The sequence below is a fragment of the Camelus bactrianus genome, chromosome 1 (assembly GCF_048773025.1).
Source record: "Camelus bactrianus isolate YW-2024 breed Bactrian camel chromosome 1, ASM4877302v1, whole genome shotgun sequence".
NCBI classification, from domain to species: domain Eukaryota; kingdom Metazoa; phylum Chordata; class Mammalia; order Artiodactyla; family Camelidae; genus Camelus; species Camelus bactrianus.
This window is the reverse complement of record NC_133539.1, coordinates 39463845-40040560: the sequence shown is the minus strand read 5'-3', so window position 1 is coordinate 40040560 and position 576716 is coordinate 39463845. Positions and strand designations below refer to the sequence as shown.

The 576716-nt window shown below is 37.7% G+C and overlaps 6 protein-coding genes, 1 long non-coding RNA gene, 2 other non-coding genes and 1 pseudogene across 33 annotated transcripts; 5 read left to right on the top strand and 5 right to left on the bottom strand.

Moving 5' to 3' along the window:
- Nucleotides 1–35220: 35220 nt before the first annotated feature.
- TRNAT-AGU (transfer RNA threonine (anticodon AGU)) lies at nucleotides 35221–35293 on the top strand. Its single transcript has one exon. It is a non-coding gene; the product is annotated as a tRNA-Thr (tRNA).
- Nucleotides 35294–50125: 14832 nt separating this feature from the next.
- LOC123611718 (small nucleolar RNA SNORD36) lies at nucleotides 50126–50200 on the bottom strand. Its single transcript, XR_006718806.1, has one exon. It is a non-coding gene; the product is annotated as a small nucleolar RNA SNORD36 (small nucleolar RNA).
- A 170218-nt stretch (nucleotides 50201–220418) lies between these two features.
- Nucleotides 220419–300933, top strand: DCBLD2 (discoidin, CUB and LCCL domain containing 2). Of its 2 annotated transcripts, none has more exons than XM_074361728.1 (16): nucleotides 220419–221028; nucleotides 238676–238903; nucleotides 264316–264453; nucleotides 276312–276363; nucleotides 278592–278664; nucleotides 278979–279112; nucleotides 280827–280867; nucleotides 281727–281942; nucleotides 282701–282825; nucleotides 287287–287437; nucleotides 288225–288311; nucleotides 288461–288586; nucleotides 290778–290871; nucleotides 294562–294611; nucleotides 296275–296439; nucleotides 297145–300933. In XM_074361728.1, the coding sequence occupies exons 1-16, from the start codon at nucleotides 220812–220814 to the stop codon at nucleotides 297612–297614; spliced, it is 2367 nt and encodes a 788-aa protein (XP_074217829.1). In that variant the 5' UTR covers nucleotides 220419–220811; the 3' UTR covers nucleotides 297615–300933. The 2 variants fall into 2 exon arrangements, with proteins under 2 accessions (XP_074217829.1, XP_010964712.2); XM_010966410.3 differs by having other exon boundaries at nucleotides 220420–221028; nucleotides 296302–296439.
- Nucleotides 300934–301797: 864 nt separating this feature from the next.
- On the bottom strand, nucleotides 301798–366766 carry ST3GAL6 (ST3 beta-galactoside alpha-2,3-sialyltransferase 6). Of its 17 annotated transcripts, none has more exons than XM_074361763.1 (13): nucleotides 366343–366762; nucleotides 363994–364083; nucleotides 346816–346979; nucleotides 336695–336871; nucleotides 330654–330753; nucleotides 328040–328117; nucleotides 323830–323933; nucleotides 322779–322842; nucleotides 310217–310312; nucleotides 307120–307306; nucleotides 306879–307016; nucleotides 303612–303764; nucleotides 301798–302648 (listed from the first exon to the last, which is right to left on the bottom strand). In XM_074361763.1, the coding sequence occupies exons 4-13, from the start codon at nucleotides 336798–336800 to the stop codon at nucleotides 302562–302564; spliced, it is 1113 nt and encodes a 370-aa protein (XP_074217864.1). In that variant the 5' UTR covers nucleotides 336801–336871; nucleotides 346816–346979; nucleotides 363994–364083; nucleotides 366343–366762; the 3' UTR covers nucleotides 301798–302561. The 17 variants fall into 17 exon arrangements, with proteins under 17 accessions (XP_074217864.1, XP_074217863.1, XP_074217856.1 ...); XM_074361762.1 differs by lacking the exon at nucleotides 366343–366762 and adding an exon at nucleotides 365905–366333; XM_074361755.1 differs by lacking the exon at nucleotides 363994–364083.
- A 1151-nt stretch (nucleotides 366767–367917) lies between these two features.
- On the bottom strand, nucleotides 367918–455680 carry LOC105077926 (uncharacterized). Of its 5 annotated transcripts, none has more exons than XR_012506438.1 (12): nucleotides 440776–452479; nucleotides 436597–436740; nucleotides 435497–435622; nucleotides 434432–434579; nucleotides 425095–425200; nucleotides 407960–408081; nucleotides 400168–400337; nucleotides 392149–392272; nucleotides 391911–392047; nucleotides 386391–389628; nucleotides 372068–372165; nucleotides 367939–369330 (listed from the first exon to the last, which is right to left on the bottom strand). It is a non-coding gene; the product is annotated as an uncharacterized LOC105077926 (long non-coding RNA). The 5 variants fall into 5 exon arrangements; XR_012506437.1 differs by lacking the exon at nucleotides 367939–369330 and adding an exon at nucleotides 369516–371188; XR_012506436.1 differs by having other exon boundaries at nucleotides 367918–369330; nucleotides 372068–389628; nucleotides 440776–455680.
- Nucleotides 425779–430198, top strand: LOC141575658 (large ribosomal subunit protein uL11-like; annotated as a pseudogene).
- Nucleotides 455681–461967: 6287 nt separating the features above from the next.
- CPOX (coproporphyrinogen oxidase) lies at nucleotides 461968–475233 on the top strand. 2 transcript variants are annotated; one of them, XM_010966418.3, is made up of 8 exons: nucleotides 461968–462073; nucleotides 462309–463042; nucleotides 464830–464973; nucleotides 465228–465338; nucleotides 465968–466109; nucleotides 467990–468208; nucleotides 471692–471796; nucleotides 473897–475233. In XM_010966418.3, exons 2-8 carry the CDS (start codon nucleotides 462520–462522, stop codon nucleotides 473982–473984), a joined length of 1332 nt encoding a protein of 443 aa, XP_010964720.2. In that variant the 5' UTR covers nucleotides 461968–462073; nucleotides 462309–462519; the 3' UTR covers nucleotides 473985–475233. The 2 variants fall into 2 exon arrangements, with proteins under 2 accessions (XP_010964720.2, XP_074217839.1); XM_074361738.1 differs by lacking the exon at nucleotides 464830–464973.
- A 36941-nt stretch (nucleotides 475234–512174) lies between these two features.
- On the bottom strand, nucleotides 512175–516409 carry GPR15 (G protein-coupled receptor 15). 2 transcript variants are annotated; one of them, XM_074361844.1, is made up of 2 exons: nucleotides 516249–516408; nucleotides 512175–516083 (listed from the first exon to the last, which is right to left on the bottom strand). In XM_074361844.1, exon 2 carries the CDS (start codon nucleotides 516043–516045, stop codon nucleotides 515131–515133), a length of 915 nt encoding a protein of 304 aa, XP_074217945.1. In that variant the 5' UTR covers nucleotides 516046–516083; nucleotides 516249–516408; the 3' UTR covers nucleotides 512175–515130. The 2 variants fall into 2 exon arrangements, with proteins under 2 accessions (XP_074217945.1, XP_010964719.2); XM_010966417.3 differs by having other exon boundaries at nucleotides 512175–516409.
- A 6948-nt stretch (nucleotides 516410–523357) lies between these two features.
- On the top strand, nucleotides 523358–530447 carry CLDND1 (claudin domain containing 1). 2 transcript variants are annotated; one of them, XM_074361853.1, is made up of 6 exons: nucleotides 523428–523500; nucleotides 524613–524678; nucleotides 524903–525212; nucleotides 527338–527448; nucleotides 528775–528912; nucleotides 529047–530447. In XM_074361853.1, exons 3-6 carry the CDS (start codon nucleotides 524921–524923, stop codon nucleotides 529265–529267), a joined length of 762 nt encoding a protein of 253 aa, XP_074217954.1. In that variant the 5' UTR covers nucleotides 523428–523500; nucleotides 524613–524678; nucleotides 524903–524920; the 3' UTR covers nucleotides 529268–530447. The 2 variants fall into 2 exon arrangements, with proteins under 2 accessions (XP_010964723.1, XP_074217954.1); XM_010966421.3 differs by lacking the exon at nucleotides 524613–524678 and having other exon boundaries at nucleotides 523358–523500.
- Nucleotides 530448–548945: 18498 nt separating this feature from the next.
- LOC105077931 (olfactory receptor 5K1) lies at nucleotides 548946–551545 on the bottom strand. Its single transcript, XM_010966423.3, has one exon. The coding sequence runs from the start codon at nucleotides 550290–550292 to the stop codon at nucleotides 549324–549326; it is 969 nt and encodes a 322-aa protein (XP_010964725.1). The 5' UTR covers nucleotides 550293–551545; the 3' UTR covers nucleotides 548946–549323.
- Between the last annotated feature and the right edge of the window lie 25171 nt (nucleotides 551546–576716).

Genomic DNA, 576716 nt, shown 5'->3' with positions numbered 1-576716 from the left:
CATAGTCATAACCTATTTAGGCTTCAGTCTCCTCATTTGTGCAGCAAAGAGGTTGGCAGAGATTTCAAAGGACCCTTTCAAACTTCAAATTTTTGATACTACATAGAATACTAATCTAGAATAGGGCTTCTCAAACTATTTCATTAAATTTCAGAATCCCAGGGAGCTGACTTTTAGACTTTTAGTTGCTGTCAGTGTTCCCAGGACCTGTAATAGATGCATAGATTTTCTCCTGGTCGTTTGAAAAGACATGCCAAAGCGAGACTCCACCACTGTTGTCGGGGCTAGGAGAGGAACTTGTAAGGCTGATCTCTGAGTCTTGAGAAATTGTTTCACAGCCCTAGGATGCCATTTGGGGTGGGCAGCATGTAGACCTATCCTGTGCATTGTAGTCTCTGCTCACTTCCTTCTGTTTCATCTGCACATCATTTTGTCATCTTGTCTCTTCCCTCTACCATCCTCAGATTGTCTTCTGTTTTAAGGCTTGTACACCGGAAGGGTATAGATCTAGTCTTCCTTCCTGTCTTTCTCCTCAGACTCAAAATACCTCTAAGGGTTCTTTGAAAGAAAAATAACATGACCGTTTAGGATGTGTTTGTTTTGTGTCTGCTCCACCAGCAGCCGGCACTGGCCCAATCCTGCAATGAGTCTTTGGAGTCTAAAGCATGAAAAACAGCCCATAAGAATTTCAGAGACTCATAAAGTTTGTAAACTAATGATCTAGGCCTTTCATTTTCTTTGGAAAGGTGGCAACCCAAAGTTGCATGGAGCCAAAAGGAATTTTTAAGACACACACAAAAAAATGCCTTTATTCAGGCTTCATTCCTTGAAATGTTAGACAACTTGTCACTCTCCAGTAAAAAAAAAAAAAAAAAAAAAAATCAAAAAGACCTCTGTGTATGGGATGAAATGGCCTTCACAGAGCAAAAATAAGACAATCTAATCCATCACGGGATAGAATGACACCTAGGAGGCAATGGAGGAAGACATCTGCTGTGAGGGGAGACTGCATTGAATGGGGACAGGGCCAGAAAGACAAAGGAGAAACGACTCACTGGGGAGTGGTTAGAAGTCCTTTCCTCTCCTGTGTGATACAGTGGAAAAACCCAGAAGCACCAAGAGCTCAGGAGACAGATTTAGACTGTCTATAAAAGAAATAAAGAAGGAGCATCAAGCTAGAACCAGCTCTGGGACAGCCTAGGCAATCAACCATGGTCTGCTCCCAAATATCTCACCCCATTGTCTTGGTACTTGAAATGTCTGCTATCTATTAGTCACTCTTTTGGGTGGTGATGTTATCTGTAGTTTGCAAATGTTAGAAATTACATTAATTAAAAGGGGAGAAAGAAAGGAAGTTTTAAACAGAAAAGCCTACATTAATTTTTCAAGTTATTTGCCACTTTGGAGATCTAAGAGTGAAGTCCTAGGAGAATCTAGTACAGGAAGGTGTATTTCAATGGAGCCACTCTGTCACCTATTAAAATATAATCTAAATTCTCATATCGCTTATCACTCTCTGGCAGTTTTCCTTTTTCCCCTTTTTATTCTTGTCCTTTATTCTTGCCTCCTTCTGTGAGTATCCACAAACACAGAAGCATGTCTTGTTTCCCACTTCATACCCAGCACCTGGCACACTGCTGAGAGCATGATAAGCCCCAAAGAAATATTTGTTAAATAACTGATGGGCGAATAAACGAATGAATGACGCAAGGAAAGAATAATGTGGGAAAGATCTAGAGATGTGTGTTTGTGAATGTTTGAAAAAGATAAGCTGAAGTAAGGTGTTGGGAACATGGGAAAGAAGAGAAAAGTGAGGAATCTGAATGAATGGGTACCTTAAGTCAGAAGAGAAAGAGGGTTAGCAAAAATAAATTCCCTATTTTCCCCAGTAGCAGCCCTGGAAATAAATATACTGACTATGCCCTCATCTAGAGGTGGGAGAAGGGACTATTACTATATTTCAAAACTATTGAAAAACCCTTGGAATGAGGCATGAGCAGGGCCACTTCTGTATTTGGCCTGGGCCTCTACCAAAAATATCCCAGTTGCTTTGTAAGAAATGTTATAGAACTGGGTGCACTGAAATGCCTGTTTTTAATTTACAGAAATAACAACCATTTTACCTAACTCCATGGTGGTCCTTATTAAGCAAGTGCAAGCATTGAACGCTAGTGAAGCCCTGTCTACGAGCCTTGGTGGGGCTATTCATGACTGATTCCAGAGTTCCTATGATAAATCTGATATTACCCAAAAACAAGATGAAGACCCAACACTTATCCTGCATTTTTTTAAGGGAAATTCTGTGTTTCTATCCATACTTTTTCCTCTTCAGAATTTAACCTTTGCTAGTTCTGTGTTTCTAGGCTGATTGGTCTCAACCTAAGTTTAAGTGCTTTGGTCATCCAGGAATATTACCTAATATTTTGTGGAGAAAATTTTTAAGAAAGGAGAAACTATTATTCATAGGGTTGGGACCTACTTAAGGGCCAAACTCCTTTTTTGTGTGTATTGTCATCACATTTTTCAAGATTATTAGTTGGGTATTGTGATTACTACAGTTTGGAAAAGTCAAGTTCTCTAACTATGTTTATTATACAGTATGTAAGATAGATGTTCATTCTTAGGAGACTGAACTTTTTCTCCTTTGAAGGCTCATGACTGGTTTCAGTATTTCAAAAGGCACTTCACTAGCAAGTCTTCCCTTTTGCTCATACTTCAGATTATATATTTCAATATTAACTAGAAGAAATATAAGTTTTAGGGTATAACTGTCAAGTGAGTAATTTTCTGGAATAGATTAAATTCTACTCAAAATGTTTTGTTCATTCCATGGCAGTGCCACAGATACTGTATCAAGTAGTTGATTGCTCAATCTAATGGAACTATGCTCAGTCCCTATCATACTTGACCTGATTAATAGGTCCCTGTTGCTCAGTTTAATGGAACTATGTCATCCCTACCATATTTGACCTATTTAATAACCTCTGTCAACACAGTTGTTTATTACCTAAGTCCTGATACACTCCCTTTCCTGAGCTTCAGAACCACCATTTTTATTCTTCCTCTTTTTCCTTTACTGGCTGCTCCTTTGCTAGATCTTCCCCTTCTTACTAGCCACAAGGACTTGAATGCCTCAGGGCTCAGTTTTCCTCTCTTTCTTTATTACATTCACTGTATTTTCACCCAAATGTTATCCTTCAGTTTCATGGTATTGAATACATCAATGTCGCCTAAATTTGTATTTACCTTCCTGATCTCTTCCCTGAACTCCAGACTCTTAATATCCAGCTGACTCTTTGAAAGATCCCTTTAAATGGCTAATATACATCTCAAACTTATCATCTCTAAATTGGAACTTGTGATCTTCCCTAATACCCTTCCCCAAATCTGTCCCTTTCCACATCTTCCTTACCTCAATAAACACCACTTTATCCTTCTACTTAGGAAAGGCAAAAATCTTAGTGTCGTCCTTGACTCTCTTCTCTCTCCTGTGCCTCACATTCAGTCTATCAGCAAATTCTGCCAGTGCTTCCCTTTGATTCCTCCCACCCTGGTTTAATCCTTCAGTGCTACTCACTTGTATTCATATGGGTTCACTTATCCCCATACTTGCTTCATTACTGGTTTGACCCAGAGTGTATTAGTGATACTTTTTAACAGCTAAGTCAGATCATGTTTTCCTCTGTTCAGACCTTACTGATGGCTTCTCCGCATGAAATCCAAACCCCTCATCATTACCATTACCATCCAAGCCCAACACAATCTGGCTCTCTACTGTCTCTCAGCCCATCTCCAATTACATCTTCCTCTCATCTCTCCTCTCCCTCCCAGCTGCTGAGCTTCATCCTTCTGCTCCAGGTGGACTTGCCTTCTTGCAATTTTTGCAAGATCAAAGATGATTCACAGAAGAAAATGGTTCCATCAAGATGGTTCCACATTAAGACCTTTGCACTTGGGGCTCCCTGCACTGGAATGTTCCGCTACCAGATAGCCACACGGCTCACATTCTCATTTCCTTCAGGTCTCTTTTCAAATGTTACCTTATCATAAAGGCAACCTTTTCTACCCTATTTGAAAGTAACACAAACCCCTGCTATCCCTTTCATTATTTCCCCCTTACTTTGCTTCATTTTTTTTCATTGAAATTATCATCACATGGGCACTGATTTTTTTTTTCAATTTGTTTCCTGTCTCCCCTCACTGGGAAACAAAAATAAACAATATGACACTATGAGATCAGAAGCCGGATTTGTTTGGCATTGCTCTAACCCCAGTGTTAAAACAACCTGGCACATCCCTGATTCTCAAAAAAATATTTGATGTGTTGAATTGTAATGGACCACATATAAAATGTATGTTTATTTAAGAAGTTTCAAATTATAAAAAACATGAAATCTTAAATTCTAAGTGAGTTATTAATTAAGCAAACTGTAAAGGTTAATAATTCATATATTGAATAATTTATAACTTTAGAGTAAAAAAAATACTGATATCAGTTTCCCTCATGGAAAGATGAGGGTTCAAATTTTGATTCTACCACTTAACAGCTAATTAACACCTTTGGAAAGTTACTTATTTTCTTAGAGCCTCAATTTTCTAATGCATTAAAACAGATGAGAACATTGATCTTGGTTGTGAAGATTATTCATATGTATTAAAAAATGGCATGGAACAGATGTTATTAACAAGCAGTGGTAGTAGTGATAGTTATAGTTTCTGCCTAAGTCACAGAGTAAGCAAGTGCTTCTTCTCTAGAAATTAAGCATTTCAAGAGTTTCATCAAGACATTTAAATGGGCTTCCCCAGAATCCCTGCCTGGACTGAGACCTAAAACAAAGAAAGATGGTGAGGGATGCAGCATGTCTCTGAGACCACTGAGGCCTCCACAATCCCGGAACTCTTTGTAGACATGGACTTTATTCCAGGGAAGCCTAGGAGTCCCACTCTGAACCACTCCTGTGAAGAGAAGACCCAAGAGACCAGCTCACTCCCGCAGTAATGCGAGTTCGCTGAGATGGACTTGGAAATCTACCACACAGAGGACCTAAATCTGGTCCTGGGGGAAAACAAGGACCCAGTCCTCCAGTGCCTCTCTGGAGTGTACTCAGTGGACATTAACTGACTGATCGAGTAAATGAAATATAGCATCTGTATGAAATATGAAATAGTATCTCTGCCACACGTGCCCAGAGTAGTCAGGAAATATTCCCTTCCAATAAATGTACAAAAGCCAGAGATGCACACTTCTTAAAGTTGTGCTTAAAGTTAGTTATTCCTTTATTTCATTTATCATCATTGCTTCCCATCTCAGTCCCTCTTTCTCCTTTAAATTCCCACTCCACCAATAAAAAGCAGAAAGCCACAGCCCAGTGCATCACCAATGTACACCTTTCAGAATGTGTGTTTTTCCCTTGTTAGATAGGTAGGTAATATATTAAGTGAAGTAAAATGGAGATCCTTAGCTGATAGTCAAAAAGAAAATGTTCCTCACTTCTCTTGACCTTTTCTTTTCCCTAGAACAAAGTACCAGCCTTAGTCAATAAGTGTTGATCTGTTCTAAGGGGAAGGCCAGAGAAGTTCCAAGGTAACCATATAAAACTAAAGCTGTTCAGGGAAAGAGGGTAGAGACATAGGTGTTGTGGTTTGATTCGATTTTAGATGGGGCTTGGGTGTATTGATGGGAGACCATTCAGTGAGCCGAGCTCAAGGAACCATTTCATCGAGTATAAATAACCCTGGCAAGGGTCATAAAAACTCCCTGGAAGGGCTTACCACTGCTGCCTGCCACCCCAAAGCCAAATTCTTTAAACACACACACACACACACGCGCACACACACACACACACACACAACTATGATTATAGAGTTATGACTTACACAGCAATGCTTCAGCCAGTCCTTTTACCTCCCTGAGCCAGTCACTGGAGGGCCAAAAATGTTCCGACTGCAAGGCGATGTGTAATACTGCTTTAGGCTTCACAGGACTGCCCAGGATCACCCTTGTCCAGGAGCCAGACCAAACTTCACCTGGCCAGCATCTCACAAGAATTAATGGTTTTTAAGAGAAGGTCACTGGCAGGCCCTTAGGAAATGAGATCCCAAGACCTGGAACTAATTGTCCAACAGAAGAGATTTCACATAGGGAACGAGGTACTTCCTTGTCTGGCTAGTAGAGCATGTGGAGGGAACAGAGCCCAGGAATGCTCAAATGTTTTTGAAAGTCCTTTATGTGGTTTGAGTTAGGTGAAAGGGTTTTTTGTCTCTGATCACTTAGGATTAAGTAAATTTCTACATAAATTTCGTTACCTTTTTTTTCTTCAAAGAGGTTTTGTATGTTTACTGGAACTCTGTACCAAGAGAAAAATAAAAGAAGTGCATATGGAAAATTCACTGCAAGTTTTTGGTTAAAAAGGGTAGAAGGGGCCTCTTTCACTAGTGGATACGATAAGTATTTGTTCTCTTGGTCATACTGGTGCCTATTAGGTACCTAAGTGACAAATAGAAACTTGTTTTTTCAATTCGGATATCAGAGTTACTAATTGGAATGCAAGCTCCTTGGAAACAGGACATTCATCTTCTGGCTTTCTGTAACTCATACATTGCTTGTCACAGTGCATGGATGTCCTAGACACCCAGCATATCTGCCATGAAATAGATTGTTTGGTAGATGCATTGTACAAATCAACAAACACAGAATGTTAAGTTCTCTTGACATGCCAGTACACAAAAAGAAGGAACAGTCCTCTTCGTTCATATTTTTCCCTTCAACACCGGTGTCTAGAGTGCCTTCTTCATGCCAGGCATTGTGGTTGGGGTAGGGGCTCGGATATAAGCAAGGATGACACATATTTTTGCCTTGAAGAGTACAGAGTCTGACATGGGAAGGGGGACAGTGAAGTGGATCAGTAATTTCACCTAAAATTATAATTCAGTATAAGAAGGACTAGCTGAGAGATACCAAGAAAATGCTGAGGACTTCATAAAGCTTTTTCTTGAAAAAAACCAGAAAATCTTCATAAACAGGTTACCTTAGCTCTTAAGAGTATTGAAAGTGGATGCATACTTTTTACTTGGCAAGCACCCTTTTAGCTACTGTTTCTTTTCCCCCCAATTTTATCCCCTATTTTCTTTTTGAAAGTGGCAAAAGAGAACAAGGAAAGGCCACATGCTGCATCACACTTAAGAATTTGTCATGATCTGTCTGCAGACTACCAAATATCAAATAGCCCAGGATACTCCCATTTTCTGAGACTTCCAATATATTTAAAAAATGAAAATACTGAAACATTGTTCTCAAAATTATAGAATATTTAAAAATATTTAATCTTTTAATGCAAAAGTGCTATGTAGTGTAATTGCAATACTCATACGAAAATTATGTTATGGTAAATATTTATCCATAGTATGCTCCAGGAAATAAGTCTCAGTAATGAGCACAAGTCCCACGTTGAACGATGAGTGTATTTATAAGTTCATTTGAAGATTACCTAAAAGTTTAAATCTCAAATACCTTTATGAATCTGAGGCCTGGGTCCCATCCCTTGGTCCATTATTATGATAATTCCAAGATTTACAGAGGAGACCTAGTGAGCAGTCTGAAGAAAATTACCTTAAGGCAAGGATTCAAGTATAATAAATATGATGCAAAAAAATCAATATAAAACTGAAACTGAAATTTACAAAGCCTTGGGTATTCAGTGTTACCAGTTGGTGACTTATATCAAGAATGTGGTATCAAAGTAGAGGAGGCATGCTGAGGAGAACATACTGGATTAGTATATAGTATAATAGATTGATAGTATATCAGCTCCTTAACACTAGCAAAGAGAATTCAGGTGCACATAAATAATACACACAGTATCAGCAATTTGTATACAGTGTCATATTTATATACTCAGATTGTTTAAACAATAGGGAAAGGATGGAGAATAAATGGCATGGTATGTACTATTCCTGGTGATCCTACAAGGCTCCTAATGATCTTTCTCCAGGAGCTAGAACAGACATCAAATCTGACTGCCACAAGGCGTAACGTTGACTCTAAAGGAAAAGATCTGTATCACTAAACTTGTTTTTCACTTAAGATAGAGTCTTTACAAATCCTTGCTGTTCTTGGGATAAACCATATGGTCTTTCAGAAGCATATTTGACTTTAAAAAAAAATCACTCTCTTACTTTTTCTTGGTCAATTCACCAGTCTTTCGTAACAAGAACACGTATTGGGTTTTATTTCTGTGTAAAAAATTACCCCAAAACTTAGTGGTTTAAAATAATGCATATTTACCATGTCAGTTTCTGGAGACCAGGACTCCAGGCATGGTTGAACTGGGTGCCTCTGGCCCAGGGCTTTTCACGAGGCTGCAACCAAGGTGTTAGCAGCAGCTGCCATCATTTTGGGGCTCCACTGGGGGAGGATCCATTTCCAGTCTCACTCACATAGCTGTGTTGGCAGGCGTCAGGTGCTCACTAACTGTTGGCTACAGATATTGCCACACAGACTCCTCCTTTGGACACCTCACAATATGACAGTTGGCATCTTTGAGAGAGAGTTGGAGGGGGTGAGTGTGTGCCCAAGAATGAAGTCACAGTCTTTCACTGTCACCTAATCATTCATCACTATTGCAATATTCTATTTGTTAGACATGGTAGCCAGCCTGCCCTCAAGGAGAGGGGATTATACAAGGTCATGAATACCAGTAGGTGAGGATCTTTGGGGACCTTCTTAAAGGCTGCCCAGCTATTAAAAAGAGGTAGAAGTAAAATATAAATGATATTCTAACTCATTAGATGAACACACAAACAGACTTTGTGAATCTCTACGTAACTCTCCATCTGGATGGACTGTTCCCCACTCCCTCCAAGTGATGTGAACTGTTGACATACATGGTAGTTTGAAGAGGAAGCTGGTTTCTCCATCATGACATCTGCAAAAGTTGGGACCTTTCAAGTCAAATCCATGTACTAACACACTGACCTAAGGACGCTTGTGTACAAACAAATTATACTTCTAAATGCAATTACAGTAAAGTAAAAAAGTGCTAGATCTGTGCTTCTGATGTTTACACTATTCTCTAAAGACTATTAAATGAACTGCTGAGGAATGTGCACCATGGTGAAAAGAAAACTTGATTTTTTGCAGTTCTTGGCCTCCCTGTATTTATGTCTGGAACCTAAACACCGAGTAATTTTAACTTATTGCTCTTTATTTCCTCTTTAATAAACACAGAGGGACGTAAAAAGGAAGAATGTATTTTCTCAGTTCCATCATGTTTCCCTATTCATGCCCCCTCTATTTCTCCTCCCTGTCTGCTGATCCATTCACCTCAGTGAAGTTCAAAGAAATTGAGGTTCTATTGTTCCATTTGAGTCAGTTTTACAAAAATGACCTTGCTTTCTGTGCAAGATTGTTTTCAATGGTAACAATGATTTTATTAATAAGTAATAAATTCCTTAGTGATAACTTGACACCTGTGAAGTTTTGACTTTTAAACTCTCCCTCTAAGCAATGCACCAAAAGGAATTTCAGATCCTTTAACAATAGTAAAAAATACTTTTTCACCTGTTTCTAACTCAAACATGGTTTAACACATTTGCATCATTTTTTTCCAAAAGAAATACACTTTTGGATACAACTCAAAAGTACAGTTTCTGCCAAAAGGATAGTTTTCCACAGTATTTTGCACAAATTAAAATAGGATCTGAATGGTCTTGAGTGCATCTTAAGTAGTCTACACTTCTATATTTTCTAATTCCAAATTTTAAGTTTTATTTGGATCCTAGACACATCTGATGGATACTCCACAAGTATCTCAAAACCAAGATACTTCAAAATGAACTCATCCTTTTTCCTCAAAATATCAACTCATAGAGCTGTATGGATTATTAGCAGTTACTTCATAATCTCAACTGTCTTAATTTAGAGAAGTTCAAGAAGACGCAGAGAATTTCAATGACTTGCTCAGTATATCTGGGATTAAAGACCAGCTAGGGTCTCCTGCTTCCTGCTCCTTTATTCTTTTAATTCTTCTGTTTTTACTAGTAGCGCTATTGAAAGCTCCTACTTGCCTCAATCCATCAAAGTAAAATTTAGTTCCGCCTCTTTACATATGAACTCACTTGCCAAGTCTTGCTACTCACATCTGGGTGTTGCTTTTATTCCTCTGTCACCATATTACTCGAGACTTTATATCTTACCTGGCACTACTGAAACAGTCTCCTAATTAGTTACCTTGATTTCGATTCTTTACCCACCTGAATGACAATTAGAGTGATGTCTTCCCCACAGTTTTGATCATGGCATGGAAGATTTCTAAAACCTTGAGTGTCTTCCCATTGTCAACTCAGGATAACACATTCTCTACCTCCTAGCATTCTGGACTCTTCATAGTCTAGCTCCTCAGAACATTCTCAGCCCTATCCCCTGTAGTTCAGTAGCACACGCTTCTCTGGCCAAACTGGTACATTCTGTTTACAGAAATTACTTCATACTCCTTCATCTGTGTTCAAACCATTTCTTTTGCCTTAAATAACACCTCTTTTTAATGTGGTGAAATCCTGCCCATCAACCCAACTAATGTGAGAATTGCTTTATCTGAAACTCATGGCACTGTTTCTCCCTTACTTGTTGCTCTTGGTATGTTCTTTCTAGCTTTAGAGTTCTATAACTGTACATTTATTTATTTATTTATTCATTTATTTATTTATCCATTGAAGTATATTTGATTTACAATATTATATTAGTTTCAGGTGTACAGCATAGTGATTCAATATTTTTATATGTTATACTCCATTTAAAGTTATTAAAAAATAATGGCTAGGTTTCCCTATGCTGTATATTGGATATATATGCCAATATATCCTTGTTACTTATTTATTTGATATATAGTAGTTTGTATCTCTTAGTCCCCTACCCTTATCTTGCCCCTCTCAACTTCCATTTCCTCACTGGTAACCATTAGTTTGTTCTCTATATCTGTCTGTTTCTATTTTGTTATATTCATGCGTTTGTTTTGTTTTTTTAGATTCCACATATAAGTGATAACATAGAGTATTTGTCTTTCTTTGACTTATTTCAATAAACATAATACCCTTTACGTCCATCCATGTTGCAAATTGCAGAATTTGTTCTTTTTTATAGCTGAGTAATATTCCATTGTGTATTTGTGCATGTGTGTGTGTATACATCTTCTTTATGTATATAACATCTTCTTTACCTGTTCATCTGTTGATAGACACTTAGGTTGCTTCCAAAACTTGGCAATTGTAAATAATGCTGCTATGAACATTGAGGTGCTTGTATCTTTTTGAATTCATATTTTCATTTTTTTCCAAATATATTCCCAGGAGTGGAATTGCTGAATCATATGGTAGTTCTATTTTTAACTTTTTGAGAGCCCTCCATACTGTTTTGCCTAGTGAATACATCAATTTACCTTCCCAATAACAGTGTGTAAGAATCTGCTTTTCTCCACATCCTTGCCAACATTTGCTATTTGTAGACTTTTTGATGATAGCCATTTTTGCAGGTGTGAGATATCTCATGGTGGTTTTGATTTACATTTTTCTGATGATTTGCAACGTTGAGCTTCTTTTCATGTGCCTGTTGGCCATCTGTATACCTTCTTTGGAAAAATGTCTATTCAGGTCTACTGCCCATTGTTTAATCAGGTTGCTCATTTTTTTTTTTTTTATCTTGACTAGTATGAGATATGTATATATTTTGGATATTAACCCCTTATCAGTCATATCATTTGCATATATTTTCCCCCATTCAGTAGGTTGTCTTTACATTTTGTCATTGGTTTCCTTTTCTGTGTAAGTGCTTAAGTTTAATTAGGTCCCTTTTGTTTATTTTTGCTTTTGTTTCTTTTGCATTAGAAGACAGCTTCAAAAAATATTGCTGTAATTTATGTCAAAGAGTGTACTGCCCATATTCTCTTACAGGTGTTTTATGGCTGCAGGTCTAATCCATTTTGAGTTTACTTTGGTATATGGCATGAAATTAGAGAAAATATTCTAATTTCTTTTTTTTTTTTTTTACGTGTAGCTGTCAGGTTTTCCCAGCACCACTTAATGAAGAGACTGTCTTTTCTCCGTTATCTCTTCTTGCCTTCTTTGTCATAGACTAATCGACTATAGGTGCATGGGTTTATTTCTAGGCTCACTTTTCTGTTCTTTTGATCTATGTGTCTGGTTTTGTACCAGTACCATGCTGGTTTTTATTTTTTCGGGGGGTTCTTTTTTCTTTCTTTTTTTAAACTGAAGTATAGTTAGTTTACAGTGCATCAATTTCTGATGTACAGCATAATGTTTCGGTCATACATATACATATGTATTTTCATATTCTTTTTCATTATAGATTACGATAAGATATTGAATATAGTTCCCTGGGCTATACAGCAGAACTTTGTTGTTTATCTATTTTATATATATTAGTTAATATTTTCACAATCTTGAACTCTCAATTTATCCCTTCCCACCCACTTCCCCCCAGTAACCATAAGTTTGTTTCCTATGTCTGTGAGTCTGTTTCTGTTTTGTAAATAAGTTTATTTGTGTCTTCTTCTTTTTTTTTTTTAAGATTCCACATAAGAGTGATATCATATGGTATTTTTCTTTCTCTTTCTGGCTTACGTCACTTAGAATGGCAATATCCAGATCCATCCATGTTGCTGCAAATGGCATTATTTTATTATTTTTTATAGCTGAGTAGTATTCCATTGTATAAATATGCCATAACTTCTTTATCCAGTCATCTGTCAATGGGCATTTAGGTTGTTCCCATGTCTTGGGTATTGGATATAGTACTGCTATGAACAATGAGGTGCATGTATCTTTTCAAATTAGAGTTCCCTCCAGATATATGCCCAGGAGTGGGATTGCTGGATCATATGGTAAGTCTATTTTTACTTTTTGAGGAATCTCTATGCTGTTTTCCATAGTGGCTGCAAGAAATTACATTCCCACCAACAGTGTAGAAGGGTTCCCTTTTCTCCACACCCTCTCCAGCATTTATTGTTTGTGAACTTTTTAATGATGGCCATTCTGACGAATGTGAGGTGATACCTCATTGTAGTTTTGATTTGCATTTCTCTGACAATTAGCAATATTGAGCATTTCTTTATGTGCCTATTGGCCATTTGTATGTCTTCATTGGAGAATTGCTTGTTTAGATCTTCTGCCCATTTTTGTATTGGGTTGTTTGTTTTCTTGTTAAGTTGTATGAGCTGTTTATATATTCTGGAATTTAAACCTTTGTCAGTCACATCATATGCAAATATTTTTCCCATTCTTTAGATTGTTATTTTGTTTTACTTATGATTTCCTTTGTTGTGCAAAAGCTTCTAAGTTTAATTAGGTCTCATTTGTTAATTTTTGCTTTTATTTCTATGGCCAGGTTAGAATGCCCTAGGAGAACATTGCTAAGATTTATGTCAGAGAATGTTTTGCCTGTGATTTCTTCTAGGAGGTTTATCATGTCATGTCTTATATTTAAGTCTTTAAGCCATTTTGAGTTTATTTTTGTGTAAGGTGTGAGGGAATGTTCTAACTTCATTGATTTACATGCGGTTATCCAGTTTTCCCAGCACCACTTGCTGAAGAGATTGTTTTTCTCCATTGTTTTGTTTTTGTTTTTTCAAACACCTTTATAGTGGTATGATTCCTGTACGCATATTTCAGATGCACAATTTGATGAATTTTATTAAATGTATACACCAGTGAAACCACCACCACAATCAAGACAGCTAATATTTCCATTATTCCCCAAGAGGTGCAAATTTCTAATTCCCAGTTTATCCCTTACTACCCACTTTACCCCCTGGTAACCATTAGTTTATTCTCTATGTCTGTGAGTCTGTTTCTGTTTTGTAGATAAGTTCATTTGTGTCCTCTTTCAGATTCCACATATAAGTGATATCATATGATATTTTTCTTTCTCTTTCTGCATTACTTCATTTAGAATGGGAATCTCCAGGTCCATCCATGTTGCTTTCTCTGTTTTGTTTTGATTACTGTAGCTTTGTAGTATAATCTGAAGTCAGATAGCATGATACCTCTAACTTTAGTTTTGTTTTGGTTTTTTTCCCCTCAAGATTGCTTTAGCAATTCAGAGTCTTTTGTGGTTACATATAAATATTAGGATTACTTGTTCTAATTCTGTAAAAAAAAATGTCATGGGTATTTTGATAGAGATTGCATTAAATCTGTAGATTGCCTTGGATACTATGGGCATTTTAACAATATTTCTTCCAGTCAATTAACATGGCATATCTTTTCATTTCTTTGTGTTATCTTCACCTTGCTTCCTCAGTGTTATAGTCTTCTGCTTTTGTTATAGCCTTTGTTTTAAAGTCTATTTTGTCTGATATGAGTATTGCTACCCCTGCTTTCTTGTCCTTACTATTTGTGTAAAATATATTTTTCCACCTTCTCACTTTCAGTCTGTGCGTATCTTTAGCTCTGAAGTGAGTCTCTTATAAGCACCATATAAATGGGTTTTGTTTCTTTATCCAATAAGCTACCCGATGTCTTTTCATTGAAATATTTATTCCGTTGACATTTAAAGAGATTATTGATAGATATGTACTTACTATCATTTTGTTACTTGTTTTCTGGTTGTTTTTGTAGCTCTTCTCTGTTCTTTTCCTCCTGTAGTTCGATGATTTTCTTTAGTGGTATGCTTATGTTCCTTTCTCTCTAGTTTTAGTGAATCTGTTTTTTGTTTTTGATTTGTGGTTACCATGGGGTTCCTATATGTTGACCTATAAGAATATCTATTATTTTAAACTGGAAGTCACTTAAGTTCAAAGACATTCTTTTAAAAATCTACCTTTTAACTCTGTCCCCCACATTTTGAGTTTTTGATGTCATATTTTTCATATTCATGTTGTTTATCCCTTCACTGTTTATTGCAGTTATAGTTGATTTTATACTTTTTTGTCTTTTCATCTTTATACTTGCTTATTTATGTGGTTGATCTTCAGCCTTTACTATAGATCTGCCTTTACTATTGGGATTTTTCTAAATACTTATCTCTTATTGTAATCTTTTCCAAGACCCTTTAACATTTTTTAGGGTCAATTTAGTATTGATGAACTCTTAATTTTTGCTTGTCTGATAAGTTCTTTATCTGTCCTTCAGTTCTAAATGATAATCTTGCTGGATAGAGTAGCCTAAGTTGCTGGTGTTTCCTTTTTAGCACTTCAAATATGTCATGCTACTCCCTCTGGCCTGCAAGTTTCTGCAGAAGAATCAGCAGATAGCCTTATGGGGGTTCCCTTGTGTATTACAACTCTTTGTTTTTCTTTCGCTGTCTTTAGAATTCTCTCTGTATCTTTAATTTTTGCCATTTCAGTTATGATAAAGTCTTTGTGTGATTCTGTTTGTATTCATTTTTTGGGACTCTGTGTTTCCTATACCTGGACATCTTTTTCCTTCTTCAGGTTCAGGAATTCTTCCACCAAAATTTCTTCAAATGCATTTTTGACCCTTTTCTCTCTCTCTCTTCTCCTTCTGGGACACCTATCATATGGATGTTGGTATACTTAATGTTGTCCCGCAGGTCCCTTAAACTGTTCTCATTTTTAATTTTTTTCTTTTTACTGTTCTGATTGGATGATTTCCATTATTCTGTCCTCCAGATTACTTATGCATTCCTCTGTATCACCTAGTCTGCTGTTAATTCCTTATAGTGTGCTCTTCATTTCAATTTTTGAATTTTTCAGTTCTGACTGGTTCTTTTTTATATGTTCTAGATCCTAGTTAAAATTCTCACTGTGCTCATCTATTCTTTTCCCTCATTCACTTGGAATTTTTATTGCTAATGCTTTGAACTCTATCTGGTAAAGTGTTTATTTCTGTTTTATTAGTTGTTTTTTCAAGAAGTTTCTCTTGTTCTTTTAATTGAAACAAATTCTTCTGTCTTCTCATTTTGCTTAACTTTCTCTGTCTCTATGAAATTAGGTGATACAGTTACCTATTCTGGTGTAGAAGGCATGTTTTTGTGTGGGAGCATCCCTATACTGTCTGCATATGCACCGTGGCTTTGGTGGGAGTGCAGGATGTGATGTGAGCTCAAGTCACATCTTCCCCCAGAATGTGCTGTCAGCTATCATCTTGGTAGGAGGTGGGACTGGAGATGGAGGAGCTAGACTGGACTAGGTATGAACTGAGGCTTATACTCAGTGGCCAACACTACTCAGTGGCAACAGTGCCACCCAGGGGTAGGGGCAGGTCCCATGTTGCTAGAACAGAAGCCTTGAAGGTTGTGTCTGAGGTGGTTCAGTTCTAAGTGTGTCCTCTCCCAACACCAGCTCCCTAACCCCAGAGTGGAGTAGTGCCACAGCAAGAGGAACTGTAGCAGGTGCTTGGTGTAGATCTGGGCATGAGCTGTGGTAACCCAGGATTCAGTCAGAGACATGAACTGCTTCTGATGTACCACCTCCATAAGCACCAGTAATGACTGCCCCTGCCACATTAAGATGCTGTTCCTACAATTGCTTCTAACATTTGCTATGTTATAAGGTTTGTAAGGACAGCAACTACTTGTTATTTGGCTTTGTGCATCCTGTGTGTGACTAATCTTGTTCTTAGCCCTGACAGGACTCAGCAAAAGTTTACTGGATTTATAAACTCTGCCTATCTATGAAATGAAATCTAAAGCTTTCAGTAAAGATGGCTGTCAACTGCTTTTACAGGTTCCTCCAGTAGAAGTGCTATAAGCTCCCTGTACAGCCCTCTTAAAAGCTTTTTATGAAGGCAGTTACTCTTTCAGTTGCCTCTACCTTACTTGTGGTTTTACTGAGGAGAAGGTAATAAGGCTGAGGTTTGCAGATGGGTGGACAAGGCTGGTGGTGTTACAGGACTAGGACCCTTAAGTACTCTCCCCCACTTAATATAGTCATGTGGGTCACATCAAAGGTACCACTGAAGGGGAAGTGCTAAGCAGCTGTCTGTTAACATTTTTTAGGTTTGGGGTTTAGTTTTATCATCAACTGGCCAGTATACTATTCCTACATTTACCAGTCAACCTCTCAGAATTCTACCAAAGCTTTCTATCACTAGGGCAGCCCTTCTTGAGTCCGGAATTGACCTTGACCCTGTCCCTGATCCACTGTTTCAAAGGAGTAGGTAGTTTTATTCCACAAAATCTAATTGTCTCTTGTCACCTTTGGTGCAAGTAATTACCAATTTTTAAATCTTTTATATTTTGCTCTTCAATCTGCAAATAATCATTTCTTTTATCATTACTTATTTCCCAAACCATTCATAAACTTTGAGGTGAAACAATATAAACTGTCACATATGCATTTTAAGATAAAAAATATTTTAAATATTCTTGTTGGAGGCCAAGAATTATATCTTTGTCAGTAGCATTTCATGGACAGGTCATCTAGCCAAGCCACAAGCAAGTCTTTTCTTCATAGGTTTCAGCCCATTACATTTGGATTTATTCAAAGTAGCATAAATGATGTTGAACTGTCCAAAACATTGTATGAGCCAGTGTGAATAAAATAAAATGCATCTCAAATTAGAACAATAATCCAAATTCAGGCATGGTCTTTACTTCTAGTTTAGTGGTAGGTTTTATTATTGGTCACCCTATAAAGCTAAATATATTTTGTTTGTCTGGAGATTTGAAGCATTACTAGAGACTATCCCACAATGATTAGATGTATTATGAATATATAGCTAACTTCACCTGGGCTTCAATACTGCTCAAAATCCCTTTCTCTCTTAAATTACCACTGTATTGAATTACCTATATATGACAACCTGTTCCAAATGTTTTGAATACTCTCAGGGGCCCCATGTTGTCTTCACCTCCTATACTCACAGCAAATTACCTTACTATTTACTTAACTGTCAGGCTGAAAACTATTAATATAAATACTCTTAAGTATAACTTTAATAGGGATAGGAATCTCAAATTTTCTTTGCCCGGTTAATGCTGTCCACAAATATTCAGTTCCCTCTCCCTCTAGTTACTTTGTAGGAGTGTACTTTCCTGCCCTCTTTGAAGTTAGGCACGGACCTGTGAATTGCTTTGGTCAGTGAAACGTTAATGGGTCTCTTCCACATGGAAGCTTTAAGAGTGAGTGGATGATCTGACACATTCCCTTTTCCTCAGCCATAGCTCTTGGCACAGCCTCACATTCTGGTGGTTCTGTCATGCTGAGTCTTCAGGTAGAGGTGAACAGGGACCGGAGACACAGCCTGTGCACCTAGACATGAATCATGAGCAAGAAATAAGCCTTTGTGGTGTTGATCTATTGAAACTTGGGGGATGTTTGTTACCTTAACAAAAACCTAGTCTCACAGTGATACCAGGGATAATGGTGGAGTAGGAAACTCCAAAATCTTGTCCCTCCTCAAAAGCAGTAAATAACCTGGCAAGGACTGTCTGAATCAACTTTATCAGAACTTGGAAACTAATCAAGGGTTTATAGCAACCAGGTGAATGCTTATTCAAGAGAAAATTGTCTGAGTGTAAGTAAGAGAGCTTTGTGGCATTTTAACTTACCCTGTCCCCATGCCGCACTCCTCAGGTCAGAAGCAGCCTTACAGACAACAATCTGCATTCCTCATACAGGCTCCTGGTACCAGGAAGAGCAGAACAGAACTTATTCTTAAACAATTTTGGCTGTTTCTTTTGACCTATCTGTTGGTCTCTGAAGGGCCAGCTCAAAGGGCTTCCCTTTATTTTGCCTAACTCAGAAAAATCCACAAGCTGAGGTGGCTGCTCAGGGGGCATTTGTTAAAACCTTTCAGAGGCAAATGAATTAGCAGCTGCCACCCAGAGCAAGAAATAACAGGGCAAATGTGGACAAACTGCAAAGCTTGGCAGAAAAGGATGGGTAATGAGACAACTGGCAGAAGAAATAAATTTTTAAAATTTGAAATAAATGAAATGTTACCCTGTGTTTATGGAGTAGAAGACTTTAATGTTGTTAAGGTGGCAATGCTCCCAAATTTGATCTACAGATTCTATACCATGCCTATTAAAATTCAAATTCCTTTTTTATTTTTATTTTTAATTTTTGCTGAAATGGATAAGCTGATTCTAAAATTCGTATTGAATTACAAGGGACCCCAAATAGCCAAAACCATCTTTAAAAAGAAGAGCAAACTTGGAAAACTCACACAGCTTGATTTCAAAACTTGCTACAGAGCTACAGTAATCAAAATAGTGTGGTATTGGCAAGGATAGATATACAGGTCAGTGGAACAGAATGGAGAGTCCAGAAATAAACTCACATATCTATGGTCAGTTAACTTTCAGCAAGGGTGCCAAGACCATTCAATGGGAAAAGAGTAGTCTTTTCAACATATGGTGCTGAAACAACTGAATAACCACATGCAAAAAATGATATTGGACCCTTACCTCATACCATATGTAAAATTTAACTGAAAGTGGAATGATTTAAATGTAGGGGCTAAAACCATAAAACTCTTAGAAAAAAACGTTGGGGCAAATCTCAGTGACCTTGGATTTGGCAATGGATTCTTAGATATGACACCAAAAGCACCAAATGGCTAGAGAAAAAATAAATTGGACTGTATCAAAATTAAAAGCATGTGTATCAACGGACACACAATAAAGTGAAAAAAAAAAAAACCCCACTGAATGAGAGAAAATATTTGTAAATCATGTATCTAATAAGCATCTAGTATCCATAATATATAAAGAATTCTTACTACTCAACAACAAAAAGGGAAACAATACAATTAAAAATGGGCAAAGGGACTTGAAAATAGACATTTTTCTGAAGAAAATATATCAATCAGAACGTAGGAAAAAGCCAAAACCATCCCTCTACTTTATTCTTCTCTAAAGTTATTTTTCCATTGCTTTCCTTCCCTGCACTACCAAAATTTTAAAGGCCAAGTCTATATTCTCTCTTATTTCATTGCCTTTTCATTAGTCCTCTACCGTTACCTGGGCTCTGACCCTTTCACTAATCGAGTGAAGCATTTCTCATATATTGGCAAAAATGTTCTTACTTTTCATTCATTATTGATATAACTGCAGTGTTTGAACCTATGTCCCCCTTCTATTTTTTGGCCCTTGTGACACTATGCTCATCTGTTTTTCTTATCTCTCTAAAATATATATCTGACTTCGAGTCAGTGAACCATATTAGATATGTGTAAAGGTAAATTTAAGTGATTTCAAGTTACTCATCCACAAATGGCCCCTATGAATTCCTTGAAAGTGTAATCCATGCAGATATATGCAATTTAGTATCTTATTGATCAACTATGGATTCTGTTCTAACGCTGCTCTTTGAAGATAGGATTATAGGCATAATCAAGGCAGAAGGTATTCACATCTTACAAATGTAAATACTTTAAAACCACTAGTACAGAAGACAAGGAAATATTGCTCTGCAAAATCTCAGTCAGAGATCTAAACTTGAACACTGTGCTAGCCTGGTGGTCTTCAGAAGTATTCACATTCCATGCCTTCAGGCAGTATCATTGAGTACCTGCTGAGCGGGGTGGGGAAAATAAATACATGAACAAGGTAATTTTGGAAAGTGATTATTGCTAGGAAGATTGCAAAGTTAGGTAGAGGAATAGAGAGGGATGGAACAGAAGATGCATTATCTTATGTGATCAGGGAAGTTCTGTGGATGTGACATTTAAACTGAGATCTGAAAGCCTCGAAGAAGCTACCTATGCACAGATCTAGCAAGAGAATTGTCTTAGCAGAGGGAACAACAGCTGGAAAGCCTTAAGGCAAAAAATCTTGCCTAGTCCTGGTCCAGACCAGGAGCTTTTATAGCTGAAGCATGGTGGGGCTGTGGCACTCAGTGAGGTAGAACAGCTGGGCAGGGACAGGACTGAATCAGGTTTGAGGGCACAATGTGGTATTTGTTGGTTTTTATTGTCTGAAAAAGAGGAAGCTGCTGGATGGGTTTAAATGGGTGGGAAATATGATCTGATTCATCTTTTTAAAATACCATGTTGGCTACTATGTAAAGGTGGAATGAATAGATGTGGGGAAGCAGTTAGAAGATGTGGCAGACTGGAAAAAAGATGCTGGTGCCTTTGATAGTCATCACTGTAAATGTGAGGATTCGGTTATAAAAATCTGAGCATATTTTCTGATTTCCTTTTTACCCACTTCCCCTTTCACTTCTTTTTTGTGCTTTTCTTTCACTAGACTAAAAAAATACAAGTTTTGCCCTTAACAAATGCACTGGGACTACTCTTTTAAATACAAATACCTAAGGAATTTAAACAAAAAGAAAGGGAAAAACATGGGGACGTGCATGTATTAAATTTCTTTGAGATCTTGTGATCTGATTTCTTTAGGCACTGGCCACATGAACCAGAGATTATTTTCATGACTGGATGACAGCCTTATAAAATAAAGGCACACCTATGTATACAATCACTTTTTCTGTGGTTATATCTTGGTTATAGCTTACAGTTAAAGGCTATTCTTTAATTGTGTTGACTGTGGATATTTGTCCTTTACAGCAGAAAAAGAAATAAAACAACAAAAAAAGTCCAATTTGTTTCAACACCTCTGCTATTTGGCACATTTCTGAAATCCACATATGCTAATGTTTGTGTTAATTCCTTAATACTAGGATACTTGTCAGAACCAAATACTTTTGTAATTAGTTATTTAAAACCCTTCAAGCACTAAAGCCTAAGTGGAACCATGAGTGGTTTGAAAATTTTCCTGTGATATTATTTTCATAATTTTTACTCAATACATTTTAATAATAATTAATTTGGAAAGACACTGTTTAGTAACACATTCAAATAGCCTGCCAATGTGTAAAGGGATTATTCACTATGATGAAAATAATTTACCAGTAAATTAAACACATTTTAAGCATTGGCTGTGTGTCTAAGACATGATAATATAACTAGGGGAAGACACAACAATACATATAAGCTTGTTAGCTCTAAAGTATATGACCCGTTATTTCCAGCAACTATATTTTTTCAGTGCAACAATCCAGTGTTTCTTGAAATAAATCAGAATTACAATGGGTGAAATGAAATCTCAGATTCTCGTGCTCTCATGTGCTCTCTGCCCACATTCCCCCCAGCCAATGCCGAAACCAACTACTCAGATTAGAAGAGAGAAAGAAATCTCTGCACTCAGCAACAACAATGGCTCTGACACTTGCAGACATGATTTTCCTGGATACGACCCCAGCCTCCCGCCATTGCGCCCCATGTTTTAGCTTCCTCATGAAGTCGCACACAAAATCCCTCACAGCTGTGGGAATGAAGCTGAATAAATCCTGCTGTGAGGATCTTCACGAAGAAGTCTGTAAGCCTTCAAAATGAACAGTTGATCACCATAGGTGATGGAAAGTCGGGGTTTCTAAAGACTTTCTTCTGATCATCCTTTCTAGGGATGGAATCCTGTGGCATTCATGAAGCCACTGTAAACTTGGTCATTAAGTATGATGTTGGTGAAGGGCCCCTATGTCAGAACAGTGCTGTCTTGTCACATGACTGTGTGAGTTGGCATTGCTGACTGAGTACAGAAAGAAATCGCAGCCCTGGCATCCACACAAAGAAAATGAAAATAATTGTGCCATCTTCCAGCAAATGTAGATCAGTAAGCATGATTCTGAATGAGTCTGGCCCAGCCATTTGCTAGCACAGATGAATCTAATTTAACTGCTAGCAGATGTGTAGCATTTATTTCATGAGTTAATTCACATATATTTACCCTAGGAAATGTATCTATGCCATAACCATATGATATTTCTGATGAACTGGCTGCCTTTTACCTTCAGGTCTGTATGTCTGATAATAGTATAGCTACCCTAGCTTTCCTATAAGTAGTGTTTGCCCGATACATCTTTTTTAACATCTTTACTTTTGGTCTTCTTATGTCCTTGTGTTTATGTAAATACCATATAGATAATTGTTTCTTTATCCAATCTGATTATCTCTTTTAAGTGGTGAGATTGGTTCATTTAAATTTGTTGTGTTTGCTGGTATTTTTAGACTTTAATCTCTTCCTCTTTTATTTACATTTTCTTTGCTTTTTCGATATTTCTTGTTTTCATAGCCTCTTTTCTTGCTTTTTTAACTGTGACTCAAACCAGCATGCATCATTCCCCCTAAAAGGAACTTTCTTACGATCTTTTCCATCTATCCATTATTTTGTTGGTATTACTAGACTATTAATTTCATGATATAGAAGTACTTCTTCAATTTCTTTTTTTTGCCTTAAACATTTAAAATATAATTATAAAGACTCTTCTACGACTTGTGACTGCCTTATATCACATCTCCTCATATTTACGGCTCTTCCTGTATGAGAACTTCTTGCCAAAAGAGTTTTCAGCGTGAGTCATTCGATAGCAAATTTTTTAGGCATTATATGCTAAAATGTTTATTTTAGACATTTACATTTGAATAACAATTTTTATAAATACTTAAACATTGCTCTGTTGTCTTACTGCATTCAGTGTTGTACAGAAGTCTGTCATCAGTCTGATTCTTATGTTTTTTGTAGGTTATTGACTCTTGCTCTTGAAAGGCTTTCAGGATATTTTCCTTTTTTTTTTTTCCCCTTCTCTTTCTCCCTCTCCTCTTCCTTTAAATCCTCCTCCTTTTCTTCTTCTTCTTCACATAGTGAGATTTCACTAATATCTGCCTAAGTGTGTTAGTTTTTCCTTCTCTCTCCTCTTTGGCACCTATGAAATTTTTTTATCTGTGTGTTCACTTTTTCTTATCTTAGAAAATATTTGTACTGCTCCATTTTTATTTCTCTCCTTCTGATCTCCTATTATCTGAAAGTTGGTACTTTTTATGCCCACCACAACTTTTAACTTACCTTTTAAATTTACAGTTTTTCACTGTTCCCTGCTTTAACCTCAGAGAGTTCCTGAAACTGATCTTTTAACTCACTAGCATATTTTTAGTTGTGTATTATTCCATTATTTATCTCAATTATTGTATTCTTTTTAGCAATTAGATTATTCATACCTGGTATTCTCCTTTGGTTCTTTTTTATGATTTGTTTGGTTCTTACTTCGTGTTTTTAGCATTTCCTCTTGCCTCTTTTAGTATAGTTAGTATTCTTATCCTGAATTTGAGGTACGTTTGTTCTTATACCCTTGCTTTTTTTGGTTAATGTGCTTGAGTTTGGAGTTTTCCTTTGAGGTGATTGTCCTCTTCATATGTCCTATTATTTTTATCTATGAGCTCCTATTCCTCTGAGGCTATCTGCTCCTCAGTCTGTTGATGTGTTTGGGGAAGAGCAGAAAGTCATACCGCACAGTATGTTGGCTCTGTACATCCGAGAAGAGAGTAGCCTTAAGGCTCTTCTTAAGTTGGAGCATCCCACAACTTAATTAGTTACATTTGTTATCATCTCATCAAGCAATTCTTTAGATCGGCGCTTCTGTTTTAAACCAGGAGGAGAAATATTATGGGGAGGAGGAAGTGTCAGGTGAAAATTTATCTGCCCTGTGGATTTAAAAGGGGGACATGGAGGAGTCCATGCTAAGCATTTACTGATGCTGACCAGTTTATTCAACCATTCACCTCATCAAGGCTTATGAGATGCTCTTTAGATACTGCACTCATCTCTACCATTGCTTTGGATTTCTGCAGAAAGAGGCAGATGATGACTGTCCCAAGACAACAGCAAGGAAAAGCCAAGAGAAGACTGTAAACCACTTCTCAGGAATACAGACACACTTTCTCTCTCTCTCTTACACACACACACACACACACACACACACACACACACAAAGTTGCCTTTTACCACACACTACAGCAGTCTCCACCTCCCATCATTTAAAGTAGCCTTCATCTCTCCAGATTGTCTTACCTTTTCAAACAAAGTCCACGTTTCCGTCTATAGATTCTTCAATGTTAATTTGGAAGGATTTACAAGCCCATGATGATTCTGTTGAAAAAACAGAAGGTTTTCAAAATACAGGGGAAAATGAAAATACTACAGCTGTCCATGAATAGGGCAATGGTTAAATTAGCTGTAATATAGTTACATTATGGAATATTCTGCATCTAAAAAAAAAAACAAGTAGCTTGAAATGCATTAATAGAGGAAGAGGGCCATAGTATTATAAAAGATGAAACAGAAAAAATATATATGTGTGTATATATATATATTTGATGTCTTTTTTAATATCTTTATGAATATGTGTTTGTTTATAAGCGTAGGAAAAGTCTGAATTGGTATATACTTAGTGAAAATGTGAGAGTGGGGTTAAAAATGAGAAGACGTTCACTTTTCACTTTACATATATTTAAATTGTTTGGTTGTTTTCTTAGTATTCATTTTGTAGCAATTGATGAATCCACCCGAAAATGGAGAGAGTAGATTCCTATAACCAGACTGAACAGAAGACTTAGACGGTCCCCTTATTGGCTGCTCCTTTATTCTTCCTTCTGCATGTTGTACATGTCTCTTTCCTCTCCCTTTTCCACAAAAGAAAAAAACCAAAACTCCCCTGTACTCTGTCCTAGCAAATTGTCAGTTGTTGATAATTTCTATTGGATATATAACATGTCAATAAATAATACACCAATAAATGAATGAATTCATGAAATAAAAGTAGAGAAGCTGTATTCAATAAAATCATATTTTCTTCTTTGGTTACTTATATAGTTATTCCCAGTTGAAGGTCAGTCTGACTCACAATTTTACCACCCAAATAACGTAAAAACACCATGCTTATCTTTATTTATGCACTTACATGGAGAAATCCCTCTAGATACCACCAGTTTCTCCTCCTTTCTCATAACTTCCTCAGAGCAAAGTTGGAAATCCATAAAATTAGGCTGTTGTATTTCATCTAGGTATCTCACTTTTGTAAAAGTGTAGTTCTCTGAATTCCAGAAAGCCTGTAGTCACATCTATTCATAGAAAATGAATTGCTTGCAGAAATAACAGCACAATGCTTTTTTTCAAAAACATAAATTTGGAAATATAACAACCAGTTAGTTGTCCAAGTATCTATTGAAAGGCCGTCTGTTATTTCTCCAGCAGTTTTAATGCATGTGGTATCATTTGAAGTTAATAAAATTGTTGGAACTGGTACACTTATTATTAGTTGGTAATTTGTTCATGATTATAAACCAGTGACAACCAATCAAACTTATGAGATCTGAAAGCTCTTTTACACCAGAATCTTGTTTTTAATGATCCATTGCAAAATGTTGCATTGCTTATTTGCCTGAAGGGAATGTTTATTAAAATCCACAACCTATTGAATTCGGGGTTTTTTTGTGTATATATATTTTTTTATTGAAGTATAGTCAGTTTACAATGTTGTGTCAATTTCTGGTGTACAACCTATTGAATTTGGAAGACTTGGGAGGACACTGTCTTACCATAACCCCCCAAATAAGGGGGCATCTTGTCAACATAGTCTTGAAAGTGTTATTCAGAGCACAAATAACTGATTAGTCTAGTTCATTTACCATTATATTTGACTGTTAAAACTTGTTTGTACTTTTAAATATGTACCGTTGGCAATATATTCAAGCAAAAGGAAGTACAGATGAAAGTGTACTGTTTGGAATACTCAGGATGCAGCAGTGTGGAGTTCAGACTCGGATAGGACTGGGTTCACATCCTAGTTCAACCACTACCTGAAGTGAAATTTACTTAACTTCTCTGAGCATCAGCTTCTCGTATGTAAACTGGAGATAACAGTGTTTGCTCCTTAGAGTAGTAGAAGAATAAATGATATTACGTTTATAAATGCTTGGCATATACTAGGCACTCCAAGCATGGTAGTAATTATTATTCTGTCTCTCGCCAACCTTGCCTTCCTTTATGCCTTGCCAACACATACGAAGACTTTGCCAGCTTTTCCCATACACCCTCTTCTTTAAACCAACCTTCACTCTCCTAAGGGAGACACAGGATGCAAAGTGAGTGAAATCAACAACGTGTTTGACATTTATTGAGATTTGACACCTGCGACTGTATGTGACAGCAGTCCTCATGTTCAGAGAATGCTGCCTTCTGGACTGAAAACGAGCCACTTCCAGCATGGTAAAAAGAGAAGGAAAGTGAGTTTCAAGGGAGGCTGTCCTACTTTTCCAGCTGGCTAGTCACCAGCAATTCTTACCTGCTGGAGTGTTAAATAGGGGTAAAGGTAAAATCTTTAAGGTCAACAGGGCTCAACTCCAAGGGAAAACAGAAAGGCTAGTTTCTTTTAAAAAATTTATTTATTCTAGAAGGAAACATAAAATAAGGCTTTGTTTCTGCTTTGCTGAATGCAGGCTAATGTACTGCCTGGCTCTGGCTCTGTGACATTATGTTTTGTTCTCAGGAGCCCTGAGGGAAAGCAGAACTCATAACCTCTCCATGGGTACACCTTTCTACTTAGGGCAAAAGCTACTAATAATTGTGAACTACATCAACTGTAAGATTAATTTAGGAAGCCATACGGTTTCTATATTTAAGTTCAATCACTGCTTGTTTGAATGTGTGTGTGTGTTTGTCTGCATTGTTTCAAATAAGTTAAAAAAGAAAATGTAATTTTTCCGTATTCTTTTTTGGTGTTTTCTACAGAAAGACTCATACTATACATAGTTTTTAAATATGTGTAAATTCATTGACATGCTTCCTTTCCCTCAAATGCAGGCTGGATGGAATGATTCATTCTACTGAGTAGAATGGGGCAGAAGTGATGCTATGTGGTTCTGAGACTAAGTAATGAAAAGGATAGCTTCTGCCAAGCTCTTCCTTTCTATCATTTTCTCTGGGGGAAGCCAGCCACTGTTATCATAAGGACACTTCAGCATCTCTGGGAGAGGCCAGAGGAAGAGGAACGAAGGTCCCTATCAACAGCCAGCACCAACTTGCCAGCCAATGAGTAACCTCACCATCCTGATTGCCACATTATCAAAGACCTTGAGTCAGGTCTCCCAGCCAAGCCTCACTCGCAGCAACTATGAGAGATAATAAATGATTATCATTGTTTTAAGCCCCCAAATTTTGCAATAATTTGTAACAAAGCAATAGATAACAGTACACGTTGTGTGATCCTCACAACATTTCTGTAAGATAGATACTATTACTGTGGTCAATTTACAGATGAAGCAAGAGAGGCAGAGAAAGTTTAAGTGGCACGCTCAAGGTTACACAGTGGAGATGTGTAACAAGTAGAGGTGAGACTCAAGCATGGCCAGTCAGCTCCCAAGTGTGTGCTTGTAACTATGATGCTGTACTACACCACATGTCCTCCAAACTCTCCAGCATTCTTCATATTTTATTCAGTCCTCTTTGGCACTAAATGGCTGTTTCCTGAAGACTTCTAACTTTCTGATCCAAAGCAACTAAGTAGTTCTTTAGATCTACTGAGCCACTGCCAGCTGGAACTTCTCTTTTCTCTTGTTTGGATCTGCCTTTCCTGGGCCCCATACCATCCTCTTGGTTTTGAGAATAAAATTTCCTCTTCTCCAAGATCAAGAAAAGACAATACTGATTATTATTTAGCCCAAGTCATAAACAGGATCCCTCAGAACAGATTTTAAACCTAACCCAATCAATCAGTGGCAGCTTCATTTAAGTACTAGGCCTCTCATGGTTAGCTAATCAATGGGGCACTTCACTTCAGAATGCTTCTGAAAGTCAGCAGGTCCTTAAGCTCTACCTTCCTCAGGGTCTAGATAAAATCAGCATATATATATATATATGTATACACACACATACACACATGCATACATACATATATATATGTGTATACACACACACACACACACACGTACTACAACTTCTTTATCCAGTCATCCATCAATGGACATTTAGGTTGCTATAATGGAATACTACTCAGCCATAAAAAATAATAAAATAATATCACTTGCAGCAGCATGGATGGACCTGGAGATTGTCATACCAAGTGAAGTAAGCCAGAAAGAGAAAGACAAATACCATATAATATCACTTATATGTGTTATATGTGGAATATTAAAAAAAAAAAACACCACAAATGAACTTATTTACAAAAGACACTCACAGACATAGAAAACAAACTTATGGTTACCAGGAGGAAAAGTGAGTGATAAGGAATAAATTGGAAGTTCAAGATTTATAGATACTAACTACTATATATAAAATAAACAGCAAGGTCCTACTGTATAGCAAAGGGGCTATATTCAATACCTTGGAATGGTCTATAATGAAAAGGAATATGTATACGTGTATAACTAAAGCCCTATGATGAACACCAGAAATTAACACAGCATTGTAAATTTACTATACTTCAATAAAAATTAAAAGAAAGTAAAGTCCACTCTTTGCTGTGTTGACAGACTACATTCCACATCTACAATTCAGCTTCTTTACTTCGTGTATATATATAAAGAGTGGTTTTTTTCCCTTTGATACTTTTTCACCCTCTTGAATTGCCAGAGTAAATCTTGGAATAACTCTCTTAGCAAGAGTATGTGGAGAAAAACTTTTGGAGTCCTCATATGTCTGAATATCCCTTTTTCCTGATTTCTTATTTGACTGATAGTTTGCCTGGGAATAGAATTTGAAGTCAAGTATATCATTTTTCCTCAAAATTTGAAGAGATTACATCACTTTCTTCCAACATCCAGTGGTTGCTGGTGACAACTCTAATTTATATTCCTTTGGAAGTGATTTTTTTCCTCTCTGAAAATGTTTAGAATCTTCTCTCAATTTTGATGTTCTGAAATTTCAGGAGACTTTCTTAGACACCAGACTTCTTTCATTTTTTATTAACTTCTGGTAGCTATTTTGTGATCCCTTGCAATCTGATGACTTACATCCTTTCGTCTTCATATATCTCATCTTTTTTTCTCTTCTGTTTACATTCTAGAAAGTTTCCTAAACTTCATTCAGCAGTCTTTCTGCTGAAAGTTTTAACGTTTAAAATGATTAATTGTATGTATCAACTTGGCTAGGCCCCAGTACCCAGATATTTGGTCAAACATTAGTCTAGGTGTTGCTGTGAAGGTATTGCTTTTAGATGAGATAAACATTTAAATCAGTAGACTTGAGTAAACCAGATTGCCCTCCCTACTGTCAGTGGGCCTCATTCAATCAGTTGAAAGCCTTAAGAAAAAAAGACTGAGTTTCCCCCAAAGAAGAGGGAATTTTGTCTCCAGACTGTCTTTGAACTCAAGATGCAACATCAGCTCTTCCCTGGGTCTTCAGCCTGCTGTCTTAGGCTAAAGATCTTGGATTATCCAGACTCCATAATTGTGTGAGTCAATTCCTTAAAATAAATCTCCCTCTCTCTCACTGCTCCATCCCTCCCCAGCCCTTTTTGTTGTTTTTGCTATTTTTCTCTCTTTTATGCTGCATTTTTCTAATATAACTCTGGTTCTTAGTTGTCCATTTGTATTTTTGAAGGAAAAATGACAAACTGGTGAGTTTCTAATATATATAATTTTTTTTTACTCCCCAAGGGGGCTTAGCTGGAGGGTGTGGGCAGTGGATCCTTCTCAGAGGCGCATACAGGTATTTAATGCTGTTTCCCCTCCATCTCTCCCTCTTCTCCCATTAGGTAACCCAGTATAGTTTCCTAGCAGAAGGAGGAAAAGGGGTCCTCTGACTGACCATGATTATATATCCTCAAAGTCTTTTTACCCCCTTTCTTAATGGACACTGACTTTTATGATTAAAAAGCTGAGAGTATGAATTTTTAATTGAAGTATAGTTATTAACAATGTGTTAGTTTGTGGTGTACAGCATAGTGATTCAATTATACATATATATGATATATGTGTTCTTTTTCATTATAGGTGATTATAAGATATTGAATATAGTTCTGTATGCTACATAGTAGGACCTTGTTGTTTATTTTCTACATAGTAGTATATATATATTATCTGCAAATCCCAAACCTCTAATTTATGAATATGAATTTTAAATTATCTAATTGTGCTATAACAACATTTCTTTGAGGCAGTGGATATCTCGTGCCTATTTCGTATGTCAAGAGCCACAGGGCCGTAAATAAAAGCATTATTGGGAGCAGTGGCAAAAAAAACCCCACATGGTTATTAGATCAAAATATCACCCCAACCACAGCATTTGCAGACACAGAATAAAATAGAGATAGTACAGTCTTCTCCACTTCACCTTTCTGGCATCTAGTTCTTTCAATGCTGCTGCTTACAAGATGCCAGTTTGCAAAATTTTCCATTGTAATGCTATTGTTGGTTACTTTCTGGCCAGACTTATAGTGACAGTAGAATATAATTCAAGCTTGATTTTCCCTTACTGAAAATACAAGAGCATCATCCAGTGGCAAAACTGTAACTGCAAAATTTTCAGTTTACATAGACATGGAGGAAAATGTATATTTTCCTAGTGAAATATTCAGAAAAAACTGTAGGGTTCAGACCCAGTGCTTCCAAAGTATCCTAGATCTGTCTCCTGAAAACTTACTCATGCCTTCAAGACTTAAAAGGATGAGAATGAGTTGGTATTTCTTAATTATGTCAGTCAGAGCTAAATTCTGAGAGCCAGGGCTGTAAGAGAACCAGGCCATGAAGACACTGACTCCTCTAAAGAATTGTTATTGTTTCACCTAGAAACAACTTCTTAGCATGTTCCTCAGGATTCTCAAAGTCAAGCACAAAGCCATTTTTAAGCAATGTGATTAGTTTTAAACAAAGTTAATAGTCCCCAGCCCCTAGAGTGGTTATGTCTGTAAGTCTCATATTAAAGAGTTAAGTTTTGAAGGTGCACATGCCTGGGGACATATGCACACTTTTTAATTCTCTAATGTTATTATTGGGATAATTATCAGTATTTTAAAGTTTAGCTTGATATGGTTAATGTAATTATATGCAATAGTATTTTATAAAATAATAATAATAATATGAAATAATATTTTATAAAATATTATACAGTGGATTCTGCTGGAAAGCACCGTTGAGCTCAAAAAACACCAGGCCTCAAAAAGATATGTAGTTCCTCGGAAAATTTTCACTAACCTCACTGTAATATAACAGTAGTTTCACCTAACATAAAAAGAAAAAAAAAACATACCCCAAACCATTTAAAACTCACACAATTTTCTAAGCATAACCATCAGATTCCAATGTGCTGGGAATGTTTACAGTCACTGTGTACTGGGTCACTACTTTGGTAGAACTTTAAGGACTGGGGGCAAAATATTTTTGGAAAGACAGTCTGTTTCTCTGAGACTTGTCCTCTGGTTTTCCTTGGTAACTTGGGTGCAGCATGAAAGAGCTCTTACAACTTCTGAGGTTGCAGAGTAGGGATGGAAGTGTGGGAAATAGTCCAAATGTCTCTTCTAGCCAGTTAATCATCATAAATATTTTTAAAAACAAAAGTGGTCTACTGTTTGTAATTTCACATTGTAAAACTTAATGTAATTAGCTAGAAGATTCTGGAACAATCATTCTTGAGATGATTCAGTACAGGTTTGACCCCTAACCTTCTTCAGTTACCCTGCTGCTTATGTCTTGAACTATCCTCTGATATCTAGGCCAAGAATTAATAATGCCCATGTTTCAGTGAAAGCTTGTTTAAAAACAGGTCTGTGAACTTTGCACTCTGCCATTTACAGGCTTGTGATTTGGGGAAAATCCTGGGTAAATGAATTCACAAGTGACATAGACATCCCATCACCTTCACCTGGATCTTATGTAATTCTGATCTTTACTTGCATTTTCATTTTCCTTCTTTTGGAAAATATTTGAGACATTTATTTGCACCCCTAAAAATGATACCTCTGCTATGAAGTTGGTGTTCACATTTGTGATAGCCAATCTTCCATACGATTCCTATTACTACTGAAACCCTCGTATCTCCTGAAGTTACAGGCATGTCATTTCTTTCTATCGGGATGAGGAAGTAGGGGTTCGTGGAATTTCACATGACTCAGCTCCACAACACCATCTCCAGCCTTCTTTCCCCTTCTCCTAGTGATATTACTTTTGTAGTTAGCCTGACATTTTCCCATTTTCACAGAGAATCTCCTGACTCAATCCTTTTGTTGCTTCCTCCTTTGTAAATCCTTCTGAAAGTTTATATATTCAGTTACCATGCTGTGAACCTTTCATTGTGCTCTTTTCTAGAAAATTTCATTCCTCACTTCACCACCAGAAATGATGGGAAATAGGGAACAGTTTGGGTGCAATAAAGAGCAGCTAGCATATTACTAAGTCTGTTATAATCCCATTATAAAGATTCATGGGTAATTTCTTTCATAAGAACAATCGCAAAACATAGAATTTAATACTGTGACTCATTAGTTTACATAATAGTAAATTATTTTATTAGCATTTATTTACTTAAAGTCAGGAACCTGTAGAGATTAATTTAGGGAATGACTCTCTTTGGAAGAAAATAATAAAACATTCATTAAGATGGCAGTATTTTATATCCTTATATCTTTTCCTCAAGTATTTGAAGAATTACCCCTATTAGTCATTTCATTGGTGTCCATAGACTTCTTAGCTCTCAGTTATTTACTAAGTAGCTAATATATGATATGTATTGTCTTAAGTACTATATAAAATGTAAAGCAAGTATTTTTCCTCTAAATCATGGAATAGTTGAGAAATTGAAAACTGTAGCGTCAACTCTATACAAAATAAAAGAAATGCACAGAATCAGTCCCATACAAGACAAAAAAGATAAATAAAGAAGTTCTGGATAAAAAGCTGTATGGTGAAATCCAAAACAGTTGATGGATGGAGCTTATTGGGATGAATTTTTATACTGAAAGCATTTTAATAAGGATGGTCTAAAAGAAAAAGAAATTCTTCCAAGCCTGAAATTACTGGAGCCACCTTAGAAAAATCGTAATTCTCCCCCATCATCTTGGAGATCTGATGAAGTGCAGACTTTGATGAAATATCTTTGGCAATGTCAGTGACATAGGCAATTTTTCAAATTAAACTGGAGATGAGTCAGATTAAAAATAAATACAGCATGTGTGCCAAGATACCCAGGCCAAACTACCCATTTTCATGTGTAAACAATAGGATAGGCACAGTAGATTTCAATTTTTAAGTTGTTAATTGAACTGACATTGTAGAAGAACTCACTAGCTATGTTCTATTATAAAGAATATATTTGAGTGCACAAAAAATATGGCAGTTGAGCAGAGGGAAAATGCCTAAATAAATGCCCAGATGCTGCTTCTGCATTACCACATTCAGATTCAGGGATGTAAATATACATGTTCATAACTGGATGATACCTAATTTTAGTGAATCTAGTTAAGGTTTCACAGTTTTCAGTTAAATGTGCCTGCCATCTTCAACAGAACTTGTACTTAAAATTATAGCCAGTGAGTGTATACACAGTAGGTTGCTAAGTCAGTAGTTTTATTAATACTTCTCATTATATTTTCTACATTCTTTTTCAATTATTTCTCCAATTATCTACATTAGAATCACTTACAAATTCACTGGAGGAAGTAAAATTTAAGCTGAAACCTGATGAATGAGTGAAAGATGGAAAACAACAAGCAAAAGAGAAAGAGATATCTAGACAAAGGCAATGACAGATATGAAAAAAAACCAGATGAGATAGAACATATAACATTAAGAGACTGAGATTATTTGAATACTGCTGGACTACAGAGTTTAAAAAGATGAAAGAATGATCCTCAATATAGCTGAGCATACAGAGCTAGAATGTAGTAAGATTTATAAAACAAGTTGAGGGGTTAGGACTTTATCTTTTTAACCATTGCTTTTAAGTGACATGAGCAGGTTTGTACTTTTAAAAGATCATCCTGGATGATGTGTAGAAAATGGACCAAAGTTGAAAATAGCAGATGTATGAATGCTAATTAAGAGAATGATGATGGTAATTCCCTGAACAGGGGTAAAGGCAGCTGGAATGTTTTCTCTATACTTTTTGCTTCTTTCCAATGGATGAACAATGGACCCTGAAACAACCGAGCATTGACCATGGAGACCACAGCAATGCCTTATAGCATGGTGAAGCAGTGACTGAGAAGAAACCTACATCCTTGGAGCAAAGTTTCCCACTACCCTAAAGTATCTACCTTGGACTGTTAGGTGACATTGAAAAAATTTCTTTGTTCTTTAAGTGATTGGACTTTATAGGGTCTCCGTGTTACATTAGCTTAATTTTCACCCTACAAACTCTAGAGTGGAAGTAATTGCTCAAGGAGAGTGTATGGAAAGAAATGAGAGAACCTAAAAACATCAACATTCAAGGAATGTGCAGAGGAAAAAGAACATCAAAGGACACTGAATTGGGGAGGGTATAGCTCAGTGGTAGAGTGCATGCTTAGTATGCACGAGGTTCTGGGTTCAATCCCCAGTACCTCCACTAAAACAACAAATAAATAAATAAACCTAACTACCTCACCCCAAAAAACAAAAAAAATTAAAAATAAAAATAAAAGCTTTTTTAAAATGCAAAAAAAGTTTTTAAAAAGACACTAAACTGTTAGGGAAGAAGGAAAATTAGAAGCTAAAGGAAGAATATGTTTCAAAAATGGTGTCAAAAAGTAAATGATAAGGCAAAATAGGAACTGAAAAATGTCCATTGGATTTGGAAATTGAAAAGGTAATTGATGACTCTATTGATGGGATAGAAGAGATGTGACAGGGGAGTTCAGTATATTATCAAAAGAGGGCTAGAGAGACACCACAGAAACTAAGCAGAATGAAAAGGACATATAACACAGAAGTGGCTTATGGACACAGAAAAGAATCCAGTGTCAAATGGCACACAGAAGCTCTGAGAGTAATTAATTGATTTAACCAAAAGAAAGGAAACTTGAGGTGAGAGTGTGGTATGTATGAATTTTACTTTCAACAGTTATGTTTTGTATTAAGAGAAGTTCTAAGAATACGTATTATTATGTAATGCATTTCAGTTATGTCACTTTTTAAGGCTATGTGGAAACTTCTGCTCCTAGCCATGATTTGGTTTCAGAGTTAGTCTCCTATTACAAGCAACTATAAAACTGGATGAAGCTACATTTCAGTTGTTTGTGGTATGGGCAGCAAGCAGTGTATTCTGTGATCCTTGAGAAAAAGAGAGTATGAGATTTGAGCTTTACATCTGCCCTTTCTTCCTAGGGCCACTTTCATGACTGCAGTAGTTGGTAATGCCCAAGTCGGAGACAGCACTCAGTGAGCAGAGGAGGAAGACGTAAGAGTTTGGCTCTGCTAATGTGGCAGAAATGTGTGGAGTTAAGGTGCCAATGAGGTAAAGACTCCACAGGGAAGAAGCAGTGTTCTACATGAGTGTTACCCTCAGGTCTAAAGGATGGGCTCTGCATGGGCAGAAAAAGTCTTAGATGTTAGTAGAGAGAACCTGCTACTGAGATGAAATATGAAGAAAACCATGTTACATAGTGTTTATGGGCAAATAGATTTGTAATGAAAGTATTAAAATATGTTTAAGAAACATACACACTGTTTCCCTCTAATATAGAAGAGAAAAAAATAGACTTGAGGTAAATAAAGCTTTAACTACATCCATAACATTTTTTCTTTCCTATTAAATGCTCTGAGCCGTAAGAGTAAAATAGTTTTTAATCTGGTTAAAGTGGGTGTATCTTCGTATAATTTTTTGTGGACTTGAAATAGACCCTAATTTAAAAATGTAAAAATCAGTTATGGATTTCTTCTGTGGGTCATAACAAAGTGACAAATATTGGACCTAACATGCTGTAAACAATTAGGAACTGACAAAATATATGAAGCAACTGTTTTCAAACTTCGGGCAGTGGGCAGCACAGAATGTGATGATTGAGAGAAGGAAAACAAAGTATGCCCTACAATTGCTCCAATTTTCTACCTAAAGGCAGTTTCCAAACCACAGATATGAGGGCAGGGGTGGGAGCACAAGAAGAACACAGTGGCCTCACGGAACTGAGGAGATGAAAATCACTGTTCAGGAAGACTGAGATGGTTGGAAATTGTAGCACAGAGTTTCACGAAGGAGAGACATATTCACAAAAAGCTCCAAAAATGTGCATAGCAGCTCCCTTGAGTCTTTCTTGAGTATTAAAGCTGGATGTGATTATAGTGAAACTTCACAAAGCCAGGCAAAGAACAATTGGGAAGTATAAGCTAAACAATTCCTAGTGTTTATACAAGAAGAAATTGAGCTCTGACATCAAAATGGAGAGCCCTTAGAGATAAACCAGGTGTTCAGTGAAGACCCCAGAAGTATGATACCTTGAAATTAGAGTTGAACTACCCGTGGAGACTGGAGTACAACTCTAGACCTGCCCTAAAAATCTTAAAAATAGACCTAAAAATGGTCCAACTTATCAACAGGTAATTTAACTGCCTGTCAGAACAAAGTGAAACACTCTTCAAGGAAGACATTGAAATCTACGTACTTGGATGCATAATATTCGTGCAGTCCAACATCCAGCAAAAAATTAGTAGACATGCCAAGAACCAGGTAATTGTGACCCATAGCCAGGGAGAGAAATCAGAAAAAAAAAAAAGTGTCAGGACTAAGAGAACTAAAAGAAGAGGTTAAGAAAAACTACTATAGGATGTTCAAGTGTTTAAAAGATAACATGAACATAACGAGGAGAAAAATATACTTTAGAAAAAAGAACCATGGAACATCTAGAGATGAAAAATACATGAAAAAATAAAATGTTAGAAATGAAATTTTCTGGTATCTGACTGGTATCAGAAGTTTCAACACTAAAGAAGAAATGATCAATAAACTTAAAGTCAATAAAATATAATCTCTCCAAAATTGAAGCAAGAAAAGAAATGTGGCTGGGAAAAAAAGGAACAGAGCACCAGTTACACATGGGACAATATCAAGCAGTGTTAAACACACACACACTACAAACACACACACATATACAATCACACAAAGGCGAATCATAATCAAATTGCTGAAAACCTGTGAGAAGGCAGACTTGAGTAGATATTTCTTCAAGGAAAATGTACAAATGGCTAATACTATGAAGCTACGATGCTCAAGACAATGTGGCACTGGTATAAAATTAGACATATAAATCAATGGAATAGAATAGAAAGTTCAAAACCAGATCCATACATATTTGATCAGTTATTTTCAGCAAAGTTGCTAAAGTAATTCATGGGGAGAGTTTTTCAACAAATTCTGTTGAAACAATAGGATACCAAGATGGAAAACAATGAAGTTTAATCTTCATCTCACACTATCTGCAAAAATTAAATTGAAATATAGATACAATTGTAGAAGCTAAATCTATAAAACTTCTAAAAGAAACTGGAAGAAATCTTCATGATGTTGAGAAAGACAAAGATTTCAGTTAGTGGCGGAGATACTCTGTCCTTACGCCTGTGTGTGTTGAATTTTAGAAACTTGACACAACTGATTTGTTTAATCAACTTTATTTCTGTCCTTACGCTAGAACGTTTATGTACTTACTAGCAGCACCATCTTCTGTCTATGACTTAATTAGCCTAGTCTCTTTCTGCTTATGGAGCAAAGCACGATCTCACCCACACGGGCTTCATTAACTCATAGCTATTTCAGCTTGTAACCGTCACTAGGAAAATTTTAAACTGTGGAAACTTCAGAAGATACAGTTTTCCTTCACTCTGTTCAATGCCTTTCTGTTATGACCATGGGATCAAAGAATTGCAGCGTGTGTGGCAAAGATTCGACATTTAGCTTAATTTGAGGAAGACATCAATGACTTAAAAGAAAAATAAGTATCCTAACAACCATTTTTTTTGCTTTACAGTGGTATATAAAATCATCACCTTATAATTTATGTAATCATGTCAATAGTTACTTTTCTTTTATCCAAATGAATGCCATTAATATGTTACCAAGAATGTCTGTGCAGCCCATATACTGTGGGATTCAAATGGCTGGACATGAGCTCCCTCAAGTATTAAATATTTATAATAGCCACTTATGCAGTCCCTTCTAGCCCTTAATAGCTTCATACTAGAGTGTGTGAGTTCTTCATTTGATCTAGCCTGTATTTCTTGTGTCGCTGTTTTAAATAATTTTCTTACATTCAGGACATACTGGAGCTGGAAACAGCTGGTCAATGTCTTCTAAATAATAACATCATGTTTAAAGATTCATGGTCCGGCACTTCCTAATTGTGCTTTCTCCAAACCAAATAATACTAATTCCTTTAATCTTTAATCATGCATCCAGTTGCCTAGGCCTTTTCTTAAGCCCCAACACTAGATATGAAGTAGTTCCAACCATGTGTTTAGATCAGGGATTTCAGTTCCCATTTAACTTTGATTAGAAACAGTTTCTCTAGGGCATACAAATATACTTCTCAGGCCTAACAATATAAGATAAATGCTTCTGAAGTGTACAGAGGGATGCTCTGTCACTCACTCAGCTGTTCCTCTTTTTATTACCTAGAGGCTAGCCAGTGGATGAATCAAACGGACACTGCCTGTTATGTGTTGTCTATAGGAACATTCTTGATGGATTAACCAACTCCAATTCAAGCTTTTCCCTGGTTAGCATTCCTTGTACTAAAATGACCAGGTGGAAGAATGATCTTTAAAATATATTAGGGAATATAATTTTACTTTAGGAATATAGTTTTCTTCCTGATGAAATTCATTCATGTCCTTAACAGAGGTGAGCATCTTTCAAAATATACAAGGACAAATCAGTCTTATTAACTCTTAACGTAAATAAGTCACTGTGCTACTAAAATGGTAGGTTAAGGACCAATTTGCAAAGATGATACATGTTGTATGTAATCTGTGTTCTTCAAGAACATTTTCCAAGTACTTTTGAATCAAACAGAGATCATACTAAGCAGAAAATCAAGAGCCTGAGAACAAGTCTTGCTCTCTCAAGCCTGGATAAACTCTACCTCAGTCTTGGATAGTGGGTTCTTCAGAAATCTTCCTGTCTCCATCGAAATTCTCCTTTAAGAAACTTCGGATTTTTTTTTTTTTTTTACATTCTCAGTGCTATATACGTGAACATTAACTTTGTTGCCTGCATGAAATTCACTCACTTATAGATAACTCTGGTCTTAATAACAATAAGAGCTGGTATTTTGATAACAATTGGAACAAAATGATTCTTAGTAAAAGAAATACAAAGTTTTGGAATGTCGTTAGAACCAGTAACCATACAAGTCAATCTAGACAATGTGATATTGAACAAGCACAAACAAGTAGTTACTGAAACAGCTGTACACCTAGAAAACAATATTCAAAAAAATTACAGCTGAAATGATTGCTTAGGATACTAATTTAGTGACTGACACAGACCAAGAATTTGTGTAGGATTTTAGACATCATTGGCATTGTGGAGGCAAATTATATAACTGAGTAAACGAAGCCTTTTTCCTGTTTTTCAGTAGAAGTCAGGGATGACAGTCTTTATAGTAAAAATTCTTGTTGATAATCACCTGCACAAACCTTGCTTTTTTAGAGGATAATATTTTCCTCTTATTTTTATAACAGAGTAGAATTTCACCTGATTGTAACTTAGCTATGTGGAAACCTTAAGAATTTTAGTTGAAATGAGTGAAAGTGAAAAATCATGTTACTCTTACTTTCTACCCACCTTCAGAGGAGACCCCGTCAAACAAAAGCCAGCATTATTTGAATGTGAAAAGTTTAAACAATGGAGAAAAGTAAAGATATCACTAAAATCTATACTTGTGAGTTCTCAAGACAGATTGTCACAGTGTTCACACTTTGTCCCTCATACATTGTTATAAAAAATGAAACTTGGCTGCTGAGATTTAATTTCCTCTATTCCCTTTGCCAGCCCCCTTCCGTTTCTCTCTGCTCAGAAGCAACCATTGTCATTACTTTGGTGACTCTTCTCCCAGCTTTTATATTTTTGCTACTTTTCATTCATAGGAATATTTTTAAAATTTTATTATAAATTCATTAATTGTTGGAATAGTGTTGAAACTATTATAATTTATATATTTGTCAGGATAAAATGACATCTTTATTATATTGAATTTTCCAATTCGTAAGTAGTAGTTTCTCCTCTATTTATTCAGGTTTCCTTTTATGTTCTTTAAGAAATAATTTTCTCCATGTTTTGTAGTCTTTCATTTGATTTATTCATAGTAGCAATAGATTTTATTGCTATTAAATATAGGGTTATTGCTACATTTTCTAGATATTTTAAGACTAATATATATGACCAATAGTGTTTTTTACATGTTGATCTTGTTTCAGTAGTCCTGCAGAAGTCTTTTCCAAATTTTTTGATTCTCTGAAATTATCTGAAAATAATGACAATTTTGCTTTATTCTTTGCAGTTCTTAAAACTCTTACGTTCTCTTTTTTGTCTTGTTTATTAGCTGTGATATCAATATTGTGTTGAATAGTAATGAGTTTAGTAGAGTTTTTGGCTGATTTGAAAGTATTAACTGATAAAGATTATTATTAACTGTGATGTTTGATATAGGTTTTTGGTAGATGTACTTTACAAATTTAAGGAAATTCCCTTTAGTTCCTAGTTTGCTAAAATATTTTTTAAAGTATGAATTATTAAATTTTCCTAATTTTACTGCATTTGTTGAAAAGATCATATGACTTTTCTTCAATCTGTTATATAATGAATCATAAAGATAATTTTGATGTTCTGTTTCTGAATTCCTGGCATAAGCACAGATTAGTCAAGATGTATGGTGTTTAACCATAAAATGTTTTTTTTTTTAACGTGGAATCATCTTTGACATCAGCTGTTCTTTAATGTTTTCCTAATTTATCATTTTAAATTCCCTACTATTTTATTTGATAATTTTTCTTCCAATTAATGATACATAACCAACAAACAGTATTGTATAAGTTAAAGGTATACAGCATAATGATTTGACTTACATAAATTATGAAATGATTATCACAGTAAATTTAGTGAACATCCATCATCTCATACAGATACCAAATTAAAGACATTTTTTTAATTGTGTATGCATGATGAGAACTCTTAGCATGTACTCTCTTAAGAACTTTTGTATATAGTATACAGCAGTGTTAATTATGTTTATCATGTTGTATGTTACATCACTAGTACTTATTTATTTTATAACTAGAAGTTTATCATACCTTTTGACTGACTTCATCCAATTCCCTCTGTCCCCAGTCCCCACCTCTGGTAACCACAAATCTCATTACTTTAACTAAAAGTTTGTTGGAATGTTTTTGTTTTTGAAGTTTAATTGACCTACAACCCTGTGTTAGTTCATGTTACACAAAAGAGTGGTTTTTTTCTTACATTTCAAAATGATCACCACAATGTGTCTAGTTATGATATATCATGATACAAAGATATTACTTATTATTGACTATATTCCCCACATTGTGTTTTATACCCATGACTCATTTATTCTGATTTTTGGATTGAATGTTCTATGAAATCTACTATGATCATCTGATCTAATGTGTCATTTAAGTCCAGTGTTTCCCTATGGATTTTCTGTCTAGATAATCTGTCCATTGATATAAATGGGATATTAAAGTGCCCTACTATTATTATGTTTAACTGTCAGTTTCTCCCTTTATGTTTGTTAATATTTGCTTTATGAATTTAGGTGCTTGTGTGTTGGATGCATATATATTTATAATTATTATATCTTTTCCTTGACCTGATTATGTAATTTATCATTATGTAATATCCTTCTTTGCCTCTTGTTGCAGTCTTTGTTTTAAAGTCTATTTTGTCAGTATAAATATTGCTATGCTGGCTTTCTTTTCTTTCCATTTATATGGAATATAAATATTGTGTGTCATTAGATCTGAAGTCTTTTGTAGGCAGTGTATATATGGGTCTTGTGTTTGTATCCATTCAGCCACTCTGTCTTTTGATTGAAGCATTTAGTCCATTTACATCTAAAGTAATTATTGATAGGTGTGTATTTATTTCCATTTTGTTAATTGTTTAGAGGTTGTCTTTGTAGTTCTTTTTTGTTCCTTTCTTTTTTTTCTCTTCTCTTAAGATTTTATGACTATGTTTAGTGTTATGTTTGGATTCCTTTGTCTTTTTTTTTCTTTTCCTCTCTCTCTTTTTTTTTTTTTTTTAACTTTTTGGAGCTTTTTTTCAGGGAGAGGAGATAATTGGTTTTATTTATTTATTTATTTTTTAAATGGAGGTACTGGGGATTGAACCCAGGACCTCCTGCATGTTAAGCATACACTCTACCACTGAGTGATACCCTCCCCTCTCCTTTGTCAATTGTGTAGGTGTACCTATTACAGATTTTTGGTTTGTCACTACCAATCTATATGTCTATACCTATTTCTATATATCTAGATATACAGATATAGATATATATGATTATTTTAAGCTGCTGATCTCTTAAGTTCAAATATTTTTAACATGAATTTTTACTCACCCAACCACATTTACTGTTTGACATTATATTTTACATCATTTTGTTTTGTGTATTCCTTAATAATTTATTACAGATATAGATGATTTTAGTACTTCTGTCTTTTAACCTTTCTACTAGTTTTATGCATAACTGATTTGCTACCTTTACTGTGTATTTGCCTTTACTAGTGACCTTTTTCCTATTGTAATTTTCATGTTTCTAGTTATGGCCTTTTATGTTTTACTTAGAGAAGTCCTTTTAACATTTACCGTTAAGCTGGTTTGGTGGTCCTGAACTCTTTTGGCTTTTGCTTGTCTGTAAAACTTTTGATCTCTCCAGCAAATATGAATGAAAGCCTTGCTGAGTAGAGTATTCTTGGTTGTAGATTTTCCCTTGCATACTTTAAATATATCATACCACCCACTTTTGGCCTGCAGAGATTCTGCCGAAAAGTCAGCTGATAACCTTATGGGAGGCCCTTTGTATGTAACTTGTTGCTTTTCCCTTTCTGCCTTTAATATTCTCTCTTTGTCTTTAATTTTTACCCTTTTAATTATAATGTGTCTTGTTGTGGTCCACTTTGCATTAATCTTATTTGGAACTATCTGTGCTTCCTGGACTTGGATGTCTATTTCCTTTTCCAGGTTAGGGGCATTTTTAACTATTATGTCTTCAAATGTGTGCTCTATCCCTTTCTCTCTTTTCCTTCTAGGACTCCAATATTGCAAATGTTAGTATGCTTGACATTGTCACACAGGTCTCTTAAACTGTCCTCATTTCTTTTTATTCTTTTTTCTGTTCAGCTTCAGTGACTTCCACTACTCTGTCTTTCAGTACATTGATCATTCCTCTTTATCATTTAATCTACTCTATATTCCTTCTAGTGTATTTTTCATTTCAGTCATTGTATTCTTTATCTCTGTTTGGCTATTCTTTATATTTTTTAACTCTTTATTACATTTCTCACTCTGTTTATGCCTTCTTCTCCTGAGTTATTTGAGCATCTTTACAGTCATTACCTTGAAGTCTTTATTAGGTAGGTTGCCTGTCTCTACTTCACTGATTTCTTCATTTGGGATATATTCCTCTGTCACCTCATTTTGCCTAATTTTCTATTTTTATTTCTATTTATTTTGTAGATTGATTATGTTCCCCAACCTTGGAGAAATAGCCTTTTATAGGAGATGTCCTATGTGCCCTGGAAGCTCATTCCCTTCTGATAACAGAACTATATGCCCTAGGGGTGTGTCCTGTTTGAGCTGTTTGGGTCCTTCTGTTGTGGCAGGCTGTCTACTGTGGCAGTCTAGAAGGTGTAGCTGGCCCCTAGTCTGGTTGGTTGCTGGGATATTTCTTGCATGGAGGCTTCTCACCACTGGTTGGTAGGGTTTGATCGTGAGGCTGCTGATGATGGGATCCTGGGAAGTCCAAAGGCTAATGCTGGCCCTCTGGTGGGTGAAGCCAGGTTCTAGAAATGATTGTCCAAGATCTAGTGTTGGAGGGCAGGGCTAATTCCTGTCACAGCTGGCTGTGGGGTCCAGTATGTCCCAAAGCTGGTATTGGTCCACTAGTGAGTGGGGCTAGATCCTGGGTTGGCAGATTGAGAGGTCCAAGGTAACTCAAAGGTGTCTACCTGCTGGTGGGTGGGGCCAGGGCCCAGAGTATCCCAAGGCTAGTGCCAGCTCACTGGAGGTTGGAGCCACATTCATGGGTCTCTGGCTGCAGGGCCCTGTGGGTCCCAGAACTAGTGTCTGCCTACTGGTGTGTGAGGCTGGATCCTGGGCTACCTCGCTGGGGGGCTGTAGTGGTCCTGGAGCTACTATCCACCCACTGATGGGTGATTCTGAGTCCTGGGACTAGTGCTTACCCACTGGTGGGCAGAGCTAGGTCCTGGAGTCTCTGGTGTTTCTTCCTGCTTATTGGACCAAGAGGTGTCCTGGAGCTGGTGCATACCCACTGGTGGATGAGGCTTGTCCTGGGGCTGGTGCTTGCCCACTGATGGGCAGAGCTAAGTCCCAAGGTCTCTAGCTACAGAGCCCTATAGGTCCCAGGACTAGTGCCAGCACACTGGTGTGTCAAGTGTCTGTTCCTGGGCCCTCTTTTGGACAAAGCCAGATCCTGGGGCAGTTATAAGTTCAGGGGGAAAGCAGAGCAGCTGATAGATGGGATGGAGCTGTGACCCTGCCCAGCTAGTTGCTTGGCCTGAGGTGTCCCAGGACTGGTGCTGATACACTGCTGGGCCAGGCCAGGTCCCAGCACTAATAAGATAGAGGAGGCTTCCAGAAGTGTCCACATGGTAGAATGAGCTCCTCAAAATGGCTCCTGCCAGTGTCTGTGTCCCCAAGCTCAGCCCTAGCTGCCTTCTGTGTCTGTGGGGGACTCTCCAAAATCAGGAGGTCAATCTGACCCAGGCTCTTATCAAATTACTGCTTCGGCCCTGGGTCCTGTGGTGTGTTAGATTTTATGTGTGCCCTTCATGAGTTGAGTCTCTATTTCCTACAGGCCTCTGGCTCTCCTAAAAGCAAGCACCCGCTGTCCTTCAAAGCCAAATGTTCTGGGGACCTTCTCAGTGTAGCACCCCACACTGGGGAGACTGATGTGGGACTTGGAGCCTTTGGGAGAACCTCTGCAACTGTAATTATCTTTCTGTTTGTGGGTCACCCAGCTGGGTGTATGGGTTTTACTCTACTGCATTATTTCTCTCTCATACTAGATTGTAAGCTCATAATAAGATCTTAACTGAAGACCTGAATTTCACTGAATCTTTGTTTCCATCAAATATCCTAACAATGCTGCTTGTTTTTGTAAGTGCTTAATTGTATTATGTTATCAAACAAAAATGCCAAAATATATTCAGGATAGAATATGTAAAAAGAAGGAAATGATACATTTTTAAAGTGTTTCATCCAGATGGTAATTAATAAAGTTAAGCTTCTTGAAGGAGGAAACTCTCAGCTAAGTGAAAAATCTGGCTATTTAGAATCTCTTGAATTCAATATAACTAAGATTTTATCCCTGTTTCTAGTTAGATTATGCCCTTAGATAAAGAATCTCTGGCTCACTGGCAAAGCTGTCATTAATTTTATAATACCAAAAAATAGAAAATGGGGGGAAAAAAGGAAAGTTACACCTTTTAAAGCCCAATCTTTGCCTCGTACCTGGAATTTTCAAAGAAATACAGATCAAGAGACATAAAATGCTATGAAGACTAAACTCAGATCTTAACATGTTTCTTAGCAGTTAGAGGGCTTATTGAAGTAAAACTGACTCATTAAAGACCACTGAACAGCTTTATAGATGATCCAGAAGATGATTAAAGGACTGGAAACAAAGACTGACACTGAGAGGTTAATAAAGCTGAAACTATATAACTTGATAAAGAAAAGAAAGACCCAACAGTCATTTAATGCCAGTCTTTTTTTAATTTTAATTTTTTTATTGAAGTATAGTTGATGTACAATATTATATTAGTTTCAGGTGTACAGCATCATGATTCAATGTTTTTATAGATTATACTTAATTTAAAATTATTACAAAATAATGGCTGTATTTCCCTGTGCAGTACAATATATCCTTGATGCTTATTTGTTTGATACATAGTCATTTATATCTCTTAATCCCCTATCACCATCTTGCTGCTCTTCCCTTTCCCTCTCCCCAGTGATATCCACTAGTTTGTTCTCTGTACTTGTGAGTTTGTTTCTGTTTTGTTGTATTCATTCATTTGTTTCATTTTTTGGACTCTACATATAAGTGATAATACAGCGTACTTATCCTTCTCTGTCTAACTTATGTCCCTAAGCATAATACCCTCTATGTCCATTCACATTGTTGCAAATGGAAGAATTTCATTCCTTTTATAGATTAGTAATATTCCATGGTATATATACCACATCTTCTTTACTCATTTATCTGTCGATAGGCACTTGGGTTGCTCTCATAGCTTGGCTTCTGTAAATAATGCTGCTGTGAATATTGGAGTGCATGTATCTTTTCAAATTAGTATTTTTGTTTTCTTCAGATACATACCCAGGAGAGGAATTGCTGGATAATGTGATGGTTCTATTCTTAGTGTTTTGAGGAAAGTCCATACAGTTTTCGATAGTGGCTACACCAGTTTACATTCCCACCAGCAATGTACTAGGATTGCCTTTTCTCTACATCCTCATCAATATTTGTTATTGTGGTCTCTGATAATAGCCATTCTGACAGGTATGAGGTGATACTCATTGTGGTATTGATTTGCATTTCTCTAATGACTAGTGAGCATCCTTTGATGTGCCTCTTGGCCATCTGGATATCTTCTTTGGAAAAAAAAATCTATTCAGGTCTTCTTTGCATTTTTTAATTGGGTTGTTTGCTTTTTTGATATTAAGTTGTATAAGCTACTTATATATTTTGAATGTTAACCTCTTATCAGTCATATCGTTTGCAAATATTTTCTCACATTCAGTAGGTTGTCTTTCCATTTTGTCAGTGATTTCCTTTGCTGTGCCAAAGTTTTAAGTTTAATTAGGTCCCATGTGTTTATTTTTGTTTTTGTTTTTTTTTTGCTTTAGGAATTAGATCCAAAAAATACTGCTATGATTTACGTCAAAGAGTTTTCTGCCTGTGTTCTTGTCTAGGAGTTTTATGGTTTCTGATCTTATATTTAGGTCTTTAATCCATTTTAAGCTTATTTTTGCATATGGTGTGAGAAAATTTTCTAATTATTTTTACATGTAGCTGTCTGTGTGCCAGTCTTTAAACATACAAAGGGATTTTATTCAGTGAGTGGTGGCCAGCTGTTTTCAAACTTGAATGTGCATAGTACATTATAAAATTGGTTTAAACTAAATTAAGAGGGATGTAGTTTTGTTTGGAATAATTTCCTATAAGCAATGAAGTTAAGTTATTGAATAAATCTTCTCTGAAAGAGATGAGAGTTTCCCTCCATATTTGGGGGGCTCTATATGCTGCTGTTGGAAATGCACTGATTGTGTTTCTTGAGCGTTCTTCTCACAATTTTATATTGTCATAACTTCAGTAGATGGAACTATCCCAAAACAAACTCTTCCTCCATTGGTTACTTCTCATTTACCCCACCTAACAAAGCCATATGTAAGTTTTACATCTTTGAGAAATTTTTAATAAAGCAATGAAACCTTCTGTGAACTAGATTTGTCATTGAGATAGATGAGATTCTAGTTTCTGAACAGCCGAAGGAAAATGATTAGCTGCATGTAAAGAAATAGGTATAAACTATCATTGCTGATATTTTTACTATAGAATTTTTCCGTAAAATAATTTATCTTCAATTACTTTTTTCCTAAGAGTTACATTTTAGACTTTGGCATTTGGTCCAATTCTGTATAATTTTGAATTACAGAAAAAAATAGATATATTAAGTGACTGGTATGTTATGAACATCTTTTTCTAAGATTCAAGGAACAGATTGTTTGAATAGATTTTTTTTAAATTGAAGTATAGTCAGTTGCAATGTGTCATTTTCTGGTGTACAGCATAATGTCCCAGTCATGTATATACATACATATAGTTGTTTTCATATTCTTTTCCATTAAAGGTTATTATAAGATATTGAATATAGTTCCTGTGCTATACAGAAGAGATTTGGGGTTTTTATTTGTTTTTATATATAGTGGTTAACCTTTGCAAATACAAAACTCCCAAATTTATCCCTTCCCACCCCCTTTTCCCTGATAACCATAAAATTATTTACTGTGTCCACAGGTCTGTTTCTCTTTTGTAGTGAGTTCATTAGTGTCCTCTTTTTTCTTTTTTTGATTCCACGTATGAGTGATATCATATGGCATTTTTCTTTCTCTTTCTGGCTTACTTCAGTTAGAATGACATTCTCCAGAGACATCCATGTTGCTGTAAATGGCATTATTTTATTCTTTTTTATGGCTAAGTAGTACTCCATTATATAAATATACCACAACTCCTTTATGCAGTCATCTGTTGATGGACATTTAGGTTGCTTCCATGTCTTGGCTATTGCATATAGGGCTGCTATGAATAGCTTTTTAAGTGAGGTATAAAATCCTTAAATCCCTATTCTGTCACAGCTTTCCTCACAAAAATGACAATAATCTGACTGGATTTCTTAACTAAGTTATGCAGAATCATCCACATCAAACACTTACTTCATTCGTGATTTGGAGAAGCACAGTCTGGCAGAGTTAGGCTCACAGTATAAACAAAGACATCTAGGTAAATTCCTTTGCCTAGTGTTACTCACTGGGTCTGTGTGGCAGAGCCCTGATTAGAACCCAGACTGTGGATTTCCAGGTTAATACAATTTCTAGCAAATCAAGCTACTTTTTTTTTTTTTTTTTTTTTTTGGCTGAAGAATTTTTATTACTTTTATGTACAGAAAATTTGGTAGGGTACACTTAGCCCAGTTTGGTGGCCAGTTCTTTGGCCTTTGCCTTTTCCAGCTTGACAGTGCGAACCACTGATTTTGGAACCAGGATACTGCCTCCCCAGTGACAGTGGATCTCGTCATATCTGTCTTTGTAATTGGTCCTGATGGCTTCCACCAGCTTGGCCAGGGCTCCTTTGTCTTCCAAGTTCACCTGCGTGAAGGCAACAGTGGTGCAGGTCTTTCTGTGGACCAGGCGCCCCAGCCTGGCCTTCCCCTTGGTGATGCAGTAGGGAACCCCCATCTTCTGACACAGGGCAGGCAGGAAGACAACGAGCTCAATGGGGTCCACATCATGTGCAGTCACCACCAGCTGAGCCTTCTTGTTCTCCACCAAGGTGGTGACAGTATTAACCCCTAGAACACACAACCCATTTGCACCAGAGGGGTGGGAGCTGCTGTCCACAAAAGCAGTTCTACTGTGGGCCCAGCTATGGACTCAGGGTTAAAAAGCTCGATTTCATGCTTCACAGCGATTCCAGGTGAAGAAATTCATGCATCACTGCCAAATCAAGCTACTTTTAACCTGTGGAGTTATATGTCTCCTACAACTAACTCATTAACATTGGGTGAAGTCACTTAAATGATTATGTAACCAAAATACTCTGAAGGAAACTTCCCTAGAAAGGTTTCAGTAGTTGCCTTGTAATATTCATCATTCATTCTGAATCCAAATGGCTTGCTCTGAAAGTATTCTTCTCATAATCATGTCTTCAAAGCATGCTTATTTTGAAATCAACACTTGTTTAGTAGCATGAAAAAAAGTTCGTAATAGTTTTGTGAGAAAAAACATTACACAACAAAATGTAAACACACACACACCACTTCTCTGAAAAGAGGAAGCAAACAGAAATACTAACCACGCTTATCTTTGAGTGATCACATTTTGAGTTTTTTTTTCCCATTTCCTTGCTTATCTATAACTTTTAAAATCCAACAATAAACATGTATTGCTGTTGCAAGTCCAAAAGAAAATCAAAAGGCTCTCATGTCAATTTTCTTCTGATTTTGATTGGGGACATAATTTAAAGTGAGAGTACTTGAGAAACTACTTTGCATTTTGTAGGTCACATCTCCAGCAGCAATGCATAACTAGCATTTGAGGCTACCAGAGAGCCTGCCTAATTGTGATCATTGTCCTAAATAGATATTTACAATGAAATGATTTGGACTTTAATACTGCTCAAAAATGCCCTCAGATATTAACATCTTAGTGGCTAAAAAGCTACCAAATTTGACATTCAATATATTAGGTAATCTGAATAAAAAGCACTACAGTCTGAAAGAAGGTTTAATTTTTATTAGGGCAAAAGCAGTCTACTAAAAATTATGCATTTTTAGTTTTCAGTGCATAACTCCTATTGTATAAATGTTATTGATTTGCCTAGAAGGTTGTAATTACTCACTATTTCATGATCTATTCAAATGGTTCAATCAACACTCTTTCACTAAGAAGTTAAAATCATGGAAATAAATCAAAAGTATTAAAGAACATAAAACATTATTTTTACATTATGGTGCTGGTTGAACATATTTTAGGAATATGTGTCCTTTTAAACTCTCTTGGTCTCTCAGTGTATAATCGATCTCCCTTAAGATCTAGGACATCTTAACTTAGAATCACTAGCTTAACTTTTAATCACTGAAATAAGTCCATTTACTGGCATCTGGTTTTCAGTATAAGACAATGCACCAAAATCTTGTTTAAAGTAGATTTTTATATTCTTGAAGCAGAGCTTAGGTATAGCTCTATTTGAATGACCCTTGCTTTGCCTAAAATCATTGAGGCTGGAAAAATTCTTTGTAACAATTTATTTAAGAACTCCAAATCAAACTCTGCCAATTATTAATAATCAACTAGCAAATCAGCCCTGGGATTTTGTTTTTCTGGAGCCAAAAAACTTTAACTCCATAACCCTTTTTATCTGATTTAATCTTCATCCCATTAATCATTCTTATTGTTATTTCTTGGATTATTCTCTGTATCTTTTCCAATTAAGTTCTTCTGAAGTTATTTGTCTGTCATTACCACCATAGTTCAGCTGTGGAGAGGGCTTCATATGACTGGAATTCTTGTACCTTTTGAGTCTTGCTAAGGAAGGCCTAAAATCCCACTGCTCCAAATACGTTTTCATTCTGTTTGTTTTTAAACTGTTCACTTTGTAATCTGTAGCATTTGAGGTAGGAGAGAAGGGAGATGGACATTTTCCCAACGGAGTAGAAATAGTTAAGGGCTGACTTTGAGACATTCAGTCTCCCAGAATAATGATTTGGGCTCTGGTGTCAAAATTGTATCTGGGAATATGAACATCTGGGCCTAATGAGATATCAGCATGCATTTAAATCATGAATAGACAGTGTTTCTCCAACCTGGTCGCTGCTGGCTACATCAATAAAAGAATTGTCAATGATTAGAAAAGTCATTCTCTGACATCTGTTGGCCAGCTATCTTCCCCAGATATGGCAGATTTAATCACTTTGGAAAGCAATTCCATTCATGGGCTATAGTAAAAATGAGATAGAAGGCAAACTTCCAGCTGTTTTTCCTCCAAGACGCGCGCACACACACACACACACACACACACACACACACACACACAGCCCCTCTTGTGTAGAGAGCTAGCCTGCTTCTTGGCCTACCTGTGAGACTCACCAGAGGGGTCCTGAGAAAGGATTTCACACACAGCTGACTGGACTTATTAATGTTAGTAACTGCTATTCAGACAGCTTTTCAAATGCAAATATTATTCAAGGTGAGAAATATATTCCTAACAGACCTTTTCTTCATTAACTCTTGTTATTTTTGGCAGAGCCCAGAGGACACACACATTTTAAAGACAAGAAGAGGGAAGGAGAGGTCAGACTTAACAGGTGTTTGCTGCCCCAGAGCATAGATGAGAGGCAGCCCTGGAGCTGAGGGAGAGGGGCAGGAGGGAGAGGGCGATGCTGGTGGGACTCCACTACCTTAGGTTTCTGCCCAGCCCACGCCCTGTCTGATATAAACATGTCTACTCGCACACTCAGATGCCTTCTGTGCTGTCAATAACTTCATGTTCATGGAGTAGGAGAGTGAATCCTTCTCTTCTTCCCTCTGCATTTAGTCGTCGACTTGAGAGAAAAATAAACCTAGTCCTTTTTTCAAATGTTCTCTCAGGAATATCAGGAAATTCATTTGAACAAAGTATGATCAAATATTATCCATATTTAAATGAAACAAGTATGGAAGTCAGACGGGATAAGGACAAGTTGTAAAGGATTAAAAGCATTAAAAATTACTCTGAATCAGGTAAAGTCTGGTTCTGAGCTGCTGCAAAGTCCCCTCCAACTCTGAGATTACAAAGTTTTATCACCTGTATTTGTATGACATATCAAATTTATAAAATACCTTCACATATATTATCTAATTTGATTTTTACAGCAGCTTTAAGTCAAAACACATGAGCCTACAGATAAACTGAGGCTGAGAGATTTTGGATGATTTTTCCAAAGTCATCAACTCCTTGTCATGGTTGAATTCTGATTACGACTCCCTGTCCAATGTTTTACAGCCTTTAATTCACATGATACACATGCAAAGATGTGAGATAAGTTATATCAACATATTGGTAAGCCTCTTGGCTAAGATAGGGTTCTAAATGAGATAAACTCACTAAAGCTGTTTTCATTCTGCTGCCTTATTAGCATGCCCAAATGTGGTAGACATATGGTCCCTTCCTTCAAGAATGTTAGCTGTTAAAGATAGCAGAATTGTAAATTAGTCCCCTTTCCACTTGTGTTAGGCTCTTTCAACATGCAAGGAGCACATATACTCAGGTTCCAGGTGGAGTTTATAGTTGGGATACAAGAAGAAGGAAGGACAGAACCTGGTCACCTAAGGCCTTAAGGAAAACTAGGACATCATTCCAATGATTACAACTGCATCTTTACAGTTCGAGATCCACAAAAGCTGGAGAAGTCAGAGGGCATCTCTGGAAAGCCAGTGAGAATATACAACTCCTGTGCCTAGGATTCTACCATCACCACCCTCCTTATTTCTCTGGTTGTTTGTTTTTATTCCATATAAATTAACCTGCCTCTACACCTCCTTTTCTCTGTCTCACATCTTTTATTAATTAGAGCTGATTATCATTACCTTCTTGGGTTATATTACCTTTTATTTTTCTGAGCTATTCTCCTTTGGTCTTATTCTTTTCTTAGAGGATCGGTTTGAGTGTGCCAGACACCAGGACAGATTTGCTGGGGCTCTAATCACCTTTATAGGTCTATTGCCTATGTCTCTGAGTCATGTTCCCCACCCTCAGCCCCGATCCAGTCAGCTTTCCCAAGGATTGTGTAGTCATGTCGCACAAACCATAGTGACCATAGGCAAGGATTCTATCCCAAGGTTTGGGGCATGCTAATAGTCAGAGACCTCTCATGGCAACCTGAATGCACTACACTAACTGACATTCCTTGGTTTTTTAATCTTAATTTGCTAAATGTTTTTAAATACTTTATTTTATTTTATTTTATTTTAAGAAGTCTGATTTATTGATTCCTGTCTATTCACTTGGACCAACTTGGACCAGTTTTCAACTCAACATAAATATATACAAATAAATGAATATAAACATTTCAGTAGCACTTGAGACAGTGAGAAATTTGGGTAGCAATAATAACAAAATCAAGAAGTAGAAATCCTCTTATCCTATGCAGTCAGGACCAGTAATTAGTCAAAAATTTAATGTGAGGAATTTTTTAAAATGATACATTGTTTGAAGATAATATTTTAGCTTATTATGTGTAAATATTTTTTATTGGAGTGTTCCATGGTAGTCCATGTTGCATGAAGACCATCATCCCTAATATGACAATCTGTAATTTCCAATTTTGGCTTCTTTAGAGTAAAGTAAAAATGTAAACACATTTGCAAATTAATATTGGTGCATAAGTGTTAAGATTTTGAGAATATTTTCCCAATCATTTATAAATTTCTTATCTACACCTAATTTAAAAAGAAAATTTTATTTAGAAACACAAGATTATCATGCCTCAATTAGAGAAATGAACTTAGTTTTGATAGAAATAACTATTTTCCACTCATATTTCTTTCAGTTAAATATCTGAATGAATTTTTAAATTTTAAATAAAATAATTTAAAATGACATTAAAATATGAAGTAACATAAGGCAACAACAAAACTGACTTTTGCTAAGTCTATAACACAACTGATGGGAACAGAAGTACCAATATGGCTTGGAGAATAAAATAGTCTTTGGTTGTGAGTGTTTGCTGTGCCATGAGCATCAGTCATTGTGATTTACAGAGGGAAAACAGACATTCCATTTATCTAGCAAGTAAGCTAAGGGATTTTCCTATACATATACTCCACCTGGCTCATAATTTCTCTTCGGTTATAATAACATGTAAGCTTTAGAAAGATATAAAGTGGAGATAAAATTCCACTGGTGAATTTTAAATAAAGATAATTTTACAATAAATGGACAGAAGATCTAAATAGACATTTCTCCAAAGAAGGCATACAGATGACTAACAGGCACATGAAAAGATGCTCAACATTGCTAATTATCAGGGAAATGCAAATCAAAACTACAATGAGGTATCACTTCACACTGATCAGAATGGCCATCATTCAAAAGTCTACAAACAATAAATTTTGGAGAGGGTGTGGAGAAAAGGGAACCCTCCTACACTGTTAGTGGGAATGTAATTTGGTGCAGCCACTATGGAAAACAGTATGGAGGTTCCTTAAAAAACTGAAAATAGAGCTACCATATGATCCAGCAATCCTACTCCTGGGCATATATCCAGAAAAGATGAAAACATCAATTTGAAAAGATACATGCACCCCAGTGTTCATAGCAGCACTGTTTACAGTATCCAAGACATAGAAGCAAGCTGTGTTCATCAACAGATGAATGGAATATTATTCAGCTATAAAAAAAAGGACGAAATATTGCTATTTGCAGCAACATGGATGGACCTAGAGAATATCACACTAAGTGAAGTAAGTCAGAAAGAGAAAGACAACTATTATGATATCATCTATATGTGGAATCTAAAAAATAATACTAATGAATTTATTTACAGACAGAAACAGACTAATAAATAGAAAACAAACTTAGTTACCAAAGGGAAAAGTAGGGGAGGGATAAATTAGGAGTATGGGATTAACAGATACACATTAATCTATATAAAAATTATAAACAACAAGGATTTACTGTATAGTACAGGGAGCTATGTTCAATATCTTATAATAATCTATAATAGAAAAGAATCTGAAAAAATATATAACTGAATCACTTTGCTATATACCTGAAACTAACACAATATTGTAAATCAACTATACTTTGATTTTAAAAAAGTTGATGAAGGCTAACTTCTTTTTTATGAGTGCTACTTCATAGGTATGATCAGTTTGTGAAAGTTCATAAGCTGTACCCTGGTGATGTGTACACTTTTATGTGTCTATGTTTGACTTCAATAAGGTTTTTTTTTAAATAAGTTATAGATAAAATAAAAAATAAAGATGATATCAGATAGAAAACTACAAAAGAACATGAGACTGATCAGTATAGGTAAACAAATGAGAAACAGAAATAGGCACCTCCTCAGAATATACAGAGAAATAAAATTGTAGTGAATAAAATAGACGTAGATTTCTGTTTGCCAAAAATACAGGAAGTAGAGAACATGAAAGAGAATAACAGACATTCTTTAAATGCATTGAGAAATCAGAAGTGACAGGGAGCAAAAAAAGAAATAAGTAGCAAGTCCATGAGCTGAGGCATATCTGCTCTTAGGGGTGTGCTAACCTTGGGTTTTAGCACAGATTGAAACAGTAGCAGAGACACTGGGACTCAGAAAAGCAAGGAATTGGAACTAAGACTCCCAACATAAAGTTGGAACCTGAAGGGCCTGTACTCAATTAAAAGGTTAAAAAGAAAAGTCTACTGACACAGGGAGACTATAGGAAAGTTTTCTTTAGTCTGGGTTTTAAGTGGCTAAAAAAAATTGTTCTGTATTAGGCCTGTATCAAACATTGTCTGGTTTGGAAAATAAATTACCATAAAAATTGCTCTTATAACAGCAATACTTCTAAGAGTCATGGAATTAAAAAAAACACAAGAATTCTCTGATAGGACGTGCTTTCAACCTGCGCTGCACAGGATTCCCAAGAGAAGGAAAATGAATTTACAGTGCAGTTATAAGAGGAAACAATCCACCATAAATGAGACAGCACATACAACAGGAGATGTTGAATCCCATTAATGGCAGAAAATAGAACAATCTGACAGAGATTCTGAAATAAATGATTAAGATGATTAAATAAAGAGAGGAAAAAGTAAGACTCAAAGCTGTAGGGGAAAAGGACATAAAAGCATAAAAATAAGGTGCGGTGATAAATGGATAGAGAGATGGCTAGGTAGACAAATGTGTATACATCAAGTATAGTAAAATGTTATAGTAGAATATAGGTGATGGGTATACAGGTGTTCAGTGTAAAATGATTTCAATTCTTGTATGTTTGAAATTTTTATAGTAAAGTATTGGGAGAAATATACAATGAACAAAGAGTAGTGAGAGACAAAAAGAATCAACAAAACAACTATAAAAGGTGGGCAAATATTTATAAAACTGTTGCAGTCATTAGTCATCAATAAAGGACCACATGAAAATGCAGGGGACCATAATAAAACTGAAATAGGCATGTTTGGGAACACGTAAAAACCATTTCACTGTAAGTATACAACTTGTACATATATAAGGTTTTATATATCCTTATATACAATGATAGGGACCAATGTTTAACATGGAGCAGTGGCAGTGATACTCAGTGTGGCCTCCTGATAAACAGCGTCAGCGTCGTCTATAAACTTGTTATAAAAGCAAGTCTTCAGGCTCCTCCACAGACCTACTAAATCAGAAACTCCAGGGTTAGGGCCCAGCTCTCTGGTTTAATAAGGTCTCCAGGTGATTCTTATTCCCTCTTAGTTAGCAGAGTGTCGCTGGCTATAGGGAAATAGAATTTCTGATAGAAGGTAACTAATAAAAAATTAACTAGTGGTAAAAACTAATGATAATACCTAATCTTAAGAAACTTTCCTTTGGAGTCCAAAATGAATAGTTTTATTATTCTTTCAATGGAGTACTTGCAAACAGTTCTACTTTCTACATTAAAAATGTTGGTGAATTTTACCATCAGACTTTTAAAACTGATAAGAAAGTTAGCAAAGTCATGCCAAATATAGGATTAATATACAAAGTTCTGTAAAATTTAAATGTGTTTCTATAAGGCAGAACCATTTAGAAAATGTGATTTTAAAAGATATATTTACAATAAACATAAGGCACCTGTAAATAAAGATAATACAATGTGGGCAAAAAATTTATGAAGAAATTATATAAAATCTTACTGTGAATCATGGAGATATCTATAAGAGATAGCTTACTGAATGAGAAGAGTCAATATCATGAGAATGAAGTGCTCCTAGAATGTGTATGTGTACATATGTGTACATACATGTTTTATTTATATATATACAGACACATATATTGCATATATACATATGAATATGTCTTTAAAATTTCAAATAATTCCATTCCAATTCTCAAATAGAGTTTTAATGTGAGAAGCTGATCACAAACTATATATGAAACAAGAATCAAGAACAACAAAGAAAATCTTAAAACATAAGAGCTGATTTACCATCAAGACTTGCCATAATTAAAACAATGTGGTATTGATGTAAGAAGTGACCAAAAGAACAGTGAGGATAATATAGCATAGAATCTTACTTTTGTATACACAGGCTGGGAAAATATTAGGGGTATTATTAGTTGTTGGGGGAAAAATGGGGTATCCAATAAAAGGTGTGAGATGATTGGATGCCCATATGGTAAAAAGATAATATTACACACATATGGTAAAAAGATAAGATTCACCTCACATCATACCATCTATAAAAAATAGATGATAGATTATTTAAAGGGTAAATGTGAAAAGCCAAATTTTAAATTTTTGAAGAGATATCAAAGGATATCTTCATGGCATGCACTAGTGAAGGATTATTTAATCGACACAGAGAGTCAAACAGAATACAGTGCCAGGAAATAAACCCAATCACTTGCAGTCAGTTAAACTATGACAAAGGAGGCATGAATATACAGTGGAGAAAAGACAGTCCTCTTCAGTAAGTGGTGCTAGAAAAACTGGACAGCTACCTGTAAAAGAATGAAATTGGAATATTTTCTAATGCCATATACAAAAATAAACTCAAAAAAAAAAAAAAAAAAAAAACCTCAAAATGGACTAAAGACCGCAAACCATAAAACTCCTAGAAGAGAACATAGGCAGAATACTCTTTGACATAAATCATAGCAATATTTTTTGGATTTTTCTCTTAAGGCAAAGGAAACAAAAGCAAAAATAAACAAGTGCCACCTAACTAAATTTAAAAGCTTTTACACGGCAAAGGAAACAATCAACAAGACAAAAAGACAACCAAATAAATGGGAGAAAATATTTGCAAATGAGATGAACAATAGGGGGTTAATATCCAAAATACATAAAAAGTTCTTACAACTCAATAGTCAGAAAAAAAGACCTCAATTAAAAAATGGGCAGAAGACTTGAATAGGCATTTTTTTTTTCAAAGAAGACATACCGGTGGCCAAGAGGCACGTTGAAAGATATCAACATTGTTAATCATCAGAGAAATGCAAATCAAAACCACAATGAGATATCACCTTATACCTGTCAGAATGGCTATCCTCAAAAAGATAACAAATAATAAATGTTGGTGATGATGTGTAGATATGGGAAGCCTTGTACACTTTTGGTGAGAATATAAACTGGTGCAGCCACTGTGGAAAACAGTATGGAGTCTCCTCAAAAAACTAAAAGTAGAACTACCACTTGATCCAGCAATTCCACTCCTGGGTATATATCCAAAGAAATAGCCAATATTTTATATTTTATATTATATTTTATATTACAAAATATATATACAATATTTTATATTACAAATGGAGAATAACCTTTAAAAATTGTGAATTACTATGCTGTACACTTAAAACATATAACATTATAAATCAACTATACCTCAATTAAAATAAAAAAGACACATAGAGCCAAAACATGAAGGAAATGATGGATATATTTAACTACTAAGTTTAATTCTTTTCTCTGGCAGAAGACACCATAAATAAATTGAAGTGCCGAAACATGGATTGGGGTAAAATATTTATAGTGCTTAGAATCAACAAATAATTAGTATCTAAAATACATAAAGAACTCAAATCAATAAAAAGAAAAACTCATTAGAAGAATGCATGAAGACTAGGAACAGTCAATTTAACAGAAGAATAAACCTGAATGAGCCAAAATACATGAAATTGAGACATGATTTTTTTTTTTATTGGTTTTCTGTCCTTGCAGTTGAGTATGTGTAATGTACTGGAGGGCAATGAATGAATATTGTCAGTCTTTCATTTTAAACTTTAAATCTATTTTTTGCATCAATAATTTGAATATTTCTGCAAAAGATAAGTCCAAGTTACTGCCTGCTCATTCAGTTTTGATTTGAAGACCTACTTGGGATGAAATATATACTCAAGATGCTTTGACTTTCCAGCTAGACCAAAGAAAATTCATTTATTTATTGATATAGCAACTTAATTTCTATAGAACTCATTGAAATGAGAGTGTTTCTCTTCACCCCACATTAGCTGCAGATAAGAGCAGGGAAAATTCAGGAAGGCCTTTTTTTTGATTCCTTAGGTGTCTCACAATTAAGATTCATTCCCTGGGGATATTAAAAACTTTGGGTGCAGAAAAATTGTATAAAAATTTATACTTGGAGAATCTGTGGAAACATTGAAGCTGGGAGCATTCTAAACTAGGAAATTAGATTATATTCAAAGAAAGTAATCCATGGAGGCCAAGATCAAATCTGAAAATTAAGTGGCAGTTGAGAAGAGCTAAGGATTAGGAGGATAACCCACTGCAACTTTGTTGTTACAAACTGGTGTTTTAAGATTTATTCATCTTTTATTGTTTAATCATGGCAATTTAAATAGAGAATTTTTTGTATTTAAAAAATCACTGGTTGGGATGTTGTTCACATTTCTATTTTAAGGAATGGTTAGTGGGTTGGGTTTGGAATGAGACTACATGGATTTAAATGCTGGGTTTGCTGTGTGCCTTTGAGCAGGATATATGGCCTCTCTGTCTCAGTTCCCTTTATGCAAGAGGGAGTGGTTAATAGCACCTACCACATAAGGTTATTATAAGGATTAAAGGAGCTAATACAGGTAAATATTACAACGTGTCTGAAAAAATACTAAACACTGGATAAAATTGGGTTAGCTATATTTTACCACATCTACAGGAAGCCTGCCTGTTTGTATGTCCAGTATCGAACTATGGTTCACTGGCTGCCAGTTTTCATGCCTAAAAACTACTAGCTGGTCTCTTTTTAAGGGTTGGAATTAAAAATTAAACGTTAAGAGAAAGATAGGACACTTCAACAAAGATACACATATGTATTTCTGATGGAATATACACAGATTAGATTACATCTGACCACTGATACTAAACACACAAACACATACACCACAAAGATGTGGGTCAGCCAAAACCTGGGTACACATAATTTGCATTCCTAAAAACCATGGTAACAAACCACTATGTTGAAATTGACATTCCATATAGTCTTTGCTATTAACCAGAAGTGCAGATATTTTCCAACATAATTAAAACATGATTGGAACTACAAAATGGGGCATGGGAGGTGGGTAGCTATGCATTTAAAAACCATTTTGAACTCAGACCGTTAAAACCAAGCTTTTTAATTTACGGATGAGGGAACTTAGTATCACAGGTGTTACACAGGGCTAGAACATAGATCTGTTAATAATCTGTTCAATGTTCTTCCCTGCCCCGAGTTCAATAATGACTTTTCCAGTTGTATTTATTATAAACTTAAGGGATACATTCATATGGCTGCTTAAAAGTATGTCTTCAGCGAAAGCTTTGGGCCCAGTACTCAGCTAGACACCCAGGGGAGATGTGCAGCATTTATATGTGGCAATTTTAATAAGGAGAGCTGAGGACTTTTTGCAAAAGATGACTGAGTAAAAAGTAATGTGTGATATTTTCACTTTCAAATAAAGTGCTGTGGTTAAAACTGGAGGGACTTAATTCAAGCTGGCAGGGTTCCAGGATAGGTTTTACTAACTCCTAGCCATGAAACTTTGGTCAAGTTATTTAACCTTTCCTCAGCCTCAGTTTTCTCATCTTGTAAAACAAAGTTTGTGGACCTTGAGGGCATTATGCTAAGTGAAATAAGTCAGAGAGAAAGACAAATACCATATGATCTCACTTGTATGTGAAAAAAACCAAAAAATAGAAAAACAGTCCCATAAATACAGGGAACAGACTGGTAGTTGCCAGAAGTAGGGGGTAAGGGGTGGTCAGAATGGTTGAAGGTGGTCACAAAGTACAAACTTACAGTAATTAAATAAGTCTAGAGACGTAAAGCATAGCATGAGGAATATGGTTAACGATACTGTACTGTGTATTTGGAAGTTTCTAAGAGAATAGATCTGAAAAGTTCTTATCACAAGAAAAAAAATGTAACTCTATATGGTGATGGATGCTGACTAGACCTGTGGTGGTGATCATTTTGCAGTATATACAAGTATCAAATTATTATGTTGAATACCTGAAACTAATATGATATTGTATCAGTTATATCACAAGTTAGAAAAAAAACAGGGTTTGCGTCTTTCTCAAAGAGTTGTTGTGACGATAAAACGCGTAAAATAAGCAAAGCACTTGTGGGCTAGTACCTAGTACAGAGTCAGTGATCAATAAATATGAGACCAGCCATCATTATCGTTACCATTCAAGATGTTATTAAAGATTCAGCATTCCTTCTTGAAATGGAAAGAACTCCAGAGGTCCTTCCTTCTTGGCTATTAGTTAATGATCACAAACAAATACTTTAGCTAGTTTCTATTTTGTTCATAAATTTAAGCAAGAATACCTCATGGGGTTATTGTAAGATTTAAATAAACAATCTACATAGAATATCTAGGGAAGTGTCCAGATTTGATCAAACTTAGGTCCCATCCCCTCCTTACTCCATCACAAAAAAAATAGGTTATAGATATTTCTGTAAATATGCAAATTTAGGAATATTTTCCCCAAGTAAAGTGCTTAAAATAAATGCCTGAAACTTCTAGATGTAGTGGAAATGAGAGATAAGTCAAAGGAACAAATTATAGTGACTGCTGACAAGTTGGGTATTGGTGATGAAGAGAGACAAGACTTAAAGACAAGACTTCCTCAAACAAGAAAAAAAAAAAAAGAACTGGTCACAGAAATAGGAGCTTGTTAAAATGTGGTTACTTTGTTGATGAAGAAGGTGAAGAATTTGGTATAGATAAGGAGTGTAAAGTGAAAAATTGATGATTTTAAAATCTAATATCTTATTATTCTGTAAGCACGTTTGATAAAGCTGCCAGCCAATAAGGTAACCAGACTCTAAAATTCTGTAATAATTAACAAGGAGAGTTCAGAAATGTTCCCCAAAGCAACAAAGGCTGGGGCATAAATTTAATATTGTGAATTATATATCCATTCTGAAAGAGAAGTACGCGAAAGGACTAAGAGTGGAGGGCCCACCAGAGACAAAAGGACCTAGAAGGAGGCAGCAGAAAAACAGAAAGCAAACTCCTTCATAATTTAGCCAACAGCCTTCCATGGGTGTTCATTATTGATGCAACTGAGCCCTGGTACTAAGTGCAAATCCAGTACCATTAGCAGAATTCTCCCCACACTGAGAATATTGGAAGCTGTATATTATGGGGTAAATTGTGTCTGCCCCAAATTCGTATATTGAAGTCTTAACCCCCAGTACCACAGAATGTGACCTTATTTGGAAATAGGATTATTGCAGATGTAATTAGTTAAAATTAGGTCATACTGGAGTATGGTGGCCCCTAATCCAGTATGACTGATGTCCTTATAAAAGGGACATATTTGGACATAGACACACACACACACACACACACACACACACACACACACACACACACACACACATACATAGAGAACACCATGCAAAGATGAAGGTAGAGATCGAGTAGAGATTCTACAAACCAAGAAATGTCAGATTTCCACCAAACCACCAGAAGCTAGTTAGGAAGCATGGAATAGATTCTCCCTCACAGCCCTCAAAAGGAACCAGTCCTGTTGACACCTTGGTCTTGGCCTTCTGGCCTCCAGGGTTGTGAGACAATAAATTTTTATTGTTTATGCCACCCAGTTTGTGGTATTTTGTCATGGCAGCCCTAGCAAACTAATACAGGGTTAGCTTTTCTGGCAATTTCCCAGTGCTGACTAGCATTGCTGCTTGCTATAGAAAACTTTGCATCTTAAAAAGAAGACTTCTTTAATGTAACTAGAGGAATTCAGAGAGTGTTTAAGAACAGATACTTTTCTGGGTTTTTAAGGAGGCCTAATAAAACTGGGAAGCAAGTGATACACAAAGGAATGCCTGCATCCGGTTGCAGGCTTAAAAGAGCAAGAAGGATCCGAAGATGTTAGGTCGATTAATTTCATACAGGTAAAAAATGTCAGCTTGTCTATTGTAATAAAAATTAAAACATACAATTAATTCTGCAAAAACATTTAGGAAGGAGTTAACTATTTTGTTCTCTCTTAGGGCCAAAATATTCTGTAACTGATAAAATATCAGAACAGTAAATGTCTTTAGACAGAACCTCATCTTATAAATGAGGAAGTAAGAGCAAGAAAGATTAAAAGTGGCCTGTGCAGTCATGATGTTGGACCAGGCCAGAGGCCTTTTGTCAGAGAGACCGAAAAGAAATTGAAATCCTTGAATTGAATCATAATCTCTGTCCCTAGACCTTGCTTGGTGTCAAAAACATGCTTATTCAAAGAATGGTCCCTAAAGTTAACCATGCCAGAATGCTAATGAAACTATTTCCACAGCAACTTTGATCTGACTTCACAAGCCACTGAATCATCATGGCACTATAATCCAGCTAGTTTGTGCCATTCTTTCTGGTTCCTGACTTGATTATGGGAATGCTGAACTTAAGCAAAGAGAGATTCTAGAGCTGATGAAAAAGCTTCACAGACATGGCCTTTGGGAAGGAACAAAATCTGTGAAGTTGTCTCATTATTAATTGTGTTTCCACACTTTGTTTTCTTCTCATTGTCTCTTGAAGATTAAGAACTAGGGAGTAAAATATATCTTACGGTCAAACCCCCTCAATTTGTAAGTGAGGAGGAGACTAGGAGTGATTGTGCCTTGCCCATTGGTATGCAATGAGTTTTAGACTCATTAGTTTATATAGTTCAATGTGAAGCAAAGCAAGCATCCCTGCCTTGCTACTACTCAGTTTAGAAATGGGTAACTGTTACATATGAAGTATAGATGATAAATAATGCACAGTCATTCTACAAGCTTGGCCAACTCTTGAACCTTTATGCATTTCTTTATCATAGTCCCAGCTTACAGAGGAAATTGATTATCCTCCAATTACTTCCATTCAAGGATATTACGTTTCTATTTAAAAGCTTAGGTGTACTGATAGGTCATACAGATATATGAAAATATACACATAAATATAGTAAAATAAACCTGTGCCAAACATACACTTGGCCTTGCTCTGACTCAATGTGTTTTCAAATTACTCTAAAAGCAAAGTAGTTCTTTGGGGACTAGCCAGAGCATATTTTTAAACCCCCTGTGCCAAGATCTCTGCAATTCAGCTACTAACTGACAATGGTTGGCAGTCCTGAATTCATTCAGTCCAAGTGTACGGAGGCCCCACTTTCAATATAATGGCTGGCTCAATCCTATGGTGCAGAGTGAGCAAGAATTCCACTGAACTTAATAGGTCAGACTCCTGTCAGTGTGGAGGGGGAGCAAGCAGAACCAACAGCCAGAGTCTACTGAACTCTTAAACTGCTCCTAATTAATTTTTCTAGTGACTTTAGTCTCAATTACTCAATGTGTAGACCATAATCTTTGAGTCAGAAGGAGCACTCCTAGAGTTTTATTAACCATTTTTTTATTCTAATTGCTCTCTTGCCACAAGTCTGCTTCTTAATTAGATCGAAAGAGACTAATTGATAGCCTCACAGAGTGCAGACACCACAAGGAGAAAGGGAAACTGATTCCTGTGTGGCTGTTTAGGCGAGAACATAATCAAGTTCTACCATTGGTAAAATCTAGTCCTAGTTTAGATGAAACAGGTAACTTTTCAGTAACAATAAACTTCTTTCTTAGCATCTTCTTTTATCCTCAAACTTCCTAAGAAGTTACTGGTTATTGATTTGGGTTAGGACATTGGATTTGCTGCTCTTCAAAACGAGGCCTGTTTCTGCTTCAGTTTCACATGCCTGAAAGTAATTAGCAAAAGAAAGCTTTTCACTCCATAAGTAGAGGTTAAAGACTTAAAATACATATGAACATACTAGGTGACTCAATAAACATTAAAGAAATGAATGAGGCCACTAAGGGAAATACATTCCACATAAATGTTTTACAACTTAACTCATTTGCTAAAATTATTTTATTTTACTGAAGTTGGATTCAAAGGTAAGCATTTCAGTATTTCTTGCTAAAAATCTGAAAATGTACACTGTTGCAATTTTGTTATGGATGGTGGGTGGACCCTTATACACCTTGGAACAAAAAACCAACAGTGTGGAGTCCTCCCTTCGTACAGGACAGCATCCAGCTATCGTGAAAGGCAGCCTGTGGAAACACAGTTCTGAAATCCACCTGCCAACCAGTGGAAGAGTGGTAGAGCCACAGCTTCCAGGAAGAATTTCCATTTCCAGTATTGACCTTTTCGAGCTGAATTCCCCACTACCACACTTAAGTAAGATAGTTCATCATTTAATAAATTTGAATAGAGGAGCAATAGTAAACCTAGAAGAAAAAATATATTCAAAAAATACTCTGGCCTCTAAGTATTTCCTGTAAAAATATAATCCCTTCCCTTTAAAACACCTTGTATAACAACACTCAAAAATGTTTATGGCATTTCTTTAGGTGTTTGACTTTACTGCACACAATTCTTTTCTTTATTCTTATTTTTCATTGAAGTGTAGCCGATTTACAATGTTAGTTTCAGGTGTACCACAAAGTGATTCAGTTATACATATACATACACACATATATATTTTTTCAGTTTCTTTTCCATTATTGCTCATTGCAGGAAATTGAATATAGTTCCCTATGCTATACAGTAGGTCCTTGTTATCTATTTTATATCTGGTAATCTTTATATAGAATTTATATAGAAACGTAATATCTAGTAATGTGTATCTGTAAAACAATTCTTTTTAACTGACTTAGTCTTACCTAAAATCCTAGAGGCTAGAGCCTGTCTAGAACAGAGTTTAAAATCTCAGCAGGATTCTCTTCTCCAAGGAAAAATGTTTCTTGTCATTCTTGTTTCAGTTTGGGAGAAAGTGGCCAGAAATGTTCATAGGTAGACTCCTTTGGTCAGCTTGCTTAATTTCTGGAATCAAAATGTGCCTTCACTGGACTGGGTTATGAAAGTGATATTTGCTCAGTTCTCACACTTAGGGGTAAGTAGATGCCCCCAAGTAGGAAATGTGGACTGTGGATGTCTGTCCAAGAGGTGTGGGAGCGTCTGCCACAGTTTCCTTTCCAGAGTTTTTCTCTCACTGGGTTGGTGCATCTGGAATTCCTCGGCTTCCTTATGAAAATGTTGATGTTTATTCAGACTTTCTGAATCTTCACAACGATGGTCAGATGCCTTTGGCCACCTACGTCCCTGGATAAGAGGCTGGCAGCCCTCAGGACCACTTATTCTGCTGTCTGTGACACATTACCAGAGATTTAAAAACAGATTTGTCAAAGTCAAGTCCAGATAGATGATGTGTAAATGTTTAGTCTGAGATATTTTTTCATCTGTCTTTCTTTTGACAACTTAAACTCACTCTCCTAGGTTTGTTGATCCAACTTGGTCCTGACAAAATGAAATAATAGATTATTTTTCTATCTTGGCCTTACGAAAATAAGACTCTTTCCTGATATGAATAAGAGGGCAAGTTGGGAGAAACCTAGGACTACTGAAATTGGTAGAATGAATGTACCTTTTAGAAAGATAAGCAATTCATTCAAAATACACTGAATAAGACGTGACTATGATTAAATATGCATCACATTTACACATTTAATTCTAATATCCCAGTGCACTCAAATCCCAGATTTCTCACCATGATCCCTGAACACCAGGGACATCTATGTGATTAAAAGGTAAATGGAGAAATACCTGCAATTGGTCTGAGAATTTCCACGGCTAATCCCACTGCACCTGAATGAGTTTCTCCTTAAGCTGTATTTTATTTATTCCATAATTAGACAAGGTTAATATCTAAAATCAACCAGTTTTTTTCTAGCTGTGCTTCCACAATTACAACAGAATTGGAAAATAGATAGTTGTAGGCATTTCAGTAGTGGTTCAATATGACCCTCTGTGAGCATCAGGCCAGCCAGACTGACTAGTTAGCTTTTCAAGGCAAGAATAAAAAACAGTCCCCAAAAGGGAAACTATCATGCAGATGATTTTGTAATTCAGGGACTATCTGGGGAACCAAAGATTTAAGTGAAGCACTCGAACTTACCCAAACTTTTGGTATTCCATAACTCTGTTCTAACTGTACAGATGTCTTAGAGTTAAAAGGTGAGGCATAAAATCTGTTTGCTGAAAGACAGACATTTCTAACTTACTAAATATCAGCACATCAAGGAAGAAATTACTGGAATCTCTTACAGTTGCTTACACTGGGTAGCAGCCAAAACAAAACATTCGTTATTACTGGGTAAACCTTTGTGTATCTAAGCACACTGATTTTCAGATAGAATGCATGTATGGACTCAGCATCTGGAAAACTTTGAATAACCTTCAAAATCTTGATTCAGTTGTTAATGGTGCACTAACCACAGCTATTGAAATGCTTGGACTGCACTTCCACAAAGGATATTCTGGGTGAAGTAAGGCTAGCGTCGTCAGGACTTCACTTCAGACTTGACAGTGCTTCTCCCGACGAGCAGGTGTGGAAACTAACAGAATCAAGGGGGTACTCTCAACAGGACATTTAAAAATGAAGTCAGCTAGCTCCACTACCCTCCCTGGTATGCTTGGTGAGATGCGCATTCCCTGGGCACACATGTCTCTCCCCGTGTTTCATTTCCCATTATTTACTTGGTTAAAAAATTTTTTTGATATGTGATTACATATGTTTACATGGCTTTATTCATTCTCAAAAGAATGTCATAATTTCTTCAATTGCTTTGAGAAGGAAAAAATTTACACAGAAAGTTGGAATTTTTTTCTATTTATATTCATATATAAATATGAATGAGAGAGAGAAATTTTAAGGAACTGGCTCACACCATTGTGGACACTGGCAGATCTAAAATCTGCAGAGCAGGCTGGCAGCTTGGAAATTCCAGCAGAAGTTGATGTTGCAGTCTTGATTCCAAAGGCAGTCTGAAAGCAGATATCCTTCCCCTTCCAAGGACCTCAGTCTTTTCTCTAAAGCTGTCAACTGATTGGATGAGGCCCACTCACATTATAGAGGGTAATCTACTTTACTCAAAGTCTACTTACTAATTTAGTTAACCACATCTAAAATTTACCTTTGCAGCAACATGTAAACTAGTGTTTGACCAAACAACTGGGCCCCATAGCCTAGCCAAGGTGACATAAAATTAACTATCACACTATCTTATGCATAATTCAAAATTTTATCACTTAAATATGCTCAGAGGAGTGTGTAGCAAACTATAAACTTATAAATATATAAAATATGAACTGTGGGCTTATAAATTATTTCAATCTCAAAATTCTGGTTGTCATTTGGCCCCTTACTAGACTTTGCCTTGAAAAGATAGTATTTGGAAATTATCATACTTAGGCCTATATATATGCCAAAATAGGGCAAAGCTAACTGAAACCTAAATTAATACCAGAAATAAATTTTGCAAAATATAGTAAAGAAATAAGAATTAATATTTCTACTAAAACTAAGCTCAGTGGGGAAATAATACTGATACTTGGTACAAACTCGGTTATAGGTTTAGGACTTAGAGTTGATTACCTCTCTCTCTGGAAAAGTCAGACGCTAAATTGTGGAAAGTTTCCGAAATAACAACAGTTTCTGCAGTAAAGGGTGATGTTCTCTGGTGGGGAGAATCTGCTGGGTTACTTCTGAAAATTAATGATGGGTAGATACTGCAACCAGATAGCAGTCCGGCAGCCCAATTATTCAGAATCTCATAGGTGTGATATAGCCTCTAGGAGGTTTATGGCCAGAAAAAAGTTCATGTTATGGGTTGTTCACACACATAGATTCTAATAGATGATAAAAATACAAAACTTTTTTTAACCTTTCTGAATGACTCGCCTTTAATTCATATAGAATCTGCTTCAGATGACCATCCAGTAGTTTGCCTCAGCCCTCTAGTTTTCCTTTGTGATTTCCACTTACTCTTCACTTTCAGCCCAATTCTCTTGATCATTTATTTCTTGTTATCCCACCTCCTCCCAGGATCCTGGCTGTACCTTCATTGAGCAGAATTTATAAGATGAGCCTTTCCTTGCTAAGTTACAATTCTCCTACACACCATTATGCCAAAAACATGTGTCCTTACTTTTTTATTAAATACTCCCACTCTCACCCAATTGGAGAGAAAAAGAAAACTCTGCCTTTTCACATGAGCTTAACTTTTTTTTAGTTGAAGTATAGTCAGTTGCAGTGTGTCAGTTTCTGGTGTATAGCATAATGTCCCAGTCGTGCATATACATACATATATTTGTCTTTGTATTCTTTTTCATTAAAGGTTATTATAAGATATTGAATAGAATTCCCTGTGCTATACAGAAGAAATTTGTGGGGTTTTTAAAATTTTTTATACAGTGACTAACATTTGCAAGTCTCAAATTCCCAAATGTATCCCTTCCCACTCCCTTTTCCTGGTAACCGTAAGATTGTTTACTATGTCTATGAGTCTGTTTCTGTTTTATAGATGAGTTCATTAGTGTCCTCTTTTTCTCTTTTTTTTTAGATTCCACATATGAGTAATATCATGTGGTAGTTTTCTTTCTCTTTCTGGCTTATGTCACTTAAAATGACAATCTCTAGGTCCATCCATGTTGCTGCAAATGGCATTATTTTACTCTTTTTTATGGCTGAGTAGTAGTCCGTTGTATAAATATACCACAACTTCTTTATGCAGTCATCTGTTGATGGACATTTAGGTTGCTTCCATGTCTTGGCTATTGTAAATAGTGCTGCTATGAACATTGGGGTGCAAGTATCTTCGCATTAGAGTTCCCTCCGGATATATATCCAGAAGTGGGATTGCTGGATTATATGTTAAATCTGTTTTTAGTCTTTTGAGGAATCTCCATACTGTATCAAAGTGGTACACCAAACTATATTTCCACCAACAGTGTAGGTGAGTTTCCTTTTCTCCACAGCCTCTCTATCATTTATCATTCATGAACTTTTAAATGATGGTCATTCTAACTGGTGTGAGGTGATACGTCATTGTAGTTTTGATTTGCATTTCTCTGATAATTAGTGATATTGAGCACTTTTTCATGTGTCTGTTGGCCATTTGTATGTCTTCACTGGAGAATTGCTTGTTTAGGTCTTCTACCCATTTTTTGGATTGGATTGTTTGTTTTTTTTGTTATTAAGCTATATGAGCTGTTTATATATTCTGGAAATTAAGTCTTTGTCAGTCACATCATTTGCAAATATTTTCTCCCATTCCATAGGTTGTTTTATTTTGCTTGTGGTTTCCTTTGCTGTGCAAAAGCTTGTAGGATTAACTAGGTCCCACTTTTTAATTTTTGCTCTTATTTCCATTGCCTGAGTAGACTGCCCTACAAGAACATTGCTAGTATTTATCACATGAGCTTTAAATTCTGTGTTCTAGTGGCCTAAAGATGTACAACACATGAAAATGAACCTGTTGCCATTGAATTGATTGAACTTTTATTATAATTATTATAAAGCTGTAGGAAGACTGAGTTTCTCAATGTTTGGAACAAGATTTTTTTCTGCTTTCTGTGTTCTTTTTCTATCTCAAATGTAAAACAAAACAAAACAAAAGAAAAAAAAAAAGCCTTAGCTTTAGAAATCAGAAAACTTTTTTTCCTTTTTTTCCATGACTGGTTAGAAATGAGCCTTCAGAGGACATCTGAAGACCACTGAGTTAAGGAAAAAAGGAAAACAGACTCTACTGGCACTTGTTTTATGGAAATGTTTTATTTCATACCTGATTTTTTTTTGGTATGCTATGATCGGTCATTGATGACCAAGAGTCTTTGGTCTGGAAAAGTAATGAAGTAAAAAATACTTGAGTTCCACTCTGTTTCCAGCATCATAAAGCTCACCTCATTAAGAAAGAAGTAAAGGCTTCAAGGAAGCACAAAGCAAATGGGATAAAAAATGCAAAACTTCTTTAGATTGAGGATATACCTTTTCTCACTGTTTTAGTTTTTTGCCAAAACATTGGCCTTCATGTAGACACTTCTGTGATATACAGTACCCTATTGGCTTTTAGGAGAGTGAACATCCTGCTTCTTTGACACTTTAGTGCTGTAGCCTCAGACTTTCTTGATTATGCACGTCTATCAATAGAATTATTGACCACACACCCACAATATATGTATACGTATTTATAAATTATACAACTGTACCATTTTATAATACATACATTAGAAAACTACATATAAATAATTCAAAATGAGAAAAAATATTTAAAAGTTCTCATTTTTTTCCTGCACCCTCATGAATCACTTTGTACCTCATAGGGCACACAGCATCCCACACTCTCTGCTTTGCAGACCATTGTGTCAGCAAAGATGCTCCTTCTATGGGCTCTTTGCTCCCAGCAAATTGCCCTTAATTTTAATTTTAAAAAATCTACACCTTCTTACTCCTCACTCTTCTCCTGTGAAGAGCCAGATTGCATCCATTTCATTCTCCAAACTGCCACATAAGTCTTGTCACTGTCAGTACTCGGGGTATACCCTTTGCAAGGCCAATCCTTATTTCCTCACCAAATAGATGGATATGTTTCAGACTGTATCCTTAATTTTGTTGCAGCACTAAATACTATTAACCACAACCTCCTTAAAATGCTTTCTTCCCCTGATTTCTGCCTTGATCTGGGGCTGCTGGGAACACAAACTGCTCAAGGCAGCCTAAGTAACAAAACCCACAGGTGGATAACCCTCTGGACCTCTGAGCAACTGGAACCAGAAAGTTGCAACCTAAGTTTCTTTCTCAAGCACCCTATGCCCACTGACTCTCTCATTACTTCTCAGATCTGTTTTCTCTGCTTTAGTCTTGAATGGCTGACCTGACTCTGGATTCCATGGCCTCTAGTGCAAAAGCCCAGTAAAATGGCTAGAGTCTTTCATTACAGTTACACCCATCAAGAAGAAGGAATCAACTTGTCCCAGCTTGAGTCTTATGTCAAGTCATGGTCTCTGTGTCAGTTTTGGTCAGTAGTTTGAGGTCTAATTTCAGGGGTGCTCAGATTGTGCTGGTGAGTGGGCATGCCCCCCAACATGGTGGCAGGGAGGATATGGTTTGCATCTCTAGAACAGCTTCTGTGGCTCTCCTCTCCATTATTGTCCTCCCTCTCATGCCCTTCCTTCTTGGATTCTTCCACGCATTCCTTTTCATCCACCCAGTGTTTAAGGTATTTTTTTCTCCTATCTGTGGTTCTGTCTCCATTTTGCATACTAATTCCATTCACCTGGCCTTTGCAAACACCCAGTGTTGACTGATTTATACCTCACAAGGCACACAGCACCCCATCCCTCCATACCTGTGTCTCCAGTTCAAAATCCATCCTGAGCTTGAGACCTCTCTGCATCTACCTGCTATCCCTCTGTCTCATGTCCCACAGTCACCACAAGCCCAGGCTGAGCTCCCCATTTTGAACCCCACCACTAATTTCCAAATATCCCATCCGTAGGATCACCATGCCTAACCAGCTACCAAAACCTGAGAGGAATTTTAGTGAGACTCCTGCTCTTGTCTGGACTATATAGTTTGGTTATCGCTTGAGATTTCTTTTGAAGTGTAAATTTCTGTTGCTTTAAAATATATGCCACCACAGTGTTCAGAATTCTTCTGCTTAAATAGCAGAGTGAACTAATACTGATTAACTTATCATAAATGAATTTAGCATGTTATTTTCCCAAATAACAAATAGCTGGGTGTAGGGCCCCAGGTCATTGTGGAAAGCAATGCTGGAGAATGCTTTGGACAGCCATAGGATAGTATCTCTCATTTATTATTCATCCCAACCATAGAATGTAAGTATTTTTAGTATTCCCATTTCACAAGTAAAGAAAGATACCACTCTATAGAGAGTTTGAATAAATTGTGCAATACTACAGAGCTAGTAAGAGGCTGAGGCAGGATTTTAATCCATATTCCAGAGCCCAAGCAGTGAGTTATGACAACATGCTTCCTCCTTCTATGTTATGGAATCTGGCATATGGTTAAGAATACAGGCTTGGAAGAGATATCAAATTGGTCTTAGTTATTGCTCATCTTCTTGGGCCAGTTTTAAGCCCTCTCTGTGTTTCCTCATCTGTAAAATGGTAATAATCCAGAGCTCAGGGGATGATTATAGAGTAAATAGGAATGATAGATGTGGAATGGTGAGCAAAGAACCTGGCATATAATGATTGTTCAATAAATGGTACCTGTGACCCTAAATGAAACTTTGTGGTTGAGGTATGCACAGTATTACTTACAACTCTGCTCAGCCACTAGTGCTTTGTGTACCATGGGCAAAATTCCTTAACTCCCAGGTAGTTACATTCTAAAGATGCTTATTAAATAAAATAAAAGTTTTCAGTGGTGAAATGCCATTAGATATTCTGGACAGAAGGGCCTTAGATCCTGTGATATATAGCAGTTGGATATTATTTCCTTTCCCCTTTCAGATGGTGTCAGATGGTGATGTAAAAACAGTAGAAATGGTCATAGTGTCATAATGGGACCGAACAATGCAACTGGGTAAAATGTAGAATTGCATTTATTGCATAACTGCAGGATTGCCACAGAGTTAATAAAATGACAGTGAGTCAACTAGGGATATCAGGGAACAGGCTCCCCAGTCCAAACCTGTTTGGGTCTGACTAAGAAGTGGTGGTTATCCATTTCAGTTTAAACATGGAAAGCACTCTGGCTCTTTGTGGTTAAATAGGAATTCCAGGATGGTGACAGCATTTCAAAAATCTCCCAATTATTGGTACTAGTTTTGTGGACTCAAACCTTAAAAACTACCATAGGATGATATTGAATTGTAGAGTTCCACCCTCTACCTCAACAGTTCTGGAGATTGGTTTCCCTGGTATTGCACACCTAGCGTGGCTCTCTCCTATTACCTGCTCCTGCTTCTCCCCTCAGAAGACGAGAACTTTTAGTTCACCCTCACTTTGAAATCAAAATGCTATAGCTCAATTTGAATTACCTAAATGAATCCTTTTTTTCTTAGAAAGTTTGATATTTATAATACAGTGTTGTTGTCTATAATGACTATACTGTGCATTGTCTATCTACCAGTTATGTTTGTACTCTTAAACAGCATCTCTCCTATTCTCCCAGCACCCAAACTTTGTTAACCATCATTCAACTCTGTTTTACAAGTTTGATTTTTTCAGATTCCACGTATAAATAATATTAAACAGTATTCATCTCATTCTGTCTGACTTAATCTCAAATGTCCTCACAGTCCATCCATGTTGTCACAAATGGCAGGATTCCCATCTTTCTTATGGCTGAAAAATATTTATGTGTGTGTGTGTGTATCACTAATTCTTTATCCATTCATCTATTGATGGACATTTAGGTTCTTTCCTTATCTTGGCTATTGTGAATCATGCATATGTCTCTTCAGTATCCTGTATTCATTTCCTTTGGATGTATACCCAGAAGTGGGATTGCTGGTTCATACGATAGTTCTCTTTTTGAAGAACTTCCATATTGTTTTCCATAGTGGCTGCACCAACTTATATTCTCACCACCAGTGCACAAGGGTTGCCTTTTCTCCACATTCTCACCAGCATTTGCTAACTCTTGTCTCCTTGATTTTAGCCATTCTAACAGGAATGAAGTGATAGATATCTCACTATGGTTTTGATTTGCATTTACTTAATGATTAGTGACATTGAACATCTTTTTATATACCTGTTGGCCATTTATATGTCTACTTTGGGAAAATGTCTATTTAGTTCCTCTGCCCATTTTAAAAATCAGATTGTTTTTTCTTGTTATTATTAAGTTGTATGAGTTTTTATGTATTTTGGATATTACCTGCTTATCTGATATATGGTTTGCAAATATTTTCTCCCATTCTGTAGGTTGTCTTTTTATTTTGTTGGTCATTTATTTTGCTATGCACAAGCATTTAAGTTTGATGGAATTCTGCTTACTGATTTTTGCTTTTGTTGTTTGTGCTTTTGGTGTCATATCCAAAAAAGTCAATATTGAGGACCTTCTTCCCTATATTTTCTCCTAAGAGTATTATGATTTCAGGTCTTATGTTTAAGTCTTTGATCCTTTTAGAGTTAATTCTTGTGAGTAGTATAGGATAGGGGTCTAATTTTAAGTTTCTGCATGTGGTTATTCACTGTTCCCATCACCATTTGTTGAAGAGACTATGCTTTCCCCATTGGGTGTTCTAGGCTCACTTGTCAAATATTAGCTGACCATATATATGGGGGTTTAATTCTGGACTTTCTGTTCTATTCCATTGGTCTACACATCTATTTTTATGTCAGTACCATACTATTTTTACTATATAGCTTTGTAGTATAGCTTGAAATTAGGAAATGATGCCTCCAGCTTTGTTTGTCTTTCTCAGGGTTGTTTTGACTGTTTAGGATCTTCTGTGGTTTCTTATAAACTTTAGGATTTTTTTCTATTTATGTAAAAATCACCATGGAAATTTTAATAGGGATTGTATTGAATCTACAGATGGCTTTGTGTAATATTGACATTTTAACAATATTAATCTTCTGATCAGTTAACATGAGTTGTATTTCCATTTGTCTGTGTCTCCTTCAGTTTCTTTCAGTACAGTCTTGTAGTTTTCAGTGTAGAGATCTTTCACTTCATTTGTTAAATTTATTCCTTGGTATTTTATTGTTTTTGATGTTGTTCGGAATGGGATAGTTTTCTTTCTTTTTTGGAGGTTTCATTGTTAGTTTATAGAAATTCAGCTAATTTCTGTACATTGATTTTATATCCTGCAACTTTACTGAATTCATTGATTAGTTCTAGCAGTTTTTTGGGGTTTTATTTTTTGGTTAAGTCTTTAGCATTTTTTGTAGGTATAAAATCATAGCATTTTCAGATGACAACAGTTTTAGCTCTTCATTTCCAATTTGGATGCTTTTCATTTCTTTGTCTTGCATTATTGTCTAGCTAGGACCTCCAATACTATATTGAATAAGAGTGGTGAGAGTGGGCACCATTTGTCTTGTACCTAATCTTAGAGAAAAAGTCTGAATTTTTCTTGATTGAGTATAATGTTAGCTGTGAGTCTGTCATACATGGCCTTTATTATGTTGAGATATGTTCCTTCTATACCCAGTCTTTTGAGGGTTTTTATAATGAAAGGATTTTGTATTTTGTCAAATGCTTTTTCTGCATCTATTGAGATTATTGTATGATTTTTTTTCTCTCATTCTATTAATGTGGTGTATCACATTTATTGATTTACATGCATTGAACTATTCTTGCATCTGGGGATAAATCCCACTTGGTCATGGTTTATAATGCTTTTAATGTGTTCTTGAATTTGGTTTGCTAGTATTTTGTTGAAAATTTCTATATCTATCTTCATCAGGGTTATTGATCTATAAATTCTCTTGTAGTATTCTTTTCTGGTTTGGGTATGAGGTGATACTGGCCTCGTATATTAAGTTTGGAAGTGTTCCTTCCTCTTCAATTCTTTGGAAGAGTTTGAAAAGAATTGTCATTAATTCTGCTTTAAACATTTGATAGAATTCATTGTGAAGTTGTTTGGTCCTGTGTTTTTCTGTGTTAGGAGGTTTTTGATTACTGATTCAATTTCTTTACTTGTTATTGGTCTGTTCATATTTTTTATTTTTTGATTCAGTTTTGGAAGGTTGCTTGTTTCTAGGAATTTATCCACTTATTCTAGATTATCTAATTGTTCAGAATAGTCTTTTATGATCCTATATGTTTATCTAGTATTAGTAATGTCTCCTCTTTCATTTCTGATTTAATTTATTTGAGTCTTCTCTCTTTTTTTCATTGTTAGTCTAGCTAAAGTTCCTTCAGTTTTGTTTATCTTTCTAAAACTCATAATTTCATTGATCTTTCCCATTATTTTTCTGGTCTATATTTCACATATTTCTGCTCTGATCTTTATTATTTCTTTTCTTGCACTAACTTTGGTGAATGGATTCTGATGAGTATAACATTATCAACCTTTCCAAAGTGATAGGTCCAGGATGGATTTTCATTTTTATAGGAATATCTGATTGAGACTCTCCTGGCTCAGAGAGAAAGAGAATAACCTTGTAAAACTCTTCCCAGGGATGAAGTAAAATATTGTGCCACCCAACACTTTAATCAAATGATAGTAGCTGTCTATGGCAGCTAAATGACAATTCATTTTACAAATTCAGTGCAGCATAGGTGCCCACCCCATTCAGCCAGTACACAGAATTTCTATCCAAAAGCCAAAATTGCCGTGAAGACATTTGTGGCAGAAACTGCTAAGTACCAACCTAGTATACATTTCCCCCATCTTGCTTACAAACAAAGCCCTGATTTTATTCTAGGTGGCAATGTGCCTAGCTTAAAAATTACATTTCCCAGCCTCGCTTGAAGACATGGGTGTCTGGGAAATCTTCTTAAAGGGGCACTTATTCATCTGGGTAAGAGAGGAATTCTTTCCCTTTTTTCTTTTCCCCCTTCTTCCTTCATATTACCTGGAACTCAGATGTAATCACTGGTGCTCCAGCAGCCATCTTACATCAGAAAGAGATCCTGAAGCTGAGGTTGGTGTCTTAGTTAACTCAGGATACCATAACAAAACAGCACAAAGTGGGTGGCTTAAACAATAGGTATTTATTTTCTCACAGTTCTGGAAGCTGGAATTCCAAGATCAGGGTGCCAGCATGGTTAGTTTCTAGTGAGACCTCTCTTTTCAGGCTTGTAGGCATCTGCTATATTTCTGTGTTCTCACATGACCTCTTCTTTGTGTGCTTAGGGCTCTGGGGGTGGAGGAACATTCAGGTATCTCTTCTTTTAAAGACATTAATCCTATCATACGGTAGCCCTACTCTTATAACCTCAGTTAACCTAATTCCCTCCTTACAGGCCTTGTCTCTAAATACAGACACATTGGAGATTAGGGCTTCAATGCATTAATTTGGCGGGGGGGGGGGGACACAGTTCAGCCCATAGCAGATTGGTACCAGAATTTTAGTAGATTCTTATGACACTGGTGCTATCATGAAGCCACCAGATAGCCCTTGACAGCCTATCTCTGAATTTCCTTTACATGAGGCAAAAAAAAATCTGCTATCTTGTTTGAGTCATGTATTTTGGATTCCTATTATATTAAATCAAACCTAATTGCAAATCATATATATTCATCTATTCACTTAACCAAAAAACATTTGAACATGTATTGTCTACTGGGCACTATGCTGAGTGTTAAGAACTAGAGATAATACAAATCAGATAGATTCCCTGCCTCTGATGTGCTCACAGATTTATGGAGGAGACAAACATAAATATACATCTTAAATTTTTAGTCTTATAGAATAGTCAAAAACAGAAGGTGAACAAAGTAGTCAAAGAAATCTTGGCTTGGAAGTTTGGGCAAAACTACCCAGAGCTAAGATTTGAAACTGCCCTTGAAGGACATGTGGAATTTCAGAAGTTTAGAGGTTGGAGTATTCCATACATAGGAAGCAGTAAGAGCCAAGGAATGGGGGGAACGACCATTGGACAGTGGAAAGTTAGATTTTAGGGATTAACCTCATAGCAATGTGACACACTGAAGATTCCATTAAAAGTGATAAAGGTGATGTTAAAGGGTAATGCTATTAGATTCACATTTTTGGAAGATTATTGTGGAGGTGGACTGGAAGCAGGTGGACTAGGTGGAGGACCACTATAATAATACTAACAAAAGATGATGAAGATATGAGCAAAGCCAAGGGACAACATATTGACTCCATCCATTTTAGTTTCAATCCAACTTTTCAAATGAGCCAATAACCACCTGCAGATTAGCTTGCACGAACCACCAGGCTCTAACCCAGTACTATAGGAAAATGTTTTACCCCATTAAATAGCATTTCTGGAAAAATGTTTTTAACTTCTGTCATTAGGCATATGTAGAAGAATTTTGATGAAGTTATCAAGAGGCAAGTCTTCTGAACATTCCTGTGGCAAGTGCAGGCCTTCTACTTGCTGCCTACTCTCCTTGAGTTCTTGGGCTTTTTCCATATTAACATCTCCCTACCTAGACCAGTGGCCCCCAAGAAGGTTGCTCTGGACTCTGGCCTGTTAACTTGGGTCTACTCTCTTACCTTCTGTCTTCCTATCACACTCCCTCAAATGGATCTCCTTGGATATGATACCATGTCTCCTTGGATATGAAATAATGTAACTGCCATCTCGGTATCAAACTTCTGAAATTATAGATAAATTATCCTATGTTCCTAGTATAGAGTCTAATTAGATATTGATACCTGTTTGATTCTGAACTGTGAGAAACATGTTGTTATGGTTGGCACCTCTCTGGGAGTGCTATTTCTACTCCTATTTTTCCCCTCAACATAATCTTGCCCTGTTTTCTTGCCCACTTGCATTCCTCTAGCATTGGATGGCAGCCTACATTAATCTCTTTCTGGGAAATGAAGCTGATAAATAGGAATATATCATAATGGCAGAATGAAGACAAGTTAGTGGCCAATCAGAATGTCAAATTGGAAGAAAAGCACAAAAAGGTCAGGTTTTCTTTGACACCAACAATGAGGGCATATTTTATGATATTTCTTTGAAAATCACAAAGAGCAGAGTGCAAATACAATGCACTTACAGTTTATAGTTCTGTGCCTTACCTCATTCATTGATGAAGCATGCAATATTTTTTTCTTAAATTTCAAACTTGTTGATCACTTTTGGATTGCAGATTTATTTTATCTAAGCATATCCTTAATGTCTAAATCCACACATCAGTTACACACAGACACATTCCACATATGATTTTATTTGAAGGCAAACCATGTGAAGGATAAAAGTGGGAGACTCCAAAGAAAATGTGACTTCTTTCCAAGAAGTCCACTGTGCTCTGACTTCAAATATTGACTTTTTTTCTGGAAATTTCCTGTTGTTCAAATTGTCTACATACCAAGCTAGGTTCTCAGCTGGAACACCCAAAATCAGGGACATGCTTCTATACATGTTTTTAAGGTTCATTCACATTTTGTTTGAAAGGTGCAATAAATCAACCTAATTTAAATCACTCCATAAACTCAAATGCCTGTATAAACTTTCCCTTTGAATATAAGCCATAAGGATATACTTTAACGTTATTCACTTTTTCTATTTCAGTATTGTTTCAAGAGTTCAATGTGTGTTTATTTACATTGTTGATTTATTTATTCATTCACCCATTCAACAAGCATATATTGGACATCTACTGTGTGGCAGATCTTATATTGGGAAGTGTGGAGATAATCAAGATTAATAAGATTAATCTTAAAGAGATTAATATCAATAGAAATTAATAATTCTCTATGTTTAAAGGGCTCTCAGTTTGGCAGGAGAGCTAATATCATCATTCATTCTTGTAGGGCTTTGTAGTTTACAAAGCATTTTCAAAGCATTCTTACATTCAAAATATATTGTAACAACCAGATGAATTAGGCAAGGTAGGCGTTATTAACCCTGTTTTATAGATGGGACAACTGCATCATCTCTCATGAAGACCTACTTTACGCTTAATGACCATGACAGTAGATTTCAACCCAAATACAATGAGAATCATCTGGGAGGTTTAAAAAGCTGACCAGTGCCTGGGCCCCACCTCCAGAGATTCAGATTTTATTGATCTAGGGTGAGACCTTGGCATGGGCAATTTTTTAAAGTTCATAAGTTGATTCCACTATGCAGCCATGGTTGGAAATGCTGCTTTCGTTTTACCAAACTGCTTGTGGTTCTCCTTGTCTCCCAACTCTGTCTTTGGTCCTTTATCCCTGTACTTATTGCTTGATACCGGAATACATACACACACACACACACACACACACACACACACACACACACACACACACAGCCTTGAACTGTGTCATATTCATCTTTTAAGCCCAGTTCCTAGTGCATTACCTTATGCACAAAAGAAGCTAAATAAGAGTTCTTGAACTAATGTCAACTTGATCACAAAACATGCTAATTTGTGTTATCTCATCATGGTCTCCCTCATCAAGAGATAAAATCTTTTATCTGATCAGGTCAGCTAGTTCAGTTTTGTCCCTTACTCGCTAAGGACCTGCATTGTTTCCTGGGTCAAGGCAAAAGGACAAGTTAAGTGGTGCTATGATGTGCTAAAGTCAAAATCACTCCTCCCCACTAATTCCCATCCTTTCATACCCCAACTCTCTCTCCCCTTGCTACACTTCACAGAAGAGAAAGGGATGTGGCCCTTGACCTCCAGCTTCCCACCTCATCCAGCCAAGGTTGCTGTCAGACACCTCACCAGATCTTCATTAAAACACTATTTGTCCCACAAGCCCTTACAGATACACCTAGCTGGGTCAAAATTCAAAATGCATACCTTGTTTAGGCCTTAACTCTGGAATCTATAACATCTACCCAATACTCAGGAAATTTATGTCTAAATAATACAAAATCAAGTACTTTTATCCTGCAAACTATCAGTATCTCTGAAATAATTTCTAAAAATTAATCCCGTAATAGAAATACTAGAAATACTTTATCCTAGTTTCTGGGCTTAAAACTGACTGCTTATTTGATTACAAATAGTAATTTTTATAAATATCTGTAGACTAAAGTTGTTAAACATGCTGCTGATTTTGCAAAATTGACATATACTACAGATGTGTGTGGTATGTCTCAATATGTCTGTGTCTGTGTGTAGTGTATGTCATATACACTGACAGAAAACATGGTATCTCTGGATTAGAAAACAGACAGATTATTCTCACAGAGCATCTTAGCTCCATTTCCCCTGAGGACACCAGGACGAGGATCAGTTGTTTACCTAAGCATCCATGAGATTGGCATCAGAGGAGAGAAACCCTGAAATTATGACTCAAAGCTTATATAGAGCAGCTGGCATACCTGCCCCTCCCTCTTCCTCTCCAGAGAGAGAGCACTTCACTCTGAAATGTAACCACATTTTCTCTGGGGAATGGAAGAGAAGGGCTGTACCCTAGAATGTAAACAGTTGGCTCTGGGGAGATAAATCTTTAAATATCTCTGGAGCAATGCACAATGTCTATCTTCTAGCATTTAGGATTCAGTCATAAAACTTAATCTATGCAAAAATATGAAAATATCCATGGAGAATTATCTACCAAGAAAAATGTACACAGATATTTTCTGTAGATATTTTGGAACAATAGACCAGCATCCTTACTTCTTTGAAGTTGATATTTCATGAATTTCCACAAATTCTAGAAGCTAAGCTAAAAGTAGCCACATATCGACAGGTACAGCACATCTGTAACAAGGCCAGTTTCCCCACACCTGAGATCCTGGACCAAGGCATGAGAATAACCTGCTGTTTTTCTGCCAGGTTGTTGAACATTCTGGATATAGTGGGATGTCAAAGTGAAATGGGTTTCTAGTTTGCTAACGCGTCTTTTACTGTGAAGGGAGGAATTTCCATTTCCTATCTCCTCATGAAATCTGTCAGTTTCCATACTCACTCTCAGTTTTCCAGTCACTTTCAGTTGCCAAGAAGTCCAGTCCAATTTAATCATTTCAAACTTTTAACCTCATAGCCTCCCTTCCCCCAGCTCATCTTTAGCTGTGGCCTGAAGAATACAGAATGAATAAGGAACATCGGGTGTTCCTAGAACAACCCCCAGCCCTTCTGTGTGTCCCTTTCACTTTTGGCATATTGGGAGGAGAAATGGAAGGTCATAAGCAAATGTTCCTTACCTATCTCTTGCTACAGTAGTAGTCTCCTCTGTGAGATGATCTTGATTGGGTGGTTCTCTAATGGGCACATAAGTGGGTTCTTTAGAGGACCCTTGAGGGGACTTCTAGATGCACAGTTTCTGCATGAAAGATTTGTTCCAGCTTGACACTTTCAGGCTCTATCAGCTCCTTCTTATAGTGATCTTGCTTCTGGGTTGCCTTTGCCTGGAAGACCTTAGATACACGAGCACTGCATCCATCTTGTCATGACAAATAGTGGAAGTGAGGTGAACTCTTGCTCCACTCCTGTCCCCTTCCTCAGTCCTTTCCCCATCTCTCTGGTCCATATCTCTCCAGTTCCCTTTCTTTTGCTCAGTTCGACACAGGGGTGTTTAGTCAGTCCACTGTCTGGACATATGTCCCTCCAGACTCTGAGATGCCAGGCTCCCATTATGGCTGACTCCTCCAGACTCTAGAAGTGATTCTCTTGGGTCTCTTGATCTGGGGACCACAAGGAAGCTCTATTCTACCTCCTCCATCGGGGGAAAAGGAGAAGTTCCAGCTCTTTCATCTTAGATGCAGACATTCTCAAAGTTCTCTGGTCTGCTCATATAGACTAGTGGGCAGGGGACATTGATGTTTGAAGTAAAAGAGCCAGGTTGGTCACCTTTTAATAAGACCTGAAGAAGTCTGGCCCCAATAGAACTTACTAATTAAGCTTGTTAGAACATTAGGCAGGCTAACCTGTTGTTTTCTTCTTGTTCACATAGTTATTCTATATATTGTAGTTTCTGGTCTTATACTTTGCTTCTGATTCATATAAGTGCTTTCTTTTCACTTAGCTCACCTAGTATTCTGCCTTCTGTCATTCAAAACTTTCTCAAAAACTATTACTCTTCCTAGGCTAAGTAATAAATTAACTTTACACTACCTAATGCTAAAAGTGATTAGCACTAAAGAATGTTCCAGCCAGAAAGGATTGTCATGAACTCAGTCCACATCTCTCCATGAACTGGTAACAACAGTGGACTTCAAAAGGTGAAATTGTTTATCCAAGCTCACTGAGTCAGTTAGTGGCAAAGATGCAACCAGAATCTTAGCCTCCTGACTTCTGAAAGGAGAAATTCCCCAATACTTTATGATGTTTTCTCGTGCCCAAGTCAACATGTCCCAAAACAAAATTCACATGGACCAAAAACATCCAACTAATTACACTTATTTGATGACATACCCACTGAATACCATGACCTTAAAGGGGCATGAAAAAGATTACATACCATTAATGATCAAAGAGTCACTTTCTATGTTTTATAATGTCATAAGCCATGTGTTCTGTGAAGTCAGGCAAGTTAAATACTCACGCTGAGTCATACTTAAAAATTGGCAGAATGTGTTTGGGATGCACTTGGGAAAAACATCGCTACACAAAAGTGTGTATTCAGAAGAGACAGCAAGTTTGGCGTAAGACCATAGAAATCGAGTTTCCGGGCAAAGTGTGTCATTTTGCAGCTGTTTCCTGCATCTGCAACAACCTCTCTATAGCTGACCAGTTTTAGCTGTAGGTGTCAGGATGTAACCTGAGTTTTTGTCTAGTGATGACTCCTCTGGGGTACTAGGGAATTTTAGTTCAAGCAATCACTAAAATATCTGTATTAAGCTATTTTAAGAGGTACCAAGATCAGTGTATAAAAGCTATACCCCAAAAGCATTTTTCTACAAGTTTCAAGAGGTTAGACTAACTTTGCCAAAACATTCATGGGAAATATACTTTTCCTAGGAAAACTGAGGTGTGCCTATCTTTCAGGAATGTCTTTGGAAATATTTATGGGAGAGTAATCCTGACACAGGGGATAAGGAGTACAGCCCAAGAAAACAAATTTAATTCTATAAAATGGACATTCCCAAGTTCGAAGGCAAAGAGGCACAGGGCATAGCAAGAAAACTGCATGTATGGACTAGGAGACTTATAGAGTGTTTGTATTTGTAGTGATATGGTTCCTCAGCCCAGCTTCCCTATTTGGTCTCATTCGTTTAACTATTTTGAACTCCTAACTTCTGCTAGTAGTGGGAATATAAGAATATTATATAAGACATGGCCTCTACCATGTAGGAATTCATTGCCTCTTTGGGAGATGAATTTGTACACCAGTCACTACAATGCAGACATTAATAGCAATGCCTCCTGCATCTTGCTGTGTGTCTCTCTTGTTCCTTGGCTATGCTCCTGTCTTTCCTGCTACAGGTTAAGCTCTTAGGGAACCGTGATTGTGTTTTATTGATCTTTGAGGCCCTTGTAGTGCCTGGAAAAAGGCAAATATATCATAAATAATAGGGATTACTTCGTCTGTGAATGAAGTTTTGTAGTCTGTCAAAAGCTTTTAAGTGCAAGAGACCTCTTGGCTAAGAGCCACTGTAACCCTATGGGATGGGCAGAGCCTAAATTCCCATTTCATAGTCAATGAAAATCAGGTTCAGAGAGCTCAAATTGGCTTCCAAGATAATAAGTGGCAGAAGTGGGATTATAGCCTGTCTTCCCATCCCTCATATCCCTGTGCCGTCTCCTTAGTTTGTTATATGTGATCTGTGTGATGGATGTTTGGAAAAGAGAGAGACCATGTGAGTGCTCAGAAAGACTTCGTGAAAAAGATGGCATTGAGCTTTAAGCTTCACTTCAGAACTTCCGCATTATTAGCTATATTTCAGCTAACATTTTTGGCCATTTTATTATTTTTTTCTGCATCATATTGAAGATGTTATTTTAATTTGAAAGCTTTTAATGAAGATGATAATTTTTGTATATGGAGAATATTATTCTGAATATTGGTTGGTAGTATTTGATTTTCAACTCCTGAGTAATTGTTCGTCTGAAAATTTTAAGACTTAGATGCATATAATTTTATAGAGCTAGAAGTGACAATAGAAATAACAGTAATGTGGGCCTAACATTTTGGCCACCCAGTGGCCTTTTTATGAGCCACTCACTGCCCACTTCCAACCATCCTCTCTGTTTTTGAATATTTTGCCTATTTGGTCCAAAGCCAAAGAAAATATAGTACCAGTCTTCAAGGAACTCAAAAACTAATGAGAGATGTGAATCTGTAAATAATTAAGTGTTCAGTGATTATATCCTCTGCCTATCTTATGCTCTTTTAATCACCTTCATCCTGGTAAATTGGGTCACCGGTTCATCCAAATGCCCTTGTCTCAAGCCTAGACTTTATTCTTGCTTCCTCTTTCTCTCATACCCCCACACCCCACCCATTAGAATTTCACCAGCATGTCTCCTATACTTAATTAAAATAGCAATTATCACGCCCTCAGAAAGATATTCCCTGATCTCTTAATTTAATGTAGCCACCCTTCCCAGCTTCTGATACCTTCTAGCCTCTTAAACTGCTTGATTTTATTCCTGGCACTATCATTATCTGAATCACATTATTTCAACCTTTATTTATTTATTTATTATTTTATACTAGAATGTATAAAAAAGTCCATGAGGGTAAGGACTTTGTATTATTCTCTGCTGTATCTCAGCTACTAGAATACATAAAAGACTCTCAATAAATATTTGAATAGATGGATGAATGTGTGAACAAATAAATGACTAAATGGGTGATTACATGAAGAAAATGATACAGTGGGGGTACAATGAAAAGGAATAACTCATTGTCTTTATGACTAATTTTATTTGTAATGTTTAAAAAAAAAGAAAAAAGAAAAGACAAGGAATGACTAATTGTACCTGAAATAAAAGCTAAAGATAAGTGACAATGAGCCAGATTTTAAAACAGTGAGTAGAGGTTAACAGGACAGATTAGGTTGGGAGGAGCAGTGCTGGCTACGGAAACAAAGTAAGAGTGTATGTGGATGTTTCAGTGAGTGGTTAGAATACAGTGTGGATCAGAAATACCCAGAAATGAGGGCGTTTGTTAGACTCAGGCCATGTTTAAAAGGCCTTGTATGCTTGCTAGGGATTTGGACTTGCTCTCTGGATGATATGGAGCAGATTTTAAAAACAGAAATACTGTGATCAGATCTGTGGTGGCCATGGATTGAATGCACTTTACAGAGAAGAGGAAAGAATCAAGGAGACAAATAAGGACATTTTTCCAATACTACCAACTGTGAGTTGAGTGATATTTCTGAAATCAAATGAAATGACAGAATTAAATGGCTGCATTTGAAGAAAGAGAGATGAAGAAAGTAAGAGTGAATTCCTAACATCTTTCTTGGGAATTGTGAAGAGGGTGATGGGTTAGTGAAAACAGGGAAGTCAGAAAATGAGGCAGAGAGACTGAAGAGAGATATGAGTTCAGTTTGAAGCAGCAGTACAACATCTGGCAGGTGAGATTGGTCAGATAGTTGGATATTTGATTTTGAAGCTGAGAGAGAGAGAGAGACTAAACTTAAAAATAAGGGTTTATAGTCATTAGAGTATAGGTGGTAGTCAAATCTTTACAAAAAAACAAACTTTACGAATTAATTAGTTTTACACCTTTAACATATAAAACAAAATTTCTAGTCATTGCTAGTATTAGGAACCAGTGCTAACACAATTATTGATAACAAAAAATAGAGAAACTTGAATTTTTAGTTAACCTTTGGTGACTATATTATTTCTGAATTTAAAAAACCCCACACACTGTCAGTAACATACACTCCTTATTCTTCGTGAGTATCTGGGAGGGAGGGAGGGAGCCAAGGAGCTTTGAGTTAGGAGCCAATGGCCTAGTCCAGTTCTTTAGGGAAAAAAAATACATTAAATCCTTGAGCAATATATCGGTTTAACATGAATTCTTATTTTGAAATTGGACATGCAGGCTCCATAGCCATGGAAACTCCTTGGACCCTTTTAGGATTTCCCTTTAGCTCATGTGTTACAGCAGGGAAAGAATATGGGCTGAGTAATGTGCTGACCTCAGAACCACTAAAGTCTGGCGCAGCTGCCATCCTATCTTTACCCAAGTCCCTTGTTCAGAGGAGGGAAGAGATGTGCAAAGGGAAAGGAGAAAGACCTTGGGAGAAAGGCTCAAGAGGGAAACAAACAAATTTTGCAAGCTCTCGTCCATAAGAAGGAGACAAAAGCAATATTAGGAACTAGTGTCCCCAGTTTCTAGACACTATACCAAGTTGTCAGTTTCTCGGAGGTAAGATAAAAGAATCCCAGATCAAGTGTTTGAAAATGGGACCTCTTAAAATTAGGAACTGTTCAGTGTAACTGAGGAGGCAATGCTAGTCTTTCTTAAAGGTTAAAACCTTACTTGAGGATTATTAGGAAAATTATACTTTTGTATAATGCGTATGTCTACAACTTTTTTAAAACTTCAGGTTAACTTATTATTCCCTGTCATTTCATGTTGTCTGTCCTTTGAAACTGCCTGGCCACATTAAACATGTTCCCCACACCAGCACTCTATGGTGACTCATTGTGGGAAAGATGACTTACTTTGGTCCCACACAGCATGTAGTTCACGAGTTACCAAGTCACAACTGCAACATGGCATTTTGTTCTTGACATTTTAAGCACATTTCTCTCAACTGTTAGAAATCCAAGATACTCAGAATTTCATTTTCTAAGACTTCTGACTTTTAACTCTAAATTACCTTTCCTCTGATATAATTGCTATAGGCTAGTTGTTGGGAAGAGATATAGCCCAGACTGGTTAGAGATCCCAATCTGGCACTCCCTACATATGTCAATGACTGTGCACAAGGTGTGTAAGCTCTCTTAGATTATTGTCCTCATCCACATGCTAAAGATATTAGGCCAGTCTTACAGGAAAGGAAACTGAGGCACACATAGGTCAAGTAACTTGCCCAGGGTTATACATGTGACAGATACTAGAGCTTATATTCAAAGGCAAGCCATCTGACTCCAATTTAAGTAGAGAATTTTTGCTTGTTTTCGTATCTTTTTTCTCTATGACCCAAAAATCAGGGAGAAAAAAAAAGTGGAGCACCACTTTTCCACTCCATAATCAATTGGTTATGTCAAAAGAACGCTTCAGAGAGGAGGAACAATGTGAAATCAAGGAAGTGCTGACATTAAAAGAAGCAAAAAAGGAAGAAGCAATAGAGAAGGTAAGCGTTCCCCAGTTTAGTCAAAATTCTTAATTTGGACACTTCGTACTGTAATCAGGAAGATAATGAAAGCTAAAGGCAGAAGACCATCAGTCACTTTAAAATTGAAAACAAACAACAACAAAAATCTGATTTAAACTTTCAGAAATGGGTTTTGTCAACTAGATAAATCACCAGAACAATATTCTCAGTATGCCCATAAAGTTTCATTGTTGAATTAGGGCTAAGGACACCAGGTTTTATTTCCTGCTCTGTGGCTCAGTAACTTATCACACAGGAGGTGGGGTGGTGGAAAGTATCTGAGGGAGGAGCATGCCCAATGGGAAAGAAACTATAGTGTAAGAAATTGTATTAGGAATCTCAAAGCCAAACTGGCTCAGAACAGTGACTATTGGATACATTAGCAGTTTCCTGGGTGGTTTTCATCACGGAAAGGATAGCCAAAGACAGTCACTTGAGAGTTGTCCCTTATGACTGCAGGGAATATTGAACTTTCCACCCCTGCTTCCTTTAGAGCACAGATACAATCATCTTAAAGAGAAATTAAACAGGAAAAGGAAGAAAAAAGCCACCATTCACGTATTTCATTTATAAAGTGAGCAGGCTAATTGAGATAATTTCTGAGGTTCTTTATAGTTCCATTGTTCAACAGTAACTTGAAGAATGAGTGATATTCTGGGTATCTCTCATAAGGGAAAAAATGAGAAATCTCTAGAAAATTTATTTATACTACAAAGATGTTTTTGTAACTTGTAACAGTGAGAATTTGAAAACAACTAAAATATCAGTCAATAAATTGTTGAATAATCTACCGTATATTCACATTACACACTGTTATGTAGCCATTATTTAAAATTCAGTTGTGGTTATGAAGAGGTTATATATAACATGGACAAATGCCTGAATAAAAATAAATGACACACTACACATATATACCAAAACATCACACTGTACACTGTAAATGTACATAATGTTTTATGTCAATTATCCCTCAGTAAAGCTTGGGAAAAAATAAAATGTTATATATGAAAAGGCACATACAAAATTTTATATGTAATATCATTATAATCATGATTGAAAATGCTTAGGAAAAAAGGTTGGCTAGAAATAGACTGTTACTACTGTTGGTTGTCAGTGAGTGGTAGGAATAGGCATTAGTTTTTTTCTGTTCTTCTAATTTCTGATTTTCTATGGGTTATTTTTTATAAAAGTTAAAGATAAAATAATTTTCAATCACCTCTATATATTTGAGGAGTTTTTCTTCCAAATGTGTAAAGTACTTTATATTGCAGCCAATACCAGGTAAGAGAAGCCGGCTTTAGCCCTGGTGACCATGAGCTGCATATACTAAAAGCCTCGCCTAGTAAACTGATCATGTGGACAGTCAGGTCACTTGGTTGGAGGCAGACTAACTTAACTGGGATAGAGAACACAGAGATCAACTCCAATCCTCTTCTCCCCTATGACATTTTACTATTTGCTAGTGATAAGGATCCTACGGATGGAATCTAAAATCATTTCACCAGGCATCACACATCCTTTGCAGCAAAGTGCTGGGGTCGTTCTTTCCTTCACTGTATTATGGGCTATGTCCCCATTTTTAGCCAATAACGCAATCCAAATTCATTAGTACCACACCTTGCCTTTTTGTAAGCAGATATCCAAAACAACACTTTTCCTTCTTCCTATGAACTTGTTTTCACTTTTAAGAAGCCACTTCTGCTATTCAACATAGTCCTGGAAGTCCTAGCCACAGCAATCAGGCAAGAAAAAGAAATAAAAGGGATCCAAATTGGAAGAGAAGGGGTAAAATTATGTCACTGTATGTGGATGACATTATACTATATATAGAAAATCCTAAAAGCTCCACACAGAAACTACTAGAGCTAATAAAAGAATTCAGCAAGGTAGCAGGGTACAAGATTAACATACAGAAATCAGCTGCATTTCTTTACATTAAAAATGAATTAGCAGGGACAGAAGTAAAGAAACAATTCCTTTAAAATTGCATCCAAAACAATAAAATACTTAGGAATAAATCTGACCAAGGAGGTGAAAGACTTATAAATGGAAAACTACAAAACATTGATTTAGGAAATTAAAGATGACTTTAAAAAATGGAAAGCTATCCCATGCTCTTGAATTGGAAGAATCAATATTGTTAAAATGGCCATACTGCCCAAGGCAATCTACAGATTTAAGGCGATCCATATCAAATTACCCAGGACAGTTTTCACAGGAATAGAACAAGCAATCCTAAAATTTATATGGAATCACAAAAGACCTACAATTGCCGAAGCAGTATTGAAGAAAAAGAACGAAGCTGGAGGAATAACCTTCCCAGACTTCAGACAATACTACAGAGCTACAGTAATCGAAAGAGTGTAGTATTGGAATAAAAACAGACATATGGATCAATGAAACAGACTAGAGAGCCCAGAAATAAACCCACACACCTAAGGTCAATTAATCTTTGACAAAGGAGGCAAGAATATACAGTGGAGAAAAGACAGTCTCTTCAGCAAGTGGTATTGGAAAAACTGGACAGTAACATGTAAATCAATGAAGTTAGAACACTCCTTCACACCATATACAAAAATAAACTCAAAGTGGCTTAAAGACATGATAAACCTCCTAGAAGAAAACATAGGCAAAACATTCTCTGACATAAATCTTAGCAATGTTCTCCTAGGGCAGTCTACCCAGGCAGTAGAAATAAAAGCAAAAATTAACAGATAGGACCTAATTAAACTTACAAGCTTTTGCACAGCAAAGGAAACCATAAACAAAACAAAACAACAACGTACAGAATGGGAGAAAATATTTGCAAATGATGCAACTGGCAGAGGTTTAATCTCCAGAATACACAATGAGCCCATAACAACTAAATAACAAAAAAAATAAACAACCCAATCCAAAAATGCGCAGAAGACCTAAACAAGCAATTCTCCAATGAGGACATACAAATGACCAATAGGCACATGAAAAAGTGCTCAATATCACTAATTATCAGAGAAATGCAAATCAAAACTACAATGAGGTATCACCTCACACCAGTCAGAATGGCCATCATTCAGAAGTCCATGAATGATAAATGCTGGAGAGGGTGTGGAGAAAAGGGAACCCCCTTGCACTGCTGATGGGAATGTAGTTTGGTGTAGCCATTATGGACAATAGTATGGAGATTCCTCAAAAGACTGAAAACAGACTTACTATATGATCCAGCAATCCTAATTCTGGGCATATATCCAGAGGGAACTCTAATTCAAAAAGATACATGCACCCCAATGTTCATACCAGCACTATATACAATAGCCAAGACATGGAAGCAACCTAAATGTTCATCGACAGATGACTGGATAAAGAAGATGTGGTATATTTACTCAATGGAATATTACTCAGCCATAAAAAAGAATAAAATAATGCCATTTGCAACAACATGGATGGACCTAGAGATCATCATTCTAAATGAAGCAAGCCAGAAAGAGAAAGAAAAATACCATATGATATCACTCATATGTGGAATCTAGAAAAAAAAGTAAAAAGAGGACAGTAATGAACTCATCTATAAAACAGAAACAGACTCACAGACATAGTGAACAGTCTTACGGTTACCAGGGGAAGGGAGTGGGAAGGGATAAATTTGGGAGTTTGAGATTTACAGATGTTAGCCACTGTATATAAATATGTATTTAAAAAACAAATTTCTTCTGTATAGCACAGGGAACTATATTCAATATCTTGTAATAACCTTTAATGAAAAAAATATACAAACAAATATATGTATGTATATGTATAACTGGGACATTGTGCTGTACACCAGAAACTGACACATTGTAACTGACTAAACTTCAATTTAAAGAAAAAGAAAATAATAAAAAGAAAAAAAAAAAAAGAAGCCACTTCTGGCCTCATGAGAGAAAAGCACAAAGACAGCAGAAGCTAAACTTTGTCACCAGTCAGACCTCTGAAGAGTTTTCAGATTATCAATTTGCATATCTTAAAAAATATTAATGAATTTCAGTAGAGGTAAAATACCATCATTCACTAATTTGCTCGATTTTGCTAGCCAACTCCTTTTACCTTCTAGAGAACAGAAGTGACCCTAAGAGGACTACGGAGATGGGAATATATAACCTCCGTCTCAAAACCACATTCCCTGGCAGCCACTGGGGGTTTGTTTAAACCCTATGCACCAACAACCTCCATCTTGGAAAATTCTGCCTGGGCATCAATCAAGCAGCAGGAGATGGTCTCTGCTTGCCTAAGCAGAGCCTTGAGAGAGAAATCAAGGGTTCTAATAGCACACTGCTTCTACCCACACGGAGGGGCCTTCTTAGACATAGTGAAGCCTGAAATCAATTGCCAAGAAAAGCCTTCAGGGTTCAATTAAGAGCAATGAGATGTTGGAAAATACTTAACAAAAACCAATCTCCCAAACCAGCATAAAATGTGAAAGTTCTGGACACTGTGGGCATTATGTTCTGCCAGATCCTTCTGATTATGTTTGGTGTATAATTGGAACTTCTTAATTAGAAAACTTTGGCTTTACTTTGAGGTAGGAGGGTGTACAAGATTCCAAAGGTGTACCCTAAATAACCCAGGTGGTAAGAGAACAAGAATTATTTTTAAAAAGAAAGAAATATCCACTGAACAAATATTTTCAAACCCATGGCTTTAAGACCCAGTTTCAGGGCTATCTACCTTCGGGATGATCATCTTTTTTTTTTTTTTTTTTTCCCTTTTCTTTTTTTTTTTTAACAGATTTGACTTAATTGAAAAGCAAACACCTTGAAATCATAGAATGTTCGAACCAGAAGCGATCTTACATATCATTTAATCCAACCTCCTCATTTTCTCATGAAGCCACAGTGACCTAGTGAGGTTTAATGACTGGTCTAACATAATATAGTACATCAGGGTCAGAGCCACTGAAATAATCTCTCACATCTTGAATGTAGCTTTGAGATTCTCAAACACTTTTCCATCTATTGGGTCATTTGATCCTCAACTATCTCAGAGGCATGGTGGCAGAGATTAATCAATGCATTGGTTCTTATATTTCTGACACCCTTTCAAGCAAAATAGTGCATCACTTGGGAGGGAGAAAGAGTTCCAAAACTGAAAAATGTTCCACTCAATTCAATTTTGTTGGTACATTTATAATAATGTCAGGTGATTCTGTGTTCTTATCTGTGTGCTGTCTCAGAATCATACCAGGATGGATGACTACCTAACCGTGAACTGTGCTTAAAGTAGGAAGGATTCAAGTTTTAAAAAAGAAAAACCCTTATAATTTTTATTCAGTAAAGAACAAAATAGAATTCTTTCCCAAATATAATCACATTCTCCAGTGCCTGGTTAAGCTTTTAGAGTTGGGTAGACACCTAGCTGTGAGTAAGAGCTCGGCATAGTCTTTTCTGGAATTGGGGGTGAGGCCTGTCTTGTGCTTGAAGGTCACTTCAATTCCTGGAACTTACGATTCTTTGGCTTTATTTTCTTCAGTTCAATAGGACAATTTTCATTTTCAGCCTTAATACTTCTCAGAAATCTTCTGATTTTGAAATTCATTAAAGTCTGAACTCACCTAAAGGTTGAGTAGTTTAACTATGGTATTATCTCTCAAGGGCAGAAATTAAATTGGGCCTAGCCTGAGACTCACTCTAAGCATGATTAATGTGACTTTCACTCCTTTCCCATTTCCTCTCTGTGGACTGATGTGGAAAGCAAGACTACATTAATGCCTAAATAAACAGAAACTCTCTTCCTTCACTCTACTTTTAAACATCATAGTTTTTATAATGTATTGATTAAAAACATATTTTAATCATATTTAATGTCTTTAACTTTTTCCCAAATATGATCACATTCTCCAGTGCCTGGTTAAGCTGTTTTCCTCCAAAAGCTATTAACTAAACATCCAGACTAGAATAAACCAACAACTCTGTGCTTTGCATGGAGGTCGAACTAGAATGTACACTGCATAAGACTTGTATAACCAGGGAAGTTTACTAAAATTAAGTACAGATGTGGAATTACAAACATTCCTATTTCTCAAATCTGGCACACTATGGTATATGTCTTTCAGCTTCCTTGATATGAAAGGTTTGCTAGTGCCACTCCTTGTTAAATCATGTGAGGTATAATTGGTCCAAGGCTCACACTCCTATCAGTTGTCTGTTTTGTCCTATGTATCTTCAAATATACCTCATAAGAAATAATGATAAAGGGTATACAGGCTGAAGGGCACTAAACAGAAGCTGCACATTTTCACACCAAGACCTCCATTCATAAAAGGCTTTTTAATCCAATTTTATTGTCTAGTAGATAAACTGAAAAGTTTTTATTTGTTTGGGGAGGGGTTGGGTTTTTTTAAGGAAAAAATGAGCTTTTATCACATTTCTAAAATATAACATTTGTGCTTCTGTGTATGTTAGCTAAGTCTTTTCAGGGCCAAAAACAAACAAAAATTATTCCATAAAAAATACAAAAAATCCATTTTCCTTCTCTCAAATTCCTACCTGAGCCAAACTGGAAGTGTTGATCCCAGAGACCATTCATCTGGAAAGGAATCTTTTTTTTGGATTTTTTTTTTTTTCCTTAAGACTTCACAAGCTGTTCATAGTTCTCAGATCCTCTCTAAGCCTTTTCTAATTTTTTTTTTTTTTTTTTTTTTAGTTTTTGGGGGGGACGAGAGGGTAATTAGGTTTATTTATTTATTTATTTAATGGAGGTACTGGGGCTGGAACCCCGGACCTCATGCACACTAACCATATACTCTACCACTGAGCTATACCCTCCCTACTCTGGAAGGGAGTCTTTAAAAGCACATTGACTGTACTCCCATTTCATTCTTCCAGTTAAACTTGATTCAAAGCATTTTGAAAAATCTAGTTGATTATCATTTCCATGTGATAGATGCAGACGCGGTCTCCTCTCTGTATGTCTCCCTTCTACATTCCATAGTCTGTGAAATATTAGAAGTATTTTAAAGATGCTTCTAATACATAGTATTGCTGAGGGGAAAAAAAAGAAAAGAAAAGATGCCTACAAGGAACCTCACAGTTGCAAGTGTCTTTACATTGTCTCTTACCTGATCTTCACTTTTGTATATAAATAGTCCACTGGACTGCAATGACAATGAGCCTAACAAGTTCTGACCCCTCTATTAATCAATAACACATTATACTGCCTGAATTTGGAAATAGTTCCAATTGCAAAATCTAATATTGAATAAAAAATGTTGAAGAGAAATAATTAAATCTCCTGTTACATTGATTTGGATTGGAGATATTTCCAAATTCAAAATCTAATATTGAACAGAAATTAATGAAAAGAGAGTTTCAAAACTCTTCCTGAAGATAAAGCTAGGATATTAGGTGAACTGTGCAACTTACTAAGAGAACAAGCCCAAACTGATGTCACAAGTGCTTAAGCACGCCATTTTAAAGGAGTCTAACCTTTTTTTAAAAAATGGTGGAGGAGGCAGTTAAAAGCAATTTAAATCTTTGGTTAAATTTCTCAAAGTGTTTCCAAAGAAAATTCCATTCATAGAGGATAGCAAAAATGTCTCTAAAATCCTCTCTATCCATTTTTCTCACAATGTCCCACATTGAACAAATTCAGCTGCCCAAATTTCCTCTGTTCCTTTTACAAAATCCCTGAAAATTCTCCTTCAAAACAGCAACTCTCACTTTCTCCTTTTGGCCTTTACACATCTATTCATTCCTCCCATAAGCAGGATACTCTCTCTCTACACACAGCAGAGGAAGGACTGGTACAAGTTTAACTTTTAAACATTTTGTAAGACAGTGTCTGTATCCTTTACCAACCTTCCCGAAGAAGATACTCTACTGGCTGCTGAGACAAACTCCATTCAGCCTTTCTGTTTGGGTCCCCACAATCATATGGAAATTCAAACCAAGCAATTTCAACTCGCACTACTGGCACTGACTGTCTAAGGCTTGTATTTCAGGGTTTCAAAACAAGGCTTTGGTGCCAGCTTGTCCCATGGCGGGAAGAAAAGCAAATGAAGCCACAGAGACGTGCCAGTTTTAATTCGATTTCCGGCTCTACAACCCAACCCTGGTATGAAAATAAAACTTAAAACCTAAATCTCTCATGTAGTAATCAACAAAAAATGCCCTCTCTCACTACCCACCCCCCTAAAAAGAAGCCTTCAGAATTCTTCCAAACCCAACTGGTGAATGTAATCAACTTCTCAGAAGGAGGGCTGTGAATTACTGTGTCTTTCCAGGGCTAGACAGCATGGCGGGGAAACAGGGCCTCAGTAGCAAAATGCATGTGTGGGTATAGGGACGAACAAAGGGAAGTGAGCTCTGGCTTGGAATATAAAACTCTGATCCTGAAGACAGAATTTGTACCTAATTGAATCTAACAGTTTTAGCAGGGCCTTTTGGGTAGAAATGTTTTCACGTCTACCCTGTGCCTCCATAATTGATTTAACATGCGTTGGGATGGGCGCTAAAAGTCCTGAATCCTGAACCTAGTCTGGTTAACCAAAACAGAAACACCAACACAGGATACAACGCATTGCTGTCAAGTCCAAAATATACAGGACATAGGAAAAATTAAGGAAACACAATAAAGGATTTATCCTGCCTTTTGGGCAGGATAAAAGATGTGTGCTAATTTCCAAATAATGAGGTCTTTTCATTTTATGTGAAAATATTTTCTTAACAAAAATTCCAAGAACTAAACTAACTTCACATTACTTTGACTACTTATGTGAAGTGTGTTTACAGGAGGAAATAAGGAAATAGCACATAAATGAAAAAGAATGGTTATTTAGATGAGCTTTGATAAGTAAATTTCAACTACTTATTAGTCATAGATGTTGATGTGGCAAATGTTTGCTCACCAGCTCCAGGACTGTATTCTGCTGAGAGTGTCCTCACATCCTTTCAATTTCAAATGAACTTTTCAGAGTGTTCCTCACTTAACTTTCATTAACTCCTTCTCTTATTCATTTTTCCCCTAGAATTTAGCTTAGGGTGACTCTCAGGGTCAGTCTTCATTTACAGGGAGCAGGTGGGTGAAAGAGAGTTTGGGAATGACTTAAACAATGATTAGGAACAGTAGAGCAAACCAGTAGGGATTACACAAGCAGAGAGCTGGGATTTCCCAGGAATCTAACTTGTTAGTAGTCTTACTCTCTGCTCATCAATAATGAACCAGCCCAACATTTTGGACATTTGATATAAATTAAAACTTTTAGAAACACAGAATTGGTATAAAAGAATGTACATTAATTAATCTTCTTAATTCATCTATTATTAATTCCTTTTTGAGTTCCTCTAAGCATCCTTATCGAAACAGCTTTAAGATAATGTATTATTTCTCATTTTAAAATATTGATGTGTGTGTAAACTTATCATCTGGAATCAACTTTCAACATTAAAAATAAAATGGCCAGTTATTTTACCTGCAAAAAAAAAAAAAAAAGTTTATTTGGGAGTGACAGAGGAATTGCAATTCAGGACATGCAAACTATAGCAAGGCATAGGCAAGTCCAGAGAACACAGGAGAGGAAGGGTTACTTTACAGAGAAAAGAAGAAAGTTGGGAAGGGCTGCTTTGAACATAAGTCCATTGTAGGAAAGCAGAAGTTCAGGGTGGTCATGGCTGAGTTGCTGCAGTTTCTTATTGGCTGGGCCTTTACTGGGCTAGGAGAAAATCTTCCTTCCTCCTGCTGAGGTAGTAAAGTAAGTTTCATCCTGCCCAGGAGTGTCAGATAAGCTGCTGCAGAAGGTACATGCGTGAGAGCTCCCCATTCAGGGCTTCCAGACTACATTTAAAATGAGGTACTTCTTTACTTTCACACAATGCTATATCAAGATTGTGCCACACTTGTTCTATTTATCTTTTTTAACTCTTAATGTTAAAGTATTTCAAAGAATCCCAAATATGTCCTTTCATCCCAATATATTTCAGTGTGTGTCTCTAAAAGTTAAAAAAAAAAAAAAAAGGTAGTGACAGCAATCCCACCCTTAAAAATTTTAATGATAAAGTATTTTAAACAAATAGAAAAAAATATAACAGACACCTATATAGCCACCAGCAAGATAAAATAGATGTCAACATTTAGCCTTACTTGCTTCTGTTAGGGTTTCTTCTTTTTTCCAAAGAAGTAAATCACTGCAAATATTGTCAAGTGCCTCCTTTTTTCACTAGTTTTTCAAGTGTATACTGCCTCTTAGCCAAAATGTTAAAACGCTTTATAAACCAATCCATACCAAATTTTCACATAATTCCTACAGCTGTTTTATTTTAATTAGCTCTTCAAAAGTCTCTACTAGTTATAATCTTCATCACTGGGTCACTTATAGAAATATTTTCTAGAAGAACTAGACTGTTCCATCAGGCTTAGTTTTAAATTATCACACACTTCCTGAATGTTTTAGATTAAGCATTGTGTTTTACCTCATGTTTGAACACCGTAACCTTTCTTGTAGATATAAAAATAGAAATGAAATTAATTTATAATACCATTAATCTACAGAGACTACCATGTCTTTTTTCACTAAAATTTAGATAAATTTAATTGATCTTGCCTGGAACTTAATGTAAACTGAAACAAACTAAATGCATCCAATTTACTTAATGAGGAGATATATACCAAACCTGCAAGACTTACGTGGGACATGGTGATGGATTTATATAAACCTACTTGAAGCTAATAAATGAAATAGGATTATTTTCTCATCTATATTTCTTTCCACGTAGTGTTGCTGAAAGCTCCACCCCTGTCCCTGATGAGCTGAGTAACTCAGAGACAAGGTCTTAGAGCTTAGAAGAAAAGAGGCAGCTTCATTGCATTGCTGGGCAAAGGAGCCTCAGAGTAGGCTAGTGCCTTCAAAACTGTGAGCCCATCTTGGGGCTGGGGCTTAGTGATTATATAGATGAACAGGTTGGAGCATGAAAGGTGATAACAACAGGTGGGAGCCTAAAAGGTGGTCATGATCAACAAGGGTCTCTGCTGAAACTTCCACCTAAATCTTGATGAGTCTGGTGTCATGGGACCTCCTGGTGGTCCGGAAGGTCATCATCCCGTGACCTTCTTTATCTGGTCAGACTCCTCTGGCGCTATGGAGGAACTCAGTGGCAGGGGTAGGGGGTCTGGTCATTTTCCTAAGGTTATCGTCCCATGACTCCCTTCCTGGGGAATGACTCCGATGCCAAACATGATTGTAAATTTTAATTATCAGAGTAGGGTAAAATTGAACAGTAGCATCAATAATTTTAGTTTTAACTGTGGCCCTGGGGCTAGAAGCAGTATCCGGTCAGTCAGGTTTGCTGATCGTTCTAAAAGCAAGCAGTAAGCAGAAAGCCAAGAATTTGTTAGCCTAAGTGCAGCCATTTTATTATTTCTCCTTCACTAGTGCACCTTCTCATATATCTTTTATCTGTCTGACTTTATTTATTGCATAAGAAATAATGTGGGGGATGCAACAAGAAAAGAGGGAAATGGGAATATATCTTAAGGTGCAAGTTACCTAGGAATTTGAGATTTTTTCAATTTCAGTATCAACTTTCCTCTGTGATTGTGGCAGGATATTTTGATTTAATTTTCTCAAAGTTGAGTTGAAAGCAGGTAAGTATGAATCTATGATCTCTGAAAATAATGAGCAGGTGATTGACCAAAAAATTCTTTTGATAACAAAGATCACAGCAAATCATAAAATCATAAATGATTCAGGATTTTGTTTTTTGTTTTTCTTTTCCTTTTCACTTTACCAGGTTGCCATTTGTCTAATTCATTTTTTTTTTTTTAATGACAAGGGCAAACTGTACCGAGTCTACTTAAATCTTAAGTTAAAGGAAGAGATTTGTTCAATTGAATCAGGCACTTACAAAAAAGCAGAGTACTAGGGTGCGGCAGGCAGACATGAACAGATTAAGAAAAGAACATAACCACTAATATGAAAAGTTTGTGCTCTGAAAATTTCAGACAAAGTGCCTGGTCAGTGGAGGGGAGAGGGTTGTAGTTAGTGAGGAAAATCTACAAACTCAGCATTCATTTAGCTCATTAGCCCAGGAAGATGCTAGCCTCACCTCTGAGATTCCATCAAGCACTCACTGTATCTACCCTTGCCACTTCGGCTATTTCTCCAGCTTAACTACCAGGAGTAGGGAGAAGCCAAAGACACGTGGAGTCCCAAAAAGGGAGGCAGTTCTGTCTAATTGTCTAAACTTTCTCTCAACCTATTCATATATTCTGCTAATTTAGATACTACATTGCAAAAAAGCCTAAAAATATGCATGTATAGTCCACTAAATATTCTTTTCTTGGTACTCAGAAGTTAAGCTTAGTGTATACTGTGCTGTTCTAAACCACCTAAATACTTCTAAGGCTGGTCCTCCATCCCCTGCACCCCCCAAAATTGTTTTTATCCTCAACCAGTCATCTTTATGAATACAGTATTCAAGACAAATAGATCTCATCAGTTTTACCCAATGCTACAGCCATCTATATTTTAAAATATATACAACTAAAAATAGATGAATATACCATAATTATATTCTTATAATTCACAATATTCTATAAAGGAAAAAGTACTGAAGAGGAAATCAGAAGAGGTGCATTGATAGTGAGTCTCCCACTAACTAATCTTTTCCTCTATGGGTTTCAGACTTATCTGTAAAATGGAAGTATTGCCATATGATCTATAAGTTACTTTTATTATTGTTTGATATGCAAGAATTAGATTTATGCATCATGATGTAATCTTCATGTCTGTTTTCATATGTAAAATATAGTCTTTTTTCCTGACCGATATCTATTCACTTCTGTTCACTTCCTCCTCGTTACTCCAGGCCAACATCATCTCTTACTTGGATGACACAACAGCTTTCTAACAGTTCCACATCCTTCCATTCTTGTCTCCTTCCAAACTTCTGCCTACACAGAAGCAAGTGATCTTAAGCAGAAGCTGCATGATGTTAAGTTCCAGCTTAAAAGGCCTCAATGGCTTCCTATTGCATTTAAAATAAAATTGCCCTACAAGATAACCTGATAGGTCCTACATGACAACCCCAGCCCACTTGTCCAGTCTCACCTTTCCCTGACTTTCTCTCCCCTTACAGTGCTTCAGCTACATTGCCTTCTTTTCACTTTCAAGAACTTACTAAGCTGTTTTCTATTTCTGGACTTTTGCATATGTCCTTCCCTCTATCTGACTCACTCCTCAGTCTTCATGTAGTCATCTCCTTCTCATCCCTGGAGTTTTAACTAAATAAAACATTATCTCAAATGCCACCTCCATAGATAAGCCTCCCCTGATGTTTCTACCAAAATTATTGCTCCTCTCTCCTATTGTTTTCTTTCTCAGTATCTTGTTTATTTTATTCATCAATCTTATAAAAAATTTGTTGTTATTTAATTTATCTATGTATTGGGTTTTGGTTTGGCCTCCATCACTAGATTGTCTTTCTGTATGTGTTTGTCCTGTTCAGCACAGCATCCGTGCCTAGCATGGTATCTAGTACATAGTAGACATTCAATAAATATTTGCTGAATGAACTAGTGAATCCAGAACGACTGAGGCTACTGGGGGCTACTTCTTTCTTTGCTGCTATGTGTCATCTGTGTGGTATGTATATCATGTGCACAGAATCCTTAATACACAGAGAGAGGACAGTGACCTAAGCTGAGTGGAAGAAGTAATTGAAGGTTGATCCAAAGTGGCTAAGAAGCATTGCTCTCCCTTCTCAGATGTGGGATTACCCTGTTCCATGTGTGGGAGCCAGGTGCCCCCCTGAGCCCTTTTCTGGATCTACCACCATGTGCCCTGATTTTAAGCAGTTGGAAGTGTCTCACTCTTGAGCTGAAAAGCATGAAAGAAGCAATCATTTCCAGGCTTTCTCTACAGTCTGCCTTTATTTTCTCCAAGAGGGCAGAAATGTCAGGGATGGATAGGGGGGTTTCCCCTTTTAATCAGTGCTTTGCAAATGCCTATTACCTAGCAAAGAAAGTTGAAAGAAGCATATTTGTTATGAAACAACAATGATGTGAATCCCACCCTCTGCACCCTATGAAAGTTCCTTAGAAACTAGAATATAGCAGCTCCTTCCATATTCCTTCATAAAAACAAATCTCAAGCATTTGGCAGTTACTTCTCTGGGAAAATGCTCTGCCTCCAACTCCCAGACCTAACACTTCAGTTCTGTCACGTCAGGGAATAGTTTTTCTTTTCATCATCACAATCATTTCCTTTTCATCATGAGTCGGTTATATAATTAAAGTGATTAACTGCTTTAAAATTGAAATGTGAATCTTTTCTTTTATTAGCAATTATTGACAGGCAACAGCCATCTCATTGCCATGATAAATTTCTCAGTTCTATGTCCCTGGGAACACTTCTAAAAGTGTTTAACTATAAATTCTGTCAAACTTTGTTTAATTATTTGAAATGGATTCATTATCTCTTGTGGAAACTTCCTATCAGTTAAACACTCACAATTCCATTTCACTTGGTTCAGATGTGATATCAACAGCAAAATTTCATTCAACTCATTGAAAGCAAAAGCTTCCAATCATCCCAGATAGAATAGATCATCCTAGACAGAATCTTCCTACTCACCTGAGTAACCAGTGATTTTCCTGATAGAGTAAAAGATAAAGAGTTCAAAATAATGGCCATAAGGGTTCACTGAGGTCAGGAGACCATGCATGAACAAAATGAGAGTTTTAGCAAAAAGAAAGAAAATGTTTAAAAACACTAAATAGAAATCACAGAAATGAAGAATAGAACAACTTAATTGAAAAATTCAGTAGAGGGATTCAACAGCAGACTAGATCCAAAGAAGAAAGGATCAGTGAACTGGAATACAGGGCAGTGGAGCTCATGCAATCAAAGGAGCAAAAAGAAAACAAAAGAATGAAAAAGAGTGAAGGTAGCTTAGGGGACTTATGGCACAGCATCAAGAAAATTGACATTTGCATTACAGAAATCCCAGAAAGAAAAGAAAGACAGAAAGGGGCAGAATGCTTCTGTAAAAAATATAATGACTAAAAATATCCCTACCCTGGTACAACAAACAGATACCTAGAAATAGGAAACACAGAGAATTTGAAATAACATAAATCACAAAAGACCCACAATAAGAGACACATTATAATTAAATTGTCAAAATTAAACACAAGGAGAAAATCTAAAAACAGCAAGAAGAACTCGTTACACACAAGAGAATCCCCCACAAGAAGATAAGCAGATTTTCAACAGAATCTTTACAGGCCAGGAGTGGTATGATACATTCAGGTGCTTAAAAAAAACAAAAAACAAAAAAAACTCCCAACCAAGAATACTCTATCTGGCAAAGTTATGCTTCAGAGTTGAGGGAGAGATAGAAATTTATGAACAAGGAAAAGCTGAAAGAGTTCATCATCACTAATTCAGCCTTAGAAAAAATGTTAAAGGGACTTCAAGCTGGAACTAAAAGATGCTAATTAGTAATAGAAAAACATAGTATAAATCTCACTGGTAGAGGTAAATACACAGTTAAATTCAGAATACTCTAATATTGTAATGGTGGTGGGAAAATCACTTATAACTCCAGTATAATGATTAAAAGACGGAAGTATCAAAAATATTCATAACAAACAATAATTTATTTATGGATACACAATGCAAAAGATAAACTGTGACATCAAAAACATAAAATGTTGGGAGGTATAGAAATGTACTACTTTTCTATATGTTCTGAGTTAAATTGTTATTAGTTTAAAGTAAACTGTTATAAATTTAAGGTGTTTTTGTAAGCCTCATGGTAACCAAAACAAAATTTATACATAAAAGAGTAAGAGAAAGGAATCAAAACACACCACTAGAGAAAGTAATCAAACCACAAAGGAAGAGGACAAGAAAGAAACAAGGAAATTAAAAACAACCAGAAACCAATTAACAAAACAGCAATAGTAAGTTCATAACTATCAATAATTACTTTAAATGAAAGTAGACTAAATTCTCCAATTAAAAGATGTAGAGTGGCTGAGTGGATAAAATAAGATACAGTTATGTGCTGCCTACAAGAAACTCACCTAAGTTTTAAGGAATTACACAGACTGAAAATGAAGGATTGGAAAAAGATATTACATGCAAATGAAAACTGAAAGAAAGCAGGGATTACTATATGTCTATCAATCAAAATAGACTTTAACCCAAATGTTGTAATAAGAGCTAAAGAGAGTTATATAATGATAAAGGAGTCAATTTGTCAAGAGGCTGTAACGTTTAAAAATATTTATGCACTCAACATGAGCACCTAAAAATATAAGACAAATATTAGCATATCTGAAGGGAGAAACAGACAGCAATATAACAATGTAGAAGACTTCAACACCCTTTCAACAATGGATAGATCATCCAGGCAGAAAATCAATAAGGAAACATTGGATTTAAACTACACATTAAAAAAAAAAAACTTAGTGAATATACACTTAAGATTTGTGTATTTCATCATATGTAAACATTATCTGACAAGAAATGAGACAAAACAAATATTGAACTCTAGTTAATTATATACATGCTGAAGTATTTAGGGGAAAGAGTACTGATGTCATTTACCTTGAAATACTTTTAAAAATAAGGCTGATTGATGGCTGGCTGGAAGAATAGGCAGTTGGATAGGTATGTGATAAAGGAAGGAGAATAAAATGTTAACAGCAGAAGCTTGGTGGTGGTGAGAATCATGTTCACTATAAAATTCTTTCAACTTTGTTGTATATTTGAAATTTGTAATAATAAAATGATGAATTCCACTTCTAGGTATATGCCAAAAGAAGTGAAAACATACATCCACAGAAAAACTTGTACATGAATGTTCATATAAACATTAGTCATGACAGCCAAGAAGTGGAAACAACCCAAATGTGCATCAGATGATGAATGGATAAACAAAATGTGGTATAGCTGCACAATATTATTTGACAATAAAAAATGATATACCAATACATGCTACAACATGGATGGTCCATCAGAACATGATGCTAAGTGAAAGAAGCCACTCACAAAAGACTAAATATTATATGACTCCATTTGTATGAAATGTCCACAGTAAACAATTACGTAGAGACAGGAATTATATTAGAGTTTGCATTGGGAGTTAGAGGGAAACAGGGACTGACTTTTAAGGGATGTGGGGTTTCTTTTGAGGGTGATAAACATGTTCTAAAATTGTGGAGATGATTGCGAAACTGAATATATTAAAAGCCACTGAACTGTACAGTTTAAATGGGTGAATTTTATGATATGTGAATTGTAGTTCAATAAAACTGATATAAAAATATTTTAAAAAATAAACTACACATTAGACCAGATAGACTTAATAGACATTAACAGAATATTTTTTTCAGCAACAGGATGCACATTCCTCTTAAGTGCACATGCAGCATTCTTCAGGAAAGATCATACATTAGGCCACAAAAAAAGTCTTAATAAATTTTAAAAGATTGAAATCATATCAGGCATCTTTTCCAAACACAGTGGTATGAAACTAGAAATCAATTACATGAAGAAGACTGGAAAATTAAAAGATATGTGGAGGTTAAACAGCATGCTGCTGAACAACCAACAGGTCAAAGCAGAAATCAAAAGAGAAATCGAGAAGTATCTTAAGACAAATGAAAATGGAAACACAACGTAAACTTACAGGGTGCAGCCAAAGCTGTTCAAAGAGGGAAGTTTATAGCAATAAATTCCTACATCAAGAAGAAAGAAAGAACTTACAACTTAACTTTATACCTCATGGAACTAGAAAACAGAAAAACAAAGCCCAAAGTTAGTAGCAAAGAAATAACAAAGATAAGAATAGAAATAAAAAAACAAAAAGAAAATAGAAAATCTCAATAAAACTGAGCTGGTTTTTTTGAAAGATAATTAAATTAAAATTTTAGCTATGTTTTAGAGTTCCATTTTCTCCACATTCTTGCCAACACTTGTTATTTCTTGTCTTTTTGATAATAGCCATTATAACAGATGTGAGGTGAAAAAATAAAAAACAAAATAAAAAAAACAGGTGTGAGGTGATAATTGTATTTTGGTTTTGGTTTGCATTTCCCTGATGATTAGTGCTGTTGAGTACCTTTTCATGTGTCTGTTGACCATTTGTATGTCTATTGGAAAAATGTCTATGTAGGTCCTCTGCCCATTTTTGAATCTATATTTTTTTCTGATGTTGAGTTCTGTGTGATTTTTATATATTTTGGATGTTAACTACTTATTGGATATATTATTTGCAAATACTTTCTCTCATTCAGTAGATTGCCTTTTATTTTGTGGATGATTTTTTTTTGCTATGCAGAAGCTTTTTAGTTTGATGTAGTCCCACTTGTTAAGTTTTTATTAATTGCCTTGCTTTTGGAGTCAGGTCAAAAAACTCAGCACCAAGACTGATGTCAAGGAGCTTACTGCCTATGTTTTCTTCAAGGAGTATTATTGTTTCAGGTCTTAGATACAAATCTTTAATCCATTTTGAGTTAATGTTTATGTACAGTGTAAGACAGCAGTCTAATTTCATTCTTTTTCATGTGGCTTTCCAGTTTTTCCAACACCCATTTATTGAAAGGGCTGTCTTTTTCCCACTGTGTATTCTTGGCTCCTTTGTCATAAATTAATTGATGATATATGAGAGGGTTTATTTCTGAGCTCTCCTTTCTGTTCCATTGGTCTATGTGTCTGTTTTTAACGTTAATACCATACTGTTTTGATTACTATAGCCTTGTAATATAGGTGGGGATGTAAATTGGTGCACCTACTATGGAAAACAGTATGGATGTTCCTCAAAATATTAAAACTGTAATTACCATATAATCTAGCAATTCTCTGGGTATTTATCTGAAGAAATTAGTAAATTAGTTCAGAAAGATATATGAACTCTCATGTTCCTTTCAACATTATTTACAATACCCAAGATATGGAAACAACCTAAGTGTCCATCTTGTGGTGTGTGTATGTATGTAGGTGTGCGTGTACATACAATGAAATACTACTCAGCCACAAACAAAAAATGGAATCTTGCTGTTTTCCACAACAGGGATTGATCTTGATGGCATTATACTAAGTAGAATAAGTCAGACAGAGAAAGTCAAACACCATATGATATCACTTATATGTGGAATCTAAACAAACAAATATAAACAAAACCAAAAATACCAAGCTCATATATACAAGGAACAGACTGATGTTTGACAGAGTGAGGGATGCAATTTGGGTGAAGGGGTTAAAATGTAAAAAAAATCCAGTTATATAATAAATAAATCATGAGGATGTAATATACAGCATGGTGGCTATAGTTAATAATACTATATTGTATATTTGAAAGTTACTGAGAGAGTAAATCTTAAAAGTTCTCATCACATGGTAATGGAAGGTAGTTAGACTTATGTTGGTGATCATTTGAAAGTGTATACAAATATTGAATCATTATGTCATATACATGAAATTAATGTTATATGACAGTTATAACTTAATTTTTAAATTGTGAAAATAAAACATTCAGAAAATTAAAAGGACACTTTAGCTAAATCCTCCAAGAAGAAAGAAGATTCAAATAAAATCAGAGATGAAAGAGGAGACAGTACAACTGATACCACACAAATGCAAAGAATCTTAAGACACTACTGTGAAAAAGTATACACCAACAAATTAGACATACTAGACGAAATTTTCAAAAGTGATAGAAACATACAACCTGTCAAAACTGAATCATAAAGAAATAGAAATCCAAACAGGCCATTTATTAGTAAAGGGATTAAATAATAATCAAAAACCTCTCAAACAAAGAAAAGTTCAGGACCAGATGGCTTCACTGTGAATTCCACCAAACATTTAATGAAGAATTAATAGCAATCTTTCTCAAACTTTTCCAAAAAAATAGAATAGAAAGGAACATTTCCAAATTCATTTTATGAGGCCAGCATTACACTGATACCAAAAACAGACAAGGATGCCACAAGAAGAGAAGTTATAAGCAATACACTTGATAAACATAGATTCAACAATTCTTACTAAAATATTAGTAAACTGAATTCAACAGTCCATTAAGAAAATTGTATGCCATGATCAAGTGGGGTTTAGTCCAGGGATACAAGGATGATCCAACATCTGCAAATCAGTGTGATACACAACATTAACAAAATGAAAGATAAAAATCATATAATCTTCTCAATCTATGCAGGAGATGCATTTGATAAAATTGAATATCCTTTCATGATAACTCAACAAATTGGGGATTGAGGGAAAATATCTCGATTTAATACAGGCCATATATGACAAGCCCAGAGCTAACATCATACTCAAAGGTAAAAAGCTGAAATCTCTTCCTCTAAGATCAGGAACAAGACAAGGATGACCCCTCTCACCTTTTTTATTCAACATAGCACTGATAGTCTTAGCCACAGTGATTAGGTAAGAAAAAGAAGGAAAAGACATCCAAATTGGAATAAAGAAGTGAAATTGTCTCTATTTGGAGATGTAATAATAGTATATATAGAAAACTATGAACTCCACCAGAAAACTGTTAGAACTAATATACATATTCAGTAACTCTGCAGGATGCAAAATCAATATACAAAAATGAGTTGCATTTCTATACACTAACAATGAAGTATGTGAAAGAGAAATTAAGAAAATAATCCCATTTAAAAGTACATCAAAAGTAATAAAATACTAAGGAATGGATTTAACCAAGGAGGTAAAAATATCTATAAACTGAGAAGTATAACATTGAAAAAAGAAGCTGAAGAAGACACAAATAAATGGCAAGATATGCAAGATATTTTGTGCTCATGGATTGGGAGAATTAATAATGTTAAAGTGTCCATACTACCCAAAGCCATCTATAGATTAAGTGTAATCGTTATGAATCCTCCAGTGGAATTCTTCACAGAAATAGAAAAAAGAATCCTAAAATTTGCGTGGAATCACAAAAGACCCCAAATAGCCAAAGCAATCTTGAGTAAAAAGTCAAACCTGGAGCATCCAATTTCCCTATGGCAAACTATGTGACAAAGCTAGAGTAATAAAAAAAATATGGTACTGGCATAAAAGTAGACACATAGACCAATAGAACAGAATGGAGCGAAATAAACCCCTACATAATACAGTCGACTAATATTTGAAAAGGGAGTCAGGAATACTGAATGGAGAAAGGACAATCTCTTCAATAAATGGTGCTGGAAAAATTGGATAATACATGCAAAAGAATTAAACTGGACCCTTAACTAATACCATACACAAAAATCAACTCAAAATAGATTAAAAACTTGAAGATAAACAAAAACCATAAAAATCTTAGAAAGCACAGGGATACGCTCCTTGAAATTGGTCTTGGCGATAATTTTTTTGATCTAACACCAAAAGCAAAGGCAACAAAAACAAATAAACAAGTAGGACTACATCAAACTAAAAAGCTTCTGTACAGCAGTAGAAACTTTGAGTTATAAGATGAATAATTTCTAGGGGTCTAATGTACAGGTTGGTGATTATAGTTAATAATACTGTATTATATACTTAAAAGTGGCTAAGAGAGTAAATCTAAATGTCACCATAAAAAATGATATTTATGTGACATGAGAGCAGTGTTAGCTAATGTTATGGTGGCATCATTTGCAATGTATAACTGTATCAATTTAACACCTTGTAACTTACAGAAGGTTATATGTCTGTCTATATCTCAATAAGACTGGGGAAACAATAGTTTAACCTGAGAACTACAAGAGCCTTCCACGTACATGTACTTATAAAAAATTTTGAGGGGAGATGGATCACAGCTTCTATTATATTCTCAAAGAAATTTATAGCCCCATAAAGATTAAGAACAACTGCCCTGGAATTTGGGGCAAATACCTAGATAAATAAAAGTAAAAATAAAAACATTTTTCTATATCACTCAAGACTCTATAAAGCAGGCCCATGAAAATAATCCTTAACTAAATTTTAAAAATAAATGTTTCCAAGGAAAGGTTAGAGAAAACATAGATGTCTCAAGCAAAATTTAGAAGGATTAAAATGAAAGAAGTGCAGATCCTGCAGACAAAACATTCAGGCTGAGTGCCCTCCCCCCAACTCTAGACTTCCAGTTGTTTTTGGATACCTGTCCCAAGCCTTCACATAAGTTTTTCCAATGGAATAATTCCACAAGGATAAAATTAGAAATGTATTTATTATTTTCCTTGGAAGATTATTTTTTACGTACAATTAAACTGAGCCACTTTTAAGAGCGGCATGTACTACAAGCAAAAAGCTCAGACTGCAAGACTGTTTAGAAACAGCCCCCCTTTCTTAATGAAATTTAAATTCCTCTCAAATGAGACTACCTTTCTTTCATGTGACAGGCTGTTACTCAGCCAACCTCTGGAAAGGTTTGGAAAGTTCAGAAGATCATTTCTACCCTGAAGCTGAATGTATGTGGTGTATTAAAAACCAAGGCATCTTAGAAAAGGAAAGACAATGAGTTATTTGTACTTTGGAGAGCTAGCTTACATGAGATTCCACCAGAGAATTTTAGGAAAGGATCCACATCCATGCTTAAGAGAAAAGTATATAAATTATATCTTTCACTTTCAAATAAAATTTAGAGACATTTTTGGAGTTAGTTATTTGTTAGACCCATATATTTACTCAACTGATTTTTTATATTGTTCTGTAAAATAGGGCACTCTTATTCAGTTGTGTGGAACTTGGGATTTTATTAAAATTTTTCTTTTATAAGAAACCTCCATCTACTTTCCTATATAACACATTCCTGAAAAATGTTGAAAGTTAAACATCTGAAATTTGATCAATAGACATATACAGTATAATTCTGGCTCTAATTCATCTACAGTCTTACCAACCCTTAGTATTGTCTGTTAGCTTAAATTTGCCAATAGCACTATAAATTAATATCTCTTTATGACCTTAAATTACATTTTCCTAATTATTATGAAGCATCTTGTTACAATGTGTATAGCCATTTTTCTTTGCTCTTTTGTGAAATGTCTGTTCAAGTCTTTCATTCTATTTTGTTTTATTACTATTTTATTTATGAGTTATTTATGCATTTTACATAATGTCACCATGTGACACAATTCCAAGAAACACATTCTCAAATCCAGAGGCTGCCATTTACTTAGAAAAGAATGTGATTGTCCACCTTGAAGTTGTGCAATGCTAATACCTTGATTCTGGATGCTAGTTATTTCATCCACTTAAAATGTAAACATATTCTCCAAGTTTGTGGCCCATATTTTTGCTGTATTTATGGTGCCTTCTGATGCACAGAAGTTCTTAATTTTAATGTTTCCTGCTTTCCTTTTTTTTTAATGGTTAGTGGTTTTGAGTCACATTTGAGAAATCCTTCCCTAGACCAATGTAAAGATATTCTCTTACACTTCCTCTAAACAGCTTGAAGTTTTACATTTCACATTCAATTCTTCTAATCCCTCTCAAACTGAGTTTTGTGCTTTGTCTGAGGTAAGATCCAGTTTCATTTTTTCCATGTGTAATAATTGATCATTTTTCCAATGATGTACCATGTCACCTAGGTCCTATAACAATTTTTCATATATGCCAGATCTGCTTCTGGGTTCTCCAGTCTGTTCAGGTCAGTATGTTCATCTGTGCCCAATAAAACACTATCTTAATTCAAATAGCTACATAATAAATATTAATATCTAGTAGCATAAATCTCCTTATGCTACCTTATCCTGATCCTGCTTCTAGAATGGCTTGGCTCTCTTGGGCATCCATTCTTCCATATATATTTTAAAATGAGCGAATACTGTTCCTCAAAGAAAACCAGTTGAGTTTTTGAATAGAACTGTGTGGGATCTATAGATTAATTCAGTGAGAATTGGTATCTTTATTTTGAAGTTTTTGAAGTATTTCCTAAAAGTTCCTGCAACTCTTTTGTTAGATTTATTACTAAATATCTTTTCTGTTGTCTCTATTGTAAGTATTTTCCTTTTTAAAAAATATTTTTTTGGCTTGTGCTGCAGCATAGAAGGGCACTTCATTTTGTGTATTTCTCTATGTTTCATATTTCTCTACTCTGTTAAGCTCTACTGTTGATTATAACAGTCTGTTGATTTTGTGGTGTATTCTATTTAGCCAGTAACATCATTTGCAAATAGTAATAGTTTTGTTTTCTCTTTTCCAATTCTTGTGCTTTTTTTTTTTTTACCCATTTCCTCTATTTGTTTTCTTGTCTTATTACACTAGGATCAACTGTACAATGTTAAACAGAAGTGGTGAGAGTGAGCATTTTTGCCTAATTGAGCCTTTTTACTCCATTCAACAAGAAATTAATCTTTTGATACATAATAGACGCAGCAAATTAAAATTCACATCTTGGATGAGCAATAGTAGTCAGAAAAAGTACAGTTGGCAAAGATGAAGGTACCTTTTTATACTATAAATAGCTTTGAGAACATTGCAGCTCTGAAAGGGAAGAAAAATTTTTTGTATTACAATAGCTTATAAGAATGTTGAAATATTGCAGTCCAATATAATAATTGATGATTAGGGCAATGTCTTTTCTTCTCTTTACTCTTTGCTGGTTTCTCCTTCTCTGATATCTGTCAGACTCTTTACAGATATACGTGTGCACCATTCCATATCCACACATTCTTCCTAAGTGGCCTTTTTCAGTGGTGTGGCTTTAATCCCACTTGTATGCCTAAAGATCCTAAATCTGTATGTCCAACTCTAATCTCTCAAGAATTATGACTTGTGTATCTAATTACTTAATTGACCTCTCTTTTTAATGGCAAGTAGGAATCTCATTTAATCCCTCCCACCTCTTCATGATCTTAGAAAATGGATCCTCAGCCACCCCACCCAATTTTCAACTTAAAAAACATAATTTTTCTTAATTCTTGTTATTTTCTTGCCACCCTTGGCTATTTCAACAAGTCATATTGACTCTATCTACAAAACCAGTAATGGGCCTGTCACCTTGCTCCATCTCAGCAATCATCACCCTAGGCCAAGTCACCATCAACATTGACTGTTTCAAGAACTTCCACATTGGATTTCTGGCTTTGACTCCTGGTCCTCTGTGATCTATTCTCCTCCCAGGAACCACAGTGCTTTCTTAGAATACATATCATGTAAATCCTTACTTAAATCTCTCCAAAAGCTTCTTATTGTAATTAAAATAAAATTTAAAACCCTTATATAGTTTACATCTTCTTTATCCCTTTATATGTCGATGGACACTTAAGTTGTTTATATATCTTTGCTATTGTATATAATGCTGCTGTAAACATTGGTGTGTATGTATGTATTCAAATTAATATTTTTGCTTTCTTCAGATTTTCATGGGTGGAATTGCTGAATCATATGGTAGTTATATTTTTAGTTTTTTGAGGAACCTACATACTGCCTTCCACCGTGGCTTCACCAATTTACATTCCCACCAACTGTATACAAGGATTCCACTTTCTCCACATCTTCAACAAAGTTTGTTATTTGTAGTCTTTTTGATGATAGCCATTCTGACAGGTGTGAGGTGATATCTCATTGTGGTTTTGATTTACAGTTCTCTGATAGTTAGCAACGTTGAGCATCTTTTCATGTGCCGGTTGGCTATGTGTATGTCTTCTTTGGAAAAATGTCTGTTTAGATTGTCTGCCCATTTTTTAATTGCATTGTTTGTTTTTTGATGTTGAGTTGTGTGAGATGTTTATGTTTGGATATTAACCCCTTACCGGTCATATCATTTGCAAATATTTTCTCCCATTCAGTAGGCTTTTTGTTTTTGTCCATGATTTCCTTTGCTGTGCAAAAGCTTTTAAGTTTAATTAGGTCCCATGTGTTTATTTTTGCTTTTGTTTCCTTTGCCTTAAGAGACATATTTTAAAAAATATGGTACCTCCAGCTTTGTTCTTATTTCTCAAGATTGTTTTCGGTCTTTTGTGTTTCCATACAAATTTTTTAATTATTTATTCCGGTTCTGTGAAAAATGCTGTAAGTATTTTGGTAGGAATTGCATTGAGTCTATAGAATGCCTTGAGGAGTATGGTCATTTTAACAATATTAATTCTTCTAATCTATGAACACAGTATATATCTCCATCTGTTTGTATCATCTTCAAATTCTTTTGTCGGTGTCTTTTGGTGTTACCAGTACCAGTCTTTTATCTCCTTAAGTAGGTTTATTCCTAGGTATTTTCTTTGTTTTGGTAGGATTGTAAATGGAACTGGTTCCTTAATTTCTCTTTCTGATGTTTTGTTGGTAGCACATAGAAATGCCACAGATTTCTGTGTATTAATTTTGTATTCTGAAACTTCACTGAATTCATTGATGAGCTTTAGTAGTTTGTTGGTGGCATCTTTATAATATTTTATGTGTAGGATCATGTGATCTGCAAACAGTAACAGTTTTACTTGTTCCTTTCCAATTTGGAATCCTTTTATTTCTTTTTCTTATCTGATTGATGTGGCTGGGACTTCCAATACTATGTTGAATAAAAGTGTCCAGTGTGGGCATCCTTGTCTTACTTCTTATGTTAGAGGAAATGCTTTCAGCTTTCTACTGTTGAATGTAGTATTAGCTGTAGGCTTGTCATATATAGTCTTCATTATGTTGAGATATATTCCCTGTGTATGCACTTTGTTGAGAGTTTGTATCATAAATGAATGTTGAAATTTGTCAGCTTTTTCTGTATCTATTGAGATTATCATATGATTTTTATTCTTCAATTTGTTAATGTGGTGTATCACATTCATTGATTTGTGGATATTAAGCCATCATAGCATCCCTGGGGTAAATTCCACTTGATTATGGTGCATGACCTTTTTAATGTATTATAGAATTTGGTATGCTAATGTTTTGTTGAGGAGTTTTGCATGTATGTTCATCAGTAATATTGGCCTGTAATTTTATTTTTTGTGATGTTTTGGTATAAGGGTACTGTTGGCCTCATAGAATGATCTCAGAAGCATTTCTTCCTCTGCAATTTTTGGAATAGTTTGAGAAGGATAGGTTTTAACTCTTTTTTTAAATGTTTGGTAGCAGTCATCTGTGAAGCTTTCTGGTCTTGGACTTTTGTTTTTTGGGAGGCTTTTGACTACTAATTCAGTTTTATTACTGGTATTTGGTCTGTTCATGTTTTCTTTTTCCTCCTAATTCAGTCTAGGGAGTTTGTACATATATAGAGATTTATCTGTTTCTTCTAGATCATCCATTGTATTGGCATACAATTGTTCATAGTAATCTCTTATGATCTTCTGTGGTGTTAGTTAGAGCTTCTCCTTTTTTGTTTCTGATTTTTATTTATTTAGGACCTCTTTTTCCTTGATTATTCTGGCTAAAGGCTTATCAATCTTGTTTATGTTTTGAAAGAACTAGCTCTTAGCTTTTATTGATTTTTTTCTTTTTTCTTTTTTAGTTTCAATTTCTTTTATTTTTCCTCTGATCTTTATTATTTCTTTCCCTCTACTTATTTTGGATTTTGTTTGTTCTTCTTTTTCTAGTTCCTTTAGATATAAGGTTAGACTGATACTTATCTTGCTCCCTGAGGTAGGCTTGTATCACTATAAACTTCCTTCTTTGAACTGCTTTTACTGCATCCCATATATTTTGAATTGTTGTGTTCCACTTTCATTTGTCTCCAGGTATTTTCTGATTTCCTCTTTAATTTCTTCAGTGACCCATTGGATGTTTAGTAGCATATTTTTTAGCCTCCACGTATTTGTGTTTTTTCAGGGTTTGTTTTTTGTATTTGATCTCTAATCTCATTAACATTGTAGTTGGAAAAAATGTTTGATACAATTTAAGTCTTTAATTTATTGAGATTTGCTTTGTAGCCTAGCATGTAATCCATCCTGGAGAGTGTTCCATGTGCACTTGTGAAGAGTATATATTCTGCTACTTTTGGATGGAATAGTCTACATGTATTTTTTAAATCCATTAAGTCTAATGTGTTTTTTAAGACCAGTGTTTCGTTATTGCTTTTCTGTCTGGATAATCTGCCCATTGGAGTAAGCAGGGGTACTAAAATCCCTGAAAATTATTGTGTCACTGTCAATTTCTCCCTTTATGTTTGTTAATATTTGCTATATATATTTAGGTGCTCATACGTTGGATGCATATATATTTACAATTGTTATGATTGTTATATCTTCTTGTTGAATTAATCCCTTTTTCATTATATAATGTCCTTTTCTGTTTCTCATTACAGTCTTTGTTTCAGTCTATTTTATCTGATACAAGTACTGTCTTCCTACTTTCTTTTTGTTTCCGTTTGCATGGAGTACCTTTTTCCATTCCTTCACTTTCAGTCTGTCTGTGTCTTTAGCTCTGTAGTGAGTCTCTTGTGGCAGCATATATATAGATCTTGCTTTTTAATCCATTCAGCCACTCTACATCTTGATTGGAGTATTTAGTCCATTTACATTTAAAGTAATTATTAATATTATTAATTATTGCCATTTTGTTGATTGTTTTCAGTTTGTTTTGTGGTTCTTTTTTGTTCCTATCTTCTTCTTTTGCTCTGTTGCCTTATGATTTGATGACTACAGTTATGTTTGGATTTCTTTCTCTTTTTTGTGCATATCTATTAAAGATTTTTAGTTATTGGTTGCCATGAGGTTAATGTATAACAACCTGTATATAACATGTTTAATTTATGTTGGTTTTCTCTTTTTTAGTTTGAACGTATTTTAACAACCCTACATTTTTACTGCTACCCCACAATAATGCTTTTGACATTACTGTTTATATATTTTTGTTTTGTGTATCCCTTAACTATATATTGTGTATGCAGATTATTTTGTTTTTTAAGCTTCCTATTAGCTTTGTAAATGGTTGAAACACAAATCTTATTGTATATTTGCCTTTACCAATGAGACTCTTCTTTTTGTAATTTTCATAGTTCTGAGTGGGTGGGTGTGGGTGTGTGTGTGTGTCTGTGTGTTTGACTTAGAGAAGTCCCTTTAACATTTCTTATAAAGCTGGATTAGTGGTATTAAACTATTTTAGCTTTGCATGTCTGTAAAACTCTATCTCTCCATTGTATCAAAATGATAGACTTTCTGGTTAGATTATTCTTGGGTGTAGCTTTTTACTTTTCATCACTTTAAATATATTATGCCACTCCCTTCTGGCCTGCAAAGTTTCTACTGAAAAGTCAGCTGACAATCTTATGGGAGTTCCCTTGTATGTAACTAGTTGCTTTTCCTTTGTTGCTTTAAAATTCTCTACCTTTAATTTTTGCTATTTTAATTACAGTGTGTCTTTGTGTGGATCTCTTTGTGTTCATCTTGTTTGGGACTCTCAGTGCTTCCTGGACCTGGATGTCTGTTTCCTTTCTTAGATTAGGGAAGTTTTCAGCTATTGTCTCTTCAAATAAGTTCTCTGCCCCTTTTTTATTCTTCTAGGACCCCTAAAATGTGAATGTTGACATGCTTGATGTTGTTTCAGAGGTCTCAAACTGTCCTCATTTTCTTAAGTTCTTCTTTCTTTTTTCTGTTTATCTTGGGTAATTTCCAGTACTTTGTCTTCCATTTTACTGACCTGTTTCTTTGTATCATTTAATCTACTGTTGATTACTTCTAGTATATTTTTTGTCTCAGTTCTTATACCCTTCAGCTCTGTTTTGTTCTTATTTATATTTTCTAACTCTTTGTTAAATTTGTCATTATGTTTATCCATTCTTCTTCCAAGTTTGTTGAGCATCTTTATGATCATTACCTTGAACTCTTTATTAGGTTGCTTATTTCCACTTCATTTAGTTCTTCTGTGGTTTTATCTTGTTTCTTCATTTGGAGCATACTCCTCTGTTGCCACATGTTGCCTAAATCTCTGTTTTTATTTCTATGTATTAGGTAGGTCAGTTACATGTCCTGATCTTGGAGAAGTTACCTTATGTTGGGGACATCCTATAGGGTCCAGCAACACATTCCCCTATGGTCACCAGAGCTGTATGCTCTAGGAGAGCCCCCTCTGTGGGCCAAATGTAGTATGCCCTCAGAAACAATTCTTAGAAGTATTTGTAGATATTTGACTAAAAAAATATGAAGGGCAAAGAGATACGGTTGTATAGATGATTGGTAGGGACTTGGTAGAAATATAAGTTTTCCCTTTCTTTGTACAAGTTTGAGGCAAGTTACACACTGAAGTTGTTAGAAAGCATAAATTCTTATGACAATTCACTCACTTAGGATAATATTCAGAACAATTGTTTAACTTCAATGATTTTGACTGTGTGATGCATTTGATCTTTTTTATGGAGATCAGTAGCTGAGACAAGTGAATAGAAAAGATGTAAGCAAAAATGAGTGTGATGTATCCAAAGAATTTAATGCTCTTTTAATATACTATACTTTGCTTCTGTAATTTTGCTCATAGGAAAGTATCTTAAATAATGATCATAAATAAAGTACTATGTACAAAGATATTCCTTTTTTAATAAAAGACTCAAATTTTTAATTTTATGAGATTGGCAAGGATATAGGGAATGTATTCACCTCATATTAATATAATTGTATGTTAATGGACAGTTTTTCTGGAGATAAATTAGGACCAAAATATATGAAGGTCTTTAATGTTGTACAAACTCTGTGACTGAGCGATTCCACTTCTAGGAATTTACTCTGAAGGTATAATTGCAAAAAATTCTTCAAAATAAGTTTGAGTCACGGTTCCAAAGTTCACTTTATATAGGAAAAGTATGCAAATAAATGGCCATGGCTGTGTTCCAATAAAACTTTATTTTTAAGAAAAGTGATATGTACACTGTGTAGTCAGTCACAGTCTGTTTCATTTCTACCTTTTAAATACAGAAATAATCATCCTATTCTAATGAGTAAAGATATGAATCCACAAGATAAAACCTAACATCCTTCTGTTCATTATGTGAAAGACCCTATCCAAATCCTATGTGGAAAAATTCAAAAGATAATGGGTAACATTATTCCTTGTTTCATTTATCTTAATTGCATGTGCAATTTTAGTGGTGACTTTTTATACTTTCTTGAAAGATATACTTTTCTTCTGCAGGTACTCAATACTGAACAATATTCCATTACCAATATAAACATTTACCAACCCTTAATGACACAATAACATGGAAAATTCTTGACATGTTCTTTGTCAATTAAATTAGCTTCTATAAACATCTAATTAATTTCTAGATCATATCAATGAAAGCATTATATTTCAAGTAAGTTCCAAAGAATGGAAAAAAGAAATCTTGGTACTCTTGGAAAATATTTTTTATATATAAGAATGTTAAAAAACTTCCATTATGCTTTCAGTATGCTTTTAAAAATAAGTGTTTTATTTCTGTTGGGCCATGGAGAAACCACATTGTTGTTTAAATATAGTCTTAAATACTTAGAACACAGGTTTAGTTTAATTATCTTATCCTGGTAAACTGAGACTTCTTTAATTAAACCTTTAAGCAAGAAACAGTGTCCATCTGTGCCTCTAGATTTGATCTGATTGATGAGTGCCAAGGCATAAATTTGATTGATAAGATCAGTGTATTACAAAATGGGCCCTATGGAGATGTAGAGATAAAGCAGGATAGAGTTGACTCTTCCTGCCTCTCAGTGGAACCAAGCTTGGCACTGCAGGGCCAACAGCCATGGGGCTATCTCATAGCTGGGAAGAGCACCATTGGCATTCCGATAGGGGTGCTGATCATGGGCAGTGTCAGCTGAGCCAGCCATGAGGCTTCTCTAAGGGTGTTTGAAGATAGCAGACATGGCCCAACAAGAGACAAAAGGAAAAACAACAATATGTCAATGTTAACTGTAGCTGACGTACTGTTTGGGAGAGAGAGAATTTTTGAGGACACTCAGAAATAATTAGGGTATACGTGAGGTGGTTATGAGATCCTATTACAGGAGCAGGGGTTAAAATTAAATGTGACCTCCATTTTAGACTGACAAGAAAGACCAGAACATACAGGCTCTACATAGAAAACACAAAGGAAGACATTCAACAAGAAGCTTATCTCAGTGACTTATAAGGATCCTACAACTATGACTAACATAATAAAGGCCAATGTATTGCATTAAAGGTGATCTAAGTGACCATAGGACTAAACTGATGTCTCTCTTTGACTAAAAAAGTATGACTATCCTCTCTTATCATTTACTTGTATCCCTCTCAAAACTGCCCACTCAAATGAAAAGAAATTTTTCAGGTGGAGGATGAATACTATCTGGCCAAACGTATGTTTCACTTCACTGCCGTGATAGAAATGCCAAAGAGGTTATCATGCTTCTTTGGTACCAAAAAAAAAAGAGTACAGCCACTTCCCCCTCCCTCAAAGACTTCATAGTCTTGACATAGAGAATACAATGTTAAAGTGACCTATATAATGAGATGAGCTTGTGAATTATAATAAAATAAATTATAATAAAATATTCATCCAGGTTATCTGAGACTGACTTGTACAGTATAAGTTTGGGGATATTAATATTTGTGGCTCAGAAAAGATTAATACAGTACACAAAAATGGGGTCAGCTGATATTGACAGCCATGTTGTTTATAAGATTATGAAAAAAGTAGGTTCAGTATATGACTGCATGTTTTTAAACATAGATTTCATTATTATCCAGGTATGATGGGGCCAAAAGATCAGGAGATGACTGGCATTGAAAAGACAGTTGTTATTCATGGATCTCAATAGAAGGAGGCACACAACACCATAAGGGACCATATAGGGAAGCACCGAGGTCAGTCAGGGGGCAGTGTGAGGGGAAAACATGGACAAGAGCTTTTCTTTCTTTTTTTTAATTGGAATACAATTGATTTACAGTGTTGTGTTAGTTTCTGGTATACAGCATAGTGATTCAGTTGTACATATATAGACATTCTTTTTCATATTCTTTTCCATTGTAAGTTATTATAAGGTATTGCATATAGTTCCCTATGCTATACAGTAGGACCTTGTTGTTTATCTATTTTACTTATAGTAGTTTGTATCTGCTAATCTTGAGCTCTTAATTAACCCCTCCCCATCCCCTTTCCTTTTTGGTAACTAAGTTTATTTTCTGTGAGTCTGTTTCTGTTTTATAAATAGGGTCATTTGTATCTTTTTTTTTTTTTTAGGTTCCACGTATAGATGATATCAGGTGATATTTGCCTTTAGACAAGAGTCTTTCTTGTGGTTTCTGGAGGAAGACAAGGTAAGCAGGCTTAGAACTGGCTAGTCTAAAAATTTCAGCAGGCTCTGGAGCATAGGAGCTATCCCTACTTGTCTGGTACCTAGTCTTGAGGTGACTAGGGCGGACGGAGAGGCCCAGGAGTGTGAGAGCACTGTAAACAAGGTGGTTGAGGTCTGAGCTCTGGATTGGTTGGTTTGCATATAACAGGTATGCTGGAAGACTTGCTATCTCTAGGAATTAGCTAACCTTGGGAAGCAATCCTATCAGGATCAGGATCAAAGTGTTAGTCTCTAAAAATAAGAGAAATGGTTAATACACTGTGTTAGCCTATTCCAAATGGGTAGAAATTTCTGGACTGGTCAGAGAGTTGGATTTGGATGTAAACTTACACAAGTGGGGCAGTGAGACCTGGAAAACTCACTCCGAGGCTAAAAAAAAGCAAGTTCTCAGTTTGAAGCTTGCTGAAGGACTCACTGCACATCAATGTTATTTTTAAAGGTAAAAATGAACATGAGCTGGAATAATAGAAAAGTAGTACGGAAAGACATTGCAGCAACCCTCTCCTCCAGACTTGGCATTAGTCAGACCTTTGTTAGAGTGTAGCTTGTGCCTGGTTAGATCTCTGCTGCCCCCACCCCAACCCAGAGGGAGATGGAAAATCAGTTGCCAAGGAGCAACCAAAGATAGGGTGGGAAATAGGCCTGCCATCGTCTGGACTAATGGGGAGGAGAGTGGGCAAAGGTATTGTCACTTTACAAAACAGAATTAAAGTCACATTTGTTTTTCGAGAATGTTCAAAGTCAGACAGACATGCACACACCACCACTCTTCTTTGCTAAGACCAAATGCTCTTTTGCTCACACCTATTGCTTTCAGCTAAAGGTCTGAAAATGTAAATTTGGAAAGATGTATTTCCAATTGTGACCATAGAAGTAAAAGTCTGTTTGTTGATAACTGAAAGTTTGCTCACTCTCTCTGAAGTGTTCACAATTTAAACTTTAGAACACAAACCTGAGACAGATTGCTGAATAAATCACCTTCTTTTGGCATCCCTCACCGTCTTGTTCTTCTGCCCGGCCCCAGTGTCCTTGTAATGCCCCTTGCGTGGTCTGGCTGGGTCTGGTCCTTCCTTGCATTCCTGACCGCTCCATCTGTGCCGAGAGTTACTCTCACTTCCTTGTTTTGGAAATTGTGTCTACCCTAGAGTCATCTGAAAAGGACGGTGGGTTCCCCATAAGATGAGCAAAATAGTGAGTCAGATCCTTCCCAGAAGTTCTTTGCAGAGGAGAAAAGAAATGAATGCCACAGGCAGATTCATACCTTGGGTCTGCATGCCACATAACACTGTCCTCTTCTGCATCTCTCCCAGAAAAGTGATACATATCTTAACCAGAGCATTAATTAAACAAGTCGTTGAGTAACTTTGGGGTGTCAAGTCCTATATTAGGCCTCTTGGAGTATATTAAAAGACACAGAACCTAATTCTGACTTTCAGGAAATTCGCAATTTAATTTTAGAAACAACAAAGTCATACCCACGAAAAGTTAGCAATATGTGATGCCAGTACAAAAGAAGCCCCAAGGCAGGTTTTAATTAAGTGCCAATTAAAAAGAGACAACGTCTGTGGACACAGAGGTCTGGGAAGTGCCATGGGGGAGGCAGGATATGAGTGAGGCCTTTAAAAATGGGTAGGATTTGAAGAGGCAAAAACCAGACTTGTGGCACAGGGCGGGGAGGAGGACAAGGTGTACTACGAGAACGGGAAGACCAGGACAGGCAGAGCGCAGCTCATGTGGAGCAGAAGTGTCACCCGAAATTTGATAACTAGGTTGTAAGAGGTCCTACTTGTTTGTCAGGTTTCTGGAAGGGTCTGGGAGGAAAGGGTTAGAGCAAATATTATAAAAGTGAGCTTTTGGAAAGATTTATTTTATGATGCCAAAATCTCCAGGTCTCCCTAGTAGATCCAAGTGCCTACTCTGCCCCTCGAGATACTCAGAAATAATCTATCATATGCAATGTTCCTAGCCTTCCTGGTTCACGTCCAAAGGGACAGAATCCGCAGACATCCAAAGTGGTCCAGGCTGTCACCCCTGGAAAAATCTGTACCTCTTTCCCCTCTAACCCCAGACCACTCCCCTCCCTTTTTCCTGCCTTCAGCAGTATCCTAGGGAGTTTTATGAGGGAAAATCTGCCTTGAAATCCTCAACTGCTTCATTAACGTTCCCTCTTCTTTCCTTGTCTCCTGTAAGATCACTTCCTCTGTGCCCCTTCCCAATGGAAGCTGCACCTTCTACACTACTCCCACCTCCCCTGTCCAAGGGTTACAGGGTTGCAAAGGCTAGCTGGTATCATCCTACAAAGGCTTTCCAAGACTCCTTCAGAAGTGACCCTTTTGTTAAAATAGGTAGAAAGATCATGCACACAGACGTGCATACAAACATGCATACATACATACCTTGCTCCAGAGCCTAATGCCATTACCAGTTAGCCACACCCCTGCTATACTCCTCCTTGCGGTCATCCACACACCCGCCCAGCCCAGCCTGTCACTGGAGGTGCTGGTGTAGGCTTAAGCTTTCCCTTCATCCTGACTTCTACCATTATCCTGATTGACTTCAACATCTTGTGAAAAATTCTTGTGAAAAATCATTCAGTGTTTCTCACTGCTCATAGTTCTAAGCATGGTCTACACAGACTGGCCAGATGAGTGCATCTCTCAACCTCGGAAATTCCCACTCTTTAAACACACTCTGTGCTAGTCCATACTGGCCTTCTTTCAGTCCTTGGAATATTCTAGGTTCATTCCCATTTCAAGGTCTTTGCATAGACTGGGCTTCCTTGTTAGAACAGTGAGACTCTCCCATCTCCCAAAGCGTCCTAGTTTCTTCCTTCCACAACCCTAATTCCTACTAGTCTCTACTCATCCTTCAGCTCTCAGTCCAAATGGCCTAGCCACAGGTAAACGTTTCCACACTAAACTCATCTCGAACCCACACAGAGTACAGTTGAGAAGTGATTCTCAACAAGGGGAACATTTCTCCCCCAGAGAACATTTGGCAGTGTTTGGAGATCATTTTGTTTCTCACCACTGGGGAGGTGCTACTGGCATGTAGCAGGCAGAGGCCAGGGGTGCTGCTAAACGTCCTACAATGCACGCAGTACAGCCCCCCACAACAAGGAGCTGTCCTGTACAAAATGTCAATAGTGTCAAGTTTGAGAAACCCTGCATTGGATCAGGGTAGCCTGTGGACGCTTCTGTAGCAGTATTCATTACATTTATAGTATTAGTCATTTAATGTCTGTCTTTGGTATCTATCTTATCATTAAATTACAAGCACACAGCAACTGGAACAGTGTTGCTCAGTGCCCACTGTGGACAGAACACGGAGAAGAACTGGCAAGAAGAGAGACTGGGGAGAGGAAGATCAGTTGGGGAACATTCAGTAATTCAGTAATGGCAAAAGTTCAGATTTGAATGCTCCAGGTGGAAATGGTGAGGTTAAGAGGAAGGAAAGAAAGAATCTTTCTTTTAAGAAAGAATTGGAAGAATAGATGAATGATTAGGCGTGAGTGATAATTGAAAGCAAAATATCAGGAAAAACTTAGAGACTTGGGCAATCTGAAATGGAACAAACAGATGCTTTTCTTTTTAATTGTATTATTTACAGTCCATTTATGCACAAATTTATTTGAGATAATTTAAAATCAAAGACATTTAAAATAGAACTTTAAATTACAAAGGATTAAGTATCAAATAATGTGAACAGTCAAAAATAGATCATGTTTGCCAGCATGCAAAGATAAAGATAAGTGCTGTAATTTAATATAAAATATAAATCTGGGTTTTCCTAGAGCCAGGGCACAAAGTAAAACATAAACATGATTGGTCTCCATTTTTGATGAGCTCTTCATGCTATTTTCTTCAGAGTTACTTTGTTATTAATATTTTTAATTTTTGTTATTTCTTTCATCAGGAAAGACAGATTTTCCTGGAACTGAACTCTAATAAGATTGCATCCAAATGATTCTTAAAAAACATCAAATTACAGTGCACCAGGTTTTCAGTAGTTACTTTATGAAGGTGCTGTCTTTCAGATGACCCTTTTTATGTAAGTCTGATTAATTAGAGAATCACAGGGCTGTGAAGCTATCTAGATAGCAGTGATTCTCAGCTGTGTGAGGGGCTGCTGATGTGTGTCGGACGTTTTGATCTATGTACACACCCTCTTGCTCACGAGGCCAGTGAAACAGTAGTGTTCCAGTGGATAAATGCGTTATCACTAGATATCTGTGGAAGTGTGTAGTGGTGATACAGAGAATCCTCTTTCCATCAGTTTGTACAATTCTAAACAGAAATTTTCCTATTAAACTCAGATGCTATTTTCCTAATTTGCTTCTGGGTCTTAAATGACATTTACTGTAGTCAATTACATTTAATGTAGTTTAATGGGAAATGTTACCGATGGAAGAGTGTTACATGTGTAAACAGAAAACCATCCAAGTGGTGTCATCCTTTCTTGCATAGGAGATACCATTTTGATCTAGTTAAAACCTAGGCCTTGGATTCACTAGCTCTGAACCCAAATTCTGTCTCTGCTATTTTCCGCTATTTCACCTCTGAAAGGGAATTAATGAGACCTAGCACACAAGGCTATTGAGAAGTTTAGAGACAATATATAGCCTATTCTCAGCAAAAGATCTGTCACGTAATTGGTGCACAATAACTTATTATCAAAAAGGATGAAGTGATTATATTGATATGTTATTCTTTAAGTCTTTGGAAAGACAAAAGTATTGAAAGAATATTTGTCCCTTTTTCCCACTACTCCAAAAGTTTGTGATACTCCTTGATCTGAAAAAAGAATTAAAATAATTTAGTAGAATTATTATTAAAATGGATTTGTAGATCAAGCTATGATCCACAGAAACCAAGCATCTTAGATATTTCTCAACCCATGACACTGTGCAGCACAATCAGATCGGTATTTCCAAAGGGCCATCAATAATGTGGTGATCTGATTTTTATCATTAAGCAGGACATCTGAACATTGCAATAATCTCTCGATAATTTCTCGCTGTAGCTTAATGTGGGTTTGGAACAAAAATTTTCCCCTCAAAGAGTCTCTAAAATTAGAGCTCCCCAGTTCTATAATCTGAGTATTGGCTGGTACATTGCTGACATTTAGAAAGAATGCAACTGCTGAATATCATGTGCAGTTTCTCAGATCACCAGTTTGGGGGATGGTTTGCATCATGTCCTAAGGAGAACATTTTTGGAAAAATGAAATGTTCTTTCTTCACAACTAGAGCCACCTAGTAAAATTCTAAGCCAGTGAGACTGTTATCTTTCATTGATTAAGTGCACTGTCACTAGATGTCCTTTTGGAGAGGAAGGGGTGGGAGTGGGGGGTGAGTTGGGAGCACGTGGAGCAGGGGAGGCACAGAGAATCCTCTTTCCACCAGCTTCTATAGTTCTAAGGAGATATTTTCTTATTAAACTCAGATGTTATTTTTCTAATTTGCCTCTGGATTTTTAATGACATTTACTTCAACATGACATTTAATAGCTCTGTGAAAATAATAATAAAATTGAGCAGAAGGGAAGTATTTAGTAAGAAAAACTTGGACTTAAATTCATTTTCCCAGTCCCCTTCTTCTCTTTTGCCTTTTGTGTTTTGCCATGGACAATAATCCCAGTGTCCTAACAGTAAGAGCCATGGGAATAAGTCAAAATATAAATGATCTATATTTATTTGGGTAACGGCTGGAAGAAAGACAACATCCCATTTGAAGTTCATTATTAATTGAGATTAGATCTAAACCTTCCCAGTTAAAACTGATTTATGTGAGCTATTCTGCCTTCCAAAATCAGCTCGGCAAATTTATGATACTATTGTTTGAGAATAGAGACATAATTTATTGAGACATTTCATTCTAACCCTGGGTTGGATCCACATACTTTTGTGTGCTAATTGCTCATTGGTAGGCAACAGAAACATTGAAGCTCAAGAATTAGGCATTGTACTTTATGGCCTACCTACCCATTCCTATCTTCAGGGCAGACCCAGGGGTGTATTGTGGCTACAGGATTCTCCTACCTCATGACAGCTATCGTCTGACTGCTGAGGTTACTAGCTAGGGTCGTCTTCTCCAGCCACACTTCTTTGAGTAGTGTCGCATACTCCAGATGACATCACTGTTCCTTCTTACCCTCTAGTCATCTTCTTGAGCTTGAGTGCATAGATCCCAGCATACCTCCATGGTACCAGTTACTTCACTATGCTGTCATTGGATTGACATCCATGTGCCTCTTTCAAATATGAGGTGTTTGAGGGTTCATATTCATTCTAGGATTCCCCAGCCTCACATAGTGCTTGGACATCCAGAAGGGTTCATTATGTGTGGAAGGAAGGAAGATGGGAAGGAAGAAAAGTAGGAAGAAAGGAAGGGAGCATGGAAGAAAAGGAGCTAAGGGAGGGAGAAACAAAGGAAGAAAGGATTCTAAGAGAAATACATCCTAAATAAATATTTATTAAGATAAAAACAGCTGTGGCCAACCTTCAAAGGTCAAAACCCCAAGGGATTTTTGAGTTTCTATATTTTTAAAAGACACATGGTAAAACAAAAGTTAAACTCTCAAAGATGAAATTTCAGGTTCTCTACTTAACTAGTGGAAAAATCATTCAGGGTGAGGAAGCCCTTTGAATGTCCCTTAAAATCACCCCATATTTAGGACCCTAAAGTAAATGAGTCCGAGTAGATGGGACCCTGCCTGTGTTCCCCATTCATATCTTTCTGTAGTGGAGTTTTCAGAAAGCTTGGAGAAGGGAACTATAAGGGTATTGATCATTACACAGAAGATGAACTAGCAAAGTCCTAAATGAACATAACAGAGCGATGAATGAGTGAATATTGGAAAGTCGAACTTCACATCAATGGAATTATTCTTGAGAAGTTCTGAAAAGTGGGGACTCTGAGTTCTCTGGCATTGTCTGGCTCAGCTGCCCTTTTCGTATTTATCCTTCTCATGCAGTCTCAGAAAAAGAGGTCTCTCTCTGTCCTGAAGATAAGCTTTCCTCTTGTCCCTTCAATTCCAACTCTTCTCATCTCTACAAATGCCTCTTTCCAGGAGTTAACACTTTGGGAAAGCTTTTTAGCACTTCCAGCTTCCCTCTCTAAACCAGCCTCTCTCCTCCCACTTTCACTCTCCAATCTCTTCCATCCAGAAACGTAAGCACTTTAGTGTAGCTGTTCCTTCTGTCAACCCACCCATCTCCCTCATCCACTTCTATTTTTTAACCAACCATTCCTTGTAGTGTGTTATTAAGCCCTCAAATCTACTGTAATGGATCTATAAAGCCAGCAATAATATCACTCTAAGCAAATCCAAATAGCTCATTTCAGTAACGTTTTACATATTTGACCATTCTTTTCTACCAGAGGCCATTGTCTTGGCTTTCCTTCCCATTTTGTTTCTTCTACCTTGCTAACCAATTCATCTTTGTTTCAGTCCTCTTTCTCTATTTCCTTCACTGAAAGGATGATCTTCAGGCCTCTGTTTCTCTTCGTGTGTAATTTCCAGCATTCTCTGTATATCTAATCTCTGCCTCTTGCCCAACCTTACTACACATTTGAGTTGTAGACTGACTTGTTTTAGACATCTGAAGAGCTACGGTGAGGGGAGTGGGGAGACACTAAGAGGAGTGGTGTGAACTGATGTGTCAGGAATGAAAGAGTGGTCCATGTCTTTATACTTGTTACTTCAAATGGAGTTGACTGATAATTAATGTCTCCCATTCTATGCCAAATGCTACATAAAATATAATGTTACAAAAGATAAAATGAAGACTACTCAGATATTTCTTTACACAACCTGTGCATATTAGCATAGTACATCCCCTCCGAAGTTCCTCATTTTGGGGGCTTAGAGTCATCACCTTCAAATCACCTTCAAAGTTAAGATACTGTTTCTTCCAGCACCACTTTCTCCCACCTTTTCCACGTTTACTCTTCACACCGTAGTCGGGCTTTCATTGCCTGTTGCTTTGATTGTGTCAGTGGCTTCCTCTCTTGTGTTCCTTTTCTTGTCTTTCCATTTCCAATCCAGCCTCCGATGTACTGACTGATTTATCATTTTTAGAGAGATGCTTTCCACATTTTGTTCCATCTTAAGAACTGGAAATGGCCTTTTCTCAGGTCTAAGCTGAAGATATTTTTAAGTAATTTCTTTTACAATTTGGAGAAACAACATTTGTAGATAAGAGAGAATGTCTTAAAACATTTCACAAACCCTTTCAAAATAAGTTTATAGATAAGGTGAAGAAATGTAAGCTAGATTTTGGCAGAGTAAGAGGGATTTGTACCTGACCAAAGAGAACCTGTGTTTCAGGGCTCATGTTTGGCCTTGTGCATGTGTTTATCAGTGACTCATATGAAGGCAAAAGCATGCTTATATAATCTTTAGAAAACCAATATTTTGGAGAACTACATCAACAGAATAGGAGTTCAAAACATTCTCTCTGAGCTTGAAAATATTGACTAATATTGACCTGAATTTTATGAAAAGGAAATAAACTGAACTTAGAATAAGAAGAAAATCAGTTGTACAAGTTCAGGAAAGAAGGAATGTGGTTTAACAGCAGCACTTGTGAGAATATAAAAGATTTTAATTGGCAATGAGCTTAATACTAGTATAGGCCAATAACGTGACCTAGAAAATGGAATCTAAAGCTACCCTAATAGAATATTGATTTTTTTTTTCTGTATAGAAGACACAAAACTAATTTAGTGGTCCCTAAGTTAAGAGATGAAGGTTGGTCTGTTTTTCTTCTAATGAAAGAATACTGATGTGGGTCCTGCATCTACCAGCAAAGAAAAGTGCCACAGTCTCCCTGTATCATCTTTCCTCTTGTTCCTATTACACTTCCTGGCTCCCAGTATATGTTCAGTACTTGTCACTTGAATAAACAAGTAACGGACAGGTGGTAATATAGCAGCAGACCTAAACCTACTGAGAACACAGTTGACAATCTCACGAAAGCTGTAAATATTTAAATATTTCATATATATGTGTATGTAATGAGTGTGTGCACAAAATGAAGAAGGTCATGACCTGCTTTCAAAAAGATTACAAAAAGTAGGCGAGTATAGTTGACATGTTTAAGGAAAAATTTCTGACAGTTGAGGAAGCATAGAATATAAGAATGAGCAAGGCATGAGTGTTATCTATTTTGGCCACAGTTATAAATTTTATTCTGAAAGAGAGATTTCAATGTAATTGAGGCTGGTAAACAAAGGCTATTTTTCCCAGTTCCTGAAAACCTGACTTCTGTAAAGCCAAACTTAATGAAGCAGTGTAGTAAGGTAGAGCAACTCCAAAGCTGCATAGGAACAACCATCTTCCCACTGAAGGTGAGCTTCCTGACCTTCCTCTAAGGAAAAAAACAGTAGAATCCCTCATTAAAATAAGGATTTAGTTGTATGGACCTATACTTTCTGAATATTGTTTATCAGTGGTGATGATGTGAGAATTTGGAGCAAGTCAAATGAACAAGTGTTTATTGAGTGCTTAAAGTTCCCTGCCTTCAAATAAAAGACTTGATATTTTCAAAGTTTTTGTGAAATAATGAGACAATGTGCTATATCAGGGGGAACTTCCAAGCTATTTACTTTCCAGCCAAGTGTATTCCAAAGTATATGCCAAATTATGGCACTTACAAAGGCAAAGATCTGAGGTTGACAAAAATTTTATGAGTACTGTAAAATAGAGATTTCTTAGAGGATAACTTAGTAATCCTAGTATAGTAATAATAGGTATACCTCTTGACCCCAAGCATCAGAGATGATGTGTGAGCTTTAAACTCATGTGCCAACTCTGATTATTTGGTAGTAGCTGCTAAAAGTACTACAAAGAGATTCTGAAGCTGACTTTAAACAAACCAGGAGAAAATATCATATCAGTCATATCTGATATGAATGGAAAATCAACAGGATATTTCCTGTGGCGGTTCTAAACATGTGAGTAATGAAACCAACAAACATTCAAACATCCAAAAGCATCTTCTCATTTGCCAACCAGGCAAACCCTAGTTTAAAAAAAAGAGTAAATATGAAGAAGGATTTGACCTGGACCTATTTATAATACTTTCTCTTGAAACATTCTCTCCCCTCCCACCTCCACCACTCATGCCTACTGGCTGACATCTCTAACTTCCAGTAACCCAACCAGAGAGTTTTGGGACTGGGGATTATGCTTCCAGGGTTTCCAATTAGTCTTCATTCAAGTGGGTATACTTGTACCTCTGCCACCTCTCTGAAGGTGTTCTCTAAGATGATAGTTAGGTAAACTGATCTCCTTAAGACATTCTTGAATTTAAAGACTACTTAAATCTTAATGCCATCCCCAGAACTCTTCCCCCTTTAAATAATGTCTGCTTTTTGAGAGGCATTGCTTTCCCCTATCTGCTCCTCCTAATCTCACTACTTAACCCAGAGAAGTTAATCTAATAATAGAGCTTTATGGGTATTTCAAGGCAAGAAATGTCAGAATTTTTTCTTTTCCTCACCTTCATCTTTTCAACTGTACTTCTCCTGCGCCCATCATGTTCCCAAATAAAATCTCCATACAGTAGCCAGAATGTAACAGGAGTACCATAACATTGCTTCCTCTGCCCAGTTCTAAACTTATGCTGCTCCTATGATAAATATGGGCAAATAATAAAGATAATGTCAAGTAAAGAGGCCAAGCAAGGAGAGTTCCATCTGGTAGGTTCTATCTGTTACCTTAGTTTAAAAGCTAAGTTACTATTTAAATGTAGGCATGGGAACATGATATTAACTCAAAATGCCTCTGAAGGAATATTTAGATCAAATGATTTGATCTTATTCTCTTAAATGATAAGAGAGTCTTATGAGAATAATTTATTTAATTATTATTAAGAGGAAATTGCTTGCTTGAGTATCATTTATCTCTCTTCTTTTTTGTTCTGTGTCTTTTCCCTCACTGTCTTGTATACGTGCATACTCTTTATGAAAGAATTTTCACATTCTAAAAAAAAGGCTCTGATACATATGCTTACTTTGTGAACCCATGTATAAAACATGAACCCAAGATAAGATACTTTTGGTTTTCTTTGCCACAAACAGAAATGACACTTACATATCTGTTTTATCCTTCTCAAGAAACACATCTTCATAACATGTCTACTGAGTTACTGTCACAGCCACTAGGGTCCCTTCTAAGGACAGGTACCACTCTGGCTGCCATGAAAATAGATATGGTAAGACCCTAGGTTAATTCCCTGACATCACTTCTCTGAAAACCAGTTCACTGAAAAAATATTTGTTATGTTTTTCAGCTTTGTTTATTTGCCAAAAACATGTTTAAAGATACTATTTTGAAAATATAGTCAAAGAATTTGAATATATATTTCTTAGGACTATATATATTCTTGAAAATTCACATAATATGTTCAGGAAGAGTATTTCTTAAAGAACTTCTTATGAATTGAATAAAAATAGCAAATGTGGTGAATTACTCATTTGGCATTTGATCCTTTGGCAAATGGGGATTTGGTGAATTGACTTTTGTCAAATCGATTTTGGGTGGATCAACTTGCTTCCATATAGCAGAGACCATTCTGTCAAACGTGATAGAACAGTGTCAAACCAAGATTTATTTAAGAAAGGGCAGTGGTCTCAACCAAGGAAGATGATGCTCCCTAGCAGACGTTTGGCAACATCTGGAGACAATTCTGGTTGTCCCAACTTTTAAGGCTGTGACGGAAGGGCTACTGGCATCCAGCAGGTAAAAGCCAAGGACACTGCTAAATATCCTACAATGCACAGGACACTCCCATCATCCCCTGCCCACCATCAAAGAAGAATCTACCACAAGATGTCAATAATGCCAAGGTTGAGAAACCCTGAGACATGAAAGACATCTCCCTCTAAATCTCTCCTTCATCTCTACAGCACCTTAGGTTCGGTGTCCCCATCACACAACCTTGAAACAGAATGATTTTATTTCAGTTGACTGGTCTTTGAGACTGGTAAGGACTTGGACTGTGGCAATGGGCAGGAAATAGATCGTGAGCAACTGTCTTTGGCTCTTGGGATTGACAGTCTTATACAACTTTTGTACACCTATCCCCAAGGGAAGCATGCCTAGAAACATGGCTGTAAAATCTAGAATTCTCTTAGTCTCCCTGACCGTATATGGCTCTTTGAACAAAAATATGTGGTTTTTATAGGGTTTAAGAGGGAAATAGGTGTCTCTTTCCATGTCTTCCCCTCCATGTCATTCATAATACAAGTGTCCAAAACAGAAAGAATACTTGGGAAGGAACTAGAAGTGATTCATTTTCTCTCCTCTTCTCTTTTCTCCCTTCTCATTCCTTCCTCTACTAACCACACAATTCCTTTCATAAAAAGGAATATCAGGCTCAAAAAGAGCTTACAGATTGTTCTAGCAAAAACACAGAACCAAAGAAATAAGGGGAAAAACAAATAGAACGTGTAATTACTGTGAACATATTTTGGAACAGTTTTCAACAGTTCTGCAGTCCAGAAACAAACAGAACATGTAATTACTATGAACACTGCTTGGAACTGTTTAAAACAGTTCTGCTCACTCAGAATAAAAGAATGTCCCTGTTTCCAAAGGCAAGAGTGTATCCTAATCCCTGATCCCAGTGGAGAGCCTTCACCAGGGTCTGTCCAGCAGGTTCTGGATGCTGCAGGTAGAAGCAACCATACAGCCCATTTCCTCCAGAGACCAGCTTTCCAGTTCTTTCCTGTTGCCTCCCAGGACCACCAGTCAAACATGGCCAGAGAAAAGAAACTTTTCTAGTATCTTGGGAGCAATTTTCTTCACTGCCCAGGAGTCAAAGCAAGAAAAACAGAAACAGAAAGCTGACTTTCATGGTGTTAGTGGAGGGAATAAATAGCTCGACTGAGTAGGAGAAAGTCCAGAGCCTCCCTTTACAGGGTTCAGAAACCCCAGGATGCCAGGTAGGATTTCCTAAGCTTAGAGTTCAGGATTAGAAGGAAATGGTCAGAAAACTGTAGGATAAATCAGTGGAGCAAGTGAGAAGACAGTGATGTCATCCTGACTTGTCTCTGGACTGTCTGAATGGAAGAACAAAGGATGAGGCAGAATGTCAGAGTTGGAAAAGTCTTCAAAAATTGTCTAAATCTAAACTCCTCATTTTGAAGATGAGGAAATAGGTATCCTGAGGCTAAGACACTCATGTGTTTTCACCGCTAGTAAAAATCAAAAGCTAGCGTCTCCGCTTCCAAACTGGTATCCTTTTGACTCCATCACTATCTGTGAACATAGAGCTACACCCCACATGCACTTGACTCAGTTATCGCCCATATCTTCACCATGGTTGTTTTGTAGGTTTGACAGTGTTTGGGATCTAACACATGACAGTGTAAAGATAAAATATAAGGTAAAAGATATTAGCAAATTATATATGCAATTTACTCAACAACATTCTGTAAAAACAAATCCAAGTTACTGACCTCATAGAAAATATCTAGGAATTTAGCATACAAATATTTTGACTCTTTTTTTTATGAGTTGGTCTTCACATTAGTACACTAGTAGCCTTCAGTACATGGTGTTAGTGCCTTAAACCAATTAAAAGATACATTTTTAAATGAAAAATTGTGATGTGAATTCCACAAGACTAATGAGTCCATATGGAATGTATTGTTTAGTTGGGCAACTGATAGTGGTTGCAACACCTAGAATATTGTAAAAATATAATTATGACTGGGTTAAGTGTAGACAATCAGAATTGTGCCAGAACTGTCAACAGACAGTCATATGATCTTTCTTTAACAAGACTCATGAGATTATCCCCAGACTAACACCATATGTTCTCTTAGGCATGATAAAGAGTCTCTTTTTCCAATTTCATTCAGTTCTCTAAACAATAAAATTTAAATATTGGCTTCCCCAATTTTTAGCTGCCTTATTATTACTTTCCAATGCCATTTCCGTCCCCTTCAAGGCATCCAAAAATGAATAGATTAACTTAGAACTAAATGTGTTCACCAAATTTGTTCATTGTCAGAATTCCTACAAAAATCTTACAGAAAGGAGTGACAGTCACAAATATTCTTTTATTTTTTAAAAAAATCTATCAACCAACTTATTTTCTTTGAGTTCTGAAAAAAATGGCCAATTTACCTGGATGTCTTAATTAACCTATGGCAATGTTTTTTATGCACCTGGGTTCTTCTATTGCTCTGGAAGATACATAAGCAAAAACTAGCATCTTTGTTGTGACCCTCAGAAGACATAGAAAACCTATCATTTCAAAAGAAAGATTACTTCATGAAACTGTAGCAAAGGTGCTGATAGCACCCTTTTCAGTAGCAAAATCAAGTGTTAGCTATAGTCTCAGGCAATGAACGGTGGTTTCCAAGAAAAAAAATCAAAGAGATTGAAACATTATTCTTCTCGCCAACACTGGCCCCACGGCACTCCTCATGCCCTCTCTACAAAAATGTGTGAGCTCAAGTGGGTAAACTATAAAGCCTTTTACTGACCTAAAAGACACTATTACAATCTCCCATCCACACTTACCTAGATTTAGAAGGGCGTATGGAATTAGGATTGTCAGCAAGCCTCACAGGTGCCTTTAATAATTGTTGATACTCTGATGTCTCTGGAGCATACAAAGATCAGGCCAAATAAGACTATAACATGGGCACTGTTATTTGTGCTGTTACTTGTGATCAAGTAATATCAGGTAGTTTGCATGCCCCACAGGTGTCTCTTAATCAGTGGCTGAGCAGTGCATAATTATGAAAGCCCCAGCTCCCTTGTTCCACACGGGGGTAACTATGAGATATGACTTATGCTCCAGAGTTCCTCTGTGCACTCCAGCTATAAGACTTTGCTGGGTTTCTTCCCATTCCTGATCCTGCCTCTCCTGCTTCCTTCTCAATTTCCCTGGAAGACTGACTTCCTAAATAAATTACTTACATACTGATGTTTAACTCAGGGTTTGCTTCTGGGAAACCAATCTAAGGCATTTGCTCGCAGTTTTTAAATTGGTAGGTTTCACGTAATCTAGTTCTAGCTTTTCTTAAAATATGGAAAGTTCTGGCAAATGGAGCTAGAATCTTCATGTGCTAATAGTCAGTGTGATTTCTCTAGTTCTCCACTGCCTTCCCCTGCCGATCTCACTCATTCTGTCACTTGCCTGCTCTATTGGCATTTGGGTTTGCTGCTCATTTACTGGACCATAAGCCCCATGTAATAGGCAGGATAATGGCCCCGAAGATACCCATGCCTAACCCCCAGGACCTGGGAGTATATTACTTTACAAGGCAAAAGGGACTTTGCAGATGTGATTAAGGGCACAGACCTTGAGATGGGGAGAGTGACTTGAATATTCCAGGTGGCCCTAGTCTAAAAGCATGAGTTCTTAGAAGTGAAGAACCTTTCCCGAGCTGTAATCACTAGAAAAAGGTGACGAAGGACAAAGAGCGAGATATCACATTGTTGACGGAAGGTAGAGGAAGGGGGCCATGAGCCCAGCCTTTCGACCCTGGAAAAGGCAGGAAAAGGAATCGCCCTCGGGATTCTAGAAAGGAATACAGCCTTTCCAATAGCTCTGACTTTAGCCCAGTGAGACCCATGTTGGACTTCTGACCTCCAGAACTGTGAGATACTATATTTGTGTTGTTTTAAGCCACAAAGTTTATGGTAATTTGTTAAAGGCTATAGAAAACTGATACACTCCATGAGGACAGAGATGATGTCTGTCTTGGTTATCACTATATCCCTATCATCCACCACGTGCCTGACAGATGAAAAGTGTTAAGTGAATGTCAAATTAATACATGATTATAACTCTTCTAAGTTTTAATGAGTAAACCCTTAGTGAATAACTGAAGTCCCATTTGTTCTTAGCATTTGCAATAAATTTAGAAATTTATATCCCAACTCAATATCTTTTAACACTGAGAAGAAACTGTACTCATTTCCATTGACCTTTTCTAATCAATACAAGCACTTGATTGTTTTACTCTGTATTTTTTCAAATTCTGTGTTAGGTAAAGTGGTCAGAATAAGCTACAGTATTCCAAAGACTGAAAAATGTAGAAATCTCTTCCACATAGGATGAATAATAGAATTCTATTTTAGAATGAATCCTTGGGGTATGGGGTTATTAAGGAGCGGTGAAGGCTGTATGGTGACTTGACTTGACATGGCTAATCTGGCAGTATAGGCTTGTATCTGAGATAGATAGAAAGCCTGCCAACATTTTTTATGTCCACCAACTGGTCTTTAATTTTTCTGTAGAGAGAGAATGATGTAAGAAGTAATGAAATGAGTAGGGAAAAAAAAAGATTACTCTGACTCTCTGACTAGTACCATAGAGAATTGTCTCCTCTTACGATATTTCACAATTGGTTGTAACCTTCCTAGGGGTAGACTTTTATAAACTAAAACCTTTAGCACAGTGTCTTGTCCATAGTTTATAAATTACTGAGTTTCATTTTTTGCACATTGACTTATCAGAATAATGGCCCGGGGACAGCATTATTTTACAAGGATTGGAAAGACCATGTCTGACAAAAATCATACTAACATGTACAAAAAGATGTTAAAATAGTACTTTGAAGTAAAACCAGATTCCATTTTGGACAATGGCATTGTAGGAGACAAACACAAATACTGGAATATTCAGAAGAAAATACCTGGGGAAGATACAAACTGCTACATAGAAAATAAATAAAACAACAAGGTCCTAGTATATAGCACAGGGGACTATATTCAATATCTTGTAATAACCTATAATGAAAAAGTATATATATATATACTGTGCTGTATACCAGAAACTAACACAACATTATAAATCAACTATACTTCAATTAAAATAAAGAAAAGAACACCTGAGGGAAAAACTTTGGAATGACAAGGTTTCAGATGTCCAGATGCCAGTGCCCAGAGAATGAAGATGAACTCAAAATCTTTTAAACAACGAGATCAATGTGATCGTGTAGAGATCATTCAAAGTTGGCAAGGTGAGGTCTCTACGTAGACACTTCTGATAGAATAAAATAGAATGTGAATAAACATTTGAGACGAGGGAAAAAAGAGGGAATAGTAATAATAACATTTAGTATAAAACCTCCTGACCAAAATTCATACATAATTGATAAATATTATATATCTCTTCTATAACCTCCTAAAATACTATGAAGTAGAAATTATTATTAATTACTTTTACTGATTAAATTATTCCAAGGGACCAAATAACTTCCAAATTCACTCAGCTGCTACATGATGCATTCAAGATGCCACTCAATGTCTCTGACTGCAGATTTTTGACTCTTCTATATATTTTCCATGTGATTTGAGATGGTACCACAGAGTCCCTAACCAGACCGAGGATATGGACAAAAATTGGTTATGAATCTGTTGAATGAGCAATAAAAGCACTGATTGAGATAAGGTCAATGAAATAATCTCTGGTTATGTGACGACCTCTCTTTTCTTTCCCTACTGCTTAGCCCTTTGTCATAAAATCAGTGATCCTGGAATCACAGAATTAGTGTAAGTGCAAACTGAGATGTGAATGTGCATGCAATACACAATGAGGCTGGTTTTGAAACTTTGAGAAATACAGCCACCTGTTGGACTCAGTCTGGTATCACACTTCTGTTCACCATTTGTTTTCAAATATTCTTTCTGAAAAGGCTGGGTATTTTTCTTTCATGGGCAAAATTTAAAGAATAAATAAAAGCATGATTGCCACAGTTAGAGGAAATAAACATGATAAAAGGCAGCAAAGTCCCTTATAGTCTGTTGAAAAAATTGATGAGTATTAATAATGTGCTTTCTCTAGACATAGTCTAAGGAAGCTAAAAAGGAGTATCCGTAAAGAAAAATGGTGAATAGATTAACTTTTTAATCCCTTCCCCCACAAAAAAGAAAAAGTAAGAGTTTGGTATTTGTTCATTCCACTCCAGCACTGACCTCTAGAGCAGGGGCTGGGGAGATTTTGTTTTGTAATGGGTTTCAAATAGTAAATAGTTAAGGTTTTGAAGGCCATAAGTTTTCTATTGCAACTACTCAGCTCTATTGCTTAGCACAAATGAAACCATGCATAACATGTAAACAGTGAGCATGGCTGTGTGCCAATAATTCTATTGACAAAAACAGCTGGTGGGCCAGATTTGGCCCACAGGCTCAGTTTTCCAACTCCCACCCTAGAGCACGTTGGGGAAGCCCCCACTTTGACGTCTTTGCACAGGCTGTTCCCTCTGCCAGGAGCACACTTCCTCCAAATACCCATGTAACTTACTCACCCACTTCCACGAGTACTTGTTCAAATATCGTATTTTCAGTGAAGCCTACCCTAATTACGCCGTTTAAAATTTCAACTCTCTTTCTCCTGCTTTATTTTTTCCATAGCGCTTAAAACAGTCTAATATATGGGTTGTGTTCATTGTTTATCTTCTGTCTCCTCCCACTAGAATGTTAGCCCTGTTAACAAGAGTTTTTTGTTTTATTTGCTTATGAAGTATCCCAAGCACTTAGAACAGTGCCTCACATACAGTAGATGCTCAGTAAATATTTGTTAAATGAAAGGATGACTTGTTAGTATTTGCTCAAAAAAAAAAAAGCCTAGTTTTGTTTAAGAAAGTGACTCCCAAAAGGAATAAACTGAACCAAAAAACAAACCAGCCTTGCCCACAGTTTTAAAAATTTTTCTAAACCTCTGGTTTTCTCACATAGGAAGTGGTAGTAACACTATTTTTAAAATCAGTGACAACATCAATGAATATATAGCCCCGTATAGTTCCCAAAACTATATATCATTTTACTTAAGCCTTAAAGTAACCTTATTACATGGACAACATCATCCCTACTTTATAGATGAGGAAACTGATTCCCAGAAAGTCAGTAAATTGCTCACCGCCACAAGGTAGTATGAGACTGGGCTAAAACACGCACATCTTGATTTCAAAGCCAATTTTCTTTTGCTTACAATGCAGCTATCAGCCAACCTTGCCTCATTCTCAGCCTCCAGAGAACTCCTTTTTCCATAGCTGAATCAGCCTCAGCAATGTCTCAATCCCCAGGACAAACCTGACTTTAGGTGGAAAAGATTTAATGAGCTTTGACTCAAACTTGTAGAACTCAGCACCATTTACTTGAATTAAAGAAGGTGCTCATTCTCCTCCCCCATTCTGATAACCTGGCTTTGTTTTAATTCAACAGACTGATCCCCACTCTAATCTAGTTTGTTCTTAAAACCAAATATACTCTGCACACTCAGCTCCTCATCCTTGGCTAGAGACATGACCAGCTCTTAACCAAAGGTCTAGCTTTCTGCTCACTGCCTGAGCCTCTGCTCCCTGTTAACAGATTTCCTGGATGCTGACTATTTCCCTCTCTGGATTTTCAAATGTCACCCACTTCTCTAACCTTGTGCTCTGTTCATGCATGGGACAATCTCAAGTGTTTGGAGAACCTCTCCCCCAACCATTATTATCAACTCTTTCTCTGAATCTCTTCTAGATCAGTCTATAGCCATAATATCCGGCTATCATGTTCTTTTATGCAAGTTCAGGTGTCCCCAGTATGCCTGCTCCAAAACAGGATTCAGTGTATATGGCATAAAACCTTACTGTGCCTTCTGTTGGGGAGTTTTAGCTAAAATGTCACTAGCTAGAAGCACTCTTATGAGGTAAGACTCCCAAGCAGGGATAAAACTGAACATAGTTTTTGATACACTATCTCCCAACTTATTACTAAAGAGGAGAAGGTTGAACGTAGATTGATAGCACTGATAATACAGCAAATGAGTAAAACTGAGCTATAACACGGAGGAAGAAATAACGAAGCTTGATGAAAAATTGAAGACAGCAGTAAAAGTTCACAGAAAAATACAGAATGAGTCTACAGAACCTCCAGCCTGTGTGATCAGAGGAATCGGGATGCCACTGCTGTCAGAAAAGGAAAGGTTGGAAAGTCGAATAAATGTGGAAACGATAGATTCACTTGACAAATGTAGATCACCATAGAGGCGATGAAATATAAATTAGTGTCTTCTATAGTACAGCATTATAGAATTTTAAAAATTGCTTCCACACTTATTTAGAGTCACACAAAGCCACCTGAGGTGATTAGATGCAATACATTCATCCCCTACTTGACAAATGAAACTGAGGCCCAAAGAGAAAAATAACTTAGCTTCCACAGACCTGAAGCATGAACTCAATTCTTAGGATTCTTGACCGGGATATTTTCCACTCCATCATTGGCCTTCCGGGCCAACTATAACAACTGATAACTTTATCTGAACGTAATTCAGCTAAAGTCATTCAAGTCAATAAAATACAGAGAGAACTTGGCAAAGTGACTTCTTAGGAGCAGAACTAGTTTATAATATAAGCTACAGGTCATAAACTTAAAGTTGAAACACTTTGATATTTTGTTTGATGAAAGAGAGAATAAAATAGACATGAAAAAAATATCAAATGTCAGTATTCCAGGGTAATTTGGTCAATCCTTCTTTCTCCAAGCATCCACAAATTTCCATTAACTTCATTCAACTCCATGACCAAGAGGCCAACCTCTGTACTTTCCCATCACAAATAACCAAAACATTCATTTTTTACATGATTATTTTATTTCAAATGTCAGTGATATGAATGATTATCTTTAAAATGGCCCAGCTCGGTATATCTTTAGGCCAATATTTGCTGATACTTTTATTTAATTTCCAAAGCAATGAAAATATTTTGTCCTCTGGAGTGTTTCTAATAAAGATAATGATATTTTAGAAATAAATCAATACTCTGTGCTTACATAAGTATTCACCTGAGAAGTGCAGCATGTCATGGTTTTAAGTTTTTTATTGCACCGACCTCTGCTTATTTTGGCCAATGGGAAATGCTGTTCTCACTTTACCCAAAGAGAAACCAAAGTCCAGGACTTGTCTAATGAAACAATGAATTAATGACAGTTCTTGGAAGAGGAATCAGTACATTTGATTTTCAAGGTTTAAACAGATTTTTGATGCCAGGGTATAATCCCTGTCCAACATGGAAGGTAGTCTTCCCACCCCAGGGCCAAAGACCCTGGAGAAGTTGGCATTCTTATGACATTTTAGTAGAAAGTCTTTCTTTTTCATAATATGATCCTAAACCTTTACAGCTGTTTAAAAAAAAAAAAAAAAGATTTCAATGAAGAAAGCCCCATGACTTGGGGAAAAAAATCAAAAAATTATTTTCTAACCAGTATTTAGCAAATGTTCACTGACTGTAATTTTCTGTTCTTGCCAGAGAGCTTACTGCTGATTAGGAGAATGTCACCACCAGTAGAAACAGGAGGAAGAGCTAGCCTGGGTTGAAAGATGATGAATCCTGATTTGAGCAAGGTCTCTACTGAGCAACTCCTTTCTACTTGGCTTCTTTAAAAGTTTTTTTATGTCTCGTCCTGTCCTTTCCTTTCCTTTCCTTTCCTTTCCTTTCCGTTCCTTTCCTTTCCAGAAAAAAAAAAAAAAAAATCAGTCCAAAGCCATTAGGGAGCGCTGAGCAAAGTAGATATCCATGCAAGAAGGTAGGGAGCAGAGTGGCCCAGTCTTTGAGGGCAAAACGGTCATTCACACATGGTAACAGGCCAGCAGGAACGATCAGAGCCCAAGTAGGGTGAGGCTGATGTAGGAGATCAGATCCCACGTGGCAGTTAAGAAGCCTGCTTAATGCAGATTGTCATAGTTTGGGAGAAGTAAAGAGAGTATTCATGCAAGGGTGGCCCAGCATGAGGTATCAGAACCCAAGCAGGAAGAGGAAGTCACCCAGCTGAGGGGGCAGCTCAGCTCAGGTTATCACCAAGCAGAGTGAGGAGGACATACATGTAGAGGTACCTTAACTCAGGGCGTACAATGTGAGCAGTGTCTGAAGGGTATCTATGCAGGAGAGCAGCCCAGAGGTACTCGAGCCCAGCAGAGCAAAGAGGATATGCACATCAGGAATGGGACCTCAGTGGTGACAGTGTCAATGAGAGATTGGATACATCTAGGGGAGCTGAGATAGATAGATAGATAGATAGATAGATAGATAGATAGATAGATAGATAGATAATAGATAGATAGATAGATAGATAGATAGATAGATAGATAGATAGATAGGCAGATGACTCCACATTTATAAAGGGAGGTTTCTCACTGTCAAAAAAAGAGCAGTACAAATACGGAAAGAGAGAAAACTAGAATAAAATCCTGTGTGGTTGGATTATAATTGAAAACCATGATGGATAGTGGATGAATGGATTGGTGGAAAACTAGAGAGATAACATATGGTATCTAATAAGTACACAGTAATTTATGTTCCCAAATTCACTTAAACTTTTTAAATGTTTAGGTTGTGAGGGGGTGGTTTTTCGATGCAAGTTCAAGTAATATCTGGGTTCAAAATTATCTCAACTACTGAGTGATTTTATTTAATAGTGGTAAATCCTGTGGGGCAGAAAGGAAACAAAATGCAAAATATCTTTAAGTTCCTTTAAATTACTAGCGCTCAACCAAGAGCGATTTTGTCCCTCAGGGGACATTGGGCAATGTCTGGAGACATTTCTGGTTGTCACAGCTGGAGAGATGCTACTGGCATCTAATGAGTAAAGGTCTGGGATGCTGCTAAATGTCCTACAAAGCACAACACAGCTCTCACAACGAAGAATTATTGGTGTGGGCTGAATCATGTACCCTAAGATTGATAGGCTGAAGCCCAAACCCCCATCACCTCAAAATGTGACTGTATTTGGAGACAGGGCCTTTAGAGGCATGATTAAGTTAAAAAAAGGTCACGAGCATGGGCCCTATTCTGACTGGCATGCTTATAAAAAGAGGAAACCTGGACATACAGAGAGACCCCAGGGATGTGCTCACACTGAGGAAAGACCCTGCGAGGACCCAGCATGACTGCAACCATATGCAAGACAAGGAGGGTGGCCTCAGAAGAAACCAAACCTGCCAATACCTCGATCTTGGACTTCCAGCCTCCAGAACTATGAAGAAATACATTCCTGTTGTTTAAGACCACAGTGTGTGGTGTTTTTTATGACAGCCCTAATTAATTAATACAATTATCCAGCCCCAAATGCCAGTAGTGGCAAGGTTGAGAAACTCTGGTTCATGATATATAGAAACAGTCCTGAGAAGAGCTTTTGTGGGTATGAAAGACAACCTGGCTAATATCCAGCATTAAAATGTCAAACTGAAGGAGAGAGGGAAAACAAGTTTGCCTCCCCATAAAAATTAGAAAAAGTTATTCAGTGGAGAAAATTATTCCCTTGACTTTAGATGCTGATGGGCCAGTGCGGTTAATATTCTCTTCTGGGCTATAAAGTCTCTGAAAAGGCAATTTAAAAAATAAAATCAATCTGGTTTGGCACTAAGTATGTTTTTACTTATTTGGTTTTTTGCACTAAAATCAAAATTTGGAACACCCAAAGATTTGATTTCTATGTACATTTGCCCAAAACATTTTTACTGGAAGACTAAGGAAGCCCAACCATCACCTAATTCCAAAGTTACTTTCTCCTGGTTTACAAAGGAGGAAGGAATCTTCCTTAATCCAATATATTTATTAGCACTTTTCTGGAAGTTTAAATGTGTGATACAATTTAATTGTCCTCTTTGTTGGCACACAAATAAACTCAAAATGGATCATAAAAATATACCTAAAAGCTAAAACTATAAAACACCTAGAGAAATACATAGAAGTAAAATTTTTGTGACCTTCAGTTGAGCAAAGATTTCTTTTTCAAGACACAAAAATCACCAACCATATAAGAAAAAAAAAGTGACTGCAAAGGAGCACAGGGGAGCTTTCTGGGGTGATGGACATATACCGTATCTTGACTGGGGACATAGTTACAAGGTTTTGTACACTTGTCAAAACTCTTTTAACTATATACTTGACATGTGGGTATTTTATTGTATGTACATTAAACTTAAAAGAAGTTGATTTTTGTGAGGGAGGGGATAGCTCAGTGTTAGAGCACATGCTTAGCATGCATGAGGTCCTGGGTTCAATCCCTGATACCTTCATCAAAATAAATAAATAAATAAATAAGCCTAATTACTTCCCCCCAAAACAAAAACAAATAAGTAAAAACAAAAATAAAGTTGATTTTTAGAATATAGAGAAGTAAATGTGTAAAGGTATATATGTTTGTGTGTGACCACTGAAAGGAACTGTGAACAGCAACATCCCAAATCAGTGAGCACACCTAGTACTAAGATCAAGGTATTTAAGCATAATTTTTCATTGGCAAAATGGCACTTTGACAAAATGACTGACATCAGGTTGGAGAAGGAAGAGAAAATACAAAATGAACTTAGAACATCTTGTGATAGAAACTCAAGAAGTACTCAAAGAGTAATGGGTCTTGTCAAAGGGATGAAGGAGCTAGCTTGAAGGGATGCCCACTGGCTAACTCTAGGAGAATTTGAGTTATCAAAATCCATGATGATAACAACAGGTTATTACCATTAAACTAAATAAGAAAACTAAATTGGATACAAATAAATAAATGAGGACATTGAAAGTGATGAGGAAAGAGATATTTATATATATTTAAAGTACCTTCCCACAAAATATTTTTAATTCCAAGGGGGAAGAGTGTAATATTACAGTGGAGAAGCATGGCAGATACGACTTTGGGCAAGTGATCCAAGTAAACATCATTTAATGCAGTAAGTTGAAGATGTGTGCCACCTAATAGGGTTTATGAGAAAACTGCATCACTTCTGCAGCATTCCTGCTACCGATGCATAACTTGAATCCATCCCTAGAGGTACAACCATATGCACCATGTCAACTTGAATTTTTGCTGATACAGAAATGCAGCAAAAATCTCAGGTGTCTCCTCCTAGGTCAGCAGATACCCTACACTGAGTACATAGCACTGGGTAAGACTTCCCGTATCACCCACCCCTTCCTGTCTTAAGGACCTCTCTGCTCCATCATCTCATACAATCTATTTGCTGATCATTCCTATATTTTTAGATAGGCTGCACAATTTTTAATTAGAGCACTTCCCACTTATTCAATATCCAGATAAAAACAGATAGCAACATGAGTATCAGTGGTAGATTTTATGTGGAAACTGACCTCATATCTTTGAAAATACGAGGCCTCTATTAAGAACAAAACCTCCATCGGATAGTGGATTATAAGTGTCTGGCAGCCAGTGGCCTGTGACTCAGTTACTGGCTGACATTTCAGTCTCTGAACTCATCTAGCAAGTGGCCTATAAATTATAATTTCTTCTAAGCCTCTGAAGTAAGGCGATAGAAGATAGCATTTGGAGACTGAGAGCATAACTTGCATCTCTGGTCATGCTTGGTCCTGCACCATGGCTTTGCGGGAAACTCAGCTACCTGAGGTCGGGGCGGAATGACAGTAGCAGCTGCAGTCACAGAGAAAAGAAGTGTATCTTCTGTTGCTGGACTGCAGGGCCTGGCCACTTGTGACGAGGGGAGAATGCAGTTCATAACCTCACTGTGTTCCTTGGGCGACACATGCATACTTGCTGACTTCTGTAAGGGTTATTAGTAGCTCAGCTTCTCAGCCCTTTGTCTTTATTTGAGCAAAAGCCACCAAGTCCTGCCTTTGACGCCCTAGTAAGAGAAAAATCAAATCTTTGGTCTCTGGGGTTCTCTGCAGATCTAGGAACGATGATCCCAACCTGGGAAAATAGTTCTCCCTGGTGGAGCATGTCTGTAACAGAAGTAAATATACTGTTTGATTTTAAGCTCCAAAATGTACCTGAATGTTTAAACACTCCATCTCTGCTGATCTGTTCTAGAAATGGAGTGAAAGAAGCAAATCCCTGAGGCTAAGACAAGTCCTAAGGCACAGACCAACTAACTCACGACTTTAGGAGCCAGAGCCAGTGTTTTACTGTAAATCCAGGAATGCTCTGTGTCATTGTTCCACTGTCCTTTAAATAAAATATACACCACTTAATTATTACTCCTGAGCAGGTTATGTTTTTCATAATTATTTACCAATAGAGGCTCATTTCAGAATGAGAAAGCCTATTTCCTGATCCCTTTAGAATCACTGGGACAAGACCTCTGACTTTATGGTCACTCTCTTCATTCTCTTGTCCCCATGTGCAGAGATGACAAAATTTTGCCTTCCAGAGGCCCACACTCCTCTCCTGGCCAGGCTACTGATTTGCAACTGAATGCCTCATACTTAGTAGTCCCTAATGGGCAAAGAGCCATGAAAATCTACTAAAAACAAGGAAATTGGTAAGTTCAGGGAAAGGGAAATATAACTGGCCAAAAATATATTAAAAGCACTAAAGCGAATAATTAAGAAAATGCAAATTAAAGCAACGATACAATATGTCACCAATGAGAGTGGTAGAAAAAAAATTCGATAACAACTATTGGTAAAGACATGAGAAAATAGGCAATGGGAGTGAAGCGGATAAATCTCCCTGGGGGCAATTTGCTATTATCTTTTAAAATACAAAATTCGTATACTCTTTGACCTAGCCCTTCCATTTTCAGAAGTTTATGCTACAGATAAACTCTCATATACATACACTGACATAAATACTTTTATGTATGTATGAAATATGTATATGCACACACATGCTAATTGCAGTTGTAATTTTTTAAAAATTTGAAAATAAGCTAAATGTTCATTAATAAAAACATGTTAAATATATACTCATATATAGAATAATATACATACAGGATATAGTATAACATATTGGCACAGTCATATGCTAGAAAGCTATGCCACCGTGAAAAGACCAGAGTAGGTCTAAAAGGATCAGTCTCTCTCAGGTACATCTCGGTAAAAAATTGAACATGTACATGTCTGTACATACACCTACATGTGCTTGCATTAGCACAGAGTATTTATGGAAAAAGCCACGAGAAACTTGACAGTGGATGCCTACGGAAAGGGAGAAAAAGGGTCTGAAATGGGAGGACAACTTACTTTTGTCCTAAAATACTCTTTTGAAGTATTTGAATTTTTTGTCATTATGTGTAGTACTTCTTTAAAGTGTAGCACTTTAAAAAATGTCTTAGTTGTTGAAATTTTTAAACGAAATTGTGAGAAATGTAGCGATTCTGTCCGTGTGGTTAGAGTATCCATGTTACAAATAAAACAACAGGTCAGAATGTACATTTAAATAATCAAAAGTCTTTAAATAAAACCTGGTCCACTGGGTGCCAATCAATAACCTACTCGTTTAAGTGAAAGATCGTCTCTTAAGAGTCACTTTCTCACCTCCCAAGCTCTGTGTTCCTCAGGAACAATCTCTTCTTTTTGAAAAGGAGTGCAATACAAATACGTTGTAAGTGGCTTTTAATTTTTTTAAAAGTCTGTTGATTCCCAAATGTTCCATTTTTCATTCATGTATTTTTTCTAAAAAAAATAAATAAAATTAATATTAAACAAAGAAAGGATATTACATGAACACTGTTTATTTTATTATTAAAGAAAACTATTTCTTTAATAATATGGATATTCAGACATGTTCCTATTGGTAGGCATTTGGGTCGTGTCTAGTTTGGGAATAACCTGGTAAAGGTACTATAAATATTCTTGCACCCATCCTTTTGTGAATGTATTCACTATTTTCAACACATCCTGTTATGAACTGAATGTTTCTGTCTCCCTACAATCCGCATGTTAAAGTTTAACCCCCAAGTGATGGTATCAGGAAGTGGAGGCCTTGGGGAGCTGAATGGGTCATAAGGGGAAATCACATGATTGGCTTTCCTGGGAACCAGTCCCCAAACTTAGGGGCTTTCCAAAAACCACCTCTTTAACAAAATTCAGGTGTGGTTGGAAGGGGCTTGTTTTGAATAACAAAAGACACCTTCATTGCTCTATCACTAAGGAAATTACTGGGGCTGTGGGAGCTCTTCTCTAGGAACAGGGAAGAAGACCAAATGCATCTTACTAGAACTCACAGCTTCACAGTGCTCTGATCAGAAGAGACACAGGAGCTTGCCCTCTGGCCCTCTGCTCTCTGACATATGAAGATGGAGAAGATGGCCAACTGCAAACAGGAAGGATACAGACACTGGAACTGCCAGAACCTTGATCTTAAATTTCCCACCTCTAGAACTAATGAGAAATACATTTCTGTTGTTTGAGCCACTCACTCTGTGGTATTCTGTTATAGAAGCCTGAACTAAGACACATTCCAAATGTAATGCACTCAAGATCATCTGCTTCATATTCTCACCTACATTTTAATTCTTCAATTCGCTTTCCTGTTCACCAAGATGATGAAACTATTTCCACAAAACTCAGTGTGTAGAATCTTATTTGACTCTCTCCTTCACTCTCTGTGTACAGCAACTCTTCAGACACTCTTGTTTTCTTCCTAACACAGTTCCTATTGCTGTATAACAAACTAACCTAAAAACTGGTGGTATAAATAGGATCAGAAGAAGGTTAGATGCAGCATCAAATCCTTATTAAAAACAAAAATAAACTTAAGAGGCCACACATTGTCACATCAACTGGGACTAGGTATAATACTAATTTCTTTACAAAATTGGGTAAATATTTGACTTCCAAGGTCATTATGGTTAATGTATATTCTAGACCTCAGAGGGCACTGAGATGGAAGCTTTGCTTGGGTAAGACTGATGGTATACTGCATCCTTAACTTGGTGCAGTCCAACTCTTAGCTGTTCAGTAGATAAAAACAATATTGATCTCATCCTTTGGTGATTTATATTCATGTGCATAATAATAACCTCTGGATTAACCATTACCTCTAAGAAAACATTCAGGGCTAACACCATTCCCTTATTTAATTCTGAAAAAATTGAGATGTAGTTGGCACACATACGTGAGTGTCCCATGAAATAAAAGTTAATGACAATTACACACACCAAAAAAATTTGGTGGTATAAAACAACAAAACAACAGCATGAGGTGTGAGGAGGGCCGTGTCCCAGGCTTTGGTTGAGCCCCTGGGACATGCCCCACCAAGTGTGGGTTCTTGGCTTTGTGCAGGAAAGAATTCAAGAGCTAGCCACAGTTGAGTAAAGGTAGGTTTATTTAGAGAGATACATGCTGCATAGAGCATACGCTGTTTCAAAAGATAAGAAGAAAGGCCACGAGGTGTGGGGGTTGGGTCCTCAGATTAGAGTAAAAGTAGGTACACACTCCATAGACAGAGTATATGCCGTCTCCGAAGAGGGAGAGAGAGGGGGCGGTGGCCACGAGGTGCCTGCCATGTTGCAAGTTTTTATGGCCTCAGTGGCTTTATATGTTAATAAGTGGAAGGACCAGTCTAAGTAGCCTGGGGAAGGGGCTGGGATTCCCAGGAAGTCGGCCATTTCCCACTCTTTGACCTTTTGTGGCTAGCCTTGGGACTGTCATGGCACCTGTAGGCTTGTTATTCATCATGCTAACATAGTACAATAAGCATATAATGAAGCTTAAGATCTACTAGAAGTTAAACCTCCCATCATCTTGAGCCTCAAGGCCTACTGGGCTTGAATCTTTTGTCATTCTGGTGTTAATTGCTGTGTTATTCCTTGAATGACTGTTCCCTGCCCCCTTCCTGTCTCAAGGGTAGCCAGATTTCCTGTAGAATAGCTGGTTTCTTTCTGAGCAAGCATCCCAGAAGCAGTAGGCTGAAGCCATATGGCTTTTTCTGACCTAGCTAAAGTCTTTTGCTGGTCGATAAACACTGACTAGGACACCACTGACTTGTCTCTTCCTGTTTGCTTTCTGTATCTGTGTACGTGTGAAAAGTGCTTTGAAAACCATACAGTGTTTCACAAGAACAAGAAAATTTTTAAAGTAATAATTATAGAAAAATGCAGGTCTTATCTCGGTGACAGGATAGCTTACTGAGATCTCAATCTGTGTTTTGATCTTGTATTTTTCTTCTTTTTTTTTCTATCAAGGTAGCCAGTCTTCTGGTACTTTGATTCAAGGACATTATGGGACCAAAGTGAAATTTCCTGATAATTTGCCTCCTGTCTTTCATTTTCAAAAGACTAGCCTTTTCGAGAAAATTATTCTGGAGGATTATGAGAGAAAAAAACCAAGCGCCTTTTGAGGAGTGAGTAGGAGAACAGGGGAAAGAAAGGTACACGATGAGGCCCTACTTCTCCTCCTCTTAGAGCTTTCCAAGGGGGCTGCCGACATGCTAACATGGCATCTGTCAGGAGTTGGCAAACTGCAGCCCGTGGGCCAAGGCCTGTTTTTATAAATAAAATTTGTGAGGGGAATGCCTCCAGCTGCAGTTACAACTGTAGTGTTGAGTAGTTAATGACAGAGACCTGTGGCCTATGAAAATTTTACTCCTGGTTGGTCTGTGTGAATGGCACCTCCTAGAGTTGAGTAGTGCAAAACCTGCACAACAGCACAGCAGCCCTAAAACTGCAGGTCCCTGGCAAGGATATCATCCTTACTGAAGCTGGAAACCACTTCAGATGACATGTGTGCTTCAGTAGAATCATATTCATGAGACTTGTGAAAGGAAAATCAAAATGGTGTCGGTGTTGCTAAAAGAACTCTCTAAAATGGAGCCAGGAGGCCGTTAAGGAGGTGTGACCTAGCATGTCTTGGCCTGGATGGAATCTGACCTTCTTATTGATGAAGTTATCCAGAACACCTGCCAGAAACTCAAGATACTTACCAGAACCTTACTCTAAAATAATTCATCACACTGTACATATCAGAACCCTACACTAAAACAACCTGTGATTCCTTAAGGACAAATATTTTCTGAGTCATGCCAGAACGAATCACAGTCCTCACCAGGCAACTTCTAACAAAGAACCTCATGGCTTTTTGTCTTTATAAGCCTCCGACTCTTTCTCTTCCTAAGAGCACACTTTGGAGTTTACCTGAATCTGTGTCTCTAGAATTGCAATTCTTTTTTTTTTATTTTGTACAATTTTTAAAGGTTACTTTCTGTTTCTGAATTGCAATTCTTAGAACTCTAAATAAACTCTTTTCTTATTTGCAGCCTCCATCATTATTTTTTTGGTTGACAGACTGGCGCCGATAGGTGCAACTGGTGTTCCAGGTTCTTGTCCCGTCCCAGAAAGAATTCAGAGACAAGACTTAGAGGTTAAAAAGGTAAAGTGAGGATTACATTAAAGGATGGACAGTACACTCTCAGGGGAGAGCGGGCAGGCTCAGGTGAGCAGCTGCCCTGAGTTTCTTTGGCAAGTTAGTTACATAGGGTGTAAAAATGAATGGGCGGAATATTCACTGGGGAGGGAAGGGTTTGGGGTCGTATTCCCTGATTATCATCCCAACTCCACCTTCCCAAAGGGAGGAGGGATTTTTGTCCTTATTTAGTCTGGATCGGAAGTGTCATGGCGTCGGTGCATGATGGGTACTTCTGATCTGCAAGGCTAATTTTATTGAAATGAGGGCATAATGAGTAAAAGGTTACATTCGGACACTGGAAATTCCTGCCTTTTCTGACCTTTCTTTGTTGGTCTCCAAGTCAAAAGGTGTGGCCCCTTATCAGCCCAAAGATTCCAGCTTTTCTTTCTCTGCCCAAGGATCCCTGCTGCTCACATGATGTGTGGTTTCCTGCATTTGGCCTGTGCCCCTCCTTTCTGCCTAATTCCTGCCATTTGGTCTGTGTCCCCCTTTCTCTGCTCATATCTAGCTATCTGCCTGCTCTAACAAGACTATACATTTTAAAAGAGGATAAAATCATGACTCTCACACAAATCCAAAATGAATACATTAAGGATTTTATTTAACTCAATAATTAATGAGGGAATCAGTAAGATATATAAAAACCAGTTCAAATGGAAATTGGACTTTCAGAGATTTATATTCTCTATCTGACAAGATTCACTTGCATTGCTCTGAACCAGAATCATTTGCTTGGCTGCACACAGGAAACATTTGCAATATTACTAGTGCTCTACAAGTTAACGTCTGTCTCTATGGAGATGTAAGATAACCCAGTCAAAGACAACCAAAAGCAGGAACAGCCTGCATGGATGAGGTAGCCAGAATGCCTACTAAATTACAAGTGGGCAGAATTTCCCCCTATGGGACCAAAGACCACAGAAAACCCCCACAAATATGTTGCTTTTTTATAACTGCTGGGACCTTCACATGACCCCATGGAAGCTGGATAATGATTGAGATGAAATGATTTGCCAAGCAGGCGTCTGGGTCTCAGATTCAGAATACCTTTGATTTAAAGAAAATAAAATGTGTTGATATTTGTTGACTGAAATAACTGCACAACCTAAAAGTTGAGAGTTGTTTTATTCGGTGGACAATTCTGAGGACTCAGCCCAAGATGACAGCCTCAGATGGCTCTGAGGGACTGCTCCGAAAGTAGGAGAGGAGCTAGGATATATAGGAGCTTTACAACAAAGACTAGGTAGTTGGAACATTAATAGATTACTTGTTAACTTAAAGAAAACCAGGCATCTTAAGTTAAAGAATTTAGCACTTTTCTATGTATGGGAGGAAGCAAACATTTGGGCTCATTGAATTCATTCCTTTGACAAGCACCTAGCTATCTAGGGCCAGTATCCTGTCCTTTCTTATTCTGAGTCCCCTCAGGGTGCACCATTGTGAGTGGCTGCAGAGGCTGGGCTGCAGGCTTGTCTTCACTGGGGGGTGGCGGCAGCCGCTGATGACTTGATGGTTCCAGCATTCTTGGTTTACTGGTATGGTTTGCAGTAATTTTCGTTCACATATTTATCGTGCCTCTGAGTTTCTGAAATCAAATTCATATCTGTTGTATTCCAGTTCCTTGAGAACAGAGACCTTGTCTGATCTAGATCTGTTTTCTTAGAGCTGACACCAGGTAAATGGGTGATTGGTAAATATTTGCTAACTGAATAGAATGAATGCTAAGGAACTAGAAAAAATTAGATATTTCACATGGTTAAATACAACTTCATTGGGGGGAAAAAAAACCTCTAACTATGGACTATCTCCCATGTGTACTATGCAAATTCATACCCAGGTTCACCATATCCTGTGTGAGAGAAGTAACAAGAAGAATCTGGCATGGACACCTATGGGTTGCAGAGTGAGCCTGGAAATTTGCCTGTTTTCTAAGAAAACTGATAAAGGGAAGAGCTTCAAGCAGAAAATTATTTTCTCTTGTAGGAAAAATTTTTTGCTTCCCTGGAAAACTGCATTGTCTGGGCTCTAGAGAACGCTCTCAGAATTATCTGATTCTAGTCTTTTATTGTCCTTGAGCCCTTTTGCAACTTTCTAAATTGAAGATAAGTAGTTGTTACGGAAACGACAGACCAGTCAAGAAACAAGCACCACTCGGAGGGTTGGAGTACTCAGATGTATTACGCCGGCGGGCTCAGAGGGGCTTCTGCTCCAAAGCTCTGAGCACCTTCAAGATGTGCACATGAGGTTTTATAGGGTAAAGTACAAGCTTGGGGTATTTGGCCAATAGGCATGGAACAGCTTTAGCAGCATTATCATCACAAAAGTGGAGGCGGGGAGGCAGCAAACCAACATTCCAAAGCCAGATATGTATCTTTGAAAATCCAGCTGGCTAGCAAAAAACATAAACAGCAAACCAACACTAATTAACTTAGATTTACAAGTTAGTCCAGCAGAACTCAGATCAGTATTCCAATACTTAGACTTTTTAACCCCTTCCCAGCCTCTCCTTCACATTCCTAGACCTGTGAGTTATCTTGTTAGACCAGCCCAGCTTTTCCTTCACATAGTCACAATGTAAAATAAGTCTTGTCTATTGACATACAAATTGTGCCCTGTCCTGTAGAGGTTCAGTTGATTTCTCTTCCCCTACTGTGGGAAAACTGATTTTGCCTCCATCTGCACCTTCATTTCCATATTCCTGTTTGAGAAATGTGTTTCTTCAGATTCTCTTGAACTAGTTATAACACCTGCCTGGTACCCTCACTGGTTAATGAGTAGAATAAAATCTGTAACACCTATTCAGTTTTATCTCTATATGAGAGTCACCCTTCTAACATTTTTTTAAAAATCATCTTTTAATACTCTCCACAACAGTATTAGTTTTAGGAGAAAGTGTACATGCAATTCGAAACATGAAAGGAAGGAAAAACAGTGGAAAGGGGACACCAAGCTTTCCAAATTAATTGGGAGTTGAGTTGGGAATAATTATTAGTGTACTATAAGGATGCATTTAAACATTTATGTACATAAAACATGATGCAAGTCCACTAGGTCAGCAACAGTCTTCAAGTAATACTCCGAAAACTGCCTGTAAATACATTGTTTTAATTATTTACCTCACTGCCTTGATCAAAATGTCCAGATGAATTGAATCCAAATGTCAGTTTCCTTTTTCTCCCTCTATTTACATGGATTTCTTACTTCCTGCTCATATTAATGCAAAGATCACACCAGTGTTAAACTATGTAGATATTATAGGGCTCAGAAATCCTCTTTGAGTCTAATAAGGCAACGCCTCTGGGGTTTCTCAGGTAAATCATTAGAACAGCCCATTTCCTCTGACTTACTCAGAAGACAGAAATAAATAGGATAGCCTCAAGTTTAGGTCACAAGGATCTTACCAGGTCAGCTGAATTTGATACAAGATACCTCTTAACTCTGGAATACATCTGCACTGTTCATTCTCTGGGGAGACTAAAAAGAGAGTCTCCTAGGGTAAACATTGAAAGAGCTTCCTTCTAAAGTATAATTAGTTGGAAAATAAAATACACTGGGAGAGAGATGCTCATTTGGTAAATAAATGCAGACTCTCCCCAGACACTACGGCATTGTTTGGACAAGAATATTTCAGAATTGAATCTGTGAGAAAGTAAAAGATGATTTCCTTGGAGATTTTGTCAGGCTCCAAAAACAATGCCTTATGTGCAAGAAAACACCAAATGTTTCCCTGGAGTTCAGAAACAACAAACCTAGTCGATTACTTCTTTTTAAAGCTGCATCGGTGGGAGAAAAAAAAGTTACAGGCTTTCACCAGTAGGGGGGAGTACAGTTCTAGGAAAAAGCACGGAATCTCTTCATGCTCTTTTTTTCCCCCACCATTTAATTCTTACATGGTGGAAGCATGAGGCGAATGTTTCCACCTTGTCTTTCTCATGTACAGACTGTTGAACAGCAGGGACCTTGCTGTCCTGTGCCTAGAGCACAGCTGCTCCCGGGAGCAGGAAAGAGAAGGCCGGGGCGGGGGTTGGGGGGAGGTCGTGGCGAGAAGGCTCATCTGGGAGCCGCTTGAGGCAGTGTGAAAGAACACCTCACGTGCAAAGAGCTTTCCTTCCATATTCACAGCGCACTCCGTCCTCAATGCCCCAATCCAGCGCTTATTCTGGAATCTTCACATTTCCTCCTTAACTCTTCCATATGAGAGACAACCAGCTACTGTCAATCAACAGAAACCTCTAAGAAATAGGCATTCATAATGTGTCCTTTGGGAGCTATGGGTTTTTTTTATTGTCTTGCTGTTTTCCCACTTTATATCACCATGCCTTATGGCTTTATTTTCCAGCATTTTTTTTAATACATTCTACTTTTTTTTTTAATTTATTTATTTTTAAGTGAAGTATAGTCAGCTTACAGTGTAAGGTGTACGCCAGCATTTCTAACACTGCAAAACATTAGGAGACTGATTTCTGCAGGAGCTGTATCCTGCATTGGAATGACACGGTAAGTGTCACGGTGCTGCATGAACAGGAGGGTCCTTTTTCTTGTGAGACACTAGGACTGGAAAAGCTCCCTGCCAAACAAGCTTTAAAGCTACTTCCTCAGTCACAGCAACCAGAGGTCGTGTTAGTCTGGGGAAAAGAAAGTGGAGTCTTTTGAGCAGAACACCAGGCTAGCACTCTCAGGTTAGAGAGAGATGGTGCAGTCCCACATTATCCAGCCATCTTCAGAACTGAAAGAGGGGGAGAGAAAAAGAGGGAGGGAAGAAGGAAGGGAGAAAGAAAAAAAAATGGATAAAGAAAAAAAAAAACCTGTTAGGTCGTAAGCTCTTAGAGGGGAGGAAGTGTTCGGACTCCAGAACCCATCGTATATTCTTCATGTTTTGTTGCACATAAATATCATGTAGCAGTTCAGGTCCAATTAAGAGACGTAAACCACACAGTGATTTAAATAGGAAAGTTTAACATTAAAGGATTATGAAGCGATGACCAAAGAGTAGCTGCAAGGTATTTTCAAAACTGTAGATGGTACCCTAGGGCTGAGAGAGCTAGTATCTGAGGAAGGTCAGATTTGGAAAGAGGCCCTTCCCCCAGGGCTGAGTGAGCTCAAACCCCCCTGGAGAAGGTGAGGTTGTAGCCCATAGCATGGCAGGGAAGGTGGCTGGTTTGCCTGGACCAAAATCTGGTCTATTGTCGCTGGGCGAGTAGGAAGCAATCTGGGAAGCAGGCTTGCCCCAGGCGGCACACTGACAGGCAGGGACAGCCCTCCAGGCCCAAGCAGGGTACAGGTGAACATCAGCTAGTGTCCAGGGACATGAGTGTGCTGAGGGAGCAGAGGTCATGGGACCAGGAATCCCAGAGTGCAGAGTTGTCTATGTTGAGAAGGATGCAGGAAAGTGACCACCACCTGGGCTGGAGCTGTGAGGGTGACGAGGGGTCACACATTCCAGGTTCCTGGCTGGGGCAGAGCACGACTCTGTTTTCACACACTCACACACGCCCTGACTTTGCAGTCTCTGCAAGCAGAAGATTGCCTTCCTCCTGCTCTGTCCTTGTAGCGCCCTCTACTGAGAGAGCTGAACAGCTTCCTCACTGTAAAGGAGACATGGTCACAGGAATTCCATCCTTTCTCACAGAGTAGATACTGGAGAGTAAATTTGGAGCTGACAGACAGTAAATTGATATGTGGTACATATGATAAGAAGCTGTATGTAATTAAATACCAAAAATGAGTAGAATGATTTGAAAAAAAAATGTTTTGTGTTTCAAAAGTTCTAAAATCAAGAGTCCTTCCAGGTATTGGTTAAATAGATTCTTGGACTGGGTAGACGCTAACTGACCACTGAAATCAAGATTCTGGAGTCTAGGGTGCCAAGTAAGAAGTCGCATCACGGCAGTCTAGAGGGGTGAGCTCAGTCCTGCTTTAACAATATCACATGTCACAAGAACCCTGTGATGCAGTTATTAAAATCCCCATATTGCACACAAGAGAGGCTGGGTTGTTGAGGGAAAACTATGTCCATGGTGATAGAGATAGAAACTATCTGATTTAGAAAAAGTTAAAAGGACCTCAAAATACATTTAGCCTTTATTTCTGCTTGTTATAAAAATTGAAGACTTTCTACACATGAGGGGATAAAATGACCCAGGGCTAAAGGCACAGAGGAAAATAATAGTAGAAGGAAGGAAAGTCTGGTAAGGTGAGAGCACGTGGCAGTGGACTGCGGGGTTGAAACGGGGGTTCTGCCACTTGGTAGTGGTGCCACGTTGAGTGATGAGTTACATCTCTCTCTCAGACTCAGTGTCCTCACTTTTAAGATGGAGGATGAGTGAGGCTAAATGAGTAAAGGAATGTGACTCAGAACAGTGCCTGGCACAGAGTTTGTGCTATGCAAGTGTGGCTGTTCTTCTTTTGTTTGTTTGTTTTGTTTGGGGGGGGGTGTAATTCGGCATTTATTTATTTATAGGTACTGGGGATTGAATCCAGGACCTCATACACGGTAAGCGTGCGCTCTACCACTGAGCTATAGCCTCTCTTGCCACCCTGTGGCTATTCTTAAGATGAAGAACTTTGTATTGCAGACATAGCAGCAAAAAGGAGAGAAGGAGTGAAACCCAAACAATCTTAAATTGGAAAGAGGAAGACCGTCACGACAGTGAAAACGTAGAGATTCCACATCTCAAGATGTCGGGAAGCATGAGGCTTCTCCCATTAAAGGTTAGTAACAGAATTATCCCGCACGTCCCACAAAATAAGAAAGCACTTCAGCAGATATGGGGAGTCTGTTAGTCTCTCAGGAAGGTAAAGGCACAGATGGGTGCCTCTTGGGACACAGCCATGTGGAATGGGATGCAGTCAAGTTTGGGTAAGAAGCTTTACAATGCAGATTCTTTACATTTGGGGACGTTGGCTGGTTGGTTGAAACTTTCTTGACTCCTAGTGACTTTTGAAAACCTCTAACCTTATTAAAGATAAAAGAAAGAAAACTGTCAGAATAGGTGACCATGTGCAGCCTGAGGCCAGGAGGGGACAGTCATGGGAAATGGCCGACCCAAGCCTCTCTAGCCTGAGGACTAAAGGGTGACATTTAATGAGCATCTGGTAGAGGCAGTCTCCCAGATTGTGGGTATTTGGTGAAAAAATGTTATTATTTTATCAGGCCAATTAGGTATTTTTTAAAGCCTATCTTGTATTGTTGATACTATTTACAAATCTTCTTACTTGGGTCTTTCTTATATTGTTGGTTTAGAATTTGTGATTCATCCAAACTTCACTCACCCAAGGAAAGTAGCCACCTGCAGTTCTTATCAAATAAATCCACCCCTTTCTTGATCCCAGTGACCAGATTTTTTGTGTTCATTTCTGCTTCTTAATTGAGGGACTTAACGTCCAAACATTTTGCATCTAGCATTTAGCTATCTTAATGCACACATACTTATTTCTGAATATTTCTGTTCACTCTGAAGATCCATTTGTTTCAATGGGAAAGTTCTTGGTGTGTCCCCAACTCTAATAAGATACTTTCCCACTTTGAACTTCTATTGAATGATAACACAATTGCACATGCTGCTTGTGAAAGATAATTGGAGTTGGTCATGCTTTCTTTCTCAGGCAGCCTCATTTTCTAGGAAGCAAATGAGTGGGATACAGGTCCTGCCCTTAATTTTCTCAATCCAACATGCTTGAAATGATTACATAGTCCTGTGTTCTACTAGGATGATTTCATCAGCTGCCTTATTCCTTATTCTGTAAGAATATTAAAAACCAGTATTTTTTCCTGGTGCATGTCTGTGCAACTACTTTTTTGTTCATTTCTGTTTTTCAATTTTCCACTAAAATTCCATTCTCTTAAACTTAAAAAATTCATCCCATTTATTTCATGTTCTAATAAGATGATATATTAATAACTTAGTGTATATGATACATACCAAAATAATCTGCTTTCCGCATTGTGAGTAAGATATAAACATATACTTACATTTGGTTTCATTTCATTAAAACTTCTTATCTCAGGGATCATTCTGTTGGGTAATTAGTTGGATATTACATGTATATAGCCCCTGATAAATAAGTCACATATATGAATAGGAGCCCAGAGTCCAAGCCCCTATTACCCATGGATTCAACTGCTTTTTTTTTTTTTTCAAAAATGGTAAATTTCAATAAAGACTCAAACTCTAGGGTGGGTGCTCAGACAGGAGGCCCAGTTAGTCCATCTGAGCGCATCCTGTATTTTGAGCACATTTGTAAAGAAAATATGTTAGCATGACAATTTTAACAACATCATGAAAAGGCATTAGAGGAAAATGCGTGAAAGCAGGATTCCAGCTAAATAGAAGAGGAAGTCAAAAATTGTAGGGTTTTTATTTTGTTTTGTTTTTTAAGTTCTCTTGTTGATTTTAGGAGCTTGCTGCCCTTCCAACCACCACTAAAGGCTTTAATTTCCCTCTCAACCCTCCTCTCCCCTCCTCCTAGGTTCCTTCCCCTGAAGTGAGAGCCACCTTTACCTCTGCCTCCAGTTTGTCTTGCCTGAAGTCCCACAGCTAATATATGTCAGAACAGGATCCAAACTCAGTTTCCCTTGGCTTCAGTGTTCTCTGACTAATCTTTAGGTCTATCACATAAATGCCCAGTGTGTGGCTGGCCTGGAAAGTACAATGCAAGTACCACCTTAATCCCTTATCTGAATTTCCAAAATCCAAAAACTCTGAAAACCATTAAGGTTTTCATTAGTTTATAGTAAACTCATTTGGTGGTAAACCTGACCTAAACTGACACGAGGTATCTATCTTTATCTTCACACTTGGTGTGACTATTCACACATTTCACTAGAAAAATGTGAATGTGTTTCATTCCTGCTCTCAGCCCCTTGCTGTGGGTGTGTATATCTCAATACTGTGTAAGCAGGGCGGTCACACAGGGCCCCACACTTAGAAAGGTCCTGCACTTGGCTTAAAGCTCTGCTGTCGCTATCTTGAAATCCTTAATAACTTTTGAACAAAACATTTTGCATTTTGCATTTTGCACAGGGCCCTGCAAACTGTATAGCTGGTCCTGAGTATAAGCACCAAAGCATCTTTCTAAAATCTGAAAAGTGATAAATTATAAAACACATCTGACCCTGAGGACTTTGGTTAAGGGACCTACACTGCTACACCACCAGTACTACTGCTGTTGTTACTAACAACGTGGATTGAATACTTCTAAGCACTTTAAACATGTTAAATACAACCTGGTGAGGTACACATTATTTTCTGCACTTTAACCAGTTGAATAAAGTAAGGCTTAGAAATTAACCCTGAAGGTTTTAAGGTCACCCAGATAGTAAATGGCAGAGGTAGAATTCAAACTAAGTTCTGCCTGCGTCTGGAACCCGGGAAAGAACATGTGCTGTTCTTGGAGGTAGGTGATTTGGACGTACAAGGATGAGCCACGGGAGACTGCCAATATTCCTTCATTTCGACATAGAAAAATGGCATTTTTATCTGGCTTTCCCTAAATATGAAGGATGACTTGTAAAATAGAAGCTTCCTTTATTTCATATGTCTGTTTTTTTTTTTAATTTGAAATGATAACCAAACCAGTCCTCCTACTAAATAAATAAAAGGATGCAGTGTAGTCACAAGAAAAATTTATGTAGTTCAATTTAAACGAAGTTGCATGTCTCATCCTGTCTCACCAGGGATGACATCACTGCTCCTAAATGGGGAGGACTGCTCACAGGGGAGACCCTGTTTTTATTGTGATCAGCTGCAGACCATCAGCAAGGATGACCTCATCTGCAGCTGAGGAGGTTTGACCTTTGCCCCTTCAGGCATGTGAAGCAGAAAAAAATGCTTCACAGGCTGAGGAATGTAAAACAGACAAGCATCCTTTGACCTGGCAGAGTTTATCAAGCATGTGTCAAGTGCAAACACTCAGACTTGGACCTGATGTAAAAGCAATTAAGAGGAAAAACAGTGAGTAGCCTGGGAGTTGGGTGGGTCCTTTAGTATTTCTTAGAAATATTAGAAAAATGTATTTTTCATTTTCCAATAGTAAAAGATAAGAAGTGAGCCTTTTATTTAAAAAAAATGATGCTTGTATGAATTTTCCATAAAGAGTTGGTAGAATTTAAATTTTTGTTATAATCAGTTTCTGTGAGAATATCTTAGACCTAATCCAATCTATTAGGTCTACCAATGGATGGTTAATTGAATAGTGTTTTAAAAATTGTAAGACATGCTAAATTTTTTAACTGTTGCAGTGATAGGAAAGATTCCATAATGAGGCCCCAGGGTTCGATACTCACACATGGCCAGGAACGTGTGGGAGTTCAGTGGGGACGCTGTCTGTGGAGGAGTCTTTCCCTGCCCTGCCTGCTTCCACTGAACCACTCACAGACAGAAGAGCTTCCAGTGTGACAGATTTCTTTCTGTTCAAAAACTCCTTACCAGCCAGAAATTGTTTACTGTTTTAGGATCTTTGACATGCATCCTTCAGTGTAGAACTCATGGGCACCATGACTGAAAGCTCTTAAAGCCAGTTGAAAGGAAGGGTGAACTTGTAAGATCAAAAAAGATTGCTCCCATCTCCTGGCCGATGGTTAGTCAACACCTGCTAAATCACCCAGCCTGTGGGAAGCAGATTTTCTCGTGTTTCACTTGCAACTGTTTGGAGAGATGGAAGCCATCCAAAAGAGTCCTGAAATCTGAAGCATGAGAAATACTTCATCCAGGTAGAGAAGGCAGTTCATTATCCCAATTTTAAGCTGGGCAGTTACTCAACTTAACAGGCCAAGTCCTTTATGTTTCCTGAGTGATTTTTATCTTCCTCCTGCTTCCCACTCTCCAAGTAAAATGAATCTTGTTCCCTCAAGCTGAGAATCTAAGACCAATTGCTTTAAAATATGTGAGGAAAAAATAGCTGATGATTTAGGTGAAAATTCTGAGGAAATCTTCACATTTCTCTTTTAAAAATAGGGTAGCTACTGGAAAAAATAATATATGAGGATGATTGTTTAGACCAGGATTTCTCAAATCAAAAACAGCTGATTGTTCAGGTGGTGAATGTTGTCATTCTTCCCTTCATTTTTATTGTTTCTATGGTGCTAGTGGTGGTTGTTCTGATTTTCATCCCAAATATTAGTTTTGATAAAATACTGTTGAAAGTGAGATATCAAAGTTCAAAACGTACTTATAATCCAGCAATATTTTTGGTTAAGTAGAGATTAGAATTTCAGGGAGTTTTCCTTGGTTATCCCTCAGTATACCAGAAAAAAACAATCACTACAATTTACCATCTGGATCCAATAAACCCTTTTAATTTACATGATATAAATTTATTTTCAAATACTTACAGAAATAAGCATAAAGAGATAGCGTAAAGCTGTATTACAGAAAGAGAAATTCCAAAAGGTATTGTACTTTAATATCTCTTTTTTACCCACTCTGTAGAGTTTATTGGATTTATAACTGGATGAAATGAATGGATAAATAAATTGTGGTTTATCCATATGATCGAATACTACTCAGAATAAAAGGGACTAAACTATTGATACTCTTAACAGCATGAATATATCTCAAGATAATTATGCTGAGTAAAAGAAATCAGACCAAAAAAAAAAAAATTCTATGTGTCTCTTCCAGTTGTGTAAAATTCTTAGAAAATGCAAACTAATCTGTACTGACACAAAGCAGATCAGAGGTTGCCCAAGGATGACAGGAGGAAGCAGTGAAAGAGGAGAGGGAGGAATTACAAAATGGCAAAAGAAACTCTTGAGGGTGAAGAATACGTTTATGATCTTGATTGTGGTGAAGGCTTCATAAGTATATACACATGTCAACATTTACCAAGTTGTAACAAACTACGTAGGTGAAATTTATTTTATGTCAATTATATCTCAATAAATTTGCTAATTTTTTTTTTTTTTTAATGGAATTCAGCATGGAAAAGATAAGGACCAGGTCATGGAGAAACAAGGACTTGCGATCAGGTCTCTGACACTGAAAACAGCAAAGAGCAAACAGCGTAACTCTGCCAATGATAGGCTTGCTAGTAAGAGTAGACAAGTTGTCTGGGGAAGGTTGCCTGTGGACTAGGAAGGCAGTCATGTGCAGGTCAAGGATTTTCAATAGAGAAGTCTTCTAGGGAAGGATTGCCAGCTTAGGGAGTTTAATGTGAGGGCCTGCCTTACGTTTTGACCAGTTTTCTCTGCAAGGCTTGTAAAATCACAACACTGACTTTAATTCATCACAGAAAAATCATATGGTTGATTTCATCTGGCTTTTCTCAGCCAGTTTATGGCTGTTTAGCAAGTAAGTTTTAAAGGATCAGGAAATAAAGAGATAACCTACTCTTGGAAAATTCTGGGGAAATCTTCCCATTCTCTTTTAATAATAGGAAACTACTGGAAAAAATAATATACCAGGATAATTGTTTAAATCAGAGTTTCTCAACTTGAGCATTACTGAACTTTGGGGTTGGATAATTCTTTGTTGTGAGAGTACCTTGTGCATTATAAGATGTCTAGCAGCATTCCTGTCCTCTAATCACCCTTCCTCCAGTTGTGACAACCAAAAATGTCTCCAGAGATTGCCAAATGTCCTTTGGGGTACAAAATAACCCCTGATTGAGAACTCCTACATCAGATTCGCTGTCATGTTTGATACAAATTCAGAAATTATTAATAAGCAAACAATGAATTTAGAAAAATTATTTGCTTAATATCAGAGAAGATTGACATCCTGAATATGTAAAGAGCATTTTGCAAATCAGTAAAAATGTACAGCTAGAGAGAGAAACATAAACCCAATAATAATTTTAAGAATTCCAACTCAGCTTACCACTGGTAAAGAGTTTTGAAATTTAGAATCAGTCGTCCTCTTCACTGCTTAGTGTGTTAGCAAACATTCTCAAATCTTATTGCCTGCAGTATACAGCATAGCAGCCAATGGTATCAGCTGATAATTTCTCAGCCAACAAACATCTGATACCATTGAATATTCCCCTAGACTTCAAACAACAGTAGCCACAGTCTGTAGACAATGCCCCTTATGTATGATCGCTTGGAATAACTTTCCTTTAAATGTTAATACAGAAAAACTTATCACACTGGAAATGATCTTATGTTTCTGTTAATCAAATGAGATTGAAGTGGTTCGTCCTGATTTAGCCTGGACTGCCAAAACAACAAAAAAACAAAAAACAAAAACCCCAGACTAAAAGATCAGTCATGTATCCATGTGAATTCAATGTGTGAGTTATATTATCTTTGCAGTTTGTTTACTTGTTTGTTTCTTAAACCCAAATTTGGGGCTCTTCTTTGGAGTAAAACAGGCTCATCGCTGTTTATAAGTTCAATTCTGACTTGCAAAAACTCCCATGTTTTTCCCTATATTACCATGTTTTTTCCCTTATAATCCCCCATTTAATCTTGGCTGCCAAATCAGACAGACGGAAAGTGCCAGAACACTTTTTTCTTGCATCTGTAGAAGAAACTTTAGCAGCAAACAGTAACTGCTCCAGGCCTGACAAATAGATGCAGATATTCTCTTTTGGTAGTTTCAATTTTCTGTTTAAATCTGAAGCTTTATTGTATACATATATATCAGTGCAGGCCATGTTAAAACATTTGGGAGAGACTGGAGGGTTGTAAGTAATGAATAAATTACCTAATTCATAATTCTCCTTTTGTTAAAAATGACAGTAGATAGAAGTACTAATCCTAAGAAAAAGAAGCACTGTAAATGTTTAGAGAAGGCCTCTAAATGTGGATTCTTCAAAGCAACTTTTGTTTTCAGAGCCACTGATAAAAGATACATTGTAAATGCAGTCATTTCAGACCCTTCCACTGTGCAGAGAAAGGATTTATTTGCATGCTAATGTATGCAAAAGGATAAGTAATTCCTCCTCTTCTCCTACTAAATACTGATCACAAAGCTTAGATTCAATGTCAAATAAATCTCTGGAAGCTGGTACTCAAAATCACTGCTGGGGAAGAGAAAAGCTTTATGTGTCTATCTGGGCCCATGGACAAAACCAAGGTTTCAGTCAAGTACAAGGCTTACATTCCAGCTGTGCAACCATCTCCCTCTGTGACCTCAGACAAATGATTATACTCCCACATTCCTATTTCTTCATCTATAAAAAATGTCAAGGAAAGTTTGGTAGGGAGGGGAGGAATCTCAGTGTTCAAACTCAAACTATAGATCAAATTGTTATAATTAAACCCACAACATAACCCACTCCCACCAACCTATAGTAGATGCCACAATATTATATCATTTGTCACTAAAAATCTGCTTATGTTCCATCTGGTACAGACACTAACGTGATGTATTCTTTAATCGGCAAAATAAATCCCATTAGAGTGCACTACTGGCATTGTTCTTTCCCTGCATTCTTTGAACTCCTTCAAAACTAAATAATCTTCTGGGAAGCATAAAAAAAAAAAAAAAAAAGACTAAATATGCAAGATATGAAACTCTTTTAAGAGGAAGAAGTTTAGTTTTAATGAAAATCCCAATTCTACTTTTAATATTAGCCTTTATCTGAAAATGTGGAAGGGAAAAAACTTACTTAGATTATACTCTTAAATGAATCAGAGAAAATTGTTTCTAGTCCTAGTTCTGTGACTAACCAGATATGCGACCTCAGACAATTATGGCTGATTTATAGGGAAAAAATTACATAATTATGTATATATGTTATGTATATATGTATTTGGAGGCTTTAAGATAACATTGAAAATAATTAAAATATTAAGTTAAGAATCTTTTAGAAGGATTTTACATTTTTAATAACTTGGGGAAGTGTTCAAATAACATTAAGTGAAGAGGCAAGAAAAGGGGTACAAATTATATGTTTAGTATGATCTCAGCTGCCAAGATTAAAATGCTAAGGCTAGAAAGAAATTCAATAAAATGTTAGCAATAGTTGTCTTATTTATTGTGGGGGAATTGTACATGATTTTTTTTCTTCTTTCAACTTTTCTTTAAAATACAGTATTTGCTAATACCCCCATGTTATCTTATAATTAGAAAATAACAAATTATTTATAAAAGAAAAAAGAAAATATATGACTCCCATGCAACGAGAAGACTTTAGCTTTCATGCATCTGTTAATTCTGCCGAGTAGTGACAGTTATTCCTGAGAATGCTCAGATAATCTTACACACCCCAACATTTCAGCACCAAAAGATTAGTGATATCCCACGCCTTGCAAAAATGGATTTCCAGGTAGTTCAAATTTCCTCTGCCTATTACTGGAATCAAGTGATGCGGAATCGGGGTTGGCAGTGAGGACATAATTGCCCCCGCTGCAGACCAGGAAGCCATCAACTCCACTGGAAGTGATGACGGTGGGCAGCAATGACGCACTGGGAAACCTTATTAGCAGAGCCACAAAATAACTTCCTAAATGACCCATAAGTCATGCCTAGCAAATGTATCATCAAACCTCTGTGGCTTTATTACCCGACCCTCTTCCTGGAGGAAACCACCTCCCTCTCTCTCCCACAGAGGAGTCATGAGCTGTCAGCTCTGGAGCCCTGCACACACTCAAAAGAGCCCTCCATGGTCTTTCTGTTCATACACACAGAGCTCGTTCCTAGTGCAGCTATGACCCGTTTCTTCACTCATTCTGTATTTATCAAGCACTAAGTATGTGCTAAACCCAGGAGACAAAAGTATCTTCTCATTTAAAACAGGAGAGTTTAAAACTAGCAAAATTTGACTCATTCTGGCAAGTAGTACCTCCAAGTTTTAACTTGAAGTTTGCCTCTAGGAATTGTAGAAAGAGATTGCATTTTACCTTATTTATTTATTTATTTATTTAGGTTCTTTTCAATGTTTATTCTTCTCATTAGGGGTTGCATTTTAGAGTCACGAAGATCTGGGCTTGAATCCCAATAGGAAAAAATATTAATGGTTTGACCTGGTTTGTTTACATAACCTTTCTGAGCCGAGAGAGTTACTTGATCTCCACCTGAAGACTGCATCCCTTACCCTAATCTAAGAGATCGGTCTGATATTTGGCAGAAAATACATAAAAATGCCAGTTCTCTATTTTAGCATTCATCGTCCTGTGATACTTGCTCCTAGTTAGGTCATAAACTTGCATTCCAGTCTCTAATTGTGAGGAGTTAGAGGACAGCAACTGTGTCTTCTTTTCCTTTGAACCCTCAGAACCTACTATACTGATGGCACACGGTAGTCATTCAATAACTGTTTGCTTACTGACTGACTAATTGGACTGAGCCTCTGCCTTGTTGGGGAAACCCAGTCACCACCAGTTCGGTGACTCAGTCCCTGTTCTGATCCCTGTTGGTTACCTTTCTAGTACTGTAGCTCTTCTAGGACGCAGGGCAGGGCCTTCCCTTTCTTCCTCCTGGAAATTCACTCAGAGACCTTAATTTCTGCCCTAAAGCATCCTACTGCAAATTTTTGACAATGTTAGTTTGCTTAGCTTTTTGCATCTCTAAATGTCATATCTCCCTGGCTTCAGCGTCACTCTGACATTGTGACTTGCGAGAACACCACATCAGTCTGGGTAGAATCTCCTGAGGGCTGTTTTTGCCTAGACTGTCCCCTTGGGGAGTGTAATGGGTACTGCCAGATGTCTTTTGCTTATCAATTATACACTATATGGATAAGAAAATCACTTGTTCTTATAAAAACAAAAAGATTTACATCTTATCACACTCACTCCATTTACCTATAAAACATGACTATCCAAATTATGTGAGTTCCGTGAAATAATCTGTCAAATGCAAAAAAAGAGATAGAGAAAAGTAAATTTTGTTTACCCAAACAGAACAATGAAGTCACCTCAAAACTTTTCATTTTCCTTTATAGAGTTGTTGTGTGCATGTGTGTATGTGTACATGCGTGTGTGATTTCTGTTTGAATGAGTTGAACTGTCTCTACCCTTTACATTTCTTTCCAGCTTAAATAACAGATCAGTCAACACAGTTCCTCATATTGAAGGTTTTAATCTTAAACTCTTGCTTCATCTTATTTCCAGTAGAGTCAAACAATCTAATGGGCTAAAGCAACTCAGAATGTGGGTAGTCCCCCTTTTCTAACTCACCAATGGCTCAATTCATCAAGGAAACTGTAGACCCAATTGTCTTAGTCTTGATCACTAGAAACTCACCCCTAAGACAGCATCCCAATGAACAAAACAACCTCTGCCAGCTCATTGCCTACAAATAATAACTAGAAAAGTCCCCTAGAACTTGGGGAAAATAAATTGTTACCTTCACAAAATAATGGACAGCATTTTCATCAGTTGTTCAAAATTCTTTCTGAGTCATTGAGTAATGAGTTGTTTTAAGAGCATTTTCACTTGCTGAGAGGAAGATGACTCAAGGTTTCAAAGACAAGTTGGTGCCAAAGTTGAGGCAGAACAGTGTCTCCATTTTATCTACCTCAGTGCTCTTAAACCAGTTGTTTGGAAAATCTGCTTCATCCTTCCCAAAGGTCCACGTTAGCAGAAGGGTCACAGGGTCATGTTTGTCCATCTAACGCCACATCCTGCTGCCAGCGATGACCTAGGAGAGAGTCCCTCAGAGGAAAGGATGATGTTCATGTCATAACATTTCTTGTTAACAGTGAGACGAAACACTCAAGAGAAAATATTTTCTTCTAACATTTCTTCACCACATGAGAAAATAGGGGACTAAGTTTAACATTTGAGCATAGAAGGATGTTGGAGCAATTTTCTTCTTACCTTCAGCTTCAAAATCTAACTGGATCACAAAATATTACAACTGGATAATTTTAGTCAGGTCAGCCTTTCCCATTACCATGATGGGAAGTCCAGAGGAAGAAAGCTATGTATTGTGTTCCTAGGCAATTATGGTAGAATATGATAACTAGATTTAAATTTCTCTCCATGGCTGATTAGTATAGAAAGTCATGAGGAGAAAGACAGAGGTAGTGCCATAAGCATTTGATTGCTCTTAATTGCCATAACGCTTCCTTCTGTAGGAGAGCATAGCTTTTTCTCACATGTAGAGGAAGAAAAAGCTGCTTTTGCCCTTTTTCTGTGAGTGTGAAATGTCTGTCACTGGACTGGGTTGAGGGAACGTTCTGAAGCACTTAATTGTGGCTGCCCATGACACACAAAGCTCTGCAACTAAACGACCACAATCGATGATGCTCTTACAGGTTTTCCAATAGTACTATACCACATATTCTTAAATACTTTCACACTGTTGTTCAGACACAGTAGCAAAATTTTAAAATTCACCTACTGATTGATCTTTTGTCTTCACCCTTGAAAACTAAGCTAACATGCACACTGGCTTCCTGCGTGGAATCATCGGGGTCAGAGGCAACTCCCTAATAAATAGTTGATAGTCCCTCTCCAAAGAAAATGATTTGAAGGGCTGAACAAACACATAACACCAATATCTCTGAACTTATACAGGAACAGGAAATGACTGAGTACCTTGTTGATTCTCTAAAAACAGAGGCCAAAAGGTGGGGTCGGGGACTTGACTTTTTCTGTATCCCACCCTTTCTCTCATCGTTCCAAAAGAAAAGCCCATTAGAACTGGAAGAAATAGGACAAGATCAGAGATGATTAAAAACCTAGACTTAAAAGAATGAACTTACGAGAAAAATCATAAAAGCACTGGCTCAATGAGAGCAGAATAGCTATATGTACTGAAGAATATAAATGAAAGAGAAAAAAATTGTTATGTGTTAGAATGGTCTAACAAAAAAGATGAGATTTATTAATAACAATAGTTAAATTAGTGTATGCCACTAAATGCTATACAGACACTGTCACTCTTAACCCTTACAACAGCCTGGAGAGGTAGATACTGGCTCCATTTTATAAATGAGGAAATAAAGACATGCAGAGGTGTTACACCCACACAGCTGGTAATTAGTATAGCTGGAATTCAAACCCAGGCTGTTTGAATGCAAAGCCTACACTTTTAATCACAATACCATATTGCCTTTCAGTCTCACTTTTGTTACTAACAAGCTGTACGACAATATCCATCTGCCTCAATTGTTTTCATAAAATGTAAAATAATACATTCTTTCTGTTTGTTTATGAGCTTGGATAAGGTGGAGCTCTGTTCTGCAAAGGTGGTGTTACATAATGGTTAGTGTTGATCCGAAGTCAGGCTAAAGGTGTCCAGTTCCCAGGTCTGGTCTGCTCCTTGCTATCTGTGTGAGTTTAGGCAAGTTACATCACCTCTCTGTGCCTTTTCTTCACTGATGGTAAAATGAGGATGTCCCTAATTCCTGCACCATGGATTTATTAGGAGAATTAAGTGAGTTCTTATTGGTAAACTGGTTAAGACATGGGCTGGCACATAATAAGCAGGAAAATGTTTTGGTGAAATAAATTTTTAAAAGCCTGAATAGGTTAAGGCAAAAAAATATTTGAACTTCAGTATGAATTGGCTACTTACTGCTTAACAATCAATACTGACTTTCTATATATCCCATATTTGCCCTCTGCTAATTTTTTAACCAGAAATTTGATCTAAGAGGCCAGCTTCATTTTTTAAAAACACATCTGTAAGGGAACTCAAATCTGGTCATCAGCACTTGGTCCTTGTCCTTGTCTTAGCAGCACGTTCTTCTCTGTTATTTCTGCTCTCAAGTTGGTTCTGTCTGTGTAGTTGTTCCCAGTACCCACCAGTCCCCCTCATCATCCTAAAGCTAAAAATCCCAGTGGAAAAGGATTCTTATTCCTAATATGTTTAACCAAGTCCAGAACTGACTCTTGTTGGCCTGAATTGGGTCACATGATGATCCTGGAACCAATCACTGTGCACTGTGGCCAAGGGCTAGAATGTGCTGATTGGCTCACCAGTATGAATGGAGAGTGGGAGAAGGCTTACGTCTTAAGGAAAATGAAGGTGCTGTTTGGGGAGAAGGGGTAACCAGTGCTAGAGAGACAAGACAATAAATCTCCACCATAATGACCAGTAATATTTTTGTGCCACAAAAGCTGCACTGGGAAATAAAAAATTTGTTTACATATTTTGAGAAATAATGACCAACTCTTAATGCCAACTCTGCTGATTTTGTTCCTCTGGAGTTCTCCCCCTGCTGAGAAGAAAGGTGACTTTCATAAACAGGAAGTCTTTAAAATTTGTTTTCACTTTTTAGTTTTGTTAACCATTTGCAAATCTTCTTTGGAAACTCCAGTGACTTTGTTCCTTTTAGTTCTCTTATAAAGACAAATGAAAGATAAACTCAAGGGAAGTATGAAATGTCCAGCTGACCTGCTGAAAGTACAGTAAGTTTTTTATTTTCTCCATGATGACTCCTAGAAAAGAATCACTGAGATTTATATTCCTCTCCAACCTTCCCACCCCAGAGTGAGATCATAGTTCATTCCTCACACATTTCCTTTACTTTAATGCTCTCTTTCTACTCAAATGAACACATTAAATACATCCAGAAAAAAACGGAGTTAGAATGAATAGGCAAAGAGACTTTAATGTCAAAATTTATATAAGAGAAATGGTGCTGTTTTGTTATCATTTTAAAATCAAAAGGAATAGTGATCAAAAGCCAGTTTTGGTTTCATTTTGTGAGCTCTTAGTATAAACAGAAGCACGAGATAAAAGTAGTATTTGGAAACTCCCCGTATCCTATAATGTGGTTAATGTTGTCATACTGTCTTATCTAGGAATTTTTCTGTGCTCCTTTGAAGTGTCAATCGTCACATTTTACAATGTTTATCTTCTACAGTTGTTTACTTCATCCTTTTCCTAAGTCACTGGAATGATATTTCTAAAGAGTTACTTTAGATAAAATTTGGCACTGACCTTATTTCAAAACTTGTAGGCCATCTTACAGGCATGGTGAATTCTTCACAGCACGAAACCGATATGACCTGTTAGCTTTGTGCAATGATAACCTCGGAGCCCATGAAATGTACTAAATATTAATCTGCTCACGTGTCCCCAGCCCCTTACTGAGCCTCCCTCATGAGCCTGCATTCACGCGTGCACACTTCTTAGGTCCTTCCTTTGACCTCCTCCACATCTTATTCTCAAGTGAGGTGAAAGAATTTGTCAGGCTTAGAGGTGTCAGTCCCCTGGCCCTGACGTGTGTGTTATCTCCCCTACCAGGCATCTTCCCACAGGCAGGGCATAACAAGTGTGTTGATAGGTTTCTATGAATAGAGAAAAAAAAACTCATATCCAAATTCCCCAAACCTCATGCAATTCTGTGGGTGATTTAGCCAAGCCTAACTTCCAATTCCAGAACTTGAGGGGAAAAAGGGTCCACTAGCCCTCTTTTTGTTAAAGAGCATAATAGCTTAACACCTTGCTTGGCCTCAATTTTATCCCTTCCATGAGTTGGAACCTCTGCTTCATAGCCCTCAGGAAACGTCTCATCTAGGAAATCACTCTAACTTTCTGGGGAAATGAAAAGACCAGAGTAGGAATGATGTTTTATGTGATTCTTCAGCATAGAATTTAGAGGAGGCAGATTTTTGGAAGAACCATTCATTGTGTGCTGGAAATCCTGCCTGGCTGCTTCGTATTTCTTACTCAGAAGCTGAAGTCCTCAGGTCACTAGGAAGCTCTTCAGCAGAAGCATGGGAATAATGGTGACTTTGCAAATTCTGTTGCCATGTTCTCAAAGTAAGCTTTCTTACACGAAGCAAAGGGCTAAAACGTGAAAAGTCATTCTAATATTCATTTTTTAAAAAGAAGTATCAGTGGAGGTTTGCTTTTTTGCATCAACACAATTAATACCCTTAGGGCTGCTATGGGAAAAACACTGTGCTTGGGTGTGCCAGTGAGATGTCAGTGACAAACTCAAAGCAAAGGTAGTTTAGAGGGGGAAATAATGGGCAAAGATGGAGGCTGTGGGAAGTGCAGAAAGAAGAGAAGTGCAGGAAAAGGAAGAGAAGAGAAGAAAAGGAAGGAAAGGGAAAGGAGGGAAAAGGACAAGATAAAAGACTATAAATGTGGCCCACATAAAGGTGTCCTTGACAGATTAAACAAGCAACTGTTCACAGAGGGATGGAGAGCCTGACCCACATACACAGGAAATGTGACATAGTTCTTGGACCTCTCCACAGATGTGGGAGCCTTTCTTAGGTTAGACTAAGTCCAGAGATTTATTTCTTTAGTCCAAATCTAAATATTATCAATTCTTTCCATTGTCACATTACAATTCACAATGAAAAATAGAGTCACACTTATTGTCCTTCCTGAATAGGAAGGAATGACTTTCTGAATATCTCAGTTCAAAAACCATTAGGTGGGGTCTTATCAGTCAGTAGTTCGTGTGGGGAGGAGGGGCAGGAGTGGCCTGGCAAAAAGTAAGAGACTAAAGGCTCAGTAAGGACATCTATATGTAGTGTCCTAGCTGTAGGCCCAGGGCCAGGAGGTTGATTTCATATACAGGGGTTGATCAAATAAATAAATATATTGAAACTCTATGGGAACAATGGGGGTCAGCATTCTCACTATCATGGAAAGGACAAGCTAGGATGGATCTTGTGGTGTTGGATTGAACTTGGAGGTGTTGGTATAAACACATAGTTTCCAATAGATACATACATACATACATTTGTTGTGGTTGCCAGCCTCTAACCTCCAATTTTCTTGAATCCAGGTATTCATACCTTTATGAAGTCCCTTTCTATACTGATGATCGTTGACCAGTGTAAACAATAGAATGTTCTAGAAATGAAAGAGTGAGACTTTTGAGGCTAGATCATGAAAGCTATTCTGGCTTTCTGACTCTGGGGGAAGCCAGCCACCATGTTGTGATGGCCTCAGGCAGCCCTGTGGAAAAATCAGCAACATAAGGAAATGAGACTTCTTGCCAGCAACTAGTCCCTCTTGCCAGACATGTGAGTAAGCCACCTTGAAGGTGTAGTCTCCAGCCCCTGTCAGGCCTTAAGAAGACTGCAGTCTTGACTGCAACATCCTGAGGGGCTCTGAGCCAAAGTCACCCAGCTAAACCAGCTCTGAATTCGGGACTAAACTGTGAAGTAATAAGCGTCTGCTGTTTTAGGAAACTAAGTTTGTTATGTTGCAGTAGCTAACGGGTACCCTTGTTATATATGTATAGAGAGCTCATGTTTACGTGGACAAGGTCTGGGTTCAGTGACTCTCGAAACCAGTGAGCATACCAAATGCCCAGATCTCAATTTTTAAATACAGTTCTCCACTATAAGAAACCAGGGCTCCACGGAGAAATGGCTGACTTCAGGGCTAAAGCAAGGAAAAATTAAAGATGACTTTGGATATATTATTAGTAAGGAAATGGTCAAATAATTATAGAAGCCATCTTGGAAGGGCTCCAACTAGCGTCTCTAAGGAATTCATAAGTTCATGCTGATAAAAGTAAATAAGTAAAAAGTTACAAGGATAAATTCTTTACAGTTGAGTGCCAGCCACTAAATGCAGGAGAAATGGTCTAAATAGAAAATAACCATTTGGCAACCATCATAGTAATAATTAATTCATCCAAAAGATACTGATAGATGCTAAAATTAGTGAGTGCAGGTTTGATGACAAATGAAATGTTTCCATAGTTTCAGCTATCCACAAAATGCTTATTAATTGCAGTGAAGAAAAGAATGACTCTTAAGCAGAGAAATTTGGCAGACACAACCCAAATAAATTATTAAAATTAACATCACCAGTAAGAGGATAAATTGAAAACATGTAGCATATAGTTGGATGCAATAAAAAGAACACAAAATCTTTACTGTGGATTCCAGCCCTAGAAGAAGCACAACTTGAATCTAATCCTAAGGAAACATTAGATAAACTTAAACTTACAGATATTTTACAAGTTAACTTGAAAAATTGTCAAAGTCATGAAAGTGAATTTAAAAAAAAAAGACTGAGAAACTGTTCCCTGTCAAAAGGGGACTACAGAGATAAAATAGCTAAGTACAACATGAGTCTGGATTAAATTCTTTACATTTTGGGGGCAAGTAGCAAAATTTCAATGATACCTGTGATTTAGGTGGTAGCAACGTATCAATGTTAATTTCCTGACTCTGATGGCGCTACTGTAGTTATGCAGAAGATTGTGCTTATTTGTAGAAAATACACACTGAAGTATTTGGAGACTATAAGGCATCTTATCAACCAGTTGCTCAAATGCTTCAGAATGAAAAAGCTCTTCAAACTATTCCTGCTACTTTAGGGTAGGTTTTTAATTGTTTCAAAAGAAAAGAAAAGAAAAGAAAATATACAAGAGCTCTGAAAACTACAGCCCTCATTTGGCAGAGAATATAAAGACAGTTCAGAGACGCACAGTACTAACAGAAATACACAGAAAGGTCACACACAGCAGACATCAGACACAGGTAAAGTGCCAACACCACCAACATAAAAAGAGAAAGCAGGAATATAGGGAGTCGATTCAAATAGAGACACCCACTGAATTACTTGGTGTCCCAAGAGGAAACAGATGGTATGTCAAAATAGGTAACTTAATGAAGGTTTATTTACAAAGAGACGTTTGCAATGATGTGGATTAGGGTAACCATACATCCAAGACATAGTATTAGCCTAATACCTAAGCTATTGAGAGGGGAGGGAGTAGTACAGGAACCCAGAGGAAGAGTCTGCCTGCTGCCTTGAGGGAATCAGTGACTGCTGGAGAGACGCAGCTTCCTGGAGGAGACCTTGCAGGGATGATGCCAGAGCCTCACCTCCCTGTGTCTCCCTCCAGTCTACAGCCAGGGCTTTCCATTGGCAAAACTCAACCAGAAATCAGCGAGCATGGGAACCCACTGATGTGGTCCATATGAGTCGCCCTGCCTGGGCAGAAAACAAGGTACCGGAAGTTTAGGGTCTGTCTGATGGGGGTCAATGGAAGAGATCTGTCCTGCCTACGTTAAATATAGGAAATTAAGACCAGCAATATTTAGCTCTGTAGAAATAACTATCAATAAAAACTCTGTTTAAAATCTTTAATAAAAATTTCAAAAAGAGAGACTGAAAATTCTTTGAAATTGCAAGTAGAACAACTATTCCAGTATAGTTAGGTGGGACACCAACAGCAAGGGACACAAAAATCATTAGATGACTCAACACTACAAAGAACAGCTGAAAGAGGAGAGAATCTAGAAAGCAACAGAAAGAAACTATTAGCCACGTTTCCTTTAAACACAACTGCCTGCAAATTTTACCAGTTCCCTAGTGAGAAGAATTGTAAGTAACTATCCAAATTGTTTGGAGACACAATTTTGCTTCAGTTACCTGTTTGGTAAACTGCCTTGAGTTCTCATAACTGTGTAGATTCAATTATTTCCATCTAATTTCCATTTTTTTATTGCTATGTAAATTTCGAAAGCCAAAACCTCTCCAGGTATAACAATCTGAATTAAGTAAATCCTATATTTAAATTGCAACCAATAGTTTTTTTTAAACTAAATTGGCAGATAAAGGGCTGTTCTCAGACATGAAGCCTTACCAGGGTCTCCTGGCTGATTGTGCCAAACATTCTTTGTAGCACAGACAGGTGTAGAGAACCAGAACAGTTTGCAATCAAGTAAGTCTCTCTCTCAGGTTTCCTCAAATTTAAAAGCATTTAATGCAAATAAGTAAAAGAGGGGAAAAAGTGTTTATGATAATAGTACCTTTGGCCTTTATTGTGATCATAAAAGAGCCTTGACCACCATTATATATCTTTATTATAATATTTTTATTTTCATGTCAACCCTGTGAAACACCCAGCACACATTTGCCCCATTTAACAGGTGAAGAAACTAAAATCTCCACAGCTAGTAAGTAGCAGAGACAGGATTCAAATCCAAATTTTCTGAATCCAATTCTAGTAACTTTTCCATTATCTAAGTCTACTTATAATTAAACCCAGAAGTACAATCAAGCCATTTCACTTATTTTCTAAGATTACTTTAAGAATCATTTTACTGTTATCATAACAAGGAAAGAGTCTTCTTCCAACAAAATTGAGGCAAGGAGGGAGGGAGAGAGAATGAGAAAGAAAGGGAAGGAGTGTATAAGTTTGTATTTGAAGGACATTCTACTAAAATTTACCTACAAAAAAGTTTTGCTTTGAAAGCAAGGCTAGGAGCCACTAGTGATCTCTCTTCATATTCTTTTCCATAGCTCCAGCCCATTAATGGCTGCTGGCTTGAATACTATTCAGGTAACTATTAGAAAAGTTAGTTCTACTGCTTGGGGATATCATTGCAAATAAGAGATAGAGAAGTACCAGGAGGAACAGCAGTAACACAAGCGGAAGTCACTTAAAAATTCCTTCAACAGGCATTTGTTGAATCCCTAGCATTAAAGAAATGAAGATGAGACAGCGTGATATCAGTCAAAATGGAATGAAATGTATTTCAGCGGTAAACAAACACCCACTTCCCACTCAAAACTTGGATTTATTCTGCGCTCTCACTCCATGTCTGTTGTGCTTTGGCTGGGTCTCTCTTCCAGTCATCCTCACTCTGGGACCCAGGCTGGTGAAGCAGCCTCTGTCTGGAACACTGCTGGTCATCCCGGCAGATGAGAAGAAAGGACACAACATATTACACAGTACTCTTAAAAAGTCCACCTGGAAGAAACACAGATCCTTCTCTTCACATTTCATTGCCCAGAGCAACAAATGACCAAAGCATATGACTACTCTAACTCCAGGGAAATAGGGAAGTACTAATGTGCTGGGAAGAGGAACTGGAGATATTTGTTGAACAGAATTAGTGATTACCAGATACCTTCCTGCCAGGACCTTATTGTCCAATGCCTCGTAGTCTTCTCACATGTGCAGACTCCTACAGTAGCTTCTGGGGAAAGAGGCAGTTAGGGCTTGCCATCTATGCACTCGCATCCTTCCATTTCTCAGTCTCTCTTCAGTTAGTCCGGAGTTCAGTGATGAGTCGAGGCAATGGGCCACTGAGTAGAAGTGATATTTATAACTTCTGGGCCTGAGGAGTTAAGAAGTGGTGTGCCACTCCGTCTTTCTTTTCCTGTGCCAGCTAAACCTTGAAAGCCAAGTATTCCTGGTGGTGTAGCTACAAGACAATGGAGCCTCCATTAGCCTAGTTTCCCAAGTGACTGTGTAGAGGAAAACTCCCTCCTCCCCATCTACCAGCTCTTTCTGGACGTGTAATGCAAGTACGATGAACCCTTGGTTGTAAGCACTGAGATTTCAGCGTATTTATTGTGGCAGCTAGCATTATTTATCCCCGTAAGGAAACTAATCCCTGAATGTGGGGTGTTGGGATAACAAAACCTAAAATATGTGAATTTCCTTAGTGGGTAATGAGCAGCAAGGAAACTAATATCAGAGGCTGAAAGATAATGATATGGGTTTTGCAGTGATAAAGTATTTGGTGTAACTATCGCATGTAGTGACTTGAAAGTTGGCTCACATGGTATTCAGTAGATTAAAATGATGGAAAATAGAGCTTTAGTACTATGTATTGGTGGCTTTTTGCTACATTTAGCAAGACATCACCAAAAAGAAATGAACTCAGGAAGAACTGGCTATTTGAAAGTAGGCTGCAATGGAATTGTAGGGAAAGACCAGAAATTCAGGTCATTCCAGATTGGAAAGCCAACTGCTTCTGTACTTCAAAAATAGGACTAAAAAAACAGTGAGTGAAAATGCCCAATAAAAACTCCTCGTTGATCAAAGTGCTTCTAGGTTAAAAAGTACTTCTAAATTAAAGGGGCAACCTTCCCATTTAAACTCAATAGCCCTCAGTTAGTCTGGATAAAGTAAGGCTTGGGGAAATGAGGAAGCACAGAAAGAAACCAGACTGAGAACTAGGTTCTCAGTGAGGTTACTGGTACATGAACTAGATCAGAAGCCTACTCTTAACGGAATAAATTGCCAAAGAATCAGGAACTCTGACCAAAAGAGTATTTGACTGAAAACCTCCAAGCTTCCTTGATGAGAATATACTGAGAGAGCTATTCAGCCTCCAAGGAGGGAATATGTTCCCAGTGCCCATTTCAGATCCACCTAAGGATAAAGAGGAAAGGACACATCCTGCAACGACCTCTAGACAAAGAGATTCCTCTGGAGAACAGGACCACAGCCCAGTGAATTCAGGATGCTGTTTCACCCCAGGTACTCACAGTGTCCACTCAGTGGGATTTCAGAACTTCCACTGCCCAGTGACTGCTGGCTGTCTCCATTCTTCCCTCCCCAAATCAGTGTGTCCTTCTTTTCCATTGTTATCTATTAGAGAGTAGGGAGAGAGGGCGAAAACCTGTCTTGATGGTTCTTAAGTGCCCAAACAAGAGGAGCCACACCTGGACTTGATGGTCAGACTTCTCTATGATGTCATTCACTCATCACTGCTTCAGTGATGCAGAGAAAGAGCTAAGTTCTTCATATCTTAAATGGTTTGAGCTTTTTCACTACACAACTGAATTGCATTTTGTAAACTCGGGGTTTTCAAGCTCGCACTATTGACATTTTGGGCCAGATAATTCTCTGTTGTGGGAGACTGTCCTGTGCTTTGTAGGATGTTTAGCGTTATCCCTGCCCTCTCCCAGCAGATGCTAGAAGCACCCTCCCTTGAATTGCAATAACCAGAAATGTCTTCATACATTGTTAAATGTTCCGTGGAGGACATGAGTGGTAGAATTGGGCCAGATTATAAAGGGCCTTGTATATGGACTTTATTTTTTAAGTATGTAATGAGAAACACAATGTTTTTTAGTAGTCAAGTAACATATGAGACAATGAATTTTGGAGGATAAATTAGAAGGGGCACGACTGGAGACAGGAAGACCTATCAAGGTCTTTTGCCATAGAGCAAGCCAGACATAACAAGAGTACTGATGAATTCAATTGCAGTGATGTTTAGAAACAAACTGAAGAGAGAATTTTGGAGGTAAGCAGATGTCATTCACTCCACCTGGGATCCCCCTCCACTTTCTCTTCCTCGCTGTGCCCACCTGTTAAATCCAACCCAACTTCAAGGTTCAGCTCAAAATTCATGTCCCCAAATCAAACCAAAAAAAAAAAAAAAATGATATGTGCTCCTTTGAACCCTGTTAACTCATTATTTCACCTTCTCTTAGGGCTCTTTGTGATAATGTTAATTCAACGCCTAGATTATAAATGAGATTTTAATTTTAGATTATAAAACCCTTAAATATAGGATTATATTTTCTTCATATGTGCTTTCTACTCAGTGCCCAGTACCAGGCTTCCCATGTAGCAGATGATGAATATTATTTATTGAATGAATTATAGAGCTCTAGCCTAAATTGCTCCAATAGATTTATGTGTCCCTTGAATTCTCGCTGTAAGCACTGGGAGAGTCTGGGCTTAAATGAACCAGTACTGCATTCTTTATAGGTCTGTTCACATAGTTCCTATCTATTCACATCACTGGAAGAAGTTCATATTCATTAGTCTTACAGCTTTTCTTATAAACTGCTCCTTGGAGACACTCAGCAAAACAACTCCCACATGATCCCTTCAAAAAAAAAGTAACTACAGGCTAAATGGTATCAAACTAGTGAAAAATGATACTGAACTATGTTGAACAAGACATGAATGAGTGTTAAGTAAAATTACCCATCTGGGTTTTTCTCAAGGTAAATGTTTTTTCCTGCCCATGTAAGTCACCAAGATCATTACTTACTCTATTCTCTCAACTATATTCTTTTTCAATTACTTATAGCTATCCTATTAGTTTCCATGAAGTGACAGGAAATAATCATCCTGAACAAAGATTTAAATACATATTGGAAAATCAGGTACCTGAGAGATGTCTCTAGTGATAGAGTTCAGGACAGATACGTAAACTCACACTGAACCTTCAGATGCTCTGTGTATTGGAATTGTCTTTCTGCATCAATGAAAATGGTCAAATTGTCCAAATCAATGGTTTTGTTTTGTTTTTTTTTTTTGAATATATATTATGAGTTTCATACTGTATTGGCAAAACAGGAGGTACAAAATGAAGAAAGTCAAGGTGTCTGCTAATAAGGATCTTACAGGAGCAGAAAGGAGACAGATGTAACTCATCTCCATGGCAGCATGGTGAGTGCAGGCGGAATGGCTTTCCTGCTTACATTTGCTTCAGGCTCCTTTTCCTACTATTTCAATTTATGGACCCTCTTGCGGGTTTACATATGTTGTCTCTATTCCACCCAGATAACCCAGACGTTGCGTCTATGTGATTTTTGCAAAATTAACTCCCCCACACACAATGTCTTTGTGCATGTTGCAGAATATACTAATGGGTTAAGGTGACAGCAATGCTAAAAGAAAATAACAGAATATTATATATATTTACTAATATTTTCAAAGTCCCTTGGCTGTTTCCATCAACTTTGCTTCAATCTACAATCTCTTGCCTTCCCTTCAGCTTCTTGCTTACTTGCCCTACCTTTCTCTACTTTTACTCCTTCTTTCCCAAAGCCAACAAAAAAAAGTTAAGTTCATACTGTTTCTGTTTTCTTATGCAGGGCATTTCCGTCTTCTTTTTATTTTGCCTTTTCTTCTAAACTCTTCACAGGAGCCCCTCTTTTCACATTCATGAGGACATTTTCTTGAACACATACAGTTCCCTACCTTCAGTAAGTGAAGTTGTGGCGCCAGCCGTTAGGATAATTGTTTTTTTATCTGTTTTAAAAGTTAAATTTTATCTGTTTAATAACTGTACCAAATGCCAAACTACTGATAATCAAATGTAAGATTTCAGAACTGAGAGGACAGAAAGATAGGTGTGACATTACTCCAGTTTGGAAAGCAGAGATCACCTAAAAGAAGAGGGGGAAAAAAAAAAAAAAGGTTTGGAGGAAGGAATTTGCATGATCAGGAAAGTAAAGAAACTAGAGACACTGAAGAGCAAATAGGTTTAAAGATGGGGCAGAATAAAGCTGAGAACCAAAGACTTCCCATATCAGTTTGAAATGATAATGTTTTATTTTTCATCAATTAATGTTTACTTAGTAGTATTAATAGTAGTAACAATCAAAAAGAAATAATCAAACAAATAGTAATACTTACTATATAATAGGTACTGGGCTAGTTTCTAGAGTTACAGAGGTGAAGGGAGTGCCATATGTCCTTGGCTCTTAGATGCATGTTTTCTCCCAATTTTTAATATTTCTGAAATTAGAATTTATCTTAACTTTTCAGCTGTGTGTTTTTTTCCTGAAGAAATGTTACTAAATAATGAGCCCTTAGACTCATGGAAATACAATAATTCCTCGGTTTAAGGGCTTGCTTGCAGTCTAAAGAATGCATCACTGAAGACAATTGAGGAAAAAAATTATATAATAGTGAGTTAAGGGAAATGCATCTGAAAATGCATCTGAAAATATTCAGGGTTGTGATAAAGCAAAGGAAAGGAAGGAATGAGCATAATGAATAGATATGTTATTTCAAAGAATGAATGTCAATATCACTGATTTTTTTGGATGATTTGAACAAAAATTGGGAAGTTGGTCAAAGATATTGCTAAGTCCTCAAATGTGGCTGCCCAGGAGGATGACAGTTCATTGAAAACTGCAGAGAATTCAAATTCAGCATGTGGGCCATTGAGTTTTGCTCAGACATATTGAATAACCAAACAGAACAGCACAGTAAATGGTTGAAAATATATTAGGGAGCAAAGACTAAGAAATAAAAAATGTAAAGGTTATGGCTATTTGTCAAAGTTCCTTTTCACTTTACATTATTCTAGTATGTAAATGAATCTCTGGAAAATCGTTCACTTTATTTCCTAATATTCAAAATGATAGTGTTTCTGATATACTGCCCAACTGGAGAAAATGTCTTTTCCCCAAGTAAAGAAAAAAAAATAACATTTTCCCACAGGAAGACTGCATTATAAATGACCTTTAAATTATTTAAAGTAAAACTATTATTTATTTTATTAGTAATATTTTATATATAAATTAAAACTTATTTAAATGTTATTTATTTGTTTAAATAATTACTTAAAATAAAATTCTTCTCCTTCTTCTTCTTCTCCTTCTCCTCCTCCTCCTTCACTGGATACATCTAAATGCCAGGCACAAGATAGATGTTTTAGGATAGAATCATGAACCAGGTCTTTGCCAAACCCAGTAATTGAGACTTAGAAAAAGTAGGAGGGTTTTTTATGCCAAAACCAACCAAGTTAATCCTGGGTCATTTTTAACCATAAACTCAGGCAGTTTCACTAGCCTGGCAATGGGAAGCTGTCAGAGAGGGGTTTCTTTATAAGATTGTTAGGATGGGATAAAAGCCGTCTTCATTCTATAATGATCAACATGAACTATTTCACTAGGAAATTCATCTCGAAGGAGAATACAGTTTAGCTGATGAGACCAAACTAACCAAGCTTAATGACTCTAGTGCTAACATGACAAGTTTTCTGAATAAGAAGCAAAACTTTCTCCATCATTTGGTCCTGCTTTCTAATCTTATTATAATACTTGGGCTTTGAATTTTTCTGGAAGCCTACACTGTACATATTGGTGTACAAATTCCACTACTGCCCAGTACATACACTCATTAGATTAATCTTTTCAGGAATTATGGCACCAAGGATTCTCGTGAGACTGAGTTGAATGAGTCCCAAAGGAAAGGTATGAATCACCCCTTTGCTACAGGATTCACGTCTCCTGTAAGTCCACCCCAGTTTTGGGATGTCAGAGAATGTCCTTTTCCCTGCTACTGATTTACCCAAATCACTCTTTGGCTAGGCCACAAGGTTTTATGACACTGAGACAAAAAGAATTGTAAAATCAGAGATAGGACACAGGTTTTATGTCACTAAGAAGACATAAGGAATTGCAATATTGGGAATAAGGCATCCCCTAGAAGGTAAATAATAAGACTTGATGTTAATTTACAAGGAATGTAAAAACCATTACACCCCTCTTCGCTGGAGTTCTTTTGCTGGCTGTTTAGGGAGCAAATCTGCTGATTCATATCCTTATGTAAAGGACAGTGGGTTTATATATCTTTTAATTGTTTTAATTTGAACACAAAAGTGAAAAGTGTCTTTATGGTATATAAAAACCTAGTTGTAGGATTTCCAGTTTATTACATGAAAGTGAGAATTATGTGATTGAGGGGCTAAGTGCCTTCTAGGGTAGTTAGTAGTTACGACTCTTATGGTCAGTCTCTGAGAGAGGAGAGAAGAATACTTTGCTCTGAAAAGTGCATCCATTATAATATTTTTATTCTTATTAATAACAATGCTGATAATACTCAGGCATTAATGTAATCACTTTACATGTGGTCAAACAGTTGATCCTTGCAATAAACCTTCATAGTAGGTATATTATAATTATCCCATCTTATAGATGAAGAAAAAAATTCCTTCAAGTAACTTGCGTAAGGTCATACAACTAACAAGTGCCAGAGGCAGGCTTTGAGTCCAGACCATCTGGCATCAGCCACCACACACCCGCACTGTTGGGCAGCCTCTCTACTCTAGTGATAATTTTGCTGCTGCTGTTACTGCCTCCATAATTCACTGTATCCATGAATTACAGTGCTCTGCTTCTTCCAGTCAATCCATCACTCTGGTGATACTTCATCAAGGACTGTCAGGTGTGCTACTTTTCCTTTGGCCGTGATTATCATCAATTGGTCTTGGTGCCATCCAAAGGAAGGTCTCTGTTTTGGTCTGTTTGGGCTGCCATCATAAAATACCACAGACTGAGTGGCTTAAAGAACAGAAATTTGTTTTCTCACAGTTTTGAAAGCTAGAAGTCTAAGATCAAGGTACCATTAGGGTTGGTTTCTGGTGAGGGCTCTCTTCCTGGCTTGTAGATGGCTGCCTTCTTGCTGTGTCTTCACATGGCCTTTCTTTTGTGATGGCACAGAGAGAAAGACAGCTCTGTTGTCTCTTCCTTTTATAGGATTGGGGCCCACTCATGATCTCATTTGTCATTAATTCCCTTCTTAAAGTCCTTACTTCCAAATATGGTCACATCAGGTGTTAAGGCTTCAACATATGAATTTGGAGAGGGGAAGAACACAATTCAGTTCATAATAGCTTCCTTCTCTCAAATACCCTTTCTTGAAATAAATGAAATCCCTCTATTTCAGGGGCTTCTTCTAGTCTGCACTTCACTACTGTTTTCATCATCTGTATCCTCCATATGTTACTCCCAACTTCCAAGTTTTTCACTTCTTGGGATAATATAGTCAAAAAACTATGTAAAGAGTTGTTATATGTTTTAGAGTTTCCAAAGCACAACACATTTGTGCACACACATATATATTTATAACTTCAAAATGGGGGCCACTCACTTTAATATTCTAATGAAATGATTGTGAGCCCCCCTCCCACTTCTTGCAAGAATGTCCCTTTTCTCTTCTCAGGGTCTCCCTTCCTGTGATAACTCCAAGAGATGGATTCTTTTGCAATTTAAGAAGTCAAGCAACTTGGTTACTATCATCTAATGGAGAGAAATCAGGAAATACTATCAGATAACTGAGGAGTTTCACTGGTTTCTACTCTTGCTGTTGGAACACAGGGGATTTAGAAGTGGATTCTCCAGGCTTGGAGTGAAAAAAGAAGTCTCTCCTGAGTAATATGACCAAGCTGATGCTACTATAGGTTGGAACTCTCAATGTTTCAACAATTTAGTTCCCAAAGCTCTTTTAACTAACACTCACAGATCTTCCTTACTGCTAATCTCTAGGGCCAGGGTGTCTAGCTCCAAAGAGGTCTCCACTGCATGGGCCCTCTCTCCCTGTCTGCTCTCTCTCCACCTGCGTTACCTAACTCTGAATGCGGAGAAATTTCCCCTTCTGTGTTCCAATTCGTGTCTCAGGATGAGTGGCATTTACATCCTGAGAGAACCCTGTTTTACCAGATTCACTCCTACCATCAGTAGGGGAAACAGCTGTTATTATTAATCATATTTAAGAAATAAGAAAACCTGGGACCAATGAAGTTAAATGACTCATCTGACATCACAACTCAAGTAAGGGGCAGCCTAGCCTCTGTCTCTGGATTCCTGACACCCTACTGCCCTCCAACTTCCTGTTTCTCTCTACTTTCATTGTGGGGTCCTGATGTCAGTTGATCCTTCTGACAAATTCTGCATTTTCTCAACAAAATCTCCTTTTTCCCTTGATATTATCTGACCATCTCTAGTAATACCTACTAGTTGATCAAATGCCTCTTTGTTACATCTATTGCATTAATAAACCACCCCTCTGCAGGCAGTCACTGTTCATCTTGTTAACATAAATGATCAAATTGGAATTTTCAAATAAAAATAAATTTCTAATAAGGTAAATTTAACCAGCAAGCTAATATGACTGTTTGTAAAACACCCCACGTTTGATGTCATTGGTATGTGAGGTCCTCTGCTGAAAGAGCCCTCAGGCCAAAGGTTCCCAGAGTACCAGGTCTGTACAGCTCCACACAGTAGCATCTACCCAAGCATCGATCTTTTTACTGGTGGAGGGACGATCCCGCATGCCACCACTTTTACCAGGGAAAGAGACTTCCCAGCATTTCCTGAGGGCAGTGTTAAATGCTTCTGCATATTTCTGCATTCTGCTGCCTCTGACTCAAAGTTCTGTTATCAGCCCTAAGGATACTCTTGACATTCCCTGTAATTGGAAAGACCATCTTTTCCAGAGTCTAACCAAGAGCTTTTATGACTTCTAAACAACTAGATCAAAAAGTTTCACAAAGTTATAAACACTAGACAGTTTTGACAAAAATCTTAGATAATTTGGCTAGAAATCATTTTTTCCCCCAAACATTTTAAGTACAAGCAAGATGGCCAACATTATAATTTAATTTTAGTAATGACTTCTAAGAAATAAATGGAGACCTTCAGTGTTTGGCATCCTGTTCATTGTAAACTTTGGTGAATTTGCCTTCCTTTGCTCCTTTTCATCTGCTTTTCAGAATCTGGCTGGAGTGGGAACTAGCGAGGTTCACACTTTTTTGTTTTTAATTTCCAGTTGACTTTCAGACAATTATTCCTGCTTTAAACTGTTTTTAGTAGTGGAAAGTTGGAACATTAGTATCCAAAAAGCCACATTTTATAAATGCAATAAATATTTGTTTAATGTCATGTTAATCTAAGCGGACGCCTGAACAAGGGCATCCACTGTCCCCCTCTCTGGTGTACTCTGGGTCCTTCCAGAACTGTTTCCATGCACTTATTTAATCCCACAAAATAAAATGATGGTACACGTACTGCTTAGTAATTTTTCGTAATTAATTTAAGGAGCCCACTAGTCACTGGATTAAAATATTTTTGTCATAATTTTATAGATTAAAAAAATGGAGGCTCAAAGAAGTTAAGTTACTCACTACCTATTTGACTTTTAGCAGCTTAACTCCTGTCAGGTTTCAAAAGTTAATGCTATTTCCGTATCACCTTTTCACATGACTTGTTTCTTGTTGAAGCAGTGGCCTTCACTGAACTGTTCCAATCTTCTGTGTTGCTTTTAGGTCCTTGTGCAATGTCTAGCTAAAATTAAAACATAATTCAGACTTTGAAACATTTTTCTTCAATCCTATAAGGTCAACTAATCCAGTCAAAAATTGACTGATTACTTGATTTAATTCAACTTCATTGTGTTCAACAAGTATTAATGAATATTTACTATGCACTTAACTCTGTGTTAGGTACTATTACTACAGTGTGAGCATCATAAGTACCAAGCTTCAAAAACTGAGACAGTATAAGTGAAGCCAGATTGTGTAGACAATTAATATACCCCAGAAAGAATAATAACAGCATGAGAATATTTTCTAACTTTTCGGTGAAATATCAGATCCCATTAACTCAGAATTTGGAAATAATCAGTCCTAAAAGTGACCAATGTTCTATGTGTAGCATCTATGAAAAAAAGTTTGCCAAAAAATTAATGTTAACAATAATCCAACAAGAAAAGGAGCAGCCTCTTGAGAAAGCTGTCTTTAAGCAAGCACATGGTAGCATCATTTGCAAAAAATTACTAGTTGAAAATTTTAGACCTATTGATGTATCTGAGGAACCTGGTGGGCTTCTGTTGTCAGCCACTTGTAGGCTGAATCTTCATGAAAGAATAGCATTGTGTTCATTTCAAAACTGTCTATCAAAACCTCGTCAACTCTTTCTCCTTTGCTCCCCTCTCCTCGCCTCCCCCTCCGATCTTCTTCCCACTTACCAGTAGTATAAAATCATGAGATTTTACCATATTTATTTAACAAGCACCTTACTCTATATGGATTATACCTAGCCTACCTAGCAAATGCATTCTGAGAATGAGAATGACTCTCTCTGTGAAATCATGGGGTTATACTAGGAATAGTGGGTGAAACTCACAGAAAAGTAATTTTAACTTTAATATGAGAAACTTTCTGTTTGTCAGAGCAGTCCAAAAGTAGAATCGACAGCACCAGTACAGAAAAGATTTTCCTTATGGTGGGATTTCAAGCACTAGGTGGGGACGTTAAAAAGAGAATTAAAACTTCAGGAAAGTTGAACTACATGATTTCTAAAGCCAAGAATGTATAATGTTGATGAGGGTGATGATATAAGTGTAAGGAGGAGAAATTGGAGTGGAGAAGTTATGAAATAACTTTATAAGTCTTATTAATAAGTAACTATACTCTGTGTTGAATGTCATTTCCAAGAATAGTGATGTTGTGCAGTGAATGAGCAGCACTGCTCTAGAATCATACTTTGCTACCTTTAAATAATTCTACTGAAGAGATTTGTTTGCTTTTAATAAATAAGGAGTTTTATTGCTCTAATTTCTATAATGTTGAGGTATGCATACGCTTCAGAGCTAAGCAAATGTAGATAAAAATCATTGCTGTGTGACTGTAAGCAAGTTAACTTAAACATGTATAGCCTCAGTTTCTTCAGCTACAAAATGACATAGTCATAACCATATGGGCCTCATAGTGTTGCTATGATCATTAAATGAGAAGTATTTAGCACAGAGCCTGGTACACAGCCTGCTAAACACTTAGCAGTGCCTGGCACACAGAAAATGCTCCATAAATAATGTCCATTATTAAAATAACTGGAGAATAAATTTTCTGCTCACAAAATATCTGTACATCGCATCTTGTTCGTATTATAGTTTGTCATATGAACTGTGAAAAGAATGTTACAAGCCAGTGTACACTGTCCTCATACTGAACAGCTCTGGAGCACACTGCAACAAAGGTGAGTTTATCATTCCTTGCTTAAATTATTTCCATGATGCTGTATAGATCTACCAAAGGATGGCTTACCCTTCCAGATTTAGCTGCTGGTCCCTGATTGGTTTTCCAAGGATTTATTAACTATTTTATTTTTAAAAAATATTAAATCATATTTTCCTGTGAGCAATCTCCATATGGTGTTAAATCAAAAACAGAATATTCATAAACTCCAAACTTTTGCATTCCTAGACAGTTAGTAAAGAAAGATGGCCAATGCAGTTTGGAATTTCCAGAACATTCACATCCATAATCAAAAAGATTTTAGAAAAAAAATCATCATTGGATCATATGTCACTCATTCTGACTGTACAGAAGTGTTTCAAATTCCCCTTTCCTCTTTTTCTATGCATTTAAATTGCTGGTGTTTGTGTTTCAAACACCAGTTTTTCTTATCTCAGTTATTATAATAAGATGAATACACACAAGTTCAAGGATTCACAATGGACAAATGTGAGCACCATTGACGTCAGTTAATTCATTCCACCTTTTTGGAGATGAGACTAACTTATTTTCAGGCTTAATGTATTTTCTTTATAGAGGTTTGCCTTATAATGGTGATATAGCCAATTTTAATGAAGTGCAAAGGCAGGAGGACTAAATATCCCCAGTATGCCTCTCGTTCACCAGAAGATACCCTCCTTTGCATATTCCTTATTCACCACTAATTTTAACATGGGTCATTTTTTCTCATCTCTGCAAATCCAAGTGGTCTATAGACATTTCCTATGAGAGTTCATCCTGACTAATTATTGCATGTGATTCACCCCCTAGGAGTCTAACTCAAGCCTGCGTGTGTAGCTAAATTGTTCAGTAAGTGAGAATTTCTAATGAGGAAACCTTGTAGTGGCAAGCCCTCCACTGCAATCTGCACCTCTTACCTCCAAACAGCGAAGCACAAATGTTTTCATTCATCCCATGTAAAATCAGCCGTGAATGTTTGCAAGACTAGAGGGACAGGCTCCACTGTTATAGAATGATTCACATATTTCTGTCATCGTGGGCATGCATGTTACTCATATGACTTTCTTGGAGCCATTTCCCCAAATTAGCTAATTCATCAACACAGACACATCAAGATCAGGAATTTTTTTTTTTAAGAATATTTCTTACATCAGCTTTGCACCATCCTAACAAGTTAGTCACTGATGTCAGCACAGTTGAAATGTGTCATGCTGCTTTGTACAGTGAATTGATGATTTATAAGTTTACTCCCATATTTTTAGTATAAAAAAATCAAAGAATGATACTATAGATGTACAACATACGAGGCCTTATTGAAAAGTGGTACACGTTTGAAGTCACCCAACAGTAGCTCAACGAGGAAGCAAAGAGTGACTTAATAGCATTGAAGCTGTAGCTGGCTACCTCCAAAGGAAGGATAGGCATCATGTTTTAAGCAAGGAATGATAAACTCACCTTTGCTGCAGTGTGCTCCAGAGCTGTTCAGTATGAGGACAGGGTACACTGGCATGTAACATTCTTTTCACAGTTCATCATATGACTTGAACGATAATACGAACAAGATGGGATGTACAGATATTTTGTGAGCAGAAAATTTATTCTCCAGAGAAAGTAGATTGTTTAGGATGTGTTGATACTGCTTTGGTATTTTTTGTGTAGAGAAAAATATGATTTTATTTCAGATTATATCTCTCTGATTCCTTCTGTATTATGGTTTTAAGAATAGTTCTTATGCCCAAACTAGTAGGAAAAAACAGTGAGGCAAATGAGCCAGGAGGTACTCAACTTGGCAAAGAAAAACCTGTTACAAAGACAAATTGAATGTCTTCAGCTTGAAGTAAAACATTTCTTTTCAGTGCCTCCTGAAAATGTCTGCAGTGGGGGCAGACATCACTGATTCTGTGTGACTTCCTGTAGCCCTGTCAGCTATTCTCTCTGGTGGCAACAGGTGAGATTTTACACTTTAAATATTTCATACCGACTTATATGTAGGATACAACTAGATGGTATTATTAACAAGGCTAGACATTTCTCCTTGGAATTCTTCAAGACATCATTTAAAATGACTTTTTGTATTTTTACAATAGATCTAGATTTTTAAAAAAATCATCATCTACATCTAAGTGTCCCAGTTTATTTTATTTCTTAATGAATGTGATCACAGCAGTAGGATTTATAATAAAATACACGGTAGCTTATTCTTGCAAAGGTTAACATTTGTCTGTGAGTCTAATCAATTGTTATAAAAAGGGGAAATTTAAGTACTATAAAGTATGTAGAAATATTCTCGATGATATACAAACACTTTTAAGATAATAGTGAATGTTATTTTTGAGAATCCAGCTTAGACTGTAGGTGGGGAACTATAAAAAATTTCCAAGGTCCCTTTCTGCTCTTAAATTATATGATTTCAGTTTTAGGTTTTCTCCATCTTTAAAATTTTTGATTCAGCTTGGCAAGTTTCTTGAATTCATTTCCATCTTGCAATCTTCTCCAAGATTCAGAACTTGGATCATGCAAAATTTGGGGTCATCCAAAATACTCTGTCATTTCAGAGAAAAATAAATTTTTGAGAAAGCCCTAGAGCCAATCTGGTTTCCCAGTTCCTCAAAACTGCACTAGTCGATGCCCAACACGACTTTTGTCAACTGTAATAAACTTTCTAATGTTTCAAAACCCAGAGTGATGATTGTCCATTCTCTGCTTAGAATGACTAACTGTTAGGCCATAGGACTGGCACCCCCTGCAAAGAGCTTTAGACAACTTTTTACAGGAAAACTCTAGCCTTCTTACAACCTCCTCACTTTGCCCCATACTATCTCCTCACCTCCTGGTCAGATTCTGCCTTTATCTTTTTATCCCCTTTTATCTTCATCTCTAGTTCTCGGCCCCATGCTTGCCCCTATACCCTGAGAATAGATTTGCCTTTTTGAACTTTGAGCTCTGGAACTCTCATCTCTTCTGGCACAGTTTGTTTGGATGCCACCTTATCTCATCACCCCGGGAAATAGCCCTGACACCCGTTAGCTTGGCTGACATAACTTGAGGAGGCAGAAACAGTCCCTCCTATTTCACAGCTCCTGCATCATACTAGGATTTGTGCTCCAGTCTCTTAACCATTTTCCCTAACTTCAGGTTATTCCTTTCCAATCTTTTCTCCATATCATCCTAAAACACTTGAACATCTCCTTAAAGTCTCACATAATTCCATGCTGCTTTAATATCTAGTCCAAACTCCTAAGCCAAAGGGTACCTTATCTTACCCATTGAACGGCTCTCTGCATGCCTTCCTTCCAGTCACAGCTGTCTCCTCACTGCCCCCAGAACGTACTGATCCTACCTTCCACTTAGTATGCACACTTGATCACTCTCTTAATCTCACCTAGCATTCAGGTCCTAGCTCAAACTCACTTCCTACATGAAACTTCTCCTAACAGGTCCACATTGTTGTACCCTGACTGAATACATCTAGCAAAGGGATTGCAAAGGTATGTTGTCTGTAGTATTCATCGTGACACTTAACTAAATAGAATTACCCTATGTTGTTACATACCTAATGTGAAATGTGAATGACCAGTTTTTCCTAACAGTAGGTTCCAAGAAGACAAGAACCATATCTTAAAATGCTTTAAACTGTTCATAATACTAACAAGTAAATACTTGTTGAAAAAAGAACCTAGAAATTCCAGTGATTTTCAAGATTGTTGTTCTAGCCAGTCTTGCATTAAGATAAAGAATGGGCTAGATTACCTCATAAAATGTTTTCTGTCTCTGTATTTCTCAGATACTAGACTCTCAGGCTTTTGTTTATGGAAGCTATAATTACAATTCTTGTTTCCAAACAACCAGATGGACTAATATCTCAGTGCATCTGCTATATTCCTCATTTTGCATGGGTTTTGAATTTCCATGAGTAATTTGTCTTGATTCACACAAATTGTCTTCTTTCCAAATATGTCTAACCTGAGCTCTGATCAAGAAGAGTGGAATGATTAGGATTTGGGTTTAAATTACAACTCTACCAATTATGAGCTGCCCATCTTAAGCAAGTAGCTTAAGCTTGTTCTGCCTTTATTTCTTCATCTGTAAAATGGAAATATTAATAATTGGGTCTACCTTATTGGGTTGTGTTAAGGGTTAAGTAACATACATTAAGCAGTAATTACATGTAATAAACACAAAATACATGTTAGAACTTAATTGTTATCAATCATTTCTCAGTAGGCTAAGAATCAAACATGGAGGCAACATACAGTCTTTGATGTAATTCTTTTTCTAGAACAGACAGCTGCTACCAATATTTTCCATAGTCTAATTCACAATTTTGAAGTTGACTAACAGTGTGAGCCTGAGCCTGACTCTTCCCTCAGTCACAGAAAGGGAAGGGAGTGAATTGCTCTCATCCCAATGGTTCCAAAGTGCAGAGACATGGGGGCAAAGCCAAAAGACAAGGTGAGAACAAAGAAGATGGTTTCTAGACATTCTTTTGGAGGTTCTCCTTTCAGTGATGTGTTCACACCTACACATAAAGCACTGAGTAACTAAAACATCAGTATTTCTCATTCCAGTCATCTGACTTGGTTGTGTTTTATCTAACTAAACTTGCATGTGGGTTAGCTGAATTTAATAAATTTGGCACAATTGATTGATTGTTCTTGTCCTGAATTCATTCAGCCATATATTTGTATGGCCACAGAACTTGTCAAGATGAAAACTGGTCATTTAAAGCCAAATTTTATTCAAAATTTCCCTTGTTTGAGCACCCCAATTATTCTTCCTAATTCTTCAAAGAATAAGAAGTTAATATTTTACGTGTTTTTGAAATCACAACCATTTTCATTAACTATATTCAATTAAAAGAATACTATTTTGCCATGAAAATTTATTATTGCCATTAGTGCTAGCGTTTATTCATGAGTCTTAAGCAACTGTGGAAACAATATAGACTGAAGAAAAATATAAGCCTAAACAATAAGTGTAGATGTTGTGATGTTGAGATACTGAGGATGTTGAATGTTGAGGAAGTTATTAAGGGAAAGATTTATTCCAAACGCATCCCAACTGGGCTGTTGTCCCCCCATGGCTTCTCTTTAGCATCTTCATCCCTTCTCCAAGATTCTCCCTGTATCACTCACTTACAGTTCCTCATAAGTCAGCAGGAATACATCATTAATGATAGGTTTTACTTGGTTTAAATCAATCATTTTAATGAACTGTTTGGAGGGACATCAGTATATAAATCCTTGAGACTTTTTTTTTTTAAATGTTTCTGAATTATCAATTTCATTTTTCTAAAAGCCTCATCAGATAGACCAAAGAGAATTATAATAATTTATTCACCCTTTGAAATGCTAGAATTCAGTTCATTTTATTTAATATTGACTTTACAAAGCACTAGGTGTCCCATTTCTAAAACTGACTTAGTCACTAGTTTTGTCATGTGATCTTGTGTAAATTACCTAAAGTCTTTGAATCTCAGATTTTTTTTGAATCTGTAAAACAAAAGTGCTAAATTGAACAATTTTTAAGCTGCCTTCTAAATTTATTTCCCTATCTTTTTCGTAGGATAAGATCTCCAACTCATATAATAAAATACATTACATCTGTAAATTGCAGTGTCTCATCTAATCTTTTCTATTTCCCTGACTGCATTTGAGATAAGAGAATGAAAGTTTTCCACTCAGATGTGTTTTATTTGATAAAAACTTACTTAATAGAAATGAAAACCAGTATAATAACTTGGTAATTGTGAATAAAATACTCAGAATGGATAAGCACCAATTAAATATTAATAATGTGACATGCCCTCTTTAAGGGAAACAGCTATTATGAAACCTCATCATTAAATTTGTCCTGGGGCTGAAAATTTATTTTCAACCACAGATACCCTGATTCAGAGTTAATGGTAAATACAGTAAAGTGGAAGAGATCGGTGAAGTCAGGAATCGTAGTTAAAGCGATTCTCATGTTGCTGAAATGTAGCCAAGACTATCTACGACAGGGGTTGAGTGTTCTCCAGGAACACTGTGACGTAAATTCAGTTGCATCATTTCATCTGTAAGGAGGTTAGATGAGGGCCTGTGGCTCTGCTCCCTAATGCCAAAAGGAGAAAATTCTCTGGATGCACTGAAGTAGAGATTGGGTCTTATGTGATGCTTCTACTATGGGAATAAGCAAAAGTTTAAATTTGACAGAAGTCAGTCTGTTTGATGAAAATCAGTCCAACGTCCTAAAGAAAACTAAGCAATGACCTTGAATAAGTACATTACACCCTGCCTCTTGCCATTCCTGTTTCCTTCTAAATGTTTTGCCTGGTCCCTTGAGTTGGCAGAGTTACCCCAAAATGGTGGCAAAATGCCTGGAATGAGGCAGTTGTACACCAGAATTGTTCATCCTGCTGTTCTGCCTGTCCAAAAAGAATGTGGCCAGCCAATTCTGCAGGCATGGGGCCTAGCAATCTGTGTTTTTAAAAAGCTCTCCGTGTGATTGTAATACACGCTCAAGTTTGAAAACATCAAGACAGATTTCATAGTTTCACTATGCTTCTTCCCCACACCCACCCAACGAGAGTAGCAAGGCCTAAATTGACTAGAGATGGTAGATCCAGTTTCTAATTTCAGTCTGATTTTATTAAAAGAATCAGAAAGATCTGACACCTTGGCTTCTTATCATTATTAAAATCCTCTAAAGCATCACTATTAAAATCTAAGCATTCTTTCCAAGTATCAGTTGAATAGAATATTGCAATAAATATCTGGTGATCTTAGCAACCTTATCTTCCAGACAATCTCTGAATTAAAGAGAAAGGGGATGATAATAGATTTACTCTTTCATATTGGGAAGGACCCTAGCAATATGCCATCCCAGATATGAAAGGAAGAAAAAAATATGTCCCTGTACTCTTTCCTTTGCTTAGCTAAAGGTAGCAATAACTCCAGAAATTTTAACTCTCAGTGGAAAAGAGCTATGTGTAACAAAACTAAGATATCATTTTTCACCTATATGATAAAGACTAAAAAGAATGAAGACTAAAAGACTGAAGGATAAATTTGGCTGCAAATAGATTAAACCAGTTAGAAATGTATTTGTCTCCCATATGTTATTACTATATATAAAATAGATAAACCTCAAGGACCTATTGTGTAGCCCAGCGAAATATATTCAATTTCTTTTAATAACATAATGGAAAAGAATCTGAAAAGAAAATATACATGTATGTATATGTGTAACTGAATCACTTTGCTATACACTTGAAACTAACATTGTAAATCAACTACAGTTCAATAAAATTTTTTTAAAAAAGAAAGAAATGTATTTGTCTTCAACGTAACAGTCTGGAGGCAGGCAGTCCAGAGCTCATGGTGCAGATCCAGGTGTCAGGGACTCTGAACCTTTCTGTCTGTTGCTGTGCTGTGTGTGGCTTTCAAACTGTGGGAGTCATGGTCAAAAATGGTGGCCTACCCATAGCCACATCTACAGTCTGAGCAGCAGGTACAAAGGGGAAAAAAGACATGCCCTCTGCTTAACAAAAATATTCCAGAAACTGCACATACCATCACTTTTAGGTCCCATTATTTTTATTTATACATAGCATTATTTTTAAATCCCATTACTAGACTGTGGTTATATCACCACACCTAGCTGCAAGAGATGCTGGAGGAAGGAGAAATCTTTATTTTAAGCAGCCTTGTGTTCAGCTAAAGGGAAAAAAGACTTAGGGTAATGGCTATTGAAACTCTGCCACAAATGATAATATCCAGTACTTGCAAAACTGTGGGGAAATAGGCTTTTTAAAAAATATTGCTAGTAGAAGTATAAATTGGTGCCATGTTTCTATGAACAATTTGGAAATATGCATCAAACACCTTAAAACATGATCCCAACACTTTAAGGAAGTTATCCTAAAAATTTTTTATACAATATGTATTACTGTAATATTTACTAGAGTGATTTTTCTTGTTGTGGTGAAATAGACATAAAAGTTGTTATCTTAACCATTTTAAAGTGTAGAGTTCAGTAGTGTTAGATAATTTCACATTGCTGTGCAACCAGTCTCCAGGATGCTTTTCATTCTGCAAAAGTTAAACTAAATACCTGTTAAACAACAACACTCATTCCCTCCTTCCTCTTTCCCCCTATTCTGCCTCCAGTCCCTGGCAGCCACCACTCTACTTTCTGTCTCTGTGAATGACTATTCTCAGTACCTCATATAAGTGGAATAACATAATATTTGTGCTTTCATGTCTGGTTTATTTCACTTAGCATAATGTCCTTACCGTTCATCCGTGATGTCACAGGATTTCCTTACTTTTTAAGACTGTATAATACTCCAGTGTGTATATATACCACATTTTGTTTATTCTTTTATCCGTCAGTGGGCACTTGGGTTGTATCCACATTTTGGCTGTTGTGAATAATGTTGCTCTGAACATGGACATATACCATAGTGATTTTTTTTTTACTACAGTGATTTTTAAGAGCACAGTTTTGCTCTTACTACAATAGATGGGAGTATACATTGCTCTAACAATAACTAAAGTTAAATATTATTTTCAATATTTGTATTAAATTAAATAAATTAAATATATTCATTCTCTCTAATGATCAGCCAAATACTAGCTGTTTTGTTTAGGTCTGACCTTGCTAGCTGAGACATATCTGGTAAATCATATCTGGACTGCACCTTATCAGGAATGTGTAGAAGAATTTATGTGTCTTGTAAAGAATTGGATAAAATAAACCTCTCCTTATAAGCTCTACTTATGAAAAGTGGTTCTCATAGAAAGCTGAAGCTGATCTGAGCATAGAAGTCATATAGTACTAGAGCTGATAGTGATTTTAAAAAGAAACCAGGACTTTTTACTCAAACATAAATATACTAATTTGAAGATATGAAATGAATTTAATATCTAGGTGATTTCTAATTTGGTGCTATTATGAATAAAACTGCTATATGTACATTGATGTACAGGCTTTCAGTGTGAATGTAAGTTTTTATTTTGCAGTGTTTCTGTGTGAACATTAAGTTCTCATTTCTCAAATTCCTAGGAGTGAGATTCCTAAATCATATGGGAAGCACATAGTTAACTTGATAAGAAATTGCAAAGCTGTCTTCCATACTGGCTATACATTTTGCATTCCCACCAACATGCATGAAAATTCTAGGTGTTCTGCAGCTTTGCCAGTGCTTGAGATTGTCAGTTGTTTGGGGGTTTTATTTTTTTAATTTTAGTCTCTTTAATAAGTTCTCTTTAATGCCTCATTGTGGATTTAATTTGGATTACCCTCATGGCTAATAAAGTTGAGCATTTTTAACGTGCTTAGTTGCCATCTACATGTCTTCTTTGTTAAAACGTCTTTTTGAAATCTTTGGCTCTTTTATTAGTTGGGTTGTTAGTTTTCTGATTGTCAAGTTTTGAGAGTTCTTCTCACAAATCAAAGTGTTTAATTTTGTGAGCTCGATTTATTAATATTTTTCTTTTAGGGATCATGCTTTTGGTGTTATATCTAAGAATTCTTGGCCTAACCTAGGGTCATGGAGATTTTCTCTTATGTGGTCTTCTGAAAGTTTTACAGTTTTGTTTTTTTTTTTATTTAGATATATGATCCTTTTTGAGGTAATTTTTATATAAGGTATGAGATTTAAGCCAAAGTTCACTTCTTTGCCTAAGACTACCCAATTGTTCCAAACAACTGTTGAAAGATTATGCTCACTCCATGTCATTGTGGAGCTGGCTGGCACTCTCTAGAGTCATAAAACCCCCGCCCCTGGGCTCTGTGTGTGCCTGGAGCCATTGACACCTTAACCCCCACTCCTCAACGCAAGACCCTTCGCATACCTGCATTTCTGCAAGATGTAAAACATCTTCTCTTGATGTGTGTTTAGCCTAACAAAAACTCACCGCCCCAGGAGATGGCCCATCTCACAGTACCCTGGGCGGACACATCCTGCCCTTGTCAAAGTTGTAAAACCTATGGTTGAGAGAAGTCCCTGACAGATCTTACAACCAGACAGGTACCTCTGCACAAATTGATCAAGCAGCCCCAACTCCTTGTGTGCACAGCCCCCTCCCCCCCAATAAAAAGACCCTACATGACCACCCCTGGCGCTCACACTCACACAGGCACCTCTTGCCTGTGTGGCCCGCTGTTGTCTGTAGCAGCATACCTATTAAACTTTCCTAAGTTCTTCTCAGTCTCCAGTAATTCTTATACGAGCCCGTGTTACCGGCCCACTGCGTTGTGCTCACAACGGTAGTTTGCATCTTTATTAAGGTCAATCAGTCATATTTGTGTGGGTCATTTCCTGGGCTCTTTGTTCCATCCCATTGATCTGTGTGTCTCTTTGTTGATACCATACTATGTTAGTTTCTTTAACTTTACAGTAAGTCCTAAAATGAGATAGTGTGACTCTTCCAGTTTATTCTTCTTTTTGAAGTTGTTTGGGATTTTCTAGTTCCCTTGCCTTGCCATATAAATGTTAAAGTCAGCTTTTCAAGATCTACAAAAAACTGACTAAAATTTTTATTGGAATTGTGCTAAATCTATAGGTCAATTTAAGGGGAACAAACATCTTAAACATACTGAGCCTTCCAATCTACACACACAGTATGTCTCTTCATTTGTTTAGATATTGAAAATTTTTTATCGTAATTTTGTAGTTTTCAGTATGTAGTTCCTGTACAATTTGTTACATTTGTGCCTAACTAGTTCTTTTTTAATAGACCTGTTCTATATGGTATTGTTTTCCAATTGTTCATTACTGGTATATAGAAATACAATTAATATTTATATGTTGTCTTTGTAACCTGTTACCTTGACAAATTCTCTTATTTATCCTAGGAGCTTTTTTGTACTTTCTTTGAGATTTTCTACGTTGATAATCATGTCATCTACAAATAAGGTGATTTTTATTTCATTTCCAATCTATGTGCTTTTTATTTCTTTTACTTATGACTGGAACTTTTAGTACAATGTTGAATAGAAGAGCTGAAAGTAAATTTTCTTACCTTGTTTTTGAAAGCATTCAGTCTTTTGCCATTAAGTATTAAGTCAGCTGTGGCATTTTCACAGATGCCTTTTATCAGTTTATAGAAGTTTTCTTCTATTCTGAGTTTGCTGAGTTTTTATAATAAATGAATATTGAATTTATCAAATGCTTTTTCTGCAGCAACTGATAGAATCATGTAATTTTTCTTCTTTAGTCTGTTAATGTAATAGATTTACATTAATTTTCAAAAATCGAGCTAAAATTGCATTCTTATAATTAATCCCACTTGGTGGTTGTGTATTACTCTCTTTTGCACATTACTGGATTCAATTTCCTAATATTTTATTGAGTATTTTTGTGTATATGTTCATGAGTGATATTATAAGTAGTTTATTTGTTTGTTTTTGTTTTGTCGTTGTTGTTATTGTTAATCTTGTCATGTCTCTGCCAGGTTTTACTATCAAGTTAGTGCTGACTCCATAAAATGAACTGGAAAATGTTTCCTCTTTATTTTCTGAAAAAGATTGTGTAGAACGGACAATTGTTCTTCTTTAAATGTTTGGAAGAATTCATCAATGAAACCGTCTGGGCCTGGGGATGGAGGAGGGTAGTCTAAATTATGAATTCAATACCTTTAATGGTTATAAGACTATTCAAATGATCTATTTCATATTGCATGAGTTGTGGTAGTTTGTGGTTTTTGACAAATTGGTCCATTTCAATTGAGTCGTCAAATTTATGTGTGTGGAATTGTTTGCAGTATTTCCTTGTTATCCTCTTGATGTCTGCAGGATCTATAGTGATATTTCCTGAGTCATTCCTGATATAGGTAACTTGTGTCTTTTTTCTTTATGTTGTTAATATTATTAGAGGTTTATTATTAATCTTTTCAAAGTACCAGTGCTTGGTTTCATTGATTTTCTCTATTTTTTTTTTTTCTGTGTTCAAGTTCATTGATTTATGTCGTTATCATTATAATTTCCTTCCTGTGCTTGCTTTGGGGTTATCTTATATTTCTTTATCTAGTTTCTTAAGATCATTGATATGAGACTTTTCTTCTTTTCTAAAGTATCTGTGCTACAGATTTCCTTTCAGCACTGGTTTAACTGGGTTCCACAAATTTACATATGCTATATTCTAATTTTCATGGAGCTCAATGTATTTTTTAAATTTCTTTTGAGATTTCACAGCATGCCAAATGCTAGGTTGCCAGGGCTGCTTGGTAGCACACTTACAATGATTTAGACAAGAAATAAAACTATGTAAAACATACTGGCAATTATTTTTTCATACTAGTTTTCCTTAAAACTTGTCTATTTTCTCTAATTATTTGATACAAATTATCAAAATTAAAATGGGCATTATAGAACTCATAAGATGTTGACCCTATTAAATTTCACTGTTTGACCTTAGTCAACCTACAAAAACATTAATTTAATAGGGTTCAACCTAATAATTCTTATAATGTGATATATATAGTTCTCCTTTAGTCACTGCCTTTCAATATTCCATTTTAGGACTTAGGATAACAAAGAAAGAAAAAAAATGTGTGATGCAGATCAGAGTCAGCAATATGACTCAGAACCAGATGAGGTTGTAGGTCCCCTAAGTCTCCCAGATAAGAGAGTAAATTCTTGAGAGCTGATTAAAGAGAAAGATAAAGCCTTGACTGGCTAACTCGAGTTTTCTAGAGTGTCCAGGAGGTCAGGATAGCAGAAAGAGAAGACAGTGCCAAAGATGAGGTCTCAGGTAGAGGCTACTTGCTTCATTTTCAGTTACAGGTAATGAAATCTAGAGTATTTTTGTTTGTTTTTTGAAGAAAAAAAGCAGATAATGAGGAAAGTCCAGAAAAAAAGGCTTTCACAGTCAGTGAGTGAGAATGTAGGTAAAATAGAGAGCAAAAGAGAGGGGACACTGCTCTGCGGCTGTGCCACAGCCATTGTGGATTCCATTTCAGAGAAGAGAAATCGTGAGTGACAGATAATCACTTCATTTACTTCTTAGGTCTCTGTAGATAGTTCTTGATGTAAGAGTATCTTGAAGGAGCTCCTTAGCGATTTTTCCCCTTAATGGATTGACATCTTCATAGGACGCATTGTGAAAATTGGTTTTGCTTTGTCTCCTAAATGCATAACCTTTTGGTTTGCTTTTTAATAATTGTTGGCAGTAGCTTGCGTGACAGCACTGAACACAAATACCACTGATGATGATGAATGGATGGAGGAATGTGGGCTGCATTGTACTGAAAGGTTAACACATCATGTCTGTGTAATGGCTTCATCTCCCTTAGGACAGACAAAGTTCAAAGAAATGTGAACATAGATGCCTCACCAGACATGTTCTTTGGGGTTACCCAGAATTCATTCCTCTAATTACATTGACCTTTTCTCCCTTCCTCACTCGTCATATGTGCACTCGCTGTACAGGGCATCTTGACAGGGTGTTCAGCCACTTAACTATCACACTTTCATTTACTGAAGCATTTTCCCGAAGACAAAGCACTTAAAAACACTGAAGTGGCAGGAAAACATCCATTTGAAATTGGGCTCTCAACATTTTTGCAAAATACATGATAAAGAGTTTCAGAGTTTCCTTATTCAGAATTCAGTATTATTCTTTCAAATTTAATGGTAATATTGCTCATCATTATATGCTAATATGAGTTTTGAAAAGCTAATCTAATTTGATGTTTTCCAGTTAACAATTGGGTGGGAAACTGTTTTTTGGCTAAAAACTACCTTTGAAGAGCCAGATTCCTAAAACAGCTTTGTTGGAACGGTATTCCAATTAATATTATTTTCCAATAATGAGATGTTCAACAAATGGTCATCCAGACACATTTTGAAACTTCTGTTGCCTGGGAGGTCACTGCTTAATGAGGCAGCTCTGACTCTTGTGGAAGAATTTGAGCACTTAGATGAGTCCTTTTGATCTTGAGCTATTAACCATACCACAAACCATACCTCTTCCTTGTGAATATTCTTGGAATATCTGAAAACTGCTACTATATGCCCTCTTTGACAAGCTTCTGTCTCATTTCATATGGAGTGGTCACTGGACTGAACATCATTTGGGCTAACGTCCTAGACATCTTGAGTCTGATAGTGTTGTTCGTGAACTCTGACACGAGATAGATGAAATATCAGCATAATCTATAGGCCAGGGTAGTTTGTATACAGTGTGGAACATTTACCTCCTCTTTACTGGATTATATTTTTCCTTGCCACAAGTCTGTGGTTGTGTTACCTTTTTTAGAAGCAGCTTATTTCCATTCAAATCCAGATTATGACCAACTAAAAACTCTTGTTCCTTTTTACATAAACTCATAAAATCAGCCGTTTCCCTACCTATTGTATTCTTCCCTTTGTTTTAGCATATCTAAAAAATCCATTCTACTGGCTGAACTATTACACCATGCTGAGGGCATTGAAATAGAATGGTTAAGAGCTTGTACTTTAGAGCCAGTCTACTTGGATTCATACCTTAACTCTATCCTTTCCTTCTGAGTGGCCTTGGACAAGTGACTTGAAGATTCCCATCTATGAAATAAGAATTAAATGAGCTAATATATATGTGAAGCACATAGAAGAATGGATATAGTAAGCACTAGACATGGGTTTGCAGCTACTATTTTATGCTCAGCTGTTTCTCTTAGCATCGTGTCATTTATTGACTAGAACACCATGATTTCTATTCATTGATCCAAGTCATTGATAAATATGCAAAAAGGAAAGCAGCAAGGACAGACCCAGAGAATTCCCCTCAGAGTTCTCTTTACGCTTGAGTTCTGAGAGTAGAGTAGCCATTTGCCTAGCTTTCTGTCTGAGATGTTAGAAGAAGCAGCTTCACAAAGTCATGAAGAAGACTAGAGAGACAGCAGCACAGCAGACCTAGCCATGAGGGAGCCATAAATCACCTTTCTCATCTTCCCAAGTCTTCTGTGACCTAAAGTGATAGAGTAGTTGAAAGTTTCCATTAGGTTTGAGTGCAGTGTGGGGTTTAGCTGAGAGTGCCCCAAAGAGAGAGCAAGATGATGCACCTACTCAGGGTTCTGCAGTGTGGACAAGGGGTGTGTATCAAAATAGCCCACCACTCAAGCTAGGGTTTAGCTATGTCTTTGTAGACTGCAAAGGCAGGGGCAGAGCACAAGCTGGGCTGGTGCCTACAGACCATCCAATTGCCAATGCAGTGGCAGCACCAAATCAGAAGAGTCATCTCTGGAACAAAAGGCTAGTAAAGGGGACAGTAGTTAATAACTGATGCTCTCAGAAAACCCACCAATCTCAAATTTCCAATTGTTTCATTTTCTTTGCATCTCAAAAGGTCTTAATTTGATCTAGTAATCTGAAATATTTGGCGTGTGATTTTTAACCAGAAAACACAGTGGTTTTCTGATCTCTTTTTAGCCCTTACACTCTGAAACTCTCCTTTAGTTTCCCTAGTCTTGCTCATGGAGACCAGTCTTCTCCACATTCCAGGCAGGGGAGTGGATTCACAGAAACAAGCTTTCAACAATGCTGTGATTATGAAGAGAGACAGAGCTCTCCTTTCAAAGCCACTTGCTTAAAGTAGCCCGTATCACATGGCAGTTCTGTGATGCTGATAACAAAATCAAATACCTTCCTCTCCTTGAGTCAGAAAAATTATCTTGCTATCTATCATGTGTATAAATAGCAGCTACAGAACTGAATGTGACACACACTTATGCAGGGATGAAACAACACTGAAGCTGGGGTTTCTCCATAGTCCTGAGACTAGATTGACAGAAGGACAAAGTAAGAGAAAAGGAGACTTTGTAGGTAGACAGGGGAAGGACTGGGGTAATATCAAAAGTCTTCAACACTTGGTATGGCACGGGCCCCTTTCAGAGCAGATGCAAACCTTGGGTCTGGTGCAGGGCTCTAGAGACCTCCAGCTGTGCCAAGGCCATCCTGTTTAGATGCTGGAGAGTAGGGAGGTCTGGGGAGTCCTGGGGGAAGTGTCATGGTGGTGAGGGGCACTGGCTACTTATTTACTGAATAGAAATATTCCAGACTTAGCTTCTACCCTTACAGGTATGAACCTGCTGCATATCACCTTGGAGAGAGAGAAGGCAGGTGATCAGACACCCCAGGGTGTCCGGGACAGTCCAGTTTATACTCTTATTCCAGTCTCATTATCAACAGCTCCTTCTTAGAGAATCATGTTTGGTCTTTGTGTCTTTGTATTAGGATGACCATATGATATATTTCAAAGTGTCCCTGATTCAATAGTATATGATATAGTCCCCTAATAAAAGAACACAGAGTCAAAATATGGTTCTCTTTGAAGCAAAAAGTCTCAGGCAGGGGAAGACCTTGGCATCCAGAAGGAGAAAAAAAATGGTAACACAAAGAAAATATCTCCACTAATTGCCCAACAAAGACAGTGGGTATATAAATGCCAGTTTGCAGGGTAATCTAGGGACTCAAGGACACAGCCAAATACAGTACAGGATAACAGAGCTGCCAACAGATCCCACTGCCAAGGTTCCAGGAAAAGTAAGAGCTGGAGGAAAGGCAAAATACGTAGGGAAACTTGGCAAGGAGACACCTTCAGCTACAATAAGCAGAACAAAAGACAGCTCAAAGAATGGCCGGGGCTGCTCTGCATGGCCTCGGAGGTTGTACACCACCCAGCATCAAGGCTGCCATTCCACAGACGAGGATGTGAATGCCACTCTCTAGAGATGAACAGTGCTTGGTCTATCTGTGGCAGCCTCAAAGAGTAGCATTATTCCAGCTTCTCTGTGCCCGTAGAGAATATAAGTTTTGATATACATACTTTTAATTAATTACATTTCTTTCTGAAACCCACACAGTCTGTTCAGCTATTTCAATGGTTTTGTTCAGGTCATGGTATTAATTACTTGGCTAACTTGAAGAAAGGAAATCTCTCCACCCCACCCTCAAGGAACAAAATGTACCATAGACTTCATTTAAAAGACAAGAGGAATAAAGTGGTGAACAAAGATTCATTAGGGATTCGCACACACTGTGGAACACTTCATAAAATGCACACTTATTGGTTCAAAGGCCCTATCACTTCCTTTGTATAATATCTTCTGCTGAGAATGAGTGCAGTTAAAGACCATTACACATTATATAGCAGGCAAGGATAGCCAAGGAGATTGCATTTATTATAATCCTGCTGTCATTAAAACAGTCATATTTCATAGCATCATGGAAAATAAATATCATACTAGTATATTCCAGGCTCTCTCAAAGACAGTGAGTACAAATGAGGAATGCATTTACATTAATACCCTCAAATTACAACGTCTTCAAGTCCCTACTTTCCTTGCTAGAACTAAATGGAAAAATAAAATTTTTCCCTGACGAAAGGATCAGGGGTGGCTGAAGTTAAAATGTAAATAAGGGATCTCAGTGATCTAAAATGACATGTTGACAGTTGTCAGGAGCTGGAAAGAAACAGGATAGTCTATATGGTAGCTAGTAACTCATAAGATTGTACCTGGCATATTCCCACTGTCATACCACTCTCCTCTCCATGGTGTCCTGACCTTTCAACTACTGAAGTCCTATCCGTCTTCAAAGCCTCCTCTGTGAAGCTTTCCAGATTCTTCCAACAAAATTCATTGTCTCCATCCATTACCTTTATATCTATTTCATTGTGTACACTGAACTCCGCTTTGTATCAAGGATATTTGAGTGCTTGCTTGATTGATTGATTCATTCATCTCTTGAGCTTAGTAGAGAACCATTCTTTATTCATACTTATATCTTACTATAGTATTGAGGAGATGAGGTTAAACATATTAGAAATTACTTAATATTTATTGAGTCAGATTAGTAAATAGGGAATAGCAGCCTCACTGTAATTCTATACTCATCATCCATGAAAGGGACTGTTAGCCAATTTATAACAAAGTCTTTTCAGTACAAAGTCCTCTTAGAATATGTTCACTGTGGACCTGCTTTATGTTCTGTTTCAGCAGGATTGAGGTGCTTCTCCCTTTCCCCCCATACATACACATCAGTTAGGATTGCATTTGGCTGCAAATAACAGAAACTTGAATATGTAGACTTTACTAAATAGGAGATTAATTTTTATTTTTATCCTCTAACATGGGCTTTAGGACAGAAGCAAGTGGCAAAACCTGGCAATAAAGGGTGATACCTAGATAGAATCTAAAGAAGAAAATTTTTCTGAGTTGAAAGAGTCACAGTTCTTTCATTGATACGTTATTAATTCATCGAACTTTTACTAAACACCTACAATGGTGCTGTCTACTGGCAAGAGACACTAAAATTAATGTAAAATAGTCCATGATCTTGAGCAGCAAGTAATTCAGTAGCTTAGAATGTAAGCATGTAGGTAGGATGACATTCACAGTTAAGAAAAGCCTGGATCTTAAGATTCCCCGGGATCTTAAAGGAGTGATCTGTGGATCACTTCATAGTAAGATTTAAGGAAAAAAAAAAAAAAAAAGATCCCAGAAGGGATTCTCTAAAGCCTTAAATCTATGCTGAGAGAATCCAACAGTGTGAAGTAGTATTTGTCATTTTCAGTAACGCTTCATAGCTTGTACCACGCCATTCATCCACACTGTGGAGAAGTTGAGTGGACTTCAGGCAGTTGGATGTAGCAAACCAGCTGAAAGGAAGCACGGAGGAGGGAGGCAGGGAGGTGGGGAAAGAGGAGACATAAGCATGACTTTTGACAGAGAAATTCCCTTTTAGTGTTACGGTATGAGGGGTTATTCTAAGATCTACCAGTGGTTGGAAAGAAATGCCATCAGGACCATTTATTTTGTCACAAAATTCTCATATGTCTCATTAGAAAATTTCACAGTTTTATGTTGTCAGACTGGCTCAGTGGAAAATAGCCTGCCACTTAGCCTGGCACCAAGTCAGTACACGCTTTCGCCCACCTAGTAAGTAGTTGTTAAAATGCAAACAGGGCATTGGGACTCCAGGGATATGGGATGAAAGTATCCACTGACCAAGCCTGGCTCACTGAGACCCAGAGCAGGCCCAAGACAAAATTTAAGCAGCATAGTACTGGCATGGGAGAATGTTCCAGAATCTCAGTAGGTTTCAGAACATTCATTTTTTTAGATACGTATGGTGGCTTGGTCTTTGGAATTGTGAAAGCAGGATGCTGAAAAGGCACTAGAGTCTTGTAGTTCATTTATTCGCTCCTCATCCCCCATTTTCAGCTTTAATTCTTAAATTTCAGCCCTTCTGCCTCATAGTCCTTCAATTTACAAAACTCTAGCCCTTGTCCTTCTTTGTATGTACTTTCCAAATTCTTCTAATGTCATTTTAATATCATTTTGGGGAGGGAATAAATGTGTATGCTCAATCCATCATTTTTAACTGGAAATTAATCTCTCAGATTCTTCATTCCTTTGTGGGACTCCTTTCGGCAAAGATGAGGAATGCCAGTATTCCCAGAACACTAAATTCAACCCTATACAACTTCAAGACCTGTGCTTGTACACCTTTCAAAATATGCAAGATGAATTTGTTTTTTGAACTTTTAGAAAATGCAAGAGATAAAAATGGACCTTTACTAGCACAGTTTTCAAAAAAGCCATTTGTATCAAATGACGATTTTGTAACAAAAAAAAATTAAAATTCACTTTTGTTAGGTACTTGTTGCCAGTTGTTGGTAGCAGGCTTTGGGGAAAATCTAGGTCACTGAGTGATATAAGCAAAATTCCAAGGATAATATGGAGGCAGGGTGGTCAAGTGGAAAAAACATAATCGCTCACATTAGACAGGCCTGGAGTCTCAACCCAGCTGAGTCCTAGCCTAATCACTGAACCAGCGTGTCTGTGTATGAGTAATTATACTTCGCTGAGATGCCACAAGACAGCAGTGATATCACATGTGTAAAATGCCTAGCGGAGGTAGATGCTCACTAAACGTGAATCCCTTTCTCTTCCTCTTCTGCCTGGGGTCCCTGGGCACGGGAAGTGGCCCAGTATTAGAGCACATGATTCTCAACTTGCTGTAGGAGAGTACCGCATCCTGGTCACAAACAGCCTTCTGAGGAATCCTGGTGACAGGAAATTGTATGCAACTAATTCCTACCATGAGAAAGTTGTACCCACTGTGACAGGCGAGCTGCTTGCTCAAGACAGAGGGGCCCATGAAGTGAGCACCACATCTGACCTGTTGCCCAGATTTAGATACTGTCTGCAGCCTGGCTTGCTGCCCATTGCTCCTGGCAGCTGTGAATCAACATTGTGACAGAGAGGGCACTGGGTCACCTACGTTCCCTTAACAGATCAAAGTGTTTCTTTTAGACTCTTAGAGCAAAGGACAAGAATATGGAAGATATATGGCTTAGAATGGACACAAGCTTGGCAGAAACAGACATATAAGGATTTTTAAATGTAAATCTGAAAAAGCCAAAGACCCTAATGAACTCAACACAGCCTCACTGTCAGAATTAAATCTTCTAACCCAATGGTTCTCAAGATTTTTCCCACCATTACTCAAAGGAGGCCACAGAATTCCATAAGGGAGCTCTCAGAATTTGTGAAGCCCCATCAGGTGATTCTCTAGGTACTTTCCAGCTCAGTAGGGAAGCACATGTATTCCGCAGTCCAGATAATTATATCATAATTTTTATGCAGCTTTTTAAAAAAAATTTTTAAGTGGTATTCATTTTATTTATTTTTTGTTGTTGTTTGAGGTGGGGGAGATAATTAGATTTGTTTGTTTGTTTGTTTATTTATTTTTAATAGAGGTCCTGGGGACTGAACCCAGGACCTCATGCATGCTAAGCATGCACTCTACCACTGAGCTATACCCTCCCCGTATGCAGCTTGTTTTTAAATCAGTTTGGAAACAGTGTGGAGAAAAACGTAACATTCACTGTTTAAGGTGTAGAATTATGAACTTCTTTGCATTTTTTTCAAGGATCTTTTACATTCTGTAGGTATCATCAGTGACAATTCATATTGTCTTCTAAATACAGTTTTCTTATCATTTATTAGCTACATCAAGTCCATGAAGACAGTTTTTTTAAAAAGATATTTAGAGGCTATTCACTCTACCTTTCATGAACATTAGCCACCTCTTGTATTCACTTGGTTTGGGAAAATAAAGGTGGGGTGGGTGTATTTCATATGATAGAATGGAATGAGATCCACAACTATGAAAATGATTCCAGGAACAGGAGAAAATCTTGATAGGTAAAGAACAGCTTAAATTCTCTACACACAGACTATGTTCATGTAGATATGAATGTTGGCAAGTAACTTTCAGAAGAGAATATGTGATTACAGTTGGGATTTGAGTGTAGTATTTTAACATATCTTTAAACATGGCTCATTTGTTTCCTTTGTTTTCCATTAGGACACAGATGGTGGTAAAATTTTCATTCTGGGCCATGTAAAACTATAATTTCTCTAAATGGACAGCTGCCATAAGCTTGCATGAATGGCTAAGAGTTTGTTCACTTGGAGAGAATTTCAGTTTAATTATATACACTGTTGCAGTTACTATTAAAATCTGGGGGCTGAACAGCATGGCTCTCTGTTGTGGATAGTATTTTGTAGATTATTTAACTAATTCCATGCATATGTGACTACCTAACAGTATCTAGAGTGAGTGGATATATTTATATTGTGATAGGAAGCGTTTTGTTAATGTTATTTATATATGTGTGAATAATAGCAAATGACAAAAAGACCAAATTAAATCCTGAATTACCTTATGTCTGGTAATTGATTTGGGGGAAATAAAACCACTTTCACTGTTTCAAATTAAACAGTAAAACAAATAGTTAAATTTTGTCATTAGATCAGGTTGTTTGTATCTGAGCATCTTCCATATGAGTCCTAGATAAAAAGGAAATCCATGATTTTGTGTTACTACATGACTTTTTGTGACTTAATAATTTATATCTTTTACCAAGACCTGCCCTGACCCTCCATTTTAGACAAATCAGTAGTGTCCAATATACTGATTATACTTATCAAAAGTGAACTCGCATATTCTCAGATCTACAAATGGGAACTCAGCTTTGATTTAAAGGGATTGCTAGTAAATGCCAGAAATATGGTGAAAAAGATGTCCTATTCAAAAATTCTATGAGCACTAGGCATGTACCGTCCTTCAAGATTGAAAGAAAAAGTACTTAGCTAGGTCAGCGAAATTATATTCTCCTTTGTTTCTCTCCTAGGAGTTATCTTGGTCTGCCATCAATCCTTCAGAAAATTCTCTAACATGTTCACTTTTGTGCAGTATGTTAACCAGGAGCAAAATGATAGTGTATGTCAGTCAAATATAAAGCATTACTTCTCTTGGTTTTAAAATCTGATGATTGATGCAGAAGCTCATGGCAAGTCAGGTTAATCTGAACAATATATTATTTCCTTTTAGTCCACAATCTGTCATTTCACAAACCATGGTGAATAGAATGCCCCAAATAAAAAGATCTGCTTAAATGAAAACGTGTAATATACTCTCATTTATATCTCATGGTGTTGAAAGGCAGGTTAACATTAGCTAGTCTGTGAATGTGATATGAAGGGGATGATATACTTCTTCATTTTAAAAACCTTAGGTATTTCTTTTCAACATTGAATTTCCAAAGCTTTACAATTATTTAAAAAAAATTAGTTCCTATTTTACTGACTTACTAAGTTTAAACAGTCTAAATTAAAATTTAATTAAAGGATCCAAAAGGAATCATTGAAAGAAGTAACCTGCACTTTAAAAAAGAATCCCTATTTCTAGTCTCTTGGTTCTTAGAAAATAAAAAGTAGAATTATTTTATTATTATTCTCTTGTCTGAGATGTCAGCTGCCTGGATGATTCCAAATTTTCTAGCTTGCTACAATCACCTTTTCCTTTAATACTTAAATAAAATTGTTAAAATATCTTGACTTACCTAGGGATGGAAACCTAGTTTCTTGCTAAGAAGTCGGGGGGTGGGGGGGGTCATGGAGGTTTAATTTTCTCCAAACCTCTGGTTCCAGGAGTCTCCTGCTTTCTCTGAATTTTTTAATCTCTGCTGTCATTTCACCTCCTGAGGAGGTGGTCCTTTTCTTATTGAGTCAATAAGCTGTATACAAACCTGATTGTCCCCCACCTAACTTGTGTGGGCCCCTCCTTTCCCCAAAGTTTCACCCAATCTACTGACTACAGTAAACTTAGTGGAGAATTTGGAAGGAAGTCAGGGTAGAGGTGGCATATGCTGCTAACCACTAGACTTATTTATTAGACTGTCACTATCTTTCAAAGCATCTTTGCATTCCAACCACTGGGGAATTTTCACTACTTGCCCCTCCTCAGCTCCAGCTTCTGTTCACATCGCTGGCCAGCTTTATCTCGTCTGACCTCCCCTAGCTCCTTCCTGATAAAGTCACCCTCCCCCTCCAATCCCGTTTGCTTCTTCACAGAACCTCTTCATCCAGCCCCAGTTCCTAAAGGCATTGCTGGGTTGGGTTAGGGGGTCTGAAGCACACCCTTTAAAGCATGCTTTTGCTCAGCACAGACACTGCTCTCCAGAGAGGAGTTCTGTAAACATCAGTTTTTGTTTCCTCTCCCCGCTACACTAGGAAGTGATTTAGGAATTAAGGACTTAGAATTAGGCTGTGAGATGAAAGGGAGCCACAGACAATGAGAATTTGGAAGAGCTGTCAGTTTTGAAGCATATAGTGAGCTTTAACCATCTTCTGTTACAGATAAAGAAACTGAGGCCTAAAGAGGTTAGAGGTCATACAGCACTTTCAAGTGCAAGTTGGATATAACTGTCTGGTCCAGAGCTGTTTCCACGAATTCATGAAACCACTCAGTTTCTCAGAAGCCAAACAGCATTTCATCTCTGTATGTCTCATTCTGGACTGTGTTGCCAGCAGGGGTCCCAGAGGAAAAGAGAGCAGGAGAGGCACGCAGCGACTGCACACCGAAATCATAGTATTGCAAATACTCTGGCATGTTCACCCTTCAGTTTTTCGTTCTCTGCTAACCTTTCATGTATAATTAATTCTCTCATTTCTAGACACTAATGTTGGTTATGGAGGGCAGTTTTCATGTTTTTACTCAAATCCTGGGCAGCTTTCATCAGAGATAACATCCCAAGCTGAAGCCTTCTTGTTCTGACCCACAAGAAAGTGAATTGGTTAAATTTCATATGCTCCTAGGAAAACCAAGGGGAAGGGGTCGGGGAGAAGAGGGAGAAAGAGAGAGAGAGAGATGGTTTGTAATCGAGGAAGGGGCAAATGGAAAATAATCACAGTCAGCCATGTTGCTGAAATATGCCAAGAAAAAATATTTAACATTATTATCCACTAGTAAAAGTCAATGTCTTCTATAATAAATTAGGTCCCTAACACTTCTGTCTTAAATTTGCTATAACAGATACCTAAAGAAATAATTTATAAATACTGAGAATATATGAGTAATAAACCTGAGAGCTGGATTTGACTGACACGACTAAATGAAAGAAGCTTACAAGATAAAAAGAAAAATGTATTTGAACCACTTCTGTTCATGGAAATGAAGAGAGTCTCCTCAGCAGAATTCAGACATTTAGCCACAATTTTGATTGTAAACATTTGTCCAAACAGTCAACAGGACAAAGAAAGGCTCCTGTGAGAACAGTAACCAGATCTTAGGGCTCTGGTCTTTGAAGTTTGAAATATTTCCCTAGAACTGCCACATTCTTCTTTCTCCTATTCCACTGGAAGATCACAAAAGTAAATTCTCATTTGTTCCCTCTTTCTGCTATCCTGCCAAAAATACAGTCACTGATAAAGCCCACCAGTGATTCATAACATACCATCATCCCAAGGTTCCCAGTATAAATGCCATATTAAAGGAGCCTCTTCTGTTTTATTAATGCTTAACAGACATTTAATAGCAATGATGGTGCCAATGATTCTTATTGTATCATACCATCAAATCCCAGATGTTTCTGTACAGACAGAAGCAAAGACACCAGCCTCCAGGTTCTTTTCCTCCATCTTATTTCCTTAGCAGTGGCTGAGCTGGGGTTCATTTGAAAGCAGACATAATGGGATGGAACCATTCATTTCACATTTCTCCTTTTCTCTAGAGATCAACTCCATTTTTTTCTATTCCTCCACTCATTATCAATTAAGAGAAGAAAGAAACAATGAGAAAAAGAGGAAGAGAGAGAGGACAAAAAGGGGATGAAAGTCTGGGAATTAAAATTTAAGTTGAGAATCTATATGTTTACGTTGCTTAGCATGGAATAAAACATAAATACGTGAAAATAATACATATTTTAATTTTCTGGTATATATATATAACTACCCCAGGTATTCCCTTCCTAAAGCCCTAGTCTTCCCCAGAGCCTTCATCCAAAGCACTAATTCATTTACCAGTCAATGAATAGAGTCCATCGTGACTGCTTCAAGTTCTAGTGCGTGTCAATGAACTCCTGTGCAGTGAAGACACTGCTCCGTTTGTGTTTTCTTTGTTGGTCTTGTCCTCAAGGAAAACTCCAAAGAACGCATCTTTTTGAGACTGTAGGAAGGAGCTGGGACCTGGGCTTCCATTGTGGAAGCACTTTAGCTTCTGGGGGGTCTCTGGCTGCTATGAGGATGGCCTCCTTCAGACCTCCCCACTTTGGGTCTTGATTAGAATCCTCAGTTCTGACCCAGCCCAGTCATCTGGGTCCTGTGGGTTAATGGTTCTGGACAAATACTGCTCCCACTGCCTTAGCAGCTGTCAACCCCCAAGCACACCAAGTCCCAGAGGCAAGGAAGGTGACAAGAGTTGGCCAGAGCAGCATGCAGGCAGTGAGAAAGATAAGATAAACAAGAATTCCACTTTTCCCAGGCTCTGTCCTAGAAATGAGTGCCTGTTGTATCCACTGGTGTGAGGTCTTAAAAGATTTTGGTCATCTCAGAGCAGTCTTCTGTCACTGTATTTGCAACTCAGTAGAGTAATAATGATCAGAAGTGGGGAGAAACAGAATGAACCCTCTCCCACATCTGTGCTATAACTATAATTACCTTGTTCGGACAGCAGTCGTGTCCAAGATGTTCTCTAGCCAGAGTTCCATACTCTGTATTTCCAAAGCAAAACCCAGGAAGCTGAAGCATAAGAATACATATAGAAATTGTCAAATGGTATTAGCCACCAAGAACTGGCTCTTCCTGGCTCCAGTGTTGCTCTTACTCCAATCCATCCCTCACACACGTACCTGTTTGGTTGAGCTTTCTAAAATCAAAATTTGATACTATCACTCTTTCTTAGAAACTTTTAGTTTATTCTCAGCGTTACAGAATAAACTTCTGACCTCTTTGCCTGCCTTAGATCCTGTCCCTACCCACTTTTTCACACTAGTCTCCAGCTACTCCCACTAAGTCAGCAATAGGTAACCCCGTTCAGCTCCATCAACACCATTCACCATGGTGCCTGGGAGCCAGCCTACTTTGTCTCTGGCCTGAGATCACCTTCCTCACTTCGTCCCCTCATTCAAGACCCAGCTGGAGTTTCATACTTCCCCTGATGGGTTCCTTGAACTCCTTCCGCTGTGGTATTGTGATGCCTGTTCATGCCTCCAACGTGGCTCCATAGCAATGGATTTGTTTACTTGTTCACCTCCCCCACAGAACGTAGGCTCCTCTGGTTGCATTTTGTATGCTCACTTTCTACATTAGGCCTAAAGCATAGTAGGGTTTAATAGGCATCCAATAGATGCTTATTAAGGTAGATGGGTTTAATGTATGAGGGGCCGGCAGGGGAGATGAAAAGGTGACCTCCAAAGTCCTTTCGAACTCTTGAATTTTCATTTGAGGATATCAGTCCCTTCCATAGTTTTGAAATCACATCTACTTATGACCCTCACCCATAACTTCAAGAGACTCCTCAACCTGAGCTTTAGACTAAAATGGGCACCTGTCTGTTTTATAACTTCACATACTAACTGACATCCCAAATTCAGTTATATCCAAAATTTACTCACTTGCTCACACAACCTGATCCACCTTTCCAGGTTCCTGTGTTGATTAATAATACCGTTGTCTTCTTAGGGGCCCATGTTAAGAACATCCAGGATGGCACCTTTCTCCTAAAACCAACCACTGCCTAGTTCTGTGGATTCCCCTTTCCCGAGACCAGTTCTTTCTGTCATTCCATCCCCTTACAGTCTCCATCTAATTACTTGTTACTCTGATTATCATTTATTTTATTTCCGACTTGCATGATGTATTTCCATCTCTGCCCCAATACAAGATCCTGAGAGAATTTTGTGTTATGGCTGCAAATCCTACAACTTTTAACAGGTAGAGAGCAGGTGTTCAAGTCTTGGTAGAACGGCTGAATGAATGTCAGGATGTTATGTTTAACTGCTTTAGGGGCATGGATCTTGTTATATACTTTACTATATGGTGGGGAGGGGCTGTTGCTCCCCATATAGTAAATATAATAAAAGGCACAGGAAACAGGAAATATGTATATTTTTAAAACTGAACACTGTATCTGTTATTGTAACTCAGAGTTGCTGCAACAACTGGCTGTAGTTTTAATAAAAAACACGTTCTGCTATTAAAAAAAAAAAAAAGTCTCTTTGACTGAGCTCCCAGCTAAAACTAGCCAGGATCCAGGTTTCCCACCCCTTCCAGTGGCCTGATGTGCGGCGGGGGAGGAGCAATGAGCCAGCTGGTCCTGAGGAGCAGGGAGAGCGGGATGGGGGAAGTCCCGGAAGTCACTGACCAGAGCAAGCGGCCGCCTCAGCGGGATCTGCTCGGGCTGCGGTCCCAACAATAACAGGCGCGCGGGCCGGGCGGGGCATGCCGGGGGCCCGAGCTTGGGGGCGGAACCCGGATTGGGGGAGGCGGGTGGGACGCTTCTCAAGGCCGTAGGGGATTGGAAGAGAGAGATGAGGGGCGGTGGCGCTCGAGGAGTGGGCCGGGGAGCTAACGGGTCGACCGCGGAGAGGACGTGTTGATTGGGTGGCTCAGAGGGAGACGGACCAGAGCCGACCGCGGATTGGCCGTGACGAGCCGTGAAGGCGTGGCCAGCGCGCGCGAGAGGGAGCGCGAGAGAGCGGGTGGCCGGCCTGCCTGCCAACTGGCCGGAGCCCCGGGCGAGCGCGGCGGGCAGGGGTCGGGTTGAGGAACGCGGCGTGGGAGGCGCGTCCCCTAGCTCCGCCGCAGCCTCCCTCCGCGGCTTGAGCACCGCGCTTCCTTCCCTCCCCTCCCCTGCGCTCCGGCCTGGGGTCTCGGGGCGGGGAGCGGAGGGAAGGGACGAAGGAGGAGGAGGCGAAAGCGGAGTGAGGGGCGGAGGGGGTCCCGGCGCGGGGCGAAGCGCGCGCTGCCTCTCGCTCTCCCGCCTTAGCCGCCGCCTTCTCGCCCGGTGCCGCGGCCCCGGGGCGTCCGCACTATGCAGGCGGACTGCCGGCCGCCGCTATGGCGAGCCGGGCGGTGGTGAAAGCGGGGCACAGCCCTCATCGTTCCCTAGTCCGGGCCGTGGCCGCCGCCCCCGCCCCCGCCCGGGCCGCACTCCCCCTCTCCCGTTCCTACCCCTTCCCTCCCCGCTCCAACTCCTCCTCCTTCCCCATGCCTCTGTGCCTCCTCCTCTTACTTATCCTGCTCCTGCTGCTGGAGGACGCCAGAGCCCAGCAAGGTGAGTGGTTCCGGAGGAGTGCGCGGCGCGCGGAACCCCAGGAGCGGGGGAATCCTTCGGGGCGCCGAGGCGGGGGGCCTTTAGCTGAATCTGCATACGCGCAGCGGAGGTGCGGTGCGCTTCGGTGCGTGGCCGGACCTGGCCCCGCTCTCCCTGGGTTGAGTTGCAAAAGTGGGCTCTGCCTGTTATCCCCCAAGTTAACGCGACTTGACTTTTTGGAAAGTCCATTCATTTTTCTGAAGAGGAAAGTGAGACCCTGCTGTGGAGGCCTCCTTTTGGGTATTGGATTCTGCTTCTGGGAAAAGTCTTTGAGAGTCAAAAGCGAAGTCTTGGATATGTGATCTCTAAAGTTAAGCTGATTCGTTGTAAGGACAGAGTAGGAAGGCAAGGTAATTAAATAACACGTTAAACCTGTTAAAGGCAAGTGGCGGTCATTACCATCTTTAAAGTGCTCAGGTTCAAAACCGAATGAAATTGATTATCTTTTGAGTCTTGGATTTAGATCATGCCCTTTGCAGTTTCTGCCTATTCAGGATGGTGATATAGATTGCCTGGGTCAGACACTGGGTCTGGGACCCAAGGCAGCGTGCTGTGTTAAAACTGGAGCGTTCTGTGTTAAAAGGAAAGTGACAAAACTTTTCTACCTACAGTTCTTGAAAACCCTATTCCAGAAGCGAGCAAAACAGTTTAGTGAATAATCATCATAATGTAAAGAGAATGTAGCGCTGATCCCCCCCCACCCCTTTAGTACTATTTTCAGACAGCGAACAGCAGTTTTTGAAACAGTTTGGAATCGGTTATTGAACACATTTTTCCATTGTATTTCCCACTTTATTGCAGCGAGAAGGATAAGGATTGGATTGTTACTTATTGCTGGGAAGGTTTTTTTTTCCCTTTCTGTTGATCACGTTTAAGTTTAATGTTGCATTTATAATGGTTTTCAGTAAAGTATGGAATCATGGCTATAAGCCTGTCATTATGAAGATGCTGAAACTTTTGATAGGCATGTGGAAATATAATCTAACTATGAGGAAAGAATGTATTTGGTAAACTGACCTCTTTCAGATCTAGGCGCCCATTTCTACAATGTAACTTACAAATTAGATGCTTTATTAGCATTCAGGTTTTCATTAGGTCATCTACTTAAACGGATTCTTGAACATCAGCATTTAATAAATTAGAGTGTGAAATCCTTTCCTCCATTGAAGTTTTAGAGCCTATGCTTGTGTTCTCCTCTTGGTAGAAAGAAAAAATAAAATGGGCTTATTTACGGCTAACGCTGATTGATTGGGTCTGTCTTTGTGGTCGGCACAGCCCTAAGTGATTTATGTCTATTAACTCACTTAATCCTCACCACAGCCATCTGAGATAAGTATTGTTATCCCATTTCAAGCATAAGGAAACTGAGACATGCAAAAAATAAGATACCTTGATAAAGAAGGAAATGTAACTGCATTAGCAGAGTACTGTTTTGCTTATTTCTAAATCTGAAAGAGTTTATATCATGTTTAAAGAAATCTTTGAACAGTATAGAACCAGTTATAGGCCCTCCCCCATTCCAAATGTGACAATTGCTTTGTTTTTAGAATTTCTAAAGCCTGGTCTAATTAAACACACATTACCCATTTTTTTAAAGTTTAATTTCAGTTTTTACGGAAGCATTTTAACAAGTAGCATATATGGTTCTCTTTCACAATGTTATGTTTTATAAACATCAGTGTGGATTAACAAAAATAGAAGTGATGCTGGTAATTTAAAAGACCTGATTTCTAGTTCTCCTAAGTTGGGTAAATTTTGCTAGGTCATTTAATTTATTTGTACCTCAGTTTTCTGCATCAGTGACATGAGAATACATACCTATTTCCTGTTTACTGAAAATGAAATGACAGTACACAGGAGTTCTGCGATGGGAAATAAAAGCATAATATAGCTATAACTGATAATCATTGTTAATCTTCAGCTTTTGAAATTGATAAAGTAAGGGCCTGTTAGGTCCCATATAATTCCTGAGTTATCATGTGTCACCTGAAAACTCAGGAATTAGATGGGATTTGAATTCTCTAATTTTTAAAAATTCTGTTTCTTACCCGAAGGGCCCTGATATTCAGCCTGTGGTTGAATTACTCTTAGTATTACTAGTTTAGCAGATGTGCTTTAGGGTCTGCTGGGATTCCTCACATAACCTAAAAAGAAATCTGTTTTCAGAATGAGAAGCAGTGCTTTAAAACACCTATAGAATTTTCAATAATGGGAATGTCTACAATACTGTAATGTTAAGTTACGAGCTGGAGTTTTTATACTCTAAGAAGTCTTAGAAGACTGGAAGGAAATTATAATAAAGCAATAATGGTTGTGTTTTTTTTGATGATAGAGTTGTAGTTAATTTCTTTATGCTTTTCCAGGTGTTCTGCAGTTTACAAATAGGCAGAATAAAAAGTAAGCTGTGAAAAAATGTTTTGTGATACACAGATTTTTTTTTTCCTTAGCCAGCCTAGGTTGAAATGCATTTAATGTGTATGTTGAGGTAGAACTGTGCTTTAGAATTTTTTTTAATCTTTGAAACATCATTTTGAAGAAGCAGAAGATACTAGGCTCATTCCAGTTAATGCCATACATAGCTATTCCTCAGATTTTTCTGCTAAGTGATTTTTCTTTTTATTTGGCTCAAAATAAAATTTATCATTGGTCTGAAAAATTGTCAGCTTTTCACAGCAGAGATGTATTTTGACCAGTCTCATTTCATTAATATACGTATAAATTCTATTTATTCACATCCATTTAACTATGATGTTTTAGATAATGGCTTATATCTGTGTATTTTTGAGTTCTAAGTTTGATATTAAGTTCATCTTCGAAGTCTTTTTTATTGAAAGCATTTTTTTCCTGTAAAATGTATGTCTTTCTAAAAAAAACTTAAATTGGTGGAACTTATTATGCTGATTGCACATTGTTAATGTAATAAATTTACTTAATAGGAAGTTGAGGGTCTACTGTGAATGAATTTATGTCTCTGCTTTGCATTATGAGGTAGGAATTTGTGACACCTCATCGCAGGAGCTCAGCTTCTTAATTTGTGTCATGGAGGGTTTGCCTACCTTCTGACTTAGAATAACATTTAAATGTGGTAAAATATCAGAATTAATTTAAAAAATCCATTGAGACTGACTTGTTTATGCCTATAAATATGAAATGTTTGTGAAGGTAGTGCTTTTTGTTGGCTAATAAATCTATGAAACAAATCGTGTTCTTTCTTAAAAAGAATCATTCTGTTTCACAATGATATCTGAACTAACAGTGTGAAAAAAAATTTACGTTCTGTCAAGTAATGCCTTTATTTAGCTTGTGATGCAGGGAAATAGTTTTTGAACAGTATTTGTAAATTGTCAGAGATGAAGAACATATCTCCCTCTGCAAAGAACATTTGAAATTATTACTAATATTGACATTAGGTTAATTTAGGATTTTCCATTATCTTTTTTTGGACTGATAAAACATTAGGGCTTTTAAATATAGTTCTTGTTCAGAGACAAAAGTCAGAGAGCGTCCTTTTTTTGCTCTCTCTGATTAATTTTGCATGATGGAGGTTAGAAATAGAGCGCACATTCTGTATGTGTTAATGATCAGATTTAAAATCCACATTTCAAAAACTTGTAAATGAAAAATTAATAGTAAATTACAGGTTAATGATGTTTAGATAGATTTCCCAGTATTATAAGAAAAGAGGAAATATTATTTCCCTCTGGACATAGTTAATAGTTTGAACGTATGAACTTCATTCTAGAAAAACCAAAACAAAAAACAAAAAACAAAACTTAAAATAGTGAAATTGGTACAAGTGAAAGTACAAGTACTAGAATTAAAAAACAAGAGTTAATTAATTTCCAAAAAGAATCAGATTACAGTATGGTGAGGGAAGGCTAGATTTACATAGAGTTAGATTTTTTAATTTGGGACTATACAAAATAAAGTAAACCGGTATATGAAAGTTCAGATGGTAATACTCGGTATTAATTGGATGCATGCAAATAGATCATTTCTACTTCTTGATTAGTTGGAAGTATGTGGAATGATGACATAAAATTATAAGGATTAGGAAAAGCTTTATAAAGATAGTGATACTTGCGAAATGTGGTTGTTGAAATATGAAGTGACACAACTTGGCAGTTTTTCTTGTGTGGCTCAGGGATTCAGTTTACCTTATAACAACCTTATGGTCTTAGCACTTTATTTTAAACATATCTTACAGATAACAATTACATAACAGTTACTCAAAACCAAAAACTTAACTGTTATCCACAATCGTCCCCCCTAATCTGTAAATTTATAATTTTTGTCTTCCTTTTTATTCCATATTCACATACCTAGATAACCTTACATGGTTGTAATTTTGATAGGGTGATGTTATATTCTATAGACATATCATCTTAAAATTAATTTGCAGGCTGATTTAGCACACATAAGCATACTTATAAAATACAGCAAGACAAACATTCCAAAATGTAAAAGTTTATCACAAGGCATTCATTATTTATGAAGTAATTACTCTTTTGTTCAGAGGTATTACATATTTTCTTTATTCCATTTGATTAAATTCTTCATTCAGAATAGGATCTTTGAGAAAGTATGTCAGTTCGACATATTAGCTTACAAACATACATACTGCTAATTTTCCAAATCATTATGTGGATTAAGTCAATACACTCCATGAGGACAAAAAGTACAGAAATCAAATAAACTTATATTTAATGAATGCCAGTGTCCAGTGAAGCAGATGGAATATTGAAGTGTTCTTAAAAGGCTGCTCAAGCATCACCTGCTAGATCAGCCTGCACTCTGAAGGATACATAGTTGGAAGGAAAACTTCAGTTAGCCACTTGAATTATAGGGGGAGACTCCCAGGTGCAAGCTCCCTCAACTGCTTTCTAAGGAGAGTAGGCCCAGAGTTCCTTGCGAGGCTTTTGTGGAGTAGAGTGCATGCAAGTTTGCAGTCAGAACTGAGTTGTTTGGTCATTAATATTCATTGAACCCTAACTACAAGCCAGACATTCTGCTAAATGCTTTACATGGACTGTATGATTTAGTCATCACACAATTCCATGAAGAGAGGGTGCACAAAATTATCTTTATTGCTCAGATGAGGAAACCAAAATGAAAGCTAAAGTTCTGTTTGATGATTCCACTGTGGGTGAGCAGGTACCCAGGTATGTGATCCAGAATGATCGAGATGAGATCGAGATGAAGAGAAGGATTGGAGGGACCCTGTATACTCTTTACCCACTCGCAAAGTCATATTCAGGTTATAAGCAGTCCCCATGTCCACACTTCCTACACTTTTCTCTGTTCTCCAACTGGTGCTTTTAATGAAGGAAAAAAAGGAATAAAAATAATTTTACTATAAAAAGAAAAAAACTGAATTGTTTGGGATCAAAGGGAAGATGCTGGTACTCTATCATTTTCTCATTTAAAAACTGTCAGCATGAAAGGTTACCAGCTATGAGCTCCCAGCCTATACGCGTGCTTATATGTCAGTACAGTCCAGAGACATTCACAGAAGAGCAGAACATTGTCGTTGTCAGAGAACCTACAGTTGGGGAAGTAATGATCCAAGTTGAAATACACGTAAGAATAACCACAGAAGGCCGCACAGTGCTGTGAGTTTGTAAGGGAGGGAGCTCACAATGCCTGGGGAAGTGGCAGAAGCCTTCCTGATAAAGTGGTTTTAACCAGGCGAACTTTTAGGATTGGTTGGTTTCTGGTCAACAGAGATGGCAGACATTTAAGGGGTAAAGATCACAGCATCAGAACACCAAGGGTTCAGGAAAGCTTGTGGGTGTAAACGCCAGTCCTGCTGCAATGAGTAGCAAGCCTCAGGCTCCGGTCCTGGCCCACTGCTTCCTCCTTGAGCCAGGTACCCTGCACCCCTGCCCAATAATTGGGCCAGTACTTACTGGTTGGTTACTGAGGGCCATGGTTCTGTGAACTGGGGTACTGCCCTCTTGGAGCTGTGTTAGTATCTCCATTGTGTGGGCAGCAGCCCCGTTATCACCTGTGAGATACAATCCAAACTCCTTTGCATTTTATATCTGTAATTTTTTCAGAGTCTGGCCCCTCCCTTCCTCTTTGACTTAATCTCACACCAGCATCCTCACCCTTTGTATATGGTTGAAGTTAAGATTGAGCTTTTTATTCTTCTAACATAATTTCATGCTGTTTTGCCTTGTCCCCTGTACTGATCTCTTTACATATGCCATTTTCTCTACTTGAATAGAAAGAGCCCTTTCCTTGTGTGCTTGGAAAACTCCTTATCATCCTTCAAAATCTTTCTTGGGTATCATTCCTTCTGTCACCACACACATACTCATTTCCAGATAGTAATTTCTAGTTTTTTCTGCTTAGTCATTAATCACAATATATATTAAATATTTGTTTCTGGCAAAGAGTTTTAATCATTTTCTTATTTCTAATACTTAGTGATGTCCATCATTCAAAAAATAGGAATTGACTCATTTCTGGAGCAAGTCTGTTGCCTCAGGCACATCATTTGATGTTAGTCTCTGGGCACCTGTATGCCCTTCACACTGTTGTCCTTCGCCTGATTCCCACAGTCAGAGCCTGGGCTTCCCGGTTCCGTGAAAATCAAGCCCTTTCTTGAGCCTTAACCTACTTGCACAGGGCCTAACATGCTGCCAGTGTTCCCCAGCCACTGTCTTCCTAGGAGCTAGACCCCTTTGCTCTCATAATAAGAGGAGCCCTCCTTCACCTGGAATTCTGTGAACTGCTTCTGTGCTTCTCTGTTAGCTAAATCACTGTCAGTAAGTTGGGTGCACTCCTTTGCCCTTTTTCAAATTCTAATTTGAACTGCCACCTCCAGCATTATGAAAGTCCACCTAGTCTTGGTTCCAGTAGTTCCCTTCTTTTAATTTGCAGTTGAAAGTCCTGGAGAACATTCAGGTAGCTTCAGTAATCTGGTATCATAAGAGAGTAATGAGAAACAGAAGCTGGAAAGGTCAGTGGGGACAAGGTGGTGGAGGACTTCCCATTGACAGGCCTACTGAAGAGTTTGTACCTGAGATAATACCAGTGGCATCATCCTCAGGCACCTCAGCTTGTACCACTTCCACTTGTCCATCTCTAGGTTCACTTGTCTCAGCCCAGGTCCATCATCTCACTGATGCTTTTCCCCTTGTCCTTGAGACATCCCAAACCTAGCCCACGTGCCATTCCCCATTGTCTGCTTGCTCTGGTTCTGGATAGCTCAAGGTTACTGGAGAAAGTCATGCGGCCATCTGACTAGATCCACCTCAAATGAGGACGACTAATCAAGCCTCAGAAGGGGATTTCTGCCCAGCAGTGGCATCGTGGCTGTCCTGCTGTGTGGAGCTGAACCCCTGCCCTCCTCATCTCTGCACAGTAAGACTCTGCCTCCTGCCTCACCATCCCTTCTTCCTGAAATCATCTCTTCCACCTTGTCCAGAATGCTGCTTCATCGAGTGTAAGTTGTGTTTTAGTATAATTTAAACTTCTAGGGAGCTTCTTACTCTGTACCTGAATCATTCTTACAACGCTGCTGGCATATGTACATCTGTCTTTTCAACTGGTTGCTTTCCGGGTACCTTATATATCTGCTTTTTTTCAGTGACCAGCTTTCTCACTAGTAGACTACATCTATGCTGTACATTTTCTTAGTGCCTAGCACACAAAAGATTTTTGTTAAATGATTTCCTTGCAGTCTAGCTTCTGCTCTACTGAAACTGTCATATAAACTGTGAGATGTTTTTCTTTCCGATTTTGGTTTTTGTTTACTCTGAGAAACCTGAGAGCTTTCTTCATCTTCACTATTTTTTACTTTGGTGGACTTTGAAAGTAGGGAGAAATCGAAGTCTGACATCCTTGGATTTAAATACTAAGCATGTCACTTTCAGTGCTTTTAAATAGCCCAGCTCTCTAGAATGTATGAGGTCTGGATGGAAACTGTTTGGGTAGTTGATAAACTTTGGTTCCATGAGTGAAACAACACGTGAATGGAAAATTTTGTTTCTCTTTTCCCTGCTCTACAGTTAAAATCTCCAGTTTCAAATGTTGGCTTTCTACTGAGACCCCAGCACTTCTCCATCCTTCTGCCCCGTATCCTCACCCCAGTTGTTGTGTAGGAAAGGTGCACCCCTAGCTTAGTGAGGGGGGTCAGACCATGCAGTAGAGGTATGTGACAGCAAGATTGTTCGTATGATATGTCCTTACCTGGCCTCCAGCCCTCCGAGAGCTTAATACTGGTTTTGTCCCTCCCTTTGGACCTCCACTTTCTCTTTCCAACTTCCACCTGTTGATACATTCAGCTTTCTTTGCTCTCCACTCTCAGGTGATTTTCAGGTTCGAGGGTTACCTTGTTGCTCCTGGCATGCCCCGGTTTCTGGTTACTCTTTATATCCTAGATGCTAACTGTCGATCTGAATGTGAGGCAGAAGTTCAGTTGCATGGGCGGGGGAAGAGTGTTTTGGTCAGGACTCTTGCTGTTATAGGGGACAGAAATTGAAGTCTACTTAGAGTAGAAGGGAAGAGTATTAGGAGCATTCTGAGGTGATTTGTGTGGAACCTTCATGAGAACTGAACCAGCTTGAGCCCCAGGAGGAGCAAGGATGTAGCTGGACTTCAGGCACCAAGAACTCAGCTTCATTCCCTGGCTTCTGTCTGGCTTTCTCTGCTTGGAAGAAATCGTGGCTGCTGGCAATCCTCAAGGCTTTTTGCTTCAGCACGGGAGAGATTCCAGGATTTTCCTAATGTACAAGGTCCAGAAATTGCAGGGAAGGGTAGATTGGCTTCACATTGGCCCAGTGTGAGTCAGTTCCCCCCCTTGGACCAGTCAGCTAACCAGGGGGGATGAGGTCATATAAAACTTTTGGAAATATACAGCAGTTCCCAGGAGAAAAGGGGGTACCAGATGCATAGAGACATCATCTTCAGAAAGAAAGAGTATTCACGTTGATAGAGTTCACTACATTTTATGTAAGTTCTTAGCAAACCCTCACAATGGCCTTGTGAGACGGGAGGTATTATTCCCATGTACAGTTGAGGATATAGAGGTTAAGTGCCAGGATCATCTCAAAGGTTGGCATAGCTAGAATTTAAATCCAAAGCTCTGTCTGATTTCCAAGCCTTGTACTTTCTATTCTTATCATTTGCCTCCCAAGTGCCTACCACTGGCTCATTTGAGTTTATTATTTTCTAAATTCGGCAGCATGTGTTAAAAGAGCCTGCTATGCCCAATTTCTGCGTCTGTGGCTACAGAGGCGAATAGAATGCATTGCCTGCCTAACAGTTTTACAGCTTGGTATAATAAACTGACATAAAGATGTATAATTACTCATATTAAGTTCAGGAAAGAGATTTTGATAGTGGAAATGGAGAGAATAGGGCTCTTCAGGAAGGTTTCACAAGGGTGGTCACATTGAGCAGGTATTTATTTGCCAGGCGGATTTGAGGAGAAAGGACATTGCTCTTGGCAAAGCAGAGTAGATGGTGCAGTGGGAGAGGAGGGAGCATGGGGAGCGTGTGGGGAGCCACCCACGGTTCCACAGCTGGAGCAAAGAGCTTGTGGGAAAAGTCCAGAGATGAGATGAGAGAAGGAATCAGAGGACCGACTATGATGGACTTTGCTTGCCGAAGAGTTTGAGCTTTATTGTATCATCGGTGGAGAACAGCTGAAGGATTTTTAAATATGGGGTCTGCATGACCCAGGTGGTGCCTAAGAAACCGTGACAGGAATGTGGTCAGTGGATAAGAGGAAGGAAAGCTAGGAAATGGGGAAGCCTGATAAACAACGATGGCAGGGACTGCAGAAGGACTTAATTTAGAGATATTAAGAAAATAAAGTATAAAGCTTAATGACCAGTCAAATGTGAGAGAGCAAAGGTCAGTTAAATGCTGGATTTTTTTCTTTCTAGAATCGTCTTCTCCCTGCTCTCTACCTTCTTTACCCACCAGTATTTCTGCCTAGTTAATTGCTATTTATCCTACACACACACACACACCCATGTAAGACATCCATCATTTCCCTGCAGTTCTCATCATCCCTGAGATTATTTACCGTGTCTTTCTTACCATATTGTAATCTCTGTAAGGACAGGGGCCTTGTCTGTCATTTGTTGTTGTTCTTAGCACCTGGTAAGATGGAAGATGTTCACTGAATGCTTGGGACACTTTGAGTTTGAAATGCTGTGGAGTTTCTGGGTGGAGGTGCTTAATGCAGAAGTAGATGACGGGTTTGAGGATGAGGAGAAAGGTTGGAGACTTCAGCGCTTTCTCTGCTTCAGTTGGTAACTGGAGTCGTGGGAGTAGGGAGATGGCCCAGGCAGTGTCCAGAGAGCGGGGAAGGAGCTCTGAAGAACAGCAGCGTCAGCAGTCAGGTAAGTCAGCTAAGATGCGGGAGGCATGGCAACTAGAGAGTTAAAAGAAGAACTAAGACGGGGAAGGAGAGTTTTAACAAGGAGGGAGGGAAGATATGAGGGGAGGAAGGGCCAGCAGTGCCAGATGCTGTAGAAAGGTCACCAACGATAAGGAAGGAAAAGTATCTGTAGACTTCTGGCAGCTCAGAAACTGCTTCAGTGAGTAGTTCTGCTGGAGAGGCAGGTCCGCATTTCCTAGGGCTGCTGTAACAGTTTACCACAAACGTGGATGGCTTAAAACAACAAATTTATTGTCTGATGGTTCTGCAGGCAAAAATTCTGAAATTAGCGTATTGGTAGGGCTATGCTCTCTCTCTGTAGGTTCTAGGCAAGGATCCTTCCTTGCCTTTTCCTAGCTTCTGGCAGTGACAATCTTTGCAATTCCGTCGCATCATTCCAATTTCTGCCTCTGTAGTTACATGATGTTCTCCCTACGTCTGAATCTCTGTCCACATTTTCCTCTTTTTATACCAGTCATTGGATTAGGGTCTACCCTAGTCCGATATAACCTTATTTTAACTTGATTACACCTGCTAAGACCCTGTTTCCAAATAAGGTTACATTCATAGGTACCAGAAATTAGGAACGTGTACTTTGGCTGCGGTAGGGGCACAATCCGACCCACAACCGTCTGGAAGCTGAATTGCAGTATTTTGAACCTAGAACAGGAGGCGAATAAGAAAGACATCAACATAGAGAACTGAAAAAAATCTCTCTGTAAAAGAAAGGAACAGTGGAACGAAGATGGTAGATAGATGTTGGGGGCCACTGGGTGCAGAAAGAATTTTTTTGTGTTTTCCTTTGTTGTTGTTTCTCTTAGTATTTTAAAATTTGTGCAGATCCTTTCCCGACTCCACTAAAGAGCCGCCTTATAGGATATAATGTTCAAAAAAGGGAAAATCATACCTGTCATGCAAGTATAAAATGAACACATGTCAAAGATTTTGTTCAACTCATTCATTAATGAACCAGTAAGATCTTAAAACCTTTTTGAAGAGTATTTGAGAAGCTAGGTGTTTATAGGCAGTCTTAGGCTATGATTGCTCAATTAGATGGCTAAAACTGGTTAAGGGCCATAAACCGTAACCTTTGGGATTATTGTCTCACCTCCACAGAAATAAATACGCATCTCTACAAAACAACAATCTACAAGTTAACGTGTAGCTATAGTGGGACTTTTAATTGATGATAAATAGCAAGTCCAGTCCTATAATCCTTCGGCAGCTTTTGACCTCTGACACTTAAGGGATGTGCTGCTTTTTTAAAAAATTTAAACCTATTTCCAAGTTTCAGATAATTTTTCTAACATTTATTAGAGTCTGTGGAGGTAGAGAATTGGACCTGAGAACGTTTAAGTTAATTAGCACTTAGGTGATTCTGATGTTGACTAAATTTTGAGAAGCACTGAATGAGAGAATACTGAGTGGCTTTGAGAGCCCATATGAGATTGGAGCCCATTATGATAATGACAGCTCTCCCCTGGATTTTGTGATTTTTTAAATTTCCAGTAGTGCTCAGCTCTTGGGAGAATAAAGATCATTTGATCTGGGATGGAGGGCTTGCCAGACAGATCCTCAAGAAGGACATAGTGGCCAGGAGGTAAAGGTACCAGGAAGAGCCCTGGACATGAGGCCCAGGTTGGGTAAGGAAAGAAATGAGGCTAGGGCAGGCAGGATAATACATGGGGAGAGAAGAGGTTCACAGAAAGTTATGCCATGGGTGTGAGAGGGCTAAAGGGTCCAGAGACCAGAATAGTGAGACAGTAAAGTTGGAGATTTCACAGGTGGGTGTAATATCCTCTAATGGCAAAAACAAAGTCCAGGTTGTGGTTTCTTGAGTTACTGAAGTGAAGTAGAGGTCATCGGGGAGAACAAGAGTGAGAATTACTTTCTTATGGATTTGTACTTTTCACAAGGCACTAGAAGCCTTAAAGCTGCTGTGAATCCGTGTAGATGAGCCGTTGTTCCGATGCTTTAGCTGGGTTGTGGCCAAATACACTCGATATACATGTGATGAGCAAAAGCCTTTCTGGTTTTTTATGACCATAGTAATACCCTCAGACATTTATTAAGCACACTGTTATGGTTTAGGCCCTCAATAGTAGATGTTTTTATACAATATCGCATTTAATTCTCACCCTACATGGTTTGAGTTTTTAGTATCCCCATTTTACAAAACTGAGCTTTAGCAGCAATAAACAACCTTTCCAAGGTCACAGTGAGTGGTAGATAGGGCATTTCTATGATGCCAGAGCCCATTTGCTTACCCATTATTTTCTAAGTGGAGTGTGTGCTTGGTGGGGGTTGGAGGATTTGTACATCTCATATTCCTTCATGTAACTCAATTTTGTAAATTATTACACATGCAGAGATGAGTTTGGGCTTAAAAAAGATTGAGCTGGGAGCTATTTCTTTTCCTTAAAATTGCTACTGTGACCCTCTTTGGGCTCTCACTGCATATCCATCTTATGCAGCATTTAAAAAAATGAGTAACTTAAAGTTGGACCTTGAATTAATTATCTTTTTGAGATTTGTAGTGATGACTGTAATAGGACTAGTACTTGTAGTTAAAAAATTTACAGTGCTAAATAATACATTAAAAATCTTCATTTTAGTCAAATGAAATAGGTTAACACTTGCAAGTTATTCTTTCAAACACTTTTCTACTCTCTAAATGCCTTTTTTTCAGTTTATTATAAGATCTCACAGATGTATTACAAGATGTGACAGAAATGACACTTCAGATGAAGTATAGACTCATCTGTTCACAGTGACAAAAAAAATCACTGTGATTGAAAGCTCACTGAAAAGCATAAACCTTTCCTAGTGTATAATGATTGTAATGAAAGTTATACTGCTCTACACTTTGGGGCATATTTGTGCAAGCTTCCTGTATTTTTATTTGTTCTTGTTAAAGAAGGTATTTTTAGGAGTAATACAGTGTTCATCTTAATTAAATTCAATAATTAAGGTAATTTATATTATTTATTAGTAGCAATGTGACTAAAATATGGGGTTAGCTGGAGGGTCACATAAAATCAGCATCATGGGCACATATTTATCCAAAAAACCACACTTGATTTGAAGTTTAGTAAGCAGCCTAAAATAAGCATGTGTCCTTTGTTACATTAATTCATTGTTAAATATGTTTCATGTTCTTTCTGTTTTCTCTAGGGATAAATAGTAAAAATTATTCAGCTATTTTCTTGGAACAGTATCAAAATGTGTATCTGGCTTAACACATCTGACCTGACGCTCTTCAGAGGAAGTGAACACATGTTCTATGAGTAATCCCCTAGATAAATCTATAGCCAAACAAAGGAGCTATGAGATCAAATTCCAGTGTTTTTTCCTCCACTGAAGTAAAATTAAAATTCAAAAATTACATAAACAGGTTTCTACCCTTTATGGTCAGTTAGAGTCTGGTGGAGACTATCTAGGGAAGGAGGAGAAGGCGAAGCTGACAGTGATGGTGGTGATGATGGAACTGGAGGAGAAAAAGTTGGTGATGTGGAGTTGTTGGTGAGAGTGGATGGATTGGTCCAATGATTCCCATTTTGGAAATTATTTTTCCAGTAGTGGTTAATGTCAATTCTGCCTTGCAAAAAAGAGTAATAGTAGGTGGTGTAACTTGGTCAGATTACTGTTCTTTCCAGTTACAAAGCTAAGCAGAAAATCTGGAGACTCTTCCTCCACCCTAATTTATTAAGTAAGGGCTCCTGACCCAGGAAAAGATTCAAGGGTTGTAGACCGAAGAGAAGGACTCTTTTTATTCCCCCTTTAACTTAAAGAAAAATAAAGCATCCATTTACTTGTTTTAAAAACCAAGAAGTGGAAACATAAAACTCCAGTATAACTGCTGACCTTGGGGGGAAGACAGTTCCCTAGGTTGGACCCTTAGTGAATAGAGTAGCATTACCCTTTGGGCCGAAGGAAACCCAAGCAAGAACTAACCCAGATCTTCTATTGGAGATGTCCTAGCCTTTGCTTTAAGTGAACCCATCTCAACCTTGACACTATTTGACATTTAGGACCCATTGTTCTTTATTCTGAGGAGCTGCCCTGTGAATTGTAAGGTATTTTAGCAGCATTCCTGGCCTCTTCCCACTGGATGCCAGTAGCACCTCACCCCTCCAGTGGTGACATGTCTCTTGGCATTCCAAATGGGAGGTAGAATTGCTCCAGTGTCCCCCACCCCCATTTGGAAACTTCCGCTCTCAGTGTATTAGGTGATTTGTTGATAATGTTTTCCAGGTTTCAGTGTTACTTTTAAATATTTTGTTTTATTTTAAGTATTTTGGTGTAGAATAGACTTCACTTTTAAGAACTGTAAAAATAAGCTGGAAGCACATTTTCTAATTTGGGGGTAAAAGTGCGGACGAAGTCTTAGATTTGAGAATTCAACATTATATAACCTTTGGATGCTTAGTACCATGTTTTGCATTGTGCAGGTGGCACCACTTACTGGGTCAGGAGTACATATTTAAGAGTATGTAGAATCACAATGTAAAATAGATTTCTTACTTTGGAATCACAGAGAAAAACATTTGAAGCCTGCCGGCCTACTGAATATGTATAAGCCCTGCTTTCCTTTTCCAACTGGGATATTCGAAACATATACTTCGTAGCAGTAGGTATTTGGCCAAGCCAGCTAAGCAACCAATCTAGTCAGGTTAAACTTGTCAGATAGTCTTGAAAATAGGAAACATTCAAACTGGTGCATTGCAGTAGATTTGAGAGTTTCTTTAAACTTTAGTTTCTGGTGCGTATCATCTTGCTTGCAAGAGGAGGAAGCTCTGAACTCCATCACATATTTTAGAACATTCTTGGCACGTTACTTGTGGACTGTTGATGCCCTCCCCCTACAAAGATACTGAAAAAAGACAGCTCCATTTTAATTGTTTTCTTCGTCAGCGTGCATGCAAAAGTCCTGTTTTTCGTCAGTTAGTATTTATTTTGTTAACTTTTGTAGAAATTATGCTTTATGAAGGAAAGGGCAAGAAACAATTTTTGTATGTTTTACTGAGAATCAAACATAAATAGAAGCATAAAAATACCTAAAAATTACTCCAAACACTCTGCTTGTAGTCTTTTTGTAAAATCCATTTTAACCTTAAGTTAAATAATAGCAAATGGGGCATACATCAGACACAACAATCTGCCTTTAATCAGCTGTTAGTAGGAAATTCGTGGCATTCTGAAATGCAGCAGTACTTCTCATCACTTAAAAGCAGCTTCATTTCTATTCACTAAAGCAAATACATTTATATTTTGAGTTATTTAATTTATTCAGTGGCTACTTTTTAAAGATTGAAATACTTCCAGGAAGCTCTTTTTCATCTTTTCAGTAGTAAGAGAACACTTCTAATTAATTTCATAATGTTAAAAACTCTGCCTTAGGATAGTGGGTTTTTTTTTTCTCTAAGGGAAATGTTAATGATTGTTCAAAAGTTATTTATATTACAATTCATTTATTTTCATATCTCTGTTTTTAAACTTAGATAATACCCAGTGGAGATATTGAAAGTATTTTCTTGGTAGTTTCGGGGGAAATTTGGAGTTATTTTTTTCTCTTGAGTTGTATAACATTTTAAGTTTTATATTTGCAGAAGGTCAGTGATGTATCATACAAAAATGCACCGGTTTATTTATTGGTGCCTTTATATGTTATGATATTATTGAACCGCTCACTATGCTTAGTTCTTGTGTGTGGAATGAAAGCAGGTGTAGAAAATAGCCAAAGTTGAATGCTGATTAAAAGCTAAGCTGTATATGAGAGATCTTTGTTTAAGAAGCCAGATTGCTAGCATCGACCTTTAAAAGTAGACCAAGTAACAATACTAGTATGGATTTGAGAATAAAATTTCTTTATCAGCAAAAAATATGAAGTATTGTTACCAGAATCTAGGTACAGAGTTGTTCCTTCATCAGAGTTTTGAGTCTGGTTTGAGATTACTTTTTCATAGGTTAATCTACAGTTTCTTTATTCATTCAATTAATAAACCTTTATTTTGCAACTGCTGCTTGATAGATACTATGTTCTTACTCATAGGCTTTTAAAGCTTTCGTCTGTTCTAGTCCATGGTATCACCACTACATTGTGCTTAAAAATAATAAATCAAGATAATAGAAAATTCTGTTATAGCCATCTGTATCCATACTGAGGTTAAAACTCAGCAGTGTCACTTTTCATGCAGTTTTTTTGGTTGTTTTAAGTACTGAACTGTTCCGAAAGATGATTATAAGTAGCTCTTTTCAGGGAGAAAATACTATCATTGTGAAAGGATGTATTCATCTGAATCCCATCAGTAAGGAATGCTAAATGGTACAATTGGAGCAGCAGCTGAAACTTCTTATCAATATTACATGCCTCCTCCTAGGTGCTCAGCAGAATCAGATTTTATGATAAAGGGAAGAATGCAGATCTCTGATTTTTACAAATAGTATGTTAAGTTACCTGAATTTCCATATTCAGTTGATGAAGAAATGTCTGTAGCAAATAATGCTAATACCAAGATAGGAAGGTCATTTTATTATTAATCTTTAATAAGCCATTAAACTGTTATTTTTTCCTCATCGTTCTAGAGGGAGAAATGAGGCTTTTGGAGAGTGATTACTAAAAAGTTAAATTTCAGTAGAATGTAAAATTAAACTTTATTAAATATTGCTTTAATTTCTTCAAGAAGGAATACCTTAGTGTGTAATGTGGTCAGTAATCTGCATAATCTTTATGTTAAGGGTTTTTAGAAGTCATTCAACATCTTACAGATTTTGGAAGGAGTTTATGATACTTGTGAATAAACAGATGAAGCTGACGTATACATTTATTTTTAGGGTTTACATTTATTATGAACAATTAACTATCAATTGATACTCTTTTAAAGGTTAGATTTATTATGACATATATGTATATTTATTGCTAAGTTATGTTGACTTCTGTTTATTCAGATTGGAAAGTTCTTTGAACTCGTAAATTATTAAGGCAATTATTATTTTGACCTAACCTTGCTTCCTGGTTCCTGTGAGTAGATAGATATACTAAGAACTATGTCATCTATTTTATCTTGTGTGAGGAAGGAATTGGTAGTACAAAATATCTGACGTCTTACATATTTTTTAATCTTTACAAAAAATCCTGCTTATTTATAATTTAAGTTAAAGATTTAAAGAATAATTGCTCATTCTTTCAATCTTTTTTTTTTTTTAAAGGTGATGGATGTGGACATACTGTACTAGGCCCTGAGAGTGGAACCCTTACGTCCATAAACTACCCACAGACCTATCCTAACAGCACCGTTTGCGAATGGGAGATCCGCGTGAAGATGGGAGAGAGAGTGCGCATCAAATTTGGTGACTTCGACATTGAAGATTCAGATTCTTGTCACTTTAATTACTTGAGAATTTATAACGGAATTGGAGTTAGCAGAACCGAAATAGGTAGGAGATTTTCTTGAATATATACTCGTAATACATCATTGCCCCAAGCTTTAAAACTGAAGCAGTGTTTGATACTTAACATTGAATAACTATGCTGTAGAGGGTATGTGGGAAATTATTGAAAAGGTGTGGAAATCTCAAATTTGAATCTTCTTTTGGGAAGAGAAGATTCTTGTCTGTTTATTTACTTTTTAGTAAGCCTGTGTTGATACCTTTGCAACAATATGCCAGTACTTTTTCTAAGCAGAAGGAAGTTAATTATCTCTCTTTGTTTGTTTTGTTTTTCTTTGATCACTTTATTTGCAGTTAAAGAATACAAGTATAATGCATGCTCAGGAATCAGTGTTTCATGATGATTAAGAGCATGGATTTTTGGACCCAAACTTCCTAATATTAAATATTAACTCTGCTGTTAGCTTGCTGTGTGACCTTGGGCAAGTTAACCTGATCTCTGTTTCCTCACTTGTAAAGTGAACTAGTACATGTGAAGTGCTTAGAATAGTACCTAGCACATAATATATGCTTAGTAAATATTAGCTGCTGTTGCCTTTATTTTTAGCTCAGAGCAGTGGTTGTCAATAATGGCTGCATATTAGAGTCACCTGGAAAGACTTATAAATATATATGTGGTCGTCATCCTTGAGCAGTTGAATCAGAATTGATTGAGTGGGATCCACACCTCAGTATTTTAAAGGCTTCCCAGGAGAATCTACTTTGTAGTCAAGTTGAGAACCTTTGGCTTAGAGATTATCATTTTTCTCTTAAGCAAGAAAGGTAGAAAAATTTATAAGGCTATCTTGGTGAACTAACATCATAAAATAAAGAACTGTAAAATCTTCTGTGAGTTTATTTGGAAAGGTTTATTGGTACAAATGTGTAAAATGTCTTTTAGAGCTATATCTGGAACCCAGTATGTTTTTCTTTAAGCATCATGTTCGTGCTCTGGCCTTCTCTCCCTCTCTAGTCAAATCCTTCATCTGTTCTCCACTTTCTGCCCTCTTATCTATGAGAGGAATGATTCCTGGTCTGCTTGCCTGGCTACTGATTGATGATATCTGTTGTCTCCCAGTCAACTCTTGATTGACCTGGATCCTTGATCACCACGTGCATATGGCCATGAATATATGGTCTTGGAAAGCTTTTAGGAACTCACATTGCCTAAGGATCTAGAAAACACTATTCTAACACTACCCGAAGACAACTGGGTATTAAATGCCTCCTGAGGTGATGCAGTAGGGAGTAAACAGTACTACAAGACTAACAGTCTTGCAGCAACAGTGAAAAAAGGTGAACCACAATCAGACCAAAGCCTTAGCAGTTTATAGGAAATGAAGGAGCTAGAGAAACACAATTTGTCAGCAATAAAGGCTATATAAAAATGGCATTTAAAATAAGGACAGGGAGGAGGTCGAGGAAACTGTCATTCACTAAGAGCTATGTCTTCCAAAAGTAATGTGTGGACCTTGTTTGGATCTTGAGTCAAACTAAGTGGAAGATATTTTTAAGATAAGCAGAGAAATTTTAAGAGGATTTGGGCATTCAGTGACAATCAAGAATAGTTCTTCTGATGCGATAATGTTATTTTTTTAAATTTAAGATCTGGCTTATTAGAGACTTTCTGAAGTTCAAACAAAATCTCTTGGATTTGTTTTTAAATATTTCAGAGGGAAAAAAAGGAAGAGGGCTGGGTGAAAGCAGAATGGCGGGTGAAAAAGCTGAGCTGTGGGTATGTAGGGTGATTATACTCCTCTCTCTAATTTGATGTAGTTTTGAAAATTTCCATGATGAAAGGTGCCTTTTTTTTTTTTTAATAGAAGACAAGAGTATTATATATCGGGACAAGTAGGGTCACTGTTGCTGGAGAGGAAGAGTGGCACAGGAAAGATGTTGAGCACAGGCTTTAAATCATTCACTGGGTTCTCACCGCAGCCCCAGGATTTACTGAGAGTCTTTCTACAGGTGGTTGGCCCAGACTTTAGACCCATCCCCTGCACTGGAGGAAGAGTAAATGAAATACCTGCCAGTGCTTGGAGTGTAGTAGGTGTGCACTCCTCAGCCCTCCCTTATTTCCATTGTTTCTGTTTTCCTTGACTCTCTCTTCATATAAGTGAGCGCAAGGCTGTGGAAAGGTCACGGGGACTAAGTGATGATGGTTCCTGTTGGGTTTTACTTCGGCCCCCCATCAGCACACACCACATACGGCTGGTCCTCCATTTGAGAGCAGTCTGTGGTGAGCGGTAGAAAGGTAACTTTGCTGATGTGGCAGAGAAATAAAGGTCATTCCAGAGTAGTTGTTTAATGTTCTGGTTAAGGTAGATATGCTGAGAATTACAGGCTGGAAACAAATGCATGAGGGCATCAATATTTCAGTGATGGTAAAGAATCCTGTTTCCTGTGTCATCTTTTCTCAGTGTCCCTTATGAAAAGAGGCAGGTTCCAATGAAAATTTTCCCATAAAAATTGTTCCTACTTTGGTATAAATTTTCCCATAAAAATTGTTCCTACTTTGGTATAAATCTTGTTTTTTTTTTCCCAATAGTTGTTTATTTTAATGATTTTTTTTTTTTACCCTGAGAGATGGTATAGAATAATCAAGAAAAGAAAGTGAAAGGAAGAGTGGTTACAAAAGGAATAATTTTTTAAAATCATAAGTTCATTAGAATGTGTTTTAACTGAGAAAGCAGTTTTGGTTTACTTAGCATTTGGACAGTTATTTCCTGTTGTCTTAGAATGGGCAATAATGTATATATCACTTTACATGTAACAACTTTCTAAATTGCTAAACTATCTAGAAATCTTTGTAAAATTAGTGGTACTCATTTCACAGACAGGATGTGTTTAGTAATGGAATTAAGACTTGCTCTCTAGATCTGAATTCTGTCCCTTTTTTAGGCAGATTGTGTTGGAATGAGAATCCCATTGTGCCTTGAGTTTTTCATTTTGATTATTCTTTAATCTCTGATGTCTGAGACATAGTGGTTCTGCAAAGATGAAAATTAAAGGAAAAAGTTTCATTTATTATTAATCTTAACTTTTTCTATACAAATATAAATATCTCCAAACTATTTTGCTGCTTGTTTTTTTCTCTTTTAGTATTTAGACATCTTTTTATATTGGTCCATAGATCTACTAGCATCATTTCCCCAATGAGTATTGTTGATAATTAGTCCAAAGATGAAATTTAAAAACACATTAAAAAGAAAAATCTTTGCTTATCTGTAACTTTTTTCTACTCTGTTTTATATATTTTCTTTCTGGATTTTGCTTAAGATTTCCATTTTAAATGAACTTTTTTGGGGACGAGGGAGATGTAGGTGGATCTCTTTAAAAGAGAAGCTAAGTATTTTAAAGCCTAGTAGCTATTAAAGGAAAATGCATTCTGTAGAAAAATGTAAAAGTGTATCTATGTGTCCAAAGTTTAAAGATGTACATTCTGTCTTGTACCTTCCCCCAAGGTACCTTTTAAAATTATGTCTCTTAAATATTCAGATGGTATTTATAAAGAGGGAAACTGAGGTCCTCAGGGCTTCATTTTGTAAATGATTCTATGTCTATTGTATTTTCAGAAAAGTTTCTCTTTCTGTATTGTTTGTCCCACTCTCTATAATATGCTTAGGTCTTCCTAGTTTGAGAGAAAACATAAATTTTCTTTCTCTTCACCACTAAACCTCTTGAAAAAGCCATAGTGATGATGATATTAGGTATTTAATGATGATAATGATCGCTAATATTTTTTTGAATTCTTATTCTTTAGAGGCTCAAGCTAATAATGAAAATAACTACCAGGCATGCAGTGCTTTCTATGTGCCAGGTACTGCTCAAATCACTTTTTTCAATTAACTTACTTAGTCTTCACAAGAACCTTTGAGATAAATACTTTTATCATCCCTATTTTGATAAGAGAACTGAGGCATGAAGAGGTTGAATAACTTTCCCAAGGTCACACAATCCCTGTTGCCAAGTGGGATTCAAATGTAAGCAGTCTGGCTCCAGAATTGGTGTTTCTCACCGTAAGCCCTTGACATGCTTGATTTCATTGAATCCTACAAGAATTCTATACATTATTTCCATAAAACAGATACATAGAAGATCAGAGAAGATCAGCAACTTGCCCAGAGTTACACAGGCAGAGCTGGGACTTGAACTGAGTTCTGGCTAATAGCAAGGTCCGTAATCTCAACCACTAGACTATAGCTTCTTAGAGTAATAGATACCAGCTCTTACTCCTTAATCTTTTACTACATGGTCCCCTTACCCTAAACTGTTGAAACAAGCAACTTTTTAGTAAGTGTTAACTTTTTTCTTTTAGCTATTCATTTTGACATAACTTCAGAGTAAATAGAGGAGTTGCAAAAACGGGACAATTTCCGTAAACATTTCACCCATATTTTCCAAGTGTTACCATTTTACCACATTTGCTTTATCCCGCCCTCTGACACATGTATTTCTTCCTAAACTGAGAGTAGCTTTCAGACATGATGTTCTTTCGCCTCTGTATATTAAGTGTTTATTTCCTGAAAATTAGGGCATTCTCCTTACATGTTCACAGAGCAGTTACCAAAATTAAGGAAACTTACAGTATCAGGACTACACTACGAATGTTACTTAGATTTCTCCAGTTATACAAATAATGTCCTTTATAGTAAAAGAAATTCTCAGATTATGCATTGCATTAAGTTGTCACGTCTTCTTAGTCTCCATTACTCTGGAGATTAAAGGAGAGGACAGTTCCTTGGTCTCTCCTTGTATTTCGTTATGTTGACATTTTTTTAAAATAGGTGGGCCAGTTATTTTCTAGGATATTTCTTAATTTGAATTTTCTGAGGTTTCTTTATGATTAGATTCAGGTTACATACTTTTGCAGGAATGCCACAGAAGTGTTGTTCTCAGTGTTTCCTGTCAGGAGGCTCACAATGTTGGTTTGTCCCATTACTGGTGATGTTAACTTTGATCTCGGCTAAGGTGCTATCTCCCAAATTTTTACACTGTAGCTATGTTTCCCTTCATAAACATTATGCATCTTGTGGGAAATTCTTTGAAATGATTTGAGTGCTCTGTTACTCATCAACTTGCACCCACTAGTTTTGGCATCCATTCATGATTCTTGTGTGAATCAGTTGTTATAGTCGTCAGGTGGTGATTTTCTAATCTCATCATTCCTTCCATGTTTATTAGGTTTTTTCCTGCTGAAGAAGTGAACTTTTCCTTCTCTCCCGTTTGTTTATTTATATCAGTGTGGACTCACGGATTCTTAGTTAGTTAGTCCATTGTATAGCATCCTTTATTATCCTTTATTTTGATCTCTCAAATTGTCCCAAATTTCCAGTAGGAGCCTCTTCAAGCTGGCTCCTGTATCCTTTTGTGGTGTCCTTATCATTCTTTAAGTACTTCTTTCTAGTCTGACACAGGATATTCTAGATTTATCTTCTACTTGTGCTACCCTAGTCCTGAAATCAGCCATTTCTTCAAGGGATCCTGTTTCTTTTTTAGTGAAAAATGGTATTAGAAGTAATGAGTAAAAAGAATAAAATTTGTGGCAACATGAATGGACCTGGAAATTGTCATTCTAAGTAAAATAAGCCAGAAGAGAAAGAAAAATACCATATGATATCACTTATACGTGGTATCTAAAAAAATGAGACAAATGAGCTTATTTATAAAACAGAAACAGACTCACAGACGTAGAAAACAAAATTGTGGTTACCAGAGGGCAAAGGGGAGGGATGGAGAGAGATAAATTGGGAGTTTAGGATTTGCAGGTACTAATTACTATATGTAAAATAGGTAAACAACAAAGTCCTATTGTATAGCACAGGAAACTATATTCAATACCTTGTAATGGTCTATAATGAAAAAGAGCATGAAAAGGAATATATAAATGTTTAACTGAATCACTATGGTGTATACCAGAAATTAACACAACATTGTAAACTGACTATACTTCAATTAAAAAAAAAAGAAATCAATATCTGATCTCTCTTCTGCATAGCACAGGGAACTATATTCAGTATCTTGTAGTAACCTTTAATGAAAAAGAATATGAAAACGAATATATGTATGTATATGCATGACTGGGACATTGTGCTGTACACTAGAAATTGACACACTGTAACTGACTATGCTTCAATTAAAAAAAAAAAACAAACCTGGTCTCTAAGTTTGGGCCAGTTGGCTGCCATACCCTATCTACAGATAGATTTAGTAGATAAACTTATGTACATATGTACTTAAGTATATAAATGTACATACATTATTTTTATATGTATATCTACCAATATTTATCAAAAAGCATGAGTTCATACCTTTAATCCTAATCCAGCACCACAGGGTTCATTCTTTCCCGTCCCTTTTGGTATTGGTAATCACGTCTCTGAGAGTGATATATCTAGGTCTTGTTGTCTGCAGTATAGATACTTATTTTACTTACTTGTTTAGTGCTGTAATGCACAGAAAGTAGTTTCAGAATTGAATTATTAATCCGTGCTTCTGAAGCAAAGAAGCCTGTTACCTAGAATCCATATTTGCTTAGTCTTAACCTAAAGACAATTTAGTCTAAATGCTGTGTTCAAAACTGTCTGGGCTAGTTTTCGCCCACCACCTCCTGTGCCCCAGTGTGGTTATTTATCCATTTGTAATATGGTTTGGTTCATTTACTTCTGTTCATATTCCATTTTAGGTTTTTTCTCTGTTTTTGTTAGTTTCTTTTTTCTTTTGTTGAGTATGTGAAACATTAACGTGTTTCTCAGAGTTAGAACTGTACAAAAAGATATACTTAGATAAGTAGCATACCTCCCCACAGCACTCCGTTTCTTCTGTCCTTCCACCCCGTCTCCACCTACTCCCTGTAGCTAACCACTTGCATGTCTTCATTTTATCTTTTCTACTTTGTTTTTTGTACAAACAACGTATTAGGTTTTCTTATTTCCCCTTCTTATACAAAATATAATATGCTATTGATATTCTTTCCTGCTTTGCTTTTTTTCCCCACTTAAATGATTTCCTGGAAATCATTCCACATCAGTTCATGGAGATAGTCCTCAACTGTTTTACAGTCGCAGAGAACTCCTTAGTGTGAATGTACTTACGGTTTATTTAACCACTTATTTATGTTTGAATATATAGATTGCTTCCAGTATTTTACAGTTACAAACAATGCTGCCATAAATAACTTAATGCATATGTATTTTTGTATTCTTGGACATATATCTTCAGAGTAAGTTCCTGAAGTGTAATTATTGATTCAAAAGGTAAATACACACACACACACACTCACTCACACTCACACACATATATACAGCTTTGTTAGCTGTTGCCAAGTTCCCCTCTACAGGGGTTATGCCAATTTGCCCTTCCACCAGCAACGCATAAGAATGCTCATTTTTCCACAGCCTTGCTCACAGAGTGTGTTGTCATGCTTTTTAAGTTTTGCCAATTGATAAGTGAGAAATGGTAACCCAATATAGTTGTAATGTACATTTCTCTCACTGTGAGTTAAAGTTGAGCCTTTTTTTTTTTTTCAATATGGTGAAGGTTCATTTTGTAAAAAAAAAACCTTTTTGTCCATGTTGTTGCCTTTCTGTCAGGTTTTTTTGGTCTTTGTTCCTCTCAGGTATTAGGAATTCTTTTATTATTAGTGATATTAGCCTTTATGTGATATGTGCTGCAATTTCTCCTAGTTTGTTGGTTGCCTTTTGACTTGGTTCATGAAGCTTGTTTAAAGTAGGTGTTTTGCTGTGCAAAAATTTTTTTGAATGTAGTAAGTTTATCGGTCTTTTGCATCTGGATTCTGAGTCATAATTGGAAAGTCTCTTCCTATATCCCCTTTAAACATAAATTTACCCATGTTTCTTTCTGATACATTTAAGTGGTTTTTGTTGTTGTTTTAAGATCCCTGGTCCATTTGGGGGTATTCCCTTGTATGGCATGAAGCGTGGATCTAATTTTATTTTTTCCAGATGACTAGCTACGTTTCCTAGCATCATGTATTTAAAAGTCTACCTTTGCCCCAACGGTTTAAAAATCCTACCTTTGTCATATATGCAAATTCTGTATTCTGTATGCACTTGGGATCTGTTTCTGGACTTCTTATTGTGTTCCACTGGTCTATTCAGTCACATACTAGAACCTCGCAGTTTTTATTATAGAGGCTTTACAGTGTGTTTCGTAATGTCTGATGGGCCTAGACTGTTTCCATGGATGTTCACTTTTAGTGTTTTCCTGGCTGTTCTTGCCTGTTAATTGATCTATCAACTTGTCCAACTTCATAAAAATGTTTGTTAGTCTTTTTTATTGGGATTAAGTTGTTTATAAATTGTCTTTATGATGTTGAGTCATCTTGATCAAGAACAAGAGCTGCCTTTTCCCCCATTTGTTCAAATCTAATTTTGTTGACATTCAGGAGTGTTTTAAACTTTTTCTCATGTAAGTTTTACATATTTTTTTGCTAAAATTATTTCTAACTATTTTTTCTTTGTTGGTACTGTAAGTGGAGGTGTTTTTGTTTTATTTTGACATTGTGTCCTCTAACTAGTTCCTAATTACATGGAGACTGTTGATTTCTTTCTGTATGTTGATTTTATATTCTGTTACTTTACCGGGTTTTTTTATTATTTTGATTAGTTTTATCACTCAGTTTCTAGGGATTTCTAGGTGCACCGTCTCATCTGCAAATAGAGGTAGTTTTACTACTACTTTTCCAGTTCTCATGCCTGTGACTCATTTCTCTTACCTAATTACATTGGCTAATACCACCTGTCAGTACTCGGCTAAATGGCAGTGGAGGCAGTGGGCACCCTTTTTCCTTGTTCCTGATATTAGCGGGAATGTGAAGTAAGCGTCTTAGCTCAGGCTGCCATAACAAAATACCACAGACTAGATGGCTTAAACAAGAGAAATTTGTTTTCTTACAGTTTCTGGAGGCTAGAAGTCCCAGAGGGAGAGGGAGAGCAAATTCTCTGTCTCTTCTTACAAGGAAACTGGTCTTATCAGAATAGGACCCCACCCTTAGGACCTCATTTAACCTTAATTATCTCCATAAAGGCTATGTCTACACATACAGTCACATTAGGGGTTAAGACTTCAATGTATATGAATTTGCAGGGATACATTGAGTCCATAGCAGGAAGTATCCCTTGATTTCTATTTTCTTGAGTGTTTTTCATTAGGAAAGTGTTGAATTTTGATGGAAGCCTATTTTAGCATCTAAGAAGATGATTGTATGATTTTTCTCCTTAGAATCTATTAGTATGTGTATTATTAATGGATTCCTTAATGTTGAACCAAATTTGCATTCCTGAAATAAATAGTACTTGGATACGATGTGTCATTCTTTTAATATGGTACTGGATTCTGTTTCCTAATAGTCTGTATAGTATTTTTTAAAATACTAAGTGATAGATAAATACTTCATGTACAATTTATTTTGTATTATCTTTTTCAGATTTAGTTATTGATGTTACATATTAAATAAAAAGTTTTCCTTCCTTTTCTCTTCAGAAAAATTTAGACAGCATTTGAACAAGCTAGTCTTAGAAGGCTTCATTCTGTGAAACTATCAGGGCCTGGTGGTTTTTTGGTAGGGTAACTCCTAATAGCTTTCTTTATTTCTTTTAAGGAGAATGATCTGTTTCAGCATTCTATTTCTAAGGAATTCTGTTTTAGTAAACTATTTGCCAGACACGTTACTAATTTCAGCTAGGTCTTCAAATTTATTTGTATTGATGTCTGTAAAATAGATTCTTACGATTTTTTCCTAATGATTATTTCACTGTTATTTCTCTGGCTATTTCCTCCTCATTTCTTATTTTGTATATGTGTGCTTTCTCTCTTTTATCCCCCTCTTCGATTGTTAGCTAGCGGTTTGCCTATTTCAATTTTTTTCAAAAAATGGATTTTGATTTATTACTTGTAGTTAGATCTATTCTTTTTCTGTTCTACCTTATTCATCTCTTTCTGGTTTCATTGTTACTTTATTTTCTTCTATTATTTTCTTCATTATGCTTGCTTTGGCTTATTTTGTTGTTTAACTCCTAGCTTTTGGCAAGGAATTTAATTCACTTATATTTATTCTTTCATTTCTCTTAATAAAAGTGTCTAAAGCTATGGATTTTACTTTGATCACATATTTAAAATTGATATACCACAGATTGATTCATGGTATAATCATTATCTTTTAGGAATTCTGTTATTTTGTTCTGTATTTCCCTTTTATCCAGTAGTCATTTTAAATTATTTATTCTTGGATAAATAATAGATTTATTTCCAGTTGGGGGTACCTTTCTTTGTTACTGTTAAAATTTTTTTAGTTTTATTGCATTGTAGTTGGAAATCATTATTATATTTCTATTTGCTTATATTTTCTGTAAAACTTAATATATATTCACTTTTGTGAATGTTCCATGTATACTTGAGGTTTATTCTCTAATATCAAGATATAATGTTTGATATGCATCCAAAAGATCTTTTTGTGCTGTTTAGGTTTTCTGTATCCTTATTTTTATCCATTTGACCTGTTAATTAGTGTCTTTATTCTTTCTGCATTTTTGGGGGTTTTTGCTTTTATGAAGGTGGTTACAATGTAGTTGCATAGCTAGTCTTAATTGTAATATTTTCATTTTAAACTGTGATTTCTATCATTAAAAAGTTTCTCCTCTGTCATGTTTCGTACTTTAGTTTGCATTCTTCTTTCTCTGACATCAGTATCACATAGACACCCTCCTCCTTATCTCTTATTGTATTTATTTTGCTTGGTATACCTGTCTTTGCTCATTCCTTTATTTTTAGCCTTTCTGAATCATCTTGTTTGGGGTGTATTTCTTGCATATAACAGATTCTGGGGTCTTTGTGAACCAGATGGAAAGTATTTTTTGAAGTAACTGAGTTAAACCCACCTGCACCTGTTTTTAAACTGAAATGTTTTGTCTGAACTCTTTCGTATTATTTTAAGTTATAATCACGTGTATTGCATTTGCTGTGTTTATTTCTTTATGTTGTTGTCTTCTATATTTAAACTTCTTTTGGAGTTTAATAAGTTTTATAGTTTTAAGTGTTACCTTTCAATTTCACTTTCTTAGATGCCTTTAGTCCCCTGTTGTCTTAATCTTTTACTATCTGATTTGTCTATTTTTAGTGGTGTCCTTTAACTCCTACTAATTACCAGTTACTCTACCTATTACTCATGTAACATTCAGTGAACTAATCTACTTCACTCTTTTCCTCTCCCTTCTTTCCCCATTTTTCACTCTGACAAAACATATGAACATATAGCCTAAATCATATAATGTCCTATTCTTCAGCCCATCTCTAACTTTCCTAGATTAGTATTTAAATATTTTAAATGCTCACTGGCAGTCTTCTTGCTTAGTTTCTCCCAGTTATATCGTGAGTGGATGAAGTTCATCTTTGAATAGATTGATTCCTTAAGAAGGGTTTATGGGTGGAGAAAATCTTGCATTTTTTTTTATTGAGTTATAGTCAGTTTACAATGTTGTGTCAATTTCTGGTGTGCAGCACAATTTTTCAGTCATACATGAATATACATATATTCATTTTCATATTATCTTGAACATTTAAAACTTTTTTTTAAAATTTTTTATTACTTTGAGACTTGCAGGTCATCTTGATTTTATATATATAACTTCTTGATTCACATGTTCATTCTTTGAGTTTTTAAAAAAAATTCTTGAGTTCATTCTTGAGTTTTATTGCCTGGTTTTTTATATTGTTTTTTGAGGAGTTTGATACTAGTTGAATTCCCTTACCTTTATTTAATCTTTATATAGAGGCTGTGAGGAGTCTTTATCTTTAAAGTCAAATAGTTTTACAAGGATATGTATTGAAGTTTATCATTGTTGGTTAGTTTTTACTGTATCCAATGAGTATGTAGATTCAAGTTTTCTTGGATTATGGTTTTAATATTATTTCTGTTCCACTGTCTTGTGTACCTTTCTTAGACACCTTAATTATAAGAAAACTGGACCTCTGCCATTTCAACCACATTCATTTAAACCATGTTCTCACTGATCCTTTTTACTTTTTAAAATTTCTTTTTCATTCTGTTTGTTTTCTTCAGCATTATCATGTTTTCATTAGAATCTGTTATTCCTTGTGTACCTTGTAATATATTCTTCATTTCTGATATGATTTTGTCATTTTTTATATTTCCTTTCTGAGATCAGCCAACTTTTTTTTTTTTTTCTATTTTTTTGTTCACTTCTGTTCTTAGTTTTTGAATTTCTGTTTCAGGTTGTTTTATTATATCCCCAGTTGCTTGTTTGAGGACATTTAATTTGGTGTTGTGTTATAGCTTCCTTCTGCTTTACCATTGTTTTTTTGGGGTGAAGGGGTTATCGAAAACCGAATTGTTGAGAGTCTCATTTTTTTTTTAATTATATTTTTAAATTAAAGACTGTGCCTTAGTATTTCTGTCAACACCGCTGGTGGTTTGCAGTGGTTTATAAGCTGTGTATGTAGTACATGATAGGTTCATGATAGCCCTTTTATGTCAGTAAGTTTTTTTCTTTTAAGAAGCTGTAGTGGGGGAGGTGTTGTGTATCCTTTTTTTCTCCCTTCATTTTTTTTAATCTTGTAGGATCCTAAAATTCCCCATCTTGTTTTGAGCCACCCCCCTTTTCCATACAGTTTCTAAAGTATATCTCTCTGTTACTCTTAACCTACTTCTCCCGTGAAACTATTTCCTTTCTAAAAGTTGCCCAATGTGTAATTTTTGTGCCTGTGAAAGTTCCTTCTCTGAAGTCAGTGCTCTCATTTACTGGTGGATTTTTTTCTCTCAGTATTTTCTGGCTGTGCATGGGATATCTTGATTGTCTCCCACAATGAGTCTTTCATTAACCTTTACCACTTAAGTTATTTTTAGACTCCATGAAATCCACTGAAATGCTTTAGGGATCAGTGACCCTTGTGAAAAGAAAATAAATTTTGTTCTTTGAGTTTTTTCCTGTTTTAAAGTTGTCTTTGTAAAGGAATAATTATTTTATGTCAAATTAAAATGTTAAGTATTGTTTCATTTGAAAGAAGTAAGAGTATTACGATATGACCATCATTGTGAACATTTTACATTTAGAATAGTTTTCTATAAGCAGGAATTAAAGAAGTAATATCTAATCTTAATGATTAAGGCTCTTTTGCATTTGATAGATGTAAGAGCCACAGAATTTCATGTGAGATAAAGTCCTGGCCTGTGAAAACATGAAGTCAGGAAGGCTAAAGGCATCTCACATCTGTTCATCATGAAAATACATTGGTTACTGTGGATATTTTCCTTTAGAAGGCTTGATGGGACCTTAAATATAACTTGGATTTGTTCCTAATGCAGAAGCATCATATGAGGTTGTTTGCATTGCATTGAAAGTACAGAATCCATATACAATTTGAAAGACCTTAGTGAATCTTTGTATCCTGGAATGGTCAAGCTGGATTGTGTCCTAGAACAGAGAGGAAAAGTTAAAGCTTTGTCTCTCTAAATGATGTCATTCTTCAGAATGTTTCCTCTAATGTTTTAAAGCAGGTCAGTGAGGAATTGACAACTCTCATATCTCATCAGCATTCAGCTCAATAAAACAACCTACTGTGTGATAGTGATCCTATCCGAGAATTCCTATTTGTGAGCCCTTACAGGAAATATGAAAGTCTTTGACATTTCCTAAGTGGTGAAAAGTTTATTTTTCCAGAAAATCTTTGAAAGAAATGTCTTGATGTGCTGTGTATGTCTCACCTGTGATGCTTGGAAACTCATCTGGTTTTGCTGAATTCTACACCTTATGACTCATTGCTTTTTACATTAGTACACTTGGTATGAGAAACTCTGCCAGCTGCCCTGAAAGAAGCTGTCAACTTAATAAGAGCCAGGACCTTGAGTCACTATCTCTTCAAGAGTTTTTATTAAGAAATAGAAGCAGAGTGTAGAGCTCTCTTCTATCCAGAAGTTTGGTGATTTTCCAAAGTAAAAGTCTTAAAGCTCTCAATTAAAGTAGTGGTTTCGCAAGAGAGAAGAAAAGCCTACTCAGAAAAATTTGATGGGGAAGATTGGTATTGCTTCGTGGATATTTTGGCCCACATGATTGCAGTAAAATTTTCTATCAAGACCCTTTGGTTACCATCATGAATAGTGATAAAAACTTGTGCTCTTTTGTACACACTGCCATTCTTTAAGAGGATATTGGAAGAGGCCACTATGTTTACAATCAAAGAAATGCAAAGAAATTTAAACTAAGTAAATTAGCTCCCTGACTTTTAGATTAGTAAAAAATAAATAAATAAAATTAAAAAACCAAAAAACTGTAATATGTTATGTTGGCATGGTTGTGGTGAAACTGGTCCTTTTTTTAAAATATTGAGGCTGTATTAGTCAGTGTAGCTCACTTTGGATAGCAGTATGGAAGTATCTATTAAAAACCACTCCTAAAGAAATATTTCAAAAGTTAGAAAAGTTGTGTTAGGAAGATGTTTACTGCAACATTTTTCACTATATAGAGATTGGAATCAATCTAAATTTCTAACAGTAAGGAAATTAAGTAAGTTAAGGTATATCCACCATATAACTACTTTTTGGCTAGCACTGATTGTTTACTGTGAACATTCTGTTACCTGTCTTGGTGAACATGAGTGCTCACTTCTGTATCTGGAAGAGGAATTGCTGGGTCCTGGTGTGCATGTGTTCTGCTTTAGTGGGTACTACCAAATGCACCTGTGGTTATGTTTTTTTGTCCCCATCGCAAGTGTATGAGAGTTTGAGATTCAATTTTAGTATATGTGCTGCTGAAGCAAGCACAGAGTTCTAGTTTTTAATCTCTTTTTTTCTATTTTCACCTTTCTATTTTGTATGTACTGATACAACATTGTAGCTTCGCTTGGCATTACCCTGATAGCTAATGAAATTGTTCTCTTTTCATATGTATTAGCCATTGAGTATCTTTTCTGAAGAGTCTGTTGAAGGTTTTTTTGCCTTTTTTCTGTTGTATGATCATTTTCTTATTTGTAGTTTTTTTTTTTTCCTGGTTATGGGTTCTTTTTAGGTATAAGTATTTCAAATATTCTTTCTATGGCCGTTCTTTTTACTACCTTATTTGTATCTTTTGATAAGCAGACATCAATTTTAACTTAATTTCAGTGTTCACATTTAGTATTTCTTGTACTTTTAAAATCTTTGCCCACTTGTAGGTCATGAAGATGTTCTCAAGGTTTTCCTCTAAAAGCTTTTTGTCTTCCCTTCTGCACATTTATATCCTCAGTCCCTCCAGAGTTGCCCTTTGTGTATGAGGTGTGAAGTAGAAGTGTCAAGGTGCACTTTCCCATGTGGACCTGTCATTTTAAAATGTGTGACTACTGCGTCAGTCATTTTAAAATGTGCGAATACTAGATCTGTCATTTATTCATGAAAAAATAACACTGAAGTAGCCACCTTCCCTGAAATCAAACTGCATAATGACTTTATGATGATGTAGGGAGACATAATTTTAAAGTCGTCACCAGTATCTCTTAGAAGGAAAGACAAATCCATTCTTAGTGATATTGCTGAATTCTTTTAAAACAGTAAATATTTTCACTTGTCCTCTTAAATATATACCCAATAGTTGAATTGTTTAAAAGGAAACTAGATCTATACCCTCCTATCATTGTCCTCTGCAGGTGAGTCTTGAAGTAGCTGAAACTAATGCTAAATCCAGCCCCAAACAGCTTACTGTTAGTCACAGCATAAGAGAAATCATTATGGGAAGACATCTTAGTTATTCAGAAAGAGAACACATTATCACTCTGAAGTCAGGCAGCTAAATTTTGCAATTCCAACTCACTCTGACCTGCCAAGCACAAGTGATTCTTGAAGCCCGACTTTAAAAAAACAAAACAAAACAAAAACTGTGCTGATGGACGTTATTTAATGATAACATCTTCTCTAACATTTCCAAATACTACAGTAGCTTCTTCTGTACTTTAGAGGCTTCTACTGTGCACTTGCCATATCCATCCCACTGCAGTGAGTTTTCTGAGGGCAACACTATACCTGTCCAGTTTCATCACTGAATCCCTAGCACATACCCAGCTCAGTGCCTGGATATTCAGAGGCTGAATAATACATGTTCAGTAAATGAATTCCTTTTGGGATTCCAAGTTTTGTTCTTGAGATTAGTGGTGTTTCTGCACATAGGCACTAAAAAGTTGTTCCTGAATCAGTTTGTTTGTAACTTTTAAAGAGTGCTGTTCTCTAAGCAAGTTCCATTTCCATCTATTAGAAGTGGACAATTGATGGTGCTTTTGCTCTAGGAAATAATTCCCTGTTTTCTACCTTATCTTTCCAAGTTGCAAATTCCTAAGAAGAGCACTGTTCCATGGCACACCTCTCAGTATGTTAAATGACCTTCCATTTAGTTGGTTTATGTACAGAACATAAATCAGGTTTCTTAAGTTTTATGAGCATATCTATTCCACCTCTAGTCAATCCAAAATCAGATGGATCTCTCCTGTCTTGAATACAGAATATTTCATTTACCATCTTCCAGAGTTTAATTGGTTGCTGTTCATCATCTACCTAAAGTGTAGTTGCTGTGGGTATTGGAAGAGGCATGATGACTTTAAGATCTCTAATCTCTATGCAAGTGGATACAAACTCACTGCCAACAGGGGCTAGACAGGTAACATAAATGAGTGAAATGGACTAGGTTATAGTAACAGCATTGCCACAATCATAAATGATAACTGAGCTTCAGGACTGGGGACGTTAGGGAATGGTGGGTGCTATATCAAACTGGAGTGTGACTTTCTCTTTCAAAGGGGACAGCCATTACTTAGGTACAGCCATTTGGAAAACTGGCCCAGGTTTCTTTTTTTTTTCTTTTTTCTTTGTTATTTTTCAAGAGAAGCCAGAAATTCAGAATTCATGTGATGTTTCCAGGTTTTTTTTTTTTTTTTGAAGTATTTCATTTTGAGGGGTGCTAATGTAAATGGTATTCTGTTTCTAATTGCAAATTCCACTTGTTCATTTGATATATAGGAAAGCAATTAACTTTTATATATTAACCTTGTATTCTGCAACCTTGCTATAATCACTTACTAGTTACAAGAGTTTTTTGATCAGTTCTTTTGGATTTTCTGCATAGATGATCATGTCATCTGTGAACAAAGACAGTTTTATTTCTTCCTTCCCAATCCGTATACCTTTTTTCCCCTTTTCTTTTCTCATTATGTTAGCTAACACTTCGAGTAGAATGTTAAAAATGAGTGGTAAAACAGGGACATTCTTGCCATGTTTTTTCTTTTTTTTTTTTTACTTTTAGATTGTGTTTATTGAACTTAAATTTCTTTTATTTATATTACAAAAATTATTTTTGAATTTTCATTTTTAACTTCTATTTTATTGAAGTATATTTGACATACAATATTAGTTTCATGTGTATAGCATATATACATTGTGAAATAATTATCACAATAAGTAGTTATCATCTGTCACCATGTAAAGTTAATACAGTGTTATTGATTATATTCCCCATGCTGTGCATTACATTCCCATGACTAATTTTGTAACTGGAAGTTTGTATTTTGTACAACTGAAATTTGTATTTATGTCTCCAAGACTGAGGAATATGTTTGTTTATTTAGTTCACTGGACTAAAGATAGCAAACACACACAAAAAAGCCAATTAAAAGCTCCCCACAAAACAAATATTCTATTTGTATATTTGTCTTGAGTGACAACTAATTCACATATGCATATGGAGACACATATAAAATAATAACTAATAGACGGTATAGCTGCAAAGTAGGATTATAAAGATTATTAGCTGGTAGTATTGAGATACTACTGTGGTTATGCTAAACGAAGATATAAAGATTACTTATAATAATAAACTGTGACACTAATATCCCCCCAACTTCTGTTAGCCAAAGTAGCTTATTGCATATTTAATATAAATTTTTAATGGAGACCTAGAATAATCATAGCCAATTTATTCTAGGAAATTTAATAGATAGCAGTTTCTTGCTTTGTTCTTGATCTCATTGGGAAAATGTTGAATTTCTTACCATTAAGTATGTTAGCTATAGTTTTTTGTGAATATTCTGTATCAAGTTGAAGAAGTTCCCTTGTATTCCAGGTTTACTGATAGTTTTTTTCAGTCATGAATGGATGTTGGATTTTGTCAAATGCTCTTTCTGCATCTAGGTTTGATCATGTGGCTTTTCTTTCTTAGCCTGTTGATGTGATGAATTACATTAATTGGTTGTCAAATATTGAACCAACCTTGCATACCTGGGATAAATCACACTTGATCATGGTATATAATTCTTTTTGTATGTTGTTGAATTCTATTTGTTAATGTTTTGTTAAGGATTTTTACATCTATTTTGATGAGAAATATTGGTGTATGGTTTTCTTGTAATGTCTTTGGTTTTGGTTTTAGAGTAATGCTGGCCTCATAGAGTGAGTTAGGAGGTACTTCTTCTGCTTGTATCTTCTGAAAGAGATTGGAGAGAATTGGTGTAATTCCTTTCTTAAATGTTTGATGGAATTCACCAATGAACCCATCTGTGCCTGGTGTTTTCTCTTTAGAAAGATTATTAATTATTGATTCAATTTCTTAAATAGATAGGGGCCTATTCAGATTGTGTATTTCTTTTGTTTCAGTTTTGGCAAGTGGTGTGTTTCAAGGAACCTGTACATTTCATCTAGGTTATCAAATTTTTGGAGATAAGAGTTGTTCATAGTATTCCTTTATTATCTTTTTAATGTTATGATATTTCCACTTCCATTTCTGATATTAGTAATTGTGTCCTCTCTTTTTCTTAGCCCCACTAGATGGTTGTTGATTTTCTTTTCAGAGTGGCAGCTTTTAGTTTCATTAATTTCTCTGTTGGTTTCTTGTTTTCAATTTCATTGATTTCTGTTCTAGTTATTCTTTTTACTATTTCTTTTATTATTTCTTCTGCTTACTTTGGATTTAATTTGCTTTTTTTCCTAGTTTCCTATGGGCTAATGGTAATGTGAACATTTTACTGGCTGATTTCTTTGAGATTATAAACCAGTGTTTCATGGGTTTTATGGTGTGATCAATACATAAGTAACTTCTATAATTTTCTATATGTATCCATAGACAAATTTTTTAAGTTCCTCTCTTACTAATCCATGAGAAACTTCTAAAAATTTTGGCTAGCTTTGAGAGCCATCAGCAGAACCTGTAATTGTTGACAATTAAGTGCTTCATGTTGATTTAGAAGGACCTTTGGCCAAATGAAGAAACACAATTAAAGAATTAACCACTGTATTGGCCCAGATTAGGGCTGAATTTGCTTCTTCCTTTCCCAGAGTATTTTGCCAAGTGCTTGTATTACTTGTATAGTGGGTAAAACCTGTGGTCAAAGGTGAGCCAGGTGAGGAGAGAGACCCTCATCTTGCCTGGAATAAGATATCAAAGTAGGTGTTCATTCAGTGTATATTGGACTCACTTAAGCACCTGCAAGGAGAGCTATCATACTTTTCTTTTTTTTTCTTCTTTTTTTAAAATTGAGATTATCCATTTTTTTCAAAAGTTTCTACCATAGATTGAATTTATCCACATTTCAGAGGACACTATAACTCCAAGTAAATAAACGGGAGGTGAAACTGCAATGCTGATAGAAAATACTTTCGTGATTCTGTCTGTATTAGAAGAGTTGAAAATAATTTTTTTTAACTGTTTCACTTTAAGAATGTGTTTTTGTCGATTATTTCTTTATGTTCATATAGCACTTTTACTTTTTTGTCATATGAGCATTTGCTTTATTAAATATGCTTCACAAACATGATTTATACATTAGATAACATTCTAAGGTTGTGTCATGTAATTTATTTGACTTGCCGTGTTGTTAGACATTTAGTGCATGTCAAAACAAGTTAATCTTCAAATATAAGTTACTTGTTACCATATTCAGTGAGTCCTTAAACTTCGGGGATTGTAAACAATTTGAAAACCTAATTATTAAAAGATGAAACTCTGTACTGTCTTCATTATGGAAGAAAATTACAATTGTATATTTACATAAACTGTTGCCTCCAACTTCAGGAGCTTTATAAAGGTCATGAAGCCCACCCCTCAGTTCCTGTCCCCAGGGCTTCAGGTCAGAACCAGTGATATCAAATATGTTAAGATGAAGCAAAACAAAAAAATACAAAAACTTAAACAGTTGTGGAGAAGTATAATGTCTGATATAGCTGACTGGAGGACATTTGACTATTTTCATAATACAGCCCAATCCCAGTTCATTCTTAGATTTGAAATAAGTCTGAATTCTATATTAACACTCCTGTACAACTTCCATGAATAATACTGTTACATGTGCTGTATCTTTTTTTAAACTGAAGTATAGTTGATTTACAGTGTTGTGTTAGTTATCCTTGGTGACAGAAAGCATCTGTGGAACTCCCGGGAGCACTTTTACTTTTAAGTTTAGTCTAATAATTTGGAATTTCCTAGTATTCGTATACATGAAAATTTTTATAAAGTAAGGACACCTTAATATGACATGATAGTGTATGGCATTATCATATTCTTTAAATAAGATCTTTTTTGTTTGTACCTAAAAGTTAACTGAAGACTCATTATTTGTATATACTGAGCACCTTTATCAGCCTTGTAATAAAATCCTTAAATGGCAAAGAGCAGCTAGTGCTGATGAGCCCAGCTAAAACTGTTGTTCACTTTTACAAGAGTTAACTTGCTTTTGTAAGGTTTAAGTTGATAGAATTTCTCTTGCCTTTACCTCCTCCCCCTGAGCCTTAAGATTGAATGTGATGGTTCTGGCTCTGCACATGTGTGGCTTTGCTAACAAATTATATAACATTCGATATTTTTAGTATTTGAGACAAAATTTGAAATAACATGAAGTACATATTACTCTTTGAAATATTAGGTCATTATTTTAAAATATTTAGTATTCAAAAATAATACAATATTTAATATTTTTCTTGTTTACCAGACTATTTCTGAGTTATTTAGTATTAAAAAACAAATCTGAAGACTTAATCTTTTCTTCATGTATATTCAGATAGTAACTGTTAAAGGGTTCTTTGGGTGTTTTACTTGAAAGTTAAAAATACTGACAGCTATATTTAAATTGCATTTCATATTTAGCCATAGAAAGCCTTTTTTTTTTTTTTTTTTGCACAGTAGGTATTTTTAAAGAAAGGATGAGCAAGATATATTAAAATATGTCGAACAGCATAGCACCTAAGCCGTGTGTGTGTGTGTGCGCATGCGCACACCTTGATGTTTGGCATTTATTTATTAAATGCTAAATAAATGGAAAAGTTAATAGACTGAATGTTCTTTACTTTCAAATTGAGATTTTTAAAGTTCAGCATAAATGTGATACATCCCTTTTTATTTTAGATGAAGTTTTTTTGGGTTTTTGTCTCCTTATTTGCAAGCTTTATCTTAAGAGTCCTGTACAATGACCAGAGCTAAATGGCCATTTTGAAGCCAGTTACGATAAGACCATGAATGCCGTTCTGTGCAAGACATAGCAGCATGTTTTCCTTGCCTCAAGGTGGGAAAATTTACTGGAGGGGCTTTTCTTTATGACTGCAATGTGACTGCAGAATAGAAAAATTGAACTTAAATCACTTTTCCATGTTAAGAAAAAATTAAAACACAATGATATATTGGATAAAACTATTAAATCTATGATTTGTTATTCATACATAGGCCTGAAATTATTCTCAGATAAAGCAAACTCGTTTCTAAAATTTTTATAGAATTACCACATAAGATTAACTTTTAAAATAATTTAGAGATTATAATGCCTTGAAGAATTATATCTTGAAAGAAAAGTTCTTTGTATAAAATCTTTTGTACGCGGTTGAGCATTTCAGAATTGGGAGTTTTTTCTTTTAACTGACAACTTTCAGTGTGACTTTAGGGTTAAATGAGTCTCATTTTCTGAAAAAAAAAAGTAAAGATTGCCTGATTTTAGGTATATTTACACAAAATATATAATATAAAATTTATTTAGAATATAGTACTTTTTCATTAGTGGGGAAGAAACCGTGTGTAAAGAATAACTCATTTTTAAAATTATGGCAGAATTTCACAGTTACTTATAATTTTCTAGGAATATTGACTCTAAAATGTTTTGAGTGGAGGGGAAGAGTAAGATCAGTCTCTGCAAACGGTTATCTTGAAGGTGGTGTAGATTTCAATAAATAATGCATTTAAAGGCACACGTAGTATTGTGGTACGTTTAGGTGGTTTATACCAAAAGAGCTGAAACATTTACTCGTTTATTTAGGAATGAGACTGTTGCTGGGATGATGAAAAAGCAAAAAGGGTGTTGTTGCTAGAAGGAGAGAGCAGCTAGCCCACGATAGAACCGAGGGGATCCCCAGGTGCTACCGTGGGTCACTGACTGGGAAGAAAGTCCTATCATAAAACACTTCTCTTTGCAGCCCCAGGGGAAGCGTGTGCTCTGTTACTGGTGAGTGGTAAGTAGCAGGAAAAAGCACGGGACAAGGTAGAGAGGACCTGAATTCTGGACTGATTTCACATCTTAGCAAGTAGTGTCGCTTTAGACAGTCTGTTTATTTATTTGATTTTCAGTTTCTTTAGCTGTCAAAGAGGGGTCTGGAGTAGAACTCTAAAGGTCTCTTTCTGCTATGTTTGGTTCTGTGACCTATTGTTTCTTTGCACAAAACATTTTGTATTAAAATTTGTTTTAATGTTTGCTTTTCTTTTGAAAGCTTTAGTGAGGTATAATTTACATACCATAAAATTCACCCATTTTTAATGTATAGTTTGATGAGTTTTAGTAAACTATATAGCTATGTGAACATCACAAAAATCTAGGTTTAGAAATTTCCATCACCCCAGAAAGTTCTCTTGTACCCATTTGGAGTCAGTTCCCACCTCGCCCCTGGTCCCAGGAAGGTTCATCCTTGTTGTTACATCTCTAGTTTGTTCCTGTTTATTGGGGAGTAGTCTTCCTTTGTGCGGGCACATACCATATTTTGTTTATCCATTACTAGTTGATAGAAAATTAGATTGTTTTTGTTTTGGGCAAATGTAAGAAGTGCTGCTATGACCATTTTTGGTGGACATACGATTCCTTTCCTCCTGGATAGATGACTAGAAGCGGAGTTGCTGGTTGCATCGTCTGTGTATGTTTATGTTTAGCATCTGAAGAAACTGCCAGATTGATTTTCAGAAATGTATGTGCCTCTTAGGGTTCCATCATCAGTGTAAGAAGGTTTCAAATTTGTCCACATTCTTACCAATATTTGGCATTGTCAGCCTTTTTTTGATTATAGCTATAATAGTGATATGTAGTGGCATCTCACTGTAGTTTTAATATTCACTTCTCTAATGACTAAGCTGTTGAGCATCTTTTCATGTGCTTATTTTCCATTAGTATATCTTTTTGAGGTATCTGATGAAATCTTTTGCCCATTTAAAAAAGTTGAATTGCAGGAGTTCTTTACACATTTCAGATATGACGTCTTCATCGGATTAATGTTTTGCAGATATTTTCTCTTAGCCTGTTGTTTGTCAGCTCATTTTCTTAATGGTGTCTTTTGAGGAGCAATGTTTTATTTTTTTTTTAATTTTTTTTAACATTTCTTATTGATTTATAATCATTTTACAATGTTGTGTCAAATTCCAGTGTTCAGCACAATTTTTCAGTCATACATGGACATATACACACTCATTGTGAGGAGCAATGTTTTAAATTTTGATGAAATCCAAATTAATATTTTTCTTTTGGTGTCGAATCTAGAAATCTTCGCCTTACCCAAAGTCACAAAAAATTTCTTTTATGTCTTGTAAGAGTTTCATAAGTTTAGGTCTTATGGTTGATGATCCATTTTGACTTAATTTTCGTATGTATTTTGAAGTAAAGTTTTACATTCATTGTGATTTTGCACATCAATATCCAGCTGGCTTAGTACATTTGTTGAAAGGACTATTCTTTCTCTGTTAAGTTACCTTGACGCTTTTGTCAGAAATCAATTGACCATATATGTGGATTTATTTCTGGACTCTGTTCTGCTCCATTGAGATTAATACAGATATTTGTCCTTAAAATGACATCACATTGTCTTGTACTATAGTTTTATAGTGAGTTGAAAATCAGATAATGTAAGTCTTTCAACTGTCTTCTTTACCAAGATTGTTTTGGCTCTTCTATGCCCTTTGCATTTCCATGTACATTTTAGACTCATTAATTTCTAAAAAAGAAAAAAAAAACACTAGGATTTTGGTATGGATTGCATTGAGTTGATCAATTTGGGGAGAACTGACATCGTAACAATATTGAGTCTTCTAGACCATGAATGTGGTATGTCTCCCCATTTATTTAGTTCTTTCATTTTTCTCAGCAGTGTTTTATATTTTTTAGTGGACTGGTTTTGAATTTCTTTTTTAAAATTTATCTCTAAATATCTTAATCTTTTGTTACAAATGAAGTTTTAAAGATTTCATTTCAGATTGTCACTAGTGTATGGAAATGCAATTTTTTGTATATTGATCTGGTGACCTTAGCTCCCTTACCAGTTCTGGTGGGGGTTTTGGTTGATTATTTGGGATTTTCTGCTCAACATGATCATGTATAGTCCTTGAAAATGGTGTCTGTGGAACTACACATTACTTTATTCAAGTGGTGTTGCTCAGCTTAAAATATTTTTGGAACTTTTTATTCAGAATTTGTTAGACAATTTACCAAGCAAGTAAGAAAACCCATTTTTATTACTGGTGGATATCGCACTAATTTTTTTCTTCTTCCCTTTTATCTTAACAAACTTAGATCTGTACTTAGGAGAATATGTTATTTTTTAAGTGTCTGTTAGACATTAAAGGGTAAAAGTTGACAGGCAGTTGGATATATGCACCTGAAGTCCAAGGAAAAGGCTGTGTGTAGAGGTGTCTATGTGGATTGTCACAGCATAGTTAAAGCTGTAGGACTGAACATGATCACCTAAGTGGCAATCCTCAGAAGAAAACTTGAGAAGATCTGATAAAGGTTTCAGGGCTGCCCTGAGCCAGGAATCTAGGGGCGCCCGGTGGGGAGCAGGTTAAGGATACTACTGATTGGCTATCGGTTCATTTATGAGCCACCTACCTACATGAAATGCTCTTAAGTTAATTTTTAATTCCTTGTTACCATTTTAAAGAGTGTATGCATCTTTCACAGGAAATTGAGTCATCATAAGATCATGAATGCCTATATACACAGTTTTTCCTTTTGAATCATTTGAAGTTAATTACTTAGCATTTATTTTTTTCTCTCTTGAGTAATGTGATTTTTAAATCATTAAACGTTCTAGTCATCATTTTAGATTAATTTAATACTCGGTATACTCTGATTCTCTTAACTACATTATAAATATTATTGACTTTATGAGTCACACCAAATACTTTCTTTTCTTTCATTTCTAGGCAAATACTGTGGTCTGGGGTTGCAAATGAACCATTCAATTGAATCAAAAAGCAATGAAATTACAGTGCTGTTCATGAGTGGAATTCATGCTTCTGGACGAGGATTTTTGGCCTCATACTCAGTTATAGATAAACAAGGTAATTTTCACTTTATGTCACAAATCCAACATTTTACGATTTCTAAAAACAAAATGCAGTGTTATATTTGAGTACCTCTTATCTGAGATTGGAATAGAGTAGAAAGATTGAACAGTTAATAACACATACATAAATTTGACAAATAAAATTAGATCACTTTCAGAGTCTTAAAAAATTAATGTATTAACTTTTATGTAAAATCCTTTTATATACTTAACCTTTCCTTAGTAAAAGAAATACTGATTTTTCTAGTTTTATAAGATTGGAACACAAATGATAATAACTTAAAAATCTGTCGATTATTGAAAAGTGTCATTTCAATTTAAAGCTTTCTTATCCAGTTTACCCCTTCATAGTACCGTGCTACCATATTACCGTTCTTCTCAAAGAAGAGCCTCTCATGCCACCAGGAGCACCCTGGGGAGTGCTGTCTGAGACACCACAAAATAAACATGAGATATTTTCTAGATTGTTAATATTTAGAGTCTGAAGGGGGAAATTAAAAACAAGGCTACTATGTGGAACAGGATGCAAAATTTACTCAAATCTCTAAGCTACAATGCAGGACTTGAATGAAGGCTCTCTCAAGTTTTGGCTGCTGTGGCATTGATCCATTCCCCTCTGCTGTTAGTTGTCCTGTGGTAAGAAAGTTTTTTAAAATGTTACTAATACGAAGATGTAGTGAAACAGTCATTTAAAGTAGACAATAGATGATAATTTTGACATTCAATAATGATTTAACTAAGTTGACCATTTAAAATTAAAAATTAGCTCCTATTTAATGTTGTATAAATGAGAAAATTGTTAAGCCCTTCTAGGTGTGAGAATGTTGGGCAGTGCGAATGATTATGGGCAGTGCAAGCTGTTTCTCAGCTGTGGTGAGATAAACACTATGTCTCATTATAAGTTTCACTAACAGTGTGAAAGAGGAGAGCTGTGCCGGGTGAAGAAAGATCTGCTTTCTCTTAATTTTGAAGCTATGGAAAAAATTGTGAAGGCTAAGAAAATCCCTCAGACAGCGTGAAAAAGAAAACTCACTGGGATAGAATAAGGCAGAGAAAAGAACTGGAAATATTATGCTAAGTGAACAGTTAAGATTTTTGACAACTGGTAAAGCTGAGGCAGTATGGTGTTGTGGAAGGGGCACTAAGTAGCTTTGGAATCCCAGCCCGCCCCTCTGCCGTGTACCAGCCAGATGACCTCTGACCTGTCACTCCTCCTGTGAGCTGCATCTGTAGATAGGTCAGTTGTGAGGACTAAGTCTAATCATTCATGCATAGTGTCTGTAGGCACCTGTTATAGTGGACAGAAAACAAATAATTCGTTTCCCGCTTTCACCACTTCACACCCCCGCCTCATTTTCCGAGTCCCACCCCCAATCAAAAGAGTAAGGTGGAAAACACTGAGTGAGATGATAGATTTCTTTCCTTTCTTTTTACTTTCTGAAAGTCTTGGTTGATGGTTGAGAGGATAGAAAATAATTAATTTGCTGCTTATTCTCTTTAAGTTTCTTGGTCTCAGTATCAGGTTAAATTATTTATTTTGCAGTTTCATATTTTCCCTTTACTCTCTTTTGTTATTTATTGAGTCAAAGTTTTCTGGAAAAAATATATCCTCTTTAAAAAAAACTTTCTTACATGGATATTTAAATTATACAAGTTTTGATCTACAGAAACCTAAACGTGCATTAAAGTTTCTTAAGAATTGACAATCATTTCTGATAACAGAATCAGTTATTGTAGACTTACATACATCTATGCCAAATTTCAAATGGCTGGGTCACGATTTTAGATGAATCTTAGCTTCCAAAGATTCTTTGAAATATTCACCATAATCAGGAACTTCTTTACGGTAACACTTTCCAAGGTCATAATCACCCTGGGAAATCCTCATTGCACAGCTCCCTCCTGAGTTTTTACTTAATGTTTTTGTATGTTCTTGTCCCATCCATCAAGCATTTGTTTTATTTGAAGTGAATTGGCTAGGCTAAATTCAAGAGAATACTGGTTAAATTTCATGTTACTTCTTCTTGGGTGGCCTTGCAGACAGTTTCTTGTAATGACTCATTCATTTGAAGGCTGGTTGGCTTTGGTTGAGAGTCTCAGCTTGTTTCCATCCAGGAACTTAGCTGCCACACTGAATTCCATGAATATTTTCAAGGAACATCACTACATGTCCCCAGCTAAACAACCTAGTTGAAGGTTTAGAGTATTTGGGAATGAAAAGGTTGTGGAAAATCTTACTTCAGTAGCTTCTTCATTTAAACTGTGAAACTGTCACAGAGACTTGTTAATATTATAGTGTGATGTGTTGTTGTTGATAGTGTCATGATTTTGTGTAAGATAGACTAATTTTCATTACTTTGTACAAGAGCCCATTGCAAAATTACATTCCCTTCAATATTGGCCTTATTTCCTGCAGTATGCCAGGCACTGGGAAGACAGCAGTAAATGAGACACAACCTCCCCTTCATAGGACTCACAGTCCAGGGTTGGAAAAAGGCACGGTTGTTGCAGTTAGGATAAGTATGATGAAGGAAACGTGCCAACAGGAGGAGGCCAGAGAGGTGCGGGGAGTAGTGGCTTTGCATGAGTGCAAAGCTTTCCTGAAGTCATTTCTGAGCCTAGAACCAAAGGATTAATTGGAGGTTCCAGGCAGACAAAGGAGGAATATTCTAGGGAAGAGAACAGCAGGTGCAAAGGGCTTACTATGTGAAGGAGCTTTGCGGGAGCCAGAAAAAAAGCCAGCAGTTCTGGGGTGGAGTGAACGTGTGGTGAGTACGTCACATTTTTCGGGGCCTTGTAGAAACTATAAGGGCACTTATCCCGCAAAGAATGCATGGCACAGGGCACTATATTCCATATCTTGTAGTAACCTATAATGAAAAAGAATATGAAAAGGAATATATATATGTATACATATGACTGAACAATTACGTTCTACACCAGAAATTGACACATTGACTATACTTCAGTTAAAAAAAAAGTGCATGGAAGCTGTTAGAGCACATTAGTGATAGGACTGGATTTATATTTTAGTTTCTGTTTTGCTTTTTTTTATGATTCCCTGCTCTGTGAAGATTGGGCCAAAAAGAGGGAAGAGTAATTGTAGGGAGGCCAGTTAAGAGGCTGCAGAGGGGACACCAGGTCAGAGGTGATTGAATTAAAAAGTCTTATTATAAGTGTGACTCTAGAATTAGGCCAAATTCTAATTTAATTCTTTTTAAAGTCTTTTGAACCAGATATGTCTTCTACAAGGAGACATTTCAAAGGATTAGGATTCATCCTACCTGAGTTGGAGTTGTGGTGAGAGGCTTTGGACACAGAGGAGCCCCTGGGCTGAAGCGCTTAGCTGCCTCTGTGCCGCGGCTGTGTCAGGGCTCTGTACCCGGTGTCCTCTCCACTTTGGGGTCTGGTTTTTATGACTTCTGCGGCTTTATTCCTCTCTGTTATTTTTAGTGACCTTTGAGCCGTAGTTTCCAGTCTTTTCCTTTACCAGTTATCACTTTTAATTTTCACCTGTAAACCTCATTTTTAAGAGATGTTATCTACCAGTGAGAGAAAAATTTCCTGTTTCCATTGGGTAGCAAGGAAAGACAGATGTAAGTATTAATCAGCACTTCAGTAATTATTAGAGGATTGGTAATTCTACTCTGAGTTAGTATAATTCCATCAGATTCCAACTATACTTTCTGAAATTGAAATTTTCATTTGAAAATTGAAGATGGATGTGGATCCTAGAGATACCCTGAACATCATATTAGCAACTACTGGTTAGAAGTTCTGTGGAGAGAAACTCCTTAGTTACTGCTGGTCTCACTGAGAGAGGTAGAACCCACCACTCAGAGGTCCAGACTCAGTAACTCAGATCTTTTAATCCAGTACACTAAATGACACTGACATTTTCATTCTAAAATGTAAATATAAAAACAGCATTTAGCACTGGACTTGAAAAATAAATTTTATAGGTGAGTGACCTAAATTCCTGGTTTTGAACCTGTTCAGCATTACCCAGTTTCTAAGAAAAGCTCAACATTTCTAGGATGACTCTGGGCAATGATTTTTTAAGTAATTTTAGTCACAGAACGATGAGCTCGGAAGACATATCTGCATTTGCATTGAAAGCTTCAGGTCCTTTAAGGCAGTCTCTATTTGTTATGTGCCATAAAGCGGGTTTATGTGTTGTGTGTGTACACGTATGCACATACATGCACAACTGAAAACTGGTAGTCTGATACTCCTTTTGTAGAACATGAAATCATCCCTCAAAAAGTAATGTTAAACCTCGTTACTTTAGATTTCACCACTCCAGGACTGTGTCGTATTCAGTGTAAAGTTTGCCTTTATTTTTGTAGGAAAAAATAGGAGATTGTTTAAAATTTCATGTGAGATAAAATGATCCTGTATAGATGTATTAGCATCCTCCCTAAGTGGAATTCATAAACACTTGTTTATCATTACCTGCTGAACCCTTCAAATCTGATGACAGTGTGCTGAAGACTTGTGAACAGCTGAGCCTGGCACATATTCCCATTTGACAGTTATTATTGCTATATGTTAGATTATTTTTAGAATTAGCACCAATAGCACAATTTGCTGATTGCTACATTCTTTAACCACATATTTTTCAAATATTTTCCATTTCTTCTGTCTTACATCAGATTGTATTAACTTGTAAATGAAACATAGGGCGGAATAGAGAACTCCTTTCTAATAGAGTCCAGATTTCTGTAACTGGTTGTGTTTTTCTGCTTGGGATGTTTCTGGTTTTGAAAATAGAGCATGAATTCCTTAGATGGTTTGCTACCTTAATTGTACAATAATTTTATAGAATCCTTTCTGTTTTGAGTACTACACTTAGCTATATTTCTAATTTTAGTTTTTCTGTTGTCCCTAATTTTTGTTGTATCTGGCAACTGTTTTAAAACTTTTAAACTATTAAGTAAGATTTTATTAATGAAGTCTCTGTTTATGTGCATATCTTTAGATTTGTCCTTATTTATACACAAATGAATATTTATAGTGATGAGTATACATGCAGAAAAATATCTGTATTGTGGTGTCAATTAGTAGAATAAAGGTGCTGATGAATAGTGTTACCAATTTTGCAGAGAGCATTTGTAAACAATTAATTTGTTAATCTGGTGTAACCCAAACAGGCAGTTCACCTTATGAGAGAGTTTATTTCAAGGTGACGGATAAGCTGACAAGCACCTTAATATTTTAGTGTTTATTACGTGTTTTTCATTTTGTTTTTAGTGGGTTAGAAATGCTATGAAGGGATTACGAATGTGTTTGTGCTGTGTGGTGCTCTCCTGGGGACGACTCACTGCTACTCTTACTAGGTTATTATTAGTGTCCTCGGCACTAGGTTGCAAAAGGTTTTAGTGTGTCTTACAATCTTTAATATGTTTTAGTATCTTTTATATTTTAATATAAATGTCTTATTTTACTATATCTTATAATGACTTGTAATGTCTTGCATTCATTTCTTAGTATGTAGGCATTTAGGTGTGGAGAGGGTTTGATTTATTATCCATGTGTAGCTTATAGCTTATCCGACTGCCTCGTTCATTGCTAGGCCGCTGAGCATGCCTACATCATCCATTTAAAAAAAAGAAAAAAACATTGACTATTGTCATTTGAGAAAATTTTTCCTTTTGTGGACTCAGCTTCCACAGATGGCATTGTAATATTTCTAAGAGAAACACAAGATTTAATGTCTGCTCTCAGTATGTAAAAGGAGATTAAATGTAAAATGCCATTTAAAGTATCTGCCAATTAGTAACTGTTAATGGACTCCGAGTCACAATAAATTATGTTTCATTATATATATAAATTTTCTTTCACCAAATTGCAGATGGTACAAAAATTAATGCCAGGTTCCTGTCATGGAAACAAGGAGTTAGGCCCGAGGTCACACAGTAATATTGACAAGAGAACTTAGCAACAAGATGCGCCTTGTCTGTCCCGCATTTTCTAGCAGTTGAACAGAGGCGCTGCTGTAGGTGTGTATGACTGCGATGCAAGGTTGCTGGCGGAGTATGAATTGGGAAAGCATGACTTCATGTCCCTTCAGGCTCTGGGAAATGTAAAGAATTTTAGAGCAAATCAAGGAGAAGAATTTGTAGGTATATATTGTCTTGCTCATATATTTTCTTCTTTCTATGATTTAGTTACAGTACCTCTATGTGTTCTTGAGGTAGAATAAACACAGTTGCTCAAGATTCCCTTTCTTCAGAAGTAAATGGCTTCAACTGGACAAATATTGTACCCTGCAGCTCATAGAGCTGGTGTTATACTGTTGTAAGTGATGGGTTCTAATAGTGCTAAGGAGTGTTTTTTCCATTTATTCAAGAACACGAAACAGTGTTAATTGGGGGAAGATCTAAATCTCTTTCACAATCTTGCAATCTCACAAATAGCCAGTACTGTCAATCAAAAATATTTCCAAGATAGTAGCCAGTATGCCGATTCTTTTGATTAATTTGTGAACTTATAAAATATTTATCTTATTTTCATGGTATTATGTGTGGGTTAATGTTAGATCATGTTCAAATAAATATTTTGTGGAAGAATTATGACGTTCCTTAGCCTGTGCAGTTATTATGTATGGGAAAATTTTTAACTGTATTTGAAAAGAAACCTATGTATAGGATATCAACTACGGCTGATGATAGTAGTGCTCAGTTTGGGGCTGTCTTAGAAAACCTGCTGTTGTTTTCATTAAGAAGACCCTGAAGTTATTCCTCCTGTTGTTGATGATTGGCTCTCCTTTGGTTTTATCTTTTCTCACGCTCCTCCTTACAATCACACCATCTTGCCTTCAGAACCCCACCGAGGCCTGCCTCCTCTTTGAAGCCTTCTAAGGTTAAAGAAGGCAGATGTCAGAGAAGCTCTTTCCGTAGGGATTACGATCACACTCACGTTGGGTTAGACTCTACCGCAAAGACTAGCATAGATGTCTACTAGCACTGTAGACATCACCTCTGCTTTGGGCTGAGCAAGGAAGAGGACAGAGTGCCAGCCGGTTGGCCGGCTTCAGCAGAACCCCAGGGGGCATTCTGCTCACAACTGCTGCCTCTCTCTGTTGTCCACAGCACCTGAATGAAGTACACCATGTATCTAGTGTTTTGTGTAGTCATATGTGTGATGTAAATATTGTTTTGTGTGTATTAAATATTTGATTAAAATTACAAAAAAAAATCCCATGCAGAAGCTCTTAGCTGAGAAGTGGTAAATCACATACTGCTCTTCACTGTAAACATAGCACTTCTGGTATTGTAGGATGTGCTAAAGTCTGCAGCATGATAATGGAGCTGACAATGAGTGCTGTATCAGTATTTATTATAATCATTGCCCTAAGCACTTTACATTATAAAACTGTACTTTCAGTTTGCTCAGGTCAGAAGCCTTGGAGTTATCTTTGACTCTTCTCTCTGTCTCAAACTTCACATCCATCAGGCACACCTCTGAATATGTGTTCATATATCAGAGTCTGCATCTCATCGCCTCCAGTGCCACCACTCTAGGTCACGTTACCAACAACCCTGATGTCAGTTCTGCCCAGTGATCAGTGTGATCCTATTAAATGGAAGGTCCCACCTCACGCTGCCCACTGTCCTTACCTCCAAGACACGATAGCATGTCTTCTCATTACTCGTTTGACTTCATCTCTTGTTTTCCCCTTGTTCTGACCTCAGACATGCCCTTCTGAGTCCCTCTGCCTCTTCTCAGTTATCCACATACCTGATACCTCACTCCCTCACCTGTTTTAGAGTTGTATTCAAATGCAGTCTTCTCAGTAAGGCCCCCCTGGCCACTTTCTTTAAAATTGCAACCCCTTAAGTTTTTTCCTTACTGCCCTCCTTTCATTATTTTTCTAGGTATTTATCACCTCCCAGCTCACTATATATTTTTCTTCCTCACATTATCTGTTTTCTCTTACCCCTTGCAGGAGGTACTCTTCACATATGCAGGGATTTTTGTCTGATTGGCACCTAGAAGAATGCCTAATCATAATACATGCTTATTAAATGTTTTTTGAATGAACAAACTGCCAATCCTGGGTCTTTTACTAATAAGCTTCATTGCATCCATTCATGCAGTCTTGCTGTATATTATATGAAAGGAAATTGTTACTACTTTCGTGATAGCTTCTTTTTCTTTCTTTTTTCAAGTTTTTAATATTAGTTTTATGGAGATAATTTACATACCATACAATTCATCTACTTAAAATATACAATTCATTGATTTTTCAGTATGTTCAGAGTTGTGTAGTTATCACCACAGTCAATTTTAGAACATTTGCATCACCCCAGATAAACCCTATATTCAGTAAAAATCACTCCCCAGTCCCTAGCCCTTAACCCTCTCCAGTCCTTGGTTACCACTGATCTACTTTTTTCTCTATAGATTTGCCTCTTCTGGACATTTCACCTAGATGAAATCATACATAGTGAGGCATTGTATGACTGGCTTCTTTCACGTGACACATTTTCAGAGTTCATCCATGTTGTTGTGTGTTTGAGTACATCATTCCTTTTTAAGGCCACATAATATTTCATTTTCAGGGTATACCACTTTTTCCCCCCATTTTGTTTACCCGTCCATCAGTTGATGAACATTTGTGTACAAGTGTTGTATGGACACATGTCTTCCATTTTCTTGGGTGTATATCTAGTAGTGGAATTGCTGGGTCATATAGTACCTCTGAGTTCACCCTTTTAAGGTGCTGCCAGACGATTTTCCAAAGCAGTTGCACCATTTCACAATCCCTCTAGCAATGTATGCGGGTTCGGTTTCTCTACATCCTTGCCAACAGTTATCTGTTTTTTGATTCTAGCCATCCTAGTGGGTGTAAGTGGTATCTCATTGTGATTTTTATTTTTATTTTCCTGACGGTTAATGATTGCTGAGTGTCTTTTCATGTGCTTATTGGCCATTTGTGTATCTTCATTGGAGAAATGTCTGTTTAGATCCTTTGCTCATTTTTAAATTAGGTTATTTGTCTTTTTAAGGTCGAGTTGTAATAATTCTTTATGTATTCTGGATACTAGGTCCTTATCAGATACATGGTTTGCAAGTATTTTGTCATTCTTTGGGTTGTATTTCTCTTTCATGAGAGGATTCTTTAAAGCACAAAAGTTTTCAATTTTGATGAAATCACTTTATTATAATTTTATGTGGTTACTTCTGATTTTGGTGCTATATCTAAGAAACCATTGCTTAATCCATGGTCAAGATTTGCAACTATATTTTCTTCTAAGTGTTTTATAGTTTTAGAATTGCATTTAGATACACTTTGAGTTCATTTTTGTATGATCGGAGGTAGGGGTTTCAGTTTCATTCTTTTGCATGTGGATACCCAGTTGTCCCAGCAGCATTTGTTAAAAAGACTGTTCTTACCCCACTGAATTGTCTTGGCACCCTTGTTGAAATCAGTTGACTGTAAATTTGAGGATTTATTTCTAGACTCTCGGTTCTGTTCCATTCATGATGGTAGCTTCTTACACTTCTTACACTCTGAGAAATCTTTGAGTTGGGTGGTTTCCTCTGAGCTGTCTTCATCTTGCCTCAGCTGTATTCTTATTAGCTGGAAGCCTTGTAGTGATAGTGAATTTCTGGAAAGCTGTTTACTTGGGAGAAGCTTTCAAGAAAGACACATTCTAAAGCTTCTTAGTTCCCTGCCTAGTTGATGTTTTCTTTGCCTTGGTGGAGTTGTAAAGGTGAAAGTCTGTAATCGTGGCGTTCTGTTTCTGTCTTTGTATTCTTGATCTTCTTGCAGCTGTCCATTTTGAATTTGTATTTTCCTCCAAGGGAGTTCTTTTGAGCCCGCATGGAATTTGAGAGCAAGACCATGTGAGTTGCATACATTTGCGCATAATCTGGAGTGTCAGCACTGCGTGGATCTTATTATAATAAAGCCATGTTCTGATCAAGATCCGTAGTTGACTAGCATTCTGGCATGTGGCCTGAAGGCAATCGGGCCAGCTGGCAGGCTTCTGGTGGCTTGAATGCCGTGTTGGACCACACAGGTACCTTTTCATCCCAGGCTATTAATCTTAGAAGTTTAGTTTCTAATCTTAGAAGTTGGAAACTCTTTTGGTAGAGCAGGAAAGTGGAAAATCAATTCTTATTGATGCTCTGTAAAGATTGCCAGAAATAACTCTAGAGTGTAAGGCAATTCAGTTTGTCTACTTTTCCCAATCAGTCAACCAGGTGGCAGTGAACCCCTATCCAGGCATGTATCCTCTTAAACTCCTAAAATACAGATTTAATGTAATCATCACTCAAGTGCCTGTGGTATATAGATCCTAATTCACGTAATCACTCCCAAAATACCACTTTCCTATTGGTTTAACAGTTACTATTCTCTAGTTCTTTCAAGGCATATTTTAGTTGGATACTTTTTAGTTGTCTTTAGAATTGTAAAATAAAGTATTCAGTCATCCTTGCTTGGTATTAATTTAACACACATTTGTACGCCATCAGTGTGCTCGGAGAGAGCACATGTGAGGTGTTGTCTCCAGCAGCGTGTTGGGTACCTTAGCATCGTGCTGGACTCAGCGTTTCTGTGTGGAATCACTCATCTTTATGATTGCCTTATGACCTTCCAGGTTTTCCCCTACAGGATGGTCCATGGTCGGACTTAGACAAACATGCTAACAATCCATAACTTTTATTCATCCATTTCACTCATCCCCTTCTCCTGTTACGCTGTGATTGCTGCTGGTGATGCAGCGGTGAGACCAACAGCTGTGGGCGCTGCCCGGAGCCTAGGCATCATCAAATGATGTTGCTTATAACTGTATAGTTACAACAGATCATTCTTACATGACACATGTTACTCTGAGAACATACAATAGTCATCCATATGTTAAAAAAAAAAACCAAAAAACCGTAAGTACCTACTGTGTACTCACAGTTTGACTTGGCAGAGATCAGGAACAGCTTCTGAAAGCCAGTGACAGTTAAGATGAGATTTAGAGAGGAGTGAGCTAGGGGACTGGGTAGAGGGGACACTTTCCCGGCCAAGAGAGCACAGGAGCAAACAGAAGACTAGTGTGGCAAGAAGCCAAGACAGGGACAAAAACGAGACTGAGGCCTTTGTCTTCTATCCTAAGAGCAGAAGGAAACCTTTGAAATGCTTGAACCGGAAGCTGCCTTTTAGTCAGCCTGTGAACTAGGTCTTAATTAGACAAGATTAGCTCTTACTCAGATTTGTTGATTTTGAGATAGAAAATGTTGAAACTTTAAAATTCTGTCTTATGTGGAGTGTGCTTTAGAATTACCTGGTGGACTTGTTAAAGCAGATTTTGGTCCCTACTCCTGGAGATTCTGTAGGTCTGGATGATGTTCAAGAATTTGAATTTTTAGGAACTTCCCAGAAGGTGCTGCTGCTGCTGGTCCTGTCCGTGGACCAGATTTAGAGGAGCAGTGATTTAGAGCCACAGCGTTAACTTACCTCTTTTGTTACTGTTCTCCTCATGTGTAATCAGCAAAGGAACCTTTTTACTCATACAATAACTAAGAATTTTTGTTTGTTTCAGGACCTATATCTTACAGAAACTAAGGCTATAAATTATAGTTCTCTGTGTACCATCCATGTGTGTGATGTATGACTCTGTGAGGTGACGTGGTAATATTCAGTATAGGGTAGACATAGGCCCAGAGATCAAGATACTTAAAATCAGAAAGAAGTTGTGATTAACAAAAATTTGTAAAAAGTTAAAGTATTTGACAGCTGTAAAGGTTTCAAAATTGAGAACAAAATGATTTGTGATTTGGAAACGGTTGGTGTTTCAGCAAGAATAAACCTATTATTATTGAATTAGTTTTTTATTTCTGTTTTTCTAGATCTAATTACTTGTTTAGACACTGCATCCAGTTTTTTGGAACCTGAGTTCAGGTATGACCATATTTGTGACTTTTCCCCCTTAAATGTTACTTTTCATCTGCTTCATCCTCATCTTATGCACTTAAGATTAATGTACGTGGTGTGACACATAATCATTGTTCTTAGACATCAATAAATCAGAGCTTATTAAAAACCATTGAGTAGCCATGTTTAAACTTTGCTTCACTTGTAGCATTTGAATCTTCTCCACAATGGAAAAACAGTTTGAAAGTACTCTAAAAGTAGTAGAACTAGACACTCTTCAAAGTCTGGCACAACTCCTAATAATGGTAGAAGAGCTATTTATCTTTTCTCAAAAAAAGTAAGAGGATGATTGAGGCTGTTACAAAATTCTTCAGTGTTCTTACTGGGTGGCATTTTTACTACCCTTTCCCTGCTTTATGCCCTTGTCTTGCCTGGACTAGGATTAATTTGTAATTGATTTCCCATTTCTAACTTTCGCTGGCTTTTTTCTGCCATTCACATTCTGCCGGGTTATTTTCTAAAATCCATATCTGATCACCCCCTTGCTGTATTATGACAAAATGTCATCCATGTCCCTTAGTCTGGTTCCAGGGTCCTTAACAAGTAGTTTTTGGGCCATTTTTCTAGTCTTATGTACTCATTTTGAAATGTCTCTGGATTATTTATACTGCTCTGCTCTCTCAGAACTTTCGTCCAGAATCACTTTATTCTTCTCTGCTTAGCAAATTGATTCTTGTCTTCTAAGACCCATCTCACTCACCTCTCTCAGCTTGCTACGACACCCCCAGAGAACCTTCCTTCTGTCTTCAGGAATGGTTCTGTCCATGTGGGATGGGGGTGCTCTTCAGTACTCTTGGGGGATCTGGTCAGCAGAGGTGACCCTGGCATCAGTGTATGTCACACGGCCCTGCCAGAGGGCCAGCTGTCTTGGACCCTTCACTCTCCAGTAACTGTCACCACCCAAACGCAAGCTGCCATCCTCTTTCTCTGGGCTGCTGCACTCTCTAGCTAACGTCTCATCTTCCACTCACAGTCCATAAGGTCTCTTCTTTCCAGGAGCCAGAATTACCTTTTTAAAAAAATGAATCAGATTATGTGTATACACTGTCAAAATCCTTTATCGACTTCCTGTTTTTCCTTCAAAATACATTCCAAGACTCCTCACCATCGCTCCCACAGCTTCTGCATGATCTGGTCTCTGTCCCCCATTGCAGGTTCTCTCAGACTAGCCTTACCTTTCTCACTGCCCTCTGCCTGCACTGGTGGCCCTCATGGCCAGACATACACAGGTCATCCTGTCTCCCGGGCATGCCGTTCCTCCCGATGGGCGTGCATCTCCCTCCACTTGCTCCAGTGACGGTCGGTGGGTCTCTGCTTCTTCCCTTCCTCGGAGCCCTGCTCCCTGACTGAAGCAGTGCAGAGCCCTGCGTGTGAACACGGACTCTGGAGCGCATTGGCCACTTAACAGCTGTGTGACCTGGGCACACAGCTCATCAGTTTCCCCATCTGTAGAATGAGGATAATAATAGTACCTCCCATATAGGATTGTTAGGGGAATTACCTCAACTGTGTACTTAGAATGCTGCCTGGCACAGAGTAAGTTCACTAGATGTTTGTGTTACTTTTATTAAGCTGGATTCCTCCCTGTTATTTCCTAGAGCACCTTTTGTTTATAGCAGAATCATAATCTACTCACTCATTTGAATGTCGGTTTAATGTCTTGTCCCATCACTGGAATGTAAACCGGGTGAGGAGTGCACATTATTTGGTTGACCTTTGTAAACCCAGTACCTAGCACAGCCCAGCACTTACCAGACACATAATAGACATTCAGGTAGATGTGTTGAGTGGGAGGTGGATGAGTGAGTGAGTAAATGAATGAATGCCAACATTTTTTTAATCAACTTAAATTTGATCAATAGAGGATTGGTAAAATAATGTATGGTATTTCCACAAAATCAGTTGTTGGTAGCTATTAAATACTGTGAATAGCTCTCACAGTAGAAATATTCTGCCATTTATTATGAAGTAAAATAATCAAAACAGCATGTAGAATATGAGAAAGTTTTTGTGAATATGTAGGTAGAGACATGTTGTGTTTAGCTGGATGAAGAAAGTCTTGAGGGCTGTTGAGTGGTGGTCCCTCCAGGTGAGGTTATGGTATTTACATTGAACTGAAAAATGGACAAGTGACCTTTTGGTCTTCCCCCAGAAAGGGCAGCACTATGTACCCTTAACTTGTTTTTATTTCACAGTAAGTACTGCCCGGCTGGTTGTCTGCTTCCTTTTGCTGAGATCTCTGGAACGATCCCTCATGGATATAGAGATGTAAGTTGGATATAGGTTGGATATAATGTTAAAGTGGTGATAAAACTTTTATTTTTTTAACTCCATCATAGATAGGTGTGTAACCTATTGTATATCTTGATTTTTATTCTCTAGGAATTACTTCTTTTTAGTAGTATGCGATGTTTTATTCTTTATCTTCTGTTAAAATATCTGTTCTATGTTATGGCATCAGTAATCTCATGTTTACTAAGAAAACTGGCCAGATCAGTTATTTCTAGAGGAAGTATAAGTGCTGTATTTCTGAATCATCAAAAGAAATTTTAAAACCAATCTTTCCTTTTTCCCTCCTCAAGTCCTCGCCGTTGTGCATGGCTGGTGTGCATGCAGGAGTAGTGTCAAATGTTTTGGGTGGCCAAATCAGCGTCGTAATCAGCAAAGGCATCCCGTACTATGAAAGCTCCCTGGCTAACAACGTCACGTCTGTGGTGTAAGTCTATGTGCTGTTTGTAACAAGCACGTTGCACAGAGGTGGGGTAGGGACGAATTAGGGCTCAGCAACATCAATGTCAGTGGTGTCTGTGAAGTAATGTGTTTGCGGTAAGGACTCTCACTGTGTGTGCTTGGTGTCTGAATGTCTGCAAGAGCACAGGCAGGGTCATCCGACCTCAGCTTTTCTCCATCAGAAAGGTAGGTGGTCGTGTGGAAGAGTGATTTATTTGCTTCTCCTTTTCTAAGTGTTGAAAGAGCCTGGAGCAAGGCTGGAAGTTTATTGCCAAACCCTGACTTCATTTTAAAGATCAGGAGGCATAACTACTGTGTTCCTCGTAGCCTCTGTGACCCAGGATGGATTAGGGTAACTGGAATGCTTTGACTATAAATCAAATGTAATCAAATGTTGGCATTAATCAGAGATAGTATTATTACGACTCCCTCTCATCCCAAGAGAATATTATAAGCATGTATTTTTGTGGTGTTTATGATGTTCTACTATTTTACAAAACATAGACTAGGCATCAAAAGCAGGAGAAGTGGAAACATTAAATGGAAGTTTTACACATTGATCCATTTCTGCAGATCTTGCATCTGAAGTAGGCTCGGTCCTGCAGACAGGACCTGGGCCTAATTGAAACCACCTTCTCTTCAGTTCTAGACCAGTTCAGAAGCCAGGAGCGTGAGCCGTACTCAGGACAGTGCAAAGCAGGAGGCAGCAGACTTTTTGTAGAGGGCCAGCTAACGATATTTTAGGCTTTATGGGCCACATACCTGTCATTGACTCTCTGTCATTTTATTTACAACTTTTTAACCATGTAAAAAGCATTCTGAGCTCCCTGGTCATACAGAATAGGCCATGCCTGGGGCTGTCATTTGCCCACCCCTGGTATAGAGTCGGCTACTTTAATTTCTGGTTTCTTCTAGATGATTTTATGCAGATCATTTCACTCCTTTCCACTATTCTACCTTTAGAAAGATTTTTTTTTTCATGAGTTCTTTCTTGCATACTTTTAAAAAAAACCGGATAGGTTGCATCCACTTATAATGGTTTGAATGTTGTGCTAAAGGCAGGAGCAGGAGTATGGATGGTTTTATCCCTCAAAGTTCCTCGGTGTCCTTTAACGTCCTTATGGGGAACTAATCACTTGTCCCACCCCTGCATTCTCCGGAAGCACCTCTTCTGCCAGTGACTTTGAAATCCAAATGCAGTGCTCCGATGTAACACGAAACTTGTTCATAGACAGACTGATGTCTTGCAACAAATGAAGTCTCTTATTAATAGCCAGCTTTTCTTCTGTTTGTCCTGGGAAACTTGAGCCTCTTTCTCTGAGAATTATTCCACCAAAAGCAGTTGCCACAGAAACATTTTAAGGATCAGTTTATTTCATGAAGAAGAAGTAATATTAGTACATATTACAGTTACATGGATGCACTTGCATAATCATGTATGAAGCTAGGCACTGGATGCTTGTAGAGAAAATTGTTTATGCTGAGTTAGAAGTTACTCTGCTTGGTTAGAAATGAGACTTTTTTTTTTTTTTTTTTTTTTTTTTGCTAAGAACAATATATCAGTTGTCTAATATGTAGCCATAGACTATTCTTAGTTCTTTATACAGTGAAATAAACAAAAGAAGTTTTTGGTGAAAGACAAATTGGAGGCAGTCATGTGTTATATGAGTGTAACCAAAAAAACCCTTTCTCTCTTTCAGGGGACACTTATCTACAAGTCTTTTTACATTTAAAACAAGTGGTAAGCTTCTCATGGACTTTATACCTTATTATAATTTGTATAGTAGCCAATATTTTTTTGAATATTGTGCGTCAGGCATGTTGCCAATTGCTGGGCTGTTTTGTTGTTGTTGTACTTTCTCATTTGGTCATCACAATAACTCAGTGAAGAGGTTAGATAGGTACTTAATGTAATAAACTAGAGGTTTTATATTACTAGGGATGTGATCATGAAAGCAAGGAATTTTCTTAGAGAATGTCTGAAGTAATTAACTCATTCAACAGAACAGATATTGAGTGCCTTTTTTCAGTCTATTAGGCAGGCAGTGTTCTGCTGCTAGTGAAACAAAAGTTAGCAGAATAAATAAAATTCTGCTTTCCTGGAGCTTACATTTGGGTAGTGAGAGATTGACAATAAACATTGGATAAGTAAATGAATGTTTATAATGTGCTGTTTATAATAGTATAAAAGATGTAGAAAAATAAGGCAAGGAGAGAGGACAGGCATTGCAGGAGGGACTGGTTTGAAGTTTAAAGTGGGGTTAGGGCAGGCTTCATGGAGAATATGACATCTGAGCAAACCCCCGAGGGAGGGAGAGGCGTGAGTTGCCCACTGAAGTGGGGCGAGTATCCCAGGGAGGGGGTAATGTGTTGCCATTAAACTAATGGTCATTGTTGTGAATAAATATGTCTGTATGTTCCCTGATGAGACACAGAGATACAGACGCAGGAAGCATTTGCCTGCTTTTGAAATCCTCTATTACAGTATGCTGTTAGCATAGTGTATGTTAATTAAAGGTACAATACAGAGTTTCCAACGAACAAGTGTTTATGGATTTTGGGTTTACATCTGGAAGCCAGTTTATTTTCTTCTGTTTCAGGTTGTTATGGAACACTGGGGATGGAATCCGGCGTGATTGCCAATCCTCAAATAACGGCCTCATCTGTGCTGGAGTGGACGGACCACACGGGGCAGGAGAACAGCTGGAAACCTGAAAAGGCCAGGCTGAAAAAACCTGGACCTCCTTGGGCTGCTTTTGCCACTGATGAGTATCAGTGGTTACAAATAGATCTGAACAAGGAAAAGAAGATCACAGGTTAAGAGACATTATTTTCTAGATGGTTTATAATAGTGATTTCATTTGGAAACCTGGTGACCTATAAGAATTTTAAAGAAAATTAAGTCACTGCAAATTTAATTCTGTGGTTTTACATTTTCTTTACTGGTGTTAATATTACTGAAAAGGGTCTTACAAAGCATGGCGAAGGAGAGGAGTTGGTAAAAGCTTTTCTTTTTCATTGTAATAAGATTCTTTTGAGGTAGTTTTTCAGTAAGGTAATCTTGAAACATCTGAAATAACTATCTTTTACAGTTATTAAGAGAAATTTACTTTCAAGGACTCCATTTTAAGTGCGACAAATAATATTCCATGTGTGCAAGTATAAATTTATGTAGAACAGCTTAGCAAATGGTCAGAGTAATTGTTTAGGATTAGTTTAGATAATTTTGTTAAAGATTTATTTTGCTTTGGTACCAAAAATAATGCCAGTAATCATCTTTCATCTATTCATTCCCAGGAAGTCATTCTTACTCAGTCGGTGAAATATATTTTGCAGTGACATACACACAGGCTGCCATAAGCTTTCCTTGTGTGCGCCCATAATTCTTCTGTCTCTGCAAGCCAACAAAGCCAAAGATTTAGTTACTATCATGGTGTGGAACCTTGCACTTAGGAATGGTAGTGTGCCATAGACAGAAATGTTGGCACACTGCGTACTAGGTGTTTATGCTTTGGTGATGAACAAAAATGAGGACCAGACTGTGAGCACTAATGAAGGAACTCTCCATTCCCAGGCATTGTAACCACTGGCTCCACCATGGTGGAGCACAATTACTACGTGTCAGCCTACAAAATTCTCTACAGTGATGATGGGCAGAGATGGACTGTGTACAGAGAGCCTGGTGTGGAGCAGGATAAGGTAAAATGATTACCAAAGTATTTTTAAAGAACTTTTTTTTTTTTTTTTTAATGGGCCTTTGCCAGAAGTCACAGAGGCTCTTCCTGTGTGATATAAAAATTAGATATCATTTGATCTTACTCTGCCCTCTTCTGGTTATTTTAGGTAGTGTTAGTGGCCTTACCCTTCTGTCTATGGTTAGGAAATTCTCAGTGCTACTAGGTCCCTTTTGAATGACTGTAAAGTTGAGCACTTTCCTGGTGTTTGTCCACTACATTTTTAATTCAGTTGCTTAAATACTTTATGAAGAAATTCTAAAAAGAAACTTTAATTTCTTGTCTTTAAAAAGCTTTTCTTATCACTCCACAGAATAATAGAGAATCTAATTTGTTCCCAGATTTCTACTCTGTAGGCAAGTGGGGGACAAAAGACAAAAGAGCTAAAGGCACAAGGGCATTAAATTATGGGATGTTATAGGCCTGAAAGGTCATTTCAGGATCACCTCACCAGCTTTTGTCTTAGAAAACAGCAAATTTCTCTACCTGAAGAATTTTCTTAACTTCTGTGATTGTGAACCATTGTTTTAGTTAGCAAATAATGACAGTGCTGGGGTGTGCCAGGACAGATAAGGGGCAGAGCGAGAGTAAGCAGAGGTGGCTCTCAGCTGGGTGCTAGTACTTTCACCCGGCCTCCTGGCCCTTGATCCACCCACCACAAGGCCTGTAACTGCGGGAGTCCCTGTCCCCAAGGAAGGTGGATGCCTCTCGTCTAGAATTGAAACCATGAGCACATTGTTTTCAATGAAACCTCCCTATGAGTTTTGTTCCAGTTATACGATACCATCAGCTCTCTCTCTCTATATGATTTGCTAATATATTTTCAGTTACCACTTTTCTCATCTCTCTGTTCAGAAAACCCCAGGGGCTCCCTTTAATTTTTCATATGGATCTAAGCTCTCTCATGCTGTTATTCAGGGGCTGCTTTCCTCTCTTCTGCTTGCTATCACACAAACTTCTGCTTTGGTGAGACTTTACCTGTGAGGCAGATAACAGCATTGTCTCTATACTAACTTGCTTCTGCTGAATCCCACAAACTTGACTGCTTTTTACTATTGGCACATCCGTATTTATTTGTTTAATAACACTTGGCATACTTGGCAGAATATAGTTTTTTTGAAATTATAAGTGTTATCCATGCTTATTATAAAAACATCTAACAACATTGAATTATATTTCTGAAAACCTTTTTTTGTTTCCTTTTTGGAAGGTCATTTCACTAGGTATAGAATTCTAAGTTGACAGTTTTTTCTTTGAATACGTTGAATATCCTGGTCCATTGCTTTCTGGTTTGCATTGTTTTCAGCAAGAATTCTGCTATGATTCTTACCTTTGTTCCTCAGTGTGTAATGTGTCTTTTCTTTCTCTTGGCTACTTTTGAGATTTTCTTTTTATCATTTATTGTAAGTAGTTAGATTATGATGTACCTTTGTATAGTTGTCTTCCTGTTTCTTCTTCTTGGGCTTCTTTGAACTTCTTGGATCTGTGGGTTATAATTTGTATCCGATTTAGAAAATTGTAGACCATTTCTTCTTGAAATACATTGCCTCCTCGATTCTAATTACATGAATATTGTGAAACTTGAAGATGTATCCAGTTCACTGGTGCTTGTTTATTTATTTTTTTCAATCTTTTTCTCTCCATGTTCCAGTTTGGAAAATTTTATTGTTTTGTCTTCAAGTTCACTAATCTATTCTTCTGCAATGTCTAATGTGCTGTTAATCCTATCCAGTGTATTTTTATCTCCAACATTATATTTTTCACATCTAAATTTTCAGTTTTGCATTTTTTAAATTTCTTCCATGTCTCTCCTAATGTAGCTTTTCTTTACCTGTAAAGCGCCTGGTTATATACTAACCCTTTTAATGCACTTATCTATCTATCAGTGTGTCATATCCGAGTCTTTTTATATCGATTGGTATTATGGGTCCTTTTACATACCAGGTAATTTTTCATTGGCCAGACATTGTGAAATTTATATTGTTTGGTGTCAGATTTCTTTTTTTGCTATTCCTCCTTTAAATATTTTCTAGCTTTATTTTGAGATGCAGTTAAGTTGCTTGGGAATCATTTGATTGTTTCAGTCTTTTCATTATAGCTTTTTCAGGCAGGACCTGAGCAGCTTTGGTCCTGATTTTTCCCCTCTGCTGAGACAATACTGTTCTAAGAACTCAACTCCACGCTTCATGTATTAGAAGGTTTCTCCACTCTTTTGGCAGTAGGAGCTGGCCTGGCCCTGAATAACTCTGAGAATTGTTCTACTGGCTTCTTTCCAGTGTTGTGTTTTTTTTTTTTTTTTTCTTTTTTCCCTGTCCACAGATAGGTTGGCTGTTTAAGGGAAAACCCCTACAGATCATAGAAGTCTCTGTCTGTACAGTTCTTGCCTCTCCCATACTCTGTCCTGCAGATTCTAGCTGCCTTATTCTCTTATCTCTGAGCACTCTCCTCAACTCACTGAGACCACCAGGCTCTCTCCAGGCGCTACTGGGGCAGTAGAGGGGTTCACCTCTTTTGTTTGTATTCTCTTGGGATTATTATTGCCCTATGTGCCTGCTGTCCCGTATCTGGAAACCATTGTTTCTTGTATTTTATTCAGTTTTTCAGATGTTTAAGGCAGAAGGGTGAATCCAGTCCCTGTTAGTCTATCATAGGTAAAAGTGGAAATCCTTACATTGAATTAGATGAAATAATAATATTTTGCCTCAGTTATGTTCATCTATCTGCTCTCTCATCTACCCCCAGCTCAGGGGTAAGTGGTACATTTTCATACCCTTTCTAAGCGTGCACACATGCATGAGCACATACACAGACTGAGGCAGCTTTTGGCTTTGTTTTCAGGAAATGGGGATGTATATACAAGTTGTTCTCATTAAATATTGCTTTTTAATATTATGCCATATTTGTGTGTGGTAATATCCAATAAAACTTAAATTCCTTGAGAGTGGAAACCTTGACTTCGTTTCCATTTTACCTTCATGGCACCTTGTGATCCCCGCCACTACATGGAGGTTCATAATAAATGCTCATAGGTTAAATACAGCAAATCTTTTTAACTTAGTTCTTATAAAATTTTTCTCCTGTAAGATTTTTATGAAAATGAGACTGTAATATGGAGTAAAATTTCAGGGATAGTTTTTAATGTCCTAAAATGATACTTAGTTATTGTTTCTCTTCCACTAGTATAATAGACTGCAAATAATTGCCTTCATTTTATTTCAGAATAATATCTGAGGAAATAATGGAAGCTCACTAGTTTGGATATTGTTGTAACTTCCAACTTCTTACAAAATGAAGTTTTTTACACATTTAAAAGTTTATAACATAATGGCATTTGAATCAGCCAGGAAGAAAATAGCTATAATTTTTGGAAACAATTTGACTGAGGACTTAAACATTTTCTTGTTCTCACATTAACTGATAAAAAGCCACTTTGATTTTAGACAGGTGACTATTAATGGTCTTTAGAAACTACCTAGGTGATTTGGCCTTAAGGGACAAGGAGGGCTCTTGTTTGCTTGGTGGAGCCCTGTGCTTAAGTCAGAGGGCACATTCAAATCACTGCTCCAAATTGACTGGCTGTGCAGTGCATTTCCATTCCATAAGCTGCAGTTTTCTGGCTTCTGCCTGTTTTGTAGGGTTGTCATGAAGAGCATCTGAGTTAATTATATGAGAATGCTTTATGAATGTTAAGACCTGTTTCAGTGTGAGATACTATTATTGTTTGCTTGAAATGGTCATGGGAATTAGGTATTCACTTGAAGTATATTTTTACTTAAAGATATTCATATACTGCACCTGTGGCTGTTTAGTTAAGATGATTAAATTAGGCAGTGAACGGAGTCACTTTTCTGGTTCAATAGCAACAAGAAATGAAAATGGATAATATAGGAGCTGTGTTCATGTAGTTTATCCAGTAGGTGGGGTTATGTGTTCATTAGCGCATGTTCACTTTCAGTCTATTTGTTGAGAGAAAAAGTGTGAAAAGTACACAGTAAAAAGTCCACTTTTCCTCTAAGAACTCATACGTTCAATTATGCTTTACTTTGAAAATAAAATTAATATATTTAAATAGTTAATGATTCCACAGGACTAGATTACTAATTTATTAACGCAATATCCTGTGCACTACAATTGGAACCCTCTTCCCAAATTGCCAAGTTAGCACTTTCGTTATGTTTAAGTCATCTTAAAATCATTTTTATATTCTGTATTTTCCTTTTATAAATTTTTGGTGAAGAATATGCAGCTTCTTACTAGTTTTTCCAAATTATGATTTATTTATTTTCTTAGAAATTAATGCCTATTGTCATACTTTGCAGAGCTCATTTAAGGCCCAGAGCAAAAATCATGAACGTGTTTCAGTGGAGCATTTTAGCCCTGGCCTCTGTTGATGTAAAGTACCAATTTTTTGTTGTTTTTTTTAAAGATATTTCAAGGAAACAAAGATTATCACCAGAATGTGCGTAATAACTTTCTGCCACCAATTATTGCACGTTTTATTAGAGTGAATCCCACCCAATGGCAGCAGAAAATTGCCATGAAAATGGAACTGCTTGGATGTCAGTTTATTCCTAAAGGTAAACAACAGTATGGTTTAAGACATGTTATTTTCACTGGATTAATTAAAAATGTACTCTTCTCAGAAAAAATAATAATAATGTGAATGTTTATCCTCTAGTTACAGTATCTTCTTAAAGAGATTTTTAAAAAGTAGTAGTTATCCCTATTGAATATCATATTAGGTATCAAACTGGTTTCCAAAATTACAGATGGAAGAAAGAAGAGAGAGCATCACTGCTGAGAAAATGCAGTGAGACTGTTTTCCAAATCTAGTCTCAAGCCTGAGTTTTTAATTAGATCTTATATAGTCTTTGTGTCACATAAGTGCTGATGATTGTAACACTAACCTAAGTCTAAGTGCCTTTTACTTTGAATAAATTTAAAATGGGAATAATGTCCTTTAGAATTATATAATATTTTAGTACTTTGTTTACTGTTGTATCCCCCAAAACTGTGCCTAACACATAGTGGGCCCTCCAAAGATATTTATTAAATGAATTGAATGAGTACGGAATCATATCGTGATGAAATGTTTATAGCTTTACCATTCAGCGTCATCCTCCTCCCTGTTACTCTCTTTCCAGAGAAGATTATTTTTAGACAATCATTTAAAAACCCAGAAATCCCAGTATATTTGTGCATTTAATGTAGAATTTATTTATCCTTCTGATGTAGTTCTCTCTGAGATTTAAAATTACTGTGAAGAATCAAGTACTCTGGGAAGTGTTAAAGATACTTAAAATACTATTTTTAACTATGATTTTTATAGCAAAATGTATAAACTTTTCTAAACCATTTTTCAAGGTCGTCCTCCAAAACTTACTCAACCTCCACCTCCTCGGAACAGCAATGACCTCAAAAACACTACAGCTCCTCCCAAAATAGCCAAAGGTATGCCTGCTTTAAACGTGAGAATTTGATATTCCCTGGACTTGTGGTATAATTTTCCATAAATATATTTAAAAGCATTATGATATAACTATTTTAATCAAGTGGGTGTAGGTAAAAGAATATAAAGAATTTTTTAAACTTTTTTCAAGGTCGTGCCCCCAAATTTACTCAACCACTGCAACCTCGAAGTAGGAATGAATTTCCTGCACAGACAGAGCAAACAACTGCCACTCCTGAAATCAAGAATACTACCGTAACTCCAAATGTCACCAAAGGTACGCAGCTCTGAAAATTAATACCTGTTCATCGTAGTGGGGGTTTTGTTTTTAACCTAAGTTTTCAGAAACTTTTCCAGCTTTAAAACCTTCTGTTTTTTTCCCCCTCTGTGTTTTAAGTATAGCAAAAAAATTTGATTCCCTTCCTTATGGAAAAAAATGTTTGCATTGCTCTGAGTGGTACTCTGATGCCATGTGAGATGGCTCTTTACATGTTGAGAGATGGGTGCTGTGTTCCAGGCTTCCTCCTACAACTTTTTTCCCTCTACAGCTAACCACAGGGAGTTTCAAAGTTAGATAATGTTCTAGAAATAACTGAAACCATAGCAGGAAACAGACTTTTTCTGATCATATATTAATTTGCTGGATAGGGAACTTGGTACAAAAAAGGAAAGAAGAAAAAAAAAACAGAAGTTTTGGTGAAAATTAATACCTTTTAAAGAAAGTACTTTGTTAATGTATTTATTAAAATAAAACTTTGGTCTCTCTTTTAAAAATGTTTATTTTTTCAGATTATAAATATAATTGTTTTAGTAGAATTTGCTTTCAAATTTTGTTATTCGTATGAAACATACTAGCTCTTTGATTTTACTAGTTGAAAATTTTTTTCAGCTGAATCCAGGAATAAAAAGCATCAGCGTCACAGAGGAGTTGATTTCAGTGTCGACACTAATTTTCAGGCAATGCAGAGAAGAGAAAGCGAGTCAGAGTAACTTGTATCACATAGAACGTTCATCATTCTCATTTTCTGATAAGTTGTCTGATTCAGATAACTTTCTCCAACTTTCCAGATGTCAGTTTCTTTCCTGTCTTCTAAAGCATTTCCATATGGACCAATTTATTTCTCATGCTGCAGGAAAACCTGGTGTCCACTAAAAAAAATGAAAACACACACACACACAACCTAAAAATTGAGAATTATGTTTTATTTGGTGGCCTTACCAAGAAGTATAGCCTGAGATACAGCCTCTTAGGTAGCTCTGAGAGACTGTTCCAAAGAGTTGAGGAAGGAGCAGGATGTATAGGAGTTTTTGCCGGGGGGTGGGGGGGGGAACGGGACAAAGCAATAAAAAGAAAATATGGAGTCAAAACATCAAAAGGTGACTGCTAATCATAAACACAGACATCTCAAGTTAATGATTTTAGTGCTTTTCTTTGTATGAGAAGATGCAAGAGTCTGGGCTTATTGAAATGATTCCTCTGATGTGTATCTTAGCGATTTAGGGCCAGTGTCCTGTTTTTCTCCATCCTGAATCCTCTCAGGGTGCACTGTGGGCTGGCGGGGTCAGGGGCGGGAATAGTGGCTAATGACTTGATGGCAACATTCTTGATTACTGAAATGGCAGGTAATGTTTTTTTCTTGTCCACACCAAAGAGAAGCACGAGTCCACAGAGACAAGAAATTACAGCATCCCACAAAGAGCTGTCCTTTTACAGAAAGTATGTGTTTGGGCGGAATCCCAGACCATGTACTCGGATGGAAGAATAGTCATTTAAAAGTGCTGTTCATCTTAGAATCTGACTATACAATTTTAAAATCTCAAGACTAAAAGTGTCCTTAAAGCATTTTCTTCCAGAACTAGGATCCCTGTAAGCTTTAAAATAATGACAAAGAACGTACAGATCTCTTTGATTAAAGACCTCTGTCTCCCTTTCTTTGGAATGGTAGTATATAGACTTTTAATTTTTTTGGACCTAAGAATATCCTTTGTTGCCTCTGATTAACTCCAACTGTATCAATCTGAACCTGATTTTTCTCTCTCCAGTTTCACAGATTATTTTAGGGATAAAGCACCATTTACTTCTCAGAATTCTCAGTGCTTTCTAGCCTGAATCACCGTATGTGCACTTCCCCTTTCTCCATTTCTATATCCAGGCTGTGAGGGATGCTGGCAAAAGTCATGTCATGGTCAGGTTTGTGCCAGTGTGACACCCAGATCCTCCTTCAGTGGGGCCCTCAGGACCAGCCGGTGTCTCTCCATTTCCCTGGTTAGCTCTTCCGTCTGCTCTTGGCAGTAGCTGCCTGAAACACTCCATATTTTTCAAACCCAATCTCATTGCATAAAGTATGTTTATGCTTTTTTTTTTTTTAGATAGAAAATCTTTGAATGATGGTATGGTTAATCTTTGTTCTTTTCCTTAATGATTTCTGCCTTTGGTTGTAATGTGTGGTTTTTGTTTGTTTTTTCAGATGTAGCCTTGGCCGCAGTCCTTGTCCCTGTGCTAGTAATGGTCCTCACCACTCTCATCCTTGTACTGGTGTGTGCTTGGCATTGGAGAAACAGGTTAGTACAAACTAGTTCACCTGCTTGGTCCTAGAGAGGGTGTTTCCAGTGTGAAATAGAAACCAAGTATAGAAGATGAACTACAATTCACTTTTTTGAGAGGATGAGTTAAGATATTCATTAGAACAAAAATATATACCTTTTTCCCCTTTATTCCCATAAAAAAAAACTTCAATTCCACAGTTAGTTACTTAGTACTACCTTTTATTATATCAAATTCCGTGTTACACACTAGGATATACATATTAGGAAGACACACAGTTGGTGCTTTAGTGACATTTAATGAAAGGCTGAGACATGGTTCTTATCTCCAATGTTGAGCTGGATTGACTGCTGGGGACCACAGGTGCAAGGGCCATGAGAGTTACCTGAAATCTTTTTTACAGAGTAATCCTCATATGTGGCATGTTTTGCCTTAAAGGAGAAGTTGGATTTGGCTGGAAGAGGAAGACAGAGAATGGCTAGACTGAGGGATGGCTTGGGCGAAGGCACAGAGATGTGGATTGTAGGCAGATGAGTGGGTCCTCATGGGGACTTGGCCGTGGGTGAGCACTGAGAGCGAACTGTGGACAAGAGTCCAGACCCAGGTCAGGATGGTTCTCAGGGGAGAGAGATTCGACGTCGTTCCGTAGATGGGGAGTCACTGACCAGTGTTCAGCAGACAAGTGGTATTACCAGATGATTGTAGAAAGGTGGTGGCAGGAGTTTTGGAGGGTGGATTGAAGAGAGAGACTAGAAGAGGCGAAGGGAAGAGTTAGGAGATGACGAAGGCCATATAGGAATGTAACAGCAGTTCTAGGAAAGGGAGAGGGACGCAGGGGAAGAGCTGCCCGGGGCATCGGTGGGGTGCGTGGCTGGCTACTTGCTGAGAGAGGTGGGAGATCTAGGGTTATTCTGGCTTGTGCAGTTAGAGCGGGAGAGATGTCATGAGTTGAAATAACAGGGCAGGAGGGAGTCTGGTGGAATGACAGGTTTGGAGGGGCTTCATTTGTTGAGCCGTTCAATAAATATTTGGGCTTCTACTCCATGCCAAGTATTTGGCTGTGTCCTGGGAGCTCAGTGGTGAACCCCAGAGTCTCTGGAATAGGAGAGGATACATTGCAGAAAACTAGCCACCATGGTACCTGTTTGTTGTAGGGGCGAGCCGTCAGGGCTGGTAAGAATCACAAGATTGGAGACAAAACAGTAGCCAGTATTCAATTCATGAATCACTTGGTTTGCTTCATATAATTAGCACACAACACAGGTTAGTTAAAGTAGGGAAAGGTGGGGGTGACGATCCACTCCAAGGAGAAGTTGGGAAGGAGGCATTTCAGCATGAGCGACGGCCTCTGGTCTGGCCCGGGTCTCGTGAGTGAGAAGTCGCCCCCGGCTCTGACAGGGCCCCAGCAGCATCCGTCTGGAACAGCTCTCAGCGGTGTGGAATCGGGGCCTCCAGTGAAGAGCCTTCAAGACACTCAACTCAGGGGCAGGAGAAGGTGGGAGGTCTTGGCTCTATCACTTGCTCTGTCTGTGCCAGTGACGTACATGGCCCATCAAACTTCTGATCTAAAGTAATCTTAGTTTATCACGAAGACACTGGCAGCCTGATAGCAGACAGTTCAAAACAGCTAATCTGGAAGTTCGTGTTGGCCACTGGGCTCCATCTTGAACTACTTAACATGTCTTAACATAGCGGAAATCCTGTAAGTGTCACACGCAATGAGTAGGAATCATAACACAAAAGAGCCCACATCAGAACAGTGCCAGCCACACAGTGTGTTCCGCGGGAGGATCCTGGATTTCTGGTGCTGAGGAGGCTGAGCAGAACCAACAGCTTGGGTGAGGGCAGTAGGGGAAGGTGGAGGGAAGGGCTCTAGGAGAGCCCAGGGGGAGAGGTCACGGTGCTCTTGGGGAACTGGACAGCAGCGATAGCAATGATGAGAACAGCAGCAGCAGCTCATTTTTATGGAAGATTAAGTGCTGATTTACTCGGGATTCTAAATGCCTTACATGTTTTAACTTATTTAACCCTCCAGACAACCTGTGACGCAGGTGTTGTTACAAATCCCATTTTACAGAAGAGGTGAGACTAATAGAACATAAGTAACCTGTCCGAGGTCACCTGGCCAGCACATGGCAGAGAGGAGGTTTGGACGGGGCTTCACAGCCCAGGCCCTTAACCTGCTGCCTCTGATCAGTCAGTCGATCAGGTCTCAGGCGCTGTGGTTAACACCCAGGGTCGTGGGGTGGGGACTGGGGAGTAGAGTTGTTGAGAGGGAGGCAGGAGGCAAGTCCTGGGATCAGTTTGGGGTGGTGTTTAAAGGGCCCTGTGGACATTCAGACTAAAGAAGCAGATGGAGGATGAGCCTGGTCAGGAGAAAAGGTCTGAGCTGCAGGACTAAAGTTATGTCTAAGAACAGAGTAGTTGAAATTGCTGACTTTGTGACAAGGAGTAAAGGAGGTGTCATTAAGGGGCTGTGGAAAATATCAAGGAGAAAAAAAAATTTTTAAAAAACAGCTGCAGCTTATTGAACCCTTAACTAATCATGCCCACCCAGCACTGTTCTGAGTACTTTACACATAGTGAAGTAACCTGAAGCTTTGTCACTTGAGATTAAGAATGTGACATCCTTTATAGTACAACCCTTGGACAGCTTCAGTACCTACCATCTCTTCCACAAGTTTTATGTTATACCTTACTTTGAAATAATGAAATATCACATTTTAAGTACAGCCAGACTTTAAAATGAAGAAGCTTTTAGTATCAACAATAAAAATACAGTTTTACATTGGAGAAGCATGTTTCCAAGTAGGAAAAGTACGTAGCTTGGCTTCTTTGAGAAAGCCACGTTTGTGATCTTGAGCAAATCATGTGACCGTCTTATCCTCATTTGTAAACTGCAACAATTTGTTTCTCTTCAGCTTGCAAAGTGTCATTTTAATTAGATTTACATTCTTGAATCAGAAAACAACCTTTCATGTGCTTTTTTTTCTTTGTAAAAGGCACTTGGTAGATAGTAATTCTTAATGTCGGGGAGGGAACAGGAATTTCTCCAGAGGAGATGGTTTGAATTCCAAGGAACGGGCTGGGGAGAACCTTTATTGCACTCATGGCCTCGCCTCCCAGGCCTGGAGAATCCTGTTCTCACTGTTAGTGATAGCCTCGACTTACACTGGGCCGTGGGGAGGAATCATGTCTGTGCAGTGAAGGGTATGTGACACCGTAAACTTCTATGGGGCAAAAGGCCTAGAAGAAACAAAAAGTTGAAAATAACAATGCAGAAGAAAATGTGGGATTTTTGTTGTTGTTCTGTGAACTTTGTGAATCAACTGATTTGTGAAATTTGTATTTGGAACCAAAACAGCCGTAATCTCATTTCCCCACAATAAGCCATTTGTCAGAGTTGGGTCTTTGATTTGATTCAGCATTTTTATCTACAGATTTAGTCTTTTTTCAGAGGGAAATAGTTGGGTAACAAGGTAACTATCTCGGGAGACAGTTGTTTCATATTTATTGAGAGTCCAGAATTCACAAAGCACAGCAGTGTCAGCTTTGAAAGTCAGATGAAAGAGAGGTAGACCAGCCAGTAGAAATGTGTGTTCTTGACTAATTTTTAACTCTGGTGTTTATCCTGCCATTTCACAGCTTTCTTATGGGTGAATACACTCTTATTTGCTGACTTTATTTTTCCCCCTGTATTTTTCCAGAAAGAAAAAAACTGAAGGCACCTATGACTTACCTTACTGGGACCGGGCAGGTAATTCACAGCTTTGCATCTCTTTTCCACCAGGGGGCGCCCCTGCCCTCCAGGTGGCAGCAGTGAGTGAGGAGAGTCTTTTTCACGCCCACAGCAACTCCCCAGCACTGTTAAACAATCTGGTCTTCCTCTTCTATCCTGATCATTTTTACTTTTCTGTAAAATTTCTTCTAGTCAATAAGTAATGAAATGGAAAGTAAGGATTTGTCATAACACACACTGTTCTTTTTCTTCTGGAAAACTTGTCTGGTTTGTCCCAATCTATGTACCTATCTTGAGGATACCTGCTTTCTGTGTAGTGGACGTGTGGACACTTTAAGAAGCAGAGGATTGCGGTCCTGGTGACACACTATGTCACTGCGCTGTGGGCGTTTACCACAGTGCTGTGAGGAGCTGTCATCTTCTGAATTCCTCCTCAGTGTGGTGGGTGGCAGATTGTGGCAGGTGACACCAGGGCCCTCTACGGGTCCCCCACTTCCCAGTCTCACTCCTGGAATGACCATTAGGAGCCAAAAGAGTTCACTGTGACTGGGGAAGAGCAGTGGTGGGGATGGGGCACATGCTGCTACCCCTAGGGTTGGTCTTAGAAGTTTCTGAAAAAAACTTACTAAAAATCACTGCTCCAACAAACTGTATTTGGCTGCACTATATAACAGCAGTGATTTGCTTCAGTATATGCTTTTGATAGAGGTTTCTACCATGTTCTGCTTTGCACTGGATATTCTATCAAAGCAAAAAATAAGCTTGAACAACTTAAGGAACTAGAAAAAGAACAGACTAAAACCAGAGCTACAGGAAAAAAAGGAAATAATAAAGATTAGAGAACAGAGAAACACAGTAGAGGATAAAAAAGCAAAACCAGTTTTGGCAAGGATGTAGAGAAATTGGAACCCTTGTGCATTATTGGTGGGAATGTAAAATGGCATAGCTTCTGTGGAAAACAGAATTTTTTGGCAGTTCCTCAAAAATTTAAAAATAGAATTACCATATGATCCAGCAATTCCACTTCTAGGTGTATGCCCGAAAGGATTGAAAGCAGAATCTTGAAGCGATATTTGTACACCCAAGTTCATAGCAGTGTTATTCACAATAGTTAAAATGTGAAAGCAATCCAAGTATCCAACTAATAAATGGATAAGCAAGATGTGGTATGTACATAAAATGGGATATTATTAGGCCTTAAAAAGGAAGGACATTCTGCTGTATATTACAGTGTGGGTGAACCTTGAGGACATTATGCTATGTGAAATAAGCCAGTCACAAAAAGACAGATACTGTAGGAGTACATTCATACGAGGTACTTAGAGTAGTCAGAATTATAAAGACAAAAAGTAGAACATAGTTGCCAGGGGCTGGAGGAGAGAATCAGGAGTTACTGTTTAATAGGTGTGGAGTTTCCGTTTTCCAGGATGAAAAGAGTTACAGTGATGGATGGTGGTGATGGTTGTAAACAATGTAAATGTACTTAATATCACTGAATTGTTTACTTAAAAATGGTTATGGTGGGAAATTTTATGTTACGTGTATTTTACGACGATTTTAAAAAGCTTCAACATAAAGGCTAGTTTTGTATAGATACTTGCTACAGAAATGCCTTAAATGCAACAGGATTTCTCCCTTAATATACTGTTAATCATTTCAGACAGAGCTTTTTATTTAATAGTCTCTTTTGCTTGTGATCGCAATGAAGGCTGGTGGAAAGGAATGAAGCAGTTCCTCCCTGCCAAGTCAGTGGAACATGAGGAAACCCCAGTTCGCTACAGCAGCAGCGAAGTCAATCATCTGAGTCCGAGAGAGGTCACCACCGTGCTGCAGACTGACTCTGCAGGTAACCGGGGGCCCAGGAGGACACTGCTGGGCTTGCCCTAAAGGGCTTTGGGATTTACGATACCTTTTTATCTGTTTCATGCATAAGAGGTGAGCTAGTTTCCAAAGGGAGAACCACTTCTAAAAAGACGTTGAGAGAGTCATTTCTGTCTTAGATGTTCTATCCATAAAATTGAGGCCGTCATTTTTAAAAACTACAGGAATTTTGCCTGTTTCCCTGGAATTTAGTTTGGTTTTATTGGGTGTTTGAGGACATTAAAAGGAGAGCAGGAAATACACAGTGAGCCTTACGGAATTTATCCTATTAACCTAGTCTGTGCTTATTTTAAGCAGGTGCTAATACTTGAAAAGGAAGAAAATCTTACGAACTTATTTTCTGAAACTAGTATTATTCCAGTAATGGAATATTTTCTAATGAAATATTTTCTATCAACCTGAAGCACATACATAGACGCTTTTTATGCAGAATTACATGAATGAAGCTTTCTGGCACATCAACTTAGTACGATGAGATACAAGATAACATCTTTCATTTTAATTTTTGAAGTTGGTCCTTGCAGGAAAATCCACAGGTCTCTGTTGATAACAAAAGTGCCATAAAGATGTGTTTGCTTTTGGTGTGAGCCTGCAGCTGCCACCTGAAATTGCATGGCCCCTGCATTAACGAGAGAACTTTTCTGTTGTCTCTGTTTTGCGATGTCCACAGAGTACGCACAGCCACTTGTGGGAGGGATTGCTGGCACGCTTCATCAGAGATCTACCTTTAAGCCAGAAGAAGGAAAAGAAGCAGGCTATGCCGACCTGGACCCGTACAGCTCCCCGGCACAGGAAGTGTACCACGCCTATGCTGAGCCGCTCCCAGTCACTGGGCCCGAGTACGCCACCCCCATCGTCGTGGACATGTCCGGGCACCCAGCAGCCTCAGTTGCTCTGCCGTCAACGTCCACTTTCAAAGCTGCAGGGAACCAGCCTCCCCCTTTAGTGGGGACATACAACACTCTTCTCTCCAGGACTGACAGCTGCTCCTCAGCCCAGGCCCAGTATGATACCCCAAAAGGTGGGAAGCTGGGTCCGAGTGCCCCAGACGAACTGGTGTACCAGGTGCCGCAGAGCACGCAGGAGGTACCTGGAGCGGGGAGGGATGGTGAATGTGATGTTTTTAAAGAAATCCTTTGAAGGTGATGCTGCTTTTCACAAAGCATCATTTTAAAGCACATGGCCTTTTTTAAAATTGTATTCGTGGTAGTGCTATATAGAATGTATTACATGTCTGTCACGGATGTGGTTGGGGGATGTGGTGACCGAGGTACAGGAACTACGAATCTTGCCGTTTCGCTTTGGAAGTGTTACTGTGGCACAGTTAACTGCTTGCCTATTAAACTTCAAGGATCTTGTTTGTTACTACTGTAAAACACTATTTTAATACAGAAAAAGCTCCCTACTATGCACTTCAAAGAAATTAAAAATCACTGAGAGTATTTATTACCAATGCTGCAGGTACATTGATGAACTCGAGAGATGGCTCTGTAAGCCTGACTGGCAATAACGCATGGTACTGTTCTTAAAATGTCTAATGGCTTGAAATTCTGCTCTCTTTGTGAAAGGTGGGTATTGTCATGATCTCCTCCTCTCCCATTATTGCTTTCTGGATTTCTTTGTAATAATCAGTGATTATAATCACGGTTTCCATCGCAATCGTATACACTTACCCATCTTTCCTGAGGAAGATCTGTAGCTGGGACACTGACCTGTAATGCGCAGTGTGACTGATCTTTCACTTTTTGACACTCGTAAGAGCTTTAACACTTCATGGTACGTGACCTGGTCTTACCCTACTTCTTCCACCAGGGCCCTCAGTAGCCAGCCCCATTCTTATGTTTCTAGATGCTTGAGTATTTTCAGTGGTTGAAGCTTGCTTATTAGCCTCCTCAATTCAGATCCTCTAATGTCGCCACGTGGAAACAGGAACAACTTCACAATTTTAAAAAAGCTATGAAGGAGATTCTCTGGCCGCCGAATTTTTTTGCAATGGAATTTTTCTCAGAGTTGTGAAAAGTTGAGGCTTCTAAGTCAATACTAAACAAGACCCACTTATATTTTATCACGTGAAAGGCAAAATCATTCCTCAGAAGTCATATAAACTACCTTCCAAAAAAAGTAAGTAACCTGAATTTACCTTCTTTGTTTTTATATATGCAGAGTTTTCTTTGAATCTCAAGGTATTTTTAGTCAAATAAAGAAATATTTGTTTTCCACAGTAAATGATTATAGATCCAACATAATACAAATCATCATGTATTCTTCAGCGTGGCGTGATTCTGCCATCTGTGTGGGAAAGGTGTGAGTGGTCCTTCATATCACACCTAGGGAACAGATGTTACAGCATCCTAGCAAGGGATAATTCCTTCTTGTTTTTGATGCCTCTGGACAACTTCTTTGTCAGTACTTTCCCAGAACTAGTTTTAGATGGCTGAAATAGAAACTGCCTGCAATTTATTAGCCTGTAGTGTAAAAATCATCTTTAAAAGTCTTTAGACTGGCAAGATGATATGAGAAGCTGACCGTATGATTAAAATATATAAGTTTGATATCTCCTCATCTGTAAACCTTAGTTTGTAGACTTAACATTCCCCGTCAGGTTCTAGTCATTGTCTCAGCCTGTGCCACGAGATGATGCTGCCCGAATTTGCTAAATTTGACTAAAGATGAACAGTGTTTGTTGTGCTTGTTTCCATGAATGTATGTATCAGTATCGTATGTAAATCATTGCTTCAAACCAGAACTGTTGATTTCCTTGCCTTTTTGTTGTATGATTATGTTATTTTCATTTGCTCTTCTTCCAGCAAACTTTGAGGCATAATTTTTGTTCACTGAAAGACCAATATACATTTTTGTTTCAAAATATTTGAAACAAAAGGCACAGATGTTGAATTTTTATTAGAACAGATATGAATGTGTAAAGCACATGTATTAATGCAGTCATCCCCTTTCAGGTGGGAAGAGAGTAAACCAATTGTTTTATTTTTTAATTCATCCTTAGCACACAGAAAATACACTTTTTCACAAATCATATGCCTGTTTGAAGCTTTAAGAGAAGTAATTTCAGTAACTATTTCATTTTTTCCAAAGATGCTATTTTGTGTAATTGTGTGCACCTGGTTGTTTTCCCATGGAACTTTTTTTGAAAAGCAAATGTTTTCTCAAATAATGCATGTTTTAAGACTTGATTCATATATTGCCACTGTGCTGTCCTTGAACTTACCAATGATTTTTTATAAAATACCTAGTTTTTACTATTACTACATATTTTACTTTCTAAATGAAGAGCTGAGCCTGATACAAAGGGTTGTTGAGGTTTTGTACTTTTTCTTTTAGTTCATTTGTTTTCATATTGGACTTTTGGGTTTTTTTCTTTTAAGGTTAATACATCTGATATATATATACAGTTTTGGAGACAATCAAGTAACAAATGAAAATGTGAAAATCTTTTTTTTTTTTTTTTTTTTTTTTACAAAATTCCCTTGAATTTTTATTGAAACATATAAAAGACAAGTCACTGTGGCTTATTGGATTAAATTTTTTTTTTCCTGTTAATGCAAATTTTAAGACAGTGGTGCAGCAGATGTGCCCTTTCATAAACTCACAACTTCGCTGTTACTTGATCTTAGGAACCAGCACAGTTAAAGATATAGTGAATGCTGATTTATATTTTATTAAAAGCTGTAAATCTAAATAGATCCTATTGTGTGTGCAGAGTCTAGTCCAGTTATTTAATTTCATGTTTCACTGTTTGCACTTTGCATTGAACAATGGGTTTATTTGCTGATGAAATGGTTCAAGTAGAGGATTTATACAGTAATTGAAATTACGATGTTCCATATACTCTTGCCCCTCTCCCCCACCACCCACAGGAGGGAGCAGAAAATGAGCTCGTTTAAATATGAATGTGGCCATAATTCTATGGAATGTGATAAAGCTTGAACTTCTTTCCCTCAGCTCCACATTGTCACCTGGAGAGCAAGAGGGTTACAGAGACACCATGTCAGATGGTATGAATAGATGAGGTGGGACAGTAAAAGCTTTTCAACCCCCTCATAAGAGAAATCAGTGAAGCTCTGCTTTAAAAAATTACCTGTTAGCTCTGCCTTTCAGTTCTGAACTTGAAGTCCCTACACTGCAAAATCTAAGAGTTGGATGATTATTAAAATATTTTTTAGGTCAGTTTGGCACCTATCCTCATTTAATCCAACTTGTGACTAGTTTCTTCTCATCTCCTCCTGTTTGTTTTTTTTGGCACTGGGAAAGGTAGAAAAACATATTAGAAATTAAAACGGCTTGCGTGTCAGTGGTGTCTCCCAGAATGTACTTTTCTTACCTCGGCGTGTACTGTAGTCACCCAGTATTTGTATATGTTGCTAGAATTTAGATTGTATAAATAGTGAGATTTTAATGTGTTCAAGTGTTTTTAATAAATTGTATATATGTGTCTTGCTCAGGTGGGTTTTTTTTTTGCTTTGATAAAACTACCTTGAGGTCTAGCCTTTACTCATAGTGTACAAAATGCTCAATTTTAACACCAATATTATAATACTTACAGTAACATTTGAAAATGCCACCATTGGTTTTTGACTTGGACTCTTTCTGTAGCCAGCACCATCCTTTTTGAAGCCCGAATTACTTTACATCAGACTCAACTTCAGCAGCCAAGCTGCGGCCTACGGCTGTGCGGCATGATGGGGAGATGACTGAACACCTGTGCCTTTTCCACCTCAAAGTTACCAGAAGAAGCAAGTGAGACTGGTACTGTGCAAACAGATGCTGGTATTAACAGAGTTCATATTTAATGTCTGGGTTAAATCAACTGCCAGTTTTCTCCCCCTTACACAACTTTCAAGTATGTCACTTATTCCTGTTTCTGATGACCTAAAATTTCACCCTTTATACACTCTTTAGAAAGGCATGTTCGTTGCTACCAATTCATTGTTTCCACTCATTCCTCTTCGAACAGCTCTTGATTCTGTCCTTCTTATAACTTTTGTTCTCCTCACCCCCACCTCCCACCCCATACAGCCTTTGGTTATATTCATTAAAATGAAGAGAGACCAGCTCACCACTTTTGTCAGAAGGCCCGTTTGCATCCCCCAAGAGTCTTCTCTGGTGCACTCTAGGTAAGCTTTCCCTTTGAAGTTGCAATTTAATCATGGGGATAATCGATTTTTCATGAATGTACCATTTGAATCCAGAAGCACCTTGACTCTTCTTAAAGGTTTACTCATTCATGTCTTCTTTGTCTTCCCTAATATATTTCAAATAGTAACTTTCAAAATGTAATGAATAAATTAAGCCAGGCAAAAAAAGGTAAGAATTTTCTCCTTGAGCTTATTACCAAGCTCAGCGTCTTTGTATAAACTTTATTTTTCTAAAATAATGCAGTCACCAAACTTTTAAGTAATTGCATTCTTTGGTTACTTACTTATCCAGTTTCTTTTGACTTAAAAACAAAAGGCATCTTCATTCTACTAAAGAACTCCTCATAATCATAGTTTACTTAATTGTAGGGAAAAAATGCTTAATTAAGCCAGTATGATCTTAGATTTCCCAAACCATCCCTGCTCCAAGTCTGGTTTAGAATTCCTCAGGTAGAACAAAAAGAAACTAAATCATCCAGGTAAAGGCCTGAAGTGGTTCCAATTTGCCACATCAAGAACTGCCACCGGCCAGTTCCCCACTAATTTATAGGAACCAGATGTACCTCTCAAATGTCATGTTCTATTCAAAATTTGTGGTAAACTAAATCCCCTACTTGTTAGGGAGTCACATCCCTTCAAAAGTCTAAGATGAAGTAACTATGGAAAAAAAGATGTTTAAAAACACCTCAGAAAACTAGCTTATTTTTAAAACACACTGCAATGAACACTTAATTCCCTGATAACTAAACATGTTTTGGTTTTCATAAATTAAATATATTCACAGAAATTAAGCTGGTGGTTATGAATCACCAGGCGGCAACAGATTTAATATACATAATTTCTTGACAAGTACATCCAACATATTTAAAAATAAACTAAAAATTGCAGTAGAAAAATAAAACTAATACTGTTAGCATCATCTGAGTCTGTAGGGTCAATCTTGAGTCAGGTTGATTACAAAGTTCTTTTCTGTAATGTCCTTCAAGAAGAGCTGCTCTGCAGTCAGGTTGTGATACGCATTCTAAAGGGGAAAAATACAGTCAAATCGCCATCCAGCCCCATCTCAGGGTACTACAGCAGTAGCAATGGAATATGCGGCCTCTAAAAAGCTGAATGAAGAACTCAAGTGGCATGGACTTGTAACTTCCTGTTGCCTTTCTGATTTTTAACTTGCTCATTCTTGTGCCAGTGGGCTTTTCCCTAAAGCCCACTCTTTCCACTGAAACAACATTAAGAGGCTCCCTCACATATCTTCTGGTCTACTGATTTATAGTATAACTCTAGAAACCAGAATTGACAGTGTTAAGCTCTAAACCTAATACCACTTATTCATCTTATATAGTATTTGGAGATGATGATTTAAGGGGACTGGTTTTGTTTCATAAGTACATTCATAGTTCATAGTTCAATATTAAAAATGTACAGATGACATTTTAATCCTGTTGCTTGTGATGTGCCACCAATCTCAGTTATAAATAGGAAATCCCTTCCCATTTAGTCAATTAAAATGAGTCTTACGGATCAACTCTACCACCATTAATCCCTATTCAAGAGAAGAATGATATAGTGTAAACGTTCACAACTTTTCTGACCATGAAGATTCTTTCATGGGGTTAAAATGTTATAGACCTTCTCATTTACTTAACTGAAAAACTACATGATTTTAAGTGAATATGTCTTACTTCAAACAGCAGGTTTCTATATATTCAAATAGTGCAAATATGGTAGCATATATAAGATAAAGCGCGGCCCCTGTACAGGTTTGATGAGATTCTCCCAAGCAACTGAGGCCAGCAGACTGGGAGCTACTGCTGTAGTAGAAAGAATTTTGGACTTGAGTCCAGATTTCAGCACTTGATAGCTCTGTACACCCCCTACCAAGCCATCAACCTCTCAACCTGCTCCCTCAGTAAAATGACACGGTGAGGCAGGAGAATGTAAGTTTCCCAACTCCAAAGAGTATACCAAAGTGTATATATATTACCTTATTCATCAAAGACATGGTGGCATTCCCATAGTAGTGCAGAGGACTGTTGAGGTCAGAAAAGTTGTACTTGAAACCAGCAAGGTGAACTTCATGACATATGTGAAATGCCAACGTGATGGCAATAATGCCTGTCGTTGGGTGTTTGGGTCTCTGGGGAGGAAATGAAAATTAAATTCAAACAAGGTACTTGTTTTCAAAGCATATTTGGGTGCCCTCATCCCAAAAAACAAGGACTTCTGAACATTAAATCAGAACAGAAATACTTAAACCCACATCATGCCCTAAGGCTTAAACCCCAATTCTGAATATAAAATTGTGGGTTGAAACCTTAGGAAGTCTTTCAAGTAAAACTTAACTGCAGTGTTAGCGGAGGAGACAACTATTGAATGAAGGTATACGGTGAGGCTGAAAGAACAGGCTGCTGCTGCCTTGGTTTTAAAAAATATACCGAGTCAAGGCTCTTTGTGGAAAAAGCAAAGTCTGAGAATGCTGAATCCACGTATGAAGCGTAAAGACAATGTAATTCGCTAATGGATAGACTCAAGGTAAAAGGCTTCATGTATATTAGCCTTAAAATAGTTCTCGTCTATAATGCTGATAATCAGCTCCAGGGAAGGACTGCTTTAATCAAGCAACTACAATGACAAATTGTCATGTTACATATCTGACTAGAAAATAAAGATTCCAGGTGTATATACATAGTAAAGTCACAATCTCGATTTTTAAATAAAAAAAAAAACTAAAAAGGAAGAAACCAGGCATGCCCTTCACATGGACACATATCCTGAAAAATACTACAATAGAGGTCTGACAGAAGGGTATTAGCATTCCAAGTTTTTAAAGGCCAAACCAAAATAGATCTTAAACGTGTTAACACAAAAATTCAAGATTTTCTTTGGATTAAATATTTCTTACAGATCCAATGGAAATTACATATGATTAATTATGACTGTGAGGAAGAGGAAAAAAAAAATCAAAGAAACACAAAATCAAGTAAGCTCCAGGAAGGAAGCAGGCGTGTTTGAAAGCCTCAGCCTTCGGCATAAGCTTTTTACAACCCCACACAATGCTGTGACTCCACCACACCCTTCGCCCACCAGAAAAGAAGTTAACGGTTGGGTTCAAACCCTAGGAGCCGTGCAACCTCAGTGGCCCCATCACGTTTTCTCTCTCCCGTCCCTGTTCAAGTCCTCTCCTTCCTTTCTTCACACCTTAGAGTACTTCATCCATCATCATAATCATTCCCTTACGTAGATCTGCAGTTTCCTTCAGTCCCCATCAGCCACAGAACCTGCCTTATCACCTGACAGAATCTTACAGCTGGTTAGACCCACACCCAAGCACTAGCAAGAGAAAACAACATACTTGCCCGGTCACATGTTACATTTGTGACGAAAGCCTCCAGTGGGCATTCAGGATGTCCAGCAACCCAGTTACACTCCCTTAGTTAACCTCCATTCCTACTCTCCAAGATGAGTTTCCTCCCATTCTATCCAACAGCCCTAGCCGTCCGCCTACTTTAAACTGATGGTTTAACCTTGATTTTTCTAGGAAAACAGAAGCAATCAGACAAGAGCTACGTCATCTTCCCAATTCCACGTCTACCCTCATCTTTACCCATATTTTCAGTGCTCACTTGTATGAGGATGAGATGCCCCCGTCCCACCGACGGCCAGCCTCTCCACTAGTGCACTCTATTTGAGTCCATCTCTTTTCTGAACAACTTTGCTTCTACAGTGATCCCCTTTCTCCCCTCATCAGCATTTCCCTTTATTGAATCATTCCCTTCAGCACATAAACATATCTTTAGAAAAACAACCAAAAACAACCTTCCTGGAGCCTATGTCTTCCAACCGTTTCTCTGCTTCCTTTTCTACCAAAACCCCATTAAAGATTTACTGCTACTTGCTCATGTCTCATGTTCTCTTTAACCCAATTCAAGAAGGCTTTCTTGCTCTTAACCTTGTCCATGTCAATATGACCTCCAAGCTTCTAGGACAGCATCTGACATACCTGACCTCTCTGAAATACAGCTGTGTTCTCACTTGGCTTCTGAGACACCGTCTCCTACTAGAACTTCCATCTAGTTACAACTAGTCCTAGCATCACCTCCAAGTACGATCAGGGTCTTCCTGTGCTTTGTTGTTAAAGACACTACCTAAAACAAAAGCAAGGAATAAATCTGATCTTACTTCACTGAGAGCTGAGAAATCACAGACCTGTCATTTCTCCTCAGTAAAAAATGACCGAGGAGCTCTCCTTTCCCTTCAGAGTTGCTAAGAAATGGGGTTTAAATTTGAAATATTTATGCTTTTTGATTTGGAAATTCCACCTCCAGACGTCTTTCCCACAGAAATCACAGAAGTGTGCTGGAAATCCCTATAAGCATGTGCATTTCTACATTAGTTACAGAGGAAAATAGCCAGATACCAGATGAGAGGTCTATAAACATAAATAGGGGAATCGTTAAATAAATGGAGGGGGGAACTAGCAGAACAGTATTATGGTATAGTCACAATTATACTGAACAAACAAAAATACCTGTTTGTGAGTGTGCAGAAAGTAGTCTAGAAGGATATAGAAGGGAACACGGCTTGGGAAATAGTGTGAGTTGTAGAGGGAGAGAAAAGGATGATTTCCTTTTTTTAATGTTTTAATTTGATTTTAAGCACATAATGTTTTAGAATTTTTTATCATGCTAAATAAAAGACACAAAAAGTGTGTTTATTTCTTTAGATTCTCCCTGATTATAAAAGGGGAGAAACTTCCCTGCAGCCTAGATATCATGTTACATAGTTACTCAAGTGTCAAATGAAAAAACATAGCCTGCAACTGTGTGAGTCTATTTTCCTAGGGAATGTAGACAAACAGGGCTGCAAGGGTCAGAGTCATTGAGACTGCTTTTAATTAAGGAATTAAAGAAGCCGGTCCTCCCTCTCTGCCCCCAGCCTGCCGATCAGCTGCCCAGTCAAGACTCTCCTCTCTACAGAGCACTGAGGCGGCCATGAGAGGTGAGCCATTTGGACCTGCAGGAGGAGACCCCAGAAGGGCCCGGGAAAGGCAGGAAAACCCCCCTCAAGGTGCTTTTCCTTGCAACGTGAAAAACAAAGATAAAATCCACAGATAATCTAATTTCATTAACTCGGACATGGCCCTCAGAAGCCATCTCATGAGTCGTGGTTCTCATAGTGTCTGAGAGCCCAGGGACCCTCTCTACCACCCCAGCCAGATCTTTAGTTTGAAACTGCAAAGGAAAATACATACCTGATCTTTGGGAAACACTTTCGGGAAATGAAGCCATTCATAAGCTGCTGTTCTGATAATGAAAGGATCTAATACTCTGATTTGATAAGGTTTATAGATCAGGTTTAAGGCTGGTTTCTTCCAAAAACCATTAGTGTTCTGAAATAAAGAATAAAGAAAATAGAACTTGGGGTTGTCTTCTTTTAATGGGGGAAAAAAAACCTGAAGGTAACTGGAAGGCAGATCAATTTTGCCAACTTACTATTGTGCCACCTGTCAGCAGTTCCCACAGCCACTTTAAATCAAGCGGCTTGAAAGCAGTGAGAATCGCCGTAGTATTAGGATCATTGTGACTGGGATCTGAAAAAACAGATTCTGGATAAAAAAGTCGGAAGGTAGTCCGTCTCCCAACTTCCTCTTCATGTCCTAAAACAGGACCATTATTCATTCTGTGGGTAGTAAAACACAAGATATGTAGACCCAGTGCAGTACGGGCATTTCCATCACAGTTCTCAGAGCTTTCAGAGTTGGACAAACATCGTCAGCTGTGTATCCAATGCTCTAAAGCCACAAGGCAATCGATCAATCTTCCACACGTAACAGCCAAGGAAATAACCCCCTTTCATGAAACAGCTGCTTGATCAATGGCAGACATACTTATTTGTGTTTGAAAATTTACTATGCGGCCACTGATAAATGTCTTAACTCCAGAAAAACTGAGGTCTAAATCAAACAAATGGGAACATAAAGCCACAGAATACTAAAATTAAAAGAGAGCTTGGAGGACATCGAGAGAAAACCCCTTGGGTTTGAAGATAAGGGCCTCCCTCGTCCAGGGAGTAAAGCTGCTTGCCCAAGTTTACACGGGCATGTAGCTCGTCGTGGATGTGTCTAAGTGACCAACAGGCAAGAGTCACATTTAAGGTGATTTGAAGACCCATCAAAATTGTTGTGCTCTGAAATAAAGTAATATAAAATTGCTATATTTTATACCCAAGCACAACCAAATGAATGACAACTGCTGAGTAAACCAAAGAACCACAAAGGATCCACTGTTAGGTGGTGTATGCTGAAAGCCAGGGTTAGACACACCCTATTTAAGCACACACTAGGAAGGCACGCTATGGAAAGGAATGCTTTGTTTCCAAAACAGTGCCCCCTAAGAGATACTCTTTTAACCCTCTGCCACTAACTCTATGTAATACAAGGCGGTCTTAATAACATTCGAAATGACTTCCATAATGTCATGCCTGTGGCATTTTCCCATGAGGGCTTGCTGTGGTCCTAGGTGATCAGATTTCAGACAATTAGAAATTAATGAGTGCATCGACACTGTCTTGCAGGTAAATTTTCACAGCTTCCTCAAAATGGGTAATAAAGTGAAACCTTATTCAACAGAAAATAAAATGAAACCCTCGGTAGCTCGTAACCCAGCAAAACCGCCAAGTACTGCCAGGGCATCCTCCTGCACTGCCCCCGGAATCTTCCCCACTCTTCAGAAGCCTATTCACAGCATGCAAACACCCTGCATCATGACCTTACTTCAGCCTCTCAATGAGAAGACAGAAATGTCCTCATTTTCCCACCACTGTGTCTATGGGACTCCTGGGAGTTATAACCACAATCCCAGTTCTCCTTCCACTGCAGAGCTTCAACCACACCTGTGCTCTGGACCCTTCCCCTCACCGCCTCTCTCAGTACCACATCAAACTCTTCATCCATTTTCATCAGTTTACTAATATGCTCTAGAATCTTCCATCTGTATACAAGGAAACAAAACAAAATACTCCTGCATCCATGGTTATCTCCAGCTACCATCTGGTTTCTCCACTTTCCCACCTGTCACGCTCTCCTCAAGCCACTCCAGTTGAGCTCCCCCACATCGTGCCTCCAGGTCTTCTTTCGTCAAGAGTCTCAGTGAGCTTCAGGTTGCCAATGCAAAGGTGAACCCTCGGTCCTTGCCTCGCATGACCCCTTCTCTCGCCAGCATGTGTCATGGCTGAAACCGCCCTCTGTCTTAATTAAAACGTTGTGCTGTCTTGTCTTTTGTGATCACCTTCTCCTGTCTTTCTTCCTGCCTCACTGGTAAATCCCCTCCAACTCTTTTACTCTTTTTTCTTTGCTCAACCTTCTAAGTTTTGAGTACTCCCAAGCTCGGTCCTGGGCCCTTTTCTCTGCCTCTCCCTGGGAAAGCTCACCCAGTTCACGGTTTAAATACAACCTATTAGCTGTTCACTGTGAAGATTTTAACCAGTTTATCTAACTGCCTACTTGACTTATTCACTGCAACTCTAATAAGCATATCAAACCTGGCATGTTCATCCAGAAATCCTGATTCTCCTCTCAACCTGTCCTACCCTCGTCTTCCTCAACTCAATGAATGGTACCACGACCCAGTCAATGTCTTAAGCAGAAAACCTAGGAGGAGGTATCCTTGATTCCTTTATTCCCATCTCTGCTCACGTCTAATACATCAACAAATCCTGGTGACTCCACCTCTGAAACATGCCTCCATCCAGCCACTTACCTCCTCTGCCATGACAATCCTGTGCCAAGCCACCATCACTGGCCCAAATGCAGCAACCTAACTGGCTTCTTCATTTCTACCCTTGTCCTTCATATTTCACTGTCCATGACACAGCCAGAATATGTTAAAGACATAACCAGATAGATGCTCTCTTGCTGAAAAATCTTCAAGTTTTCTGTTATACTTAAAATCCAAGCTCTAATTCTGGTTTACAAAGTCCTGCACAGCCCGCTCCTTCCCTACGTCTTCAGCTCTGAGTACACCACTCTCCCCCTGCCTGCTGCCCTCCTACCTCACTGCTGCTCTCAAACCCAGGATCATACCCTCCTGAGGACCTGCAGTGCACATCCTCCTGCCTGAGCTGCTCTTCCCTGGCCTCCATATGGCTGTACTGTGTGCTCACTCGGGTCTAGCTCAGCTGTCTCCTCCTCAGCATGGCCATCCTTTCTAAAGTAGCCACTGGATCATTCTCTATCCTTCATGTTTTAATTGTTCGTATGGCATCTGGGATTATATTCCCTTATTTAACTACCGCTTTTTTCCCCTCATTAGAATGAAGCCCCACAGGGCACAGGAATGTTGTCCTTATTCACTGCTGTATCCCCCCCCCCCCCCCCCCCGGCTAGAACTGTACCTGCAATACCAAGGCGACTTCATAAATATTTGCTAAATGAATGACCTGAACCCTACTCCAGGCAACAGCTTGAGTACCTTGAGATGTACTCACATGTAGTAAGGCAACACCTCTTCCTTTTAAAACACAGCTGTACTGAAGTAGGAAGCCATATTCTTTTCAAACAATTCCAGCTTAGCAAACAGAAAATATATTTACCTTATTATTACATCATAGGAGTCAATTTTTTCTCCTAATGTCTTATTCTTCAAAACTCCTCCATTACCAACCACCACGCACTTTTTACACGGCACACTGTGGGCAAATAGGTGAGAGACTGAGCCATCTTTTACAAAACTGGGTGAGTCCAAGAACCCATTCATACTTTCAGGAACCCAATACCAAATTTCACTTGGTGCACAAATAGTAAAAGAACCAGCTGTGGGGGTGGATATAGCTCAGTGGGAGAGTGCATGCCTAGCATGCACGAGGTCCTGGGTTCAATCCCTAGTACCTCCGTTAAAAAGAGTAAGTCACGGACATAGAAAACAAACTATGATTACCAAAGGTGGGCGAGAGGGATAAATTAGGAGTTTGGGATTAATAGATATACATTACTATATATAAAACAGATAAAACAAGGACCGACTATAGCACAGGGAACTATATTCAATTTCTTGTAATAACATAATGGAAAAGAATCTGAAAAAAATATATATGTATGTATAACTGAATTGCTTTACTGTACACCTAAAACTAACATTGTAAATCAACTACACTTCAACAAAAAATAAAGAAAAAAAAGAACCAATTGTGACTTACAGGTCTCGGGATGTATGAGAAAGATGTAAGATTCAGGAAATAATATTCCATAGGACGTATATCATCATTAGCAACCATTAACTCATCAGTTCATACACATTCCTTCATCTGATTCTCATAACCACCCCATGGAGGTAAGTAAACCTGATATTCCCCATTTTATAAATGAAAGCAATTCAAAAAACTGTTGGGTAACATTTCGAAAACATACTTCAAAGAGGCAGAGCTAGGATTGAGTCCAGACCTTTGGACTACAAAAATGCCCCTCGACATAGGGTTCTGTGTGTTAATATTGATACAAGTGTGCTTGATGTTCCGTGGGTCTGTATCTCTCATCAGTGTGACCTGTTCTCCTGAGATTCTAGCTCTGAGTTACTGCTGCATCTTGTAAGCGTGGAGACAGACTGTTGGGAATCCAGTGGGCAAAGGGCAGCTTCCTTGTACCTGCCACACTCCCTTCAATTCCCCAAACACATACTGGTTCTGGGAGCTTAACCAACACAAATGAAAAGTTCACTCTCTGTTCCTGGCAAAGCGCTTTAAAGTAGGACATGAAGTGGGACTTCCTGTCGCCAGCTGGAATCAGCCAAGGTCCACAGACAAAATCAGCAAACATGGCCTGGCCCATTCGACTCCAAGCTTTCACCGCCACCTGGCCAGGCCCGGAGAAGTGACAAACTAGATCGTGTCCTCCTCTGGGGACAAAACTACAGAGGGGGAGGCTGCTGAGACTGTCCCCCCAGGGACCTCAAGACATGGAAGTATGAGAAAAACAAACTGTTTTGCTAAGAACCATGAAATCAGCAGACCTGATGAACTCCAGATTTGAAGGGTCTTAGGAAACTAATGAGTAGCAAAATGCACAAGTGCTGTAGAATATCTAAACACGGAGAGCACGGGAACGCAGGCACCACTGAAAAGAGCCAGGCACCGGCCCTGTCAGGTTATGAAGGAACAACATACACATTCCTACGTGTGTAAATTTACTTAGAATTTGATTTGGTAAGTTTTTACACTTTAAATCTTTTAAAAACAGCTTTTTACATGTTTTGAGACTCTTAAGTCCCAAATATTAAAGCGTTGTGCATAATCAGTGCCCGTTTTGTTACAAAAACAAGAAAATGGAGAGTTTCACAGGTGGCAGGGATGGGGGTGGGGGCAACTGTCCAAGGGGCCCTCCTAGAGGATTCCCCCCAAAACCTCCAATGTGGACATGACACAATGTGTTCCAGAGATGTTTCTTTTTAAAATCTGTTTGTCTCTGACTAATGAAAGTAACATTTCTAGATGCTTTTATATACAAGTTTGACATAAATCCCAATTTCAGGAAGCTACTCTGTCCAGAGTGTTCTGTAACCAGGTGGCATGGGGAAGGTGGGGATGCTGGTCAATGTCAAAGCCCTCTCCTCTCAAGGTCAAACCAATCCCATGACTGCTCCACAGCAGGAACAGTGTACACACACACACACCCCAAACACACACCACATTCACACACACACATACACACACACCTCACACACACCCAACACACACCACATACACCTACACCACAGGTACACCCCACACACACACCACACACACACACACACACACACAGGCGGCTCGCTCAGCTTTTCCTTCCGTAATCCCAGGGTCAGTTTAATGCAAATCAGAGGTGACTCTCCTGACACTGTCTCCGACTTCCTGCCAGAAAGGGAAGCGAGGCTAAGCAATGGGAGGGAGTGGCTAGGAATGAACAGGATCAAAATAACCCCTCTGTTCCCATGAGGTAACCTGTGTGGATGTGAAGGAGGAATTATCTACCATTACGTCAACTAGACTAAACTCTCCCAGGAAAGATGGCCAGAGGCCACTCCCCTGTCAGGCAGCTGAGCAAGTATCCTGGACCAGGGTCCCTAGCCTGACACCGGGCTGCCTGACTCCAACACCACCTGACTTGCCAGGGCAGGGCCACGAACACAGGCCACCACCGTGTCCCCAGGGTTCTCATCCTAGAGCCCCAGAGGACACCTGCCCCACAAGCCTCACCTCACCGCACAGTCCCAGACACAGCCAGTCCCAGCATCACTGCTCAGTAATGAACTGACAGGCTGAACCCTAGAGTGAGTGTCCCTCGGTGTCATCTGTATCAGGCTGAAACACAGCTGCTCGTCGAGCCCCAGACCATGTGTGGCCAAAAGAGCATCATGCAAAGAGAAGCGACCGTCTGTCATATCCCTGGTTCCTGCTCAGACTCAAGGTCCTGAACCTCCTCTCACACCGCCTGCCAAGCCCTCCAGCCAAGAGAAAAGTGGGAATCCAGGGTGCACACTGATCTCTTTTACAGGAGTCCCAGGGACTCGTTACAGAGAGAGGGTCCTTCCTTCCACCCAGCCTCTCCAGTCTCCTCTAGCAGGTTCAAGGACTTGGGAAAAATGGAAAGAAATCAGATGGCCACTGCCTCACTCAAGAGAACTCCAGTTCTAAAGATGCTTTACAATTCAGCGGTCACCACATTTTAAGAATTTCACTTTCTATTTTCTTCTCTGACAGCTTCGTTAGGGGCCAGTGAAAAGAGGGAAGACCCTTCAATTCACTACAGGAAAAGTTTACTGATGCCTTTAAAAGAAAACCTGGTCCTTGAAATTTTCCTTTTCCTCTTGACAACGGATATTGCAAAGACCCGCACATTTTGCAGAAGATCATACCTAACACTATACGTGAGATCTGTAAGAGCAGACTCTCTTGGGGTGTGCCTAAGACTCCTTTTTGGCAATAACGTCTTACCTGCGGCTAGAATTCACAGAGCCCCTGTGACTCAGAGAAACATGTAATGGAACAGATACACAATCTGAACCACACGCCTCTGTAACTCACTGTCTCCCTCTCCCCAGTAGGTACCCCAGTATCACCGAAGGAGTGATCCATTCTCTCCTTGGCTTCACCCACCCTGGCCTGGGTTCCTGGCTCCCCCTGCTTCCTGAAGGTGTGAATCAATAACTTCCAGTGTCCTTTGGGTGACTGTGTAATTTCACCATGTTTAATGAACACAACTTTCATGCACAAACAGCTGCAGTGAATCGTGAACCCCTAAAGTGTCATTTATATTTCTGTATCCTGTAATCGAAAACTTCCTGATTCTCACGCTGTGCATTTTAGAAACTAGTCTGGTTTTCAGATTAAGGGAGACTTTGTGTCTGGAGAAGTAGATATCTGTTCTTCTTTCCTCCACCGTGGAAACAGGTAGGGAAACACACATGCCTCAAATTGCTCACCCAGAAAACAAAATCATTCGAGAGTGCCTCAATCTGTTAATGGAAAATCTGGAAAGCTGCTGAAATGGTAATGATAAGAGTTTACACTTCCCCCCAGGGGAAAGGAACATTTCTCATCAAGTCAGGCAAATCCGGATGAGTTACTAACTTACGCAAAGTGACTCATCAACACCATCAATATAGAGGAAGTAAACGTGAATTGCTCATTTCAAATGATCTGTGAGCTGTCTTCTTTTCTGAATGCCTTCTGCCATCCATTTTTCCCTCTAGCAGCCTCATATATATTAAAATACATCACTCAGTCTTCAGTGTAACAACCTCTGGCAGATCCCACTGGTCATATTCCAACACCCACTTCCCCTTGAGCCTTGCTGGCAGAGCTCTGCTTTCACGAGCCTGATAGAGGTGAATACATTCCTCTGCCAATGGCTGGCTTAGACGTGGCCAGATATGCCGCCCCTGGGCAATTAGGTATTAGGGAAGTTTGATGCTCTGGAAAAGATGTCACCACCAGCAAGAGAATGGTTTGAGCAAAACACTTTCGTTTCATCCATCCCTTCCCATCTGCTTTGATGTGGACATGTGATGACATAGGGTTAGGGCAGCTGGAGTCATCTTGCACTGAAGAGGGAAAGACAGAGCCACCAAGGAGCTGACCTGACATCACTGGGCCACTAACAGGCTCACAGACATAGAAAACAAACATATGGTTACCAGCAGGGGAAGGGAGTGGGAAACGATAAATTGGGAGTTTGAGATTTGCCGATAGCGAATATATATAAACAAACAACAAGTTCACACTGTATAGCACAGGGAACTATATTCAAGATCTTATAGTAACTTATGGTGAATAACAATATGAAAATGAATATACGTATGTTCATGTGTGACTGAAGCAATGTGCTGTACGCTGGAAACTGACACAACATTATAAACTGGCTATACTTCAATGAAATACATATATCCAATCCCCTAACCAGAGCCACTCCATACAGATGTGCAGGCTGTACACAGGCCAACCACAGATAACTACCTCTGAATCATTGGCACACCCTGGGTTTGTGCAATCCGGTCTATGTAGCCATACACAGCCTGCCCTACAAACAGGAACCTGCAGACCTGAACCCAAGCATCTGTGTGATACAGAAGACAATAAACCTCTGCTTTGTTCAAGCTGCTCTTAGGAAGAGTGTTACCTGCAGCCTGAAAAGCCTCAGTCAAACCCTGTGCAATGGACTGGGGAAGGAAATCCGAAGCTAGTTCTGGCTCCCCCATTCAGCACCTCTGGGACCCTGGCCTAGTGACCTAACCTCTAGGATCCCAGGTTGCCCTTTAAGGAAGTAAGGAAATCACTGAGGTCTTGACTGTTGTTGTTCTATGCTGCATGAGGCCATTTCCTGTGGCACGTGCACCATGGTTTCTATCTCTCTGTCTGCCCAACGTCTGACTACAGTGGCTGCTACAAAACACAGATGTGTCTCTCTTCACTGCATGTGAGTCACTTTGTTGATACAGAATCACAACCTCCCCTCACCCTCAAGTCTTCCTCCCAGCTGAAAAGGCTGCCTTGTAAAGAAACTGCAAAACAGGAGGATGCCCAGAGCAGTAATGCAGACACAGACATCCTTTCTTATAGAGCTCAGGCTCTTTTTAATAAATACACTGCTATCCTGAGTTGTCTACAGCCATGCTCCTGCCCTGCCTGGTTGCCAGCCTAACCTGGCTCTGCTGATGCTGACACAGATTCTGCCTGGGTGAGCACAGAGGCAGCTTTCCTAAATCCTCATCCATTCAGCAAGCAGCTGACTTAACACAGGTGCTTCCATTAAGTAAGAGCTCTATGTTGAGTTACTCCGTAACCACCTAAGCAGGACTCAAGCGTTCTTCACAGGATCTAGTGTGCTTTCAGAAGAAGACAGTGGTGGTTAAGGGTGGAGAGCTGGCTCATGTCTTTTAAGTGGGAGTTGAGAATCCGCGATGCAGGGTTTCTGCTCTTCTGGCTGTGGGAGGGTGTGCCTGCGCAGAGGAGGCAGCCGCAATCCCCGAGACCAGGGTCACGCCGGGGCCGAGGAGCTTCCCAGCCAGCCAGGGAGGGTCAGGACCTCTGGGCCTCAGAACACCAGCACACTTTAAGTACTATCTTCTGTCATATAGTTCCCTTAACGTATCCTCAATCACCAGTGAAGTTTATAAAACAGACAAACAAACAAAAAGCCTGGTCACCTTGTGTGAGCTGTGCTTTGGAGAACAGCAAGGAGTCTGATTCCCCAGAAATCCTGGCGACAGCACACGGAAGAGATGGCAAGAGAACCAGAGTCCTGTCGCTCCAGATCGCTTTTCGTAGGCGTGGCATCCCAGTGCCCTCTGAACAAAGCGACTAGAAAGGAACCCAGAGGACACCTCAAGCACTCCCCTCCTTTGTCAAAACTTTCTATTTTGTTAATTGCAATGTAATTCACATACCATAAAAGTCACCCTTTTAAATAATAAAATTCCATGGGTTTAAGCATCTTCACAAAGCTGTGCAACAATAACCTCTATCTAATGAGCCAGAACATCTTCATCACCCCACAAAGATACCCCAGTCACTCTCTACCTTCGTCTCCCTGCTCCTCGGGCACAACTGATCAACCTTCTATCTCTACACATTTGTCTCACCTGACCATTTCATATAAATGGAGTCATACCATATGTGGCCTTTTGTGACTGGCTTCTTTCCCTTAGCAGAATGTTCTCCAGGTTCATTCGTGCTATAGGGGTGATTCAGTACTGCATTCCTTTTTATGGCTGAATAATATTCCACTGCATGGATATATATATTTAATTCAACCATTCAGCAGCTGCTGGACACTGGGGTGGCTTCCCCTCTGGGGCCACTATGAATAATGCTGCTGTGAACATGCATGAACAAGTTTTACATGTTCATTTGTTTTCAATTTAAGCTTCCTATTTTGAAATAATTCTAGATTCACAGGATGTTGCAGAAATAGTGCTGAGAAGTCCTGTGTACCCTTCTCCCAGTTTCTTCCAATGGTTGTACTGACTTACCCATTGTATAAAGGTTACACACAACTATTGCATAATGGTTTCACTCACTTAACTATTAACTATTAACTATTAAAATTGGCACCAGTATAATGTGCATATACAGTTCTACCTCCTCTCTTATAAGAAACCAAGCTTCAGAAACTCAGAAACTCGGCCAAGGTCATCAGAGGGCAGTTACGACTGCCCTGCTGGCTCCAGTGCCTTTTCCACACATGCTGACCCCGCTGTTCAGCCGGCCCCTGCCCACGAGCTCCCCTGCCCTCCCCGACGAAAGACTAAAAACAACCTGCTTTTTAAGCTATCCTCTTCTCTCCTTATAATCACTCCTCTGCTGCCAAAGTCCTAGTCTGAGAGCTAGCTGAGTATCTCCATAAAGGGAGGAACATGGAAAAAACAAACACAAAAAGGTTACTCTAATAACTTTTTTTTAAATGGTTTGTCTTTTCGAAACTAGTTAGAGGTGGTGGTTGCACAATATTGTGAATAGACTAAATGCCACTGAAATGTTCTCTACAAAATGGTTCACTTTGTTATGTGAATTTCATCTCAATCAAAAAAATAGTTTGTCAACATGTCTTTGAGACTTCTTCTCTTTCCCATATGCAGGATCAGCTGGCTCTGATGCGGAATCAGAGAGGTCAGTTGGCATATTTACTGTGCATGACCTTCTGAATGAGAGTTGAGAAAAGAAAAATGTTTTTAGTAGTAACTATTGGGAGAAGATTCTATATAGATCACGAGTCTTTAAGAGAAAAAAACACGTATTTAACATATATGTGTTTCAATGAACTTACACATGTACCCTGGAGATGTTTTAGTTTAACTCTGTAAAAGTATTAAAGATCACCTGGTTAAAAAAATGGTTTGAGGTTAAGGATAAAGGCAGAAGCTATCTTAAATAATTGTGGGGGGGAGAGGATTTATAGCCCTGGAAACACTAAAGGATATATTTAAAAAAAATGCGCTATTCCAGAATTCTCTTTCCCTTACCTCTTCAGATGATGCTCAGTTTCAGACATTTAATTGTGGAGTCTTTCCTGTCTTTTCTTTGCTCATTAAAATGCAAAGGGAGGAACTGGAGAACAGTGGAAGACTGGAGACTGCTTAACTCTGAGTCCCATATAACCTCTGGACCTCAGTCATCTCCTCTTTAAAATGAGCAGACAGGACTAGTGAGCGCCATCCTTCCTGCCTCTGACACTCTCTGTGACTTCACTGCTTTGCTTCTGGGTCTGGCTTTCAGTCCTCACATCTGAGCAGGGACAGGTTAGCTTATGTAACTGGGATTCTTCAGCGAACAGTTCAGCCGCCACAAAATTCACCCCATCCCAACCTGCTGGACCACTGCTCGGGAAAGAAACCCAGAAAGAAGAGAAAAGAAAAAGCCCAAGGTTAACCCTCTGTTAAAAACACATGCCAAAAAGACAAATAAAATAATAAAATCAAATGGGGGCTGCAAATGGTACATCGTATGGGTTCATCTCTTCACAGGGAAAACCGAGAACTCCTGCCACAAAGTTAGGAAGAAAGGTAATTTGCTATGATGAGAATATTTTCCTAACAGATATGATTGGAGGAAGGAAAGCAAATTATTGTAATTATTACGTGGTGACCAAAAACTTTTGGAAAAGAATAGATTTTTTTTTGAAAGGGAGTGGGAGTGGGGAGCAGTGAGGGAAGGAAGGAGGGAGAACAAAGAACAGGTGTGGAATTGTCACAATACCGGGGCTCCTTCACACAGGGTGTTACGGACCAACACACACCCTCTGGTTTCCTTCCCTCTAATTCTGGCCCGAATTCTCCATGGTATTAACTTTAGAAAAAGGCTCTCTCTATCTCACTGAGTTACTTTACTCACATTACCTACGAAGATGGTGTAAGGAAGACCTCTGTAAGAAAGGCCACTTCAAAATGATTTACCACACTAATGCGTTTCAACTGCCTTCCCAGGATTTCCATCTCCGAGAGAGAAACCACGGCTGGCCGCTTCCAGTCCCGAGAGAGGTTGGTAGAGACTTACGTAACTGACTTTAGAATCTTGAATGGGTCCAGGCACAGAAACAGGCGGGGACCAGAGAGATGGTGGAGAATACTCATGGGGAGACTGCTAGCTGCCCCTCAGTCGTCATGTTTCCTTTGTCCCTGAAAATAGGACTTTTTTTTAAGGTGGGCCCACAGCCACATGGGATAAAGGTTACATTTTCCAGATTTTCCAGTCCACCTTCCAGCGAGGTGTAGCCTTGCAATTATTCCCCTAGCCAATGTGATGTAATTGATGGTTGCTGGCAAATTTTTACCAATCAGTCCTCTTTGGGAACAAGTGGGCTGATGGGAAGCCCTGGTTTGCAGTGTTTGCTAATTTCCATGGTATAAATACACCCAACATGGCTAATTTCACGTTTCCATCTTGATGGCACTGAACAGAGTTGGGAAGAGCGGTAGCTCTCACAAGTTGGTACCAACTGGCTCCAGCACATCACTGGATGTAATGAAGTGTTCAGTGTGATTTCTAGGAAATGTCCTTAAAGAAGGAGGCAAGTCTTAATGGCTGGGGACATGCCCTTCCCCCTGTGTCCTCCCTGCTTGCCAGAATGTAGATATGACTTGTGGAAGTCCTACCATCAGACTGGACCACAAGGAGGAATAGCAGAGACACAAAAGAGAAGCCTTGGTCCCTATGATGACAGCTGCTAAGCTGGCCTGAGAATGCTTACCCGAGACTTCACTTACACAACAATTGTGAAAAAGAGGAAAACTTGCATCTTGTAAATGCAACTGATATTTGGAGTTCTCCCATTCACAGTGGAGTCTACCCCAACTGAGGGCATCGTATATGCTGAATAAGTAAAGGACTCAGATTTGAAACAACAAAAAGTGTCTGAACCTTACTGGAAGAGACAAAGAGGACAGAAGGCGAACAGAACAGCCAAAGGGGGAAGAGACTTGGAAGGGAGGACCTCACCTCTCTCCACTTCAGCCCGTTCCCTCCGACCTACAGACCCCAGACAGAGAGTGAGGAGCCCATGTCGACAAGGCTTCCCCCCTGGGCACGGGGCACCAGCTCCCGAGTCCACAGTCAGGGCTGGGCAGACTCCCCACAGGGGAGGTCCAGATCCTCTGCCTGAGAAAGAAAGACTGTTCTCAAACCTCTTTCCTCTAGAGCCTTCTTCCTAGGCAGAGAGGAGAAATGGGAGATGTAGAAGGTCACCTGAGGGACAAACTGAGTTGACTGAGAGGCAGCAACAGGCAGCTGAGTGTATTCTGTCCTTCTGGAGTTTACTTAAAATGTATTGCTCAGGCATGGGCTGGCCTGATGTCATCACTGTGTTGTACTGTGGGTTTCAGACCAATGCAGAATGACTTACTTAAAATAAAGGTAAAATTTACTAGTACATGTGATCTCCTCCTAAAAGTAGTATGTAAATGAAGCTACTACTATCACAAGTATATTTACTTAATTACTTTCAAAATACTCTTTGTCTAGGGAGCAAGTTTGCACACATCAAACAAGCAGTTCAGCCATGCTGAGAATCTAGAGCATCACTGTGCTCACTCTGAGGGGTAGTTTCCATTCCCTCTGTACCTGAAGGATTTCTGACTGTACAGTGATGCTACTTCAGTCTCTTGACATCTTCAGACTAAAGAATCCTGGTGCAATCAGCTTGATTTTCAATCCCTCCTCATCATCCACACCCACCTCCCTCCCGACACTAGTGATGCTAAGAACTGACATGGGTTGATGATATGAGCGATGGAGGCTTGGGTTGGGGGAGCACTGTCAGTGACAAAGTGGGAAAGGGTGGGGAGCAGCCAGACCAAGTCAGCAAGAAGAGAGGAGACAGCCTGGCTGAAGCACACACATATGATGGTGAATACCTCTGCAGGAAGGAGCTTGGAAAGCAACTAAATAAAGCCCAGGCTAGTTCTGAGATAAAAACCAGGCAAGTATGAAACTTCTGATCACGTACCATCAAGAATCCTGACAGCAGCTCACACTTACAGGGCCAAGGATTTTTTTTTCAAATATTTGCAGACACCTGCTGCAAATATCAAAGGTCTATTATCACTCTTAAAGCAAACATCCAGGCACTAGAGGACCCATCCAGATTCATATCCTGGCTCTGGCATCTAGCAGTTATAAGAAACTACAAATGTTTGCCTAGCCTCAGTTTCTCAATTTAAAAAAATGGATATCATCAAGTATATTTTGCAGGGTAGTTGTGAAAAATAGAGAGAATTGACATAAAGCACATATGCCAAAGGTCTGCACAAAACAATATTCTACAGACAAGAGCTGCATAAACTCTAGTTAGAAAAGAGTATGTATGGTTGCTCTGCATATGCAAACAGAAATTGAAATTGACTGGGCTGGCAGCACAGTTTTAAATTATAAAGAGTAAGTACAAACTGAAATGAACCAACGTTATTATATAATCCACTCTTCAATAGTCTGGGCCCCTGACAGAGAAAAATGAGATAAACTCAGACAAAATCTAGCACTGCTCCTCCAGCTCTGTTCTGCAAACTGTCTCCATTTTCACACCTCTGGTCACAACCCCGATTTCTGCACCCACCAAAGAGCACCTCTGTTCTTGTGGACAAGAGGGAAATTCGGCCATCTCCTTTTTGACGGAGGCCTCTCATCGGCACATCATCCATGTCATCCCACTGGACTGGTCAAGTTCTAAACGTAGCTTAAAACTTTGTGAAGTAAGTCTACCTCTGTAAAGTGAGCCTACCTACTAAGAAGTCTGTCTTTGGCAATTCAATTCCTAGGGGGTTAACTTGACACCAAAATGTTCTAAAAACTAAATCACCTTTTTTATTGTTTAAAAAAAAAACAACTTTGGTTTGGTTTGGCTTTTTAGGGGGAGGTAATTAGGTTTATTTACTTATTTATTTATTTAGTTTTTGATGGAGGTACTGGGGATTAAACCCAGGACCTCGTGCATGCTAGGCATGCACTCTACCACTGAGCTATACCCTCCCCTTCCTAAATTGCCTTTTGTAGTCAGAAAATTTGTACCTAAGCAAGCTGTTTGCCTCCCTCAAATAAAATTCTTAATAAAAGGAAGAGAGCTGCTTCTGACACCCAATATTTGACATACAAACAAAAAAGATCCTCATGAGTGAGCAGTTCAGAAGATGTGTGGGAAGGTATGGGAAGCAGCCCATGGAGGGAGGCTGTGAGCTTATGATTAACAGGGAGTATGAATTAATTCTTCAGCAACAATGACTTAGAAAAGATGAGTGTGGATTAAAAATATCCTGACTTAGGACTAGCACAGAGCATCATCAAGACTGCCTGCATAAAAACATATATATATGTATGTATTTGTATAACTGAATCACTTTATTGTACACCTGAAACTAACATCGTAAACTGACTACACTTCAATTTTTAAAAAAGTAAAAAAAGAAAGAAAGAAAGAAAGAAAAAAGACTGCATACTTTTGAGCCAACCAATTAAGCAACTTCTAAATTATTTTGTGGTTTGTGGTTTGTTTATTTCAAGTGTCATAGAAATAACTCCTAGGCATTTTAGTTATGCACAAAAGCTGTGGAATCTTCCAGAGTGAATATATTTACAGTGGGGTGCTTATTTTGAATCACCTTAGCTAAAACTTAAAATAAAAGAAGCAAGGAAACAAACTCACTTGTCAAACTCATCAAAGAGATCACAACTCTGCAGTTTTGAAAGAGCAAGTCGAAAATGTTCAGCTAGAAAACAAATGGAGCATTATGAATAAAAGCAATCATGACTTCTGAGACACACAGTAAGCCACCTTATCCGCTCCCCTCCCCCAAACCCACTTCAAACTGGTATGGCCACCTGTGATTTACTCTTTGGTGACAATTCATACTACAACTGCCATCTGCCAGCACCATGTAACATGCACACTCAAAATAGCAAATGCTCTAAGAATACTTTCCAAAAACCCCAGATAAATAAGGTGCTTAATCTGAAAACAATTATAAAAAAGTAACCAAAATTAACCATATCTGATGACTCTGAAACTAACATTGGTTTAGAAATCAATATTCTGCAAGTTTAAACCTATTAGATTATCAAATTCTCTGCAATATATTTTAAACACACACATACGCAGGATCAACTGAATAAGAAAATCTAACTGGGGCTCGTTAGCTCTTAGGCTTTTAGAGTCAATCAAAAATCTAGAATGTAAAGCTGGGTAAAGCAAATTAGTTGTTAACAAGCAGAGGGAAAAAGTGTTTCATCATTAGTAAACAGTAAATTTAGCAGAAATTTATCCTACGATTAAATGAAAAGACTGATCAAGGGCATAAAACTTGCAGATGAAATTAAAGTAAAACTCATAGCTGAAGAGGTGAAATGAAAGACAGAGAAAGAGTTAACCCACAGGGTTGTCCTGCTAATTCTAAATTGGAATAAAGTAAGGCATTGGAACTTGTGAATCATATATGGTGGCAAAAGAAAAGTAAAAAGCAATTTCTCAACAACAACAAAAAATTCTACCTTTTTTATTCTTTTATTCCACACTGCTTCAAAAGGGGTGGGGATTTATATATTAAAATTTAATTCCTTTTCATCCAATCCCAAAATTATATCCTTTAGGAATCATTATTAAGTGGAAAGATCCAAAGGCCTTAAAATTATATGAACATATGGTTCACATCAAACACCACTCATATTTAATAGGGCAGGGTAAGAATAATATTACTGACCTGATGTTCTTATCCCATAGGGCAAATCAAATTTATCGCTACCATAGAAGGAAGCAATATTTTTAAAATCAGCTGCACACAGAAAAGGGTGAAACTGATGAAACCTGGAAGAAAAGGATAAAGAATGATTTTCTCAAATGCATATAATATTTGAAGGTTTTTAAAATCACAACTGAAAATAACTGCAGTAGGTCATTCATATTATTACATTGACTATATACGAACACAGAATTATTTTTAAGATTCTTTAAAAATCATCTTAAACACTATTTAAATATTGCCTAGAGTCGGATACACAATGGAACTGCACACCCAGACACACTTTCCAGGCGTGGATCCAAAATTATGTAACAGCTTCGGGGCTGGTGATAGGGGGTGGGGGTGGGGGGGGCACCAAATTTAAAAACAAGACACCACCAAGTACAGCCCCATACAGGAAGAAAGAAAGGAAGTAATAAGGGACAATAAAAGTAGTGATGCTCGGCCACCCCCAAAGGAAAAGATGCCCTAGGTATAAAGCTGTTGTCCCCTGTGAAAATAAAGACACTAACAGTTAGATGTAGCTGGAACCAAACTCTTTCCTAATGTCATTAAATTAAAATCTGCTCAAGAACAAGAACTATGGGTATCTGTCTCCTTACTGCCTGCCCTGTCCCTCTCGCTCCCCGTCAGGTACCCTCTCAGACGAAAGAGAGACCGTGACGAGGCGCCTGTTTTTTCTCACTTTTAGGTCCTGGCCCAGAGCAGGCAGACAACGTACGTTTGATAAATGATAAATGATTGAATGAATGTCAATTTCAAATTAATTCTTAATGGGACCATTATGAAGTAGAAAGAAATAAAAAAAAATTGTTTTAATTAAAGAGAAGGAATAGGTCAAGCACATATTAAGACGCTATCCTCACCTACCAGCAGGACTAGGTACTGCAAACCCTCACCCCAACCCCCTCACATGGCCGATCTTTCCTGCCTTACCAGTTTTGCTCTTTTTTGGTATAAAAACTGCTGGTAAAGATCAGAGTGCCCCTGGGGTTTGCATGACAAAATGGAAATAAACAGCAGCGTACTAGGGGCGAATTAGCTTCAGTTCTATCTTGGCTTTGCTACTCAGGAGCCACTAAGGAGCTCAAGATTTCAGAGCTGAGCAAGAATTCACACCATATTCAGACTAAGCAAAGAGGTGAGAGACCAGTCTTTCCTACACAGTGAGTAGGCTGTGTGTCCCAGATTCAGTTGTGCCACATAATAGCAGCCTTGGGGAGGGTCCAGCCAACCCTGAAAGGTCATTTTCTGTGTCAGGGTTGATCCTTAAATTTAGGATCTGCTCTGGGAAGAGGAAGTGTCAGGTCACCTGACTTAAGATTGAGAGGAGACTCAAGATCTTCCCAGGCTTCCTTGGGAAAGTAAAACATGACGACTTTGCACGTTGAGGTGAAGGCAATGACAGTCTCTAATCTTTGGGCGGGGGGCAGTGAAAATGATGGTGACAAATGGTTAATGTCTATTCCAGTCAGACCTTGCCCTAGGTGACTTACATTTTATTTCTAAATGCAACCATTGTTAAGCACTGTGGACAAAGAATGCTGCCTGCCATCTCAGTAAACAAAGAATGCTGTGGCCAGCAAGCCTTCAGCCACTGCAGCCACCCTGACTGTGTACCCTGGGGGGAGTGCAGGAGGGGGAAAAACAGGATGCTGACCCTAGATAGTTAAGATACACATCAAAGGAATAATTTCAATGAGTCCAGACTCTCACATCTTCCCATACACAGAAAAGTATGAAATTCATTACGTTGAGACGTCTAGTTTTTCTTTAATTAGCAGTAATCGTTTGATGTTCAACTACCTCGTTTTTTTTTTGTTTGCTGTTTGTTTATTGCAAAAACTCCTATATACCCTGGCTCCTCGCCTATCTCTTCAGACCCATCCCTCAGAGCTGTCTGACAGGCTGTATTCCAGGCTTAAGTCCTCAGTAATTCCCTAAATAAAACATAATTCTCAGCTTTTAGGTTGTGGCTTTTTTTCAGTAGTCAGCACCATGTCTCACATAGTAGGGGATGCTCAGTAAGCACCAGTCTTATCTGTAATAATTATCCATTACATTATAGTGTATTATAGCATGTTATATTACATTATAATGTAACACATTACGTTATGTCTCTGTTGTCCTTACTCCTACACAAGCTTGGAAAGGAAGGTAAATTTTACTAATTAATTTACACTGTAGACAAAAAAATGTCACCTGCCATTTCAGTAAACAAAGGATGTTGTGGCCATAAAGCCATCAGCCACTGTAGCCACCCCTATGGCGCACCCTGAGGAAAATTCAGGATGGATGAAAATACGATACTAGCTTCACATGGTTAAAATGCATATCAAAGGAATGATTTCAATAAGCCCAGACTCTGGAATCTTCTCATACATAGAAACGCACTAAAATCATTAACTTGAGATGCTGTTTCTGTGTTAGTAGTAACTTTCTGATGTTCGACTACATGGGTTTTTTTCTTCTTTTTTTTCTAAGCAAAAACTCCTATATATCCTGGCTCCTCCTTTACCTCTCTGGAACAATCCCTCAGAGCTATCTGAGATGCTGCCTGCCCGAAATACAGTTCTCAGTAAGATGTCTAAATAAAACCGAATTCTCAGCTTTTAGGTTGTGCACTTTTTCGGTCGACAAGACAAAGAAACTGAAGCTGTGAAAACAAGTAACTATTATCTGGAGCCACTAACCCATACCTGACAAAGCTGAGATCATACTCAAGTTCAATGTTAAGGAAAGGTGTCCTCTTCACAGCACTGCAAGTAACACTTTCTAGTTTCCCAGCAGAGCTTCTCCCGACGGCTACTGGCAGAGACAGCCCCGCCTCCCGAGGATACAGGTCACATGACCAGTGGGCATCTGCTGGTCACTTCAACTGCTGGGCAACCTTCCATGAATACTTTAGACCTGCTGGGTTTCCTCAGAAAGGAAATATCTATTTTCTCTAAAGCTGTAGAGTACCTTGATTCTAGAGGAGTGCTGTAAAACCTGCAGTCTGCAACCCAGAGGTGGCTCATGAAATCAGTTCTGCAAGTCACGAGCCGCACATTTTAAAAAAGCGATAGAAGAGAATACTGGGTGTGTGGAGTAGGAAGGGTAAAATGCCTTTGTTATTCATTATAAATATGTATGCATACTAAATTCCAAAGTAAAATGTGTTTCTTACTATGTGTTATGGTTAAAAAAAAAAAAAAAAAGAAAGTAAAAGCTTCTCATTGTGCAGTAGTCCTAACTGGACACACAGCCGGGGATAAACTACAAGCAGCCACAGTACACTTGTAGCCATGTGCAAAAGTAGTTCATGTGCCTGCAGTTCTGCAGAGGACTGGCTGATTCTGAAGGGACCTGTAGACCCGAAAGTGAAAGAACCAGTCACAGAAAGATGCAGTGATGTAAGAAAAGACAGTGAGAGAAGAAAAGGTGAATTTGTGATCTTTAGTCGATAAAATGCTGAAAAGCTTGTCTGTGTTTTACACAATTCAACATGCCCAGACCAGAACTGTCATTTATTTCTATTTATCTGGAAACATTTTCGCCAGCAATCCGTCAAAGATGCGGTGACAGAGGAAAAGCGTACTGGTGGATGGGAGAGTAAATTCTCTACAAGTCCTGACAACCATAACGAAAACCATTATTTACATTCTATGGAGTTCACTGAAAGTCTATGAAAGGCAAATTTCTACTGTAAAGTTTAATCTAGAGGCAAGGGAGAAGAAACCACAATACAGTAAGAATGGAAAATGACATGGGAACCAGACGGGAAAATAAAACCCTAAAGGACCATTCACTTTTTTTTTTATGATTAAACACAAATAGACCTCTCTACTATCACTTCTTTGAAAAGAATATTGGCCTGACTGAGTTCTTCAATGTCTTCTTTCAAAATACATGTAGAGCTCTGACTAAAAGCACAAAAAGACACAGGGGAGGTGGATATAGCTCAGTGGTAGAGCACATGCCTAGCATGCATGAGGTCCTGGGTTCAATCCCCAGTACCTCCACTAAAAAAAATAAAAAATATAAAAACACACAGGATATTCAAGCTCTTCTTAAATATAGGGTGTCAACTTTATACTGCTAAGGTTTGCATGGAAAAAAAAAAGTGTGGAAAATGATTAGAAACACATTTCGAACATTTTGTGTGCCACAATTTCTTTCATATTTTTACCTCAAGAGAGAGGCAAAGGCTGGCTTTGATAAACAAGGCTGGATCTTATTTCTCCGCTTCATTTCCACAGGTGGCACCCTGTGAGACAAAAACAGCATCAGGCAGAAACCAGAACCAGGCAGCCGCCCAAAACAAACCAAAAGCCCGGGAACCCCCGTGGTGCCCCAGCTGAGAGGCTTCTCAGACCGGGAACAAACATCCTCATGTGGCCCCTGAGGTATGACAGGACCTTTGCCAAGTCCTGGACACATCTGAGGATTCGTGGATGCAAAGCAAGAGAGAGTGGAGAAGGCTGAGGTGATAAGTGACCCAGAAGGGGTTCAAAGAGCAGTGACTCAAAAGAACCCTTTGAGAAGAACCAGGACAACAACACTGTGGAAGGTACCACCAGGCTCATGTTTCAGAAGTTCCCGAAAGCCTGACAAATCCGATTCAGCCCGAATGCACCCAGCTTCTGCTGGCGGTCCCCACGTTATCCAGTAAACAGCACAGAGACACTGCCCTGAGCAGATGCCACAGCCCCTGCTGGTGATCTGGGGACTCCACGAATCACACCATTTAGAGCCATATCTGACTCTCCTCTGCTGTTGGCACAGGTTGGTGTTTGTGTGTCTCCTGAATGGAGCACTTGTCTCCACAATTTAAAAGGGTATTGTGGAACAGGACAGAACACAACAATGAAAATAAATGAAGGGGACAGGGGGCAGAGGGAGGAGGGAGGAGATCTAGACTCAGCCAGGAAAGAGGAAGACAGCTTGATAAGAATGTATTAGTGATCATCAACTGTGTGAAGAATTCATCTGAAAAAGAAAACTAATCAATTTTCTTCTATACTCACAGGGCTCAAACTGAAAGAAATAGCCTAAACCGTCCGTGGATAGATTCAGTTCCCCATCCCACTCCCCTTTTTTGGTACAAAATCCCCAGTTAGAACAGCTAGGTTCCTGAACCACGAGGCTAAGTTCTTATGCAGAGACACATCTTTTGTAAACACCCCAAATGGCAAAAATGTCTCTTGATTTATAGGTAAGAAATGTATATAAATATGGGGACCAGCACACCAAGCCATAAAAACCAAATTATATTCAGAGAAAAAAACGAAGTATATTACTTGGTTTCTAAGGTTGTTAAAAAACAATTTTCTCACACCAAAAAAAAAATATGACAATGAATATGTGTATGTTCATGTATAACTGAAAAATTGTGCTCCACATTGGAATTTGACACAACATTGTAAAATGACTGTAACTCAATAAAAAATGTTAAAAAAAAAAAAACTGTTTTGAGATACTGTGAAGACAACTTTGCACGTTTTTTTTTTAAAAAAAGACAAATATCTGTTTTAAATAGTTTTAAGGAAGCAATTTCACAGCACAAACATGCATCTGAGGTAATTTCCCACGAGACTTTCTGTGACTGGAGTAACATGTTAGCTTAGGAGTGACACGAACATTCCTCAAATTCTGAGGACAAAACTGCGCTGAATTCAGACCCTTTTCTTTGTCTTCTTTATCATTTCTCCATGACAAGACAGGATTGGTGCGGAAGTAGCAGTCTACCAAACCCCGTGTTTTCTCTTCTGCTCTTGTTTTCCATTACTAAGTGTGGGGCAGAGACAGGATGTGGCAGAGATGAAGGCAGAGATGCCTGTGGTAGAACCATCATATGGTGTATAACCAGACTTCTAAGACATCTAGCTCAATATTTAAATCTAAAGCCTCAAAATTTAGGGCCAAATCCATCCACCTGGCATTGGGTTTTTCCAGTAACCATTTGTCTTCCTTCAGTCCATGAAGAGCATTACAATGATTTTTCAGTCAACCAATGATGAAATGAAATACAAAAGCATCCATTTATTTTATCATCTAGTTAAAACAAAAACAAAGCAAAAAAACCTAAAAAACAAAAAACCCTAGAAACATGCTCTAGGATCTACTCTTGAAACAGTGGCAGAAAGTACTGAACTTTTTCCTAAGACAGGAGGTTGTTATCTGGTTTACTGTGATGGCATGTACTAGCACCCATTCAGGATTTAAAGGCCATCAAAGCTGTATTCCTCACCAAAGGACTGACAATAGGGAAAAGGACAAGAAGTTTATTAAAGAAGTTTTCTCTGCAATAAAACTACTTGCACCTCTTCCAATTTTATACATGACATTTCAGGTCAAAGTGGTTTCAAAATGTACCTATGTCATTACTCACCAGATATTTTTTAAACAAAGGAAACCATAGCAGTGTTTATATTTTAGCAACAATCTCTTCTAGCATTTTAGGCTCTAAGAATCAAGTATCACTGAGCCCAAGAATGACTCCATCAATTCAAAAGATGAAATATTATAAGTGAAGAATGTTATGTCCCAGAGATGGTCAACACCCCTGCTTCACTAAAGAGTCAAGAAAAAGATGGTGTTGCCTATCAGTTGTTAAGCTGTTAGATGCAATGTATAGGGTATTAGAACGGTATAACCCCAATTCATAATGGGAAAGCTAGACAAGGTTCAAAGTATTACAGGCTGGTTTTTTTTTTTTTTAATAGGTCCCTCTAATATAATTTGCATGTCTGTGTTAAAGACTAGTTTTGGACTCATTCTTAAACAGCAAAAATGAAACTTACCAGTAGACATTTGTTCCCCATAGTATACAGTGCAGCACATAATAGAGGAAGACAGCACTCAGGAATATGGCCACAAGGTACCCTCTCATGGCTGGCCCACCTGAAACACAAGGAATGAAGGCCAAAGGAACAGTGAGATTGTTACACAGATGGATTTACACAACGTCTTACCTACAAGCATCAGTGAATAAACAGAGAGAGACAGAGAGAGAGTAGAAAAAACTGATGGAAGCCAATTATTTTGGAAACACCCACTAAAGTGTCAAAAAGAGAACATTTTTTTGTTTCTCCTCATCCTCTTTAATCAACACAACGCAATTCATGTTTAGACCAATAAGCAGTTCCAATGTTTCAAAGCTAGTGGCTTCCATACTACCTTCCCATGTTAGGTAAGAAAAAAATTTCATTTGGAACAAAATTTTACCTATCTAATCAATATCCAAAACTTTTTTTCAGAAATATTAAAAAATATCTATTTTCTCTCTCAAAAGAAAGTGAATCTATGCCTTAAAATATAAACATTTTGTTTCACCAGTGCTTGAAATGATTCTTAAATGCTATTCATGCTAAAAGTCCTTTTCCTAATTTGAAAGAATTAGAGAAACAAGGTTGCTAAAAAATACCTCCCCCCTCAAAAAAATACTTCACACATTCTCAACTTTTATATACTTTTAGATATACCATATCACGGCATAGGTAAATTTAGCCAATTTTTTGCTTGTTTTTATATTAAATGGACAGTACAGTTCACCACACATTTATCAGTCGACCAAAAAATGGGCACAATCTTCCCTAGAAAACAAATGCACAAAAAAGCCTCTTTACAAAATATATTTTTAATAGTCTAAAGCATTTTGTTTAGTTCCCACTTCTGCTTCAAAGGCAGAAATAAATGTTCTCACTTCCATTTGTAACTAAATGTCAAACACAAATTTAGTACATGTTTCTATACTAGACCTTCTATTTCACTGCATGTTACTTAAACAGATATACTATTTCTGTGCATCTCTTGTCGAGTTTCTGATTCATCAAGACATATGAAGGTACCACTTCACTCACTCCTGTCCGTATCTCTTAACCTCAAATGGGGCAATGCAGTGTAGACCATGTGAGTCTGGTTAGATTCTTAAAGCGCTCCATTGTCTTAAGTAGAATGTACTAAACATAATTTCAGATCTCCTTGATGGTGTGAGGACCTCGTAATGAATGTCATAATTGCTCTGGGTTCCCTTAGAGTTGAGACCCTCGGGAGCTCAGGAGGGTGTGGGCTGTTTGGAAGCACCCCTAAGCTGTAGTGACGATCCCGCGGTGTTGCCTCCCTTGCTGTCAGCTGCTGCTCCTCACTGCTATTAAGGCCGCCACCGCCCCCACATGCCACTATTATATACTAATTGGAAATGACTGTAGTCAGGAGGAAGCAAATGAATGCATTAAACCAGCAGACTTTAGTTTACACATGCTTCTAATTTAGTGGATATAATCCCCATGAGGGTCAACACGGGTGAGAAATCAGAAGACATGAATCGGGGCCCAAGTCCTCATAATTCCTGGCTTGGCGGACCTTAGGTCCATCATTTTACCTTTGCCAACAACTGACAAGTGAAAGCACACAGCAGTTTCGGTTATTAGGCTGATTAGCCAAAGTGATGGGCGTCCGGCATAACCTATGACACAAAAATATGTGCTGAATGAGTGTGTGTATTTCATGGTTGTTTGTTTTCTAAAACTAAAGCCAGCTGTGCTTTCCTCTACACAGTAAAATGCACGGGTTTGAGAAAGACAAAGGGAGACTCGATGCAGCCAGTGCTACATTCTCACGGGCCTCACAGGAGATGCGACTGCGCGTGGCTGTGGCAGAAAGGCCAGCGTCTTTCGCTGGCAAAGGAGCACAGCACAGACGGGACACGTGACCACCCCAAGCTCGTGCTTCCCTTCCCACTTTGTTCTGTCTTCCTCATCCATTTCTAATGTCTGTCTTGGGGAGGGGATAGCTCAGTGGTGGAGTGTGTGCTTAGCCTGCACGAGATCCTGGGTTCAAACCCCAGTGCTGTCCATTATAAATAAACAAACAAATCTAATTACCCCCACCCCAAAACATAAAAAATTAAAAAAGTGTATGTCTTGATGTATTATGCATGACTTTAAAAATCACCTTAAATTCTTCTCAGTAAAATGCAAGAAATAAATTGCATGATCATTAGTGGGTAAAAAAAAAAAGTATGATACTGTGTTTTTTTGAGAAATAATTGGTAAAATCCAAGTAATGGAGAGAATTAAGGTTTGGGATGATCAGAGTACAAGTCTGAGACAGTGAGGAGTTTGGGAAGTTGGATGCATCACTGAAAGTGCTTAACTGAGGAAACAAAGACAACAAGACAGCCAGCCAGAGCCTGGCCCTCATGATGCGTCCAACAAATGCTAGCTTTTTGTTTCTTCCCTTTCACGCGTGAGAGAAGTGAAAATATTACACACTTTGGCCAGAGTCCATGGTCCATGCTCCATGCTGACAGGACACAGGGAGCCGTGTGGACGGGGAGTGGCTCCTCCCTTCGACTGAATTGGCCTCAGCAGAATGCTTTGGTTTTGTTTTTTTATACAAGTGTCAGGCAAACATGAATGGAGGATAAATATAAAAGAATCCAAAGAACACAGTCGAATTCTTTCTGTACCCTGTGACTCCTTTGAAAATACACTGTAATTTAAGCCTTTTTGGTTGTACACGCTGATGGTCTCAGACATCAGGGGTGTCTGGCAACCCGGGGAGTCCTAGAACCCCAAGTTAGCCTTGTACCGAGACAGTTTTGGAAATTACTGATGTCAGGCACAAGACTGCCCTAGAAGACCTTCACCACAGGCCAAAAGAGTCACCAAACAACCTACTTAAATACTCAAATTAAATATGTTTAAGACTCTACCCAGAATAACACCAGTTTTGCAAATACCCAACAAGGAAGCCACTTATCACTGTCAGCAATGGTTCAAAACATGTTTACACTGAAGATAAGACAGCACGTGGAGGTCTAGAGAAAGAACTCAGTATTTACAACTCAATTTGCTTATCTGTCCCTCAAAACACATTCTTTGAGAAATTTATGTATTATTTTATAGAGCACAGAAGTATGAGTGAATTACTGTTTTTCATTCACCCACTTGTGGCTTAGCTGAAAACAAAGAAGTGTGAGAAAACACTATTCTTTTTGTCCTCAAAAGTAAAATGAACCTTCTCTTGGAGGAGCCACTGCATACACCGCGTGAGAGGTTTCAGCTCTGCCACTCTCTACGTGCCCCAGGCAACTCCAGGCAGCCACATTCCAGTTGCAACGTCACCCAGGGCCAGCCAGGATATCCTTGTGATAAGCATGTGGAGTCCCTCTGCTTGCTCACAGGAAAAACTTTCACAAACAAATGAATTCTCTAATTTTAATTCTATGGATGAAATGACCATTTTGCTTTGAGCCAAAGATTTCAAAGGAAAACCAGTTAGAATTTAACATAGAGTGCCTGTTTTAAAGGTTGGGTGGGGCAGGGAAGGTCCCTTCAACATAATTTCAATTACTAAAACAAACAAGTTTCATGGTCTTGACAATAAATGAAACATACCAGCTTCTTGGATGGGGCTGCTACTAAGACCAGGGTCCTTAAAACATCCTTTATAAACTGCAAGTCATAAAGCAATTATGCATCTAAAGTGTGGTACAGGGCATCAAGGGTGGGCAGGACTCACTGGCAGAGACCAAATATGTATTTCTTCTCAAATGATGATACATAACCCAAAATATGAATAATCTACATATACCAAAGTGAGCTCAAACTTGGCAACAGTTTCTCCTTCTCTTTAATAATAAAAGTACATTTTATAAATTCATAAATGCTTGTATAGCCATCACTTTACTTAAGATTCAAAACCAGCTTGATAAATCAACGTTCAGGCATGATCTTAACGAATGAGGGAGCTGAAAGGTTCTGAGGTTGAGTGAGCTGTCTCAGTTTACACAGTCTAACAGACAAAAACAGACTAAAGCCTGACCATTTCTTTCTCACAGTTCTATTCCTGGTGTCATCCTGTCTATCAAGACAAAAGCCAGGAGGGGAACTAGAAAGACAGAAGTCTCATGTGTAACTTCCTGACCGTGGTGGCCAGCATTCCAAAAGGGTAAGTTCAGACCTGGGTGAAGGGGACAGGGTGGCAGGTCTGGGGGTCCACGCCAGCTGGGGGCTTATTAAAGTGCACAGTTCTGAACCCCTAATTCACCTGTGTCTCTGGGCTCCAGAACATGCGCTGAAACAAGCTCCCTCCCAGTCTGATTCTTATGGGTCCTCAAGTATGAGAATCACTGCTCTAGGACACTCAAGAGAACCATGGAGAAAAAAAAAAAGTAACACTTACTGAAATACAGAGACGGTAACAGATATTACAGTAATTATCCCACTAGACACTAGATGGCAAGCTCTGTGAGAGCAGGACTTGTCCATCATTTTATTTCCATTTATTTATTTCCTTACTTCTAACAACACCTGTCACACAGATGCTCAGTAGACAGTCTCTGAATGTAGTTACAGATCCCATAACTAGATGCTTTGTATTAATTTTTTACCCTAAATGCCCAGCACATGGCAAATGCCCAATGGATAATGGCTGATTAGAATCATAATCTCTGACAAAGGCTTGTGGTGTAGTATCTCACGTCATCCTCACGACCGCCCTGGGAGGGAAAGAGTAAACTTCCAATTCCCATTTCACAGATGAGGAAACCGAAGCTCTGAGAGGAGGGGTGACTTTCCTGAGCTGACTCAGACCTGTATCTGCCATCCCCGAGCCCACGCCCTGCGCTGCCGCGCTCCCGATGGGAGCTTTTACACTCAGGTGCAGGTCTAGCCTTCTGATACCAGACTAAACATTACAGAATGTCGAATGTGTCCATCCCACCAGCTCCTTAAGCAGCATAAATTCTAGGAGTTGGTGCAAAGGAGAGAAAGTTGATAGCCACAGACTGTGTTGAAATAAAACCCTATTACTCACAACCTTGTTTTTCCCAACCCATTTCTCTGGATTTCAGGAAATCCGTTATTTTTTTCTCCATTCCTTTGAGTGTCCCTAGAGCAGTGATTCTCAAACCTCAATATGCAGAAGAATCATACTGGAGGGTTCTTATTTCAAAGCACATTCTTGAGCCCCTCAAGTGACCATAACAGCATTGCTTAAACAAACAAAACAAAAACCCTATGACACTTGAATGACACTTGAAAATGGTCAGATTTTTATTTTTAGATTCTCCTAAAGCTTGTTCAAACCAAAGGGGATTTGTTTTTCCAACAACCAGCTAGAAAGAAGCATACATTCAGCAATAATTCTAGAAACAACGTTCTATTTGCCAAGCCCAAAAACACTGGGTAACTCAGTATCATACGACTCCCGGGAAGAAATACCCTTGCACACACAGATGCACCCAGCCTGCCTGGCCTCTCCACACCCGATGGCCTCTACACCTGGCCTCAGACATCTCCAATGCCCTTCTGTAGGCTCCGCCCCACCCCAATCGCTGGCCCAAAGGAAAGGGAGCCTGGGAAGCCCTTGAGTAGCAGCTCAACAGTTTGGTCAGGTTCCCAATGATCCCACGTTGACCTCGGACACCTCATTCAGCAGACTTGAGTTCTTGTTGCCGGGTCCCTGAATTATATACATCCTAGTTTTTCAAGGTCTGCTTCTTCTCCCTCTCGGCCACCCCAGCAACTCTGCAACCAAACTTTCAATACTTTAGTAACTAGGATCCTAAGCCACGTCCTCATCCACTCTGTCCCCTGAGACCCTCCGCTTCCTCAGTGACAGATGTCTTGCTCTGCTGCTGCTCAGTCTCCTCTCTCCCCCAGCTGCTCAACTGCTCAACAACTTGCATCTTTGTGCAAATTAGAAAAGGACTCCCTCCCCTCATCCTCGGCTCCACACAGCCCTGTGGGCACTTATCTTGGTGTGGGCAGGATTTCAGCCACAGCTTTCCCCTTAGCTGGGTTCCCCCATTCAAGGCTCACCTCCAGAATCTTACCAGGTGGGCCTGCTGACAGCTTGTTTCCATTCAGCCCTGGGAGAGGCCCTTCTCCATTCAGGTCTCCATCAGTTCTCTGCTCACAATGACACACGCCCTGCACCATCTGAACTCGGCAACAGATCTCACATCTTGCTTTCCTTCCTCTTTGTAGTTATTGCTCAGCTTACGACTCCTCTGGAATCACATACCCCCGTGAGCATTAGCTCCAGATCTACTTACGCACTAACATCTCAGTTTTAGCACCATGGGTCCCCTAAGCCTCCTAGCCCTACCCACCTCCATATAGCCCAAGCCTGCAAGGAGACACACAGGACCTCACTGCCATGGATGTAAAGGCCTCTGGCCTCTTTAACTCATTTATTACCCCTCTTTTAAGTAATGGTTCCTATTATTTATGGCAGGATCCAAATGTGTCTGGTAACCTCGCTATCTACCAAGGAGCTCCACCCTCTGTGTTGATGATCATGTAAACAATAGCACCCTTCATTAAGTACCTACAAAATGCCTAGCACCGCACTAAGCCCCTTTCACACATGATGATGAAAACAGGGTTGCTATCATCCCCACGCAAGAGAGCTTTCTGGGTTTTAAAATTGTATGTTGTGGGAAATTTTTAAATTGTACATTGTGGAAAACTGTATCTACTGTATTTTTTTTTAACTGTAACAGCATGAACCTTTTTTAAGCAAGGAAATGATACACATTAAATACATGCATTTATTAATATACTTACTTACAAACACTGTAATATGAAAAACTATTCATTTCACAATTAAAGAGATAAGTCTTAAGGAATTAGTAGTCTGGTTGATGGGATTTCTGCTAGAAGGATCTGAAAATTCTCAATAGGCCATAATTAAAAAATAAAGACTTAGCCCACATAAAATTAAGTACTCTTCAATGTTACACCGCCTGACAAAGCCAAATTTAAACCTGAAGTTCCCAGCTACTGCTATTTAATCAAATTAAGGGGAAAAATCTGATTACTAAGTAAGTTAATAGAAAATTATAATTGAATTTATGTAAACTCCTCCACCCCCCCCACAAAAGCTATTTGCATAGTTTCAATGAATAGGACCAAATGTATACATTCTGGCTGATTCCTAAATACATAGTTTTTTTCTTCTTTGTGCACAGCAGAAGAATATATATAATTAACTTTCTCTCTCCCTGCAACCAATTCTTCTGCTAATACAATGATGTGCAGCTAATTCCTACATGCATACACACACCTCTTACAGTCTTTCAAAAAAGCCAATGCTTCACAGCTAACATTATACTTAATGGGGAAAAGCTGAAAGCATTTTCTCTAAGATCAGGAACAAGACAAGGATGCTCACTCTCGTCATTTTTATTCAACATAGTTTTGGAAGTCCTAGCCAATCAAAGAAGAAATAAAAGGAATCCAAATTGGAAACAAAAAAGTAAAACTGTCACTGTTTGCAGATGACATGATACTGTAGAAAACCCTAACAAGCGACCAGAAAACTACTAGAATTCATCAACAAGTTTGGTAAAGTTGCAGGATACAAAATTAATATATAGAAATCAGTTGCATTTCTATATGCTAACAATAAATAGCAGAAAAGAAAATTAAGGAAACAATACTATTTACTACTGCACCAAAAAGAATAAAGTACCTAGGAATAAACCTATCCAAGGAGGCAAAAGACCTGTCCTCTGAAAACTATAAGACACTGATGAAAGAAATTGAAGATGACATAAACAAATGGAAAGAGATACTGTTCTTGGATTGGAAGAATCAATATTGTTAAAATGGCCAACTACCCAAGGCAATATACTGATTCAGTGCAACCCCTATCAAACTACCAACAACATTTTTCACAGAGCTGGAACAAAAAATGTTAAAATTTGTATGGAAACATAAAAGACCTTGAATAGCCAAAATAATCTTGAAAAAGAAGAACAGAGCTGGGGGAATCACACTCCCTGACTTCAGACTATACTACAAAACTATAGTAATCAAGACAGTATGGCACTTGTACAAAAACAGACACACAGATCAACAGAACAGAATAGAAGGTCCAGAAACAAACCCACGCACTTATGGCCAATTAATCTATGACAAAGGAGGCAAGAAATATTCAATGGAGAAAAGACAGTCTCTTCAATAAGTGGTGCTGGGAAAACTGGACAGCTACCTGTAAAAGAACAAAATTAGAACATTCTCTAACACTATATATAAAAATAACTCAAAATGGATTAAAAACTTAAATGTAAGACCAGATATTACAGAACTCCTAGAGGAAAACATAGGCAGAACACTCTCGGACATAAATCACAGCAACATATTTTTTGAACCAGCTCCTGGAGTAATGGAAACAAAAGCAAAAATAAATAAATGGGATCTAATTAAACTTAAAAGCTTTTGCACAGCTAAGGATACCATCAAAAAACAAAAAGACAACCTATAGAATGGGAGAAAATATTTGCAAATGATGTGATCAACAAGGGACTAATTTCCAAAATATACAAACAGCTCATATACCTTAATATCAAAATAACAAGCAACCCAATCAAAAACTGGGCAGAAGAACTAAATAGACATCTTTCCAAAGAAGACAGACAGATGGCCAACAAGAACATGGAAAGATGCTCAACATCACTAATTGTTAGAGAAATGCACATCATAACTACAATGAGATACCACCTCACACCAGCCAGAATGGCCATCATTAAAAAGTCTACAAACAATAAATGCTGGAAAGGGTGTAGAGAAAAAGGAACCTTCCTACACTGTTGGTGGGAATGTACACTGGTGCAGCCACTATGGAGGACAGTATGGAGGTTCCTTAAAAAACTAAAAACAGACTTACCATATGATCCATCAATACCAGTCCTGGGCATATACCCAGAGAAAAATATAATTCAAAAAGACACATGCATCCCAATGTTCACAGCACTATTATTTGCAATAGCCAAGACATGGAAACAACCCAAATGTCCATCAACAGATGACTGGATAAAGAAGATGTGGTATATATACATATACAATGGACTACTACTCAGTCATAAAAAAGAATAAAATAGTGTTATTTGCAATAACATGGATGGACCCGGAGATCATCATTCTAAGTGAAGCAAGCCAGAAAGGGAAAGAAAAATGCCATATGATGTCACTTATATGTGGAATCTAAAAAAAAAAGAATACAAATGAACTATTTATTATTTACAGATTAGATAACTGATTTCTTGAATATGTGTAAGTACATTTGCTGTCCTTTATGAATGGATCACTGTATTCTGTTGATTCTTATTTTGTGGTAGGCTTTATTCCCTTGATAACTAGTATAAAAGCTAAAGCTCTTAACTGTTCTTAGAAACAATGAACAGTACATACATGTAAATTTTTTTAAAAAGTTTGAAGACTGTTTTCATTATATTTTTATACTAACATTTTCTGAGTCTGTTTCCAAAAGTGCTAGCTGGAGAATTAAGATAATTGTCTAGGATCAATTACAATTTCTTGGTATCTCTTTTTTTGTGAGAACTCATTGCAGAAAAAGAGTTTTATACTGGTCACTTATCTGGGTATTTGTCTCATTTGCATAAGTATGTGGATATTTATATAATTTTAATCTAAATTATGGTTACAGGAAAGCAAAGTTCTTTTCTGGTAGCATATACTACTACAAATGACCTTCATCCTCCCTTGCTGTTTCTATCATCCAATTCTCATATATTTCTTGTAAATGATTCCAGACAAAGAGGTTGATAAGTAAGGGAAAAATAAAACTTAGCAATATAGGAAAATGTTATCTATTAAAATAATTTAAATATGTTTTCCCTTACATCAACACATTTAAAAGTGTCAGCATTTTGTGAAAGGATTTAACAGCACGTATGCATCATATGAAAATACATTACCAAAGGATCTCTGCACCATAGGTCCTCTATTTTCTGGACTTCCTAGCCCTTCATTTCAAGCCTAAAACCATATAAACCATATATATATATATAAATATATATATTTATATATATTCATTTATCCTCCATTCTTTATGTCATAGTTGTCTGAAGAATTACATGTATGTATATTGAAAACCCTACCAGAGAATGTTATAAGTTTTGTTCTCAACAGTCATACACATTTTAAATAAATTAAAAAAGAAAAAGAATCTGACAACAACAACAAAAAAAAGCAAAGGATCTGAATAGACATTTCTCCAAATAAGGTATACAAACTGCCAATAAGCACATGAAAAGATGCTCAATTCTTTAATTATTAGGAAAATGCAAATCAAAACCACAGTGAGATACCATGTCACAACCTCTATTTATACTAGTCAGACTGCTCTTAATAATATTTCTATTTTGGGAATTAATTTAGATTTTCTTTATGACTTAAAATATAGTCTATTTTTAGAAATGATCTAAATGTACTTGAAGGAATAGTCTGTATTATCATGGAACAGAGTTGGATATATAGCTATTAGGTATACATTATTGATTATTTTTTTAGGTTTTCTTTATCCTTACTAGATATTTTCTCCTCAGTCTGTCTAGGTCAGAGGGAAGTGTTCTAAATTCTCCTATTATTAGTGTGGATTTGTCTGGTTTTACTTTTATCTTCTATAGTTTCTGCTTTGTTAAAGTTGCTGCTATATTGTTTTGTGCATAGAACTTTATAACAGTAATTACTTCATTATACATTGTGGCTTTTAGCATTATAGAATATCCTTCTTTACTTTGTTTAATGCTTTTAATTTTGAATTATAGATTATTTGACACTAAAAAACAAAACAAAAACAAAAAAACCCAATGTTTTTGCCAGATTTCAACCTTAGCATATGAAGACAGACCTTGTCACCTAATAAAAGCAAAGCCCTCACTACTAAAGCAGATGACCGAATCCTGCCTCGAAAATTGGATGTGCTCATTGCAAAAAATATAAAAGGGAGAGAAACGACTTTTCAACAGAATTTTGTTTTTTAATAGCACAGCAGGACACACTAAAATCATTCAGCTAATAGCACACTATATTAGATGCTAAAAATAAATGAACTGAAGTTCCTGTTTTCAAAATCTCTCCCTTTAAACTCAGCTTCATTGAAATACACAAAAAAGCTTTTAAGGGAACTTGTCATGTTCCTACTGTTTATCCATATTTTCTGCCAGACACCCATTTCTTTTACCAGGGTGGAAATTTTCTCTATTTCTTATATTAATATCACACTGATAAGACAACCTGAAAGGAGATAATGTTAATGATGTGTGGCCAATTTTTAAAATTAATTTTATGGGGGTAAAAAATTTTTATAAACAAACCCACCACTTTTAAGTGTACAGTTTGATGAGTTTTGACAAATGTGTATAGTTGTATGACAACCACCAAAATCATACCGAACATTTCCATCAGCCCCCAAAGTTCCCCGTGTTCTTTGCAGCCAACTCTCTTCCCCTAATCTCTGGCCCCTAATCTGTTTATCACTACAGCTTTGCTTTCTCTAAAAGTTCATATAAATGGAATCATACAGTATATATCTTATTTCTGCCGTATTTCAATTAGTATAATGCTTTTGGGAAAAAACCATCCATGTTGTTGCTTATGCTAGGAGTTAATTCCTTTTTATTGCTGTGGACAAAAGAAATGCTGCCTGCCATTTCAGTCAACCCATCAAGCCACCAGCCACAGCAGCCATGGCACCCCACCCACCCATGGCGCCCCCGGGGATTCAGGAAAGAGAAAAACAGGATCCTGGCCACAGGTTGTTAGGATGCATAGCAAAGGGGGGAGGGTATAGCTCAAGCGGTAGAGTGCATGAGGTCCTGAGTTCAATCCCCGGTACCTCCTCTAAAAATAGATACACCTAATTACCTCCCTCCAAAAAAAAATAAGATACACATCAAAGGAATGACTTCAATAAGCTCAGACAGGTACACATCTTCCTATACATAAAAAGCACTAAAATCACTAAGATTTTCATGATTTTATGATCATTAACAGAGATGTCTGTATTAGCAACAATCTTTTGATGTTTGACTACATTTTTTTTTTCCCTAGCAAAAACTCCTATATATCCTGCCTCCTCCCTCGCCTCTTTGGAACAGTTCCTCAAGCTACCTGAGAGGCTGTATCCGGGCTATGGTGCTCAGAAAGGCCACCAAATAAAACATAACTCTCAGCTTTTAAGTTGTGCATTTTTTTTAATCAGTCAACAGTGCTAATCTGTATTCCATTGTATGGCTATACCATAACCACAATCTGTTTATCAACTCAGCAGCTAACAAACATTTGGTTTCTTTTCAGTTTGGGTTATTATAAACAAAGCGACATTGAAAATTCAAGTAGAAGGCTTTGAGTGTGCATATGTTTTTATGGGTCATACAGTCAATGTCTAACTTTATATGAAAATTTTCTATTATACTCTGGTAGCTATTTCTGAATGACAGATTTGCTTCAATCTCTCCGTTAAAAGGAAAAAGCCCTTGCTGATAACAATTCAAATTACTGACACCATTGAATAATACAAATCACTGACAGAGGTAAGGATGGATGAATCCATTACCACTGAGCACTCATTACGCGTGTGTACTCTACTTCAGGACATGGGGAGCAGAGCTCACAGTCGGGTGAGGGAGCCAAGTCCCACTGTTTCAACATGAGTACGCTTATCTGTTGTGGGAAGCAAAAATATATTTTAGACTCCTGCTATTCAGAGCGTGGTGCACAAATCAACAGTATCGACGTCACCTGGAAAATTTGTAAAACTGGCAGCATCTCAGCTCCAACCCTAGATCCACTGAGTTAAATCTGCATTTTTAACAAGATCCTTAGGTCATCTGTGTGTTTGAGAAGCACTACTGGAGGTCAGAGGGAAGAGGAATTACAGCCCACGCCGAGGATCAAGGCTTCACACACACACACACCCACACACACAAAAACAGTTTCTGAGAGGAACTGGAAGCTCTTTCTAAGTTCCAGGGTATCTCTTTTGGGCTTGACCTTTTAAAATTTCCAACCAACAGAATTTTCTCTGAATAAACTAGTGAGACTCTCTTTGAAAATAAGGAGCTTTGAGAAAAATGTCCCTCACATTCTAGGGGATGTTTGTGGTCTCTGTAAATGCCCAAGACGTTTGCACTCCTGTATTGTTTTCAGTCTTAGCCTTCTACTCCTACCAGCCTCACCGCTGGTATATTTGAGAGCAAATACACAGGACTCCTCCGTTTACTCCTCCAGGACTTCTGATTCGCCCAAAAGGGCCAAGTGAAATCACCAGCCAAGCACTCACAACATTTTCAAGTATTGCTACTCGCAACTGGGACCAGGAATTACAAATCTTAGAACTGGAAAGACTGCAAGAGGTCAGGGCATTTAGGCAGAGTAAGGTCTTATGTCACCACATTACAGAAGAGACAGACGGGATTTAGAAAAAATAACTTGCCAAAGGTGACCTCACTCACAAGTAGCAGTGTCGGCAGCACAGAACATTTTCATGTGGATTTTCCTCCAGCAGGATTCCGGTCTCACCGTGGGTACACAATAATAACCCATTAGTCTTTGTTTCCTCCCATTTCTCTCTGATTTTGGCAGTTTTCAGTTCCTGAAACACATCCCTTGGGTGGCACTGCCCTGGCTGGGTCTCACTCCTGCTGCCTGTGCTTCTAACTCTCCTCTGCCTCCGCGGCATGCCTAACCACAGGTGTTCCCAAGCTCTTGCCTTAATCCTGTTTTCTAAACCCATGACTTCCCAGCTACTAGTAATGATCTCTAATCTATCTTCCCTGAAACCCGACCACGTGCTGTACTGGCATCAAATCCTCCCAGCCCAGCTCTCATTTTGTCACCCACCACACAGGAAAGCCTTGAGTGGCTTCCCATTGTCTGCCAAATACACATGAAATCACTTAGCCTGGCACCAGAGACTTCTTTAATTTGGTCCTTCCATCTTACTTCTCATCCTCTTCTTCATGCAATTTATTCTTTGTAGGTAGCAGCACAACTAGACGTTAAGGTTGCCTGCTTGGCAATCAGACCCGCTGGGTGTGAGCCTCAGCTCTACCTCTGTCTAGCTGTATGACCTTGGGATGTTCTTTACCTCGTTATACCTCAGCTGTAAAGTGGGACTAATGACACTACCTAGTAGAGCTATAAGTCATAAATATAAAGCACTTAGAAGAATGTCTGGTACGTGATCAGGACACTCCTAATCTTGTTTTTAATTCTTCTTTTGAAACTAATGAAGTATTAGCTGTCCATATACCAAGACTTCATTAAAAAACTAACTTCATAACATCCTGGTAAAGATCCTAAAGAACTCATGACACTGTGTGATAACAGCCTCGAAAAATTTAGCTTCCATTATCATTTCTGCACATTCTTTAAACATTTCAAAGTATCTGTGAAAGGAAGCCTTACTCATCTGCTTCTAAATATAAAACAAAAGATATTCAAGATAAGTAGTAATTCATTAGCAAAACTCAGCTTAGAATTAGACCCTGTTTCTGGCTGTAGAAGCCATACCTTTTTATGCTTTTCATAATAAAACTGCTCTGAGTCTTGGTAAAAACCAGGCAAATAACCCTGATTTGCAATCAGCATATCAAATGGATGTCTTGAAGCAAGAAATAAAATCAAAAATTTTACAAATAATCTGAGCTGACAAGTATTTTTCATCTTATACTCTGATCTGGATCCATTATAATGTTGAGAAGGATTCAAATATTGTATTCTAGGCTCAGAAGCAAATGCCGGAGTCAATCAGCAACATCTAACAAGGTAAGGATGAAGAGTTGAGCATCTGTCAGCCCGAGGCTAGAGAACAGAGGTCGAAGAATAAACAGTGCAATAGATGGAAATAAAACTAGTGTAAACTTCCTGAATACTTATGTGACAGAGCTGTTCTCAACACTGTAGATGTTTAATTCTTTTAATCCTCAAAATCACCCTTTAAGAAAGGTACTATGGTCATCCCTACCGCACAGATGACAACACTAAAGCATAGAGAAGTTATAACGTACCTGAGGACACCCAAGTATTAAGTGGCAGAGCTGGAATTTGAACCCAGGCACACACCAGAATCCATGCTCTACACATTATAATATAAAGACTCAAACTATTTCCATCTTCTTGATGTCAGGAAATGTACTGATGTACAGGAAAGGCAGTTCCACAAATCACCAACAAATGTAACCTGGATTACAGTCCAGATTTCATTTAATTAAGATGTTTCTGGTTGTAAAAACCTGAAGATCCAGCCCTACCTCCAAGCCCATGTTCACGGTGCTCAAGAGTTCTGCAAACTCAGTGGCTCAGGACACTAGAGGACTTTGAATCCACTCATGAATAATCTTGGTGTGAACAATAAAGAACCTAAGAGATTTCCAAGGACTAAATTCCAAAACCACTGTAACTGTCCAAATTCACCAGCACCACTAAAGCAGAATGTTCTCAGTCAGTAAGTGTCCTTCACAAAATGATTTCCAAACAAGACAGTAATGTAACAAATTTGCTAATAGAATAATTGTTCTCTGATGAACCTCAACACATCAAAAAGACCGTATGGACTCATGGGTAAAATGTGGAGCTAATTCCTGGTGGACATTTGAGCTCCAGCCCTTTCTCAGAACAAACTTATAAATTGGTGTCTTATATGGGATTCACAAGTAGTAAGGAGAATTGCCTACAAATTGTATGGAGGAACTTCAATGAAATTATTATTAATTGTAGCATTTAAAGACCAAGAGGGAACTAGCATTCACTCTCACACAGCTGGTTAACAGCACTTTGTACACTAGTTGTGACGCATGTAATATTCTAGTTTTAACTTCAGGGTTTACTCTTTTGCTTCCATATTAGTTTAGAACAGTTCCAAAGAAGGCCCATTCAGACTGAGAATAAAAACAATAATTAAAAGTCTCATAGCTCAACTTTGGGATATGCTGAAGAGTCACTGGTTATATAGTCTGTAATTTCATTGGCCCTCAGCCACAGGTTAAACTAGTAGGAGATAAATTAACAGGCAGCTGTATACAAAGAAGGGGAGGGTATTTTAAAGCCACCTGCCAGCAGGGAAACACTGTATAAGGACATTTCAGTTGTTCAATCTTACATCTAAGCAGTATGAGACCACAGTCATATTGCCTTTGCTTACCTGCACTTTTGGGAATCTGTTTCCCAAAGGCCCTCTGTTCCTGAGGGTGAAGAATGTGGTAAGGGCGCCAGAGGCTTGGGATGCTGTCTGCTAAGTTGCTGGAGCCTCTGCACTAGAAATTATCCCAGACAAAAAAACTTGTTCTGCTCCTTCACTGGCAAGTACTGGAACAAAACACAATGACAGCATGCTTAGAAGGATGGCTCGGCCACCTGAGAAAAATGTTAAGCCGTTAAAAAACAATTTTTACTGAAAACACTATTTTAGTCAACTCCCTACTGACCCCTGCCCCAAATGTTCGACAGGATGCTGAAATTACCAAAAACAACAACAAAAAAATCCAACAGCAAAACTAGCTGCACAGATTACGTTACTGTCGCTCATGGCTGGATCTCCATGAGATCCATCTCAGTCTCCTTGAAAAAAAAAATAAACAAAAATAACATCGAGCTCAATTAATCCAAAGCAACCCGGTAATGAAAGAACCATCTGTCTTCCTTTTCAGCTCCTCTCCACACATACACACAGCTTTATTGTTCAACACAGAAGTGAGGGAAGGAGCTGTTGCTTTGGAAAACCCTCTGAAGAGGAAGGGAAGGGAGGGAGACGGGAGGAAGAGGCAGAGGCCAAGAACAGAACTATCTAGAAGGACGCGAGGAGAAAGGAAGTGTGGGAAGTTAGGGAGAAGAGCAGCTAGTTTAAGAATGTGCAGTGGGCCACTTTCCCCAAAAAAATTTTGAAAAGATCTCAAACTGCTCCTGCTACAGCTTTTCTTCTCCAAGACTAAACAACCCTGATCTGAAAACAAACCAACAAAAGCTGCCTGCTCTGTATTTCTTGTGTTAGTAGAAAATGTTATTTTTTAAAAAAATTCTTAGGAAACAAATATCAAAAGACAAAACTAACAAAAATATGGCAGATATTTTATTTCAGAACCCACTTATGAATGCTAATGTCCTACAATAAGAAAATGATCATGCTTAATTATGAAAATCATACAATAACATGAAAAGATATTTAGATTCTACCACGTAAAGAAAGTCTGAAAAGGCTGAGTACACGAAGATTGTTTCTCTGTGTTAGATGTATGTGTGGTGACTCATTACTCAAAGAGGAAAATGACACCAGTTGGTGTGCTGAGTTGTGGATTACAGGGGATTTTTTTCTTAAACATTTACAGAAAATGCCTATTTTCTTATGCATTTCACTTTTAAAGTGCTTAAGTAGCTGGTACATTTAGAAGTTAGAAGAAAGGCAAAGCAGTGCCCTTTAGTGGCTATTATTACAATAGAAGTCTCCACCATGAGGCAGAATTTTGAACCTAAGGAAATCATAGAGAATGATACATTTATGCCTCAGAATCCTCCTTGACTGTATAGAAAGTGCAACTCCTGGGTTTCCATCAACTCTACCCACTACTAGTTACTACCAGCTGCAGTAAAGGAGCAAGCACAAATTTAAGGTTGGAAAGGTCATTTTAAGATTCCCTACACTGAATAGGTTGGTAAAGAAACCTCAGTGTTACACCAGGAACAGCTAGGCAGATGGGGATTTAGTCACACCTGGCGGAGCTTAAATCAAGGAAGGAAAACAAGATGGTCCATCCTCATGTCTGAATGGCCTTCATGAAAAAGAGGCATTAGAGGTTCTGAAGGCTACCGGGGGTTAGGCCAAGGCCAGTGAATGCAATATTCAAGGACTTAGCTTTGAGCTCAGCAGGAGGAACTTGCTAATGTTTAGGTTGCTAAACATAATACAGGTTGCATTGCTGAACAGTGAGTCACTGTTACTAAAGACATTCTGTTCTAAAAACCACTTGGGAGGGATTTGGATCGGAGTGCTTAATAAACTTTAATGTCCATCAGCATCACCTGAGCATCTTGTTAAACTGTGGATTCGTATTAGCCATAAAAAAGAATGAAATAATGCCATTTGCAGCAACATGGATGGACCTAGAGATTATCATATCGAGTGAAGTAAGTCAGACAGAGAAAGACAAACACCATATGATGTCACTTATATGTGGAATCTAAAAAAATGATACATATTTTATTTACAAACCAGAAACAGACTCATGGACATAGAAAACAAACCATGGTTACCAAAGGGAAAGGGGAAAAGGAATAAATTAGGAGTTTGGGATTAACAGATACACACACTATGCATGAAATAGACAAACAACAAGGACCTACTGTATAGCACAGGGAGCTATATTCAATTCCTTGTAATTAGCTATAATGGAAAAGAATCTGAAAAAATATAGATTATGTATAATGAAACCACTTTGCTGTACATCTGAAATCAATATCTATAATCAACTACACTCAATAAAAAATAATTTTTTTTAAAAAATGAAGAATCTTATTTGGTAGGTCAGGGTGGAGCCTGAGAATCTGCATTTCTAGCAAGTTCCCAGGTGATGCCAATGTTGTGGATCAAGACTGTGGGTCTTGAGGGTCAAGGATGCAGCTTGATTTCAAGCATTGGAATGTTATTGAAACTAGTGTTTCCCAAAGTGCAGTCTGCTAACCATATGACTTCAAAAGTACTTGCCAACCCTGATTTGGGGGCAGATGGTTAATAAATAGGTTAAGTAGTTATTAGCAGAAATTTGCAAGCACACACCTTCAAATTTCCCCCCAAAAAGGTGTATCTTGGTATCTTCCAGTACACGCCTGGGTGATACTTTTGAGCAATATCTAATTTTGTGCAATCTTAAAGAATACATGTTGCACTTCCATAAAAAAAGGAAAAAATGGGTATTTTTACTCCAAGTCTGGCAAATAATTGATACCAAATAAATATGTTCTGATGAATGAAGGAATAAATGAATATATCTTCAGCATTTAAAAATGAAGTTATTTATGATTTCAGCACACTACAGTTAACAAGAGAGGTAGAATGAGGGAAAATATAGCTATAAAGTAATTTTTCCCAGTGATCTCTGTTACAAAATCATTTGTCTCCAAAGGTGGCAGGGGAAGACCCCCAAAGCTGCAATTTGTAGTTTTCTTTTTCAGTGCAGGGCTTTGTATTATTTTCCTAGCCCTGAAATTTCACCTCCCCACCACTCCATCTCAGTCATAAAAATTCCTTCAATGCTTTGAACGTCTGTTTCTCTCTTTCTTATATTTTGCACTGCTCCCTACTTACTAATAAATTCGTGCTTTCAATCAGTTCAAAATGCTACGTGATGCCTTTCCTGGAGAAATATGCTAATATCTAAACACAAAGACCTTCCTCAAATTTTCAAGTGTTCTTAGGTTTCTCTCCCAGAGTAAATAAACCCACCATGAAGAAGAAATCAGTTTCCTGTCTTTCCTCCCACTTTGTGAGTCCCCCTTCCAAAAGGTTTACTGTTTTGTAGTTTGCTTAAAAATTATGAGTAACATTCCATCTGATTTACAAAACCCCTTTTTTTCAAGCTACTTATTACGTCAGTTTATTCTGAATGACCTAGTTTATTCTGCACCTTAAGAAGTCTCATTTGCTGTTTGTTAATTCCTCTTCTGCTATTCATAAAAGAAAAAAGTGAGTTAGCTTGAGGGCAAACAATTAGATGAGCAGATAACAAATCTTAGGATTCAAGTGTTGGAAATTTTCCTTCTTCCCACAGTAAATGAAAGAATGTGATGATAGTTATGTTACTATCCATCAGGTGATCCTCTGAAGTCAAATGACAAATATGATGCAAATCTTAATTTGGGGTATCTTATAATTATTATTACAAATAAACTGATACATGTGCAATATGTATTCTTTTTATGAAATCACATAATCCTAGATTTACTTCCAAATACCAGCTAAATTAATCCTTTAGGCAAAGGGAGGCAATTCATTTCCTGACAAAATTAACTCTGAAAGTTTTTAATCCCTACTATAATTTTGTTGATTTAGTCAATAATTGTTTTCCCAAAGCCAGACCGTACTCTAGACACTGAAGATATAATGGTGAAGAAAAACAGTTTACCATTCAAGAGGCAGAAATTAGCAAGTAGTTGTCATTACTAGTAAGGAATACCATTCAGTGCCATAACTATTTAGGTAATTATTAAATTACAACTGTGGTATGACCACAAAGTGACCCAGGCTGGGGAAGGATGGGGAGCTTCTCAGCAGAATTTGAGAGAACTCACAGACTACTCCTCTGAGAAGGAGTCAATCAGATGACATAAGGGTGGAAATGAAAAGCATCCCAGGCAGAGAAACATTTGCAAAGATTCTGAGGTGAGAATGTAAACAGTTCACTGGGAGAATTGGGGCTGCTGCTAAGAGGAGTGAGGATGAAAATAATGACAGTTAATCTCTGTTGAGTGCTACTACATGTACAGACTCAGAATCCTCACATCAGTGCTGACAGATGAGGAAACTGAGAGGCTTAGAGAAGTTAACTTGTCCAAGGCCTCAGAGAAGCTGGAAGGTGTCAAGCTGGGGTCTGGCCGAGGCGGGCTGCTACCAGGCTCTCTTCTCTGGACCTGCAAGCCATCACAGCTTCCTGGGAGCCAGATCAGCTTAGAGCTCACCTCACGTTCAAGATTCATTCTATAAACTTTTGTTTTTCACAGAACGACATCGTGAAGCATGAATGTATTAGAACAGCTTCGGTCTCACTCCCCAGAGTCTTGATAAATATATGGTTCCTAGTTGGAACCCGTTTCACTAGGAAATATTACATGGGATCTTTTTGTTACAAAAACATTAAGAGAATTCCAAGCATTAATATAGCAAATGCCCAGGGACCCATTAAATAAAAGAACCATATCTTCTCAGGAATTTTCTAATAGAGATTTTTGTTCCCTCCCTACCCTCTTCCTCTTTTCGCAGAGGTAACAACTATCATGAATTTGTCTCCTTTTTATTCACACACATGTACACACACACACACACACACAAGCATTATCTGGTACATGACATTGTTTTAAGTGGTTTGATATTTACATAACAAATATATAATATTCTGAAATTGCATTTTTCACTCTACATTTCTGGTTTTGAGGTCCATCCATGTTGATACATAAAGGTCTGGTTCATTCCTTTCAAGTTTTGTAGCGTATTCTATCAGCCAAATACATCACAAACCCCTACTAGCAGACATTTAGGCTGTTTTCAGAGAATTACTAATCTAAATGTCATTTTGGAGCCAAAACTCTTTTTTTCCCCACAAATCTAGAAAAAGCAGTTTACTAAGATAGTGAATCTTACAGATTGCTAGAAATACTTATAAAATTGATCACTTTTAAACAGCCTTTTTTCTAAAACATAAACTTTGGATAATTCAAGTTGTATAAAAATACCTAGATATGTAAAATACTATGACTCTCTGAAAAGGGGAAGTTAATACTATTTTTAATTTATAAAGTATTTCAAACATTTCTAGTTCAAGTGAACCTATAACCATCCTGTTGAAAACAAAACACACTGAAGAAAGAATGGATGCAGAAAATAGTCTGTTTACAAGCACTTTCTTTTTCTGATAACCACACTGACTAGGCAGAAAAGTCACAAAGCATTGGAGCAAGGAGGGGAACAAACCAAAGGTTTCTCTAGAATGCTCTGTTCAGTGTTCCAGCCAGAAGATAATCTAAGGCACAACCCCCTAAAAAGATAACATTTCACTTCAGAATCAAAGGATCGGGACGCGCCTACTATGGCCCAGTCAATGCTGGATAAAGAGGATCATTAAGCAAAGCAATAAAATGTCCTGTTTTTTACCTTGAAGTGATTACACCTATAAACAGTGTGACTATAAACAATGGTCTATTTATACTAACGGAAATTTTTAGCTCAAGAGCATTGTAACAAGGTTTATTATCCAGTGTAAACTGAAGTCAAGTCTACCAATAGATGAAGACCTGTCTTTGGGATTCCTATACCTTTGACATTATTTTCTATAAAGAATAATTCGAGAAAACCACAAAAGGCAGATGTTTTAAAATATGGATCATTGTTTACTAACGGCTGCATTCTCTACACTATAAAATAACCTAGTCTAGAAAATGCAAAAGAAAATTCAAAAATGGGCATTCTCTTTGAAGGGAGGGGCAAGAAAATTCTCTTTTCTTAGTAGATTTCCAAAGAAGTGTACACCATCCCCATGAAGGTAAATAAAAAAAGAAATCAGGGTTTCCAACGAAAGAAGTAACTCCGGAGCTTTGGGGGGGTCACAACGGAGTCTGACTGTTCAGCCCTGTTTTCACAAACAATTAGCCAAATATTTTAGCACCTTCCATAGGCGAGTCAAGGTACCACTGCTTTTAGATCTCTGGTCTCCAACCTCAGAAATCCCTCTAGGTTTAGGAAAACCTACTCAGACTTCAGGAGACAGCTTTGAACTCAACTGAAATTTATCCTACCAGTAGGTCAGTGAAATAGCTGGCCAAGGAAATGGAGTGACTCTAACATCCATTTGTCCATCCATCCATCCAACACAGGTATGTGGTACCCACCCATCACAAGGCACAAGATCTCAGGGTACAAAGGACTATCAGAGCTGAGAGCACAGCTCTAAAGGCAAACCCATATAAACAAAGACAATTAAACATACCAAACATAACCTTCTGCCTCACTCTAACCTCTTAACTGCAGGTTCAAAGTGCACTATTTTATTATTTTTCAATTAAATGATGTTTATTATAGAGAATCCATATTATCCTAAAACATGCAATTTTTTTTTTTGCATTCCCCTTCAAAGGGCAAAATATATAGTATGAACAGCAGAACCTAGAAGTTGAAAGATTCTTAGCGAGGGAGTAAGAAATCACCAATAGACCAAGAACCAAAAGTGGAACTGCTTAACTTTTTGAAACTTCCCCATGTTTGTGATTTAATGTATGAAGACTTCCCCAGCAGTTAGTCACTAGCAGTAAGCAATGGCTTCTGCACAGAAAGGCAAGGGCAGTTAGGAGGCACGTCCACTCTGCAACCATGCTAGGCTATGGACAAACGAGGTGAAGGGACAATGACTGTGCAAAGAGCCTTTAAGACAAAAGCCACCAGCAAGTCCCTGGGTCCCGAAGCAAGGGTACAAAAGAGCACAGGAGGGACCTGTGTCTGTGCAGTTGCCCTGCTTCACAACAGTGCAGTCCTTATCAGTGCCCTAACACCAGAACCTCTGCCCTGAACAACAACTAGATCAGCTGTAAGGCAATCTAAAACCAATGCTTGGCCGAAGAAAGTAATCCATCATCTAATATGCTCTGCGTAGTTCCTTGTTACTAACTGAGGCCTAATTGTTGGGTTGCTTCTTGAGCTGAAGGCTTTACTTCCTGAAATGAGAACTGGTCTTTGATATGCCTAAGCACAGAAAAATGAAACCTTTATTTATAGCATGCTGTACTATGTGAAAATAGGGATTTCATTTCAAAAATAAAGTTCTTTTTTTTTTTTTTTTCTATCTAAGATGATTCTGGACCAGAAAAACCAGAGGAAACTAGACGGAGGATATGGGCCAGTCTGGGTCTTGGAAGATGGATTAAGGACACCTCAGCAGAGACCCAGATAGGTAACAGTGGGAAGGCAGAGAGGGCTGGTTTGCAAAGCCTGGTCTGGGTTATGTCAGGAAACCAAACTGGTTCAGTCTGAAAACACCAGTGAAGAGTAGAGTGAAGAAATAAAGAAAAAGCCATATAATAGTAATGAAATCGGTCTTCCTGTGGGGCACATCACAGACACAGAGCAAGCAGGGCAATCTGCAAGCCAGTCCAGACAGGAGCAGCTTGGACAGGGTGGAGCCAGGACCCCGACCCAGCTGCACTCGGGCTGCAGAGGGGAGGGGTCAGGGCACCAGGCCCTCCGCAAACCCTCTACACTCATTTCCTTGTGGCTGCAAGAACAAAGTGCCACAAACAGGGGGGCTCACAATAACAGAAGTATATTATCTCACTGTTCTGGAGGCTAGAGGTCCAAAATCCAAGTGTTGGCAGGGCCATGCTCCCCCTGGAACCTGCAGGGGAACATCGTTCCTTGCCTCTTTCTAGTTTCTGGTGGTTTGCTGGCACTCCTGGGCACTCCCTGGCTTGAAGATACAACACTCCAATCCTCCGTCTTCACACAGTGCTCTCTCCCCGTGTCTCTGTCTTCACACAGATGCTTCTTATAAGGACACCAGTCATATAGGACTAGTGGCCCACCCTGTTCCAGCATGGCTTCATCTTAACTAATTATACCTGTAATGACCCTGTTTCCAAATTAGGTCACTTTCTGCGGTACCGGCAGCTGAAACTTCAACACATCTTCTTAGGGAGACACAATTCAACCTATAACACCCTTCTGGGGATGCCCAGTCCCTGCCCTCAGCCAGAGGGTCACTGATGCTCTAGAGCCATTCAGAATACCTGGGTGCTAATTCAAGTTAAAGAGAAGTAGAAAAAAAGTTGCCCTATGGTGGTGAAAGTCAGAATGGCGGTTTCCTTTAAGGAGGGAGCAGTGGCTGGGGAGGAGGACACGGCGCGCTCCCGGAGGGCAGGGCCTGGAGGCAGGTTACGTGGGCATGTTCGCCGGGAGGAAACGTATGGAACCGTATTTATGTGGTTTGTGTACTCCTCTGTGTCTGATACACTTCCATAAGAACTTTACTTTAAATAACATTGGACAAAACGGAGCTGTCCAAGAAATAGAGGTGGGTTGTTTTTTGGGGGGGGGGGTAGTTTGCTGGACATACCTTTTTATTTAATTTAGCCTTTAGCTATATTCGGTTTTTTGGGGTTTTGTTTTTGTTTTTGTTTTTTCCGAGCAGATTCTAGTCTACTGGGTGAGCACAGGCCTAACGTCTCAGCTGGCTATTGGGGCAGGTTATATAGCACAGCCATTTCCAGTTTAACTAGAACGCTAGACATTTTGGCCAAGCGTGAACACACTTGGTAGAACCTCAGAAAGGGCCATTTTCTGGGAGAAGCCCCAACCCAAGTGTTAGCCTCAGCCCTGATGATTCAGACACTCGAGCGGTCGGTTTACCTGAGCTGTTCAATTGCTAGGAGCTAGTGTATAAATGGAACTGCCAAAGTAATCCACTTATAATGAGAAAAATGTAACTGCCAAGGAGTATATATTTAAACTGGCAGATTGACAACTTCTCCAGGCAAATCCATGAGAGAAAGAAAGTTGTCTGACTGTAATAATTCTACCTAATAAAACTGAAAAATGGAAATAAAATAGATAAAATACAGGTGGATTGACCCCCACATTGTTCAAAGGCCAACTGAGTATATAAAAATGACAAATACAAATGAATAATAAGAGTAACATCAAGAAAACTAAATCTAAAGTTGAGCTGAGGTCTTTGGAATTGTTTCAGGATAATATAAAGGGGTGTTTTCCTAACTATGTGTTCAGAATAAGCACTCACATTATTACTACTGAGATTGCAAATTTTGTGGAAAGGAACTGAATATTCAAAGAATTTAAATACTGATCAATTTGGAATCAGCAATTCTACTTACAGAATTTTCTCTGAGGAAAAAGTAAATTAATGATGTGTAAAAATATTCATATATTAGATTATATTTATATCAGTTATTTATGTTTAAAAAAGAGAAAAAAAAGCAAAATTTCCAACAGCAGCAGTATGAATAAAAAATTATGGTATGTAAAATAAGCAAGAGTCATTAAAATCATATCACAACAAGGAAAAAAAAAAAAAAAGAAAGTTGTTTGATAACCACAGGCTCATAGTAAGGAAGCGTTCTTCCCTCAGCAGTGCTGGAAATGTGGCAAGACACTTTTTGCCGTTGCCCTCTGTTTTCCTAGCCTCCTTGCAGACCTCTCCCACACATTCCATTTTCAGGCTAATTACAGATCAAGTTCTAGTGTTTTTTCTTTCACATCTAATTCTCCTCTGGGAATTTTAAGCTCTTGTGGTTAGGGTGTCTTGGGTCCTATTGCTTAATTTTTAAGCAAGAGAAATCAACACCAAAAGACAGAGTTAAAATATACCGAACACCACTCAGACTTAGTAGAAAACATATTTCTGGAATGAAAACACTTAAGATTTTTTAGAATTAGATATAATTCAGACATTTAACATCCGATATTGCATCAGCTCTGAATAATATACTGCTATATAAAAAACTGTCTTACAGATGGGAGTGGAAAGGAGAGGGGGGAACAAGAGTCGAGAGGGGAAGGAAGCCAAAACTTAATTGCAATGCAAACATAGAAATAAAAATCAATTATTGATCAAATTTTACATACAAATTATCAAGCATATAATTTTATGAAGCTGTAGCTTTCTTGGGTGCGAAATGTATTAGGGAGCCACTTAGTTTCAAGGTGGTAATTTGTAGTGGTCCTCTTGATGGTTCTCCCGGGGTGTCTCTGTCCTACTGAAGCCCATTTCTACTCTCAAATTTCATACAGAAAGCCATGCTTCAGAAGTCTCAAATGATACTTCACAAATTTCTATCTTTCAAACACTAAGGTTATGAAAAATGAGAGCATTAACATCAATTACACATTACCATTAACTAATGTTTTCATCATTTCCTATGAAAACAGCAAGTGGAAGAGATGTATTCTATGTCACATGCAAAATCCAAGTCCACGTTAGAAGCAACGTGCAGAACTTGATTGGTGTAAACTGTCCATATAGACCTGCAGCCCAAGTATACATCCTTCTAGGGCGATGTAACCATATAGGCCACAGATCTGAGTCTTATTCTCTCCTGCATCATCTCCCCCAACACTTAACTTCGAACATTATGCCCTATGAGCACCCAGTTTTGCAGAGTTCTCTGTCATACTCAACACTGTTTCATGCTTCAGTGCCTTTGATCATGCTGTTCCTGCTGCCTGGAGTGTCCCTTCCCATCCTTCCCCCTCCCCGCCATAAACTGGAATCATCTACTGGGATTCTGCTCTTTTTTTTTCTCTCACCCTGCATTTGGATGAGGATAGAGGAGCTTCTAAGAAGGCAAAATGGGCAAAGCTGTTCCAAGAATACAGATAACTATAAAAAAGAATGTGTATATATACACACACACACATATAACTGGATCACTATGCCATACACCAGAAACTAATAACATTGTAAATCAACTATACTTCACTAAAAAAATGAAAGCAAAGAATATATTGTACAACACAGGGAATATAGCCAATATTTTATAATAACTATAGATGGAGCATAAGCTTTAAAATTATGACTCACCATGTTGTACACCTGAAACTTATGTAATATTCTACATCCACTATATCTCAATAAAAATAAATTAAAATGCAAATTAAAAAATACAGATAACTATATCATATTTTTTAAACTATAGAAAAAAAGACAAACATGTTAATTTTTTTAATGGATATCTGATGAGAGTAGTTTTTACTTCTTAACGCTAGTTTATTCTGAAAAACTCATAGTGCTATTCAACCAACAGATTTTCATCCCCCGAACTCCACCTGGAGCCCATGTGTGCACACAGATGCACACACTTACATATGTGCACACACACACACTGCACCTCTCCACTGTATGTCCATGGACCCCCTATATTATAAATAGCACCATGTCTGGTACATGATAAATGCCCAAATACTTGTTGCTGTTCACTGAAAAATAATTAAAGAACTACAACAACATGGGTAGATTAATAGACTCCAAAGTGAAGTCAGGTGCTAAGAGGAAGCAGACTGGGGAAAAGATCAGAACTAGAGAAGGTCAAACAGAAAGGCCTTTCTGGAGAAAGTCCATGCTGAACAATTTGAGGAAGAACAGTTATAATGATAGAGTTATAATAGTAGTGTCAAGTAACATAGATTAAATGTTTGATATTTGTCAGGCACTATGCTGAACTATTTAAATGGGTTTTCTTTTTAATTACCATAACTGTGATGTGAACATTATTTCAAGTTCATAGATAACGAAAGTGATGCTCAGAAATGTAAGGCATTTTGTTTAGAGTTGTGCAGTCATTAGCCCTGAAGGTGAAAAAAGGTTACAATCTGGCCTGATGGGGGAGTGTGGAATGAAGGAAAACAGCGCTGAGTGTCAGAGGAACATGGCGAGTTACAGAGACCACAGGTTCAACCGGAGGGCGAAAAGAAAGTCAGCAACGCAGGATGGCAGAAAACTTCAAAGGGCCGTGGGAGAAATTCTCCGGATTTCTGAGCAGAAAAATGTTTCCGTAATGAAAACCACGCTTGAGGAATGTTATTATGAAAGGTGTGTGGACAGGAGTATTGGTGATCATAGATGGAGAACTTGGGTAGAAGCTTTTTATAATAATATAATTATATTACCTATGGTTAAAGCAGAAGAGCCCCACCCACCAACTCTGCAAAAATAGTGGGGTTTTTTGGCCTTTGTTTATTGGTTTTTTGCAGTGGGAGGGTCAGACTTTTCCTCCAAAAAAATCAGGGCCTGGAAAACATTTACAGGTCCTTCATGATGAGAAATTACACATATCGCTTAACATCCTGCTTATGAAAAAAAATCCAATTATTTCTAATTTAATTGTAGCATAGCTGGGATGAAACAAGAGTGATTAGCTAACTCACTTTGACATTGACCTGAAATATTGGCTCCAAGTATCAGAAGTGTCTTGACGGTGGTGTTCTTTATCTCACAACGATCATTCACATTGACAACAGAAAGTCCCTTTAACTTTCAGAGTCTGTCAATTAAATAAGGTTATATAAATTAGCTGCTGTTGCTTACAAGCAGTTGAAAAATCAGTGGAGATGCCTGGATTGTCATCTCATTGCTCTCATCTAAATGCAACTGGATAACCCATTTTCCATTTTTTAAGTGCAGTTTTATAATTTTATATTATCTCTGTTATATTATAATAATAATTATATATAATCTATATATTATATTATAATCTATATTTATATAATATATATTATATATTATAATCTATATTTATATAATATATATTATATAATCTATATTTTCTATATTATCTATATTTTATATTAAGTTTTTATTATTCATGAAAAGAAGTCAGGGAATTTTTTAAAATCTCTGATCTCTTAGTCTTTGGCTCTATGCTGAGCATAGAAAATATACAAATTCCCTTCTCTTTGCTTCCTCTATCCCTTGATACATGAAGGACTCTCAAATCCTAAAGGGCGGCACAGGTTTTAATAAAAGCAGTTTATTTTATTTCATTTATTATATTTTATATTGTATTACTTTTTAAACTATTTTATACTTTATTTTGTTATTTCAATAAAAGGAGCACCTTCTATGGTGCTGGCCTAAATATCTGCAATAGAATATTTCCTAAGAAGAAAACCAGCAAACCGTCAGAAGCTGTGAGCAGATAACCTCTCTGAGGACTAGAATCGGATGCAGTGGAAGGAGGGTGACCCCGTAAAATCAGCTCAGAGACAAGAGGCTGTATTTATATGGCATCACGTCCTTGAGGGACAGGAAAAAACAAATCTAAAAGGTAGACTCTTTCAATATTCAGAATTTTTAAATTATGTATATGCCCCCTGACAACATCATTCTTTGTAAGAAACTTTGTCACTCAGAGTCCCAGCAAGAGCTCACAACTGGGCCTCTCCCACTGCGCTCTGCCAGGCAGGAACCCCTCCCAGCTCTGGCGAGCTTGATGAGGAGAGCTTTCTATTTCCAGGGCATTTGTTTATGTCTCCAGCTAGGTTAAATGATACCCAATAGAAATCTAAGAAATATCATAACAAGCCCTGGAACTTAAGCAGTGCAAATCTCTGCCTATGAAAGGGCATGAAATCATGGATGTGAGACACTGTGCTATTAAGTGATTTTGTTATCCACATTCTTGGCACACTTATTTCCTCAGTAACGTAACCACAAACCTGACTAACCCAACTCGAATTATCATACATTATGAATTATGAAGCTGTCCTAAAAGTTTACTGTACGTGAAAACAAATTTGAGAATATTTTCTCATATCCTGATCTGATAACATTCACATACTAGTCTCTTATCTGTCAGCATAAGAACACTATATTATTTTCTAAAAGAAAAAAAAAAAACACTTCAAAACCAGAAGGGTTTTAATTAATATAGACAAATCTACAGTAATGAGTTCACCTTTCACCTGTCTTCTCCAATGGGCACATTTTTTGAGATGACAAACTGATAATCTTAAGAGCTATAAAGATGAATCCTAACAGCTATAAAGAAGTTACAATTGAGCTAAGATATTTACATTGTGAGTTAATTCATGAACCCTGGTCAGGCCATTTGGCAAATGTCTGCTCTATCTATAATGTTCTGGACACTACACCAGATACCAAGGACACGGGGTGAGCAAGACAAGACATCATCATTGCCCTCTCAAATAGAAACTTGTTTCAGATTTAATGCCACGACATCAATCAGAAAAAAGAAAAAAAAAACAAAAAGTTCAAAGTGAGCTGTTAAGTTATATACATTAGTTAAGTATGTATGTTCATAAATAAGCAGGGCATCTGGCTAAAGAATCTCAAAAACAATTTTCTCTCTGAAGTACATACTAAGTTTCCCCCAAGAGTTATAAATTGTAATCTAGGAATCAAAAGTTGGCTGATAAAATGCTTCTATTCCTTTCTGATAAACCAGTGCGACTAGGAGATACTAACTTGGACATAAACTTTCATGATTTAAGTGCTATTCTAGGACTGCCAAGATCATGTACAAAGAACAATAGAAATGAAAGTTCTAAGGCACAGAATAGTGCCTTGACAACTATTACAGAGTCCTGCACATTTCCCCTGAAACTGGACCTCCCATAACAGACTGCATAGCCTGTGGGAAGGGGAGCTCAGGAAAAGGCAAGACCTTCCCATTATTCAGAATCTCCCCTCCTGGGACATCACTGTCTAGCAAAAGATACCAACTGTGATTGATTTGACTAGATAATTAATTTTTAGGATCTACTTTTGGATGTGACCAGCCAACCTAGAGACTTAGAGACAGAGACTCAGTCTGGAGAGCGGTGGAGATGTCAAAGCCAGTGATGGAGAGTTCCATGCATGAAGGTGAAACTGAGTGAGTATATGGATTTATTTCAGAGGATAAGAGGACCCCTGTCCAGGGTTCTCTGAGCTCTGCCTCTCCATGTGGATATGCCTGTGCCCTGGTCTAGGGCAAAGAAATCAGTGACGGCCAATTAACAGGGAGAATAAAAACAAACTGAGAGTGAAAATACACATGTGTACATGTGTGTCTATAAGACAAACGGGAAACCCCATCACCCACCCAGGTGAAGACTGAGTCTCTAATTTAGAATTTCCAGTGGCATCCTACTCTTTGAAAACACAATTCAAACTCCTGTCTAAGATTGGAAGGCTTCACATAAGCTGTCTTCTGCCTACCTCACTGACTTCATCTCCTATCTTTTCCCCTTTTACATCTCCATGTGCAAGTTCTTCAAACACTCCAAATTCATTCATGCCCCAGGGCCTTTGCAGGTGCTGTTCCTCTGCCTAGAATTCTCTTCCTTCTGCTCTCCCCTTGAATGGCTCCTTATCATTCACATCTCACTTCAAATATCCTCTCCTCAGAGGAGCTCTCTGACTGCTCTAAATTAGCTTCCATCACCCCCTGCACACTGCATTGTCTTTGTAACACTCATTCTATCTGAAAAAATTTTTTTCATTTATTTGTAACCGGTTTATTAAGTCTATTTCCCACAAAAAAAAAAGCTCTATAAGAGTGGGGGCTTCATCTGTTTTGCTCAATGCTGCACCCCCATGCCTAGCACCCAGGATGTCTCCCGTTCCACGGGGGGTACTCAGTAAATACTGCTTGACTCTCCAGTCCTCCCTTATAGACGGCAGGAGAAAGTCACTGAAGAGCCATTGCAAAACCACTGTCTGCTCCCTGTTGCCTGGTCTGAGTGCAGGGACCACCACCCAGAGCCATACCAGCCCCGGATCTGCTTCCCCAGCCTAGGAAGGTGAGAGAAACCTGCCTCCCTTGGAGGAATCTCCGGCTTCCTTGCCACCTCTTCCCCTGGAGGCTTATTCCCTCAGCTTCTACAGACCTTTCCAGTCCCAACCAGATAAAAACTAAATCAATATTGAAAGAGTTCGTCAAAACCCAGTATTACTACAAGCTACTGAAGGAGACAATGTCATTGGCACCCTATGTCTCAGATGTACGGAGGGAAAAGGGACCCTTTTCACTCAGCTTTTCAGTGTTTAGGATAAGAAAATCCTTATCTAAGGGTTGGGCACTTTCCTTCCCCTCTTTCCCAATGGTCCTGGAAGAGGAAAGGCCCTGGTCAGATGCAGAAGGCTGTGGCAGGAAACAGTAAGTGGGCCATACCTCCCTGGATAACCAAAAGCTCTTTAAAAAAAGATCCATGGATGTGGAAAAGAGACTCAGATCCTACTGCCCTTTACTCTCTTTTACCTTCATAACTTCAACTCCAGAATCTCACCCCTATGGCAGCCAAGTTCTTGACCAAGTTTTGATACTCCCACTGATTCAGTACCGGGGAGTTATTGTCAGGGGAAAGAACATTGGCTAAACTATCACACTGAGGGCACTGAGCTCCTGACACCCTGATAAGAAACCACAATGACAGTTTTCTACTGGAACACCATAACATCCAATGCATACACCCTACTCCACACCTTAAGCTCACCCTCAATTAAATACTTTTTATTTTCAATCTGTCAGAATTCAATTGGAAATTGCAGTGTGTGCTGTCATCCACTGTAGTTGGGATAAATAGGAGAGGTTCACTTCAACTGTGAGGGTGGGGATGTAGATCTGGGAATACATCTTCCCAGCATGAAGGATGAGTAGGAATTTCTTTGAAAACATATTCAGAGTGAAACAAACTCTCAGAATATAAGCCATCGAAGATAACATGACGTCATGAATTTGGCCAGACACAGCACATCTAAGGGGCATGTCAAAGATGTAGAGAAGATAAAAGATAACTAATTGGTGAAAGTCTGAAGCTGTCAGAAGGAAAGACAAAGTTTGCAGAGCACCTGCTCAAGAAGGCCAGTCTGAGAGGTAAATTCTGATCAGGTGATATATAACCGAAGTGTGTGCAATTGTCTGGAATGGTGTAAGGCAGTGGTGAAGTGACCTTCCTGTGATCCATTCTAAGTCCCTTAACCTCGGGTAGTCTCAGTTTTTTTTAACTATAAAATCACATTAAACATTCCTGTCTCATAGGGCTGTTGGGAAAACAGGATATGGGAACCCATGGGGAATCACAGTGGGTGCCACCTGAGTTTTGTGCATGCCTCACCTTGATAAGCATCACCTGGAAGGCATGTGAAACAAATTTCTGGTCCCCAGTCTAGATGGAATCATAAATCCACAGAAGCCAGGTGGTAACCTGCATGGTTAGCAGATAATGCTTATCAGAGAAATATCGGAAATACGGTATTGTTTCACTTCTCTCCCAGAATATCCCACATGATATGGAACACAAAAACATCTCCAACAGAAGAAAAGAGCTGCCACTAATTTCCGGAGGGAGAAAACAGGAAAATTGCAATTTCCACAAAAGACTGATTTTTTTTTTTTAAATGGTATGTCTCTTAATGGCATTCTTCTGCCAGTACTGTCTATTCTCTTCTGAGCCCACAGATCTGTACTGATTTGGGGGCATAAAAAATTATTTCCAACAAATCTACTGAAAAATAGTCAAAAAAGCAGTCTTGTTTTATTGCGCCATAATAAACATGGTACAATATGAGATGATGGTAAAAATATTGCTCAAGAGAAGCCCCATTAGGCAACCAGTGAAGACCTTCCCTCCCCCTCCACAATTAAGGACAGCTTTGGTAGCCGGAACAGGAAAATACAGTTTCTAGAAAAGTTCTCTCCTTATAAACCAGTTTCCATTATCTAAAGTGTCTCCCAGGTCAATAGGCTTATTCAGAGAGGACAAACTAGATAACAATCTAACGGTGGCTCTTTTGCAGATCTTGGTATTAAAAGCAGCTGTCGGTGAGACAAAAAGGAAGAGAAGGAAGGGAAAACAAATCCATTTACAAATGTCAGATCAGCATGCTTTCAAACGGAAAACAACCCGGTAGCCTGACCAGATCTTCTCACATGTTTAACAACTCCATGTAAAAAGAGAGTTCCATGGTCTGCAGCTGGGAGAGAAAGTTTGAAGACCAGAAAGGCAAATACCCAAACTAGCCTCGTAAAGGAGGCTCTCACACCTGAAGATTAGTGTGAACGTTGGTGTGAAAGGCCAGAGGGCGAGGAGTTTCTGGCAGAAATGTAGCTTCCTTAACTACCTAATTACAGCTGGGACTGCATTCGTCTTACAGCAATGTGACTTTTTGATTCTAGAGTCTGCTGCTTATGTCGTTTCTAACATGCTGGCATTCAAGATGTCATTCTTATCCCCACTTCCAAGCATCGTTTTAAAAAACATTATCTCTGAACAGCAGCTACTCTACGCCCGTCCCCAACCTCTCCCCCTCTTCTACTGAAGACCCCCCCCAAATGTGCTTTGGGTTTGTTTTTAGTTTCTGAAAATCGCTTTTTATAGATATTCTAAGCCAAAATAACAGCACACAAGGGACTGGGATCTTGAGAGTTCTGGAACAATCAGCCTCAAAACCACAAGTTTCTTCTCCCCTTTCTTGAAAACTAACGGCAGCCCAGGCACTGCAATTTTCTCACCGCCGCCCTTTTCCCCCAAACCGCCTTGGGGCTGGTTTTGTTAGGTCCAGTTCCACCGTGGCGGGAAAAACGGTGCCTCGGAAATTTTTGTAAGGTAAAAGAAGAGAACCTTCCAGACCTCTTACCCCTGCTAGCGTACAGACCCTTTTACAAGAAAACAATAGTGAGTGAGGAGCCCGCCACCCGCGTCGGCCTCTCCAGCGCCCGAACGCCTGGCGCCCCTCGCGTCCTTCCCCGGCGAGCATCGGGTTCCGAGCGCCCCAGTGCTCCACTGCGCCCCCGGTGCTCCCCACCCCGTAAACCCAGGGGTCGCGGAGTTGCCCCCCGCAGCTCCCGGGGTCGGGAGGATGCGTGCAGAGGCAGTGACCTCAGCGCGCCTCCCCCGCCCTTGACCCTGAGCCTCAGCGGCTGCACCGCCCGAGGGTCTCCCCGCACCCCCAACCTCCCTCCCCTCACCCCCAACCTCCCTCCCCTCGGCGACGCAAACCCGCAGCCAAGAGGGCGGGGGAGTTACCCGCCGAGGCCCTGGCGTGAAGACCGCAGGAGGGTGCCGGGCTCCGCGGCCGGGGGCCCGCCGCTCTCCGCTCTTCCGCCGCCCTTCGCTCCAGTCCACTGCTGCCTCTCCCGCGGCGCCTGCAGCATCGGGCCGCCGAAGCCCGCGGCCGGCGGAAACCGGAGGAAGGTGGCGCAGGCGGAATGCAGTCTCCTCGGACCTAGCGGGGCAGCCGGGAAGGGCTCAGCGCCGCCCGGAGTCCGCCGCGCCCGCCGCGCGCGGGTCCCGATTCCGGGCGAAAGCGCCGAGCGCCTCCGGAGCCGCGGGGAAGCTCCTCCTGCTCGGCGGCTGGCGCGGGCTGCGTGATGACCGCGGCCGCCCCCAAGTTCGCGGAGGAAGATGCAATGCGGCGGGAGGCAGTGGGGCTCTCCGTTCCCCGGGTAGCAGCCGAGCCCCTACCTTTCGGGCTGGGCGGACACCAGCCGCGCGCCCTCTCCGGGCGTCCCGGATAGGAAAATCACCACGAAGGGAGGGCCGGGGAAAAGCGGCGGGTGGCTTCGGGACAAGGTAGGAGGATCAAGTTCCCCAGCCAAGAAGACACTCCCATCCCGCCCTGGTTAGTTTGAGCTGCAGGGGCGAAAGTGAGGGGCGGCTCGGGTGCTTCCCCTCCCCGCCGGGCAGGCAGGCGGCCGAAGTAAACACTTTTGCTCTGCGCATCGGGGACTTCTGTGACTCGAGGCGGGGCAGGCGGTTTGGTCCTAAGTAGAAAGAGTAGGGGCTGTTCAGACACCGGAATTCCTGGGCTCTGCCCTTCAAGGACTAACGTGTTAGGGCTTTTCATCTTTTGGAGGAGAAGTTACTGTAGGGAGAATAACGAAGGTGAGACATGCATTTCCTTTTCTTCAGGAAGTGGGTCTCCCTTGAGAAAAGCGTGTATTAAAAATGTCTTCATACTTGGATGGCTGTGAATACTTTTTAAATTTCAGTGTTTGTGAAATAATTCATTGTCTAACAGCATTAATAACTCCAGACTTTGGCACTAAGCACCATGATCGCGTGCCATCAGATGACCCTGGGGAGAAGAGCCACAGACCTGGGTACTGTTCAAAGTGAGCAGCGGGTCGAGCACTAAGGAAGTCCTCTGTCTGTGAAGACTTGCTGGTATTTGCATTAATTTTAACAACAGCCCTAGGAGGCAGCACTTGTTATTCTCCCAGTTCTACTAATCAAAAAACCCAGAGGGTTCAGAAAATTCTTGTCCGTTTCTACAAATTGCCTTTGAAGTAACCCACACGAATTTTGTAATTTTAAAGGTGATTGCTGAGACATCAGAGTAGTGAAAGATGTTCCCGGTATTTGTCCATCTAGGCCCATTTTTCTTGAGGTTACTCTGCCCTTTTAGGTTTTCTGGAGTTTCTTCTTACCCTTCTCTTGTTCACATTCTTCAGAATTAAAGTAGTGTTAAATCTCCTCCACCCTGGCTTCCCTAGGATTTTTAGATCTGCAAAGTTATGTGTTAAGGGGAGAGGCCATCTGCTGTTCCTAGGTGACATTTGTGCTTCTTATTCAGTAGTGGCCAAAAAAGGCACTGTCCACCGAAGCCTACTTCAAAGTCCACCTCCTCCACTGGCCTGCTTTGTGACCTTGAGCAAGTGACTCAGTGTACTTCCTTTTGGTCACCTTGAAAGTGAGATAATACAACCTATTTTCAGAGGTTGTTAGGAGGGTTAGAAGAGACAATGACATAAAGAATTCTTGGCACAGTGCTTATCACAAAAACCATCAATTCAGGAAGTAAGAATATGAACTACCAGTCACTGCCCACCATGAGTCAGCTACCCTCCATATGTCATATCTGTTCTTCGTATTTATCCTGTGAGCCAGAGTAATCTCATCCTAGGAATTACAAAATGGAGTCAGGAGGTTAAGTAATGCTCCCAAAGTCATACAAGATCTATTTTTGAACTGTGATTCAAATGAATGTGCCTGGAACCAAAACCAGTTTTCTTCCCAGGAACTTACCAGTATGTAACTATCTGGGGCAGGGGCTTTTGACCTGTGAAATGTTATTTAAAAAAACAAACAAACAACACAGGATACATTATTGCATGGACACATGATCGCAACTATGTAAAAGTTTTGAATTCTTGTAGAAGGTGATAAAGAATTAAACAGGGTGGTAGGTTTATAAATTTGTAGACCTCTCTGGGATAGTGATTTTGGTAATTTGACCAGTGGTGGGGGCGGGGGATGTTTTCACAATGTAAATATATTTAACTCAGCTTTTGTGTAGATTCATTCTAATGAGGTGGGAGAGGAAGGGCCAGGAAGTAGGAGAGGGCTATTGGAACATGCAGGGTCCTTTAAAGGCCCCTGAAAACATAATATTTAGGCAGTGTACATATAGGACTGGCTCTGTTTGCTAGGTTTGTTTTTTTGATTATGGATGGTGCAATCTCTTTGAATTAGAATGACATTTTTCATGGGCTGTGTCCTCTGTGTATGCAGGGACAGGTGAGAGTCAGGCTCTCCACACTACCCTGGGGTGCCATTCAGCACCCATAGGCTCATAGTCTAGAGTAAGGTTAAAGAAAGTAGTATTTCTTACTCATCCCAGTGTAGGGCTTGCCTTCCCATTCTCATGCCCTGTCCCAAGTACAAGCTTTCTTGGCATGATAGATGTAGGACTGTCTACAGCATGCAGAGGAGACCTCCTTGTAGGGGCATGCTCTCAGCAGGTCACATCAGATCACAGTAGATGAACTGCAGGACTGGAGACACCTTCAAGGTGATGAGAGGCCACTTTCACACAATATCCCCTTATAAGTTACTAATAAAAAGGAGTTTACTTAACATTCTCAAGGCTTAGGTTGTTCAGTTTTAAACAATATCTGGCTCAAGACTTAGCTTTACCAAGCTAATCCTTTTTGCACACAGTCCTTCCTCCATCTCTGGGAAAGATCCTGCCAGCCCCAGCTTCTAGCTGTCTTGGGGTTTCATCTCCTGTTAGCAATTGTTTAAAGTACATGTGCCTCTCAAAAATAATAAGCCAGTATGTAAGGAGTCTAAATCCTGACATAGAGCTATGACTCTGCCTACAGTGTGGAGAAACGTTCTTCTAAGCAGAACCCTAACTTCTCCAATGTCTCCAGTTTAGAGCAGTCTCTGATCATATATTTGCACATGTAAATAACCACTGTGTTGATTTCTCCAGTATTGTGAGAGAGAATAAAGAAGGAATTCAGGTCTACCAGAAAGCTTATTTGCCGTTTAGTAAAAAGGAGTCTCTCTTTATTCTATTAGTCCTGTTGAGGTTTCAGAAGTCTTAGTGTCCCAGTAGTTCTCAGGAACTGCTTTTACTCTCCTTCCACAAGCTGGAAGGTGAGGGGAGGTGGGAGGGTGGAGCTGGGATTCAGCGTGTTCTAAGCACATGAACATGTGAAATACCTAGATGGTAGAAGCCATAATTCAGACAACTGATGGAAAACAACTGCAATATTATTTAGAAGGGTTAATATGCAGAATATTTAAAGAATTCCTATATATATAAAAAAAAGACAACCCTTTTAAAAATAGGACACAGGCCAGAAGCAAGCAATTCACAGAAGAAATACAAATAGTTCACAAACATGTGCAAAAATTTTAGTGTCTTTTTAATCATCACATTGTGTAAGGAAATGGAGACAACAAGGAGAAATCAGATTGGCAAAAACTAAAAAGATTAATGAGATTAGTGAGTTTCCATCAAAGGTGACAAGGAAACTGCAAGGAAGTGTAAAGAACTTTCTTTTTTGAAGGCAATTTGGTGATTGTTATCAAATGTAAAAGGTTGTGTTGGATTTGAATTTCAAAACCCTAATTAAAGTTCCTTAACTTTCCTCCCCCAAAGACAGTTTGGTCCCCAGCCAAGTGACCTAGGAGAGAGGACCTGGAGGGAAAGGACTGAGATTCTAAGCTGACTCCTCATTACCCCGTGAACAAAGAGGGCAGCCCTTCTGGTTGCTGCACAGACAGAAGGACGCCCCCTGGAGTTTAAGGGGGCTGTCTGCAAAACTGCTGCATCCCGAGCCGCTTGCTCAGAACTCTCATTCAATCCTGAGATGTGCTAGAAGCCTTGGACCACTGCCCCGGCTGCCATGCCCCATCTCAGGAGAGGAGGGAGATGTCCCCGCCTCCCCTTCTATCTGTGGAGATGCTCTCCTAACTTCTAGTCCCGTGACTGATCATTCTGTCAGAATATGCAGGTAACAGTACTCACTTAGCCCATTAATTTTACTTAACAGTTTTAGCTAACACCTTTCTCTCACCTTAGCTGGTTACAGAGCTGACCTTATGCTATTTCACGTCATGAGAGTGTTGTTCTAAGATGGATAAAGTGGAATTGTGGGCATAGGTGAGATAGGAGGGAAGGGAGCATTTAAAGGAATGACACAGCAGTTAACACCAAGATGGTGAAAGATTCAACTCCCAGTAGACCTTGAGGCCCAAGACGGCAGGAGATTTGACTTTCAGGAGACCCTTGTTGTAATATACCCTTGTTGTACCCTTGTTGTAATATATATATATATATTATACATACTATATACATACTAAATGGCACTTGCCCAGGTGCCATGACACCTCCCAGGCTGGCCATAGAAGGTCCAAAAGTAGGTGGTGGCCCAGTTCCTGGGAATCCCAGCCCCTCCCCCAAAGTAGTTGGAATAGTCCTCTCACTTGTTAGCTTATGAATTAACTGAGCTCATATAAACTAACAACCCCCGCACCTCATGGCCAAGGCTGCTCTCCCTTCTAAGTGAGATGGCCTGCACTCTGTCTATGGAGTGTGTGCCTACTTTTACTTTAAACTAAATACCCACCCCCATGCCTCATGGCCTTTCTAGCCTTCTGGGATAAACTAAACTCAGTCAATGGAGTTTGCATCTCTCTGAATAAATCAACTTTTACTCAAGTACACCTTGCTCTAGAATTCTTTCCTGTGCAAAGCCAAGGCCCCTCACTTGGCAGGGCATGTCCCAGGCACTCGCCCGAGACCTGGGACACGGCCATCCTCTCACACCCCATTTTTCCTGTACCATAGGATATGTGAACCTGTACTCAAATAATTTACTGCTTTATATTTCATGTTCAGAAATGCATGCTTAAAAAAAAACTATGCTCCACTGGATTCCTGAAGCACAGTGCAAAGTGGAGTCATTACAGTGGGCTGAGAGTGGCACAAAGGCTTCTCTGCAGTTCCAAACTCCAGTCTGCTGTAAATGCGTGTATCGTTCAAACCAGCAATTCCATTTTCTAGGACTCCATCCTGTAGAAATAATTATGTAGAAACCCAAGAATGTGTATAGGGATGGTCACAGCAGCATTGTTTGTAATGTTTAAAAACAGGAAAATAATGCCCACAAAGAGAAGGTGACTAATTAGATTATGGTATATCCTAGTAAAGAATGAGCTATTGCAAAGCTATGATAAATGTGCACATACATGCACTAATGTGATGGCAGCTACAGTATATTGGCTTTAGAAGTTCTACATCCAGAAAGCACATTCTGTGTGTGTGATTCATTTATATTAAGCAGAAGAGTAAAGGACTAATGATATGTGTGTGTATATATTTGTGAATGTGAGAAAAGTTCTGAAGGCTACATACCAAAATGTTGACAGAGATTTCTTCTAGAATTATAAAGCAAAGAGGGGAAGGGAGGGAGGGCTTTTGCTGTTTACTCTAAATGTTTTTAGTAAAGTGGCTTTTCCCAAATAAACTCACTTTTGCTGGTAAAATAACTGGCTATTACATTATTAAAGCTGACAACTCAAGTGTGACCTCCTATTTATTATACCCCTGCTAGGTGCTAGGTGATTTTATAGATTGTATTTTTTATTATACACAGCAACACTGTGAGCTAAATATCACTATTTCCATTTTTCAGATGCAGAATTGAAAACTCAGAGAAATTACATAATTTGTCCAAGGGCCCAGAAATAATATGTATCAAATTTAGGATGTGAACCCAGATTAAACGCTTCACACCCATGACATCGTGCCTTTCTAGTCAAGAGATGAAGGACATGGGAAAATTAATAGCTATTTATGCTAGAGTGTGATATTTTGGGAAAACACAACCATGGTTAATTGTGTAAAGGCAGAATTAGCCTTTTGCACGTGGGTATCAAGATGTTAACTTACGTGGAATTGCAGTCATTTCCAGTTCCCATTGTTCTTGCTCCAGTTCCCCCAAACCAGAATGTTTTCTCCGGGGTTACATAGAAGGTAAATTACTCTGACTATAACTCAATTAAAAAAAAAAAGAAAGAAAAAGAAAGGTAAATTACTGAAACCTTTCTTCAGATCCCTAGTCATAATCCCTCCTGGCTGAGTCTGCCCTCTTTCACACCTGAACTCCCTTGGGGAGACATCCCATTTTAAAGGTAATTATAGTAGCAGAAGTAGTGGCATCAGAGTAGTTGTAATGGCATCGGGACCATCACACAGAAAACATGCTCAGCAGCTTCTCAGGAGCAGACAAATCCATTACTTCAGTTCTTTATTTCCATCCCTTGCTGGGAACAGTTTATTACACTACAGGACATTAAGAATACAAGGGAGCCAGTATTGGTAATAAAGACTTATAGATACAAGAACCACTTATGAACAACTGAAGTAGAAGTAAAATGAAGGCTTAAAACTAACTGTTTCCCCGTGATTTAAGAGAGTACTCTGTTTTACTACAGTTTTTGTTTTTACTGCATCTTCTTATAAACTTTTTAATTTTGTATATGTGTGTTCAGATTGCCATATTGGCAACTTTTTTTTTCAAATCCTGCTCATGGCTGTTAATTATTACCAGCATATTAACCACATGGTGATATACTGGTCATCCAAACAGCTATCTGCAGTGCCTCAAAAGTGACAAATATTGATAAATATTGATAAATCTTCATCAGTTTAATATTACTCTACAGAATTGAAGGATTCTGAATCCCTGTCTAAGGGTTAGAAAGAGGCACACATAATTTTGATTTTGCTTGGAGAGAGAGATGGGAGTAGAGAGGATTTAATTGTATGCCTCTGTGCGAATCATGATAAATTAATGCATTTTAACCAAGCCAAACAGATCCTAGACTTCGGATCCACCAAATTTTGTATAACTGATACAAGGTTTACTGTCTATAGATTAAAAAGCTGAATACCATCGAATCTTCCTGGGCCCTTTAGCACTGAGTCCTGCCACTGAGAATTTCTCAGACAAAATTCTAACCCACAGGCTGGAAAACCATAAAAATCCAGTGATAAATATCTGGAAGTTGTCTCTAAATTGTACCTAACTCCAAGGTGCATTCATAAGTTCCTTTGTACATTGCTTCAGAAAATGTGCATTTCCTTGCAGTTCAGTCTCCCCTCGTTCCCTGCCACACTTATTCTATATCTGAGATCTCTCGGGGATCCACTCATGACTTTCACAGAGGGGCTTGGCAGTCTTCAATTTCCAGTTCTGACTACTTCTTAATTTTCAGTCTTGTACCTCCAACTGCTTGCTGAGCATCCTGTTCAACATGTATTTATCATTACCCACTGTATGCAAAGTACTTTACAAAAAGCAGAGTCAACAAATAGAAAACCGAATGTTTTAGTCCTTTACACCAACCAGACTTTTCTCTTAACTGACTCGTCACTGATGATACTTTTCTCCCACCTTCACACTTGAAACCTTAGAGTCATCCTTGACCTCTCCTCCTTTCCCTTCGTCTTACTTGAACTTCTATCCTTCATGTCATTAACACACTCCACATTCAGTCATCAAACATATACTTATTAAGTGCTTGCTATACGCCAGGCACTGTTCTAGGTGCTGGGAATATAGCTTGCTAGTGAGGAAACAGACAAAAATCCTCACTCTCCTGGAGCTGACATTCTAATAATTAACAGTGTCCTGAAAGAGCCTTCAGACATCATCACCTCCATTTCACCTGTGCTTCCCTCTCACCTAGTGTTTATTTCTCTCTCCCCAGGCCTAGATTCCCGCAGTCACCTCATCAGAGGTCACATCACCTAGAGCAGCTCTCTGTACGACAATAACCTAGGGACCCACAACTCAGTGTTTCACCTCCCAGTCTGGGGCAGATCTCCCAGACTTCATGTAGGCTCCTTTTCCCTGACTCCCTGCCTCCCCAACTCTCCCCCAACCCCGCAACCGACCAAATGGAAAACAATAGTGGACTCCACCTTCTCTGCCTCTATCACTCTTCCCTTTTGAAAACATACTTGAGTTGTCTTCTAGGGATCTGGTAACTTTTTTTTTTTTTTAACCCTTTATCAGAGAAGTCACTGAGCAACAGAACCTCAAAGCTTGGTTACCCTCTAGAGATGGAGGGATAAATCTTTACAGCAGGGATACGTGGGGGGACATAAAGAGGTTTAAGACAAATTCTTATTAACAGTCATCTAACAACACAAGGCAGAACATGGCAGCCCCAAATGCATAAAGCCCTAAACAGGCATGAGAGGTGGGTGAAGGAGAAGGAAATTAACATTCATGGAACCCTAAGGAGGGACTTGACATTCCTGATCACATTTAATAGTAACAACCCTGAGAGTTAAATATTATTGAGATTGTATGAAGAGAACTAAAACAGGAACAAAACAAGATTCAAACCTAGGTCTGAGTGGGTCCAGATGCCTGGCACATACATTCATTTGGCAGAGGAAGAAGGATCTAATACCTTTGCCCAGCAACCCCTCAACAGACTCTGACACATACAGAAAAAAACTAACTGAAGCAAACAGATGTAACTTAATTTCCCAGCTTTTGGATTGTGATCAAAGAGTGATCCATTTATTTATGTCTTTTTAAAAAATTTTTTCAAACTAAACATCAGGTTTTCCATTTCATCATCATTTCTATTTTCCCATAGTCAAAATGATTCTCTTCTTACTATCTTTAAAAATAAAGATCCATCCAGGAGTGACCTAACAAATAAAAACAGAGTCTGATGCAATGTTCTGTGGGCCTCTTCAGTTCTTCTCTTTACAAATGTTATTTCACAATGAATTAAATAAATACTTGCTTTTGGAATTGAGTAGCCTTTCTCAAACTGAGTTCTGAGTATGGAAGATCTGAGTTTCAAAAATACAGGATTCCTAGGCAAATAAGATTGAGTTCCAACCCCACCTCTAAGCCACACACAATACATGTTATCATATTAAAGGATCAGATAAAAACAACAACAATGAACGGTGTTTAACTTTGCTGAGTGGTCGAACAAATTTAAAACAAGCTCATCTTATTTGGGGGAAAGATGATTTTCTTCAGTTTCTATTGCAATCTACTCCTCTCTCTATCCCCCCAAACCAGTTAAAACAAGAGACAGAATTGCTGTGGATTTGATTTTCTGTATATCCAGTTAGAAAACTGAGGTCTGGGATCTTTTCATGAAATCAATCATGAATATAAAAGTTTGGACATGAATGTCACTTACTTCTTAAGAAATATACTTAGTAAAAAAAAATTGCATGGCAAACTTGCAGTGACAGATTTAATGTAAAGTTTCTCCCTGTTATTTTGGAACCACGCAATTATCAGTTTTTGTTAATATTTGATTACTTAATATGATTAGTCTTTTTTTTTTTAATAGTATCTGTTTTGGTTCAGATATAATAAAATGGGTTCTGGTCAAAATTCAGGTTAATTTCTGAAATATTTTTCTATCTTTTCATTAGCTGGCTTTTCCTCATCTCTACAGAAGTACCTTGTGCAATCTAAATGCTTTAATGTCAATTATTTTTTGCAGTCATAATCTTAGTGCAACAGAAATTCCTTTGGCACAAATCCATGTCTACTTATTTCTAACAAAACTTTATAGGACATCATGATGTGAATTGATCATGTTAATAGTGGGAATGGAATTGGATAGACACATCATGATTTCATTGATTTATTCACTTATATGTTTATTGAGAACCTACTATATGCCCAGCACAGGGGCATTCAAGGCTAGATATACATACAGAATTCCAGACAATGGAGTTTCTGTCTTGAGAAAACAGGCATTCAGACTACAGATACTTACTGAGAGTCTGTATGTGTCATGTATTGGCTAAGCTCAGAGGAAACAGTGGTGAACAGACAGATTTTCCACTTTGATGATATTTACAGATGAACAGACATGTAGACAACCACTATATAGCAGGGTATTGTAAGTGTTAGACATAAATGGAAACAACTAACTTCCTGGAAGCATTTGGAAAAATGATATTTGTAATTTGTTTTGTGCAGAAAATAATCTTCCTTGTTAATTTTTTCTTAAAGATTTTCCTTTTTTCTAGTGTTATACTTGCTTAAAATAAGACATGCATGTGAGTTTGCCAGAAGAAAATCTTACCCAAGGATTTTTAGCTACTGAGATATGAATGACTTTTCCGAAAAGGTCTTTAGAAGTATAACACTCTGACCTCAGTCACCCAGCATAGCTCCAGGCTCTAATTATTCCTCCAGAGTACTGGCCCCACCCCAGGGTTTCTAATTCTGTAGGACCAGAGTGTGGCCTGAGAATTTTTATTTCTAACAGGCTCTCAGAGTTGCTGATGCTGCCTGTCCAGGGACCACACTTTAACAAGCATGGCTTAGGGAATTAAATATACCAGCTTCCCAAGTTAAAGTCATTATTAAAGGACTGTGAGATAGATGATCTCTGTTTCATAGGAGGAATAACAAGGCATAGGTTATTAGTAAAATACAAATTTAAATAGGTAGGCAAAACAAAATAATAAATATTTTATATTCTAAATGCAAGGGTCTATTAACTTGAAGTCAGAAATCTCCTTCTATCACTGATTGTCATGATTCAAAATACCTGAAAGTTGAGATCCTTAATGATTTAATTTGAAATGACTCTTCACCTCCCATCAGCAGATGTTTTAGAAATTTAGATTAAAAAAAAATTCTGACTACATCCAAATGGATAGTATATTGTTAGATTTTGTGATGAGAATGCAGCCCTGAGGATGTGAGGAATTTGTTATTTCTTGTGAATGGGCCTTTTGGGAAACAAACTTCTAAGGCAGCATCAATGAGAACAAAAAGGTAGGAGGTATATAGCTCAGTGGTAGAGCACATGCTTAGCATGCACTGAGGTCCTGGCTTCAACCCTCAGCACCTCCATGAAAAAAAAAAAAAATATATATATATATATATATATATATATATAATGAAAGCAAACAAGAGGCACTAGGATAGTAGTGACAATTCAGAAGGTCTGGGCAACACGGGACAAATGCTAACTAAGAGGCTTTAAAAAAATGAAAACAGAGAATCTGTATCTTTAGATTAATCTGCCTGCAGTCTGAAAACTCAATGTTCCTAATATCAAGAGGACTTCACTACTAGGCTGTTATTAATAGAAACATGGAAAACCACATGAAAAAAATTACCTATGTGGTGGGTGGGAAATAGGTCAGTGGTACAGCGCATGCTTAGCATGCATGAGGTCCTGGGTTGAGTCCCCAGTTTAAATATTAAAAAACTGGTATCAAACAGCATATAGCCCAAGAATGGGCTGGTCATTGAAGATAATAAAAATAGCTATTTTAAAAAAAACCTATGCTGTATTATTTCCTCTTGCTGCTAAACTTTGTTATAGCAAAGTATACTTTGTTGGCTTAAAACAAGAATTTATTTTCTTACAGTTCCGTAGGTCAGCAGTCCGAAAAATAAGATATCATCAAGGCTGCATTCCTTCTGGAGGTTCCAGGGGGGCTTAGTTTCCTTGCCTTCTCCAGCTTCTAGAGCCCTCTTGCATCCTTGGCTCGTGGCCCCTTCCTCCATCTTCAGGGCCAGCAGCGTAGCAGCTTCAAATCTCTCCCTTCTGACTGTAACCCTCGTTTCTCTCAAAACATATCCTCTTCTGACTCTGACCATCTCTCTCCTTTTATTTGTTGTAATTACATTGAGCTCACCTGGATAATCTCCCCATCTCAAGATCCTTAACTTAATTACATCTGTAAAGTTCCTTTTGCCATTTAAAGTAACATATTCACAGTTTCTGCGGATTAGGATGTGGATAATTTGGGGGGGGTGCATTATCCAGCTTCCCACCTATGCCATTTATTTTGTTCTGGTCAAAAACCACTTGGAGTAGTGTTTCCTTTTTTATTTTCATTTTTTTGGGGGTAGTTAGGTTTACTTATTTATTTTTAGCAGAGGTACTGGGGATTGAACCCAGGATCTTGCGTATGCTAAGCATTCACTCTACCACTTGAGCTATACCCCCTCCCCCCTGGAGTAGTGTTTTCAATACTGGGCATACATTTTCAGGAGGAAATTGATAAATGACATTATACAGAAGAGTAATATTACGAATTATTCATTCACTCAGTAAACATTTGTGAAGTGTTCACTATGTGCCAGGGACTGGGCAAGAAGAATTCTGGAGATACAGATAAGATCTTATGAGCCAGGACCCTGGAATCTAGTCATCTGGTTTTGAATCTTGGCCTCACCATTTACATACTGAGTGACCTATGCGAATTGCTGAATCTCTCTGTGCCTCAAGTTTCTCACTTATGAAACTGAAATCAAATTACATGAAGTATTGTGCTGTACACCAGAAACTGACACATTGTAAACTGACTACACTTCAATCAAAATATATATACAAAAAAAAAAAAAAAAAAAAGAGAGGGATGAAATCAAATTACAACTGTCCCACAGGGTTCTTGTGAAGATTGAGACTCTTGATAAAGTCTCTGGCACGGTGACCAGCATATAGAAATCAGTGAGTGCTGGCATTGAGGAGGAACGAGAGGACTCCAGCAGACTGTGGAGTGCATAGTGGCCACCAGTAACTTGGAAAGGCTTTCTAGAGTGAGGTCTTGAAAGGTGAGATTTCGTAGTTCATTGAGGAGAAATAAGGGATGTGCAGTGAGAAGACATAGTGAAGGATTTGGAAACCCTGAGGAAGGGCTAAGGAGACTAGGGGAATGTAGCTTAGGAGCTTTAGGAAACAGTTTAGGAGTCACGTGAGAGCTGCATTTAAACATTGTTGCTAGGGTAGTTGACCCAACACAAAGAAATTAGACTCCTTTTACTTCTAGCCAGGAAAATTTCCAAGCCCAAGTGGAAATGACAAAAGCAACAATCATCTCAATATTTGAAAGAACTTGTGAATAATAAGAATTCCTTTCATTGTGGGGGGTGAGGAAGTGATATAAACCCTCCTCTGTGCACCACTGACTGTCAAACACACAACACTGCCTTCTTTGTGGAACCATCTGTCTTACATCCTTTTCCCCCTGTACCCTTGTCAGTAGAAACCCAAGTATTTTAAGGAATTAGTGGGCCATAAACTTTAAGGGAGACTGGGCTTTTTCCAGCCCAGGGGTGTAAATCAGGATTGGTTTGAGCCAACCATGGTAACCACTGCCTTTGTGGTGGAGTAGGTTAGGAATGGGCATGCAACACAATTCTTGCCAATGAGATAGGAGAGGAAGGCCTCTGGAAAAGTTTTCCTTATCTCTTCAAAAGATAAGTGAGGATACAGCATTGTAAATCAACTACACTTCAATAAAAAAAATTTTTTTTTAAAGATAAATGAGGAAAGTGAGTGCTCTCCCTGCCCTTTTTCCAGCTATAAGACATCAAGCCAACATCTGAGGAAGGTAGAGCAAGAAGACAGAAAGGGTCTGCATCCTTGATGAGGTGGACAAGCTGCTAAATTATCCAACCCTGGAATCAGTGTAAAGCATGTCATTTATTAATCAATATGTAATATATTAAAATACACTTAATGTTAAAGTTAGTCACATTTTTCCTTTTTACAGCCCCAAAGCATCCTGTATGTACAGCTAGCAGCATGAACCCTGACCATCCAGGCTCTCATCAGAAAGTAACCATGGAGTCTCTACAGTCTTATCAAAATGTTGGCTTTAAGAACTAATTTTAAATGAAGGTTACTAACCTGATTTTCAGGTGGGAGACTCTTTTAGACATATTTCTTGGTTCATTTATTTTTCTCTATTTATCTCCAGTTTTATCTTTTGGATCAAATCATATCATTAAAGGGCTGTGTACTTATACAGACATTCAAATGAATACCACAAGATATCCAGTGATGGAATAATTTGCCTGTGTTAACCATATAGCTATTTTTCAGAATTAATCTCTGCATAGGTAAAGGATTGATTTTCTAATTCCAAAAATTTCTACAAGTCTAAGATTCTATGATATCAAAATTTCTAAGTATTGCACTAAACCCACTACATTTTGACAAAAATTCAACCAAGAGATAGCCAGGAAAATGTCAATAGCAACAACAAATTAATAAAGGCTGCAGCAAAAGGTTATTTAACAAACTTTCTTCCCTTCTGTGGAGGAGAGAACTATCCCTCTAATTTCTGCTAAACGTCCTTTTTGGACCATATATTCCTAAATACTCTTACAATCTCCTTAAGCTTCTCACTTCTCCAGTTCCTCTTTTGTCCCCTTCATCTCATCCTCATTTTGAATCAGGATGCGTTGAAACAGTTTGCTGGCCCAGTTTAGGTTCTGGAAAGGGACAGGTCCTCAGAGATCAATGACAGGCTTTGCTCTTCTCACATTGTTTCTCTTTAAAGATTTTACAAGACCTATGCCTGCATTCACGTATGAAAAGAGTAGTTTCATTCTGAGTCACATCCTTGCCAAAGTTTATTGAGAATAATGGTAAAGAACAATCCATTTATAAGAATCCTTTCTTTTAAAACTTGACAGAGCAAGAAAATTTGACCTGTCCTCCCCAAGTCTAGGGAAGAATGTCAAGTCAAACTTTAATGACAAAGTCTGAGACAATGGAAAAAGACAGTGTTCCCACTTATCTCAGGCCCTCTTCCAGTTAGAAGGAGGTGACTTTCGGACCTTACCTAAGGATGGGGGCTGGTTGCCAGGGGAACCAACCCTATGATTAGTGGGTTGGAACATTCAGATTCACCAACCAGACCTCCCAGGAGGGGAGAGAGGCTGGAGGTTGAGTTCAGTGACCATTGGCCAATGATTTAGTCAATCATGCCTATGTTAGGAAGCCTCCAAAAAACCCAACAGTGTGGGGTTCCAAGAGCTTCTGGGTTGGTAAACACATGTGTATTTGGGGAGAGTAGTGCACTCAGAGAGGACATGGAAGCTCTGTGCCCTTTCCCATTCCTTGCCCTATGCATCTCTTCCACTTGGCTGTTCCTAAGTTATATCCTTTTATAATAAACTGGTAATCTAGTAAGTAAAATGTTTCTCTGAATTCTGTAAGCTGCCCTAGCAAATTAACTGAACCCAAGGAGTGAGTCATTGGAACCCCCAATCTATAGGCGGCAGATAAGAAGCACAGGTGGCCACGTGGACTTGGTGATTGGAGTCTGAAGTGGGGAGGGAGGTGGAGTCTTGTAGGACTAAGCCTTTAACCTGTGAGATCTGATGCCATTTCCTTTTTTGTGTGTGCTTCTTTTTTTAACCTCTACAAGATGAGACTGGATAATAATACCTGCCCAATTTCTTCAAAGTGTTTTGGAAAACAATGATGCTAAACATATACTAGTGCCAGATTAAAATCCTTAGAGACTCAAACCCCCCAGTTGTTACAGAGCTCATTTTCAATAGGTAATTCTCTATAAAAATAATACTAAGCCATAATGTAAGTGGGAGAGAGACCAGCAAGATCCTAATTTTTTCCACAGGACTTCTACAGTTTAAAAATATAGTTTTTCATCAACTTCTTTTAAAAAGAAAAAGTACCTCTGTTTTTCTGGTGCCCTAAGAATATACTCAATCTGCCTTTGGATAATCTGGTCCTAGTTGAGTACCTCCTGTGCGAAGCTCTATGCTTCTGCTAGATGATGAAATAGGGTGAAAAGACAGTGAATGAGTGGTAGGCTTCTGAATTAATTAACATCATCAGAAAAGGTTCTCTGAGGAGGGAAATTTGAAGCAGAATCCCCAATAACAAGGAGAACCCAACCCGGTAAAGATCAGTGGAAGGAGCAAGTCAGAAAAAGGAAGTCAGAAAGAAGCCATATCCTGGACATCAAGTAACGCCCTAACTAGTCAGGGAGACAGAAATAAAACCAGCTAATTTTAGCACAACATGGTTCCTGCTGTACTAGTTGTAAGAACAGCGTGCTCTGAGAACCCAGAAGAAGGAGTGACTATCAGAACTGAGAACTGTGCAGGGGCCGTGCCAAGTAAGGTTTATAAAGATGTAGAGCAGCAGTGCCAAGATTTAAATCCTGCCTTCATTGGAGATGTCTGTTTAAACAGATCTGGGCTTCACTCCACATTCACTAGATCAGGATATTGGAGTTGGATGCATGGAAATCTATGTTTCTAACGAGCACTCTGCTGATGGGAAGACATTTTGGAGTCCTCTGGTTTAGAGAACAGGCCTTGGAGTCAGAAAAATGACTTGGACACACAGCTTAAGTCTCACTTTCCTCATCAGTCCTCTTATTGGAGGACCATGAGGTTTAAACGAAGGAGTATTTGTAAAGTGTCATCTATTACGGCTATTGTAAGAAAAGTATAGCTTTGCCCATAACTAAGTAAAGAACTGACTGAGTTGGCCCAGAGCTCATATAATGTATCTCAGAATCTTACTCTGAGGGGAAATGACAGTGGTGAGGTTACAGCTGTCGGGACAGGTGAGGGAGGTTGGAGAGGAAGCCAGTTTCCACTGGGGCAAAAGGACAGTGAATAGCTGCGAAGCTGTCAAGGCTTCATAGGAAACAGCTGGCTTTGCCTCTTCCTACTCTTTTAAAATTTATTTTTGTCACTTCCTCATTTCAAATGTAAATTGTTTAAAGTCATTCTCTCCCTAAGATCCAAGTTTAGTCCTTGGCTAAATCAAAAGAAAGTCATCTTGTTAAAAAAGGAACACCACCCCCTTCCCCACTCCCACCCACAGGGAAATTAAGAGAGTTAGCCAGATAGAGTTTGGCAGAGGGAAGTCAGGAGGACTGGGAAATAATGGGTGGACTCAAATCCCTTCTACCGTCCATACAACCCGCAAATTATCACCAGCAACCAAGTTCATCCCTTCTAACTGGTCTGACAAGCCTGAGGAGGGAGGAGGGCAGTGGTCTTCACCCCTGCCCTTAACTATGAAGTGGATCCTCCTGTCCTAAACCAACCACCCACAAACCAACATGCAACCAAACACAATCACTCACTTTCAGATCAGCGCCAAAAAACTGATTTCAGAAAATGGTTTTCCAGGGTCACTGCTCTCTGTAGATGTACGAGAAACTGCCTGCCTTTCTAGTCTTGAGTTCACTCCAAATGTATACAAGACGGTGGAAATTCATTTGGGAGGATGCTTTCTTTTAAGCCCTCCCTTCCTTCTAGAGTTCTGGTAGAGCAACAGATTAGGTTACCAATACTGCAGTGAGGAGGGGAATGGGTTTTCGATTTTGTACTTTGTGATGTGAGGGATGGCAGCAGGGCGACACGTAAGAAGGAATCACAAACACACTGCGTCCTGCCTTCCAGAGACAGTGAGGGGCCAGGGGAAGAGGACCCCGGCTTTGGGGTCAGCCAGGCCCAGGTCCAAATTCCTGCTGGGCTCGGTACTCGCTGGGTCCTGGTGCAAGACACCTTCACTCTTAAGAGTTTTCTTATCTGTTTCTTGCCAGACACTCTGCTCTGGTAGCTGCAATAAATGGTCATTCCTTTGCCCTTGAGATTTAGCCTGTGATTGGTTATCTGATTATCTAAACTACTGGAGGCCCAGATAATTCTGTGTATTGTGAAAGCAGGTATGGTTTATTAATAACTGATGCTTCTTAACCAAAGTATCTCTCAGTTCAAAGCAAAGAAACCTAAAAAAAAAAAAAAGCAAAGAAATCTATTTACTTTTTATGACTGGGAGACATATATATATATGTGTGCTACCATATATTTTAAAAATAGTTTTAACTTATTTATTTATGTCCTGTTTGTTTTTGGGGGAGGGGAAGTAACTTGGTTTATTTATTTATTTTTGATAGAGGTACTGGGGATTGAACCTAGGACCTCGTGCATGCTAAGTGTGCACTCTACCACTGAGCTATACCCTCCCTCTGTATTTTTTCCAATGATAAGAAAGCTTAAGATTCAGCATTTAGTCAGTGCTTAAGGGCTGATTCTGAAAAGACAACATTCCCTATATTTTAATGTTTGGTTCTTTCATACGTGTACAAAATAAGTTCAGTGTAAAATAGAAAGCATGTCAGAACAAGAAATCTCTGGACAAAGAAAGAAAAATATAATCTCCATAGTTTATCACTGAAACAAGGGCACAAGGGATTATGGCAATATTAAATAGTGACATTGATTAGTGAAATGATCTGAGTGGGAAGGTGGGGCAGGGAAATTTTCTAAAGAACATGTTGTGTTGACCAGGTGATGGCTGAGTGTCTAACTGCCCTCTCCGGGTCGATGTGCAGCATGTACACACAGAACCTTTGGTAGGGGCATGACCACCAGAGGCCACGGGAACCAAGTAAATTATAATAACAGCCACACTTCATTGAAAACCTACAATGTGTCACTGTGATAGATACTTTATATATTCTTAATATACTATCCATTACTTTTCCAAAACTCTTGCAGAATACAGATGCCGAAAGGTTAAATAATTTATCTACAGTGCTATATCTAGCAGATTACAGAATGGATCCCAGGAAACTCTTTCTATTAGACTAAGAAGCTTCACTTTGGAAGGCACGTAACATCGGATAACAAGAGGATCGTCCCAGCAAATGCAGCGTTCCCCAAATATTCTTACAGACTTGCCAACTTCATGCCAGACCCTGATCTGAGTGTAGGGGAAGTAAAGATGAATAACAGAGCTCTGCTATTATAGAGCTCATGTGCCAGACACACAAGCAAATTTAATAGTAGTGAATGCTGCGAGAGAGCCTTCTCTGTCAATGCAGGGAAGAGAAAGGTGGAGTGCTGGGGGCGGTGTTCATGGGCAGACTTCTGAGGTCACGGTGCACCCGAGGTGAGCATTCTTCACTGGTAGACAAAGCAGGCTGGGAGTGGAGTGAGAGAAGAGAGGGCAAGAACTGGGTGGTGTGTGTGGCAAGGTCATTAGAGAGGGTGGTGAACTGCCTTGTGCGGCCCACGAGAATGAAGCAAGAGTGCGTGAAGGGATATAAGGATTGATGATTGATTTCCCAGAATACTGAGGATCTGAATGATATGTTGAGAATTTGGGGAATCTTGGTAATATGATACTTTTAAAAGGTTTAAGTGATGGAAATGGCTCTTTCTGATCTATTTTTGGTAACTTCATAAGTTGGCCTTTAACTCTTGCTCATTAGGGGAAGGTTAGCTGGTTTGAGAATGCAAACTAGCCTCAAAAAAGACTCTAGCAACCCAATACAAGGCACTTCCCGGGAGGTTATGTGTTCAAAAGCTCAGGATAGAACCAGATTTCATTTTGAGACTGTGCCTGAAATGCTGACTCTACCAATGAAAGCAAATTGCAAAGATCTGACTGTAGCATGTACATGAAACTCTTCTAGCTGTTTTAGATTTTGTCAATTTGACCCATTGACAAAGAAACCTTGAGTGAGGTAATTTTTTTTTTTGCTGTTATTAAATTCTTTAAATAAATGTTTTGAGGATTAAAGTGCCAGTTTCTATGTGCATGTTTACATATGCATGTATGCTTATTAAATACGAATTTTTATCCAATGACTTTGAACCAAAACAGTTAACAATTTGTCTATATTTGTCTGAAGAAAATGAAAACCCTTTCCATTTATACTAGCTACTTTATTCCTAAATTAGAGGAACAAAGAAGTTGTATTCTTTTTATGTGACAACTGTGTTGTGGATTTCTTGAATTGTAGAAGCTTGAAGTCAAAAGGTCCCAGTTTGGGCCTCTAACAACCCATGTGATCTTAGATAAGCTCACTAAGCTTGTCTAAATCCCAGTTTCCTTAGGTGCAAAATGGGGTTGATGACGTGTGCTTGGTACAACCCCTCACCTTCATGTTTACTCTGTCCACAGTAAGGGAAGTAGTATTGTAGGGGTGGAGAGCACAATGGATTCATATTCTGGGTCTGACACCTACTTGTTATGTGACCTTGGCAAACTCTGAGAGGAGACTTTACTTTTATGAACCTTAGTTTCTCCATTTACGAAATAGAGATATGGTTGCCTACCTTTATAAGGCTGCTGTGAGAATTAAATCAGATAATATCTGTAAAGAGCTTAGGACAGTACATGCTGCATATGCATATGTGTGTGTGCATGAAATATATATATATATATATATATGACACATATATATGACTATATATATAGATATACATATATGAGAGGTTATAAAATACGACTGGGACAAAAGACCTCAAAATATGAATAATGGATTCAATTGATTGTTACAGATTCCACATTGCAACTATTCATTAAGATGAGTCAAGTTTTGACGTAGTAGCAAAGAATAATATCATCAATTATCTGAAAAGGATATTAAAATACCTCTTTCTGTTTCAATTACTCACCTGTGTATGGCTGGAGTTTCTTCATTTATTTCAATCAAAACAGTATCGAGCAAGAATGAATGTAAGTGCAGATATGAGAATCCTGTTGTCTATTAAGGTAAACATTAAAGAGATTTGCAAAAATGTAAAACAATGTCACTCTTCTCACTGTCTTTTTTGTTTGTTTGTTTTTGGAGAGAATAGTTACTTTTGAAAAGTTTACATAATGATAATAGGTAACTGGCTTATTTTTGTTGTTTTAAGCATGTTAATAATAAATATATATAAATATTTAAAATTTTTCTCAGTTTTCTAATACAATAAATGTTAAAATTATAAACAACATATCAGTCTTAATTTCAATTAGAGTGGTAAGTTGGGAGGCTTTCATATTCTTTAGAAAAGCCACTTTTGGAAAGTGACTTTGGGAAAGTTTTTAAACCCTAAGTGCTTCATCAATCAATCAATCAATCAATCAATCAATCAATAAAATAAGAATCATGCCACATTATGTCCAAGAGACAGGAAATTAGACAAAATGATATTATGAGCATTCCTCCAGCCTAAAGTTTTTGTGATTCTAGAATTCTGTTCTATTGATAACTCTGGTTAAACCTGTGGCAGGCTTAGCCAGCAGTAAAAAGCCGAAATTAAGTCCAACATATCATCCCACGTCTTTTTCAAAGAAGACTGAAACCCACACCCCATCCACCCTCCTCCACAAAGCTTCCAGAGAAAGCAGGACTGTGACAACCAGTGCAAACTCCATCCACGCGGCTCACAGGAGAATGCAGCTCTGTACAAACATGGTCATGCCTTTGGGGGCATGTTAGGGAGTATCAGGGCAATTCACTATTTCTTTTAAGGGTTGAAGACAGAAGCAGAGAAACTGAATGCTGACATAAAGAGTGGTATGACCCTTCAGAAGGAAAAAATCTAAACATTAACATCAACTTAATTTGGGACATCTTACTCAACATTTGATTTGTTAGACAAATGTCTGAGTGTCCAATATGAGCTAGGCATCAAATGTATAATCTTTACTAATCCCAGGTCTAGAAGAATGATTTCTTTTCCTCCTTGAAAAATAACTTTTAGCAGAGCAGTAGTATAAATCTTCCATGCTTAAATCTTATTTTTCTTTTCCATTTTGTCCATATCCAACAGTGTTTCATTCTAATATTAACTCACCAACACTTACTATGTACATATGATTTCCAAGGATTGGGATGATCTAGTCTTTGGGGGCACCAATACAGATTTGGTCCATCTCTTAGAAGGTTCACGACATGGATGGGCAAGTATAAGATCTGTAGTCAGGAAAGCCAGCACTACCATTTTAGACACCTGAAAATCAGTTTTTCAGTGTCACGCTATATATGTTGTGATGGCATCGCCAACCCCCCTCCTATACACTTTTTGGATGTGTCTTAGTCTGGGATTAATGACTCATTCCTTTAGGGCTGGATGATTCTTTGCTGTGGGAGGCTATCCTGTGCTTTGTAGAATGTTTAGCAGAATCCCTGCCCTCTATTCACTAGATGCCAGTAGAAGTCAACTGTGACAACCAAAACTATCTCCAGATGTTGCCAAAAACCCCCTGGAAGATAGAATGACTTCTGGTTAAGAACGACTGCTTTAAATCAAGACTCTCCCCTTATAAACTCACAAACACTCTGTTTCATCCTTCTTCCTTTTCCCCTTCTCCTTTTTCCCTCTTCCTTTTCTCTGCAAACACCTATTATAGTTTCCTCTTCATCCTTAGCAATCATTCTCAGGAAAAACAGGAGTTTACTCTACTCTCAAGAAACGTAACATGTGAAGCCATTATTAGTTACTAATGACTTGGGGTAACAAGCCATCCCAGTTTGACAAAGCGTGAAGTCCCAGGATGTGAACATTTCAGTGCTAAAACTGAGGAAATCTTAGGCAAATTGAGATGAGTTGGTCACCCTAAACTTAGTGTGTAACCCTTTTAACCTCTAGTCCACTCGGTGTACTGTCTCATTCATAGAAGCACAGATCAAATATCTATTACTGATAAAAATGGAATTACATTCTAATTTTGGTGCTTTTAAAAACGTATTAAAGTTGGTTCTTTCACCCTCCCAGCAAGAATGCTTTTACCTTTTTCCCCTTTTCCAGTTATCTTATTCCTGCAATACTCTAGCACCTTTCATTTGCTCTAAATTTCCAAAATTCTCTCATCTCTTTATTTTGAAGGTTAACTAACCTCTTTCCTTTCTCCTCCCACCTCTTAGGTTCTACCTTCTTTGCTACTTTTTAACATAAATTCCAGGGACAGATTTGGCAGTGACAGACAGGACACTCACGGGGTGGATAGTCATCATCTGCTTCTGTGGAGGAAAGAAATTCCCAGAATCACTTACATGCACGACCACATGTGTGTTGGCTTGTGAGCTCCTTCCTAATAAGAAGAGCTAGAAGTGGAAGCAGGGGAATGAAAAAATCATAATGGTTGAGTCTTGATAGAATATGAGGATGGAAAAGAGAAGACACATCCAGCTTGGGTTCTGCAGAATAGCTGTGGGAAATACAAGGCTGCCAGGGCTCAGTTTCAGCTTCTGAGTACTTAACAAGGGGCAGAGGTCAAGGGCAAGGGCGTTAAAGGGCAATACAATTTGCTGTTTCATAGCTCTGGATATAGCTAATGTTACATTCTCCTGGTTACACCCTTATTTTCAGCTGCTTTCTCCCCAACATGGAATCCCTTTAAACCCAGTTACCACTTAGCTAAACTAATTTGTCTTTGCTTCCAATGTTTTTGCAATCACTACACCACCATAAAATCTTTTACACAAGACATAAACTCTGAAAGGAAAATATTAAACTATGAGGTCACTGCTGTAATAGCAAATGACCATGGAGTTAAAAGAAGATGAAAAAACTTCTCATGGATAGAAGCCAAGCACTTTAGAAAAAGAGACAGAAAGAGTACTGGGCTGTCATTCTGGGACCTTAAGGGGTCTGCTGCATTTCCTACATGTAAAATGGTCCCCAGATAACTCTCATGATACATATTCTGAATGCCATGAAATTAGAATCATTTGCAGTGGGCTCTCCACACCCACCAGTGTGGAGAGCTAATGGGACTCTGCCAGTTTATATGAGGGACTTGAACATGTAGATTCTGGTATCTGCAGGAGCTCCTGGAACCAATCCCCCTCAGACACCAAGGGACCACTGTACTTCACTTATAAAAATCACGTCTTCCGCTTGCGGCAAAAGGTCAGAGCATCTGAAAGACAAAGAAGAAACTGGTTGCAAACAAGGGTGTCTATTTCTGTTTATGAGATTTGAAGTCTGCAGAATGACTGAAGTCATTTTCATGCTTCAGGCTTATAGTGACTCAGCTCTTCCTTTTCCAGTAAATGTAATTGTTGATGAACCTTGCCGTGCCTTCCCAGAGGCAGATGATGCTTTTCATTTGATTAAATCTAATTCGATAAGTAAGGGTTTGCGTTTGTTAAACTCCTGCATGGGTTGAGTATGTTTGTGTTTCATTTTAACATTCATTATAGAAATTAGTCTGTCATCTCCAAAGCCATGATTTTCCCCAACAATCCTGGATTGAAAATGTTCTGAAAATATATTATTCCTTTGGGGACCTGCATTACTTTTCTATTGTTGTTGTAACAATTAACCACCAAATTCATGATTAAAAAAAAACAAATTTATGATCTTACAATTCTGGAGGTCAGAAGTCTGAAACGAATCTCACTGGGCTAACATCAAAGTATCAGCAGGGCTGCACGGCTTCTGAATCTGTGTGTGAGAATCTGTTTCCTTGCCTTTTCCAGCTCCTAATGACCACGTACATCCCTTGATTTGTGGTCCTTTCCTCCATCTTCGAAGTCAGAAGCACAGCATCTTCAAATCTGTTTCTGACTTTGATCTTCTGCTTCCCTCTTCCACATTTAAAAGGCCCTTGTGATAAAACTGGACTCACTAGATAATCCAGGAGCATTTATATATCTTCAGGTCAGCTGATTAGCAACTTTAATTCCACCTGCAACGTTAGTTGCTTTTTGCCATGTAACAACATATTCACAGATTCAGGGGATTACGGCATAAACATCTCTAGAGGGCCATTATTTGCCCCACTGGATCCCAGCTATGCAGGGGGTGGTCCTACTAGACTCCCAACCTTGGAGGTCCCTGAGATTTGTCTTCTGTCACCAGAATTGGTGATCATAAAAACAGAAACTTGAAGTCACCAAGGGTCGGGAGATGTTGTCAGATAAATGCTGGCTTTGGTTCTTGCTTACCTCCTAGGTTTCCCATTTTCACTTTAATGTTGGTTTTTAGGGGTACCTTCATTTCCCTGCCATCTCAGAGAAACATGCTATGTATTTTTTTCATAAAGCCAAATTGTTTTTACTGATTGGAGCATTTAAGATAGCAAGTGTCCTGTTGTGCCAGGCACCCTGCAGTCGCTCTTGGAAAATAAAATTTTGATCTGTTCTAATAATAATTTGCCTCCATGCCCTGCAAGTGGAATATCAAAATTACAAACTCTTATTCAAGTAGTTACTCCTTTCCTCTATTCAGTCTGCTTCAGACTTACAAACTTGTAATGAAAGAAGCGGGTATTTTTGGCTTCACTGCTGTTTCTCCCCTCTGTTTCATCTTGTATTTGCAGCTATTGCTGTGGATTTATCCAGTCAATCATAAGGGGTAGAGAGAGAGCTATTTTCATTAGACTGTTCTCTAAGTAGAAAATATTCAAATATCCACAACTTATTACAATTAGTGAGTCATTCACACTGATATAGTCAGTTGGGAAAATTTTTTATATTAACAATAGAAGTATAAAGTACTTATGAATAAATTCAAAAAGGATGTACAAAATATTTATGTGGGAATTTATAAAAATTTATTAGAAGAGACCAAAGAACAGTTCAATAATGGAGAGATGTTTGTAGACGAGAAGGATCAATATTACAAATATGTCAATTCTTCCAAGTTTGTCTATGGATTTAACAAAATTTCAATTAAAAAAAATCCTAACAATGTGATTTTTTCCTATTGTTCCTGATAAATTTATCCAAAATTTATGGAGTTGAACAAAAGATCAAGAATAGGCAAGGCTCTCCTGAAGAAGAAAAAGGTGTGTTGCAGGGGGAGACTTAATTCAAGCTACGTTAAATAACGTAGTGTTGAACTGGTACAGACACAGATAAACAGACCACTGGAATAGAGTACAATGTGCAAAAACCGACCCCCTGATTAATGGACACTTGGTCTATGACAGAGGGAGAACTGAAGACCAGAGGAGGAAGGACAGGACATCAATAAGTGCTTCTGTGACACTAACCATTTATTAAAACAATAACCATTTATTTATTTCACAATTCTTGGGTCAGCAGTTCTGGCTGGGAGCAACTGGGTACTTTTCTCAACTAGCTCATTTAGCTGACTCAAGTGTCTCTAAGCAGCTAAAAAAAATCAATCAGGCAGTTCTGCTTCTGTGTTGGTTGGCTGTTGGCTGGAGTGACAAGGGTGACTGGGCCCACATACCTGTCATCATGCAGCAGGTAGCCCACATATGTTCACATGGTTGACATGATCAGAGAAAGCAAGGGTGGTCCAGGCCTGGAATTGGTACAGTATCACTTCTGCCGCATACTAATGGTGAGAAATGTCACAAGACCTGTCTAGATTCAAGGAGAAATAGACATCTCTTGATGGAAGAAGCTACAATGTATTATAGCCATTTTTGCAATCTAGAAGTCTATCCTTTGGTCAAAATAATTACCTTTCCTTCCACATGTAACACGTCCCAAATCTCATCTAATTATGGTATCAGGCTAGTGTGGCATCTTGTGGTCCAAATCAGGTCAGATGAGGCTCCTCAAATGAGGTTTTCTTGTTCTGGCAACCTATGAAATAAAAAGGACTAATTATCGTCCCTCAACACACCCAACACACGATTGGGCAGGGATAGGTCCATTACAGTAGATACTACCACCAGAAAGTGGAAGCGTGTAAACACAAAGCAGCCATGGGTCTACAACAACACTGAAATCCAGTAGGACATCTGTTGCTGGGTCTCCCCATTCTGGGGGCATGAAATACTCATTGATTAGGTCTAGTTTCATCTCCCTGCTTCACTGCTTTCCAAGACTTAGCTCCACTTTCTGAACTGTTGGTTATCTTCTGAGATATTGTTCCTTTTCTATAAGGAAAGACCCATATTGTGTAATTTGAGCAGTCTAATTTCTTCAATCCAAGTATGTGGTGCTTTCAACAGTACAACTCTTAATACTTGGTGGTTTCCCTCTGAATCTGACTTGAGTCTACTTGGTCCAAGAAAAGTCACACCAACAATTCATTAGAGAGAGAATTTTGTGGGTGTGTCAGTCTGTTGTGGGATAATAAGGGATAATAGCCTTAAAATTCTTAGATACCCCTCCCCACCTTTTTTTATATAGTTAAGAGAACCTACTATATGACACCTTAATTCTTTCGAATATCTTAATAGACTTTAATAGCCACAACTCAGGCTTCTTTCATTTGGATTTTTTGCTGGCTGAAGAGATTAGGTCCAGCAATCCCACTCCTGGGCATATATCCAGAGGGAACCCTAATTCAAAAAGACACCTGCACCCCAACATTCATAGCATCACTATTTACAATAGTCAAGACATGGAAACAACCTAAATGTCCATTGACAGATGACTGGATAAAGAAGCTGTGGTACATTTATACAATGGAATACTACTCAGCCATAAAAATGACAACATAATGCCATTTGCAGCAACATGGATGGTCCTGGAGAATGTCACTCTAAGTGAAGTAAGCCAGAAAGAGAAAGAAAAATACCATATGACTTCACTCATATGTGGAATCTAAAAAAAAAAAGATAAATGAACTTATATATAAAACAGGAACTGACTCACAGACATAGAATACACAGACTTGTGGTTGCCAGAGGGGAGGGGGGTGGGAAGGGATAAACTGAGAGTTTGAGATTTGCAGATACTGACTGGTATATATAAAATAGATAAACAAGTTTATACTGTATAGCACAGGGAAATATATTCAATTGTAGTAGCTCATGGTAAAAAAGAATAAGAAAATGAATATAGTATATTCATGTATGACTGAAGAATTATGCTGTACACCAGAAATTGACACAACATTGTAAACTGACTACACCTCAATAAATAAATTAAAAGCCAAAAAAAAAAAAAAAAAGAGAGAGAGAGAGAGAGATTAGGGATGAAAAACAGTTCTATTTCCTGTATATTCCTTCTAATTTTTTTCTTCAGCTCTTTTCTTTCTTCCTCAGCAACTAAATGAAACCAATTTAGTTTGGTCCAGAAATCATTTTGCAAGGCCCATAAATTCATTAGCAATATGTATTTTAAAAAAAAATCTTCCAACCCCTAATTTATCCCTCTCTGCCCTTTACAGACACATGTTACTATATATAAAATAGATGAACAACAAGGACCTACTGTATAGTACAGGGAACCATATTCAGTTTTTTGTGATAACATATAATAGAAAAGAATCTGAATAAAACAATGTATATGTATAACGGAATCACTTTCCTGTACAGCTGAAACTAACATTGTAAATCAACTACCCTTCAATAAATCTTTTTAAAAATCTTCCAAAAAGAAAAAATCTTCCAGGTTCCTGTAGGCAACCATTATGCCAATAGTTTTTAACAAAATGATGCATGTTGCCATTTTTCTGACCAGCTATAGCCATTTCCTCAGTTTTTCCAGTTACCACTAGTAGTTTGCTTGCCCTTTTCCTAGTTTTTGCTACTGAGTTCTTAATGTTCTTTCAGTCTCTGCCCAATTCAGAAACCCCAGGCCACATGTTTTAGGTTTTTGTTACTACAGAAATCCACTTCTAGGTACTAATTTTCATATCAGTTAGTCTTTACTGTGTAACTAACCACTCCAAAACTTAGTTGCCCCAAACAATAATCATTTATTTATCAGCTCCTGATCCTGTGGTTAGCACTTTGCACCAGATTAGCTGCAAAGTTCTTCTGCTGATCTCAGGGGTTCTTACTCATGTTTTCCTGGTCAGCTGGCAGTCAGCGGCCTCACTCATATACATGGCAGTTAGCTGGCTCTCATACTGGGCCACACGTCATCACCCAGCAGGCTAATTTAGGCTTATTTATATATAGTGGCTCCAGGATTCCCAAGAGCAGCAAGGGAGCAAGCCCCAGTGTACAACTACTTTTCAGCTCTCTGCTTGTGTAAGTGTTTCTACCATCCCTTTATCCACATGGTCAAGTCCAGATTTGAGGGATGGAAGAAAAGAATTTAGCTCATCATGGGAGCAACTGCAAAGTTACATTGCAAAGGGCATGCATACAGGATGGATACAATTTGTGGTCACTTTTACAATCTCTTGATATGATGGGATATTTTAAAAATAGTAATCTGTATTTCGTATATTAACCATACAAAACATTAATGCATACAAATTGATATTTCAGTAATATTTTTGATAATGAGTCTGACGAGTTTGTGCTAGGAATAGAAGTGTCAGCTCTGCAGTTTTCTCATTGTTCATTTGTGCATGTATCATTAGCATATTCAATCAGTTGCTAGAAGATGATTTTTAGTCACCTGTTCATTTTGTGAGGGTTAGTTAGGTTGAAATCAGACTAGAATTTGTAAATCCATTTCACCAGGCACATGTAATCTATGACATATAAAAAACCAATGAGGAAGGGTACCATTGTCAACCCTATGACATTGTATACCTTCCACTCATCCCCAAGGCCCTCTTTCATACGATATGTGACAAGTGATTGGTAGACAATCACCAGGGCAAGTGTCAATATGAATATTTGTTTTACATTTTATTTTAAACTAAAACTATTCATACATAATATACTCATTCTCATAAGAGAATTAATATATTCCAGTATTTTCTACCTGCATCCTAATGGATTGTCTGGTATATCCCCTCTGAATAGTGTTTACACCAGTGCTTTAGATAATTTCTCATCACCAGGGCTACCCACAACATTCTGGAAGAAATTACATCACTTTAATTTAATTTGTTTAAATTTAATTTTAAATCACTTATACATAATTTATGTGTATAAGTGCGTGTGTGTGTGTGTGTGTGTGTGTGTGTGTGTGTGTCGTGGAGGGAGGGGGTTCTTGTCATTCCTCCTTTGGAAAACAAAGAAGTCTGAATGCTTTGTCCAGTCTGCCCTATTTCCAGTTCAGGCTTTGGTAAATGTAGAACTGCTCCTCGTTCTTTCAGGTAGCTAGAGTATTTATATGCAGAAATGCATCATTTTTCTTGAAAATCTTGAAAAATCTGATTTTTGTTTGCCCTCAGGTTTTAGGAGAAAGAGGCCAATTTCAAAAAAGGTTAATAGTCAAGATTTATTTATGCAACCTAATGTTCAGTTATGTCTAATGGTTGGTCAACACAGAATTTGGCTCAATGCTTTGTGTATTTTTAGCTCTTGAACAGTGCTTTCAAATGTTCCTACTCATGATCCCCAAGAATATCTTCCATCTTTTAGGAAAAAGTTTGTAAATATATATATATTTTGTGCCATTTTGTGTCAACTTGGCTAGGCTATGGTGCCCAGATATGTCAATGAAGTCAAACACTATTCTGGATGCTTCTGTGAGGCTGTGTTCAGTGAGATTAACATTTAAACTGGCTGACTCTGAGTAAGGCAGATTGCCCTCCATAGTGTGAGTGGGCCTCATTCACGCAGCTAAAGGCCTGAGAAGAACAAGCCTGACCTCGCCAGGGCAGGAGGGGATTCTGCCAGCAGCTGGCCTTCGACTTGGACTGTGGCATGGGTTCTTTTCTTGCTCTTGAGCCTGCTGGGCCCACTCTACAGATTTCGGACTTGCCAGCCTTCATAATCATGTGAGTCAATTTCTTAAAATAAAGAAATCTTAATTTACTTTGTATTTTTCTTTACTAGTTCTTTGACCTTGGATAAGCGACTTCATCTCTCTCACCCTACTTTTCTCATCTACAAAATGAAGACATTCATATCTGCCTCACAGGGTTGTTGTGAGGATTAAATGAGTTAATATATAAGATCCTTTGAGCAGTGTCTGGCACAGAGTGGACAGAGGACAACTCTCCTCTTTAATTTGGACTGAGCTTACTTGGTTCTTATCCAGATGGTACTTTCTGTCTTTCTGCCACACTTACTGCTTTGTCTGATTCCTGGGAGGAAACGCATCCTAGTTCCTCAGCATGTGGCAAAAGAAGTGGCCAGAGACACATGGAAGAATAGTTTCTAGAGATGGTAAATAACTTCCCGGAGTTGTAGTAGATGGACAGGAAGGAACATGACTCATGAGTCATTTGAAAATACTTAAAAAGATGCATACGTTTCTCAAATGCTTCTAAAGTAAGACACAAAGATGAAAAGTCCAACAGGTTCGATGTTCCCCCATGGAGTTTCGATTCCATGAGGAGTTTCAAAAGGGAACTTGCATGTTTTTGTTATTCTTGGTATTTGGAAGAGTGTCTGCTTCTTTGGTGAGTGGGAGTAGGAGGGAGCTTGAGAATTCTTATTTCATAAATTTTTGATGGACTCTTTTATTGAATGTGAATAAGCATGGGAAAATTTGCCTGTATAAAATACAGTAATAATAATTATGATAGGTATAAAGTGGGAGCAAAGTGTTAGGGATTTATAAGAGAGTTTGAAGGAGAGGTTAATTCAAACATAAAATCTTAAGAAGATTTTTTTAAACCTTTTTTTTTAAGGTGGGTAATTAGGTTTATTTATATATATATATATATATATATATATATATATATATATATATATATATATATATATATATATTTTTTTTTTTTTTTTAAACAGAGGCTCTGGAGATTGAACCCAGGACCTCAAGCACATTAAGCATGCCCTCTACCACTGAGCTAGACCCTCCCTATTTGTTTGTTTTTGAAAGAGAGTTTGGGCTTCTCCTCAGAGGATTAGTAGGACTTTGGAGCACCCCTAAAAGTGTCATCAAGTACATCTGTCAGTCAATTTTTATACAGAAAAATATAAATTAATACTTTAAAATAATTAACCTCAACCCAGACCTATTTCTTACTCCCCAGAATACCTAGAAGATTGTGGAAGAGAGAAGGGCTATCTGACAGAAAACCCTAGTCCATTTTTATTTATCAACTGTAATTCAATAACCGGAATTATGTAATAGATTACTTAATTAAATTGTGAGCTTGTAATGTTCTCTATTGTTCCATGTGACTTAACATTAATATCTCCAACTAGATTATAAACTCTTTGAGGTCATGATAATGCTTTAATACTTCAGTGCATTTGTTGATTATTTCAAAAACTCAAAAAAAAAAAAAAAACCAACAACAACTATGTTCTCTCAGGCTGATGGGTTACAGAGAGAGGAAAGTGAACTAGTATTTCTATTCAATCAGTCTATGTCTGACACTTGATAGACAGCCTCTCTCATCATTCTTCACATCCCTCTGAGGTAGAAATCATCACCCTCATTTCAGTGATGAAGCAACTGAGTGACATTTGAAGAAGTTAGCCAACTTGTCCTAGGTCACTCTGCCAGGACATGTGGGAGCCATAATGAAAACCAGCTCTGTATTTATCCAAAGTCTATCCTTTCTATAAATTTATAAAATTTACTTATTAATCTAATATCTATCTATTTCCATATGATAAGATTTAGTTTTCACATATTCATTTACTCATCATCATTTCCTGTCTCAAATAAACTCCAAACCTGAAGTATTAGATTATTAACAAGGTACTAAGTGAAAATATTGGTAATCTAGAATGGAGAAAAGATAAAACCAACACTTCTTTCTTGGTTAGTCACAAAAATCAAACTACAGCAATTCTATAAATTTCCCACTCCCTTTCAAAGGCCTGGATTAGGATGAGGCGAAGAACCACCACGAAGCCTAATCCAACAAATTATCTTGGTCAGGCCAGACAGACTGAGGGGAAGTTTCTGGTTCGCTGACCCTAGAGCAGCCCTGGGAACTAGGGCAGAGGGCAAAGCAGGTGACCGGGAGGATCTGTGAGTCTTCCCTGTTCTCTGCAGAACTGATTTCCCATCTGCCAGACAGTCAGTAAGTGTCTGGCCTCCCAGGGAAACCTGCCAGTATCGTTTCCTACTTGGCTCTGCTGTATGGGGTCCAGAGGAAACTTGTTTATGTCGCCTTTCCCCTGGAACCACCCACTCCAAAGGCAGAAATGACATATGGGGCAGGGAAGCAAGGTGGAACTGAACACTGAAAGGAGGTGGTATTTGGGAAAGCCCTTTGGTGCATGTCCTGGAAGAGGGTCAGAAAGTAAGTTAGACTGCACAAAGTGCCTGAAACTGGACAGGGAGTTTGTTGTAATCAAGAGCCCAAGTCCCTGGACCGGAGGGGAGGAGGGTGTGTCCTCAGAGAAGGTAGACTGTACTGATGCAATCAGTGACATGACAGCAACTGAACTTGGCTTAGTCTCTGCTAGTCCCATTGAGAGGCCAGAAGCATTTGCCCTGTGCTGTTTTCCAGTCTGCTCTAAAAAGTATTCTGTCATAGCAGAATTGACAGTAATTAAGCACTGTCCACGTTTCCCATCCATTGCCCTATATATACATTTCTTTCTTCAATGTTTCCCTGTTTTCTCCCTCTCTCTTATTTTTCCTTTATTTATGTATTCCCTTTAACTGCTGACACCTACAGATGCTGCATGTAATGTCTTCAGAACAAAAAGACTGTCACTTCTTTGAAGATATGGACCAAGCCTATTGTAGGAGGTGCCCATATATATAGATTTATAAGATTTACTTATTAATCTTATTGTATGTATGTATGTATCTATCAGGTTCACAGAATTTTCCATTGGCTCAGGGAATTTATTTTGCTACATGAAGAGTTAAATTAGGAGTTTTTATCGTTGATGCTATGAGAAACTGAACTTTAACTTCACTGAGGGCTGCTGAAGAGTGACTAACTGTATGTGCTAGGTGAACTGTTAGAGTAACTGAAGGAAGTATTGATAAGGAATTATGAAGAACACAGTGTCAGATCAAGCCTGATCAAGAATTATGAAAAACAAGATGTTAGAGTCAGCTCGATATAACTCCTGATGCAAATTGAATAACTGCTGATGCTTTACTAAAAGCAAGATGATGAACTGCACTTCAGTTCCACTTACATAGAGCTGAATATCCATAGTCACTTGCTATCTTGCATGAATTCAGGGGTTTGTTTTGTTTACTTGGTTCTGCTCAATAATAAACTTAACTAATTTATATTTATGAATTGGCATTCACTTGGGTTTTCATTTCTTTTCCCCCACAACAATGTTGAATAAATACTATGTTTGCTGGTTTGGGAATCAGATGAGCCTGAGTTCAAATTCCCTGTTCTGCAATCTACCAGCAGGAATATCCGGTAAGTTTTAGACTCCCTGATTCTCAGTTTCCTCTTTTGTAACATTGGAATGATAATAGCTACCTTGCAGGATTGTCTTAAGTATTAGAGGTGCTTGTGGAAAGCCTCTGATATACAGTGCTTATTACCCACTACGTTTTCTGAAAATAAGAATACTGCTTATTATAAATTAGGTAAATTAGGAGGTGGTTTTTGGCATGAAATATTATGTCACCATTTAAAACAAAATTTCTGAAGACTATTACTATGGAACAAATGCTTATGGTACAATATGAAGTATAAAGGCAGGTTACAAAACCTGATGTGCAGAATGACTTAAACAAAGTAGATAAAGCCTCCGCAAGAGAGAAATGTTTGCAAGGACACATACCAATATGTAAAAGTGAGTGTGTTGGCAACGTACTGCCTTTTGCTTGTTAGCAGAGCATGGCTCCTATGATGTAGGTTGGAAATGGCAGGTGCTCCTCCTTGCAGCTGGGGAACCAGTAGCAGATTCAATTCTGGCCAGTGGAAAATAAAAAGTCTGGGAAAGGATTTCTTCTGTTAAAAAAAAAAAAAGACATTTGGAGAAACATCCATTTTAGGGGTCCAAATATTGTCATACTTACTTACAACGCCTCAAACAGGGGCAGCCATTGTGCAAGCATGAGAGTACTGAGCCAATGACCAAGGATGGTGGCGGGAGAGTCTTGCCGCCTGAAGCAATTGTTGAGCTTCTCTGAGAAACCTGGAAACATCTTCCTCCAGACTTCTTGGATGTAAAGTAGGAAACTCCTGTTTTCATCTTATCTTTTTTTGAACTTTTTTTTAATGGAGGTATTGAACCCAGGACCTCATGCATGCTAAGCATGTGCTCTGCCACTGAGCTATACCCTTACCCTCCAAGAAACCACTGTTTTTTTAAGCCACTTTTGGAAGTGTATCCTGTTGTTTGAAGCTGAATACACACTAAGTGATCTGAAAAATCTAGCTATTTAAAAATGCAATTAAAATTTTTTCCTCAAGTTTTCCACTTTTGAAGATTTCCAAATCTTTAAATTGGGGAAAAGTATCTTAAACAGTAAGTAATTCAATCTTAACATTGTAATTTATTGGTGTGATTTGACCTTAATTGAAGGATGGCTTCCAAGAGCTATTGAGTAATTATTTCCTCTCTTCCCTCCACACCCTTGTGATCCTTCAAGATACTTTGTGTGTCACCACTCTGATTGCTACCAAGCAAATCAGTAAAATGTTATCTCAGTTTTGACCAAAGTGTTGGCTATGGCATATGTTAAACAAAATTATTACAAAATAGTAAAGATGAATAGCATTCACTATATTGGCATTTATAGATGGCTACTTTGGGGTTTTTTGTTCAGTGTAATCACCTATCATGTCTTCTTTAATTTTTTTCCAGTTTTATTGAGATATGATTAACATATAGTACTGTATGAGTTTAAGGTGTACAGCAATATGATCACATTTACATACATCATGAAATTACTATCACCAGTTTAGTGAGCATCTGTCAACTCATATAAATACAAAATTAAATCAATAGAAAAAATAATTCTCCTTTGTGATAAAAAGTTTTAGGATTTACTCTCTTAACTTTCATATATAACATACAGCAATGTTAATTGTATTGATCATGTTGTACATTACATCCTTAGTACTTATTTATAGCTAGAAGTTTTTACCTCTTGACTGCCTTTATCCAATTTCCCCTGCCTCTGGTAGCCACAAATCTGACCTTTTCCCTATGAGTTTGTTTGATTGCTTAAGTATAATTGCCTATAACACTATGTTAGTTCCTGTTACATAACATACTGATTCAATAACTCTATACATTTCAAAACAATCACTACCAACAATGTCTAGTTCCCATCTGTCATCATACGAAGTTATTACATAATTATTGACTGTATGCCCCACACTGTACATTTCATACCTGTGACTCATGTGTTTTGCAACTGGAAATTTGTACCTCTTAATCTTTCTCACCTATTTCTTTACTTCCCCCACCCCCTTCCCCTCTGGCAGCCACCTATTTCTTCTCTGAATCTATTACTCTGCTTCTATTTTGTTATGTTTGTTCATTTGTTTTTTTTTTTTAGATTCCACATACAAGTGAAGTCATACAGAATTTGTCATTATTTGTCTGACTTATTTCTTGTAGTATAATATCCTCTAGGCCCATCCATGTTGTTATAAATGGCAAGATTTCATTCTTTCTTTATGGTTGAATAATACTCTGTTGTATATATACATACCACATTTTCTTTATCCATTCATTTGTCAATGGGCACTTGGGTTGCATATCTCAGTTACTGTAAATAATGCTACAACGAACATAGGGGCACATATACCTTTTCTAATTAATGTTTTTGTTTTCTTTGGATAAATACCCAGGAGTGGAATTGCTAGGTCATATGGCAGTTCTATTTTTAATATTTTGAAGAATCTCCAAACTGTTTTCCATAGTGGAAATAAACCAATTTACATTCCCACCAATGTGCATGAGGGTTCTATTTTCTCCACATTCTCACCTACACTTGTTCGTTGTCTCTTTGATAATAGCCATTCTAACATGTGTGAAGCGATACCTCATAGTAGTTTTGATTTACATTTCCCTAATGATTAGTGATGTTGAGCATCTTTTCATGTGCCTGTTGGTCATCTGTATGTTTTCTTTGGAAAAATGTCTATTCAGATCCTCTGCCCATTTTTGAATCATGTTATTTGTTTTTTGTTGTTGTTGATAGTTTCCTTTGCTGTGTAAGATCTTTTTAGTTTAATGTAGTCCCATTTATTTGTTTTTGCTTTCCTTCCCCTTGCCTGAGGAGACACAACCAAAAAAATATTGCTAAGATCAATGTCCAAGAGCATACTGCCTATGTTTTCCACTAGAAGTTTTAGGGTTTCAGGTCCTACATTTAAATCTTTAATCCATTTTGAATTTGTTTTTGTGCATGGTATGAAAGAGCAGTGCAGTTTGATTCTTTTGCATGTAGCAGCTGTCCAGTTTACCCAGTACCACTTATTGAAGAGGCTGTCTTTTCATTGTATATTCTTACCTCCTTTATCATTGATTAATTGTCCATATAAGTGCGGGTTCACCTATGGGCTCTCAATTCTGTTCCATTGATCGAAGTGTCTGGTTTTTGTACCAGTACTATGCTGCTTTCATAACTATTCCTTTGTAGTATAGTTTGAAATCGGGAAACATGATACCTCCAGCTTTGTTCTTTCTCAAGATTGTTTTGGCTATTTGGGGTCTTTTGTGTTTACATACACATTTTAGAATTATTTGTTCGAGGTCTTTGAATAATGCCTTGGTATTTTGATAGGGATTGCATTGAATCTCTGCACTGACTTGGATAGTATGGTCATTTTAACAATACTAATTCTTCGACTCCATGAGCACAGTGTATCTTTTCATCAGTTTGTGTCATCTTCAATTTCTTTCATCAGCATCTTGTAGTTTTCTGAATACAGGTCTTTTACTTCCTTAGCTAGATTTATCCCCAGATACTTTATTCTTTTTGATGAGATGGTAAATGGCATTGCATTCTTAATTTCTCTTTCTGATAGTTCATTCTTAGTGTAAAAATGCAACAGATTTCTGTATATTAATTTTGCATCCTGCAACTTTACTGAATTCACTGATGAATAGTAGTTTTTTGGTGGTGTCTTTAGAATTTTCTAAGTGTAGAATCATGTCATCTGCACACAGTGACAGTTTTATTTTCTCTTTCCAATTTGTATTCCTTTTATTTCTTTTTGTTGTCTGAGTGCTGTGGCTAGGACTTTCAATACTATGTCGAATAAAAGTGGTGAGAAATGGCGTCCTTGTCTTGCTCCCAATCTTTGAGGAAATGCTTCCAGCTTTTCACCATTGAGTATGATGTTAGCTAGGGGCTTGTCATATATGGCCTTCATTATGTTGAGGCAAGTTCCCTCTACACACACTTTGTTGAGAGTATTTTTCATAAATGGATGCTGAATTCTGTCAAAAGCTTTTTCTGCATCTATTTAGATGATCGTATGGTTTTTATTCTGCAATTTGTTAATATGGTGTACCACACTGACTGATGTGGGAATATTAAAGCATCCTTACATCCCTGGGATAAATCCCACTTGATTATGGTAGCATATGATCCTTTAATGTATTGTTGAATTCAGTTTGCTAATATTTGGTTGAGGATTTTTGCATCTACATTCATCAGTGATATTTGCCTATAATTTTCTTTAATATCTTGTGATATCTTTGTCTAGTTTTGGCATCTGGGTGATGCTGGCCTCATAGAATGAGTCAGAAGTATTACTTCTGCAATTTTTTGGAATAGTTTGAGGAGGATATGGGTAAACTTGTCTCTACATGTTTGGTAAATTCACTTGTGAAGCCATGTGGTCCTGGACTTTTGTTTGTTGGGAGTTATTTTATTACTGATTCAATTTCATTATTGGTAATTGATCCAGAAGATTGGTTCATACATTCTATTTCTTCCTGGTTCAGTTTGGGAGATTTTACATTTCTAGGAATTTGTCCACTTCTTCTAGGTTGTCCATTTTAAATTGGCATATAGTTGTTTTTAGTAATCTCTTTTAATTTTTGTATTTCTGTGGTATTGGTTGTAAGTTCTCCTTTTTCACTTCTGATTTTATGTATTTGGGCCCTCTTTTTTTCTTGATGAGTCTGGCTAAAGGTTCATCAACTTTGTTTATCTTTTCAAAGAACCAGTTTTAGTTTCATTAATCGTTTCTATTTTTTTTAGTCTCTTTCATTTATTTCTGCTCTGATCATTATGATTCCTTTCTGTCTACTAACTTTGTGTTTTGTCTGTTCTTTTTTAGTTCCTTCAGGTTAGGTTGTTTATTTGAGATTTTTTTTGTTTCTTGAGCTAGTCTTGGATTGCTATAAACTTTTCCTTTAGAATTTCTTTTGCTGTGTCCCATAGATTTTGGGTCATTGTATTTTCATTATTATTTTTTCCAAGTATATTTTAATTTCTCTGATTTATTCAGTGAGCTATTCGCTATTCAGTTTATTTTTACTGGTCATATTTTTATTGTTATTTATGTTTATTATTTAGCCTAATCATGTTTGTGCTTTTTGCAGTTTTTTTCTTGTAGTTGATTTCTAGTCTCATAGCAAGGTAGCCAGAAAAGATGCTTGATGTGACTTCGGTTTTCTTACGTTTACTAAGGCTTTTATTGTGGCCTAGCATGTGATCTATCCTGGAGAATGTTCCACGTGCACTTGAAAAGAATGGGTATTGTGCTGCTTTTGGATGGAACATTCTATATAAAACTATTAAGTTCATCTGGTCTACTATGTCATTTAAGGCCAGTGTTGCCTTATTGATTTTCCATCTGGATGAGTTGCCCATTGATGTAAGTAGGGTGTTAAGGTCCCCTATTACTATTGTGTTACTGTCCATTTCTCCCCTTATGTATATAGGTGCTCCTATGTTGGATGCATATATATTTACCATTGTTATATCTTCTTCCTGTATTGATCCTTTGATCATTATGTGATGTCCTTCTTTGTCTCTTGTGACAATCTTTGTTTTAAAGTCTATTTTGTCTGAATAAGTATTGCTACTCCAGCTTTGTTTGTTTGTTTTCATTTGGATAGAATATCTTTTTCCTCACTTCCCCCAGTCTGTGTATGTCTTTAGATTCGAAGTGACTCTCTTGTAGGTAACATATACATGGGTCTTGTTTTTGTGTCCATTCATCCACTTAATGTCTTTCGATTGGTGCATTTAGTCCATTTACATTTATAGTAATTATAGAAAATTATGTACTTATCGCCATTTTCTTAATTGTTTTGGGGTTGTGTTTGTAGTTCTTTTTTAGTCCTTTCTTTTTCTTTTGCTCTCTTCCCTTGTGATTTGATGACTAAATTTAGTGTTAAAGTTTGGATTTCTTTTTCTTTTCTTTGTGTATCTATTACTTATTTTTGGCTTGTGGTTACCATGAAGTTTATATACAGCAATCTATATATATGTGATTATTTTAAGTTGCTGATCTCTTAACTTCAAATGCATTTTAACAACCCTGCATTTTCACTTTCCCCTGCTGGTGATTACTGTTTTAAATTAATATTTTACATATTTTTGCTTTGTGTATCCCTTAACTACTAATCATAGATACAGATGATTTAACTACTTTTGTCTTTCAGTCATCCTACTAGCTTTATATGTGGTTGATTTACTGCCTTTACTGTATATTTTCCTTTACTAATGAGATTTCCTTTACCTAGAAATTTTCATATTTCTAGTTGTGGCCTTTTCTTTTTTGCTTAGAGAAGTACCTTTAACATTTCTTGTAAAGCTGGTTTCACGGTGGTTAACTCTTTTAGCTTTTGCTTGTCTGTAAAACTTTTTATCTTTCCATCAAATCTGAATAAAAGCCTTGCCAGGTAGAGTGTTCTTGGTTGTAGGTATTTTCCCTTCCAACATTTTAAATATATCATGTCACTCCCTTCTGGCCTGCAGAGTTTTTGCTGAAGAGTCAGCTAATAGCCTTAATGGAGTTCCCTTGTTGCTTTTCTTTTGATGCTTTTAATACTCTCTCTTCTTTAATTTTGCCATTTTAATTACAGTATGTCTTAGTGTGGTCTTCTTTGTGTTGATCCTGTTAGGGACTCTCTGTGCTGCCTGGAATTGAGTATCTGTTTCCTTTCCCAGGTTAAGGAAATTTTCAGCTACTACGTCTTCAAATGTGTGCTCTTCCCCTTTCTCTCTTTCTTCTCCTTCTGGAATCCCTATAATGCAAATGTTAGTGTGCTTGATGTTGCCCCAGAGGTCTTTGAAATTGTTCTCATTTTTCAAATTTTCTTTTGTTTTTTTCTGTTCAGCTTCAGTGATTTCCACTACCCTGTCTTCCTGTTTACTGATCTGTATGACCTAATCTGCTGTTGATTTCTTTTAGTGTATTTTTCATTTCAGTTACTGTATTCTTCATCCCTGTTTGGTTCTTCTTTATATATTCTAATCCTTTGTTTCAAACTTCTAACTTCTCATTTGTTCATACATTTTCTCCTGAGTTCCTTGAGCATCTTTATGTTTATTACCTTGAACCTTTATTGGGTAGATTGCTTATCTCCACTTCACATAGTTCTCCTTCTAGGGTTTTATCTTGTTCCTTCATTTGGAACATATTTCTCTGTTGCTCATTTTTATCTAATTCACTGTTTTTGTTTCTTTGTATTTGGTGAGTTGGTTACATTTCCCAGTCTTAGAGGAGGAGATTCCTATGTGTTCTCTCTGGTCACCAGAGCTATCTGCTCTAGAAGTGCCCCCTGTGTCGGCTTCCTGGGCCCTTCTGCTGTAGCAGGTTGACTACTGTGGGTGATGCAGTAGTCATGGCTGGCCCCCAGTTCAGTTGGTTGCCAGGACTTGTCTTGTATGGAGGCTGCTGAGCTGCTGGTTGGTGGGGCTGTGACCCTGCCTAGCTATGTGCTTGCACTGAGGTGTTCCTCTACTTGTGCTGACAGGCTGGTGGGTGGGGCCAGGTCTCAGAGCTGACAAGCTGGAGGGAAGTTTCCAGAATGGTGCCTACCAGCACCAGTGCCCTCATGGTAGACTAACACCTAAAAATGGCTGTCACCAGCATCTATGTCCCCAAATAGAGTGGCAGTTGCCTTTTACCTCTATGGGAGGCTCTCCAAGATCAGCAGGTGGGTCTGACCCAGGCTTCTTTCATATTACTGCTTCTGTCCTGAATTTTGGAGCATGTGAGATTTTGTATGCACCCTTTAAGGCTAGTCTCTCTGAATATGTGCAGTATATTGTGTATATGTATTTACATGCAATATATTGTCTATGTGCAGTCAAATTGTAACAATTCTACCTAATAAAACTGGAAAAAAAAAAAAAAGACTACAGTCTCTGTTTCCCACAGCCCTCTGGCTCTCCTGAAAGTAAGCTCTATTATCTTTCAAGGCCAAGTGTTCGGGAGGCTCACCTTCCTTGTGTAGGAGCCCTGCACTGTGCAGCCAGATTTGGGCTCAGGCCCCTCACTTCTTGTGGAGAACCTCTCCAGCTGAAATTATCCCATTTATGGGTTGCCCACCCAGGATTTAGGGTCCTGACTATATTGCATCTCTGCCTCTCCCACCTGTCTTATTGTGATTCCTTCTTTATATTTTTAGGTGCAAAAGATCTTACCTGCTAGTCTTCACATCTTTCTCATCAATAGTTGCTCTGTAAATAGTTGTAATTTTGGTGTGCCCATGGGAGGAGGTGAACTCAAGGTCTTCCTACTCCACCACCTTGGCCACTCTTGTCTCCTGTAATTTATGGCACCAAGTAAAAGTCAATAGTCACGATTAAACATGTGAAAAAAAATTTAGCAAACTATTAGAAACAGTAAAATATATAATTTTAAAGTTCTTTTTGATCTAATACTTCTCATGGGAGAGCTCCCTGCCCTGTCTTTTTAAAAGCTATATAGTCATAGGAATTTTGCAACGTATTGTTGAAAACTTATTTTACAGACCAGAAAACTAAGGCCCAGAAAAGTTAGGGGCTGGGGCAAAGATTGCACAACTGACAGAGCAGGAGCTATAATCTAGACCCAGACCCTCTGATTATCAACCCAGAACTCTTTTATCCAAATATTGAGTATAAAACTTCACAGCAGCCACTCTTCCCATTTAGCTTTTTTAGGGGAATAATTTTCTTACTAAATGAGCAGTGTTACAGATATCAGTCCTTTATGGTGACAGCATTAAAATTCATAAAAAAGTTCTCCAGATTTTGTTTAATTCAATGCTTTTCAAAAAAGTGTTCTGCGATTTTTCTCTTTATACTTTAGTAAAATTTTATATATAATAAATTTGTGAATATAATGTCAAAATTAGTGATTTAATATTTAGTTTGGAAAATACAAACATGGTATTAGTGTTAAATTATGACATTTCTCGTCATATTATTTTAAGCCTTATTAAGTCTGCTTGATTCACAGGATGATAGAAAACAATGACAATAGAGAGGACATCAAATAAGGAGCAGATATTCTTTCATTTATTTTCTAATATGGGAAGGTGGGATATCACACCCCAAGAAGATAAATCAGGCCAAAGTGACATTCAAAGAGACAAAGCATATCTCATTAAAGAGGTGCAATACATGATCTGGGGGAAAATCACTTAAACTCTAAAAACCTTTGTTTTCTCATATGTTAAATAGGGACAATAAAATGCCAATTTCAGAGAGTTGTTTAAAAAATTAAATGAGACAGTTTTTGTAAAACACTTAGCAGAATGCCTGGCATATGTAAGTAACATTGTAGATGCCACTCTTCCATTACTCACTTTATCTTTCTCTTTACTCTTTCCTCCAACTAATCTTTATATTCTCTCCAACTTTCTTCTCTCCTTTCCATTTCTGCCCTCTTTTGCCTCTTCCACTCTTCTTTTGCTCATCATTTTTCTCTCCAAATAGTTTTTCATTTTTTTTTTCTGTCCAGATTACATCCCTAGCCAACCAGGGGCAGCACTCACAGCTAAAGAGTTTTGATTTCAAATCTCTTATATTCCTTTGCCTGAAAGTCGTTATAAATCTTTTTTTTTTCTGTTTCAATTATACCTCATTTAAAAAAAATGAAGCAAGCAGTTTTAGTACATTACTTGGTTCCTTTGCAGATCTGTATACTCTTTTAAGACCCACATCATTAAATTATAGATATTTTAAATTTGCAGTTTATGAAAAACATCAATTTAATTTCTTATGCAGTATAACAAAACAGCTAACATTTCTGAGAACAGATAATGTACCATATCCTGTTCTATGCATTTTATTTTTATTTCCTGACTTACCTATAAGAGCATAACACATGTATTTTACCTAAGAAAGCAAAGCTTCTGACCAGTTTGCTTTTAAGTTTTTTTGAAAAAAATTATATGCTCAATAAATAAAGTGATGAAAACACAAATTAGTGCATAGAAATTAGCTTGTACACATAATTCCATAATCCTGATATAATCAGTTAACATTTTAGTATGAATTCTCATACATGCACACATGTTTTATAGACACATATATCATACAACTGAGATCACACTGCACACACTTTTTTTTAACTGCACAATTTTGTGATAGGGTATGTCTTGATGTTGAGATGGTAGCCCATAGATTAGGCTCTAGCAAGGTACCACAGCCATACACAGTCCTTTTGCTGAAGAAAGTTCATCATTCCTTTGAAAAGGTCATCATTTCCCAGTGGCCACACATATTCAAATTGCTGTGACAAGGATGACCCATGGTGGTGACAATAACAGATTAGGAAGAAGTAACGAAAGATTATTATCCTAAAATCTCTGTAGTAAACTTGTTATTTTGAGGAAGCTAATGAAATATCTCTGGATTTCTATGAACTGTATCATTAAGCATTCATCTATTAACATTCTCCAAAAGGTGATCTTTTTACTAAGAGAGGCATCTCAGGTGCTCCGAGAAGGTAGCAAATTGAAGAAAAGACCTTTATTTAGAAGTCCTAATAGAGCTCCTTACATTGGTATTTCCTGTTTCATATTGCATAAAAATATAGAAAAGATACAGTGGTAAATTTCTATAAGGAGGTTTCAAATAACTATGCTGTACACCAGAAACTAACACAACATTGTAAATTAGCTATACTTCAATTTAAAAAAAAAAAAGAACTAATATCCTTGACCTAACTTGGAAGAGGCTAAAAACTGCAGGGTTGATACAGGTGAGTAGTGTTTTGGAACAACAGGTGAGGAGACTCTGAAATTCTTAGCGTATGCCACAAGGAGTTGAGTTACAGACTGTAGATTAGACCAGAGGTAGGTTTAAGGCTGGGAAAAGGAAGGAGAGATAATGATTAGTATGAGTTGAGTTTTTGCAGCAGTCAGAATTAAACACATAGTAAATATGTAACAAAGCAGTTGTGAACTCTCTGCCATGGGGATGATGTAACTGGAAAATTCTGTGCCCTTCTTTAATGGGCCCACCCCTGATTAGTGTTTTAGTAAGGATGGGAAGTTCCACTAGATGAGTAATACAGTCAGTGATTACTCTAAGGAAATCAACAGCAAGTTGACATCGAAAATGTCAACTGAACTTATCTGAGGAGCCAATAGAGAGGTGAAGGGTGATTTATATCTAAGAGGTGAGCTGGCATCTTGGTGTCCCACTAATTTTACTGTGCAGCTAATGTCAACTAGTTTTTTAGATATGTTTGGGTGTCAGTGGTACTTGGGGTTAACATTTTGTGTTACTATTATAAGATCTTTAAAAAATAGCAGTGCTTTTTTTTTTTTTTTTTTTTTTTTTTTGTCTTTTTTAGTAATGTGAAGTAGTTCATTGCAAACCAAACCTTCCCTTGAGAATTAGAGATGCTGGGCAATACATAAAGCCATTGTTAAAAGACATTTGGGAACTATAAAGCCACCAAAGGCTTTGATAGGTCAAGATTCCTGGGAGAAGTTGCATTGGTCAAATTGAGGAACCTCCTTAAATCTTCTAGACCCCATCTGTTTCTCAGGTCCTCAAACTTATCATTGACATGAGGTCACCACCGCCTCATCAACAAGCCGTGCAGCCTGCCTCAGCCTCCTCGCAGGAGAGTGCTGGCCTCCAGCGTGGACTCCACTGCTCCTGCCTGCAAAGAGGCATGAAGGATCTCTATGGGAGGCAATGGCAACGCATAATATCTTGAAATTGTTTGAGGTTACACAGGTGCATACATTTGTCAAAATTAACTGAACTATAAACTTACAATAAGTACATTTTGTTGTATTTAAATTATAACTCAATGAAGTCAGTTTAGAAAAGTGAACTTAAAAGACATAAAGTAGAAATTTTCCAAATGTTTGGAAATTGAACAGTATAATTCTAAATGATGCATGTGTTATTAAAAAAATCACAATAAAAATTAGCAAATATTTAAAGTGAATAATAGTGAGTATATAGATATCTAAACTTGTTAGTTGGACAAAAGCCACGCTTAAAAGGAAATTTATAGATTTAAGTGCAAATATTAAAAAGTCTATAAATTAAAAACTTAAATATCCAGATACCTAAATTTCTAATCTCAAGGGGTTACAGAAAGAACTGTAAAGTAAACCCACTGAAGCTAGAAGGAAAATAATAAAGATGAAAGCATAAATTAATAAAATATAAAGCAAATTTATAATAGAGAGAATCAATTAACTCAAAGTTGGTTTTTTGAAAAGAATAATAACATTGATAAAGTCCTGGTTAAGGTTGATACAGAAAAAGAATGAAGTCATATATAATATCAACAATAAAAAAGAATACATCACTACAGATCCTATGAATATTAGAAACACCATAAGAAGATATTTTAAACAACTTTATGCCAATAAATTTGAAAATTTGGATAAAATCGATGAATTCCTAGAAAATCAAAACTGATCATAATACATACAAGAAATGAAAAACACAAATAATCCTATATCTATTTAAGAAATTGGATCTTTGAATCTGTAATTAAAATCCTTTATGCAAAAAATAAAATTCTAGGCCCATATGACTTTAGTGAGAAATTCTTCTAAATACTTAAGAAAGAAACAAACTTTTCTAGAGAATAAAAAAAGAGGTAACTCTTCCCAACTCATTTTATAACACTAGCAAACTTTAGTATCAAATTTTAGTATCATGTTGGTACAAAAATATTAACCAAATATTAGCAAAAAAATACATAAAAGGAACAATACATCATGAGTAGGTGTATCATATTCCAAGAACTCAAGGTTAGTTTAGCATTAATGAAAATCTGCCAATGGATTACACTACATTAACAGAATAGAGAAATCACGTAATCATTTTAATAAAAACAAAAAAGCATGAGATAAAATTCAATGCTTCTTCATTACAACAATTCTAAGAAAGCCCAAGCAGGGTTTGTGAAAAAACTGACAAGCTAATTCTAAAATGCATATGGCAATGCAAGGGCCAAGACGATTTTGAAGAAAAAGAAAAGAGTTGGAGAACTTACAGTACTAAATATCAGTATTTACTACACTATTGCAATAGTTAAGAACCAAAAATTGAGTATTGAAACAGAATTAGTGTATCCAAAGAACATACATATGGAGAGTGAATTAATGAGAAAGGTGATTCTGCAGAGAAGTGAGGAAAGAATATTTTTTGCAAGTAAATGGTACTGAATGAAATGGATATTTATATGCATAAAAAAGTAAATCCTAATCCCTTTTCCACACCACATTAAAAAAAAATCAGTTTCAGGTAGATTTAGACCAAAATCAAAGTTTAAAAAAATCTAAAACTTCTTAAAAGAAACCACAGAAGAGTATCTCCGTAAGTGTTGGGGTAGGAAATGCTTTCTTCAGCATGATGAAAGGACTAACCATAAAGGATAAGATTGGGCTACATTAGATTTAAAACTTCTTTTTAATTAGGAAACATCATTACTATAATGAATAGGCAAACCACAAAGTAGGAAAAGATTATCTATAAAGATTATTATAAAAGATTATAAAGAAGATTGGTATATTTATACAATGGAATACTATTCAGCCATAAAAATGACAACATAACGCCATTTGCAGCAACATGGATGTCCCTGGAGAATGTCACTGTAAGTGAAGTAAGCCAGAAAGAGAAAGAAAAAGAAAAATACCACATGAGATTGCTTATATGTGGAATCTTAAAAAAAAAAAAAAAAAAAGAACATAAATACAAAACAGAAACAAACTTGTGGTTGCAAGAGGGGAGGGAAGGGACAGAATGGGAGTTAGAAATTTGTAGATACTGACAGGCATATGTAGAATAGATAAACAAGATTATACTGTATAGCACAGGGAAATATATACAAGATCTTGTGGTAGCTCACAATGAAAAATAATGTGACAATGAATATATGTATGTTCATGTATAACTGAAAAATTGTGCTCTACACTGGACATTGACACAACATTGTACACTGACTATAACTCAATAAAAAAAAATGTTGAAAAAAATAAAGAATTACTAATAGCCAAGACATGGAAACAACCTAAATGTCCATCGACAGATGACTGGATAAATAAGTTGTGGTATATTTATATAACAGAATACTACTCAGCCATTAAAAATGATAAAATAATGCCATTTGCAGCAACATAGATGTCCCGGGAGAATGTCATTCTAAGTGAAGTAAGCCAGAAAGAGAAAGAAAAATACCATATGATATCACTTATATGTGGAATATTAAAAAAAAGAAGAAGACAAATGCACTTATATGAAAAACAGAAACATACTCACAAACATAGATTTGTGGTTCCCAGGGGGAGCGGGGTAGGAAAGGATAAACTGGGAGTTCGAGATTTGCAGATACAGACAGGTATATATAAAATAGATAAACAAGTTCACATTGTATAGCACAGGGAAATATATTCAATATCTTGTAGTAGCTCATAGTGAAACAGAATAAGAAAATGAATATATGTATATTTATATATGACTGAAGAATTGTGCTGTACAGCAGAAATTGACACAACATTGTACACTGACTATAACTCAATTTAAAAAAAGAAAAAAAAGAATTACTTAAAAAAATCACAATAGGACAGACAACCCAATTTAAAATATGCTCAGAAAAGCTTTTAAACAAGTACTTCACAAAAGAGGATAGCCAAATGATCAGCAAATTTATGAAAAGATGTTCAACCCCATTAGTTATCAGGGAAATGTAAATCAAGCCACAGTCAGATAACCTATCCCCAACAGAAAGGCTAAATTGAAAAAGAAAAAACTGTCAATACCAAGTGCAGAGATACAGAAGAGGAACTCTCATACTGGTTGTGAGAGAGCACATTGGCACAGCCACTGTAGAAAATTGCTTGGCAGTGTGTATGAAAATGGTTTGTACACACACCATATGAAAGAGCAATTTCGGCTCTTATGCACATTCCGAACAGAAATGCATACACATGAATACAGATTGTCACGGTACTACTCATAATGGCCCCAATCTTGGAACACCACAAATGCTTACCCACATAAGCATGGATAAATATAATGTGGTGTATTCAAACAATGGAAGAACTCTTCAGCAGTGAACATGAACAAACTCCTGTTTATTGCAAAATATGAATGAATTTCATCAACATGATGAATGAAAGAAGCCAGATACAAACTGATACACACTGTATGATTCAATATGTATTAAGCTTGAAAATCAGGCCAAACTAAATGATGGTATTATTCAACAGACAAAGTATTAGTTAAAGTAAGGTGAATAAACTCTACGACATTGTACCTGTAGTCAACAACAATGTACACTCAAAGTTTAAGAGGATATATCTCATGCTGTGTACTTATCACAATCAAATCTTAAAAAAACCCAGAATAAAAATGTCCCCCAAACTAAATGATGGCATTAGAAGTCAGGATAGTGGTTACATTCGGGGAGGGGGCAGAGGGAGTAATAATTGAGAGAGGAATTTTTCAAAGTACATAGCAGGTACTTAATGGGTGCTTATTAAATTGTCCTTTTGGAACAAATTCCCATGACTCCAGTCAGTAGGAAGAAATTTTAAATGTGTCACAAGAACTGACTCTGTCTATAGTAAGAATAAGCATTTGTCCTCATCCAACAACATATTAATTATTAAGAATTTACTCATTTATTTTGTATTTACTTTAGTTCTTGGAAATACAGCTGTGCACCAGTAATTACACGGGATGAAACTGAAACTTCAATGATTTTCCTAACATCACAGCAGAATTAGGACCAAGGTCTCCTTCTCTAAATCTTTGATACTCATCATCACAGAAGCGTTTCCAAACCATTATTCCCAGAAACATTGCTCCAGGGAGCACATGCTCTTTGCTCTATTCCCCTTTTAGAGAGTCCCATCAGAAGATGAAATATGCCAAGGCAAAAAGAAATCTATTCAGTTTAGTTTATCTTGGAGTAAGGAACTTAAATATATCAAATATCATTTTGGAAAAGAAAATTTTAAGAATTTAGTTCTATTTTTGCTTCTGAAATAAATGGCAGTCTTCTTAACTCACAAGTTTATAAAGGCTTTTAGAAATGCTATGTCAAAACCAAACAGGTCTCCATAAACCATTATATCAGTCACTCTACTAGAGGGAAATAAAATTCATTTGCTGACCCTTTATTTGGCTCTCAGTGGACTATATATATCATAGCCTCACATATTATGTTAAAATAAAGCCACCAACAAACAGATTTTTAAAAATCTACCTGCTCTTTGCTGTCTATCTCTGAAAATGTTTTGGGGCTTCCTCAGTGGACATTTTTTGTTTATGAGATCTTCATCCACTAGGTGTGTCACAGCAGAAAAGAGATTCAGAACTGAAAAGCTAGACACCCTTTTTACAGGTAAGAACTCTGATGCTAGAAAGGTAATGATTTGCTGAAATCATCGGCAGAGTTGAGCATCTCACCAGGAGTTTTGTTCCAAGTGGTGGTTTTTCTATCTCATTATGGAGTCTTCCATTTGACCCAATCTAGGGCATCATTAACAAGTTCAAGATTTTGGAGGAAGCATATACATGAGTACCTTTTAAGGAAATACGCTGCTGAGAGGCACAGGAAGACAAATTTTAGGAGAGGCCAGCTCTGAACTACAAGTTTCTACATTTCCTTTTCCCCCTTTCCAGCCAGAACTGCAGGTTACTTACTGGCAATGGCCTGAATGCAGTCAGGGGTAGGCAGACGGAGCAGCTAATGGCAAACAATGGAGGAAAATTATTTCCTTTTGCTCCAGGGCTAATTTGAAAAAAAACAAAACCATATACTATCATTAAATCTTGTTGTTCTTTGTATCTACTAGGTTTCTAATTCACTTAAGTGTTCTAGAGCTATGTTAAGATTGAACTTTTTTCTTGAAATCATTTTATAAATTTTAAAATAATTTAGAGAAATAGAAGTTGAAAAATTCACAAGTAAAATTTATTTAAAAATTATCAGTCTTAGATCTCCTGATAGATTTCAAAACCAAACTGGTCAATTTATATGAAATGGTGAGATAAATTATCTACCAACTAATTGATAACATCTAAGGACCTTGGAACAAAAACCATGGCCCACTAGTAGATGTCTGGTTAATTCCAAAAATATGTAGCTTCTAAAGCCATGTAAAATAATTCAAAATGCTCCATAAACATGTGATACCAAAGCTATTTCCAAAAAGATGGAATATATTTAAAATGCCACCAGTATGATATGTATATATCTATTTCGATGCAACTTCCCTTGCTTTGGTATAATTTGAAAAATTTAGTCATTAAGTCTTTGTTGTTGTTGTTACAATCCAAAAGACAAATAAAAATTCAGGTATGGACTAATTTTATTCTTATCTGTAGTTAATGGATTATGCCAATTTATGGGACCAGGTATTATGTGAATATCTATATGGAATATTAGGTAAGAAAAAGCAAGAAAGGAATAAATCTTGACGATATATATACATATATATGATATCAGATATATCTATACAGAGGAACTGGCTCACTTGATTATGGAGGCTGAGAAGTCCCACAATCTGCTGTCTACAGGCTGGAGACCCAAGAAAGCTGGTGGTGTAATTCAGTCTAAGTCCAAAGACCTGAATTCCAGGAGAACTGAAGATGTCAGTCTGTCTGAGGGTAGAAGACAAATGTTCAGCTCCAGTGGTCAGGCAAAAAGGGTGAATTCCCCCTTCTCCTGCCTTTCATATTCTCCAAGCCTTCAGTGGATGGGATGACACCCACCCACACTGAGGAGGGCAATCTGCTGTATTGAACCCACCAGTTCAAGTGCTAATCTCATCCAGAAACACCCTCACAGACACATCCAGAAAAACATCAGCTAAATCCCTGGGCACTGTATGACCCAGTCAAGCGGACACAAAATTAACCAAGTCCAACTCTTATCAACTTGGCACCCATACCCATCTCCTTAAACCATACTTAATCTCAAAAGAAAGACAATGACAAGGTCATAATTCTGCCTAACATGATTCAACTATTCTGCATACAATCAAAAATGTACAAACCCCTTTCCCAGAAGAGAAAGTAAAGTACTTGACTGATGTTTACTTTTCTCTTTGAAATGCTATAACTTAAATCCTATTAAGTTAATATTCAGATATAATCAATAAAGATTGACCATAATATAAAGTCAATACATCTATGTTATGTGATGAGGGATTAAGAAAGGAAAGAAAACAAAGATATACAGTTGACCTTGAACCCATACAGTTGAAACCTCAAATGTATTCATAATAAAACAATAGGAAGAAATGCTGCTTATTAATATTCCTTAATGATGAGTTAATACTCATGGCCATTATAGTCTTCATTTCTGATTGGTCACGTGGCTGTAGCTGATATTTATAACCACCTTCTATTACTACCCACTCTGTATTCTTTTTGGCTTCAACAAGCACCTCAGCTGGTTATCTTTACCTGGTAGGTGACACAAACCTTTGCTCCTAAAGGCTGGAGGCCATGACTAATCCTGCCTGGATGGGACTGTTGTAGTTTTCCATTTCCTTGTTTTGGAATAAATAGCATCATAATTTATTCCAGCTTTCAGTACTTCTCATTGTGGCAAATATTTCTTTTTTTTTCTTCCAGTTGTATTGAAATATAATTGACATACAGCACTGTAGAAGTTCAAGGTATACAGCATAATGTTTTGACTTACATACATCATGAAATAATTATCACAATAAGTTTAGTGAACATTAAACATCTCAGATAGAGACAAAATTAAAGAAAAAGAAAAAAAAGTTTTCCTTGTGATGAGAACACAGGATTTACTCTCTTAATATTCATACGCAACATACAGCAGTGTTAATTATTTTTATCATGTTGTACATTATATCCTTAGTACTTACCTATCTTATAACTGGAGGTTTGTAATATCTTTTGACTGCCTTCGTCCAATCCCCTCTCCCCTACCCTCTGCCTCTGGTAACCACAAATGTGATCTCTTTTTCTGAGTTTGTCTGCATGTTTGTTTGTTTGTTTTTGAAGTATAATTGACCTACAACACTATGTTAGTTTCTGTTACATAACATAGTGATTTTTTTTTCCTCATACATTTCAAAATGATCGTCATGATAGGTCTAGTTATGATATATCACCATACAAAGATATTACTTAGTTATTGACTATATTCTCCACACTATACATTTCATACCTGTGTGACTCATTTGTTTTACATCTAGAAGTTTGTACCTCTTAACCTCTCTCACCTATTTCTTTCCTCCCCCATCTCCCTCTCCTCTGGCAACCACCTGTTGTTCTTTGTGTCTATAACTGTTTCTTTTTTTTTTTTAATGTTTATCCATTTGTTTTGCTTTTTAGATTCCACATATAAATGAAATCATATAGTATTTGTCTTTCTCTGACTTACTTCACTTAGTATAATACCCTCTAGGTCCTTTCATATTGTTGCAAAAGGCAAGATTTCATTCTTTTTTAAAAATTCTAGCACATGTATCATTTTTATCCTTTTACTGTTCTGTGACACTTACTGTTCTGTCATTTGATGGCAGTTAATCTTTCTGCCTGATCACAAAGTACCATAAGATTTTATGGAGTGCCTACAAAATAAAGACTTCAGCTCATCTATGCTTTATGAAGATGTAAAGATACTGAAGGAACAGCACTGAACCCGGGCAGATACATATCAGTTCTAAGTAAATCAGTAGCTTTAAATCTTATGCAAACTCTTACACTGGTTATTCCATTAAAAGGAAATAAACATCATTTGCTGGATTCTTATTTGGCTCTCAGCTTGCTATATTATAGATCCTCATAGTATTTTAAAGCAAAACAAACAGAATATTAAAAAATATTCAGTTCAACTGAGCACCTTAATTAGAAGCTGCCTTACTGGGCTTTAGTGGAGAAGAGAAAAAGGTGGCAATCTAGAAAAACTTGGTGGGGCACATGGTCTGGACATCTCCTCCCTGTCACTGAAGCTCAGGGAACATCCCTGAACACTGCATGGTGTACGTAGCTGGTTCTGCTTTCTGCTGGGGCTGCTTGTCTGTCTTCATTACCGTCCTTTTTTCCTTAGGGAGCTTTCTTGTTGCCCATTTTCCAAGGAGATACTTGCACAAGGAATCTTAAGTCGTATCTGTCAGTTTCCTGAATCTCTTACTTAGCTCTCTCCAGGAGGTGACATTTCACTCTTAGGTGAGAGACCACCTAGACTGCCAGTGTCAGGTGGCTGCAGGTGGGTCTCAGATCAGTCTTTATCAAAGTCCCCATGCACAGAACACAGAGCCTGGACCAGCTGCCAAGGGAAGGGCTGGCAGCCTTTCACACATGGGAGAGCTAACCCAGAAGAAAATCGACACCAATTCATAATCATCAAATGAGTTACCATTTGTGAAATGCTTAGAACAGTGCCTGCCACACAGAAAGTGTTTGATGAAAGAACAAATCAATTTAGAGGAGATAAGTAGGGGTGCTAGTATCTTAGCTGCAAGGAGACTTTCTGGGTGGATGCTGTGAGGAGTTGGTTGGATGGTGTCCCCCAAAATTCATGTCTACCCAGAACCTCAAAATGTGATCTGATTTGGAATAAGGGTCTTTGCAGATATAATTAGGATAAGCATCAAAATGAAATCATGCTGGGTTAGGGTGGGTCCTAAATCTAACGCAAATGTCCTTATAGGAGACAGAAGAGGAAAAACACAGGGAGAGGCAATGTGAAGATGCAGGCAGAGACTGGAGTGATGCTTCAACAAGCCAAGGAATGCCAAGAATTGCCAGCAAACATCGGAAGCTGGTAGAGAGGCGTAAGACAGTTTCTCCCTTAGAGTCTACAGAAGGAACCAGCCCTGCTGACACCTTGACTTTGGACCTTTGGCCTACAGGACTGTGAGAGAATAAATTTCTGTCGTTTTAAGCTGCCTACTTTGCTGTGGAGGCTCTAGAAAGCGAATACAGATTTCTATCTTAAGTTTATACAAATTCTGGGTTTTTCAGGCCATGGAAGAATACAAACAAGTTTTGTTCCAGAAAGGTAGGCTGAAAAAGTGTGTTTATCTGCAAACATTCCTGTGACTTTAATCGAAACTGACTTCTATATGCAAAGGATACGAATGCAGTGAACACATGTACAGTCTAATAACAGATGCATTTTAGGTTTTCTGCCAACCCATACACTTCTCTGAAAACTACCTTCATGTACCCTGGCAGCCATATTTATAATGTGTGACCTTGCTTTCCTCCCATAGCCACTGCTTTTGTCCCCGGGGGCAAGAGATCCCTGACTCCTAAGGCTAATTGAAGTCTTTCTCATAGTGCTTCAAAACTGTGATTCAAAGCTAGCGGTCAGTTTTTGCTGGTTGCTTAAATGAAGGACATATCAAGTTGAGAGGAATCAGTTGACCGTGAGCTAACAAGGCAGAGAAACTGCAAAGAGAAAAAAAAAAAAAAAGCAATACCCAGATAGAGACAGGACAAAAGAACATATAGTCCCCTGAGAACAAGGGACCAAGAGATTACCTGCCTTTGTTTCTAATTTGAATAACTGAGGATCCTCATATCAAGTTCATTATCATGGAGTAGGGGTTCTGGGGTTAAGAGGACCTCACCAGACTACCTTGGGTGAGTTACTGGACCTTTTAGGTTCCTCACCATAGTTGGGACTAATAGCAGTACCTCCACCAAAGTGGTGTTCCTTGGCTTAAATCTGAAGGACACTTAGGATGAGTTAAGGTAAATCAAGTGCACTAATGTGCAGCACTTGGATGAGTACATCACATGCCTTCAGGAAGTTCTGGCTGTTACTGTCATTACCTCATCCCCAGAAAGTAGCTTTTAAAATATGTCATGCTTCTACCATCATTTTATGCTTTTTAGTAAGCAGCATGTTTAAGTTGCTTTTCCATATATGTTTACAATTTCAGCTTCGCAGTAGGTCAGCTTACCACAACAAAATGCAAAAATCAGTCACAATTCAGGAAGGTTGTTTTCCCCATCCCAGACAATATTTTAAGCAACAGGCATCCTAAAACACAACGTCACTAGTAAAAAGCTACACAGATTCTGGGTATATTTATTGTGGGTATGTTTGCTCCCACCTAGCTGTTCTCTTTCTACGTACATCATTGGCAATCTTATTTTTTCCTATCAATGTGTAAGGCAAATCATAGTGCCTACTGTAGTTTAAACAGAAATATTCTGTAAGGAAAAGAAAAAAAAATGTTTATTTTAAACGCTTGTTATCCTGGAAGGTAAGCAATAGTTTGAGCTCGTTAGCTTAGGAGGAAGGCAGAATACCTACCAGCCAGACAGCTGCACATCTGTTTAGGAAGATGTGTGAACAGATTTTGGCCCTCTTGATCAGGTTCAAACAAAGAAGCGTTTAGTGCTTTGCATGCTAATGAAGCAATAATTTTTAGTTTCTTCATAAGTCAATGATGGAGATCCAAGTACTGAGATATTGGAGAAATCTTAGAACAGAGAGGCAAGGACCCACAATACCCTGGTTAGCTATGAAGAGAAACTGCTAAGAGATCACAGGTTGGCTGAGAGGCTTTGGGCAGTGGAAGAGCTATGACTCTATTTAAATTTGCTAACTTTTTTTATGCTTTGTGGACTTCTCATTTATTACCCCCAAATCTCAATAAAATCTGTAATGCACTCATATTCAGATGTAAGGTGGAGTCACTGAGAGCCCAACAATCCTGGCAGCTGCACAGGCTACACAGAAAGCCTGCTTGATGCAGATGTTATGTGAGAGTCTTTCAATTCAACGTGAAAGTCGGAGACATCAAGGATGTCTGTGTTTTGGTTGTTTTTCGGCCTCCTTCTTTGGAAACCTTTCTGTCCTGAAGAAAAACTAGCAGAAGAAAAGGCTTTTAAATAGTCCAGTAGCTCATTTACTAGTAGCAATTTGCACTGTGCTTTACCTAAGGGAACAAGAAACCAGACATCCTTGGCCCAGTGATAAATGTAGCAACTTGAAGAGGACTAATGACTGGTTCTTGGAACTCTGACCTCTCTGTAGAGCACAACAAGGTGAACATTAATGTGGTGACTATCACAGAGAGCTCTGTGAAGGAAAGACGGACACTGGGCAAAAAATGCAGGGTGCCAATATTAGCACCTGGAGATTATGGTAAATTGGCCTCTCCCTGTCCTGAATCAGACATTAGGGAAATAAGACTGTCCTTCAAAAGCAAGTAAAAGAAAAAAAGTTATTATTGAAAATTATACAGAATACTGTAATAAATAAATCCCCAAGGATGCTATCACTCAGTTGCAACAATAACAAATCTTGCTTCATCTTTACCCTACTCTCTTCTCCCCTTTTTAAAATTTAATCATTTCATTCATAAATGTTTTAATCAGTATCTCTAAAAGGTAACAATTCTTATTTTATACATAACCATAATACAATGAACAGAGCTAAAAATAGTTCATAATAACTCCTTAATATCATCAAATATTCTATCAGTGTTCAAATTTCACTGGTTATCTTATAATGTTTATCATTTAAAAATTTTTAAAATCTGTTTTAATCAGAATAAAACAAAGGCCACATTCCTCTTCCCTCTTTTTCCCCATGTAATTTATTTGTTAGAGAACCTAGGATATTTGTTCTATAGTTGCCCACATTCTGGATTTTGTTGGTTGCATTCTTATTTTGTTGTTCAGTGGATTCTTCTCTGTATTTCCTGTAGGTGGCAGTTAAATCTTGAGGCTTGATATGTGGTTTCACCTTTTGTTTTCAAAATTACTTCATAAGTAGTAGTGTGTAATTTCACTAGGAGACTAGGAAGCACACAATGCCTGAGTGGTTTTCTTTCTGTTAATAGCAACCAATGATGATCACTACCTAATTATTTTTAAGGATTGGAAAAATGGTAAATTTCACACTGTATTATTTTCTAGAAGGAAAATTCCTTATCACTATTTGGTTACTCTAAGGTAGTTCATATAGGAAAGACAGGTCAAAATAAATCCTTGATCCTTTTCTTTACCAGTTTCTAAGTTACAAGTTAGCTCTCTACTATCCTCCAAAGGTGACCACTGTTTTTACTATTATTTATTAGAATTTTAAAATAATAATTATTAATAATTTATTATTATTTAATTTTTACTCACAAATTAAAGCATATTTTGTATGTTTCAATTCACTGCAGTTATTTTTCTCAAAGTGGTTAACCTTACCCAAAGGAAGCTCCTTCAAGTTTGTTCTGAGTTCTTTTTGTTGGCTTTGCTTTTTAACATAACAAGTTTCAGGATTATTTAACCTATTTCCTAACTCAGAGCTACATGCAGCCATTCTCAAAGGAGCCCTTGTTCCTTTTAGTGACAAATGGTATTTAGAGATCAAAATGAAGGTGTCGGGATACTCACTGCTACTTGTCTCTGAATCTTTTCAATGGGCAATTTATCTTTTAAAAAGATAAATACATCATGAGCTCGTTCTGATATTCACAATTAAATATCCAACAGGATTTTTACTTAACCTCATTGATCTTACACTTCAGTCCCACACAGGACATCTCAATTCTCAAAAACACCAACACAGTTAGTCACTTGTTTTATCACATGATACACACAGATAGCAAAGTCAGAATAAGAACAACACCATCAGCTACTGTGCTACTAAGGTCTCTTGCTCTAAACTGCAAATCTAATCAAGCCATATCTATGTCTAAACTTGTTGCTTTCCCATCCTCTGAAGAACAGAACCCAAGCATGCTAACATGCCATGAAAGACACTACATGATCTGACCTGATACCACTAGCTAAGCCTGAAGAGCTCTATCCCGCTTCCCCCATCCTATTGAACTCTGAGTCATCCATCCAGGTCCAGATCAGAAGTTTTTCATGCTGTGTCCCCCTACTCTGGCAGAGAAGGTCACTCTTTTTCTGTGTTCTTCTCTGCCTCACACAGGCTTTTATGGGTGCATTTACCACACTGAATTCTAATTATTTACATATATACGTGTTCTTTACTAGACAGTACACATCTTTATGGCAAAGCTCATTTAATTTTGTATCCCCAGCATCCAAGTTAAGTCCATGTTAACTAGAAGGTGTTCAATACATACTTGTTTAATTGAACTGATTTAGTATGACTGAAGATGTACAAAACCTAGCAATTTTGCTTTCTGATGTTTAAGAAACTATCTCCACAGTGTTTTTAAGAAATTTATTTTCTACTGGTAACTTCACGTTGTTAGGAATTAAAGAGGCACAAATAAATCATTTGCAAAGGCATAGTTCCCCTTGTGTCTCTCAGGATTTAAGAAAACACAATACTGGTAATAATAATGTCTGTGAGCAACCTCCATGCAGTGACCCAGTGGTCATACCTCTAATGCTAACAGGCAGGATCCTGGAGAGTCTTCAGTGTCTGTATGTTGCCCTCCCAGAAGATTGCATTTGTGATATTCCTCTTAATCAGGCTCAGTTCTGCTCCTATAGAGGACCAAGGCAGAAGGTACAGTTATTCTCCAAACTTACTTCCTAACAGCTTTAGACATTTGCTTTCCACAGTCATCAGGGAATTGCAAATGAAAACTTCAACAGGATGCACTGTACACCCACTAGGGTAGCTAAAACTAAAACATTTGTTCATAGTTTTCAACTGTTCCATGCCAGAGAACTCCTCATATGTTAATAAACTGTGATTTATTTCCCCTCCTTTTTCTCTAATAGCATCTGTAGTCAAGCCAGTTCTCCTCGCCCAACCCCTTCTTCCTTTTTATTTATCATTGCTGTTTGAGTTGGAGATTTCTGGATCATCTACTTGTAAGAGTTTCCTGCAGATGCAAAAGAATGAGGTTAACAATCCAGGCTAAGTGATTTTGATTTTTTTCTTAAATCAGTACCTCTCTTTTCTGTATTTACAAAATCAATTGGCTTCCTCTAATCTAGGTTGAATTCATGATTCTTTATGAAGGCTTGCCTTTTTGCATTTATATACCTGATGTTTCTAGGAGGGTTTTCTGCCAGCACAGCCCCTATTCCTTAATGCTCTTTAGCAGACAAATGACATGGTTTATGCATTCAAGAGGTATTGCTCACATTTAGGAAGTAAACATTTCAGTGGATGTGCTTTATGACATCTATTATTACTGGATTCTTTCTCTTCCACTTTCTCCCTTTATGTATCCTAGATGATAACTGTTTTGGCATCGGAAGTAAGAAGTTTAATTCAGGAAGCCACAACAGTGATGCAGGTGTTTCTGAGAAGAACAGGATGTACAGAAGTGTTTTAGATGTGGCAGATATCAGAAATCAACAGTAAATATTTCCTCCCAAAAGGCTGAGGTCCCATCATCAGTGAGAACTGTGATCAAAGAGGGCAGGTGCAGTGAGAGTGTTGGAGACAGAAGGCTTAGAATGTGTTTGGGTGAGGAGTCACACAGACGAGGCAGACGCAAGAAAATAGCACTTTTGAAAGAGAGGGGAGCTTTCAGCTTTTAGTTTGAGGCAGCCAAGGTGCAACTTTATTGGGACAGCCTGAATCCAGGATCATGCAACACCATCTGCCTCAACCTTGCCACCTAAGTTCAACCTCAAGAAGATCAAAGTCATATGCCTGAGGTGCACTGGTGGGGAAGTCAGTGCCACATCTGTCCTGGCCAGCAAGGTGGACCCCTTGGGTCTGTCTCCAAAAAAGAGCTGGTGATGGCTATGCCAAGGAAGGGTCTGAGGATTACAGTGAAATTGACTATTCAGAACATATAGGGCTAGACTGAGGTGGTACCTTCTGCTTCTGCCCTGATCATCAAAGCCCTCAAAGAACTGCCAGGAGACAGAAAGAAACAGAAAAATAGTAAGCAGAGTGGAAACATCGCTTTTCATGAGATTGTCAATATTGCCCAACAGATGTGGCACTGATCTTTAGCTAGAGAACTCTCTGGAACCATTAAAGAGATCCTGGAGACTTCTCAGTCCATGCGCTACAATGTTGATGGCCACCACCATCACATCACAGATAACATCAACAGTTTTGCTCTGCAATGCCTAGCTAGTTAAGGACTACAAAAGGAGAAAAAACCCTAAACAATAAAAAAAATTTAAAAAAGAACTACAAAAGAAAATAATAAACTGTTATTTGACAACAATAAATAAATAAATAAAAGGGAGTGGTGTCAGAAAGTGGAAATTAGAAACAGGATACCTTGGTGAAAGTACTTCTGTACCAGAGATGGTGAAGATACAATGTAAGTTTGGAACTGATGATTGAAACCTTTGTGAACCAAGTTAAAATATGAAATTTAGGTGAGGCTTAGTACCAGAAGTGGCATTTATTATAGAAATAGAGGAGGGAGCTAGTGAGCTGAGAAACTGGGAAAGCTACCCTTTCCCTCACTTCAATAGATCCTCCTTCTAATTGAGAAAAATCTGACTTATTCAAACATAATTGGCAAAGTATTGTGCAGCCAGAACACCCAAAGGAAACTGCTTTAGGAAAACAAAAGGGCAAAAAAAGAACTGAAAATAGATACAAAGCTTCCCTACAGATTAAGAACACACACTAGAAAAATATCGCTCCAAAGCAAAAGAAAAGTACAATAATACATCATTCAACATGAATAAAAGGGGAAAAATTCTTGATGCAAGTGCCGCCAGGAAGGAAGACAAAAACAAAAAACCAACCAACCAACCAACCAAACAAAACCAACCCACATGATAACATGCAAGGAAACTCCCATAAGCTGATTTTTCAGCAGAAACTTTGTAGGCCAGAAAGGGAGTGGCATGATATATTTAAAGTGATAAAAAAGAAAAACCTATAACCAAGAATACTTTACTCAGCAAGGCTCTCATTCAGATTTGATGCAGAAATCAACAGCTTTAGAGACAAGCAAAAGCTAAAAGAGTTCAGCACCATCCAGCCAGCTTTACAACAAATGTTAAAGGAGCTTCTTGAGGCAGAAAGAAAAGGCCACAACTAGAAATAAGAAAATTATGAAATAAAAAAGTTCACCAGGAAAGGCAAACATACCATAAAGGTAAGAAATCATCAACACACAAAGCTAAGAAGGTTAAAAGACAGAAGTAGTAAAATCATCTATATTCACAATGTGCAGTTAAGGGATACACAAAACAATCAGATGTAAAATATGATGTCAAAAACAGTAATCATGAGGGGAGGAGAGTAAAAATGCAGGATTTAAAAAATGCATTTGAAATTAAGAGATCAGAAACTTAAAGTGATCATTATGTATACAGACTCCTATATGAAAACCTCATGGTAACCACAAACCAAAAATCAACAGATATTCACATATAAAAGAAAAAGGAATCTAAACATAACACTAATGATTGTCATCAAATCACAAAAGAAGAGAACAAAATAAGAAGGTAAAAACAAACAAACAAAAAGATCTACAAAAAAAAACCCTAAAACAACTAACATACATATTGAAAACTACCTTAAATGTAGACAGACTTAATGCTCCAACCAAAAGACACAGACTGGCTGAATGGGTACAAAAGACTCACTTCAGATATATGCTGCCTACGAGAGACTCACTTCAGATCTAGAGTCACATACAGACTGAAAGCGACGGGATGGGAAAAGGTATTCCAAGCAAATGGAAATCAAAAGAAAGCCAGTGTAGCAATACTTATATCAGACAAAACAGACTTTTAAAAAAAGCCAGTTACAAGAGAGGAAGAAGAACACTACAAAATGATCAAAGGATCAATCCAAGAAGAAGATACAACAATTGTAAATATATATACACCCAACATATGAGCACCTAAATATATAAGGCAAATATTAACAGACATAAAAGGAGAAATCAGTAGTAACACAATAATAGTAGAGGACTTTAAAACCCCATCTTCTTCAATGGACAGATCATCCAGACAAAAAAATCAATAAGGAAACACTGGCCTTAAACAACACCAAACAGACTTGATATTTATAGAACATTCCACCCCAAAGCAGCAGAATACACAATTTTTTCATGTGCACATGGAACATTCTCCAGGATAGATAACATCCTAGACTACAGCACAAGCCTTAGTAAATGTAAGAAAACTGAAATCATGTCAAACATCTTTTCTGACTACAATGCTATGATACTAGGAAGCAACTACAAGAAAAAAAAACTGCAAAAATACAAACACGTGGAGGCTAAACAATATCTACTGAACAAGCAATGGACCACTGAAGAAATTAAAAAGGAAATAAAAAAATACCTAGAGACAAATGGAAATGAAAATACAATGATCCAAAACCTATGGTACCACAGCAAAAGCACTTCTAGAGGAAAGTTTATCGCTATAAAGTTTACCTCAGGAAATAAGAAAAACCTCAAATTAACAGCCTAACCTTACACCTAAAGCAACTAGAGAAAAAAGAACAAACAAAACCCAAAGTTAGTAGAAGGAAAGAAATCATAAAGATCAGAGCAGAAATAAATGAAATAAAGATTTTTTAAAAATATAAAATATCAGTGAAACTATAAGCTGGTTCTTTGAAAAGATAAACAAAATTGATAAACCTGTAGCCAGACTCATCAAGAAAAAAGGGAGAGGGCCCAAAGCAGTAAAATCAGAAATAAAAAAGGAGAAGTCACAACTGATATCACAGAAATACACAGGATCACAAGAAATTACTACAAACAACTACATGCCAAGGAAACAGACAACCTAGAAGAAATGGACAAATTCTTAGAAAGGTACAATCTCCCAATTCTGAACAAGGAGGAAGTACAAAATATGAACAGATTAATTACCAGTATTGAAAATGAATCAATGATTAAACAACTCTCAACAAACAAAAGTTCAGGACCAGATGGCTTCACAGTGAATTCTACCAAACATTTAGTGAAGAGTTAACATTTATCCTTCTTAAACTATTCCAAAAAATTGCAGAAGAAGGAACATTTACAAACTCATTCTATGAGTCCAGCCTCACCCTGATACCAAAACCAGACAAAGACTACTATATGACCCAGCAATTCTACTCCCAGGTATATCTGAAAAAAACAAAAACACTAATTTGAAAAGATATATGCACCCTAATGTTCCTAGCAGCATTATTTACAATTGCCAAGGTACAGAAGCAACCTAAGTTCCATCAACAGATGACTGGATAAAGACAACACAGTACACACACACACACACACACACACACACACACACACACACACACAATGGAATACTACTCAGCCATAAAAAGGAATGAAATACTGACATTTGCAGCAATGTGGAATGACTTGGAGGGCATTATGCCAAATGACATAAGTCAGAGAAAGACAAATACGATGTGATATTTATCTTAAAATCTAAAAAATACAAGAAACTGGTGAATGTAATAATAATAACAAGCAGACTCACAGATATAGAGAACAAATTAGTGGTTACCAGTGGGGACGGCTTGGAGGAGTGGGAGGTACAACCTACTGGCTGTAAGACAGACTATAGGGACGTACTGTACAGCGTAGGAAATTTAGCCAACATTTTTTAATAACTGTAAACAGACTGTAACCTTTAAAAAAAAAATAAATACATGAACCCAGGGAAGACATGGCCAACAAAGGGAAGGTGATGGTCAGTCAGTAGGAAGATTTGAAATGGTACCTAATAAAATTTAGGAAAGAAATAGAATACACAGACAGAATCATTTCATAAAAAAAATAAATTAAAAGAACATAAGGAGAAATAGATTCTATAGAGAGCACAGCAGGACACAGAGTACCTGCAGAAAAAATGAAGTAAAAGAGAAATAAGCAAAAAGATTTTTTTAAATGAAAGTTGTAAAAGATAAGCAGAAATGATTCAAAATATGAATAACTGGAGTTCTTCCATTTGGAGGAAATCCAAAAGAATGGAGTAACACAAACTTTAGACAATGCTCTGAAATAAGACTTGTATTTTGATATTAAAAGGCATATTGGAGACATGGGAAAGACTGTCTCAGAACGATGAACACCAAGACATATGCTATTAACACACATCCTGCAAACACCAGATGGAGACTGCTCACACTAGAAGCACACTCTGGGCATCTGGGCAAAAACGTTCACTTCCAAGGGAAGGAAAACCAAGCTGGCACAGCTACAGTCAATACTAACAGAAATGCAACAATACTTAGACACTAAAGGGAAGTTTGAGCCAAGGATTTTAAATCCATCCAAGATGTTCTTCAAGTGTCGAAGCTACAGGCAAGAAGTCCTGCCAACTCAGGGACTGAGGGAATACTGTCCACGCTAAGCCTTACTGAAGAACCTCCCAAAGAACAAAACTGACCCAACTAGAAAACGATCAGGGAAACTTTAGCAAAAGTCCTGAGGTTGAATATATTCCTCGGTGAAACTAGGACACAAACAAGGGCTAACATAAGGGTTACAAAATACAATGTAAATATGATGTTTGTATTTACATAAACTTTCACTATGGAGGCTGTTATATTAAAAATTATAGTCCTTATATTTTTATTCTAGTCACTGCCTTTATAATTAGACTTTTTATATAATACTCTTAAGACCTTTCTTCAGACAGTATCTATTGATTCCTACTGTGAACATCAAATGAATTAGCTTATACCTTCTTCCTGTCTTTTCTCCATAGCTTTCTCTACTCAATTTTAGACAATATCATTATTTGTTACGGGATGACTTGTGTCCTCCCAAAATGCATGAGGCATGTACATGCTTAATTTTATAATAAAATGACATATCTTTTTCCAAAGTGTTTGTACCACTTTATATTCTCACCAAAAGTGTATGAGAGATTCAGTTATCTCACCACCTTGCCAGCTTATCGTGTTGACAGTCATTTTAATTTTAGCCATTCTGAGTGTGTAGTCAATGGTATCTCATTGTGATTTTGGTTTGCATTTCCCAATGACTAACGATGTTAAGTAAGTTTTATGTATGTTCCCATGTTTTTCCTCATGGCTGAAGCTTACTCTTTAGTGCTAAATTGTCTAAACCCTCAAAATTCTGTTAGGATTATGACCAAAATTGTTCTAGACTTCTGACTTGGGAGGTGTCACAATTTTCGTATTTAATCTTTTTTCTCCTCTTTCCATTATTCAAAGCTTCTTTCTTTCAGGAAATATTTTAATTTTACTTTATATAGATTCCAAGCTAGTTCTGTGAGGATTATTCCTAGGTATTTCATGTATTTGTGAGTATCATAAATAATATATCTTTAAAAATACTTTATTTATTGATACTATATAAGAAAGATTAAATTGTAGATATTTATCCTGCATCCAGCCACATCATTAAACATTCTTATAGGTTATAATAGTTATAACAGTTTTTCAGTTCTTGTTATAATCGTATCACATTCAGTGTTTTTCCAAACAGATACATCTTCCTTTCCTTCAGCTTTTCTATTGCATCATCTTTAATAGTGGTGCTTAAACAGGGTTAATTTTTACCTCTCAAGAGACACTTGGCAATGTCTGGAAACAGTTTGTCACAACTGGAGAAGGTTCTACTTGGTAGGTAGAGGCCAGGGATGTTGCTAGATATCTTACAATGCATAGGATGACCCCACATAACAAAGGTCATTTGCCTCAAAATGTCAATAGTACTGGGGTTGAGAAACCCTGCTTGAGAATGTCCAGAAAGCCAGTAAGTAGTGTGGAGGAAAATGTAATCTTGTCTTACTCCCAATTTAATGTGATTGTCTCTCAGATTAATAAGCATAAAATTGGATATAAGTTGGTAATTATAAAAGTAGGAATTTATTTAAGAATGCTTTGTAAACTAGTATTTCTCCAGTGGTGACAAGCTCGTCTTGGCGGTGATTTTCAAGATGTGTGACTTGTAGAAAAGGTGTGCAGAAGTTGGAAAAGAAGTCTACTATGTGCTTGACTGTTGCCTGAGTGCATACCCTTCCCACTGGAATTACTAAAGCTTAAAGCACTATAGGAGGTTAGTTAGTATATGTGGAATTAAAAAAAAATGCGAGTGAATTTATTTACAAACCAGAAAAAGACTCCAGACATAGACAACAAATTTATGGTTACGAAAGGGGAAAGTCAGGGGAGGGATAAATTAAGAGTTCAGGATTAACATATACATATTACTACATATAAAATAGATAAACAACAATGACCTACTTTATAGCACAGGGAACCAATTCAGTATCTTGTAATAACCTATAAAGGAAAAGAATCTGAAAAAGAATATATATATATATATATATATATATATATATATATATATATATATATATATATATGTGTGTGTGTGTGTGTGTGTGTGTGTGTATATATATATGGAAATCACTTTGCTGGACATCTGAAACTAACACAATATTAAAATCAATTACATTTCAATTTAAAAGAAGTACAGAGCATAGCAAAATTATGAAAAAATCTCAGCTATTTATTTTTCAACAATAACAAAAAAGGTTAGAATCAGCCAGGCTACTTTGGACTTGCATGTAAAGCCCATGCCCTTATATTTTGCTGTTAAAACAATAATGTTATTCACAGTGAAGGTCTTATTAATATGTCAGTTTTTCTTTTTAAGTAATGCCTTTTATGGCAAACTTTTTCATCCTTGATGCTCTAAAATTTCACCATAGTGGTTCTTTCTCAATGTCTTTCCTCCTGGAGCTCTAGTTAGATCTTTTGTTGGAATTCCATGTCTTAACATTTTAAATACTGTTTCTTTACTGCTTTGTCAGAGAATTTTTTGGCTTACTTCTGGATCACTTGTTTGATTAGCTGTGTTTATTTGAATAATCAACCCATTTGTTAACTTGAATTTCTCCAAGGTAGTTCTTTCCTATGACCACCTGTTCTTGTTTCCAACAAGATTCTTTTAAGATTAAATGTTTTAAGATTCTGTCGCAATTTCAGTAATCTGTTTTCTTGTTGTAAGTGTTTCTGTTACGTATTGGCTTTCCTCACGTTTCAGAAGTGGCACTACTTACTATACAAATACACAATCTGAGCAGGTGCTGTTTTTAGATACTTTACATATTAATTTAGTCAATCGTCTTGTTAACTTTATGAACTATACAATATTAATCGTACTTTACAGATGACTAAACTGCATCAGTGAGTGAGGTAAATAAAAACTTACTCAAGGCCATGGAGCTAGTAAGTTTTGCAGCCAGGGCACAATCCTATACAGCCTGCTTTCTTCCCAGGTGGTACTTGCCACCTGAAGCCCTTGGGTCTGATCCAAGCTTGCATGCTCACTGTTTTCTGCTGAAAGCAATCACCCCAGTAGCTGCTAGACGGTCTACAGTGCAGAAGGTAGGGGCATCCAAACTTGTCTGTAGTGTCTTACTTGCTTATGTACCTTCCTGTTCCCTTCTCCTACCTCCTGCCAGGAACCTAAGGTTTTACTACTTAATTTCTACTCTATCCACTTGGATTGGCTAGATTTACCAAATCCTGCCTCTGTCTCTGGGTGTTGTTGGAAACAGAGGAGGCCCTTTTTTTTTTTTTTTTAATCTAATGCACCTACTGTCCCTCAGGAAGCTTTCACCAAACTCACATTAATGGAACTAACCCTTCTTGTACTCCGACAGCAATCTCCTTACACATGATTATAATGCAAAACAGGTTTATTTGCATGCCAACACTGAGGATTAGGATTCTAGATGAAAAGGAAAGCAGTCTTCTGTTAAATGGAGACGATCAAGATTCTGGGCTTGGGACCTGCTGGGTGGGAAGACGTGCTGTGTTGCCTTCAGGTGTCTCTTTACCTGATGCTTCAGATGCCACAGCAGCCTTTTCATCCTGTCCTTCATTCTTTGCCATCTTCTCTAATTCCTCCTGATAGCCAAGCTGGTATTCCAGATAGCTTATGTTCCTGATCTGTTCATCCAGGAACTTCTTCATGAAGCGTGCGAGCTACAGAAATAAAATGGGGGTCAACTCACTAAGGACTTTGTCTGCAATGGGAGGCAATCTAAGATCTTGCTACCCAAATTATAGCTAATGGGCCAGCAGTCCTAGGAGCTTGTCAGAAATGCATTATATTGAATCCCTTCCAGACCTACCAAATCAGCATCTGCATTTTAAAAAGGGACTAGGTGATTCATATGCATATTGAAGTTCAAAGAGCACCCACCTATGACATTCAGGACCTCCAGATGAATACAGATAGCCACCTTCAATGAATATGAGTGTTAAGGCATCTCATCAAAAATGCAGATTAATTTAAGTAATAAGCTACTACAGCAATGGTTTTCTACTCTATTTGAATAATGTGTAAATCTTGAGTAGGCTCCCAGACCCCATTCCCAGGGATTTAGATTAAAGTAGTCTGGTGTAGGGCTCCCATTTGATCCTTTTCAGAGTTCCTCAGAGAGTCCAATGAGCATCTAGGTTAGTAACTTTTCTACGAGGGCCTTTTCTTCATTTTGACTTCCAGAGAAGCTAGGTTGGTGAAAAATAAGTTACCACTGCAAGGGAGAGTGCTCACCATTAACCAGGAAGACTTCAGAGGAGTCTACACAATAGGTCACCTTAAACATTCACTTTTGTAGGGGCAATCTAAGACAGCAGATCTCAAGGCTGTGCTTCTTTAAATATCCAGAGTCCATTATTCCTGAGAAGTCTTATTCATCATGTTCTGCATTGCATTCCTCCTTACCAGGGTACCTACTCCTCCCACCTCCCACCTACTCCCAGAAATAAGTTCATGTACTTCTTTGGAGGAAAATAAACACATTAGATAATCCACTGTCTTAGGCTCATCTCTCAGAAGCAAGTCATTATCTAGAAGGGAAAGATGACAGTGCTTTCAGAACCAGCTTACTACTTACACTGGCTTGTTTCTTCCGAGAAGCCAAGGCCTTCAGGTCTTGCAGAAGGCTGCTTAACGTATTCTCCAACTGCAGGGCAGACTCGATAGCTTTTTTGCCAGTTCCCCAGTTTTCTATATCCAGCCTCTGTTGGAGAGGAACAGGGGAGTCACTATCCTACCTGAGGCATAGCTTGGTTACTTCCTACTTCCTGGGTAGAATTAGAACTAGGTTCGCAGAGGCCAATAGTTCCCACACTTTGTGACACAACAGACTCAGCAGAGCACCTTAAATACTGATGTCTGGCTTTCAACTGCAGACATTCTGACTTAATTAGTAAGGAGGGGCAGGAGTTTTAAAAGCTCTCCAGGTGGCTTTAATGTTCTACAAAGCCCGGGTACCACCAGCACAGCTGTATGCACTATGCCTTTAGCTCTGGGACTTCATTAGCTTTGGACGGTGTTGAGTTCTGTACCACCAGATATTTAGTTTGCTTTATATACCTTGAGTTAAAAGAACCCCTCAGGTAGGTAGGAATGTTTCTAAATGTAATCCCCCCAACTAAGGTTCACATTGTTTCTTTCGAGTGTCTGTTCTAGTGAAAAAAATTTTGTTTTACTACATTGAAGAGACAGCTATATTAAGCACCCCAGTGTGTCTCTGAATTAGACTTAAGGTCTAACAGAGGATGCTAACAGCTCTAGGAAGAGACCATTAGAGTAATGAGTCTCAAACTGTACAGAGGATTAGAATCACCTGGAGAGCTTGTAAACTACGGATCGTTGTGCCCCAGCCTTAGAGAATCTGATTCAGTTTATCAGAGTGGGGTCCCTGAATTTGCATTTCTAATGAATTCCCAGGTGCTGCTGGTGCTGCTAGTCCAGAGACCACACTTTGAATGGCTCATTGAGAAAAGCCAAACAAGCATTTAGAGACTAAAATTTACTCAAAATGATATGAAGAGGCTACAGAGAAGACACATGCTTACCTTCAAGGTCAGTTGCTATAATACTCATGTAGGAACATGAGTAACCTAACAAGTTAGGTAGCATCTCATAATTTAGTTCTCTAGACCCAGTAAAGGCCCCACGGAGATCACCGGAACAAAGTTACATAGTCACCTTAATCACCGGAAGGCAGACTTTACACTTATATTTTTTTAGATATCTTATGAACTGCTTCGCATGTTCCCTCTTCACCTCAGCTTGGTCTTCGAAGAATGTGAGAAAAGCAGGTGTTTCTTTGTCTTCAGTGTAATAACAGGTCTGGGACAGGGAGAAGAATGGGGAGAGACTGGAGGTGAGAGAAGCTGATTTTCAAGACTGTAATCTCACACAAACTCACTTTGCTGTCTCTGTGGTTGTCTGAAAGAGGCCTTCTGTGTTCAGTCCAGAGTCCTTGGTTTGTTCTTTGACTTCCAGAAGGCCCCAGTTGCCTCCCAGGCTACCTCAAAGAGAAACCATCCAGATTGTGATATGCTGGTGCCCAGTATTTGCCTATTAGGCCTCTTTAAGGGTCAGATTTGAGAACCCTACATGGTAGCCCTATGTCCAGTAATCATGCAGACAATTGGCGGAAGTCCAGCATGAATTGACATTTTAAAGTTAATCTATTTCACTAATCCTAACACGTCTACATTGGCTCTAAAATAGCAGATGGTTGAAAAATTATTTATACCAGTGTCTGATGTGCATAAAAGCTTTGGGAATCCTCTGAAAAGAACTGCAGTTCTCCCAATATAAGCCCATAGTTTGCAACCCCAACTCTAAATCACTAGGCCACAGAGCAGCAAAGTCTCAGCCACTAAATTGTTTTTTCAAGTAGTATCAAACCACAAATATGGCCGTCACCACAATTAGTAAGGATATAGAAGATACATTATCCAGATTAGCGCCAAAACATTCCTCATAGTGGCTCAAGGAACTATACTGACCATAGATACATAAGCATCACTGACATTCAGCTCATAAGATGCTACTTGATTAAGAGCAACCCTACATTCTTCAGGGAGAAGGCCCTCTGCCTTGGATTCCATCTCAGCTTCAGGAAAAACCAGGCATAAAAAGTGGTACCCATTCAGGTAAGAGACTTCTTAAATACTAGCAGGCATATAGCCAGCCGACTTCTATCCAGCTGAAAACAAGAGAAAATTCCACGCAGCTGAGATGAACAGTTACTAGCCTACTAATGAGGACATGGTTTCTGAATGATAGAACCAATCTGACCAGAGGAAAAGATGCAAAAAAAAGTCAATCCTAGCCAGCCATGGGGTGTCCCGTGAACATACCCCAGAATGTTTAGCACTCTCCCTTGTGTTCTCTCTGACTGTGATTTGAGAAGGCTGATATACTTCCTGAATAGAGAACATCAACAGAGTAGGTGCACTACCTTTAATTTTTTTTTTTTTCCCAAAATGTACTTAGGTCCTAGGGAGAGTCTAAGACTGACTAAAATACATTTTTTGCCTATAAGGGACATATCCTCCACCCCATAAGGCCTCAACACATGTAACTGATCTTAAGAGAGGATATGATGGGGGTTCTGACGTGTCAAATGCATATTTAGATGAAGGAGTTAGGGCAGAGTTCATTGATCAGCTGGCATTTGAAATTGGCCTTGGAAGGCAGGTAAGAAGGTATTGACATGGAAATGGAAGAGGGGCGTTTCTCCTGGCGAACAGGCACACCAGGCTGTAGGGACAAGACAGAAGACTGGTTTCTCCAAACTGCAGTGAGACTGCTCCATCTGGGAACCTTTTGGTTTTTTCTTTCAAACTGTTTCCCAAAAGTCTCCACCTGCCCCCCAACATACACCTCCTTATGACTCCTTTGAGGGTAGAGATTGTGTTACTTATTTTGGTATCCGCATAGCCCATAATGGAGTGTTCTGTAAATAACAGGTACTGAATCAACATTTGTTAAATAAAAATATTTTTCACGTGGAGAGCAGTGTGTAAGATTTCTCACAGTCTGATGGGTTCTTAGTTTGAGCCTAAGCCATGGCAGGTTGAACTGAAAGAAAAGTTGCAGGTCACTGAAAGTCTATCTCTGTGAGGAGAGAGGGAGCTCCTGAGGGAGAGCTCATCCCTCAAGAAGGAGCCATACATTTGAAGTGTGGCCCAGTCACAAAGACAAGGTCTTCAAAGAGAAGAAAGCATTATAAAAAGTCATTTTTGTTTCCTGACCCAACACTACTCTTGTCCCCAGTTGAATTCATGCCTTAGTCCCAGGGAGGCACTTTGAGTATGTGTTTCTCAAACTGTAATTTGTATATGAATCATCTGGGGCTCTTGTTAGAATGCAGATGCTGATACACAGGGCCTGAGAGTCTGCATTTCTCACAGTTCTGCTGTATGATGCTGGTCCATGGACCACATTTTGGGTAGTAAGGGTCCCAAGACATGGGACACAAGTGGCAGTGCTGGGGAACCCTCTAGCGGGAGAGGAGAAGGGGGTTCTTTGCTGCTACTCCACACACCACTGCACTGCTTTGGCATTTCCAGGACCTCCATGGCAGCATCCTAGAGGAGGCAGCAGTGCCAGGGAACTCAGCAACATCTAGCCCTTGTAGGTTAGAGCAGGAGAAGAGGAAAGAAGATGGTAGTTGACAAGACAGTTAACTGGGTTTACTCATAGTATGTGTAAAACACTATCTGAACTCCCAAAAGAATTTGGGGGAACTTTGCTGGAGATTAGGGTCCTATGTGAGTGGGTGGGGACAAGTGCCAATAAAATCTGGATTATTACTGTTAATATGACCCTGTCTACAAGGTGGTAAATCTAGAAGATAAAGATTTTACTTATTGGGAGATGATATGAGAGTCTAGATATTTCTGGATAAATTGTAAGATCTTTCATGTAAATATTCCATGATTCTACCATTTCATCTGGGTTGAAGTACAGAATTGGATACACATGAAGAAAATATTCCTGTTCTTGTGGGTTAAATATTATTAAAAATGTTGCTATCTAGTCACTTAAAAAAAGAGAGAGGAAAGAAACACACCATTAACGTCACTAACATTTGAGTTAGTGAGATAGATTTATAGGTAATTTTTTTCTTTTATCTATTTTCCATATTTTTCAAACTCTTATAATCATATATGTATTTTTTCATTTTGGAAAAGAAACCTAACAGATAACTTTCTAGAGAATTAGCATAATGTCTTTTCCTAATAGAAGCTCCACATACATATTTATGAACATATATTTTCTAATTAAAAAGGTAATGCATGATCATTACCAAAAAGTATTCCAAAATTACAGAAAAATATAATGTAGAACATGAAAGCCCATAGGTAACACTGACTCTTCAATGTATATTTTAAAATCTAATTTGATCCATTATACAATTATTACATTTTGTTAACCTGATGAATTGACTTTTGAATTACTGGATACGATTAGATTGGTCCATGCACTCTCTTGCATGGAATATGCTGAAAACACAAAAACACTTAAGAAAAAATTATACAGCTCTTCTCAAAAAATTTTTGAATTAATCCAAACTTTCTATCCTTACAGTGTTACTTTATCTTATCAAGCCTCTAATAATTAAGGAAGAAACAAGGGGCTCTCTTGTAAACTTAATTCTAACCAAGAAATTCTTTAAATGTAAAATATCTTTAGTAGAGCATTTATTATTATCTTTATTGTGTTCGGTGTGCATGTTTCCACTATTAGTTTACAGGCTTCATGAGGAAAGGGCCTAAATCTTAGTCATCTTTGTGTATCTCCCAGAGCATTTAATATAGTGCCCATAGAAAGCACTCAATATATTATTTTTACAACTATTTCAAAGTAAAAATGAACCTAAAAGTTTAAAGTTGTTGGTTGTCAAGGAAGAAACAATGGGCAGAGCCAGATGAATACTTTTTTACTTTGGAAAGCCGATTTCAAAAGTTCCCAAAAATCATGAGGGAGCGAGAAAGCAGGGAATTCCCTGAATCTTTAAAATGCATCTTTAAAAGAAAAGGTGTCATATAACATGATCCTGGCATTGAGTGGGTCCTGAAAACATGTTTATGGATGAAAAAGTGAGAAGTCATTTATCAAGATAGCTCAATGGTAAACCCTATAAGCCAAGCTGTTAAGAGTGATTTTGATGAAAAAGAGAGAGATGGCATCTACAGAAGTCCATGCACCAGCACACATATCCTACAGCCTCTACTTCCAGACTTAGCATGGCTAGCACATCCTCCAGACATGTTTTCTGACTTTCACAGTCTGGGTTTGGTATCCCTACCTTTGCGCTCCTTGGCCATAGTAATTCTTTCCACACCTTTCCACACGCTTGCTTACCTGTGTAAATTCTGTACTAGTTCATGAGCTCCTTAAAGGCATTTGCTGGGTCATGACTCAGTATTGGCATCATCTAGCACCGACAAGGACATAGAAGGTCGTCAATAGATATCCATTTACTATGAATGAATGAATGAATAAATGGTCAAGCATTTAAAGGGCAAAGATGGAAGACAAATACACGGTGGGGGGGTAGTGATTGGAAATATAAAAGAAATATCAGGAAATATAAACTTTCATGTATGTTGAGGTTATGCATACTTTTCTTCTTATTCTTAATTCTTATTTTTTGTTGAAGTTCAGTTGATTTATAATGTTAGTTAGCAAAGTGATTCAGTTATACATTGCATATACGTATTTTTAAAGCTAATACCAACAAAAAAAATCTCTTGAGAAGAGAAGAACCTGGTAGGGTTAGGAGATGCAGAAGTTCTTGACTGAAAAAAGTAAGGTAGGGAAAGAGAGACATCAATGGGACAAAAAAATGCAATGTTAGACAAGGACAGAGAAAGCAGAGCAACTAAAGTGGTAAATCAAAGAGAAACATATGTAAACAAGCCAAATCTCAAATATTAATAGAGAAATACAAGTAATAGGGCAGTAGGAAGTAGAGGGAAGCCCCCAAAGAGTAGTAGGTAATAAAAGAGTCCTAGGTAATTTACATTAGGTACACATCCAGATTTAGGTGAACTTTATACTTTGGTTGGAATAATGACATCTACAAGTGACTTAGGAAGTGCTACTGGTAATTTAAAGAATTTGGAGAGAAATGCCAAAATACAACTAAAGACTTTTATATCTTGGTAGAAAAGATGCAGAAATTTGCACTAGATGATAGTACATAATAGTTATGCCAATTGGCATCTGAAAATCAAAGCTGGCCATCTATCAGATTAGGAACAATTTAGCACAAGGCTCTGGTGACATATTACAAGGCATTACACTCTACCTTCTCTTCTTTTTCATTTATCTTTCTTAAGTCAACAATTTAGATGAATAGAGATTTACACTGTAATCAAATTTACAAGTGTCACAAATCCGAAAATAGTAATTAGCATGCATAATGATAGACGAAGGTTAAATCAAATTGGTGGAAGCTAATATGATGAAATGTAGCTAACGATGAATGTAAAATCCTGTATTTCAGTTCAGTAAATCAGTAACCCGTTAATGGAGGGAGAGAGATCTTATTGAACAGTACTTATGTGAAAAAAGACTTAGATTTTTAATTGGTTAAATGTTCAACATGACCAAAGAGTTGACAGAAAAATAAATGCAATTCACTTTTTCCCTCTCAGGCAGATAAAGGCCAGTGCTAAGGAATGATGGATCTATGCAATCTCGGAGGCCACTGTGTACAGACAAGAGATGGGGAGCTTTAGCTGTTGGCCTCATTCCTCACAGTCTCCTCCTGCTTGGCCTGGAGTCACTCTTCTGGGTGTTAATGTGCATCCTTGATCTTAGACCTGCAGGTCTCAGTCACATCAGCCAGCAGCTGCTTGCTGGGCTGGTCTATTTTCAGCTTGTGGGTGTGTTCCATGAGAATCTGCTTGTCGAGGGGAGGGCATAGCTCAGTGGTAGAGTGCATGCTTAGCATGCATGAGGTCCTGGATTCAGTCCCCAGTACCTCCATTTAAAAAAAAAAAATAAAAGAAGAATCTGCCTGTTTTCAGATATGTTCCCCTTCACCTTCAGGTACAGGGTGTGGTACATGTCGAGGCCAATCTTAGATTCACTGTATCTTCTGAACGCCAACACAGAATTTTCATCTAGGTTACTGTCTCAGGCATTTGAGCTTTGATAGTGCCTTTTGCATGCCTGTGTCCCTGTGCCTGCTTTTAAGACAGGCTAAGTTGTTTTTCCAGCATTGAGCCCAGGAATGGACAGTCACAGGCTTCCAAATGACCAACTCATCTTAGATCAGCTTCCAGATCCACTGCTGGTGATTTCATTGATCTCATTTGGGTCCGACCAGGTTTTCTTTTTGCTATATAGTGAAGGATGGTGGAGGTGAGCCTCTTCCGAAGCCTCAAGGCTGCAATTCAGTTTTCAATAATTCTTTTTAGTGACCAGACCACAGGAGATAACTAGTCCTATTGTAACTCTGCAGTGAGTCTTGTTTGCAGGGTCCACCCATCCAACACACACTTACCTAGCACTTCCCGAAGTACCTGATAAGTGCTACATAGTAACAAAGGTAAACAAAAACTTGAGCTTTTTGTCTAACATTTTATCATATGTATTTAATTCTGGAGCCACATTTTTGAGATATTGATAAACTGTAGCATAACTGAAAGAGAGGTGTATTTATTTCAGTATTTTTGTTGTGAAGTAATAGGATTTAGAAATGCTTAAATGTTGATGAAACGAGTGGGTAAAAATTCTTTACAACAACCCCGCAAAGCAGATGTTATTATTCCTTCTTAGGAAGGTGAAAAATACGATCTAAGAGAGGTCAAGTCACCCACCAATGGTCATACAGCTAATTAGTGGCCAAGTCTGAATTTGAACTCATCTCTGTTTGACTCCAAAAATCCAGGCTTTTTCCAATGTGCCAATAATCCCATTGTATTCAAATAAATGGTTTCTTTTCCTGATTTATTTATGTAAGAATATGAAAAAACCTATAAGGATATAAATAGTTAAAATACATTTAGTTATACTTATGGACTCTGTTATATCAAAAAAGGGAAAATACAGTAAACAAAATATAAAATTTGATAAATAACAATTGATTCTGTGTATATTTGAAATTTGTTCTTTGGTTCTTCAGATACGGAACTTTGTAAGTAATAAAGTTCCAGTCTGTAGGGTCTAATTGTTCCCTATAGGCTGGAACTTTATTATATATAATTCTAGTAAGAGTATGTGTAATTATAGCTTTCAAAATAAATATGGGTTTTGTGACTGAATAAAAAAAACACTATATATGAACTAGGAAAATATAAATCATTTAATAGGCTTAAGGAAATAGCAATAAGTAGGCATTGTGATTTGATATGATAATGGATAGATACACAAACATATTTCACAGAAAATTAACTGCACAAAGAGTAGGAATACATTGGTATTTTAGACTGCATAGTTTCTCTGGAGACATTATCACAAGTGCCAAGATCGTGTATCTAAAGTCACTATAACAGCCACTTCCATACCTTCAATTGACAAATATTGATCTGTGGTTTACTTAAATGCATGTTTCATTGAAAAAACATAAACACTACTTTTGAATATTTCTCTTGCCTACTGAAAACAACCTGGCCATCGTCCAACAGAAGGGAAATCGTGATCTCTCAGAAAAGACTGTAGTATCTTTATTACACGAAATTAGGCTGTAATCATTTTTTTAAAACTGAGAGCAGACCATCACATGAACTTTTCTACATTGGTTTCAGAAACACACACAAACACACACCACCACCACAACCAACAGCAACAAAAAACTTCTACACCATGATCTGTAGTCTGGACAATTCTTGATCAGCATCCTGAAGTGCTAGGGCTCCTGGACTGCTGGGGAAATGCTCAGTATTTAGCATGAAGCCTTGGCTGTTTCTTAGAGGAACATGTGTTTGGTTTTGATTTCAGCTTAACGTGCTTTAGTGGCTGGAAACATGACTACTGAACTAGCAGCCAACACGAACGTGCCTTTCCGCCAGGAGATGGCTATGCAGCGATTAGGCTCAGGCGTTGGGAGAAGGGTTATGAAAGTGGGTTTCTGTAATCTGTGACATTCAAGGACTAAAATGTTGGCTGGCAATGATGGGAATATGATTTTAACCTTGTGGGGAAGAAAAGTATTTTAAAACATTCTTTAGGCCTTTAGTTTCTCCCATCCCCCTTTCCTCCAAAAAAATCTAGATTGATAGATAATATTTTTAAATTAGTTTTATTTTTTAACATTTAAAAAAATACTTATTTTTAAAATTAAAAAAAAATGTATTAGGTTTTATTTTCCTATATTTTTATTATCTTCATTCTTACAGCCTGGACCTGAATAAAAGATTTTAAATGAGTAACATTATTAGCTGTACCATGCTAACAGAACGTAGGCTCTCCCAAAGGCAGCATGGGTTTGAGTCCTGTCTTTGCCACTTTATACAAATAAGAGGCGTTTTCTAGGCACTGGGAATGTAGCAGTCGGCAAAACAGACAACAATCCCTGCCATCACAAACCATACCTAGTAGCTTTAGGACATTAACTGCACTGTAATTTAGTGTCCTCCTCAATGGGGGTTATAAAGGTACATACTTTTGGGGCATGTTTTACGTGTTAGCTGAGTTGATTCACATAAAATGTTTAGAACAGAGTTTAGCACATAAAAAGCATTTAATAAATATTAGCTATTACATTTAAGACCTTTGTTGTTACTGTTGTTAACGTGTCTTATTGTGAAGCATAACACACAGGACGATCACCAGAAGCTCCTGTTACCCAAGTCTTTTTCTCAGGCTTTGCTTTTCAGGGGAAACCAAATTTTGACACAGCCCTTCACTGACGATACACGTTCCACATATCTTCTCCCACTCTCTGGCTTGCATTTCATTCTTTTAACAGACTCTTTTGATGACAAGAAGTTCTTAATTTTAATCTAGATCAGTTTCTCAATCTTAAGTGTGTTTTGTGTACTGGTCATGAAATCCTTCACTACCCCAATATCACAAGGCTGTTCTTCTATATTTCCTTCCAAAAACTTTTTTTTAAAACTCTTATATGTAGAGTTATAGCCTATCTGGAATTGATTTCGTGTATGGCGAGTGGTAAAGAAAAGTTTCTGATTTTTACGTCAGGTAACTAGTTGATGGTGGTGGACAGAATGATGGCCCGGCAACCACGCCCAAGTCCTAACCCCTGAAACCTGAGAATATGTTACCTTCCAAGGCAAAAGAGACTTTGCAGATGTGACTCTGAGGTGAGGAGATTATCCTGGATTTTCTGAGTGGGCCCAGCCTCACCAAATGGATCCCTAAAATAGAATCTTTCCAGGCTGTGGTCAAAGCGAGACTTTTAATTAGGGAAGAAGAGTCAGAGCGATGCAACATTGCTGGCTTTGAAGATGAGGAAGGAGCCATGGGCCAGTGTTGAGTGGGGAACATGAGTGGCCTCACGAATCTGGCTAGGGCAAAGAGACAGATTCTTTCTGAGAGCCTCCAGAAAAAAGCATGGTCTTGCCAATTCTTTGATCTTATCCCAGTGAGGCCTGCCCGTGTTGAACTGTTGACCAAAAAAAAAAACAAAACAAAAAAAACTGTAAGATAATAAATTTGTATTGTTTTAAGCTGCTGAGTTTGTGGTTATTTGTTACGACAGCTACAGAAAATGAATACATTGACCCAGCACTGTTTACTGAAAAGGCCATTTTTTACCCACTTTTCTGCAGCTCCACTTTTGTCATAATTATGTGTCCACCTAGTCATTGTCTGTTTCTGCATTTTCTATTCTGTTCCAGGGGTCTTTGGGTCCATTTTTTTGTGCCAGTACTGCACTCCTTTAACTTTCATAACTTTTTAATGTTTTAAAATAACTTAATAATTCTGTTTAAATAATTGTCAGTAGAACACATTTTCCCGAGATGTTCTTTAACAGTGAGCTGGCTTTCCTTACCTCTTTACATTTCAATATGAATTACATAACCACCGTGTCAATTTCAACTGTAACAAAAACTTATTGGGATCTCCCTTTCTTGCCATCTTCAGATTGATTTCATTATTATTATTATTCCTATTCCATTTAATGCTCTATTAGTTGGGCAGTTAAACTTTCAAAAAATATTTTAATGCTTATCTTAGAGATTAACATCAGCAACAAAGTCTAATATTATTTGTTGCATTTGTATACTTGTTATACATTTTGTATTTGTTACATATCTTCTTAAAAATACAAGTACATTAAAACACTCTAAATTCATATACTGCCCTTTAAAACCCACCTACCTGCTATTGTTTCATACATTTTAATTCTATATATTATCCATAGATATTACAATTATCTTACAGGGTCAATATTCTTTTATATTTATCTGTACATTTATTCTTTTCAATGTTTTTCACTCCTTCCTGCGTGTCCAGGTTTTCATATAGAAAACATCTTTTTTTCTACATGAAGAATACATTTCAGTTTTCATTTGTTTGAAAATGTCTTTATTTTGCTTCAGTGCACTCTAAAGTGATCCCTGGTGAGTCTTTCCCTTGTATAAAGCCATTTCCTTGAGTACAAATAGAACCTATGTCTTGCTTCTAACCAACAGAATATGGAAAAGTTGACAGGATGCCACTTTTTTGGTTAGAGTCTGTTATATGGCAAAAGGTGAAGAATTTTGCAAAGGTAATTAAAGTCCCTAATCAATTGACTTTAAGTTCATTAAAAGGAAGATTGTTCTGGCTGGCTCTGACCTAATCACATAAGCCACTTAAAAAAAGAGTCCAGAGGTCAGAGACTTGAAGCAGCAGACTCTCTGTAGCTAACTATGAAGAAGCAAGCTGTCATGGTGTCTCCAGTTGGTAGAAAATTAATTCTGCCAAAACCCTGAGGGAAATTAGAAGGCGATCCTTCCCTAGATGAGCCTTCAAATGAGAATACAGGCTGGGAAAAACTTGATTTCAGCCCTGTGGGGACCTTGATCTGAGCATCCAGTTAAGCTGTGCATAGACTTCTGACATACAGCAATTGAAAATGGTATTGTTTGGAGCCATTAAGTTTGTGGTAATTTGTTACACAGCAATAGAAAATCATTCACTCTCCTTTCTTGAAGGGTATTTTGCTCGATGTAGAATTCTAGATTGGCAGTATTTGTTTTTCAGAAGGCTACAGATCATTTCAGTGTGCTCTGGATGTCATTATTTGTATTACTAAGTCAGCTTCTGGTTGAATTGTTGCCCTTTTGGAGGTAATCTCACTTTTATTTGTTGTTTTTAATATTTTCTCTTTCATTTTCATCAATTTACTATTATGTGGTTAGATTAAAAAAATTTTTTTACCCTGCATGGGATTCATAAGGCTTTTGAATTCTTCTTATGTGAATTTAAATTTGTCTAAAGAATGTCTAGAACTACTAGCAATGAGAGATCACTTTGGTATAATACCAGGGATTGAGATATTATAAAACTAGGCTCTCTTAATCTCCATACTCTTATGGTTTAGCCTTTTATGAACCCAAAGTACTGTAGTATTTTCCAGGACCACTCCCCCATCCTTTGGTTGGCCCTGTTATTTAGCTTTTGTCCTCCATCCAAATGACGGTATCAAAAACTCTGCTCAACTTATTTTTCTCTTCCACAGTTGGCAGATTCCCTTATAACAAAAGTAACCAAATAGCCAGGTTCATCTATGGTTCCATTTTTATGGGTTGTTTTTTCTTTTCTTTTCTTTTCTTTTAAGAGTAGAGTCTCTGTTTCCTATAATCCTCTAGCTTTACCAAAAGCAAACCCACTGGCCTTCCAAGCCAACTGTTCTGGGGGCTCATCCTGCAAGATCTGTTCTGCAAATCCCCTAGGCTAGGGATCCCCAGGTGGGGCTCAGACTCCTAGCTCCTTGCGGAAAACCTCTGCAATTGTGATTATCTTTCCATTCGTGAGCTGCCTACCCAGGGGTGTGGGTCTGGAGACTATCACTTCTCTGCCCCTCTTACCCGTCTCGATGTAGAAGATCCTTTCTGCTAGTCTTCAGGTCATTCTCATCAGTAGTTGCTCTGTAGATAGTTGTAATTTTGAATTTTTCTGATTTTCTCAAAGTCTAAAACATTTGATTATGACTTTAGGTTAAATTTTCTTCTTGGTAAGCTTTAGGGAGAATCAATGAGCTTTTAAGAAGAGTTTTTTTTAGGAATCTCCATGTTAATTTATGTTAATAATATTACCATAAATATGATAATCCTATTCTCTGAACCTCAAATTTGGACACATTATCTGATAACTCAGAATGTATTTATGGGATTGTTCTGGAAAATCCAGGAACGTGGTCACAGTAACCATTAATGTCATGACACTCTAAATCAGTTCATGGTTACACACTAGGTGTGCTATTACTTCCCCCACACATTTCCATTTATGACAGTCTTCACTGCTGAGGGTGATCTGGCCTTACAACCAATTAGTTGGAGATGACCCTCAACCACAAGAAAACTCTTTGCCATCTGGGTTAGGTATAGTTTGTGTGACCTCTTCATCAGTTGGCACCATGTAGAAATGATTAAGCCAGTTGGCCAGTGGGACAAAAAATTTATTTGAAATATGACAAGAACTTGTAAAGATTACTCAAACTTACTCTCTGCTACTCTTTTTTAAATTCACATAGAAGAATAGTAGACATCCAGAAGAAACTTAAGCTGAATCGCTAGTGAATCTGCACGTCGGCAGTTTTCATCTCTTCTTACATTTGACCATGGTCCTCATCCTCAAAGGATATTTATCTTCTAAGAGGGAAAAAGTAAACTAGTAACTGTTATGCTAAGTATAATGTGAAAAAAATTCTGTGAGAATGGTTAGGGTGTTCAGAAAAGGGAGTAGGTCCTTCCTAGCTGTGATGACCAGGAAAGGCCATATTGCTGGGGGTTTTGTTGTTGTTGTTTGTTTAATGTAGGTTCAGTTATTCTAACCTTTGATTCCCTCTTTTGAATTAATCAAAAATTTCAGTATTCTATCTTAATTCCTGCATCTTTAGCTGTACCTCTTTGGCTTTTTTACGTGATAGTCTAGTAATTACATTATCCATTCTGTAATTATTACAGTCTATTTAGAGATAATATTGCAATGCTTTATATGTAAAGTTAAGAACATTAAAATAACATAACCCCATATAACTCCTCCCTTATTCTTTCTGCTACTGTTGTCAAATACATACATATATATATATATATAAAACATATAGTATGTTAAAAAACAATAGAACAAGGTTATTTATTTGTTTGTTTGTTTATTTTACGGGTCTATGACTGACTTTATTATAAGATTAGATGATAAGAAAATATTAAGGCTTTTCAGGCCAGAAAGAAATGCTTACTGTGAAGTAAAAAAAATTTTTACCTTCACAAAGAATACATAAATCAGAAAAAACAGGAATACCATATGATTCTTTAAAGTTATTTTTCTTTAAGCAGTTACATTTTTAATTAATGAAAGAAAGAGTAGTCTTTGATAGTCTAATAGTGATTAATTCTTTCAGCTTGTTTTCATCTGAAAATGTCTTTATTTTACCCTGATTTTTCAGGAATATGTTCATTGGATATAGAATAGACACAGATATATAGAAAAAGATACCTGTATTGGTAGATTTTTTTCTTTCAGGACTATATAAATCCATTGTCTTCTGGCCTTTTTTAGAAGTTAGCCATTATCTACATTATATTCCCCTTTGTATTGTACTTTATTACTGCTTTTTCCCCCAGACTTTATCTTTGGTGCTTATTATAGTCAGTTTGATGCTAATGTTTCAGTATGTGGTTTTCTTTGTATTTATCTCACTTTGTTAACTGGCATTTGCTAAGTTTCTTATAATTATGAACTGGTTTTTTGTTGTTGTTGTTGTTGTTGTTGTTTTTAGCAAATTTGGGAAGGTTGGGGTCATTATTTCCTCAAATATTTTTTCTGTACCACTCCGTCCCCCTAGGGGCCTCCCTCCCATGACTACAAAGATATATAGATCTCTTGATATTATCCCACAGGTCACTGAGACTCTTTCCATTCTTATTTCAATCATTTTTCTCTTCTCTGTTATTCAGGTTGAATAATTTCTATTGATTTGTCTTCAAGTTCAATAACTTTCTTCTGAAATCTTCAATCCGTTGTTAAGCCTGTCCATTGAATTTTTCACTTCAGATACTGAACTTTTCAGTCCTAGAATTTCCACTTGAATAATGTGGGTTCATTTCAGCTGTCCTGGATTGATTATATGCTCATTTCCAGAGATACTTTCCTTGACCAACACTATAGAATGTATTAACTAAAAATTAAAAATGTTCTCTAACCATCTAGAGACGAAAGAGGCATGAGAAACAAGCACCTCTGCTGTGAATGTCTAAGGGAAAGCAATCCTAAAAATTGTGTGGCTAAAGACAAGCTACACATTTTGATTACACACTAATGAAAGTTGATCATTGTATTCCAGAATAAAAAAGAAAAAGGAAGAGGAAAAGGGAAGAAAAAAAAAATTAACAGAACCCAGAAATTAGAACAGATTCTAAAATACAGGAGGATACTTAAAGAGAAATTTAACTTGTTTCAAATTCTTATTAATTTGACCTTGGTCTATCAGAGATCCATGTCAGAGAAAACACTATGTGCCATGTGCCAGGCACTGTGCTAAACAGCTCATGTATCTAATTTCTTTTATTCACACAAATACAGAGAAATCTTTCTCATTATCTCCACCTTACAGGTGAGGAACAGAGATTCAGTGATGTAAGTTAACAACAGAAGTTGCTGAGCACAACAGTGAACCAAGTCATGTGGGCAGACATTTCCTGGACCAGGTTAAGTTGTGAGTTTGATTTTTTAAATGCAGAAACAGAAGCAAGAAAGGTTGGGTATTTTTCTCCTGTGAGTCATCAGGAAATTGCCATGTTGTTGCCTGTCTAAACTATTGATCTGCACAAACCATATCCAGTGGGGTAAAGTAGCCCTGGGTTAAACTTGTAAAGACCTGTAATGGATGTCTGATAATGCCAAGGATGATGATGACTAACGGTTGGCAGGACTGAAGGTCTTCACCACAATGCGGGACTGTAATTTAAAGTACCTTTGATTCTCTCTAGACAGATAAGCAGCTTTGCTACATTGAACAAATTCTGGGCCAGAGATTTCAAAGTTCCAAAGTTTGCACCTCTTTCTATTGGAAATCCTACTCTGGATCTAAATTAAACCTTCTTCTTGCCCCTCACACATTCCAGTTTGTCTTGTTCTTCTTGACTCACTGATCCAACTCTGAAGAAACCATTGAGAAAATCCTTTCCAAACTCTATCCTCTACCATGAATTTGAACAACCATCTTCAATTTTATTTCTCTGCATCTCCCAATTGCTTTCACACGCTAGTCAAATAATTACTAACTCTCTGGGGCTCACTTTTGCCCTCTGTAAAATGGAAGAATTGGTTTAATCATGACTTTCAGATTTTGCTCCTCTAGGTTCCAGGCATTCGAAGAATTACCTCACATGATAGGGTGTAGGAGGTATGACAAACAGGAGGAGCACTGCCAGCCAGAAGTTCCCTTCAATAGAAGCAGCTCTGCTTTCTGCTCTTATTTTGTTTGAATTTCTTACTAAAATTTCATTTGAAGGAATCTGATACTAAAACAAATTTGAAAACCACTGGATTAGATTCTTTCTAGCTCTAAACAGTCTAGGATAGTATCTTGTGATTCTGAAATCTTAACAGCAGAGGGAAGAGCTGTTTTATCTGCTTACATTTTGCATGTTTTGAGAGGCTTAGAAACAGATATGTTTCTAAGAAACTCAGTGACTAGATAAGTGGGTGATTTACGTATAAGACTTGGCTGAGTGCACAAGTGGGAACTGACCCTGGCAGAGGGGGATCCCAGGGATGGATTCTTTTCTTGTAAAAGCATTCACAGTCACCTCTCAGGAACTAAAGACTCACGTAGCTATTTTCCCTAGCACCGCCGACCCTGCTGATTTGATGGCAGCAGAACCATGTTGGTGAATTTAGGCAAATGAAGACAGTGTGACCTTAGCTCTCTCCTCCTCCTCCTCCACCCTCTCCCACCCCCTGGCAGCTCCTCCCATTCTGGCTGCAGATGTGATAGAGCAGAACTGAAGTTTATTTCAGTATCTTGTAGGTCAGACACTTCAAAGCTGCCACAGTTCCTGGAAATCTACCCCAACCTCCACAGGATCACCAGTCAAGATGCAGACTGTGCCCCCCTCTCAGCTTCTGGTGCTGTGGACAGCAGTTCAGTTTTTACATAGTGAGTGCATAGCTCACAAGACTACTTGCAGGACTGGCTGCCTCAAAACCTAGGGAGGATGCCTGCTTGCTACTATGAACTCTACAGTGTATGTAAAGCATGGAACAGGGTGGGGGCAGAGTTTCATCATAAACTCAACTCTATTTTGACCTAAGAAGAAAGAATTTATAAGGTCCAAATTGTTAATACTGGAATCACTAATGTGAATAATTGTAATGCTTTCTGGAGTCCATTCCTTAGGATGGAAAAGGAAGAGCACTGTATCAACCTGAGCTCCGCCAACCATCTACCTCCAGCCTCACCCCTCATATTCTGTCCCCGGCTCTGCCTGCAGAGTGATCATCTCACGTAAGTCTGATCATGCCATCTTCTGCCTTAATGCCTTAGAAGAATTTCCACTGACTTCTGAATAAAGTACAAGCTCTCTGACAGAACATATAAAGACCAGCCTCTTTGTGCTCTATTCTCCACCCTGCAACTTCAGTTCCTGCCATTCTGCTATCACTCCAGCTGGGGGTCAGAACCTGAAGTCTTAGCCTGGCTGGGTAGAATACTGAGAATATCTCCATTTTTCTTTTTTAAACAGTCCTGTGTTTCTCAAGGGTGGTCCTCAAGTCACCCTGCAACAAAATTAATGAACGACTTTCTTAAAAAATAAGAAAGGAGTGAATCTTTATTGCCAGGAACTAGTATGTTCTGGGCTAACTCTTTTAGTCATTACAGCAATCCTAAGAGGCAGGTGTTATTTCTAACTTCATCTGATAAATAAGGAAACCATGGCCCATTGCGGTTAAATAATTATTTAAGTTCACAGGTGGCAAAGCCTGGTTTCAAACCCTAGCAATCAGGCTCCACAAGCCAGCCTCTCAACCACGCTCCCTTATAGACTCTTAACAAAATGCAGATTCACAGGCCCCTTCATAGCCTAAGGGTATACATTTTAAAGAAGATTCTGAGCTGATTCTTTCACACACTTGTTTGAAAACCATATTATAAATTTTGTTCAAAAAGAAAATAGGAGGTGAGTGCCCTCTAGTGTATACACATGAGTCCTACACATTTGTAGGCGTTGAATCAGACCTTTTTAATCTGTTCGTTACAAAAGAGCCACATTTCAAGATGTGCAATTTAAGAACTATATTGGAATAAATTATTTCAAGGTCAATGACTTAACTAATTAACCCTATCCTAAATTTACTTTGTTACAAAAAGAATTATATAAATATTGCCAGGTAACTGTCTCTCATAAGATCTCAGCAGCTCCTGGAAATTCAATTTAGTTATTGGCAGTCTATCCCAGCATGTCTGATTACTAGGAACAGAGGCTCACGGCCTTGGTGCAAAGTAACTGATAAATCTGAAACACCAAATCCACTTTGTAAAAGTGGCAGAGTTTACCATCCTATCTATAGTGGCTTCATTATATCATTAATTGTCTTCAGCATGTTCTGCTCAACTTATTCTCAGAAGGGGATTAAACTTAGAGTCTTCTGGTTTTCTCTTATTCTTTTTAGATTAGAATTGGAAGGGAGGAGAATTCATTAACTCTTCAGTGTGATGTATATAAATCTTTGTATTATTCTGATAGGCTATTGTTTATTTCCCAACAGGACACCATCCATGTTATTTTTTTAGGTTAGACTTAACTGTCTGGAACAAAAGACCTCAAAATGTAGTGACTAAAACAAATTGAAGTTGATTCTCTCTGATATAACTATCCAGAGATAGTACACTCAACACACAGATTCCATTCTGAGTTCAAAATAGCTGCTCCACTTCCTGGCTCACATCTGTATCCCAGCCAGTGAGAAAAGGCCAGGGAAGAACACATCCATTCCTTTTAAGGACAAACCTAGAAGTGGCCCAGAGGAATAGCTGTGCTCACATCCCACTGGCCAGAGTCTGGCCATAAGCTTCAGGAGAGGGCGGGAATGGAGTCTTTAGTGAGGCAGCTGTTTGCCCCACCAAAACCTGGAGAACTATCAACAAAGGAAGAAGGGGAGAATGGACTTTCAGTGGAAAACTAGTTGTCTCTGCCACAAACCACTTTCTATATTCGGACATTTTAAATGTGATTCTCTCAGCAGCCAGTTATTCACTGAAAGTAAGCAAGGAAACAAATATCAAGTATTTCAAGAATATTGGTTAATGAAATGATAGAATTTTTACCAAGATGCTGCTAATTCAGCTGAGAACCTATTTTCTTTGCTTTATGGTCCTTCATGGTATGGATTTATAAATTATGGACCTAGACAATCAGTTCAAAAGTAAACACACGCAGTTCTTCCATTTCATGGACTTTGATATACACAAATTTCAGTTAATTACCATGTTTAGTTAAACAACACCAGTTCCCCCAAACGATTCAAATTTCAGTTACCACATTAGATAGACAGACAGATAGATATGTAGAGAGATAGATAGATAGAGAGATAGATAGATAGATAGATAGATAGATAGATAGATAGATAGATAGACAGACAGACAGACAGACAGACAGACAGATAGGGGTAGAGATATTTAAGTGCAAACTTTATGCTAGCTCTTCAGTCCACAGATCACCACATAAATAACAGGTGCGTATAATGTTCACTGACCAATCACAATACCCTCTCAAAAGTCTGTTGATGATAGGTTACTGCACGTCTGTTACTCAGTTTATGCAGAGAGCAAAGTATGTAGCTATGTGGCTTCCTTGTCTACCTGTGATAAATAAACCCCATGACATTTTACAAAAATGGATAACTGAAAGAGGTAACTGGGCAACAGAGATGCAAGTACAGCAAAGAAACAAGAAGTAATAATACTATATGTAAAATTCTAATTGAATATAAATGGAACTAGGAAAGAAACAGCTGACCATGGAAATGTCATCACTGCCACCATTTGAGACACTTACTCAGCCAGAGGAATTGTATTAGTCAGGGTTCTCCAGACAAACAGAACCAACAGGATATGTGTGCATATACATAGGGAGAAACATTTTAAGGAATCGACTCACATGATTACAGAGGCTGGCAAATCCAAAATCTGCAGAGTGGACCAGCAGGCTGATGATCCAGGGGAAAGCTGATGCCGTGGTTCAAAATTTAACCAAGTATCTGGACACTACAGCCCAACCGAGTAGATACATAAAGTGAAGCACAGGTACTTAGTGAATGTGAACTTACTGACATAATGAAGAAAGTGGTTATGATAAGCTAAATAAAGATGTCCCAGAGGAAGTGATGCTGGTAAAAACAAAAACCAAAGACCAAAAACCAAAAAGCTTCACATTGAAGGAACTCTTGGACTATTTCACAACATTGAAAGCACAAAGGATAAAATATTAGATTACAAATTTATAAAGGAGCATGACAATTCACCAAGGCATAGAAAAGATACTTACTCCATATTGTAAGCAATGCAATGAGAAAAAGGCAAGCACTGTTGAAACTATTCTTGGTAAGTACAAATAAATAAAACACTTTAATTCTGAATGTTCCTAATGCTTTAAATTGCAGTGTACTAAATAAATATCAGTTTTGATATATTTTCACTTATAACTTACAGTAACTAAATCTTTACTGTTTTGACAAAATGTTTTTAAAGATCACAGAACAATCATTTTTTACACTGATTCTTAAGATTGATTTTTCTATCTTCTGTTTGTATGGTCATTTTTATGATCCCAAAGTACCATGCAAAATGGGGACTGCCTACGTGGTATTTCATTTAAAGAGATTATCTGGCAACTCAAATGGAATCTCTGTTTCTAGGAGGATAGGAGAAGGCTACTAGCTCCTTTGTGGGCTCTGAAGTTCCTAGTAAGGTGTAGGTATTTAGAAAACATTGGTTTCATTGTTTTAGTGGACAGTGCTTCTGGGTCAGATGAAGAACAGTGGAGTAATGTTAACAGCATTAGAAACAGGGTCTATGCTTGGTCTATGCCTAAACTTCCAGTTTCTGATCCATCATGTGAGGGTAGTAATGGTGTTTCCATCTTTTATGAGGTTGTTTTGAACACAGCACAAAGAAAGTGCTAAATAAATGTCCATAGGAAGGATGAATGATCCAGAACTCAGTCTGACCAAGAATAATTACCCCACAAAGTTCTCATAACCCTTTGATAACAACTGAGGCTAGGACATTAAGGCTGCCCGGGAGCTGGTTAGGATGACGGTGAGGCCAAATATTTGGAGCAAGAAAGCCAGGTCCCTTGAAGGCACATATATTAGGACCAAAAGTGTTAAATCTTTTGCCCCAGTCCACATTCCCATTCCCCTTGACCTTTGTGCACTCAGAATGGAGGCTGAATGGTTCCATTTGGGAAAAGGAGCGGAGAAAATAAAACTTGGGCTGGCCATGAGGTCTCCTAGTAGCGCACATTCTTGCATTTTTAAGTTCTCAGTGTTCCCTCACTCCTTTCAGCAAACCAAACCAAACCAAACCAAAACCAAAACCAAAAACATGCTCAAGTCTTCCAACTCAGACAAAAGATCAATCTTATAACTGCCCACCCTGAGCTACTATTATTCTACATATTCTTTCAATTTAGCTGCCACCTCTCTGGTTTTCTGAAGCTCTGATTCCAAGGCAGCCAGTGACTTCATAATTTCTAGTAACAAGTACTCAGCACTTACGTTCTCTGATCAGAAATTGCAGCTCTTTGCCCACTGGCTACACTCTTCTCCTTGATGCCCCCTACTCCCCCATGCTTCTGGGACATAGAACCAAAGGTCCTAAGACTTCTTGTTTCTTTTGTCCCTAAATGTGTCTGGTGCCCTGTCTTCTGACTTTGAACTCTTTACCTTTTTGTTCTAAAAGTTCGGTGGCCTTTTCATCATTCCAGCTGTGGATATCTCACAAATTCCCTCTTCTAGTCCCTACCTCTCTCCGGATCCACACTTAGATTTACACAACCCACCAGCATCTCAAGTTCAATGTGTCTGCAGTACGAGAAAGTATTATAAATGTGTTTTTCCCTTCCTTTGCATTTATTCCTCCCCATCACTTCTAGAACCAAGTCCTGGTCCTAGCTAAACAGTTAGACATGGGAGAAAAGGCCACTCTAGATAGATACAAAGAACAAAGAGAACCAACTTCTTGACTCCTAAGCTTAAAAAGGCGTTGATGAGTTTAAGTTAATAGGTTTTAAATGTGTATTTTCCAGGAGAGCATCCTAGTCCACCAGATGAGATGAATTCTCCATGCCACAAGTGGAAGCAGCTTTGCATTTCTTCTGCAAATATCACTGGTTGCAAGTGCCATGAAATTGTCATGGAGGCGGTACCCAGGGGCAATGTTACATGTCTTCTTATTTCTGTATGATAAGCCCTACTCAACAGAGCCCAATGCCCATGGTTTCTTGATTGTCTAACAGAAAACACCTGCATATATCCCAAAACTTTGTCCCTAATATTTTGCCAAATGACCCCCACCCTTATCAGTTGACCCACGATATTCTTAAGCCTCCTAGAATGGGTATGGAGAGCACTGTATAGTGAAGGGCTGGGTGGCCAGGAAAACCCTGTACCCAGGCAAATGGACATTTGGAGAGCTTTGGCTAAATTGGTGGAAACAACTCTTTTAAAAAACTGTCTGGATCAAAGTGATTCCCTCCTGTCCCCCCTATACTTGCTAGTTCTTCTTTATGCATTTCATATTTTTGGTAATCTTAGATCTACAGGCTCAATACCTGGAATCATCTTAAAAATTTCTCTTTAAAGTAGGCATTTATGATATTGTCTGTTCATCTCCCTTTTCTTACACATCCCACAATCACCACTCATCCTCTCCAACACTAATTACAGTGGGAGTTTCCTTGTGTTCTAACATGATCCCATCTCCTACCCCTAGCCATTTTTGACTGGTTCCAGGGTGGACATCTGAACAAAGAAGAAATAGAGTATTAGAAAGACCTAAGCTGCAAGTGAAAGAAAACCTGACAACCAGTACCTTAATTTATTTCTTCTCCTGTAACAAGAACTCTAATGGTAGGCAGCTGAGGGCTGATGTATCTGCTCAAGAATCTCATCAGGACCGAGCCATCTTCTATCTTATTGCTCTGCAAACTTTTTTCATGAGACTTTCCTAATCTTGGTCACAAAATGGTTGCTGCAGCTCCAGATATCACATGCATATTACTATAGGGAAGAATAAAGGAAGCGCTAAAGGCAGAACATAAAGGACTTAAGGGGCAGGCACCATGGATTTTTCTCTTTTATAAAACTTTTCTGGAATATTTGAGTGGTATCTATACCTCTATGAAAAGCTAGTTTTAAAATTACTCCAGTTAAAGAAAAAGCAAGTCAGCAACACAAAATTGAATTGGATATTAGGCTACATTTAGCTTTGAAAACCAATTATATGAATGATCTATGTAAATATTTGCCTCTGAAGATTCAAAAGTTTAAAATGCAAATTCTAGGACAAAATAGAGTAAAAAAACCTCAAAAATTCCACTTCTTTGCTAATCTATTATCACCCCACAACCATTCCCACTAGAAGTTCTGATAAACTGGCAGCAGTGTGCCAAGGTAAACATATCTATTTGGTAATACAGTACTTTGTTAATAATTAGCCTGACATTCTGTATCTAGCTGAAAGTAACAGAACTAAGTCATTTTATAAAATATTTCTTAAGTTTGGCTCTTAAAACTTGGGAGTTGGTGAAAATAGTACAATTTAGTAAAGGTAGTGGGAATTATGTGTGTGTGCATGGTTAGAAGGCAGTAAAGCTATCAGAAGGATGTTAGAATCCCTTCTAATTAATTTTTTAGAAAAGGGCAGACTAATATACCATCAGTAGGCTAAAGGCATTTATGTTCAACAGGGCTTTGGGGCAGAGAGGAGGAGTCAAATTCATAAGCATTCTGGAAAGCCAGTGGAGTTTGAACAATGATACTTAATATTCCTTGTCAGTTTGTACAAGGCTAGTCAAAATCTTTTTGGCTGATAGGGTCACCAGAACATAAAGCAAAGCAAGAAACTGGGTCCAAAAAGGAACAGAAACTCTACTATACACCTTGTTTTACAACTTACCGTAAACTTATGATTGGTCCCTGCTGGCTTTCTGATGCTTGAAATTGCTTGAGTAGGGGATGCCTTTTACTCCACGCTGACAAATAAGGCTTAAATACAAGTAAATTCCTTGGGGACAATTTGAACCCCTAGGAAGTGTGATTTAAACTCACACTAACCAGGCTCTTAATGTCTTTCTTAAATGTAGCATAATATGGGGAGGATAGGGAAGACACTGGAAACCAGAGGAGGAAATGAGAGAGACCATGTGCACAGAGAGGGTAAGGATGGGGGGATGGAAGCCTGGAAACTAGTACACAGCAGGCTCCAGACCAACCTATCTGACTTGGCAAATGTTCAAAACAGCTTGTGCCTGCTTATCTTTTATGAACTGTATGAGTATTCTCAGAATTGGAGCAAGATAATTAAGGGAGTTCTTAAATAAAAATGGGCCACAGAGGTTCCTTCTCATTAATGAGGTTCATTTATCACCACCAGGCTCAGTCAAACCTTATCAAGCCTTCTACAAGAGGCAAACAAACCCTTCGTAGAGTGATTGGTCTTTTTTGCTGTTTTTTTCTAATTGAGGTATAATTGGCATATACATTAGTTTTAAGCATACAACATAATGATTTGATATATGTATATATTGCAAAATGATAACTACAATATTTAGTTAATACCCATCACCATACAGTAAAAATTTTTTTCTTGTGATGAGATCTTTTAAGATCTATGCTCTTAGCAACTTCCAAATATACAATTCAGTATTGTTAACTACAGTCATCATGTTGTACATGACATCTCCATGACTTATTTATCTTATTACTGGAAGTTTGTACCTTTTGATCCCTTTTGTCCATTTTGCCCACCCCTACATCTCACTGCTTCACAGCACTTTCTTCTTGATTTTTTTCAAACACCTGGAAGTTTCTCCTGCTCAGACTGCCCTCCATTCATTCATTCTATAAACATTCAGAGCCCGTCACAAGCCAGGCTCTGTGGTGGGTTCTGGGGATAAAAAGACCCTGTTCTCAGGAAGCTCACAGCCTAGCAGGGTGGACAGACATGCTGTCTGTAGGACAAGTGTTAGGTGGGGTGAGCATGGGGCTGTGAGGTGGAGAAGATGCTAAGTCAGCCCAGGAGTGTTAGGGATGGCAATGGCGGGAGGTGAAGCCATCCTTGTTCTGAAAGGCACATGGGGCTCCCAGACCCTCCCTCTCCCTGTTGAGAGCCAAACTTTCTCCAGGTTCCTCAGTGCTGGTGTCTCCCCTGCCAAAAGACCTGCCAGGCTTCTGGCTGGGTTTGGTCCCTCTGGTGCTCAGTCAGCCCCTACATTCCTTGCAGTGGGCCATAATATAGAGCGATAGAGCTTATCTTTCCTCTCCTTTGCCAACTCAGCATCCCAGCAAGTTCCACCATGGCTAAAACTTCCTCCAAAGTAGTTTATTCACTTATTAATCCAGGACTTTACCATTCATTGAATCTGCTAGAGAGTCAAGCTTGTCCACCCAGCTAACAAGGTGCTCCTGCATGAGAGCTACTGGTGCAGGTATGGACAGATAAAACACACTGCCCTGAACAACTGGTCTGACCCATAGCCGTGGAAGTTCCATCACTGCATCTAGCCACTAAGAAAAAACTTGTAGAAACCAACACCAGTGGCTTTAATTATTATTCACTACTAGACATTAAAATCATCCGGGAGACTTAGGGGGCAAATTAGCTCACGAATTATTCTTAAACTTGTATTTCCAGACAACATGGAACTGTGGTATGGTTACAGGAACAACAACAAAAAATCTATTAAATGTTAGCTTTCTCCCTCGTTTCTTTAAAGTGAGGAGAAGCGCAGGGTGGCTGGGGGCCGGGGGGGGGGGGGGTTGCGGGGGGAGGGGAGGGAGTGGGGCGAGGAGGAGTGTGAATGTTTGTACTGCCTAGTCTACAGGAGTTGTTGGAAGTACTAAAGGTGGGAAATACTTGGCAGCATCCTACAACTGTAGGATAATAAGTATTTTTAAATCTTACTCTTTGGTCAAACACACCAAGTCATGAGTTTTCTGCTGGTTTAGTAAAACAATCTTTGCTTTCCTAGTTCTAAAATAAATGGGCGCTGTAGGAGCACAGCCTGGGAAGGTTTTAATGATAGAACTGTGCTGTGGAGTTGATTCCAGAAAGTCTTTTCCTAGGATTTTCTAAGGAGCCCTTTAACCAACTTTTTTGACTCCCTGTAAAAAGCCGCCCACGGGAAGGAGTTTCCCAGGCTCCGCCCCCACCAAGCCTACGAGCTTTCTAGAAGCTCCAGAGGGCTGGAACCGGGGACCAAAGGGCTGGCTATCCATACACATGCCAGGATTTGCACCTGTGTTTTAAAATGTAAGTCGAGGCTGGGGTCTCTGGCCAGATTTCTGCCCCAGTTAGTCCTCAGAATCCAGCTCTACTTTGTGTTCTCCCTCTGTTTGGTTGCACCGCAGACCAGAGGTTGTACGTGACAAAAAAGCCTCTTTTATCTCCGCCTTCGCTTCCACTGCCCTCTCCTACCTCCGCACCGCAGCTCTCTCCCCGTCGGCCTTGCCCCTGGGAACCGTGGATTCTTCTGTTTATCTCCTAGGCGCGGCGCTCCTGCAGGCGTCGATAGGAGCGGCGACTACAGCTCCCAGCATGCCCCGCCTCGCACCCCTCGGGGAGCCGACCCGGTAGTAGCTCTTACCCCGCAAAGGTTCCCTCTCCTAGTGTGGTCCGCCGCTCACCGCTCGGGACTCCAGCGGCTCAGGGGCCGGTCTCTGGGACGCGGGCACTGCCCAGGGTGACAGCACGGGAGCATGGCCGTGCACATGGGCAGGCTGAGCGCGGGCCCCTGCTGGCGCGCGGCGCGGGGCTGCTGCCGGGAGCTGCGCGCTTGGGCCCCACGCAGCGCGGCGGGACGCCTCTGCCGGCCGCCTGGCACCGCGGGCCCCGAGCAGAGCCGCGGGCTGGGGCACGGCCCGAAGGCGCGAGGTGGTCCCCGGCTGAGGACCGGGCTGGCCGCGGGGCTGGCCGGGCTGGCGGGGCTGGCGGCCGCCGCCTTTGGGCACGTGGAGCGGGCAGAGATGGTGCGCAAGAGTTCGGGGGCGCAGAGCCCCTCGCCGGGGAAGCCTGAGGAGGAGGACGACGAGTTGGCCCGCCGCTGCAGCTGCTTCATGGCTTTGCCTGTGACCGACCTGCGCGAGCTGAGGGGGAGGCCGGGAGACATGAAGACCAAGATGGAGCTGCTGATCCTGGAGACCCAGGCCCAGGTGTGCCAGGCGCTGGCACAGGTGGACGGGGGCGCCCGCTTCTCCGTGGACCGGTGGGAGAGGAAGGAAGGTGAGAAGGTCGGCCCCTGGCGGGAGGTGGAGATGGGAAAAGAGGCCAGGCTTTAGGTCCCAGGCAGAAAGTGACTTAGAATTGGGGATGGGAGTAAGGAAGGGGTTCCTGCAGAGCGCCTGCTAGTTTAAAAGGGACACAGTTCAAAAGATTGACACCAAAAGGGTCATCACCCCTCAGCTTGCAGGTGTGGACCTGGATGTGCTGGCACTCTAGTACTAGACATTTCAAAATCTTTGCAGTTTTTTAATGGTGTTTTTAAAAGAAGTCTTAAGATCAGTTTTATCCAACAAACTTGGATGTCCAAGGTTGTAATTGAGCATAGATTTTCTCCACATTTCATTTGCTTTTCCGGGTGCCTTGACCCTTTCTCCTCCTTTGAAGATGGGAAAAGAAAGTCAACTCTTTACTCTTTAGTATTAGCCGGACTCCTCCAGCTGAGGGTGTTATTATGTCATTGTGTCTTTTCCCCAGGTTACACAAGAAACACTTGGCTTGTCAGTAGTTCTGCCAAATGCACCCATCAGGTTTCATGCTAGGAAATCTGTATTCAAACCGAGTTCAGTATTAAATTCTGGTATTAAATTTAATTCAGTATTAAAATCCAGTTCTTACAGAGTCAAATATATATTCATAACCATGTTATTGCCTGGGCAGTGAAACCCTACATCTTGGTCGTAAACTTAAAGGATTTCCGATTCCTCTTTCCTGGGAATACTACAGCGTCTTTCATTAGCGATTTTGGGCTGTGCGGCTGCCTGTTTATATTAAATGAAGTCAAGTCTGGTTTTCATAGCATTTTCCATCATGTAATGTTAGCGCTGTTAAACCAGGATGCAAACTCAAGTACTAGACTAGCTGTATGACCCTCAGAAGTTATTTTTTGTGCCTCTGTTTCCTCATCTATGAAATGAGATTATAAATACTGTATGAGGATATTGTAAGGATAAGATGAGATGAATATACATGAAGTGCCAAAAATATTATTTGACTCTTAAAAAGCACGGAGACAAGTTGTTGGGCCACTTGTTAGCTGTATGTTTTGGAGAAGGTCTTTTGCCTTTCTGGGCCTCCGTTTTCTCGTTTGAAATCCACAAGGGTTGTACTGGATCATCTTATGTCTCATCCAGCTCTGAACATTCTTAGAACTAAAACAAGCCAAACATGAAGCTTCATGAAACAGTTGCTGTTGTGGTTACTTTAATATCTTAAAAAAACAAGCAAACCAGCTACTAATAGAAAAGCTCATATACCTTAATATTCATGTGTCTCACTCAGTTTGTTTCTGAATCCCTCAAGCTTTCAAATATCTGCTGTTTATTAATCACCTATAGACAAAAGGCAAATAGCACAATGAGAAAAACACAACTGAAACAATATGGATGGGGCTCTTAAGTTTGGTAATAGGACTCTTCAAATATACTCATTCCTGTTTTTAACCTTTGCTTTCTTTCACGTGTCCTAACCAACAGATGCCATTCTGAATGGTCTTATTTGAAGGGAAAATAATCCAGTGATTTATTTTAGATGATGACATAAGGATGTAGGAGAAATGCTCAGTTTGGTCATGTGGGGACATAAAATATTTGCCCACGGTCAGTAGCACATGTCATAAAACTAAGCTGGTTGTCTGGTTTTACTGTATTTAAAATGATAAATATACTGGTATTATGGAAGATTTGGCAAATAGAGGAAAATAACTCCTAATCCCACCACCTTCATGCATCGGTTGTTCTCAGTTTTGCATATACTCTTATAGTCTCTCCTCACTACATTTTCCTAAACAGGAGGTGGTGGCATCAGCTGTGTACTTCAAGACGGGCGTGTTTTTGAAAAGGCTGGGGTGAGCATTTCTGTTGTTCATGGAAATCTTTCAGAGGAAGCAGCAAAACAAATGAGAAGTAGAGGAAAAATACTGAAGACGAAAGATGGTACGTCAGACAATCTTAGCAGCCTCTAATAGTCCCTGCAAACATTTTCCCCGCATAAGTTTTATTGGTAAAGTGAATATTGCTTCTGTAAAATACCATTTGGGGCATATGCCAGACAAGCCTGTTCACAATTACCTTTTAAAAATGATATTTTAAGAGACAAATTAATAAGTAGCCTTTGAAAATTGATTCAGAAGTTAATTTATATCAAGTCAGGTGATCGAGTGCAGCTCATTACCTGTTTTATTTTCCAGGTAAATTGCCGTTTTCTGCTATGGGTGTGAGCTCTGTTATCCACCCTAAGAATCCTCATGCTCCTACTATCCATTTCAACTACAGATACTTTGAAGTAGAAGAAGCTGATGGTAAGGATCTCTGAAGCTGTGGAAAGTATTATTGTGCAAAATGTCTGCTAGCACAGGTTAGAGGGCATAACATCTAAAATCAAGAAAGAATACAATCTTAACGAGACTTTTTGGGAGGAATGCGAAGGCTTACTCCTTGGCAGGTGCAATGGATGTGCACAAGGGGTGAAAAGTGAAAGTGGTATTGGGCTGGACTCTGACGTCCTCATATTTCCTCCAGCACAGAAGGAATGATTTAATGAAACTGAACTTAAAGTGCGCACAGGGTTTTTTACAAATACAAATTCATTACATCCAAATGAAAACCTCATGTGCAAAATTAAGTTGACATTGAGAACTTGCTTTTGGAAATTGTCTTCCACATACGTAGCTTTGCCAGTCGCCAGTGCGTTACCAGTGGGTTTAAGTTGGGGTGCAGTTGGTCATGCCTCAGGATGCACAGGTAGCTGCAGCCTGTGTTGCCCATCAGCTGGGCCATCTATTACCCTGTCAGAGCACCTGTGCAGCGCATGCCACGCCTGTTGGTGTCTCTGCTGGTGATGGCATTTAAAGTCAATGTATTTAACTTTCCTTTTGAGTAGTGTGCTGCGTCTGAGTTCACATCGGAATCACATGTCTTGATTTGATAGGTAACAAGCAGTGGTGGTTTGGTGGTGGATGTGACCTTACACCAACATACTTGAACCAAGAGGATGCGGTGCATTTTCACAGGACTCTAAAGGAGGCTTGTGACCAGCATGGTCCAGATCTCTACCCCAAATTTAAAAAATGGTAGGTAAAGATATTGAACTTGTTGTGATCCCTGAAGTATTGTCCATTCCTTCTGTAGATCCTGAAGGCACTACTATGTCACTGAATACCTTTCTCAGTTGATGAAGGTTGAACTGTTTTCTTTGCCTGTTAGAAGTGGGATACTAGTTTTAAGTGGTTTTAATATGTTATTTTGTTAGGAATATTTGAATGTCTGTGATTAAAAATTGGGTAGCAGCACCTTTTTTGATCCTAATGATTTAGGATATAAACTTGAAGGTGCTCTATACCTGTGAATCAGAGGCCTTTTAATCTTAGGGTAGAATATTAAAGAGAATTATCATCTTGTTTCCATAGGAATGTGTTAGGGCATAGGGTGCAGGTTGGAGAACTGTTAGGAGAGATGCAAATGTACCAGAGATTGTGAACAAGGAGAAAACTGGGATTGGAAACTTTGTGAAAGAAACTCGGATGATAAAGAAAAGAAAAATAAACAAGTGGTGAGGAGACCCTGGCTCTTTGGTAGATGTGAGATGGGGTCTGTGCATAGAGTTGTTCAGAATAAGGATGAAGTACTCAATGCTGCTTGACACTAATTGGCATTCTTGAAAAAGGAAGAACAGAAAAGGGTGTTGGGGTTTTTTTTTTTGCTTTGCTTTTAGAGTTAATAACTGAAATCTTGATGTATTTGTGTAAGAGCATGGAGTTTAGCTTTAAAATCCTCAGAAAAGAGAAAACATTTCAGTAATCTCCTTTTGAGTTGACATTACCACTGAAAACTGCACAGCCATGGACGCATAGATGTAAGACAAAGGGTGGTTTTTCTCACAAATGAGCATCCTTCCAGGAGGAGGACTGGAGGGTAGACATTCCCTTTTTTTGGTTTCCTTTTATTGTTATTACTGAGATGACTTTATCTGAGTACTGTTAATAAAATATCTAGGATGCAGTCTAGTTAAAAAGCTTTTAGTAAAAGTACCTGGTAAATCTCTTAATTTCGTAATCTCATAAAGAGAGATTTGTAAATAATATGATTCAGTTAAAGCTGACTTTACAGCCTTGCTCGGGATACACTTTATGTTAATAAAATATGCATGTAAAGGAAAGCCAGCAAGTCACAATTGAGGTGAATTACACCAGTGCATCAGTTCTACAGATAAGCATCTGCTGCCCTTTAGTTAATTTTTTTACTTGACGTATAGTTGATTTACAATATATTAATTTTAGGTATGCGATATAGTGATTTAGTATTTTTATAGATTATACTCCATTTAAAGTTATTATAAAATAGCAGCTATGTTTCCCTGCCTGTGCTGTACTATATATCCTTGTAGCTTATTTATTTTATACATAGGACTTTGTATTTCTTAATCTCATACCCCTGTCTTACCCTTATTCCCTTCCCTCTCCCCTCTGGTTGCCACTGGTTTGTTTTCTATATCTATGAGTCTGTTTCTGTTTTGTTACATAAATTCTTTGTTTTATTTTTTAGATTCTATATATAAGTGATACCAGAGTATTTGTCTTTCCCTGACTCTCTAGGTCCCAGACTAGACAGAAATGCTTCTGAGGACAGCAGGATCCCTTGTTTCAAAAGATAAAGTATGAGTGCTAGACTCTTTGTTTCCCTTTTCAGTAAAGGTCTCAGAGTGCCACATCCTTTAGATAGACATATGTTAAATTGCCCACTTGGTTTGCGAATGAAAGCATTTTCTATGTTGGTGATAATTGCAGGGAATCTGTCTAAAGCCCCAGTTTTATTTTCAGAGTTGGACTGGAAGTAAAGTCACTGTGCCTTAGTAGTCGAGGATAGTGCTCTAAGCTGAAACGCTCACATTGATTTTCGTGTTTTCCTCTTTTTTCCTTTTTGGTCCCTGATTCGGCTTTGCTGTGTTTTCCAGGTGTGACGATTACTTTTTTATAGCCCATCGTGGGGAACGGAGGGGCATCGGGGGTATCTTTTTTGATGACCTTGACTCTCCATCCAAAGAGGAGGTGTTTCGCTTTGTGCAGAGCTGTGCCCAGGCTGTCATTCCTTCTTACATTCCCCTTGTGAAAAAGCACTGTGATGACTCCTTCACCCCCCAGGAGAAGTTGTGGCAGCAGCTCCGGAGAGGACGGTGAGTGAGCGACCGGAGAATGAACTGTCTCTTCCAGTACTCAGCTGGGGCTTGGGGGAGGTGGGGCAGTCGTAATAAAAGTGAGTAGTGTATTGCCTTAGGCAGATGCTTGGTCAGAGTTACTGTATTAATACTCACTCTAATTTCTTTTCATAACTAGATGACTATTAAATGAATTTTAAAATTGTGTAAAATAACATTATAAAAAGAGCAAAATTTGTCTATACATTAGAGACTCACATTGGGCATGTAGTAAGTACTTGCTGAATCTAATTTCTTGTAGTTTGTCTTCTCTCTCTACCTTCTAGCCTTAGGCCAAGATAAAGGGCATCATTTAATGTTTTTGCTGCTTTGTGAATTTGGAATCACACCTTTTTTCGTTCATCTCTAAGGTTTCCCGGAAATCGTTTTAATGAAAATAATCATTTGAGAAATTATTTACACTGAGTGGTAACATTTAATAATTATAGAGCCCTTACTGTATGCTGGCCAGCCACATGTCAGGCACTTACACCTAATTTTCTCCACAAGCTTGTGAGCCTGGTGTAATTATCATCATTTCGCGGATGATAAATCTTAGTCTTAGAAAGGTAAGTCTTTGCCCAAGATTACACAGCTGGTAAATAAAAGATCCCAGATGTGGAACTATGTCATCATGACTTCAGAACTTGCAGGTTTTCCCGTATGTGAAGGAGGTTAAGTAGTTGAAGCAGGTTCGCGTGCCTGACCACGATGCTCACATCAGCCACCCAACTCTGTGCGCTGAGCTCCGTGAGCTCGGCTGGGTGAAGAGCATGAGTCATCTTCAGCTGGGGTATGATTGTGAATTAGCTCCAAATTTTCCACTCTTCCGGCTCATACCGGTTTCTCACGGCCATCCGAGTTTCACACGTACTACTCGTCTAGGCTATAAAATGGATTTTCTCATTTATGTTAATTCTGCCTCAAGCATATGAAGTTTTGAATACCAAAGGAGTTAAGGCTAGTGCCCTGAAAATGTTCCAAGTCTAAAGGTGAAAGTTTGTTGTTTATACTTTCTTAGGTCTGCCTGTGCCTGTCTGCTCCCCCCATTTATAAACTTGGGAAAATGAGAATTGATTGTTTTCTTGTTAGAAATTTCTTAAACAATGCATCTGTTTTGGGACTTTTTTGTTTAGGGTTCCCTGACTTCCCCCAATATTCGTTAATACTCCTTCCCTTTCACTTGGTGTTTATCACGTGCCCCTAGTGGCTGGCACCACGCTGGGAAAGCAGCTCACAGTTCAGTGGGGAAGACGGCCCTAAGAGGACAGTCCTAAGAGGACAGTTTACAGCTCTGTGGAAAGTGCAGCGTTCTAGTTTCGCATGGGATTTCATATGCGGAGCCTCAGGCTTTGTGAATACTAATAAAGCGAAGCCTTTACAACTTCTTAGACATAGGAATGATGTTTTGGTTTTTGTTTTGGGTTTTATTTTTTCACTTTTTTATTGAGAAAATACTTTGCAAGTTTCATTTGTGTGTATCATTGCTTGTCAGTGTGCTTTGAACTGGGCAGAGGTGTGGGGTGTTAGGTTGATTTTCTGTGGTGTGGTGGGTGACTGTACTTTCAAAGAGGCCCCCTTTACCCCACTTTATCTCTGGGCCTTAAAATGGCAGTCAACTCTGGGGATTCAGATAACCCCAGCTCTTTGCTGCGGTTATCAGCGCTGTCTTCACTTTCTTACATGGCATTCATAACCTGCTATCTGTATTACTCTTCCCCACTTCCTCCCTTTCCCCTGCTGTGGTCAGGCTGCTTCCCTTTTGACTTTACAGTCCCCTCTTTGGCGATCTCAGTCTCTTGTCCTCCGTCACTGCTGTTCTCTCCCCAGACCTGGAACCTCCCATCTTCTAGCTGTCTTTTTCACAGGAGGGCAGAAACTAAAGATCTTTAACTTGTTGTTTTGTATTTGGGAAAAGGGAAACAGGATACAATTTGGTATCAGTTAAATGGAAGGGAACGGTTAAGGTTCAGAGTTTACAGGTATCTCGGAGAGGATGAATGTATGGAAAGGGTCAGAAAGATCAGCTCTAAATGAAACCTGGTGGGAGACAAGAGAGGCTAAAGGAGGGAAAGGAACATTATTCACTCAAAGCAGAAATGCAGCACAAGGTCCTGCAGAAGCTCCTGACAAGGGTCTTTGAAAAAGACTTCTGTATAAACTACAGAATCACAGCCATCCTTTAAACATCACATTTCAAAAGAGTGACATCGGGGATGGAAAAGGGGGTTGAGAGACTGAAGGTGTTTTCCATGGTCTCAATGAGGAAGAATTTAAGAACATTCATTTGAATTATCTCTTGAAACAGGCATAAGAAGGTATTAAATAGTTATTAGTGCCCAGAACTCAATCAATGGTAAATAAATGGTGAGGACTAGAAAAGAATGTGTGAATGTAATTTATTTAAATTTTCTCAGAGCTTTTGCAAGTTTCCACAGAGAAGGAGGCTTTCTAAAAATTGAGTCCTGTGGGATTCTAGAGAATATTTTTCTCTAGTTGTGATATTTTTCTCTAGTGTTAAGTATAATAACTGGTGCATAAATGATAATATCTGAGGAAAGTTTTGACCAAGAGAGTAGTTTTCGAGTGAGTTGAGAATGATATGAAAGGGGAAAAGTTTATTGAAAATTTCAGATTTATGGATCATTCTCAATTCTTTTGGGTAGTAGAAATTACCTTTTTGAAATTGGGGAAAAGAGCTCATGATATTCAAGGCAGTCATAGATTTTTAAGCTAGATCGAGGTTAGATATGACTTGATGGCTGTTAGGGGAAAACTAATACACTGAGCCGAGTTAGTTGATGTTAAGGATCTTTTTCTGAGAAAATAAAACTAAACACCACAATTCAACCGCTACCTTTTGTTATGACATTTGCCATTAATCTGCAAGAAAACTGAATTATATGACTGCTTATTAGTGCTACTTACTATTTTAAGAAAAGGGAATATCTAGAATATATCAGGAATTACTAATACATTGCTTTTCTCTGTACTTGGCCTTTCAATTACAAGAGTTTTCACTGTCTCAGTACGTGTGAGTTATTGGCAGTGAAGTGAAGTCTTTGACTCTGAAACATCTCAGACTGTAGGGAAGGGCCAGAAAGAGCTGTTCTGTCCTGTTGAGGGGTGCCATTTCCTTTTCTTAATTGTTTTTGTGCCTTCAAGTTCTAAGCTTTGTATTCATTCTGTTTATTTATTGGAAAACATAACCTTTTTGTTTTGTAACTGCTCTATGTTGGGGCTGAATCTGTATCCTATTGTTTATTGGATAGAATACCCTTTTATTGATGCCTGTCCAGATGGAGACAACTCAGCTGACTAGACTGGTGTCCCCTGTGCCAGTTCCAGCTGATTGGGTGGGGGTTGGTGGGAAGACACCCCCCTTTAAGCATTCATCATGGACGAATTTAAGAAGGATTTTACTCAGCCAGCTCTTAATCTTATTTAATGTCTTTATCTCAGGTATGTAGAATTTAACCTGCTGTATGATCGAGGTACAAAGTTTGGCCTCTTCACCCCAGGATCCAGGATAGAAAGCATCTTGATGTCTTTACCTCTAACTGCCCGGTAAGAATAACTCATCCTAATAGTTATTTCCCACCCCCTGGCCCTCTAACCCCCACAAAACATGAACCTCAACACTGCAAATGTCTTACCTAAAGACTTGATTGGTTTTGACTTTGCTGACTTTATAAGAAAATCACAGGCAAAGAATTAATGAAAATCAAATTGTGTTTTTAAGAGACAGCGGGATAAATGATAATGGCTTTGTGTGTGAGAACAGGGAGTGAGAAGATAGGGTGGGCTGTGTGTCTAGGGAGCCAGACGGACCTTCCCTACTTGGTAATTTTTTAGGAAGAGCTGTGGGCAAAGCAAACCTATTTGAACGTATCAGGTTTTTAAACTTAATTTTGTTAGAATTGATGACACTTGTGGGGAAAAGTCTTATTCTCCACTATGAAGTATTAAGCTTGTTTGAAAGCATGAAGGGGCATGTCAGATGCTCAGCATTCTCGCTGTGCTTTACGTGCTACTGGGGAGCACTTCTGTAAAAGTTAATTGAATCTCTGCAGGGAAGTTTAAGATCTATTTCTGTTGGCACTATTAGCTTAATAAAGATCTATAATTGACTCTTGGCTATGAGAAGGTGAGAATGGTGTGCATCTAGACTGTAATAGAAAAGATCAGGAAAAAAATTACCATTGCTTGCTTTAGAAGAGCTAGAATCTTCTCTTCATGAGTTTAAATGTTCAAATAAGAATGTTCACAAAACAGAGACAGACTCACAGATGTAAAAAACAAACTTATGGTTACCAGCTGGGGCAGGGAGTGGGGAGGGATAAACTGGGAGTTCTGGATTTGTAGATACTAACTATTGTGTATAAAATAGACAACAAGGTCCTACTGTATAGCATAGGGATCTATGTTCAATACCTTGTAATGGCCTATAATGAAAAAGAATATGAAAAGGAATATATGTATATATAATATATATGTATAAATGAATATATAATATATATTATATAATTTATATGTATAAATGAATCACTATGCTGTACACCAGAAACTAACACATTAGAAGTCGACTGTATTTCAATTAAAGAAAAAAAAAAAGAATGAACTTCTGGCTGGTGTTGAAGGTCTGCCTTGCATCATTCTGCTGTTCAGATCTAGCCTCATGAGATCAGTACCCTCTACAGTTGTCACTGTATTCGGAATGGCATTGTCTCCATCCTATTTAACTGTTCTTAGGATCTCATGGTTTGGGCTGGAAGCTCACTCACATTGCTGTTAGGTGTTCCTGCCACCCTAGAGGCAAGATGCAATAAAAAGTAGAGCCTGGTTTTTAAGGCCTCAGTCTACCTGACAGCTGCTGGCCCCTAATTATAATGCACATTCCAAGCTGCAGATAAGGGTAGATTATAAATCAGTCCCTTGCTCAATTGAATTCCATTAACACAACAGGTCATTTTTAGCTGCTTATAAGTCTGCACCAGAAGTCTGCAGACTTAAGGCTTCAGGATAAATCTAGATCCACCTGTGGTATGTTTATGTACAGCCCTTGAGCTAAGAATGGAAATTTACATTTTTGGAGGATTGTTGAAAACCAAAAGGGAATATACGAGAGACTATAATATTTACGTGGCCCCCAAAGCATAACATATTTATTATGTGGCCCTTTATAGGAAAAGTTTGCCAACCTCTGGTCTAAACCAGTGTTTGCCAGATCTCATACTACAGCTTAACCATTTGGACTATATTTGTCTATAATCTTAAATTTTATACTCTTATTTTTTCACAGAGAGAATTAAAGGCAAGCCAATATTATTGTCATAAATAGAGAGTAATGCATTAAAATAAATGCGTGAGTATCAAGCTAAAAAAAGTATGCCCATGGATCAGCTGAAATTCTATACTTTATGAAACCCTGGTTTATAGCAAAAGTGTATTTTGGCTTTGAAATATTAATATTAGCCAAAGTATGCTCAAGAATTACTAAGAAACTTTATTTCTTTAGCAGCAAATAAAAGGCTAGTAGAGACAAAGAGATATAAGACTTTTTTTTTTTTTACTCAAAGTTTTATTTTTCATTTATATTTGGTGAAGAGGTATGTGTGTTATTTTTATTATTATTATATTTTCTGCTTCTGTTTTGGACCTACCTAGATGGGAATACATGCATTCACCCTCAGAGAACTCCAAAGAAGCTGAAATTCTGGAAGTTCTGCGCCATCCAAGGGACTGGGTGCATTGATGCAGGTAGAACACCCTTCCTTGGGGGAAACAGAATGCGTGCACCTTTTTCCTCTCATTCCACTGGCCAGCACCACTGCCACTATGTGGCACTTAGCTATGTGTTAGAACTCCAGTCTTCTCTACCTGGAGTCTGCCTCCTTGGCAGGTGGTGAAATGTGTTTTAAGCACTGCAAGTTTCCATTAGGTGCTGTCAGTGATGGCTGGTGAGATGGCAGCTTGTCAAAGTCAGTTGCTTGATGAAAACTCATTCATACTTTTAGAATCATTTTATATGACTCGTTTACAAACAATGACATTAAGTTTCCAAGAACTGGTTAAAGAGATCTAGATATTATAATTTTTATCAGGAAACTTCTCATGTTGTTTTTGTTTCATGTGTTTTATAAAGGTTCTGCCACAAAAATCTGTGGGATAAATTTAATTTTCACTAATTCAGTGAAGTTGAGACTTACTAGTAATTTTAGAAAGCAACTGGAAATGAAGATGAAAATTCTACATTGTCATTACTGAAGTTTCTTTGATCATAATCTTTATATGTCTTTCTCTAGAGATCATATTATTGTAAAACACTCATTTTTATATTGATAGATATTTAAGAATACTTGAAATTTTCTTAATCTCTGCATGTGTTACAATTCAATGATAACCTATAGTTAAACCCTAAAGTGACATCACTGTTACTTAAACAAGGGACATCTAAGTTGTAATTTTGATTTTTGTAGAACTATAATTTGTTAATGTTGGAATTCTCTGCACTTTTGAATGGGAAAGCTTGTAACCTTGGATTCTAATATCTAAAAATTTCTGTTGCAGACATTTCTATGTGGAGGTTTAAACTAGGAACAGTCCTGGGGATGTTGTGAATTTAGGAGCTGTTTCTCATTTGGGAAACATTTCTTTAATTAAAGCAGACAGCTAGTGTGAGAAGCTTGTAGGCTTTGTATAAATACATTTCTTTGAAGATGGATTAATTGAAATTATCCCTTTTTAAAATTAGAGATTCTGTAAGTCTGCTCTTAAGAGAAAATCACATTAAAGTTCTTTGTTCATGTAATAATATGAAATGTATTTTATTTTATTCATAACATTGAAATTTGTAAGGAATAGTATCTTTGTACATATTATTAAGCATTTTCTTGGAATATGTTGAATGTATGGTTTTGTGTGACTTGTTAGGGCTAGAAAATGTGTGAATTCTTTAACTGTCTTCCCCCAGATGTGCTGATAAATTTTATTTTGAACTATGACTAAGAAATGTTTGTATTTTTCTTTTTTTTTTTTCAGAATAATTGATATAGGGAAGATGAATATTTCTTAGTACTAAAACTGCTGTTCCTCATTTCTAAATATTTTATCCAAGAAACATACAAGTTTTGCATTTGAATTTTCATAGGTGCTTTATTCATAATAGCCAAAATGTAGATATAATACAAATGCCCATTAGCAGATAAATGGTAAATAAATTATGATACATCCATACGTTAAAATAGTACTCAGCAATGAGAAAGAACATTCATTGATAAATGCAATAACGTGGGTGAATATCAAAAAAGCATTATTGCAAATGAAGGAAGTCAGACACAATAGCACTCACTGTGTAACTCCTTTCATGAAAACCTAGAAAAGTTAAAACCCTAGAAACAGAAGGCAGATCAGTGGTTGCCAGGGTCTGGGGCTGGGGAATTGACTGTGACGGAACAAAATACCTTGAGGTGGTAGAAGTGTCCTATGTATTGATTGTAGTGGGTACCAGACTGTATACATTTATCAGAACTCATGGAACTTGACACTTACGCACAATAAAACTCCATGGTTTTATGATTTATACTTCAACAAAGCTGATTAAATGGGAAAAATACCCCAATGATCCCATAATACACACATGTGGGAACAAATGTTCAAATAAACTTCAATTTACCTTTTACAGAATAAGTCCCTATCATATAGTTTTGCCAGCCTATTTAGTCGTGTTTAGGGCTATTGGGGTCTGGACATTGGACTAAGAAGAAATTTCAAAACTTTTCTGTGCATATTGTTTTTCATACTCTTCAATAATCATGTCTTTTTCTTACAGATGAGACTATGGGGAAAAAATGACAGCATTGTGTAACTATTGGAAAATCATTCTGCTGTTATCCAAACTTAAATTTCTCTTCCAAATTTATATTGATGTCTGAGTCTACTAGAGGCACAGCGTACACCTCCAAATGCCTTGAACACGTGTATTGGTGGTCATAAGGCATGGAAATTTTGGGGGTGGGACATAAATGCTTTGGAGCAAATTTCTAACTACCACTTTATACCCATCACTGTTCTCTACTTACCCACCTATTCAACTGAGTAATTAATGAGATAAAAACTTCTGCTAAAGAGCACCAGAATAGAAGGCCAAATAATGTTTGTTTTTTTTTTTTAATGATTTATCCTTCCAGGAGTCTTTTGCTGTTAAAATTTATCAATGCTGGAATCATCTGCTGGTTTTTTACTTACATGTCTGTGGGAAGGCTAGGCTTAGCTTGGACTGTGGACCTAGTGCCTACAGGTGGCTCACAACACGCATTCTACCCATCAAGGCAGAGGCGGTTGCCTTCTGATCTAATCCCAGGGATTATGTAATGTCACTTCCTTCACATTCCATTGGTTACAAGTGAGTCATTAAGACCAGCTCCCAATTCAAAGAGAAGGAATTAGATCCCAGAGTTTCTCAATGGGAGGAGTGTCAAGGATTTGTGGTCATCATGAAAACCACCACGTAGCCTTTCACGACCAAAACCACAAAATAATTTGACTTTCTCTCCTTCATTGCTCAAATCAAATCCCATTGAGTCTACCTTTGAAGTGTTCCTTATTTCCTGCCTCTGCCCGCCACCCACTACTTAGGTCCCACATTCCCTCTCACCTGAATATTTGCAATTCCCTACTTGCCTTTGGTCACTATGACCTCCATTCTCTCCCTTCAGAATTTCTTCCCCAAATCCCATTATTATTGCCCTCCTCTAATACTCTAAGCATCCTCCCTTCTCCTACAGAAAACTTTCTGAATTAAGCCTGACTTTGAAAGCAATCTACCATTTGAACCCAAACCTCGCTTTTCAGCCTTATCTTCTCCTTCATTCCTCCCCTGCTCATCACTCACCGTTTTCCTGAACATTCCCTTAATTCTCTTCCATCTGACCTTTGCTCAGGTGGCTGCTTTCTCTGCTTGGAATCTCTTATCATCCCTCTCAGTGCATTTTACCTTTGGTATTGCTATCATCACAGTCTGGCTTCATAGTCATTCAGTGCACACTACACTTATTTCAAAATATTTAAGGTGGGTCTTTTTCTCATATATAAAGTCTGCTACCTTATGAATGACCTGTTAACCTTTGTATTCCAACATTGTTTTGCAATATTGTTTGACTTTCTATATAACTGTCTCATTCCTGGTCTGTGAAGACTGAGGTTCCCAGTATACATCTCTTAAGAGCCCATTTAGAAAAAATTTTAAGGATGTTTGTACTATCTCTGCCACAAGTATTAACTATGTGTTTGAAATCCTACATTTAAAAAAAGTTGGTCCTTCTTTCCAAAGACACACATGTGTAAGTTCCAATTTCACAGTAAACCTGTACTACCACATTTAAGTTAGGGAGCTTGGACATTTACAATATTGCTTCACTAAATACCTTTGTATTATAACCTGAATCCGAGTCATGGGTCATGCAACGTAAAACCTCACAGACTTGTTTCTGCAGGTGGTTTTATGCCAGATACACACCAGCATATACCAGCAGAGCAAGGTAATTAAACTGCATTCTGTCTTCCAATAAGTGTACTTGGTTTTGATTCTAGAAGTTAAACTCGTTAGTATTTTAAAGTATCCTTCACCTATTCCTGTTCACATTTCAAAACATGTTTGAACATAAAACTAGGCATAATCTAATCCATCATGGTTTCAATGAGTTGACAGTCACTTAGGAAAGCGAGCTGGTTTTGTGATCATCTAGAGATACAGCATTGACTCTCGTGGATGTATGTGCTTATGAAGTGGGTAGGGAGGTACCAAACTAAAGTTCACAATCAAGTTGTACCAGTCGAACACCTCTGTTACCTAGCAACAAATGAATAATGCATTTGTAAATGAAAATCTTCATAGTGATTTATCTATGCTTATTTGCGCTTAGTGCTGGTCAGCGTTGCTTCCATTTTCTGATTTGACGAGGCAGCCTGAGGCTTTTAGAATCCTCCATGCCTACTGCTTGCCATCTTTCTAACCCTGGGTATTACATGCAGAGTTTCAAACCAATTTATCGATTTATTACAATTCAGGTTATAGTTTAACTATTAAAAATAACTAATTTGGCAGATATCCTCAAAGAATATTTCTAATAATATGGATATTGTCAACTGAAAAAAATGCACAACCTGAAAGTTGAGAATTATGTTTTATTAGTGACCTTACTGAAAATTATAGCCAGGACAGCAGCCTCTCAGATTGCTCTAGGGAACAGTCCCAAAGAAGTAGGGGAGGAGCTAGGATATATGGGAGTTTTCGCTAAAAAAAAAAAACCAAACCAAAACAAACAAACAAAAACCCCCTAAAAAACCATGTAGTTAAACATCAAAAGATTACTGCCAATCACAAAAAAACCCCAGACATCTCAAGTTAATAATTTAGTGTCTTTCTTTGTATGGGAAAATGCAAAGGGCTTTGAAATTACTCCTTTGATGTGTATCTGAACTATGTAAAGCCAGTGTCCTGTTTTTCTCTATCCTGAATCCCCTCAGGGTGCACTATTGGGGGCAACTGCAGTGGCTGATGGCATCCTTTGTTTACTGATAAGCCAGGCAACATTCTTTGTCTACAATATCAATACCCATTAACTATTGCTGCAAGTAATTTTTAGTTCTTTAATGTGTCCTTGATCTTACATGCTATTCAACAAGAGAGTGGTCCTTAAAAATAATGTGAATGGTTCTATGGAACAAAGAACAAGCACCTGCTTTTCATCTTTACCTCTCCCACTGTTTTAGTTATGTGAGGGAGATGTCGTATCTCTCCTGCAGTAGCAGAAGATAGTGTTCTCAGCTCTAGCTGAGCAGAGACAAGCAATCCCTGCTGTGCCCTATCAGACAAAATTCCTGACTCACAGAATCTGTGAGCATAATAGAATGGCTGCCCTTTTATGTCACTAAATTTAGAGTGGCTAGTTAAATAGCAGTGGATGACTGGAACAGGTTGGATGCCATTAAACAAATAAGGAGAGTGGATTTGATGAGCTTGCCATGCCTGCAAGGTATCTGTACCAGTTTTGGAGATGTGAGTGTAGAGCTCAGCTAGAAACGTGTATTTGCCGACTGTTTTTGTGAAGGTGAGAATTGGAGAAGTAGGTGAGCCGTTTGAGGAAGTGTGTGCAGTGTAATAAGAAGGGAGAGTCAAAGATTGAACTGAGGGTGGAGAAATGGGCAGGGAAAGAAAGAGGTGTTGGGAAGGGTCCTGAGAGCAGCTCACTGAACCATTGGAGTAGGGAGGAAAGGAATCAAAAGGGACAACTTGGGTGTGATTGTGTTGCTGGAGAATAGATTCTTGCCTTGCACAGGACACAATTCAAGAGCGAGGCTGAGAATGCAAGAGAGAGAGTGACCACAGAGGAGGGGAGTTGTTGGTTTTAATGGGCTCGGTAATTTCATACGCTAGTGAGTAGGAGAATTAATCTAACTACTTTGGGCCCCTGCCCGCTTTCTGGCCGTTTATGGTCAACCTAGGAACTGTCATGGCGCCTGTGGGTGTGCCATGAGGCTCAAGGTCTACTAGAAGTCGAATTTTCCACCATCTTGGTTCTAACTAGTTTGTCCTGTTCTCAATTGCTGTGTCATTCCTTCAGTGGTGGTGTCCTGCCCCTTTCCCTCCTGTCTCAGTTGTAATCAGGGTTAAAATATTAACTATGAGTCCACATATAAGAGGATCTATTAAAATAGCACACGCTCCAAGTAACATGTTTGATAAATCAGGAATTAAATTCAGATTTTTAGAAATGATCCTAGTCGATAAATTACCAAGGTCTTCTTAGGTACTGAAATTTAGGTCATAAAGTTATTTCCATTGACATGTCAGGTAGTGTTTCCAGTTTCTCAAGTTGTGTTTAAATATGAAATGCTTTGAAGAGCCAGTAGGTGGAGCCCATTTGCTCCAGTATATCATGAGAGTTTTGTTTTGCTGGATGGTGGGTGGGGAGGAGGACAAACTGAAGAGAAGGAGGAAGAGAAGACAGAGATGGGGACAGTGAGAGAGAGGCAGAGACCAGGACAGCAAAAGAGGAGAAGGAGGCAGGAAAGGAGAGAAGATGAGAGAGAAAGGAGAGCTCTCCTCACTGAACCATGGAATTGTTGGAGAAATTATCTAAAGGAGTTATTACATATTTATTCAAGCAGTGATGTTTATATCTCGTCAGATGGCTCCATGGTGTTTCATTTCTGTCTTGATTACAGAGACAGTCTGAAGTTGGAAATGTCTGTCATCCCAGTAATGTTGAATGTGTAAAGTACAGTGTGCACCTTGAGTTCCTAGAACTGTGAATTGCCTGAAATCATGAGAAAATGTGTGCATTTTTCTTAGAGTCTGTATTGCTAATTTCACCCTCAAAAGGATGCATGATCCTGAAAAGGCTGAGGACTACTCATCTAAATTGGGAGGGTGTCTATACCGCAGGGCATGCAAGAGATATTTCAGTGAGGAAAGGTAAGAAAACATTTTTATCCTTTCAAAAGTTCTATTTTTGTTTGTAATTTAATTATTTGTTCATAATAAATTAGTACATTAATGTGTATATTTAATTCACAAATAAGCAAGGATATTTGGGGGAGTGTGAAATTAGTGACATAGGATCAAAAAAATTCAAAATTTGCTTGTACAAATACAAATACATGTTTATGCTTTTAAGGACTAAAAATGCAATTGGAAAAATCAGAACACAGAATATCTTGATAAAGTAAAGAAAGAAAACATAAGAACACTTAAGTTTGTCTTACCTCTGGCTGGAGTCACGGGAGGAAATGGAAATATGCTAATTTCTTATTGGTTTTAGAGGGAACTAATGGATGCTGTCTAAAGAAAGGGAGAACTAAGATGTTGAATAAAGATGTAATAATAGAGGTATTCAGTAGATAAAAAATATAAACTAGAATTATCCACAAAAAACACAAACATAGAGTGAAAAAAAAAAGCAACCTGTAGAATAATACATATGACATGATTCCATTTGTGTAAAATTCAAAAGATGCAGAGCTAGGCCATAGACTGTTTTTAGGTGATAAAACTCTGATGAAAAACCAAGGACAAATCCAGGTTCTGGGGAGTGGGGAGAAGGGTCGAGGCAGGGCTTCCAGAGGGCTTCACACTAAGCAGTGTCCTATTTCTTGAACTGGATTCTTTTACACAAGGGACCATTTCAGTATTTCAATATATTTCTTAATAGCCTCATATTTTCTAAATATTAATATATTAAATATTTAATTATACATTTTAAACTAGGGGCAGAAAAATTCTTTTAAATTCTGATAGCAACATGTACCTACCTTCCTGGATTTTCTTTTTGGCATCCTGATATGTGTTTCTTTAAAACCAAGTATTTTTCCCCTAAATTTAAATTCATGCTGTACTTTGTGGCAATTTTAGAAAATACAAGTATCAAGAAGGAAATAATCATCACATTTTATACCACCGTTCAGAAATAACCACAACCTCTCAATATGTTGGTGTATTGCTAGCTATTTCATGCATATTTGAATTTAGTTAAATCATACTGTGTGTACAATTTTGTCTCCTAATTTCCCCCCTTAACTTTATATCTTAAGTACTTCCCTCTGTTATTTAAAACCTTCAGAGGCAGAGGACAGGCTGGCACTGAAAATAGGGGTTTTCTTGAAAAGTGAGCCACTGACTACTGCCTACCCCTTTCCTTCAGGGGAATTTGGCCTCCAGCTGGGCAGGAGATTCCAGGGCTCTTTTCCAGAAAACAATTTTATAGAATAGTTCTAGAGGGAAAAAAAACCCAAACAAAAACAAAATCTTTACCCTGGGAGGGAGCTTTGATATTTTCACCTCACAATGATTAGCTCTTTCTTTTACCCACCTCTCATCACCACCTGCACTACCCCATCCCTCAGTCAAATTTTTAGTGCCTCTTTAAGGGCATGGATCATCAGAGATTTGAGGGAAATCTCCAAATATCTGAGAAGAGAGAGAGAGAAGCAAAGACAATAGACAGACCTCTAGTTATTTAGTAATGTAGAGGTAAACAAAAGATAAATCTGGAAGACTTAAAAGTTGTTGATTTTGGAGAGCAGGACTAGGGTTGTATACCCATGGGACAGAGAATTGCTGTTTCTCATTTTAAGCCTTTGATTTTGTTTTTAACTGCTGGCATTTATTAGATTAATTTTAAAAAATTTAAAAGTAAAAGTCATGAATTTTTTTAAGATCTCAAAAATTCTTTTTAAGATCTCAAAACACTGTTTTCATTATATATACTTTCCTATCAGATAGGTGTTTTTTATCAGAAAGAACTTTCCATTGATTTTTTTTTAATCATGAGTTGCCATCACCTTATCAGTGTTTTAAAGACCTCTTCCTGTTTTTAACCTCATGTTAAGATTTATTAAATTCATGTTATCTTCTAACGTTTAAGGGATCAATATAGTCATAGAAAAGAATTACTTAATAGGTTCTAATAATTCTTCAAGATTCATAGAACTTTCAGTGTGGCACTAAAGTTTCTTTTCTATCTGTGCTGGTAAGTAAAATTAATATTCATAAAATTCAAACTACAGTTACAGATTTCATACATGTCAAGGCATATGGGGAAGGTATTTCAGAGGTGGAGTGCTGGACAGTGTCTCAGATGTGTGACCTCTTTAAAGTTTCTGCTTGGGAGATTATAAGTTATACTGAAATCAATGACCATCTAACGACTTGACCACTGTTTCTGGGGTTATGTTCTCTAAACATAGCAGCCCTCTGGCTCAACCACAAAAGCATCTCATGAGTTATAGAGGAACTTAAGCATAGTTGTGTTTGTAAAGAAAGAAACCTAAAAAAAAAAAAAAAATATTCTGGTTTTTATAGCTCTACTTAGTTTTCTTCAGATTCTATTCTAATGACAACTTGAAGGGCTGAAGCTACCAGTGGTTGAAAACCTCAACATGGTTTCCTTGGCAATCAATAGAATACAAATAGAAATGAAAGTTACCCAGTGAAAGAACAAAACCCCACAACTCCTCACCGCTCCCCCTTGATCCCCTCCAAATTGGAGGAAGTTCAGCTGAAGGAATGAGCCAGCCTGGGGCTTGGAAGGAAATATCTGGCCTCCCTGGACTGACGATCACACAATCCTTGTGCTGCCCCTACAGCGTCATTAATTCCTGGTGGGGTTGGTGAGATACAACACAGGAGAGCAAGGAGACTGACTGAAGGACACTTTCTGTTTGGGAAAAACGAGTTCCTAGATGAAGGATGCTTCTTCATTAAGTCTGTGGGCTTTCTCTCAGAGTTGTTACATGGTTTGGTTTCTCACCGGCCAGGTTCTCATGTGGGCAGGTGGGTGGAGCCCTCTCACTCCTGCTCTATTTTTGTGGTGTGACATTCTGAGTTCCTCATTATTTTTTAGTGTCTTGTTATAATCGGAGATAAAGTCAGAAATGCCCTAAGCTCCTCTTTTTGACATAGCATGAAATTTTACCTGGATTTTTATTAATTTGGAGTTAGAAGCATACACATTTTGAAAAGCATATGTACATAGATAGCATAGGATCGTGTTTGCATTAACTATATGTTGTATCCTTGAACCCTTTAATTTTCTCCCACCAGAAAATATTTTTAATTTGACAATTTTCACAAAAATTTAAGTAGGCATACTAACACCAAACTCATTTTCCATTTTGTAACTCACCTTTTTTTTTAAGAGAGTTTTTGGTTCTTGCTTACATCTCTGTGGTTTGATGTTTTATCCTTTGGATTAACTTCAATACTTTCTCTTCTGTTACTAAGATACTTTCACACACAATTGGACTTCTGTCTCTCCTCATGATTTTCTTCTTAGGTTTGGATAATTCATATGTTCCTTCCTTTTATGTAGAAATCTAAATCTAGCTTTAAATAATTGCTTCAAATAAAGAGAATCTATTTATTTATACTTCTAACTTATCCTGAAAAGGAATTAAGGTGATTTATAATAACACATAAAATATATTAGGATGTATTCAATTAAAAGTAAGAAAAGTTGGCAAGAGGAAAGTAATGTTGGAAAATTAAGAAGCCAGGAGTGAGATCAGTACCGAAGTACCTTGCCAAATGGAGCCACAGTATGGCTTGGTGCTCTATTGCTGGTTTTTGTTCACCAGCTTCAGGTCCCTTTCTTGAAGCCTGAGGACTACAACCTGCCTGTATTAGTCAGGGTTCTCCAGAGAAACTGATCCTATAGGAGATATATGTCTATCTCAAGAGATTTATTTGAATGAATTGGCTCATGCAAGTATGGAGGCTGCCAAGTCTCATCCTAAGCAGTTCAGGTTCTAAGGCCATCAGTCTGGAGGCCTAGGGAAGAGCCAGTGCTGTCATACAAGTCCACGTGAAGACTGTCTGCTGGCAGAATTTCCTCTTGCTCCGGAAGCTCAGTCTTTTATCCTGTTCAGCCCTTCAGTTGATTGGAACAGGCCCACCCACATTATGGAGAGCAATCTGCTTTACTCACTTAAATGTTAGTCTCCATGAAAAACACCCTCCTGGAAATACCCAGAATAATGTTTGACTACGTATCTGGGCACCGTGACCCAGCCAAGTTGACATAAATTAACCATCACACCACTGATGCCTGCTCCTTGCCTTTACCAACCACTTGACGTTTTTCGTGTGTGCATCCCCCCTTCCGTTTCCCCTAATCCAGGAAGATTCTCTGTATCTTTTTTCTCACTCCATACACTAAAGAGACTCAGAATTCCAAAGGGGTCATCAGGCCATGAGTCCATGTTTCCCAGGACTGGGTGAAGCAACTCTCCTCTCAGGTGGCCGGCAACTGCCTCTGAGTCAGCCCCTCGGCTATCCTGGGCTTCCTGCTAACCTCTCCTCCAACAGTCCAGCCTCCAAGCTCTTGGTAAAAATTCCTTACATTGTTGCAGGCCTGTCATGAGCCACCATTTCTGCTAAAGGGTTTCACAGTAGGAAGTAGCTTTGCTGACACATTTTCTGGGGCTATGAAGCCAGCACACAGGCCTGGGGCTTTAACAATTTACCTAATCCCCAGTGACGATGAAGCAATAGGACAGTTCCTGGGAAAGTTTCCCAGGACCTAGCAGTCCAGTACGTCTCTGTGACTAGAGGGGAGTCGTGCTCCTTTCGTCCAGCTCTTGCTCCCCTGAAGAACAGAGCCCAGACCAGAGTCGGGGGTGTGGGAATTAGTTGCCGTCCCTGGGAGGCTTCTGAGTCTTGTGAGGAGAAACAAAAACAAAAATGAAATAAGACAAATAAGTGACAACACAAAAACATTTATAGACGGAGACTCATACAAAGTCTGTATCATTCCCCCTTTTCCTTTTTTAACCAGCTACCAGAGGACCCTTCAATGCATAACGACCATTTCTGAAACCGTTGATAATATTCCCGTACGATCTGAGCCCAGATCTCAGACCAGTCGCAGCTGTGTGATCTAGGGAAAGTCACACCGACTCTACTCTCAAGTTTACCACATCTGTAAAACAGAATGAGTAATGTGTTCCTTTCAAAATTACTGTGAGAGGTAGCTGAGATAATGCATGGGAAAGAGTTCTGTAAACTGTTCAGTGTATCCAAACGTCACCTATTTAGTAAATCAGTTAAAGCCATACTGAAGACATTAAAACAATTGATTAGATATATCATAAATGGAAAACTAGATAAATAATTAGTTATCACTTTAGAAGTAGGAAGAGGAGTAGATGAGATTAGTCAGGAAGAAGAGTTTAGTCATTTGCATGCTCACGCGCTCCCCTTCACAGTGGAAAATATAAACATGCTGTGTGTTTACATTGTATAAGATAGAAGTGTCAGTAAATTGCTTTTCACTTTCTCTGGTCAACATCAAAAACAAAATTTTAAAGCTAAGAAATTTGAGTAATCTGATAGAGGAATTTTTCTGGAAAAGAGAAAATTCAGTGATAGATATTTACACATATACCAAAATATTAAACATTCTTTTATATGTAGGTATGTTTTGTCAAGGAAATAACACGTTACTCCTCTGTGTATTTTCATTGTTTTATATATCATTGTTTCCCACCTATTGTTTAACTTTTTGATTCTCTTACTATTTTTTTCCCCCTTTGTGGTCAATTGTGCTTCACAGACCACCTCAGATTAGCTGAGAATGTCATACTCGTGAGAGCATCTGAAAGCCATGCCACATCAAAGGTGGGCAGAAGAATTCGTTTCTGGCTCTTCTCTCCTCACCTTGAGAGTCTGCCCCAGTGGCCCCTACCACTCCCACCCATAACCATCTCACTCCACTTTGAACCCCAGCATATTTCATATCTGTAACTCTCATCTGCTTCTCATGTACCACTAGGTAACATTATTTATCTCTTTGTAAGCTCAGATTTATGCTCAAATGCTCCATTTCCCCTCACACTAGCTAATACTAGTAGGGGTTTTACTACATGCCAGGCACTGTTGTAAAATTGCATGAGTTAACTTATTCAGTATTTGAAAGGATCCTATGAGAGAGGTGCTATTATGTCCATTGCATATGTGAGAAAAAAGGCAGGGTAGATAGATGACATATTTGCTCAACACCCCAGAGCCAACTGTCCAGCCTCAAGTGGTTTGGCTTCGAAGCTGTAATGGGAACCACTGAGTTACAGAAGCTCGTAGGTGCCAAGACCTTGCCTCCCAGCATCTTACCATGATTTGCATTCAGTAAGGGATGGTAAGGTCTTGTGGTTGTTGCTCTGTGAAAACAAATCCTGTTGTTATGAACAAAATAAGGAAACAAGGACTAGAGAACTTATGAATGCTATTTTTATGGTTTTCTCCTTTTTTTTCTCATATTAAATTAAAATTTTTAGATTAAGCTAGTTTGTACTGAGTTCAAAATCAAGGAATGTTAATGGTATCGAGGGTTTTCTGGCACTGATTCTTTTTTCTTAGTGTCAGCCTGTGGTTTGGTGACATAACTATAGAAACATGGATAGAAACTCCCTATTATGTGACAAACCACTTCCTGTGTCTGTTTATTCATTTATCTGCAGTGTCTTAGCTAAACCCTTCTCCACTTGTAGGGCCCTATAATGGCAGCTGTATCTCACTATGTGGATCTTAAAACATTGCAGAGTGCTGAAGAACATGTATTTGGTACCTAGGTTTCAAGGCTAGAATTTTATGTAAATCCTGTGTACATAGCATGGTAGGAAGGATTACCTGTGCTAATCTATGTAAAGCAGTGTCACACCCATAATAGGCACTTTTTAAGTGTTTACTATTGTTTTTAAAACCCCACAATCTCAGGATATATATTTAATCCAGCCTTGTGCAATCAGAAGCTTTAACTCAGTTCAATGTGAAGGATAACAAAGGGAAGCTTCTATTCTCATAGGAACATCAGAACTTTGATTTGAAAGGGAACCCAATGGTAAGCTGCTCCCATTTCTCTGTACTATACCTAACAGGTAATTACGTTTCTGCTTGAACATGCCCAGTGATGGGGAGCTTACTACTTCTCAGGAAAGTTCATTCCCTGATTGAATAGTTTAATTCTGAATAAGCTTATACTTTTTATTGAACAGAGAACTAACCTTCTATAAATTCAACTCATTGGTTCCAAGGATGGGTCATCTAAGCAGCGGTCTTCCATTTCCTTGGACAGAACTGCTTCATGAATTCTTAATATCTTTGATTCAATTTTAATTTTTTCAAAAGTACATTTTTGAATTATTTGCCAAAACTGAAATTCCAAAGAAAAGTGTGCAACATCCTTGGGAAGACTGCTTAGCTTCTCCAATTCTCAGCTTTTTAATCTGTAAAATGGGTATAATTAGTAAGTGAATAATAAGCAGTTAATAAATGTTAGCTACATCTTTATAATTATTATCATTGTATTATTAGCATTTGATACAAGCTGTTAGGAGGCTTCTTTAAAACTCTGTAACTGGGGGCAGGGTATAGCTCAGTGGTAGAGTACATGCTGGGCATGCATGAGGTCCTGGGTTCAATCCCCAGTACCTCCATTACAAAAATTAGTAAATTAATAAATCTAATTACCTCCCTTCCTTCAAAAAATAAATAAAATAAAAATAAGGTAAATAAATCTATTTTAAAAACTTAAAAAAAATGGTAAGCATGCAAACTAACAGAAAATAAAGTTGAAAACAAAACAAAAAAATTTAAAGAAAATCCTATTACTCTGTTTTGCTCATGCTTGCTATAGACAATTCTCAGCCATCCTCTTCCTCACCCTGGTAGAGAACTTATTCCAAGGTTCAAACCCCAAACTTGGCCTTGTAATAAACTGAGCATGGGCTTCCTGGGTCTCCATCCCCTTCAAGATAATCCATCAGGAGAGATGAGTCAACTCCCAGCAGCTACAGTCCCTGAAGATCTTCCAGGACAGGTGTTCACATGGTAGCGGATGCTTTGGAAATCCACTGGAGCTGAGTTTTGCTAACATCAAGGTGCTGAGTTTTGCTAACATCAAGGTTTCCACGTTGTGTGACCTGGTGAAACTGCTACCCACTGCAAACCCCGCCATTCCTGCACATCCCAGCTGCCAGACCCTCCAAAGTACCCTGTGGCCTTAGAATAGGGAGAAATCCACCACAGCTGATTTCTACTTTGGGGATAATTCCCATTTCATGTTAATCCAGCTCTGCAGAGGCTGGAGACTTGGACACTAGGGAGACTGGTACTCCATCCTCAATTCAGAAGACCATCTTCTCTTCCTTCTGCTTACTCACTTAGCTCCTCCGAGTAAGGAGCTAGATCTGGAAATCGGTCTGAGCTTGACTAAAATGATATCCCCTTTTGTCTATCTGTGCTGTACATATCTGTGGAGCATATTGTTAACTAGTTTTAAAAATTGTAAATGTGTGTGCATAGTAACATTTTTTCAAACATTTCTAGTATAAGTGTAGAGCATAAAATAAAGTTATGTATCCCTAACTACTATCACCCCCAATTCCACTGCCCACTGATAGATCTTATAAATGGTTGCACAGATTTCATGCTCTTATGCATGTAATTATGCATATATGCCTATTTTTATAAGAATACTGAGGGACTCATTATAACATATAAATATATGCTTCATGCACTTTATATTTTGGGCATTTTTCCATAGCAGCCCTTATAGGTTGTTTCTTTCTTTTAATAGTCTTACAACATTAAGTTAAAAAATCTTTTAACCAGTACTTTATTAATGAATATTGAGATTCCTTTTTTTTCCTTTTTATTCCAAACTGTCATAACTAGCCTTAGAAGATGGTCTCCAGTGAGCCTCATCTCGTGGTATTCATGCCCTTGTGTATTCACTTCCCTCACTGAACTGGGCTGACTTGTATAACACAGATAGTGTGGAAATGGCTTCCAGGACTAGGTCATAAAAAGCATTGTGGCTTCTGCTTACTCTCTTTTGGATCATTCACTCTGGTGAAACCTGGTTGTTATGGGGACACCCTAACAGTTCTACTGAAAAGTCTGTGGGATGAGGAACTGAGGCCTCCTGTAACTTGTCAGCCACGAGAGTGAGTCACATTGGAACTGGATCATCCAGCCCCAGTCAGACCTTCAGATGACCGCAGCCTCCACCCACACCTTGACTACAACCTCATGAGATACCCACCCAGCTAAGCTGCTCTCCAGCTCCTAGGACATCAAAACTACATGAGATAATAGTGTTTATTATGATGTTGAGCTTTTTGTGGGTAATTCTCATGTAGCAGTGATAACTATTACCCAAACAGTGCCACAACAGTCATCCATGTCTGCTCACTTTTGTGCATCTAGGAAAGTCTGTAAAATAAATTCCTAGGAGTAGAATTACTGAGTTGAAACAGATGTGAATTTTCAATTTCACTTAATTGTGTCAAATTTAACAATATCCCACAGGAATGAATAGGCTTCCCCACACCTTGCCCTCATCATCACAGCCCACCCTCAACTTTTACCATTTTATAGGCTTAATTTTTTTTCAATTTGAATTTCTTAGTTAGGCATGAGATTGAGTATTTTTTCATATATTTATTGGCCAGGTATATTCATACTTCTGTTAACTGTCAGTTAATGTCTTTCACTCACCTTTATATTGAATTGCTCATCTTTTCCCTATTAACTTGTTAGAGCTCTTTGTATAATAAGAACATTAGCCCTGCTTTATGTGTGTACATATTTTGACACTTTAAATTTAACATTACTTACAGAGATTTTTTGGAGTAGAAGATTTTTACTTTTTGTAGGAAGATGTATCTTTAAAACAGTATTTTGGATTTTTAGAAAAAGTTTACCACCTTTAAAGAAAGTTATTAAAAGAAAAATGCTCATATTATCTTCTGGTTCATATCTTACATTTTTTTTTTTCTTACCGATGTGGTGACTGGAAAATTGAATCTCAAAACACAGAAATGAAAACAAAAGCCCTAATTTGTAGTATTTGCAAATTTCTGAGGTGTAAACACTCTTACCATGCCCAATTACAAGCTCTCAGTGCAACCTCTCTAAGCACAGAGTTAGCTAGGAAGAGACGTGCACAATTGCCTCTTGCCAGCTGGTAAATGCCAGCCTAGCACACCGCTGCACCAGAAATGTATTTTGACATAAAGAATGAGAGAAATCCAGCTTCTTTTTCCCATATGGCTTTTTTTCCCCCAAATGGAAAATTCATTTTTTTTTTCTGTACTGAAGTGCTCAGCTTGATCATATTCTCCTGGACACATTTGGGTCTATTTCTGTATCCTGTAGTCTCTTTCATTGATTAGCTATTCCAGCCCACAAACAGTTTAATTACTAGCATTTTATAATCTTTTATACCTGACGAGACTAGTCCTTTTAGTCTTCTTTTCCAGAGTTTTCCCTGTCTCTGTTCATATACTGTGCTTACAGATGTGCCACCCTTGGTTTAGAAAAGTTTATAGCTTTGTACTGGTTGTTTAAAAAATTTGAGCCTATAAATTTGCACAACTAAAACTACACCGTGATAACGCTTACATGACCAAGTTCCTAGAGACTCAGGAAAGCTTTTCGGTGAATTCTTTTCTTATGCACCAATACAACACAATAGATAAAAGCAATTGAACACATAACTTGGTCATATTTTGATAATATTTTGACATAGGCAGTGTTAATGCTGATTGTACATTTTAGATGTGTGTTAGGCTTTTATGTTTATATTAAAGAATACAAGCTAGTTGTTAGTGCCCTTCAAAACTTCTGATCCAGTTTAATGGAAGTAGTCCTAGACTGCAATGTGAGTTCTTTTAAAGAACCATTTGCAAATATTTGTTATTATGAATTGGATTTTTCTCAATTCTGTTAAACTAGATCAAAATTTTAAAAATAGTTTGATGCTGCCACCTGAGGTAGATGCTGAGCTGCATGTGAGACTAACTTTCATTAAAATAGCTACACTTTGATGCTAACATGAATTTGTATCAATTACATTCTTAATATATTATGTACAAAAATGTAAGCTTTTATTTCAACATAGGCTTTCACTATAAAAACTGTTTCAAATCTGCTGAGCTGAGTCTTCAGCAAGATGTGAGGATGGGTGGGGTGGAGAGAGGTGTGTCTCGCTCATTTACTAAGTTGTGTGAGTTTCCCTTTAGGTCTTCAGTCCCCACACCCGTATCACCCCATATACCTTACGACTGAATACTCGTATCATCTGTATTTTTTTGTTTGCTTTTTATTTAAATTTTTATCCCCCCCCAACCCAGTCAAAAACTAATTTCACTGTATAAAGATCAGTGGTTGCCAGGGTTAGGGTGAAGGAAGGGAGGAATGGGCAGAGAACAGAGGTGTTTTAGGGCAGTGCAACTACCCCAGATAATACTGTAATGGTGGCTATGTGTCAATATAAATTTGACAACACCAAGAGTGAAGCCAATGTAAGGTTTTGGGTGATAACCATGTGTTAATGTACGTTCTTCGGTTGTAATGAATGTTTCACTCTTGTGGGGGATTCTGCTAACGGGGAGGCTATACATGTATTGGAGTAGCGGGTATGTGGGAACTCTCTTTACCTTCCTGTTCAGTTTTTCTGTGAACCTAAAACTGCTCCAAAAATAAGTCTGTTAAAAACAAACAACTGATCTCAGACCCTTTGTCATACTAAAGTGCAAATGATGGGTGAGAGATTAAAGTGCTATCTCTCCAAGGACCTTTGTCTTTTAACAGGAAAAGAGGCTGTAAAGCTGATGAACTGAAACTTCAGTTCTGGCTGCAGATGGATGCGAGAGTTTACGGACATCACAGCCTTCCCATGAGTCGGGAGAGGAGGGGCACAGAGATGAAAGGCAAGGGGAAAACTGAAAAAGCAGAAGAACTGAGGGCACAAGATTTGTGTTCTGATCTTGGCTCTATCATTTCCTGATGAGTGATCTTGAGAACTCCCTAAAACTTGTTTTCCTCACCTGAGTAACAAGCTTAATAAAAGCATCCCACCAGTCCTTTAATGAGGATAAATTGAGATAACATATGAGGACATGCTTCATTAATGGAAATAATACAAAAATGTTTGTTATTCGTCACAAAAAAGGCAGATGTGCTTTTGAAACATTTAGAGTCCAGATTGACAGTGGGATCAGTCTGTCTGTTTTCTCTCCTTTTCCATTAACTCTGTGTCTGAACTTTCTCATCTCTAAAATTGGGATAACAATATTTACTTCTCCAGGTTGTTTTAAGGATTAAAATGGATAGGCTTGTAAAGTATTTAGAGAAGTGTCTGTCTGTCCTCACTCTCATCCCAGTAAGTGTCCAACAAATATTTTTGTTGTTTCCATTTCCTCTCCAAATCCATGTGGAAAGACATTAGTGTCTGTCACTGAGGTTCAGCTCAAACAGAAGTCAAGCCAAGCCCCACTGACCCAGGAAAGAAAAACCCTGACTATCTCAGAACTTCTTTTAGGGCATTTATTACTTTCTACGTTCCTCTGTTCACTGTTCCCATTGCTCACTCCTCAGACCCTTTGAGTGGGTGTGTGACTTTTTGCCCCCATCATTCTATTAAAACTGCACGTGTTTTAGAGGAAGTAAACTATAAAGGGTTCTTCGGACAGTTAAAAGTGATGTGATGCATTTAGAAAGGGAGAGAATTTTTAAAACCCAGAACAACGATCAATTCTATTTCAACTTGCAATATACAGTTAACAGCATTAGGTGTAAGTGAGAAGTGGAATAAGCCTGATTATATGCGACTGTTACTATATTTCTGAAAAAGATGTTTCTTCTTTCCTTCATGATTGCATTTTCAGTTACCACCTGTCTTCTTGGATAGAAATAACTTCCTTTCTCTGAAGCTGTTGGGTTTCTCCGGGAGCTGGGAGGTTCTGCACCTTGCGTGTGACTGCTTTCCTCAGTTCAGTAAAGAGATCAGTCACCAAGTCACCCTTTCCTCTCCAGTGATAGCTGCCACCTCTCGTTTTCACAAGAAATGATAAAGCAAATGAGTCAGCCCCCAGGACACCTCAAGAGTGGCACGCAATGCTCAGGCGAACCTCAACTTGAGCTGGTGCTAAAGAGTTTTAGAAAAAGCCTTCAGAAACCCTTCCTCCAGAAATAAAGGCATGAATCTGCCTTCCTTTCTTCCCCCCTCTCTCTCCATTGGCCTTTTAACGGCTTTCCAGATTTCATTGAACTTTTTAAAAACACGAAGTTATGATTTTTAGTTTGAATAAAAAAGCAGTGATATAGTAGTCTGTGATCTTCCCCTTTAAGGTAAGAATCTGCATAATTATGTGTAAAGAGAAGGTGTTTTGAATTGTAGAGGAGGGAAGGTGTGTTTATTCTCCTAACTGTCAGTTACTTTGCAGTCAGTTACTTTGCAGTCAAGTATAGGACTAGAAAGGGCTTTTTGCTTTTGCGCTTGGTTGGTTTGTTTCAATGACTGTTTTTAAACAGTGATAGGTTATGTCCTCTGTTGTTTTCCTAACTACATTTTTAAATATCACAACAATTTCTGTTTTAAGTACTTGGAATGATATGTACAATAAAATAATTGTTAAATAATGGGAGAAAAACAAAAGATGCGACTGAGAAATTCTAAATGAAACCCACATCTAAACTACTTTTTTGACCAGCTTTGTAAATAATCGCTTGTTTATAAAGGTGTTAATTTATATTGTAGGAGGGAGAAGGATTTTAGTTCCTTTGAACTTTTATTATTATCCTTGTCTGTGTACACTAGAAAGAAAGCAAACCAATAGCATTGAAATTGTTTAGTCATTAATTATGGTATTCCGTGATCATTCCTTTCCAAGAGTTCAGTGCACTATCATCTGACTGGGTAAAGTGAAGCGGTGGAGACCAGAACTTAGGCAGCAGGAAAGTGGATAAAGGTGCTAGAAAAGAAAACTGTGATATTAGAGAAACTGGTTTAGCCCAGTAGAGAGGCTAGAAAAAGTCAACTGCATATTTGCCCAAAGCATCCACCTTAAAAAAAAACAAAACAGATTTTAATCAATTGAACAGGTAGGACTTCGGTTGGAATGTTTATTTTTGTCTATTCATTTATTCTTTATAATCAGTCAGATAAAATGGTTTGGATTAGGTACCGTTATGCTTGTATATTTGAGCAAATCAATATCCACAATAAAAGTGTTGTAAGATGATAAGAAATGCCAAACTGGCCCAGATCTACGATCCATCCACCCTAATTTCACCTGTTTCAGACTGATCTGGAGTCAACATGCGCTATGACCTGGTGGCTGCCCTCCAGACAACTTCTTAAGTTTAGGGAGAGCCTGTAAACAGTGCTGATAACAGTGCCTGGCAAATGTGTGGCTTGCGGGTGATTCATGTTTGCTGCACAAATGAATGAGCCAGAAAGTAACCGTCATATACTTACCGCCATTCCCCTGAAGCTAGTCTTAGTTTATGTTACCAACTGTGCATGATAAGTTCTTTGTTTTAAGTGTCTTATATTACCTTAAAAATTACTTATCTCCAGCATCAAGAATTCCTCCCCCCTCAACTTTGGTATTCCAGGATTTGACCTGATTAAAGTTTAAGACAGAGAAAAATGCTCTGCCACCTGGTTGATGTACTCCCTGCCTCAGCTGAACCCGTTTCCCTCAGAAGTGGAAGAATTCTGGCTTTGGTTGCAAACAACATTCCGGTAAGAAAACCAATTGTGTACCAGGGTGTTTACTGCATGGCCTACCCTGAAGGATAAATGTTAACTAGTTATTACTGCTCCTTAATACCAGCGATGTTACAAGATTAACAGGAGTAGATAAGAAAGAGAAGCATGATTTATAAGTGATGCTGGCAGAAGGGTAATTACAGGGGAATGAGCTATTGTTATGTGGTAATGGTTTACTGCAATAGACCCTAACAAGGCCATTATAGTATATATTAATGCTATTTTCAAAGGCCTGGAGGGACAAAAAAAGGGAGGAAGCAGAAGCTCATCCTTTGGCGAACAGAATTTGTTGACAGACACACTCACTATCGTATTTTGCAATTTCCAGGAACTAGAAGTGGATGATTAGTTGCATCTGTTGTGAGTATACGGGCGTGACGAGTGGGAGCACTTTGCTGTATACTTGCTATCCCAGGCTAGACGAATCAGAGAATTTGGCTTATTCTTTTGGGTAGAAACATAATAAGAGAATAGATCCAGCTGGGTTTTTTAAAATAAAGCAACATACTAGATAAAGCAGGACACAGCGTAAGATTCTCTGATTGAAACAGCTCTATGGTGAGACTGTAGGAGTTTGACCCCACTGACCTGAAGCAATGTGGGCTTCAGAGATTAAGAGAGAGCTCTAGAGTGACTTCTCTCCAATCTAGCAGTTTGGTCATGGGTTAAGTAAATTCACACTGAGTGTGTCCAAAGAAAAACCAGTCTCTCATGGACTTAATTACACAGGATAACAAGTAGCAAACTGTAAGAACGCTACACCTCCCCCCCACCGAACTTTCTAATTTCTGGTAGAGGAGGACATTCTGGGAACAAGGAACCATGTTAGATCTGCATACTCACACCTATCCCACACCAAAAAGTTTGCATTGCTTTGACAGTGCATTGGTTAAAAAAAAAAAATCCTACCTCTGCTTCTCCTCAGGAGGGATAAACTTTCAACAGATTGGCAACATTAAGAGAATTCCTTCAGGAAGTACTTCAACTAGCAAGGATTGGTGTTTTCAAAATGCCTTGTATTATCTTCAAGGGTATTTGTTCCCCTGGCTCCCTCCCTGTGGGGTTGCTTCAAGCCGGCAGCCCTCCCTAGAGATGTTTAGAAAGAACTCTCTTCTTTCAGGTGCTGGCAGTTGTCCCCTCTCCGACATAAATATAAGCTCTGTTGTTACCAGTCCCAGGTTACTGCACTATCCCTTGTGACCCCCCTTCATTAAGCCCCCCCCTTAAATTATCATAAATTGGGAAAGCCATCTTTTTCCTCCCAAGATCCTGACACATCACCTAATATCATGAAAAAATATGAGTCATCTTCAGCGTGAAGTGAGAGTTTTGTAAGTAAGAGCTGTCTGAGAAGGAGAGTGAGACAGAGGCAGGGAGATGGCCCACTAGTGGATCACCCACCTTGTGATGGGGCTTTGGACTCAGTCCTGGTAGAATATGAGTGCAGTCCGTGGACCAGGTAGAATGAGAGACACCAGGGTCCCTGCTAGCCCAGTGGGACCCACTGCCTGGGAATGGCTTGGTCTGCTGCATTTGGAAGTCTGTCTTCTTTATTTCCATGTAGGATCATTTAATACTGTAACACTTTCCTTGGGAATCTACCACAAAACTCCTCTACTTTCTTTTGGTAACGTCAACATCTTTTCAGTCAGAGGTCTTCTTTTTGTTCTTCCTAAAGTTAACCTAAGGTGTGAGATCACAGCAGCATCCACACCCTACTCCCTGCTGAATCTGGGATCAGAGCTGTAGGATCTTCCGGTTACAAGAGCGGTGTGAAGCTGTGGACTACAGCTTCCCCCTCTCACACACAGTAAACTGAGGTTTCTGTAGCCAGAGGTGGAAGGCCTTCCTTCAAAGCCCACAGCTCGTGGTTATTGGGAGTGTTAGAGCCTGTGAAACCCACAGCCCTGTTTTCCCTGGCCTAATCTTTCTGGCCAGAGACTTTGGACTTGACATGTGACATCACTCAGACTAGAGGCCTGAGGGGCAAAGGCCTCCATGGGGAGTTTTGGAGAATGAATAGGGAGAAGAGAAGAACCCAAAAGAGGGAAAAGGTTTTTAATTCCTGTGGGAATTTTTTGAGGTATACTTTGAGGACTGTGCCTTACTGAGAATCCGACAATCCAGCCACCAAAAATTCCTACTGGTTTTTTTAATAGGGTGGACATTTTCAGCAAATAGTCAGGAACCAGGGTTATGTAGGAGGCAGTAGCCCAGAAAAGCAGTTCACTTCCTCCCTTGCTTTGCTTTAGTCACGCCCAGTAAATGAGGGCACCAGGGGGCTCACGGGCAGGTGTGTGCAGGGCTGAGCCCGGCTTAAGCTTTGACCTGCTAGTAACCAGAAATAATCCTTTGAGTGGAGCCAGTAAATGTCATTTGCTATCATTCCTTGCATTCCAGGATTATTCACAGCAATTAGAATTTATTCTTCATGTAATATGGCTGGTATTTAAGACTAATATTTTAATTTTAAATGTGGCACAACTTGAGAGGCAGAATACTTTTGTGAGCCCCTTCAGTAAGAGACACTTCATTAACCATTTGAAATAAAAATCAGCAATACTGAAGCGGTCTTCTTGTTAGTTTAATTTTATCTCCTTTGTATCTTCATTTTGTAAGGTTCTTCTGTGTGTAAGTTTCTACTAACTCCAAGGGCAGGTCTTGAGCTTTACAAGCTATTGGAAGTAGGCAGGAAAAAGTACAGGACAACTGCTTTTAGTAACGTGCATGTTTGGAGGGACGTACTTTCATGCAGTGTATTAGTTTGCTAGGGCTACTGTAACAAAGTACTGCAAATGGGGTGGCTTAGAATGACAGAAATGTATTGTCTTGTAGGTCTGGAGGCCAGCAGTCTGAAAGCAAGGTGTCAGCTCGGCCATGCTCCTTCTGAAGGCTCTAGGGAAGGGTCTGTTACGGGTTTCTCTCCTAGTTTCTGGTAGCTTCCAGAATTCCTTGGCTTGTACATGGCCATCTTCTCCTTGTGTCTCTTTACATCGTATTCCTCTGTGTATGTCTGTGTCCATGTTTCCCCCTTTTATGAGGACATCAGTCATACTGGAATAAAGCCCACCCTAATGACCCCATTTTAACTCTGTAAAGACCCTGTCTTCAAATAAGGTCACATTCATTCTAAGATCCTAGGGATTAAGACTTCAACATATCTTTTGGTAGGGGACACAGTTCAACCCATAACTATACAGCCTGCTGAAACTGTGAATGGGGTTACTACTCATGGTTGCTGAGCTACTCAGAACTAAACATTCTGACTGGGACTTTTCCCCAGCTCATCGAGGGCCCACCTTTGTTTAGTGTGCTGTTTACCACAAGTTAGGATACAACCGTGTGTTTAAAATTAGTGGTCTTGAGGTGTGTGCTGGTGGGGCTTGCTGTTTTTTCTCTGGCCTTTCTGAGTTTCATGTGCAAGCGAGACACTGCTCAAAAATCAATGACTTTGGTGTGCTTGTCTTATACTCTTCAGTCGTAAGATCATGGCTTCAGGCAGAGCTGCAAGAGCTGAAAAGTCACAAGACAGAAAGGACTGCACGTTTTTGGAAATTTGTTATAAAATAAACAACTTTGCATTTTGTTCTTATCCAGAGTTGCTAATGATGTTTTTCCTTTTGGATTAAGCATCTTCCTTTCTTTAAAAATAAAATATTAAGATAATTCCTAATTATATATCTTCTAATTATGTGAAAATGCTATTCAACATTTCAAAAAAGTTTTATATGACTAAATAAAAGAGGATACAAAAATTATAGTATGGAGGCTTTGATTCACTTAGCCACGTTCAAACGTATGGATCATTTGTTTTTTAGATCTGTAAAATCAGAAACACATGCATTTGCAAAATGACACGTGTCTCAATGTAATTAAAGCTTTGCCATTTTATAATTAATCACCCAAGCAGCCCCAGCACTATTGCTTATACTGCCATTAACACTGCCAGTACTACTGCTACTAATAACAGCTAATGTTTGTTGAGCACATATTCTGTGCCAGACACTGATCCAAGTGCTTTGCCATGTTTTGACTAATATCACTTCCACAGCAATTCAACAACTCAATTCAATTCAACCATTATCTCTAATTAAAGAAACCGAGGCCCAGAGACTAAACTAACACTGTAAATGGCAAAGCCAGAATTCAAATCTGGACTCAGAGCTCTTACTTTAATCACTAAAAAAATCTTCTTGGGTAGAACATTCCAAAATCTGTGCCATAGAATACCAATTTTATTAAATGCTTCTGAAAAGAAGAAGAAGAAAAAAAGAAGAAAATGTTTATGTAGCTAAATACATTTGGGGATTACTGCTATGTAGATTTGTAATGTATGCTATGTTAAAAAAAAACCTATATAACAATGTAAGATTGAAATTTCAACTAGGCATCAAGATAAAATAAATGCAAAATTCCTAAATGAGTTTCTAAGTCACCATATGCAGACTATAGAAGCCTAATATCTGGAAACGTATTCCATAACTCCTGGATCCTTTCAGAGAATGGAAAGGTTTTGTATGATTTTCCTGGGAGAGATTAGCAGCTGTGCTATGGGGCCCCAAGCTTTTCTGCTTGAGAATGTTGCTACCTCCTACATCAAGCCCAGTGAGCAAGGGCTTCAGGAGGACTACTTGAAATGCTTAATTTATGTCCCCATATGTCAGGGACACTGCAGACTGAAACTGATTCCCTCTTGGGAAATCTAGATGTAAAAAGTTGGCCCATTAGCACTTTGATGCCAGTCCCTAGATTGGCCTTGCTGCTGCATGGGGGCAAAGATGTTTCATTGCTTCCCGTGGACCATGGGTGGGCTGTAGGGGGTGAGAGCTGTAGGAAGGTGGAGTCTCCCAGATGATGGTCTGGGAATAGAGGTGGGTGGACATCCTGGAGAAATGAAGAGTATCACTCAAATCTTAAGAATTGATGCTGGAGAGTTCCCCTATGATGGAACTTTCAAAGAACCCCTAAAATTGGCCTATATGAGTCACCTTTACCATCTGCCATGCCCGAAGAACATAAACTCACTTAGCAGAGTAAGGACTATAAATCCCCTCACCTTTTCCTTCTGCTCTCATCTTGGGTTGCTAGATAAAATGCAAGGTCTTCAGTTAAATTTGAATTTCAGATGAACAATGAACATTTTTTATTATAAGTATATCCCATTCAATATTTGGGACATGCTTATATTAAAAATTATTTGCTATTCATCTGCAATTCAAATGTAACTAGGTATCTTGTATTTTTATCTGCTAAATCTGGCAACCTTCGCCTCACCCCACCTTTCCCTGAGGTGGTGTTGAGCAGGTGAATGGTGACGGGAAGGAAAGAACAGAAGTTCTTATATTTTCTGAAATAGGGCCATGTTTGCAGATTTAACCTCTTTCCAAAAGATAAGTAGAAAAGTCAATAGACCTGCCCAGGTCTTCAGGCAAGGGGCAGGGGGCAACTGCCTTAATGAATAAATTTGAAAAGTGTTAGATGAGAATAAAAAATGAAAATTATATTTTGAGTATATTACAAATCTTCTTTGTTAAATGATCCAGGTCTATTTTATTTGACTTTGTTAAGCTGTTCCTCTCCAGGACTATAACAGCTGTTAACTTCTCTTGGAATTTGTGCTCTTTGGAACACATTTTGGGCAATTCTACTTTGTTTTATAACTTGGTGGTATAATTAACTAAACTGCTGTACTGGAGAATTTTGACAAAACTGCTGGGGGACCAGTGTATGAGTATATGAGTTCTTCTAAGATTTCAAGTCAAAGAAAACCCAACTCAAATGGGCTTAAACAACAAAAGTATATGAGATCTTTTAAGGTTTCAAGTAAAAGAAAACTCAACTCAAACAGGCTTAAACAACAAACGGGCTTAGGTTTGGGGAACTGGAAAGCCCAGATGTAGAGAGGCCTTCAGAGTTGCTTGATCTAGCAGCTCAGCCATTGCCAGTAAGAACTCAGTTTTTAAATTTTGTTTTTTCTTGTTGCTTTGTTTTTCTGTCTTTTCTCTTAACTGTCAACCACACTAGTTAATCTTATTCTGATTAGCCCTGTTGCTGTTAATAAGGTGGTTGCAGCTTTCAACAACAGAGCCTGGTTGGGGAGAGAGCAGTGCTGACCCGGCATTCTGAATAGCCTGGTTGGCTGGTCACATGCTCAGCCTATGGTGACTGTGGCCTGGGGCTGGAAGGAACTGAAGATCTGAAATCTATTAAGGCTTTTCCATGGGGCTGAGGGTGGGACCACCTTTTACCAAGACACACAAGCTGTGTGGGCAGGAGCAGGAAGATGAGTGCCCAGGGGTGGGAGCAGAATGTGTGAATGGATGCTGGCTCAACCAACAAACGTCTGGTACAGCTGGAAATTTAAGTTTCTGTCATTGACTACATGCAGGGTTGAAGCTCAAAACTATTTAACAACCTACATCCTCATGGGCACCAACCATTCTGAAAGGACATTGCTGTCAGTGCAGGAGCCTGGTTCCCAAAGGCTCCTGCTTACAAAGTGTTAACTCTATAGTTGCTTGATATTGAAGGGCCCAGGAGTCCTAGGGAAGGTGACAGAAGGCCATGAGAGGTGGGCACTCAGGGCAATGCTGCTTACCAGCTGGAACAGAAAAGTACCACTATCTAAACAAGATTTATAATTGTACCCACGTGTGCAAGCTCAGTGATTTTTTAAAAAACACGAAAGATATTTGCTTCTGAATAAGACTCTTAATTTACTTATTTGAAAAATGAGTGGGTTGAAGAGGATGATTTTATGGTTCCTTTGACAGAAATGTTTGTGTTGTATTCTATTAAAAATTAAATAAATAAGCCTTAGTTCTATCTATCATGCACATTGTGATGTGTCTGTATTAAATAGAATATTATAAACAGTTGTTATGAATTTAAAAATGCAAAGAACCAAATTTCCATTTGAAATTTGGCACATTATGTTTAACTAATCTGAGTCTAAATTTAACTAGATCTTTACATTGAAATTTTTAAATACATTATTTCTAAAGGCCATGAGGATTTTCTCATTGCTTCTCATTTTCTGTTTTGTAGTGAAGAAAGAAAAATAAAAACCCAATAATTTAACATTTGAAAAACTCATTTTAAAAACATGTTAAAACTCACAGAGGAAAACATATGCAGAACACTCTTTGACATAAATTACAGAAATATTTTTTTGGCTCCATCTCCCAAAGTAAAGGAAACAAAAGCAAACATAAGCAAATGAGACCTAATGAAACTTAAAAGCTTTTGCACAGCAAAGGAAACCATAAACAAAACTAAAAGACAACCTACTGAATGGGAGAAGATAGCTGCAGATGATATGACCAATAAGGGGTTAATAGCCAACATATATAAACAGCTCATACAACTCCACATCAAAAAAACAAACAACCCAATTAAACAATGAAGAGAAGAACTAAATAGACATTTTCCCAAACAGGAAAAGCAGATGGCCAACAGGCACATGAAAAACTGCTCAACATTATGAATCATCAGGGACATGAAAATCTCAATCACAATGAACTGTCATCTCACACTGTCAGAATGGCTATCATCAAAAAGAACACAAGTAACAAATACTGGCGAAAATGTGGAGAAAAGGGAACCCTCGTACACTGTTAGTGGAAATGTAAATTGGTGCAGCCACTGTCAAAAACAGTATGGAGGCTTCTCAAAAACCTAAAAATAGAACTACTATATAACCCAGCAATTCCACTTCTGGGTATAAACCCCCCCCACCAAAAAAAAGCCCAAACCCAAAACACTAATTTGAAAAGATACATGCACCCCAATGTTCACAGCAACATTATTTACAATTGCTGAGGTATGGAAGCAACCTGTGTGTCCATCAACAGATGAATAAGTAAAAAAAGATGTGAGAGAGATACACACACACACACACACACACACACACACAATGGAACACTACTCAGCCATCAAAAGGAATGAAATTTTGCCATTTGCAGCAACATGGATGGACATGGAAGGCACTGTGCTAAGTAAAATAAGCTAGAGAAAGACAAATACTGTATAATATTATTTGTATGTGCAATCTAAAAAATACAACAAACTAGTGAACAAAACCAGAAGCAAACTCACAGATATAGAGGACAAACTAGTGGTTACTAGTGGGGAAAGGGAAGTGGGGGGCAATATAGGAGATGGGGAGAAAAAAAAGTTATATATGAAACCATGAGTGTGAAACTTTTGAAAATTGTAAAGCACTATAGAATTTAAAGAAACATATTCAATAAAAACATAAAACAAAAAACATTAGTGCCATTTTGACCTTAATGGAAAGCAGAGAGGGACAAAAAACAGAAATGGCTAAAGAAAAAATTAGAGTTAAGATGGAAGCCATGCATTTACCTAAAGATGGTTCAATGGCTGAAGCAATCCGTTCATGGCAGCCGCTGTTGGCAGGGTTACCCAATGGTGGAGAGATACAGAGCAGGTAGTGGCCATGAGGTCTCTCCCCTCTCCCATTGGGTCAGTGTCCTCACAGGGCAGAGATGAACCTCAGTTAGAGAACACGAATTTTTCTCCAGGGCTTTACCTGCTTGCTTTAACAATCCCTGAGAATCCTTCCCAACCACTTAGGTTCTCAGCTAGCTAGTCATCCTAGATAAAACACAAAAACAAAAAAACAAAACAAAAAAACAAACAACCACAGGGGAGGAAATTTTTCCTAAAATAAATGGCAAATCAGCAACAATGATGCTGCTGTCTCCTATCTCCCACTCCCTTACTTGTCCCTCCGCCAACCCCCCTCCCCCCACCCCCACCTCCAAGTAGAGTTGATTTTTCCAGAGGGCAGTGCTGGAGGCACCAGAATTGTAGGCAAGAGGGATGAAAATTATATCTATGTCTTATTTTTTTTTACATAGATATATAAATAAAATGTTTGTGATATTTTGAATTTTGGGTCTGTCTGATGGAACATTTTAAACATTCACAGATCTATATTTGTAGATTTTTCTACACTTAAAGTCATCAAAAATGTCAAAGTCAAGAAAGGTTTTGATTTTCAAAGAGAGAACTTCTTGCCTATAGCTAGTGTTTTCTCCAATCATCAGGGCAAAACCGAGGCTTGGTATATCCTTAGCTCCCTTCCTCCAATTTATATATAATTTCTGATAGAGTTATAGGTATATGCACATCCGTGTTAATTAACCCAGCTGAAAAACTTTTCTTACAGAGGCTTCCAAGGAAATACATAGAGTCACAGGGATAAGGACTGGTCATCTTATCCCTTTAAAGGTGTTTTCTGTTATAGCACCAGCTAGAGCTAAATAATAAATGCCTTATAATGCTTTGAATAAAAATAGTTCTCAAACATAATTGGTAAAACTTGCTGCCTAGGGGCTAAAATTAATTTATTAGCTATGAATGAGGATGCTGGCTCTATGGGTCTGCATGTTTAGGGGTGGGTGTGTGTGTGTGTGTGTGTGTGTGTGTATGTATATATATATATAAAATGCCTAATATATAATATTATATGTATTTTATATTATGTATGTATACTCTAACAACAACTTGATAAATTTTAAGCCTTCACAATGAAATTACTTTAAATTAAAATTTGTTTAAAAATATACATTTGTGTTTATGCATGTAGGATTAATAAAGAATATAAAAACAAAACAAACATTACTTGCATGACCTACTTCAACAACCCCAAGGAAAATAGTGTTATCCTCATTTAACATGTTAGAAAGCCAAGGCAGAAGATGTCAATAACTCATCCAAGGTCACACAGACGTTACAAAGTGATTTGTTGTTGTGGTTTCCAACTCAATTTTTTCCGATTCTAAAGCCTTTATGTGTCCTGTTACATCGCACCATAATTTTTACTCCATTATTTTGAGGCATTATTCATTTAAATTTTCCAGAGAAGTGAGAGAAAGGTTGGGAATAGTAAAAAGGTGTGAGTAGATAAACTCTAATAATAGCTATGATATTACTCATCACTATAGTACTAAGAATTATTACCTACTACCTAAGGTGTCATTGAGGACTTTCTTTAAGTCAGCTAATCAAGATGCTTTCCAGAGGCTCACTTTCATAGTTCCCCGCTTTATATATGACTTCAGTAGAATGAAAATGCACAAAATGCTTGTTATTTCGTTGTATAGTGTGCTCCATTTTTATATGTCTGAATGAAAGTATTTCCCAGAAGAATTCTTGAACCCTCAGAAAATTTTCCTTTGTGTATTAGTTCCAGTTTGCAGAGAAGCAGACCTTAAGACAAGAGTAGGCAAGAGATTTATTGCAAGATGGAACTTGCAGAGAAGTTGCGGAGAGACCCTCAGACTGAGATGGAGGTCTGACCCTCTGGAAAAAGAGGGAAGGAAGGTGGACTGGGTAGGTTTTTTCCCACAGGTTAGAGTGTAGATTAAATTAAGTGTGAGAATGAATATATGTGAGCCACTTAACAGTTCCTTGGTACTAAGTGAATACTCAATAAACATAGATTTCATTCTTAGTCTGCATTTGAAAACATAATTGCCATAAGAATTGTAGATATTTATCACAAGTCATCTTCCTTGTGCATTTTTCTTGGTAATAGAGCTGTACCGTTACAATGGAAAATTGACGTCAAGACAGTGGTTCTCCTTCCTTGAGAGCTAAGTAAATAATCTTCAGACATCCTCGAAGCTAGAAAACTTTCTAGGTAAATCCAAGTGAAAGAAGAAAACAGTAAAAGTCAACATTCATCCTCATATAGCTGCTCAAATAAAAAGTTCGTTACTTTTGTTTTAGAAACTTTTCACCTGGAAATATTTGCACTTTTCCCAGAAATATGGTATTTGCAAATGTTTTAGAATAGAGCATTTGGAATAAATTGGTAAGACTCATAGTCAACTATTATCCTATCCAACCAATTCTAATTTGCACTTAATTGAAAAGTTGAAATATTTAAAAATAAGATAAAAACTGCATCTACATACACAAACTAGACTGACATTTCACTTAATGGGCAAGTCAGTTTAGTAAAAATAAATTGGAATCTTTGAACCAAATGGTGACTTGCTGCATTTAATATGAGAACAAATGTGATTTGATTGACCTTTAATTTGATAAGGCTTTGTCCAAAGTTAAATCATCCCAAAGTTCAGGATATTAAATTTAAAGCTGAACATGATATTTTAAAAATTCCTATTTTGACTTTAGAGGAAGAGGCAAAACTATACTGAAATATTAATATGTGTTTTATGATACATGTGACATTTATTTGAAAGTTAAAAATATGTATTCATTATAGGAAATGTAAAATAGTCATAAAAATGTAAAGAAAAGTAAATTAAAATGAAAAGTGAATTTGTTCTTGGTTCTACTACGTAAAAAAAACTATTGTTAACATTTCAATATACTCTCTAAATAAAGCAAGCTGAGGTAATTCTTTGATGTTAAAAATAAATAATAGATTTCATACTTGAATAACATGCTCTCTTATTCTTAAAAATTGTATTTCCTTTTCTCCTTGATTATGGGCCATTTATTATTAACTTTATTATCATTTTACTTCATAACATTCTTGACTCCCCCTCCTAAAAATGCTGCTTGGAAAATATTATTTCTTATTTAAAATCAATTTAAATTGAGTTTTTACCATATGTTTGGGGAAATTTGTAATATTCCTAATTTGACAAAACTGTGTTTCTTAAAACTACATTTGGGAGTCCCTATTAAAATTAGGAGGTCATTTATTTTAAAATGTGCCTTCTGAAGAGAGTAAATGAAGTTCCTGAAAGACAGGAGTGCTGGCTACTGACTCCTCTCCACACAGACCAGTGCAGCTTCTTGGCATAATAAATAGCATTTAATAAGAAAGATGGTGAAACTTTAAACTTCTGGCACCAGTTTAGGCTGCATAGCTCACAGGCACACAGTCTACAGTGTGAACTTTGGCATTGGATTTACTTTTTCTTTTTTTTGCTGTAGTTTTATTATAAGAAATCTGGGACATCTTAGGGATAAAGAAAATTAGACTATGATTCTTAGCACGTATATGCTTGTTAAAAAAAAAAAAGTTTTCCTGTTAGGGCCACTGTCATAGGTGCTATTATCCTTTAGTGCAGGGTTGGGTGTGAGGGCGAGTAAAATAAATAATTGTCCATTTCTTACACGCAGCATATATTTGATTTTCTAGATATTTTTAGTGACTGTCAGATGGACGATGCCATTTCTAATGGATCACAGTTAAGGAATTTAAGAGACTATGGGAAACATGTTACAAAAAAACATTTTTCTTTTGAAAAAATAATGTATTTTTCAGTAAAATGGACTTCCTCTTCCCTCAAGCGATGTTAGCCACGAATAGGTAAGGGGTTTGGTGCTTTGAGATATTTGCACTGGAAAAAATAAGAAATACAGTTTGAACTTGAGAAATTATTATAGAGAGAGAATAAACTAAACCAAGGGAAGGTTGTGATATTAACAGAAACTATTAAAGAGTCTAGAAATCAGAGAAAAAATAGGGTGACGTGGAAAAAGCAGGAGCTTTGAAATTGCATAGGCCCGAGCTTAACTGATATCAGGTTTCACTTTAGGGTCAGTCCACTAAGAATTATGTGAAATTTGATTTCTTTGAATACTATTTTCTTCATCTCTATAATGGAGTTGTTTCTCAACCATTGCTTATCAAGTTCTTAATATGTACCAGTTACTTTTGCAATAAAATGCTGCAATAAAAATGCATAAAAAATATCGAGGCTATAATTACATTCCAGGGTAAAAATCCTAGAAATGGAATTTCTTTCCATGCATGCATGTTTTAAAATATCCTCTAAAAAGTTTAATCAAATTACACTCAATCAATAGTTCAAGAAGTCTTGCCTACACTCCACACCTCTAATCCTGATCAGTCTCAGTATTTAATGTTTGAATCTTTGCCAATTTAATAGGTAAAATTATATTTTGTTATTTTAACTTGGCCGTCTTTGATTACTTATCATGCTAAACATTTTCATATTTATTGGCAGTATTTTTTATGTGTTTGAATTATATAAGTGAAATTACTATAATTTAAAATCCTAAAGACTGAATAAGTGATGCAGTTCTGCATTGAACTTTTTTCCAATTCTTTATTTCTTATTAATACGCGAAAGTCAGGTCTGCATTGCATGAACATCTTTTTCGTTAGAACTAGACTAGCCACTTCCATCTACCTTCAACTCCTCTGAATCTGTATTTTTTGCTATGAAACCATGGGCCAAGTTTCATTTCTCATTTACCACTTCTCCACCTGAGTTGTCAGTTTTGCTTTTGGTCTAAACTGAGGGTAAGTGAGAGGGCACCTCGTTAAATCACTGTCTTTGGGCAGGGTTAGAATAGAGTTATCTACTTTGCATATCTTCTTTAGTTTGTTTGAAAATAAATTTAAACCTAATACTGTTGATGATGTGTTTGTCTTGTGTTTAAAATAAACTTTTACACTTAAAAATCTTTAAGGGCAATACAAGTATTTTCATGTGGGGTTGCCAGTAATGGAGGGGCATATTTCTTTAAGGAAATGTGACAATATTTAGAAAATAACCATATCAAAATGGTAGTTATATGAAGTGACTTTTATATGGACTAACATAGGCTTTTCCCTAAACATTGGAAAAGATCAAAGAAAATGATTTGAATTTTAATTTTCTTTCTTTTGCTTTTTATTTTAATATATTTTTATTGTAATTTTCTTTTTATATATCAAGCTCTTCTAAGGTGGCAGTACTCCATTCTTTGATTCAAAAAATAACTAAAGCCTTGTAAACTCCATGAGGAAACAGATTCCACTTCTGCCTCTTTAAATCCTACAGTCTAATAGTGCCATATATCTATAGTAGTTGATTATGAGAATGGGCCACAGTTTCAATCTTTTAATAGGACATTTTAATCCATTTATGTTTTTATTGTACTTGTTGATATATTTATATTTATATATGTCATTCTGTTTTGTATTTTTTCTTTTCCTTATTTTTTCCTTTCTTGCATTGAATCAAGTACTTTAGACTGAATATTAGCAATAAATTTCAATACATGCTTATCATCTGCGTTTGTACGTCATGTGTTTGTGTGCGTAAACAGAGAGAGAGAGAGAGATGGAGACTGGATGGGAGAGAAAGAGGAGTTTCGTGAGTGGGTGACTGCAATATAACTGCTTCAGAATCCATCAGTTATAATAAGGAGACAATCAGTTACAATAACAAATTTGTGGCTGTCATAGTGCATTGTGTATAATAGACACTTTGCTTTCACAGTTTGATGTTTCAGATATTGACTATTTTCAAGGAACTCCACGGGTCTAGGCATAAAAGGCATAAAATGAAACCACTGACCTACAATGGGATGAGTAAGGACTGACTGAACTAGTGAGTGCAGCCAGACACCTAGGGTTGACACCGCAGTTCCGCTTTATTTTCTACTCATTATGCAGTATCTCTGAAGACGTTAAACTTTACTAAATTGGTATGGAGTAAATTATACGCTATTTGTAGGTTTAGGAATTTGTGAAAGTTTTGCAATAGACAGTTCTTAAATACTATCTATACTCTATAAGGAAAAGAGCGGAGTTGCTTGCCGAAGACTGCCACAGAAAATTCTTTAAAAATTAAAAATAGTCTTTAGTCACACAAAACTTTTGATGCATAAAATTTTATTTGATCTAAGAACATCACAAGAATATATCTTCTGCAAATATGGATTATAAAGTGTTTTGGCAAGAAGAACCTTTTATATTTCGTTTTGAACCTAATAGTAAGAAGGAAATGAAATCTTCCTAATCAGAATTGATAGGGGCTAGCAGATAAAAATGCTAAACTTCTGATCAGTGGTGGCAAACATGAAGTACTTACAGATGAAGCCCAACTCTTGTTAATACAGGAGTGATAGTAAACTGGCTAATTAGTAAATCTTCTTTATTAGAAAATAAGAAAAATCACTGAATACTGTCAGATTGATGACATAATTTACTTGGTCTGCAGAGCATTGCAAAATAATATGAACATTGCATCATAAATCCTTTAAATGGGCCCCTTGCCTAAATTAATTACAATTTAACCTAACCAGATGTGGCCAACTTAAAAAAAGTTCCACTGTAATTTTAAAGTGCCTTTGGATCTTAGCTATTTGGTACTCATACACATAAACTAAGAATTTTTTAGTTTAATAATGTCTGCCAACCAATACTTCCCTCCACATTTAGATTTAAAAAATGGACGTTTCATGTGAGTTTATATTTCATGATGATTTGATTTGTAAGAATTTTCACTTCATTAACAGTTTGACACATTGGACACTTAAGACACATTGGACACTTAAAATAGGTTGTACGTTTGTTGTAATGCTGTAGGTTAATCTTAGGGATGCAATTCCCACTTATCAAGCCCATTTAGGAAATGTAGCTCTATTGAGGAAATGACAAGGATAACAAAAGACAAGAGTAACTCATCCCAGTGGGATTTTTACACTGGCAATTTAAAATCTTGTCTCTGGAACCATTTTTCCCTATACACTTTTACGTAAAGTCTAGTCATAATTGCTTACCTGTAGAATTGATAAAAACAAAAAATGTTGACTCAAAGAAAAGAACTTAAAATAGTAACAGGCATTTGCAAGAGACAATCCAATGCACACCAACCTCTGTGGAAGGCAAAATCCAGCAACCATTTACGAATATTCTGGTGGTTAGAATGATCCTCCTCCCTTTTCTCCGGATGGCACTTCTCTCTCTTAGGAGACTGGAGGCATCATCTTGCTAGCAGGCTGCACCAGTGCTCCTTTAGAACTAAGTTTGCAATTCTTTTAACATTGCTTGACTTTTGTGAATGAGCCCTGCAGGAAAACTGAGGCTCATCGTTCCCTGTGGTGTGCACATTTGACAAGTCATTTCTCACTTCTGAGATCACTCGGGGGAATAGAGAATGATTTGAGGAGTCAAGATGAATCAGAGGAAGATTTCTTTTACTCAGCTTCCCATCATACTGTGCATTTCTGCATCTATTTAAAAATTAACTTGTAACCCCTAGTAATAGTCCTCTCTTAGTCACGCACATAGCTTCCTTTAAGACTGTTGTTCTTACCTAGTGTTAATCTCACTCAGAGGTGATTTTGACTTGTTAGAGTGATGATATGTGGGACTCCAAGGAATATCAGGTTAGTTTTAATCTTTCGATAAGGCCCAAATGGAGTAAATGTGTGTTTGTGACTGTGTGTGCCTTGAATATATCTATTTTAAAATTAATTATGTTATCTGACAACTTTTCACCTAGACTTTAATGGAGAACTTTTCTGTGGTAAATTCAAGAAAAATTTATTGAAAAATTCTTGGGAGATTACTATCTTTTTATATTTATCCTTAAAGTCCTGGCAGTAGCTTTGAACTGCTGAAACAAACAACAAGCAATGTTAGTCTGCAATGATCTCCTTCTTCCTTTGCTCTTACTATGTTTTATTTTTCTAATTTTGGATGTAACTGGCAAGGCATGACTGTGTTAGGGTGTCAGATTAATTTTCTAAAATTTGTGGCAATATGTGTTGATTCATTCTCTAATGACATTAAATTTCCACAAAGTAACTCTCAGGGTAGTTTATTGGAGATAATAAAAATCTTTAAAAGTTATAAATATAGATTTATATTTCTACTTATGCTGGTATCTACATATGTGTAAAAATAGAATTTGTTCATATTTAAAATGCAGAAATATTATGGTTTAAAATAAGCAAAATGAGCATGACTAGGACACTGTGCTATATACCAGAAACTGACGCATTGTAACTGACTGTACTTCAATTAAAAAATTAAAAAATAAATAAAATAAACAAGATGAGACCTAATCAAATAATTTATTAAAGAACTTTTAATGCTATTATATTGTAAATTAAATTTCATACCAGAGGAACCCATGCATGACATAGTAACATTAACAACTTACTCACATTTAAAATTTTTTCTATCAGAGTTATGCTGTTTTCTATCAGAGTTATGCTATCTGTAAAATTTTGCCTGTTTTTCCTTCCATTATTGATATATTATGAATATAAAATATGCTAAGATATTCTTAAGGCACACAATTAGCGTATATATTTAAAGTATTAAAAAGTACAGCAATATATTCTTTCTTTGATGTTATTTTAAACATGCCCAGCAGAAACTAGAGGGATGAAAAAGAAGTAAGAGGGATTCTTAGTATTTGTTAAATAAGAGCAATTAAGCGTCATTTGATAGTCATTGGAAATTTTTATATAACGTTCAATAATTAACGATAGAAACCAAATTGTTTTATATAACTTTTTACTCAATATTTAAAAAAAAACTTGTACTTAAATTTGTCAGTCTTACAATGTCCTTGAGAATTCTATAGCCATAGATATTACCAATGACATCTAGGTATGAAAGATTAACATAGCTTGTTTAATGTCCTAGCATTAAGGGTGAAGCTAAACCAAATAACCAAGATTTTCTCATTTCCTAACAGATATCTTAGTTAATTGACCAGGCTATTTTTTAAAGGTAGTATTTCTCAAAGGCAATGACTTCGTGATTAGTTATAGTGCTTTTATTGGTTTGTTTTTAAAAAGTGAATGTCTTCTTTCTGTATTTTGATTTTATTTACCCTTTGAAGATCTATTTAATTGTTTTGAATTCACTTTTGAAATTTTTCCAAGAAATTTTATTTTCAATGACTTCTACAGTCTTTTTTTCCTATATCTATGATAATATATTAAAAGGCTGTTAGAATATCAGTATTAAGTGAATATGTTAATAGAAATTAATACAGTATAGAAGAATACTTATATGAGGAAATCATATTTTTATTTAACAAAAATTTAAGACAAATGAACAAACTAACCAATTTATAAAACCAAAAACTTCTAAATAGACTGTAACATAAGATACCCAATATTTGAAATTTCTCCTAATATGAAAGATATATAGGATGAATTTGAATTACCTAGTGTCTGAAAAGATTCTCAGCTTTCTATGATTTTTTTTTTTTTTTTTTAGTTTAAGTATAGTCAGTTACAATGTGTCAATTTCTGGGGCACAGCACAATGTCCCAGTCATGCATATATACATATATTCATTTTCCTATTCTTTTTCATTAAAGATTATTATAAAATATTAAATAATTCCCTGTACTATAGAGGATAAATTTACTTTTTATCTATTTTTATATATGGTGGTTAACCTTTGCAAATATCAAACTGACAAATTTATCCCTTCCCACCTGCTTTCCAATGGAAGAGGAGAAAATATTTGCAAATGATGCAACTGACAAAGATTTCCAGAATATATAGACAGCTTATACAACTTAATAACAAAAAAACCTAAACAGCCCAATCCAAAAATGGACAGAAGACCTAAACAAGTAATTCTCCAATGAAGACATACAAATGGCCAATAGGCACATGAAAAAATGCTCAATATTGCTAATTTCCCTGATTTTTAAACTCAATATTTTGAAGTAAAGCAGTAATTCATCTGAGTCAACAGTGAGGGTAACAACATAACCCACTTTATCTTGAATCAGAAGAGGTTTACTATAGTAGGTTTGCTGCTGCAAAGCCCTTTGTGGTTGCTGCTAATTACATTTTTCACTTCAAATTCTTTAAAAGGGATATAAGTACAAAATGACTCAATAAATATTTATCAGGTGAGGGAATTCCGGAAGGTCTCTGGGCTTGGAAAAATGTATATAAGATACCAGTAACATCTTTATTATGGATTTTTCACTTCAGCTGAATACAAAGATTCCTGTCTTCCTATGTTATTGGATCACATCTTGAAATTACATACACCAAGCAAATGATGCTATAGAGAATGTGTAGCACTAATGTTTTAATTAAAATACAAAATGATCATCTGCACGAGGGTGTAGTTAAGCATTTGATGACTTCTAATTATAGTGGTAGTAATGTTTTTATTTGATAACTAGATAACTGGGTGATTAAAAACGTAATTAAAGAAAAGTCATATCCTAATTTATAAAGGCAATGAAAACAAAGACCACAGCCAAACCCCATTGAAAAGTAGTTACTACACAATTATAATGAGATACATTTTTACCATACAAGTATATCTTATAAATCAAATCTTGTCCTATGCTTTCTCATTAAAATACTGAAGACTGAGTGGTAAAGTAAGTCCCATATCATACACATAGTACAAAATGATTTAACCCCCATGAGTTTTTTGCCAGCCCAACATCATTGTGAGTGGTGGGGTGAAGACAGTGTTGGAAGATGTTATAGAATCAGCATACAAAGTTCTAAAGATTAAGGCCAGAACTCCACTTCATTACTCAGGAGCAATGAATTGCTGAGCATAGGCATATTATATTTTTTACTACCTGTGTGATCACCACATTGCTCACCAGATGTAAGTGGGCAGAATCCTTTAAATGTCGTCCACTTTGAAGCCGAATGTGAAGGATGGTGTAGCTCAAGGTACTGTGGTTCCTGAGATAGGAAAAGGCCGCAGTGTAGGTTGACAACCATGAAGAAAGAACTGGTCCAAGCCAGAGCCTTTACCTCCGAGTTCAAGGACATACAAGAGTTGTATTTTGCCTGGTGAACTTGACTGAAAGGGGTCAAATAAGGCCACTCAGCTGAAAAAAAACCAGTGCATGGCCTATATATATCCACAGACACAGGGACTTTCTAGTCTTCCCTGTAAAGATTAACTCTTTCTTGTTTTTATGAAGCAATATGAATACTATGAGCAATACTCCTTTCTTTGTCGCTGACACAAATGCACTTTCCAATCCACCAAAGGAACTTGAAATGTAACTGTCCCTTTTAGAGGGACACAGACCTCTTCCTCCTTCTGGCAAAATCTTCTGCCTGAATGAAGTTGGAGAGAGCCTTGGTGAGGTCTGATGTCTCGGTGCTGCTCCCAAAGTCGTAGTTCTTCAGGCAAGGACACAAGCAGCGCACAATGGCCCGGCGGATGTAGCTGTCAAATATATAGTAAATGACAGGATTGACACAGCTGTTGGCAAATGCCAAGGGCCCAGTCACCTCCATGCCCTGCTGGAGAAAAGCTGAGGAAAAGGAGAGTTCTTGTTGCAACCCGGAGACAATGGCCAGGAGCTTGAAAGTATTAAAGGGTAGCCAGGAGCAGACAAAGGCTGCCACCACAATAAAGATGATCTTGATGGACTTCCTCAGCTTTTTGTTATGCTTTCCCGACTGCTGGTAATGAACACACAGCTTCTTTGTGATGCAACAGTAGCAGGTCACAATGCTCACCAGAGGGGCAAAGAATGTAAAAATCAAGGCCACCAGGGCCCAAGCCAGTTTAATTGAAGTGGCCCTCTTCTCTGCACAGTATGGCTTACCATCAATCAGGGTAAGCTCCCTGGACAGAAGAGTAGGTAACCCCAGGAGGCAGGAGATAAACCAGACGCTGGCACAGACTCCATATGCACAGTCTCTCCTTCTGAACTTCCTGGATGTGGCTGGACACACGATGGCCAGGTAGCGGTCCACACTCATGCAGGTGAGCAAGAAAACATTGCAGTGCATGTTGACTGAGATCATGTAGGAGCTGCCTTTGCACAGGAAAGAGCCTGTCCTCCACAGTCCTAAAGATGCTTCTTTATCCACCCAGAGAGGCAAAGTGACGAGGAAGATGAAGTCAGAGGCAGCCAGGTTGATGATAAAGATGTCGATGAGCCTTCGGCTGCCCTGTTTGAAATGCAGCGCGCTCATGAGTATGAGGTTCCCCAACGCTCCAATCAGGAACACAGCTGCGTAAAAGATAGGAAGGAAGACTGATGTATAAGTAACATGAGAGTAGGTCTCCTTGATATCTGGATCTGGGCTTGTGGCATAGAAATAATCTGGATAAGCCAAGGTGGCTTCTGGGGCCATCACTGGGTCCATCAGGTGGCAAACCTGTTAAGTTTCCTTACCTAGGAAGGTTTTGTATAAATTTTAGAAATCTCAAGACAGCTTCTTTTATACGGTGCCTGCACCACCCCCTTCCTTAAAAGACCTTGGGACCATCATAAAAACAGAGATTAAAAAATGCAGTTTCTACCAATCCTCAGAAAGGGCCCACAAGGAACACCACCCTGATTGTTTTTGGGTGATTGTGGTTATGGTTTTCTTCATTTGCATTTGCCCAGGAAACTGAGGTGCTTTTTGACTTCTTTTTTTAAGATGTACAATTTGTTTCTTTAAATCCAGAAATTAGGAAGTGAATTAATTTTTCTTTTCCTTACCTACTTTAAAGACATTGTTTTTCTGACATTAAGAGTCCTTCTGATCTAGCCTCCTGTTTCACCTGCAGGATATGGTTTACTTTTAGGATTTTCAGGTGGTGATATGGACGATACCCTTTATTTACATCATGGTGAAATGTGAAGAAAATAGTCTTTCATCACATAAAGAATTGAATTTTTCCCCAATCATACCAGTCCGCATCTACGGCAAACATAATGATTCCAGTTAGGGTATTAGGTACTCCCCATTTATTTGACTCTTTCAGTTCATGCATAATTGATCTTGTCTCATTCAATAAGTTGTTAAAAATTCCCGAAAGGCTGGAGCCATGTCTTGTGCCTTTATTATTATTTGAAAAATTTCCAGTACAATTAACACAGCATCTTTCACGTAATAGGTGCTTTGGAAACATTAATTTTTTGAGCTGATTAGGAAAACTCTCATTTTTGTGATCCAGTATAACTTAGCAAGGATGAATTCATTGGGGGTTAACTGCAGGCATTGTTGTTATTTATGGAGCTTACAGACACAGGTTTAAAAATCACAAACTGCTATTTTTTTGTGCTTATCTGTTATTATAATTCAACCAATGAAATTTAGTTTAGTTTTGTTTTGTTAGCATTAACATCCTTGAGTAGGAGATTTTCTCCCTACTAATCCTCGAATAACTATCCTTTATCAGACTCTGGAATTCCTCTGACTTTCTCTTCTTTACACCTCACCTTGACAGAAGTGATTTTGTTAGCTTTCGAGCTATGACTTTTCCATAAGGGCCTCCACACATCCGTGAACTTCACTCTTGGAACTATTGACTTGGCAACAGACAGACTTTTATTAAGTGACATTACAATGGAGTTGCCAGTATAGGCACTAGAAAGGGAAGATTTTGGGTTCATCCAAAACACTTAAGAAACTGGCTAACATTGAAAGGATCCTATCATATTTTCCCCCTTGTCTGTTCCCATTTATTTAGGAAGACCATAGTAAAAGACGACAAATTCTGCAACTGACTCCTTTTATCCTTTTATTTCAATTCCTCCTGGCCAAGGTGGCTCAAGGCTCATGTACACTTTCCTGTCTTTCTCTTTCCTGCCATCCCATTTCATCACCAAAATTAGTTTCAGGCTGATACTACTATTGTATAGATGAAAGTATAATTGTTAAACATTTGAAGTCCTTTCTACTGAATTTTTATTTCTTCCGTAATTCATGTGTTAAAAAGAACGATACTGCCTGCTGTACTCCCTCCTTCTCCCTTCTTCCTGAGGTGCTCTGTCGTCACCTCAGTCTCAGGCATGTGAGTCTAGGTCAGGGAAGGATTAGGCTCTCCTGATCTGGGGCAGCCTCTGGAAGTTGCTTGGGAATTGACTTACGGGCCTGGGCCTGCCTTCTTTTGGGTCCTTAACTGCTCTGTGTTGTTTCTGGAAGGAGTAGGGGAGGGCACATCCTTCACTAAATATAGGCTGCAGAGGAGATCAACTAATTAACTTTTTGACATTTCTGAAATAGAAATCATTCCCACTAGGGTAAGCCTTAAATATTTAATAGAATAATTCATTTTGTCAAATAGTTTGAAACAGGACAACATTTACTTGAAAAGGATTGCTAGAGTAAACATAGAATATTTAAATATTTAAATGCTGTATCTATATATGTGTGTATATTAAAGAAACAATTATATATATTTAAACTTTACTTTATTTGTAATTGTATTTTACTCATATTATTAGAATTTTGCATTCTGCAACTAGAAGTTCTCCTGTTTTTTTTGAAAGATAAGGTTGATTCTGGGCCTAAGATACTAAAAAAATTTTTAGATATGTCTCAAGAATTCCACATAAAAAGTACTATAAAATGGAAAAGAGTTCATGCTCATACTCTGGAGGAAAACATCTGGCTGTACATTTATTCTGAAGACCTTAAATTTTCTTTCAGCATTCCAAAGTTGTTGGCCTGCTAATGTAAACTGTCTCAAATGAATCTGACTTTCTCAGTAAACTCTGAAGCAGCTGTGGACAAAATTATTTGCTTTATCACATATAGTCACTTTAGACTATGGTAATTAGTGATCAAATGCTACAATATGAGAATACCCATCAATATCTTGGGACCTAATTTGGAAAATAAATTGTGCTAAAATAAAGGAACAAATAGCATAGCTCTGGTCTTTTAATAACTCAGAGTGCAAAGCTATTATAAGACAGAACCCACAATAAAAGCTGACTAGATAAAGTAGGGGAGGTAATAGTTCTAAATAAGCTTGGAGCAGCAATCATTTTTAACTTTGAATGCTCCTTGAAATAAACATGAGGAAGCTAACAGTAAAATGACCAACCACATACAGACTGAAACTCAAAAACAACACTGGATACAATAAGCATACGAAAAGGCAGTATGAACAGGGTGATGACCAAAAAAATAAAAAGAGTAAGCTGTAAATATCAGTAACTTAATTACAGCACATGTCACCTCTTCTGAATTGTCTTTCCAGAAAAAAACAAACAAAAAACCCAACAAAAAACCACTTAAATTTCTTCCTTCATCCCTGGCAGAGATAATTGCTTTCACTTTGTGTTCTCCAAGAACTTTTACAATACTGCTTATAAAGTACTTATTACCTCATTTCACCTGCTTAGTTGTTCTGGTGTCTGATCTCCTGACTGATCATGAGCAACTTGAAGGCAGAGACCATCTGTTATCTTTCCATGGGCCTCCAGCTTATTGTAGTTACCCAGCCGAAGTCTTTTTGGGTCTCATAAAGCCATTGTTTTGAACCTGGATGCCAAATCACTTTACCCACCTTAGAGTCACCTGGGGTGCCCATCAAACTGGAGCTTTCTGAACCTGGTCCCAGATCTACTGAATCAGAGTCCTTAGGAGTGGAGCCTAGTACTTTACATTTAACAAGTATTCAAAGTGATTTGTACACACACTAAAGTTTAGAATCACTGTTCTAATATATAATCCTAACTAACCTTATACATTATGCTTTGTTATTATTTTGGCTAATTTTTTTAAGTTTAAAAATCACCTCTAAATTTGAACTTCTTAGAAGTCTTCTGGACTAGCTTGCACAAAACTTTAGGAATTAATTTAGACATCTGAACCCTCCCTAATTTGCGTTCCAATTCCTGAGATATGTTCAGAATCGGCTCTGATGTTGACCATGGGGAGAGAGTAAGATTTTGTCCACCAATGCTTCTGTTCAGGTGAATCTAGCTGTCTAGTCACATAGCCATCGCTGCGACTTGCAGCCTCTGCTTCACGGGTAGACTGAAGGTTTTGTGTGAATATAGCCACCTCAACTGGCATTGTGATATATTACTTCTGTTTCTTCCCCATCAACCACTCTGGCCCTGTATTAGATAGGATTCATCAGATTAAGTAGCATATAGCACAACAGAAAGAAATCTCTGTTCACATATGCTCCACTGATATGCCCCAGAATTAATGGCAAAGATCGTGAAGCAAACTATTTGGTTTTCATAAATCTTATCAATCAGACAGAGTGATTATATGTTTGTTAGAAACACTCTCTTGTCCATTTCTTACTTGAGTATCATAAAATATATAACCATTTAAATAGTCCAGTTTAAGAAATCTGTTTACACTCTAAAGTTGATGGGTTTTTTTGTTCTGAGAGTTACTTGAAGAGTCTAGTGCAATATAATGTAATATATATTGCCAAATTATGTGGCATCTATTTGCCATTATCAGGGTCCTCCCCCACTTCATTATACTTACCTTGGTACCCCATACATACACAGCGGTGATGTTACTATTCTAGGCACATATACTTCAGGCTTTTTCATAATTGTTGATTTAATCAGGATTTAAGTTTGTATAGCAAAAATTGTGTTTCTTTATATTGGTGTCCCTGGTATCCTGCATAGTGTTTGGCATACAATAGGTGGTCAATAAATGTTTGTAGATTTGGACTGAATTATGCTTGAATTTTGAGTCATTTCTAGTGAATAGGGAGTTTCCCAAACTTCTTGGACAGCTTCCACTTTCTATGATTACTGTTTATTGTTAAAATAGCAAAGGTCTGTGTTGCTGTATCTTTTCTAATCAGAATGCATACAGCCTTCCTCCTTTTCCTTTGTCCATCTGCATTTCCCACTATCTCTGCCTTCTTAAATATTGCCTAGGCTGGAGGTGTAGGCCACTTAACTCCCCAGTGAAATTTTAATGCTGTGCATCTATGAAAACCACATTTTGGAGCTACATTGTTCTTATCTCAGCAGAATTATAAATCATGAAATTTTAGAGCTTCAAGTGACATAATTGATAACCAATACAACCATTTTACTAATGAGGACACCCAGAAAGAGGTCATTTACCAAAGATTCACACTGATGATTTTAACATAAGTACAATTTAAATTTAAACTTCTCATCTACATATGGTCATTCTGTCCTACAGAAGCATGGTCTACTATAGTTTGCTGCTCTGTGTCGCATGAACTCTGTGCCGAATTACTAAAATGAAAGAGCCATTTTAGATGCACTTTTCTATTTGCCTTGTCCTTGATTAATTTTGCTGTTACTCTATAGTGAATTGGTACAAAGAAATTGGTGCCTTTTTTTGGAAGATAGTTGTTAATTGGAACCCAGAACTTGCATATATTTCTATTTTCTTCCATTCTGATTCCAAAATTCATAAGGAAAATAACCAGGATAAAATTATATGAGAAAAATACAACGTAGATACATCTTGCTTAACATAATTTTTAATTCTGAAGAAAAGTACAATTAAAAATAATATTTAAACATATTAGGGAATTTGGTATTGAAGGGAATTCTTGCATAGTTGTTTTGTAAGCACATAATATAAAAAATTATAATATCTGCATGTCTAGATTTTTGGTTGTTGGGTTTATTTAAAGTGTAGTGTAATTATAACATCTTCTTGCAGAAACTAGGACCATCTTTAAACAAATTAAGCCAGAGGTCTAGTTCAACTTTGCTTTTAAATCTAAATTTCATAATCTGAACCTGTTGTGCTAAATCATCTTTAACATTTGTGAAAAATGTCAGGCCGGCTACTATTTCCCAAACAGCATAGTAAGAAATGGAAACAGAAATTGAAATCCATTAATTTATTAAGGATTTATTTTGCCTATCCACACAATGAAGAAACATTAATAGAAGATAGAAACACCCAAAATGTAGAGATAAATCAGATATGGTTGTGTGCTTGGTGGTACTGGGTGTGACGAGGTGGTTCAAATTCTCTGTGCTGAGTGGGCAGGATGGTTACAACCTCAAATACACAGACACTTCCAGGTCCATACTAAACTGCTGATTGAAGTGTGTCTTGTTTTTTTGTAGGCATTCTGCAGACTTGATGGATGAAAGCATCATCCTCCTTTGCCGGTCTCCTCAGAAATATCCACCTTCTGAATCCTGAAGACTTATGTATGAGCCCAACTCGGAAATCTCTTGAGCAGAGCTCAGCAAAGATGCCTGAAATCTGGTCCTGGCATGTCTTTCCAAGTCATTTGGCAGTTAGTCCAGAGGTTCAAAAACGTCCTGAAGTGATCAGGGACCCCTTTATAAATGGTTTATTTCCAGCCTACAGGGGAATTGAGAACTTTAAAAAAGCATTTATACCAACCCTATTCAAAGTTTATAGGTGTTGAACAAATGTTTGCAAATAATAATAATTTAATGATTGTCTACTATGCCCCAGACCCTGTGCTGGGTATTTTATATGTATTTTCTCATTTAATCCTCACAATAATCACATGGGATAGGTGCTACCGTCAACATCGTATTTTGGAGAAAAGAAAACTGAGACTTAAAAAGGTTAAGTAAATTGTCTAATGTCACAAAGCTAGTCAGCCCACTCAAATATTCAAGCTTGAAGTCAGTTTTTGCCTAGGCTCAGTTCCCTTCTCTGTGACTGAGGTGGTGTCTTTCTCTTCCTTTTCCAAACTTCTCTTTAACCTGGGTTTATTTACCATGAGACTTCACTGGAGAAAGAGTTCCATTTCACTGGAGATAGAGGTAGGGGATGTCTAATGAAGATCAATGGATGAAAACTTCCTGGTGAATAAATGCATTGAGAAGCCCTGACAGCTCTGAGGCTGTCCATGACCTTATCTGCTTAGGCAATGTTCTCCAAAATTCTCTTTTTCATACCACATAAACAACTTTTTATTCACGTTTTTTGACATATCAGGGACCCTCAGTATTAACTTAATATTCTTCTTTAACTAACTGTAATTTATTTTAAAAGTAAGCTTTACTATAATAAATAGATGACAAATATCACTTGCCATAAAGAGAAGGCAGCCACAAACATAAATTATATAAAACCCAAAGAACGTCACTACATTCTAGTTGGATACCGTCTGTCAGGCTACATCCTTCTTAGTCTAAACTTAAGCAATACAATCAGAAAGACTATCTGCTGCAATGGGAGTGAGGCTGTGGGAGAGAAAATAATGGGTTAATATTTTAAAAGTCTAATCTCTTTGCTCTTCGCAAGTAGGGTGGTGGTAGGAGAAGCACAGGACTGGAAAACCTGAGTTATAACAGGCACAATCAGTGACCAGCGGTAACCGTAAAGAGGTCGCCTTACTCGGTGGACCTTCGTCCCTTAGTAAAATGTAAGAAGCCATCAGCCCAGACCTCCCTTTTGCGCACCGGCTGTCCTTCGGGAGAGCCGAACTACATCTCCCACAATGCACCGCGCGTGGCGCCGGGAATGCCGTCCGCCGCCTCTCGCAGCTTTTCCTCTGTGGCTCCTACAACTCCCAGAAGCCCCCACGGCCCTGGGGCCAGGCCCGGCCCGGGGTGGAGGCGGAGGCGGAGGCGCGGGAGTTATGGAGGGGGCGGGCTCTGCAGGGAAGTGCGTCAGAGGAGGCGCGGGGAGAGTAGGGTGCAGTGGTTTGAGCTTGAGGGTGAAGCTGGCGGAGCAGGAGGATGGGCGGTGAGTGAGCGGGACCGGCGTTGCTGGGCTGGGGTCGCGTTAGCCGTTCAACGCTTCCAGCCGTTTGAAGAGGGGCTCCCTCCCCGGGCGCGGCCGGGGCTGTGCGGGTTTTGAGCGGGGGGCTGAGGCGGGGCTTTTCCTTCGGCCGGGTAGTCTGGGGAGGGGCCTGGTCTGGTACCTGGGGCCCCCGGCTGGGACCGCGCAGGGCTGCCCCGCCCCAGCCCCGGCTTTTCTCGACCTCCCCCGGCCCCGAGGTGCGCCCCGCGAGGTGACAGCATCGGGCGTCCGGCCTGGGCAAACCGCCGCTCCCGGTGCCCCAGACCTTTTAAGGTCATTTGAGAGCACCAGGATGAAAAGGGATTAAAAAGAATAAAAATACAAACCCAACTTCTGGAGTTATCGTTAATTATTGTAATTGCCTTGATCTCTCCTGAGTCACTTGCCATTTTCCAAACTCAGCAACCCCAGTTTGCGAGCCTGTTTTCGTGCTCCTTTTGTAAGGTGTTTGGTGCGGTCATAGTATATACTTGCAGTGTTTGACTCAGCTTGATCTGCCTTGAGTCATTTTATTGCGGCCATTTACTACTGCCATTGAGCCTGTCCACGCCTTTAGAGTGTTCGTATTTTGCCCCTTTCAGAATTTTCTTTCCGGCTGGGAAGGGATCGTTTAGTCTGCAGATGAGGAGATTCAAAAGTGTAAGGAATGGAGAGAGTAGATAGGAGTGAAGACTTTGGCAGCGTAAAGGAGCTTGGCTTAGCTTTAATGGATTAGGGGCAGATTGGTATCTGGCATTATTCTGTGTTATTATTCTCTTTGCTCTTCGTACGTCCGCAACAACCTTTCTCTCTGGGTTAACAAACATTTTCAACTGTCTTCTAAATAGCTCCTGACTCTTAACCTTGTTTTAGAAGGTTTCCCTATTCAGAGGAAAACTGGGAGGGGCCGATTTCCCCTGCTTCCTTTTCCTATGCCTTTTCCACACTCAGACCCAGAACACAATGCTTGGTAGCTTGTATAAAAATTCAATCTGTAATTAAAAATTTATGCAAGGTACATTGCTGACTCTGGGCATGTCTATTGTTTGTATCTGTAATGTGTATGTCCATTTCAGTGTTGTCTGTTTTAGTGTGCAGGTGATAGACTAGAGAACAAGACCTCTGTCTCCGTAGCATCCTGGGTATGTGAGCATTCAATAAGTACTTTCATGATAATGAGTTTTGTTTTGAACTTAAGCACATGCTTACTTCTTTTTTAAAAATATATGTTCATTAATGATTATACATTATTTTAAAGATCCATGGGATGGGGAATAGGATAAAGAGTGATTTTGAGATAATTGCTTTCAAAATCTGTATTTGTCCTTGAAGTCTAACTTTTCTTCTTTCTTCAACTTTTAAACAGAGCAGTCTGAATGCCAGAATGGATAACCGTTTTGCTACAGCATTTGTAATTGCTTGTGTGCTTAGCCTCATTTCTACCATCTACATGGCAGCCTCAATTGGCACAGACTTCTGGTATGAATATCGAAGTCCAGTTCAAGAAAATTCCAGTGATTTGAACAAAAGCATCTGGACCGACTTTGCTAGTGATGAGGCAGATGAGAAGACTTACAATGATGCACTTTTCCGATATAATGGCACGGTGGGATTGTGGAGACGGTGTATCACTATACCCCAGAACACATACTGGTATAGCCCACCGGAAAGGACAGGTATTTCTCTTAACTTTGTCTCTTTTACCTACTCAGTAATAGAGAAAGTAATGTGATGATGGCCCAAATAAATCTTACGTGTCTCTTCTTTCCCTACCACCTTCTCTCCCCACTTTCCGTGAATTGCCATAATACTCGCTAGTATCAGTTGGATAAGTAACTGTCCTTGGGAAAACCATTGCACTTATTTACAAATCTTTGTTCTTATTTACCCACTTATCTTTTTCTTAATCTCAGATATGTCATGAGGAAGTAATTGGAAAAGAACTTTGGCAGATTTTAAATACTTGGTAACAGGTAAAAGGAGTGGTATCCAAAATGAAGTTAACACATGAATTGGTAGTCTTTTTATGTTTGGCTGTGTTTTAGTAAATATTATCATTTGCCCTCTAATCTTAGAGGATATAATTTGACCAACTCTGTATTTAAATTGCTTATTTGAGACTGTTTTACAACAATCTTGATAGGAGCTTATAGGTTAAAAATGTGCATTACTGAAGTAAAAAAAAAATCTAAAAAATTGTCTCTCAGGTTTATTCTGTAAGCTTAACTGTAAGCTTCCCTAACAGTTAAAATTTTTGATTTCCAGTTATTAAGATGGAAGCTTTAGAGCTCTTTGTAAGAAACAACTTGATAATTTATTTCCATTTACAACTACTTCTGTTGGCCTCTTGGTGGGAAGCACTGTATTCAAATCATAGCACAACAGGCTTGAGTTGCCATACATCAGAAGGATGGTAGTTGTGATTTCATACGGAAAAAAGAAAGTATTTTGGAAAGAGGTGAAAGTTGGTTAAAATTTATTAAAATGTTTAATGCTATTTATGAGAGCATAGGAGCAATTGGTATTTGAATTGTAGCAATCACTCGTTTAGTCAACAAACATTTTTTACATGCCTTCGTGATCCAGGTTCTAGGAGTCTGGAGTACATTAGGGAAAAAAACCCAAAATCCCTGCTTCTGTGGAGCTAACATTCTAATAAAGACTAACGGGCAATAAACAGAATAAATAATTATAACAGTGTAAACAGAATAAATAATTATATAGTAGAAGATGACATGTGCTTTGAAAAATACAAGAAGATAAAGGGGACTTGGAAATATGTAGGAAAGGGGATGTTAGTAGGTGTGAATTACACGATTTGTTAGTATAGGCAGGATAGGCTTCAACAAGAAGACACCACTTGAGTAAAAGACTTGATACAGGTGAAGGAGTTGGCCATGCAGGTAATTGTGGCGGCAGGGAGAATCATGTAGGTTGGAAGGGATGACTACTGCAAAGTCCTCGTGGTGGAAGCATGCCTGAAATATTCCAGAACCAGCAAGGAAGGCAGTGGGCTGAGAAGGGAAGGAGATGAGAGAGTTGGATATGCTGCCAGAGACATATTCACAGAGTGGGAGTCGGACAGATCATGTAGGATTCTCTAGGCATGACAAGGAATTTGGTTTTCACTCTGAATGTGGTGGAGCCATGGGGGGGCCTTTGAGCAGAAGTAAGATAATTAGGCCACCCAGGTGGATGTGTTGAAAACAGGTAGTTGGTAAAAGTGGAAGCCAGGAGATAGTCAGGAGGCTACTGTGTCAATTCAGGTGGTGGTTGTGAGTGGTGATTGTGACTCAGACCAGGGCGGTAGTACTCAGCAGTGCTTGAATTCTAGATATATTTTGAAGGTAGAGCCTCTAGGATTTCCTAGTGGAAGGCATATGGGCAAGAAGGACTCTAAAGTTTCTGGGCTGAGGAACTAGAAGGATGGAAGTGTCATTACCTGAGATGGGGAACATGGCTGAGGGAGTCCGTTTCGGGGAGATCATCAAAGTTTCTGTTTATTTCAGTCTTTGGCCCCTCCTTTTTCTTCCTAGTCTTCTTACATATCTAGTCTCATTTATTTTACTACTCATAATGTTTTTCTTCCTTCTTGTGTCCATGTCTTAAGCCTACTGCTGAGGTCCACTGGTCCATTGGGCATTGGTGAATCCTGTGTATCACGTGGGGCCATAGAGGTTGCTGTCTCCCTGAGAACATTTTTCCATACCACTTTCTATTTCAGAGGGCAATTAGTGAAAGAGATTTTTGTTAAATGTTTATAATTAAAACAACAAGCAATCATTGTTATTCTTGTTCCAGAGTCATTTGATATGGTCACAAAATGTATGAGTTTCACGCTAAATGAGCAGTTCATGGAGAAATTTGTTGATCCTGGAAACCACAATAGTGGGATTGATCTGCTTCGGACCTGTGAGTACTTTGAACTCAGCAGGACTATTTGGAGGAAAAAAGAAAATAACTGCATTTGCCTTTTGTTAAACTCTGTTTTTGGAACAAGATGAGTTAGTTCAGTGTGTCAACTTGAAATAAGGTCTCTAGCATTATCCCAATAAACTCTGTTCTGTTGATAACATATTTTAGACATTAGATACATAACAAATCACAAATACGAAGTTGAGCAGCTAATACATTGGATGACAGAATCCAGACCCTCTATAAGATGTTATTAATGGGCCCATTTAAGGGGGAAATTTAATAGAGATAAGTAATAAATTTCTGTATTTGAGTTAAACACTTAATTTATCTGAGTTCAGATAGGGATATGTGAAAACAGTTGACTGCAAGCTTTATGAGTCACCTAAGTGTTAGGAGCATTCTATTCCTTGATGGTCAGGCTGCCTAGGAAATACTGTCTTCAGATTTGAACCTAGTTTCTAGGCTGTGGGGAGTTACAGGAGCTTGCCTACAAGAATGACCATGTCATGAAAGGTAACATTGATTAAGTGGCAGGTATTCAACTTTGCATTATGAATACATAGAAAGAATTTTATTACTAACAGAGCTTGAAGGGAAGTTAGAGAAAAGACTTTTATCTGGTTTCAGAAAGTAAAACTAGCACTAAAAGGTAAAAGTTGGTTTAGAGTTGATACTACTACACTCCTCTAATTAAAATAATCTGAAAATGTAATGGGATGCTTTGTAAAGTCATCAGCTTTTTTCCCATGTTGTTGAGGGAATTTATAATAATTAAAACTATGACTTACTGAGTGTCTGGTGCATACTAGATCCTCTGCTTTATGCTTTATGTATATTCTTTTGACAGGTCTTTTATAATCACTATTCATTTACTTGTTATTCCTACCTTGAGATCCTGTAAGGACTTAGACTTGTTTGTATGTAGAACCAGAATGCTCTGCTTCAAATCTGGTTCTACCACTTACTGTGTTACCTTGTACAAGTTATTTATACCTCTTGTTTCAGTTTCCACATTTATAAAATGGAGATAATAGTACTAGTACCTACTTCATGGGGATGTTGGGAGGATTAATACACAAAGCATGTGTAGAACACTGCCTGATACATAGTAGGTCCTCAGTAGCAGTTAACTGTTAGTGTCCTTTTACTTTTATCAGGACAAAGTTGGCATAGTTTTGAACAGTATGCTTTAGGAAAAAACCTAATTGCTAAAGTACTCCTCACTTTTTGAGAAAAGCTCTAATTAGAATATGAAAGAAATTGCCATTGTGGAAAAGCTGAAATCATGATAACATTTCTTTTTTCTCTGTCTTTTAAAAGATCTTTGGCGTTGCCAGTTTCTTTTACCTTTTGTTAGTCTAGGTTTGATGTGCTTTGGGGCTTTGATTGGACTTTGTGCTTGTATCTGCCGAAGCTTGTATCCCACCATTGCCACAGGCATTCTCCATCTCCTTGCAGGTGGGTCTTGTCATCATACTTTTATCTTCTTCCTGCCTCCTTAGGGATCACATATTACTGCCCTGTCATGTTGCCTGGAAAGCTCTTACCATGCTCTTATCTTGCTATGTTTTGTTTTCTAAATTTCCTCCAAGGTCTGTGTACACTGGGCTCAGTGAGTTGTTACGTTGCTGGAATCGAACTACTCCACCAGAAGCTAGAGCTGCCTGAGAATGTGTCCGGTGAATTTGGATGGTCCTTCTGCCTGGCTTGCGTCTCAGCTCCCTTACAGTTCATGGCTTCTGCTCTCTTCATCTGGGCTGCTCATACCAACCGGAAAGAGTACACCTTAATGAAGGCATATCGTGTGGCCTGAGTGGGAAGCTGCCTGCTTTAGCATTGCCATTTTTATGATTTTTGATATTAATGTTTTCCCCTTATCTGCCCCTAATTGTTTTTAATTTAACTTTTTTTTTTGTGGGTATACCATTTTATCCTGAAAATCCGTTTTATTTATTCATACAGATGGTTGTTCCTTAATACCACTGAAATTTATATGGGAACCTGAGGGATTCCATCTTTCAGGCAAACTAATCTAGGTTCAAAATCCAGACAGAAAAAAATGAATAGACACTTGGCACAGATTTGGGAAAGAAAATTGGTAGTGGAAGAGTGACCCAAAGTGAGTTCTGCTGATGTCTGTTGACTTTTCAGTAAAGTAACTGTATCTGTTCAACTGGAAACTCTTAAGATTCTTTGAGACCCCTATAAATTGTCAAAACTTATATTCATTTTGCTACTGTGGATAGCCAGTCAACCAGAGGTATTGGTGTATTTTCAAGGACTTAGACTATCTGAAATAGGGAAATTACCTAAGATCTTTTTCCCTAAATATTGGCATATAGCTTCATCTGAGGTGAAATATGGCAGTTGTTTATCTACACTGTGTCTGTTTACAATAAAGGAAGTGTTTACATGGAATTTTAACTTTGTAATTGCAAGAATTCCAATTCAGCCAGACACTTTTTTTTTTTTTTTAACTCTCCTTAATATGTCAATAGGATTTTCAGTATCACCAACCATTTTGGATTTTTGTTCCTTCCCTCTTCACACACCAGGCTTATTAAAAGAGTGCTTTGTTTTTAACATTACATTAGGGTCACAGAGTAAAATTCTCCAACTGCTATCTATTTATTTCAGCTAAGTACCATAAAGAAAGTTCAACCATAATGACCCTGTGGAGCTAGGAAAACTACCACAAGACCTAAAGCTTTGGCTGGTCACCGACTTCCAAGTATGGTCTTTATTTCTTGTGGTGAAATGATGTGCCTTTCCTTGCCTAATCCCTTCCTGGTGTGTATCAACATTATTTAATGTCTTCTAATTCAGTCATTTTTTTTATAAATATGTCTATAAACATTGAACTTAAAAAATCTTATTTATTTATTCCATTACTGTAGTACTTGACAGATTTTAAAAAAAAATGTAACTTAGTAATTTCTTACAATATCCTAAATCTGTCTTTTTTAAAAAATAAAATAAAAAATGAGAAGAGACTCAGAATTGTGTATAGTGTCTGAGTTGATTAAATCTCAGTACCCTAGGATAAGGATAGTACAGGATTCTGAATGAGGATTTCTGTGATTTTCTGTGGAAAATTCATTGTTGATCTACAGGCCTACCTTTATGTCCAGTGTTTTGATCTGTGTTTTACCTTCCAGAAAATGTGGGATCTCCTTGCCCCCATTAGAAAATAAGAGACTATCTCTTACGTTTCAGAGTTTTAAAACATGTTTTGAAAGTAGTTTTGTGATCATTCTGTATCATACTTAGTGTGCCTATTTTTTCATAAAGTCATTTAATGACTGTGGGTGATTATGTTCTATATTAAAGAAATGATCGAGTCAGTTTCTGACTTACAACAAAGCCAGTTTTACTCTGTAGCCAATTATTGCCTGTGAAATGGCTGGTTACTCAGTTTCCTACCTCTTCCTAGTTCTTAAAGTTTTATTGCCTCTCAGCACTTTCTGTGGAAGGTAGAGAAGCTAAGTGATCAAGCACAGCATACTTTTGGGAATGGGATTTTTAAGTGATTGACCAACATGACATTTTTGGATTCAGAAGTTATTTATTTTAAACAATGTCCCTGCCTCTTGTTACCCCAAAGTTATCTGTGACTGTCCCTGTGACACCCGTCTGATGTGCACTGAGGAAGCCCAGTCAGAATCCAACTTCCGAGCTTCACCAGTAGCATCCTTAAATATGAAGAGCTAGCACCATAAACCCTGGTGCTGAATATGTGTTGTAGTTTAAGCGTATTTCAGAGTAGCTGAAGTCATTCTCTCCTGCAAAGACTTCTCTTTGGAATGACATAGGGCTACATTATACCATTTGTTGTTTTATATTACAGTTATCAGCTGTCTAATGATTCTAATCAGGTAGAACCATATGAAATTACTGCTATCTGATCATTTTTGATTAAACTAATACATAAAACCAGTGGCAATAACATCCTGTTAATCTCTTTACACTAAGTTTTTGAAAGCAACCTCCAAAGTAAAAAAATAATTTTCAGATTTTTCACAACATGAATTTTATGACAACTTAAGAAATGTGTTTTAAGATCTTAATTTTATGGTTCCTAATCTCATTACATGATGTGAGTAAATATTTTCTACATCCTTTTCAGCAAAAACTCATTTCAGAATTTCTTAGAGATAGCCATCAACACAGTAAAAGTTGATATAACAAAAAAGGCAGAATTTATTTGTTCAATTAGTTTTGTGTGCCTACTATCTAGGTCATGATACACTAGGGTCTCAAGAATTTAGTAATTTCATAGTAACATGTTAAAAGTTCTGCCTGGTCTAAATATTCATGTGTGTATGGGATGGCGGGGAGGACAGAGTTGACAAGTCATAGGTGAACTGATTTAGTGACTCTGGTGAGAAGGAGGTGACCATACAACAGATCAATTTAGGTTTAATTGTTTTTCCATTTCAGAGACATCACCAAATTATAGCCTGGTACTGTAAAAACATAACATAGATTCAGTCATCTTCAATTGACGATAAAACAGTGTGAGGACATTTTAAAATGCAACCCTCATGCAAGCTTTTCACCAGAGATGAAAACAACCTGTTGAATTAACCTGATTTTGCCAGTTGCAACACTTCGAAAAGTTTCCCAGCAGCTAAAGGAGTAGGTAATGGATACAGTTCTAAAAATGCAAATTGTTATTTTGTAAGCTCCATGCAGCTCTGTCCTGACACAAATGGGTGAAATTGCTTGTCCTCCTTTCTGCTCATAAGAGAATAATGATTCATACTTTGAAAAGAGAGGAATAAAACAAGGAAACACATCTATGTATAGGAATTCTTTTTCTTTCGCTCATCAGGTGTTCCAACACACTATTGTAATGAGATATGTTTTTCCCTTGGATCAAATTATGTGCCAGTGTCCTGTAAGTTCATTATGTGAAAATTCTAAATTGCAAAAAGAGTAAATTAGAAGAGTTACTTGCTCTCTAGAAGTTCCCGTCATTTAAATCCTCTTCAGTGCTAAAATTTCTATTAGCAAAATTAATAGATTATTTGACATATTAAAGTTTACAAACTTGTATAAAGCAAGATCCAACTTATATTACTTTCTACTTTTGCAAAGTTTTAAAAAATGAGATAAGGAGAGAGGTAATTCTCTTTCTGTTTTGTCTTCACCTTTTAAAATATTTGACTTAGTGGTAATGCATCCCCTTTCATCTTCTGACTCAGGATGTGAACTTCTCACCTTTCCTATAGCCTTTCAGCCCCTCCCAGTCTTCTAGCCTCTTATTGTTTTTCTCTGCTCAGCTTGTATTGTCACTGGTATGTTGACAAGCAGCTTCAAGTCATGCTCTCCCATGGCACCTTCCTTCACAGTCCTTAGCCTTATCATCACAGCAAAACTGTGCCATCCAGTTTTCTTAGTCTCAGGCTCAAGATATCAAGGAGGTCTGCTCAAACTAATAAGCTGATTCTGTTTAAAAAATTGCTTTGACTTTGGCTTCTTGATAGTTAACCACCTCTGACTGTTGATTTATTACTTTGCCACACACATAGTTTTTAAATGTCTGTAAAAGTTAGTATTCTTCCTCCTCAACTTCCATGGAAGGTGTTTATGTTCTTTTTAAGGAAGGCCTATTGGAATGAACTCTTCCAGTTTCTCCAACACTTACATTCTTCTCACTACAAAAGAAAAAATGTATTAACTGGTCAGAGAGATTGCTGGGAGCATGGCCCCCACAAAAAAAACAACAAAGTGTACAGTGGTTAAGTATTCAGTCAGGAGACAGAATACTAGTTTTGTAATCCTGGGTCTGTCACTTCGCCCTTCCAAGTCCCACTTTTCCCATCTGTGAGATGCTATGAGCATCACACCTGCCTCACAGAGCTGCCATGAGGATTGTGTAAATTGCTCAGCATGAGGTAACCACTCAAAAATGCTTATGACTGGCTGCATTAAGAGTGGATGAGGTTACCCACCATGACCTGGCCAGCCCACGGGGTGGTTCTCAGCCTAGGCTGCACATTGGAGTTGTCTGGAGAACTTTAGAAAATGCTAGAGATTCTGATTTAGTTGGTCTGGGGTGTGGCCAGGTCACTATGATTTTTTTTAAACCTTTCCAAGTGATTCCAGTGGGTAGCTATGTTTGAAAACTATATTTTGAAAGCAACATTCGAAAGCAAGAAATAGAATTCTTTCTCTTCTCAGCAGATTGTTAGAAAGACAGTGGGCTCAGCCTTTGTCAGTTGTGATGCCACATGTACGATTTAACTCAATCACTTAGGCTTTTTGATTTTTTGCACGTTTCATATGAAGTGCTTGTACTAGAAAATGTTTAAAGTTTTTTGTTATTATGTTACCTTGGTTAGAAGAACTCCTATGTGTTTTTCCAATCAAAGCTTAATATTTTCTTTAGCAAAATTTTTCCTGACCATCTGTCCTGGGTTAGTTCTCCCTTATATGTTTACAGAAGGCTGAAGTGCCTGAATGTGGGAGGCAGTAAAGTCCAAGTGTGAGAGTGATTCTATTTGTCATTGCTTCATTTAAACTGCATGGATCTGTTCTTCCCATACCTCAATAAAATCTAAGGTAGGTTTTGGGGTTACTTAATAATTAATGAAGTAGTTCTTTTTGACAGCGATATGAAAAACTTCAGTCCAGTCTGATAATCACACTCCAGACCAGTTAGTGAAATATTAAAACTAAAACATTATTCAAAGTTAAAACTCCTTTCTCTCTTAGCTTAGTCTTGCCTCTGGCAGCTTCTCTCTGTCCTCACTTAGTCCTACATGGACAGTGACTCCTCTATGGTCAAACCTGAGGAAGAGACGAACAAGTACAGTGTTCTGTGGCTGCCCCAGCTGTCCTCTGACCTTGGGGCTATAGCAGCCCCACGCACGTTGCTGCACTTTCTCTTTTAAGGGACACTGCAGGGAGTTTCTCAGAGACCCTCCCTCTGCAGACCTCAGATTGCAATTCTTTTAACACATGAAATCAAGATCTCTCCTCCAGCTGTCTGCTTACCACTCGCCACCGCCCCCATCCCCGGATGCCTGGGTTCCTGGCAGGCTTGTTCCTCTCTGTTGGGGTCAGAGTGCTCTCAGGTGGTCCAGGTTCTGTGTTACCAGGACCCCAGGTCAGCTCCTTCTGTGGGGAAGACATTAGTCCCTGAGACACAAGAACGGCTAATGGGTACCTGGATGGAGGGAATGCAGGTCTCTCCCAATTTGACCTGGGGTCTTGTGGTTTCACTGCTTCAGCCCTCTCTAGCCAGCTAGCCAAGCTCTTACAGCTTTAGATTTTTCAAGGGTGAGTCAGATATTCTTCCCTAGGTTTCTCAGACTCCAAGAGCACATGTCTAGCTCTGGGGTAAAGCCCTTCTGAAGTGACTAAGAGATGTCATCTCCTTGGTGCTCATTGCTTGCCTCTACAAGAATGCTTGTCAAGATAAATTTCAGCCTTACATCTTTTCTTGTGACAATGTAAAATTGTCACCTGAGCGTTCTTGGGGGATGCGTTCTTAAGGGAGTCACACTCCTAGCTCAGCTGACGTAACACCGAGAAGATAACTTGTTTCAGGGCTCTCCTCCCTCCTCTGCAGCCTGGTGTCCTCAGGCTACCCCTGGCCTTCCCGGAACCATGTTTGGGGCATAATTTGGCATTGGTGTGTGAGAGTCATGGCTTTCTAGATTTGTACCTCATTTCTCTGGGCTGTTTCCTGCTGGTAAAGTAGCATTTGAATTGACTGATGCTACTGAGATAATGAGTCACACTGTCCTGTAAATTATTTCCATTTTGACACCTGGACTTTCAAGATTTTAATCCTAATTTTTTGCATCTAATTCTTCTCTCTTCCTTCATGCCGTTCTTTGTTTCTTAATATGTTTTTTGAGCACCCTAGCTGGTGCCAGACATTGCAGTAGGCCCTGGGGATGCAGCCTGCACCCCTACTTTCATGAAAGTCATGTGGAACATAGGCTGTCACTAAAAACACAACGCAAATTGTTTTCTTTAATATTGAAGTGTAGCACTTCCTTTTTAAATCCATGAACAATACCCCTAGTCATTCAATCATGCTCTTACTTGCTCATTTGGCAGAAAAGATAAAATCTATTCACCATGTTTGTCTCAACATTCTAATGGTGGAATATGTCGTTGCTATGGAGATGAAGAAATATTTTGACTAGGAGAATAGTTAGGAGCCCCTCAAATTACATTTCTTTGCCTACTCATAGAGCTAGTCTCTATATAACTGTCTTCCAGGATGAATAAACCACTTTTCCCTGTCCTGTTGTCCCTAACTGTGACAACCTCAAGCAACTCTTTTAGTCGATGTTCCAGATTTATTGCTAACATGCTAAATGTATTTCTGCCTCCCCTCCTTTGTAGATGACATATCAGTGAGCTTAGGTACCTGTTCTTAGATGCCCTAACCTGCCCATCAGAATGTCCCAGGGTGTGTTTCCTCTCATTTTCCCTCTCTGGTTTTATGAAGAACGAGTTCCACACAGATACATACCTCTGCATGAAACTGTATTTTTTTTAATTCCCAGTAATTTTTTTCTCTTAATAGAAAGTTTTGAATCTCTATCTCAATTTTTCTTTATTTCATATATGTTCTTTTAGCCTTATCTTCTAAAGGGAGTATCAAAGAAAATATATCTATAAGTCATATCAGTATGCAATGACATATTTCTCCAAAATTAGCACACTAATTCGGTAATACACTCTCACATTAGCAATTCACGTCCCCCCCTTTTTTTTATAAAAGGGAATTTACTTTCTTGTTAATACCTTAAACAAGACTAACTAGTTTTTGTTCTTTCTGTTCCCTGGGATTGATATTGATTCATCAACAAATACAAAATACAAAATTATAATAAAAAGAGATGAAAATGATTTAAACTAAGTGTAATAGTAAGTTTGTATTTAATACAAGGATAACATATGTTTCCTTAAAATGAATTATGTTTATTATTGTTTCTATCAAGTTCATACCTAAACTCCTGCCCAATAAAACCATTTAAAAAAAAAGAATTTAGATCTCAACAGTTGTCTATCTACTGTATAAGATTTTCCTTTTAAAAACTGAAGTAACGTATTTAGCTTATTTATTGTGGGTTATTTTTGCCTTTTTTATAACCCCCTATATATATGTCTATAAATTAATTAATTAATTAATTAATTAATTATCTTTTCTGGGCCTTTTTCCTCTTTTCTCTGTTTTAGCTATAAAAGATGACCTGCTCTGAACATTGAGGTGCAAGTGTCTTTTCTAATTAGAGCTTTCATCTTTTCCAGGTATATGCCCATACGTGGGATTGCTGGATCATATGGTAACTATTATTTTTTAAGGACTAAATAACTCATCTGTCCATCAACAGAGGAATGGATAAAGAAGTTGTAGTTTATATATACAATGGAATATTTCTCAGCCATAAAAGAGAATGATAATGCCATTTGCAGCAATGTGGATGAACCTAGAGATAATCATACTAAGTGAAGTAAGTCATACAGAGAAAGACAAATATCATATTATGTCACTTATTTATAGGATCTAAAATAGGATACAAATGAACTCATTTATAAAACAGCAACAGATTCACAGACATAGAAAACAATCTTATGGTTCCCAAAGAGGGAGGGAGGAAGGGATAAATTAGGAGTTTGGGATTAGCAGATACACATTACTGTATATAAAATAGATAAACAACAAAGATGTACTGTATAGCACAGGGAACTATATTCAATATCTTATAATAACCTATAATGGAAAAGAATCTGGAAAATAACAGATACATATATATATATATAACTGAATCACTCTGCTGTACACTTGAAACTGAATCAGCTATACTTCAATAAAAAAATTTTTTAAAGTGCCCTGAAACAGTGAGAAATTGTTCAAATCAGTATATTTTATAGTTTATAATAGTAAATTGGTAAATGTTTTTGTGTAAGTATTGAAATAATGAAGTATAATGAGAGGCAGTATTTTGTAACTCAAGTTACACATTCAAATGTTCAGAGAGGCCAGGTAGGTGGCATATAAAGAAACTAATTGTTGCCAGATCTCCCAGTTTTTCAAAAGAAGTTAAAATTTGCTTTTATAAAGAATCTCCTGATTTTTAAATCTAGGACATTAATTTTTAAAAAGCACTATGTTGTTCTGCACTGCATGGGCTAGACTATTCTGTGCAATCCTCTGGATAATTTTTAGTGATTTCTTGTGTGATAACTGAGAATGTGGCTTTTGTAGTTAGCCTGGGGTTCAGAACACAAATACTGCTGTGGGGCACTGAGCAAGTGACTCAGCCATACTGGGCTTCCCTTTGTTACCTGTCACATGGGGATAATAAGTGTACCGATCTCATAGTAGTTTGGCTTATTGGGGGCCTGGGAGTTAGGGGACTTCCGAGGAGTTCACTGCTTTGCTTTTTGTTTCACAACAGCCATCTTACATTTATCCAGGGAAAAACAAGTTTTACGAAGAGTAAGTGAGTTAAGCCGTCTTTAACATTCTCCCTTCAAACCCAGCCCTTGATGTACCCTCAGTCCTGCCCTAACATCTTTCTCAATTCTTCCTAAACTCTTGTAAATTGTGTAAGATGTGCTGGCCATCACAACTCAGTATATCTCATTCCACATGCTCGTCTTATAGTGTGATGTTGATTCTTCCCATCAAGGGGTCTATGTTCCCTCTCCTTAAATGTGAGTAAAATGTAGTGACTGCCTCAAAGGTTGAAGTAAGGCAGAAGTGCATTTATGTGACTTCTAAAACTGGGCCTTCAAAGTGTCATGCACTTCTTGGTACATTCTTGGAACCCAGTAGCCATGCTGTAAGGAAACCCAGGTATTTGTTTCCTGGGACTGCCATAGCAAAGTACTTCAGAAGGGTAGCTTAAAACAACAGAAATGTATCATCTCACAGATCTGGAGGCTAGAAGTTTGAAATCAAGGTGTTGGCAGAGCAACACTCCCTCTGAAACCTGTACAAAAGAATCATTCTTTGCCTCTTCCCGTCTCCTGGTTTTCTAGCACTCCTTGATGTTCCTTGGCTTAGATGTGTCCCTCCAATTCTCCATCATCACATGGCATTCTCCCCATCTCTCTACATTGTCTTCCCTCTGCACGTCTGTCCCTGTGTCCCTTTTTTATAAAGAGCACTGGTCATATTGGATTAGGGCTCACTCTAATAACCTCATTCTAACTTGATTACTTCTGTTAAGATCCTATTTCCAAATATATCCACATTCTGGGATACTACAAATATCCTTTTAGGGGGCACAATTCAACCCTTAACACCAGATCACAAGGAGAGGCCACATGTTGGCTTAGATTCCATCTGACAGCCAGCATCTATGGCCAGTCATGCAAGTGAAGAAGCCTTTGAGATGAGTCCAGCCCCAGCCACCAAGTGACTGCAACTACATGACATGTACTGAGTAAGAATTTGCCTATGTGAGCACAATCAACCCTCCAAACCATGGGAGATAATAACATAGTGATTGTTGTTTTAAGTTTTGGAGCCATACAATGATGAATAACTGAGTATAAGTTGTGGTGAGATAGTTAATAAGTTTTGTTCACACAGGGGCCCAGTATAACCTACAGTTGCAAATATCTTAGGACCAGTGGCTGGATCAGGCCAGCTCTGGCATTTTTCAAAGTCTTACCATTTCTCATTGCCTAAAGTCTCATTTTTCATCTTTTGCCAACAATTCTCTCATTCCTTGTATGCAGCAGTTATTACACACCTTTTCTTTAGGTCCTGCTTTAGTACTTATGGTGCATATTCTCTTACCCCTTCTTGTAATAATACACTTTTCTCAAGGAGTTTCTGTCATTTTTGATGAATGCAGAGACCAAAAGAAGCTTGAAATTTCAAATGTTTGAAACTAACATAGCTTTCCTCAAAAATGCTAATTTAATTTTCTATCATAAGCATTGGAAGTGGAAAGAAGCAAAAGGTTCAAGCTTAAGATAATGTTACCAGCATTTTAGAATTTATCTTTTACTTTTATCAAAGTGATTTGTATACAGAATTTTGGAAACTCAGATCATTTTAAATGGCTTAAAATGAAAAATAACATCTATACCTTCACCTCAGTTTCTGCCTTTCCAACCCTCAGCCATTTTCAACCCTCCTAACTTTTTTTCTGGGTTCGCTCTTACACTTATAAGCCATGTGCTTATACTTTCATAGTTTCTCAGGTACAGATGTTTCTAGAGAGGAACAGAGAGCTCTCTCACTATACCACACCCCTCCTCAAAGAATGCTCTTTCACTCCCCTTACCCTCTCGAAAAGTTAAATCACTGCTTTGGTTAAATCAATAGTCATTGTTTCTATTTATATGAATATGTATTTTTTGCTTATAGCTATGACATGAAATGTACCATGATGTCACTTTTTTTCTTATTCAAAAAATTTCCCCATAGATTGATAAGGCCTTTTTTCTACCATTTTGATCCAAAATTATCTGGAAGTATAAATATTTATTTTTTTATTTATTTATTTTTATTAATAAATTTGATATGTAACATTGTCAAATGTTTAATATGTAGAGTGTATTACTTCAATACATCTATGTATTTTTAAATGATTGCCATTGTAACAGTATTTATCACATTACATAATTATACTACAATATTATTGTCTATATTCAATATACTGTGCGTTAGGTCTCTATGTGCGTTAGATCTCTGCTTGTTACAAGTTTGTACCCTTAATTAGAATCGCTGCCCCCCAGCTGCCATGCCAATCCCCTAGTAACTGTCATTTTACTCTCCATTTTTTACAGGATTGACTTTTTTAGATACTACATATAAGTGAAATCATGCAGTATTTGTCTCTCTATCCGACTTATTTAGCATAACGTGCTCAAGGTCCATTTCTTTTGTTGCAAATGGCAGGATATCCTCCTTTCTTCTGACTGAATAATATCCTATTGTGTATGTGTACCATATCTTTTTTATCCATTCATCCATTGATGGGCATTTGAATTATTTCCCTATCTTGGCTTTTGTGAATAATGCTGCAATAAACATTGCATTGCAGCACAAATACCTCATCAAAATCCTGTTTTCATTCCCTTTGGGTATATACACAGAAGTGAAATTGCTGAATTGGTAGATCTTTTTCTAATTTTTTGAGGAGCTTCCATATTGTCTTCCACAGTGGTTGGAAGGATTTATATTTCCAATAGTATAAAAGGATTCCCTTTTCACATCATGCATGCCAGCACCTGTTGTCTTTTGTGTTCTTGATGATGGCCATTCTAACAGGTGTGAGATGATAGCTCATTGTGGTTTTGATTTGCATTTCCCTGATGATTAGTGCTGTTGAGCATCTTTTCAAAAGCTTCTGCACACAAAAGAAATAATTAACAAAATGAAAGGACAACCTACAGAATGGGAAAACATTTTTGCAACCCATATATCCAATAAAGGGTTAATATCTAAAATATGTAAAGAACTCATGCAACTTAATAACAAAAAAACAAACAGTCTGATTTTAAAATGAACAGAAGAGCTACCTAGGCATTTTTGTTTTTCTAAAGAGGACATCAGAATGACCAACAGGAACATTAAATATTTAAATTGAAACACCTCTCTGGAACACTCTGTCACTCTAATCCAGTTTTAATCATCATTTTCTTTTGTCTTGAGGTTTCACTTTATAATTACCCTGGGAATTTCTCTTGTATTTATTAATACATAAATATTTCCCAAGAAGGAATTATTTCTTTAATAGTTTTTCTCCTGTTATTTGATAGGATAATGATAACTCCTATTCTTTGAATGTTGGATCTCCTGAATATAAACTGCTTTTCTTTTCTTCTTTAGTTTTAAATCTTTTTGTTCTACTTTCTAAAATATTAGGCCAGCTTTAACTTAAATTGACTTTTAAAATGTCTGCTATTGTAATTTAAATTTTTCATGATCGTTTTGTATTCATTCAGAATACAAAATTCATTCTGAATGTATACAAAAGGTTGAATGTCTTTTAAATAGCTTCTGTTCTTGTACTTTGGATGTCATATCTTTTTAATTTATTTGATGACATGAATTATTATTTTTTAAAATTTTCTTTTGTTACCTGATTTGTGCCTTTCTTCAGTTTTCTTTTTTCTTTCTTTCTTTCTTTTTTTTTTTTTTTTCCTATTCTGTTTTCTCAAGAGAACTCTGGAGCCCTTTTAGCTCCAGGGCATTGGTGGGATTGGACCACACTGTCAGGGGTCTGTATTGTACTGAGTCTCTCCCCTTGTCAAACCCTTTTCACCTCTTTATTCCACAAGAGTTGACCCCAAGGGCATCCTCTAAAAAATGTCCTGCACTCTAAACTCCATCCCACAGACTGTTTCTCTGGAAATCTAATCTGTGACTATTGTTTTGAGAGAAGTGACTTTAGCATGAGGGGGAGAATATGTTTTTCATTCCTGATCTGGTCCCTTGTAGTGGATTTGGGCCCCTCTAAAGAAAACTGTGAGAGTCAGAAGGTCACACTTGCATGAAGTACCTGCTGAGATGGTGGGCAAGGACTGAGGGCCAGTCTACGTATGGTATGACAAACTGAGATTTTAATGAGATTCTGAGTATAAGAGAAGATGCCTGATGGTCATGCAACTATTGGAAGTATTTGTGAATATATATTAAAATGAACCATGAAATTGTCAGTATTCTACCAGTTTTTGTCCTACAAAAAGATTTTACAAGGGTTAACCTAAAATATCTTTGCTTCTTGAGAACAAGTTCTATTTTTTCAAGTTGATAACTGGGTCTTTTTATTTTCACTCAGGATCTACTTTTGTGCTTCACATACTATAAGCCTCAAAAATAGTTTGGCTAAGTGGAAGGACAGGTCTTGTGCATCTGGAAAAAAACAAAATGAAAGAAAAAACCTTCTGGTTTTATTCAACTAGAGACAAGTAGGAAATAGGGAAACAGAAAAACAAGCTCTATTTTACAGTCAGTTTTAGGTGAAAATTGGAATTGTCATTTACTTGTTATTCTACAGAGAAGATGAGAAGAAGCCACAGGAGAATTTGTATCATAAAAATCTGAACTTTTTCAGCTCAGCATTGTAATGAGTATAGACGGCAAAAAAGTAGCAGAAAACAAATGGAGACTTTGAAGGAATAAAAAGAGACTGATCTTTGCTAGTAACTGCTAAACCACAAAGCGCTTGGTTAGGCAGAGCTGAGATGAGAAGATTCTTGTGTGAGCTACAGACTGTATGTTTGATTTTTTTCCTCATGTTTAATAGACTTTATTTATTAGAACAGCTTTAGTTTCACAGCAAAGTTGAGAAGAGGGTACAGAGATTTCCCTTATACCCCTTGTTTCCACATATGCATAGCCTCCTCCATTATAAACATCCCCACCAGAGTGGTACATTTAATATATTTGTTGATGCATCGTTATCACCCAAAGTCCATAGTTTATACTATGGTTCACTTTTGGTGTTGTATGTTTTATTAGCTTGGACAAATTTATGATGACAAGTATCCACCACTGCAGTATCATACAGAGTATTGCCACTGTCCTAATAATCTTCTGTGTTCCCCTTATTCACCCTTCTTTCTCCCCAGTCTCTGAAAACCACTGATCTTTTTACTGTCTCCATAGTTTTTTTGCCTTTTCCAGAATGTTATAAATTTAGAATCACACAGTATATAGCCTTGTCAGATTGGCTTTTTTCACTTAGTAAAATGCATAACAGTTTCCCTCATGCCTTTTCATGGCTTGATAGCTCATTTCTGAATAATATTTCATTTTAAACATACCACAGTTTATCCATTCAACTGCTGAAGGACAACTTGGTTGCTTTCAAGTTATGACAATTATGAATAAAGCTACTATAAACATATGCAGGTTTTGGGTGGGCATATGTTTTCAACTCCTTTGGGTAAATACCAAGGAATGTAATTGCTGGATGATATGATAAGAATATCGTTAGTTTTGTAAGAAACTGCCAAACTCTCTTCCACAGTGGCTATACCATTTTGCATTTCCATCTAGAATGGGAATTCCTGTTGGTCCACATCTTTGCCAGCATTTGGTGGTGGTGTTATTCTAGATTTTGGCCATTCTACTAGATGTATAATGGTGTCTCGTTTTAATTTTCATTTTTATTGATGGCATAAGATGCCGAGAACCTCTTCATATGTTTATTTACCATCTATACATCTTCTTGGTAGAGATAGCTGCTAAGATCTTTGGCCTAGTTTTTAATCTGCTAGGTTGTTTTCTTATTGTTGAGTTTTAAGAGTTCTTAATATATTTTGGAAAACAGTACTTTATCAGATGTGTCTTATGCAAATATTTTCTCCCGATCTGTGGGCTTGTCTTTTCATTCTCTTGTCTTGTAATGTCTTTTGCAAGCAGAAAATTTTAATTTTAATGAAGTCCAGCTTATCAATTTTTTCTCCTATGAATATGCCTTCGGTGTTATATCTAAAAAGTTGTTGTATATCCAAAAGTAATCTAGTTTTTCTCCTCTGTTATCTTCTAGGAATTTCTTAATACTGAATTTTTCCCTTTAAGTCTGTGATACATTTTAAGTTAATTTTTGTGAAGGGTGTAAGGTCTGTTAGACTTATTATCATTATTTTTGCACGTACATGTGTTGAGTTGTTCCAGCACCGTTTGTTGAAATGACTATGTTGGCTTCATTGCATTGCTTTTGCTCCTTTGTCAAAGATCTTATGATTATATAAATGTGAGTCTATTTCTGGTCTCTCTTCTATCCATTGATCTATTCATCTATTCTTGTGCCAATGCCACACTGTCTTGATTGCTGTAGCTCTATTGTATGTCTTGAAGTTAGGTAGTGTCAGTTCTCCAACTTTGTTCTCCTTAAATATTGTGTCAGCTATTCTGGGTCTTTTGCCTCGCCACATAAACTTTAGAATTAGTTTGTCAATATTCACGAAATAACTTGCCTGGATTTTGATTGAGATTGCACTGAATCTGTAGATCAAGTTGGGGCATCTTTACAATATTGAGCCTTTCTACCCATAAACATAGAAAATCTCTCTGTTGATTTTATTCTTCTTTGGTTTCTTTTATCAAAGTTTGATAATTTTCTTCATTTAGATCTTATATATACCTTGTTATATTTATACCTAAGCATTTCATTTTTATGGATGCTAATGTAAATGGTACTATGTTTTTTAATTTCAAATTCCACTTGTCCATGCTATTATATAGGAAAGCAATGCTTTTAAATGTACTTTTGTATAACCTTGTATCCTGAAACTTTTCTATAATTGCCTATTAGTTCCAAGAGTTTTTTTGTTGATTCTTTCATTTTTTCTACATAGACAATCATGTCATCTGTGAACAGTTTTATTTCTTTCTTCTCAATCCATATCCTTTTTATTTTCTTTCCTTGTTTCATTGCATTAACTAACACTTCCATTACAATGTTGAAAAGCTGTGATTTTCTTTGCTTCCTTCTTTGTTCCTGATCTTAGTGGGCAAGCTTCAAGTTTCTTACCAGTAGATTTGAAGTTAACTGTAGATTTTACATAGATATTATTTATGCAGTTGAGGAAGTTTTCCTCCATTCTTGGTTTACTGAGAGTTTCTGTATGAGTGGGTGTTCAGTTTTGTCAAAAGTTCTTTACGCATTAGTCATGTGATTATGTAATTTTTTTCCTTTAGCCAATTAATGTAATAGATTCCATTGTTTTTTTAGTATTGAGCCAGCATTTCACACATGGGATAAATCCCACTTGGTCATGGTGTATAATCTTTTTATATATTGTTAGATTCACCTTGCTAATATTTTGTAGAGAATTTTTGCTTCTGTGTTTATGAAAGATATTAACTCTTGTTTTCCTGTGATGTCTCTGTCTGGTTTTGGTATTGGAGTAATGCTGGCTTTATAGATGAGTTAGAAAGTATTCCCTTTGCTTCCATCTTTGGAAAGAGATTGTAGGAAATTGGTATAATTTCTTCCTTAAGTATTTTGTAGAATTTATCACTTGAACCTATCTGGGCCCAGTGCTTTTTGTTTTTGAAGTTATTAGTTAATAATTCAATTTCTTTAATAGATATAAGCATATTCATATTATCTATTAATTTTGTGTGAGTTTTGGCACAATATGTGTCTTTCAAGAAATTGGTCCATTTCATCTAGGTTAGCAAATTTATAGACACAGAGTTATTTATAATATTCCTTTATTATCCTTTTAACGTCCAAGAGATGTTTGGTTTTTAAGAGTCTGAATAGTTAACCACTAAGTAGTCCCAGAAGAAATATTTTAGAACATATTATCTTTGTCATTATAGAGTCATAAAGAAAATTGTTGCATGTATTTTTAAAATTATCTTTAAAATTCAGTTTTCTAAAGTTTTGAAAGTTGTTTATCCATTAACTACAAGATCCGTGGTATATCAGTTATGAGCCGATACTGGAAACCATGTGGTGAATTGGTTCACTGATATAGCAGATTTGCACCAGCAAGCAAAGCCAACTTCAGAGCAATTTGTGGGGAACTGGAAATGAGGAGTAATGTGATCCTAAAGAAGAATGATCTGTAAAGGGGAGGTAAATGGCATTCACAGAGGTATAATAAATACTTTTCAGTCCACCAAACTCTGGATACTCAGATACTTCACAGTTCATCCTGGTAACAGAGATAGTTTATGAGGGTTTAGTAAGAGCTCAATAATTAAAATGTAAAAAGAAAGTATTTCTGGCATTAAAAAATCTACAGATTAGTCGAAACATTAATCTTTGTTTATATAATGAGGTAAAATTTTGATATAAGCTGATGAAGCAACACAGAGGTTCTCATTATCATGGGATCAATCTTCATGTCCCAGAAGTGACAAAGCTTTCTTAGGGAAGTAAGAATTGTCATGACATACAAATATTCTTGAGTGAACTAACCACTTATAGAATTAATTTCCCCTTAAACATCCCTCCCCGCTTAAGACTACTACCTTCATCCATTGTACTGACATCTTACTTGCTCACCGATTTTCTGATTGTGGTAGCATTATTCAAACTCAGTGTGAAATGATTTTGAGAAAGATGCAGTAGGCTTCATAAAGTTAATAAAAGTGGTGTTGGGGAACTGCCTGAAGGAAATGTGAAATCCCATTGACAAGTGGGCCTAGTAAAGTTAGAACAACTGAAAAGTGAATAATAAATGAGAAAAACGACAACAGATTCATTAGCTAAGAATTTGTACAATAAGAACTATGAGGGACCCTTGGTTGAGGGTCCTTTGGGTATGCTACTAATTTGCTCCATTATTATCATTCATTACTATTATTCCCTGAATTGAAAAGTTAAGATTATATCTAGTTAGCATTCTTTATTCTTTTGGAAAATAATACCGAGAAAAACACTTGACACTTGATTCATTCTTTGTAAAATTAGTACACATTTATGATTATAACTAAATTTTGGTTAAATATGAGATAAAGTATTTCTGTAAGTTTGCTTTGTTTTTCAAAGTGAAGTCCTAAATAAATCTCTTTTTTCTCTGCTTACTATGAAATATTGGTCAAGATTATAAAAGGATTCATTTTATGGGATTTTTCTCTCTATAATAGGCAACACTTAGATGAAGTCTGTCTATAATTCTATTTTGCCCAATGATCATTCCTGCCACTTTAGATAGCAGCTTGTGAAGTCAGATTGATTGCTGTAAGAGAAGGAGACCAGAGCACAGCAATGTCAATCTCACATTCTTTTTTTCCCCCTAAACGTACCTTTGAAAACCTAGAGAGAATAATTTGAGAAAGCCTCACTTTTGAGGACTGTTCCAAAATGAAAATGTATTCTGTAAAAGTAGATTTTTGGAAGCATTTGTAATGATGTAATAGCTAGATATACCCTAGAAATAAAGATTCAGTGAATTGAGGGGGAAAAAGAAAAGTCAGAGGGGAATAATTTGTATTTTCTAAGATGGGGGTCTGTGGCTTAAATTCCCAAGGTTGTCCTGGGCATGAGATGGGGAGACAATCAAATGCCCATAGAATTTGGAGATTTATGGGCAAAAGGGACCTTCCAGAGGGACCCATGAAAACCTTCAAAACCCTGTGTCATACTGGTACAGCAAGTCATCAGAAGTACAAAAATGGAGCCCTTGAACTTTTCCTTCAACTAGGTGCTTTTGCTGAAATGCTTTCATGTGTAGCCTGGGGACTAGACATGAATGCAGAAACCAAAACTGATGGTGGCCCGAAGAGATAATCAGAAGGTCCAAAAGGACCAAACATCTTAGAAGACTGCAGCATGGACAAAGCTCCATCTGTAACATGACACCTGTCTTTAATGTCTTATCAGGCAAATACTTCTGCATTTAGATGCAACCAAGAAAGAATGGAGGTAGGGTTGAGCCAATCCTAAATCATGGGATTTGAATTTGAAACAACCTAGGATATCTTGAAATGTCTCCATTTAAAATCTTGAAATGTCTGAATATATAGAATGAGCTGGATTAGATTTTTTTTGAAGGTCATAAGATAAACTAAGTGGTTATAATTTTGTACTCATGAATTAAGGAATTGGAAATACTGTATCCGCATTCCTACTACATTTTCTAAACAGACTCAACATGTTGACTTTCCATGTGAGGTCAGCCTTGAGTGGACTGGACCATAGTTGCAACCTGACAATTGCCTTCTGGGAATTTAGATGTGACCCCAGAACATCAAGAGAAGTGGAAGGGGGAATTTTTATTTTACTTGATAGGGATCCTTCTTGATCTAGAAGTTAGTCATTAAAATCATGGCAATGTTCTATTATTTAAGAAGCTGGAAGACCCGATATTGGTAACGGTATATCCCACCCCCTAGAGTAGTGTTTCCACAATAGCAGGCTCTCAGATCTATGTTGAAAGTAATTCTTTGAATATGTCACATTAAGATCATGCAGTACTACCTACATCCCACAACTTCAGGTTTTGCAATAATGAAAAGAAAAAAAATGTTTTAAGTAAGTTCTATCCATAGCTCAACAAGCATACTTTTCTTCACCTCTACATATAATATAATAGTGTCCCCATTTTTGAACCCCTTCCTAACCTCTTGAAAAGGTGGATAGAGTTTTCCCTAGCTCACTGACAATCACCTCTTCAAATCCTAAATGAGGTTTTACTGCTTGGCTGGAACTTTGTGTCATGACATTTTTATGCATGTACATATGAGCATAAATAAATGTCTGTGAAGATAACTACTCTCGAAAATTGATGTTCCATCTTTAATTATTCAACTCCATAGGAACTTGGAAATATACTACTCATTTTTATTTGATGCTTTTATTTCCTCACTACCTCTATTCTACCTACAATCTCCCTCAAAATGCTATTAAAAGTGACTCCTCAAAATTTACTTGCCTCAGTTTTGTCACTCATGATTGTAAGTGATTTCATTGGTTGAAGGTTCACATACCCTTAAACCCTTTGAGCTTAACTGGAGTGCTCATGCTCCAATCTATTAATGTAGGCTAGCTATTAATTTTTAATAGATTTATCCTTTATATTTGTAACTGCTAGTTTTGTTGTTTCTCTTCCTTTTTTTCTCAGCCTGACAAATTATATTTTTTTCCAGTTTTATTGAGATATAATTGTTGTTTATCTTTTGTGTGCTGATAATCCCTGATTCTGACACAATCCATGACCTTGACAACCTACTGTACTGTTTCTTGAATGAATTCAAAGTTTGGTTTTGATTTTTGTTATTTTGAATTAAGATTTAGCACAGTTTACTCCTTCCTGTGTATTTTCTACTTTACATATTGCTGTTTAAGTTGATTATATTTTGGCATATTTTAATATTTTACATACAATTTGTGCCTTTTTCTCTGTGTAATTTCACTTGGAAGTTTTTTTTTTTTTTTTTTTTTTTTTTTTTTGCATTAAAGTCATTAAGCTACAGTAGGGGTCATTTGTTTCAAATTCTTTTGAGATTTTTTTTCCTTCAAAATTTTTCTCAAGACAGTTATTACTTCCTTATTTCTTAGGCTATAAATGAAAGGATTTAGTAAGGGAACTACTTCTGTAAACAGAATAGCAGCTGGTATATCTTTATCCCCTTCTTCAAGCAAATTTGGTCTAATGTACATGAAGAAAAGAGATCCATAGAATAATGAAACAGACAAAAAGTGAGATGCACAGGTAGAAAAGGCTTTGACCCTTCCCTGTTTGGATTTCATTTTGAAAATGGTAAAGAGAATGTGGAGATAAGATATTAAGACACTACCAATTGTGAAGACTTGAATTGAGCCTGAAAAGATAAATAGTACCAGTTCGTTGACATACGGGTCAACACAGGAGAGTCTGTATAAAGGGAGAATATCACAATAAGAGTGGTTGATGTGATTAGATCCACAGAAAGCTAACCTAAATAAAAGTCCTACATGGATCGTGGAGTGCAGGTTTCCAGCTGTGTAGGCCCCTGTGGTCATCTGAATGCAGAGTTTCTTTGACATCATTGTGTGGTACTGCAGTGGGTTACATATGGCCACATAGCGATCATAGGCCATTGCTGCCAGGAGAAAGCAGTCTGCAGTTTCAACACTGCAAAGAAAATAAAATTGTGCCATGCATTCATAGAGGGAAATCATTCTGTTTTCAGAAAAGAAATTTGCTAACATCTTAGGAGTAATGGCACAGGCACAGCAAGAGTCCACAAGAGCAAGGTTGCCCAGAAAGATGTACATTGGTGTGTGAAGACGATGCTCTTTTGAAATCAGTATCACCAGGCTAAGATTCCCCACCATGGTGATCAGGTAGGTGGCAAAGAACACCAGAAACAGCATGGTCTTCAGCTCTGGATGGTCTGTAAATCCTGTGAGTATAAACTCATTTTTTGTGGTATGATTTTCTTTAGCCATTCCTGACTCCTCTGTTGAGAAAAAAATTGTAGAGAAATGAGGTAGTTTATAATATGCCCAGTTCAACTACTGAGCTCTCTCTGACTCAGAAGGACAAAGAGCATCTTCCATAATGCTTTCACAACTCACATGGATTTTGGTGCATGCTCGTTTCTGGGGAGTATCAATCTCCTGGAGCTGTTAACTTTTAAGCTAGTTGCTTAACATTTTCCCAGAATCTTTTCAAGAAAGACATCAGATTAGATTCACAAGGATGGCTTTTCAGGTCTTGAGAGGAAAAATCAGTGCAAAAAACTTCTCTGTATGGATTAGGGAAAACTGACCCATAATTTCGGTGTTAGCAATTGGTTTCAGTGTTTGCAAACAATTTCAATGACTGCATCTGTTCACATTAACAAGGTTGTTTGAAAGACTATTTTCATACCCATGTTCATAGAAGCATTATTCAGGATAACCAAAGGTGGAAACACCTCAACTGGATGAATGAATGAACAAAATGTGGTATAGACAGAATATGGAATATTATTCAGTCTTAAAGTGAAATTCTGACGTATGTTCAAATATGGATGAAATTTTATGACATTATGCTAAGTGAAATAAACTAGATGCAAAAGGACAAATATTCTGTGATTCCACTTAACATGAACAAAGTAGTCAAACACATACAGAAAGTAGAATAGCAGTTTTTAGGGGAGGGAAGAAATGGGGAGTTGTTGTTTAGTGGGTACGGAGTTTGTGTTTGGGAAGATCAAAAAGTTCTAGAGTTGGATTGTGATGATGGTGCTACAACAATATAAATTTACTTAATGCTCCTGAAATGTGTATGCTTAAATATAACTAAAATGATAAATTTTATGTTACGTATATTTTTCTACTATAAAAGATTTTACAAACTATTTTCATGGCCTTTATGGCCTTATTATATCACTTATGCATGCAACATAAAGTTGCCCATGTGCACATGTGCATAAAGAAATCTAAAGAAATTTAAATGCTGTTAAAAGAAATTAAAGCATTCCTAAGGGTTAAACAATTGATAAATTCAACTATATAACTATCTGTCAAAAACATCATGAGTAACATCAAACGTCAGACACAAATAGGGAAATTATTGCAATAAATATTATACCATTTCTGTGATTTTATTCCATAAGGAGCTTCTACAAATCAGTAGGAATAATCAGTAGAAAATGGATAAAGGACAGAAACAGAAAAACCTCAAAAGAAATACAATTTTAACACATTAAAAATGTTTGACCTCATTACTAATCAGAGAAGCATAATTTGAAAGTTATGAGGGCATATTTATTTTGCCTATCAAAATAACAAGATTTTTAAAGCGATACTATATAGTGTTATCTAACATACAGTACAGTGGAAACCTATTTGCATTCCTGGTAAAAGTATAAATGGGTGCAATCACTGGAAAATAATTTGATAATAGATTAAGGAAAGTCTTAAATGTTCAGACCTGTGACAAGTAACCATGAATCTAGCAGAAAGAAATATTTAAAATCTCAGACAAAGATTGACATAAAATGATGCCCATTCTCATGTAATTGTAATAGTTATAGTGTAATAGTGAAAAATTCAAATGGAAAACATTTGGTCAACATGAATAAGTCAATGTGAGTCATCCATATAATAGTATATTGTGCAATGATTAAAAACAGTGTTTATTTAGAATGTTCAATGTAATGACAAAATACAGTAAAACAGTATGTGAAAAATAAAATATAAAATTTTATATGGAGAATAATCTTAATTTTTCAAATAAATACTTACATATGAATGAAAAGGAAAGGCAGCACAGAAACATATCAAAATTTTAACACTAGTTTTCTCTGTGCAATGGAAATTGTCATTTTTTAATTTTCTTCTATTTCAAATTGTCTACAACAAGTGTTATTTTAACAATCAGAAAGCACTTTTTTAATTAAATAAATAAAATGACATGCTCTTAGTTTAAAACTTGATAACCCCCAAATAATTATTGGAGATCCAACTAATGTTTTCTGCACTTTACAATTCTGTAGTGGCTAAATCACAATGGATCTGTTGAGGAAGTGTCTGCTCCGTTCTGGTGATAATGACATTCATGGTTATAAATAGTAAGAGTTTGCTGACAATCTTGCAGGTATCTCAGACCATTCAGGAATATATTCACCTCTTGTGGTGATGCATTCTTGAGACCACTTGCCTCTAAAGCAATAATTCTTCAGTGTTAAGTTTTACTCTTTTGAACGTCAAGTGTTTTCACAATATTCTGATTCTATGATGCTCACGTTTATTAAACTTCCAGTGTATTTTTAAACCTCATTTATCCCTTATATTTTTCCTTATAGACCAAGAATTCTAATCTGTTGGGGAATGCTTTATTTCAACCTACCTTCATTTATTTTAGTTAACTCAAGAATGACTTATTCATTGATTTGTTATTTAGTAAATGTCTGCTCTGTGCTACATCCTTTCTTAGAAGATCAGTTGACTCTCCTGGACATTTCCACATTGATAATTTACTGGATATGTATCAACCATAACTACACTCTACATTCCTGGAACAGAGGGAAAACATTTTGGAGAGGAGATCTCTTTCCTTTTGGCTGTTACTGAAACAGTTACTAACTTTTAAATCTCAGACTATTTGTGACTGATACCTTTAGAAACAAAATTCAAAATGAACATTTGACATCTATATGATTTGAATTGTTATTTTTTCATTAAATGCCTTACTCTTGGTAACCTGAGGTCTAAAAAATGAACATTTTAAAGCTATATAATTTGAATGAGTTTTTTCATTAAATGCCTTGCACTTGCCAACTTGAAGTCACATAACATAGTTTACTTTCACTTTTCCCAGTTGATAATTAATCGGACAGAAATAAGTTTTACATTGATATTTTATTTCTCTAAAAATCAAAACATAAACTAAAAAGCTCCCTAAAATTACATCAGGGGGTTAAAATATATTATTCTTCATATAATTTATTTAATACATAGGGAATGTCTGACACAATTTTAAACATCATTTCATCATACAGGTTAATAATCCATTTCATCTGTTAAATTGTAAGTTATACGGCAAACCACATTATTAAAAAAAAAAAAAAAAACCCAAAAGCTTTGCTAGGGTTTTCTGTTATTACTATAAATGTATGCCTTTGCTTATTTATTATAGGTAAATTTAGGCTTCTCTAAATTCAGAAGTGATGCAAACAAACTATAGTCATTTGTGCAGTTTTTACACAATGGATCTTAAGGAAGAGGAGAGACTTCAAGGAACTTAAAAATTTAAAAAAACCTCTAAGAATTGTAAGGAAAAAACCTTAAAGAACTTAAATGTTTCTGGAGGTTAATATTTCTACCGAAAAAAAGTTAAATGCTTTCTCACCTGGATTTCCCCAGTAAGAGTTTTATAAAGGCTAGTTGGTTACCTGATGATGGCTTTTAAAGTAAATCCAGAAATAAAATTCTATCCTTCTGATTATTTAGGAGAATATTTCTACCAACAAGTCAATGATGATATTTATGTCATTGGTAGAGAATGGTTCAAATATTTTAGATAATTCTAAAGGGATTTACTTGGCATTGACATCAGAGTATAGCCTGAGAGACCTAATCTCCTAAACATTACAAACATCCTAAACTGGGATAATTAAGTGTATCCTTTGAGACCTAAAGAGTAAGTAAAATGCCCATTTCTAAGCAAATTTTAAAGGCCATGTTTTGATTTTTAATTCATGCGAGTTTATACTGTTTATCCTTATTACCAATCTCAATATAAAATTCTAATTGGAAGAAAAAATTCCCACTGGATTGGTGAGAAAAGGCTTCATAGAGGAAGTGGGAACTGAGCTAGGATTTACTGACTCTGAGGGGAGAAGTTGTGTGAGCAGACGTCTTAAAGTAGCACATTTCCCATCTCTTTTTAATGTCAATATACAATTTCTAGAATCTTCTTTTGAAATTACATATATAATGTCTTTAATCTTAAACTTTAGTTACTAGAATAACCTTTACATTTTTCTTGCAAATCCAGAAGCTGCTTCTGAAAAGATTTCTTTCTTCAAAATATTCCCTAATTTAGAACTTTCCCATCATTTATAGTGTAATGAATCCCTGTTGCCCATCAAACTCAACTCTTAATTTGTTTGGTTAATTATATATCTTGATTTTCCTAACCCTACCTCATCTGAGTTCACTTTACCTCCTTGTATTCTGCACTCCCATTTACCATCCCTAAGCCAAGCCCTTCTCTTCATGGCCTTTTGAGTAAGTCACTTTCATTCTTCATTTGGTGCCTTTTGCCTTAACCATATTACCTTCACCATTTCCCCCCATCTGTCTAAATCCTACCCCTCCCTTAATGGTCAAATCAAGATCTATGTAGGACAAGCTCATCTATCTCCTTCTCACTTCCCAACTCATATTACCATATAACACCTTCTCAGGTTTCAGTATTTGCCTTGTGTGATCCTCTGGAACTTCATGGGTGTAGGTCTTATTTCCCTCAGTGTGATTACAACCTCATTTATATCAGGATTATATATATTTCTGAGATGTACCCTGAAGACACAGCAAAAAAAAAAAAAAAAAAAAGGCAGAAATAAAGAATTTCCCTCAGAATTTAACTCTTGAGCAGTGTGATTATTTCAGAGGAGGGCCACATTACTATATAGATGCAGGACCAAGTGTGTTGATATAGCACAATGGGGAGACTTTCTCCTACAAGGAGAGCTTAAGATTTCCTGGGCACAAGGCTCTACCAAAGGAACTGTGGGAGAAGGATGAATGTTGCTCCTAGCTCAGCTCTTACCCATGAAACCATGTGAGCTCAGTGAAAGACTCATGGAGTTGGTGAAAAGGATCATGTAGCTCATTTCTTGTTATTTTGACTTTCTTACAAATTTATGAAAATTTTTAGGCTTACTTGAACATTTTGAAAAGTCCTTACATTCAGTATCACAAAACAGCTGCCATTTCTTGCACCATTGTTTCATACATTCATGCAATAAATACTATTGTTAGAGGAGGAGGTCATCAAGAAGACATGACTGCTGGTTGACCTGAAACCTGGACCTGGGCAATTGGGTAGTCACCCTCTCCCCTGTCCTTCGAATGTACTTCTTGCCCACTTTTCCCACAGTGGGACTTGTTCCAAGGGCACAGTCTTGAGAGAGCAAGGTGGTGTTGAGACCATCTGAGCGGTATACGTAGACTAAGCCCAGTTAAGGCCTCTGTATAAACTTTTAAGATTCTGACAAGTGGAAGTGGAGATCTACTTGTCTTGTAGCTGCCCAAGACAAGCCTTGTATGTAAGTTCTCTTGCTTATTAAAACTATCACCTACCAATCCGCAGTGGTCTGCCTTTCTTTGATCTCTCCTTGCCCTCTGTGTCCAGGGGCCAGTTTGCAAATCAGCAACTCTGTGTTATCACTATTATAAATTCTATTCTCATGGAGCTTCCATGCTCATTGAGGAGACTGGGGAAGCAAATGTAAACAAATACATAAATAAGAAAAGTAACTAACTAGTAAGTGCTTTGCTGAGAGTAAAACGGAGTTATGTGATAAAGAATGACTGGGAGTTACTTCAGATCAGGTGATTTGGAAAACGTCTATAGGAAAGGTGAACAGGCAGGCTCAGACATGAGTAGCAAGAAGCCAGTCATGGCAGTTTGGGGAGGAGCATGTTAGGTACAGAGGCAATAGTGAAAACTCTTTAAGGCAGAAATAAGTTCTGCGTGTTTGCGGAACCCATAAAAGGCAGTGGAAAGTGGTTGATGATGGGATTGAACAGTTGATCTTGCAGGGTTTGTAACACAGGGTATGGAGTTTGCATTTTATTTTCAGCTCAATGAGAAGCCTTGGGAGGGTGTATTAGTTTCCTATTGCCTCTCTAACAAATTGCTACAAACTCAGTAGCTTGAAACAACACATTTATTCTTTCACAATTCTGGAGGTTAGAAATCTGAAATGATTCTCACTGGGCTAAAATTAAGGTGTCAACATCCTTTCTGGAGGCTGCGGAGGAGAATCCGCTTCTTTGTCTTTTTCAGCCTCTGGGGTCTGACTGCATTCCTTGGCTCACGACTGCTTTCCATCTTCAAAGCCTGAGATAGCCAGTTAAATCTTTCTCACACTGTACCACTCCGATTCTGACTCCTCTGCTTCTGTTTTCAACATTTAAAAAATTACACTGGGCCCACCTGAAGGTTACTAGGAGTATTTAATTCCCCCTTGTCATGTAACATAACATACGCACCATTTCTGAGGATTAGGATGTGGACATTTTTGGGGTGGAGCATTATTCTGCCTACCAAACCAGAGTTTTTTAAAGCAGAGAAATGGCATTACCTTTTCACATTTTCTCAGAAAATGGATCATGCAGGGTGAGGATGAAAGTAGGGAGAGCAGCTGGGAGGATATTGCAGTGGTCCAGAATAAGGGTGATAGCCGTGGACATGGAGAATGCAGATGATTGCATTATGTTTTGGAGGATGAGTCAACAGGATTTGCTAATGATTTCTGTTTGAATCGAGGTTAAAAGAATAAGGAAAATGCCTAGATTTTTTTGTCTTGAGCATCTGAGGGGAACAAGGTAGCATTTATTGGGTTAAAGGAGACTGGAGGAGGAATACATTTTTGGGGGGAGTATAAAGCTAGAAATATTTGAGAATATTTGAGGTGCTTATCAGTTATCTAAGTGGAGATGTCAAACAGGTAATTGAATATAAAAGACAAAGCTGGAGATTCGGAGTCATCAGCATTTATATTTAAAGACTTGGAACTGAGTGAGATCATTTAGGGAGAGTGACAAGGCAGAAAAGAGAAGGGTGCCTGAGAGAGCGCCTTCTGGGACTCTCTGGTTTAGATTATACCAGATTATCTGGGATACAGAATGTCTGGAGGGGACAGAATACAGTGCTGTAGAAATTACAGGATGTATCCTGAAAAGGATAAGGTCAGAGTGCCAAATCAAGGAGCTTGAATTCTATTTAGTAGGTCCTGAATAAATTTGTCAAGGGACTGAGTCTATCAAATCTGAGTTTCAGAAAAACAATTCTGTGTATGACTCATTGCTTTTTCTCTGCTACATTTTGCATGTTTGATGTGGCATAAATGACAGATTAATAAACAAGTGTTTGGGTGCCCGTCACAAACCATTTTAGATTAAAGCTGTGGGATAAATATGACTTTAAGGTTGGTATTTTAAAAAACTTAAGATAACAAAAAAAAAAGACTCCAAACTTAATGTGATGAATATTGGTTTACTCTTCTGGTCGTGTTTCACCCATTGTTCAAGAGTGGGCAGTGCCAAGCATAGTGCTAATAAACAATAGTAAATTCAAAGCCATATAAGGCTCAATCCCTGTTTGCAGTGACTTCTCAATGTACTGGGGAGGCAGTCATGTAAACAAATAATTAGAATGCAAAGTGACAGGAATCTATAGTATAATCATACATTGGGAACTATGGGAGAACAGATGGGAGTGACTTAATTTGCCTGGGGGTGTTAAAAAAGCTTTCTGGAAGAAAACTCTAGTTTCCATAATAAAAAAACATTCTAGTTTGGCAGTAGAGAGCAAATCTCCATGTGGGAGGGGCAAAACAGATTCTCCAAACCTTTCCCCAGATTCTCATGTCTCCCCTGGGGAAGTAGTCACCACTGTTGCCAAAACCATGGTGACCACAAGAAGGCATTTCTCTCCCATTCACTCTGGTCCAAGTGATTTCCTGTAGGACAGTTTAAGAAGGATCATTTGTACATGCCCTGACTAGACTTGGAGATAACCATTGGGAAACAAAATGTGGTAATGTACAAGTAGAAGAGTAAGTCCCAAACCTTCCCCCACTGAGAAGGCGCGTCAGCAGAAGATTTTGACTGCCTGGCACACTCCTATGGGGTTTGTCAGGTAATGAATAATTGCCCACTGGCTAGCCATGATGCCTCTTCATTTGCTCCCATTCAAGATAGTGTACTGTAATGTAAAGGAGTGAGGAAGGTATTACTGAGTTAGTTTGGAATCAACTCTAGTTTTATAAAAAAGTAAATCATGTTAATCTATGGCACTTTGTTGTTAGAAACACATTAATTGTGATGCATCTCATAACCGATTGTGACAGATCCAGGTGTTGAAATGGCCTGAATGCTGCTGATCTTGATAATCTGGTTTAGATGAGTGAGTCAGTCATCTTGTACTTAAGGTTCCTTACAGCAGGGCGTCCTTACTTATCTCTAAGTCAGCCCTTGAGAGGGAGATGCCGTCTTTTCCCAGTCACCTGGAAGTTTAGGCCTGGCTCAGCCACAGAAGATCTATTTCCAAGAATGTGAGAGACAGGAGAGTGGGCAGGGGCTCCCCTTCTGGTATTTTGCCTAAGGGCTGAGCTCTTCCCCTTGAGACTGACACTACCACAAACGCCCAAACCTTCAGGGGAGCTTCCAACCTTAACCACAGAACAGACCCAATATCCCTAACAAAGAAATCATGTTAACATATCCTACCATTAGGCCCAGCATCTCTATAAGAAATACACACACACACACACACAGGGGTGGGGCGTGTTTTATTATAGATTACCCAGGAGAGGATATTTGACACTGGCCTTGAAAATATGCAGATATTTTCTCAGCAGAGAAGATTGGAAAGTGAATGCTAAGCAAAGTATCAAAGGCATGAAAGCTCGTGGATTGTTGGAGGAACAGAAAGCAGCCCCCAGTCTGGCCAGAGTGTAAGGTGTATTAGAGAAACCGTAATTATCTTATAGGTAGATTGCTTAATGACTGATCCAGTTTTGAGGTCCTCTGCCAAAATAATATCAAATAAACTAGCTATTCATGATCAAGTGATTACTAAGGAGAAGTTCTAAAGTCATTCAGTACCTGCCAGACAAAAATCCCCGAATCTGTTGTTGTCATAGTCAGAAGACTTCCTAAGACAGATGTAGGAATTAAGAGACAGAAAGTGTTAGACTAAGTTGTGCTCAGTACAGAAATTCCTAACTGGAGACATGGAGCTTGCTTTCTTTTTCTTCCTCTCTCCTCCCCTTCCTCCTCCCTGGCCCCTTGTCTTCCTCCCTTACTTTCTTCTTCATATATACACACAGTTATTTGGTATAATTTTACTCACATGCATTTTGTGTCTATTTTATGTCAGCCACAATACTAGGCACTACAGTTAAGCAATAAGCAAATGCAGACATGGTATCTGCTTCCTCTCCTCTTATAGAATTGAAAAAAGTTACAGGAGACAGGTATTAACCAAACAATCATTTAAATGAATTTAAAATTATGACTTCACTATTATGAAGGCCAGGCTATTGGAGACAGAGCCTATAATAGAGAGGTTTGGCCTGATCTGAAAAGGTATTATAATGTAGTAGTTAACCCTGTGGGTTCTGGCTGGAAACAGGACCTAATTTTAAATCCTGGCTACGCCACTTCGTTGCTGATTATGGGAAGATCACTTAACCTCTCTGTTAGTCAACTTCCTTATCAGAAAAATGGATATTATCATGGATTATACTCTGAAAATGGAGACTAAAAAGGTGGTTTTGAAGACCTAGTGAATTATTTGTAAAACATAGGAAGGAGTCTAATATGTAGTAAATGTTCAATAAATGCTAAATGCTGTTACCACCACCACCACCACCATCATTATTACTTGAGGTAGATGGGGTGCTAGGGGAGGTGACAGAAAGATTTCCTGAAAAAGTGATGACTGAGCTGAAATTTGGAGGTTGAACACAATTTACTAGGGAAAAGTGGAGTGGGTGAGTTGTGAGAATAACATATATGAAGGCCTTATTTCTGGAGTGAACATTATAATTTCAAGGTCTGAAAGAAACATTGAGGCAAAGAGAGTTAAGGGCAAAATGGTTTAAGGGAAAAAGGAGCTGTGGGCAGGGTACAGATAATGTGGGGGTTTTCTAAACAATATTAAGAATCTGGGACTTCATTCTGATAGCAATAAAAACACATTGTAAGTTTTTATATAGAAGGATGACATGGTCAGATTTATATTTTATAACTAATTCTGGATGAAGCATGAAGACTAGTTTGCAAGCTGGAAAAATTAGATGTGGACAAACTGCACAGGAAAGAGATTATGGTAGCATGGACTAGGTGGTGGTGATGACTGGAATGGACAAACTGGAGAAATTTTTAGGATGTAGAATGAGCAGGGTTTTGTGGTAGATTGTAGGGTTCAGAGAGGAAGAATCTGAATTTCTGGCTTATGCAACAGGGTGATGATGACTCACTGAGCCTGGAAACCCTGGGAGAGGATCAGGCTTGGGGAAAGAGGCAAGAAGGAGGTAAGATTTCAGACACTTGGTATGAGGTACCTTTGAGACGTTAGAAGATGTCTAATTGGCAGTTGAATACAAGGGTTTGAGGTTCAGAGGAGCAGTCTGATCATACGTTTCTGTGAAGATGTAAGAGCCAACAGTCTAGAAGTGGTTTCTGAAGCCGAGAGAGAGGATACAGGTAAGAAAGCCTAGAGCAATGCTGTCCATTTGAAATATCCTGTGAGTCACATATGTAATGGAGAATTTTCTAGTAATTACATTAGAAGATAGTAAAAAGAAACATGAATTTAATTTTAATAATAAACATTTTATTTAATTATATAAGTATAAAATATTATCATTTCAACATGTAATCAATACAAAATTATTAATAAGATTTTACATTACTTTTTTATACCAAATTTTCAAAATCTGGTGTGTTTCTTTATACTTACAGCACACTGTAATTCAGAATACACACAGTTCAAGTAATCAATAGCTATCTGCTTGGTGCCTATTGGCTGGCACAAGTCTAGGGGTAGGGAGAAAAGGGAGGAGAAAAGCAAAAGAGAGAGCAAGAGGGAGAGGAAGAGACGTAGGATAATGCAGTAAAAGTCAAGGGGACAATATTTCCCCAAAAAGTTAGTGGTCAAAAGATTCAACTGACTTCAGACTTTGCCGCTATCAAAGTTGGTTTTTTTTCCCCCCCGAAAGCTTCATTGTTCTGCCCTATTTTGGAAAACATTAACTGACCTCACTGTCAACTCTTCAGTTCCTGTCTCACCTCTTTCTATTTTTACCACCAAACTTCTTAAAAAGTGTTCTACCCCTGCTGTTTTCATTAACTCTCTTTAATCATCTGCAACCTAGAGTTTTCATTCCCATTATTTTGTGAAAATCACATGCTCCAGCTACCTGTCCATCAAGTCCTATTATCTTTCTTGGACCTTTGTTCTCCTTGACCTCTCTAAAATATTTGAAAGATTAAATATTCTCTCATTCTTAAAACTGTTACTTTCCATTTCATCATAAGCATTTTTTGAAGTTCCAAGTCTGAGCATTTCTTTTCACGTAGAAATTAGTGACTCACCACTGAATGCAGCTGATTCCCAAATTTTTATTTGCAGCCCTAATAACTCCACCTAACTGATACCTATGGGATATTTCCATAATATCTAATCATCCCCTCAAACTCGCCATACTTGAAAGGAGAATTATCTTCTACCAGGAGGGACTTTTCCCTCCAAATTCCCCTAGGCTATCACAGCATGTGACAGAGATTGGTCAGGAAAAGCATCCCTGGAAAAGCATCCTCTTAGCTGGGGGCTGGAAGTACATAAGCGTTAACCAGATAACAGGGGAAGACTAAGGGAAACAGTAATCCAGGTTGTAGATGCCGTTTGTTCACTCAAATACCCTTTCATGTCTTTGTCAGCAGTGTCATCTGACTATTACATGACATGCTCTGTGCTAGTCTTTGGGATAAGCAATGAGCAAGTTAAACTTGGTCCCTGCCCTCATGGAGCTTATCATCTAGTGGTGGAGAGACACATTAAACGAATGATTACAATTGTATTTAGTGCCATGAAGAAAAGTACAGAAAAGTACAGGTGCATATAATAGATGACTCATTCATCTGGGGATGGAGGCAGGAAAAAATTCTCAGACAGAACAGCCCATAAATTGAAGCCTTGAGAGTACATGAATTAACCACAAAATTGGGGAAGAAGCAAGACAAAGGGCATTTATGCCGTAGGTAGCATTTGGAAGCATTGAGTTGGGAAGTAGCCTGGGGGTTCAGGGAATTGAGAGGTCAGTGCACTTGTAGCACAGCAAATTAGAGGGATAGTGGTGGTCAGTGACGCTAGAACGGGAGTCAGGGGGTCAGATATCACAGGGCTTTGTGGTCCAGGCTCAAGATTCTCAAGTGTATCTTAAAAGCAACAGGAAGACATTTGACGTCCCCTTGAAACATTCAGGGTCACCTAAGACAGTGCTATTATCCTCACTGCTCATATCCAACCTGTTATCAAGTTGCCATCAAGTCCCATGGATTCTTCCTTTATAACATCTCTGATGTCAGTTACTTCTACTAGGCTTGCTCAGGCCTGGATCCCATGATTCTCAGCTCCTATGTTTCAGCCTCTGCACAAGTCGGCCACAAACTTGAGATCAATTAGATCAATTTTGATCAAGTTATTTTGACTAATAGGTAAAATTTGCTTTTTCTAAAACTGACTCTATATACCGAGATGGTACTATCTGTCAAATGGTGTATTCACTGAGTGGGTCCTGAGAAGTGTAGAGCAGGGTGTTGCTTGCAGCAAACAGGTGGTCAGAAATACACCATAACACTGAGCTGGTCCCATAGAAAAATGTGGAAATTTTGTCTTACGGATACGTAAGAGAGCTTGGTCAAACCAGTGAACAGTTCTTTTAACACAGAAACACTGTATGAAGGGGAGCCAAGACAAGCTTTCATTAATAGTGGATACTTTTGCAGACACTATGAAACTTTAATATTACTAGAGTAGTAATTTTATTACATACTGCTGTCTTGTTTAATGCTTGTGTCTTTTCATTTATTAGAGCATGCCACTAAAATTACTTATGTCTGTGTATGACATAGTTAATTATAACTGCAACTATTTAGCTGGAGGAGATTTGCGTGAATTAATAATATCCAGTGAAATGTGTAGTAAACCTGACTGTCCTCACTGGAGACTTTATTAAAAGTTTGGCCCTTAGAGACTGGGAGTTGGATAAGTTACACAGTTGCAAATAAGTTTTGTTTCATTTGCAAACAATGCACAATGGACATTATTAGAAAACCGGTAGGGATTTCTGGTAAAGGGGTGACAGAATGAGAAACAGTTTGTATTGAGGCAGCCCTTTGAGCCAGAGACATCATTAGCAAGGAGGGCTAAGACTATCCTTCAAGAATCACACTTTCATTATGTGAAACAAAGAGCCCTAGAAAATCTCTCCAGCAAGCTGATAACCAATTCTTATTATTAAGGAAATGACAACAATCCAATCTCAGGCAAATTACTCTAGTTCCTGGTCCCTAGATAGTCTGTATCAAAGGTTTGTTTCATAAAGGAACTCTGCACTCTTGTCTTCAGCTTTAAAATGGTACCTTGAATTGTTATTGGCTTGAATTCCTAGCACCATTAAACCACAGTAATTTAGTCAATAAATATTTCTTGCCCTCCTTCTCTTGTAAGATGTGAGGCCTGCCAACTACAAAAGCACTTAGTAACAATAACAATGGCTGCTTTGATTGAGAACAGAAGCCTTATACAAATATAACTTAGTACCAACAACAAAACCTCAAAAGACAAAAGTTTCATCTTCAAGGAGGCATTAATGATTTTTAGCGAATATGACTTCTTTATCCAAGAGAATCTTAAGTATTTTCTAATCTGGAGCTGAAAAAAAAGAAGCATCTTTAAGTTGTTTCATTTTGGTGCCCTAGATCAGGATCTCATTTATATAAATATTATATACATATCAATATTTTGGTATATTTATATGATTGATATAAATATCGTTATTTATATTACTTATATTAAACATGAATATCAGTTATTTATATTATAAATTGATATTGATATATATCAAGTTATTTATATTTATAATCTTCTTGTTTAAGATAGCAGTCAAGCTTGAGTTGAAAGAAAGAAAAGGAATTGCCATTTGGTACTTTTCTGGAAAATCATAATTTATTCTACGAGTTTTTGTTTGTTTTTACTTTGCTCCCTGTTAGTGTGAATGGATTCTTCTTGACTTCCCTCCCCAATTACCAGGGGCTTTTCAGCCATCAGAATCTGAGCTCATCATTGAAGTTTGATGTATTTTAAAAAATTAAGATTTAATGCACATGTAATACATATATAAGTCTTATGTGTGCAGTCCAATGCATTTTTACCTATTAATATACTCATGTAATGTAATCACCACTAGATCAACCTTGGTGTCATTTCATTTCTCCTTAAGTGAGTGACATGCACTCTGAAGTAGCCTGTACAGTACTTCCCTTCATTGTGTAGCTCCCTTTCTTTCATCTCACTCTCTTTTCTATTTTCCCTGCTCCTATCTCTTTGTCTATCCCTATTGCTGCCCGCTTCCTCATCTTCTCCACACCTCTTTACTTAGAGCAGCTCTCTCTGGTTCCAATCTCCCCTTGGTTCTCCTACCTGGTCTCCCTTCCACTTGTGTCCCAAGTGTATGTGCAGGTTCCTGGGCTCATTATAGCTGGTTGCTCAACCTCATCACTCTATTTGGGTTCCTGCTGGGGCTCTGAATCAGCCCAGAATCAGACACTTCAGGGAGGGTGAAGTGGGATGACTGATTGGTCCCTTCAAGCCCTAGAGTTTGGGAGAAAGAGGCTGGCTTTTCTTTTAGTAAATGAGCAACTCGCTGACTCCATCACTGTTTTAATGTGGCTTTCAAACCCGAGGAGCAGGTGCTGCCTCAAGCCAACCTGACTTGGTTATGTCAATATGACACAGGCATAAAAACAGTAAGAGAAGGTAACTTTTCCGTCAGAAAAGAATGCCAATGACCACCAGTTCTTTATGAATTTACATTTATCAGAATGAAAAGTTATTACTATAAAATGATTACTTTCATACATTCTCATAGGAAAAATGAAACAAAGATATAAAATCAGAAGTGTATAAAAGGAAGCTAAAATGGAAAGAAATAGACACCCTCGGTGGCTGCCTGAAATAACTGTCATTTAAAAATATATTAAGACTTATTTCTCATATTCCTTTCTCATATTCCTTTAAGAAAGTGAGATCATATTGGAAAGAGCATTTTAACTTAAAAATATTAAGCTGAAATATCTCCCTATCCATAAGCAAAAATATACATCAAAATTAAATGCCTGGGATGAGAAACACCAGGGTGCTCCTCCTCTCGGACCCGTTTGTGAGCAGTCTGGCCAATGCAACCTATGAAGCAAATCCTAATCTTGACTGAAGCCTGACGGAAGCCTCCCCCAGCGCCCAGGTCAGAGTCACAACGCAGACGCACCTCACTCCAGGAGCCCCGCCAGGTGTGGGGCACTGACGACTGTGCTCCTGGCAGAAAGACAGCAGGCGCGCGACAGCGCGAGGCCAGCACCGGGGAGTGACGTGCGCATGCGCAGGGGACCCGTGGTCTGTCTGCTTCCCGAGGCGGAGGCGGCAAGTCCCGCGCAGCTGTGCCAGCTTCTGAGTGGGCACTGGGGCACCGCACCGAGGTCGGCCAAGGTCCCAGGCCACAGCCACCCAAGCACCCTGTTGCAGTGCATACCCTCAGGGCCAGTTCCTCCTGGCGCGAGTCTAGAGTTCATCTCAGGAGGCGGCTGCTGCCGGTTCTCGGAGCTTTTCCCCTGAGGAACAGCCTCAGGTACATGCATAGTGGTAAGTACCTTTCTTTCTTCTTCTTTTTTTTTTTTTCTTTTTTTTTGCTGTCTTTTTGAGATATAATTGACATACAACATTGTGTGAGCTTAAGCGGTACAGTGTAATGATTTGATACAGGTGTATATTGTGAAGTGATTGCGACATGAGTTTAGTTACTTACGTTACATAATTACCCTTTTTTTGGGTGTGTGGTGAGAACTTTTACTATTTATTATTTCAGTAGGTTTCAAGTGTATAAAACAGTATCGTTAACTGTAACTACAGTTATATTGTCATCTTATAACTGGGAGTTTTTACCGTTTGACCAACAGCGCGCCATTTCCCTGGTCCTCAGCCCTTGACTACCACCATCCTACTCTGTTTCTATGAATTGGTTTTTTTTTTTAGGTTTAGCATAATGTCCTCAAAGTTCATCCATATTGTTTCAAATGGCAGGATTTCGTTCTTTTTATGGCTGAATAATATTCCATTGTGTGTGCGTGCATCACATTCTCTGTATCTATTCATTCCACCACGGACCCTTACATTGTTTCTTGTTTTGGCTGTTGTGAATAATGCTATAATGAACTTGAGGGTGCAGATATTGCTTCTAGATAATAATTTCATTTTCTTAAGATCTATAACCAGAAATGAGATTGCTGGATTATATGGTAGTCCTATTTTAATTTTTGGAAAAACCTTAATGTTGTTTTTCATAGTACCAATTTACGTTCCCACCAACAGTACATGAGGGTTCCTTTTTCTTCTGATCATTGCAAACACTTATCTCTTGTCTCCTAAATGACAGTTCTTCTAACAGGTGTGAGACAATATTTCAGTATGGTTTTGATTTGTGTTTCCTTGATGGATAGTAATGTTGAGCTTTTTTCTTATACCTTGTATATGTCTTCTTTGGAAAAATGTCTATTAACATTCTCTGCCCACTTTTAATATTATTATTATTCTGTTGATTTATATGAGTTTCTTATGTATTTTGGATATTAACCCCTTTTCAAATACATGTATTGTCAATATTTTCTCCCATTCCCTTTGGTAATGGTTTCCTCTGCTGTGCAGAATATTTTTAGTTTTATGTAGTCCCACTTGTTTATTTTTGCTTTTGCTTTGTCAATTCCTGGTGTATAGCACAATGCTTCAGTCATACATGAATATACAGATATTCGTTTTCTTCCTTTTTTGAGATATGATTCTTTTTCAATTTATTAATGGTTGATTGGTTTGTGGATAATAAACCTTTTCATCCCTGGATAAATCCCAGTTGATCATGGTATATGATTCTTTTAATGCGTTTTTGAATTTGATGTGCTAATGGTTTTAAAAAAAAGTCTTTTCTTATTCTTTTTTTTGAAGTATAGTCAGTTTACAATGTTGTGTCAATTCCTGGTGTACAGCACAATGCTTCAGTCATACATGAATATACATATATTCGTTTTCTTATTTTTTTTTTAATGGCAGTGCTGGAGGATTGAACCCAGGACCTCATGAATACTAAGCATGCACTCTACCAATGAGCTATACCCACACCCCATATGTTTGTTTTCATGTTCTTTTTCACTTTAAGCTACTACAAGATATCAAATATAGTTTCTTGTGCTGTACAGTATAAACTTGTTTATCTCTTTTATATATACCAGTCAGTAACTGCAAATCTCGAGCTCTCAATTTGTCCCATCCTCTTCCTTTCCCCTTGGTAACCATAAATTTGTTTTCTGTGTTTGTGAGTCTGTTTCTGTTTTGTAAATAAGTTCATTTGTCGTTTTTTTTTTTTTTTTAGATCCCACATATGAGTGATATCATATAGTATTTTTCTTTCTCTTTCTGGCTTACTTCACTTAGAATGACATTCTCCAGGGCCATCCATGTTGCTGAAAATAGCATTATTTTATTATTTTTTATGGCTGAGTAGTATTCCATTGTATAAATATACCACAACTTCTTTATCCAGTCATCTGTCAATGGACATTTATGTTGCTTCCATGTCTTGGCTATTGTAAATAGTGCTGCTATCACCATCGAGGGCATGTATCTTTTCAAACTGGACTTTTCTCCAGGTATATACCCAGGAGTTGATTATTGGATCAAAGGGTAAAGCTATTTTTAGTTTTTTTAAGAAATCTCCATACTGTTTTCCGTAGTGGCTACACCAAATTACATTCCCACCAACAGTATAGGAGGGTTCCCTTATCTCCACACCCTCTCCAGAATTTACTGTTTGTGGACTTTTTCATTATGGCCATTCTTATTGCTGTGAGGAGATACCTCATTGTAGTTTTGATTTGCATCTCTCTGATACTTAGCGATGTTGAGCATCTTTTTATGTGCCTATTAGCCATCTGAATGTCTTCATTGGAAAATTGCTTGTTTAGGTCTTCTGCCCATTTTGGACTGGGTTGTTTGTTTTTTGTTATTCAGTTATATGAATTATTTGTATATTCTGGAGATTAAGCCCTTGTCAGTTGCATCATTTGCAAATATTTTTTTCCATTCCATAGGCTTTTGATTTTGTTTATGATTTTCTTTGCTGTGCAAAAGCATATAAGTTTAACTAGGTTCCATTTGGGGGTTTTTTTTTGTTGTTTGTTTCTTGGTTTTTATTTCTATTGCCTGGGTAGACTGCCCTAGGAGAATATTGGTAAGATTTATGTCGGAGAATGTTTTGTCTATGTTTTCTTCTAGGAGGTTTATAGTGTCTTATGTTTAGTCTTTAAAGCATTTTGAGTTTATTTTTGTGTATGGTGTGAGGAAGTGCTCTAAATTCATTGATTTGCATGCAGCTGTCCACCTTTCCCAACACCACTTGCTGAAGAGACTTTCTTTTCTCCATCATATATTCTTGCCTCCTTTGCCAAAGATTAATTTACCATAGGTGTGTGGGTTTATTTCCAGGCTCTTTATTCTGTTCCATTGATCCATAGATCTGTTTTTGTGCCAGTACCTTGCTGTTTTGATTACTGTAGCTCTGTAGTATTGTCTGAGGTCAGGGAGGGTTATTCCTCCTTCTTCATTCTTTGTCTTCAGTATTACTTTGGCAATTCTGGGTCTTTTGTGATCCCATATAAATTTTAGGATTATTTGTTCTAGTTCTGTGAAAAATACCCTGGGTAATATGATAGGGATCACATTAAGTCTGTAGATTACCTTGGGAAATATGGCCATTATAACAATATTGATTCTTCCAGTCCAAGAGCATCAGATACCTTTCCATTTCTTTAAATCATTTTTAATTTCTTTTATCAGTGTTTTGTAGTTCTCTGCGTATAAGTCTTTCACCTCCTTGGTCAGGTTTATTCCTAAGTATTTTATTTTATGATTTTGATGTGATTTTAGAAGGGATTATTTCTTTACTTTCCTTTTCTGATATTTCATTGTTAGTGTAAAGAAATGCAACTGATTTCTGTTTGTTAATCTTGTATCCTGATACTTTGCCAAATTCTTTTATCAGCTCTAGTAGTTTTTATGTGGAACCTCTGAGGTTTCCTATGCAGAGGATCATGTCATCTGCATATAGTGGCACTTTTACCTATTCTCTTCCAATTTGGATCCCTTTTATCTTTCTTGCATGATTGCTATGGTTAGGATTTCTAATACTATGTTGAATAGAAGTGCTGAGAGTGAACATCCTTGTCTTGTGTCAGATTTTAGTGGGAAGGCTTTCAATTTTACACTGTTGAATATTATGTTGCTTGTGGATTTGTCATAAATAAGCTTCTATTATATTTTGATATGTTCCCTCTATACTCACTTTGGTAAGAGTTTTTTTTTTTTTTATCATAAACAGGTGTTGAATTTTAGCAAATGCTTTTTCTACATCTATTGAGATGATCACGTGATTTTTGTTCTTTCTTTTATTGATGTGGTATATCACATTGATTGCTGAGTATGTTGAACCATTTTTGTGTCCCTGGGAGAATCCAACTTGATCATAGTGTATGATCTTTTTCATGTGTTGTTGAATTTTGTTTGCAAATATTTTGTTGAGAATTTTTGCATCTACATTCATCAGAGATACTGGCCTATAATTTTCTTTTTTGGTAGTGTCTTTGTCTGGTTTTGGTATCAGGGTGATGGTGGCTTCATAGAATGAGTTTGGGAGTGATCCCTCCTCTTCGATCTCCTGGAAGAGTTTCAGAAGGATTGGTATGAGTTTTTGTTTGTACATTTAGTAGAATTCCCCTGTTTCAAAAAAATAGTTCTTGGTTTGATTGATTTTTCCTATTTAAAAAATTTTCTATTTTATTTATTTCCTCTCTGATCTTTATTATTATTTCCATCTGCTGACTTTGGGTTTTATTTATTCTTCTTTCTCTAATTTTTTAGGTGGTAGGTTAGGGTGTTTGAGGTTGTTCTTATTTTTTGTGGAAGGCCTGTATCACTATGAACTTCCCTCTTAGTACTGCTTTTGCTGCATCCCATAGATTGTGCATGGTTGTATTTTCATTGTCATTGGTCTCAAAGTATTTTTTAATTTTTAATTTTATTTCTTCATTGATCCATTGTTTTTTTAGTAGCATGTTGTTTTGTCTCTATGCAGTCATTTTCTTGTTTTTCTTTCTGTGGTGGATTTTTAGTTTCATACCATTGTGATCAGAAAAGATGTTTGAAATAATTTCTATTTTCCTAAATTTTTTGAGGATTCTTTTATGTCTGAATATGTGGTATATCTTAGAGAATGTTCCATGTGCAGTTGAAAGGAATGTATATTCTGTTTTTGGGGGATGTATGTTCTAAAAAATATCAATTAAATCTAATTGTTCTGTTGTGTCATCTAATGTTGCCATTCATTGCCTTACTGATTTTCTGTGTGGAAGTCCTGTCCAATGATGTAGGATGTTAAAGTCTCTTACTATTACTGTATTCCCACCAGTTTGTCCCTTTATGTCTGTTAGTATTTGTCTTCTATATTTAGATACTCCTATATTGGGTGCATATATGTTAATGAGTATAATAGCCTCTTCTTTTATTGCTGCTTTTGTCATTATATGGTGTCCTTATTTATCTTTCTGTATGGCCTTTGTTTTTTTCACATATATTTGTAGAAGTATAGTCAGTTTACAGTGTTGTGTCAATTTCTGATGTACAGTATAATACTTCAGTTATATAGGAACATACATATATTTGTTTTCATATTCTCTTTCACCATAAGTTACTACAAGATATTGAATATAGTTTCCTGTGCTATACAGTATATTTTTGTTGTTTGTCTATTTTTTATATATTAGTATCTACAAATCTTGAACTCCCAATTTATTCCTTCCCACCCCCCCTTCCTCCCCTGGTAACCGTAAGTTTGTTTTCTATGTCTGTAAGTCTGTTTCTGTTTTGTAAATAATTTCATCTTTTTTTTTCTTTTTTGATTCCACATACAAGTGATATCATATGGTATTTTTCTTTCTCTTTCTGTCTTGTATGGCCTTTGTTTTAGTCTGTTTTGTCTGATATGAGTATTGCTACCCCCACTTTCTTGTCGTTTCCATTTGCATGCTATATCTTTTTCTGTCCTCTCACATTCAATCTGTGTGTATCCTTTGCCCTAAAGTGGGTCTCTTGTATGGAGTATATTGTAGAGTTTTGTTTTATTATCCAATCTACTACTTTATGTCTTTTGTTTGGATCATTTAGTCCACTGTATTTATGGTTATTATTGATAGATGTGTGTTTATTGCCATTTTATACTTTGTTTTCCAGTTGATTTTGTATTTCTTTTTTATTCCTTTCTTTTGTGTGTGTGTGTCTGGCTTGATAATTTTCTTTTGTATAAGCTTTATTTCCTTTCTTTTTGGTATTTGTGATTCTATTTTATGCTTTTGATTTGTGGTTACCTTGTTTTTCAAATGTATTAACCCATTACTAAATCTCTTTGCTTTAGACTAGTAATCATATAGACTGAAACATGATGTACTAATGTTTTATTGAGGATTATTAGCATCTATGTTCATCAGTGATATTGACCTGTAATTTTTCATTTTATATGGTATCTTTGTCTGGTTTTGGTATTAGGATGGGGCTGGCATCAAGGAAAGAGTTTGGAAGCATTTCTTCCCCTGCAAGTAATTGGGAGTGGTTTGAGAATTGATGCGAAGTCTTCTCTAAATGTTGTTTAGAATTCATCCATGAAGCCCTCTGTTCCTACTCTTGTTGCTGGGAATTCTTAAATTACTGATTCAATTTCATTACTAGTTATTTCTCTATTCATATTTTTCATAGTTCAGTATTGGTAGATTGTATATTTCTAGCCTTGTCCATTTATTCTTGGTTGTCCATTTGATTGGTATATAATTGTTCATAATATTTTTTATTATCTTTTGTATTTCTGTGGTGTTGATGTTAACTTTTCTTTTTTCATTTTTGATTTTATTGATTTTGGCTTTAGTTTTTTCTTTATGACTCTGACTAAGTTTCATCAATTTTGTTCATCTTTTCAGTAAGCCAGATCTCAATTTTATTGATCTTCTCCATTGTTTTTTAGTCTCTATTTCATTACTTTCTGCTCTGATCTTTATAATTTAGTTCCTTCTACTCATTTTGGACTTGTTTGTTCTTCGTTTTCTAATTTCTGCAATGTGAGATTAGATTATTTATTTGAGATTTTTTTCCTGTTTCCTGAGGTAGGCTTGTATCAGTATAAATGTTCCTCTAAGCTGCTTTTGCTGAATACCATAGATTATGGATCATTGTGTTTTCACTTTCATGTGTATCTAGATTTTTTTCACTTTTTCTTTAGTTTTTTCATTTTTTAGTAGTATATTGTTTAGCCTCTTCTGTCTGTTTTTGCAGTTTTTTCCTGTAGTTGATTTCTCATCCCATTGCCTTATGTTAGGAAAAGATGCTTGATATGATTCTAATTTTCTTAAATGTACCAAGACTCATTTTATGGTCTAGCATGTGATCTATTCAGGAAAATGTTTCATGTACACTTGAAAAGATTGTGTCTTCTGCTACTTTTAGATGAGATGTTCTATATAGATATGTTAAATCTATTTGGTCTAATATATCATTTAAGGTCAGTCTTTTCCTTATTGATCATTTATCTGGATGATCTGTACATTGATGTAACAGGATTGTTTAAGTCCCCTACTATTATTATGTTACTGTCAATTTCTCCCTTTATATGTTAATGTATGCTTTGTATATACAGATGTTCCTTTGTTGGGTGTATATTTATTTACAATTATTATATGTTGTTATATAATTGATGCCTTGATCATTGTGAAATGTTCTTTCTCCCTTATTATGGTCTTTGTTTTAAAGTCTATTTTGTGTGATTCAAGCTTTGCTTCCTTTGCTTTCTTTTCATTTCCATTGGTATGGAATACCCTTTTCCTATCCCTTCATTTTCATCCTGTGTGTGACTTCAGATCTGCTCATCTTCCTGGTACAGGATTCCCAAGGCTGGTGAGCCCAATGTGGAACTGAGACTCCTCTCTCTCAGAGACAACCTGTATGATTGTAATTATCCTCCCATGTAAGAGTCACTTACCTAGGGTATGGGTCTTGACTATACTGCATTTCCTCCTCTTATATCCATTTCAGTGTGATTCCTTCTTCATGTCCTTAGCTTTAGAATGCCTTTTCTTCTAGTCTTCTGGCCATTTTCATGAACAGTTTATCTTTACATGGTTATAGTTTTGGTGTGCCCATGGGATGAGGTGGGTTTAGGGTCTTCCTACTCCACCATCTTGGCAACCAACTTCTCATGCATAGATTTGAACTGACAAAAGGTAGAATGAGTTAACTTGAAGCTATATCTATAGGGAATATGCATTTCAAAAGATACAGAGAGAGAAGAATGGAGAAAAACCAACAGAGTGTCAGAGAAATTAGGGATACCACTAAATGCATCAGCATATGCATATAGGAGTACCAGGAAGAGAAGAAAGTGAGAAAGAAGCAGAAAAAATATTTGAAGAAATAATGGGATAAAGCTTCCCAAGTTTATTGCAGAACAGTGACTTACACATCCAGGGTGTTTAAGGTATTCAAAATATAAAAAATGCAAGGACATTAATAAAGAGATACATAATATTAATACTTCTGAAACTCAAAGACAGTAGAAAGTAAAAAATTGAAGGACATTAATAAAAAGGTATTACGTAGTACTACTGCTGAAACTCAAAGATAGAAAATCTTGAAGACAGCAAAAGGAAGATCACCCATCACTTATTGGGGAACCCCAAGAAGTTTAATGCTGACTTCTCAGTAGAAATGATTTAGACCAAAAGCAGTTGGATAACATATATATAGTGCTCAGGGGGAAAATAACCCCATCAGATAAGAATCTCATTTCCAGTAAAGCTATATTTCAAAAGTAAATGCAAATTAAGGGTTCACCCAAATAAACAAAAACAGAGAATCTGTTGCTAGTAGATGTATCTTATAGGAACATTAAAAGAACATTTAAAGAAAATTTACAAGCCAAAAGCAAGTAGCTTAGGAAGGAATTCAAATCCATGCAGAAAGCCAAAGAGCATTAGTAAAATAACTAGGCAATTGTAACAGTTTAAATGCCTATTTCTTTTTTCATTCTGGCAGGGCAGGGTGGGGAAGTAATTAGATTTATGTAGTTTTAGAGAAGGTACTGGGCATTGAATCCAGGACTTCATGCATGCTAAGCATGCACTCTACCACTTGAGCCATACCCTCCCCCACTTAAATGCCCATTTTTATGTTTTTTCCCTAATAATTGATTTAAATATCAATTTTTCTAAAATAATATGTATGTAATAAAATCTCAGACCTGTAACTTATAGAAATGTTATACGTGTGTAATATATTACCAGTAACTCACAAAGAAGGTGAGTCATAATAAAATTTATTGGGCTAAGGAAATGATAACAGATTGCAAAGTGAAAATTATAACAATGTATATGTGTTTGAAACATTAATACCTGTAATATGATATAATACTAATACCACAAAATGAAACAAAGTAAAAAGAGTTATATAGTTGTAACATTTTTATATATTGCTAGAGTTAAGCTAGTATAAATTGGATGATGATTCTTGTAGGATGTATGTTTAAACCCTAGAGCAATCACAGAAAACTATACAATATAAATGTGATAAGATATAATATGATATAATATGATATTTAGAAAGAGTGAATTATTAAAGAAATTAAAATGTTACATTAGGAAATACTCGCTTAATGAAGCATTAGAAAATTAGATGAACAGAAATACATGAGATATACAGAAAACAAAAAGGAAAAAAGCAGTATTTCTCAAAGCAATATTGTGAAAACACAATAAAGCCAGGGGCATCGCTCTCCCTAATTTCAAACTGTATTACAAAGCTATGGTAATTAAAACAGCATATTGGCATAAAAGAGACACATAAATCAATGGAACTGAATAGAGAGCCCAGAAATAAACCTATGCATATATGTTATAATTAATTTATGATGAAGGAGCCAAGAATATAGAATGGGGAAAGGACAGTTTTTTTTTAATTACTGTCACTGAGAAACCTGGACAGCCACATAGAAGAGAATAAAATTGGAGCACTATTTTGTATCATATAGAAAAATTAACTCTAAGTGAATTAAAGACTTGAACATAGGACCTGACAACACAAAACTCCTAGATGAAAACATAGGTCATAAGCTCCATGACATAAGTCATGGCAAAGATTTTTTAATCTGACACCAAAAGCAAAAGCAACAAAAGTAAAAATAAGCAAGTGAGACTATATCAAATTGAAAAGCTTCTGCACAGCAAAGGAAACCATGAACAAAATGAAAAGGCAACCTACTGAATGGGAGAAGATAATTGAAAATAATATATCTGATAAGGAGCTAAAATCCAAAATATCCAAATATACATATAACTCAATAGCTTAAAAGTGAACAGTCCTTTAAAACAAAGGCCATGATGAAAGACAATGAAGAGCATTATATAATGATAAATGGATCAATACAAGAAGAGGATATTACACTTGTTAGCACATATGCACCCAGTATAGGACCCTAAATATATAAAACAAATATAACAGGTATAAAGGGAGAAATTGGCAATAACATAATAGTAGGAGGCTTTAAACACCCCATTGACATCAATGGACAGATCATCTAGACAGAAAATAAGTAATGCAACAGAGATCCTAAATGACACAATAGACAGATTGGACCTAATTCATATCTACAGGACACTACATCTAAAAAAGCTGAATACACATTCATTTCAAGTTGCATGGACCATCCTCTAAGATAGGCCAAATACTAGGTTACAAAACAAGCTTCAACAAGTTTAAGAGGATACAGATTATTTCAAGCATGTTTTCTGACCAAAATGTTTTAAAATGAGAAATCATCCACATTAACAAAAACAGGAAAAGAAGAAACAAATGGAGACTAAATAACATGCTACACAAAACGCAAAAATTAATGATGAAATCAAAAGAGAAATCAGAAAATACCTCAAGACAAATCAAAATAAAAACACAGCTTTAAAAAAAAGTCTGAAGTGCTGTAAAACCAGATCTAAGAGGGAAGTTCATAGCAATACAGGCCTCCCAGAATCAAGGAAAACTCAAACAACCTAACCTACCATCTAAAAAAATTAGAAAAGAAGAATAAACCTGAAAGTCAGCAGAAGGAAAGAAATGATAAAAATCAGAGAGGAAATAATTAAAATAGAGAAGGAAAACAGAATAGAAAAGATCAGGAAAACCAAAAGCTGTTTTTTTTTTTTTTTAAAGAAAACAAAATTGACAAACAATTA

What these genes read in the sequence shown, in the direction of transcription:
- DCBLD2 (XM_074361728.1), top strand. Translation starts at nt 220,812, where the DNA reads ATGGCGAGCCGGGCGGTGGTGAAAGCGGGGCACAGCCCTCATCGTTCC. An exon ending in AGTTAGCAGAACCGAAATAG is followed by an intron (nt 238,904 to 264,315) that starts GTAGGAGATTTT and finishes TTTCATTTCTAG; the next exon opens with GCAAATACTGTGGTCTGGGG. An exon ending in AACTCCAAATGTCACCAAAG is followed by an intron (nt 288,587 to 290,777) that starts GTACGCAGCTCT and finishes TTGTTTTTTCAG; the next exon opens with ATGTAGCCTTGGCCGCAGTC.
- ST3GAL6 (XM_074361763.1), bottom strand. Translation starts at nt 336,800, where the DNA reads ATGGTGCAGGGCGTGTGTCATTGTGAGCAGAGAACTGATGGAGACCTG. An exon ending in CTCTTTGATGAGTTTGACAA is followed by an intron (nt 310,313 to 322,778) that starts GTGAGTTTGTTT and finishes ATTTGCCCACAG; the next exon opens with TGTGCCGTGTAAAAAGTGCG. An exon ending in TCCTATGATGTAATAATAAG is followed by an intron (nt 307,307 to 310,216) that starts GTAAATATATTT and finishes TACTACCCACAG; the next exon opens with AATGAATAATGGTCCTGTTT.
- CPOX (XM_010966418.3), top strand. Translation starts at nt 462,520, where the DNA reads ATGGCCGTGCACATGGGCAGGCTGAGCGCGGGCCCCTGCTGGCGCGCG. An exon ending in CCGGTGGGAGAGGAAGGAAG is followed by an intron (nt 463,043 to 464,829) that starts GTGAGAAGGTCG and finishes TTTCCTAAACAG; the next exon opens with GAGGTGGTGGCATCAGCTGT. An exon ending in AATACTGAAGACGAAAGATG is followed by an intron (nt 464,974 to 465,227) that starts GTACGTCAGACA and finishes TTTATTTTCCAG; the next exon opens with GTAAATTGCCGTTTTCTGCT.
- GPR15 (XM_010966417.3), bottom strand. Translation starts at nt 516,219, where the DNA reads ATGGACCCAGTGATGGCCCCAGAAGCCACCTTGGCTTATCCAGATTAT.
- CLDND1 (XM_010966421.3), top strand. Translation starts at nt 524,921, where the DNA reads ATGGATAACCGTTTTGCTACAGCATTTGTAATTGCTTGTGTGCTTAGC. An exon ending in TAGCCCACCGGAAAGGACAG is followed by an intron (nt 525,213 to 527,337) that starts GTATTTCTCTTA and finishes TTCTTGTTCCAG; the next exon opens with AGTCATTTGATATGGTCACA. An exon ending in GATTGATCTGCTTCGGACCT is followed by an intron (nt 527,449 to 528,774) that starts GTGAGTACTTTG and finishes GTCTTTTAAAAG; the next exon opens with ATCTTTGGCGTTGCCAGTTT.
- LOC105077931 (XM_010966423.3), bottom strand. Translation starts at nt 550,292, where the DNA reads ATGGCTAAAGAAAATCATACCACAAAAAATGAGTTTATACTCACAGGA.